The sequence below is a fragment of the Podarcis filfolensis genome (assembly GCF_964270895.1).
Source record: "Podarcis filfolensis genome assembly, chromosome: 7".
NCBI classification, from domain to species: domain Eukaryota; kingdom Metazoa; phylum Chordata; class Lepidosauria; order Squamata; family Lacertidae; genus Podarcis; species Podarcis filfolensis.
Genome location: NC_139603.1, coordinates 86,755,877 through 87,315,676, shown reverse-complemented (window position 1 = coordinate 87,315,676; position 559,800 = coordinate 86,755,877). Strand labels below are relative to the sequence as shown.

General features: G+C 45.7%; 1 protein-coding gene across 8 annotated transcripts; it reads right to left on the bottom strand.

Moving 5' to 3' along the window:
* Positions 1 to 73,361: 73,361 nt before the first annotated feature.
* Positions 73,362 to 463,946, bottom strand: ADGRB1 (adhesion G protein-coupled receptor B1). Of its 8 annotated transcripts, none has more exons than XM_083621823.1 (33): positions 462,576 to 463,946; positions 349,690 to 350,604; positions 288,333 to 288,491; positions 272,441 to 272,548; positions 270,674 to 270,838; positions 269,256 to 269,419; positions 260,509 to 260,683; positions 257,912 to 258,076; positions 252,646 to 252,747; positions 242,003 to 242,109; positions 241,313 to 241,507; positions 235,940 to 236,008; positions 232,291 to 232,399; positions 229,566 to 229,709; positions 228,464 to 228,539; positions 225,494 to 225,596; positions 224,360 to 224,403; positions 184,862 to 185,018; positions 150,124 to 150,227; positions 142,806 to 142,908; positions 137,254 to 137,404; positions 127,809 to 127,878; positions 120,535 to 120,601; positions 118,364 to 118,449; positions 113,117 to 113,215; positions 101,949 to 102,120; positions 99,282 to 99,377; positions 95,761 to 95,800; positions 88,905 to 89,623; positions 86,846 to 86,881; positions 83,812 to 83,916; positions 82,079 to 82,132; positions 73,362 to 74,901 (listed from the first exon to the last, which is right to left on the bottom strand). In XM_083621823.1, the coding sequence occupies exons 2-33, from the start codon at positions 350,435 to 350,437 to the stop codon at positions 74,704 to 74,706; spliced, it is 4,890 nt and encodes a 1,629-aa protein (XP_083477949.1). In that variant the 5' UTR covers positions 350,438 to 350,604; positions 462,576 to 463,946; the 3' UTR covers positions 73,362 to 74,703. The 8 variants fall into 8 exon arrangements, with proteins under 8 accessions (XP_083477949.1, XP_083477948.1, XP_083477947.1 ...); XM_083621822.1 differs by having other exon boundaries at positions 95,746 to 95,800; positions 260,509 to 260,673; positions 269,255 to 269,419; positions 462,576 to 463,941; XM_083621821.1 differs by having other exon boundaries at positions 95,746 to 95,800; positions 462,576 to 463,940.
* Between the last annotated feature and the right edge of the window lie 95,854 nt (positions 463,947 to 559,800).

Sequence of the window (559,800 nt, the reverse complement as noted above, 5' to 3'; positions counted from 1 at the left end):
AGCTTCAGGATCTGTCCTTCCAGTGAGCACTCAGGGCTGATTTCCTTCAGAATGGAGAGGTTTGATCTTCTTTCAGTCCATGGGACTCTCAAGAGTCTCCTCCAGCACCATAGTTCAGAAGCATCAATTCTTCGGCGATCAGCCTTCTTTATGGTCCAGCTCTCACTTCCATACATCACTACTGGGAAAACCATAGCATTAGCTATATGGACCTTTGTCGGCAAGGTGATGTCTCTGCTTTTTAAGAAGCTGTCTAGGTTCATTCTTCAGATAGTGTATGTAAATTTGTATGTATTTAAACTTTGGAAAATCATTAAATAAATAAAAAGGATAAGGATGATGATGCCCAATAATGCAAATAATTAAAAAACCAATACTTTAATCCTGTAAATAATTTTATTATTTATGCCCCACCCATGTGGCTGGGTTGCCTCAGGCGCTGTACAATACAATGCAATGTTACTCACAAGCGGCCCTTTAAAACAATTGGGGATATTTCCTCATTTGTCTTCAAATCAAGGAAGGTATCGCCCAGTCCCAAGTAAGCAATTTTGATTGAATAAGACCTCCTGATTAATGCTCCTCATGTATCTTGTGTCCTGATGTTTTTCTTCTCTCTCCCACCAAAGCTATTAATAAAGAATAGCACATCCATATGACATAAAGCCACTCTCTGAATAGCAATGCACTAATTAGAGAAAGGTAATGTATCTCTGCTTGGCAGTTAAGACGGGGTGGGGGAGAATAAGCCCTGCTTATGTCTGAATGGATAACTTTTTAAAAGAACCACATTGTTTATCTCGGAACAGGGACAAATAAAAGCGGACAAGATAAAAGTATTTAAAAATCAGTCGTGGCCCAGGGAGAGCAGAGCTGGAGCTGTCCGTGTGGTTTGTTCAGAGCCAGATATAAAGGAACACTTAAGAACACAAGAACAGCTCTGCTGATTCAATCTAGTCCTATATCCTTCCCACGCAGCAGAAAACCAGATACTTTTGAAAAAGCCCAGAAGCTGGCCAGAATGGCAACAGCCCCCTCCCATTGCATTTCCTTGGCATTTGGTATTCAGGGATATACTGCTGCTGAACATGGAGTTTCCATTTCCTTAATAAACATTTATAGCTTTGCCATCCTTGAATCCGTCCAGTCCCTGCTTTTGAGCTAAGCTAGTGGCCACCCAAGCAGAGACATCACCTTGCCGACAAAGGTCCGTATAGTTAAAGCTATGGTTTTCTCAGTCGTGATGTGTGGAAATGAGAGCTGGACCATAAAGAAGGCTGATCGTCGAAGAATGGATGCTTTTGAATTCTGGTGCTGGAGGAGACTCTTGAGAGTCCCATGGACTGCAAGAAGATCAAACCTCTCCATTCTGAAGGAAATCAGCCCTGAGTGCTCACTGGAAGGACAGATCCTGAAGCTGAGGCTCCAAGCCTTTGGCCACCTCATTGGAATAGAAGACTCCCTGGAAAAGACCCTGATGTTGGGAAAGGTGGAGGGCACAAGGAGAAGGGGACAACAGAGGACGAGATGGTGGGACAGTGTTCTCGAAGCTACCAGCATGAGTCTGACCAAACTGCGGGAGGCAGTGGAAGACAGGAGTGCCTGGCGTGCTCTGGTCCATGGGGTCACGAAGAGTCAGACATGACTAAATGACTAAACAACAACAACAACAAAGGTAAAGGACCCCTGGATGGTTAAGTCCAGTCAAAGGCCACTACAAAGTTTTGGTGCTCATCTCGCTTTCAGACCAAGGGAGCCAGCATTTGTCCACAGACAGCTTTCCAGGTCATGTGGCCAGCAGGAATAAACCGGAATGGAAACCAGAGCGCACGGAAATGCCGTTTACCTTCCCACTGGAGTGGTACCTATTTATCTACTTACACTGGCGTGCTTTCGAACTGCTAGGTTGGCAGGAGCTGGGACAGCGTAACAGAAGCTCACGACATTGTGGGGATTTGAACTGCCGACCTTCCAATTGGCAAGCCCAAGAAGCTGAGTGGTTTAGACCACAGCACCACCCGTATTCCTATGTCTGCTTTATCATTGCACTGCTTTATCAGTACATTCTAAGCTGCGTCTTAGAAAGATGTATTGAGTCAGACCATTGGATCCCTCTAGCTCCATATTGTCTACTCTGACCAGCAGTGGCTCTCCAGGGTTTTAAGCAGTGGAGAGCCTTACCTGGAGATGCCGGGGATTGCATCAGGGATGTAAAGCATATGATAATATTTGTGCCTCACCCATCTGACTGAGTTGCCCCAGCCACTCTGGGTGGCTCCCAACAAAATATAAAAACACAGTAAGACCTACATCAAAGCAGATGCTCTCCCACTGAGCTATGGTCCCAATCCCTTCATATCTCTGGGTTGTGATCTGGCAACCCTGTGCCCAGCTGCTGCCTGCCTCACTCTGTGAGCAAGCGTGGGGCAAATTGCATAAGGCTTGCATCACCCCAGACCTAGAATTGCATCTCCCTCCACCATGTCCTCTAACTACCAGCCAAGAGACGTGGGAGGGTTTCCACCCAGTGAAAAGGCAGCCAACATTCGTGATTTCTACCTGCTGAAAATAGAGGAGTTTTGGCAGGAGAAGATGCCTCTGCTCTTCACGGCAGGTGGCTCAGGTGGCTGTGGACCAACTCTGGCTTATGAATGTATTTATTTGTTTTCTGCCAGCCTTCGACTGCATCTTTCTAGTCATTTACTTTGGTTACACAGTTGGAAACACAGAGCGATGCTAGCTTTGCATTCAACAAGTCTTGCTGCTCACTCTACCTGGTGGCAAACGATGGAACTGCAGCCAGGTTGGAAGAGAAGGCAGGTGTTGCTGGTGCAATGCAGAGCTCAGCAGAGAGGAAAGTATCCATGGAACCTCAAAGGGAAAGGGAAACCGTTTCAGTAAGGCTAGCAAAGCTTCTCAACAGGACACCACGTGGCACCTGGGCTATAATTGGATTCCCCCCCCCACACATTATAACAGACATGAGAGGAAGAGGGAGGCTTCTGCCTGGAGGAAACATCAAAGGAGCATCAAGGGAAGGGAAAATAAAGATAAGTAGCAGATTAGATAAAAGAGTGCTGGAATAGGACCTGGGAGAAACAAGGGTTCAAATCCCCATTCGGCCATCATGAAGCTCACTGGGTGACCTTGGGGGTCAGCCAGTGGCATAGGATGTGGGGCACAGGGGTTATTGCTCCAGGTGAAAAATTTGTTAGGGGTGCAAAATTTCAACACTCAGTGCTGCCTCAATACAGCAATGCACTTCAGTTCCTTGGCTCCATGCGAACCAGGAAGTGACCTCTCCAGACAGTGGAATGACTTCTTTTCTTATCTTTGCAGTTGCAATCCTATGGGTGGCACAGACACCATTGGGCAGTAGAATGTGCAAACAAACTCGGTTTCACTTCCACAATCCCCTCTACACAGCCCAGGACACTGGCAACCCCTGCTACACCACTGGATGCAGGAGGTTGGTTATGCATTGGCAAATACTTGCTTTTGTCTGTCATGAACCTACTGCCAATCAACTCTCCATGGTGTAATCCCAAGTTATACCAGTTGTGGGTCTCCCACAGGCATCTGGGTGGCCACTGTGAAAACAGGTTGCTGGGTTAGATGGGCCTTTGGCTTGATCCAGCTATCTCCTGGGTGACACAGGTGCCTTAGGCAGTTAAATGTGCATGCATACTCTCTCCATTTCCCTCCCTCTCTCTCTCCCACCCTCTTCATGCTGCCCCAGGCACTGGCAACCCATGGTACACCACTGCTTCTCAACCTAACCTACCTCACAGGGTTGTTGTGGGGATCAAATAAGGAGGGGGGGACCATGTACTCCACCTTGAGTTCCTGGATAAGAAAGGTGGGCTATAAATGAAATAAATGAATAAATGACTTTGGAGCAAAATAACCAAATTGTTGCTATTTTTAATTTTGCTACAAATTGCCTCCCTTTCCTCCTCCGGTTTGGAGTGATATTGTTGCTATTAACAACAACAACAATTTCTATCCGTTGCCGGTTTTACTCAGATTGGACCCATTAGCATGGTTTACTTAGGTGCATTAATTATAACAGCACTACTCTAAATAAAAATTAGTTGGGTAGAACCCATCACTGCATTAACTGTCTAAGAAAACTCATATAAAACAGGACACTTACAGTCAGATAAATAGAGATATTGTCAGGGACTGGGCAGAGAAGCAATGGTGGATGGAGACCGTCTCCCCAACCTGACCCTTCCAGAGAAGACGGAGACAGTTCAGAATTACAACAGGGAATTGAGGGAGATCACGGCTCAGAGGCAGATGAGGGGGAAAGCTGGGAAATAATGGGAGAAGAGGAAGAGGAAGAAAATGCACTAGGAGGGCAACAGTTGATGGACTCAGTGTCTTTAGAGAGCATTCCAGACCCTCCATCTCCCAGAACACGGCGAACCTTGAAAGTAGGAGAGCAAAGAGCTCAAAGGCAGAGGGCACGTCCCAGCACCCGTAGTGATGACTCATGAAGAAGTGAGAGGGGGTGGAGATATACTTGGAGCAATGCCATTGTTCCAAGAGGCCACATTCCCAAGCCTTCTCTCTGTGAATATTGAATAAAAGCAGATGGTGAGGACTTTCCTTTGTCTTGTCCATTCCTGGCAAGCTGCCATGGGGGTTGGTTCCTCTGCTGCCTGACACATATGAGGAAAAGGAAGGAATTGGGGGAAACTGAACAGAGAGAAGCACACAGTTAGGGGAAGGGCCATAGCTCAGTGGGAGAGTGCCTGCTTTGAGTCTAGAAGGTTGCAGTTTCAATCCTCAGCATCTCCAGGTAGGGCTGGGAGAGATCCCTGCCTGAAGTCCTAGAGAGCTGCTGCCAGCCAGTGTTGACAATACTGAGCTGCCTGGGCCAATGCTCTCAGTATAAGGCAGGTTCTAAGTTAAAAGACTTAGACAGCATCTTAAAAAGCAGAGACACCACCTTGCCAACAAAGGTCCGTATAGTTAAAGCTATGGTTTTCCCAGTAGTGATGTATCGAAGTGAGAGCTGGACCATAAAGAAAGCTGATCGCCGGAAAATTGATGCTTTTGAATTCTGGTGCTGGAGGAGACTCTGGAGAGTTCCATGGACTGCAAGAAGATCAAACATATCCATTCTGAAGGAAATCAGCCCTGAGTGCTCACTGGAAGGACAGATCCTCAAGCTGAGGCTCCAAGACTTTGGCCACCTCATGAGAAGAGAAGACTCCCTGGAAAAGACCCAGATGTTGGGAAAGATGGAGGGCACAAGGAGAAGGGGACGACAGAGGACAAGATGATGGGACAGTGTTCTCGAAGCTACCAGCATGAGTTTGAGCAAACTGTGGGAGGCAGTGGAAGACAGGAGTGTCTGGCGTGCTCTGGTCCAGGGGGTCACGAAGAGTCGGACACAACTAAATGACTAAACAGCAACAACAAAGTTAAAATCACTGAGTGGTGTCCTACTAACGTCACACTCAAAGTAGGCTCATTGGAATTAGTGGATTAGCAATTAAACATTGATTCCAACCTATCAGCTCTAATCATAACTTAGCTGGGCATCACCTACAGTAAATTATACATCTCCCAGCTTTCTTTGAAGGAGATCAACCAGGCGACTCAGGAAAAGGTCAAACTTCAGTGTTTTCAGATCTACCGGTACTTTGCTTTTTACAAGAACCTCAAGATCTACCAACTAGGGTCAAATGCAAAAGATATTGTTAGTACATTCAAAGCCTAGAAATTTGTGCACACAGTAGCAGGACTGGGTAGATCTCACAGTCCTTTCACACAAAGCCCCTTCCAGATTAGCTGTCTTCATCACAGCCACCCAATTTAGGTCAGGAAAAGTTATGTTGTTGCTGCCATTGTTAGATAAGTTGGAGGAGTAAAAAATCTTTACAGAACTAATGCAGATCACTCAAAAATCTACGAGCAGAGCACAGGGCAGTCTCCTTCATGCTTAGTAGCCGTTGACAAATTTCCTCTAAGCCAGAAGGTGTCAGGAGCTCAAGAACCAAATTCTTGAGTATAGAGTACATCTCTTTTAAAGCTATCTAAGTGGTGACGATCGCCGTCTCCTGCAGGAGTGAGTTCCATAGTGAAACGATGTTCCACATAAAGAAGTGCTATTTTTTATCTGATCTGAGTCTTCCCACCATCATCTTCATGGGGAGAATATGTTTTTCATGGGAAAAGATTAATTACAGGAAGACAACAGTTGGAGTTCCTATTGAGAGAATGAAGAGGAGGCATCTTGACATTTCGTTTTTTATTTGTTGGTTAAAATGTACCAACACTTTTATTATTGTGTTTTTATACTGGGTATTTTGAGACATTTTTAAGGGTACTTTGATGTATTCCAATAAATGCTTGTTGTCCTGATTTTTTTTTAAAAAAAGGTTTTTGAAAGGCGTAGAATGGTAGATCCTATGAAACTCTTAAATATCAACGTAACACAATGCGCCAGTGTGGTGGCAAGGTTACAGGACTGGATTAGAACATGGGAGACCAGAGTTCAAATCTCACTCATGAAGAACTTTGGCCCAGATATTTTTGATGATGGTTTGGGAAGCAGGAAGAAACTGAAAGATGGTGTGGGAGGGAAAGATTTGGGAAAAAAATAGTTGGGTTTGCAGTTCTACAGCTGTGTCTCAGAGGCTAGGCCAAAATGCCCAGATCATGGGTAGGCAAACTAAGGCCCGGGGGTCAGATCCGGCCCAATCACCTTGGCTGGGGAGGGTGGGGTATAGATAAATTATTATTATTATTATTATTATTATTATTATTATTATTATTAAATCCGGCCCAAGGATGGTCCGGGAATCAGCGTGCTTTTTACATGACTAGAATGTGCGCTCTTATTTAAAATGCATCTCTGAGATGGGGGAGGTAGAGGAAGCACTCAGCCCCAGGAGCTTCTGAAATACACAACAGAGAAAGAATTCAAGCTCAACCCTGCCCTGGGATGCAGGTGGCACTGTGGCTTAAACCACAGAGCCTAGCGCTTGCCGATCAGAAGGTCGGCGGTTTGAATCCCTGCGACAGGGTGAACTCCCGTTGCTCAGTCCCTGCTCCTGCCAACCTAGCAGTTTGAAAGTATGCCAGTGCAAGTACATAAATAGGTACCACTCTGGTGGGAAGGTAAACGGTGTTTCCGTGTGCTGCTCTGGTTCACCAGAAACGGCTTAGTCATGCTGGCCACATGACCCGGAAGCTGTACACTGGCTCCCTTGGCCTATAGAGCGAGATGAGCGCTGCAACCCCAGAGTCGTCCGCGACTGGACCTAATGGTCAGGGGTACCTTTACCTTTTACAATCCTGCCCTAGACAGAACGCTCTGTCCTAGGCGTGCAAGTCGAACTGATAAGTGGCAAGACAAATCAAACTGAACAGCAAGCAGAGTGAGTGGACGCCTTGCTGAATATATCTGATCTGGATATCAGGGCATTAGGACATTCTTTGAGGGGTTCTGTTTGTTTGCTTTTAAACCTGAAGTGCCTTGCGAATATTCAGCTCATTGTTCATCAATAGCAAGCACACGGGAAGCCAGATTAAAGCAGCCTCACACTTGAATTGAATGGATGGAGAAAAAAAGCCTTTATAATTAAGGAGGTGGTAACCTCTAGGTAATTGGCCTGCAGTGGCAGGAATTTAACACCTTCACATATCCCAGTTCATGATGAGAAGAAATCATTAACTCTTCCCAACTTCAAGGCATGGCAGGATGAATGCCAAGGAGGAACCCAGGGACTTTTCTACCTCAATGGAGCTAGAAATATCCCCCAAGCATTAAAAATTAAGCTGGACGGCTTTCCAGTGCATTTCTCATTCTTCCCCTCTGTTTTTGTTTTCCTCACTGCCTCAAACCTTCTTCCAAGCTGACGGCAATCATTAGTAAAATATATACATTTCTGCCATCTGACACCTGCTTGCTTATTGGTCTCCGTTAGCGTTGGATAAATCTGCCAATTGCAATTCTCCCAGTTTCTCATCCTCTCCTAAATTCAATTCCCCACATTTCTGAATCTGTTTGTGATTTTATTTTTAAGTCCTCATGAAAATGCATTGCATTTTAGCGCACATTCGTCCTAATGCACACATTTGTGTGTGCAGGTTTCTCTAATGTACATGGTTTCACAATGCTGTTTTTTTCTAATTTGTGGATTTTTATGCATATTTTCCCCTAATATGTGCCTTTTTGCACTTCTCTTTAGAGCAGAACAGCATCACAAAACCCAGAAAAGTGTGGGTTGAAAGGGATAGCTTCATTTCGGTTCCTGTATCTCTTGGGGAGGGTAAATTATCTGGGCTGGCATAGAAATCTGATCTGAACCAAATCCCCCCCCCCCCCGTCTCTAAAGGCTCATTCACACCTCCATTTGCCCCACTTTGCTCCCCCAGGAAAACTTGTAGTGTCATGCTGAATCGGAGGAAACAGCAACTGGGATTTCAGTGCATTGCCATTTGTTCCAATTTAGTAGAAAACCACTTGGATCTGTACTATAGAGAGATGCTTGGAGGGCTGAATTTGGGCTTAAGGTTCTCCACCCCTATGGTACATGAAGCTTAGATGATGTTCCAGCTCCACAACCACCACAGGTGATGCTCCACAACCACCAGAAGTATGGATAACTCTGTCCTACATGTCCCATCAAGCTATAACACCACCAAGCCTTCACCACCCATGTAGCCCACCTGGTCCACCACACTGTTCTCACAGTGGCCAACCAGATGCCAGTGGGAAGTCTTCAATAAGGACCAAAGCACAAGGGCACTCTCCCCTCCTGTGGTCACCAGCAAATGGTACTCCAAGCACAATTCAAAGTGTTGGTGCTGACCTTTAAAGCCCTAAGCGGCCTCAGTCCAGTATATCTGAAGGAGCATCTCCACCCCCATCGTTCTGCCCAGACACTGAGGTCCTCCTCTGATGGTCTTCTGCTGGTTCCCTCACTGCAAGAAGCAAAGTTGCAGAGAACCAGGCAGAGAGCCTTCTCGGTGGTGGTGCCCGTCCTGTGGAACATCCTCCCATCAGATGTCAAGGAAAAACTACCTGACTTTTAGAAGACATCTGAAGGCAGCCCTGTTTCGGGGTGTTTTTAATGGTTGATCGTGTTTATTCTATTCTGTTGGGAGCCACCCAGAGTGGCTGGGGAAACCCAGCCAGATGGGCAGGGTATAGATAATAAAATTATAATAATTATTGTGGTGGAAGTGGAGCATGGTACGCAACAGCAGCAGCAAGAATACTCCTTGCTAAATATTGGAAGACACAAGATCTGCCCACCGTGGAAGAATGGCAGATGCAAGTGATAGATTATATGGAGATGGCAGAAATGACCGGCAGAATCCGAGACCTGGGAGAAGAATTGATGGAAGAGGATTGGAAAAAGTTCAAGGACTATCTACAGAAACACTGTAAATTGTTTGAATGTTAAAATGATGTGGGATTTAAAGGTAACACGGCATTTGGGATATAGTTAAAAGAGTTATGAAAAAGAAAAGAAAATAGGGGAAATTAGAGATATAACAAGTGGGAGTATATAATTATAAATGAGATGTGTCTTGGATGTGTCTCATCCTCTTTAAAAGCCACCTAGGTTAGTGACTCTTCTGGGAGTTCCATCATTTAACTATGCACTGTATAAAGAAGAACTTGGATCTGTCCTGAATTTTCCAACACTGAGTTTCATTGACTGCTACTTGTCCAGCAAAATCCCATTTATGAATGCAGAACCCTGACTCAATCACTCCTTCCCATCAGCTGGCAAAAAGCAGTCTTCACAACATCTCCAGCTTCCTCTCGTTGCTGCCATAGCCACAAACCTTTTCATTTCAGCGGATCATGATAATTTATCCCAATCACGTCCTTGGCTGCGAAAGACCGAGTGATTGTTTCACACAGCAAACAGAGGATTGAAAGAGAAAATACATATAATATGCATATTACAAGTGCCCGAGGCATGAACTACGCACCAATTGTAAATAATATGGCGTCGGGTTTATAGTCAGAGTAAACAAAAGATCCACTTCTTATACAGCCGAGCTATTGGAAGAGGTGAATTTCCTCAATTGATTAAATGCGAAACGCTTTGCAAGGAGAGTTGATACCAATGGAGGCACTCCAGCCCTACAAGTGCTTTTTAATGGGAATGCAGAGAAGTATGAGATTCATTCATCCGACTTAGCAGGTGGGCCATTATGAGGCAATCCGTCACATGCCCCAGACGTTACCTCTGCAGGCGAGGAAGGCAGGTGATTGGATACAGTTATGTTGCTAATTCTCATTCTCTCGCCTTCTTGCTGTTTTTACGGTGCCATTACTTCTCGGTAGTTTAATGGTGGTTTTGAAATGTGTGCGCATAACAATCCGGCAGTGGAGGCTGGTCCATTAAGGGAAATAGGGCACCGCCCCACCAGCCTCAGTTTCCCTTCAGCCAGCTTCCACGAGATCACCTTTTAAATCACATGCCTTTAGGTAAAGGTAAAGGGACCCCTGACCATTAGGTCCAGCCGTGGCCGACTCTGGGGTTGTGGCACTCATCTCACTTTATTGGCCAAGGGAGCCGGCGTACAGCTTCCGGGTCATGTGGCCAGCATGACTAAGCCACTTCTGGCGAACCAGAGCAGCACACGGAAACACCGTTTACCTTCCCGCCGGAGTGGTACCTATTTATCTACTTGCACTTTGATGTGCTTTCGAACTGCTAGGTTGGCAGGAGCAGGGACCGAGCAATGGGAGCTCACCCCGTTGCGGGGATTCGAATCGCCAACCTTCTGATTGGCAAGTCCTAGGCTCTGTGGTTTAACCCACAGCACCAGCCGTGTTACATGCCTTTATTTCCCTTTGTTTCTGGTATGCATATTGGGAGAGACACCCTGCACATCCATGCCACAGCATAGCTGTCAACTTTTCCCTTTTCTTGCGAGGAATCCTATTCAGAATAAGGGAATTTCCCTTAAAAAACGGGAAATGTTGACAGCTATGTGCCACAGGGTGCTCTAAACATTGTACAAAGTGCAAAATATTTATACTGCAAGTGGCATGCAGTAAGTATGCAAGTTACTGCCTCAAATAAAGTGGGAAATTGCAAAGGTTTGCTGAATTATTTCAGCCGATTGCTAAAATAGTTGCTTACCGCTTTAAATCGGCTTACGTCTGCGGTTGCACATCTTAGAATTTTTTTTGCACAACTTTGTACTTGTGGTTAGAGCAGAATATGAATTGGGGAAATGTCACTCTGTCCCGACAGAGTACATGTACACTTCGGGTTTTGACCAAAGCGAAGTTCATTTATGAATTGTTCAGAGGATTATCCAGAAGTTTAGACTTCATTTGATTTTCTCTGATCAATTCTATCCTTTTGTGCCCCGTGTGGGCGCAACCGTTAGTCTAAATTCCTGCACTGGTGTTTGGGTTGCCAGAGGTTCTGGTCATCCAGAAAAACGCAAGAGTATAATGAAAATCCTATGTACATAGTCACACACATGAACCAAATGCTGGATATTAGCTGCCTTCACATCACTGCTGATTCTTTGATTCTTTGGGTCAAGAGGAGCACTATAAGAAACACAGATAGAGGAACCTAAGTTAACCTACTGGGTAAAATCCCCTGGTACAGAACTATTGCATTCAGATGGAAGCAAATGCATCCCTCTGTACAAACATGCAAGCAGCATTCCTTTTGCTAACACACATAAACACCCTGGCAAGATGCATTTTGCAATCTCAACACAGAAGGGAGACAAAGACCTCCTCTGCCTGCAAACATGCTGAATCCAAACTGATTCCACAGTGCATACGTATTTATTCTGGGACTGATGTTTTTCCACCCCCCTCCCCACAATGTTTGGTGGTGGAAGCAGTCTTTCTTCATTACTTTTCTCCTTTCCCCTGATGTGAGGGGATGGCTGTACTTACATCATCATCATCATCATCATCATCATCATCATCATCATCATCATCATTTATTATTTATACCCCCGCCCATCTGGATGGGTTTCCCCAGCCACTCTGGGCGGCTTCCAACAGAATATTAAAATACAATAGTTAGTCTATGAAACATTAAAAGCTTCCCTAAACAGGGCTGCCTTCAGATGTCTTCTAAAAGTCTGGTAGTTGTTTTTCTCTTTGACATCTGGTGGGAGAGCATTCCACAGGGCGGGTGCCATCACCGAGAAGGCCCTCTTTTACATAGCCAATCAGGGGTGCAAAGCCATGTGGAGTCACATGCGCAGCGATTCCCTTCACTCTGAATTGGTTCAACTCTGAATACGTGACGGTGGTTTAACCTACTGGAATTCTGCAGCTTGGAATAATTATTCATAAACACAAAACACATTTAACAAAGGACAATCATGGACCATTTTAGGCTCAGAATAGCTACGAATGCATATATATGGAATGGGAAAGGTCTCTGAAAAGAGAAGGCAATTGCTTCTGATCAACTGAATGAGATTTTTCACCTTCTATTTTGATCTCATCAGCTAATCTGGGCAGGTTTCCAGTAAAAACTCTTCCTACTACAAAGATTATACACTTAAAGGAATAGTTTAAATGCAGATAATTTTTTTAAAAAAGGAAGTGGGGAGGAGGAAAAACTTTAATTTGTCCAATTTGGTTTGACACAGCCCCAGTCCATCTAATTGGACTTAATATTTTGACAATCTTCTTGCCAGATCCATTTTTTTTTTTGCCCAGCACATGAGAATCTAATTAAATAGAAACATCTTAACCTTATTGCATTTCAGACAGTGCGACGCATATTTTCCTAATCTGCAAGCGTAATGAGCACACCCTGACCCTCAATTTCCCCGTTTAGTGATGATTCGTCCAACTGCCAAAAACTCTGACCATCCTCTCTCTCTCTCTCTCTCTCTCTCTCTCTCTCTCTCTCTCTCTCTCTCTCATTTAAAGAATCCTTTATAATCACCAGCTAATAAGATTTACAACCCACATTAAGACGTTCAAAAACTTTTAAATAAAGGAAATTAAGGCTGTGTGCATGAGGAATACAAAGGCTTGCAATCCCCACCGATGAAAAAGTAATGGAGAAGAAAATGTGTTTTTCCTCTCCAAAATCAAGAACCATAATGAGTCAAAATTGCTTTCACTGCCCCACCACCAGCAAATTTAGCTACAGAGTGCAATTTTGCCCATGTGCAGAGGGCAGAGTCCACAGTTTATTTATTATTATTTTTTACTGTTTTTAAAAATTGAAGCCATTCACCCCTTGAAAACATGGATTTAACATAGTTTCAAATAGTGCAAATGCCAGAAACTGGAAGAAAAAAGGACTGTAGAATGCAGCATTAATAATCAGGAAACACCCCAACAAAGAGGAATTTATTCAGCAAAAAAAACAGAAGCATGCTACTTATGCAAGTGTTTCCCAAATAATGTGCAGGAAATGAGAGACATTTCAGATGGAGAAAGCCCATTTCTGTTTTCAGATTTGAACACAACTTCCTTGGAATCCGCAATGCATTCCCAGGACCCAGAAACAGGTATTTCCCATAAACGTTGCCTGCAAAAATGTGTTATTCTACTGGCAAATGCGTTGAAAAATGCACATTTAATATAAAAGTGTGTATTTTATGTAAAAAGTACGCACAGAACATACACAATGTGACAGAAAAGTATCTGACAGAGCTATAATAATAATAAATAATATTTTTTTTTATTTATACCCTGCCCTTCCCAGTTCAAAAACCAGGCTCAGAGCGGCTAACAACAAATTTAAAACACTTAATTATAAAAGCAGCATAAAATACAGTATAAAAACATGAATAACAATAAAATTCAAAAATCAATTTAGGAGAAATAAGCGTTAGATAATCCCCCGGGCTAGCTGGCTGAATTAGTCCTACTTGGGCCAGCAAGGAGACCAGGGGAGAATTAGCTGTGGGGTCTCAGAGCGGGTGATCTTCATAAAAGGGGAGGGGGAGGGAAATAAAAGGTCAGGCTGAATTCAAATTAAAGGCCAGGCGGAATAGCTCTGTCTTACAGGTCCGACGGAAGGAGCTTAAATCCTGAAGGGCCCTGGTCTCATGGGACAGAGCATTCCACCAGGTCGGAGCCATCACTGAAAAGGCCCTGGCCCTGGTGGACGATAGTCTGACTTCCTTAGGGCCCGGGACCTCTCAACTATGGTTATTCATGGACCTTAAGGTCCTCTGCAGGGCAACACAGGAGAGGCAGTCCCGTAGATAAAAAGGTAAAGGGACCCCTGACCATTAGGTCCAATCGTGACCGACTCTGGGGTTGCGGTGCTCATCTCGCTTTACTGGCTGAAGAAGAAGACGAAGAAGAGTTTGGATTTGATACCCCGCTTTATCACTACCCTAAGGAGTCTCAAAGCGGCTAACATTCTCCTTTCCCTTCCACCGCCACAACAAACACTCTGTGAGGTGAGTGGGGCTGAGAGACTTCAGAGAAGTGTGACTAGCCCAAGGTCACCCAGCAGCTGCATGTGGAGGAGCGGGGAATCGAACCCGGTTCACCAGATTACGAGTCTACCGCTCTTAACCACTACACCACACTGGCTCTTAACCACTACACCACACTGGCTGAGGGAGCCAACGTACAGCTTCCGGGTCATATGGCCAGCATGACTAAGCCGCTTCTGGCGAACTAGAGCAGCGCACGGAAACAGCGTTTACCTTCCCGCCAGAGTGGTACGTATTTATCTACTTGCACTTTGACATGCTTTCGAACTGCTAGGTTGGCAGGAGCAGGGACTGAGCAACAGGAGCTCACCCCGTCGTGGGGATTTGAACCGCCGACCTTCTGATCGGCAAGTCCTAGGCTCTGTGGTTTAACCCACAGCGCCACCCAGGTAGTTCCGTAGATACAAGGGCCCTAAGCCACAAAGCTATGATGGACTAGCAATGAAACCGAAATGAGCCCGTCTGTCCTGTAAGTTTAGAGTGCGAATTTGCCCTGTGCCCTGTGCCGCTGTTCAGTTCAATCTGTGCTGCCGAACGATGGAACACTCTTGCAAGATTTCAGGTCCTTTCTTCATGCCCCAGTGCAGCTGTTCTCCCATATGTTCCCTCTTAGGTAGGTTTTAGAAAATCAAGGCCGAGTCCAGCTGTTCCGCTTGCCTTATCCCTTCGCCAAGAGGCCCCCGGCTGGTGCTTGCGAGCCTACTTTGGAACTTGCATTCCATTATGCTCTCTGCATAATAGGCTTCCAAGTGCCAGAAACCCCATCTCCCTGTGGCATAGAAGGCTATTTCGAGCAATAATGGTCATTTGCTAACAGGCTATAAATGGCCCAACGGTTAGCGAGCAAGTCAGATAATGCATGTGTACATCAGGTGCTGACTAGCTTTTGCTTTTCAGTACCACCACGTTCAGACTTTATGGGAACTGGGGAACAGCTTCCTATAGTCGAATGCCACATTGTGCTCTTCCATTTTAATATTTAGCAAAATGGGAATGCTCCAAGGGGAATCTAAAAGCAGGCTGACGGTGTAATTTTCGTGTAACGCCAGACGCGCAGTTTCGAGCGCGATGTTGAATAGGTCGCCCCGATAGCATCCAGCTGATCACATATATATTGCTGATTTAACTAGAGCGCTGTTTAGGCGTAACATTTAAGCAAAATTTCTCTGCTATCATTTGAAACTATGATATAGATCTCAAGCATCTGATTGTAAAAGACCTGAATCAGAGCCGGTGTAAATCTGCCAGCTGCAGTTCAGAGACGGTACCCATATATATCTCCATGTTGCAAGAATTCTGTACAAGGGCTGCAGCAACTGAAATCCACCCGCTATCTGGTTTACTGATTACACAGGGGTCCTCTTTGTTGGTCCTGTTGGAAAACTACCCCCCTCCGGAGAGGCTGGCCCCTCTCACTGCTCCCGGGGCTTTGTTTACCGGTGATCTACTCTGGCTGCCATCCCCGCAGTCCAGGCAGACCTTGATAGGAGACATCTCCCAGCATGGAAGATGCACACCCCCTTTGCCCTTGCATACCAGCAGGGGAAAAGAAGATAGCCAGAAAGTCTTTTTACATCTTGTTTATTTCTGACTTTACAACTCTACACAAAACATGTCCGAACAGTTCAGTATTCTCCTAGCAAGAAGGTGAGACTTCTTCACATACGCAACAGGAAGGTCTCATATTACACACAGAACAAAGCTCTGTAAATCCTGTGAACTTCCAGGAACGTTCTTTCCCACAGCTAGCCACATCATGTGATGTAAACAAGCTGCCAGTTTGCAGCTGCGTTGTACTCGTATTGTAACAGGTCCTAGTGGCTACCAGAGATTTGTGGGGCTGGTATGGAGGTAATAATAATAATAATAATAATAATAATAATAATAATAATAATAATAATTTATTATTTATATCCCGCCCATGTGGCTGGGCTTCCCCAGCCACTCTGAGTGGCTTCCAACCAAATATTAAAATACAGTAATGCATCAAACATTAAAAGCTTCCCTAAACAGGGCTGCCTTCAGATGTCTTCTAAAAGTCTGGTAGTTGTTCTTCTCTTTGGCATTCCACAGGGCAGGTTCCCTCTGCCTGGTTCCCTGTAACTTCACTTCTCACAGTGAGGGAACCGCCGGAAGACCCTCGGAGCTGGACCTCAGTGTCCAGGTAGAATGATGGGGGTGGAGACGCTCCTTCAGGTATACTGGACTGAGGCCGTTTAGGGATTTAAAGGTCAGCACCAAGACTTTGAATTGTGCTCAGAAACATACTGGGAGCCAGTGTAGGTCTTTCAAGACCTGTGTTATGTGGTCTCAGTGGCCGCTCCCAGTCACCAGTCTAGCTGCCGCATTCTGGATTAGTTGTAGTTTCTGGGTCACCTTCAAAGGTAGCCCCACATAGAGTGCATTGCAGTAGTCCAAGCGAGAGATAACCAGAGCATGCACCACTCTGGCGAGACAGTCTGTGGACAGGGAGGGTCTCAGCCTGTGTACCAGATAGAGCTGGACACAGAATTGACCTGCACTTCCATGGACAGCTGTGAGTCCCAGGCTGCGAACCTGGTCCTTCAGGGGCACAGTTAGCCCATTCAGGACCAGGGAGTCCTCCACACCCGCCCACCTCCTGTCCCCCAAAAACTGTACTTCTGTCTTGTCAGGATTCAACCTCAATCTGTTACCCGCCATCCATCCTCCAACCGTAATCCAAATGCTTCTGAAATTCTCCTCACCCAAACACATCCTTGGATTTCATAGTTCCACACGGCTTGGCTTTCATTCTGAAGCATTCAGAATCTTCCATTGTTCCAAATTGTTGCACTAAGTACTGTGCATGTTCAGTTTGCCATCTGGAAAGGTATGGATGAATATGTCAGTTCTGCTTTCACACAGTCTCTATTCCCTCCCCCCTCAGTCTTAAATTCAGTTTTGCATATTTACACATCAATATCTTATTTTCCATATGAAAAGCCACCAAAAATTTAGTTTGTTTGGTTTTGTTTATAACTGGAATATATAATTGGTGTATTGCTATTATTGTAATTTGAACTGATTTGATTTAGTTTGTCATTAATTGGAAAATTGTTATTGAAAATGAATAAAATTTTAACAACAAAAATTAGTGAGAAAACCTTCTACACATTTGCATATGCAATTTTGCCTAATATACACATTTCTACAAAGCAAAATTCCCTTAGGCGTCTATGCCTCCTTTACCCCAGTGTGTGCATTCTTGGACATCTACGGTATCTTGACTGGAGAAATCCATTGCAAAATTCAGATAACTGCAAACTTCTATGCGATGGCTGTGTTTGAGTTCATGCATTGTTTCAGAAAGAGCAAATTTGCCTTTCAATGCAAACAAAATCAAATTCCCCCACTCCATCCCTACATAGAGATGGATGAATTCATTCGAGTATGTCATAGTGCAACATGGGAATGGGACTTTTTAAGCTGTATCTGAACATTACAACCCATGCACCTCCAGCAATCGCCACCTGATGGCGGTAATGTTTGACCTGACAGACTTCTCAAATGCTGAACCAACCTCTGAGTTCTCAAGCACAGAGAAGGAGATCATAGAACTTCTGCAGTCACCACTCCCTCCATACTCCCAAACCGGATAAATATTTTGTTTCCAAGTTCATAGGGCAGCAGAGCTGAATATTCATGACTTTTAGTTTTCACACGATTGGAAAAGACTGACCACTAGTCGCCACTACTCGAAATGGAAAATCTATGTTCTAAAATAATAAAAAAATATGTTTTTAAAACTTTTTCAATAGGACTTGCTTCCCAGCCTTGAAACCCTGGGGTCCTGAGAAAAAGTATTAGAGAAAGTACTTTTGGCCTGGTCTTAATGGATATCCATGGGGGATTACCTCCAGATTGTCAGTATTTTTCAAGAGGGTCCATGCATTTGCCAGAAATTTAGGTTTGCACAATTAAATTGGATTAAAGTGCTCTGTCTCCAAAGTGCAATAAATCGACCCATCTTCAAATATCTGAAGGGCTGTCATGTTGAAGAGGAAGCATGCTTGTTTTCTCCTGCTCTGGAGGGTGGGACTCGAACCCATGGCTTCAAGTTACAAGAAAGGAGATTCCGACTAAACATAGGGGGAAACTTTCTGACAGTCAGAGTTGTTCGACAGTGGAACGGTCTCCCTCAGAAGGTGGTGGATTTCCCTTCCTTGGAGGCTTTTAAGCAGAGTTTGGGTGGCCATCTGTTATGGATGCTTTAGCTGAGATTCTTGCATTGAGGGGGTTGGACTAGATGACCCTGTCGAGTTCAGCCTACACTCGAGTAGGACCCTGGCAGAGACACATGCCCAACTGGCATGTTCCCTCCCTCCTGGTCGTTCGTTCAGGAGCTTCAAAAGCTTTCTTCTGCCTGAACATCACAGCGACGAATGCCAACAGACATCGGCACACTTTATTGGACTACCCTTCAATGTGTGGGGCAGGGGATGGCACTTTCTCCCCTCTTCCAACTACAGAACAATACCAATGCCTAACCTCCAATACCAAGGAAGTTGTGATGATTTGCTACGAGGTAGGCGAAAACCAAGTGGCTGGTGCCAATTTGCCAAGTGGAAAAATTCCTACCAGGCCCCTCAATGGCGACCAACCAAGGTCCATAGCAAGGTCAAGGAACGAAAATCTTATAGGGCGGGAGGGTGGGAAAAGCAGGAACACTGGCGGGCGGCAAAGAGGGAAATCCCCAGCCGCGCCTGCCTTAAATGGGGCAGGCCACGCCCCCAGAGCCAGCCGATTGGTTGGCCAGGGGGTGATGCGACCAGGGATTCCCCCAATCATGAGGGGGCTGGGCTCCATCTCCTCTGCAGGGCAGAAGTGGCCATATAAGACTGTTTATGTACGCAACAACTGCGGCGAGAACTCTTTTAGCCCAAAAATGGAAACAGCAAGAAGTACCAACGAAAGAAGAGTGGCAGATGAAGATGATGGACTTTGCAGAACTGGTGAAGCTGACAGGAAAAATCCGAAACAAGCATGATCAAGTATTCCAAAAGGACTGGTGCAAATTCATACAATATCTGAAAGATCATTGTAAGCAATTAACATTACTAGCAGGGTTCTCTGAATACTTGTAATGAGAAGCTTTCTATCTTTCTATATTTATTTAAATTTTTGAGATATTCTAGAATTGGAAAATATAAATTGCAATGATATAAAGGTTCATTTTGAAAGCCGTGAGGCGGGAGGGAAGGAAATTGACAGGCTCTAAGAGCCAAGGCGGTATATCGGATAAAGATGATGTGAATGTATAATATTAAATGGAAAATAAATAAAAATCATAATAAAAAAAGAAAGGCTCTCCCATTTGATTCCATCCCTTTCACATCTCCTCCATTGTTTGTAGGAGCTGATATTTATCCTGCTAAAACCAGCTTTCTCAATCCATCAAAGTATTTGAATGAACAAATGATCCACAAAGCTCTCTGACGTTACGCGGCACAGTTATTTCCCCTGCCTCTCTGAAGATCCAGGCCACCGTTTCAAATCAGAAATGACTTTGCAGAGCCCGTTAGCAATTATCCACTATGTGCCAAAGCTAAATCCTAAATACTTGTCATGTTCGTCTTCCGGAAAGTTTCCAGTCAAATTCATATCGGAGGGAAAAAATTAGACACATTTCTTGATTTGCAACCACAGCACCGGGGAAGGCTATGGTGAATTATTCACTCTGCTTATAGTAACTGGGGGTTGAGAGAAATATTTCCCCTCAAACACTTTCTCTCATATATTCAAACGTGCTTTATAGCATTGTTTCACTTAAATATTCCTCCTGCCACTGCACTCCATGCATTCCCCCCTGAAATGATTTTGCTTATTTGATAAAATTTACGCACCACTCGATTGTAAGGAACGTCAAAGTGGTTTGCAAAACAAGACACAAACCTATAAAATTATTGATAAAAATGATCAATAGGTTTTAAACATTAAAAAAAATCAATAGACTCGAAACAGATAAAAACTCGCATTAATGTACTAAATACCTGGGTAAGCAGGTCTAAAAAAAATTATATTTTTAGCAGGAGCTGAAAAGAGTGCAGTGAAGGCACCTGGCTGAAATCAATAGGCAGGGAGTTCCACAGGGCAGGGGCTGCCACAATAAAAGATCAAGATCTTACTAGTGCAAAATGGGTCTTAGGTGACATCTGCAACAGTGCCAGTTCTGCTGATCAAATCAGTTGAGTGGGTGAAGCGAACCTGTAGGTAAATTGGTCCCAAGTTGTTACAAGTTTTAATAATAATAATAATAATAATAATAATAATAATAATAATAATAATAATTTATACCCTGCCCATCCAGCTGGGTTTCCCCAGCCACTCTGGCCGGCTCCCAACAGAATATTAAAAACACGATAAAACATCAAACATTAAAAACTTCCCTAAACAGGGCTGCCTTCAGATGTCTTCTGAAAGTCGGATAGTTGTTTATTTCCTTGATGTGTTTTAATGTGTTTTTAATTTTTGTTGGAAGCCGCCCAGAGTGGCTGGGGAAACCCAGCCAGATGTGCAGGGTATAAATAAATAAATAAATAAATAAATAAATAAATAAATAAATAATAATAATAATTAACAACATCTGATGGGAGGGCGTTCCACAGGGCGGGCGCCACCACCAAGAAGGCCCTCTGCCTGGTTCCCTGTAACCTCACTTCTCGCAGTGAGGGAACTGCCAGAAGGCCCTCGGAGGTGGACCTCAGTGTCTGGGCAGAACGATGTGGGTGGAGTCGCTCCTTCAGGTATACTGGGCCGAGGCTCCTTCAGGTATACCAGTAGCACCTTGAACTTGGCCCAGTAGCAAATCGGCAAGTAGCGCCATTCTCTAAGCACAGGTGTTATATACAGTGGTACCTCGGGTTAAGTACTTAATTCGTTCCGGAGGTCCGTTCTTAACCTGAAACTGTTCTTAACCTGAAGCACCACTTTAGCTAATGGGGCCTCCTGCTGCTGCTGCGCCGCCAGAGCATGATTTCTGTTCTCATTCTGAAGCAAAGTTCTTAACCCGAGGTACTATTTCTGGGTTAGCGGAGTCTGTAACCTGAAGTGTATGTAACCCGAGGTACCACTGTACTGACAATTGACTAGCTCCCAAATTGCTTTGGAGCCCAGATCTGGGCCGGGTCAGTCCTGGGTCTCCCTAGGTCTAATCCAGGGTGCATCGTTTGGTACCAGATTGGATGGTGTGTGTTTATGTGTACGTGTGCACACACACACACACACACACACACACACACACACACCGTCCTAAATTTTATGTCCTGCCTTTGGAGCTCAGCCAGCTAGGGATCTTCCCTCCCTCCGTTCTTTACTACCCCCTCCCAAGCCTTGTTTAGATCTTGGCTCGCTCGGAAGACAGTTTTTCAGTTTCCAGGTTCTAACTTTCCTGTCTGCGGGAGTGCCAAGCATGAAAAAGGATGGCAGGAAAGTAAGTTCATTAATTATACCCATGACAGACTTGGGGAGGGGAGGGGAAGGGAGAGGCGGGTGGGAAGGAGGGGGGAATGAAGAGGTGGGGAGCCGTGGGGGTAAATTAGAGGCTGTAGCACTTGAATGAACATACTAGGTTGTCAAAAGGGCCGTCACAAAGTAATAAATCTCTGCTCGTAATATTAGCACTTTCCATCCAGTCCAGTAACCATTTCTTTCTCTCCCTCCCACCCTCTCTCTTTTGCCCTTTTTGTGTTTAAATTATTCCTCCGATGGAGGCTATGAAATGTCCAACTGCCAATATTTTTTAACATTTACTCTCTGAAGGTAGCACCATACCTGTATCTGTGGGGATGTGTACAGTAGCTCTTCCGTATTTTAGAAGCTCTTGTTCCAGCTGCTGCTGGAAACATATTTCCAAATTCTTTGCCTTTCAGGGCCAAGACAGGGAGATGGGTGTTCTGTTTTCCTCCCAAATTCACGCTCCTTGAACCAATCTGCAAATGTAGCCAACTGTGCAAAGGTAAGATTTACATCAATTTGCATCAATTGCTCCACCCACTTTTCCCTCTGACCAGAGTGACTCCCATATCCTATATATATATATATATATATATATATATATATATATATATATATGTTGCAGCGCTTGGGACATTTTAGTTTCTAGAAAGGTAAGAGGGAACACGACAGAAGTTTATAAAATTATGTGTGGCATTGGGAAAAATGATTGCCTCAAAAGACTAAACAACTAAACAACAACAACAAGGTATCTAAAGCCATTTGCACATGTTGCTGTGCAACCAGTCCATGCAGAATGTAGGCACCCTATATATAAAGGTAAAGGGACCTCTGACAATTAAGTCCAGTTGCCAACGACTCTGGGGTTGCGGCGCTCATCTCGCTTTACAGGCCGAGGGAGCTGGCATTTGTCCACTTCTGCAGACAGATTTTCCGGGTCATGTGGCCAGCATGACTAAGCCACTTCTGGTGAAACCAGAGCAGTGCACGGAAACGCCGTTTACCTTCCTGCCGGAGCGGTACCTATTTATCTACTTGCACTTTGACGTGCTTTTGAACTGCTAGGTTGGCAGGAGCAGGGACCGAGTAACAGGAGCTCACTCCATCGCGGGGATTTGAACCGCCAACCTTTCGATAGACAAGCCCAAGCAGCACAGGGGTTTAACCCACAGCGCCACCCACATCCCACCTTATATATAGAAATGAGCAAACCAGTGATATTTTAGGGAGCAGGCTAGTAGGCGGGGCCCATGACTTACATCATAGGAGCCTACACAACACAAAACACTGTTGCTGTATGTAAGTTTTATTTTATTTGTTTTTTATCTTAAGTTTTGGAATTGTACATCCAAGTTTTTTTCCCTTTAGATTTTTTTTGGGGGGGCCCAAGAGAGCGGGGCCCTAAGCTATAGCTTGTTTATCTTATACGTAAATCCGACACTGTTATCAGTGCTTAGAGTTGCTTAAGAGCATCAATTAAATCACAGTGCAGAAAGAACCTTGTTCTTTGAGCATCCAGATTCCTTTTGGGAATTAGGAACTCAGCTATATCCAGGTAATTATATCATTCTAACTGTGTTATATGGGACGCAGGTGGCGCTGTGGGTTAAACCACAGAGCCTAGGGCTTGCCGATCAGAAGGTCGGAGGTTCGAATCTCTGCGACGGGGTGAGCTCCCGTTGCTCAGTCCCAGCTCCTGCCAACCTAGCAGTTTGAAAGCACGAAGTGCAAGTAGATAAATAGGTACCACTCCAGCAGGAAGGTAAACGGTGTTTCCATGCGCTGCTCTGGTTCGCCAGAAGCGGCTTAGTCATGTTGGCCACATGACCCGGAAGCTGTACGCCGGCTCCCTTGGCCAATAAAGCGAGATGAGCACCGCAACCCCAGAGTCGGCCACGACTGGACCTAATGGTCAGGGGTCCCTTTACCTTTAGCTGCGTTATAAACATGTGAAACCAGGTGGTGCTGTAGAGTTTGATCCTTCGCCAGTGTGATTTTCCACCATGATCTTCAGAACACGTTTTCCTATAGCACTTTTTTATGTGTCTAGAATCCAGCCTAGGATTTAATCAGTTTACAGCAATCCTGGTGTGAAGCTGCTGAGGATTTGGTTTTTTTAAAGTGGGGAGGAGTCATAGAATCATAGAATCATAGAATCATAGAATCATAGAATCATAGAATCATAGAATCATAGAATCATAGAGTTGGAAGAGACCACAAGGGCCATCGAGTCCAACCCCCTGCCAAGCAGGAAACACCATCAGAGCACTCCTGACATATGGTTGTCAAGCCTCTGCTTAAAGACCTCCAAAGAAGGAGACTCCACCACACTCCTTGGCAGCAAATTCCACTGTCGAACAGCTCTTACTGTCAGGAAGTTCTTCCTAATTTTTAGGTGGAATCTTCTTTCTTGTAGTTTGGATCCATTGCTCCATGTCCGCTTCTCTGGAGCAGCAGAAAACAACCTTTCTCCCTCCTCTATGTGACATCCTTTTATATATTTGAACATGGCTATCATATCACCCCTTAACCTCCTCTTCTCCAGGCTAAACATGCCCAGCTCCCTTAGCCGTTCCTCATAAGGCATCGTTTCCAGGCCTTTGACCATTTTGGTTGCCCTCATCTGGACACGTTCCAGTTTGTCAGTGTCCTTCTTGAACTGTGGTGCCCAGAACTGGACACAGTACTCCAGGTGAGGTCTGACCAGAGCAGAATACAGTGGCACTATTACTTCCCTTGATCTAGATGCTATACTATTGATGCAGCCCAGAATTGCATTGGCTTTTTTAGCTGCCGCGTCACACTGTTGGCTCATGTCAAGTTTGTGGTCAACCAAGACTCCTAGATCCTTTTCACATGTACTGCTCTCAAGCCAGGTGTCACCCATCTTGTATTTGTGCCTCTCATTTTTTTTGCCCAAGTGCAATACTTTACATTTCTCCCTGTTAAAATTCATCTTGTTTGTTTTTGCCCAGTTCTCTAATCTGTCAAGGTCGTTTTGAAATGTGATCCTGTCCTCTGGGGTGTTAGCCACCCCTCCCAGTTTGGTGTCATCTGCAAATTTGATCAGGATGCCCTTGAGTCCATCATCCAAGTCGTTGATAAAGATGTTGAATAAGACCGGGCCCAAGACAGAACCCTGTGGCACCCCACTAGTCACTCTTCTCCAGGATGAAGAGGAACCATTGATGAGCACCCTTTGGGTTCGGTCAGTCAGCCAGTTACAAATCCACTGAGTGGTAGCATAGTCAAGACCGCATTTTACCAGCTTCTTTACAAGAATATCATGACAAAAAAATTTTTTTCCTTCCAGTAGCACCTTAAAGACCAACTAAGTTAGTTCTTGGTATGAGCTTTCGTGTGCATGCACACTTCTTCAGATACACTGAAACAGAAGTTGCCAGATCCTTCTATATAGTGAGAAGGTGGGGAGGGGTATTATTCAGTGGGATACGTGGATTGTAGAGGGTTCTTAATTCTAAGACCCTTGGGTCCTTGATGGGCTTCCATTTCATACCCCTCCCCACCTTCTCACTATATAGAAGGATCTGGCAACTTCTGTTTCAGTGTATCTGAAGAAGTGTGCATGCACACGAAAGCTCATACCAAGAACTAACTTAGTTGGTCTTTAAGGTGCTATTGGAAGGAATTTTTTTTTTTGTTTTGACTATGGCAGACCAACACGGCTACCTATCTGTAACTGGAACTATGGAAGGCACCACATTGAGCCGCATGAAATGGAAGTCCATCAACCTCACCAAGAAACTTGCACAGGTACAGACTGATATCTTCTTTCTTACTAAATGCAAGAACCTGGACATTATACCCAAGGGTCTTAGAATTAAGAACCCTCTACAATCCACGTATCCCACTGAATAATACCCCTCCCCACCTTCTCACTATATAGAAGGATCTGGCAACTTCTGTTTCAGTGTATCTGAAGAAGTGTGCATGCACACGAAAGCTCATACCAAGAACTAACTTAGTTGGTCTTTAAGGTGCTACTGGAAGGAAAATTTTTTTTTTCATTTTGACTATGGCAGACCAACACGGCTACCTATCTGTAACAAGAATATCATGGGGCACCTTGTCAAATGCCTTGCTGAAATCAAGGTAGGCTACATCCACTGCGTTCCCTTCATCTACCAGGCTTGTAATTCTGTCAAAAAACGAGTCAAACAGTTGTGGCAGACGACACCTTTGCCCAATCTGAAATCAATTTTGAAGATTCTCCAACTTAAAGCAGAAAACGGGCAGCGTAGAATGCAGGACAGAGCAGACCCCACGGAACAGGTGAGAGGAATTTCGCTCGTCCTTCTCTCAATGCACTTATACAATGTAATGATTAAGTATCATCCTTATCAAGCAATGTGCACCCATGCGTGAAAAGCCATTCTCAATTTAAACTAACCACGCCGCGAGGACAGAATGATACAAACATTTGTCACAATTCAGGCAAGAAACCGAATTAATAATAAATACCATGAGTCTGTAAAGGTCATCAGTCTCCGTTTTTCTTAATACCGCTAGGGGGCAGACTTGCTCTGGTGTGTGGTTAAACCAAAGCAGGATAATAATAAAAAACCACCTTTTGCAAACCACCTGCAAATTTGCAAGCTCTCCTTTCCACTCCTGGGCAGGGGTTGGGGGTGGGGTGTCAGATGAGTTTCATGGCAAAATGCTTTGCGGCAAGGAATCGAGTAAGCCAAAGCGAGTTTCTGTCCACCTGCAGGTGATGCTCAGTGGAAAATCACCAGATGTAATTATTTAATGAAGCAAGGAGTTGCTATTGATTTTGTGACTCTGGGTGGAAATTAGAAGCCCAGTTATAATTTCCCTTAAGCTTCCCATTTATCATCCAAAACAACCCTTGTCTTGTGGATCTCTGATAATGTGAACGGCAAAGCTGAGAGGACTGCACCAGCGCTGGAGAGGCGATGTTCCTGAAATCTGGATCATTCCGTGCAAATTCATGACAGCAGTTTGGTTAGAACTAGTCTATGTGACAGAGCAGCAGTTGCTGCAGAAGCTAGTACAGCACTGATAATTTTATAGAATTGTAAGGAACATCAAGGGTCATCTAGTCTAACCCCCTGCAGTGCAAGAATAACAGCTGGAAAATCCCTGACAATGGCCATCCAACCTCTGTTTCAAAACCCCCAAAGGAGGGGAGTCCACCACCTCAAATGCAAGATAAGCACAACCTAACCCAGCCACATCAGCCATGAGGATTTAACCGACATTACTGCAGCATCTTAAAAAGCAGACACATCACCTTGCCGTACAGTTAAAGCTATGGTTTTCCCAGTAGTGATGTATGGAAGTGAGAGCTGGACCATAAAGAAGGCTGATTGCTGACGAATGGATGCTTTTGAATTCTGGTGCTGGAGGAGACTCTTGAGATTCCCATGGACTGCAAGAAGATCAAACCTCTCCCTTCTTAAGGAAATCAGCCCTGAGCGCTCACTGGAAGGACAGATCATGAAGCTGAGGCTCCAGTACTTTGGCCACCTCATGAGAAGAGAAGACTCGCTGGAAAAGACCCTGATGTTGGGAAAGATGGAGGGCACAAGGAGAAGGGGACGACAGAGGACGAGATGGTGGGACAGTGTTCTCGAAGCTACCAGCATGAGTTTGACCAAACTGTGGGAGGCAGTGGAAGACAGGAGGGCCTGGCGTGCTCTGGTCCAGGGGGTCATGGGGAGTCGGACACAACTAAATGACTAAACAACAACAACAACTGCAGTGTAATTTTCTCTCTCATTGGCTGATGGAGAATGACCAGGGGAGGGGGCCAGAGAGAACGTGGGACATGGATTCAAATGATAAGAAAGAAGATTCTGACTAAGCGTTAGGAAGAACTTTCTGATGGTAAGAGCCATTGGACAGTGGAACGGTGACGGGGGTGAGCCAGGAACAAATCATACCATGCAAGTTGGAGCAAAGACAAGATCTGCACAGGAGTGTCATGCCTAATTAGCATATCAACTCATTCCTCGTAGGTCTTGTCCCCACAAAGCAGTTGCTGAGATTGAAGGTTTCCATCACCCCACAGCTGCCTAAGTCCCCTCCTCTTCAAAGTTTCCCCCCAAGAAATCGGAGACTGTGCCTATGGGAAGCTAACTTCTCCACCCTCTTCATGCCTCTCCTGATTCTGGGAGACAAGTGAGGAAGAAAGCTTGTTACAGCAGGAGAGGGAGAGACCTGTGCCTCTTCACCAACCAGACTCTTCTCTGCCTCTTGGACTCCTTCATGTGCCTCTTCTGCTTCAGCTTCCCCCTCTGATTCTCAACTGCTCTCTGCCACAGACTCTCCCACCTCACTAAGCCCCATCATCTCTCCAGTTTCCAACACCTCCTCTTCCCAGTCTTCTCCCTCTTCTCCCTCTGACCACTCATTGTTGACCCACCACGAACCCCTGGGCACTGAGCCTTCTTGCCTTGGGTGTTCCCCAGCTGGTTTCTCTCACCATTCCTCCAACCAGTCCACGACATCCAGGCTCCTTCGGAAGGCGATGGACTCTCCTTCACTGGAGATTTTCAAACAGAGGTTGGATGGCCACCTGTAAGGGCTTCTTTAGCTGTGATTCCTGCATTGTAAAGTGTTGGACAAGATGACCCTTGGGGTCCTTTCCAACCCTACCATTCTGCGATTTCTAAACACTCACACTTCTTGTGCTGGAGAGCCATTAAGATATGAAGCTTTACATTCAGTTCATGGCTGATGTTGGAGCCCCCTGTGGCATTCGTACGGAGCCCCTGGTCATCTCACAGACTATTGACCCGTACACCACTAATCTGCTGCCACCAACCAGGTCCTCCCCGGTAAATCACTTAGTCTCAGTCAGGTTCTTAAGTTAACAAAGAAGAGTGTAGTTTATTGCAGACACAAATAAACTTTAACTGCATTCAAAACATTGTTACTCTTTACCTTCTTAGTCTTATTTTTATCCTGTCTCCAACTTTTCTACCTCTCCTCACAAAAGAACCAACTGCACTAATTGTCTGCCAACTGCCTTTTACGAACCAACCAACCAACTAACTAACCTCGGGCTAAGCCCTTTTATAAACAGGTAGGCTCCGCCTCTGGCTTTTCTATTGGTCTACCTATTAACTCTTTCTCTCCCCCTGTACAGACATTTTCAAACGAACGGGCAAACGCCACATCCTCTCTCCACTTCTTTGGAGAAAAGTGATGTAAGAACTTCTGCTTTGTGGGTGGGGCAACTTGCATGTCCAATAGTCAGCTGGGCAGAATCTAAATCCAGGCCTAGCACAATCAGTGTAGGTTTGTGAGAGAGAGCGCACTTGTGTGCATGTGTGTTATTAATGAATGGTGGAGAACAGACGGGCCAATTAAGGAGAGCTGCTTTGCTGTTCCTTTCAATGTGTTCACCTTGGAATCTCTATGTGCCCTGTCATCTGAAATAGACTGGCAGCCTAGCCAGAGAAATCAGCCTTGGTCCTCATGGCTTTATACAAGCAAACCTAGACAAAATTAAGAAACCCTCCAGTGGCATCACTGGCTGCACAGCAGTGAGTTGCTCAGAAGTACTAGACAATACCGATAATAATAATGCTTGCTTCAAAAAATGGCAGCAAGATATTTCAAAATTTATCTGGAATGGGAAAAGGCCAAGAATAAAGCATAAAATACTTAGAGATTTAAAAGAGAGAGGAGGCTTTTCTCTTCCAGATTTTAAAATTTACTATGAAGCAGCATGCCTTATTTGGATTTGGGATTGGATTATTGTGGGAAAAGAGGAGGCAATAGAGTTAGAATGACACGATAACAGATTCGGTTGGCACTTACACCTCTCTTGCTCTCTCTATGGTTTTCAGAAATGCTCCCGAAGGGAATATAGTTGAACAGCAATTAAGGGTAATCCAGTCTCTCATCAATCTAGCCAAGCTTTCTGATGTCAATCTTAGTGGGCATCCCACAATCTCCTGTACATAAGATTTGTCATCCATGATTTTGTCAGTTTTGCACACCTCTCATTCCATTGGCCACAAAGGACAATAATCTTAGCCTATGTAATTTGGTCGTGGGACACAGGTGGCGCTGTGGGTTAAACCACAGAGCCTAGGACTTGCTGATCAGAAGGTGAGCGGTTCGAATCCCTGTGACAGGGTGAGCTCCCGTTGCTCGGTCCCTGCTCCTGCCAACCTAGCAGTTTGAAAGCACATCAAAGTGCAAGTAGATAAATAGGTACCGCTCCAGTGGGAAGGTAAACGGCGTTTCCGTGTGCTGCTCTGGTTCGCTAGAAGCGGCTTAGTCATGCTGGCCACATGACCTGGAAGCTGTACACCGGCTCCCTCAGCCAATAAAGCGAGATGAGCGCCGCAACCCCAGAGTTGGCCACGACTGGACCTAACGGTTAGGCGTCCCTTTACCTTTACCTTTATGTAATTTGGTGGTGGACTGCAATTGCCGCTATACTGAAACCACACTCTGCACCACCCAATTTGTGGATGATGTGAAAGAAGGAAGGGTTGCATGCATTGTGGAGTTTAAAATGATGACTTGAATTGCAAAAGGGTTTTAAAACAGCCCCACACTGTGCTTTGGTCATGCATACCTGTTCCCAGCAGGGGAACACAGCTGAGCAGTCGAACTGAGTATGGTCAAATCCTTTATTCAGCAGCAGCTGGTGAGCAGAGGGTGTAACCCTGCTGGTTTGGGAGATCTGCTTCACTGGCATTTCCCCTGCAGAAAAAGTCCTGGAGAAGTAGACACCAGGAGGATCAAGTCCTCTGCTAACCATTCAAAAACAAGAGTGTCCCCATTTTTGCAGCAACTTTCCTCTGCTATGCTCTGAGTCTGCACCAGAATAAACGAACTCCACAGCTTGCCGCCTTGTTCCAGTTCATGACCGCTTTGATAGATTCCTTCCCCCACTCCTTTTAATATTGCTGGGAGCAATTATCTTCAGAGCTCTCTGGGGGATGCCACGCTGAAAACCAGCATACATTTCTTGTGAATTATGGGAGGATTCGTGCAATGGCGAAGGTGCTGAGGTAAGGGCAACCTGGATGATTCAGGTACCGTGGTCTTCATTAGGAGGAAATATTAGCCAGCCGTGACCTTTCGTTTGCATCTCATATAAATGGAGCAACTCTCCGAGAGTTGGCAAAGACAACTGGCAATGGATGGCAACTACAAGTCAAGCATGACAACTGCTAATTCAAAGGGAAAGGGTTATAGATTAAATGGAATGGAGGTTCCACGTAACCTATGAGCAAATGAGGCCAAATCGCTTTGCAGGGGGAAAGTCAACCCAGCAATGGGAGTGACATCGATGGCTTGGAAGATGGGCAACTGTTGCTCCAGAAAATCCTAGTTTCCCTTTAAACCAGCTTTCCCCAACCTAGTGCCTTCCATGTGCTTTGGACTACAACTCTCTAGGAGCTTATCAACACTTTTTGCCCTGCTCTTTCCAGGCATGGATCCATGCTTTAAAGCTCTTTATCCAAACACACTTCCTTTTTATTTTCCCTGAGAAAATCCACTCTGTAGTGTTCATTCGGAGCAAACATCAATTTGGGTTTTCCATGGATTCCCATTTGCTCTAGTTCAGCTTTAAAGAGCAGGTTTTCATGGGGGAAGCTCCTGAGAAGGGGTGCCGAGTAAGGGGGTAGCCCCCCAATTTCCAATGAAAGGGCCGCCTCCCCAGTTTTGCTGCAGCTTGCAACATGCTTGCAAGCCGCGGGGTCTCCACACATGTTGTGCTGATATCACATGGCCCTGGGCCCCCTCAGTTGCAGGGGCAAGGAAGTGTGCATGCTCCTGAGCAAAAAAACCCCACAAAACACAAGTGCTCAGACATGGAGCTTTAAAGTGCAAACAGTACCTAGAAAGAATGGAGGAAAGTTAAGTGTGCATTCAGTAGTACAGCCAGTGGTCAGGGATGGTGGGAGTTAGAGAAGCCTAATTGGAGCTCCCATAATGCATTTGACTAGGACTATGGATTTAGCATCAAGCATCAAAAAGACTAAGATCATGGCCACTGGTCCCATCACCTCCTGGCAAATAGAAGGGGAAGAAATGGAGGCAGTGAAAGATTTTACTTTCTTGGGCTCCATGATCACTGCAGATGGTGACAGCAGTCACGAAATTAAAAGACGCCTGCTTCTTTGGAGAAAAGAATGACAAACCTAGACAGCATCTTAAAAAGCAGAGACATCACCTTGCCAACAAAGGTCCGTATAGTTGAAGCTATGGTTTTCCGAGTAGTGATGTATGGAAGTGAGAGCTGGACCATAAAGAAGGCTCATCGCCGGAGAACTGATGCTTTTGAATTCTGGTGCTGGAGGAGACTCTTGAGAGTCCCATGGACTGCAAGAAGATCCAACCTATCCATTCTGAAGGAAATCAGCCCTGAGTGCTCACTGGAAGGACAGATTCTGAAGTTGAGGCTCCAATACTTTGGCCACCTCATGAGAAGAGAAGACTCCCTTGGAAAAGACCCTGATGTTGGGAAAGATTGATGGCACAAAGAGAAGGGGACGACAGAGGACGAGATGGTTGGACAGTGTTCTCGAAGCTACCAGCATGAGTTTGACCAAACTGCGGAAGGCAGTGGAAGACAGGAATGTCTGGCATGCTCTGGTCCATGGGGTCACGAAGAGTCGGACACAACTAAACAACTAAACAACAACAATAATGGATTTATTTATTTAGCTACATTTTTATTTGTGTCTTTCATTTATTTCGGTTTTATTTTGCCTTACTTCCTTAGAACACGTCATAAAACATGGTTTTATCTCCTCCCCAGTTATCATCACAACAAGTCTTGAGGTAGGCTGAGATACACAGACATCATCTCTGAAATGGAAGTTTTAAAATAGAGATTTATTGTATGAAACATGAACGAAAGAGGCTTTTGTCCATGAAAACAAATAAAATCTCAAAACGTTTTCCCCTTGCACAGTCCACCTTATTGGTGGATTATTCTCAGGCTCCACGGGTATGGAGTAAGAGAAAAAAATGCTATTCCCATCTACAGTCCCTGGTATTCCATAAAGCTTTTTTTCGGCAGGAGTGCTAGTCCTAGCTCCCTGTTATTTACCGCTGTCCAGCATGAAAGAGCTTGCTAGCTCAGAATCCTAGACCAGGATAAGAAAGATATTAGCTCTGATTTATCCCAGCCCTCCGAGGCCAGCCAACCAAAGGGTTATGTTTCAAGAATCCAAATAGCATTGTTTAAAACCATGACAGCTTCATGGTACCCCTAGTAAGCCTCCATCGCCTTCTACTGCAATGAGCCAGACCTGCTGAGTTGAAAGCCACAAATTGTCCAGAGCTGCCATGAAGAATAGCAAATCTGTTGGGCATGATGCTTCATGGGTCAGAGAGACCACTTTGTCAGATCCGCGGCTGGACGTAACCAGATCTGTGCTTACATGAACAAGACTTATGGGCACTTTCCTTCACACCTTTCTAACTTTTTGAGCCAAACCTCGTTCACTTCCTTTGCTCTACAACATGATTCAGTCATATGAACAAAGCCATGACTGATTTTTCATGTGTGCCCAATACTACAACACCCATGATGCATATTATTAAACTGAAGACGAGGCATTATTGTAACTCTGCGTTGCAAAGATGCCTGCAAACATAACATGAAGGCTGACAACATCAACCCACCATATGAGAATCCCTTGCAGATGATGATTGCAGTGTCTAGAGACAGACAGTCAGGTTGTGTATCTACAGCACTGACCAGAGGAGGAATGACTGTTGGGAGAGGTGCAGAAACAAACTCCCACCCCTCCCATCCATATGTTGTTGTTGTTGTTGTCGTCGTCATCGTCATCATTTTGGCTCTTCTTCTTGTTGGTGTTATTGGCTGTCTTTTTAAAAAGATCTTTTTAATATAATGCTTTAATTCTATTAGTTTTTAATCACTTTTAAAATTTGATATTATTAAAGATTTTCTTGGGTTGCAAAAGCACATACATCGTCTCTTTTTCAGATCATAAAGTCCTTTCTACAGATCGGTTATACTGGAAGGGAGACAGTATAATGATGTAGCCAGTATAAGGTTGGGGGAGAACTGACCATCTTCTTTCTGTTTTTGGTTTTTCCTATTTTATCTGTAAGCCACCGTGAGTCCCAGTCTGGAGAGAACGGAGGGTACTAATAATGATGATAATGATGATGAAATAATAATAATAATAATAGTTTTTTTAAAGCCCCACCCTCCAAATGGATTAGTGTGTGGAACTAGGGCAGGTGGTCCTGCGTTTGATTGGTTGGGTCAGGGATGTGCATAGCCCTAGTCCCCCCCCCCAAAAAAAAAAACCAACCACAACCACACATATAACACTGGTCCTGAGAGATCTGCATTGGCTCCCAGTACGTTTCCAAGCACAATTGAAAGTGTTGGTGCTGACCTTTAAAGCCCTAAACGGCCTCAGCCCAGTAGACCTGAAGGAGCGTCTCCACCCCCATCGTTCAGCCTGGACACTGAGGTCCAGCGCCAAGGGCCTTCTGGTGGTTCCCTCCCTGTGAGAAGTGAGGTTGCAGGGAACCAGGCAGAGGGCCTTCTCAGTGGTGGCACCTGCCCTGTGGAACACCCTCCCACCAGATGCCAACTATCTGACTTTTAGAAGACATCTGAAGGCAGCCCTGTTTAGGGAAGTTTTTAATGTCTGGTGCTGTATTGTTTTTAATATTCGGTTGGAAGCCGCCCAGAGTGGCTGGGGAAACCCAGCCAGATGGGCGGGGTATAAATAATAAATTATTCTTCTTCTTATTATCTGGAATTTCTATTTGTGATACAGCCCTCAAATCTCCCTTTGAATCCCTACCAACTTTTCTCTCCACTCGTGTATTCTCCACGCAGCGGTGAGTCCTCTTTCGTTTTCTGAATATTTCCCCTCTGCTTGCTTTCTCTGCCCCACCCTCCATTCCATAACCGTTCTGATTTACACTTCCCATCCCACCGGTTGTGTGACATCGCCTTCTTATTTATATCATGTGTCCTTCACTTTGAAGGCTGAGCTTATTCATCTCCGGTGGTTCCCAAGTGTGGCCGGCTTCATAATTTCTTCCAAAACGCTTAACGGCAGAAGTGAGTTGAAATGATATGACAAGATAAAAATGGTGCCCAGAGACACAGCCTTCAACGTGGGAGACTGGTGGAAGGGGAAACAAAGATGGTAAATGTCTTGTGTCTGAATTAGGCAGACAAACTTAACCCCTGCACATCCATTCCATCACAGCATGAAGACTGCAAATGGTACATAGCGACTGTTTCTTTAATGCATGTCATGAAATAGGATTTTGATCACTTGGGAGGAGCTGTAGGGAGCACAAGTAATGTGGATATCTGGCTTCAAACCAAGTCAGATCATTGGTCCAACTAGCTCACTATCATCCATGGAGACTTGGCAGTGGGTCTCCAGGATTTCAGGCAAGGGACATTCCCAGTCCTACCTGGAGATGCAATTGAACCTGGGAAGAAGAAGAAGAAGAAGAAGAAGAAGAAGAAGAAGAAGAAGAAGAAGAAGAAGAAGAAGAAGAAGAAGAAGAAGAAGAGGAAGAAGAAGAAGAAGAAGAAGAAGAAGAAGAAGAAGAAGAAGAAGAAGAAGAAGAAGAAGAAGAAGAAGAAGAAGAAGAAGAAGAAGAAGAAGAAGAAGAAGAAGAAGAAGAATTTATTTCTACTCTGCCCATCACTCTGGGTAACTTCCAACAAAAGATTAAAAATGCATTAAAACACCAGTCATTAAAAACTTCCCTGAACTTCAGATGTCTTCTAAATGTCAGATAGTTGTTTATTTCTTTGACATCTGGTGGGAGGGCGTTCCACAGGGTGGGTGCCACTACTGAGAAGGCCCTCTGCCTGGTTCCCTATAACCTCTGCTTCTCTCAGTGAGGGAACTGCCAGAAGGCCCTTGGAGCTGGACCTCAGTGTCCGGGCTGAACAATGGGGGTGGAGACACTCCTTCAGGTACACAGGGCTGAGGCCATTTAGGGCTTTAAAGGTCAGCACCAACACTTTGAATTGTGCTTGGAAACGTACTGGGAGCCAATGGAGATCTTTCAAGACTAGTGTTATGTGGTCTCGGCGGCCGCTCCCAGTCACCAGTCTAGCTGCCGTATTCTGGATTAATTGTAATTTCTGAGTCACCTTCAAAGGTAGCCCCAAGTAGAGCGCGTTGCAGTAGTCCAAGCGGGAGATAACTAGAGCATGCACCACTCTAGCGAGACAGTCTGCGGGCATGGAGGGTCTCAGTCTGCGTACCAGATGGAGCTGGTAAACAGCTGCCCTGGACACAGAATTGACCTGCGCCTCCATGGACATCTGTGAGTCCAAAATGACTCCCAGGCTGTGCACCTGCTTCTGCATCTAAAGCAGATGCTCTGTCATTGAGCTATGGCCCTTCTCTATCATGCTTTTAATGAACATCAGAAGAGGCTGCTGGATCAATCCACTGGTCCATTGAGTCCCGCATCCTGTTCTCACAGCGGCCAACCAGATGACCATGGGACACGGGTGGTGCTGTGGTTTAAACCACTGAGCCTCTTGGGCTTGCTGATCAGAAGGTCGGCGGTTTGAATCCCAATGACGGGGTGAGTTCCCGTTGCTCGGTCCCAGCTCCTGCCAACCTAGCAGTTTGAAAGCACATCAGAGTGCAAGTAGATAAATAGGCACCACTGTGGCGGGAAGGTAAATGGCATTTCCGTGCGCTCTGGTTTTCGTCATGGTGTCCCATTAAGCCAGAGGTGGCTTAGTCATGCTGACCACATGACCTGGAAAGCTGTCTGTGGACAAACATCGACCCCCTTTGTCCGAAAGCGAGATGAGCACCGCAACCCCATAGTTGCCGTTGACTGGACTTAACAGTCCAGGTTCCTTTACCTTTTACCTTACCATGGGATCTCTCAAGCAGAACCCAAGCCCAAGTTCCCTCTCCCCTCCTCTGGGTATAGACTTCTCTCTCCACAGAGATGCATTTGCCACCTTCCCAATACAGCTTTTGGCAAATGCTGAAGACACGCCTGTGCTGGTCCCATGGGTTAACCGTGAGGCAAGGTCCGAGTCCAGTCCGAGGACGAAGGTGAAGGATGGAGTCAAAGCTGAGTGCAGGGCAGGGAGTCGGTCGAGGTCAGGAGTGCCGGCAGGAAAGCAGGACAGGGTTCAGGCAGGAACTGGCTTCCAATAATGTTGCTCCCGCAACTTGGGACTGGGGCTGGCTGGCTTTTATCTGCCTCGAGGCATAGGGCAGCCCCAGTCCACAGGTGACTCACCTCTCCTGGCCTGGAGGCAAGCACTCCTCCTGCGGGAACTTAGTTCCCTCCGCCTGTCTGCCCTGAGCCTCTGCAGCTCAGGAGAGGCTGGAGGGTTACCGGACCCAGAGGCAACCTCAGCCTCCCCTGACGGGGCTGAGAGTGGAGCACCTGCAGGCAATGGGTCCTCCATCCCCTCAGGAGCCAGAGCAGCCTCAGCTGGTGCCTTCACCTGAGGATCCAGCACAAGTGAGGACCCTTCAGGCTCATGCCCCAGCCCCAGCTCAGCTGGTTCTGGAGGCGGGGAATCCTGTGCAGGCTGGCATTCCTCAGGTTCAGCATCCGAGTCCGAATCCCAGGCCATCACAACACCTCTTTAACCTGCCCTTTGACACCCAAGATGTGTGTTTTCAGGACCCACCACTATACTTGTGACTGTCATTTTGCAATTAAGTCATATATCATTCTTATGGAAATCACTTTGAGATGCTTTATAGGAAGCAATTGATACATGAAATTAATAAAAACAGCCATTTCCTGTATTTAGATGCACCAGCCAGTTATGATGTGATGGCTTCTGCTATTGTTCAAAGGATGTGTGGGTGTGTTACATGCAGAGGGGTAGGAATGGGATAAGCCTCATTAATTTTTATTTCCTTTCAGCCAACACGTTTGCACGTTAAGCCCTAAACCTATGAATCTCTGCATGGCATGAGTCTTTCATGCAGTACATGGATCTGTAACCAGGACCATATACCATGAATGATGCCGTACGTATTATGTGATTAAGCTATCATTTACATTTGCATCATGATGCCACCACTCAGGGAATGTTTAGCATTGTTTCGTAACAACTAAATAAAAGCCGGCTGGATCACACCAATGACCCACTGAGTCCGGTATCTCGTTCTCACAGATAAACAACCAGTTGCCTGTGGGAAACCCATAAGCAGTATTCAAACACAAGAGCTCTTTCCATCAGAGAATCTCCCTCTAAGCTCTTCCAATACTTTGTTATCATGAGCCTAGTAAAAGAAAACTTGTGATCCCCCCCCAAGTTATTGTGAAAATTCATCTACATCTTAGTGCAAATGTCTCCAAATATAAACATTTTTCTGTGCAATTGTGCCATTATATACTTTTTTGTCAAAGCAATGTCCTCCAGTATAATGCATTTCTGCGTGTTATTTTCAGTAAAATGTGCATTTTTATGCCTCTAGTATTTGCATTTTTTTTTAAAAAAAGAACTGCATTGCAAAATTCAGAAAAGTGCAGTTTTATAAGGATGGCTACATTTCGGTTTGCATATACAGTGGTATCTCGGGTTAAGGACTTAATTCGTTCTGGAGGTCCGTTCTTAACCTGAAACTGTTCTTAACCTGAAGCACCACTTTAGCTAATGGGGCCTCCCACTGCCTCTGCACCGCCACTGCATGATTTCTGTTCTCATCCTGAAGCAAAGTTCTTAACCTGAGGTACTATTTCTGGGTTAGCGGAGTCTGTAACCTGAAGCGTATGTAACCTGAAGCATCTGTACAGTGGTACCTCGGTCTAAGAACAGTCCTAGTAACGAACTCTGTGGACAATGACCTCCGCAAAACCGGAAGTATGTGTTCCAGTTAGCGCACTTTGCCCCAGAAGCTGAACGGAAGTCAAACACTGGCGGTTGAAGGCCACATTAGGGAAAGTGTGCGCCTCCGTTTAAGAACGCTTCAGTGTAAGAACGGACCTCCGGAATGGATTAAGTACGTAACCTGAGGTACCACTGTAGTTTCAGAAAGAGTTGATTAGGCTTGCCTTCAAAGGCAAACTGAACTGGTATAAATCTACCCACAAACTAAGGGATTTACCCCAGCAGAGACTCCGAGACTCAAGGAAACTGGCCTTAAACTACTGTAAGACATTAAACCAGAATGCAAAATCAGTTCCCCTCCCTCTTTTCATCCACCCATCAAGCACAGCTTCAGGGAACCTGCAGAACATGGAATCAGTTATCAGTGGGACAGCTTCCTTATTGTCTTGGAATGGATCAGGTCACCACCGGTGGGTGATAATTGAAAATGGCAAGGACCAAATAGGGCCTGACGTAGGCAGCAATTATTTAAAACCCATCATCGGCACAGAGCGAATTCCAGCCATGCAAATATGGCCGCTAATTGGGGGCTGTCTCCAATGGTCCCATTCCTTAACTTCAAGGTTCCACATCTCTGATAATCCCTCTTCCTACCTGCTAACGCAGAACTAATTAACACGCCAACGGAAGCGCCTGGGCTTTGACACAGAGAGAAGCGGGAGGAGGCAGGAATTAAACAGCTACAATTAATTACGCCTGCCTCTGTGCTCTCCACGCCAGCAACCTGGGACTTTCTCGCTGGTCTCTGCTCCTATTGTTCACCTCTCTCCCCTGGAGCAAAGCAACGGCTTGTAGAAATTAATTCCACGGAACTTGATTAAAGCTCAATGCTTTAATCATGCAGACAACTCAATAGGAGGGGATGCTGTGACAACTGCAAGAACATCCATGCTCCCCCTTTTCACATAAAGTACGTGGCACACCAACCTCAGGTCCATAACACAGCAATGGTCCTAACTAAGGATGGGCCAACTCCCCTTGGCTCACCTCAACAGGCATTCTCATGCTTCAATCTTTCCTTAATTTTTTAGTTTTTTTTTATTCTAGGGTGGCGCTGTGGGTTAAACCACAGAGCCTAGGGCTTGCCGATCGGCGGTTCGAATCCCCGTGACTGGGTGAGCTTCCGTTGCTCGGTCCCTGCTCCTGCCAACCTAGCAGTTCGAAAGCACAACAAAAAGTGCAAGTAGATAAATAGGTACCGCCCTGGCGGGAAGGTAAACGGCGTTTCTGTGTGCTGCTCTGGTTCACCAGAAGCGGCTTAGTCATGCTGGCCACATGACCTGGAAGCTGTACGCCGGCTCCCTCTGCCAATAAAGCGAGATGAGCACCGCAACCCCAGAGTCGGCCACGACTGGACCTAATGGTCAAGAGTCCCTTTACCCTTTACCTTTATAAGAACATGACACAAGAAGAGGCTTGCTGGATTCAGCCAATGACTCATCTGGGCCAACATCCTGTTCTCATAGTAGTCAACCAAATGTCTATCGGAAGCCTGCAAGCTGCCCATGGCTGCTGGTGTGTTGGAGAAATATATTTTCCATTCTTTGAACTGCCATCAGAAGCCACCATTCCCATTCATCTCTGTGGCATGATCAGAAGCATCTGGGCTTTAATCCAGGGCTGGGAAACCTGTCATTCTCCACATGTTGCTGGGCCACAATTTTTATTATTTTATATTTATTTATGCCTCCTTTTTATTTATTTTTTGCATGACTGGGACTCAAGGCAACTTACAGCCAAAATAAGAACATGGGGAAAATAACAATTAAACACTTAGAAGTAAAACTATAGAAAGAAATATAGATGTTAGATAGATAGATGATAGATTAGGTAGATAGATAGTTTAAATATATTTAAAATATACAGATAATTGCAATAAAAGCAACGCAGCACCAGCCCTGTCATTAAAAGCAGTCAGTTCACCAAAGCCTGTTGGAATAAGAAGGTAATCACCTGCTGGTGGAAAGACAACTAGGAAGGAGTCAGTCTAACTTCTCTGGGGAGAGAGTACCAAAGTCTGGGAGCAGCCACAGAGAAGGCTCTTTTCTGTGTCCCCACCAAGTGTGCTTGTGAAAGTGGTAGGTGTTAAGGAAAGTGAAAAAATGCAGAAATCATGTCCACTCTCCACAGTGCAGCTGCAGGCATCTTGTGACTGTCTTATCTACATTTCTAGACAAACTTGCGTGTACCACTAGATACATAAGGACTCATGTTATAGCATTCATTGTTGGGGAGTACAGGATAATCTACTGGAGACATGGAGAGTGAACAGCTTGTCTGTGGGAAGTTGGACAGCTTGCAAAAGATTCTGGACTCTGAGAACTCTGGCAGTTGCAGGACTTTGAAAGCAACTGGACTTTGCACTTGCCTTGTGGCCTTTGTCTAACCATTGACTTTGTAAGCAAAGAACTCTCTCTGGGCTCAGTGAGTGAAGACTTCTTGCAGCAACTGTAAAAAGTATGTGTGTGTAGCATGAGTGTTTGTGTATGCCAAGTAAAAGCTATCTCTGCTACACAGTTGTTTCCAGTGGTAAGCTTAACCACTTGACTGAACTTCTGTGCCGCATACACAACACCCAACAACAGGACTGAGAGATCTCAAAACCCAGGCAGGTTTGTATGAGAGAATACATTCTTTCAAATAGCTTGGACCTAAGCCATGTAGGGCTTTATAGATCCTAACCAGCACTTTGAATTGTGCTCGGAAACAATTTGCATCATTGGGGTTCCTGAATCCACAGGATGAATATACAGTGGTACCTCGGGTTAAGTACTTAATTCGTTCCAGAGGTCTGTTCTTAACCTGAAACTGTTCTTAACCTGAAGCACCACTTTAGCTAATGGGGCCTCCTGCTTCCGTGCTGCCAGAGCACAATTTCTGTTCTCATCCAGAAGCAAAGTTCATAACCCGAGGTAATATTTCTGGGTTAGTGGAGTCTGTAACCTGAAGCGTATGTAACCTGAAGCGTATGTAACCCGAGGTACCACTGTATGCGGAATGGCATTATCCCAGAGGAGGCAGTGGGATTAGGAATTCCTGATGCACTCTCCACTACAGCTGATAGGTGAGGGGGAATTGTAGGACTCTCAGCATTCCCCAGAAAATACAGCCCTGTCCCTGAGCCTCAAGTTATTGAAACATAGAATCATAGAATCATAGAGTTGGAAGAGACCACAAGGGCCATCGAGTCCAACCCCCTGCCAAGCAGGAAACACCATCAGAGCACTCCTGACATATGGTTGTCAAGTCTCTGCTTAAAGACCTCCAAAGAAGGAGACTCCACCACACTCCTTGGCAGCAAATTCCACTGTCGAACAGCTCTTACTGTCAGGAAGTTCTCCCTAATGTTTAGGTGGAATCTTCTTTCTTGTAGTTTGGATCCATTGCTCCGTGTCCGCTTCTCTGGAGCAGCAGAAAACAACCTTTTTCCCTCCTCTATGTGACATCCTTTTATATACCGTATTTTTCGCTCTATAAGACGCACCAGACCACAAGACGCACCTAGTTTTTGGAGGAGGAAAACAAGAAAAAAAAAATCTGAATCTCAGAAGCCAGAACAGCAAGAGGGATCGCTGCGCGGTGAAAGCAATAATCCCTCTTGCTGTTCTGGCTTCTGGAATAGCTACGCATCCTACATTCGCTCCATAAGACGCACACACATTTCCCCTTACTTTTTAGGAGGAAAAAGTGAGTCTTATAGAGCAAAAAATACGGTATTTGAACATGGCTATCATATCACCCCTTAACCTCCTCTTCTCCAGGCTAAACATGCCCAGCTCCCTTAGCCGTTCCTCATAAGGCATCGTTTCCAGGCCTTTGACCATTTTGGTTGCCCTCCTCTGGACACGTTCCAGTTTGTCAGTGTCCTTCTTGAACTGTGGTGCCCAGAACTGGACACAGTACTCCAGGTGAGGTCTGACCAGAGCAGAATACAGTGGCACTATTACTTCCCTTGATCTAGATGCTATATTCCTATTGATGCACCCCAGAATTGCATTGGCTTTTTTAGCTGCCGCGTCACACTGTTGGCTCATGTCAAGTTTGTGGTCAACCAAGACTCCTAGATCCTTTTCACATGTACTGCTCTCAAGCCAGGTGTCACCCATCTTGTATTTGTGCCTCTCATTTTTTTTGCCCAAGTGCAATACTTTACATTTCTCCCTGTTAAAATTCATCTTGTTTGTTTTGGCCCAGTTCTCTAATCTGTCAAGGTCGTTTTGAAGTGTGATCCTGTCCTCTGGGGTGTTAGCCACCCCTCCCAGTTTGGTGTCATCTGCAAATTTGATCAGGATGCCCTTGAGTCCATCATCCAAGTCGTTGATAAAGATGTTGAATAAGACCGGGCCCAAGACAGAACCCTGTGGCACCCCACTAGTCACTCTTCTCCCGGATGAAGAGGAACCATTGATGAGCACCCTTTGGGTTCGGTCAGTCAGCCAGTTACAAATCCACTGAGTGGTAGCATAGTCAAGATCGCATTTTACCAGCTTCTTTACAAGAATATCATGGGGCACCTTGACAAAGTCAACCCTGTGGGGTGGAGTGGTTCTTTGCCCAAAGGGAAATCTGTGTTGGACAATTGCTTTTGGTTGGATCTGAGCATTTCTAGAAAGGTATCAGTTCCTGATGTTTTCCCACTAAGCCCTGAGTGCAGTACAGGCACCTTCCTGTCCCTGATGGCACTATGTCCACCTTTTATGATTAAGGTTTTGGGTTCATTGATGTACTGATTTGACCTGGGATTCATCCATACGAAAACAGTTTTGTGGAAGCCACTGTAACAGAGATATGGAGCCTAAGTTCTTTGTGTCTCTGTATTATACAGCAGCACCTTCCAAATTCATGCAAATTGCATGCAAATCCACACTAGCTTTCTGATATGGCCATTAATGTGGATTGGAGTTGCATTTGAGACTCTGAATGTTAAGCTGTGAAATATTGCAAAAATGGGGGGGAAAACAACAACACACAACCCCAAACCTATCAAGAAAGTATATATCACGCGACCGTCACACCACCAGATTCTAATTTTGTTCATTCCAGCTCATTTTGAATCTCATTTCTAATGTTAAGAACAGCAGCAACAGCAGCAATATTTATATCAAGGTTGAGTAGAAAATGACTGGAGGGAAAGAGAGAAAGAGAGAGAGAGAGAGAGAGAGAGAGAGAGAGAGAGAGAGAAGGGGGGGAAAGATATTGTCATTATCACAGAGATGAGAAAATTGTGTCATAGATATCAAAGCACTTCATAAAAAAGCTGAAAATTTTTCATGGCAAGACATAAAGTGTTCGATGAAAGGAGAGGAGAAGGAGCAAATGAAAGAGCTGAAAAGGGAGTCATCATTTGTGGTGGTTCTATAGGGGATTTTCAAGCAGTCAGTTCCTCTCTCCCTTATGTCACTGTTCAACTCCTTCATCTGCATTGCTTTCATCCTGAGGGATGCCCCTCTTAAAGTCTCTTCAACTGTGTTGCCATTTCACATGAATGACGATGGGATTTCCCCTCCTAAACCTGCCCATATGAGGATTGTATAATTCTTTCAAAGCAGTCCAGTCAAAGATTAATTCGTTGTTTAGTCGTGTCCGACTCTTCGTGACTCCATGGACCAGGCACTCCTGTCTTCCACTGCCTCCCGCAGTTTGGTCAAACTCATCCTGGTAGCTTCAAGAACACTGTCCAACTGTCTCGTCCTCTGTCGTCCCCTTCCCCCTCCATCTTTCCCAACATCAGGGTCTTTTCTAGGGAGTTTTCTCTTCTCATGAGGTGGCCAAAGTCTTGGAGCCTCAGCTTCAGGATCTGTCCTTCCGGTGAGCACTCAGGGCTGATTTCCTTCAGAATGGAGAGGTTGGATCTTCTTGCAGTCCATGGGACTCTCAAGAGTCTCCTCCAGCACCATAATTCAAACGCATCAATTCTTCAGCAAACAGCCTTCTTTATGGTCCAGCTCTCACTTCCATACATCACTACAAAGATTCATAGACTCATAGAATCGTAGAGTTGGAAAGGACCCAAAGGGCCATCTAGTTCAACCCCGCATTTCCCACGAGACCTTTGATTGGAGATGGGCAGCAGCATCAACTAGCAGTTCCAGCCCTACTTTTAGAATTTTAAATGCTGGCCAAGAAGAGTGAGGATCAAGGTGACGTAAAGCCAGTTGGACCCCTTTAAGCGACAAATTTAATTTATCATTACCATCAATGTGAGGAAGCACATTGCACAGTGTTAAATCTGTGTTTACTCAAAGGAAGTCCCAGTGTAAATTTGGCCTCCGTTTGTAATTACACTTAATTTGTGCACTTGGCCAAGAGTTTCTCAGTACCGCAGATTCCCAGAGGTGCACACTTTTAAAACAGAGACTCGGAATCATGCTCCTGAATATAAAAGAGGCAGTCAATTGCCAAGAACCCAGGTTAATTTAAGGTAATTGCTCCTCAGGAAGATATAAGAGAGAGGGAAAACTGTGGGTTTTTGGTTCAAGCCTTGGCAAGCAAAAGCCTTCGTAAGTGGCATTTGGTTCTCGCAAAGTATTGCCCCCCATATTCATCATAGGAGCTTTCGTTAGCAGGAGGCAAACAGATTTCTGTTGGATGGGGGTGAGACACAATTGCTGGCTGGCAAACTGCCCCCAAGGATGCATCACTGGGGCTCAAGACCAGTGATGGGGAACCTCAGACCTGGGGACCACTCTATTTGGCACTTAAACCTTTCCCAAGCCACACCCCTCAATAACTCAACTGCAGGGGGTTGGACTAGATGACCCTTGGGGTCCCTTCCAACTCTACAATTCCACAGTTCTATGATTCTGTTACTCTTCTTCACACTCTCCTTGAGAATTTCTGCCCTGCTGACAGGTGTCCTTGAAATTCTGAAAATTTCATTTCTTTGCCTGAATGGAGGAAAGAGAGGGAGGTGTGAGTGTCTGTAGAAACAAAGGTAAATTTTACATTTGTTGGTCTGCTCACTTTGGGCTCCGGCTCCATCAACCATGGACATATGGGCCCCAGCAGTTTGGCCAGAAAGGAATGCAGCGCTCAATCTGAAAAGAGGTTCCCCACATCCAGAAGGAACAATAGTCAGGAATGATGGAAGCTGCTGGTGTCAAAGAGCATCTGGAAGACCTCAGGCTGTAGAAGGCTGGACTAGATATATGAAACATGGTTCGATACAGCAGGGGTCAGTGTCAGCCACTGGTGGAATCAGCAGGAGAATGATTCTGGGGGCACACAGAATGATGATCCTGGGGCAGGGTCCATTGGGCTGTGGGGGATGCCATTAAGGGGGAGTGAATCTGTCATGGTCTGGTTCATGGGCAATCAAAGTCCTGACAAGACACCTCAGGACCAGGGGCAAGATGGCGGGGTGGGAGCAGGAACGGGGGTCCAGAAGCCAGGAGTTAGGAGTCAGGAGCCAATAGTCCGAGGGTCAGAGAGCCGGGAGTCAAGAAGCAAAGGGTCTAAGGGTCAGGAAGCAAGGAGTCACAAAATCAGGGGTCCGAGGATCAAGAAGCAAGGAGTCAAGAAGTCAAGGGTCTGAGGATCAAGAAGCAGGGAGTCAAGAAGCCGAGGTTCAAGGATCAGGAAGCGAGAAGCCAAACACAGCAAGGCAGGAAGCGTGTTGCTGTGGCAAAGAGCCGAAGGGAAATTCTGACCTTATATCCCTTCCCGGCTCTTGCCACCAGGTGCTGTGAGTTACCAATCGGCCTCACCTGTGAGGCCGTGCCTTGCCTCTTCAGAACAAACTTAGGAAAGCCCCAGTCCTGCAAAGTCCTATTGGTCACAGGGCCTGGCTCCTGCATGCACTCCTGACAGAATCAGAGATTAGTGGTGGGCAAGAACCCTTGATTCCCCACTCATGTTCTCCCCACAGCTGAATCCTCCCATCTTCCCACAACCCACACCTGCTCCTTCAGGGGAAAAGGAGGCACATCAGAGTGAGACAGTGTCGGCACACCCAGAACGGGAAGCAGGGTTGAGTGTCCCGAAGGAGGAATGACAAAATAAAAAAATTATGTCACTAAACTGTGGTAACTTGGTTCTTTTAAATCCGGAGAGACAAGTGATGTCCTGTATGCTATAGGACTTTCAATAAGACACGTTGGAGACCAGATCTGGGTTTACACCTTTCATGTAACATTTATTTCATATACAGTGGTACCTCAGGTTAAGTACTTAATTCGTTCCAGAGGTCCGTTCTTAACCTGAAACTGTTCTTAACCTGAAGCACTACTTTAGCTAATGGGGTCTCCTGCTGCCGCTGTGCCACAGGAGCACGATTTCTGTTCTCATCCTGAAGCAAAGTTCTTAACCCGAGGTACTATTTCTGGGTTAGTGGAGTCTGTAACCTGAAGCATATGTAACCTGAAGTGTATGTAACCCGAAGTACCACTGTACAGTCATACTTCAGGTTACAGACACTTCAGGTTGCGCTTCTTCGGGTTGAGGACCGCCGAAACCCGGAAGTACCGGAACGGGTTACTTCCAGGTTTCGGCAGTCACACATGCACAGAAGTGCTAAATCATGCTTTGCTCATGTGCAGACACACCAAATCAGAACCCGCACATGCGCAGACACGCCACTGTGGGTTGTGAATGCTGTGGGTTGTGAACGTGATCCATGCAGGATGCGCGTTCACAACCTAAGCATCCACTGTAGTCAAGTATACATTAATACATTGGGACCAAGAGGTTCAAATACTCACACATTCATTCATCCATACTCACAAGGCCCTTCATGTAGGTTGATCATGCCTCACGCAAGAGCTGTGGGTGTCAAGCTGTAGCGCTAGTCCCGGCACACTGAGGACATGAAAAGGGGTCCTTTTAATAGTCTTCTTTCCCATTGCTGTCCATGGGCTGTCTGCAGAAGGGCTATCTCCACCCATCTTCTCCTGCCCTCCTCCTGGACCATCATCTAGAAAACCCTTTCCAGTCGTACCTCAGAGCAGACAGACAGTATGTTCCGGACCTTTATCTCATGTCCATGGCCCATTGCCAGTTCCTCCCAGTTTTTGTCCAGGGTTTTTTTTTGCTTTCCGTAAACAACAGTCTAAGACAACACCACAGTCATACATTCCTCTTTGATAAAACTAGTTTCTCACTTCACTTGCCATCATGCCTTGCAAATTCTTCATCTTCTTTTGGGCCTAACATTCATACTATTTATGTCACTAGGAGATGCCATCCCACTCCCAAAAGTTGCCAAAAGTGATGATCTGTGAATAATAAGGATATACAGTGGTACCTCGGGTTACAGATGCTTCAGGTTACAGACGCTTCAGGTTACAGACTCCGCTAGCACAGAAATAGTACCTCGGGTTAAGAACTTTGCTTCAGGATGAGAACAGAAATTGTGCGGTGGCGGGACAGCAGCAACAGGAGGCCCCATTAGCTAAAGTGGTGCTTCAGGTTAAGAACAGTTTCAGGTTAAGAATGGACCTCCAGAACGAATTTTCTTAACCCGAGGTACCACTTTAGTTTGAGTTCTTCACTTGTAGTTTTATAAATCATTTAATGTGTCAACACAAATAGAAGTTATTAATATTGCAGTTGTTGTATAAGGGATTATTATTATGACCGGAATGTAATGGAAATCAATAAGATTTTGAAAGGCAGAAATAGAGCAAATAATCAAGCCATCTATTCTAGCACGTGGGGGGCCATCGTACCTAATTTATATAATTTGGCATTTGAACTATTGGTATTGATAATTGTATTATAAATTGGTATTGTTATAATGAGGCTATTATTGGGTTGTAATTGAAAACTAATAAAAAATATTATCAAAAGTAATAATCTGTGCCTCCCACTTTCCCCTAAGTCTCCTCCCTTGCTGGCTGTCTTCCCAGTAGTCTTAAACTTCATTGTGTGCTCTCTATGCTCTTTGCTCCACAGCATGCAAAGCCCTTTGTACCCTTGGAGGAAGGGGAGTTGAATACAGTAGGATCAGCAGGCGCCTGTGAATCTGTTGCAGCCTCAGCACCCACCACCTCCTCAGCTCCCTGTCCTACATCTTCAGTGTTTTCTGCCTCTTCTTCCTCTCTCTCACTCAAGCCTGTTGCTTGTTCAACATCCAACCATTCTGCCCTCTGTTCCTCCTCTGACCTGTCTTCTGTGTCCCACCACCATTCCCCTGGCTCTGAGCCTTCCGCTTCTAAGGTTAACTCCATACCCTCCAGCATTTCTACAATGAAAATAGGGACATCCTAAGGAATGGCAAGACATTCCAGGATCAAACTGGTATGGCTTCTCTAAATCAGGGATGTCCCTAGAAAATAGGGACACTTGGAGGGTCTGGGCTTCTGTACAAAGGCAAAAGAATAAGCTCGTTGGGTTTTCAAACAGCTCCCCAACCACAGATGTAGATGGACAAGATGAGCTCCGAGGAGAACTTCTAACTCTGACATTAGGTGATTTGAAGGGAAGAGAAAGGAGAGCTATGCATATAAATTGCTGAAATACTTAAGAATGAGCATACACAAATTCAGTTTCATATTCTTTGGTTTCGTTTCAGTTTGGGATGAAGAAATCTACCGTATTTTTCGCTCTATAACACGCACCCGACCATAACACGCACGTAGTTTTTAGAGGAGGAAAATCCGTAGGCATGCCACCCGTAGGCATTCCCTCCATAACACACACAGACATTTTCCCTTACTTTCTAGGAGGAAAAAAATGAGTGTTATGGTGCAAAAAATACGGTAATTTTTGCAGACTCTTTTCTCCATCACCTCTCATTGCACCTGAGCAAATTGTGCTGGTAAGTGGCTTTTAGACAGGGACAGAATATATATATATATATATATATATATATCCTTTTCATCACTGCTTGCGCCTCTGGCATTTTAACTGAAGTGACAGCTGTCCATCATCACCATGCAGCTCACAAAGTGAAATACGATTGTTATCATATGACAGAGCCAAGGTACTTCCATTTTATTGCATTTGATGCTAAAGCAGATGGATCCAGATTCCTAGCCACTCCCTAACGATGCTTCTGCTATAAAGAAGCTTTCAGAAAATCAGGAATGTGCATTATTGTTAGGCACAAGCTTCTTGCCATTGCAGAATATCTTAAAATAAAAGAGCAGAGCATCCCCAAATCCTAAAAAATAAAAAAATAAAACCACTGCTTCTTTTACAGTCTCACAACCAGGCAATATAAACATTTTTTAATATTGCCAATTATCAGCCATATGTAATAAAAGAACCACTGTAGAACCAAATTAGGATGATAAAAAGAGAGATGGATATGAGAGGCAATAAAAATAAACAAATAAACACCCTACTATAAAAAAATGGAGTGAGTCTCATAAAAACAAGTAGATTGAAATATAAAACATTCAATAAAAATGGAAAGAAGTTTCTGTATCTATTTCTCACCCCAATCATAGTCTCCTGGATGCAGAAGGTGGCAGATTGGTGTGTGTGTGTGTGTGTGTGTGTGTGTGTGTGTGTGGTGACACACAGCATTAGCAAGGAATCCAGTAAATCCCATGACTGCTGCCCAAAACTGTGTTCCCCCATGTCTTGCAGGTCATCTATTTAAGACCACAGGAGAACTCTACAGGGCTTCCCCATCAGCTCTCCTTGAAGAGGAGCTCCAATGATGTTGATGTTGATGTTGATGTTGCTGTTGCTGATGGAGGGTCACTGCTACCCCACTCCTTGCCTAGAAAGACAAACACCCTGCACTGGTCCAAGAGACCTTCATATGAATGTCCATGTGTGGTGGAAGAGTTAGAATGCCCTTTCTCTCCATCTCAACATAGGTGGTGTCAGTCATAAGCAGGGTTCTTCAATTCAAAGTGATGCCCACTTGCACAGATTCTTGATTAATCCTCTCCCCCATGCTTTTCAACATCTACATGCAGCCGCTGGGAGAGATCATCAGGGGGTTTGGGCTGGGTGTTCATCAATATGCAGATGATACCCAGCTCTACCTCTCTTTCAAATCAGAACCAGTGAAGGCAGTGATGGTCCTGTGTGCATGTCTGGAGATGGTTGGAGGATGGATGGCGGCTAACAGATTGAGGCTGAATCCTGACAAGACAGAAGTACTGTTTTGGGGGGACAGGAGGCGGGCGGGTGTGGAGGACTCCCTGGTCCTGAATAGGGTAACTGTGCCCCTGAAGGACCAGGTGTGTAGCCTGGGAGTCATTTTGGACTCACAGCAGTCCATGGAGGTGCAGGTTAATTCTGTGTCCAGGGCAGCTGTTTACCAGCTCCATCTGGTATGCAGACTGAGACCCTACCTTCCTCCGAACTGTCTCGCCAGAGTGCTGCATGCTCTGGTTTACTCTCGCTTGGACTACTGCAATGTGCTCTACCCGAAAACTACAACTAATCCAGAATGCGGCAGCTAGACTGGTGACTGGGAGCGGCTGCTGAGACCACATAACACCGGTTTTGAAAAACCTACATTGTCTCCCAGTATGTTTCCGAACACAATTCAAAGTGTTGGCGCTGACCAATTGCTGGAAACCACAGCATGGGGCAGAGCTCATATGCTCAGATCTTGCTCACATTTCCGAGCACAATTCAAAGTGTTGCTGCTGACCTTTAAAGCCCTAAACGGCCTCGGCCCAGTAGACTTGAAGGAGCATCTCCACCCCCATCGTTCTGCCCGGACACTGAGGACCAGCGCCAAGGGCCTTCGGGAAGTTCCCTCAGTGTGAGAAGCCAAGTTACAGGGAACCAGACAGAGGGCCTTCTCGTTAGTGGCACCCGCCCTGTGGAACGCCCTCCCACCAAATATCAAAGAGAAGAACAACTGCCAGACTTTTAGAAGACATCTGAAGGCAGCCCTGTTTAGGGAAGCTTTTAATGTTTGTTTTTTTAAAAAGATTTTTATTAAAGTTTTACAAAAAAGAAAAATAGAAATTCACAGAATAAAAAACCATAAATTACAGAAAAAAGAAACACACAAAAGAAAAAAAAAATACAGAAAGAAAAACACAACTAATTAAGAAAAATAACATTTAAACAAAGAAAAAATAAAACCATTCCATTTTTCCAATAACCTCAATTTCATATGCTTATGTTCTTGACCTCCTCGCACCTTCCCCTTTTTGTATTCCCATTCAAATATTTAATTCAGCAAACTTACCCTTTATCAAATGTTTAAACTTTGTACCATAACATATACTATATCCCTATTTTTCAACCAATTATCAATACCTTTTTTGCATAATCTTAATAACTTTTATCACTAATTACCACTTATTACCCACCCAAGCACAATTTTAACACTCATTAATTTTATAATATTTCTGAAGATAGTCTTTGAATTTCTTCCAGTCTTCTTCCACCAACTCTTCTCCCAGGTCTCGGATTCTGTCAGTCATTTCCGCCAATTCCATGTAGTCTATCAACTTCATCTGCCATTCTTCCAGGGTGGGTAGCTCTTGTGTCTTCCAATACTTTGCGATGAGAATTCTTGCTGCTGTTGTTGCGTACATAAAGAAATTTCTATCTTTCTTTGGCACCAATTGGCCCACCATGCCCAAGAGAAAGGCCTCTGGCTTCTTAAGGAATGTATATCTAAAGATTTTTTTCATTTCGTTATATATCATCTCCCAGAAAGCCTTAATCTTTGGGCATGTCCACCAAAGGTGAAAGAATGTTCCTTCATTTTCTTTACACTTCCAACATTTATTGTCAGGCAAATGGGGGAAGCTTTTAATGTTTGATGCATTACTGTATTTTAATATTTTGTTGGAAGCCGCCCAGAGAGGCTGGGAAAGCCCAGCCAGATGGGTGGGGTATAAAATAATAATAATAATAATAATAATAATAATAATAATAATAATAACAACAACAACAACAACAACAACAACAATCACTGAGCCCTGAAGACGGGGGTAAATTGGGACAGAGGGGGGGGGGAGGGAAGAGGACAGACTCCCATGGAGAATCTATGCAATTATTTTCAGAGAGCTTCTTCTAGCTGAAACTTGCAAGCTGCATGCACAGTCATTACCATCATATTTTCAAGGAGCTCTCGTCCTCCTGGAGAGTCAAGCCCTCTACCTTCCACCTGGAATGGGGACGGCAAACCTGAAGACTCAGGTGAGCCTTGGAGGTCTGGAAACCCTGGAATGCCTGTATCACATGTACACATACCCGCATGGTATAGAAATGGTCAATCACACTTGGTCCTTCACCAGACACCATAATCTTGGTCTGCCAGAACCAGGTCCCAGATCTGGGAGGACTTGGGAGGTGTCATGTTCTCTGCAGCCTCCCACTGTTGTGCAAGAACTTTCATATCCAATCACTAGGTTGTATCTCAGAGTAGACCTGGACTAATTGTGGAGTCCATTGGATCTGCTCTGGATGCCAGTGTCTCCGAAATTTTTTTGCACATCACTTGGGAAGACAGGCGAACTAATACCAGTGTACTGGAAGAAACAAAGATCACCAGTGTTGAAGCAATGATTCTTCAACATCAACTTCATTGGACTGGTCATGTTATGCTGATGCCTGATTATCGTCTTCCAAAGCAACTACTCTGTTCTGAACTTAAAAATGGAAAGCACAATGCTGGTGGTCAACAAAATTGACTGTCTCAATGCAATTTTTTTAAAAATGTAGTATAAACACCAACAATTGGGAAACTCTTGCCTGTGAGTGCTCCAATTGGAGAACAGCCTTTACCAAAGGTGTCATGGGCTTTGAAGACACTTGAACTCAGGATGCAAAGGAGAAATGTGCTAAGAGGAAGGCACGCTTGGCAAATCCACACCGTGATCAACTGCCTCCTGGAAACCAATGTCCCCACTGTAGAAGGATGTGTGGATCGAGAATTGGCCTCCACAGTCACTTACGGACTCACTTTTAAAACCGTGTTTATGGAAGACAATCTTACTCAGCTATGAGTGATCGCCAAAGAGAGAAGAGAAGAGAGAAGAGCCACCAACTGTTCACTTACGGGACTGCCTCTCCTGGTCTGCCCCGCAGAGGACCTCGCAGAGGTCCATGAATAATCATAGTTTAGAGGTCCTGGGCCCTAAGGAAGTCAGATTATCCTCCACCAGGGCCAGGACCTTCTCAGTGATGGCTCCGACCTGGTGGAATGCTCTGTCCCATGAGACTAGGGCCCTGCAGGATTTAACCTCCTTCCATCTGGCCTGTAAGATAGAGCTATTCCACCTGGCTTTCAATTTGAGCTTAGCCTGATCTTTTATTCCCCTTCCTTCCCTCCCCCTCCCCTTTTTATGAAGATTACCCGCTCTGGGATCCCACAGCTATTTCTCCCCTGGTCTCCTCACTGGCCCAAATAGAACTAATTTAGCCAGCTAGGTCCGTATAGTTAAAGCCAAGGTTTTCCCAGTAGTGATGTATGGAAGTGAGAGCTGGACCATAAAGAAGGCTGTTTGCTGAAGAATTGATGCGTTTGAATTATGGTGCTGGAGGAGACTCTTGAGAGTCCCATGGACTGCAAGAAGATCCAACCTATCCATTCTGAAAGAAATCAGCCCTGAGTGCTCACTGGAAGGACAGATCCTGAAGCTGAGGCTCCAAGACTTTGGCCACCTCATGAGAAGAGAAGACTCCCTGGAAAAGACCCTGAGGTTGGGAAAGATTGAGGGCACAAGGAGAAGGGGACGAAAGAGGACGAGATGGTTGGACAGTGTTCTTGAAGTTACAAACATGAGTCTGACCAAACTGTGGGAGACAGTGGAAGATAGAAGTGCCTGGCGTGCTCTGGTCCGTGGGGTCACGAAGAGTCGGACACGACTAAACGACTATACAACAACAGCCAGCTAGCCCTGGGGATCATCTCATGTTTATTGGATGGATTTCCCCCCTAAATTGATTTTTGAATTCTGTATTTATTGTTATTCACGTTTTATAGTGTATTTTATGCTGTTTTTTGTTGCATCAATTAAGTGTTTTAAATTTGTTGTTAGCCACCCTGAGCCTGCTTTTCTGAACCAGGAAGGGTGGAGTATAAATAAAAAATTACGATATTATTTATTATTCTCTCGGCAACAAATATGGATAAGAGCCCAGAAGCTGCCACTCACTTTTCCTCAAAAACAGGCAAATATTATTCAACCTGCAGAGGCTCTTGACTCACACAGCTGTCCTGGGAGAAAATTGCAAACTTTTTAGGTTCTTGAAGGGTCACTGGCAAGCTAAGGTGTCTGCTATGCATGTGAATGTATGTGCACTTACCTTTAAACACAATTAGACCTGTGCAAAAAATGCCCATCCATCTTAGCCTAATTTTGGCATTAAAAAATCTCCTTCACATTCCCAAATTGAGCAGTAGGGCTATTTCCTCCAGCATGCACCCCAAGTGTCCTTATTAAGACTTTTCTGCTGCATCAGTAATTATGGGTGGCTCCTTTCCAATACTGGCACCAAGATAACATCTTCCTGCAGTAATGAGACCTGCAGGGAAAAGTTTCTGCTTCAAATGCACCCTGAATACCCATAACCACAAACAGCCACAGAAACCAGGCTTCACCTTTCTCTTGCTGGTTTTTCCTAAAAATGTTCAAAAAGGCCAATATGTCCTTCCCACCGACCACTGTCACTAAGAGGGCTTTTCTCATCCCAGTAGCCTTTGCAGGTTCTATAACACAGTCAATATAGAGGGGTGCATTAGAGCACAATGGGGAAGCTTTTTTTTTCCAGCTCAGGGGTTGCATTCTCCACACAGGGGCCACATACCAAAACTGGACAGGCCAGAGGCGAAAGTGGGAGGAGCCAGGGGGAGTGGGTGGAGCAATGGTTGTACTCTCACCTTTCTTTAGTAGGCCACATTCTACCCTTGCAAGATATTTCTGTCCTTGTACCCATAGACATCCTCTATCCAGGAAAGCAAGTGGCATTGCCACAGTTCAAGGCCACATCTCAGCCACGCAAAGGGCACATCTCAGAACCCAAGGGCACATCTCAGACAGGCAAAGGGCACATCTCAATCAAGCAAAGGACACATCTCAGAGCCCAGGGGCTCATCTCAGCCAGGCAAAGGGCACAGTCCAAGGGCACATCTCAGTCAAGCAAAAAACACATCTCAGAGCCCAGGGGCACGTCTCAGACAGGCAAAGGGCACATCTCAGAGCCCAGGGGCACATCTCAGACAGGCAAAGGGCACATCTCAATCAAGCAAAGGGCACATCTCAGAACCCAAGGGCACATCTCAGACAGGCAAAGGGCACATCTCAATCAAGCAAAGGACACATCTCAGAACCCAAGGGCACATCTCAGCCAGGCAAAGGGCACATCCCACAGTCAAGCAAAGGATACATCTCAGAGCCCAGGGACACATCTCAGACAGGCAAAGGGCACATCTCAGAGCCCAGGGGCACATCTCAGCCAAGCAAAGGACACATCTCAGAGCCCAAGGGCACATCCCAGCTAGGCAAAGGGCACATTCCAGCCAGGCAAAAGCACTCAAGGAGGAGCAAGAGCAGAGTCGTTATGGGGTGTGGCTTGAGGAGTGGGTGTGTGGTTTAGATAGTGCCTATCTGAAGAGAGTCCCCAAGGATGGAGAAAGAGGTCTAGTGGGTCACATTTGGCCCCTGGGCCTGAGGTTCCCCACCCCTACTTTACAGAATAGCACAAGCATAAAAACAAGGCAAAGCAGAAACAAGGTTCCTGCATAAAGGAACAGGAAAACAAGGTTTTTAAAGCGGAGGGGGGGTGACAGTGAGATAGAAGGAGGGCAAAGCAACTAAAGTGCAAAAATGTATGTACCACTTCAGACTGCAGGGAGTCAGGTCACAATTTCAGTGCATTGCTATAGAACAAAACTCACTGCAAGTAGAACATTAGCACAGCAGGGTATGGGGAAGTCTACATCTGTTCTCCCTGATGAGCTTGGAGCGTTTTGCTATGGGGTGCCTTGAAAAGTGGCACACCTTGACCACCTCCACCTAGGAAGAAGCCAGGCAAGCTAACCCATCACCTTCAGGTTCTCCCATCGACATGCTGCATGTGGAGACCAGGACCAGATCTCCTGCCAGCAAGCAGCGTCGCACCACAGGGAGAACCTTGTCTTGTGCATGAAAATAATAATAATATCAGCCTTTAATTCCCTCTTGGGTGCCCTGTGCTCAACTTTGCACGAAGAAACTGGTCCCAGAGACTGTTCAGATGGCAATTTTTTTACCCGCAGATTCTTTTGCGTTTTCAAAGGGTGGTTTTCCATCTCTCTTTTGCAAGCTTTATTTTTAAAAATTGCTAGCTGGTGATGGAATGTGATGGGTGTGTTTGTGTGTGTACACACACACACACACCCTGTACTTGGGGCTATTTGGAAATCCCAGCCCAGCAAAAGAGGACTCTGTGCAAAAATCACCAGTCTCTGTGTTGCTCATATAGATGCAAATGTTTGCCTTGATGCTTATCCCTGTCTCCCTCACACCAAATGTCCTCGTTTCAATTTTTGACTCAGAAGCAAAGTGGTTTTGAGAGCACCGCTTTTTGAGAGAATTGTGTCCTGAAAAGCTCTTTCCATGTGGGAATGTTTGCCATTTTCTCTTCTGCCTCAGTAACTCAAACACTATTATGCATTTAGAATTGTTCCATCCTGGTCCTTAATGTGTGATCTTAAGGCAGGGTACTGTTATTTAAAATAGCTGAGCAGGTTATAAATGCACCTAAAATCAACTGGAGACTCACTTGTAAACTCAAATATAAAACATGTCATGCAGCTATCAAATTCTAACTATATTATTATTATTATTAATATTATTATTATTATTATTACTAAATGTATTTATATCCAGGGAACAAGAAGTACAACAATGTGACAACATAATATTGTATATAAACAATGATGTATGATGATGTAATAAACCAGAAATGGTAGTTGAGAGAAATCAACGGGGAGGGGGGGATAGGAAAATGTATGTTTAGCAATGATATTGGATATTTGTTTTGAGAAAAGAAAAATCAATAAAAAATATTTTTTAAAAAATGTATTTATATCATGCCATTCTCCTAGGTTGAGCTTCAAGGCACCTTACAAAGTTTAAAAACAATAACTAAGTTGGTGGACATCATCAGTGGGAGTGAGTTCCACAGTTTAACAACATGCTTTATGGAGAAGCACTGTCTGTTATGTCTTGAATCTTACAACATTCAGTTTAACTTTATTATGCTTTTATATCTGTTGGAAGCCACCCAGAGGAGCTGGGGCAACCCAGCCAGATGGGTGGGGTACAAATTGTTGTTATTTCATGAGTTTTAGTAATATATAGGAGGGAAGGCCTCTCCTCCTCCCAGAGGGGAGAAGTTGTGAGTGGGAGCAGCTTTCCGCAGAGGCAGGGAGGCGTGTTCAGCTCCCTGCTTCTGATTGCCCCTGCTGCTGCCTCTGCTGCTTCTGCTTCTGACTGGTCAAGCCTTTCCACTGGCCACTAGGGCCTGCTGGTGGGCAGGGCTAGCTGCATTTAAACAGCCGCGGCAGCGCTCAGCTCCCAGTCTGTTCCTGCTTTCTCCGGATCTCCTGCACTCCGTCCCTCTTAGGTCAGCTTCTTTTGCATATTGACCTTGGTATGGACTTCGGTTGGTTGCCTTGGTTGCCCAAGGGGCCTGGTAGGACTTTTTTATCCATTTGGCAAATTGGCACCAGCCTCTTGGTTTTTTTCCACCTACCTCGTAGCAACTCATCACAACTTTCTGGTATTGGCGGTTAGGCATTGGAATAGGTGTGCCGTGTTGGAGGATGGGGTATGGGCCATCATCTACCCCTCCTCTTTTGGGTATTAAAGGAATCCGGTGGTCATGGGTCCTGTCTGATGCCCTGCTGGTGGCTAGGGCCATGGCACGACCTCCGGTGATGTCATGGGGGAGCTTCCAGTTGTATTTGCATCAACAAGCTCCTCCCACTGGTTGTTAACCCTGAAATGACTCACTGCTGAGCGGGGTGGAGTCTGGTATTGCTGTTTCATCCAGTGCCTAAGCCAATACTACTCACATGCCAAGCAATAAATTTATTTTGCCCATTAACCTAAAATAATGTGGATTGGAGCTATTTTGTCCTTGCAGAGGTAGCAGCATGTTGAGAGCATATATATACTAAGCATATGCATATTCTCACATCTACTTTACATATTTAATCTATGCATATTGACATATTCTTTTTAGAACAGTATTTTTCCATGTATTCTTCAAAGCAATTCCATTCTAATTTTCAATTTTGATTCGCTTGGGATCTTATGGCTGCTGTTAGTTTTGCCAAGTCCATGTACAGTGGTACCTTGGGTTACAGACGCTTCAGGTTACAGACTCTGCTAACCCAGAAATATTACCTTGGGTTTAGAACTTTGCTTCAGGATGAGAACAGAAATCGTGCAGCCGCGGCGCAGCGGCAGTGGGAGGCCCCATTAGCTAAAGTGGTGCTTCAGGTTAAGAACAGTTTCAGGTTAAGAACGGACCTCCGGAATGAATTAAGTACTTAACCAGAGGTACCACTGTATTCACTTAGTTTACAAATCCATTCTTCTTTAGAGGGTATTGCCTCACTTTTCCATTTGCTGGCTAGAACTCAGGTTCTGCTTAATGGTTTCCCATGGGCATCTGGTTGGCCACTGTGAGAACAGGATAGTGGGCTAGATCCTGAACTAGAGGGGCCAGTGGCAGATCCAGCAGGCTCTTCTCATGTTCCTCTGAGAAAATGAGTAAATTGCCTCTAGGAAGGAAGGGGGGAAACCACCCACCCATACAACAACGACAAAGAAAAACTTCTTGCAGTTCAAGGAGCAGATGGTAAAATTCAGGCAGCTCAATTTAAATGACACCCCATAAAAAGCCTGCCAGATTATATGGGGCCATCAAGCCACCCGAGGCCGCTCTCACTTGCTTTTTATTTACACGTCTAGTGCAGCCCCTGTTGTTAAACCTTTCCTGGAATTTAAGGCTGTTTCTTTTTAATGCCCCTGTCTTACACAGCATCCGACAAGCTCTTTACAAATCAGGCCCATGACGGCGTCATAATCGCCTTCCCCGGTGTAACTGGGTGATAAAATGCGAGAAATTACAAAGACGGGTCTTAATGGATTCAAGAAGGAGCGGCATCCTTAAAAGACAAAAGATTCATAGGACGGGGGCTTTCCTCCCTTCTTCTTTTTATTATGAATAACTCCAGAAAAGAAATTATGGAAATGTGGCGTGTGTTTTACAACTCTACGAGTGCCCACATGAGATTTAGTGGGGGAGAAAGTAATTAAAAAACCCCCAGCAAAATGAAGCTTTAATTGTGTTTTTTAATATATATAAAGGCCACCTAAGGTGGAGATCAGATCTTGTCATCTGCATAGCAATAACCAAGGAATTAGGGGTATCGAGTGAGTCTCTGAGTCGACCGTCAAAGGGCGACGTGAATGCAAAGTAATCTATGATGGATGGGTTTCGTTTGATTTTGCAGCCTGTCCAATCTTTAAGGGGCAAAATGTCAGCATAGCCAGCTGGCGATGGAGATGTAGGGAGGCATATTCACCTGTGTCAAAGAATCAAGAACAACCTTGCCGCCGAAAGAGGTATTTGGGTCCAACTGAACTCATGTCTGCGACCAAACTGCGGGAGGCAGTGGAAGACAGGAGTGCCTGGAGTGCTCTGGTCCATGGGGTCACGAAGAGTCGGAAACGACTAAACAACAACGAGCTCATGTCTCAGAGATCCCTATTAGGTACAGAAGGGGAGAGAGCTAGCTGCCCGTGGCAGATTATAATGCTGTTTTACAAATATTGCAATGCAATACAATCCGATGGTGCTGCTTCCAAACTTGGAATATTGTGTCTGGTTCTGGTTGTTGCACCTCAAAAAAGATATCGTGGAGCTGGACAAAGGAACAGAGAAAGGCAACAAAAATGACTGAAGGGCTGGAACAACTTTCTTATAAGGAATTTGCAAATTCTTAGTTGATGAAAGAGAAAATAGAAAATACTCTACCGCCCTTGATTCTGACCCCACATCTGCACCTTTTCCTGAAGATGAAACTACAAGTCCAACCCACAAGGAATTCTAGTTTGGAGCACATGGACTCTTAAGTATGGATTCAGGTAATCCATGGTTCCGACCTGGACCAAATAAATACAACATTTCACTTGCAGGAAGTCTTCGGACAATAAGGACCAGCATGTTTTTTCCATGATTCCTGGTGATAAGTAGCCCATCACAGTTCCAGTTTATTTATTCATATATTTTAATGTTTCATGTTTTTAATGCTTTTCTTGGGACAATTCAGAAAGGAGTGGGGGGGGGGGGAAGCATCAGGTTCACACACCTTTGAAATTTATACCTAGGATCAGACCTCCTCATGCAGCAACTCCCTGGTCCTGAATGGGGTAATTGTGCCCCTGAAGGACCAGGTGCGCAGCCTGGGAGCCATTTTGGACTCACAGCTGTCCATGGAGGCACAGGTCAATTCTGTGTTCAGGGCAGCTGTTTACCAGCTCCATCTGGTATGCAGGATGAGACCCTATCTGTCCGCGGACTGTCTCGCCAGAGTGGTGCGTGCTCTAGTTATCTCCTGCTTGGACTACTGCAATGCGCTCTACGTGGGGCTACCTTTGAAGGTGACTCGGAAACTACAACTAATCAGAATGCGGCAGCTAGACTGGTGAATGGGAGAGGCAGCTGAGACCACATAACACCGGTCTTGAAAGACCTACATTGGCTCCCAGTACATTTCCGGGCACAATTCAAAGTGTTGGTGCTGACCTTTAAAGCCCTAAACGGCCTCGGCTCAGTATACCTGAAGGAGCGTCTCCACCCCCATCGTTCTGCCCGGACACTGAGGTCCAGTGCCGAGCGCCTTCTGGCGGTTCCCTCACTGCAAGAAGCCAAGTTACAGGGAACCAGGCAGAGGGCCTTCTCGGTAGTGGCACCCTCCCAGCAGATGTCAAAGAGAAGAAAAATTACCAGACTTTTAGAAGACATCTGACGGCAGCCATCTTTAGGGAAGCTTTTAATGTTTAACAAACCACTGTATTTTAATACTTTGTTGGAAGCCGCCCAAAGTGGCTGGGGAAACCCAGTCAGATGGGTGGGGTATAAATAATACATTCTATTCATTTCTGTTCTATGTCTGACAATCACCTGATGATGCCGCAAGAACTTCTGGCAACTCAAGTGTCCACACAACTCGATCGCACGAAGCACAAGGTTGCATAGCACTTACTGATCATTGTTGGTTGCCTTTAATGCGAAGCTTACTAAGAACAGAAGAATGCAAGAAGAGCCTGCTGGATCAGGCCAATGGCCCAGCACCCTGTTCTCAATGGGAAAACCCACAAGCAGGCTTGGCGCACAGGTGCACTCTCCCCCTTCTGTGGCAACTGGTATTCTAGCAACTGGTATTGAGGAGTATTGCTGCTTCCAACTGGGGAGGCAGAGCATAGTCATCCTGTCTAGTGGCCATCACTAGCCCTTTCTTTTCCATGAATTTGTCCAAACCTCTTTTAAAACCATCTAGGTGGCACTGTGGGTTAAACTACAGAGCCTAGGACTTGCCGATCAGAAGGTCAGCGGTTCAAATCCCCGCGACGGGGTGAGCTCCTGTTGCTCGGTCCCTGCTCCTGCCAACCTAGGAGTTTGAAAGCACATCCAAGTGCAAGTAGATAAATAGGTACCACTCCGGCGGGAAGGTAAACGGCGTTTTTGTGCGCTGCTCTGGTTCGCAGGAAGCGGCTTAGTCATGCTGGCCACATGACCCGGAAGCTGTACGCCGGCTCCCTCGGCCAATAAAGCGGGATCAGCGCCGCAACCCCAGGGTCGTCCGCGACTGGACCTAATGGTCAGGGGTCCCTTTACTTTTACCTTTAGGTTGGTGGCCATCACTGTTTTGGAGAGGCAGGTTGGAAAGACTTTGAGGAATGTATCAAAAAACGTAATTGAGAACCAAATCTTAATTTGGAAAATACTCCTGAGGACAAGGAAAATCTCCAAAGCGAGGAGGGAGGGAGGAGTTGAAGAACCCCAAGCAGATGCATGATTTAGAGAATTAATCTGAACTAACGAAAGCTGATAGAAATGACTTTCATTCTCACTCTCCGGCGAGATGAGAGGCACTTCCCAGGAATAATCTGTGTGCCTCCCCTCCCCCAAATTACTCTGCCCAACGAGCCTACCTGCTCACAAACCTATAGTATCAATTTATATGCTAATGGACCTTGCTTTGTGATTCAAGGCATGTCCCTATCAGGGCTGCGCTCACAGCGCAAAATGCATTTCATCTCCGAACGGAGGGGCTGGGGCTCAAGGAAACAAAAAAGGCATCAAATCCTCAATAATTGGATCATTGATGGAGTTCGTCCCTGCAGATTAAGCTGCTGTTTCATCTCATCCTCTCACCTGTTTGGCAGGAGGCTTCTGAAAGTGTTTTGTAATTAGTTAAACTTTGTAAGGTGGTCGGGGGAGCGTGGAACTCACAAAAATAGCCATTGACTTTTCTTTGGGGTTTGTTCCTTTTGAATGTTCTTCAGACAGGCCAACTCTCTCTCTCTCAAAAAAGAAAAGAGAAGAGAAGAAAAATAAATCAGTGGTCTTGATACAAGATGCATGCCTTGTGCATCCTGAGAATGCAGGAAAATGCTGTTTGCAATTTAAAGCAAATCAACCTTTCAATCTCAACCGTTTGCAGATGACAGCAAAGTGGGAGGGGAAGCTAATACTGCAGAAGACAGCATCAGGAGTTCAATAAGAATTTCAGATATTTGAGGATTTGGCCAAAACTAACAAAATCAGTTTCAACAGGGACAAAGGGAGTGTTCTGCAACTAGGCAGGGATGACCAGATGCAGAAATATGGGACATAAAGGGTAAAGGGACCCCTGACCATCAGGTCCAGTCGTGGCCGACTCTGGGGTTGCGGCGCTCATCTTGCTTTATTGGCCGAGGGAGCCGGCGTACAGCTTCCGGGTCATGTGGCCAGCATGACTAAGCCGCTTCTGGCGAACCAGAGCAGCGCACGGAAACGCCGTTTACCTTCCTGCCGGAGCAGTACCTATTTATCTACTTGCACTTTGACGTGCTTTTGAACTGCTAGCTGGGCAGGAGCTGGGACCAAGCAACGGGAGCTCACCCCATCGCAGGGATTCAAACCGCCGACCTTTTGATCGGCATGTCCTAGGCTCTGTGGTTTAACCCACAGTGCCACCCGCATCCCTAATATGGGGTATAGGATATGTGAAAATGATCTAGGGGTCCTTTGTCCTTTTGTCCTTTGTCCTTTCTCTTTGCTGTCTGATGCTGAAGAGGAAGGAGCTGAGTTATGATGCTTCGAGTGTGTGTATGTAAATAAATGTAGTTTAGTCAAATTTGCTGCGCTGCTGAGTCTGAACACTGACTGCCTATACTCTGCTGATCCTGAAGTGTGCTGATGGCTCTTGGTATCAGTAGCTGCGATGTTTGGGCTGGAGAAAGCTTTTGAATCTCCCAACTGACCAGGAGGGAGAGAACATGCCAGTCAGGCATGTGTCTCTGCTGGACTCCTCCTTGTGTGTAGGACTGTGACATTAACATATGAGAGTGCTGGAGGTAAAATAGTTAAACAGGTGTCAGGGAATCAGGAGCAGGAGCACTGGGGAGAGAGGAATTGGAGAGCGAAGGGGAAGAATCCGAGGGAAGCGTAGGGGACTATGACAGTGGCCTGAGAGATTCCATGAGCTTCTCCAGCGAATCAGAAGATTCCCAGAAGGGGGCTCCGATGGTCAGGGCAAGGGGGGTCCCAGGGGGAACGCACCAGAAACAAGGAGCCAGAGGGGAACCCCAAAGCAGCAGTGGAGGATCGGGACCAGTTTCCCCACCAGAGCGTAGTGGGGGGGAAGAGTCACATGTGTCACGGCCAGCGTCTCCTCCGGAGGGGAGGGAGAGTAAGTCAGGGCTGACCACGCCTCCATCGGAGAGTGGGGGAATGGAGGGGAGGTCAGTTGCAGCTAGCCCACCCGAAGGGGGAAGCAGTGACAGCAGCAGTGAAACGGTTAGGAGGAAAACGGCTGGCTGGGCGCGCGCGCCAAGTTCAAATGTACAGGCGCGGGGGACAGCAGGAGACCCGGATGGGGAACCAGCTCCTAAAGCCCGCCGGAGGGAGGGAGAAGGCTCAGGGGAATCAGCGGCAGAAGAGGCTAGGAAGGGCGAGACCCCGGCGGGCAGGCGGACCCTGACAACAGGTTACCCAATCAGAACCCAGGGGGTGGAGTCAGAGGGACTATAAAACCAGCTCTGGGAGGGGCGAAGGGAGGAGCTCGTTGGGAGTTGGGTGGTTGGTTGGAGTGGGAGTGAATTGGGATAGAGTCTGTGGGTAGGTTGAGTTAGTGTAGCGAAATAAGCTGAGTCAGGAACAGTTAGGGGCTAGGAAGACAAGTAAATATCTGAGAGGTGGTTTAGTGAGTGAGTGAGTGAGTGAGTGAGTGAGTGCAGGTAGCGGAAGTTATAGGTCTGGATAGGCAACCCATGACTGTAATGGACCGATACCGTTTACGAAACCACACGCTTGTTAAACTGCAATAAATAAACAGATGTTTATGTTCCAATTTAACCCTGACTGGACTCAGTATTGTACCAGGTAGGGCCTGGGTGGTGGCAGTGAGAAATAAAGTGGTGGCACAGGGATCAATAGACGGTGAAACGTCCGGGGACCCTGTGTGATCGCCACAAGGACCTCCTGATAAGTAGTGTTTTCACCTCTTATTTTATTACATATTTACCCATTACATCTATGCTCTGCCTTTTCTCGAGACAGGAACTCCAGGTGGTTTACTCTGCATGGTCCCCCCATTTTATTCTCACAATGGACACATTCCAAAAGAATGTCACTTGCCCAAAGCCCGGGAGATTCATGGAGCTCTGATTGACTCCCACTGCAAAACTAAGGCTGCTGAAGAGGCCAGGGGCCATCTTGGTTGTGAGTCATGGAAGATCAGCTCCCTGCCTTGTAGGCCTTTTCTCTCTTGGTGTTGGAGGTCAGGGCCTTGACTGACTCCAGCTACAAAAGCTGAAACAGCTGAACAGACACTTGGGCTGGGGTGGGGGTTGTTGCTGTTATTGATATTTATTATTATTATTGTTATGAATTTGTCGGTGCAAGACTTCTCGAAATTCCTGGCACCAGCAGTGTTAGAATTTAAGTAAGGCGTGGAGGAGTTAGAACCAGGAATTACCGGTAGGCAGATGCTGTGTGTTGGACTCATGTATATAAAGCCAGACCCCTGTGATCAGTCTCTGTGTCAGACAATGATAATCCTAGGGAATCAACATAAATTAAGTATTAATTAAGTCAGGCTAATCCCCTTTGAGGTGTTAGTCTGGAGTAATGGGTCATTAGCACGACACAAGATGAAAGCGAGTGTGGTCTCTGCTTGGGTTACATAAAGCCAGGGGTTTAGAATAGATAGTTAGGTGTAATGTGTGCAGAAGCTGAGTGCAGAGTATTGAAGTTATAGGATGGAGTTTGGAAGCAACGGGCTGAAGAAGAAGAAGAGTTTGGATTTGATATCCTGCTTTATCACTATCCAAAGGAGTCTCAAAGCGGCCAACAATCTCCTTTCCCTTCCTCCCCCACAACAAACACTCTGTGAGGTGAGTGGGGCTGAGAGACTTCAGAGAAGTGTGACTAGCCCAAGGTCACCCAGCAGCTGCGTGTGGAGGAGCAGAGACGCGAACCCGGTTCACCAGATTACGAGTCCACCGCTATTAACCACTACACCACACGGCTGCTGGCGGTTTGAATCTGTATGGAGAAGGCAAGACCCTCTTGGAGTGTAACACTGGGGATCCGTCCATTGTAGACTCTGGCTGTGTATATGTGTAAAAAAACCCACCCATATATCATAAAGACACAACAATCTCCGCTGTGCCTCATTCCCCCAAGGAAACAGAGACACTGGAACTCCTGGAATCCTGAAGTGCTGTGAAGATCAGGGTGGTATACAACATATCTTTATTTTTCATCTTGTGGTTTATGTGGAAGCTATTCAGTTTGGTTGCATATTTTTTTATTCTAAATTCAGGTAGGTAGCCGTGTGGTCCAGTGGTGACCAAAGGGCCAACCAAAGTTGTTAACCTTTTTTTTAGGATTGAAGTTGCTGAGCTTTTTCTAGAGTTGTAGTTGTTGAGGTTTTTTAAGGATTTTACCCCAGGAAACAAAATGCCACAGGGGCCGATTAAACCAGTGGATTAGGCCCCCGAAATGGACACCTTAGAAACCAGCTAAGTTTGTTCTGGGTATAAGCTTTCCTGGACAATTTTTATTATTTTTTTATTATTTTATATTTGTTATTTATGACTACTTTTGCAACATTGTGTATTTTTTATGTTGCGAGTCACCTTGAGCATTGTTCAAACTATGGAAAGGCGGTATACAAATGAAATTGCGTCTGTATGCACGCCCGATTCCCTATTCATCTTAGACAGACATACACAGCAGCTTCCCAAATGTATCCATGATTAGAGATGTGAAAAGGCAAAGTGGTCCATTCTGCTCTGCATTTGATGAACGCACCCCTGCTTTCACACTGCTGCACTTCATCTTCTGCCAAGAACCACGTTATTCAACTTGTTGTCGACGGCGGCAAAATTAGGCAACTTATCATGTGACTGCATGGAGTTAACCCGAGAAAGAGCATAACTTATGTAACCTAAGCAGCTGATTACAGAAATTATGGTGTCATGATATTGTCCTACTCGGGGCAGAGGAAGCTTTTCCGGCACCCGGGGTGGGGCGCGCATGCATGGCACCCGTACAGACTGTGCACGTGCAGCACCCATCCAGACTGCGCATGCGCAAAAGCCAGTACAGGCTGTCGCATGTGCAGCGTCCGTACCCGTAAGGACCTCGGTCGCTCTACAGCTGGGGGAAGGCAGTGGGCCATCTTGACTTCACATGCCCCTGGTTCTACTCCAATCATTTCAATGCAAGGACATTCCAGTGTGGGGTGCGGGAAGGATCCGTTACATATCATTTGCAGATACCATTCGTACCTGCTGGATGGATCTCTGCTATAGACACAGGGTGACTAAGCAAACATCAGAAATTTCCACCAGCATTTCTGTTTCCAGCAGAATTCTTTGACATCCCTGGTCGACACACACTCATTTATTTCTTCACACACAAGTTCAAAGAATGCCTTAAATGCAACTGAGATAGCTTAGTTGGTGGAGCATGAGACAATTTCTGGATTGTGGGTTTGAGCCCCAAGTTAGGCAAAAGATTCTTGCATTGCAGGGGGCTGAACTAGAAGCATAGCTGTCAACTTTTTCCTTTTTTTAAGGGAAATCCCCTTATTCCGAATAGGATTACTCGCAAGAAAAGGGAAAAGTTGACAGCTATGACTGGAACACCCTCATGGTCCAACTCTACAATTCTATGAAAAATATATCGGCACGGCATGAATTTACACATTGTTCTTTTATTAGAAAGAAGACACATTCGTGTGTGCTCTGAAAACTGTACAGAAATAACTGACAAACACAGAGGTCGGTGGTGGGAAAAACAGAGTGAACCCAAGAAAACTGGGGCAGGGGAGAGGAGATTATAGCAACAGTTATCAAACAAACTCTTGTTTCAGCAATTACCTAACATGGACCTGCTACTGGAGTGAATGGGATAACTGGTGGATGATGGTGAAAGAAAATCGAGTTTCCATTGGGGTGGGCAGAGATTAAAAGCTTGAAAACACAGTAGGAATAGGTTTGTGTGCTAAAAAAATATTTGGGCACCATCTGTCAAGATATTCTCCCATGGAACTCTTTCCCACTTTATAAGGAGCTTGAACAGGAGATATACCCCACTGGATATAGTTTCCACTTTGAATGATTACAGTAGTTACAATGATATGCAACTTAGTATTCTGAGGCTGTTTTGTGCTTTTGACTTTCAAAGAATCATCTAAAACATGACCATTACATCACAGATTTCTTTTTAAAAAATAAGTAAACTTTTTATTCTTAAAAACAAAGCAAAGTAACCCCCCCAATGGATTTCTTTTAAAAAAATGGTTTTAAATTAACAGACTTATTTTATTTGTAAGAGTACATGCTAACTATGAAAGAAATGTCATTCTGCTGCTGGTTTAAAAAATAAAGACAAAACCCCACAATATAATAGAATATATTAGAAACATAAGATTGCCTGCATATCAAGCAGCTGGCATAGAACAGGAGTGTGGTTTGATATTTTAAAATTGGTGCTCCTTTCATTTGCTTAATAAACTCCATAATTTTATGATTCTATGAAAAACAGCAGTTCAAACCTTAATTTAGACTCTTTCTGTGGTTTATGCTTACAGTGGTCACCCCTGTTCAGACAGGTAATATTTGTAGGGTTTCTGGGTGCATGACCTCTGTTTATTCTGTCTGGAACTGCAAGCACTCCCTGTTAGAAGGCACACTGTTGCTGATTGTGTTTCCCCTGCAAACAAATGACTAACATTGTCAGGGCTAACTATGACACTCTTCTTGGTCAACAGGTAGACATATAGCCATGTCATGCTTGTGCATACCTGGATCAAGGCAAAACAGCAATTCCTCACAATGGCAAAAGGGAGGAAGACTTTGGGTTGCATTCAACATAGTGTTCTAACATGGTCTGCTTAGCACAAGTGCATTGGGGCTTCCCCCATCTCCTTGCCCTGTGCACCCCAAATATCTGTTTTGGGAGTTCCCTCAACTTTCCAGAGCAGATATGGAGAGGATGTGAGGTGTCCATATCGGGGAGACAAGGGGAAAGCCCTGTTGCGATCATCTTAGTCCTTGCATTAACAGGATGAATATGACTCCTTTTCCCTGTCCCTTGTCACACAGAGAATTGGATGGTTTGTTTCTGTAAGTCTCAGTCCACCTTGTGGTCTAGCCCATGGGTAGGCAAACTAAGGCCCAGGGGCCGGATCTGGCCCAATCGCCTTCTAAATCCAGCCGGGAATCAGCGTGTTTTTACATGAGTAGAATGTGTGCTTTTATTGAAAATGCATCTCTGGGTTATTTGTAGGGCATAGGAATTCGTTCATTTTTCCCCTTCTTTTTCAAAATATAGTCTGGCCCCCCACAAGGTCTGAGGGACAGTGGACCGCCCCCCTGCTGAAAAAGTTTGCTGACCCCTGGTAGCCCCACTCATTTCTCATAAACTGTTCTCTTAATCTCTTATACTCCCCATAATTCTACCCATGATCCACATTTCGTTGTTTGCTTCAAGGCAGTCAATCGCTTTTGAGAACATTCTGTGATGTAATGAGCTACTCTCGCAATTTACGATCTCAGTTTAGGTCGATGCATTCGAAAGATGATATCTTCATGCCAAAACTGCCCAGAAAAGCCAAATGGTTATTTGTGTGCTCTTTGGTGCACAAAAAAATTACCAGGAGAATCGTGGTGCAACCCCAAGTCATAAGCAACCACATTAGGACTATAGGGAAGACCACTCCTTGGTGAGCCCCATAATAGCTTAGTCTGGAACCTACACATTTACAGACTTGGACTGAATTCATGCTAAGTCTCTTGATCGCAGTGTATTTAATACTCTGATTACCTTGGTAAAGCCCAGCATGATATTTTTTTTAAAAAAATATCTACCTAGCATATGCATGGTACAGTGGTACCGCTGGTTGCGAACGGGATCCGTTCCGGAGCCCCGTTCGCAACATGAGCAGAACGCAACCTGCGTCTGCACGTGCACGGGTTGCGATTCGCCACTTCTGCGCATGCGTGTGATGACATTTTGAGCGTCTGCACATGTGCGAGTGGCGAAACCCAGAAGTAACCCTTTCCAGTACTTCCTGGTCACTGCGGGACACAACCTGAAAAGACGTAACCTGAACCGAACGTAACAAGAAGTATGACTATATTAATGAATCCCACACTGGCTGCAATAACCCCTTCTCTGCCTTCCCATGTGCACACAAGTCTCTCTGGAATTCAAGGGTGAGCTCTAATCACTTTTCTTTTATGTTCCTACCTGGCCTTTTCACTAAAGAGTTCAGGGCAACATCCATGGAAGGTGAAGATTCCACATGATGTCCTCAGAACAACTCTGTGAGGTAGGTGTGACTGCAGTAGTTAAAATCTTGAGCGAGTTTTGTGGCTGGGTGAGAATTTGGGACTAAGTCTCCGTGGTCCATAACTGGCACCCGGTTAACTTTACAAACCTTTGCCCTCACCGCACAACAACCTACCCATGTGCCGCTGCTGATTCTAGTGATAGTCTCAGAAAAGTGGGCCAGGGATTTGTATTATGCTGTGCAACTCTCATGCAGTGTCACTAATATCCAGGGCACGAATACACTGCAGGGAGCTGTACCCATTGACCTGAGATGCTTCAGCTGCTCATGGACATCTTTCCAAGTATTTCATAGAATCATAGCATTGAAGAGTTGGAACTTGGAAGGGACATGTGGGTCACTTAGTCCAACAAAACCAGAGGCAGTTTTAGGGTGGCGTGGCCAAGTTTCTCTGCACTGAGCTCTGAGCCTAAGGAGTGGTGCAGGGCGTTGCAACTATGATGTAGTGAATTGAGCAGCATGGAAGGAGAGAGGTAGGATTTTGACCTCACACAGGTCCCCAATGAAATTTTAAAAGTCCACCCCTGACGGAAGCATCCATGACAGTTGGCCATCCAACCTCTGCTTAAAAACCTCCAATGAAAGAGAATCTACCACCATTCAAGGGAATTTGTTCAGAGGAAGTCTTCCCACCCCTCTCTCTCTGTAGGATCTTCCCATGTTCCTGGTCTAAAAGCATGGACCAAGGATGTGGAGCCTGTGGCCTTCCAGATGCTGTTGGACTCCAGCTCCCATCAACATAGCCAATGGTCAGGGATGATGAGAGTTGCACATCAGGAGGACCACAGGTGCCCTGTGGAACCAGAAAGTATGAGAAGCGTTTGCCCAAGAAGCTCTGGTGGGACCATACACTACCATTTATAATGCAAAAGGAGGACTAACGGGACCTGCCATCAAACCATTGGTCCATCAGTATTGTCTATTCTGAGAGCAGTGGCTCTCTGGCATTTCAGGAAGGTCCCCCCGCCCCAGCCCTAACAGGAGATGCTGAAGATTGAACCTGGAACCTTCTGCATGCACATCAGAATCCCTACCACTGAGCTACAGCCTTTCCCAATGAATAAGAGGACAACACAAGCTGTCAAGACCCAACACATGAGAATGGTAGGGCTAGGTATGAATTAGATGAGCCTTTGACTTCCATAGATGCTTTAGTGTGCCTTGAGTTAGACATGAAATCCATTCCTAGAAACTTCCAGTATATTTCTTGGTAAGATTCCCGCCCCCCTTATGAGAACAAATAGAAACAATAATTTGATTGGTGTGAATTCCCCCTTCCTCCAATCCTTTTCGCAGGGAATTTCCTTCTTAAGGGCTGGAAAGACCTTGGACGTAATATACACTTGAATGGGAACTGAATAAGAGCACACCTAGGGCTCTTGCACATTTCCCATTGTCTTCGGTGTGGCTTGCCTGGCACATGTTTCCAGTGGCTGATGTCCAGTTTCACTGAGCCTTACGGAGAACAAATTCGTTTCAAGTCAAGAGCAACCTGTATGCTCCAGTCTTCGATGTGTTTGCAATCTGCCCCATTCACTGCAATGGAGGATGCAACTCCACTTTTACAATGCACTCTCCACTGAAGAAAATGGAACAGACTTTCTCAGCAGGGACATCAGTGTGTGCAGCTATGAGAGCCACCGGACATTGCCCAGTACATACAATCTATCCCCGATGGAAAGGATTCCCTATCTCGATCCATTCAACCCATAAACCCATTTCCCAAAAATTCAGTTTGGATCTACCCCACAACCCAAACCCATTCCCCAACAACAAAAGATAATTGCAGGTAAAAAATTATAACAAAAAAGCATATTAGGCCCACTCCCGCCCCAAATGAAAAATGTTCAAACAAAAGTTTTGGGACAACAATACGAAGATTGCTATGACAAAATAGAAAGGAGGTGTTATCTGGAGTCTTTCACTGTGTCTGTGGGTTTGGGAAAGATCCTGCACCTTTGTCCCCCCCCCCCCCCCAAATAATAATTAGTGATTTTTCTCTATAAAAAAACCCTGATCTATTTTTCTTCACTGAAATATTGCTGATCGTTTTACGGTTAAAAGAAATGGCAGGATTATGTCTGAGGAAAGATTGCGATTTGTTATTTCACCACAGAAAATAAGAGAAGAAGCAATTCCACATGTTCATTTTCCCTCAGAAAAGATCAAAACTGCTTGATCAATTCTTACACTCCTCTTGCCTTCTTGCTGAACAATTTCCAGCTAACTTGGCCACTTGGAAAGTGGCGGCATCGATTTCTGTTTGAGTTCTTATGGAAACACAGAGAGAAACGTGTTTTAAAACATGGTGGTTCTGAATTCAAAGTCTGAGGGGTCAGATCTTTTTGTAAAAAAAACATGGTGTCAAGAGGAAAATGCCAAATGCATCAGGCCATTTCCTCGACACAATATGACAATCCAAATCCTGAAGATGAGGAAGACCTGCATGTTAAGATGCTTCCATACTTTTCCCTCACAGGACAAAGCTGGAAGAACATCTCCACCCCATTTGCATGGGTCAGAAGCATGGAAAAATGAGCGGAATGACGCACGCCAAAGAAATGGAACTCCTTGGGTTTCAAGTTCTCTTTTTATTGAAGAAAAGAAAAAGAAGAAAAAAAAATAGATTTTTTTTCCCAAGTGGATTTTACTCAATTTTTTTTTTTCCAGTTTGATTCAAAGTCCCTAAGGCAATGTTCTCCATATGTTCTCAACTTTTCCATGTCTCTTAACCAGGGACCGTCCACTTGAGAAAGCAGACAGGAGGAAAGATGTTGTCCAGTCTTTCGAAAGCAACGAGGGGGGGAAATGAGGCCACACATGAACCTTTGTACAAAGGCCCACAATGAGCTTGCCTAGGGTCTACTAGCAGTCAACATATGACCTACATTCTTGTTTGTTCATTGTTTGTTTGCTTTTTTTGTTTTGTTTTTTAAAAAACCTCCCCTTCCCACTCAAGGTTCTTTTCTCTCTTTTTTTTTTGTCTGGAAACCAGTTGAGTGGATCTCAATTGTCTTAAGTGGAGATCTGTTCATTGTCCATACATCACACTTTTTATTGTTATTGTTTTTTACGGAGAGTTCAGAAAATCCAGTATGGAAGGAGATGTCCACCGCCACCACCAGGACTCCCTCTTCCATCCAACTTCCCTGCCCCAATTAGGCATCCTCTGAGCTAGCTCCCAGAGGACTGCTGGAGAAATCCCAACTTTCTGATGAGGAGGCCTCTTCCCGGTTGAGGGGGATCTCTGTTCCCGATGACGTTCTGGTGGCTGTGGGGAGACAGAAGGGAGATGGGCAGGTTCCTCTCCCTCCACCTCTAGAAGAGACAATGGGTCACAGGATGTGTCCAGTGGAACTGTGGGTACCCAATGCTCAGTCAAGCTCCTCCTGAGTTTCCATTCCAGACATCCATTGGCAGCACGCCTAGCGGCATCCTCTTGGTAAAGATCCTCCGTTAATCCTTTTGCCGCTGAGGCCGATGTCATTTTTTTTAAAAAAACAACAACCTCTAATCCACCCTTTCCCCTTATTATTTCATCATTCCCTTCCCTTCGCCGTGGCCTTCTCTCTTCCCCCACCCACCCCCGGCCATCTTCCTTACCTGGGAAAGACCGTATTGCGTTCCGTACCTACTGCTACTATGTTCTACAAAGTAATAGTTTTCCCCACCCAACTCTGTCTCTCGAGAACAATACAAAGGTTACTCCATATTATGTTTCCTTTTAACTGAAAGGTTTCGAAAAGAAACCAACAGACATTGCTCTCTTGCTCCATTTCAATTCCGTTTGATTGGTTCTCTTTTTATTATTATTATTTTAAAAAATCTTTATCTGTTTGTATTTTGTGTTTTGTTTTCCAGGGTGGGGGGAAAAGGACACCCAAAGAGTCTTTCTTCTTGCTTTTTTCCCTCCTCAGACCTCTGTCTGGAGGTCGATAATGTCCTGTCCCACCAGGGGGATTGTGGCGCCCGCCTTTTCCCACTCAACAGTTTTGAGTTCCAAGGGAGACTGTGACACCATCTCCATGTCCTTTTTAACCCACGCCGGCGGGGAGTGGACCTTCCGGATCCCTTCCCAGGGTCTCTTGTTTGGTGTCTGCTGTTTTTCTTGCTGCAACAAAAGGGGGGAAGGGGGGAAAAACAAAACAGAAAAAAGAAGAGATCAGATTTCCATGAAATTAAATTGAGAGGAAGGCCAAAAGGTTTTGTCGATTCTTTTGGCTGAATTGATTAAAAAAAAAAAAAGCTTTCGATCGATTAAAATGGCACTGGATTAATTGGGAGGTGGATGCCTTTAGAATTAATTACTTGAATGCAAGTATTTGCAAAAGACTCAGGTGACAGTCAATATATTTGAAAAGGTAATTTCCCCTTTCCTCTCCTTTACTAAAGAATATGCATTTATAGTGCCAACTTCAGTGCATGCATTCATTCTGCCCCCCCCCCCACCAAAAAGCTATGTCCATTTGGAGCAATTTGGGTTGGGGTAATTGCATGATAAGAGAAGGATAAATCCTCCTTCCCTGGCACTGGGCCTTGGCCATGAATGCCCTACCAGAGGGATGGAGACCCTTCAGCCAGGTGCTTGAATCTGGTCCTCCACGCCTCCCTGTTTAGTCCCCAAAACTCCGAAACTCTCCCCAGACCACACCCCCTCATCAGCCCTGCTCCGGACTTCCCTATGGTACTCTGGTTTGGCTGAAATGTGTCCTTGAGCTGTGATAATGCTTCTTGTCTGGATGGATGAAGAGATGTGGGCGGGAGAGGTTTGCAGAAACTTCTGGGTACCTAGAATGCACCCTGCGGTATTGTCAGGGATCGTGCTGAGGAGGGCTGTGCTGAGGAGGAATGATGGAAGCCTCCCCCTGCTCCTGAGCAGGATCCTGAATCTTCCCAGGAGCAGTGGGGCAGTATAGATTTGGAACAGTGGTTTGCAGAGGGACATAGTTCAAAAGGCAGAAGTTGGGAAGAACTGGGTGGGGAACAGCTAGGAGAAGAACTGGGAAAGAAAGAGAGTTAACAGTCACTCTCTCTGGAATGTGTCCATCTTATCAGTCCAAGGTCAAGGAGATCAGATAAGGTGGCAGCTCTGAAAGCTCAGTGGCTGCGAGATCAGGTTGCAAGATGCGGTAGTGACGTGGGCGACAAGGGGGAAATTGGGTGGAATCTTTAACTTGGGAGCACCTTCATTCCTAGGAATGGATTCTTTGTTTTCTCACTGTGATTATTAAAATCTCTAACTGGTAAGAGTCTCCTTTCATTTTGTTCTGTTTATCTACTGCCAAAGGGGGGCGGGGAGGAAGCTGAGTCCCTGAAGCCTGACAGGGATAGAGGTAAAAGTCACATCCATTGCGCAATACAGTTTTCCTTTGTCTCCGCCAATCACATGTATGTAGTTCCCAGAAAAAATTCCACAACCCACAAGGGAATGTAACCCTCAGCCTGAAAAATGTTCCCTATTCCTGCTCTACCACTGCATCTGCTATTTGCATTTTTTTAAAAAAAGTGGGAGCTCCAATCATGGCTCAGTTGGAATCGCATCTAGTTTGGTCCTTAATTTCACCATCCTTTCCCTTGTTACGCTAAGGAACTAGCTGCAATGGCTTGTAGGAGGAGTAGGAAATGGGGGTCCCCATGCAATGTATCCAAGCCCTGCCCATCCCACAATATGGCAGACAATTCATGTTCCTGATGCCATCGGAAATCTCATCATTCTGGATCAACTGGAAGGGATCACAGCTATAATTATCTGCCATCTTGTGGAAGGCCAAGGCTCATGTAATTTGACAGGAAGCATTCTTAAAAACCTGATAAACTTCTGCTTGCTCGGTGGCACCAGACAAACTTAGTGGTGTTCTGTGATTTATATAGATGTTGGCACAATAGGATCGTTCCATAACTCTACCCAAAATAGCATGTTCGAAACCCAAGGGGGATATTTTGCTTTTAAAATGGTGCATCATTCTCTTAAATAAAGCACGCTGTAGAAACCTCACCAAGAGCATTATTACAAGGGATTTTTCATGCGAAATATCTGCCATGGGAAAGATTAGGGGTTACTGGAGAGAGAAAAGAAGGGCAGGATTCAATTCAGGCAGTCACAGCACTGGGGGAATGGAAGTAAGGTGCACATATGTGATGGCTGAGCAGAAATTGAAGGAAACTCATGAAACCTCACTGGGGTGGGGGGAATAAACCTCCTTTTGTGTTACAAAACTTATCCACTAGTCTTTGGAAGTAAGAATTTCCCATTATTTTGAGAGAATATCCCTCCATGCTGTGAGCACTGGAGGAGCTGTGTGGGAATGTGGGGTCGGGATGAAATTCAAAGGAGGGGGGTTAGCATGGGGTGGGGCATCTGCAGGGTTGGTGAGCAACATGAGCAGGGTCTGCAGCCCCTGGTAATACAGCGGTACCTGTTTGGATTCCATTCCACCTTTTGCTGCAGACATGGGATCATTGTGTGTCACATGTCTGTTTACATTCCAGCACAGATTGCTGGCGTAAGCAGAAATTCCGCTCTGTATAGCTGTTGTTCTTGGCGCTCTCTCTGAGAAGATGGCAAGGAGAGACGACATGTTTCTTTGTCCTAATTTATGTTTAATAAGGGACGCGGGTGGCACTGTGGGTTAAACCACAGAGCCTAGGACTTGCTGATCAGAAGGTTGGCGGTTCGAATCCCGTGACGGGGTAAGCTCCCGTTGCTTCGTCCCTGCTCCTGCGTACAGCTTCCGGGCCATGTGGCCAGCATGACTAAGCCGCTTCTGGCGAACCAGAGCAGCGCATGGAAACATCATTTACCTTCCCACTGGAACGGTACCTATTTATCTACTTGCACTTTGATGTGCTTTTGAACTGTACCACTGTACATATTGCTAATTGCATGGAACACACACACAAACATTTAAGTTGTGACCTTGCAGTTTTTACATGTTTCTAATGTGGGCCTTGGTACTTAAAAAGTTCTCCACCTTTCTTACATCAACTCTATAACATGAAGTGGTCATGAAGGTTGCGCCCTTTTGTTTCATCTCTATCCGTTTTTTGGTCCTGAGGTGTTCCCAGATGCCCAGAGCCTGCCATTCCTTTTTTTTCAACAAGGCTTTTAAGTGGAGATTAATTATCAATCAGTACCTGTATCAGAAGGATGCGGGTGGTGCTGTGGGTTAAACCACAGAGCCCAGGACTTGCCGATCAGAAGGTCAGGGGTTCGAATCCCCGTGACGGGGTGAGCTCCCGTTGCTCTGTCCCTGCTCCTGCTAACCTAGCACTTCAAAAGCACATCAAACTGCAAGCAGATAAATAGGTACCGCTTCGGCAGGAAGGTAAACGGCGTTTCCGTGCTCTGCTCTGGTTTGCCAGAAGCGGCTTAGTCCTGCTGGCCACACAACCCGGAAGCTGTCTGTGGACAAATGCTGGCTCCCTCGGCCTATAGAGCAAGATGAGCGTGCAACCCCAGAGTCATCCGCAACTGGACCTAACAGTCAATGGTACCTTTAGCTTTTTACATATGTACGTATATATGCTTTGGGCCACAATTTACCCAACATATGGTGTCTTCCGTTGTTCAGTGTGAGTAGTGGGAATGGTTTCTACAAGAAAGCCATTTCCGAGCTTGGGAGGAGAGGGGGTTGCGGGCTACCCCCTCCCCCACACGCGGGGGCTGGCCTTCTGCCCCCGCGAGAACAGGGAATCCCCGGGCGTGCCTTTGACCCTGCCCGCCAATCGGCGGGCTGGGGAGGCGGGGCCTAGCCTATTTAAGGCCAGGCATGCCTGGGGACCGCCCTCTTTCCCCTTTCCAGCTGAGCGGTTTTCCCATCCCACCCACCCTTTAGGCTTAGCTAGCTATGACCTTGCTATGGACTCCGGTTGGTCGCCGCAAGGGGCCTGGTAGTAATTTTTCCAATTTGGCGCACTTCTAGCCTTTTGGTTTTTTCGCCTACCTCGTAGCAAACGTCACAACTTCTGTGGTATTGACGGTTAGGCATTGGCAAGGGTTAATTGTTATGCAAATGAATGGGGGGAAGGAAGCGCCATCACCTTCCCGCAAGGAAAAGGGTAGTCCGGTAGAGGACTCCGGGGGGCGTTGCCTTGTCCGAAACCTAGGGAGGTAAGGGCCTCCGGCACGCCCCCGAGCGGTGACACCCGTGGGATCCTAGTTGGCGTACTTCAACAGGACTCCCACGGCTTGTGGATAACCCTTCCCGGTCTCCATGCCAGGTAGTCGATAGGAGCCAATGCCTAAGGCCAATACCTTTCAATTCTGCAATCTATAAAGTTGTGGCCTTTTATGCCCATTAACCTTAAATAATGTGTCCAGTGTCTTCATTTCACAGGGGGGAGGGGACTTGCCACGCAAAGGCTTGGAAAACACACATTCAACAGAATGAGTTGCAGTTTAAATGTAAAAAATAAGTGCTTCCAGTACATAATGTGGGTCTATATAACTAGACTGAGATGATTATCTTAAGAAGGTGTTCAAAATAAGCGATGAATGGCACAAAAATCTTTTTGTGCTTCCTTTTTCTATCCATTTGTCCTCCAATCACTTAATATTTGTTCTTACTAGATGGGCTGTAGCCTATTTTATTATAAAGATAGACTTTTATTATAAAGATAGTCTTTATGTATTTATGGATTGTATTAGTTATATTACATTGAAATAGGTCTTGCTTAAATTGAAATAGGTCTTGCTTAAATGCAAAGTGGTACAAAAAAAAAGCACACCTTTAAAACGCACTGATAGTTTTCCAGTATTGCCCATGTTGTACATGTTAAATATTTGAATTAAGCCATTCATTTTTTTTTTTTAAAAGAAAGTAAAAACAAAATACAGCCCCAGGGATTTTAACCTCCCTCCCCTGCAATGTGTTGAGGAAATAAATGAATGCCACATTTGCAGACCTCTTTCTCTGCATAAATTCTGGGCATCAGGTTTGCCCATGAAAGGCTTCAGCTCAAAGCAGGAGATTGACAGCTGCACTGAACTGGAAACAGTTCTGAATTCGGTCCCTCCTCAAGGCTGTGGATCAAAGCCACCACCCTCCTCCCCAAAAGAGATTGGGAGAATATTCCTTTTATCACCTTCAAAGGAAATACCGGGTGGTACATGAACAAAAGATTCCTTCCTCCTCTCCACAGTGCATAGTTAGAGGCTGAGCTCAGATGGCTTCAAGCATCACCCAGTCTGAGCAGGAGAACCTCCCTTCCATCACTCAGTGATGTGACTTCAGAAGCAAGACGTTCTACTGACTGGGTGAGTTCTGCAGGAGGGTCTCCTGCTTATTGTTAGCAAAGCCACTTCCAGCTCATATTCCCCAAGTCTTGGTTCACAGGAGGGGAAGGGCTGATCTAAAGAACTTCAGCAAAGTGCTTAAGGAAGCGTGTGAGAGATATTTTGAGCCTCAAAGGGATGCTCAGTGAAATCTTCCTTCTGCAAAGCCTAGTCTCTCAAGCCCAGCACTCTGCCTCAAACAGTGGTCCATGAAAATCCACAATAAGGGCACATCAAGAGATCCATCCTTCTGCTGCTCACCAGCAGCTTATCTTTGAAAAGTCACAAAATATGCACTCTTGATGGATTCTCTTGAAAACATAGAACCAAATAAACATAAGTCGTATGGTTCTGTGTTTTCAAGGGAATCCATCAAGAGTGCATATTTTGTGACTTTCAGAGATTTATTTGGGTTCGCAGAGAGTGCACATTTCATATATTTCATACTGTTTAATGTTCTGCATAGATTATATAAAGGGTTTATATTGACATCGCATTGTTGTACTTGGTCATTGTGTTACCTTGGATATTACTGATAATTGTTAGCAACAAAGGGGTTTAATTGTTTGGTTACTGCTCACCAGCTGCTGGCATTCAGTGGCAATACTGCCTCTGAGCAAGAACGCTTCCCTTCCTCCACCCTCCTCCTCCTTCTTTCCTTTTGCGTCAAGGGACTGTGTTACATTTTTTTTATTGTTCAAAGCAGCTGCTCTGGGGGGGTCTTCTGAGCTGAAAAGCTAGGGTGAAAAATAGCACTAGGAAACCTCTAATGAAATAAATGTTCGTGCCCCCATCCTTCTCCAAATATTTTTCTATCTTCACTGCCTAGGACCCTTGTACCTACAGGACCACCTCTCCCAGTATGCCCCGCGGAGGACCTTAAGGTCCCTAAATAGCAACACCCTAGAGGTCCCAGGCCCTTAGGAAGTCAGATTAGCCTCAACCAGAGTCAGGGCCTTTTCAACACTGGCTCCGGCCTGGTGGAATGCTGTCTCATGAGACCAGGGCCCCGCAGGATCTGATCTCTTTCCGCAGGGCCTGTAAGACAGAGTTGTTCCGCCTGGCCTTTGGCTTGGAATCAAATTGATCCCCTCCCTCTTTCCTTTTTCCTTTCTCCTTCTGTGATGGAACTCCTATTTGGGGACTTCCCTGGCTTTTTTCTGGCCCACGTAGGACCAGTCTGGATAGTTGGCCTTGGTGAAGACTTGACATTTTCATCCCCAAAAAGGTTTTTGATCTGAGTTCCTACTGAAATGAGGCTGCATTTTAATGTTGTATTTTAATCTTGTTTTTAAGTTGTATTTCAATCAATTGTTTTTATACTGGTGTTAGCCACCCTGAGCCTGGTCTTGGCTGGGGAGGGCGGGGTATAAATAAAACTTAATAATAATAGTAATAATCTAGTTCTCTTTGGAAGACATCAAACTTGAAGACCTTTCACTAACTCTTGTCTTATGTTTGTGAATTTCCAGACAGTGGCCACGATTACTGCATGACCGAGGATTGGACTAGAAAACCGTTGGAGTCTGTTCCAGCTTTGCCATTCTGCGACTCGATGTGTTGTGTGAAGAAGGGAGGTTTTCTTCTTCTCAATGGCGATGTCTGTCCTGACAGGCATCAGGACAGTCACTGGGGTAGCCATGGAACCAAGGTGATGGAAAAGCTCCGCAACCATAAAACATGCTTCTGAGATGGGCGAAGTGGACATCTTTGGACATTGGCAAGGCAAGAGAAGGTGGTTGCCAAGTAGGTATGGTTTGGGAGGGATGCAGTCAAGGCTCTAACAATGTCAGGGAGGAATGGATTGGGAGAGTTGCATGAATTCTCTTTTCTGTGCGATGTCGGGAGCGGAAGGATCAAGGGAGCATTCGAGGGGTGCTTGGCCCGTGACTGAGAGGACCGGATGCTTACTTAAGGATAGGAGAATGCATTTGAAGACATGCGCCGCGGCGACGATTGGAGGGAGGATGTCTCTATGAGGTTCATTAAGGAAATGCAGGCAAGTAAGACTTACGCTAGCGTTAGTTTTATCACTTCCGCCCGAAGAAACACTCCATCGTTTTATAGCCTGAATGCACAAGAGAGAACAGGGTGTTTCCGTCCTCTTTGATCAGCATAATTGAACTGGCGCACACCAAGGAACAAGGGTGCGCCTTCTGCGCCCAGGAGAGCAGTGAAATAACCATTCCAGAGCATTTCCCCTTTAAAAACATAGTGCTTGGTGGGGAAAAGGAAACATGCAGAACTGGAGAGGAAGCTGCAAAAGGAACCATAAAATCCTGGCAAGCAGTGTTGCATTACGCGCCTCCATAGGAACACAGAAAGCTGCCTTCTACTGAGTCAGACCTTTGGGTCCATCAAGCTCCTATTGTGTACTCTGACTGGCAGAAGCTCTCCAGGATTTCAGACAATGGTCTCTCCCAGTTACACCTGGAGATGCTATTGCTGGAGATGCTACACCTCCAGGTATACCTGGATATTCATGCATTGCAAGGGTTGAATTAGATGACCCTTGGGGTCCTTTCCAACTCTACAATTCTATGATTCTGTGCTTGTGTGCCAGAGACTGAACCAGGGTCATTCTGCCCACAGAAGAGGTGTTCTGTCACTGCACTATGGTTCTTATTAATTTCTAAAGGCAGCATGGGGAGAATCATTCTTGAGATTATACCCTAGTTATTTTATTTATTAAATTTATTACTTACTTTTTTTGCCACGGCAACTCAAAGTGACTCACAATATTTTAAGCAAGCAAACACATACATGCATTAAAACCAGCTTTAAAAACAACCTAAGACAATTTGGGGTTTGTTTGTTTTTTAAAAAAACCTACATTAAAACATCCCATTCATGAAAACAAAAATGCTGTAGATAATTCAAAGCCAAAGGCCTGGTGAAAAAAGAAATGTTTTTTGTTGAACTAGAAGCTGGTATTGACTTCTGATTCATCCTGCCTTAATTAATCCAGAATAAAGGAAGATGATCATGGGTAAAAAACCAGGATGTATCTGCAAGAAGTGATTCTTCATGCAGAACCTGCTCAAATCTCCCCTGCTGCTTAGCTCAGTCATGGAAAGTTATTATTATTTTGCACAGGTGTAGCACAAAGTATGAGATAGTGTTACTCTTGAGCTTAGTCCTGCATCTGTGTAGTCTACTAAAGCACAGTAAGTGCTGTAGGCCAGGCACTCTGCTTGGGGGCCAGATCATTATTTCTGCCCCCCCCTTGAGGTTTAACAGGTGGGCAGAGCCTGAGATTTAGGAATGATGTCGTCATCCAAGGTCGATAGCATTGGGACAGTAGAATGCAGCTTTTGACGAAGGACAGACTGAAGTTTCTCCAGAAAGAACTTCCAGCTGAACAGTTTATGGGGAAAATTTATGGGCTGGGGATCATCCATCATTTGGCAAAAATCCGCCTGGACACCATTTTGGCCAGCGATTCCTGGACATGTCCAGGAAAACCAGGGTGTATGGCAGCCCTATATCTCGAAGACACAGGAGCAGGGAGTCAGAGGAAAAACTGAAGTCATTTAAGCCTTTCTCCAGTCAAATGAAGACTTATCAGAAACAGATTTTCAAACTGCAAATATCCTCACATGGGTGGGGGAGAATAAAAGGCAGAGGGGTTTTGCCCACAGGTGCAAAATTATGGTTTTTGGAATTTCCCAGATCCTTTGTTTGCAGGCCCCCAAATAAACTAGGTCCCCGAGGATGGAGTTTTCAGGAAACTGGGCCAGAACTCACCTTGCTGTCTGCTGTTGGGGACTCCTTCTCTTTCTCTGCATGCTGCAGCTTTCGGTTCAAGTCCTGGAACATGTCTTGGTGACGTTTCCTTGTGTGCATGATTTTCTGCAATGGATGAGAGAGAAACAGGTCAGGATATCCCAAGTCCATCAAAGCCTCAGGCAGGAATTGTGAGATCAATTAAACCTAATTAGGAATGGGTGAATCTGTCCCAGTTTCTCATTGTTCTAGTCCTCATTTCTCCACATTTCCATATCACTTCATTATATCACTTCATTATATATATATATATATATATATATATATATATATATATATATGATGAAAATTATTCAGTGTTTTAGTGCAAGTCTTTCTTAATATAGTTATTTTTGGGTGCAGTTTTCCCTAATATAAATTTACTGATTTACACTTATAAACTGCTTGGTTATTATAAAACTTCTAAGCGGTTTACAGTTTTTTAAAAACATGTTAAGATGATCAATAAAAAGGTTAAAAAGAGGTATCTAAAACATTTGTAACATAATTAAATGAGCTTTTAAAGAAATAAAAAAAGATAACTAAACTCAGCAGAAAGCAAAAGGATTAATACACATGCCGGCCTGCTACATTTGTGGATAGGGTCGCCAAACAAAAACATTTTAAGCAAGCACCACAAAGAGAACAGCAAAGGCGTTTGCCCGGTGTCAATAGGCAGGGAGTTCCAAAGTGTGTGTTCTACCATAGTAAAAGATTGATTTCTTACACGTGTGGAATGAGGATTATGTGGCACCTGGAGGAGTGCAATGCATTTCTGTATGCTATTTTCTCCAATGCATGGACTTTGATGCATATTAGATCCTAGCGTGGGCATTTGCATGTCGAGACCCCGAGACCCCCTTGTTGATGAATAAGACACAAGGACACAGATATTCAGTTAATGGATATTGGGCAAATTTAGGCCACAACTTTATTGGTTACAGAATGTGAGCGGTATTGGCTTAGGCATTGGAACTGACCCAAATATATCTGACTCCTGCCTGTCACGCAGGGAGTCCTGTAAGGGTCAACCACTGGTAGGGGGAGCCCGGTCAATGCAAACCAACTCGAGCTCCCCCTGGGTTCCCAACGGGGTCGTGGCATGGGCCTAGCACCACCTCGGGCTTTGGACAAGATCCACACCCCCGGATTTCTTTAACAGAATACCCTTAAGCTTGGAGGGGCAGGTGATGGCCACACCTCCCCTCCTCCATCATAAGATCAACCAATGCCTAACTGCCAAACCTAACAAAGTTGTGACGATTACTACGAGGTAGCCGAAAACCAAATGGCCCATGCCAATTTGCCAAGTGGAAAAATTCCTATCAGGACCCTCAACGGTGACCAACCGAGGTCCCTAGCAAGGCCAATGTCGAAACTTGAAAATAGGGAAGGTGGGAGGGAGATTGAGGATGCGAGCCAAGAGGAAGCTCTCCGGCTTGTGCCTAAGTTTAAATGGGGCTGGTAACCTCTGGGTGATGCGGGTCCGCTGCAACTCCTCCCCACTAGGAAATGGAGCAGATTTCTGAACACACTGGAACTCCACTGCATATTCAGAGAAGTGCAAATTGTTTTGGAAACTGCGAATTAGGTAGGGTTGCCTTTAAATGTGAACTGGATTGAATTTCTCCCCTGCAAAGTAAAAATGCAGGACTGAACCCCCCCCCCAATGGCCCAATGAGTACTGAGAATGATCATTGCTCTCAGAACGCGGGATGTCCGTTTGCAGGGGGTTTCCATTTGGTGGGTTCACCCCTTTTTGTACTTTTGCAAACCTTGGGGTTCCCCAAGCCTCTTAATACCATCCTCATGAGAGCGGATGGCCCAGTTTGGGTTACATAAGGAGAATGAGGTTGCTGTTCGTATATAGGATTTTTCATCCAAAGCAAACCACTTCATTCTTTCAGTTTATGCTATGCCTACTCAGAGAGGTGCTACTCAGAGAGGACGCTGGTGGCACTGTGGGTTAAACCACAGAGCCTAGGACTTGCCGATCAGAAGGTCGGCGGTTCAAATCCCCGCAACGGAGTGAGCTCCCGTTGCTCAGTCCCTGCTCCTGCCAACCTAGCAGTTCGAAAGCACATCAAAGTGCACATAGATAAATAGGTACCGCTCCGGGGGGAAGGTAAACGGAGTTTCCTTGCACTGCTCTGGTTCGCCAGAAGCAGCTTAGTCATGCTGGCCACATGACCTGGAAGCTGTACGCCGGCTCCCTCGGCCAAGAAAGCAAGATGAGCGCTGCAACCCCAGAGTCGGCCACGACTGGACCTAATGGTCAGGGGTCCCTTCACTTTTACCTTTTTACTCAGAGAGGTGCCCTATGCAACACGCTGGGCTACAGTTGCTGGACATTTGCTTCAGTGCCTGGCTACCAGAAATTCTCTGTGCAGTGCCCATGGATCGCTGTACATCCCAGTGGAGAAAATTACCCCTTGTTATGGGGAATATGCAGTGCTTTTTTTCCTAGAAAAAAGAGGTGCCAGAACTCACTATGAATGCCTCCCTCATTCTCTTATAATGGCAATGGCGCCCACCTGAGAGGTGCTGGAACTGAGTTCCAGGGAGTTCTGGCTGAAAAAAATAGCCCTGAATATGACACAAACTGATTCATGGGTTCTCGGGACTCAGGCAATGACTCCAGACATTTTTGGTGTTAGGACAATCAATTTGGTATACAGTCATACCTCGGGTTGCGAACGCTGCAGGTTACGTCTTTTCAGGTTGCGTCCCGTGGCGACCCGGAAGTACCGGAAAGGGTTACTTCCAGGTTTCGCTTCTCGCGCATGCGCAGACGTGCAAAACGATGTCACGCGAATGTGCAGGAGCCGCGAATTGCAAGCCACGCATGTGGAGACGCACAGACACAGGTCGCATTCTGTTCAGTTTGCAAACGGGGCTCCAGGATGAATCCTGTTCGCAACCAGAGGTACCACTGTATATGAAACTAAATTCAATGGGGATGATAAGATTCACTCTCATCCTGACCTGTCCATTATATAAATAGGGAAATACTCACCTCAAAATCTAGCTCTGCATACCGGGATTTCCGTCTCTGGGGATTGAAAGAGAAAGACAGATTAGCAGTAGGGTGATACCACCCCAATGAAATTGACGTCATTTTTTTTCTTGCCACCAATTTTTTTTTTTTTTGGCGATATTTCTCCTGGAGAAAACACCATGCAAACAGGCGATTTGTGTACACAATTTGCAGCCATGGCCACAATCGTGGCAGCCGTGCGGAGTCCAGGGGTGGTCCAGGGGTGGTCCTACCATTTGGCAAAGTGAGGCAACTGCCTCAGGTGCTGGATGAAGCCCCTAGCCATTCTCCTCTGCTGAAAAAAACAGAGCTGTATGTGTGCTCTGCCACACTAGCCTGCTGCTCAGAGGAGCAGTGGAGGACACGATCCCATCACTAATAATTTGGGATCAGTTAACAATCTGGGACCTGGACCACTTTACTGAAGAGATCACCTTACCCCATATCAACCTCTTCGATCTGGCACAGTTACAGGGGCTACATAATGTGAATTTCACATTTTTAAGAAATCAATGATTTAGTGTGGCAGAACTACACTTGCGAAGTCCCTGCCTTTGGATATCAGGCAGGCTGTATGCTTTAAAAAACATTTTAGTATAGATAATCCTACTCAATTGTTTAGAAAGTTGGAACAGCTTTTAACCCGTTTTATGAAAACCATCCCTCTCTCTGATTAGTTTTATATAGGCCAGTTTGCATTTCTTAGTGCAGAAAGTATTGTGTAGAGATGTGTAGAGATCTTTCCTATCTACTTAGTTCAAGAAGGTTCGGGAAGCTTCTCTGTGTGAAAGGAACAAGCAGAAACTTCATGATGTTTGGGTTATTCCTTCAGAGAAGCCGAATACAGCTGGCTTAAACTGGTCCTGTTACCTCTTCTGTCAAGGTCACGTTGACTATAATAGTGAGGCCAGAAGGAGCCTGGGTTTCACTTTCTCTCTCTCTTTCTATCTCTTTTCCAACTGGTGTGGTGTTCTGTATATAGCGTTAAGTTTTAGACTTATTATAAGTTATTGTGTTTTTTTAATAATGTCTTTTTATTAAAGATTTTCTTGGTTTACAAAAGTATGCACAGTCTCTCTCTCTCTCTTTTTCCCAAGTAACATTTTTTACAGATCAGTTTCATTTGTTGAGACATTAGAAAGAAAAGGGGGAAAGAGGTGGAGGGGGGGGGAGATGGGTGGGGGTGGGGTCGGGCGGCAATGTTTCTATTTTACTTAATATATGTGGGGGTTTGGTGTCAGTGTCGCTTGTGCAGGTTCTTTGCTGTTCACTTGTGTTCCTTTGGTGGTGAGAGAGGTTGGGGTTGGCCTAGGGTGTGGTTGTTCATTTGTGGTTGGCTGTGGTGGTCTTTGTTTTCATGTGTGAGTGGGGTGGGTGGGTGTTTTGGATCAGGTTAGCCATATTGATTTGTATGCTGTTGGTGGATTATTGTCGTTGTCTTGTTGGGCTGTGTATGTGATAAAGGGGAGCCACACCGGAGTGAAGGCGTCTTCTATTTGTCCCCGTGTCAGTTTCAGTTTATTGGTTAATTTTTCTAGTAAGGCTGTTTCCCATACTATTTGGTACCATTGGTCCATGCTTACTCCTGACAGGTCTCTCCAGTTATAAGTTATTGTTAAGTTACGTCTGCTGCAACTGGATTTCTTATGGGCAGTGCCAATCCTGAATGTATTGGATTTGTGACCATTATGTAGTAAAGCTCTGCTGAATGAAATGCCTCTGGTCTATTTTTGGAAAACCCTGCAACATGTGTAAGCTTTTACGCTGCTAACTATACACTGGAATCTACTCTGGATCAATATTGAGCAGACTTTCAGTGACAATATACCTCTGTTATCTCCCCCCAACCTTACTCCGGCCAGTCAATTTAGCCACTTATTGTATCATACGACTGGTTCTTTTTCAAGGCCTTGGGGACAGGTTGGTCTTCTTCAGCCAAGGGACCTGAGGTCCTTTTCAACCGGAGATGCCAAGGAACCTGCAATGTTCTCCATGCAAAATGTGTGCAATATCACATTGCTACCACCCAGCCACATACCTCAAGGGAGCTCATGGAAAGGGTGGAAACCGTCTCACTCTTGGACACCAAGCCAGAGTTGCCAGACTCGCCTGTGTCACACAAGCTGTTTGGCATCTGTGAGTCACCAGACTTGTTAACCATCGGAGGTGACAGCTGGTGTTGCTGCTGCTGCTGCTGCTGCTGCAACATTGGCAAAGCCTGAGCTTCCCCACAGCCCATGACCACAGGCTCCCTTGGAGGGCTCTTGACAACGAAACCTGGGTCAGTGGCCATACTGAGGTGGATGAGCCTCGTCTGGGGCATCTGGTCAATGTTGATGCTGTATTTCGTATCGTCTTTGGGGGGCGGTGGAGGCGGCGGAGGCTTCGGCCTCAAGGTGGCGGTGTTGGAGGGCAGGATGACGTAGCTGGTGTCTATGGCTTGGTCCTGCGCCCGAGAGAGCTCTGAGTCCAGCTTCTTGAAGATGTCCCCATCACAGATGTAGATGGACTTGGGAGGCTGGCTCTTGTCCTTCTTCAGAGTGAGGGTGTGATTGCTGAAGTCGTTGAGGTTGATGGCGCCCAGGTAGTGCGGGGAGCCTTGGAGGTGCATCTTGGAGACGTTGGCTGGAAGACTGTTGAAGTTGGACGATCCCTTCTGGTGGTTCAGCTTCAGCTTCTCCTCATCCTGCAGGGACGGGCGTTTCAGAGTCCCTGTGATGGTCATGGTGCGGCAAGTGCTGATGTCTTTGTTTAGCACTAATGGGTCGGCGAAAGAGGCAAAGCATCAGTAACCAATGGAACTGGACGCGCCTTGCTACACAACAAAAATGACTGTCACCATCACCACACCACCAACGGATGTCCCAACCCATCTCCAGAACAGAGGCTCCTGAAGGGATTTTTTATTTTATCATCATCATCATCATCATCATCATCATTATTTATTAAATTAGTATACCGCCCTATACTCGCAGGTCTCAGGGCAGTTACAACATAAAATCTCAATGTAAAAACACAACATACATAACCAAAATAGGAACAAAAACAAGTCAATAACCGCCCCCCTGCAAGACATTTTAAAGGGGAATTAGAGTTTCACTCTTGTTTCATTCTTGTTCTAGATTTAGTGGCTCCGCTTTCAACAGCTACTGAATGATTTTTTTGTCTCCCATTCATTCATTATGTGAAGACAATGGATGAAGAAATAAATGGCCTGTTTCTAATTTGCCTGGTTATGTTTAAAATTAATCCACAAGCTTCTCAGACTGGATTATACATGTCAGTAAATAAATAAATATGATTTATATGTCCTCTAGAGATCCCGTATTTAATTCACTGTGTTTGATTCATGATGCAAACATTGTATTTCTGCTGGTAAGGGCATATAACCTAGTTACCCATATTGGTTTAAAACGTTTTATTGATTTTATCCTTGACCTTGGTGCCACACAGACAAGACACCTTTGCTTAGACTCCTTGGCCCCGGTTCCCAGTTTGCTCCTCGGCCAAGGTCAGCATGTTACTGCTAGCATATAAAGCCCTTAACAACTTGGGATCAGTTTACCCATGAGATCACCTTTCCCCAATTATGCTTGATTGATGGCTTCAGTCTGCAGAACTAGCATTCTTACAGGTGCCAAATAAAGCTCATTCTGCATTTGTAAGAACTCAAACTTTTAGTGTTGCAGCATCTACACTTTGGACCTCCCTGCCTAATGATTTCTTTTTGGAGCCTGCTAAACTCAATTTTGTTTAGACATGTCTACCCAGATATCCAAAATGCTGATGTCTGTTTTAAACTCCTTTGAGTTTATTGCTGATTTTATTTTCCCCCCTGAATGCTTAAGATTGTTGTTATTGACTGTTTTTACTGAAAATTTTATTGTTTTATTCTTATTGTAACTGCTTTGATTTTTCTTTTTTAAAAAACAATCAAGTAATGTATACATAAAGTAAATAATAAAGTGTATTTTTGTCCCTTCCCTATTTGAGAGATTAGATACAGAATATCCCCGGGATGCTTTCAGACCAAAAGAGCAGCTTCAGTGCTTATAAGAAAAGAGCCAAATTCTGAAGGAGATGGAGAACATCACATGCAAACACACATATGCATCACAGATATAAGTAAACGATATATTGCTATTGCTCAGCCAACTCTCAACTGCAAGGAAAAGAGGGTTAAGAAGTCATGGTTGGCTTCTATGATACACCCCAGAGTCATGGAACCAAACACTTACCCAGCACATCAGCAGAACAGCTGCTTTACCTATTCCTCCCTGAAGAACAGGGGAAAATAAAAGACCAACAAATATGGGCTTGGGGGCTTCATTCAAACAATTCCCGACTAAGGGCTGGGTGTTTTGTTGTTGCTGGGTGGTTGTGTTGTCTTGTAAAACACAACAGCAGGTTGTTGGGATTTAATTGGTCTGTTACGGTGCCTTGAGCTTGCTAAGCCAGCAAAATTCAAGGGCAAGCCAGCAGAAACAATGACCCAAGCCTTTGTGAGACGGGCTTCCTTGCCTGGCACCCGTTAGATGATATGGACTACAACTCTGATTCTAAATGTGGGCACCAGCTTGGGGAAGGCTGGTTGGTTTAAGACATCTGGACATCCTGGGCTGCGGCAAAACCAATTGGGTAAGAGAACTGTGGTACTCAAACGTGGCAACTGGGGGAGGAATTATGATATCTAATGGACATGGAAATGAATTTCCCAGATCTCGGATCTTAGTTGAAGATCATGTGGGGATGACTGAACTCTCTGGAGTTTTCTATGAAACAGTAGACGTCTTGCAAGGAAAGATGGAGACATTTAGCTGTTTTTCCAAGTATCACTCATGCATTTAGACAACTCAAGGGATGCTTCCCAGGATATGCATTTGTGTGTGTGTCACAGTGCTTGCTTTCCTCTTCCCTCCACGTTTACCTTTCCTTTTGTGCCATGTCTCTTAGGTTGTGAGGGCCTGCCTAATCTTTTAACATCTCTGCAGTGCTTAGAAAACATCCGCTGCTTGTTTAAAATATTATAGAACAGTTGCTCTGGAGAGATAGGGGTGTAAAATGGAGCAAGGGCCATCCTTCTGTTTGTTGGATGCCTTTGGTTTTGTTAAGGTTAAGATTGTCGGCGCTGAGAGAGATCAGAAGGATAAAAAGAGACACACAGAGAGAGGAAATAAATGAAGACAGGGAGGGAAAAGAAGCCAGGAAGAGGGAGAGGTGAGAAGACGTCAGCAGAGAGGGAAGCGTCATGTTTGATCGAAGGGCGTCATATGGAGATGCCAAAAGGAAAAGCAATATGAGAATCTGCCTACGGGCATGTTGGCACTGGGATAATTTGTGGGAGCTCACACTCCCTTTTGAAACCTTGAAGCTGAAAAGAGAAGGCAATAAATAGTCCCTGTTTAAAACAGGAGCGATGGGCTGCAGCTCACTCTCCAGCAAGCTGGCTCTTGTCGATGGGCACAGACTCTGCTCTCCAGCAAATATACTCATTTGCAACACAAGCTGGCAGGGTGAGGATGGCAAGAGTCTGATGTGCCATGGAGTGAATCTGGGGTTGGCGCTCCACCAGAAGCACAGCCTCCCTGGTCCTGAATGGGGTAACTGTGCCCCTGAAGGACCAGGTGTGCCATTTTGGACTCACAGCTGTCCATGGAGGCACAGGTCAATTCTGCTTCCAGGGCAGCTGGTAAACAGCTCCACCTGGTACGCAGGCTGAGACCCTCCCTGCCCGTGGACTGTCTTGCCAGAGTGGTGCATGCTCTAGTTATCTCCCGCTTGGACTACTGCAATGCGCTCTACGTGGGGCTACCTTTGAAGGTGACCCGGAAACTGCAATTAATCCAGAATGCGGCAGCTAGACTGGTGACTGGGAGCGGCCGCCGAGACCACACAACACCAGTCTTGAAAGACCTACATTGGCTCCCAGTAGGTTTCCTAAGAGCATGGCTCTTTTATATATATCATGCATATATGTCTCTCCTGTATTGGTCTCTGCAGCCACAGAGCTAGGCAAGGACTCACTGCAAGACGCAGCCTGAAGTGGGAGCGGGGACCTTATTCAGGGCAAATCTCCCAAATCCATATATAAATCCAACTAAGATGATTTCCTCTTCCACCTCTAGTTTCAAATCCCAGCAGGGAAGCTTGGACTACTGCAATGCTCTCTACATGGGGCTACCTTTGAAGGTGACCCAGAAACCACAACTAATCCAGAATGCGGCAGCTAGACTGGTGACTGGGAGCGGCTGACGAGACCACATAACACCGGTCTTGAAAGACCTACATTGGCTCCCAGTAGTTTTCCAAGCACAATTCAAAGTATTGGTGCTGACCTTTAAAGCCCTAAACGGCCTCGGTCCAGTATATCTGAAGGAGCATCTCCTCCCCCATCGTTCTGCCCGGACACTGAGGTCCAGCGCCGAGGGCCTTCTGGCGGTTTCCTCGCTGCGAGAAGCAAAGCTACAGGGAACCAGGCAGAGGGCCTTCTCGGTGGTGGTGCCCACGCTGTGGAACACCCTCCCTTCAGATTTCAAAGAGAAAAACAACTACCAGACTTTTAGAAGACATCTGAAGGCAGCCCTGTTTAGGGAAGCTTTTAATGTTTAATAGACTATTGCATTTTAATATTTTGTTGGAAGCCACCCAGAGTGGCTGGGGAAACCCAGCCAGATGGGCAGGGTATAAATAATAAATTATTATTATTATCTTGATAAGAAGCCAGACAACAAATAGAAAGGGAAAGTGAGATGAGGGGATGGGCAGATAGACAGGATGGGGAAGGATCAATAAAGTTTGTGCATGGAAATGGATGAATGGAAGGCAGAGACTGATGAAACAATGAGAGGAATAGCTCCACACGTTGCATTTTAATGTTGCCTAGTGTTTTGTGCGTGCCCATAAATTTATACTGTATGGAGTCAGGAAACTGGTGCAAATGTGTCCTCTCACCCGGGAGATGGGACTGCCTCCATCTCCTCCGCATCAGGTAAGAGCACACCTGTTGGCAAAAAAGATTCGGCTACAAGAAAGAGCATGATATAAACAGACAAAAAAAGAGAAGCCTGGAAAGGAAGGGGGGAAAACAAATCCAAGAAGGAAAATACAGAAATGATCATAGAGGTGCAGACAGCAATTAATTATCAGCCTTAAGAAGAGATCCTGGTTTGGAAGATTGGAATTCTACGCAGGGTCAAAGGCAGCTGGGTTTGTCCAGGATCTTTAAGGAAATCCCAAGAAGTGTCAAAGGTGTTTTTTGGGTTTTATTTAACCCCTTCCCCTGGTGATTCAGGGATGCAGGAGGAGAGCAGAGCATTTAAGGGGGGGTTGAGGCAGCACAGGGCATTCTGGACAGAGTTCTCAGTTGCAATGGATGCAGCGCTGGGTCTATTTAAGCAGGGTGAGGGGTGGGAGGTGGGAAGAGGTTGGAGGCCCAGGCAAGTGTGCAGGGCTGGGGAGATCAATTCGCAAAGGACGTGGGTAAGAGCAAAGGAGAAGCGGAGGAGACAGAGGATGCTGGAGGAATAAGCTCACCCATCATCTCTCCCAGAACAGGGAAGGTCTAGAGGAAGAAATGCAATATGCGAGGATCCTGAAAATCACTAAATGTCCTAATTTAAACATCCAGTTCTTATATGATTAGGGTCATCAGGAGTGGAGTTTCTAGCACGATGATCAGGTCTCATGAGCACCTTCGGAACTGCCTGCCTATTGATATCAAGCAGGGGCCTTCGTTGTATTCTTTTTGGTGCCTGCTAAAAACATATTTATTTACACAAGCCTATCCAGATGTTTGGAAATTCGATGTGAGTTTTAGCCTGCTTGTAGCCTATTGTTATTTTAACTTTCCAAATGTCTTAAATCAGTGGTTCCCAATTTGCTGACTAGTGTGGATCCCCTATTTTTTTTCCCAAAAGCGAAGCCACAGACCCCGTACTTTGGAAAATTTTGATATCTGTTATGGTGGTTTTCGTTCTGTGAACGGTGCTACAGATCCCCTGGATTGGTTATAAGCAGATCCCTTGTTTTAAATCATTGTTATTTTTCCTTATTGGTAATTTTATTGTTATCTTTTTTAAAAACCATGTTGAGGGTCCCTCCCCCCTTTTCACAATCAAGCAGTGTGTAAAATTTATGAAATAAGAAAGAAAGAAAGAAAGAAGGAAGGAAGGAAGGAAGGAAGGAAGGAAGGAAGGAAGGAAGGAAGGAAGGAAAGAAAGAAAGAAAGAAAGAAAGAAAGAAAGAAAGAAAGAAAGAAAGAAAGAAATTGGAGCCCAGATCAAGACTCGTCACTGCCTGCTTCAACCCATTTTCTGAAATGTTTTCCAGAAACATATCTAGAGTCAGATATAGTTGGTTAGGACCAATGCCTAAGCCAATACCGCTCGTCACCTGTAACCAATAAAGTTGTGGCCTTATTTAGCCCATTAACCTTAATAATTGTGTCATGTGTCATTATTTTCACTGGGGGTGGGGACTGGCCACGCAATTAGACCCTCCCATGCCATCCTGGCTCTAGATACAAATGGTGCAGTCATGGGATTAAGTCAGCCTGGCTTCCACCAATGTGTCCAGTTTGGGCCTAGGTCTATTCTTCCTCTATCCACACCCCTTCCAAAAGCCTGTCCCCATGGAGGTTGCCGTTGACCTCAGCCAAGCCCCAAGCATATAGGAGGGCAGCGGAGGAGAGTTAGGCTACAGGAGATGGGAGGAGGCAGGAGCTCTTGAGGGGCAGGAACGGCCGGGAGCAGCTCAGACGCACAGACCAGACACAACACAACTTTTGACATGAACAGACAGCAAGGATATATATCGTAAGAAAGAAAAGGAAATTAAGGTCAAGCTCAATCCCCAAACCAGGTCACTTGTTGATTTCTCACCTGTGATGTGCTCACCTGATCTACAAGCCATATCCACGTCTTTCTCGAAATCAGTCTGGAAGACAGAGAAAACAGAAGGGGGCAGTGGTCAACAAGGCAGAGGGTAGGGGGGAGGTTATGGGGTGGCAGAGGAAAGAGGGCCTCAAATTCAGCATTTCTGGCCCATTTCCAGAACTAGCAAGCAAAAAGTCACAACAACGAGACCCTGGCGTGGACAAAAGGGGGGTTATTGAGAAGTGAAGGTGTTCAGGTGCCTTCAGACACGGGCAATATTGTCTTCCTGATTATAATTTGCCATTGTCCACTTCTGCCCCGTTGTCTAATGTTCCTTTCACACTGCAGCACCTGTGGCCTTATGGAACTATGGCTTTTTGTCAATTCACTCCCACAATTCCCTCCAGTCTTTGATGGGCGCAGATGATGGTCTGAATGAGTAACCATAACCCGATTTTTCATTTAGATCTGTATCTGAAACTATTCCGAGTTATCAGCCTGGTCAACGGACAATTTCCAACTGAGTTAGGCGGGGAAGCTTTCGTTAAATCAGAAATGATTCTTTGTTTCAGGTTCTTGAACGTCGAACAAAAGGCAGATTTCAGTGTGTCTTGTGGAGGGTCAGACTCACACACAAGTCTCCCAACTTTTGGCAAAGTGAAACTTCTCCCAGGCCTTTGGCCAATTTAACAATCTGTTTTAAATGGTACGGGTTTCTGTTTGTTACTGTGGTGTGTATTGTTGTGTTTTTATATTGTCAACCTCCCTGTGATCCTTGGATGAAGGGTAGTGTATACATTTTAATAATAATAATAATAATAATAATAATAATAATAATAATAATAATAATAATAGTTACTGGGCTAAGTGAGCTGCAGTTTCTGGAATCACCTAACACAGAAATTAGCACCAAACATGCACTATATTCCATTAATTTTCTGGAAGCGGCTTTTATGTCGCATGAAAGCTCAAATATAATATGGAAATTAAGAGTTAGAGAAATGTTGGGGAAATGGGGAAAGGCTGGGTGAATGCTGCCTTTGGCAGGAATCAACATATTATAGAGATGGAGACAATTATGCCAATCCTTCTTCACGTCTGATCCTGTCTAATTTGCTTTCTGAGAATCTGAGAATCCTCTGGAAAAACAATCTCTCAAAGGACCTGTTGATGGCATTTTACAATTGTACTGTGGAGAGTGTATTAACTTATGGTCTGTGTGTGTGGTTTGGGAGCTGCACGGTCAGGAAAAAAACAATGCTGTCCAGGGTTGTAAAGACCACGGAGAGAATAATTGGGTGCACTCTTCCCACCTTGGATCAAATCTATGCTTCCAGGTGCCATAAGAAAGCTGCAGAGATAGCGCAGGATAGTGCGCACCCTGGAAATGATCTCTTTCAGCTTCTGGAAGAAGGTACAGGGTTATAAAGACTAGGACTAGCCGCCTGAGAAACAGTTTCTATCCAAATGCAATTTTGGTTTTAAAAGCAGTGTAAGATAGTCTCTGTGGGACTATATTGTATTTAATTATGGGGTATCAGAGTTTTTAGGGGCTAACCAGGCTGGGATGGCTGGGATAGCAGGCTTGTTGGTTTTTGAATGTGTGATGTAGGTTTTTCTCAGTTTCGTTGTTCTGTCTGGGACAATGACAATAAAGATTACCGTATAAAGATTATTGTATCATTATGTGTGGGGGAAGGAAGCTGGTAGCAGCTTGTGCATATTCTTGCACATATCAGCTGGAGGAGAAAACTGCATGCCGAGACTCTTCTGCAAGTCAGTTGGCGGGTCAGAGACACATTCAGATATGCATCCCGTCTAACGCAACAGATCGGAAAAGCAGAATCTGAATCCAGACGCACATTCAATGCACATTCAGTTGAAGCTAGTGATTGGAGAAAGGCCTGAGCAAAATGGAACAATGGTTTGACTCAGCACAAGACAAGTTCTTACAAGTATGAATTCTCAAGAGAGCTTTTTGTGCCTGTGCAAGAGCTAACTGGGCAGAAAAGTGGAATATTCTGTGGAAATCAAGAGATATTCCCCCCCCCCCAAGTCCAAGCATCCATCCTGATAATTTATGAGACTAGAAGAGCTGATTTTCCCCTCATTTCATTCCTCTCTTTCATTAAATAATTTTTATTATTAAAAAAAAAGAATCAAGGTGGTGTACAATGAAACTGTAGAAGCCACCAAATACAGAACAAACGACTAACGCGGAATCCAATTCATTCTCTAAAAACACTTGGTTGAAATACGTACATTTTCAGCAGATGACATCAGGATTATAGGTGCCTGTCTGATTCCCATAGGAACAGTGTCCCAAGTTACTGTTGCCACTATGCTAAAATCCTAGGTTCGTCTAGAGACTTAAACTAATATGGGATAACTCTGGGACTGTTAGGAGGGTTCCTACTGATGATCACAAGTGATCTGGCCTGTGTGTACAAGGGACAAGGTTGGTCCTTCGGATAACCTCATCCTAGGCCATTTAAAACTTTGGATACTACTAATAATACCTGAAACCTAATTTCATATTGGACTGACCTCCGGTGCAGGGCTTTCTGCACAGCTGTGATATTGTTTTAATCTTTCAAAATATAAAGCAACTAGTACATTTCCATAAATAAAATATATAAAGCATTATTTAATCATCTAACCTATGGGGAAACTTGGTGCAAGCGAATGAGGATGAATGGAAAATAAACAGGCTGTCTGGAGGTGACCTCACAGACATGTGGAGTCAACGTGGGACTCCATGAATTTGAAAGTGGCACCGCCCTTGTCACACTAATAATAATAATAATAATAATAATAATAATAATAATAATAATAATTTTATTATTTGCACTCTGCCCACCTGACTGTGTTGTCCCAGCCCCCCTGGGTGGCTTTAGACAAATATAAAAGCATAGTAAAACGTCAAACATTAAAAACTTTAAAGCCCTAAACAGCCTCGGTTCAGTATACCTGAAGGAGTGTCTCCACCCCCATTGTTCTGCCCGAACACTTAGGTCCACCACCAAGGGCCTTCTGGCGGTTCCCTCACTGTGAGAAGTAAGGTTACAGGGAACCAGACAGAGGGCCTTCTCGGTAGTGGCACCCGCCATGTGGAACACCCTCCCACCAGATGTCAAGGCAATAAACAACTATTTTACTTTTAAAAGACAACTGAAGGCAGCCCTGTTTAGGGAAGTTTTTAATGTCTGGTGCTGTATTGCTTTTAATATTTGGTTGGAAGCTGCCCAGAGTGGCTGGGGAAACCCAGCCAGATGGGTGGGGTATAAATAAATTATTATTATTATTATTATTATTATTATTATTATTATTATTATTATAATAACTTTGCCAAACTGGGCTGCCTTCAGATGTCTTCTAGAAGTTGCTATTTAACTCCCTGACATCTGATGGGAGGGCATTCTGCAGCATGGGTGCCACTACCAAGAAGGCCCTCTGCCTGGTTCCCTGTAACTTCACTACAGAAGAGAAAAACTGCATTTTCCTCATTCCTTAACAGAGGAACAAGAGGCACTTTATCCTACCATGAGCTGAGCATGTCCGTTCTGAAACGACCCCCCAGAATCTCCATTTCCTTCTTCCTGGCGGTCCACCACTCGGCATTTCACAGCATCCTGCACCTGGGAAAATGCGTGGCATGAGAGAGAATCGGATCAAAGTGTCAGAAGGAGCAAAAGAAAAGGAATGAGGAGCAGTAAGTCATTTCAGCACCAGGACAGAGGCACACCCAGCAGAATCTGCTTAGAGGGGCCCGATTGACCGGCCCATGGACCCCTGCTGCCCGCTCAAGGACCCCAGCCACCCCCTCAGTCAGCTCACTATTGGAAAAATGCCCGGGAAGGCCACCACCTTCCCAAGACACCCTCTGGCTGTAAATCTTCCTCAGTCCAGAGAGACCAGTAATAAGCGACCCCTCCCTCCTGAGAGGAGCACACTCATATTTTGGCATCCCATTGCAGAAGAAAGAGACAATCAGTAGCTCTAAACTACTTTATTTACATTGTCTATACACAGAGCTTCCATCAGCGTGTCTGCTCTCTCTGAGCAGCAGTACAGAAGAGCACACTTCACTCAGAAGCGAAAGCAACTTCTACAGTACTGAGACTGAGCAGAGACTTCCTGTCTCACACTCTCAGACACTCACATGATGTAAACAACCATTGTGCTGCTCTCTGCGCAGCTGGTGAGATAAAAATCCTAACACTCACATGCGCCGTGCTAAACCAGGGCGGAGCAGAGTGGGGACTGCCTGCCACGATGCCAGTTGGCTTCCCATTGGCTGCAGGAAGCTCCTGCAGCCAATGGGAAGCTGCGCACAACTCCTCAGTGCCGGAAGGAGCACCGGAAATAGCGTTTGCGCATGGGTGCGCACTCACACACACTCTGGCCCACTGCGGAATCTGCGGGACTGCGAACCGGCCCAAGCCACAAAAACTTTGCTGAACGCTGGCTTAGAAGTTTCATTGCAATTAGGCAGTATATGCATGTTGTGAAATAAATAAATAAAATTTATAGAATGAGTCCTTATAACAACGGGATAATAACGGGATGAGGGCGGAAAGAGAATGGGCCCTCAGATTTTTAAAGGAAATGGTACTAGAATTTATCAATTCATCCATCTTTATTAAGCAATGTCCCCTCTGACTGTGGAGGCAGAACATAGCCATCATGGCTAACAGCCACAGATAGCCTATCTCCCTTGTTCTCTTATAATGGAAATGGCGCCCACCTGAGAGGGACCAGAACTGAGTTCGAATATGACACAAACTGAATCATGGGTTCTTGGGACCCAGGCAATGACTCCTGATGTTTTTTTGTGCTATGACAGTCATTCGGTATACAGTCATACCTCGGGTTACAGACACTTCGGGTTGCACGATTTTGGGTTGCGCACTGCGCCGAACCCGGAAGTGCCGGAACGGATTACTTCCAGGTTTTGGCGTTTGCACATGCGCAGAAGGGCTAAATTGCACCTTGCGCATGTGCAGAAGGGCTGAATCTCACCTTGTGCATGCACAGAAGCGCAGAAGCGCGACCCACACGTGCGCAGACACACAGGTTGCGAATGCTACAGGTTGCGAACATGCCTCCCGCATGGATCACGTTCGCAACCCGAGTGTCCACTTTATATGAAACTAAATTCAATGGAGGAACGGGGATGAGAAGATTCACTCTCATCCTGACCTCTCCATTATGGAAGGTGCTGGAACTCGGTTCCAGTGAGTTCCAGCTTGAAAAAAGCCCTGCCAATGCCCAATCAGGCCCTAGTTGGGGCTTTACATTCATTGGAACCATATAGAAAGACAGATCAAAGGAGACTGAGACAATGCCATCTCATCCAGTAATTGTGCAAAGCAAGATATGGTCTTTTCTCAAGCAAGGCAAGATTTGAGTTTGGGCTGAGCTGAACGAGTATACCTGAAAGAACGTCGCCACGAACGTCGCCATCATTCAGCCAGGACACTGAGGTCCACCTCCAAGGGCCTGCGAGAAAGGGAACTAGGCAGAGGGCTTTCTTGGTGGTGGCACCCGCCCTGTGGAATGCCCTCCCATCAGATGTTGAGATAAACAACTATCTGACTTTTAGAAGACATCTGAAGGCAGCCCTGTTTAGGGAAGTTTTTAATGTTTGATGTTTTATGGCATTATTATTATTATTATTATTATTATTATTATTATTATTCTGTTGGCTGGGAAAACCCAACCAGATGGGCAGGGTATAAATTATTATTATTATTATTATTATTATTATTATTATTATTATTATTTTATTTATTTATTTATTTATTTATTTATACCCTGCCCTTCCCGGTTCAGAAAACTGGGCTCAGGGCGGCTAACAACAAATTTAAAACACTTAATTAATGCAACAAAAAACAGCATAAAATACAGTATAAAATGTGAATAACAATAAATTCAGAATTCAAAAATCAGTTTGAGGGAAAATCCATCCAATAAACCACCTTAATGATTACCAGGGCTAGCTGGCTAAATTAGTCCTATTTGAGCCAGCGGGGAGACCAGGGGAGAATTAGCTGTAGGATCCCAGAGCAGGTAATCTTCATAAAAAGGGGAGAGGGAGGGAAGGAAGGGGAATAAAAGATCAGGCTACGTTCAAGTTGAAAGCCAGGTGGAATAGCTCTGTCTTACAGGCCCGATGAAAGGATTATTATGCCTGCTCAGATGCTCACCTCTCTTCTCAGGATGCAGTGGACCATCACAATGACAAAGCCTTCCAAGGAGTCGAAGACTGCGAAAAGAATTTGGAAGAGGGCTGACCGGCGGTCTGTGATGGCCAGCACTGCTGACATCCAGGTGAGGGCGAGGAGAGGTAGGACCACACAGGAGCTCCACAGTGATGCCCTGCGAGAGGGAAGAGAAGAGACCATCATTGAGCCTTCCTTGCCATTCCAGTTGCGACGCAGCAGCCGCTCAAGCGAGCGGATCCCGCAAACCTCTGCTTCCCAAGGGGCGACAGAGGAATAATTTCTGGTAGAGGCAGGGCTGTCCCGAACGGTTTCCGAGCTATCAACGGGACATTCTGGTCAACCGAGGAAAGGGGCTGAGAGGGTTTCTGACCAAGGAAGGAGCCATATGTAAACATAAAATAATGATGCACACTGAGAAAATAGGTGGGACCATGGTGTAGTGGTTAGAGTGTGAAATCAGCGTTCGTATCCTCTTACTTGGCCATGAAACTCACTGGGTGATCTTGGGCCGGGCACTGCCTCTCTCAGTCCAGGTACCTCACAGGGGTGTCGTGGGGGTTAAATAAGGAGTGGGAGAACCATGTATACCACCTTGAGCTCCTTGGAGGGAAAGGTGGGATAGAAAATTTAATAATAATAATAGTAATAATAATGATATTAATGCTTACCCTAATGTAACCTACACACTCCACACCTAAGGTATAGTCTATGGGCTAGGGTTTGAGGATGACAAGTAGTTGTGTCTTCATCCTAGAATCCTAGGGGTGTAGCTTGACACATCTTGACCCCCTCATCCTCTGCTTTGCGTTCCATCTTGCCTGATGGAGAACAAAAAAGCTCTCCACACTTTTCTGATATCTTGGTTGGCCCCAGTAAAAGTATTACCCAGCTGTTCGATTTTGGATCTCTCACTCAGAGCTTCCAGGAAAACTACCTGTTTGCTCTTGCAATCACTTTCTGAATCCTGAGGAGACTCCTTTAGAGTAGAAAACCTGCTTTAATTATACCTGATTTGCCTTAGATTAGTTAAATTCTGAATCGAGAACACCTTAATGAGCTGTTTAACCAAGAGCTAGATTCGATGACTGCTAGTTTCTTTCAATGACGCATAAAGCATTTCTCTGTTGCCCAAGGGGCAGTCACACAAAGTAATACAATTCAAGACTGCCAAAGTGGACCAATCTTGAGCTTCATATTTCAAACGGACAAGAGGACAGTCCAATACAAAACATTTTGGTCCCTGCAATTCATTTTGGAGAGGTTGCATGAATTGCTAAATGAGTACTCTGTGCCCAAGCTCAAGAAAGGCAGTGTGACATAGTGGTTAGAGTGTTGGACTAGGTCCTACCTGGGAGACCGGAATTCAAATTTCCACTTGGCTATGAAGCTCACTGGGTGACCTTGGACCACTTACTGCCTCTCAGCCTAATCTACCTCACAGGGGTGTCATGGGGCTTAACTGAAAAGGTGGAGAACCATATCCACTACCTTGAGCTGCTTGTGGAAGAAGGTGGAGGTAAAAAAATAATGCAATGATGAATCCAGGCTTGCCTCATGTGTACTGGGTTTTTTAAGATGTGCTATGCAATCCATGTTCCATGATGTTCCATGCAATCCATTATTTTTAGATCTTTCCACAAAACAGGTCTTTATTCACAAGAAGCCCAAAAAATCCTGTGATATTTTTGGAGTTGATTCCCCCTTTTTGAACCAGCCCCAATTTGCAAAAACAACTACATGAGAGAGAGAGAGAGAGAGAGAGAGAGAGAGGTCTACTTATGTGACAGTGCAACATAAGCCTGTTTGCAGAAGATGTGGGGGCAAATATTTCAAGCCGGGTACATGTGGAATAAGGCAACATCAGCTGGGGAGGGTCATAGCTCAGTGGTAGAGTATCGGCCTTGCAAGCAAAAGGTTCCAGGTTCAATCCCCGCCATCTCCAGGTAGGGTTTGGAAAGACTCCCTATTTGAAATCCTGGAGAGCTTCTGCCAGTCAGTGTAGGCAATGCTGGGTTAAATGGACCAAAAGCAGCTTTGTGTGTTCCTGTTGTAGCTGGGTCTTCTCTGAGTATTCATCTATTTCATTTCATGTCATATAATAGACACTTGGGTGAAATCAAGGCCAGTTCATAACTGGTTCTTAGCCTCTTCTTCTAGAAACATATTTCCCCCTTACCTGGTATCAACTTATAATCTTGTCTAACTTTGCATGAACAAATTAAACAGCCTATTTCTATAGCATATGGTGAGAAGAAGACGCTCACTGAGTATTTTTCCCCTCAATGGTAACCGGAGGCAACTTGGATATTTAACCTTGGGGAAAGTCTTACTTTGATAATACTCACATGAGCAAAGAGTTCAAAAGGGGGCGTGGGATTCTCTTTGAACTGGCAGAGCGGGATTTGATTAAAGAAAGGAATAGTTTTCAAACTGAGCCATAAATCTGTTAAAAAAACAAAACAAAACCATACCCTAGGCCCCAAAAACTCCACCATCCACCTCCTCTTTTCAGGTGTGCTCCTCACCTCAAACATATGACATTGGCTAGCAGGACATCCCAACAAAGGCACCCTTTTGCAACTTGAAAGTTAATAAAAAGGACTTAGGGACATGCACAGGTTGGGAAGAACAGAACCCAGCCCAATCCAAAAAAAGTGAACAGAAACAACACATGGAACAGGGGCGGGGAGACGGAGAGAGATCAATGAGACACTAGCACAGGTAATATTCCATGCAAGGAAGAAGAGAGTCAATTTGTCCATCATTTCTCTAAGAGATCAGTTGTTGGGATTCTGCATTTGCAGTAATTAGGAGCCATTTGCTTATCCCTGAGCCATCCATTGCAAAAGGGAATCTTGAGTCTTGATGAGACTTTTCCACTAGGAGATGTACCAAACCCAGCCTTAGGTCCTCTTCCTCACTTCCTGGAAGCACTTGCAGTTTCTGCTAGTTCTAGCAATGGGTAACATTGAGGACCCTAACATGGGGAGGGCTGTAGCTAGATGGATCAAAGATCCAACTCTGTACAGGGTAGATTTCTATGTTTCAGTGTTCCTATGAGTCTGTCTGCTACAAATTCACATGCTCAGATTTTGTGCAAACGGATAGTCAAAGGTGCCCTTCCAGAATTAAAGCAACAGGTTTTCCCCCCAAACACCTTCATAATAGGAAGCCAGGAAGGGGATCAGGAGGAATCTCCCCAATCTTTGGGGGTTGTTAATTCTCAGATATCAAGGGTACACATGCAAGAGCTGAAGGTGGCATGGAAATGGGAGATTCCAAAGGAACAGGTAGGCAATGAGCTTACGTGGGACAGAAAGGAAGGAAGGAGAACCTGGTTGAAGAGAGATTGCCAGGAGAGCGATGTGAGGAAATTTTAGGGGATGCTGAAGCCGGGAGCTGCAGGGAGCAGGTTTGAAGGAGAAAGGTGAGTTGAGCAGTATGAAGAAAGATGGGTGCATGAAGAAGAGGTCTCCTGGAGGTAGGGCAAGGGTAAGGCAGGGAGGAAGGTCCAGCAAGGAGAAGCTTAGGATGCTCTATGAAAGAGTCACAGGGAGCAGCGAGAAGAAGAAAGGCAAGTGTTTCATGTGCCAAACAGGAACCAGCAGCAGGATTGGAGAAAGAGATGTGAGAAGAGGAAGGCAAGGTAGAAGCAGAATGTATGTCTCTGGGATCTTCAAGGGTCTTGGATTGTAATAGGACTATCTGTTTCTATCTTTAGGCCATGGCTCCCTTAGAGTGGAAAAAAAGGGAAGTCAGCATGAAGGCAGGAGAAGAGGCGAAAGGGTGAAGGAAATGTGGGATGTTTCAGGTTTTTGAACAGCAAGGCTGTTTTACTGGGGGGGTTTCCCTGCAAAGCTAATTTCTTATGGTTTCTTATTAACCACAATAGGATTCAGAATGCAGCAGTCTGATTGGTCCTAGAACAATAGGATTCAGAATGCAGCAGTCTGATTGGTCCTAGAACAACAGGATCCAGAATGCAGCTGGCTGATTGGTTCACAGGAGCCACCCAATCCAACTCCAGGTGGAAGTGATTCCGCAACCTGATTGGCCTACAGGAGAATCCCAGAAATAGCCAATCATGTGGGGCCCATTGTGTAAATAATGTATATAAAGCAGACATTTTGGGGGAACTTCCATTCCTCACTACTATGAGCTGAATAAAGAGCATGAAATCCACACTCGACTCCGAGTATATTTCAACCAGGTTGCAAAAACCTGGTCATTCCTATAACAGCATATAGGTAGAACACCGTATTGATCAGCTGAGAAGAAGGCCTGGCTGGTGGAGGTCTTGTCTTAATCCCAATCACCTTGTCTTAATCAACAGGGTCTTGGACAAACCTTTACCCCAACCACAGCTGGAGGTTTGCTTTTCTTCTACAGAGAGGAGGGATCAAAGATAACTTCCCACCACCCTTCCTCCAAAATGCTGTATGTCTTTGAGATGAAGGAGGACAGTGTCTGTGAGAGCGAAGCAAAGCAGATTTCGGGTAGGACGGGAGTTCTGTGAGTAGCTAGAAGATGCCAGCAGAACATCCGGGGTAGATTTGGGTGAGGGATATGGAAGAGCACAAAAACTGCACTTCAGGCCTCTGTTCCAGGTGGTCTCCCTCCATCTCAACCTCTTCTTAAGCCCAACACAAGAAAAATGTCTGCAGTTACTCCTCATTCTCTTTTCTTTTCTATCCCTTGCCCTGCTTCCTTAATACCTAGCCCAGCCATCTTCAACTTGGCTTTCTCCAGCTGCTTTGAGCTACATAACTCAGGAGTGAGCTTCTATTCTGCTGCTCCAGAGGGTAGGACCTGAACTGATGGATTCAAATTACCAGAAAGGAGATTCCACTAAACATTAGGAATAACTGTCTGACAGCAAGATCTGTTTGACAGTGGGACAGACTCCCTCGGGAGGTTGTGGACGCTCCTTCCTTGGGGGATTTTAAGGGGTTGGGTGGCCATCTGTCAGGGATTCTTTAGCTGCGATTCCTGCATTTCAGGTCAATTCTGTGTCCAGGGTAGCTGTTTACCAGCTCCATCTGGTACGTAGGCTGAGACCCTATCTGCCTGCAGACTGTCTTGCCAGAGTGGTGCATGCTCTAGTTATCTCCCGCTTGGACTACAGCCATGCGCTCTACGTGGGACTACCTTTGAAGGTGACCCGGAAACTACAACTAATCCAGAATGCGGCAGCTAGACTGGTGACTGGGAGCGGCCGCCGAGACCACATAACACCAGTCTTGAAAGACCTACACTGGCTCCCAGTAGATTTCCGAGCACAATTCAAAGTGTTGGTGCTGACCTTTAAAGCCCTAAACAGCCTTGGCCCAGTAGACCTGAAGGAGCGTCTCCAACCCCATCATCCAGCCTGGACACAGAGGTCCAGTGCCGAGGGCCTTCTGGCGGTTCCCTCCCTCTGAGAAGTGAGGTTACAGGGAACCAGGCAGAGGGCCTTCTCGGTAGTGGCACCCACCCTGTGGAACGCCCTCCCACCAGATTTCAAAGAGAAGAACAACTACCAGACTTTTAGAAGACATCTGAAGGCAGCCCTGTTTAGGGAAGCTTTTAATTTTAATTTTAATTTTAACTTTTTAATTTTAATTTTAACCCTGGTTGAAATTATCAATTTGTCCCTTGACACGGGGACATTCCCAGGGGAACTGAAGAAAGCAGTGGTGTGTCCACTCTTAAAGAAAACTTCATTAGATCCCTTAGACCTATCCAATTACCGCCCAGTTTCAAATCTTCCATACCTGGGTAAGGTAATTGAGAGAGCGGTTGCTGAACAGCTTGGTAGGTTTCTGGAGGAAACATCGGCATTAGATCCATTTCAGCCCGGTTTCCGTCCTGGTTTTGGGACGGAGACGGCTCTGGTTGCCCTAACAGATGATCTCCGTAGGCAACTGGATCGAGGCGAGTCAGGACTGCTGATCCTTTTAGATTTGCCAGCAGCCTTTGACATGGTCGATCATGATCTTCTGGAGCACCGCCTCGCAGACGTGGGGATACAGGGTATAGCCTGTAACTGGTTGTGCTCTTTTATCTCTGGTTGAGGACAGAGGGTGGCACTAGGGAGGGAAATGTCGTCGCACCACTCCTTGGTGTGTGGAGTGCCGCAGGGCGCAATTCTCTCCCCGATGCTTTTTAACATCTTTATGCACCCCCTTGCCCAGATTATCCGGAGCTTTGGGCTGGGCTGTCACCAATATGCTGATGACACTCAGCTCTATCTGCTGATGGATGGCCACACCGACTTGGCCCGGAACACACTGACCAGATGCTTGGAAGCTGTGGCTGGATGGTTTCGTGGGAGCCGATTGAAACTAAATCCTTCGAAGACAGAGGTCCTATGGCTAGGTCGGGATGGCATGGGGATGAGGGACCAACTCCCTTCTCTTGCGGGGACCCAATTAGTGCCATTGCCTTCCGTTAAGAGTTTGGGTGTAATCCTTGATGCCTCCCTTCCCATGGAGGCGCAAGTTACAGCAACAGCCAAGGCAACATTTTTCCACCTTCGCCGCATCAAGCAGTTGGTCCCTTACCTTTCCCGCCCCGACCTAGCCACAGTGATCCATGCGACGGTCATCTCCAGGCTTGACTACTGTAATTCGCTCTACGCGGGGCTGCCCTTGAAGCTGTCCCAGAAACTCCAGCGGGTACAGAATGCTGCAGCGAGGCTCCTCACGGGGTCTCTGCCATGGGAGCATATTCACCCAGTGCTTTTCAAGCTGCACTGGCTCCCGGTGGAGTACAGGGTCAGATTTAAGGTGCTGCTTTTGACCTTTAAAGCCCTTCACGGCCTAGGACCCTCGTACCTACGGGACTGCCTCTCCTGGTATGCCCCACGGAGAGCCTCAAGGTCCACATATAGCAACACCCTAGAGGTCCCGGGCCCTAAGGAAGTTAGATTGGCTTCAACCAGAGCCAGGGCCTTTTCAACACTGGCTCCGGCCTGGTGGAACGCCCTGCCTCATGAGACCAGGGCCCTGCAGGATCTGATTTCTTTCCGCAGGGCCTGTAGCCAATTTGATTCCCTCCCTCCCTCTCTTTCTTTTTTCTTTTCCTTCTCCTCCTGCGATGAGGCTACATTTTAATATTTTAATGTTCCATTATTTTAATGTTGTATTTTATTTTTGTTTTTAAGTTGTAACCATTCATCTTGTTTTTATTATTGCTTGTAAGCCGCTCTGAGCCCGGCCTTGGCTGGGGAGGGCGGGGTATAAATAAAAAAATATTATTATTATTATTATTATTATTATTATTATTATTATTATTATTATTATGTTTAATAGGTTATTGTATTTTAATATTCTGTTGAAAGCCGCCCAGAGTGGCTGGGGAAACCCAGCCAGATGGGCGGGGTATAAATAATAAATTATTATTATTATTCAGGGGGTTGGACTAGATGATCCTTGGGTGCATTCCAACTCTACAATTCTGTGATGGGCTTTGTTGTCCAAACAGCTAGAGGGCTCCAGGTTGATGAAGACTGCTCTAGCACCTTCATTAAAAGCATAGAGTTGGAATCATAGAGTTGGAAGGGATCATCTCATCCAACCCTCTGCAATGCAGGAATCTCAGCTAAAGCATCCATGATAGATGGCCAACCAACCTCTTCTTAGAAACCTCCAGTGAAGGAGAGTTCCACTGTCAAACAGCTCTTACTGTCATAAAGTTATTCTTGATCAGCTAGTACAGCCATTTTCAGAGGCTTTTAGAGTTGCTCCTCTCCGCCCTGCCACGATTAGCAGAAGCAGATATATGCAAATACATGCAAACATAGTAATTTGCATTGAATAATGGGGCACAAAACGAGCGCCAAATGTGCATCGTGAACCGTGGTAATTATAAGGCTCACTGACATTGCTAGATTGAATTCCTTAGAGATTTAGTATCAAGGCTCTTTATGATGGTATATTTTTAACCCTTGCCTTGGTATCCGTGTGCAAAATAAACACGTGACTGTTCTGGATATGACGTGTGAAATCATTTGCTATTTGGACAGTGGACCGACCCAATTTGACACCTCCAAATTTGCTTGCAGATCAGATTGCAACAGCTGGCCACTTCCAGGGCACTTGCCCAGATTTTATTTTGCAGTTTTACTCCCCCCAAGAGCATGCATAAATACATCTGTTATGTCTAAAATGCATACTAAATGCACATTATTGGTGTGAGGGGGGAGGGGCTGCACTGAAAAGAATCAAAATGCATTGAAGAAATACATATTTATGGGAAGAGTGTGTACAAAATGCATACAATTTCCATGCATTTTTATAATGCAATCTTTTGGAAAAATCCACACAAAAAATGGAGCAGTCTTTAGAATGTGGGTAGGCAGGAGGTAGATTAGGATCTACCTGCAGATCTCTGAGTGATCTGCAGGAGATTGTAAATGGTTTTTGATCCCCTATCATCTAACAATAGCAACATCTAAAAAGCTTCACCCCTACACTAAATAGGGCTGGGTAAATCGATCAATTCTGGTTTTTCTCAGTTTCACATTGTTCCAATCTTAAGTTGAGTTACACACCCAACTTGTTTTAAAAACAAAGAAAGGGAAACTCCTGTGGAAAAATTACTAGTATTTTAGGTTGAATTTCTCCTCATACAAACTTTTGTGTCTTTAATTTTGCCCAACATGCAGGTTTTGGTTAAGCATTTTCTCCTATCGTAATGCATGTTTCTATGTTATTGTCACAACTATACGCATTTTTATGCATGCTTTTACTTTAGTGTGTGCAGTTTTGTGGGGTACACATTCCTTGGCTGGAGAACAGCATAGAAAATTCAGAGAAGTAAGATTTTGGCGGATAAAAGCATTTTGGCTTGTGTATTGTTTTGGTAACTGCGGTCCACCTTTAATTGAAAAATGAACTAAACTTCTACACCCCACAACAGAAGGGCAGTCAGGATCAACTGATATGCATGGTTATACTTATGCAATTTTAGAAGCCACTTTGCTACAAGTAAGCGGTATATACTACAATTAGTATCAGTGCTTTTTCCCCATAAATAAATGTTTAGGGGTACTCTCATTTTCCTACTCATATTGAACTACTGCCCCTGAGACCAAACTTAGAATCACAAAATGTTTAGGGGTATGCGTCCCCCTACGTTCCCCCAGAAAAAAGCACTGATTAGTACTAATAGATATATTGGCCATTTGCAGTACAACAGCAGGACTTTTTGATCCCCAAGAGCCTAATGATAGGAATGTCTGAAAGGTTCCTATCCTGGAACAAATAAACACTTGGGAGAAATCCCAGAAGCGGATTTTTGTCCTGGGTTGAGCATGTGCGCATAAATTCCCTGCCCTTCTTACATAAAACATTCCTTCCCTCCTGAGATAGTATTTTGCACCTGGTTCTAGCTGGAAAAACTAAAAACAAATAAAGCAGTTCTTACAAGGCAAAAGTCTGCCCATTGCTGCCTTAGACTGCCAACATCATATGCTGAAATGATGCAAGCCAAGATTAATTAACAAGCTTAATTTAGGATACTGGAATGTGAATGGCATGCAGAAGACAGCAGAGGAATTCTATGGGGCAGCCACAGAGAACAATTTTCTGTCAAATAGGACAACGGGAGGAGGAGATGCTTTAAGGCAGCCTTCAATCTAAGGGTGGAATAAAGGACCTTCAATCCAAGGATGGATTAAAGGTCCATTTCGACATCACTTCTGCAAGGGCTTTGAAGAAGTGGGCTGACCAGTTGCAGTGGGGAATTGATGGAGTTTCCCTTCTATTTTTTTAACTGTCATTTTCACTTCCTTGCCACAAGTCATAAGCCCGGCACCTGCAAATTAATCGGTTCCTACAGAAGATCAACCTTAGTATTGGAGACTCGTTTTCTGCCACCCCCCAAACTGAATTGAAAGTTCATGGCTGCAACATTGCAGCATCATTCACAGGTGGGGAAACTGTGATCACAGAATCATAGCACCCTATGGGTCAGCTATCTCAACCCCAAGTCCTCCAGATTCCAACCCCCTTCAGTCCTGGCCAGCAGGACCGATGGTCAGGGGTGATGGATGCTGCAGTCCAGGTATATCATCCCCATTTCTACAATTAGGCCTAGCACTGCCAATCAGTGACTGTTAGCTCTGACAGCTAAATGGAGCTTCCATTATCAGGGGCAGTAGATCTCTGCAAGCCAGGTGCTAATACAGGGATGGGGAACCGTGGCCCTCTCGATGTTGCTGGACTCCAAATCCCTTCAGCTTCAGCTAGCATGGCCAATTGTCAGGGATGGTGGAAGCTGTAGTGACATTGTGAGGGCCACTGTAAACGAGGTAGGAACATGAATTGAGGAAAGCTCCCAGCTTCACATCTAAGTAGGTAATGAAGCACCAGCAAGGCCTGAAAAGACCTGCAAGGCAAACGAGAGTAGACCTATACTGACATAGCTTCCCAAGTTTGCTGTGCAGGATGAGAGAATTCTGGACACAGAGGTTGATGGGCCATCCAGGAGCCACTTCATGGAAGGACTACTATACTGCAGCCTTTGAGGATGCTTCCCAAACTGCGACTAGTAGAAAATGCAGCTGCCACGTTGGTGTGGGCAGATGGATCGAACACAAGGAACAAGGCTACTTTGGCGTTGGCCCCACGTTTGTGGGTTTCTATCCTGACTGAAATCGATGAAGACCCATCAGTCCAAGTCTTCAACGGGTTCTAAGGAGCTGTTTGTATTCAGACGCTTCCTCTTGGATAATGGGTGCACCTCTTTTTTTAAAAAAGGGGGTTTCTATAGTTTTGGGGAAGGTCCACAGCTCAGTGGTAGAGCATGCAGAAGGTCGCAGGTTCAATACATGTTGGCATTCCCAGGTAGGGCTGGGAGAGACTCTTGACTGAAACCCTGAAGAGCCACTACCAGTCAGTGGGCATGATCCTGAGGTAGATGGACTGATTCAGTATAAAGGAGCTTCCTAGGTTCCTAATATGGTCCAAGGAGAGAATAAAGGAGACAGAAGAGCCAGGCAGGTATAAGAAATCAAACCAGGGTGCGGAAAAGAGAAAGAGAGAGCGAGAGCGAGAGCAAGAAGGAGGAGACTCGTAACCAAAAGGGTCGAGGGGGGTAGAAAATAATAATATTTTTTTTAATTAAAAAAAGGAGAAAGAAAAGAAGTTGAAATTAGAGGAACTAACATGGCGTTACTGGTGGCTGTGGCGGAAACGTCAGCAGAAGATAGTACTCCACACTTGGAACATTTGAGCGTGATGCCGTAAAGAGGCACTGCCATCTGACTGCAATTAAAATTAAAAGACTGAAACGAAACAAAACACTTTGCTCGTGAAAACACAAACAAAACCAAAAAAATAAAAGGAAAAGGGAGGAAGGAAGGACAGGAGGACGGGTGGTGGGTGGGTGGGAATATTTAAACCCATAAAGGGGGGGGGGACAAAAATAAATAAATTAACAGATCAAAAGGAAATCCCGACCGACGACACCCATAGCTTGAGAGAGAGATAGAGAAATAAACCAAATAACGGAAAGGGAAGGGTTAAAACTCTCATCTATGTCATTCCAGGTGCGGAAAGCCACAAGCAACAGCCCAAATCCCACCCCACCCCACCCGCCCCCCAAAAGGTCAAAGCCACTGGGGTTAGATAGAACTGTGTTGGAAAAGGCTGACCAGCCACAGAGTGGCTGTTAATATCCCACTGCTACCCACAATTTCTGTGATTTTCTGTGTATAGGGCAGTATATTATTATTATATAATAATAATGATAATTTCTACTGTGTAGCTTGCATAGCTAAGAAAAGTCACTGTTTCTCTTTACCCCGTTCTGCTCCCTTTCTGAAATGTCGGAGATTTCTGAGAAGGCAGCTGCGGCTGTGGTTGGAAGGGCTTTGGGTGTGTGTGTGTGTGTATGCCTGGCTTTCTAAGGCTGAGTGTCTTACTGAGAGGGAGGCGAGGGGCTGCGAGTTCTGTGCGGTGCGGTTGCAGCAGCAGAACCAATGCAACGTTTCTGCCGTTCCATCTGCACCGCACTGACTTCTCCGTGGCTCACCCCTTGCACTCTTCCTTTTGGTAAGTTGCAGTGACACCTGACATCCAGAAGAAGAAGAAGAGTTTGGATTTGATATCCCACTTTATCACTACCTGAAGGTGTCTAACAAAGCAGCTAACATTCTCCTTTCCCTTCCTCCCCCACAACAAACACTCTGTGAGGTGATGAGGCTGAGAGACTTCAGAGAAGTGTGACTAGCCCAAGGTCACCCAGCAGCTGCATGTGGAGGAGCGGGGAAGCGAACCCAGTTCACCAGATTACAAGTCCACTGCTCTTAACCACTACACCACACTGGATCCAGGTATGCAGCTCATGTCATTGATCCGTATAAAGTAAGCAGCACTTAGGCGGCACACAAAATGCTACCAAACCATTCTACGTTCTAAATCTTATATTAATAATCCAAAATCAATACTTACACTTCATATGCTAAGTTCTTTCTTGACTTAAGCATTTATTCATTTACTATAAATGAATAAATTATTAATATAAGATTTAGAATGTAGAATGGTTTGGTAGCGTTTTGTGTGCCGCCTATGTGCTGTTTACTTTATACTGGTCTGCTACGAGAATTGGCAACATAGGTTCATTTCTTCAGTACATGTCATTGATCCAGCCATAATCAGATCTATGTCTTTCTTTCTTTCTTTCTTTCTTTCTTTCTTTCTTTCTTTCCTCCATAAATTGATATGCATATTTCTATATTTCTGTACAGTGGTACCTCGGGTTACATACGCTTCAGGTTACAGACTCCGCTAACCCAGAAATAGTGCTTCAGGTTAAGAACTTTGCTTCAGGATGAGAACAGAAATCGTGCTCTGGCGGCAGCAGCAGCAGGAGGCCTCATTAGCTAAAGTGGTGCTTCAGGTTAAGAACAGTTTCAGGTTAAGTACGGACCTCCGGAACGAATTAAGTACTTAACCCGAAGTACCACTGTATTTCTATATTTCTATATCTTGTATCTCTCCTGGAGCTGGGGTGTTTTTTTTACATATAAAATTGTTTTCAGTTGTTTGCATGTATGGAGTCTACCCAGTGAGCCAGTGTGGTGTAGTGATTAAGAGCGATAGACTCATAATCTGGGGAACCGGGTTCACGTCTCCGCTCCTCCACATGCAGCTGCTGGGTGACCTTGGGCTAGTCACACTTCTTTGAAGTCTCTCAGCCCCACTCACCTCACAGAGTGTTTGTTGTGGGGGAGGAAAGGAAAGGAGAATGTGAGCCGCTTTGAGACTCCTTCGGGAAGTGATAAAGCGGGATATCAAATCCAAACTCCCCTCCCCCACTCGTGCAGAACGGTTTTTAATCTGTGAAAATTGCTTTGAGATATTTTACGGGAAGTGATTCAGAAATGGAATCAAATAAAGAAATAAAAAGCCCTCTTCTTTTTTTCGCTAGATGCCATTTTGGATATTTATGTTGTATTCGGCTTTAGAAACATGTGTTGGGAAACAGTTTGGAAAGCCTTAAACAAACAGTTTATTTAACTTATTATATTCCTTGCTGTAATGTAAATGTGTTTCAAAGAGCAATTAATGCTACTCTCTTCTTGGGAGAGACTGGAAATAAATGGTTCCTCCACACACCCCTTTATTTTAATTGAAAGGGATATAACTGAACCACTTTTTTGTGGGTAGAGTGGTTAGCGGCCTTCTCATCTCTTATGTGGGATGGAGAGGGCTTGCTCCTTTTAAAATATATTTTCTGATAATTTAAATCTGGCTTTAATGTTTATTTTATTTTACTGCCTACATCACCTGGAAGCACTGGAGTGCAACAATACGACTGATAAATATGGAATCATCTTACCAGTTCAGCCAAATGACTGCTCCATTATGGCTGTACAGAACCTCCATATTCAAACGCAGTCTACGCCACTGAATTATCATTACTGAGGAGCAAACGGCAGCGGACTGTGAGCTTCATGGAATAATTTGAATGTCCACTTTCAAGTTTTCTCATGTCACGTACATCAAAATCTACTATAACCACCCCCGGCGTTGCCACTTCTCCAACACAGTTCCAAAAAAACCCAGGTTGACCTTAGCTGGCTAGATGACCTGAATTGATCCAGCTCTCCCAGGCATTTCCACATTCTCAACAGGTAACATGTTCTAAACAGGTAACAAGATCAGCAGAACCATTCAACGTGGATAACGTACTTTTTAAAAGAGAACATTTCACATGCAAGCAAAGAAATGAACAGAAAAAAGAAGGGGGAAGGAAAGGTATGGAAAAGCAAAGGCCCACATTTCCCTCGATGTTTTCATTTTCAGTACACATTTGACACAGTCGATAACCAGCTGGAGGAGGCCTTGATTGGAAGACTCAGTCATGTTTCAACAGGACAATAACTCCCAATCGAGCAATTTTCTGGCTGTGTGGTTTGATACTGCAAAGGAGCACACTGCAGCCTCTAGGACTGAATTCTCCACTCATCACGCTGGGGCTGCCAGCCTCCAGTGGCGTAGCGTGGGTTGTCAGCACCCGGGGCAAGGCAAGTAATTTGCGCCCCCTAACCCGTGGATTTGCGCCCCCTAACCCGTGGATTTGCGCCCCCTAACCCATGGATTTGCCCTAACCCCAGATGTTGCGCCCGGTGCGGCCCGCCCCCCCTGCACCCCCCACGCTACGCCACTGCCAGCCTCTCTTTCTCCCTGCTAGACGAACTGCCCACTGCCAATTGCTCTGGGCAGCCCAACCTATCCTGGGGTGATCTGGGGCTGTCTCCACTAGACTTAGGTGAAGGCCAGATTCCCCCAGATCAGCCCAAGGCACTCTGGGAACAACTGAATTCCACAGGACTTACTTCTGAGTAGAAATGGGTTTGGATGGCATTGTTTTTTGCACCTTGCAAGACAGCAGAGGTTTAGGAAGAGTTTTCTTTCTTCTAGATGGGCTACCTTTCCAGGTTGATGAACCTCATCTGCCCCTCACTTCCCTCTACAGTACATGCAGAAACTGCCTTCTTGACCTTTAGACCCACTCTTGGTCTCGTCTGCTCAATCCACCGGAGCCTGTCTTCACATGCAGGTAAAGGTAAAGGGACCCCTGACCATTAGGTCCAGTCGTGGCTGACTCTGGGGTTGCAGTGCTCATCTTGCTTTATTGGCCGAGGGAGCCAGCATACAGCATGTGGCCAGCATGACTAAGCCACTTCTGGCAAACCAGAGCAGTGCACGGAAATGCCGTTTACCTTCCCACCACTACCTATTTATCTACTTGCACTTTGATGTGCTTTCGAACTGCTAGGTTGGCAGGAGCAGGGACCGAGCAATGGGAGCTCACCCCATCACAGGGATTCGAACCGCCGACCTTCTGATTGGCAAGTCCTAGGCTCTGTGGTTTAACCCACAGCGCCACCCGCATCCCTTCTCACATGCAGGGGAAGTCCCTAACTCACTAAGTTAGGGACTTCCCCTGGCTATCACTAAGGGTTTGAGACCCATTGGCTATCGGAACCGGGGAGGGAGGCCTTTGGGATACAGAGAGCCTCCAAAGCTCCTGAGGAGCAGTTCCTCTTCCAGCAGTGAAAAAAGCCACACCTCCAGTGAGGAAGAGAGTGAAGGGGCCAGCCAAACGAAGAGAGGGGGACACATGCCCCTTCCATCGCCCAGCTTGCGCAGAGGGGTGAAACGCAAGGAGGGGAGGAAGAGACTTGGGGTGCCAAAGCTTTTATGTTGGGGGAGAAGCCGGAAGGGGCCACTCCCGGATTCTGCAACTAAGACGGACATGAACTTTGTAGATCTGCACTGTAAATAGTTTGCACAATAAAACCTGTAAAAGACAGGTTGGAATCCTGCCTGGTTACTCACGAGCAACCACCAGCAGCATTTGACAGCCCGCCTAGTACGCTTCTTAGCATGCCTCCATTCTGAGAGTTGGTTTGGGGAGAAATTGGTGGCAGCCCTAAGTGGCACCTTTGATGAGCTCATCAAAGCTCCAACCCAGAAAAAAATGGACATGCACCCATGGCAAAACCCACTCTTTCACCCTCAGCTCAGTCCCCAAATCCAGGCCTAACATTGTCTTTTGGAAAGTTCAGCCCAGCACTAGTTTCATGTACAAGGAGCTGCCCAGTGTCTCCTTTGGCAAGCATCAATTGTATCCTCATTTTCATGTTGGTTTTTTTTGCATGAAATTCTCTGTTGCATTTCTGCTCCTTTAGTAAACCATACTCAAGTGAAAACCTTTGCCTTCCATCTTTGTCCCAATTGGGAAAAAGAAGCTAATTCCTCCTTTCTTTTTTGTGATGGAGGGGGTTACCATCATCATCCTCCCCATTGTGTTCCTCCACCCCTGCCTGGTTATCGAGTGTGACTGTTTAATTTCCGGTTTCATTCTTTTTTGCTTAGAGGAATTATTGATATAAGGCATACCCTGCCCGTTCCTTCAGTTTCTTATCTGTTATTCCATCTTTCGATACAAGTTTGTTAAATACCAGAATACCAATAACCATGTTCACCTGTTGGAAGAGAAACAACAGACAGACACATTTGTTTGAAAAGCCCAACCATGTCAAAAATCAGAAGCAAAATCATACATTTCAACCTGCTGAATATGCCCAGGTATGTCCCAGCCAGCTTAGCATTGCTTAAGAGAGGTTAACAGCAAAATCTGAGTGGCCAGAGGGACTCTGACCTGCACAAGGTTAGAGGACCCAGGACTGCTAATTTCTTATTTGGTCCTGGAGCCTTTTGCACGTTTGGTGTCTGGAAAAGCAGACATTGGAGTCAAACCAATTTTTCAAGAGAGTTCCCAGGAATACAAATTGGAGGGAGGGAACCAATGTGTGAGCATGAAAGATGTCATGTCTTTCTGCTCAAGGATGGCGTTGTCTCCTTGTCAAGATCCCAAACACAAGCCACAGACAGAACTGCTTTAAAGCCCCCTGGGCTCAAAGAGGCCATCAGCTCCCTTTGATCAGAGGTAGAAAAATGTGTCAATTTCAGCTGCTCATTCCCCACCCCCCCAGTCTCAAATTCAGTCTTCCATGATTCCGTTCCACTTGTGCAAAATTCATCAGTGGGCTAGCGTGAATTTCTCTGGATGTGCATTTACTTATTTTTTTGCAAACAAATTCCCTCAACATAATGCATTTTGTATGTTATTTTCACTAAGGCATGCATTTCAATGCACACTTCCCCCTAACATGCACATTTTATTTTTATTTTTTTTGTACATAGCATTTGGTTCAAGAACTGCAGCGCAAACTTTCAGAAAGGAAGGATTGCTGCATATCAAGTTTGCATATTAGAGGTTCCGCATTAAAATGTGAGCTGGTCCCCATCGCTCACTGCTCACCAGACAGAGGGCCTTCTTGGTGGTGGCGCCCGCCCTATGGAATGCCCTCCCATCAGATGTCAAGGAAATAAGCAGCTATCTTATTTTTAAAAGACATCTGAAGGCAGCCCTGTTTAGGGAAGTTTTTAATATTTAATGCTATATTGTTTTTAACACTTGATTGGGAGCCGCCCAAAGTGGCTGGGGAAACCCAGCCTGATGGGCGGGGTATAAATAAAAACTATTATTATTATTATTATTATTATTATTATTATTATTATTATTGTACCTTGGGTTACAGACGCTTCAGGTTACAGACCCCGCTAACCCAGAAATAGTACCTCGGGTTAAGAACTTTGCTTCAGGATGAAAACAGAAATCGCACGTCAGCAGCAGGAGACCCCATTAGCTAACGTGGTACCTCAGGTTAAGAACAATTTGAGGTTAAGAACGGACCTCCAGAACAAATTAAGTTCTTAACCCGAGGTACCACAGTATTATTATTATACCCTTGATGCCTCTTTTTGATTGCATGTTTTTAAACTGTATTTTAAATTGTTGTAACCTTCCCTGAGATATTAGCATGAAGGGCAGATTAATAATAATAATAATAATAATAATAATAATAATAATAATAATTTTTTGCAATTTTTATTATTCCCTGTTGCATTGTGTATTGCATTTACATAGACGTAATGAGGAAGAGGGAAAAATGGAGAGGACATGCTCCAAGGATGCATAGCTATACCATTCCTCCAATTTCTCTGTTGCTACAACACAGAGATCCTGTGCAAGGTTAGCCCCATGTTGTCCATGACTCCTTGCCAGATCTCTTGTCCCTGAAACAGTGTTTATGTACATTTCAGACAGACTGTTCTGAGTTACGTTTTGTTCGTGGATGTCTATTAATCACAGTATATTCAGGGTCCTTTGAACACAGCTAATGCCAGACCTTTGCAACTGCTACATGAAGCAAACCACTCTTAATCCTCCTTTTCCCTCCCTTAAGTGCCTTCATTCAAATTCACCCGTCAATATGGCATTCACACTCTTAATTAATCCAAAACAAATCTCCCGTGGAGAAAGGACCTTAGCTTGGGCATTTTTGCTTTCCTCAAGGAGCAATTTCCTCTTGAAGGTAGAGAGAGAGAGAGAGTCTATTTTTTAAAAAATAAAAAATAAAAGAATAAGTGGTCTTTGGGGGAGTTGGGAGCATAGGGAAGGCACACATAGAAAAAGAAAAATGTTCGGAATTCGGGGAAAGTACCAAAACGACAGCTGCTGCTGGTCCCACGAAGGCGTAAAGGAGACCTCCTTCCAAAGACAGCCAACAGCTAGGAGAGGAAGAGGGGAAAAACATATGTCAGAGCAGTGGTGAGACTAGTCTCCAGGCACAGCAGAAACATTGCACAGAAACAGCATTAAAAAATGAGGAAAATGGGAAGCGGGAGGGGTCTGCCCAATGAGTCAAGTTGTGTGATAAACACTTAACATTAATTAGGGTTGAGGAAACCTGTCAATTCTGGGTTCACCCAATTTTCCTTTTCCTTTTCAAATTTTCACATATTCGGATTCACCCCCTCCCCAAAAAATAGTCATTGTGAAAATTCATCAGCACTTTAGGGAAAATGTCTCCTAATATGCACACTGTATGCCAGTTTGTCTAAAATATTTATTATTGTGTGGCAAGTTCCCGCTCCTCCCAGTGGAAATAATGACACATGACACAATTATTAAGGTTAATGGGCTAAATAAGGCCACAACTTTATTGGTTACAGGTGATGAGCGGTATTGGCTTAGGCATTGGACCTAACTGACTATATCTGACTGCAGCCCATCTGCTTAAGTCTGGGAAGGGTTAATCACCAGTCGGGGGAGTCCTGCTGATGCACATCAACTAGGAACTCCCCTGGGGTCACCGATAGAGGGCGTGCCTTAGGCCCTCACCTCCCTAGGCTTCAGAAAGGGCCACGCCCCCCAGAATCCTTTATCGGACTACCCTTCAATATGTGGGGCAGGTGATGGCGCTTCCTCCCCTTTTCCATCTACAGAGCAATACCAATGCCTAACCGCCAATACAAATAAAGTTGTGATGATTTGCTACAAGATAGGTGAAAACCAAGTGGCTGGTGCCAATTTGCCAAGTGGAAAAATTCCTACCAGGCCCCTCAACGGCGACCAACCAAGGTCCATAGCAAGGTCAAGGAACGAAAACCTTATAGGGCGGGAGGGTGGGAAAAGCAGGAACAGCTGGCAGGCGGCAAAAGAGGGAGATCCCCGGCCGCGTCCTGCTTTAAATAAGACAGGCCACGCCCCCAGAGCCAGCTGATTGGTTGGCCAGGGGGTGACGTGCCCGGGGATTCCCCCAATCGCGCGGGGGCTGAGCTCAAGCCACCGTGTGTGTGGTGGGAGCGTGAAGCCCACAAACCCACCTCCTCGGTAGGGCGGAAGTGGCTTTAATTAATTGATTGCCCTTATATTCCACATTGTGGTCTATGGAGCTCAGGGTGGAGCACATGGGTCTAACCCCCACAACAACCCTGCAAGGTAGGTTAGGCTGAGAGGCAGTAACTGACTCCAAAGGCCATCCACTGAGCTTCATGGCCAAGTGGGGATTTGAACCCTGTTCTCCCAGAGTTCTGCCTCTCTACACATTTTTACAAAGCAACTTCCCATAATCAAATGCATTTTGGGGGTATAATATTTTCAGTAACCTATGATTGTTTTATTAACACTTTACAACCGTATATACATTTCTCGTACATGTTATTTTGCAGGAAAACAGCGTTGCAAAATTCAGAGATGTGAAAATTGCAACGGTTGCTGGGTTCTTGTTTTTTTGGTTCACGTATTGCTTCATTGGTTATGGATTAAGTAAGTTCACCTTTAAATGCATTTCATTTAGTGTTTCATTAAGCAGGATCCTTCTTGCTGCTCTCTGCATATTAAATCCAGGTTTAAAAATATCTGTATGCTCTTTCAAGCACCTTTGCTATCCACTCTGGGAGCTGTAGAACTACAAAAGGAATAGGCGCCTCCTATCAACTCTTAGTGGGACGCGGGTGGTGCTGTGGGTTAAACCACAGAGCCTAGGACTTGCCGATCAGAAGGTCGGCGGTTCGAATCCCCGCGACTGGGTGAGCTCCCGTTGCTCGGTCCCTGCTCCCGCCAACCTAGCAGTTCAAAAACACGTCCAAGTGCAAGTAGATAAATAGGTACCACTCCAGCGGGAAGGTAAACGGCGTTTCTGTGCGCTGCTCTGGTTCGCCAGAAGCGGCTTAGTCATGCTGGCCACATAACCAAGAAGCTGTATGCCGGTTCCCTCGGCCAGTAAAGCGAGATGAGCCCCACAACCCCAGAGTCGTCCACGACTTGACCTAATGGTCAGGGGTCCTTTTACCTTTATCAACTCTTAGCATCCTTAGCAAAGAATCTGTGGGATTCTTTGTGGAAAGTCAGGACTGTTTAAAGTGGTACGATGCCACTTTAAATGTAGGCCAAAGGAAGAATAGTGATTTTACAGGAACAAGAAAATAGGAAGCTTCTCCATATATAGGAATAATTGGAACTGAGGGATTCTAACTTATTCAGTCCTGCACGAGCGTGAATCTGAAGGTTAGAGAGGCAACAGGGAGGCTGCCTTTGTCCAGGAACTGCGTGATTACAAACTGCAACCCCCCATGTTGTGTCAGCAACTTCCAGTTTCTCTTTCCTACAAGTGGTAAAACATCACAACGTCAAGCTGTGTCCTGGCTGTGCTTTGTCGCACCGTTGTGCAGGTCCCCTCTGCAGAACAAACTCTTTCTTGTGACTCTGTGATTAATTCCTGCTGCTCCATTGCCAGTCAGGAGCAGACACAAAACCCTCCACTCAGTGAACATCCAATAGCTTGCATCGGAAGTCCAGGTAGATCAAAAACTTCTCCACGGGGAACCTTCGGCTTGAATTTTTGTTGTTGTTCTTGCTGGTCAGCTCGTTATTTCCCAGGACTTCTAAAAGCTATTCGCGCATTCATTATTTCCCAGAACTTTTTTTAAACTATGCACACAGCCCATAGTTCAACTCTGGAATTCGATCCCATGAGATGTAGGGATAGCCACCAACTTGAAGGGGCTTTAACAAGGCTTAGACTAATTCACAGAGGAAAAGGCTTTAAGTGCCTACTAGCCATAAGGTCTACTTCCAAAGTCAGAGGCATTATGCCTCTGAAAAACACTTGCCTGGACTCACAAGTGTGGAGTGCTGTTGCATCCAAGTCCTGGTTGTGGACTTCCCATTGGGGCATCTGATTGGCCACTGTGAGAATAGGATGCTGGAATAGATGGACCATTAGCCTGAAGCAGCAGGCTCTTAATAGAATTGTAGAGTTGGAAGGGACACTGAGATGGAAGTCCAACCCTCTGCAAAACAGGAATATGCAGCTATCCCATATGGGAAGCAAACCTGCACCCTTGGTGTTATCAGCATCGCACTAAGGAAGAGCTCGGAAACATGGCTTGAGTGAGCTTGAGTGATAAGCAACAGTGAAGAGAAGTGGTTGGGTGTGTGGAGGAGCATAAATGTTGGCATCACTGAAGCCCTGCAGACCTTCCAATGCCCTGACCAGCCAATTCAAAGTGTTGGTGGTGATCTATAAAGCCCTAAACAGCCTTGGTCCAGTATACCTGAAGGAGCGTCTCCACCCCCATCATCCAGCCCGCACACTGAGGTCCAGCTCCAATGGCCTTCTGGCAGTTCCCTCACTGTGAGAAGCCAAGTTACAGGGAACCAGGCAGAGGGCCTTCTCGGTAGTGACGTCTGCCCTGTGGAACGCCCTCCCATCAGATGTCAAAGAAATAAGCAACTGCCAGACTTTTAGAAGACATCTGAAGGCAGCCCTGTTTATATTGTTTGATGCTTTATCGTGCTTTTAATATTCTGTTGGGAGCCGCCCAGAGTGGCTGGGGAAACCCAGCCAGATGGGCGGGTTATAAATAATAATAATAATAATAATAATAATAATAATAATAATAATAATTAGTAGTAGTAGTAGTAGTAGTAGTAGTAGTAGTAGTATTGTAGCTCTGCACTTCCCCACACATCCCAAGATATTTCATCAACCTCAGATCTCCCATGGTGAACATACGACCATCTGAACTCGTATCAAAATATGCCAATTCCAAATGCATGTGTCAAATAGAGCATTTTTAAATATATCAAAATTCCAGAGGTCAGCTGAGGGTAGACTGCAATATTGTTTTGATCCACCCAGTGTTGCATCGGATTGACTCCATTTTCCTTCCTCACAGATTTAATTTCAGCTGGTTCTCGTCTCTTTGTTTTCCTCCGAGCACTGGGGAATCTGCCACCTGGACATCCAGAGTCCCTAAACTCAATTCTGACAATCCTGCTGGGCTGCTCTCTTTGGAGTTCCCTGTGAGCATCTGCTCCTCTTTGCAACCTTGCCAACATTTTGCTTTGGGAAGTTGCTGCAAAATCTGGGCTGTCTGCTAGTCACGCCTCACAAAGAATATTTGGGTTCCATAGTGCAGAGACAGATAATACTCTTGCCATGTAAAAGAACATTAAGAAGAGTCTGGATCAGGCCAGTCATGTAGTCCAGCATCCCCATACCTGCGCTCTCTCTCGCTCACTCTCTTTCTCTCAGCATTATAGAAAAATGAAACTTGGAAAGTGTATAAGACTTAACTAAACTATCAATATCATTTGAATCATGTTTCTTGGGATGGGAAGAGGCTGGGACTCCCTGTAGGAATAACTGCCCCACCAAGTCTCAACTAAAACCCAGAGGAAGACTTGGGACTCTGAAAGAACTTAAAAGATAAAGGGACCCCTGACCATTAGGTCCAGTCGTGGCTGGCGTTGCGGCGATCATCTCGCTTTACTGGCCGAGGGAGCCGGCATACAGCTTCCGGGTCATGTGGCCAGCAGGACTAAGCTGCTTCTGGCGAACCAGAGCAGCACACGGAAACGCTGTTTACCTTCCCGCTGGAGCGGTACCTATTTATCTACTTGTACTTTGACGTGCTTTCGAACTGCTAGGTTGGCAGGAGCTGGGACCAAGCAACGGGAGCTCACCCCGTCGCAGGGATTCGAACCGCCGACCTTCTGATCGGCAAGTCCTAGTCTCTGTGGATTAACCCACAGCGCCACCTGTGTCCCTCTGAAAGGACTTATGTTGGTGCAATTTGCTGCAGACCTCTTAAAGAGGGTGTAAACTGTGCTTCTCAGAGTTTCACCATGCAGTTCTCCAGCTAAGTAATGTGTCCAAAAATGAATATACCCGGATAAATTCCTCATTAAAGTGTACACAGTGGTGGGGAAATTAAGGATTCTGCTTGATGAAACATTAAATGAAATGCATTAAATGAAACATTAAATGAAAGGGCCCCTGAGCTTCATCCAACCCCCCGCAATGAAGGAATCTCAACTATAGCATCTCTGACAAATGGCCATCCAACTTCTGCTTAAAAACTTTCTTCTGAGGGTGTCCCACTGTCAAAGAGTGGAACGTGTATATAAAACAAAACTGTGTATAAAAATGTGTACATCAGTAAAAATTTGTAGTGGAATGCTGATGAGGTTTCTAAAAAATAATAATCTGCAAACTGATGTGGAAACACAGAGAACCAAATTTGAAATTGGGAAAATGTGAAACCGAAAGAAACCTCAATTGATAGATTCACCCACCGCTGACCATACCCTGGAATTTGAAAGACTTAAGTCTAACTAGACAACTGAGGAAGGGAAAGCTATCAGATCCCCAGTCTCTCACATGTGATAATTGATGACATGGCACAGTGTGCATACACACTATTCGAATGGCAATGTCCATCAACTTTTGGTGTGTGTGGGCCCCCTCAAATATTGTATTGGGGGGCCGAAGACCCCTCTGTCCCTAGGAATTGGCTCCTATGGCGCTCATCTGAGAAGTGCCAGAACTGTGCTTTGGCATGTTCCTGCTGAAAAAAAGCACTCACTTTCGGACTCAGGAGCTGAGAAGCAAGCAAATAATTCTTCTCCAGCTTGGATTTTAACTGAGGTGAAGAAGAATTTGGGGTCTGCACTGCATGCCTCATCTTTAAGGTGAGTATCATGAATGCCCAAACCTCATAGCCCAGTAATTTGGGGTGATTTGGAGCATCTTCAAGCACCTGCACATTGGAATGGGTTGTTGTCGTAGCAGTAATCAAGCACCTCAAAGCACAATGACATTTACGTAAGGATATACGAACATAAGAAGATGGATCAGGCCAATAGCCCACCCATCTAGTCCTGCATTCTGCTATCATAGTTGCGAACCAGGTGCCTCAATGGGAAACCAGCAAGCAGAAATCCACAAGAGATACCTAATAAACATCAGGAAGGCAGCTACAGTATTGGCATTTAGGCATCTGCTTAAAGGTAAAAAAAGGTAAAGGACTCCTGGACAGTTAAGTCCGGTCAAAGGTGCATATGGGGTTGCAGCGCTCATCTCGATTTCAAGCCGAGGGAGCCGACATTTGTCCACAGACAGCTTTCTGGGTCATGTGGCCAGCAGGACTAAACTGCTTCTGGCACAACGGAACACTGCGATGGAAACCAGAGCGCACAGAAATGCCATTTACCTTCCTGCCGGAGCGGCACCTATTTATCTACTCGCACTGGCATGCTTTCAAGCTGTTAGGTTGGCAGAAGCTGGGGCAGAGCAACAGGAGCTCACCCCGTCATGGGGATTCGAACTGCCAACCTTCTGATCGGCAAGACCAAGAGGCTCAGTGGTTTAGACCACAGTGCCACCCGCATCCTGCTTAAAACTCATCGATTCGCCCAGGCTTTCCCCGAGGGGTGATCCAGCAATGTTGACGTATTGAGCCAATCTGCTGATTTGTGATGCATTTTGTACTTATTTTAGGGATGTAATTTTATTGTTGCTTTTATACCGTTCGCCAGAATATTTTAGGCTGCTCAGTGGTTTGCGGTACAGAGATTTTTGCAAATAAATAAAGCAAGCAAAATATTACATCAGGGCAGATTTGAGGGTAAACCATACACAGCACGGGTCTGTCCTTGTGGTTCGTTGGAAGTTGAAACTGCTTCACATGTACTATTACGTTGTTGTCTTTATGAGGATATACGTTTGACTTTTATTACACCTGTTTTGCAAAAGTCTAGGAAAGAATCGGAATACCATAGTCTAAAACTACTGCTAGAGGACAAGAAGCCCAAGACTACATCAAATGTAGCTAAATTCTGTGTGTCTGCAATCAATCGCAGGAAGCAAGTGGTATCCCATAATGTCCAATCCCCTAAATGTTAATTACAGGGGGCACGCTAACAATTAATTTTAATTTTTATATTTAAATTCTTGTTATTGCATATTGTCCCTTGTATTCCTGATATTTTTTATGATCTGTGATATTGTGTGTGTTGAAGCTGGTCTATGACCGTATTAATAAATTCATTCATTCAATAAAGCAAGCAAAATATGTGTGCCTTGAAATGTGAGAGGAAAGAAGGGAGGAAGGAAGGGAGGGAAGAAAGAAGGAAACTGTTACTCACTAGTTCATGGTGCCGTACCCCTTGGCTTTCGTGAATCCCACAGAGATGGCCACCACCAAGGCAGGTAGGCCTAAACGGAATAAAGCAAAATAGGCAAACAGTTATGGTTAGAGTCATTTGCAAATGGCCCTTTGCAGTAAGGAATCAGTCTGCTTGCCTTGGGGTGAAGGAAACCCAGAATTCTCCCCTAAGATGGAGGCTCCTTTTACTAAGAACATAAGAGATATGCTGGATCCAGCCAATGGCCCGGCTAGTTCAATATCTTTTTCTCACGGTGGACAACCAGGTGCCCATGGGAAGCTTGCAAGTGGAACCTGAGTACCAGAACATCTTTCCCACTTGTGATTCCCAGCAACTGCCATCCAGAAACATAGTCACCATGGACAGCAGCCATCGACAGTCTGCCCTCCACTATCATCCTTCTAACACAGAGAGATAGCAACACTTCCATACAACCAAACAATTGTAGAGTTGGAAGGGACCACAAGGGTTGTCCAGTCCAACTTTCTGCAATGCAGGAATCTTCTGCCCAACGATCCTGAGATTAAAGAGTCTCATGCTTTTACTGGCTGAGCTATCCTTCACTCTCCTGCTGGAAAAACCCCGATGATTAACTGAGAGTCCTTAGGGGCCAATAGAAAAGCATGATTTTGGACCTCTTTGGTCTGATTTTATTTCATTTGCAAGCAAGGAGGAACATGGCCAAAACCCACCTTGGCCTATGAATGATTGTGGCTGATATAGACTCAGGGTAAAGGTACCCCTGACTGTTAGGTCAAGTTGTGGATGACTCTGGGGTTGTGCGCTCATCTCGCTCTATAGGCCGAAGGAGCTGGCGTTTGTCCGCAGAAAGCTTCTGGGTCAAGCCGCTTCTGGCAAACCAGAGCAGCACACGGAAACACCATATACCTTCCTGCCGGAGCGGTACCTATTTATCTACTTGCACTTTGACATGTTTTCGAACTGCTAGGTGGGCAGGAGCTGGGACCAAACAACGGGAGTTCACCCCATTGCAGGGATTTGAACCACTGACCTTTCGATCGGCAAGCCCTAGACTGTGGTTAGACCACAGTGCCACCTGCGTCCCATTAAGTGACAGAGAATTTTCAAACAAATGTGAGATAAATCTTCAGCATTGCACTAATATTGACAAATATTATTTTTGGGGGTTATTGTTTAGTTGTGTCCGACTCTTCGTGACCCCATGGAACAGAGCACGCCAGGCACTCCTGTCTTCCACTGCCTCCGGCAGTTTGGTCAAACTCATGTTGGTAGCTTTGAGAACACTTTTGAGAACATTTTTTGGGGTAGGGTGGTGAAATCATTGTTAGTTCATACCAATAGACAAGGAAGTACAGTCATGCCTCAGGTTACAGATGTTTCAGGTTGCATTTTTTTTTTCAGGTTGCAGAAACCTGAAAGTACCGGAATGGATTATGTGATGGTTCTAGGGGTTGCTCGTGCGTAAGCTGGTGCAAACACCTGGCTGTATTGCCTGAGTGAACCTTTTCTGTCTGGACAGCCACTCACCCGTGGCTGTCTCAATTGCTGGCAGAATCCATCAGTGGGCGTTTCTTAAACTTCTTCCAGCAAAGAAGCTCTTTGACGCCTAGTCTCCTCCTACTCTCCCTGCGCGGAAGTCTTCTGCGCAAGGAGGGCGTAGGCAGTGAAGGACCTCTACTCTCCCCACTGGTCCCCAGCAAGGAGTCATGGGACCGCCTCGCCCCTTCCCCCATCTGCCCCCCTTCTCCACTGGTGCTACACTGATTCTCTTCCCCAGAAGATGGGCTGCCTCTCCCAATCCCGGGACGCTCTCTGGAATCCCTCTGGATTTTGCTCTCTCCCTCCGGCACTGATGGCAGTTCCCTGACAGGTTACTTCTGGGTTTCGGCAGTTGCGCATGTGCAGAAGTGCTAAATTGCACTTTGTGCATGTGCAGACTTGCCAAATCGCAACCCACACATGCGCAGACGGGCCTCTGTGGGTTGCGGACGCTGCGGGTTGCAGACGTGCATCCTGCACGGATCACGTCCGCAACCCGAGCGTCCACTGTAACAGTCTAAAAGAGGGTACAGGAAGGAGTTGGGGTGAAATCTGTTGCTTCCTTCAAGAAGATTAAAATAATATTAAACCTGGATCCAGAATTTTGCCTGCATTTCGTGAGTTGGTGAAACTGGGAGGGCAGCCTTTTGTCAAATGTTCTCAAGGGGTAGACTGAAATTCTTTGACATGAGGGCCTCAGAAATGAAAACTTTCATTCAAGTATCATAAAAAACTTTCATTTCAGTTCAATCTTTGCAAATTCTCTTGTTATGGCCACCCCTCCTCATTGCTTCTTGCCTGCCCCCTGCAATTTTGCATGAAGGACTCCCTGCATCCAGTTCTTGCATAAAGGTGGCCTACTTTGAGGGACTTGCAAACCGCTAACCCCTATTCTCTGATTCTTCTGGCTGTGTATCAGATGAAACTGCCTCCCTCCTCACCTAAGGAGACCTCAGGCTTCTCTTAAGCCCCATCCCCTTGAGTCACGCGTGGATCAATCTATCTCGCTGCTAAAGATGGGCAAATCCCATTAGGAGTCAGAGAGACATTGCTTGCCGGGCTGGGCTTAGCATCCCAATGACAAAAGCCCTTGCTCATTACAGACGCAATGGGATTTGAGGCAGATTTTCCTCAAGGTGTTAGGCACATTTGAGCCGGTGGCTGCCATGTCCACCGGTCCTTCTCAAGGATAGCCTCACACGTAATTCCCAGCAAGGGAGATTGCTTTAATGGTGTTCCAAGGTGACCTGTCAGTCCAGAAGCAGGAGGCTCTGTTTCTGCTGAGATAGGAAGATCCTGTGTGAGGCCAAAGAAACGAGTCTGAAAGGAGAGGGGGGAACACACAGGCACACACATCACAAATCTCGTAGCACTTTAAAGGCAGTTCTTTCTGACGCCACAAGTTTTTGTGGACTAGGAAACGATGCATCAGAAAAAAATGGACTCTAGTCCACAAAAGCTTCTGCCACAATGAAGTCGATGGGCTTTAAGGTGCTACATGACTGCTACAACCAAACAAGGACACATCTGTACGACAGTAAGCCCACAATTTATGCACATTCAGCTTTAGGTGCATGGCCAAACATGTAAAAAAAGGGGGGGAGTGCTGGGGTTCCAGAAAAAAATACTTTGGCAATCCCATCTTCCATTGAACGCAGTGTGTTTTGACTATATTGGCAACAACTGATATGCATAGAGGTGATGTTCCTGACCCCCACATGTGTGGGTGGACTGTGCATAAGCCCGCCTTGCCCCTGCCCTGCCCCATCGCACCACCTTTTCCATCTACTTCTGGGTTGCCACAATGGGCGCATGTGCAGTGGTGCATCTATTGGATGTGTGTCAATCGGCCGTTGTCTGCACACGATTTTGGCTTTGGGAGTGATCAATGGAGCGTACCCACCACATAAGTTGTGGGCTTACTGTATATATCTAAAGCACTAAGATACCACTTGGTTTCCCCTGAAGAATCCTGGGAACTATACTTTGTTGAGAATGCTCCATCCTCTGTCTGTATGTCCCCCTCTGTTGTGTATGTGTGCTTGCCTGCCTACCTGCCTGGTGAATGCACTTGTGATTTGCACATGTATGTAGTGACTGACTGCTCAGAGATGCAACAGGCATGCAGTTGGCCTCTGTGAGAACAAGATGCTGGACTTCATGGGACACCAGCTTGATCCAGCAGGGCTCTCCTTATAGTTTCAAGATGTATGGGACTAGTAGAGGCGGTTCCCCACTTTATGGAATTTCCCTTGGGGGTGCAACAAAGTCTGAACCTGAGCATTTTGGGGAGACCCTATCAAGATCTTCCTTCCATTCTTCCTTCCTTCAATTGGAATGCACCTTAATTTAAGTTCACAGAATACAACATGTCAGTAAATGCAAGGCTTTAAGTATGGCCACCTAAGTCAAGCCCTCAGAATGGGGATGCAGGTGGTGCTGTGGTCTAAACCACAGAGCCTAGGGCTTGCTGATCACAAGGTAGGTGGTTTGAATCCCCGCGACGGGGTGAGCTCCCGTTGCTCAGTCCCAGCTCCTGCCAACCTAGCAGTTCAAAAACACATCAAAGTAGATAAATAGGTACCGCTCTGACGGGAAGGTAAATGGCGTTTCCATGCGCTGCTCTGGTTCGCCAGAAGCGGCTTAGTCATGCTGGCCACATGACCCAGAAGCTGTACGCCTGCTCCCTCAGCCAGTAAAGCGAGATGAGCGCCGCAACCCCAGAGTCGGCCATGACTGGACCTAACGGTCAGGGTTCTCTTTACCTTTCCCTTTACCTAAGACAAGCCCTCAGAATGGGGGTGGATGGAATGGAAGATCAAACAAATGTCTATCAATTTCTCAAAGATGCTCACAGAATCATAGAGCCAGGGGGGACCAAGAGGATCATTCTATCCAGCCCCCTGCAATGCTGGAATATGCAGCTGTCCCGTAAAGGAATTGAACATGAGACTTAGGTGCTATCAGCTCTAACCAACTGAGCCATCCACAAGTATTCCGACTTAGTTCTCCCAGAAACTCAAGGACAGCGTAGCTCAGTGCACCCGATACAGAGGCTCGATAAACTGTTAACAGGGCTGATGATTCAGAGCTCACTCTCTGCTGCCAAGCTTTTAAAAGGATATTAAATGACAATTAAACTGGGATTACACAAGGTAAGACTAAAAGCAAATAAATTAAAGTCATTTGAGTCAATAAAGCTCAGCGATAGTAAACAGAGGATCTCTCGGGAGAGAAGATCTTGACTTGGAGAGCAGTTCTACACATAACATTGAGCGAGGTGGTAGAAATTGGGTCTCTACCAATTCTAACTGCAGGGGAGAGTGGGCTCAGTTTTTCAATGCTTCCCCATGCAAGAAAACAAACAGACAAAGCAAAAGCGAAACTCAAACAAAATGGAAAAAGCTACCTCGCTCCGTGTCACAAAGTGGTGCATTCCAACTCTACAATTCTATGATCCTATGATCAGGAAGAGACTTATGCATGGCTTTTCCTTAACAATTATAATTATTAATATTTATTTATTGTGTTTATATCACACTTTTCCAAGGAGCTAAATGTGGTGCACATCCCTTCCCAGGTTTATCCTAATAACAACCCTGTGAGGTAGGCTATGCTACAGGTGAGAAAATGTCCCAAGTGGGAATTTGAACCCAAGTCGCCTGGGTCCTAGTCCAACACTACCCCACACTGATTTCCCCCCTCCTTAATATGCTGTTTTTCTCCATGTATGCAGTCCTGGTAGGGAGTTTTTAACAAGGGGGAGAATTACAAAAATGCAACCGTCTTTTCTGCAGTTTAAGGAGATCAAGAACTTGTCTTCCAACTCTTTCTACTTCACTTGAAGAGTGTCTCCCAGATTTAAAATGAGAGCCGAGCTGAACATTTCTCTGCTAATATTTTGGATTATTCTTTTTTTTCATCCAAGGCCATTGAATAAGGCCAACTAGATCATCATCATCAGTAATATATACTGCTTAATATGCAAAATCCCTAAGCGGTTTACATAAAACACTGCAAGATGATTTAAAAGATAAAAAAAATAAAAGATAAAAAATGGATATACAACATTTAAAAACAAAAACACAAAGAAATACACCAGTAAAAACAGAGAAACCATAAAGAAAACATTCAGCTAGATGCCAATGAATAATAAAACAGAACACTGTGATACTTGCTTAGTTAGATAGATAGGAGGATTTTAAAGCTTGCCACTGTTTCTGCTTCAAGAACAGCTAATGGAAGAATATTGGCCATGCTGACTGGGGCATGTTAGCTGGAGTGCCTCAAATTCCCCACCCATGGTTTAAAATATACTTTCTGAATCTTTCATACCATATGTATGTGTGCGTGGGAATAGCTGCCACTATCCTTCCCCCACCCATTCGCCTAGGAACGATGCTGGGTACTTTAGAAGATGCAAAATGGTGGCCAGACATTTGCATGGCCTTCCCATCATCCTTTGGGAGGAAGGGCAAAATTACAAAGTTAACCACCATCACATGACACAGATGCTGTTGTCACTTCTGGAGGCAGCAAAACAAAGGGGGGGCACATTCCAGAATATTTGCTATTGCTAATGGAGTCCCACACCCAGGAGAAACTGCTGCAAGAATTTCTCCATTACCTGGAGAAATCCCTCCCACCCCGATTTCGCTGCCTACAAGTAGGGTGGAAATGGTCAACTGCGCCATTTTACGTTGATGCGGAATTTCTGTTAGGCTCATTATCATTAAGGCTGGTGTTATGTACACAAGAAAGCAACTCGATCACAGAACTAGTAAGAAGCAGTTAAGGGGGAAACTAGTGACTAAAGGTAAAAAAAAGTAAAGGTAAAGGACTTCTGGATGGTTAAGTCCAGTCAAAGGCGACTATGGCCTTGCGGCACTCATTTTGCTTTCAGGCCGAGGGAGCTGGTGTTTGTCCACAGACAGCTTTCTGGGTCATGTGGCCAGCAGGACTAAACTGCTTCTGGCGCAACAGAACACCATGATGGAAACCAGAGCACACCTTCCCGCCACAGTGGTACCTATTTATCTACTTGCACTGGCATGCTTTCGAACTGCTAGGTTGGCAGGAGCTGGGAAAGAGAAACGGGAGCTCACCCCGTCATGGGGATTCAAACTACTGACCTTCTGATTGACAAGCCCAAGAGGCTCAGTGGTTTAGACCACAGTGCTACCCGTGTCCTCTCTAATGATGGAAGGATAACATGAAAAGGGTACAAGGAGGGAGCTACAGAAATGCTTTAAAAAGGGGGGGCAAGAACTGTGGTTGTAGTGGGGGACTTGGGGCTCTCAAATTTCAGCAGTGCCCTGTGTGACACTCCCCGCCTCTCACAATCCATTCTGCAGCATTGCTGTGGTGCTCTGCAGTGTGGTGCCAAGTCGCTCTATCCTAAAACCACGCCCGGTGGTTGGATGGAAAGATGGTGGAGCAATGAGGTGGCAGAAGGTGATTGGGGAAGAGGATGGAACAGCCAAGATGACACATTTTGCCTATAGAGAGCGCATCCTTATGGAAAGCTCTCTGTCCAGTAACACATTATTGAACAAGGTCTCGCTAACTGGGAATTGACTGTGAGCCTCCGTATTTGAATCCCCAAGGGAAATATCTTCCACAACACATGTCTCTTGAGAGAGAAATTATTCTGCTTGACACTCATGGGAAGCTTCCGTTTTCCTACTGGCTAGGATGTGTCCCAGAGCAGGACATGGCCCCAAATGTCCGCCATTCAATCCTCTAATACCTTTCCGTGTGAAGGGTGAAACAGATCCTTTTAAATTCTCAGAGGAGTTCCACTCAAATCAACACCACCCTGGGGAAATCCAAGAGGTTAAAGGATTACCTAGCTCAGGGCCAAGCAAGCAGCAGGCGGCCGCAGTGAAGCTGACTTTGTAACTTTGGTCACAGCCAGAGGTGCAGAAAGAAATAATTCCCCTTAGGGATTGAGGGGTGGGGGGCAATTCAGTTCGGTTTTCATTTTAATGCAAAGCTACACTTCTGAAAATAATATGCAAACCAAACTGCAGCTATCCTTTGAAGTTTAGCAAATTGAGTTGATCGGTTTCCCAACCAAGAAAAAGTGCACAGAACTGTGCATATTGGGGAAGTGTGCATTAAAAAAAATCATACATTGTTGAAAATCTACAAAACACACTACGTTGTGAAAAATTGCCAGATTCCTATGGAAAGCCCATCAGCCGGACCTGAGTGCAACAACACTCTCCACTTGTGATTCTCAGCAACTGAGAATATCAGGAGGAATCTTGAAATGCAGCTGCTCAGAAGTTTAATCACTTACCTTTTAAATCTTCTTGGCTTCTACGTTTGCTTGACCGGAACAGGATATGCATTGAACTTGTGTTCAGTGGAATGTATGAACAAGCCTAATTTTCCCCTCAAAGAAGAAGTGTGCAACAGGTGCCCCAATTCTTCTCCGCTTTGAATTGAAATCTGAACCAGGGAATAATCTCCAGTTCTCCTCTCACCCACCCAGCCCCCAAATCCTTTTATAACGTAGTTATGCTGCTGAACTTGCAGTAATGTGACTATTCAGAGGCATTTTGTCAGGTTGAACAGATTGCGGAATGAGCCACAAAGTAACTAGTCACACTCTTAAAATTCATCTGCCCTGTAATCTCCCTCCCTTCTCTTACATTTTTTATTCCACAGCTCAAAGTGGCATACATGGTTCTCTCTGCCTCCTCATTTTATCCACACAACAACCTGGAAGGCAGGTTAGACTGGCCCAGGATTGTTGGTTTCTGTTTATGCCACTGTGCAGTGCTTGGAGTCACAAGACTCTGTTTTGCATACCAGACATTCCAGACTGTTGGAAGTCTCACGGAAGAGAGGAGACGGATGTGATGTTACTGGTTTCCTGTTCCTTTGTTTTCCAGTTGCTCTCTGCCTTTCACAGAGAGAGCATATATATTTCTTTTCTGTCTGTGTAGTTAGAAATAAAACCTAGCAATGTAGCTCAAACTTATCGTCTCTTCTGCTGCTTTGATACTCTGCTGAATGGGGAACGTGCCTGGAGCCTTATCAAAGGCTCAGGTCGTTAATCATCGTTGGAGGAGATTCTGAAGGCTCGACCGGAGGAGTAGCTCGGTCATAGCAGAGATTCCGACAAGGATAACCCAGCAAGCTTCATGGGTAAATGGGGATTCGAAGCTCAGTCTGTGAGGGCCTAGTCCAACACCCTAACCATTGCACCACTGATCTAGCTATCCAGGAAGTGGGAGGAGCAACCTGAAATGCTTACTGTGTTTTTAAGAACACCAGAACCACTCTGAACACAACATGCACTGTGGCAAAACAATATCACCCATGTAGATGAGGACAGATTTCTCAAGTCAGCTGTTCAGACTCCGCATCTGAGCAATTCATCCCACTGGAGCAATTGCACAGTCAACTCATGCCGCAATAATATCCATATGTATTGCAACAGTTTGGCACTGGGGGATTTGAATTAAAAATTTCCAGGAGAATGGAACTTTCTGCAGCTTTCTACACCAAGATGTGAAGCCGACTGCATTCCCAGTCATTTCCTTAAGGAAAACTAATGGCACTGAATTCTAAATTCCATGCTCAAACAACGTTTGAAAAGATCGACCACAAACCAAGTGAGCATCCCAGCACCATAACAGAGATTAAATGAATACGGGTGTGTGTGGTGTTATTTCAGTTTCATGCATCAAAACCAGAGTCTTCTTCTGGGTTCCACACCTTAACACTGCAATATAGATTTTGGGATTCTGAGCAGAGAAACTCCTTTTCAGCATGATTCAAATCCACCCATTTGAGCTTCAGCTGATGCTCAGCACTGGGTGCATTTGCTGAAAAGGTGTGATTGCTTTTTTCCCCTTCCCAGTTCCAGGTTTGAGCAAGAGATCCTCACCCCATCCAAGACACAAGAAGCGTTTGCGGATGATGCGGTTTCGCAGCCTGCCCGTCACAGCCATGTAAGATTGCCAGGCTTCGGTCAGCACCCAGCAGAAGGAGGAGAGGAAGAAAAAGTGAAGGAAGGCAGCCACCAAGGTGCATATCACCTGGAAAAGTGCGGGAGAGAAATGACATGTGTAAGAAGGAGGAGGAGAAAGTCAAGGGCAACAGACAGCTGGACCATAAGAGGTAAAGCAAGGGTCAGCAAACTTTTTTCAGCAGGGGGCCGGTCCACTGTCCCTCAGACCTTGTCAGGGGCCGGATTATATTTTGAAAAATAAAATAAAAATGAACGAATTCCTATGCCCCACAAATCACCCAGAGATGTATTTTTAATAAAAGGACACATTCTACTCATGTGAAAACACGCTGATTCCCGGACCTTCCGTGGGCCGGATTTAGAAGGCGATTGGGCCGGATCTGGCCCCCGGGCCTTAGTTTGCCTACCCATGAGGTAAAGGGACAGTATGCCACAATAACTTCTTAGGCCGAGTCTCTTGTTTATTTATTTTTTAAACACACACACACAAACCAAACAAGCCATTTTTATATAACAAAAAAACCAGACAAAAACCACTATCTGACCCCCTCCCAGTGTTTTAACGGGTTGCTTTTACACTTGCTTTTAGATTTGTAGGCCGTTTTGAGCAATGTGGAGTGGAAGTTCTAAAAATAATACAAACTGGCAGCAGGAATGGCGAGTGTCGGCGGAGGGCTGGTGCCAAGCCATTATGAGCCGAGCCAAATCTCAGCGGAGGCTTGGCTCAGCTCGAAATGGCTGAGGGATTTCTGAACCGAGGAGTCTGAATTATGAATGCTCCCTTTCTGAACTTTGCTGCTGTCACTATCTAGGTTTCCCTGAGGGCTGCCAGCTGGCTCTGCCTGCATTAGAATATATAAAGACGAGGCCTATCGGAAGGAACTGTTACTTCGGACTTCTCAGACAAGTGTTGGCGAAAGGGAAGATGCTGATATAAACTTTATTACATATATAGGAGAAGAAGAAGGGCAGGTAATTGCCTTCCACTCCCTGTTCCATAATAATAATAATAATAATAATAATAATAATAATAATAATAACAACAACAACTTATTATTTATACCCCGCCCATCTGGCTGAGTTTCCCCAGCCACTCTGGGCGGCTCCCAATCAAGTGTTAAAAACAGTACAGCATTAAATATTAAAAACTTCCCTAAGCAAGGCTGCCTTCAGATGTCTTTTAAAGAGAAGATAGCTGCTTACGGTATTTCCTTCACATCTGAAGGGAGGGTGTTCCACAGGGCAGGCACCACTACCGAGAAGGCCCTCTGCCTGGTTCCCTGTAACCTCACTTCTTGCAATGAGGGAACCACCAGAAGGCCCTCGGCACTGGACCTCAGTGTCCTCATTAGCTAAAATGGGATGTAAGGCTCTGGCTTTGAGGAGGAAACTTGTTAGAGATGCACACTCACTTTGGGTCAAGTCAAAGGCAGCCCAGTCTATGCATGAGCCTCTGGGATCCCTGCCTACAAAACCTCTAATATGTGAGTATTTGGTTTGAAACAGATTCACAGAACAGAACCATAGAATTGCAGATTCTGGAAGGGACCCTGGCGATCATCTAGTCTATCTCCCTGCAATGCAGGAATATGCAGCTCTCCCATATGGAGATCGAACCTGCAACCTTGGGGTTATCAGCACCACGCTCTAACCAACTGAGCTATCCTATGGGTATCAATACCAAACCAGCTCCAATCCAAACATTCTGGCTTAGGCAGTGGCTGCAGCCGTGACTCCTTCCCCGGGATTCTAACCCATCGAGACCCTTTCCCTTCTGCCTTCAGTAGCAAAACCTTTTCTTGTCCTTTGAAGCAGGCGGCGATGCTTGGCCAAGCGTGATTTAATAATCAAAAAGGCTGCCAAGCTGCAGCGGAGAGAGAGAGAGAGAGAGAGAAAGATTGGCTAGGCGGGCGCCTTTCTTCTTCATCATCCCTTTTGTCTAATGTGACCAGGAGCAAAAATATGCATCTTTTAAATGTACTGCTTTCATCTTCAAAGGCTCTCATAAATGCAGAGAGGGGCACTATTCACTAGGGGTGCACACAGGTGGAAAATGTGTGTGTGTGTTTGTCAGGGGAGCAGGGACACCATAAAGACACAAAGAAATGGAAGTTAGAATCATAGAATCATAGAGTTGGAAGAGACCACAAGGGCCATCGAGTCCAACCCCCTGCCAAGCAGGAACAACAACAAAAGCATTGCTAGCTGATAAAGAAGACTCTACACCAGTTTTAATGCCTCTCTCTCACACACACACATACACCCCCACACCCCCACACACCCGAATTAATCCAGAATGCAGCAGCTAGACTGGTGACTGGGAATGGCTGCCGGGACCACATAACACCGGTCCTGAGAGATCTTCATTGGCTCCCAGTACATTTCTGAGCACAATTCAAAGTGTTGGTGCTGACCTTTAAAGTCCTAAATGGCCTCGGCCCAGTATACCTGAAGGAGCGTCTCCACCCCCATCGTTCTACCCAGACACTGAGGTCCACCTCCGAGGGCCTTCTGGCGGTTCCCTCACTGTGAGAAGCCAAGTTACAGGGAACCAGGCAGAGGGCCTTCTCGGCAGTGGCACCCGCCCTGTGGAATGCCCTCCCACCAGGTGTCAAAGAGAAAAACAACTACCAGACTTTTAGAAGATATCTGAAGGCAGCCCTGTTTAGGGAAGCTTTTAATGTTTAATAGGTTATTGTCTTTTAGTGTTCTGTTGGAAACCACCCAGATTGGCTGGGGAAACCCAGCCAGATGGGCGGGGTATAAATTATTATTATTATTATTCATAGGGGAGCAATGTGAACTGCATTGAAGGAAATGGGGAGGACTCTTTTCATTCCTCTCCTCTCCAGGTATCTTCATCTTACGGAAAAATATCTCCCTACAAAAATCCATTGACGGAAATAAAAAATGAAGCAACCCTTTTGCTTGATCACCTTCAATTATGTCTTTATCCTTCTGTCTCTACTTTAGTGCCACTTTCCCCAAATCAAGATGAGTCATTAATCTGATTGCTTTGATGAAGATCTGTTCACTTGGGAAAAGTTGGTGCCAGATTTGCCCAACAGCTATTTCTCACTTTCAGATCGACGGTGATCGACAGATTTCATCGAAAGCTGTCCATAATTTGAATGCCTTTAAAAGAAGTTGGCATAAATGTTTGATACGGAGTTCAGAATATTTTATTTATTAATTCCATTCATATCCCACCTTTTCTTCCAAGGAGCTTGAGGTGGTCACATGGTTCTCTCGGTCCTTATTTAATCTTCGCAACAACCATGTGAGGTGGGTTAGGCTGAGAGGGAGTGACAGGCTCAAGGTCACCCAGTGAGCTTCATGGTCGAGCAAGGATTTGAACCCTAGTCTCCCAGTTCCTAGTCCAACACCCTAACCACTACCCAACATTGCCTCTTTGCCCAGCTTGTCCCTGACTTTTCTTCCTTTGCAGTTGAGAATTTAAATCGACCCAATTTGCACATCACATTAAACCGTTGTTTAAAACAAACCATGGTTTAATGCTGATGTATTAAACTACACTTTGATGTGACCTGCAAACCTGGTCGTTGTTACTGCTGCTGTTATTCTGTTGGTTATTTGCTCCTAGTGGTTGTTGATGGCACTGGAAATGCAGCAAGCTTAAGAAAAGTCAAAGGGTTAGTCTTTCTGTCCATAACTGACCTCTGGAATGTATAGCCACAAAAATGCTGAAGCAGTGAGCATTGATGGGCAGGATTCACCGAATGTGTCCTAGCAGCAGAAGCTCTAAACAAGGAATTCTGCTCACACGATGGGACTTAACCCCTTCTCCTCTCACCACATGTCTCTCACTCTCTCCCAAAAAGTTGTTCTGGGGGGATCAGGAGAACCCCCAGAACAGCATTCAGGGGGAGGATAAAGAGGATCATTCCATCTGGCAAGCTGAAACTGCTTTTGATTAATTAAACAATCTTTTTTGGGGGGTTTCAGGTAGGTAGCCATGTTGGTCTGCCGTAGTCGAAACAAAATAAAAAAAATCCTTCCAGTAGCACCTTAGAGACCAACTAAGTTTGTTATTGGTATGAGCTTTCGTGTGCAATCACACTTCTATTGTTTTTGTTTGGCACAATGGTGTGTATTTTGTGTGTGTGTTTTTATATTGTAAACTGCCCTGTGATCATCGGATGAAGGGTGGTATAGAGACTGACTGAATGACTGAATAAATGAATGAATGATGCTATCCACTTAGTGTGATGTTGAATTCCACCCAACATCTCATAAATGGGAGTAAAATATTTTGTGGAGGCAGATGGCTCCTAACCACAGTAGCCAAAAACAGCTACTTCCATGTGCAGTAACTGACTGCTAAATTATTTTAAACACAGTGTCCTTTCTAGGCTTCCAAGTTGCAGTCTGGCCACGCACAGTTAGGATGGGGATGTTGCGTCCTACAGAGCAGGGCCAGGACCAGAAAAGTCTGGTAGTCCTGTCAAGGCTAGTGGTAGTCCAAATTTGGTAGTCCAGTCCAGGATGGTGCTGCCAGATCCAGCATACATCTCCTCCTCCCTCCTCCTCAGTTGCACAACTGTCCTGCTTTTTGACAGCCTTTGAATATTTCGGAACAGATGTACCTACAGCCTTTGAATACTTTGAAACTTGGGCTACCTCAATACATTTCAGCCAAATCCCACATGGGCCCAAATGGGCCCAGTTCAGTTTGAAATCCAGGCAGAGCACAGCCCTGATATTCACCACCATCTCCATTCTTGCAGACACTACCCAGGCCCTGAATCTGCATCAACTTAAGGACTGCTTTGCAAGATCATTTTTCTCTTCTTCTTCTTTTGTCTGTGTGTCCACAATAGCTATTGTTCAAAGGTATGCCGTTGAAGCACATGGAGGTTCAATTGAGCTCTAATGGCTCATAGACCTTCTCCAAATTTCTCCAAAACATGTTTAAAAGCCATTTAAAAGCTTCCACAACATTTGGAATACATTCCCTCCTATTCACCTACCTAGGCAATGAGTGTGGGTTAGGGTTTCTTAATTAAGGTCAGCAACTGGCTCCAGGCTTGGTGTATGAAAGGGGTGCTATGCAAGAGCAGAACGTTTATTAAGTGGAACATTCTCCTCTGCCTCCCTTTGGTCAATCTGTCTTTTTGAATTTGAGAGATAGAAACCACTGAACCTCGCAAACTGGTCCTGTTCTTGCAGGAAAGTGCCAAGGGGACTGGGGCGGTGGGAGTCAGAGAGAGCTAACTCTAGGCAGAAACTCAAAATGCATCACAGCTGAAGTCTTTCTCTTTATTCTTCTTAGAAACAGTAAAGATGCTCCCCAGATTCTTAAAGGTGATACATGTGTAATTTGCCATTCAGTGGCAATGTTCAGAGAATGAAATAATGAGCAGAAGGAAAGCAAATGAATGTCTCTCCCTGGGAGTTCAGCTATCGTATCTAACAGCGACAACAAAGAAACCTGGGAAAATTCCTACCTTATTCCGGGTCTGGGTTTGCCCAATCAGGATGAGAGCGTTGGAAGATATGATGGAGAGGCAGAAGTTGATAAGGATGACGGAACGTTCGGAACGGATGTACCTACAGAAGACGAAGAAAAGGGTAGACAGAAGGAAAGAGCCTTAGATCCATGATCTGCAAATTGTCAAAAGGCTGGTCATGGGAATGGGGAAATCTGCCAGATTCAATTTCACTCAATGCCCCACTTTTTTTATCTTAAATTCTCCACATTTTGTTGAAAAGGACCACATGAAAATCCGTCTAGTGAGAACTTCTCCTTGTGCACATTTTGTATGCACCTTTACATGGTATACACTTTCTTGCAAGGCAGTTTCCCCTAATGCAATGCAGTTTAATGCACACTGTTCCCTACCTAGTACATGCATTTCTGCACACATTACTAGGCTGGAACACTGCACTACAAAATTTGGAGAAATACGAATTTTGAAAGAAGCCTGTGTTTCAGTCTGCGTATCATACTGGAAAGTGCAAATGAGGTTGTTATACCTTTAAACGATGAACTGAATTGAATTCCCCTGCAACATCTCTGGCTGTGACCCTCATGGGACCTGTTAGCTTACAGACCCAATTCAAGGTGATCACATTCATGTTTAATGTCTATGTAACTTAAGCAAGGGACACAGGTGACACTGTGGGTTAAACCACAGAGCCTAGGACTTGCCGATCAGAAGGTTGGCGGTTCGAATCCCCGCGACGGGGTGAGCTCCCATTGCTCGGTCCCTGCTCCTGCCAACCTAGCAGTTTGAAAGCACGTCAAAGTGCAAGTAGATAAATAGGTTCCACTCCGGCGAAAAGGTAAACGGTGTTTCCGTGCGCTGCTCTGGTTTGCCAGAAGCAGCTTAGTCATGCTGGCCACAGGACCCGGAAGCTGTACGCCGGCTCCCTTGGCCAATAAAGCAAGATGAGCACCGCAACCCCAGAGTTGGCCACAACTGGACCTAGTGGTCAGGGGTCCCTTTACCTTTAACTTGAGCAAGGACCATCTCCTTCCTTACAGACACACCCAGAGATTAAGATAGGCAGAAGGTGCCTGCTTGGTAGCTTTGCTGCCTTCCATAGCATTGTGGCTGGCAGCTCAGGGGAGAGTTCTCTCTGAGGCAGCTCCCAAAATATGGAATGCACCTACAGAGGTGTATCCACCATCTTCATTGCATAGTTTCCACTGTTTCCTGAAGTTGACCTCTTTACCTTGTCATTCGACAGTTAAGATTTTTGTGATTGTTGTGTGCAGGACCACCGCTATTTATTGATCTTTGATTTTAAGTTGCACTACTGGATTTTAATGCCACGTGTTTATATGGTTGTCACCTACCCTGGGACCTTGTGGTAAAGACTGGCAAGAACATTCTTTAATCCTCAACCTGCAACATATGATCCATTTCCAAGAGCCCATGGGCCAGGAGAAGCTGTTGTATACCAAGTCAGACCAATTGGTCCATCTAGCTCAATATTGTCCACACTGACTGGCAGTTCCTCTTCAGGATTTCAGATAGAAGTTGCCAGTGATTCCACCTGAGATGTTCTGCATGAAAAACAGATGCTCTACCACTGAGCTGTGGTCCTTTCCCAATCTGAAATCCATGATCTCTTCCATGAAATGACAGCAACAATTACCCTGTCATGGAAAACGAGTTTCTGCAAATTTACCCCTTGGCCTGCAAACTCACGGTCACTTCAGCTTGAAGCAAGACACACCTCTCCACAAAGACCTCATTGCCTGTGGAATCACATAACCTGGGTGATGTGCTTAGCTGGGGTCCAGTGATGAGGCGGGAGCCCTGGAAGCCCTAGAAGCAGAACCCACTGTGCCTCCGACACCCTTCCTGCCACCCCCGCTGCCAGCAGAGAAGGGGGACTGACAGCAGCACCAGTTTGCTGTCAGTGTGGTGTAGTGGTTAAGAGCGGTAGTCTCGTAATCTGGGGAACCGGGTTCGCGTCTCCGCTCCTCCACATACAGCTGCTGGGTGACCTTGGGCCAGTCACACTTCTCTGAAGTCTCTCAGCCCCACTCACCTCACAGAGTGTTTGTTGTGGGGGAGGAAGGGAAAGGAGAATGTTAGCCACTTTGAGACTCCTGAAGGGGAGTGAAAGGTGGGATATCAAATCCAAACTCTTCTTCTTCTTTCCAGCAAGATCTTGTTGAAATCTCATGGAGTGCATCAACTCTCATGAGACTTTGGCGAGATCTCGCAAAATCTCACCAGAGGTCAGCACAGCTACCAGCACTTAGTGGGTGCTGGCAGAGGCAGTGCCAGGATGGCAGCGAGGAAGCAAGGTGGCATGTTCCCATTTTGCCTCAAGCAGCAAAGTGGGAGGTGTCACCCCTGGATATAGAGGACCTCATCTTGGTTTCAAGGCACAATGCTGGGTGATTTTCAGTTCCTTTCAAGCCCCACATTTCTGTTTGTTCTGTCCTACTAAGGGTTGGCAGCTGGTGGACCTCGGGCCACATCCGGCTGCAGGAAAGCAGCCAGCTGGTCTACAAACTCAAGGAAGTTGTTCCTGATCTGAAGGCAGCCCTGTTCAGGGAAGTTTTTAATATGTGACATTTTAGTGTATCTTTCATCTTTGTTGGAAGCCGCCCAGAGTGGCTGGGGAAACCCAGCCAGATGGGTGGGGTACAAATAATAAATTATATGATGATGATGATGATGATGATGATGATGATGATGATGATGATGATACTGGCTTGAGTTGACAGCTGCCGCCGCCGCCACCACCACAAAATTACAGCCCGTGTAATTTCAGCAGGACTTCAAGGAGGAGAGGGAATGGAAACTGCACAGTTGTGCCATGTCGTGTTTTGGGGGGCAAACACACAGAGGGAGCTGCCACAGCAGAGGAAGGCTGGGGCAAACTGACTCCTTCCCCCAATGTAACCAGCTAAAATGACATTATATGCAAAATCATGTGTTTAGATTAGCTTTCTGCAGTGTGAATGTGCATGTGAATGACTTTTATGATTGTGGGTTGTATTCAATGCTCTGTGGGCACAGTTCTGCAGGTGCAATGAGACTTCTGTTTCCTCTCCTCTCCCTACTCTTTCTTAACCCTCCAGAACTGATTCCGTGGGTGCACAGGAGACTGGAGGGGGCCAGATAACAGGAAGAGAAAGCTCCATTTACACATGAAACCCATTGCACCAGCAGAGCTCCAGCACTGGATAGAGCCCGACCTTATTATTATGTGCATCAGTGACATGTTGCTTGCAAAACAACAACAAACTAAGTGTCTGGAGGCGCCCATAATTGGAAGCAAATTATCTATATTTTGCTATACAATCCGTTCCAGAGCCCTGTTCGCATCCTGAAGTAAACACAACCCGCGTCTGCGCATGCATGGGTCACGATTCGCTGCTTCCGCGCATGCGCTTGATGTCATTTTGACTGCGTTCCGTTACTTCCGGGTCGCCGCGGAGCGCAACCCAAAAGCGCTCAACCTGAAGCAACTTCAACCCGATGTATGACTGTACTGAAAAAAAAGCACTTTTGTAAGTTATAATAGACAGCGATTAAGTAAGCCACCCAGAGTGGCTGGGGAAACCCAGCCAGATGGGTGGATGAGGTCTTCTTTTTCTTCTTCTTCTTCTTCTTCTTCCTCTCCTCCTCCTCCTCCTCCTCCTCCTCCTCCTCCTCCTCCAGTTCATAGTTAAACTCCGGAACTCATTCCCACAGGAGACAGTGGTGACCACCAACCTTTTTAAAAAGATTAGACAAATTCATGGAGAGGGCTATCAATGGCTACCAGACAAGATGGCTCTGCACTGGCTCCACAGCTGGAGACAGCATCACTTCTGAATTCCAGATGCTGGAAACCACGTGTAGGGAGAGAGTCCTGCTTGCTGGCTGGCCACCGTGAGAATAGGATGCTGGACCAGTTGGGCCACTGGCCTGATCCAGCAGGGACTTTTTATGTCACTGGGTTTCGGCTTGGCTTGCTGGGTCACATGTGATTCACGGCCATTCCAAATGAAACCATTACCTTACCTAGATGTACAAGGGATCTAGACACACATGAATGTGCACACACACAGAGAGAGGAATCCACTCCCCATCCCCCACTCCCAAAGATTCTTGCCTCTCTGCTATTTGTCACTGCTGGAAGCATGTCTGCGGTCCCCTGGGTCTGGACATAGATCAATCTGAAGAAACGGTGTCAACGGGTTAAGCTTCCCGCTGGCTATAAGCCTAGAGGAGGCTGCAAAGTGGCAAAGGCTGCAAAACCTCGGATTATTAAAACGTGAGATTGTAGCTCAGCCAGCCAGCGGCCAATTGCAACTAGGATCCAGGGTAGTGACAGATGCATGCTGCTCTGAGCTGGAAGCCCTTGGAAATATTGGCTGCGGAACTGAAGAAGGGGTGAAAAAAAGCCCCACTCCTGGTTCACTGTGTTTTTCTTCTGTTTGCTTCATGGAATAATAAGCTGTCCTTGGTCCACGTGGCTCAGTAATGTCTACACTGCCTGGCAGTGGACATGCCCTGGAGATGCCAGCGATAGAACCTTGGACCTTTGATGCAAAAAGCAGATGCTCTACCACTTAGCTATGCCTCTTCCCAATGGCAATGATGCTTTACCCAGGAGTAAGGGCAGATGGGCTTCCATCTATGGCATATATTCCCCTCTGCAATTCTTTCTTGGAGGACACCAGCCACTAAGAGGAGACCTGTTTGCACTGCATATTTGTCTCCCAGATTTAACGAAATGCCCTCACAATTTTGGAAAGACGGAAGCAGACATGGGAGACCACTCCAACTCTCAACCATAGAAACCTTTTCTATTCCCAATTCTAGCTCCCTAACTGTGTTGTATTGTCTTATTGTGTGTATGTGTGGTGGCAAACCCAGGTTTAACTCTGTGTAAAATGAGCACGGGAATAGCAGAATAGCCCTACTGGGTCAGGCCAAAGGCCCATCTAGTCCAACATCCTGTTCTCACAGTGGCCAACGAAACTGGGAAGTCCGCAAGCAGGACTAGACCGCAACAGCTCTCTCCTAGTTGTGATTCCCAGAAGCTGTTATAAAGAGGAATACGGTGATTGATGGTGGAGGTAGAATACAGTCACCATGCCTAGGAATCAATGATAGCTTTATTCTCCACCTGTGCTGGGCCTGGGGGTAACCCGAGTAACACGGTCCAGGTCCGGTCCCAAATCCAAGGGTTCTGTGAGGAGTCAGTCCGACAGGGTCAAGGCAGGACATGAGGCAGGAAACCAGGCGAGGTCAGGCACATGATCTCAGACAGGTTCCGGCAAACAGCAATGTTGCTCCTGCAACCTGGGGCGGGGTCCGACAGCCTTTTATCTTTGTCAGGGTAACGGCCGGTCCTGATCCCCCAGTGACTCACCTCCCTGTTTCTCCCGAAGGCGAGCACTCCTCCTGCGAGTACTCAGGTCTCTCCTTCTCTCAGACCTCAGTCTCTGCAGCTCGGGAGACGTCAGTGGGTTACTAGACCCAGAGGCCGCCTCAGCCTCTCCTGACCCAACCGGTAGTGGAGCAGCTGTGAGTGATGGCCCAGCTGAAGGCAACGAGGTAATCCCCGCATCTGGAGCCAGGGCAGGCTCAGGCCCCTGACTCAGCCCAGTTGGTGCTTGTTGCAGGGGAACATGTGCAGACTGGGACTCTTCAGAATCAGGCCCCAGACTAGGTTCAGATGCCGCCTGAGGCAAAGGACCTGGTGTGGATTGAGACTCCTCTGGCTCCGAGTCCGAGCCCAAGTCCCAGGCCATCACACCACCAGATGGATGGTCCCAGATCCACAATGTCCCTCCCCATGGATAGCCTTAGCTTTAGATTATTTCTATCTGAATGTAAGAGCACTACTAGATCAGGACAATGGCTCATCTAATCCAGCAAACTGTTCTCATGGTGGTCAACCAATAGAAGACCACACACAGAATCTGAGTATAGCAGCTTTCTTCCTATCTGCAGTTCCAACCCTAGGGCCTCCAACAGTGGATGGGGTGGTGGTGCATAGCATCATGGACTTGTCCTCCATGAATTTGTCCAATCCTCTTTTAAAGCCATCCCAAGTTGGCGGTGTTCACTAAATGGATAAAAATAAAGTCATGGGCTGGTGGGCAAGAGAAAAATGATTAAGCAACTCTTTCTGACATTCCTCCACCCAGTGCTGCTTCTTGGTAAACAGATGGGGTGGAGTTTGGGAACTCTTAGGAAAGTTGTTATCAGAAGTGATGAGAGTTGGAGTTCAGTAACATCTGGAGGGCCTCAGGTTCCCTCACTCCTACTTTGCTTTATTCAGAACACGATCACTATTAAAGCTTTATTGCCAACCATGGGCCTGATCCATGGGGTGCTGGGAGTTCATAGGGTATCCTAAGCTACACACACCTGCACTACAACTGAGGCAGAGCCCTAGGCAACACACTGCACAACTGGTTTTGCAGTCTTGGACAATCCAGCCATTCAAACTCAGACAATTAGCTGATCATTGTTGTTGTTTAGTCGTTTAGTTGTGTCCGACTCTTCGTGACCCCATGGACCAGAGCACGCCAGGCACTCCTGTCTTCCACTGTCTCCCGCAGTTTGGTCAAACTCATGCTGGTAGCTTTGAGAACACTGTCCCACCATCTCGTCCTCTGTCGTCCCCTTCTCCTTGTGCCCTCCATCTTTTCCAACATCAGGGTCTTTTCCAGGGAGTCTTCTCTTCTCATGAGGTGGCCAAAGTCTTGGAGCCTCAGCTTCAGGATCTGTCCTTCCAGTGAGCACTCAGGGCTGATTTCCTTAAGAATGGATAGGTTTGATCTTCTTGCAGTCCATGGGACTCTCAAGAGTCTCCTCCAGCACCAGAATTCAAAAGCATCAATTCTCCGGAGATCAGCCTTCTTTATGGCCAGTTCTCACTTCCATACATCACTACTGGGAAAACCATAGCTTTAACTATACGGACCTTGATCCACTGATCATTAGAGATGAATAAAAGAATATGTATATCTGTATGGTGTGGGGTTTTTTTACTCCCCTTTTTGGTGAAGTATAAATTGGCACTCCAGTTAAGTCTAGGGAAATTTCTTAGGGAGGTTACAAACACACCTACAATTGTCTCACGATGCACAGTAGACCTCATGACTTCCAAATGCCTTCTTATCTCTGCCAGTAATTAAGATAATGCATAAATGAATTACCACAGAGCATTAGAGTGTGCTGTAGACATCGCTAGGAATGACGAAAAGTAACAATAGATTTATGGTTTCAGACTGAGATACAAATATGCAAATGAGAATACGTATTTATGAATGGAGAAGAGTAGAACCTTTACCTCCAGACTGAGATGTATATGATTATCAAAAGCAAGAGAGTCAAGGAAGACACTCCACAGCCTACGATTAACGTGACCGAAGGGACGAGCACTTTTTCTGTGTTCTGAAAGAGAGGAAATAAAAACCATGAGTATACTTGAAAGAGCAGGTGACCTACATTCTGCAAGATATTTCCTGGTGATGATGTGGTAATAATAATTCAACACGCGTGATTTCTGACCTGGATATTGTAATTCTGATTCTGCAGACATTAATCCCAAACTCTCCTTCTGTTTGATTCTGTCTGATTTACCTTCTATCAGGGAGGGGGGAAAGCTATTTTGTGGTCAGCATGCACAAAGTTAGTCAGAAGGGGTAGTAGCTGGAGGCAGAAACTCATGGGCAAACCTAGTTGTGAGCAGGTTGAAAAACAATCACACAACCAAATGAAATCGGTGGTAGGTATGCTTTGGAGAGTTCATTGCCTACCACAGGTTTCTGGAAGAAAGACTATTCTAGAAACTCCATGGAGATTCTACAAACATATGGTTGAATAGAAAAGCTAGACATAAAATGATAGGCTCCACACACTCCTAGAATTCTTTATTCAGAAATTCACCGATCATTCTTTCGAGAAGAGTTGAAGTGGCCAGAGAAAGACCTTTAGATAACTGCATCATTCTAGTTCACAGAAGAACTCCAACTCAACCAAGGGGAAAAACCAACACGTTTGTAATGGGCTACACAATGTCAGGATGATTTATATGCATGCAGCAGCCATCATGGATGTGACAGAGCTTTAACATCCGATGTGACTCAGTTAGTGGAGTCTATTCACCTATTCAGCTGCAAGTCACCGAGCAATAACTGCGTAAACGATGCGTGTGGAAATCATGGAATCACAGAGATGGAAGGACCTCAAAAGTCTATGAGTCAAATTCACCTGCCAATGCAGGAAGTCAACTGAAAGGTGGACAACCAGCCTTGCTTAAAAACATCAAACAGGGAGCAGAAGCAAAGCTAGGCATAACTGAGCACCTGCCAAGGCCCATTTATTTATTTTGTCGCATTTATACCCAATATTTTTTCTCCAAGGAGCTCGAGGTGAGGTACAGAAGTTCTCGTTCCTCCTCATTTAATCCCCACAACAATAGCCCTGTGAGAGAGGTTAGGCAGAGAGGCAGACCTGGCCCAAGGTCACCCAGTGGCCAAGTGGGGGGTTGAACCCTGGTCTCTCAGGTCCTAGTCCAACACTAACCACTATTATTATTTTTTTGAAAGTGGGTAGTTCTTTTTTAATAATTTTTTATTAGAGATTTAAACAAAACATATTATCCAAAAATATCATATCCTTAATTTCCCCCATTTTCCAACCTCCCCCACCCTCCCATAAAGGACCCCCCCCCCCCGACTCCCCTCAGTTACAGTCTTTGGTTTCTCTGTGAATACTGTTCTCTGCATGTTACAAAATTGTATAAATCCTTAAATTGTCTAACTGATTATTGTCAATAAAGAGTTTGTGAGTGTTTATGCAAAACCTGCCAAGGAGCCCAATTCACTTTGTTGTGTCATCAAGTACTTTGTAAAGGGTTCCCATTAATCTTTGAAGTCACAGTTATCCTTGTCCTGTAGCTTATGTGGCAATTTTGCCAGTTCTTCATAATCCATCAATTTCTCTTGCCATGATTCTTTAGTTGGAATTTCTTCATTCTTCCAACCTTGTGCTATTAAAACTCTCGCGGCCATTGTCGCATACATGAAGATATTTTTCAGCTTTTTGGGCAGGTCTTTTCCTACAATCCCTAACAAAAATGCTTCAGGTTTTTTTTATAAATGTTAGATGGAACATTTTCTTCAATTCATTGTATATCATTTCCCAATTTTTTTGGATTACATTACAATCCCACCACATATGATAAAATGTCCCCTCCTTTTCCTTACACTTCCAACATATATTTGAACTAGTTTTGTACATTTTCCCTAACTGCACTGGTGTCAAATGCCATCTATACGTCAACTTCATATAATTCTCCTTCAACAGGGAACAATCTGTAAATTTTAAATGAGTTTTCCACAACTTTTCCCAATCTTCCATCATAATGTTGTGACCTACATCTTGCGCCCATTTAATCATAACTGATTTTACTTCTTCATCTTTCGTCTCTCATTCTAATAGTATGCTGTATGCGGCCTTCAGTAATTTGCAACACTAACCACTAGACCGCACCGGCTTCCCTGCAAGGACGGCACTTCTCATTCTCTTGGCTGCGTCTGCCTGCTGCCTCCAAGCGCCCAAGCCATGGCTAGAGTGAGGAAAGGCAGCAACATCTGCCTCATGTTCTCCATCAGAGGCTGGATTGGACCCAGAGGAAGAGGGGAAGTGACTGGCATGTTCAAGTCTTTTTCAAACTTTTTATCAGAACCTCAAATTGAAGACGCGTTCAAAAAAAGTGTACTGGGTTTCCAGGAAGATTTCCAACCCGGCAATGTGAAAACTGAGCAGTGCAACCTTTCGCTCTTCTCACGGCCAGAAGAAGAAGAAGAAGAGAAAAATACATTCCGTGGGTATAACAAAGCAAACTCGCTCACAGCTGTGCCTCCCTGACCAGCTTAAACAACCAGCTTAAACAAGGCTTATGATATGAGACTTAAGGAGCTAAACCCTTAAGACTTAAGCTTAGGAGGCTGAGGGGTGACGTGATTGTGGTGCAGATTCATGGCATGTGGAAAAGCTGTGAGACGGAGGGAACGCTCTGGCCTTCACAAAACTCGAAGGGGGCTGGAGCAATCTGTGGTTTTCTCCCTCCCCCCCCCCCAGTTTAAATGCTTTATTGAAATACATAGATAACATACACAATGTGCCAAGAAGAAAACAATCATAAATCTTAATATGTTTACAAAAAATAGATTTAAATTAAATTTATACAATCTCCCCCCCCTCTTTTTTGCTAACATAGACTAGACTTCCTATGATTTCGCAATGCATATAACCTTTCTGGTGATGAATCTACTTATCATTATTATCTTACTCTTTCTGCATTTTCTAATACCTTCTTGCAACAATTCCTACCTTTCTACTTGTTTCTTAACAGTTCGCTTAGGCAAGAGTCATTCAGACGCTGCTGTTGACATTGTACCACTGTTATTATTTTATAGATCTCTCTTGTACACATCCCATTCCTGAATAAATAATTGTGTTGTATTACCTCTTAGTCTGTTAGTCAATTGCACCATTTCCGCATGTTCCAGTAATTTGCACTGCCACTCTGATATGGAATTGGAAAGGGGGGGGGGGGAGTTCCAACCATATCAGAGCGGGGGCTGGAATAATCTGGGTTAACTAACCTGTGACCCTCCAGCTCATCATAACTGACTATTGGTCATGCTGGTTGTGGCTGATGAGAGTGTACAGGTGTGCATTTTTGGGGGGGTGGGGGGGTGGGATGAAATGAAATTGACAGAGAATGGATTGCAGCATGGTGTGGCTTCCTCTCTCATACTCAGGAGGACCAGCCACTGTACTGCACCACGGTGAGCTCTGTGCCTGGCCTCCCTTGTGTGGCGATCACACAGGGTCCCCGGACGTTTCACCGTCTATTGATCCCTGTGCCACCACTTTATTTCTCGCTGCCACCACCCAGGCCCTACCTGGTACAATACTGAGTCCAGTCAGGGTTAAATTGGAACATAAACTTCTGCTTATTTATTGCAGTTTAACAAGTGTGTAGTTTCATAAACAGTATCAGTCAATTACAATCATGGGGTGCATATCCAGACCTATAGTTTTCATTACCTGCTCTCACTCACTAAACCACCTCTCAGATATTTACTTGTCTGCCTAGCCCCTAACTGTTCCTGACTCAGCCTATTTCGTTACACCAACTCAACCTACCCACAACTCTAGCCCAATTCACTCCCACTCCAACCAACCACCCAACTCCCAACATACTTCTCAAGGAACTCCCAACGAACACCTCCCAGAGCTTCTCCCAGAGCTGGTTTTATAGTCCCTCTGACTCCACCCCCTGGGTTCTAATTGGGTAACCTGTTTAACTATTTCACCTCCAGCACTCTCATGTTAACGTCACACCTTGCCCCCTAAACACTGAGGGGGCCTGGCCCCCTGCCAGCTGATATTGGGGGCCAAATATACCTCCACCCCTAGGAGTTGACGCACCTGCTATCCAGTTTCCTCCTTTACTTCTCGGTCCCATCACTGCCACCTTACAACTCTTTGTCTTTGTCGAAGTTCCCAGCTAGTTAACTCACACAGATCCACTTTCCTTTGTTCCTGCTAATGGCTCATCACCCAGCCTATCGCCTCAACAGTGAAAGCTGGCCTGTATCTTAACACTCGCTGGATCCAAGGGTTCAAAAGGTCTATGCATACAGACTACTTCTTCCCCCTCATCTCAGACTCAGTTGTTTTGATCAAGAACATAAGAAGAGTCCCCTGGATCAGGCCAATGACCCACCTAGCTCAGAATCCTGTTCTCACAGTAGCTACCCGGATGCCCCTGTGATAAGAATTTTAAGGTCTTAGATGTATAATAAATGTTCATAAATGTACCAACCGAGCACCTACATAGATCAGCACAGGAAGACCAACCTGAATCCATTTTTTGATTCCCAAACTGACCAAATGTTTTCTCTGCAAGCTCAAAGGAAAATGGAAAAGCCTCCCCATTGTCTTTTCCTTCACAAATCCTGTCTTAAGGACACATTTAAGATATGAATAGGGTGTGAGCCAGTGACCTGGCTCAGGAACTAAGCATTTATCATTACAAAAGACTGGCCAGGCTTCCCAGGGTATCCAATCAAGTAAGCATTTAACAGGTAACCTGCCAGACAGCAGATAAACAACAGGAGATAAACAACGCACTCAGATTTCTGCTGTAGACTGCCCTTTCTGTGATGTAGGTATGATGTGTCTGGGGGCTGGTCTTGGACTCCAGGGCGGGCAATTTAAAATGTCTATATAAGGGCGGACACACCTTGGTTCTGGTTTCTCCTCCTTTCCTGTGTGTGAGGGGAGCACCCTGTTGCAACAGATGAATAAAGATCAGGCTTACTAGCTGCTTTGCTTCTCAATATTCTCTGGTTGGCCTCTGTTATTTTCTCCTACCAATAGGGAACCTACGTAAGGATTCTATATGGGCTCTTGGATACCCCATAAGCGGGGGGGGGGGAGGGCAGATTTTTGTTTACAACACCCCCAAAGCAGGTTCTGAGCACAACACCATTCTCCCCACTTCGCAGCAACTGGTATTCAGAAACATTACTGCCTTCGAGCATGGTGGCAGAGCACTGCCACCACGGCTGTTAGCCGGCAACAGCCAATAGATCAAGCGGTTCGTACATTTTCTACTTAAAATCAATAAATGCATCAGTTTGGAGATTCTACTGTTTGACCTCTCCAAAGCCCAGGAGGAGCAGCAGCAGCAACAAAACGTGACCTCTGTTTACAACGGAGTAACTCATCTTCCTTGGCACATGAGATCCTGGGCTCATGCGCCACCTCATTCCCTTACGGCTGTGCATTGGTGCTGCCAGGTTACTTCAAAGTGCACTAGCAGGGAGGGTAGCAAGAGTGCGAGAGGCACCTCTTTGTGTCTCCCTCCCCCCAGTTCATATGATGCTGTAAGAATGGGGAGAGAAGCATGGGGGCTTTCAATCAATGCTTCCAACTAGGGTGGAAGTAATGGCTGCTGCTGCTGCTCCTGCCTGGGGGTTGAGAGCTGTCTCTGCTCTTAAATAACCTGCCTGGGAGCAGAGAAAGATGTTCGGCTTTCACCTCCCCATCTTTCCCCTCGCCTTCCTTTTCTTCTGCATTGCCCTGCTTGCTTTCCTCATCCTCTATTCTAAGCCATTTTTTATTTATTTCCTCCCGGATCTCAGTTCTTTTCTTCCTTCACAACCCGCTCCCTGCCCCCTCCTCCACCAGTGCATGGAAGATGGGAACTCACATGGAAGATGGAGCAAGCTTGTTTTTGTGGGAATGTTCAGGGAGGCAGGAGAGGATATATTGTTTGATTATAGCCTTTTCCAACTTGTGCAAACAAGTTCACAATTTAGCAGAGTAACATCCCCCTTTTCTAAACTCGCAGCGGATGCATTTGCTCAGGCTCGCTAAAGCCTCTATAATAACTGTTCTGGTATTTCACCCTTACTCCCTCATAAAAGATAAGACACAACGCTGTCTTCTATAAAAGTATAAAAAGAGTCTACTCACATTCTGTTCACAGTCAGATCCCAGAAGGCAGACTTAACTTAGAAAAGTAACATACACCTGGAAACTGTCTCATAAGGAGACAGTCCCCCTGTCCTCTTTTGGCTGGAGGCCAAGAGAGCATCTTTGGCTAAGCAGATGTTGCTTCTTCAATGCATGTAGTCAAAGAGAGAGAGATGGCTGTCTTGCCCTGTGCTTTTGTTGTTACCAGCAGAGGTGAGGCCACGCTCACCTCTAGTCACATGCAGAGGAAGTCTGTCCCAGCCCAGAAGGAAACAGGAAGTTTACCTGCTGGCTGGACAAATATTCCTCCCCATGTTCACTCTAGGAATGTTGTACTTGACAGCTCTTGTGTTTCACATCCCACAGTTTTCTCCCACTCTGGTGGGTAGGACCCAACCAATGGTTTCAATTTACAAGAAAGGATGTTCCAACTAAACACCAGGAAGAACTTTCTGATAGTAAGAGCTGATTCACAGTGTAATGGTCTCCTGTGGGAGGTGGTGGACTCTCCTTCCTTGCAGGTTTTAAAGCAGAGGTTGGACAGCCATCTGTCATGGATGCTTTAGCTGAGATTCCTGCATTGCAGAGGGTTGGACTAGATGACTTGGGGTCCCTTCCAACTCAACAGTTCCGTGATTCTATGATATCCTCCCGCTCCATGAATGCATCTACTGTATTTAGATAGTGAAATGTTAGTTTCTCCCCCATTGTTATTATTAGTATTATTTATGCATTATTTTCTCCATTTTCTGTGTGTTAAATTTGCAAATTAAAAAAATAAGAAAAGAAAAAGGTAAGGGAGAAAGAAAGAAAGAAAGAAAGGAAGAAAGAAAGAAAGAAGTTCATGCTACTGCCAGTTTTGATGACGGTGAATCTCATTCCCCAAGAAACATAGCTGTCAACTTTTCCCTTTTCTTGCGAGGAATCCTATTCGGAATAAGGGAATTTCCCTTTTAAAAAGGGAAAAGTTGACAGCTATGCCAAGAAACTCTTGGAGAATGCCTACCCTTGACAGAGAAATTGGGGAAAACATTTGTGGTTTTTCTTGGTCTACAAGTAGAGCGGAAGATTTTGAGAGATCATTTGTGCACAGCTTTAGCCTAAGTGTCAGGTCTTGTCACTTTCCTGAGCGGCTCTATGAGTGAAGACAGATGCAAAAATGTCTAGAGAATCGGTACTTGCTTGAAAGTGCCTTGATCATAGAAGCATGTTGCAGTAATGGAATCTTGTGGTCATCAGTGGACAGTAGCATCATAACAGTGACCCCGTGGTCAAGAACTTTCCTGTCCAGTTGTGATCCCTGCATCACAGGGGGGCTGGACTACATGACCCCGGGGTCCCTTCCAACTCTACAATCCCGTGATTCTATTATTCTATGTATGGCCTTATCAGCCAAAGCTCGTAAAAGGCACTACTAGGGAACAATCCTACACATAGTCAGTTGGAGTAAAGCAAGCTAGTGTAACTGAAGTCAGCGTAAAGTTAACACCAGATCCAAACTCCAATCAGCCATGGGGCTAATGGAAGCTGAGCAGGTATAAGCCCGGCAGAGGATAAACAAGCCTTTAAAGAGGCATTGGAATTACACTACCCTTTTCTCCATCTCCACCTTGTCCCCAGAATGTCCCCTTTCCAGGGTTTGCACTGGTTTAAGATTCACCAAAGCAGAGACATCACCTTGCCAACAAAGGTCCATATAGTTAAAGCTATGGTTCTCCCAGTAGTGATGTATGGAAGTGAGAGCTGGACCATAAAGAAGGCTGATCGCCAAAGAATTGATGCTTTTGAATTCTGGTGCTGGAGGAGACTCTTGAGAGTCCCATGGACTGCAAGAAGATCAAACCTATCTATTCTGAAGGAAATCAGCCCTGAGTGCTCACTGGAAGGACAGATCCTGAAGCTGAGGCTCCAAGACTTTAGCCACCTCATGAGAAGACTCGACTCCCTGGAAAAGACCTTGATGCTGGGAAAGATGGAGGGCACAAGAGAAGGGGACGACAGAGCACGATATGGTTGGACAGTGTTCTCGAAGCTACCAGCATGAGTTTGAACAAACTGCGGGAGGCAGTGGAAGACAGGAGTGCCTGGTGTGCTCTGGTCCATGGGGTCACAAAGAATTGGACATGACTAAACAACAACAAAAAAGATTCACCAAGCTCAGCTCAACCAGTTGGGTCCCACCTGAGCCAGGCTGAGGGAGGTACACCAACTGAACTCCAGTTAAGTCACTGCTGAAGGAGTTGAGCAGGTGTGACCCATTTGCGCTGGGAATCTCCCAACAGAGCCAAGGAATCTGCTGGATACAACTTTTGTAACCTGGTGGATCTTGCTCGTGGATTGTCCACTGACAATTGAAGACACAAGCCTCCAGTGACAGGGAGATCAAGGAGTCCCCTCAAACAACACACCTACACCTTCAAGGGAACTGCAGACCCATCCAATGTTGGGTTTCGTACAACTCTGTAGTTTCCATCTGCTACTGAAATTAGGGTGGCCACCTTTGTTTGGGCAAAATATGGGACAGGTCAGGCAAAATCAAGGATGGGCTGGGGGTAGGGATTGGGGGGCACACACACTCTTGTGACACCAAATCATCCCCCACTTTGTGAAAGGAGTTTCTCCACATTTGGCCCCATGCCTTCCTCACCACCCTGACCCCACTCTTATAATAATAATTTTTTATTTATTTATACCCTGCCCATCTGGCTGGGTTTCCCCAGCCATTCTGGGCAGCTCCCAACAGAATATTAAAAACATGATAAAACATTAAACATTAAAAAACTACCCCATACAGAGTTGCCTTCAGATGTCTTCTAAAAGTCAGGTAGTTGTTTGTTTCCTTGACATCTGATGGGAGGGTGTTCCACAAGACGGGTGCCACCACCGAGAAGGCCCTCTGTCTGGTTCCCTGTAACCTCACTTCTCACAGTGAGAGAACTGTCAGAAGGCCCTCGCAGCTGGACCTCAGTGTCCGGGCTGGACGATGGAGGTGGAGACGCTCCTTCAGGTATACTCTCCCCCTTGACTCACATAGATGGGCAGGAACCAGGGGGTAGATGACTGGTTCCCATGGCCAACTTGAGTCATAGCTCCGCCCTCACCCCCATCTGGCGTCGGAAGAGACTTGAGCACGGAGGAATGAGAGTTCAGGTCAGGGGGCAGAGGGGGCCATGTTATGGCAGATCTACACCATACTAGACCGGCAGCATTAGTGAGCGGGAAGGAAGGAGCAGGCAAGAGAGGGAGAGAAAATTGCTCCCCCCCTTCTCTGTTGCTGTTCACACTGGGCTGGGGTCCTCATTAGGTGCACCAACAGCAACTCAACCACCATTTTGGGATGACCAAGCTCAAATTATGGGAAAAATACATTCTGTTTGAAATCCAAATGGAATAGAGGAAACATCTGTCGAAAAACGGGGCGATCCCGTTTTTCTAGGGACAGGTGGCAACCGTAACTGAAATGTATGTATAGCAGAACTGAACAAATATTCCCACTCTCTCTCTCTCCTTGTCTTTAAATGACGCTGATTAAATAAGCATAAAAATGATTAGTCACAACTAAGGTGTCTCAAACTGCTTTGCAGCAACAAATGCAGAAAGAAGGAAGTCATCAAAATCAGATACGAAAACAGCAATAAACAGAAACTTAAGTACTCATCTGGAAATACCTTTAAAAGCAACCAGACCTTCCTTTGTTCCCTGTAAAGCTTTCGGTACATTAATGGGATTGTACTGATTAATTAAAATAGTCACCATCGTCCTTGACAACACGCAGAAAGATAAAAATCCTCCTGGGTTCCCCAGGCGACGTATTTCAGAGCCCATCTCATTAAGCAAAGCTCTTAGTTTGCTCCACTAGAATGATAAGCAAAAGTCTCTTCCCTTTTGCTGCAAGCAGAGGGGCTTATCTGAAGTACCTCTAGGCATTTAGTGACTCCAGCCATGTTTGCCAGCCATGCCACTGCTACCCTTTCGGAATTAATTGTCATTTCCTCAAACAAAATGTGGACTGAATCACGGCTACCCTTCGAAGTTCTCACTCTCCAAATGTTGTAATACATCTTGCAAAAAAAGGAGGGGAGTTGCATAAAGATGTATGTTTTTATTCATTTGCATTTACCTCCCACCTTAGGGACGCGTGTGGCGCTGTGGGTTAAACCACAGAGCCTAGGACTTGCCGATCAGAAGGTCGGTGGTTCGAATCCCCGCGATGGGGTGAGCTCCCGTTTCTCGGTCCCTGCTCCTGCCAACCTAGCAGTTCGAAAGCACCTCAAAGTACAAGTAGATAAATAGGTACCGCTCCGGCGGGAAGGTAAACGGCGTTTCTGTGCACCACTCTGGTATGCCAGAAGAGGCCTAGTCATGCTGGCCACATGACCCGGAAGCTGTACGCCGGCTCCCTCGGCCAATAAAGCGAGATGAGCGCCGCAACCCCAGAGTCGGTCACGACTGGACCTAATGGTCAGGGGTCCCTTTACCTTTACATCTCCCACCTTTTTATCCAGCTCTTCACGGTTCAACCCCCCCCTCCCCATTTATTTCCCACAACACCCCTGCGAGGTAGGCTACGCTGGCAGGCAGGCAGGGGATAATTGTATTATTTATATGCCACACATCTAACTGGGTTGCCCCAGCCACTCTGGGTGGCTTCCACCAAAATGTAAAAAACAAAACAAAACACAATAAAACATCAGCTAATAAAAACTTTCAGATACAGCTTCAAGGCTGAATGGGGTTGTTTTTACTATTTATTTATTTATTAAAGATTTTCTTGATTTACAAAAGTGTGTGCAATGTCTCTCTCTCGTATATTTTTTCCCCATGTAACATTTTTACAAATCAGTTTCATTTGTTGAGACATTGGGGAGGGGGAAAGAGGTGGGGGGGTGGGGAAGATGGGTGGGGGTGGGGTCGGGTGGTGATGTTTCTATTTTACTTAATATATGTGTCAGCATTGCATGTGCAGGTTCTTTGCTATTCGCTGGTGTTCCTTTGGTGGTGAGAGAGGTTGGGGTTGGCCTAGGGTGTGGTTGTTCATTTGGCGTTGGCTGTGGTGGTCTTTGTTTTCGTGTGTGAGTGGGGTGGGTGGGTGTTTTGGATCAGGTTAGCCATATTGATTTGTATGCTGTTGGTGGATTTTTGTCGTTGTCTTGTTGGGCTGTGTATGTGATAATGGGGAGCCATACCAGGGTGAAGGCGTCTTCTTCTATTTGTCCCCGTGTCAGTTTCAGTTTATTGGTTAATTTTTTTTAGTAGGGCTGTTTCCCATACTATTGGGTACCATTGGTCCAGGCTTACTCCTGACAGGTCTGAATGGGGTTGTTGTTTTTGTTTGTTATTATGGTATGTACTTTGTTGTTTTATGTTGTAAACCGCCCTGTGTTCTTCACATGAAAGGCAGTATAGAAATTGAATGAATGAATGAATGAATGAATGAATGAATGAATGAAAACTCTGGCCTCCCAGGCCCTAATCCAACACTCTAACCACTAGTTACACTGACTGTATTATTATTAGTGAAAATTACATTACCAAAAAAAAGTGCATCTTTTTAGGGGGAAATGCTTTTTAAAATGTGTGTGTTGGGCAAAATTGCATATGAAAGCGCATAAGGAGAAATTCACACTACAGTGCTGTCTCTCTCCCCCCCCCCTCAAGCAAGCATATGCAGAAATGTCGTGAGATAAATTTAAGATTTAAAATTAGGGAAGAGGGAGAGAGGGACTGACATGAACCGATTAGTCCATTCCTCTAATTAGAAAAGTGTGTTGAGAGGAAATGCTTTTTTAATAGAAAAAAATAGGTGTTTAAATTCACATCACAAAGCAAATGTTTGCTCTGCATTAAAATAAATAAATCACAGATTTAATTAATCCAGTGAAGAGACAGAACTGACTTATGGGTGAAAACAAGTGAAAGAGGCATGGACCAGAAATAGACTAATTTGCCTGTCCCAATTAGTGACTCCATCTGGAGATGGTAAACAAGCGAAAGTGGGGTGCTGAAATATAGGTCTAAGTTTTAATCTTACTTCTTCTATCTCTTGGCCTTGAGAAAGGAAAAGACTCATGTTTCCTTACCAGTGACTTAATATAGGCTGCATCTATGCCCTACATCTGAAACACATTTGTATGATTTTAATAGTTGCATCTCCCCTCAAGAAATATCATGGGAGCTGTAGATTGCTCAGGGTCTCCTAAAAATACTCAACACCCTTAATGAATCACAGTTCCCATGTTTCTTTGGGGGAAGCTCTGACTTTTAAAAGATGCAGACTGCAGCCACAAGAGCAAAAGTGGCTGATAAAGGTCTCAAAGCAGCTACAGACCCTCCAGGTGTCCCTATTTTCCAGGGACAGTCCCAAATTAACAGTTTCTGGTTTGATCCCAGAATGTCCCGCTTTTCCTCAGGACACCCCTATTTTCACTGGAGAAATATTGGAGGCCAAGGAGTTATGGAACCCTTGAGCCAAGGAGAAAAGTATCTATATAACCTTTAGAAGACATCTGAAGGTACAGTCATAGCTCGGGTTGAAGTTGCTTCAGGTTCAGTGCTTTCGGGTTGCGCTCTGCAGCAACCCGGAAGTAACAGGACGTGTTACTTCCGGGTTTCACCGTTTCCGCATGCACAGACGGTCAAAATGACGTCACGCGCATGCGCGGAAGCGGTGAATCGCGACCCGCACACGTGCAGATGCGGGTTGCATCGCTTCTGGATGCAAATGGGGCCCTGGAACGAATCCTGTTCGTATCCAGAGGTACCACTGTATAGGGAAGTTTTGTAAACCTTTAATGTTTCATTATGTTTTTATATACAGTGGTACCTCAGGTTACAGATGTTTCAGGTTACAGACACTTTAGGTTACAGACTCTGCTAACCCGGAAATAGTATCTCAGGTTAAGAACTTTGCTTCAGGATGAGAACAGAAATCGTGCGGCAGAGGGAGGCCCCATTAGCTAAAGTGGTGCTTCAGGTTAAGAACAGTTTCAGGTTAAGAACGGACCTCCAGAATGAATTAAGTTCTTAACCCGAGGTGCCACTGTATGTTGGAAGCCACCTAGAGTGGCAAGGGCAACCCAGTGAGATGGATGGGGTATAATAATAATAATAATAATAATAATAATAATAATAATGGAACAGGACATCCTGATTTTCATCAGAGAGATGTTGGAGGGTATGCTGTTACCCAGACTGTTTTACTTGGAAACTTTAGGCTTCCCCCAAAGGATCTTGGGAAGTGCTGTTTGTTAAGGATGCTGCGAGTCATTTTGTTGTTGTTTAGTCGTTTAGTCGTGTCCGACTCTTCGCGACTCCCTGGACCAGAGCACGCCAGGCCCTCCTGTGTTCCACTGCCTCCCGCAGTTTGGTCAAACTCATGCTGGTAGCTTCGAGAACACTGTCCAACCACATTGAAACAACAGCATAAACAGCATAAACTGTCTCTATTTGCAGGGGGCAATATTTTTGGAAGCTTAAGCTCACCAATCCCTGCCCTTCTGTCGGAAGGACCCACACTCCTAAGATAATAATAATATAATAATTTATTATTTATACCCCGCCCATCTGGCTGGGCCTCCCCAGCCACTCTGGGCGGCTTCCATAGAAACCAAAAATACACTAAAATATCACACGTTAAAAACTTCCCTGAACAGGGCTGCCTTAAGATGTCTTCTGAATGTCAGGTAGTTGTTTATCGCTTTGACATCTCGTGGGAGGGCGTTCCACAGGGCGGGCGCCACTGCCAAGAAGGCCCTCTGCCTGGTTCCCTGTAGCTTTGCTTCTCGCAATGAGGGAACCGCCAGAAGGCCCTCAGCGCTGGACCTCAGCGTTCGGGCAGAACGATGGGGGTGGAGACGCTCCTTCAGGTATACTGGACCGAGGCCATTTAGGGCTTTAAAGGTCAGCACCAACACTTTGAATTGTGCTCGGAAACGTATCTCCCACCTAAACATGATTTCTATGCCTTGGTGTCCCAGGCAGGACATCAGCTGGGTCTCCTGCATCATCGCTGGGAATCCTAAATGGTTTGGGGGTTCTTTGGCAGCAGAGTTGAGGGGAAGCATCTGTGATTCTGGCTCCGACAGGGGAGCATCTCTGGGAAAAGGAACACCAGACAGGTGTCATTCTTTGCTCAACAATTCCCCTATCATCACTCAGTGTTTAATGTAACGAGAACTGACACTTGGCTCTCGCTGTCATGTTTCTCTGAGCCAGGCACCCGAGCCAGCGGCATACCGGGACCTGGATGCAGATGGTGCTTTCTGCTGCAAAAGGGCTCAGCTTGCTCTCCTCTCCTGAGGGAGCAGAAGTTGGCGAGGCTCTTGTTTTGGGGACGTCAAGGGCTGGCCCTTAGGACATGTCCTGGGCTATAATGGGAGAAGAGAGAAGCTTGCAGGCTCCATGCTGCTGTGACAACAAACTTTGCCCACTTCAATGCCCACTGGCTTAGACAGAGGCTGTGATGGATTTTCATTTTTTAAAAATAATAATAATAATATTTATTACTTTTAAAGATTACAAAAAAGGAAAAGAAAAGGAAAAAAGACAAGAGAGAGAAAACAAAAAAGGAAAAGAAACAATACAATACAATGTATAAACAATACAAAACACAACCTAAACACATTAAACTAAAGACATTAAACTAAACTAAACAAAACCCTAACCCACCCTAACCCTAAACAAAACAAAACAAAAACCATTTAAAAACAAACATCACACCTTTTCCATACTCTATCTTTCATTCCCTTGTTTCCTCGACTTCCTCTCACCTCCCTTTTTGTATTCCACTTCTATTAATTGTTTCAGCAAATCCTTTCCATCTTTCTCTATTTTCTATCATATTATAAATATCTTAACATATTTTTTAACCTTATTTTTCATTAAAACTAAAATACGTATATATGCTTAACTCCTTATAATATTTCTGCTAAGGATTTTCAGAGGTTCTCTCTGTCTTTCAGCAAAAGCCCAACACCACTTCTGAGTTAGGACCATGGAATCATGACAGTTTTGGTTTTCCCCCATCTCTGATCTTCCCATTGCATTCTCCACAATCCCACATCTTCTGATTTTCCTTAGACGTCCTCCTGAAAATACACTTGTTTAATGCAACATGTGAACATCCCTTGCACTTGCGGAGAGATACACCGTTCCTGTGTTTAGCTGAAATTCCTACACTGCAGGGGGGTTGGATTAGATGACCCTCAGGGTCCCTTGCAATGCCACCATTCTGCGTGAAGAACAACCTTTTGCCATTTCCCTCCATGCTGAAATTTTGTTTCTAAGTTCCTCTGTACAGTGGTACCTCAGGTTAAGTACTTAATTCGCTCTGGAGGTCTGTTCTTAACCTGAAACTGTTTTTAACCTGAAGCACCACTTTGGCTAATGGGGCCTCCAGCTGCCACCACACCGCTGGAGCACAATTTCTGTTCTCTTCCTGAAGCAAAGTTCTTAATCTGAAGCACTATTTCTGGGTTAGCGGAGTCTGTAACCTGAAGCGTATGTACACTGATACCACCAGATCTATAAATATCAATAAAGCAATAATAAGCTGGTTTTCTTTTTTCTTTTTTAATAAAATAGACTTCGAAAGTTCTTACAGTCTTTCGCTCTAACCAACATCTTGTTTCATCTCCCCCCCCCCCATCCTGTGCTCAATCTGATAACTCCAGATCGCAGAGAGTGTAAAAGCACCCGCTCATTGGAAGCCTGCTTCCAGAAGTTTAAAAGTCCCTTTCCTGCACATTTTTGTCGGTCTTAACAGGCCATTCCACATAATTATAGTAAATAAAACGGACCCAGAGAGCTATCTTAATGCTGCGCTATTCATTAACAATTACTATGTCCTTACTCTCCACGAAGCAAACTCCGTGGGGATAGCAAAGCAATTTGTGCTTGGTAAACGGCTCAGGCATTGTGCTCTCAGACGTAACGCCGCACATCGCTAATAAGTAGGGAGATTCAAAGATTTTCCAATCTTTTGCAGGGACGTGAAGAAACCATGTTAAGAATAAGGCCTCTAGTGTATTCATCAGCAATGGTGTGTGTTTGGGGGTAGCAGTGCAGGCAGAGCAAAGCCATCATCACTAGTAGCCCATGATTCCTTTATCCTCTTTTTTTTATCCTCCATGAATTTGCCTAACCCTCTTCTAAAAACATCTAGCCTGAGAGCCATTTTTGCCTCCTGAGTAAGCGAGTTCCACAATGTAACCACGCATTGTGTAGAGAGTATTCGTTTAATTTTATTTGTCCTTCAGCTTTGTGTTTTTGATGTTTTTTAAAATTTATTTTGTAAGCCGATTAGAGCTATCTTTATGTTAGGCTGTCTATAAATTGATTCAATAATAACGGACTGTAGGGAATGCACACCTGCCTTTTTATATCATTTCCTGAGTCTCCTTGCTCTTGCCAGAATTGAGGGATCTGCTCTTGGCACTTTATTCGGCTGATGTGCAGATTGGGGTTTAGATCTCCACCACCTTTCACACTTCCCAAATCCCAAATCCTTCAACAGAGTTCTCAGAAAACCTAAACGGCCTCGGCCCAGTATACCTGAAGGAGCGTCTCCACCCCCATCATTCTGCCCGGACGTTGAGGTCCAGCGCCGAGGGCCTTCTGGCGGTTCCCTCATTGTGAGAAGTGAGGTTACAGGGAACCAGGCAGAAGGCCTTCTCGGTGGTGGCGCCCACCCTGTGGAACACCCTCCCATCAGATGTCAAAGAGATAAACATTTACCTGACATTTAGAAGACATCTGAAGGCAGCCCTGTTCAGGGAAGTTTTTAATGTGTGATATTTTAATGTATTTTTAACCTCTGTGGGAAGCCGCCCAGAGTGGCTGGGGAAACCCGGACAGATGGGCGGGGTACAAATAAATTATTATTATTATTATTATTATTATTATTATTATTATTATTATTATTATTATTACTATATTGCAAGAAAATAACTTCAAAGTGCAAGTAGATAAATAGATAAATAGTTGATAAATAGATAAAGTAGATAAATAGGTACCGCTCCAGTGGGAAGGTATGTTAACTTCACATAAACCCATATTCAGAGAATAGGAAAGTATTTTGAAATATTTCAAAATATTTATTTCTAAATAGCCAGGGTGGTGTAGTGACTAGAGGGTTGGAACCGGACATGGGAGACCAGGGTTTGGATCCGCACTCGGCCATGAAGCTCCCTGGGTGGCCTTGGGCCAGTCACTCCCTCTCAACCGAACCTACCTCACAAGGTTGTTGTGAGGCTTAAATGAGGACGGAGAAGAACCATGCGCACCACCTCCAGCTCCTTGGAAGAAAAGCTGAGATATAATTACAACAAACCAACCAATGTGAATTTTGAGAGAAACTACACTTAAAAATAGACACAGAGATGCGTGATTTGTTTTTAATCTCAGGTTAATGCAGAAACAAAAGAGAATGGACTTATGGAAGAACACACAGGTGATAAACTGGAAATAGATCGATTCACCCATCCCCATTCATGGTTGCTCGGTTTTTTTGTTGCTTAGCCTGATAATTTATCCAGGGCACTTCATAGCCATTCCTGGAGAACCTAACCAAATAGGATTGACTGTTGGCTGAGTTGGCTGAGGCATCATCTGGTGTGTGAGGGGGGGGGGGAGAGAAGGAGTGTGGGAGAAAGATCATGCCAGGAAGAGAAAGAGATCCCAGCTTGTGTTGATCCTGAGAGAAATGTCATCCTTGTTGGGCGCCAGCTGTCAATAAAGCGCGGAATGTTATTCAAACAACAGACCGTACGCTTGCCCTTTATGATTATGATTTTGTGCCACAACCAAGCCAGGTTGGAAAATGCCAAGCGGAGTGGGCAGCTTCAGGAAGAGGAACGTCCCTGGAAGGAGGTTTGAACTACAAAGGAAAAGAATTTAGCAGGGGCTGGACTCTGAAAACGGGAAGTTAGAAGTGGCTACATTTCCCACTGATAGGGACGCAGGTGGTGCTGTGGTCTAAACCACAGAGCCTAGGACTTGCCGATCAAAAGGTCAGCGGTTTGAATCCCCGCGACGGGGTGAGCTCCCGTTGCTCGGTCCCAGCTCCTGCCAACCTAACAGTTCGAAAGCACGTCAAAGTGCAAGTAGATAAATAGGTACCACTCCGGTGGGAAGGTAATCGGCATTTCTGTGTGCTGCTCTGGTTCGCCAGAAGCGGCTTAGTCATGCTGGCCACATGACCTGGAAGCTGTACGCCGGCTCCCTTGGCCAGTAAAGCGAGATGAGCGCCGTAACCCCAGAGTCATCCGCGACTGGAGGACTTTATCTTTACCTTTACATTTCCCACTGACATCTTCCACAAGTGGCCAAATTCTGTGTTCTCGGTGGCCAAATGGGTGGGTGAGGGGGTTTGGAGAAGAGTAGTTTGGGAATTCTGAATTGAAGGACGGTGTGGAAAAATTTAAAATAAAGTCTTGCCACGAATACTGAGCGCCTCCTAAAATCCCTTTGGCATGAACTCAAAGCATCCTTTAATCCTACCACCTCCACAGCTGTTCGCTAATGTTTGCAATTGCTACTCCCACATCATTTCATCCATGCCTGTGTCTGTGGGGTGTAATCCAGTGAGAGAAGTCAAGCACAACATTCCTTGTTTTCCTAGAGTGGACATGCGGGGGAATGTTTGGTCCAGCCAGTCAAAAACTTCCTGTTTCCTCCTGGCCTGGTTGGAACATCCTTCCTTTGCATGTGACTAGAGGAGGGTGTGACCTTACCTGTCCAGGTAACAAAAGGACAAGGCATGCTGCACACTCTCTCTCTCTGACTTCCTCCGTCTTTGGAGCAGCTTTTTAGCTAGAAATGCTCTGTTGGCTTTCAGCCAGACGGTGGACTGGCCCCCTGCTGAAAAAGTTTGCTGACCCCTGGTGAAAGGCTTACACAAGCCTGCAACCAGCACTTTCTTGTGCATGTAAAAGGGGAATGTAAACTTTCAGCCAACAGAGGACACTGGGATTACCCCCCTATAGGATATAGATCCACGTATATACTTTGTAGCTAAGTCTGCCTTAAGGGAACTGCACTGTGCTCTGCCTGATGTAAGTAAACTTCTTTTATACACAAGATTGCGGCATGTTTATTCTTTTTAGAGGGATATAAGGGAATTTACCAGGAACTTAACAGTGAAAGGCATGGGTAGGCAAACTAAGACCCGGGGGCTGGATCTGGCCCAATTGCCTTCTAAATACATGTGTTTTTACATGAGTAGAATTTGTCCTTTTATTTAAAATGCATCTCTGGGTTATTTGTGGGGCCTGCCTGGTGTTTTTACATGTGTAGAATGTGTGCTTTTATTTAAAATGCATTTCTGGGTTATTTGTGGGGCATAGGAATTTGTTCATTTCCCCCCTTCAAAATATAGTCCGCCCCCCCACAAGGTCTGAAGGACGGTGGACTGGCCCCCTACTGAAAAGGTTTGCTGACCCCTGGTGCATAGCTGTCAACTTTCCCCCTTTTTTAAGGGAAATTCCCTTATTCCGAATAGGATTCCTCGCAAGAAAAGGGAAAAGTTGACAGCTATGCCCTGGTGAAAGGGTTACACAAGCCTGCAACCAGCTATCTGCTGTGCATGTAAAAGGGGAATGTAAACTCTGCTAAGCAAAGGAACTTGCTAGTGCAAGTTAGGAAGGATATTAATAAACAATACATCCTCTCCTGCCTCCCTGAACATTTCCACGGTGCCCATGCTAAGGATGCACCCAAGATAAGTGGTCCACCACCCCACCTGTCCTTCTGCTAGGGTCCCACATCCTACTAAGGCTTTCTACTTCTTCTCTTCCCATTCTTCCACCCAGAAGCCACTTTCAGAGGGAACCAAGCTCCGCTTCCCACCTCTTTCGGATTGCAGACTTGCTGCCAAATTGTCACGAGCAAAGGTGGCTGCTGGGGTGAAATTGCCAGAGGGAGGAAAAGTTAACAAGGCCTGAATGAAATCAATGTGGTCTGACAAGCTGACAGCCTAGTCAGCTAATTACTACTGGGTTGCATTAATCAATGCAGAGGGAAGCGTAGAGTAAACCAAAAGCAGGAGCTCTCTGCAAAAAGGTGGAAAAGGCAGTATCTGTGGTCACCTGATCGGTCCTGGAAGAAAAGGGATCAGGGAGCTGGCAATTTAAGAGCACTGAGGGCAGACCCAGGCATCGCGTGCAAAGCACATTCAGTGCACATTTAAAGCATGTGACTTACACAAAGAATCTTGAGAACCGTAGTTTCCACAGACAGAACTACAATTTCCTAGGACCCTTAACAAACTACAGTTCCCAGGATTCTTCAGGTGGTCATGTGCTTTGAATGTGTGTTGGGTGTGCTTTAAGTGTATGACGCAGACCAGTCCTGATTGTGCAGCTGCTATTATTATTATTTTTAGGCATTTTAATGGAAAGCTACCTAACCTGCAGTTCCTGGACCAGCACAAAATGCCACTATCCTTCAAAATCAGCACTTTCCTGGATTTTGCAACACAGTTCTTCAGCTAAAGTGTCTTCCGAAAACGTGCATGCTAGGGGAAAGTGTGTATTAAAAATGCATGATGATGCCAAAACACACACAAATAAAAACATAAAAATGCATTATTTTAAGGAAAATGTATATATTTGCAAAAAAAAAAAAAAGTGTGAGTGTGTTTATTAGGAGAAATTTGCACTAGAAAACTTACAAATTTCCCTGAGGATTTAAAAATAAACAAGTCGCAAATTGTTGCGGAAATGTGAAGAACTAACTTTAGGACTAGAGGAATGAAAACAATTGAAGAAACGGAAATTGACAAATAGGTCCCTATGGCTGCAGCTTTAAATGCACTGACCTAGCAAAAAAATTCCAGGTGAAACTCATGAATTGCAAGGTAGGCACAGATGCATGCAGTTCAGAAGCATCCTGATTTTGCACCCCTTAGCTGTCACCATTATTGCAAGCTGACATTTCTCTGTTGCCAAGTGTTCTGGGATCTGTGCAGAGAGGCTGAGCACAGGTATCTAAAAGGCATGGTTCAAAGATAGCCAGAGAACCGTTTCAGAGGCTTCTCCCCAATGCCTCTACTCCAGATCGACCAGTCGGTCGACCAAAGACCTGAACTGGTATAAGACAGCTTCCTGTTTACCAGAGGAATCACTGTGCTGCAGCAAAAGTAGTCAAAGATGCTGGACATATCCAGAATAGTGCAGTCAGAAACAGTGTCTGGGTGCAAATTGCAAAAATGTATGGGATAGCTAAGGGACACGGGTGGCACTGTGGGTTAAACCACAGAGCCTAGGACTTGCCGATCAGAAGGTCGGCAGTTCGAATCCCTGCGACGGGGTGAGTGCCTGTTGCTCGGTCCCTGCTCCTGCCAACCTAGCAGTTTGAAAGCATGTCAAAGTGCAAGTAGATAAATAGGTACCGTTGTGGTGGGAAGGTAAACGGTGTTTCGGTGCACTGCTCTGGTTTTGCCAGAAGCGGCTTAATCATGCTGGCCACATGACCTGGAAGCTGTACGCCGGCTCCCTCGGCCAATAAAGCGAGATGAGCGCAGCAACCCCAGAGTCGGCCACGACTGGACCTAATGGTCAGGGGTCCCTTTACCTTTACCTTAAATTTCAATGAGGGTTATTCCCGGGACCTTGAGTATAGGGTTTCACTTTAGGTTACATCTACAATCCTATACACACTTTCCTGTGGGAGTTTCCCATTGAAATCAATGCCCCTTCAGTCTGAGCAAACCCCAGAGTTGGCCAAGACTGGATCTAATGGTCAGGGGTCCCTTTGCTTTTATGGGATAGCTGGGTGTATGGCAATCCATGTCGACAGTGTCATTTTTGGCGATTTCCCTTGAAAATAGCTCCAAAACTTCTATTTTTTGGTGAATTATTAACTTGCCCCCCCAATAAATAAAGATCAACAGCTTTTCCAAAGAAAGCCCAACCAGAAACTTTTCTGTCTGAATTTTCACTGTTTGAAAATAGTCTTGTGGCACTGAAAAGTCTAACAAATTTATCATGGTGTGAGGCTGCCTACCATCCCAGAGATGGGCTAGGCCTAGTAAGCTAGGCAGAGATCTTAAAAGCCCTTTTCACACCAGGGAAACTTTGTGTGCATTTAATTTGTGCAGCTTCAGCCAGCCAGCCTTCAACCTTGCAAGGTTGTAACTGCACAAGCGAAATGCACATAAGGTGTAATCGCGCTGTATGACATCAGGTGTGGGGCCAATTAGGTAGTTTCTCATTAAAATGCAGACAGACACTAATGCTCAAAGTATCTATTACTGTTGCAGAGCCTAGGAAATGGCATTCCCAATGTCCCCCAGCTCAATCTGTTAAGTAGATTTAACAATACATTTCCCAGTCTCTCTAGCAGCAATGGACAGGTGTGAGCATGCTCTGAAGCAATTCAGGATGTTTCCTCTTCTGGAGAGGCCATTTCACCCAATCCTTACAGGCCTCTCCCCCTCCATCTCTCATGAGGATAAGCTCAGAGGCAGCCTGAATTCCCCCCCCCCCCAAGAATTGACTAAGAATGATCTTAAAAACCTAACTACTTACAGAAAGAGTGGGGAGCCTAGATTCTGTGGGGATCCAACTCCCATCAACCCCAACCAGCATGGCCAATGGCCAGGGATGATGGGAGATATAGTTCAACAACATCTGTAGGACCACAGACCCCCTGTCCCTGGCTTACCGTATTTTTTGCTCTATAAGACACACTTTTTCCCTCCTAAAAAGTAAGGGGAAATGTGTGTGCGTCTTATGGAATGAATGCAGGCTGTGCAGCTATCCCAGAAGCCAGAACAGTGAGAGGGATCGCTGTGCAGCACTCCCTCTGGTTGTTCTAGCTTCTGGCTTAGCCGCGCGAAGCCTCTTCAGGGCACGGGGAGCCTTCATCCCGCTGCCCTGAGGAGGCTTCACGCGGCTACGCCAGAACAGCGAGAGGGATCGCTGCACAGCTCTTGCTGTTCTAGCTTCTGGCTTAGCCCCTCAGTCCCTTCCCCCACCTCCCGGAAATGCCCCCAAGAGCCGCGCTCCCTTTAAAGAGCCAGGCGGAGTGTGTGTGTGGCTCTTGGGGGCTTTTCCCTGAGGAGGGAGAATAGTAATAGTAATAATAATAATAATAATAATAATAATAATAATAATAATAATAATATATTATTTGTACCCTGCCCATCTGGCTGGGTTTCCCCAGCCACTCTGGGTGGCTTCCACAGAGACCAAAAATACACTAAAATACCACACATCAGTGTGATGGGCTGCCCTCTCCCTCCTTGGGGAAAAGCCTGCAAGCACCGTACACACGCTCCACGTGGCTTGTGAAAGGGAGCACTGAGCATGGCCTGGGATACATACAGGCTCTGCTCAGCGCTCCCTTTAAAGAATTTTTTTTCTTCTTGCATTCCCCCTCTAAAAACTAGGTGCGTCTTATGGTCAGGTGTGTCTTATGGAGAGAGAAATACGGTATATCATAAGCTCACCCATCATGATAAGTGGTAACAGGTCAAATACATGATTCCCACCCTCTTCCCTTCTGAAGTGCTTCTTTGGCCAGCTTGAATCACCAGTCAGGTGATCTATTGCAATCACAACACAACTTTCACCTGTTTCCCATGCTTTATAACAAATAGTAAACTTTGACTCATGAAGACCGCAGCAACGATACAGAAGAAGAAGATCATTTTGATGGCAGATGAAATATCAGCTGAGGACACTGGCAGTAAACCTTGGAGATGTCCCTTGGAGTTTTGCTTATTCGGCACAACTGCACTTAGAAAATGAATGCTGGGTTGCAGCAATATTTAGAGACTCTGGAAGGTTAGGTTTTTGAAGTCGCCGTTGTAGTTCTGTTGTCTGCGGTTATCCCAAACCCACATCCTACGTGATTTAGTTTCCATCAGCAGCTAGATCTGGAAACTGTTGTGCTAGCCAGTCAAGGGGTGAAGAATGGAAATGTCTATCTCGCTGATTTGTGTCTCGATGAAAGACAAGGATGGTGCCTTAGATCTGGGTGTCCATCCAATTTTGGGCAGGAAATTATCTGAGACATTCTGTAGAGCAGCCTTTGCCAATCAAGTGCTAGGGCTGGGAGTGATGTGAGTTGTAGCCCAAGATACCTGGAGGGTACCAGCTTAGCGAAGGCTGCTGCAGAGTTTCTGCGGTTGCCAAATATTCTGAGCAATGAATCTGGAAAATCCCTGGATTCTGCTAGAGGGTTTTGCACAGTGGTATCTACAACAATTGCATTGTCCTTTTTTCTGAATAATGTAATTTTAAAACAAAATATTGAGCTTTTTCAGGGCCTGTTCTGAATATTATCCACACTTATACTGACCTAGCATTCTATTTTTATAAAAAATAATAACAAGAAGAATCCAAGCTCCAACCAAAAATGATTGATTAAAAAAAACACAGTATGTAATAAATGACATTGTGCAAAATACTCTTATTACTCTAAAAGCTATTTATTGCTATGCAGCTCTTACAATGTGTTAAATAAACTGGAGCAACGAGGGCTTTCATAGCAATCATACAACTTCACCAAGAAATAAACAAATCCCCACATTGGTCCAGTACAGTCATACCTTGGGATGAATACACTTCGGGTTAGGTAAATTCGGGTTGCGCTCCGTGGCGACCCGGAAGTAATGGAACGCGTTACTTCTGGGTTTCGCCACGCGCGCATTCGCAGATCGTCAAAATGACATCATGCGCATGCGCAGAAGTGCCAAAACGTGACCCGTGCATGTGCAGATGCGCAGACACAGGTTACGTTCACTTCAGGATGCGAATGGGGCTCTGGAACGGATCCCGTTCGTATCCCGAGGTACCACTGTATAATGGATCTGCTTTACATCATTACAACTGCCAAGGTAATATTGTTGCTGTTGTTGCTGAGAATGACAAACAAATTTCCAGCAAAGTCTTTCAAGTACTGTTAAACCAATGGGAGGTGACTAGAAGAGTGTTGGCTGAATTAGGGAAGACTGGATTCAGATCTCTGCTCCATGATGGCAACCTTGACCAAATACAGATCCAACCACCTTACATAGGATTAGGGATGGAGGATGAATCCAGCATGCCATGATTCTGAAGCAGACACACCTGATTCAACCTGCCCACTCCAATATGGGAACTAGGGTATAGGCTCACCCCAGGTTCTGAGCATTGCCAGATTCCCTGTCTCTTATGGATTTTCATACAAGGTGGTCTGAAAGCTACCGGTCTCATTTCAAAATGAATCATTCTAGCACTGGAAAGCCTCGGTCACACCAAGTGTGGGAAATTAGATACAAGACCTCCTGCTCCATAATTCTGCTCCACAAACTACACGATAAGTCAAACTTCCAAGGGATTTTGGAGCACATTTCCAGAACTCTAGAACCGAGCCGTACCCACAGCTAGAAGAAGCGGGTGGCACAATGCAGAAATGTAAACTTCTCTAACTTAACAGTTGTTAAAATGGGACCCCGACACAGCAGTTCCCCTAATCTTTATCTGAGCAGGTGAACCTGCTCTGCATAACACAACGAACAACTGAACATCAGAAATGTACTCGAGAGACCATCTTATTCACTATATACTCAGTACATCACCTCCGTCTATGGGTCATCTTCTCCTACAAGTTGCAAAGGTCTTCGAAGCCCTTTCCACGGCAACATGGAGCAGGACTTTTAGTCTGGCTGCCCTGTTCTGTGGAACAGCATTCGAGATAATACATGCGCCCACTTCCTGGGAACAGCTGGAGACATTTTTTGTTCCAACAAGCCTTCTTCTCTGGATGACGAGGTCTCTATCGTGGGTGTCTACTTGGCATTCTGGTTTTTAAAAAAATCTGCTGCTATTTTCTGTATTGTTTTAAAATGCCCCTTTTTTTAGCTGTCTCTTATTGCATTTTGCACTCATCACCTTGGGATGTGTGTGGTAGGTGATTATTAAATAAATAAAATGAAAGTGCTGTAACTAAAAAGGGTTTGAAAGCAGATGGAGACAAGGGAGCTAGGTGGGACGAAGGAACTGCGCTGTTTTATTGCAGTACTGTAAAAACCTTGATAAACTATAGATAACCAAAGAAAGAGGAGGGCAGTTTCAGCATCCTAAGAGCAGCTAGCTAGTACAGAGGGCTCCCGACAGTGCCATGAGTGTTGAAATCAATATAGCAAGTCCCTGCTCGGAGCGATGGGTCTTGATGAGGTGGAACCACTCTTACAGGGAAATGTACATGTTTACATACATTTTGTATAGTTTGTGTGGCAATGGGCACAAAGGAAACGGAACATAAAATATGTAAACATGTACATAAAATAATTTTTATTGCTATAGGTAAAGGTACCCCTGACCATTAGGTCCAGTCGTGGACGACTCTGGGGTTGCGGTGCTCATCTCGCTTTATTGGCCAAGGGAGCCGGCATACAGCTTCCGGGTCATGTGGCCAGCATGACAAAGCTGCTTCTGGCAAACCAGAGCAGCGCACGGAAACACTGTTTACCTCTCCGCCGGAACGGTACCTATTTATCTACTTGCACTTTGATGTGCTTTTGAACTGCTAGGTTGGCAGGAGACGGACCGAGCAATGGGAGCTCACCCCGTCATAGGGATTCAAACCTCCAACCTTCTGATCGGCAAGCCCTAGGCTCTGTGGTTTAACCCACAGTGCCACCTGTGTCCCTGTTATTGCTATGATGTGGCTATTATTGAGGATATATTGGAAAACTAATAAAAAACCACTTTTTGAAAAAAACTACGTAAAATATCTAAAATGACCAAGACCCATTCCACCATTGGGAGAGATGGAAAGCAGAGCTCATTCCATCAGCTCTGCTGAAAGGCCAGCTTGTTCTGGCAACCCCTACCCATGAACGGTGCAAGCTGGTCATCATAAGAACAACTGTTTAAGAATTGGTGCCTGAAAAATTTATTTATTTACCCCATCCCTTTTCCCTTGTGTGTTGTGGTTTTCAGATCGTAAGCCCGCAGGCAGGGACTGTCTTGTTTTTAGTGATTGTATGTAAGCTACTCAGAGAACTTTTTTGGCTGAAGAGCAGGGTACAAACATAACAATAATGAGGAGGAATAGCTCAGCTGGTAGAGCAGGAGGCTTTTAATCTCAGGGTTATGGGTCCAAGTACCAAGCTGGGCAAAATATTTCTGCTTTGCAGGGGACTGGACTAGATGTCCTACAATTCTATGCAAATAGAAGGGGAAGAAATGGAGGCAGTGAGAGATTTTACTTTCTTGGGCTCCATGATCACTGCAGATGGTGACAGCAGTCACGAAATTAAAAGACACCTGCTTCTTGGGAGGAAAGCAATGACAAACCTAGACAGCATCTTAAAAAGCAGAGACATCACCTTGCCAACAAAGGTCCGTATAGTTAAAGCTATGGTTTTCCCAGTAGTGATGTATGGAAGTGGGAGCTGGACCATCAAGAAGGCTGATCGCTGAAGAATTGATGCTTTTGAACTATGGTGTTGGAGGAGACTCTTGAGAGTCCCATGGACTGCAAGAAGATCAAACCTCTCCATTCTGAAGGAAATCAGCCCTGAGTGCTCCCTGGAGGGACAGATCCTGAAGCTGAGGCTCCAAGACTTTGGCCACCTTATGAGAAGAGAAGGCTCCCAGAAGATGCTGGGAAATATGGAGGGCACAAGGAGAAGGGGACGACAGAGGATGAGATGGTTGGACAGTGTTCTTGAAGCTACCAGCATGAGTTTGACCAAACTGTGGGAGGCAGTGGAAGACAGGAGTGCCTGGCGTGCTCTGGTCCATGGGGTTATGAAGAGTCGGACACGACTAAAAACAACAACAACAAATGATTCTATGAATAACTACCAGGGAGGACTTCCTATATTGATTTCAACATCTGTGGTAATGGGAGCTCCATGCAGTAGTTTGCCACTCTTGGTTAGTTGGGAATACTTTGGACCAGTGCTTTTTTCTGGGGGGATGCAGGGGTACGCATACCCCTAAACATTTTGTGCATCTTTATACTTTTGTTCATTTACTGTATTTATTTTCCCCGATTTGAAGTATAAAATGGCAATTTTCTTGAGTCAAAATGAGAGTAGCACCCTTAAACATTTTTTTAAAAGAAAAAAAGCACTGCTTTGGACAACCTCACAAGTGGGTTTTTTCACCTCAAAAACTTCCAAGCATATATATTTATTTTCCATTTGACATGATTTATATACTACTGAACTGACAAAACTCTGTAAGCAGTTTATGTAAAGTATATACACGAAACTCTAAAGGGTATGGGGTTTTTTCTTTAAAAATCCACACGGAAACAGAATGGGGCAAACTTTGCTCCTGACTTGTGATGAACTGACCCAGCATAGGTTTTCTCCTTGGAAGAAATTCTGTAAAACACATTACCGGTGAAGCCAGTATTTTGTGAAGCCAGTTTTGTGGCCTGACCACAAAACTGTTAAGAACCAGTTAAGAGGGAGCCTAACACTGACAGACAACTCCAGATAAGGTACAAGGAGGGCTCTGAATGTACAGTAAAGTCATGGCTTGAGTCAAGTTGCATTTCAAGGATAGTGGTTGGAGATGGTGGGGCAATGGGGCAATGGGTTGGCAGGAGATGACTAGCCAGAGGAGGAAACAGCTGAAACAATGATTTTTCTCTATATAGTGCATTGTTTTGTGGGAAATGGGACACCCCTTAAAAACGAAAATGCAACTGGATACAATATGCTTACTGTCAAACCCAAAGAGCAAATGAATGAGGACTAGAATACTGACTGCCTTGCTCTCACGCTTGCACAGAGTTATTAGTTCCATTAAATTAGTTCCCTCGTTCCTAACAGCAAATTAACTTCCATCGTTTTTAATAATGGAGCTCACTTTGTGAATATTAAAGTGTCTTTATTGCTGTTCTGTTGCTGCGAAACTGGCCGACAAAAAGATTTGACCATTATTTGACTCCCCAAATAAAATAAAAATAAAAATAACCCCTCCCCCCTTTTTAAAAAATCGGTTTGATAGCCAAACTCATCAAGGAAGGCACACACACACTTGTCCAAAATAACCAGAAATCACTCGCGTTTTGACATGGAACCTACTGTATCTGCCAGTCTCCTCAAAATGCCACAAGCAACTGAGATCCACAAGCAATGCTACCTCCCCAATGAATGTATGCATTATTAAAATATTTCTACACCGTCTCCCATATCAACCCTGTGGTAGTTGACAGCCATAAAAGGCAAACCAAGAAACAAATTTAAAACAGATGGCAATAAGTGCAAATTAAAACCAATCCATAAAAAGGCGCAGTATCGGGAATACCCAACATTCAGGGTTGGTGTGTAATGTATTTTCAGGACTCACTGAAAACTCAACAAGGTAGGTGCCTGCCTTATTCCCAGGGCAAGATGGTTCCATAAACTGGATTCCACAACAGAGAAGGGTCTTGCCCCTGGGCTGGACTTCCACAGCCTGCAACACGATCAATAGGGCCTTATTTTGCGACCTTAATAACTGGTTGAAGGCATTTCTTCATATAACCAGGTCCCAAGCTATTTAGGGCTTTTAAACAACAAAACCTTGAACTCGGTCTGGAAGCTAATGGAAAGCTGGTGCTGCTCTTTCAGCGAAGGTGTTACACTTCAAGGGAGGCTACCCCGTTTAGGAACTTAAATGCTTCCTTTTTGCACAAGCTGCATCTTTGAGACCAACTGTAAGGGCAGTCCCGCAGAGAGTCCATTTACAGTAGCCAGGTTTTGAGCTTTCCAGCACAGGGATCAATCAGATGTCTATGAGAAACCCGCAAGCAGGATTCAAACACCATAGCACTCTCTTTTCCCGTGGCTTCGAGCAACTGCTACTGAGAAGCATTGCTGCCTTTGATCATGGAAGCAGAAACTAGCCATTATGGCTAGTAGCCACTGAGAGCCCTCTCCACCTCCATGAATTTGTCCAATCCTCTTTGAAAGCCATCCAAGTTTGTGGCCATCGCTGCCTCCACGGCTGGTACAAGGAACACACCTAGACTATATATACCTGTGACTTAAGGGAGAACACAACAGACAGAATACCCAATCCCAGGAACAAAGCACCCACAGAGCCTCCAACCAGTTAAAATTCAGCTTCAACTTTTTGACCCTCAAAAATCCCACTGCTGTGTCCAGGCACCACGTTGGCACTTGAATGTCCACAGCTAATTCAGGTGTAACAGAGAGATGGAGCGAGGGTTCCCAAACCATATGAATGACACCATAATCTCAATCTTCTAATGGTCACACCCAATGGCTACATATGCAGTGCTGGAGACAGAATGGAACTCTGAGGCATCACACAACTCAACACCAGTGAAGGTGGTGAAGGTCCTGTGTGAGTGCCTGGAGGCAGTTGGAGGATGGATGGTGGCTAACAGATTGAGGTTGAATCCTGACAAGACAGAAGTACTGTTTTGGGGGGACAGGGTGTGGGTGGGTGTGGGGGACTCCCTGGTCCTGAATGGGGTAACTGTGCCCTTGAAGGACCAGGTGCACAGCCTGGGAGTCATTTTGGACTCACAGCTGTCCATGGGGCACAGGTTAATTCTGTGTCCAGGGCGGCTGTCTATCAGCTCCACCTGGTACGCAGGCTGAGACCCTACCTGCCTGCAGACTGTCTCGCCAGAGTGATGCATGCTCTGGTTATCTCCCACTTGGACTACTGCAATGAGCTCTACGTGGGGCTACCTTTGAAGGTGACCCGGAAACTGCAATTAATCCAGAATGCGGCAGCTAGACTGGTGACTGGGAGTGGCCACTGGGACCACAAAACACCTGTCCTGAGAGATCTGCATTGGATCCCAGTACATTTCCAAGCACAATTCAACGTGTCGGTGCTGAACTTTAAAGCCCTAAACGGCCTCAGTCCTGTATACCTGAAGGTGTGTCTCCACCCCCATCGTTCATCCCAGACACTGAGGTCCAGTGCCGAGGGCCTTCTGGCAGTTCCTTCACTGCGAGAAGTGAGGTTACAAGGAACCAAACAGAGGGCCTTCTCAGTGGTGGCGCCCGCCCTGTGGAACGCCCTCCCTTCAGATGTGAAGGAAATAAGCAGCTATATTATCTTTAAAAGACATCTGAAGGCAGCCCCGTTTAGGGAAGTTTTTAATATTTAATGCTGTATTCTTTTTAACATTCAATTGGAAGCTACCCAGAGTGGCTGTGGAAACTCAGCCAGATGGGCAGGGTATAAATAATAAATTATTATATTATTATTATTATTAACAGCCAGGGTGTCTAGCTACACCGATCCAACGCTCTCCCTTGAACTGACCCTGAATGTAGGAGCAGAACCACAGAACTACCGTGGCCCTCAGTTCCAAGCCACAGAGACAGCCTGTCAGGACGCCCTGGTTGAGGGCATCAAAAGCTGCTAAGAGATCAAGCAAGAACAACAGGGTCACACTGACAGAATCACAAAATTGTAGATTATTGTAGACCCCAAGGGTCATCGAGTCCAACCCCCTGTAATACAGGAATCACAACTAAAGTAGCCCTGACATGTGGCCATCCACTCTTCCCAAGAAAGTGCATCTATGTATGAACACATGTGATGGACATGGCTGCCAACAAAACTTGCGCATACTTCCTCTTCACATGCGACGTTTGCAAGTTTGAACTTCCAATAACTGTTTTAAGAGAATACCTATAAAATACATAATGCGTGAATCAATCCCGCACCTGCATTAGAGAAAGATGCCCTTCTCCAGGGACTTCTCAGTGTGATTCCTAATGGGATGTTGTTCTTTGGTCAAGAGACTCTTAATATGTCCACCTTTGAGATGTGCTTAGTTGTTTTGGGTAAAGTGGGTAAGTGAAGCGGATGACCAAAGGGAGAATAGATGGCATGGATTTGGGAGAGTTTGTGAGGTCCTGTGCTGAACTAAAACTTCTGAAATGGGAATAGATGCAATTCTAAGATGTACTGAAAGAGGAGTTCTAGACTGCATTCAGATACAGTATAAGAATAAACTATGGAAACAAGTTACAGTGAGTCTTAGCTCATGTGTTCAGCCTACTTTCTCCTTCTTAAACACAGCCACAAGGAGATAAGAAACTTTCACTTCCAATAGTGTTTGACCAAAGTTTAGTGTTACATCCCGACCCTGAACTTTAGTTCAACTATGGTTTGTTTTCTCTTATTCAAATCAATACAACAAGAATAATAGAAGTACTGAAAAGCAGCCCAGTATAGTGAGTAATATTAAGTACTTAAGAGCATCAGGAAAGCCAAATTTCTCACTGCACTGTGCAGAGGAAGTTCTAGGTGGCTCAATTTGTTGTATATGAGATAAAATCCCACCAAACAGCACAAAACTTTTCAAAGTCCTCCAAACCTTTGGCAACATCCAATTTATGAGGGGTTTTTTTACTGACTGGCCACAGTTTAGGGTTACATTCAGACCCTGAAATTTGGTTTGTTGATGCAAGCCAGTTTCATAAACCCAAATTGGACGTTTGCTTGTTTTAACAGGCCATAGTTGAGACTAACTAGGGTTTGTGGTTAATCAAAAAGCAAAAGTTTGCAATATTCTCACAGTGGGGGGAGGGGGAGCATGCAAGACTGATGCCTCATGTCCAAACACAGCTACCGTGGAAGAAGGGGCAAAGGAATGTAAAGAAGAACGAAAGCATACGTCTTAAACTGTCCGTATAGGACAGAGAATCTGGGTTCAATTGTACAAACCTCCAACTTGCTCTTACAATTGCTATCTACCTATTCAAGAAGAGAAAAAATAGAGAGGAGCAGTTAAGGCAGTGGTTCTCAACCTGTGGGTCCCCAGATGTTGTTGGACTACAACTCCCATCATCCCTGAGCTCTGGCCTTTCTAGCTAGGGGTGATGGGAGTTGTAGTCCAACAACATCTGGGGACCCACAGGTTGAGAAAAGCTGAGTTAAGGTGAAGGAGAGCATTTTCACTTTTCTCACCTGGCTACAGAGCAAAAACTGGGGGAGGAAGCGAGACGGTCACCATTGTTTCCTGCACAGACACAACACGAGAAATGCTGCTGTCCTCAAAACTTAAATTCCTAGAGCACCTAATCCCACAATGCAAGGCCCGGACTTTTGGGAAGGGGTTAGGCTTTGGGCCTGCCATGGACTCAGGCAGGCACAGACAACACTGTATCTTTAAAGCCACTTCAGTGCAGATGTTTCCATGGCAACTAGTGGACCAAATACATTAGTGTTTCTAATAATAAACCAAACCTTCATCTCGGGAAACCTGCCTTCCCCAGTGCCCCCTCTCCTCCCCTCGCCCCCATCTCTCCTCACTACCTTTTAGATTTTCCCCTCCCTCTCCCGCAATGAGCCGCTCTTCGCAAAGTGAGGGAGGAGGAAGGAGAGAACGGCCCAACGGGCCTCGCAAGACCTGAAGCTCAAGATGATGGTCACCGAGAGCATCGTGGGATTGGTCCTCAATGGGAGCAGTTCACCTAGGGACCCGGAACAGGGTGAAAGTCAACTGAAAGACTGCAAAAAGGGGGTTGGACCTGAGAGAAAACAAATCAAATAAAGGCATCTTTCCTTGCTTTCCTGTTTTACAAAGTCCTAGCAAAACTCATAAACGCCAATAATTCATGCCCTGACCAGGCGGTCCTCCTCCACGACAGCCTAGTTTTGATAACAAAGAAGCCACCATCACCTTCTCCCTCTTTACTTGTGCAAGAGCACGCGAGGCAAATCCTTTGACAAGTGCCAATACACCCTTTTGACCCCATTTTGAGGCGCTGCTAAGAAGGCATCAAAGTAACTGGAGACAAAGCTGCCGTGACGCTCCGAAATCACAAAAGAATGTCCCCAAGAGGCATCCCAGAGGGTTTGAGGAGCCAGGGAAAGAGCAAAAGGTGCCAGGAAGATTCCTGAAAAGGATCGACCAACAATACTATATGAATCCATAGTGGAAGGCCTGAGATTCAGAAGCATCCAAAGTCACAGATCTCCTCGCTCCAGAACCCATTCACTCACTCGCTCATCAAGCCTCTCCCATCTCTCTCTAACAGTCCAGGCAACCGGCCGAAAACTGCAGGTGACATAAGTGGGGAAGGGGGTCAGTTAGGGGTACCCAGTAGCCAGCATTGATGGAGGGGAGAAAAAGAAGGAGGATGTTTTCAGGCAGCTAAAGACAATGGTGACATTTCAATGCTGCAATGATCTTGAACCAGATATTTTATTGTTGTTATTTAGGTCACAGATTCTCAAAGACACATGTCAGTCGCTTTCTGACAATGGTGATGCTTATTGCAATGTGCGCGCACACACACACATGCACAAGCAAACACACATGCAATAGCCTTGCCATGCACACCCAGACAGAGAGACTCACACGCGAGTGCGCACACCCAGCCTTGCACGGCACTGCCTGTCACACTGAAATGTCATCCGCTGGACCATTCCCTTTGCTTCTCTCTCTCTCTCTCTCTCTCTCTCTCTCTCTCTCTCTCTCTCTCTCTCTCTCTCTCCCCGCCTCCTTCTCGACACACACACACACACACACACACACACAAATGCCAAGACTTCATTTCTTTGGATGCCGCACAGCCGGTGAGGCACACTTACCATTTCGGCACTCAGCTGGGCTAAGATGGCGAAGGTGGAGATTCTGTCACACAGGCATTTAGTTCGGAAAGGATCGACCGGGACTGTTCGGCAGCCACGCCAGGACCAGGCGCCAAGCTGAGACGAAGAGGAGGAGGAGGAGGAGGAGGAGGAGGGTCTGTGAAGGGAGGGGGAGGGGAGCCCAGTGCAGAGGGAGAGAGCAAGAGAGAGGCAGAGAGGGAGGGAGAGAAAGACAGGCACACACACAGAGGGAGAGAGAGGGAGAGACAGGAGGGAGAAAAAGAAAAACAGGCATCACTAACAAATTGCCAGAGGGAGAGAGAGAGAGAGATAAAAAAAAAAAAACCAGGACAGCAGCAGCAGCCAACCCCCACGTGGCCCTCCTCCCCATACGACACCCCTCCAGTGACACATACCAGTGCCTTCCCACACACCTGGGACATCACTCGTGGCTTCATCAGCGCAACCCCATGTGCCAAACTTCCCCCCTGCTGAGGCATGACTCGTGATCCCCCCCTCCTTTGAAAGATGCACCCACCCACTCCCAAATAGCCTCTGATCCATAATGCTCTCCCTATATGGCCCTCTGTGGCTGAACTCGCCTCAATGGCTCAGGACTTCCTCTTCTTTGCAATGACTGCCCCATCACTCACACGGAGTGGACGTCACAGCAGAGGAGATGGGCCACAATCTCCCCACATGCTCATCGGTGATACACATGGACAGCCCTTCCATGCGCCCATAGCATCACCAGCTGGCATGCTCAATTTTCACTTTATTTCCCCCAAAAGGGATGGCTTGCTTCCTTACCAAACTCAATCCAACTGAAGACCTTCACTGGTGTGCATATACCTGCCTTCCAGCTGACCAGGACACCTCTCACGTTCTGCGCCACCAGCAGCAACAACAACAACACCATGCTGCACTTTCACGAAGACTCTTGGTGTCAAAACAACCTGAAACTCAGCACCAAGCAGACGGCTGCTCTCTCTCCCACTACCCCAAGCCGGCACGCGCCGGCACACACGCGGCCTTTCCATGCTCACACACCCTCAGCCACAGCTGTCCACACACCCACAACTATTCTACATTGAAAAGATGCTGCAGGGAGAGAAAAAATTGCAAGGTGCGCAGTGGGGAAATGGACTTTGCTGCTCAGTTTTGCTGCTCAGCTTTGGAATTTGCAGCCAACCCTGCTTTTCTGCTAAGCAGGAGATGTGCTCGTCTTGAAAATACCTGTTGGACTTATTTGCACATTACATTTGTGGGTGCGCATTTCAAATCCACCAGGCCCACATTCACACCAGGCATTTGAAGCTTTGAACTGTCATGGCGTGTCCCCAACCAAAGACTCCTGTGAGCTGTAGATTCTTAAAGGACGCTGGTAATTTTTAGGAGATCCCTATTCCCCTCCAAGAGCTACAATTCCCAGAACAGTTTAACGGTCAGTCCCACTTCATAGGGAACTCTGTGAATTGTAGTTCTGTAAGGGGGACATGGCATCTCTTCACAGCTCTTGCCACCTTAACAAATGGCAGCTCCCAGAATTCTTTGGGGGATGCCAGGACTCTTCACAGTGCCTTAACTGCAGGGTGAGAATGTGGTTCAAGAGCACATCTAATAATTGGACTGTGTGACATGGCCTTCACCCTTAAATATCCCTAACCTTTCCCTAAGGGGTTAATTTCTTGGCGGGGAAGGGAAAGGGGTTCTCCACCCCCATCGTTCTACCCAGACACTGAGGTCCAGCGCCGAGGGCCTTCTGGCGGTTCCCTCACTGCGAGAAGCCAAGTTACAGGGAACCAGGCAGGGGGCCTTCTCGGTGGTGGCACCCACCCTGTGGAACACCCTCCCTCCAGATGTCAAGGAGAAAAACAACTGCCAGGCATTTAGAAGACATCTGAAGGTAGCCCTGTTTAGGGAAGCTTTTAATGTTTGATGCATTACTGTATTTTAATATTTTGTTAGAAGCCGCCCAGAGTGGCAGGGGAAGCCCAGCTAGATGGGCGGGGCATAAATAATAAATTATTATTATTATTATATTATCATCATCATCATCATCATCATCATCATCATCATCATCATAGCACATCCTGAATCTCAAGAAATGTACACCAAAGAATAACTTCCTTATATGGGACTCTTAACTTCATCACCATCATGCATAGCTTGCCATGCAGAATGTTCCTTCCAAGACATATTGCCAAAGTTTCTCTTGATGAGAGCCAGTGTGGTGTAGTGGTTAAGAGCGGTAGTCTCATAACCTGGGGAACTGGGTTCGCGTCTCCGCTCCTCCACATGCAGCTGCTGGGTGACCTTGGGCTAGTCACACTTCTTTGAAGTCTCTCAGCCCCACTCACCTCACAGAGTGTTTGTTGTGGGGGAGGAAGGGAAAGGAGAATGTTAGCCGCTTTGAGACTCCTTAGGGTAGTGATAAAGCAGGATATCAAATCCAAACTCTTCTTCTTCTTCTTCTGCTGCTGCTGCTGCTGCTGCTTCCCGAACTCTCCAAGCTCCAATGGGAGACTTCCAAAGTCCTACAGAGTCTTCCCCACATGGCATGTTCTGGGCTGCATAGCTCTCATATGGATGCAGATGCAGAAAACCTCCTTCATTTCCCCCAGAGTTTTGCTTTTCCGCCTCTGCTGTCACAGAACTGCATTTCCATGATGTATAGCGCCAGCTTTCACACTTCCTACTTTCAGGGAACCAGGGCTGAGCTGAAATCTATCAGAAGACTTTCATTCTCCCGACCTTTTCTTTTTCCTCCCTCCATTTATTTTGTGATGGACCTAACTTTCTTCTCACGTTGCTAGACTTTGTGGAGGATGAAGAATGGTGGCTGGAGTGCCATTCAAAACATGTTTAGGGGGAAAAGGAAATAAGCTATGGAAACTATGGAACTTGCTCCCATGGGGGACAGTGATGGTCACTAACTTAGATGGCTTTAGAAGAGGATTAGGCAGATTTATGGAGGAGAGGGCTATTGATGGTTCCTTGCCATGATGGCAATGCTCTGTCTGTACAGTTGGAGGCAGTAGTTTTTCCAAATACTGGTTGCTGGAAACCACAGGAGGGAAGACAGCTCTTGCGTTCAAATCCTGATTGTGGGTTTCCCATTGGGGCAGCTGGTTGGCCAATGTGAGAACGGGGGACGAGATGGGCCGTTGGCCTGATCCAGCAGCCTCTTCTTATGCTCTTAAGTTCTTAAGCTGTGCTCCTGCCACTTTAACGATGAGCTCCACCATCGTGAAATTCATGGAGGGTTATCCTCCCTCTGGCGGGGGTGGGGGGGAGCTTTCTCCCAATTTCTCTCCCTGCAAATATGCTGGAAAATTTCCACAGGCTGTTTGCGCTACAGGGGACCTTTTCCTAATTCCACGTGGTCTGCTGAGCACTAAGGCACCCCTAAGCACCTGCCATGCTATCATGCATAGGAAACTGTCAGAACATTGGTCCAATTAGCTCATTACTGCCCACACCGATTGGCAGAGGCTCTCCGGGATTTCAGGCAGGGGGCAACATCTGGAGAAGGTGGGGATTGAACCTGGCACCTTCTGGGTGCAAAGCAGGTGCAAAGTTACAAGAAAGGAGATTCCGACTAAACATTCAGAAAAGCCACTTCTGCCCTGCAGAGGAGGCGGGGTTGTGGGCGTCATGCCCAACCCCCCAGTAACTGGGGGAATCCCCGGCCGTGTCACCCCTTCGCCAGCCAATCAGCTAGCTCTGGGGGCATGGCCTGCCCTATTTAAGGCAGGAGCGGCCGGGAATCTCCCTCTTTTGCCACCTACCAGCTGTTCCTGCTTTCCCCACCCTCCCGCCCTATAAGATTTTCATTCCTTGACCTTGCTATGGACCTTGGTTGGTCGCCATTGAGGGGCCTGGTAGGAATTTTTCCACTTGGCAAATTGGCATCAGCCACTTGGTTTTTGCCTACCTCGTAGCAAATCGTCACAACTTTCTTTGTATTGGCAGTTAGGCATTGGTATTGCTCTGTAGATGGAAGAGGGGAGGAAGCGCCATCACCTGCCCCACATATTGAAGGGTAGTCCGATCAAGGATTCTGGGGTGTGTGGTCCTGTCCAAAGCCTAAGGAGGTGAGGACCTAAGGTACACCCCCTAGCGGTGACCCCGGGGGAGTTCCTAGTTGATGTGCATCAGCAGGACTCCTACTGGTGGTTAACCTTTCCCGGACTTCCTAGTGGACGGGCTCTAGATCAGATAAGTCAGATATAGTCGGTTAGGACCAATGCCTAAGCCAATACCACTCATCACCTGTAACCAATAAAGTTGTGGCCTTATTTAGCCCATTAACCTTAACAATTGTGTCATGTGTCTTTATTTCCACCGGTGGGGGGGGGGGGCGGGAACTCGCCACACAAAACTTTCTGACAGTAAGAGCTGTCAGCAGTAGAACAGACTCCTATGAGGGGTGGCGGACTCTCCTTCCTTAGAGGTTTTCAAATAGTGGTTGGATGGCCATCTGTCATGGATCCTTTAGCTGAGATTCCTGCATTGCAGGGGGTTGGACTAGATGACCCTTTGGGTCCCTTCCAGCTCTAAGATTCTATGATCTACCAGTGAGCTCTGCACATTGCAGAGGATCGTGGGGCAAATTTTGGATGCTCAGTTAATCTCTTGAGTCTCACAGGTTCCCCATGTGACTTAGGTCCTCATCAAATGGGCTGACAGGAGACCCACGAGTTCATCCTTGGTAGGTTTTGTGAAAAACTGCTCCCCCTCCCCAACAATTTGAATGAGGCCCATGACACCGACTTTCCATGTTTCTGTCCTGAATTTTCTATCCCTTGCTGCTATTTGCCTAAGCAGCCTCAGAACCCGGCCTTAATCCAAAAGGATGGCCACCACCTCAGATGCCTTCATAAGAGGAACAGACACATTCTTCATGGAGGACGGGGCTATCACTGACTACATGAGACTATGGCTATGCTCTGCCTCCATTGCTAGAGATAGGCAGGAAGAGTGATGATGCGCTCACATCCTTTTTGCGAGTTTTCCATGGGGAAATCTGATTGACTAGGATGCTCAATTAGATTGACCTTTGCCCTGACCCAGCATCTGAGCTTTTTCATTTCCTTATGATCCCACCCAGGGGCATTTTGCCTTTGAGATGAACCCCACGATCGTGGAACCCCTGCAGTCTGCTCTAATTTGGCTTCAGAAGAGACCCCCAGGCACACTCCACAGTTCTGCACAGTGGTAGAGATGTCTAATGGAGATGCAATCGAGAGAAGTTTGCCCTCTGTTCTTGAACTTCTTATCTCCGATTCCCCAATAAGCTTCTCGGAAACCAGAGCAGTTCCCAGAAAACCATTTCACGAACACCAGCATGTGCAAAGATTATGAGAACCAGCCTAGGCAAGGACTACCCTGTCCCTGTTCCCCTCACAGAGCTGTTTAGCAAACAATCCCTCACCCAGCATGGGCCCTTCCAGCTGAAGGGCAGAGATTTAGAAGACAAAGCTTCCAAAAAGAAGGACAGGCCTCTATAAACAGACAGTGAAATATATGTTTGTGCAGTTGTGTTGCTCTTATGCAATATAAGGTGCATTGAATCTAACTTCAGAAGGGAGAAGATCAGGTCCTTTCCCCCCAGAAAGCTTAAGGTTTAATAGAGATCTGGATCCACACAATACATTTAAAGCAGCAGTCCTAGCTTCCCCCAAAGAATCCTGGGAAATGTAGTTTGTTGAGGGTGCCAAAAGCTGTTAGGAGACCTGAAATGTACTAAGAATCAAGTGTGAATTTCATGCTCTTTATTCAGCTCATAGTAGTGAGGAATGGAAGTTCCCCCGAAATGTCTGCTTTATATACATTATTTACATAATGGGCCCCACGTGATTAGCTAATTATGGGATTCTCCTGTAGGCCAATCAGGTTTTTGATTCACTTCCACCTGGAGTTGGATTGGGTGGCTTCTGCGGTCCAATCAGACCTCTGTATTCTGAATCCTATTGTTCTAGGGCCAATCAGACTGCTGTATTCTGAATCCTATTGTTCTAGGGCCAATCAGACTGCTGTATTCTGAATCCTATTGTTCTAGGGCCAATCAGACTGCAGCATTCTGGATCCTATTGTTCTAGGGCCAATCAGACTGCTGCATTCTGCATCCTATTATTCTAGGACCAATCAGACTGCTGCCTTTTGGATTCTATTCAACTCAGTACATAACAAGACCCCTGCTCCCTTCACAGAGTTACACTTCTCACAGTTCCCTGGGGAAAGGGATTGGCAAGTCAAAGGGCTTTGGGAATTGCAGCTCTGTGGGAGAAATTGGAACCTCCTGACAACTTTCAGCGCCCTTAACATACTACAGCTCCCAGAATCCTTTGAGGCAAGCCACGGCCAGTGCATATCATAGTGCTTTAAGTGTGCAGTGCATATTCAGTTATGGGCTTTGGGAATCTATTGTATGCACATGAGTGTAAGAGAGAGAGAGAGAGAGAGAGAGAGAGAGAGAGAGAGAGAGATATTATTATAGTGGGTAGGATGGCTAATACATTGATAGATGACCTCCCTGGAGGGATCTGATCACATCAGCTAGCTGTGGAGAGCAGGTGAGTCCTAATCATATTCAGCACAGAACATCTACCTGCAGGGTGATGTGGAGGCCTAAGGAGGGACGTGGATAATGAGGTGTGAGAGACCCAGCTCAGTCCATGGTTCAAGAGCTCACCGGGAGGGAGGGGAGTAGTTGAAGCCAATCCTTCAAGCCTTGACATGAGGCCTCATAATCTTTGTAATGTTGTAGAGAGGCCAGGCTAGGAGGGAACACAGCGGTAATTGAAAGCACGAGGTACGTGTTACAGAACCACAAAAATGTAGACTCGAAAGGTACCCCAAGGACCACCTCCCCGTTACCCGTGCAATGCAGATATGGCAGCAAATCAAAATAATAAGGGAGACAAATCAAAATAATAAGGATGTTGGCAAGCTGGAATGTGAGCAGAGGAGAGCAACCAAGACGATCAAGGGTCTGGAAACCAAGCCCTATGAGGAACGGTTGAAGCAGCTGGCTATGTTTAGCCCGGGAAAGAGGAGGCTGTGAGGAGATATGATGGCCATCTTCAAATATTTCAAGGGCTGTCACATGGAAGAGGGAACAAGCTTGTTTTCTCCTGCTGCGGAAGGTAGGACTCAAATCAATGGTTTCAAGTTACAAGAAAGGGGATTCTGACTAAACATCAAGAAAAACTTTCTGATAGTAAGAGCTGTGTAAAGATTTGAACTCAGGTCCTCCAGCCCCAGCACTCCAGACCAATGGATCCTGCATCATGAAAGGGGGTTGAAGCCTAAGAAAAATGCAATGGGAGATAAGTAAACAAACGCTGTGCTTTGTTTGTTTCCCCTGATGTTCTTGGAAGGCCAGGAAGGTGGGAGAGAATCTGTAATCTGATTAGCAGCTATTACTCAATTATCTCTTTAAAAACCAACGAGATGACTATTGATCCAGTTATCCCGGGCATGGAAGCAAATGGAGACTGGCAGAGAGAATCGTCCACGGAGGGACTTCTCCATTTCAAAGCATCCTGTTTTCACAATCACACCAAAAGGAACTCCTGACCTGTGTAGAGAACATGAGAATTGGTTGATTTGAAAGCAAAAATTGTGTTAGCAAAGAGCTGGAGGAGAGGGAGTGTTGGCAGAGGCTGACCAGGCCTTCTCCCATCTGTGTTTCCAAAGCTAATGGCTTCTAACTGAACCAAAGCTTTGCGAAGAGGACAAGATTAGTGAACCATCCGCCAATTAGCCGCTGGGCGGTGGGGGGGGAGAAAGCTCATATTACAGCTTTCAGTCTGAAGCCTTAATTAACAACAAAAGCATTCCATGGCACCTAGAAATCCATATCACCATCAAAATAAAACATATGGCTCACTAAACACCCAGAAGATTATCTGGGGTGAGAGAGAGAGGGGAGATTACCAGTCCCAGACATAATAACTACAGCTGCCGCTGGATTCCCCTATATACTCTGTGGGAATCTGGCGATGAATTTTAACAGGGAGAAATGTAAAGTATTGCACTTGGGCAAAAAAAAATGAGAGGCACAAATACAAGATGGGTGACACCTGGCTTGAGAGCAGTACATGTGAAAAGGATCTAGGAGTCTTGGTTGACCACAAACTTGACATGAGCCAACAGTGTGACGCGGCAGCTAAAAAAGCCAATGCAATTCTGGTCTGCATCAATAGGAGTATAGCATTTAGATCAAGGGAAGTAATAGTGCCACTGTACTCTGCTCTGGTCAGACCTCACCTGGAGTACTGTGTCCAGTTCTGGGCACCACAGTTCAAGAAGGACACTGACAAACTGGAATGTGTCCAGAGGAGGGCAACCAAAATGGTCAAAGGCCTGGAAACGATGCCTTATGAGGAACGGCTAAGGGAGCTGGGCATGTTTAGCCTGGAGAAGAGGAGGTTAAGGGGTGATATGATAGCCATGTTGAAATATATAAAAGGATGTCACATAGAGGAGGGAGAAAGGTTGTTTTCTGCTGCTCCAGAGAAGCGGACATGGAGCAATGGATCCAAACTACAAGAAAGAAGATTCCACCTAAACATTAGGAAGAACTTCCTGACAGTAAGAGCTGTTCAACAGTGGAATTTGCTGCCAAGGAGTGTGGTGGAGTCTCCTTCTTTGGAGGTCTTTAAGCAGAGGCTTGACAACCATATGTCAGGAGTGCTCTGATGGTGTTTCCTGCTTGGCAGGGGGTTGGACTCGATGGCCCTTGTGGTCTCTTCCAACTCTATGATTCTATGATTCTATGACACATTCTAGCAGGGCATTTGACCTGGCAGGTAAATGTGTGTGCCCTGTCCAAATCCAGAGGGAGACCCCCTCTGTCCTTGACTTCTGCTTGTAGTTTAAAAGTGCTTACACAGAACCGGATGGTGGTTAGCAGTTCATCATCACTGCAGAACGTTTCCTGCCGATCCCAGTACTGCTTTTGTGAGCTGGTGTGCCACAGTGGCTAATGGAGGATGGGGAATCTGAGGTTCAGCTACCGTTTGGGTGGGCCTTTCAAATTTACCCAGCTAGAGAAAGACCCATAGAGCTTGATTCTAGCCCTACTGCTTGCCATCTCCTCCAGAACCCCCTTAGTTTTGAGAAGGAAGACTTGTTAAAGACCCTTCTGGAGCAGTGATGGAAGGCTCTGTGGATTTCAGTTATCTGAGCTTTTCGCTTTTCCAATCAGTTCTCCAAATTTTGCAGCTATTTTCTGTGAAAAAGAAGTTGACCGGAAAGAGCATTGCATTGGCCTGTTGCATCTGGGATTTCAGTGAACGAATGTTATGCTGACCTAGTTTAGGGTAGTCTGACCGGTAGTAGCTATTCAAGGTTTCACATAAAACAGAAGAATCGATTTTGGGTCCTCCCAGTTTCTGATTCCCCCCCCAACTTAAATGCAATACATCCCATTTTTGAATCAGTTTGCAAACATCCCCCCCCCCCCCACAGAACCATAGGATTGTAAAGTTGGAAGGGAACCCGAAGGTCATTTAGTCCAACCCATACAGTGCACAAATGTCAACTAGAACATACATGACAGATGACCACCCAACCTCTGCTTAAAAAGCCCACCACCTTCCAAGGGAAACCATCCCACAGTTGAACAGCTCTTACTAAAAAATAAAATAAAAACAAATATTCCTGGTTTTCAGTTAGAATCTCCTTTCTTGTAAATAAATCCATTGTATGCATGCTTTCTCATAAGATGTTTTTTTCCTCCTTTCACATTGTGGTTGTGGAATTGCATCATAAAATTTGAGAATTTCAAATATTTCAAAGGATAGTTGTGTTTTGGTTCATGCATTAAGTGTGATTTAGGTAAAGTGAAGGTAAAGGGACCCCTGACCATTAGGTCCAGTCGTGGCCGACTCTGGGGTTGTGGCGCTCATCTCGCTTTATTGGCCGAGGGAGCCGGCGTACAGCTTCCGGGTCATGTGGCCAGCATGACTAAGCCGCTTCTGGCGAACCAGAGCAGCGCACGGAAACGCCGTTTACCTTCCCGCTGGAGCGGTACCTATTTATCTACTTGCACTTTGACGTGCTTTCGAACTGCTAGGTTGGCAGGAGCAGGGACAGAGCAATGGGAGCTCACCCCATCGTGGGGATTTGAACCACCAACCTTCTGATCGGCAAGTCCTAGGCTCTGTGGTTTAACCCACAGCACCACCCGTGTCACTATATTTAGGTTAGATGATGTGGATTCCCAAATAGAGAACATTTCCCTTTTTTATGGGAATGCAGATAACCGGACAGGACAAAGAGGCAAGTACAATCACCAATGCGACTTGTCTGGATGAGACAATGAACGCAACAGCCTCCGACCCACTTCAAAGCCATCACCATCTGCCCCCAAAAAGAGGACACTGGATTAAGGATTAACTGGTGCTAAGACGGAGGAAGCTGTTGTTACACATTCAGCAAAAGCAGCAAAAATCAACCCCCCCAAAAAAATAATAGTCAAGAATTTGTAGATGCCAATGCATCTGGATTCCCAGAGCATCTCCTATTGTGCACGATCCCCTCTCTCTCTGGTTGAGCGAGAAAGACTTAAAAGTGGAGTAAGGGAGCTTGTCATTAAGAGAAATGCTTTGACGGCTGATCTGTGCAGTCAGCTGAGAGGGAAGGAGATACTGAGGGAACAAGAAATGGGCCACTCGTGTGTGGTCTTCCCTGGGGGGAAACGACGGTAGTCTTTCAATTGCTCATTAGGACCAAACCTGAGAGCAGAGGAGAAAACCCAGGATGCAGGAGCAAAAAAAATTGTCTCTGGCATCAGATATGTAGTAGGCGATCTAAATTCTAGCTGATCATTAAAAAACTACAGTAACGCAGCACCTTTGTGCTATATATCTGTGCCTTTCTGCATGATGGATTCACACTTGTTTGTTTTCGTGCGCACAGAGGAATTGGCGGGTGTTATTTTGTTCCACCCCACTGAGTCACTCGAGAAAAGAGATTTGTTTGCACACTGTGTATAAATATCTTATAAATATCAGGAATGAATGTTAAGAAGATAGCAAGGGGCTGGCTGGTGGAGTGGACGAAGGGACCATCTGGTCCAGCGTTCTGTCCCCATGTCAGCCAACCCAAAGTTATAAGGGATAAACCCACAAGCACGGCACAATAGCCATCGGGTGGCCAGTCTGGTGTGATGAATCAGGAGGGGGCTTGCAAAGGGGTGGAAAGTATCATTAAATGTGGAACAAGCTCTTTGAAAAATAATAATTTTTATTTTTTGCTCCTGTCTCCAATCAGAGACAGGGCTGGTCCAGGACTTTGTCCTGCCTCAAGTAAAGGATGAGATGACCTTGCCCCATTGCATGCGGAAAACATTCAGCACTGTTGACCGGACAGCTCCTTCCACCACATCTATGGACAGTAGACTACTTTAGAGAGTACAAACCATCTCTCTCTCCTCCATCTTTCTTGCTCTTCCACCGGAAGCCAACTCATTGCCTACAAATGCTGCAATGCAGCAGCTGAATGCATCACGAGAGCAGACTGACACACACACCCCTATGAGGACTGCTGGAGTGGAAGGCCTGGGCTGCCTGCCTCTGGTCGATCACTTAGTATGGGGCTTTTCCCCCAGTGGAGTGTTGGGAGTAGGCAACCAGGCAAGATGGGTTGACAGCTCAGGGCTGCAACAAGCGAGCATCAGTGGGTGTACACTGAGTAGAACGTAGTGGAAGGAAGTGATCATTACTCACTGGGCACAGAAATGCACTTTGCACATGCTCTAGTGGCATCATTAGATACAGCCAGGGAGAAGGCTCATGAGAAAAGTAGTGGGGACTGCTGCTGCCCAAGGTGGGTGCCTCATTCTGCCTAATGGTGGGGCTGGCCTTGGCTTTGGAAAGAGTCTTGTCCCCAACATGCTAGAGTGGATAGTTGCAACCTTAGCTTCCCACTTAGCTGCATTCGCTTGTACTCACTGGGGGTGGAAGATGAAGGACAGAAGAAAAGATTTGCTGGTGGATTTAAAGGCATGGACTCCCCTTTTACTCAGTGGATTAAAGCCACTGAAGTCCATACTTTACATGGGCCTGGGACCTTTGCGTCCTCTCCCAGTTCCATTTCTACATGAAGTCATGGCAAGGAGGATATTGGTCATGGTACTGAATGGAATATCTGTACTTGGAGGCAGCACACATCTCAACAATAGATGATGGTTCTGAATGATAATGATGATGATGATTATGATGATGATGATGATGATGATGATAATAATATATTTGTACCCCGCCCATCTGGCTGGGTCTCCCCAGCCACTCTGGGCGGCTTCCAACAAAGACCAAAAATACACTAAAATGTCACACATTAAAAACTTCCCTGAACAGGGCTGCCTTCAGATGAATTCTGAATGTCAGGTAGTTGTTTATCTCTTTGACATCTGATGGGACGGTGTTCCACAGGGCGGGCGCCACTACCGAGAAGGCCCTCTGCCTGGTTCCCTGTAACTTGGCTTCTTGCAGTGAGGGAACTGCCAGAAGGCCCTTGGTGCTGGACCTCAGCATCTGGGCAGAACGATGGGGGTGGAGACGCTCCTTCAGCTATACTGGACCGAGGCCGTTTAGGGCTTTAAAAGTCAACACCAACACTTGGAATTGTGCTCAGAAACATACTGGGAGCCAATGTAGGTCTTTCAAGACCAGTGTTATGTGGTCTCGGCAGCCGCTCCCAGTCACCAGTCTAGCTGCCGCATTCTGGATTAGTTGTAATTTCCGGGTCACCTTCAAAGGTAGCCCTAGGTAGAGCGCATTGCAGTAGTCCAAGCGGGAGATAACTAGAGCATCTACCATTCTGGCGAGACAGTCCACGGGCAGGTAGGGTCTCAGCCTGCGCACCTCCCCTTTTACTCGGTGGATTGAAGCCACTGAAGTGCATACTTTACATGGGCCTGGGACCTTTGAGTTCTCTCCCGGTTCCATTTCTACATGAAGTCATGGAAAGGAGGATATTGGTCATGGTACTGAATGGAATATCTGTACTTGGAGGCAGCACACATCTCAACAATAGATGATCAAGACATGCCAGAAGGTGGTACAGAGCTGATATGAAGCACCCCATCTTACTTCCAAAATCCCAGACGCATCAGGCATAATAGCATAAGAAGATCCTGCTGAGTCAACCCAATGACCCATCTAGTCCAGCGTACTGTTCTCACAGTAGCTGCCCAGATGCTGTGGGAAACCAGCAAGCAGGATTCAGCCCCAGGAGCCCTCTCCTCTCCTGTGGTTTTGAGCAACTGGGACTCAAAAGCATTGCTGCCTCCAGCTGTGGAGGCCCAGCCACCAAGTCTAGTAACCATTGATGGCTTTCTCCTCCATGAATTTCTCTAATCCTCTTTTAAAGCCATCTAGGTTGGTAGCCATCACCGAAGCTTTTTCAGATCAAGTTACTGTAATTTATTGTGCTTATCTATGCCACGTGAATCATGCACTTGGGCACATCTGTTTAATTCCTGGAAGAAAACAACAACCCCCCCCACCCAGTCTCTATTCCACTGTTGCAAATGCATCTCCCCACCCCCTCTGTTGGACTTTTGCTCCTGGATCTGTGAAGGAAGCTCCTGTGACAGCTGGATGGTTCAGCCTAAATATCCCCCTCCCACAATGAACCTACATTTGACTCAAGCTGTCTTGTCCTATTTGCAACTCCGGGAAGAGTGGCTGCCCTGTCCTGATCCCAGCTGAGAAAATGCTGAATCGCTTCTTGCTCTCATCATTATGCTGCATTTGCTGCACTTGCCCTCGATGCATGACACTTCGCATTAGGGCTGTGAAGTCCGCAGAAGGGCCCCTAGCTCAGTGGTGGAGCATCTGCTTCAAATGCAGAAGGTCCTAGGTTCAGTTCCCGGCATCTCCAGGTAGATGATGCCCTGGAGAGACACTGCCGGTCTGTGCATATAACACTGAGCTAGAGGAAGCAATGTTGTGACACTGCAGAAGGTAGCTTCCTATATCTCTAGGTTATGGGGGTTGGGGTGAGAATAGTAAAATGAGATACAGTACTATATATGCCTTCCATGCTAAGACTAATTCTACCATACCTCTACATTTTACAAAAACTATGGTTTTCCCAGTAGTGATGTATGGAAGTGAGAGCTGGACCCTAAAGAAGGCTGATTGCCAAAGAATTGATGCTTTTGAATTCTGGTGCTGGAGGAGACTCTTGAGAGTCCCATGGACTGCAAGAAGATCCAACCTCTCCATTCTGAAGGAAATCAGCCCTGAGTGCTCACTGGAAGGACAGATCCTGAAGCTGAGGCTCCAAGACTTTGGCCGCCCTGGACTCCCTGGAAAAGACCCTGATGTTGGGAAAGATGGAGGGCACAAGGAGAAGGGGACGACAGAGGACCAGATGGTTGGACAGTGTTCTTGAAGCTACCAGCATGAGTTTGACCAAACTGCGGGAGGCAGTGGAAGACAGGAGTGCCTGGCGTGCTCTGGTCCATGGGGTCACGAAGAGTCGGACATGACTAAACAACAACAACAACATTTGCCTGCCAGCAACCCAAGGAGCAAGGTCTATGAGTGTAACTGGGGATTTTCTCCATTTTTTCTCCAAGTAGAGAAGCAATTTCAATTTCATTTGCGGCCCTATACATCTCCAGACTTCCTCTTTATATACCCAGTAGATCTGATCCCCTACTGAGGCTTGCTGACCTCCCGGAAAAGCAAAAATTTGACCTTTTCCTGTTAGGCATAGACCATAAGACGACCCGGATGGTCGCCAGATTCAGTGTACAGATCTGTAGGCACAGACCATCCCCCAACTCAAAGTAGTTCGTGAAGAAAATCCCCAAACTCTGCTCCATGGGTGACTCTGGTTCATATCTATGCAGTAGCTCATCTTAAAGTTTTAAGTGTCTACACGCTTATCACATTTAAAAATTTTAAATTTATTGTTGTACATTGTTTTAACTGTTTGTTTTCTTTCTGGGATCGTACCCCCAGGTGTGTTTTATAAGCTGGTCTCTGAGCGTAATAAATTATCTATCTACCCAGTAGATCTCTGCAGTGTTCAGGAAAGTGTCTACTGCAAGCCTCAAAATTCTCAGACCTCAGAGCAGGACTTTTAGTGTGGGTGCTCCTCTCTCATACCGCCCAACATTTCTCTGATGAAAATAGGGACATCCCGTTCCATAATGATAATTTCACTATTTATATCCCACACCTCTTACTGGGTTGTCCCAACCGCTCTGGGCAGCTTCCAACATATATAAAAAACATAATAAAACCTTAAATGTTTTTTAAAAAGACTTCCCTATACAGGATTGCCTTCAAACTGCTCTGGGTTGGGTAACTCCATACCCTCCAACATTTCTCCAATGAAAATAGGGACATCCTAAGGAAAAGTGAGACATTATGGGATTAAATCAGAAACCGGGACGAGTTCTTTGAATCAGGGACGTCTTTGGAAAATTGGTTCACTTGGAGGGTCTACAGCAGTTCTGCTGAGATACAACAGGAACTCACTAGCTACTCTAATTGAACACATTTTTGTCCCTACAGGCTTTTCCAGATGTATAAATGGGTCTTTGATGCGAACGCCCATTTCTTAGGGTTTTAGTCTTGTATTAAAAAGCATTTGTTGGCTTTGCATTTTTAACTGCTTTTAATAATCGCATGTGTCAGTCGCCTTGAGATGGCTCTTTAGAAGGCAATTAATAAATCATCAGCAACATTAATGCTGATGCACATGGATTACCAAAGCACATTAAGGCTCTGTGCAAAAAGGATATGTCGATATGGGCACCCGTTCACAGGAAGATTCCTTCTTCAGCTATGATTTAATCAATGCACATTTATGCACTGCTGATGTGTAAATTAAAAAAGAATCAGACAAAAAACACAGCTCGTCGTGCACTCCTGAGCCCAGAGCACATACCAGAAATAGAAGAATGGTGAATAATAATAATAATAATAATAATAATAATAATAATATTAATAATAATAATAATAATAATAATTTATACCCCGACCATATGGCTGGGTTTCCCCAGCCACTCTGGGCAGCTTCCAACAAAATATTAAAATACAGTGGCCTGTTACACATTAAAAGCTTCTCTAAACAGGGCTGCCTTCACATGACTTCTAAAAGTCTGGTAGTTGTTTTTCTCTTTGACATCTGATGGGAGAGCATTCCACAGGGCGGGTGCTACTACCAAAAAGGCCCTCTGCCTGGTTCCCTGTAACTTGGCTTCTCACAGTGAGGGAACCGCCAGAAGGCCCTCGGCGCTGGACCTCAGTGTCCGGGCAGAACGAAGGGGGGTGGAAACGCTCTTTCAGGTATACTGGACCAAGGCCATTTAGGGCTTTAAAGGTCAGCACCAACACTTTGAATTGTGCTCAGAAATGTACTGGGAGTCAATGTAGATCTTTCAAGACCGGTGTTATGTGGGCAGGTAGGGTCTGCGGGCAGGTAGGGTCTCAGCCTGCGTACCAGATGGAGGTGGTAAACAGCTGCCCTGGATACAGAATTGACTGTGCCTCCATGGACAGCTGTGAATCCAAAATGACTCCCAGGCTGCGCACCTGGTCCTTCAGGGGCACAGTTACCCCATTCAGGACCAGGGAATCCTCCACACCTGCCCACCTCCTGTCCCCCAAAAACAGTACTTCTGTCTTGTCAGGATTCAACCTCAATCTGTTAGCCGCCATCCATCCTCCAACCACCTCCAGACACTCACACAGGACCTTCACTGCCTTCACTGGTTCTGATTTAAAAGAGAGGTAGAGCTGGGTATCATCTGCATACTGATGAACACCCAGTCCAAACCCCCTGATGATCTCTCCCAGCGGCTGCATGTAGATGTTGAAAAGCATGGGGGAGAGGACAGAACTTTGAGGCACCTCACAAGTGAGAGCCCAGGGGTCTGAACACTCATCCCCCCCCACCACTTTCTGAACACGGCCCAGGAGGAAGGAGCGGAACCACTGTATAACAGTGTCCCCAGCTCCCAGCCCCTCTAGACGGTCCAGAAGGATGTTACGGTTGATGGTATCTAAAGCCGCTGAGGGATCCAGCATTGCTAATGCATTGGTTCTGCTACAAAAACAAGATTAGGCAATGCAAGATCTCAGCATCAGTGGAGTATTTGGATGGAGAAAATGTTGTAAGCACTTCCAGCTGCCAGTTAGAGGTGAGTATATAACAAGAGGACATGGAGGGCGGGGGGAATAATTTCTTCTGTTCACATTTTAATGCAATCCCACCCAATCCACTCTTTCTGAACCAATTCACAAACCAATTTGCACAGGACTCTTTCCAAATCACACTTCTAATTTTGCAATGCAGTTCCTCAGCTCAGAATGAATACAACACACACACACACACACACACACAGTGCATGGCCATCCCTTCTAGACAGACTGACCCAGTAGAAACCAGACTTGCCATGTTCACATGTTCTACCTATGGGACCGCCTCTCCTGGTATGCCCCACAGAGGACCTTAAGGTCCACAAATGACAACATTTTGGAGGTCCCAGATCGCAAGATTGGCCACAACTAGGGCCAGGGCCTTTTCAGTACTGGCCCCGACGTGGTGGAATGCTCTGTCACAAGAGACCAAGGCCCTGCGGGACTTGACATCTTTCTGCAGGGCCGGCAAGACAGAGCCGTTCCGCCTGGCCTTTGGTTTGGACTCAGTCTGACCCTTATGTTTCCCTCCCCTTATGGTTTCAATGAGGCTGCATTTTAAATTGCATTTTAACCTGTATTTTAAATTGGTTCCCCCCCCCATTATGTTTTTACTGTAATTTTACTGTTGTTAGCTGCCCTGAGCCCTGCTCTGACTGGGGAGGGCTGGGTATAAATAAAATTTATTATTACTGCTATTACTTACAAGTAATAAAGCACCATACTGCCCATTCTGTATCTTTCATTATCTTAATACTACAGCGATACTATAATAAACAGTGTATGTTGATACTAATATGCAAGAGTCTGTGAGTGCAGGCAGATTATATTAAATTCTCCCATTTTAAAATTGTATTCCATGTCATTCTCAATTCTCTTAGAAGAAACAAAAAAAGAGGTGCCAAATGCATTTTCTCCACCTTTTTCATGAGCATCGCTCGGGTCCAGGATTTATTGAAATCCCCATCATGTTCTGCCCTGCACAATATTTCAGCACATGATCTTGAGGCCATGGACTGATTCAGCCAGCACTGCAAAATGGCATTTCCCATCATGTTCTGCCTTTGCACGCAAAAGTGCCACATATTTTAAGGCAGTTAAAACACAGAGGAGATAGAGCAAAAAAATTAAAAATCCAACTAATATCGGGGGAGGGTTGGAACACTAACTTAGGGAGCAAAAATGGAGTTCATAATCATGTGTTTGCTCCATATCATTCACATGGGGGGGATTTGCAGAGGAGAGTCAACAGGAAGAAAGAGGTGTGGCCTAGGACCCACGTACCTACGGGACCACCTCTCCTGGTATGCCCCACAGAGGACCTTAAGGTCCACAAATGACAACACTGTGGAGGTCCCAAGTCACAAGGTGGTTAGATTGGTCTCAACTAGGGCCAGGGCCTTTTCAGTACTGCCCCCAACTTGGTGGAACTCTCTGTCACAAGGGACTAGGGCACTGCGGGACTTGACATCTTTCCGCAGGGCCTGCAAGACAGAGCTGTTCTGCCTGCCTTTCGTTTGGACTCAGTCTGACCCTTATGTTTCCCTCCCCTTATGGTTTTGATCTATGGGCTACTTTTAAAATGAGGCTGCATTTTAAATTGCATTTTAATTTGTATTTTAAATTGGTCCCCCCCCCCATTATGCTTTTACTGGAATTTTACTGGTGTTAGTCGCCCTGAGCATGGCTCTGGCTGGGGAGGGCGGGGTATAAATAAAATTTATTATTACTATTATTAATACTTCCCCATCAGGCTGCTTTTGCCCATCCCCCCAACTAGGATCTGAGTTCCAAAGAAAGCCCAGCATGCAAGAGAGGGAACAGGAGTACATCAGCTGGGGAGAATGAGCAGGGAAGATGCTCTTGCCACCTGATTGACCTAGACCAGTGTCTTCTGGCTGCAGATGCTTTGGACTACAACTCCCATCAGGCTGTTCTGGCTGAGGACGATGGATGTTGTAGTACGAAACATAAAGGTAAAGGGACCCCGACCATTAGGTCCAGTCGCGGATGACTCTGGGGTTGCGGCACTCATCTCACTTTATTGGTTGTGGGAGCTGGCGTACAGCTTCCGGGTCATGTGGCCAGCATGACTAAGCCACTTCTGGTGAAGCAGAGCAGCGCATGGAAATGCCGTTTACCTTCCCGCCAGAGTGGTACCTATTTATCTACTTGCACTTTGTGCTTTCGAACTGCTAGGTTGGCAGGAGCAAGGACCGAGCAACGAGAGCTCACCCCGTCGCGGGGATTCGAACTGCTGACCTTCTGATTGGCAAGCCCTAGGCTCTGTGGTTTAGACCACAGCACCACCAGTGTCAGTACAAAACATGCAGGAAGCCAAAAGTTGAGGAACACTGTGCTATACTAATGTCCCTGCCCTTTCGTTTCCATCATCTCTCCAAAGGCAGTTTTTGGAACACACTTCTCTTGAAGTAGCATGGAGTTCCTCCCCTGTGGTTCTGAAAAGCTCTCCCTATTAATAATGAGCAAGGCAAACATGTTAGTGCCACTGACCCTTCCATTCTTCTGCTCTAGAATAAAGAGGCAGATTGAGAATCTATTCAGTGGGGAATATTTAGAACCCAGCATCTGCTAGACAACTGTTCTGTAAAAGAGAAGCAAAAGCAAACTGTAACTGCATTCCTTAATTGGCAATTGTGTGTGTGTGTGTGTGTGTGTGTGTGTGTGTGTGTGTGTGCCATTTGTGGGGGATCAAAGGCTGCTTATTTAGACAGGAATGTGGCTATTTTGTACTTTCCTTCTTTTATACACCCAGCTTTTTCTCCACCCACCTCTGTTTATTTTCTCTCAAGAAAGAAAAAGAAAGAAAGAAAGAAAGAAAGAAAGAAAGAAAGAAAACATTTTACGTCATTATCCCCACAACCAATCCACTTGCTTCAAACTGGGACAGATGTCAAAACATCTGTGTGAAACAGTCATCCGCTTTTCACACTGGTGTTAATCTCAGCTCTGGGGACAAAGCAAGAAGGATTGAGGAGAGTTTCCCCTAAGGGGAGATTCCTTCTGTTCTCTGGTGTGAGGACAGGGCGGGTGTGATTTTGCTAATTAAATACCTGCTAATGTGGAGGCAGCTGAAAGAGGGAGGCTTCTAATTAAAACGGGAAGAGGGTGGTGGGTGGTGAAAATCAATCTGTTTGCCAAGGGCTCAGCTGGGGACAATCTCTCTCTCTCTCTCTCTCTCTCTCTCTCTCTCTCTCTCTCTCTCTCTCTCTCTCTCTCCCCCTGCCATAGCTCCCTGGATGGACCACACACAAGCAAATCTCAACTCTGCAGGGTCTGGTAACATGTAATGCTTCCACCACAGTTTGCTCGATTTAATCAGATCAGAAATTTGCCCCACAAGGGCTGGCAAGCCGAGAGCAGATTGCTAGTCACTCACACCATCCACTTTCTCAAGCACAGTTGACGTTAGAAAAGTCCCAGTTAATTGGGTGGCGTTTTCAGAGTCTATCTCCCCCACCCCAATCTTTCCTAGGACTTCCCCTGCCCCTTTCCTCTTCCTGGGGTTGGGTTCATTAGGCATATAAGAGAGTTAGTGCTGTATAGTGATTACAGTGCTGGACTGCAACCCGGGAGACCCAGGTTGAAATCCTCACTCTGCCATGAAACTCACTGAGTTGGGAAAGACCTGTGCGTGAATCCCAGGAAAGCTATTGCCATTGAGAGAGAATACTGCTATGAAGTACTGGGGTGTCCTGGGATAAGCTCAAATGCCACCATTCCCTGTACCAGTGACACCTCGAAAGGAATGCTTATCATAACCCAAGAAGAGTCCTGCTGGATCAGACCAATGGCTTATATAGTCGGGCTTCCTGTTCTCACTGTGAGCTACTTCAGATGAACCGAATTCTGCCCAACACTGGGAATGGGGCCCCCATCACACGGGCCTCCGGCCTGGCCACTCAAGGGGGAGGGGAGGGATGGAGGTTCAGCCCCATCCCAACAGATTTTGAAGTGAAAGCACCTCAACCCTATAGTGTTGGCACCTATGGATTACTTGAAGAAGAACTTTCTTTTTTCTGTCCTGATCTTTCCAGCATTCAATTTCATTGGCTGTCCGTGAGTTCTAATGTTAGGAGAGAGGGAGATTAAGTTTTCCCTATCTGTTTTCTTACAGAATCATAGAATCATAGAGTTGGAAGAGACCACAAGGGCCATCGAGTCCAACCCCCTGCCAAGCAGGAAACACCATCAGAGCACTCCTGACATATGGTTGTCAAGCCTCTGCTTAAAGACCTCCAAAGAAGGAGACTCCACCACACTCCTTGGCAGCAAATTCCACTGTCGAACAGCTCTTACTATCAGGAAGTTCTTCCTAATGTTTAGGTGGAATCTTCTTTCTTGTAGTTTGGATCCATTGCTCCGTGTCCGCTTCTCTGGAGCAGCAGAAAACAACCTTTCTCCCTCCTCTATGTGACATCCTTTTATATATTTGAACATGGCTATCATATCACCCCTTAACCTCCTCTTCTCCAGGCTAAACATGCCCAGCTCCCTTAGCCGTTCCTCATAAGGCATCGTTTCCAGGCCTTTGACCATTTTGGTTGCCCTCCTCTGGGCACGTTCCAGTTTGTCAGTGTCCTTCTTGAACTGTGGTGCCCAGAACTGGACACAGTACTCCAGGTGAGGTCTGACCAGAGCAGAATACAGTGGCACTATTACTTCCCTTGATCTAGATGCTATACTCCTATTGATGCAGCCCAGAATTGCATTGGCTGTTTTAGCTGCCGCGTCACACTGTTGGCTCATGTCAAGTTTGTGGTCAACCAAGACTCCTAGATCCTTTTCACATGTACTGCTCTCAAGCCAGGTGTCACCCATCTTGTATTTGTGCCTCTCATTTCCCCCCCCCCCCAAGTGCAATACTTTACATTTCTCCCTGTTAAAATTCATCTTGTTTGTTTTGGCCCAGTTCTCCAATCTGTCAACGTCATTTTGAAGTGTGATCCTGTCTTCTGGGGGTCCTTCAGGCCATGCATTACAGTGGTACCTCTGGTTGCGAATGGAATCCATTCCGTAGGCCCGTTTGCAACATGAAAAGAGTGCAACCTGCAGAGGGTTGCGATTTGGTGCTTCTGTGCATGCGCATGATGTCATTTTGCGCTTATGCGCATGCACAAGCAGCAAAACCCGGAAGTAACCTTTTCCAGTACCTCCGGGTCGCCGCGAGACATAACCTGAAAGAACGTAACATGAAGCAAACGTAACATGAGGTATGACTGCACTTAAAAAACTTCTATCATGTCAACCACTGCTATTTTGTTTTTAGAAAAAGAGGTGGCAGAACTCAACATGAACAACTCCCTCATTCTCTTAGGAATGGCATTGGTGTCCGCCTGAGAGGTACCAGAACTGACTTCTAATTATTATTATTATTATTATTATTATTATTATTATTATTATTAGTATTACCATTTATTTATACCCTGCCCATCTGGCTGGGTTTCCCCAACCACTTTGAGCGGCTTCCAACAAAAAATTAAAAATACATTCAAACATCAGTCATTAAAAACTTCCCTAAACAGGGCTGTGAGTTCCAGCTTAAGAAAAAGCCTTGTGGTCATCTCTTATTCACCATTTCTCTAAACTAAAAAAATCCCATCCTCCTAAAAACAAACAAACAAACAAAACAGGAAACCTCTTAGTGGCAACAGTTATTTGCCTGCTTTCACCATCTGACCTTCGATCAAATCAAATTCTAATAAATCCTTTCCTGGGGGAAAAATAATAACCCTGCAAATTTGGAGCTGTCCGTTCAGCACCCCAGAAGCAACCCTCTGCATTCCTTGGCCTCTTCCATCTGCGACTCAGCGCCACCTACTGCAATACAGCCTGACACACTATGCATCGCAATTCCTCAGCAGTAGGTCAGCTCCATGACAAGTTTACCCCCCTACCCCCACCCCGCTTGCAGTCCCAAGAAGCTGCCAGGGCTAAGTATCGACCCAGCTGTCAGCTGCGGCTCACGTGTGTCGCTGTGCACTAATCCACTTTGCCAGCCGGCTAAGAAGCCAGCGCTTCTTAGGGAGTCAAACTACTCAGAACTGCAGGGAGTGTGATGTGTTGGGATATGCCATGGTTCTAGGGCAGGGGCTGCCAACGCCGTGCCCATCAGTAAATCTAGCCAAAGAGGCCTTTTGTGGTGCCCATGGGGTCTCCTCCCTCCCCAGTGAAATTAGTCTTGAAAGAAGCATCATGTTGCTGCTAATAGATTCGTTTGGGGGGAAAGGCAAATTTCATACTAGGGGTCATTAGGAATGGAACTGAAAATGAAACTGCCAATATATCTTAATGCAACTACATTTCAAATACAGTGGTACCTCGGGTTAAGATTTAATAATAATAATAATAATAATAATAATAATAATAATAATAATAATAATAATTTATTATTTATACCCCGCCCATCTGGCAGGGCCTCCCCAGCCGCTCTGGGCAGCTTCCAACAAAATATTAAAATACACTAATGCATCAAACATTAAAAGCTTCCCTAAACAGGGCTGCCTTCAGATGTCTTCTAAAAGTCTGGTAGTTGTTGTTCTCTTTGACATCTGGTGGGAGGGCGTTCCACAGGGCGGGTGCCACTACTTAATTCGTTCTGGAGGTCCGTTCTTAACCTGAAACTGTTCTTAACCTGAAGCACTACTTTAGCTAATGGGGTCTCCTGCTGCTGCTGTGCCACCGCTGCACGATTTCTGTTCTCATCCTGAAGCAAAGTTCTTAACCCGAGGTAATATTTCTGGGTTAGCGGATTCTGTAACCTGAAGTGTCTGTAACCTGAAGCATCTGTAACCCGAGGTACCACTGTACTGTGTTCAATTCTGGTCATCTCAAGTCAAAAAGGGTACTGTAGAGGTTCAGAAAACGGCAACCAAAATGATAAAGAGGATGAAGTGACTTCCGTACATGGAAAGGATGGAATTCTGAGCTTATAGAAAAGACAAATAAGAGGTGTCAGGACTGAATTTTACAAAACGATGCCTGGCATGGTAAGAGGAATGTTGATGCTTTTTTCTCACTCTCTCATAACAACAGAACTCATGGATGTCCAAGAAAGCTGAAAGTTGGAAAATTAAGGACGAATAAAATAAAGTGCTTTTTTTCACACAGTACACAATTAAACTGTGGAACTCCCTGCCACAGGAGGCAATGATGGCTAAGAACTTGGATGCCTTTAAAAGAGGATTAGGGGGAAAAAATAATGGCAGTTCAAAAAGCCATAGATTGTTCAACTAATCCAGAAATGCGGCAGCTAGACTGGTGACTGGGAGCGGCCGCTGAGACCACATAACACCGGTCTTGAAAGACCTACACTGGCTCCCAGTATGTTTCTGAGCACAGTTCAAAGTGTTGGTGCTGATCTTTAAAGCCCTGAATGGCCTCATCCCAGAAGACCTGAAGGAGTGTCTCCATCTCCATCGTTCTGCCTGGACACCGAGGTCCAGCTCCAAGGGCCTTCTGACGGTTCCCTTGCTGCGAGAAGCCAAGTTGACAGGGAACCAGGCAGAGGGCCTTCTCGGTAGTGGCACCCGCCCTGTGGAATGCCCTCCCACTAGCTGTCAAAGAGAAAAACAACTACCAGGCTTTTAGAAGACATCTGAAGGTAGCCCTGTTTAGGGAAGCTTTTAATGTTTAATAGGCTATTGTGTTTTAATATTCTGTTGAAAGCCGCCCAGAGTGGCTGGGGAAACCCAGCCAGACGGGCAGGGTAGAAATGATAAATAATAATAATAATAATAATAATAATAATAATAATAATAATAATTTTATTAAACAAAGGTCCGGGTGAGCCTTTATTATAATCTGAATCAATTGGTCCAAGTCCTGTCCTCTGGAATATCAGGAAACAAGCTTGCTCCATTTTTAGAAATGTGCAACTGCTATCATTTTACTTCTCAGTTTTCTTGATGGTTCCTGTGTCGCAGGTGGGTTTTCTGTGGGGAGGGGGGTCATGGGTCACTGCATGGTCCCTAGATACCAGCTACATTATCACATATCTGCTTTGTGTGTGTGTGTGTGTGTGTGTGTGTGTGTGTGTGTGTTAAGGGGATACAGAATGACTTCAATCCATCACACTTACACACACTACCCTGGGCATGCTGTTATTGCTTTCCCTTACACTAATCTATTTCTCATTCCAACACTTTATGATGCATAAGAAGAAAATCAATTCTAAAAGAAATCCAAGGACTGACTCGGGGTTTTTTTTTAATGTCACAGTTTCTACAACTTTAGTGTGCATGAGTGAGTGATGCCTCCCCCTAGTGGCAGGTCTTGAGAGAGAGAGCACAGCTCCCAATTCACCTCCGAATCTATGTTTTCTAGAGGGATCTATCGCCAGGGGAAAACACAGAAAGTGTTCCATCTGTGCAAAAAAGGGGGTGGGGCTTGGTTTGTACAACGATTTCAATCGCATAATAATTGGCCCGCAGGATCAGAGCCAGGGCCAGCTAGCGAATCATTCTGTTTCCATCAGTGTCCAATCAGATGTCATTGGGAGTGGTGCATGCTTTAGTTATCTCCCAATTGGACTACTGCAACGCTCTATGTGGGGCTACCTTTGAAGGTGACCCGGAAAATACAACTAATCCAGAATGCGGCAGCTAGACTGGTGACTGGGAGTGGCCGCCGAGACCATATAACACCGGTCTTGAAAGACCTACACTGGCTCCCAGTACGTTTCTGAGCACAATTCAAAGTGTTGGTGCTGACCTTTAAAGCCCTAAACGGCCTCGGCCCAGTATACCTGAAGGAGTGTCTCCACCCCCATCATTCACCCCGGACCATGAGGTCCAGCTCCAAGGGTCTTCTGGTGGTTTCCTCCCTGCAAGAAGTGAGGTTAAAAGGAACCAGGCAGAGGGCCTTCTCGGTAGTGGTGCCTGCCCTGTGGAACGCCCTCCCAGCAGATGTCAAGGCAATAAACAACTATTTTACTTTTAAAAGACAACTGAAGGCGGCCCTGTTTAGGGAAGTTTTTAATGTCTGATGCTGTATTGTTTTTAATATTCTGTTGGAAGCCGCCCAGAGTGGCTGGGGAAAGCCAGCCAGATGGGCGGGGTATAAATAATAAATTATTATTATAAACTATTATAAGAAAGTTATTGGCCTTCCAGTTTGATGCTGGTGGCTGACATTCAGAGATACACTCCCTCCAAACACATAGTCTTAATTTATCTTTACTATAGAAGAACATAAGAAGTGCCTGCTGGATCACACCATTCTGGTCCAGCATCCTGTTCTCACAGCAGTGACCAGATATCTGTGTGAAACCCACAAGCAGGATTTGAGCACAACAGCCTTCTCCCCACCTGCAGTTTCCAGCAACTGCTGCCTCCATCATAGTTAATGTCTAGGCAACACAATGACCATGTGCATATGCAATAGACAATCTTTATAGAGTTCCTTCAAACCATAACAAGTGACTACATTATTACATGAGCACTGTCCCACAGCATTTGATATTTTCATTTACACACATTCATTCAAAATAAGATGGGTTTATGAAGCAATTCTATATCCTCCCACCACGCTGATGAAGAATTCTACGAAACAGTAGTCAATATCCGGAATCACTGTTCAGTGTTGGACATCATATTTGCCGAATACACAAAGCTTCACAGCTTGTCTTTCATCGTACAAAGTCTGATACCTCGCTTCATTTAAAGATTTTCAGAGACTTTGAGTCTAAAGATTTCATTTTGTACTTGTTATGGTTTGAAGGAATTCTTTAAAGATTGTCTATTGTGTATGTATATGGTCATCGTGTTGCCTAGACATTGCTGACGTTCTCTTTGCAACACAGGGGTTTCTTTGCTTACTTGTCCATCATAGTTAATAGCTGCCTGTAGATTTATGGAATCATTTAAGGCAGGCTTTGCCATCCTGTGGCCTCCGGCTGTTTTGGATCACAACTCCCAGTAGCCCAGCAACTATGGGCTGGCCACACCTGATGGGAGTTGGCAAAGACTGGCCTTAAGCCTAGTAGGCATACTAATCATTTCTTGTATCGGTGAGTTCCACATGTTAAGATTTTTGAAGGAAACTGTTCAGAGGCGAAAGAAGGACAGCGCTTGCCTTCAGACAGAAAAAAATATGTGTTGAAAGCAGTTCCTTCTACATGCCACTTCTAGGAACTACTAAATGATGACAGTGAAATGATTGCAGAAGTATACATCAATTATTTTCAACAAGGAGAAAGGGTTTTTTATAGATATAAAAATGAGGGCTGTGTTAGACTACCACTTGCACCCCTTGCTGGAGGCAATGGAAACTTTTTCAAGGAACTTGGAGAGCCCACCTCAAAGGAGTGGTGAGATCTTAGAACCCCTAAATCCTTCTCCAGCTTGGGTGGTTGCTTAGAATCCACTGCTGCTACCTAGGAAGATGCCTATACAAAGCTGGATCATCAGTCCATCCAGCTCGATATAAAAAGGTAAAAAAGGTAAAGGACCCCTGGACGGTTAAGTCCAGTCAAAGGCAACTATGGGGTTGTGGCGCTCATCTTGCTTTCAGGCCAAGGGAGCTTGCATTTGTCCACAGACAGCTTTCCGGGTCATGTGGCCAGAATGACTAAACTGCTTCTGGTGCAACAGGGCACTGTGATGGAAACCAGAGCACACAGAAACTCTGTTTACCTTCCCGCCACAGCGGTACCTATTTATCTACTTGCACTGGTGTGATTTCAAACTGCTACATTGGCAGGAGCTGGGACAGAGAAACGGGAGCTCACTCCGTCATGGGGACTCGAACCGCCATCAGCAAGCCTAAGAGGCTCAGTGGTTTAGACGACAGCACCACCCGTGTCCCAAGCTCCTTTACCTTTAGCTTGATAAAGTCGATGCCGAATGGAAGTGGACCTCAGAGACTTCAGGCAGGGGTCTTTCCCCAGCCCTACCTGGAAATGCAATGGATTGAACCACTGAGCCATGGTTCTTTCATTGAAACTCTCAAAGGAATGACCATTCCCATGGGAAAGGGAGCAAGGAAATGGCCAAGTATTGTTGTTTCAGTTGCAGCTGGTGTGGTGGTGAAGCTGCCCTTCCAATACTGGCATGACTACATCTCACCTTGATGGGGCGGGGCAAAGCAGTGACAAGGGCAGGGTTCTATGGAGGACCCAGCAGGGCTCCAGAGATGCATCTACCCAGATGAAAATGATGTATAGGTGGTATATCACCCTGGTAAAATTAGCTAAAATGTATAAAATAAGTAACAAATGTTGGAAATGTAAAGATAAGGAAGGAACTTTTTATCACATGTGGTGGGAATGTAAAAAAGTGAAAAGCTTTTGGGAAATGATATATAATGAGATGAAAAAGATGTTGAAATATACATTTATTAAGAAACCAGAAGCATTTTTACTTGGCATTGTAGGAGATGATAATAATAGACAGGATTGTAAGTTGTTTTTATATGCAATGACTGCAGCAAGAATATTATTGGCACAAAAATGGAAGCAAGAAGAACTACCGACGAAAGAAGAATGGAGGATGAAGTTGATGGACTATGCAGAATTAGGTAAATTAACAGGAAGTATTTGAAACCTGCGGGATCAGAGATTCTTAGAAGACTGGGGTAAATATATGAACTATTTGAAAAGTAATTGTTTACGCTAGTAGGATTGCAAGAAGTTTTGTAAGGTGGATTGAAATACTGCAAGAAAGACTATGAAGAGAATTATTAGTTAAGGATAATTAAATGTAATATAGAAATCAAGAAATGCAGAATAAGTGATAAAGAACGGAAAATCATCAGAGGTGTTGACGGAAGTCTAAAATATTGTATAAGATGAGAAGATATGTTGTATGACTGTTGGAACTGATATGTTAGATAGATTTTTGATCTATCTATCTATCATCTATCTATCTATCTATATCTATCTATCATCATCTGTAAAGAGATGCATCTACCCAGCCCTGACCTTTGATCCATAGTAGTGGCACCAGAGGCTTGCTCTGTGGCTCTGCCTCACAACACAACCTGCTTCTGCACTCCTCTCTTCTTCCCATCTGGCCCCACTCTTGCTACCACCATCAGAGGAATTTGCCAGGTGAGAAAAGTGAAGGCTGGCGGCAAAGACTTTTGGCCACATTCTGGTTCGCATTGGGTATTAGCCCTACTCAGAGCAGATCCAAATGGACGCGGCTAACTTAGCTTCATCCATTTCAGTGGGTCTACTCTGCTCAAAACAACATTGAATACAACCTTCTGAGTCTCAACTTTTTGTACTTCTTTGCAGAGGAAAAATAACTGGTCAATTAATCTGAGGTGAGCAAATTCACAAATTCTCCTGCTATACCCAAAGGTCTCAGTGTAGTGAAGAAGATTGGTTGATGATTAACTCATTGCTGGATCCAAAAGCTTCCTTTCTGGATTTGAAACCCTCAGGGTCAGGGTCCGGAAGGTAATAAGAGCAACCTGGCTGCTAGAGTGAATTACAGAAGCCATTCTAGAATCTGCTATCCATTCCAGGGTTTTGGCGGAGCTGAATAAAATCATTCGACACTTTGCTGGAACTGATTGGATAAGGCACTGCCCATCTTTAGTTCATTGTGTGTTTTATGGTGCATTGTAAACTGCCCTGAATGCTCTTTGTGGGCGTGAGACAGAATATAAATCCCATTTTTTAAAGAAAAGATAAGGGGGGGGGGAGTGAAAGGGCATATATAAGGCAACCCGCTAACTCATCCATGCCAGTTCGAAAAACAAGAAAACCACACACTTTACAATTGCCAAAGGAACAATGACAACCTCGCAGTAAATTCAGAGGCCAACACATGCACCCTTCTTGAAATTTCAAAAGGAGAGATTGCAACCTCACAATAAATTCAATGTGCACTCGGGATCTCTGGATTCGAAATGCCTGTTGGCTGACTCCTGTTTCAGCCAACCCCTGTAAGTTAAGCCATTCAAGAGTCTGGGCAGAGCATTTGACCGCCGCTGTTTCCGTCTGCTGGGTCAAGTAAGTAATGCTGTGAAGAACTCCCAATGCATTAGCAATTCTTGGCACATTCTTAGCAAGCTGCACAAGCAACAATGAATTCAAGAGTTATATGGGGAGCGGTGTGTGCACTCTGCTACAGGGCCAGCCTGTCCCAGACTCATGAAGCAGCAAACAATTCTCTCTGTGTGCAAGGGGGTGGGGATTCTACCATGTGTCTACGGAGCAAAGCAAATTTACCTCCTCCAGCGGGAACATGAGACCATGGGGAGCCAGCTCCGAAATAGTCAGTTACTAGAAATACTTGTGGTCTGCATTTGTACAATATCCATGATAGGGGAGGAGCCTCAGGCAAAAAGCCTTAGTTACCTATCCACAAGTACACCACACACAAAGTATACATGCACACATTTGAAAAAAGCAGAGACATCACCTTGCCAACAAAGGTCTGCATAGTTAAAGCTATGGTTTTCCCAGTAGTGATGTATGGGAGTGAAAGCTGGACCATCAAGAAGGCTGATCACCGAAGAATTGATGCTTTAGAATTCTGGTGTTGGAGGAGACTCTTGAGAGTCCCATGGACTGCAAGAAGATCCAACCTATCCATTCTGAAGGAAATCAGCCCTGAGTGCTCACTGGAAGGACAGATCCTGAAGCTGAGGCTCCAAGACTTTGGCCACCTCATGAGAAGAGAAGACTCCCTGGAAAAGACCCTGATGTTGGGAAAGATGGAGGGCGTAAGGAGAAGGGGAAGACAGAGGAAGAGATGGTTCTCAAAGCTACCAACATGAGTTTGACCAAACTGCAGGAGGCAGTGGAAGACAGGAGTGCCTGGCGTGCTCTGGTCCATGGGGTCATGAAGAGTCGGACACGACTAAACGACTAAACAACAACAGATACATTCTGCATATTCACTGCTGTGGGGTGACCATAGATATTAGAAAGCCTGAAATCACCAGAGCTCCATTTATGAACATAAGAAGAGCATGTTGGCTCAGGTCAATGACCCATCTAGTCCAGCATCCTCTTCTCATAGAGGCCAACCAGATGCCTTTACTGGGAAACCTGCAAGCTGGACTGGAGCACGAGACCTCTCTCCTCCTATGGTTTCCAGCAAATGACATTCAGAAGGATTGCTACCTCCAGCCTTGGAGGCACAGCCTAGCCATCATGGCAAATCCTCCATGAATTGGTCTGGTCCTTTTTCAAAGTCGGTGGCTACCACTATCTCCTCTGGCAGTGAGTTCCACTGTTCCATAAGAACAAAAGTGCAACCTCCTGGATCAGGCCAAAGCCCCATCTAGACCAACGTCCTCTTCTCACAGTGGCTGACCAGATCCCTTTGGGAAGCCTGCAAGCAGGAGTTGATCACAAGAGCCCTCTCTTGGGGAGCAACTAGTTTTCAGAAGCATAGCTGTCTCTGATGGGAGGCAGAGTAGAGCCATCGTGCCTAGTAGCCGTCAAGAGCTCTCCCATCCATAAGGTAAAGGTAAAGGGACCCATTTAAAGGGACCCATTGTAAAGGGACCCCATTAGGTCCAGTCGTGGTGCTCATCTCACTTTATTGGCTGAGGGAGCCGGCGTACAGCTTCCGGGTCATGTGGCCAGCATAACTAAGCCGCTTCTGGTGAACCAGAGCAGCACATGGAAACACCGTTTACCTTCCCACCAGAGCGGTACCTATTTATCTACTTGCACTTTGACGTGCTTTCAAACTGCTAGGTTGGCAGGAGCAGGGACCGAGCAACGGGAGCTCACCCCATGGAGGGGATTCGAACCGCCGACCTTCTGATCGGCAAGTCCTAGGCTCTGTGGTTTAACCCACAGCGCCACCCGCGTCCCATCCATAAATTTGTCTAAACCATGAATTTGTCTAATTTACAACACAACTCTCTCTCTCTCTCTCTGTTACCACCTCTGCAAACCCTCCAATATTACTCTGCCCAAATCCAGGACAATGCCTGTGAGGTTCTCTTCTCCTTGTACTCAGCCACCACCCTGGTTGTGGGTCAAGTGGCACTGGGCTCACAGATCCCTAGTACATGCACTCTGCTCTCTCCAGTGGTTCTGGGGCTACGAGAGGTAAAACAGAGGGTTGTCCTCACCAGTGGCGTAGCGTGGGTTGTCAGCACCCGGGGCAAGGCAAGTAATTTGTGCCCCCTAACCTGTGGATTTGCGCCCCCTAACCCGTGGATTTGCGCCCCCTAACCCTAACCCCCAGATGTTGCGCCCGGTGCGGCCGGCCCCCCTGCACCCCCCACGCTACGCCACTGGTCCTCACTTCCTCACTCCAACCCATCACATTGACATTGCTCCACTCCCCAACGCACGTTCTGATTGGAAGAGAGCCTGGCTTCCCCCAGCAGCCACCGCGGCTGCCTTCTTTCCCCACTAAATTTTAAAAGACACTGAAAAGAGGGGGAAGTTGCGCTCTTCAGCATCAGAAGCCCAAGGGTGGATGCATGGATCCCAGGTCATTCCAGTATCCAATCAGACGGCTTCTTTAAATCCGTGATGTCCCTGTCAAAACGGGACAATTGTGCGGTATGCATACAGATCAAGTGCAGAGAACAACACATCTTTGCCGCTGTGTGTGTGCTCAAGAAGGACACACATTCAAACCTGATGCCCAGAAAACTCTGCCACTCAGGTCAACAATGGCTCTTAGCCATTGTGTCTCCACTCGCCACCCCGATCCCCAGGGGAAAGGAGAGGTAACTAATAATACTAATTATACTCTACTAATAATACTAATTATACTCTAATAATAATACTCTACCAGCAGTTCTCAGCTGAGGCCTGGTTCAGGGTGGCTGCAAATCTCCTCCTCGCTCCTTTGCACCCTCCCTCGATTAGGATATTTTCTCCGGCTTTCGGGATCTGCGGCCTCTTCCAGTTAAATTGCCAGAGCTAATTTATTCCCTCCCGCAGACTGCCGTGGGCGCCTCCCTGCCTCTCTCTCTCTCTCTCTCTCCACAACTCAGTCCCATCCCATTCCTGCCCCCCCCCACCTCCAAGGCCAGTAAAGCTGATGAACTCACAGGCCCGAGCACTTCAGAGATGCCATGTGACTCGTAAGCATGGAAACCCATAATGAGGCCCCCACATCGCTGGTGCACAACAGGAGGCAGCCAGGAGCCTGAAAATTGGACACTTCCCAAGGAGGTTGGTAGAAAAGTGGGGAGGGGGTAGTCTTCTCCTCCCCCCCCCAGACCCTTAGAAAGGGAGAGGGGGAGCAGGAAAGTGAGCATAAAGTGAGAGTTGGGGAGATAAACACCCACAACCAACGCAGAGATGAAGGGAGCAAAAGAGAACCGACAAGAGCATCTTCACCCTGAATTGAGAGTCCTGGCATTGAGGAACCTGTTCCATCAACATGTAGGGCATGTTGGTGCGATGAATTCCACAGGCCAGCCAGCTAACCCTGGGGATTGTTGGGTATTCAGAGGAGGGAGGGCACAGAGAAGGGATGTTTTCCTCTTCTCAAGTGTTTGGAGAGGAGGGAAAATTGGGACATGCCGATCTGAACTTAATTCAGAGGGGAGGGAGGGAGACAGAATTGCCAGACCTCTGTTTCCATGGCACGATTACATCCTTTACATCAGAAATTTTGCACCTTGCCGTAGCTAGCCTCTTTTAAGGGGGACATATGGGAAGAGAATAAATGGAGTGGGGGCATCATTGTCCCTCACGCAATGAGGAGGGGAGGGAGATGCCTGAATAGTGCTCCTTTCATTCATTTCCATTGGATCTTTCACATGAGAAAATTTCCCAGAAAATCATACAGTGGTACCTCGGGTTGCATACACTTCAGGTTACAGACTCCACTAACCCAGAAATAGTGCTTCAGGTTAAGAACTTTGCTTCAGGATGAGAACAGAAATCGTGCTCCTGCAGCGCGGCGGCAGCAGGAGGCCCCATTAGCTAAAATGGTGCTTCAGGTTAAGAACAGTTTCAGGTTAAGTATGGACCTCTGGAACAAATTAAGTACTTAACCTGAGGTACCGCTGTAATAATAACAATAATTTAGTATTTATGCCCCGCCCATCTGGCTGGGTTTCCCCAGCCACTCTGGGCGGCTTCCAACAGAATATTAAGATACAATAACCTATTAAACAGTAAAAGCTTCCCTAAACAGGGCTGCCTTCAGATGTCTTCTAAAAGTCTGGTAGTTGTTTTACTCTTTGACATCTGGTGGGAGGGTGTTTCACAGAGTGGGTGCCACTACCAAGAAGGCCCTCTGCCTGGTTCCCTGTAACTTGGCTTCTTGTAGTGAAGGAACCACCAGAAGACCCTCAGAGCTGGACCTCAGTGTCCAGGCAGAACGATGGGGGTGGAGACACTCCTTCAGGTATACAGGACTGAGGCCGTTTAGGGCTTTAAAGGTCAGCACCAACACTTGGAAACATACTGGGAGCCAATGTAGGTCTTTGAAGACCGGTGTTATGTGGTCTGCGTGTCAGGTGAAAGAGCTCCGTGGATAATATTTGGGGTGGTCAACCTACGGGTCGAAGGCTGAATGTGGGGCTCGGCCTCATTGGGAAAGCCCTCAGCAAGTGATCAGACCTCCTGGAAGAGCCACCTGTGGTTCCCCTCCTAGCCTGATGGGTAGCGATGAAGAAGAGAGAATTGGGTGTCAGAGAAAGAGAGAGAGAGAGAAAGTCAAAGAGAAAGAGGGGAAAGAGGAGTGTCAGAAAGAAAGTGAATGGGGTGTGAGGCCTAGGACACACGTACCTACGGGACCGCCTCTCCTGGTATGCCCCATGGAGGACCTTGATCCACAAATAACAACACTTTGGAGGTCCCAAGCCTCAAGGAGGTTAGATTGCTTTCAACTAGGGCCAGGTCCTTTTCAGCACTGGCCCCGACGTGGTGGAATGCTTCTGCCACAAGAGACTAGGGCCCTGCGGGACTTGACATCTTTCCGCAGGGCCTGCAAGACAGAGCTGCTCTGCCTGCCCTTTGGTTTGGACTCGGTCTGACCCTTATGTTTCCCTCCCCTTATGGTGTTGATTTATCAGCTACTTTAAAATGAGGCTGCAATTTAAATTGCATTTTAACCTGTATTTTAAATTGGGTTCCCCCCCTTCTCTTTCCCCCCTATTATGTTTTTACTGTGATTTTATTGATGTTAGGTGCCCTGAGCCCGGCTCTGGCTGGGGAGGGCAGGGTATAAATAAAATTTATTATTCTTATTAAATAGAGAATGGGAGAGGAAGAAAAAGGAGTGTCAGAGACAGAAAGACTTGCCTATTTCAGGTCTTTCCCTGTACACGTTTTGCTGCTGCTTCAGCCACTGTATGTGTGTGGCCCCCGGCCAATTATCCCCAAGGGAATAAGGCACTTAACAGAAAAAGAGGCTTCACATCCATTCCTCCCCCCCCCCCAATCTTCACCTGATGTTCTGAGAATCAAGATATTTAAGGTGTACATTTGCATCAGGCGCTGCCTCCAGAGAATTCACTTCTCACACACATTACTCCCATCTTTCTGCCTGGACAATGAGGTCCAGCGCTGAGGGCCTGCTGGCTGTTCCCTCACTGCAAGATGCCAAGTTACAGGGAACCAGGGCGGGTGCCACTACCGAGAAGGCCCTCTGCAGTTTCTTAGAAGGATGACCATGGGGATGTGAGAATTTCCCCTGTGCCCCACCCTTCCAGTTCCTCCTCTTTGAACTGCAAATCCCAACACTTCCCCACCAGCCTAGAATAATAGAATTGAGGCTAAGAGACTGAACACCCTGCAATACAGGAATCACAGCTAAAGAAGACCTGTCAGGTGGCCACCCAACCTCTACTTAAGACCTCCAGTGAAGGAGAGTCCACAACCTTAGGAGGTGGGTCATTCCATTGTTGAACAACTCTTACCTTCAGAATATTCTTCCTAAGTTTTAGTCAGAATCTCCTTTCTTGTAACTTGAATCTGTTAGGTCTGTTCCTACCCTCTGGAACAGTGGAAAACAAATTCGCTCCATCTTCCATGTGACAGCCTTTCAGATATCTGAAGATGGCTACCATATCACATCTCCTCTTTTCCAGGCTAAACATACCTTACTCCTTCAACTGCTCCTCATCAGGCTTGGTTTTCAGACCTTTGACCATCATGGTCACCCTCCTCTGCACAGTTTATCAATATCCTTCTTAAGCTGTGGTGCCCAGAACAGGACACAGGACCCCAGGTGTGGTCTGACCAAGGCAGAATAGAGCAATGATACTATTACTCTCTTCATCCTGGACAAGCCCAGATCTTCCTCCACATTGAGGAGGCTGCATCCTTACGAGCCACGCTAAAGAAAGCCTTCCCAGAGTTTTACTCCAGAGGAGATTTGGCAGCCTTTCAAGGCAATGGGGGAAGGCGTTTGCCGAGACATCCACTCAAACTGTGCCGCTAAGCAGTTAATAATTACTTCCTATGAACACCCCTGGAAACACACAGCGGCATAACCCAGAATCGTTCCGGGCTCGCAGCTTTCAATTCTGCCAGCTTCTGCAAAGCTCATTAATCACACGTGCTATTCTAAACACAAACAAGCGCTGGCTCCCCCAGCTTGTCCAATTCAAATATAAAAGGCGGGGCATGGAGGAGGAAGAAGGGGAGGGCTGGCTCACCAGAGCGACATGCAGTCACCCAAGCAGGCTGGATTTATTAAATCAAAGAGCCATTATTAACAATGCAGCTTAAATATCTATCTAAATGCAAATGAGCGCATGATGGATTGTAGGATTCCGCCCCCCCCCGCCGCCATGTCCCTTCTTGTTTTTTAAGAAAAGGATTCAGACACTTCATGTTAGGATTTCTTTTTTTGAGAAAGAGGGACACAAACCTGCAAATAAGGTCAGGTGTCTCAGGAACTGGAGCTTTAAGGGACAACCCGTCATGATCTGTGTATTTAAACAACCCTTACAGGAGTTATTAAAATGGACATGGCTCAATACTATGCTAACTATGTAGCTGAACCTGTTGCCAAAGGTAAAAGGTAAAGGGACCCCTGACCATTAGGTCCAGTTGTGGCCGACTCTGGGGTTGCGGCACTCTTCTTGCTTTATTGGCTGAGGGAGCCGGCGTACAGCTTCCAGGTCATGTGGCCAGCATGACTAAGCCACTTCTGGCGAACCAGAGCAGTGCACGGAAACGCCGTTTACCTTCCCGCCGGAGCGGTACCTATTTATCTACTTGCACTTTGACGTGCTTTCAAACTGCTAGGTTGGCAGGAGCAGGGACCAAGCAACAGGAGCTCACCCTGTCGCGGGGATTCGAACCGCCGACCTTCTGATTGGCAAGTCCTAGGCTCCGTGGTTTAACCACAGTGCCACCTGCATCCCATATGCTAACTATGTGGCTGAACCTGTTGCCAAAGGTAGCTGTAAGCATATCAGTGCCCTTCCAGACAAAGGTGTTATGTGTCTCAGGATCTCATGCCCTGCAAATGGAGAGGTAGTCCACCCTGGACTGGGTTGTACCCCCCTGGAAAGAGCAGGTTGGTAGTTTGTGGGGTGCTCCTCATTTTGACATTCTCACTGGAGGCCCAGGTGGCCTCAGTGGCCTTTTCCCAGATCAGGTTGATTTGCCAGCTATGACCCCTTTGCAGTGGTAACTTCCTAGTTAAACATGTTCTATATGGGGCTGCCTTTGAAGTCTGAAGACCTCAAGGCCACAACCATAAACACTCCATTTTAAGGCTGATTCCCCCACTCCTTGACTCCTGATCACCTGCCCTTGCCTTTGATCTGATGGTGTTTGGTTTCTATAAAGGTTTTCTCCAACGAACTACCTGGCAATCGTGTGAGCCTCCAGATTCTGGCTCCCCAGTCACACACACACACACACACACACACACACACACACACACACACACCCTCTGCCATCCTGCATCACAGGACAGTCTGGACTGCAAAGAGCTGCACATGGCCACACAAATGAACCAACTGACCTTTCTGCAGAATGCCAAAGGAAACAAAGGACTCCGTTGCATCTTGCAAGAGAGCAGATGCATGTTGAGCACTGAGTTAGTGGCCACAAGCAGGGAGCAATCATCAATCCCACTTTCTCAGCATGGGAAGACGTGCTATGCAAGGCACGTGAGCTAGAATCTTATGCACAATCATAAAACCTTTTATATGTCCACATTAAAGTTTTAATTTATGAAGCATCCATAAGTAAGGGGAGAGCTGCTATCCCTCAGCCAGTTGCGTTCCTTGGGCTGGCGCTTCCCCTGTGTTCCGCTCTCCCTTCCTTATGGTTTAATTTTGAGAAGCTCAATAATTGATTTTGCAATGGGCACATGGGCTGTTTGCTGAACCTACAGTATGCAACTGATTACAAATATTGTGTAACTTACATTGCCATTACAGATAGGTAGCCGTGTTGGTCTGCCATAGTCAAAACAAAACAAAAAATTCCTTCCAGTAGCACCTTAAAGACCAACTAAGTTAGTTCTTGGTATGAGCTTTCGTGTGCATGCACACTTCTTCAGATACATTGCCATTATGTTGCTCTGCCCCATTCATTTCAGGGTAAAGGAATCACAGTACAGTGGTACCTTGGGTTACAGACGGTTCAGGTTACAAACGCTCCGTGTTACAAACTCCACTAACCAGGAAGTGGTTGCTCCAGGTTAAGAACTTTGCCCCAGGATAAGAACGAAAATTGTGTGCCAGGCCCCATTAGCGAAAGCACGCCTCAGATTAAGAAGCGTTTCAGGTTAAGAACGGACCCCTGAAATGAATTAAGTTCTTAACCCGAGGTATCACTGTACAAATGGAAGGGGCAGGGAATGTGAACCATTACAGTGGTACCTCAGGTTAAGTACTTAATTCGTTTCGGAGGTCCGTACTTAACCTGAAACTGTTCTTAACCTGAAGCACCACTTTAGCAGGGGCCTCCTGGTGCTGCTGTGCCACTGGAGCACGATTTCTGTTCTCATCCTGAAGCAAAGTTCTTAACCTGAAGCACTATTTCTGGGTTAGCGGAGTCTGTAACCTGAAGCGTATGTAACCCGAGGTACCAGTGTACAAATCATTTGCAAACTTCAACCACAAGAGTAAATACTCATTGCATTTGATGGGTTGATGTTTGTTCTGGGCATGGGATGAAAAAGCGAATACAAGGCATTTCTAGTCCTGTTTTAAGTTTTTGTTGAAATTCCCTGACGTCTCTGCTTGCTACACCATAAGATGGACACGGATCAGAGTGGGGATGTATTTGAAGGACTATCCGATCATGTGAGTTAAGAAACAAAGGGTATCCGACCACTCCTTCTGTGTTGCAAATACACTCCACAACGGCAATCTTCCCCCACCCAATGAATAAATAATTCTTTTTCTTGATCCAACAGTGAGAAAAATAACCCACTGAACTTACACATCAGTTTCCTCCCATAGGATGCAGGTCTGGTTGGTAGTTCCCTGCCAGGATGAGAAAAGAGGAAAGGAGAAAAGAGCTGGTGTTGAGTAGTTGACTGAGAGATCTGCTTAAATACAGCATAACATGTACTTGAATTATTATCCAGGTGAAGCAAAACTAGTCCCATGGAAACTTTAGTTCGCCCCATTTCCACCTCCCTCTTCTGCCTCAGAGGCCTTTAGGGCATCCTAGGTAGGAAGTGTAGTCCAGCCACACTTCCTGTTGCTCCATATGAGTGAACTCCCAAACTCAACTTCCTCTAAACCACAGTTAGGGAACCAATGACTCTCCCAATGTTGTTGGCTTCCAGCTCCCATCAGCCCTTGCCAGCAGAGCCAATGTTCAGGAACTGATGGGATCTGTCACCCAGCAACATCTAGAGTGGAGGTCTTCATTGTTCAGTGTCCCCAGATGTAAATAGAATCATAGAATTGTAGAGTTGGATGGGATCCAAAGGGTCATCTAGTCGAATACCCTGAAATGCAGGAACTACAGCTGAAGAATCCCTGACAGATGGCTATCCAACCTCCATCCAAAGACCTCCAACCAAGGAGAGCCCAACACCTTCCACGGGTGTCCGTTCCACTGTGGAATAGCTCCCACTGTCAGAAAGTTCTTCCTAAGGTTTAGTCAGAATCTCCTTTCTTGTAATTTGAATCCATTGGTTTGGATCTGACCCTCTGGAGCAGCAGAAAACAAGCTTGCTCCATCTTCCACGTGGAAGCCCTTCAGATGTTAATTCAGATGCTGTTGTCAAACTCCAAGTCCCATCAGTCCCAGCTGAGCCAAAGATCAAGTTGATGGAAGTTGTAGCCCTGCAACATGTGGGGACCCAGCCTTGGAGACAACTGATCTAGAAGACCATAGGGGATCTAGATGATCCCAACCTTTCTATACACCTTTACCATTTAAAAACAAAGCAACCCATACATTTCTTTTTTCAAGTTTACCCACCTCCCCCCAAAAACATCCAACCTCTCAAAATACGGTGTTTCTTCCTAGTCTCAGATGTCATAGGGTTTTGGGGCGGTGGCTAGATTGAACTTCATTCATATCAGCTACATTTTCCTTTTTAGCGAAGTAGGTGCTTACATTGTACAAATGGGAGAACTCAATTTCCATTGGGGTGAGCAGTGAGCGGGGAGCTGGTTTCACAGTCACAGAGATGACTCTGGAATTCAGAACTGTTGTATTTCTAGGGAGAAAACACAGCATGTCAAAAGGCAGCGAAGGGGCAGAATGGAGAGAAGTCACAGCAATGGAGAGAAACTCCCATGACATTATTCATGTTCAAGTGTTGTGATTCCACCTTTCCACAAAATCTGCCCAAGGCAGTTTGCAATCAGCATGGCACACTTTAAAACCGATGGATTAAACAGCAATGTCGAAACAATGAAATAAACACAAGGAGACAAAAGGCCAACAGCGTTACCCAGAAGCTTAAGGGAATAAAGCAACCAGGTGACTAAATGAGAAACATAACAATAAAAGCTCATGGTCAGATAAGAACATAGCCAAGAGCAGGATCAGGTTAAAGGTTCATCTCTATTAGCATCCTGTTCTCACAGTGGCCAACCAGATGACTCTGTAAGAAACCCACAAGGAGAATATTAGTGCAACCACCTTCTCCCTACATCTGATTCCCAACAATCAGTATACAGAAGCATTACTGCCTCTGATCATAGCCTTCATAGCAAGTAGCCAATGACAGCCTCGTCCCCCATGAATCTGTCTAATTTTCTTCTGAAGTTGATGCAATCACTTTTTAATACCGCATTTGTTTATGGCTTGCTGCATTTAATTCACATCTCCACCCGGGGATTGATCTCCCAAGCGAATCCCACAGAGGGGACATCAGAGAGTATAGACTATTTGCTCACTAATCTGCTCACAAGTCCCAAGCCTAGATGCAGCTTCAAATCTGCAGGTACCTTCAATGATAACCAGCCGGGAGCAAAGGCCTGGAATTTACAGGAAACGCTCTCATGCTAATCAGTGCAGAACGAATCTTGAAGGTGCCAGAGGGAGGCTTAATTTGCTGCCTCAGTACCTGCCTCGGCCTCAGAGAGGAGAAGCAGGGAAAGTGAGACGTAGAACAGAGAGATCTCTCTGTTACCATCAGAGATTGCAGAGACTCACAAGCCCCAAGGCAGCACAGAGGAAGTCGGAAGCACACAGCAGGATGGCTGTGCAGGAGTGCTCCCAAAGCATCACAAAAAAATACCTCCAGAGAGCACATGAGACACTCTTCAAGAGGAACCCCACAGAGAGGGAACTTGGAAGAATCCTCTGCCCTAGGGAGTATGCACAAAGACGTCCCCTTTTTTGTAAATATCCCTCCCTTCCCACCTGATCATTTTCAGGACACTTGTCCATCAAAGCAGGTAGCTGATTCTCAAAGAGCAGTTCCGAATCTTTGTTCCACATCCCACATGCATTGCTGCTTGCAATTGCACATCACATTTGCCATTTAAACACACAGATCCAAACCGCCGTTGCTTGCCCTGTGTGCAGTTGGCTGGCTAGAGCTTCTGGCTTTGCCTTCAAAAGCCCAGACAGATGTCTAAATGGATGCAGATCCAAAGTACGTGTATCTACAATTGTTGGACTAGACAATTGGGGGTACCTTCCAACTCTACAATTCTATGATTCTAAGTCAATGTTTTCATTGAGACCTATAAGGGCACTACATCATGTCATCATGTTTCAGCTCTGTATAATATGGCACTGTGGCCTTTAAGGACCAAACCGCACATTCAGCAGGTCTGAGATCCCAAGTTGCTGATGAGCAGCTGAAAAGGAGCAGTAGGGAGGGGTGATCTGGTTGGCAGTGGAGAAACAGCTGGTGGGAGAGAATGCTTAAGCCTTCTCTTGCTTTCCGCCTGACACTTCCTTCCCCAGCTGATGGTTCATGTGATGTGGCAAAAATGCACCCAGAGCCTCAGCTGGAGGGAACAAACCTGGGATAAGGGAGTCCCAGGAGATCATTGGTAGGGTAAGGGTTAAGCAACATCCCTCTCGTCGGCTGCTAGAAATCACTCCCTTATCTTAATACTTAGATTAAGGTTACCAGATTTTTTTTCAAAGAATCCGGGGACACTTATTTGAAAGAAAGAGGGAGATAAAGTTATTTTTTTAAAAAATTAAGAAGTAATATCTTCTCTTCCGTGGTCTCCTCTGTCACGCAGCCTTCCTCTGGGCCCCGCCTGCTCTCTTGGAGTGCTAGCCAACATGGAGTAGGCTCAGGTCGGGCCTGGGCCCAGCCACATGTCCTTGCTCTCCCGGTGCTCTCCTACCTCTCCACCTCAGCAACAGCAGCAGCTCAGAAAAGTCGGGGCTCCTTTCTTTTTTTCTCCTTCCTCTTTCTCTCTCTTCCTTCTCCTTCTCCTCTCCTCCTTCTCCCTGCATCAGCTCCAGGGTTTTCCTGGCCCCGGAGCTCCACTTGGCAGTCAGTCAGGTAGCCAGCTTGATTTGGGTCACTAGGGGGAGGTGTCAGCAGTTCCCCCAGTTGACACACCGGATGTCCTGAGTTCCCCCTTGGCAGTGGCAAGTCTCAGCAGCCTGGAACCAGCCTGGTAACGCCTTTGCCTCTGGCTGGCTTCAGGAGCTGCTCGCTGCCTTGGCGCCCGCCATTTTGCCTTGCCGGAAGTCCCCATATGATGTGTCTTGTGCCGTTGAACGAATCACACAACATTCATTCCCTACTAATAAATCTACAACATTTAAAATGTAAATCTGGGGACCTTAAATGAAATCCGGGGACGGAATTTGTCCGGGGACAGATTTGTAAATCCGGGGACTGGCTCTGGGAACCATAACTTAGATACTCTTTGGCAACATTCCTGATCCCTAGGTCCAGATCTGTTGGTGAATAAGTGGACTGGCCCCCTCACTCATTTCTGCTTGCTTATCAACCATATGCAACTCCCAAGAACATATCTGGGAGTCCAACTGTGTAAGGTTGGCCAGGGAATGATTGTCACCCCTACTCTAAGATGCCCATGACCGACCAATGGACTACCCACTCCCAACTTATTTCACAAACACGTGCATCAGCCTTACCTCTGAAGGGAGAGGATCCCACCCAGGTTTCGGTACAGGACTGTCCCCACCACGAAGACAGCGGAGTCATCTGTCTCTGTGAAGAAGCAACAGGGCAAAATATAAGCAACAGAATAAGTGGAGAGGGAGAGGAACTGTCTCAGGGTGGCATTGAGAGGTGATGGGTGGGAGCAAGGCATGAGAGAGCAAGAAAGAGAGAGGTGGGCATCAGTCAGAGAGAATGTCTAGCATGGCAAGATGGAGTGAAAGAAAGTAACTCGCGTCATTCCAGACCAGTGCTTTTTTTTCTCAGGTGGTACTCAAGGGTACCCAGTACTGGCATCTCTTTTTGTTGTTAAAAAGTGTGGCGCTTACTGTAACGACTTCATGGTGATTACCGGCACCTATTTTTCTAGGGGGGAAAGCACTGTTCCAGACCATTGGCTATGGTGGGCTGGGGCTGATGGGAGTTGTAGTTCAAAGCAGCCAAATCACAAATGCATGATTGCTAGACAGCCCTCAAACAGGGGCAATGGCACCATGGAGTTTCAGAACCTGCATAGAGGGGACTCTATGATGTCATACCTCCAAACCTGGTGTATGGGGGGGGGGACCATGGGTTAATCCCTACCTCTTCCTTCCTGTCACTACGCACTCTTTTTTCTGCCTGCGATGGGAGAAGATGTATCTTTGCTTTCCTCTGGAAAGCAATTTCCATTTTGAACTGGACTGTGGATATTTGTAACGTTTAAGGATTAAACCAGCCTGCCTGGTTTTCACCAGTGCATCTGTTGAACCATGGCAAGACTTTGATAAGTGGGTAAACCCTGGAGTTTTTTCTTGTTTACTTAAGAATCTGAGAGTGAATTATTTGCTAAGAATTTGCTAAGAAACATAGAACATGGAGAAGATAATCCAAGTCTGAATAAAGTAGCCTTGGATATCATATGTCTCTATCTATATCTATCTATATCTACTCTCTATATCTCTATCTATCTGTATCTATATTGATCAGAATAAAAAGGCAAAATAAACACACACTGCTCTTCCCCCATGACATGCTTCTGTCTGCAGCCTGCGCCAAGAGGAAAAATCTCACCTGCAGTCATCCCAATCCCCTTACCTGAAACCCCCGTGGAGAGGATGCTTTTGGACACAGTGACCTTGTCCTCTGCACTGCGGGCCCAATCCACCATGCCCCGCCAGCCTTTCATAGGGAAGCTAATGTCTTTGGCTGCGTTGGCAGGGAACTTCTGGATGCTGAGGACTTGAGAGGAGAGAAAGAGAGAGAGAGAGAGGAAGAAATCAAGCCAACTTTCATCTGCCCAGTGAGTTTCGCACGCACAGGAGTAACAACGGACATTTAGAGCAGGAGAACAACTTAGCAGCTTGGTTGTGGGCGTACGGAAGAGGAATAAGGAGTGAAATCAGGGGCCTGGAACTTCGCATCTCAGGGGTCAAATGTGGCCCTCCAGGTCTCTGTATCTGGCCCTTTGAGCCTTCTCTAGTCTGCACCCTTCACTGGTCCTGCTTCTCTCTCCCCCGCCACCTCCCTGATCATTTCTGCTTCACCAGAATGGGTCTTTGCTCATCTGGAGGGAGGATAGAGAGGGGTGTGTGTACTTACTGTCCAAAGGTAAATTTTGAACTTGTTGCTCTGCCCAATTTCTGCTTCTGGCCCTGCCAGCCACTGAGTGTGGTCTTCAGAAGGTTGCCCCAAAGGGAACGCAAACTTTGGGCTGAAAATGTTTCCCCTCCCTGAGTTAAATTCATTCAGCTGTTCCATATAAAGCACTTTCAATGACAGTCTCAATTACAGAGCACATTTTTCACATCTGTTTCCCCTGGTTGTTGGCAGGGCAGACAGATAAGCTTTGATATAATGCACACATCATGCGTTCAAGCCTTTTGAAGTAGAGTTTTGGAGACTCTAATAGAAATTGTTGGAGTGAGGAACCTATCGGGACTCACAACTGAGATATCAGGTTCCTATTTGTTAGCACCTTCTAGGGATATTGGAGAAGTACAGGAGCTCCATCTATCAGGCAGCAGGAAATGGTATTAAAATGTTTGTAACTGACAAGGTAGGGATGCGGGTGGCGCTGTGGGTTAAACCACAGAGCCTAGGACTTGCCGATCAGAAGGTCAGCGGTTCGAATCCCCGCGACGGGGTGAGCTCCCGTTGCTCGGTCCCTGCTCCTGCCAACCTAGCAGTTCGAAAGCACATCAAAGTGCAAGTAGATAAATAGGTACCACTCTGGCGGGAAGGTAAACGGCATTTCCATGCACTGCTCTGGTTCACCAGAAGCGGCTTAGTCATGCTGGCCACATGACCCAGAAGCTGTACGCCGGCTCCCTCAGCCAGTAAAGCGAGATGAGCGCCGCAACCCCAGAGTCGGTCACGACTGGACCTAATGGTCAGGGGTCCCTTTACCTTTACCTTAACTGACAAGGTTATAAGAAAGGAACAATGAAGTATGTATAATATGTGGAGTTTGCAATATTCACTATCAATATTAGGCAGAGACTCGTGGTAGGGTCTTTTTGGTGGTGGCTCCTCGATTATGAAATTCCCTCCGATTGGAATTACTCTCATCCCCCTTCAACAACTTATTTTCATTACCTACTGAAAAACACAGGTCTGCAACATTTGGCATATGATGGCTAATAAGGCGGTTGCATCCTTCACTGTTTTGTGGCCACTACTGTGTTGACGACCGTTCTTCTTATGATGCTGAGGTTGTGTCATTTTATTGCTGACCTTTCATTTTCTGTTTTATTGCCAAGTGTTCCGAGGTAGATGTAAGTGGTGCAGCAAATTAATGTGATGTAATGAAGTTTGTCTTAGTTGCGCCTATTGTTATACACGGCTTGTCTGAACAAATTAACTCCGCACGACAGGAACGTACGATGCCGAGTTAAGTTGAGTCAGGCAATTGGTACATCTAGCCCTGGACAGCTTAATCTGACTGGCAGCAACTCCCCAGGGGTCTCAAGCAGAGAATGTCTGAAGCATCTGCTTCCTTATCCTTTCACCTGAAGATGCCAAGGATTGAACCTGAACCAGGTAAGTTCTGCTTGCAAGATGAGTGCAGATTTGGTGGCCAAGTTGCTCACCGGGGCAAGGTGGTTTGAACATATAATTACACTGATCCTGGTCTGACTGCACCAGCTACCAATTAGTTTCCAGGCCCAATTCAAAGTGCTGGTTTTGACCTATATAGCCTTAAATGGTTCAGTACTGCAATACCTCAAGGATGACCTCTTTCAGTATGAATCTGCCCAGACCCTAATATCATCTTCTGAGGCTCTTCTTTGTGTGCCTCCACCTCGAGAGGTCCAGAGGATGGCAACATGAAAACAGGGCCTTCTCTGCAGTGGCTCCCCATCTGTGGAATGCTCTCCCCAGGGAGATTTGGCAGGTACCTTCATTAGATACCTTTAGGCACCAGACAAAAACATTCCTCTTCAACCAGGCCTTTGGCTGATGCCCCTCCAAAATGTGCTGGGGGGGTGTTATTGTGCTGTTTTTGCTTTTTATGTATTTTGTGTTTTGATGTTGTAACCACCCTGAGACCTGAGGGTTTGGGCTGTATTTTGCTAATAAATAAAACAAAATGTCCCAAGGGCCAAACTACACATTACACGCAAATGTATCCTAAAGAAACCAGCAGTTGGAGCTAGCTCAGTGTCTCTTTCCCTAGAAGAAGGAATTGGATAAACAGCCTCCCCACTGATATCCCCCATCAATTAAGCCAAACTGCAAAAAAAAGAATAAACGCTATTAATGTTTTGAAATGACCAGCTGGCTAGAGGCATTCAGGAATGGAGTGGTCCAATCTACTCACCCAGGTTTTCAGTCACTTGATAGGAATCCTGGAAGTCCTTCATACGAAATCCTATGACATCAATGAAGTCCTCCACCAGCCTAAAAAGTTCCTTGACATTCGGTCCCATCTGCAAAGGCATGCATTTATTTTAACAACAACAACAACAACAACAACAATAATAGACTTGCAGGACCATAATTGCTGATAACCCAAGACTAAGTTCAAATTGGGGTCCTCCTTCCCCCTCTCTCAGTCACAAACACAGCACTTCCTCAAGTAAGACCAGGATAACAGCCAAATAGATCCTGAAAATTTTATCCTGTCAATTTTGTGCAATGTATTCATCTTTTTGGATGATGATGATGATGAGTTTTTCTAGACTGGCCTTCACCTGACCATTGCAGAGTGGCATACATCATCATAAAATCATACACAAAATAAAAATAAAGGGTTATTTCCAACCCTACTGCATTGCTATTGCAGTAGACATTCCCTTGTGCAAGAGAACTTCCTCCTCTTTTCTGGACTCTTGGGAGCTGATTTTTAAAGCACACAGAATGAGGAAAGGGAAGTCCTGTGTGGGACTCTGAGCAAACAGCATTAAATATCACCCAAATCCTGTTCTATCTTCAAACATTAAACGCATTGGATAGCTCAAGTATCGCATATGGCCTGCAAGGTAACTTTCTTCCCAAAACCTGAACAAATTAATCAACTTTCAGATCGTGATGAAAAGGAGCCCAACTGTATTTCAAAATGACTTTTTGGGGTGAGGGAAGGAGAAATTAAGCAAGCTGCATAGCTGGATCTGGGTCCCATTTGTCACTATTCCAGTACCTGGTATTTCATCAGACAAATAGCTGCCCCATTTTCTCTTAAGGCCTGAGGACTAGTGCCTTGATTTTGTGACAATGCCCAAGGCCTGCAGATATGTACGGAAAGCCTGGCTGTGGGATGTGAAACACAAGAGCAGTCAAGTACAACATTCATAGAGTGAACATGTTTACACATGGGGAGGAATGTTTGTCCAGCCAGCAGGTAAACTTCCTGTTTCCTTCTGGGCTGGGACGGACGTCCTTTGCATGTGACTAGAGGTGGGCGTGGCCTCACCTGTCCAGGTAACGACAAAAGCACAGGGCAGGGCAGCCATCTCTCTCTCTTTGACAACATGCATCGAAGAAGCAACATGTGCTTAGCCAAAGATGCTCTCAGCCAAGAGAGGACAAAGGGACTGTCTCCTTATGAGATAGTTTCCAGGAGTATGTTACTTTTCTAAGCTAAGTCTGCCTTCTGGGATCCGACTGTGAACAGAATGTGAGTAAACTCTTTTTATACTTTTATAGAAGACTATGTCGTGTCTTATCTTTTATGAGGGAATAAGGGGGAAATACCAGAACAGTTATTATAGAGGCTTTAGCGAGCCTGAGCAAACGCATCCGCTGTGAGTTTAAAAAGGGGGATGTTACTCTGCTAAATTGTGAACTTGTTTACACAAGTTGGAAAGGCTATAATCAGACAGTATATCCTCTCCTGCATCCCTGAACATTCCCACAAAGGATTATATTCCCAGCCCAGCAGCTTGTTATGCTACACTGGTATACAACTGACCTACAGCACAAAGGGGATTTCAACATCCAATGGGTTGATCCTGGACAGCTCATTCTTCCCTAGGTTTTTTCCCCTCCTCCTGCATTTATTGGATTTAGCACACATAGATCTTCCTGGGATTTTATTTGGAAATAAGATAGAGGATGTAAGGGAAGACACCTCTGTCACAGCCCAAGTCCTTCCACACAGGCTTCCCAGGCCAGTGTGGTGTAGTGGTTAAGAGCGGTAGACTCGTAATCTGGTGAACTGGGTTCGCTTCCCCGCTCCTCCACATGCAGCTGCTGGGTGACCTTGGACTAGTCCCACTTTTCTGAAGTCTCTCAGCCTCACTCACCTCACAGAGTGTTTGTTGTGGGGGAGGAAGGGAAAGGAGATTGTTAGCCGCTTTGAGACTCCTTCGGGTAGTGATATAGCGGGATATAAAATATTTTAATATTTTAATGTTTCAATATTTTAATGTTGTATTTTTAATTTTGTTTTTAAGTTGTAATCATTTAAGTTGTTTGTATCATTGCTTGTAAGCCGCTCTGAGCCCGGCCTTGGCTGGGGAGGGCAGGGTATAAATAAAAATTATTATTATTATTATTATTATTATTATTATTATTATTATTATTATATCAAATCCAAACTCCTCTTCTTCCTGCATTCGCAGGGGATGGATTTGAAAATCCCCTAGCAGGATTTGGAGCTGCAACACTTTCAGCATGAAACAGCAGCTTTCAGGGATGCCTGAATTGCTTCTCCAAAGTTTGCCCCCTTTCCCCCTAGCATTAGTTCATAGCTGTTTGCATCCTAATCGACTGCAGCTGTAGCACCACTTCTTTTTTAAATAATAATAGCCTGCCTTCTCCCTTAATAACAGTGATATTGTCATGCAGCCAATTGAATCCATCCACAAAATGGCACCTCTGAAGGAAAACAAGGCTAGTTTAAAGCAAGGACGTGCCCATGGTGATGTCATGCAGACAAATCTGATTGGCAGCATCCTAAGATGACATAGGTTGTCATCAGATATTGTCATTCGGATGAAACAACGGGGCTGAGGACACAGTGGAATGGGGGTGTGATTTGTTGTGCAAGCGGAGTATTGTTGCCACAGTCTGGATTTCAGGTATGGTGCAGTGGTGGAATTTGGTACTATGGCTTTTGGAGTGAGGCCAAAATTTGGCATACCCTGCACCCCACAGCCCTCACATTGTGCTGGATTTTGAGGGTCCTAGAGCCCTCCAAACGCCTTCCCAAAGCTGGCCAAGCACTAACTAGGCTTTGGGAAGGAGCAGGACCTGTGAGAGCCCTCAGGCCTCCTTCCCATAGCTGGGCAACTGCTTACTGGTGCCCACTGCGGGGAACTAGCCCCCTTTTATCCCTCCTAAAAAGAATAAAGACACAACACTCTTCTTTTAAAAGTATGACAAGTTTACTCACATTCAGTTCACAGTTGGATCCCTGAAGGCAGGCTTTAGCTTGTAGTTACAGATACTGTGTGGCTTACATCCTTGTAAGGATGGGCCAGCAGTGCAGTCCAAGAGAAGAAATGGCACCAAAAGAGGAAGATGGCTGCGTGACTGGACCTTTTGTTAGGTCTGCAAGAGTCACGCCCACCTACCTGGTCACATGCAAGGAGAGTATGCTCCAGACCAGGTGTAACAGGAAATTCTACCTTGGCTGGAGTAACACCCCCTGTCTCTGTCCACTCTAGGGAAACAAGGAATGTCGCATTTGACTGCTCCAGTGGATTACATCCCACAGATCTTTGGAGGCCCACATTCAAATCCCAGGGCAGAGGTTTCCCACTCCTGCTCTAGGTTGCCTTGCCAAGTATTCCCCATCAGCTCTTCCAATCTGCAGTGTGGTGCATGGGTTAGAGTGATGGAACAGGACCTGAGAGATAGTGTCTGTCAGGTGCTTTGAAGAAACCAAGGGGGAAAGGGCTAGATAAATATTGAAATATTCACACTGACTCACAGCCTTGTTAAAACCCCTGAGAGACACTTGCACTCGTACACATACAAAACTCCCAAAGGTGATGATGCCCATTTGAAGGACAAGGTTCTCATACCAGCTGAGCCTCTTCCCACTTGTCTCGGTTGTCTTCTGTCAGGATGTTGCTAATTATCTGGACAAAGTTCTAGGACACAAAGACAAAACAAAAAAGCAGAAGCTGTGATCTGAGGAAGGGTTTGGTTTCATCCATGACACATCAGGGCTCACCCAAAGCATATGATCATCCCTAGAAGGGCTATAGCTCAGTGAAAGGGCATCTGCCTTGCATTCAGAAGGTCCTGGGTTCAGTCCCCGGCATCTCCAGGTAGAGTTGGGAGACACACCTCCGTCTGAACTCATGCAGAGCTGCTACCAGTCAGTGCAGACAATACTGAAGTAGGTGGACTAATGGGCCTATGTTGTAGAAGGAAACTTGCTTGCTTTGTTCCTAGAATTTGCTCCACTGCTCTCGGTCAACCCTTTTGCTGATTTGGAAAAGGAAACAGCCCTGCAGTTGTCTGCTACACATCTCCATCCACTTCTGAGCTGACCCAGAAGAGCCCAGAAAAAAATGTGTGCTTTGTGAGAGCAAACCCTGGATCTAGGGATGTCAGAGAATTTCACTGGAGATGGAAACAGGAATGGAAATGGCCAGCGTTTGCTTATTCATCCAGTGTCCAGAGCGGAAATTAAGCCAGACAGCCTGGCCAGAATTCACTGTTCTCATTGCTTTGGGTCCACAAACAACATGCAATTGACTACTTTCCCCTTCCCCATTTGTGTTACATTTCCTTTGCACTGAAGTGAATGGGGTGGAATAAAGTGAGGGGAATGCAATTTGTGCATTTCGCCACGGAGGGCAGTAGATGAACTGCAGCAGAAGGGATGCTGCCTGCAACAGTTACAAGGGAGGAAAGGAAAACGCTGCCTTCTTTCATCCCTACCTGAATCCCACCTCCATGAAATGTATCCCAGATGGTGTCAGGGACTGGGCAGGGAAGGAACGGTGGAGACCGCCTCCCCATCCTGACCCTTCCAGGGAGAAGGAAAAGGAAGGCAGTATAGATTTGCAACAGGGGTTTGAGGGAGGTCACAGCTCAGAGGCAGGTGAGGGGGGAAGCTGGGAAATCAAGGAAGAACCTGAACAACACCCAGCTGACATGTTGCCATTAGAAAGCATTCCAAGCCCTCCATCTCCCAGAACCCAGTGAGCCTTAAAAGCAGGAGAGCAAAGAGCTCAAAGACAAAGGGAAGGTAGCAGCACCCATAGAAGTGATGAATGAGGAAGTGGGAGAGACGGGAAGGGGGGTGAAGATTCACTCAGGACAACGCCATTCTCCAAGACAAAAGGTTGGGTTCTATAGCCTCTCTCAGTAACATTGAAATCAAAAAGGACAGTAAGAAACTTTTCCTGTTCTTCATGCTTTCCTGGGCAACCAGCCGGGGGCTACCGACAGCATCCTGACAACAGGTGGTAACAATCATAGAATCATAGAGTTGGAAGAGACCACAAGGGCCATCGAGTCCAACCCCCTGCCAAGCAGGAAACACCACCAGAGCACTCCTGACATATGGTTGTCAAGCCTCTGCTTAAAGACCTCCAAAGGAGGAGACTCCACCACACTCCTTGGCAGCAAATTCCACTGTCAAACAGCTCTTACTGTCAGGAAGTTCTTCCTAATGCTTAGGTGGAATCTTCTTTCTTGTAGTTTGGATCCATTGCTCCGTGTCCGCTTCTCTGGAGCAGCAGAAAACAACCTTTCTCCCTCCTCTATGTGACATCCTTTTATATATTTGAACATGGCTATCATATCACCCCTTAACCTCCTCTTCTCCAGGCTAAACATGCCCAGCTCCCTTAGCCGTTCCTCATAAGGCATCGTTTCCAGGCCTTTGACCATTTTGGTTGCCCTCCTCTGGACACGTTCCAGTTTGTCAGTGTCCTTCTTGAACTGTGGTGCCCAGAACTGGACACAGTACTCCAGGTGAGGTCTGACCAGAGCAGAATACAGTGGCACTATTACTTCCCTTGATCTAGATGCTATACTCCAAGATAAGGTTACCAGATTTTTTTCAAAGAATCCGGGGACACTTTTTTTAAAGAAAGAGGGAGAAAAGGTTATTTTAAAAAATATTAAGTAATATATTCTCTTCTGTGGTCTCCTCTGTCCCGTGGCCTTCCTCTGGGCCCCAGCCTGCTCTCTTGGAGTGCTAGCCACCGTGGAGTAGGCTCAGGTTGGGCCTGGGCTCGGCTACATGTCCTTGCCCTCCTCTTCAGCTCGGCAAGGTCGGGGCTCCCCTCTTTTTTTCTCCTTCCTCTTTCTCTCTCTTCCTTCTCTTTCTCCTCTCCTCTTTCTCCCTACGTCAGCTCCAGGGTTTTCCTGGCCCTGGAGCTCTGCTTGGCAGTCAGCCAGGTGGCCGGGCGCTGTCACTCCCAGCTCGATTTGGGTCACGGGTGTGTGTGTGTGTCAGTGGTTCCCCCAGTTGACGCACCGGGCGTCCCCGCTCCCCCCTCGACAGTGGCAGTAGCAGCGGGAGTCTCAGCAGCCCGGAGCCAGCCTGGTAGCACAGTTGGCTCTGGCTGGCTTCAGGAGCTGCTCGCTGCCGTGGCGCCCACCATTTTGCCTTGCCGGAAGTCCCCATATGATGTGTCTTGTGCCGTTGATCTAATCACACAACATTCATTCCCTATTAATAAATCTACAACACTTAAAATATAAATCCGGGGACATGAAATGAAATCCGGGGACATTCTGGGGACGGAATTTGTCGGGGACAGATTTGTAAATCCGGGGACTGGCCCTGGGAAGCGGGGACATCTGGTAACCATATGGTAAGATGCTTAGATACCACCACCGCCCCTCCCAGGACACAACAAAACCACCCCTCCGAGGCAACAAAAATGGCTCTATTGCTCCTGTGCCCTGTGCTCATGGGCTTCATAAAGGCTTCTGGTTGGCCATTGTGGAAAGTGGAAGCTGGACTGCATGCACCTTCTGTGTGATCCAGCAGGGTTCTCATTGTATTCCTATGCAGTGCTGGCTGAGCCCACTGGGCCTGGTGGAGCGGCAGGCAGGGAGCCCAACAGTAGGGGGTGCCTGTGACAATGACAAGCAGAGACAATGAATTCTATCTTTCATAGAACCTTAGAATTGTAGAATCAGAAGGGACCACAAGGGTCATCTAGTCCAACCCCCTGCAATGCAGGGATATTTTGTCCAAGGTGCGGCTCAAACCCACAACCCTGATATTAAGGGTCTCATGGTCTATCAACTGAGCTAGTCTGTCCTTCCATGAGGACAACGCTGAGACAATGGAGGAAGAAGCCACAAGGTAGCATCACTCCCTGGACTGAGTTGAAAATAAGAAGGGAGGCAGACTGAAATTGGTGCCGTCATGCCCCATTAATCCCAATGGCCCTGCCTCAACTGTTCTTAGACTCCTAACACCTGGTCTGCTGCTGTTTACATTCCCCCCAGAGCGTCCGTCCGGTCCAGCCCTTCCCTGAGAGTTCAGGAAGGAGGTGGGAAAGGAGGAGGTCTTTATTTCAAAGCCATTGATTTCCTTTCCAATTAGATAATTAGCAACGATGCCATGCGGGAAAGCAATCCAAGAGGATATATTTAACATTTTAAAGGCATGTGACCGTGACCTTCCCCCCAAGGACAGTCCCATAGGTACTCTGCACAGACAACTGCAGAATGATGATTCCTATCTCCTGGTTCCGCCACGGGGACAGCGAACGCTTTCCCCTCTTTCCCACTGGCCACTGTGGCTCTGTCCATAGATGGCACAGAAACCAATTCAGGGAAATTTCATTTCACAAATGAAACTTTGCTTTCCAAAGTTGCATTCTAGCCACTGGGGAGAAGCAAGAGGGAAGAGCAATTTTGGAGATGCCGGAATAAAGCAGGAACAATTTCATTTTCTCCTCACTGTACCAAGAGTAGAGCTGGTACTTTATTGCTGCTGTCCCTAATGGAGAAAACTATGGTGGCTGGAGAGGACTGGGTCAAACACATGCTTTCATTATGACAGATAAGGCTATCAATGGCTACTAGTCCTTCCCTCCATTTTGCACCTTCCACTAAGCCTCTGAATATTATAATAATAATAATAATAATAATAATAATAATAATAATAATAATAATTTATTTATACCCCGCCCATCTGGCTGGGTTTCCCCAGTCACTCTGGACGGCTTCCAACAAAACACTAAAATACAATAACCTATTAAACATTAAAAGCTCCCCTAAACAGGGCTGCCTTCATATGTCTTCTAAAAGTTTGGTAGTTATTTTTCTCTTTGACATCTGGTGGGAGGGCATTCCACAGGGCGGGCGCCCTCTGCCTGGTTCCCTGTAAACCTCACTTCTCACAGCAAGGGAACCGCCAGAAGGCCCTCGGCGCTAGACCTCAGTGTCTGGGCAGACCGATGGGGGCGGAGATGCTCCTTCAGGTATACTGGGCCGAGGCCATTTAGGGCTTTAAAGGTCAGCACCAACACTTTGAATTGTGCTTGGAAACATACTGGGAGCCAGTGTAGGTCTTTCAAGACCGGTGTTACGTGGTCTCGGCGGCCGCTCCCAGTCACCAGTCTAGCTGCCACATTCTGGATTAGTTGCAGTTTCCGGTTAACCTTCAAAGGTAGCCCCACATAGAGCACATTGCAGTAGTCCAAGCAGGAGATAACCAGAGCATGCACCACTCTGGTGAGACAGTCTGCAGGCCTGTTGCTAGGGATCAGAAGTGGAGAGAATTGCTGTTGCTGAAGGCTTCACATGGGCATCTGGATGACCCCTGGGAGAGGAAGATGCTGGGCTAGATGGGCTTAATCAAGAAAGGCTTTTCTTAAGTGACTGTTAAAAAGGGATAGGAGTAGATAAATTAAGGAAGGTTATATAGATCTATTAGGCAGGATACCTGAATTGAAACTCAGTGTTCAGAGCCAATTATGTTCAGAGCAGTTCCTGGAGGAGTAAAACAAAGGGTGTGTGTGTGAAATTATCTAGCCTTCATATCAATACTTTAGCTGTGATTCCTGCATTGCACAGGGTTAGACTAGACGTCCCATTGGGTCCCTTCCAACTCTACAGTCCTATGATTCTGGTTATGGATTTCCTGGATGCATCTGTTTTTCACTGTATACAACCGAATGCTGAAATAGATGGACCCAAGTCTACATTTCATGAACGCAGCCATATGGGTCCAGCAGTCTCATCACGGATTCTTGTGACACTGTTCCACCAACACATGCATGGACTTTGGGAAAGTAGAAGGTGTGGATGAAATAAAGATCAAGATTGAGATGTACAAAGCAGAACCACAGAGGCCTCCTGGCATGTTGGACAGATTTGCCAGGTAATTCAGAGCTCCAAACTCCAGGGAGAAGACTTTTTGGATCATCTCTCCTTGCTCAAGTTGTTGGATCTCCAACCTTCCAGCTCACCTGTATGTCACCAGTAGTGGGGCTGTAATAAGCTCTTCGGAAGATCTCGGTCATATTCCTGAGTACGTCGATGGTCGAGAGCAGATCCCCACTGTAGCTGGTCCCATCCTGAGAAATCTCCACCAGGTTTTGCAACACACCTGACACCCCTTCCCCTATCAAACCCCGCTGGGCTTTTGAAAGATGATCTCTTGTCTGGGGAGACATAAATTGGCATGTGTTAAAACAGGGGTGGGGGACCTTTTTCAACCATGTGCTAACCTTTGTACACTGGGCTATATCCTAGTCCTATAAAAGCTAGAAATGTATTTCTCTCCACCTACTTTTCTCTCTCCACAATTTATCCAGCTTAAGCCAAGAGACACACTATTTAAGGCTTTGGGCTAGCCTGGAGAGCTACCAGGACTTGGTTGCTCTATCAGTCACAGAAAAGAAAACCTGTCCATGTAACATCAGCTTCGGTGATTGGAAGGCAGTATGAAGTCTCTGGATTGGATGGGTCTGGTATATAAATACTAGAAACCTTGAATTCTCTCCATGATTGGTCAACAGAGCAGCACTTCCTGCTTGCTATACTTCTCCAGTGCGACCTCAACTCCATCCACTGAGTTACGGGACTCTGAGTTGGAGAATGCACATTCCAGTTCTGGATTTAGGTTCCCAAGGTCCTGGCCCAGCCTCGACACTCACCATCATCTGGATGTTCCTGTAGTCGATGGAAACACACTTGACATATGTTGGAAGGGTCCAATAGGCAATGCCCTCTTCATCCAGCATGCAACGGCGTAGGATCAGCCCTGAAGGAGAGCAGAAAGGGGACAGTCAAGTACATCGCCAGTTGGCTGGTGAACTTACAAAGTCTACCCACAACAGCATTGATCCTTATCAGTCCAAGAAAGGAAGTTTGTCAACATGAGAAAATCAAGCCACTGTAAACCGAGATAACTGCGACTGGAGATGATTGCTGTGTGGTTGTAGAAAGGAGCAGACTGTGTGTGAAATAGGGAGAGTCTGCCTTCAGGGAGTTCAGTGGCAAAGTCCATTTAGTTCCAAAATGAAACCTGCCCGCTAGTTTCTTAAAAATTGTTCTTTCCCCATGACAGAAGCTTCTGTTTTTCTGCCTCATTTGCAACGTATGTCATTTCACTATGCATGTGGTTGAGCTTACCTTATGGTAGTAAGAAGACCATTGGTGGTGTCCATTTTTTCCTTTCCAATACACATCCTTCCTGCACTCTGCAGCCTCCATGGCTGCCCCAAGTGCTTCTTGCTCTGAAAAAAGTCCCATGAGAGGACCTACGTCATGACTTCCCCTGGGACTTAACTGAGGTCCCAGAAACCATGGAGGTTGACTATTGAATGCCTGAGTTGGACACACTCACTGATTTTAGTTGTAAGGGAAGTTGTTCCCTTTTATCTTAAGAAAATATTCCACACTTTTAGCAATCACATCGCAATTTCTTTTTTAAAAAAATCTGTGCTTTAAAATAAAAAAATAATAACAAGCACAATAAAAGTAATAAAAGCTGTCAGGCCCACAGTAGGCAGCCTCACTACCTTCCTGTATCCACAGTAAAGCCCAGCCCCCCAGGAAGGCTGCAAAGTGCAGACCATAAGAATTGTAGAATGAAAGAATGGACACCCACAAACACCCCAGCCCACCTACACCGTAAGGTAATACACACACGAGCAGACACAAAACGCTCTGCAACCCACCCATGGAATTTCACAAACATTTAACATAAGTGCATAAGGAGAGCCTGCAGGATCAGGCCACTAGCCCATCTAGGTCAGGAACGTGTCTTCATAGTGGCCAGCCAGATGGCCCTAAGGGAAACCGGCGAGCAGGATCCGAGCGCAAGAGTAATAACAATAATAATAATAATAATAATAATAATAATAATAATAATAATAATTTATTATTTATACCCCACGCCTCTGGCTGGGTTTCCCCAGCCACTCTGGGTGGCTTCCAACAGAATATTAAAATGCAGTAGTCTATTAAACATTAAAAGCTTCCCTAAACAGGGCTGCCTTCAGATGTCTTCTAAAAGCCTGGTAGTTGTTCTTCTCTTTGACATCTGGTGGGAGGGCATTCCACAGGGCAGTTGCCACTACCGAGAAGGCCCTCTGCCTGGTTCCATGAAACCTGGCTTCTCACAGCCAGGGAACCGCCAGAAGGCCCTCGGAGTTGGACCTCAGTGTCTGGGCAGAAAGATGGAGGTGGAGATGCTCCTTCAGGTATACTGGGCCGAGGCTGTTTAGGGCTTTAGAGGTCAGCACCAACACTTTGAATTGTGTTTTGAAATGTACTGGGAGCCAGTGTAGGCCTTTCAAGTCCGGTGTTATGCAGTCTCGGCATAACCAGTCACCAGTTTAGCTGCCTCATTCTGGATTAGTTGGAGTTTCCGGGTCACCTTCAAAGGTAGTTCTTCCGGGTTAGTGCCATCGGTAATGGCGGAATTCCTCTGACTAGGAGGAATTTTCTCCGTGGGAACCGGGTCTGGCCGCCACGGCGAAGGCGGAGACCCTTTAAAAATCACAGGCGGGTGAAGCCTGTGAACGTGGGATTCGGCGGGCACCTTTTGCGCCTCCCCTACTTGCAGGGAAACCCGATTTCGGGGCTCCGGAGCGAAGTGGGGTGAGCAGCACGGTGCTGTGAATCGACTGCTTTTTCCACGGAGCGAAGCCGCACAGCCGTTGTCGGAGAGCGCTGACTTTTTCCTGTGGACAATCTGATTCTAAAAGAAATTACCCGTGAGTAGAACAAATTGGAAACTTTTAACGGAAAAAAAAGACTCAATTCGGAACTGTAGCGGGGAGGCATAAACAGGAAGTCCGCCTTCCGCTTTTGTAAATAGAACAAAGCAAAGAGGCTGCAAGCTAAAGTCTTGGAAAGCCGATCGGAAAGGACTAATTTCAACACCAAAAAAATAGTAAATCCCCCCCCTTGGAAGCAGGAGAAGAGGGGGGGAAAGTTTTGGACTATATATACCTGCGAGAGAGAGGGGAGGAAGCTAAAATTCCACTGCTCAGAACCTGGGAACGGGCTGCCAATAGGATAATAAGACTGCCGTATTTTGAAATGCGCACTGAGTGCTAGCTGTCAAAGAGAGATACATTGTTTTTAGCTGTCCCCCTCTGATTTTAAAAAGGAGAAAAAGTAACTGAAAATTGAAACTAACTTTCCTGCTTGAGTTATGTTTTAAAAGGCGTTATTTTGGATCAATACAAGTACGGATTGTAACTTTTTTCCCCTAGGGGAAGTCTCTGTTATAAGAGTTGGTTCAGGGGAATTTTCCACTTGAAAGATAAAACTGTCTGACTGTGGGACTGACCTTGGACTTTCTAAGTGTTATGGCAGATGGGAAAGAAAAAGTAGACTCGTCACTCCCAGAAAAAACAACAAGATCTGGGGAGTCTTGGCAGCGAAGAGCGTCAGCATCTGGTCCTTCTGCCTCACCTGCAGCTGTACCAACACAATCTAAACCAAGAGGAATGTCATCAGAAGAAGCTCTAGCGATTGCATTAGGTAAGATAAATGAATCTTTGGAGCAACTGAGCAGGAAGGTAGATGCGACAAATGCAAAAGTGGATGCGTCAAATGCGAAGGTGGACGCTGCAAATATTAAAATCAATTTAAATACAGAAAGTATAAATAGTTTGGGACAAAAGGTGAATACCAACATAGAAACCATTCAGAAATTGATACAGGAATCTACTTCGATTCGACAGACCGCAGAGGAAGCCAAGGAAAAAGTTGCTGCCGTGGAAGTTAAGGTAATACAACTGGAAACAAAGAGAGTCCCAGATCTACAGAGGCAAGTTGAGGACCACAAGTCGATGCTTTCTATGACTGAGCTTAAGGAAAAACTGACGAATTTGAGGATCAGAGCTGTACCTGAATTGGAGAAGGATAGTTTGACAGACTTTCTCATGCAGGAATTTGCAGAGTTTTGGGATTTGGATTTGGAACAAGAAGGAGTTAAAATCGTGAGTGCCTTTAGGCTTTGAAGAGGAGGGAAGAAGAATAGAGTAAGAGACTGTTTGATTACCCTCCGATCTAAAGAAGAGAGAGATAAAATTCTGGGTTGGCACTATCAGAAGACCTTGGTAATACTGCAGTCAAGAGTGGAAATTTTCAAAGATATCCCGAAACATCTTTTGGACCTTAGGTCCAATTATGGAGATCTGGTTGTCCTGCTGAGAAGGAACAGAATCATCTTCAGGTGGGAATTTCCCCAAGGCTTTAAAGGAAGGAAAATAAAAATAAGATCAGTTGAGGATAAAGAAAAGTTTTTGAGTAACTACGAAGAGGATCTGCAGAAGGAACTTGGAAAAGAGCCAGGAGCATCGGACAGAAGATCACCAGATAGAGGACTAGAGCAAAAAGTATTGGACAGAAGATCACCAATAGTGGACATAGCAACACTATCCTTTGGACTGGACTGCCCAGCAAAAGTGATACTAACACCACCGACAGAACAAGAGCAAGCATTGGGTGCAGTTGGAGGAGAATCAAAGTAACTACATCATGGCACTGCAAGCATTAAGCTGGAATGTTAATGGACTGAACTCCCCGGAAAAAAGACGAAGAGTCTTTCATTTATTAAAAAAAGAACAATTGGACCTGATTTGTCTACAAGAAACACATGTGATAAGGCTACACAGGAAAATATTGAGTAATAAAAGACTGAGACATGAATTTATTTCATCAGATAAAGTTTAAAAAAGAGGAGTTGTACTTTATGCAAAGGAGAGCCTATCACCGAAATTTTTATTTAAAGATGACCAAGGAAGATTTGTTGCAATTGAAATCCAATCACAAGGAGAGAAATTTTTGATACTAGGCATTTACGCACCAAATGAGGGAAAATCAGATTTTTTAAAGAAGTTACATGAGAATCTGATGGACTATATGGATTATAATATGATTTTGATGGGGGATATGAATGGAGTGGTGTCTACAAATATGGACAAGGCACAGAGACAGGTAGTTACTAAGGATGGTAGACTACCAAAAACTTTTTTTGATATGACTGACAATATGGATTTAGTTGACATCTGGAGAATGAAAAACCTCTTGGGAAGAGAGGGAACTTTCTTCTCTGAGGCCAAAATGACATGGACAAGAATTGACCAAATTTGGGTAACTAGAGGGCTGGCTCCGAAGACTAGAAAGGTGGAAATCTGCCCTAAAACCTGCTCCGACCACAATGCTGTGGAGATGGAAATGAAACTAACACCAACTGGTTCCTTCAGATGGAGGATGAATGACACATTGTTTAGGAACGAAGAAGTGACTAAGAAGGCCAAAAAAACTGTGAGAGACTATTTTGAGATAAATATGAACACCACTGTTGAAAAAAGAGTAATTTGGGACGCAAGCAAAGCGGTTATGAGGGGATTTTTGATACAACAGAATGTGATTCAAAAGAGAGTTCAAAATGAGAAGATAGATAAGATTTTGGAGAAAATAAAGGAAGGAGAGAAGAAACTGAGAGTGAAACCAAAGTCGCAGGAGATTCTGAAAGAGATAAAGTTATATCAAGTACAATATATGAAAATGATGAACCAGGAAATAGAATGGAAAATTAAACAGATGAGACAAAAGACTTTTGAATCAGCAAATAAATGCAGAAAACTGCTGGCTTGGCAAATGAAAAAAAGACAAAAACTTAATACCATTACAAACTTGGAAGTGGAAGGAAAAAGTATACAGAATCCAGTGGAGATCAGAAAGTGCTTTCAGAGGTACTTTAAACAATTATATACACAGGAGACGCAGAAAGAAATGGACATTGACCGATTTTTGAAAACAAATGGACTACAAAAAATCTCTCAAGAAAACAAGCTAATGTTGAACTACAAAATAACGGAGCAGGAGGTAGAAGGGGCCATCCAGAACATGCAGTTAGGCAAATCTCCAGGACCGGATGGTTTGACTTCAAGATATTATAGATCCCTGAAAGAATGGTTAGTACAGCCATTAAAAGAAGTTTGTAATGAAATATTGGAAGGGAAAAGGGCACCAGAGTCGTGGAAGGAAGCTTATATTACACTTATACTGAAAACAGATCTGAGAAGACACAGCTTAAGAACTACCGCCCCATATCTTTGCTTAATGTGGATTATAAAATTTTTGCAGACATTTTGGCTAAAAGATTAAAAAAGGTACTAGTAGAAGAAATTCATAAAGATCAAGCGGGCTTTCTCCCGGGCAGACACTTGTCTGACAATACGAGGAACATAATTAATATTCTAGAAAAACTACAAGTGAATATTAATACTAAAGCAGTTTTGATATTTGTGGACGCGGAGAAAGCCTTTGACAATATTTCTTGGAGTTTTATGAAGAAGAATTTACAGGGGATGGGGGTTGGTCAAGGTTTTGGAAATGGTATAGGTGCAATTTACTCAGAACAAAAGGCTAAATTAATTGTGAATAATGTAGTGACGGAAGAATTTAAGATAGAGAAAGGAACACTACAAGGTTGCCCAATCTCTCCATTGCTTTTTATATCGGTCCTGGAGGTTCTCTTAAACATGATTAGAAGGGACCAAATGGTTAAAGGTATACAAGTCGGAGCTAAACAGTACAAATTGAAAGCATTTGCCGATGATTTGGTATTGACATTACAGGAGCCAGAATCTAGTACCAAAAGAGTACTGGAACTGATTCAAGAATCTGGTCAGGTAGCAGGTTTTAAGTTGAACAAGATGAAAACTAAGGTTTTAGAGAAAAATCTAACAGTGACTGAGAGAGAGAGGTTTCAGAAGGAGACAGGATTAACATTGGTTAAGAAAGTGAAATACCTAGGGGTCAATATGACTGCCAAGAATGTGAACTTATTTAAGGATAACTATGAAAAATGTTGCATGGAAGTGAAAAAGGATTTAGAAATATGGTCAAATCTGAAGTTATCATTGCTAGGCCGAATTGCTGCGATAAAAATGAATGTATTGCCAAGGATGATGTTTTTGTTTCAAACATTGCAAATTTTGGATAAAATGGAGTGTTTCAAGAAGTGGCAGAGAGATATCTCTAGATTTGTCTGGCAGGGCAAGAAGCCTCGGATAAAATTTAAGATATTAACTGATGCTAAAGAAAGAGGTGGATTTGCCCTGCCAGACTTAAAACTTTATTATGAATCAGCCGCTTTTTGCTGGCTAAGAGAATGGATGCTTCTTGAAAACACTGACGTGCTGGATCTAGAAGGTTTTAACAATGTATTTGGATGGCATGCATATCTGTGGTATGACAAGGTCAAAGCACATAAAGCGTTTAAAAACCATATTGTCAGAAAAGCACTGTTCAATGTTTGTACAAGATATAAGGACCTGCTTGAAAATAAAACCCCAAGGTGGTTGTCACAAATGGAAGGCTCAGAAAAAGCTCAATATGGAGGCCAAATGGCCAAAATATTGGGAAATTTTGGAACAAGAGGGAAACAGATTAAAACTGCAGAGTTTTGAAAAATTAAAAAATAGAGTGCGAGATTGGCTTCATTATTACCAGATAATGGAGGCATATAACTTGGACAAAAAAATTGGCTTCCAGGTGGAAAAATCAAAATTGGAAACAGAACTTCTAGATCCTAAAATTAAGAACTTGTCAAGAATGTATAACTTGCTGTTGAAATGGAATACTCAGGATGAAACGGTGAAATCTGCTATGATTAAATGGGCACAAGATGTTGGACATAATATTATGATGGCTGACTGGGAACAGTTATGGACCACAGGTATGAAGTTCACGGCATGCAATGGCTTAAGAGAGAATATAATGAAAATGATCTACAGGTGGTACATGACACCAGTCAAGCTTGCGAAAATCTACCATTTGCCCGATAATAAATGTTGGAAATGTAAAGAGACTGAAGGTACATTCTTTCACCTTTGGTGGACATGCCCAAGGATTAAGACTTTCTGGGAGATGATCTATAATGAAATGAAAAAGGTATTTAAATATACCTTTCTGAAGAAACCAGAGGCCTTTCTCCTGGGTATGGTCAGCCAATTGGTGCCAAAGAAGGATAGAATTTTCTTTATGTATGCTACAACAGAAGCAAGAATACTTATTGCAAAGTACTGGAAGACACAAGATCTACCCACCCGGGAAGAATGGCAGATGAAGGTGATGGACTACATGGAACTGGCGGAAATGACTGGCAGAATCCGAGACCAGGGAGAAGAGTCGGTGGAGGAAAATTGGAAGAAATTTAAAGACTATTTACAGAAACATTGTAAAATTAATGAATGCTAGGAGGATGTTGGAATGATGTTATGTGGCTTTAGCAGAAATGTTATAAAGGATTAGGAAAAAACTGACTGTTAATTGGTGAAAGGAGGGAAAGTAAAGTTACATTATATTAAGACAAATTACAGGACAAAAATTTGAAAAGATGGAAAGGATTTGCTGAAACAGATAATTGAACTAGAATACAAAAAAGGGAGGTGTGAGGAGGTCAAGGAAATAAGCTAATGAAAGATAAGTTATGGGAAGATTTGCTGTGTTTTTTTGTGTTTTTTTAATGGAATTTATTTTTCTGTTTTTTTCTTTTTTTCTCATTCTTTCCCCCCCCTTACTGTGATGTGTTGTATTGTTTTTGTTTAATATGGTGTTTTTCACTTTTTCTTTCTGTAACCTTTAAAACTTTAATAAATATTATTTAAAAAACAAAAACAAAGGTAGCCCCCCATAGAGCGCATTGCAGTAGTCCAAGCGAGAGATAACTTGAGCATGCACCACTCTGGCAAGACAATCTGCAACTGCTGTTCAGAAGCATCTCTGCCTCCACCCGTAGAGGAAAAGCACAGCCATGGTGGCCAGAAGCCAACAATAGCCCTTGCCTTCCACGCATTGGTCTCTCTCTTAAAGCCACCCTAATTTGGTAGTCCTCGAAGTTGGTGGTTTCCTTCTCCCCTTTGATCATTTCCGAATGCTGTTTCTTTCCTCGCTGATTGATGGAGAAGAGTTGGGCAGCGGAGGGAGGAACACAGGAGAAATTTTTGGCTCGACAACAAGCGCAGCCCTTACACATCATTGCTTGCTCAAGAACCACATGGGAGAACCTATGGTCAGGAAATAAATATTCAGCAGCAACAACATCTTTGGGAACCAACAGGCAGTTATTCATCATCCTGGCAAGAGCTAGTGTCAACTGCCTTCCATTACTCTTGTCTCTCCTAATTTAGAGTGATCCTCTTGTTTGGCAGTTCCTCACCTTTGGGACTCACAAGCTAAAGTGGTGGGGTGGGATCAAACAAATGAGCCCACCTTAGCTGACCCCTTCCTTGCCATGGACGTGGACACACGCTCTCCCCATCAAGAGCCCCCAGAGGGAGCTGTTTTCACCAATGCCACAGCAGGGCATCTCTTTCGGAACCATTCAGCAATTCATCTTCAGACACGGTTCCGAAACGCCAGCTGCTATCCTGGCACATCTTCCAGGTTAGATGTCCAGAGAAGGCAGCTTTGGCACAAATAAGCCACAAGATTGTGGCAAGAGCTTCTGCTCCACAACCACAGCAGCCAGAAAGACGCATCTCAGTTTTTGCAAGAACAAAGTGTCTACCTCCAGTCCCAGGGGAAGTTCACATTGAAAAATTCCTCTCGTGTTCTGCCCTGGTGCCCCGTTTTCTGAATCCTGTTTGCTTCAGACAATTAAGGTTTGCTTCAGACATGCTGCACTGAAAGAATCCTGAGAACTGTAGTTTAAGGATACCCTGTGAGGGATAAACTATAGCTCCCGGGATCATTTTCTTTTTTGAGGTGGTATGATGTGCAGCGCGGGTGGCGCTGTGGGTTAAACCACAGAGCCTAGGACTTGCCAATCAGAAGGTTGGCGGTTCAAATCCCTGCGACAGGGTGAGCTCCTGTTGCTTGGTCCCTGCTCCTGCCAACCTAGCAGTTTGAAAGCACGTCAAAGTGCAAGTAGATAAATAGGTACTGCTCCGGCGGGAAGGCAAACGGTGTTTCCGTGCGCTGCTCTGGTTCGCCAGAAGCGGCTTAGTCATGCTGGCCACATGACCCGGAAGCTGTACGCCGGCTCCTTCGGCCAATAAAGCGAGATGAGCGCCGCAACCCCAGAGTCGGTCACGACTGGACCTAATGGTCAGGGGTCCCTTTACCTTTTATGATGTGCACACAGCCTAAGAAACAAAGTTTGAGAAGAATCTCTGCTGCTACGAAGACGGCTGTTTTGTTGCTTGTGTCTCCCTTTTGCCATTGCCATTGCAAGGAGTGACTTAGAGTATCCGTTCATTTGCGACTTTAATCAGATCAAGATTCAGATCTTGTTTGTTTTGCAGTATTTGACCACTAAACTTCCATTTACAATTCAGGGAGTGTGTGCAGATGCACTGAGGGGACCGCGGACTGCATTTGCCCATGCATTTAATTGGCTGATGAAGGGGCTCTATGCATTCAAGTGAGTAGATCTCTAATTGACAGCAGGTTCGGCTCAACTGGGTCCTCTTTGCATTGAGGACATGCATTGGCGCTCACACAGAGGCCAAATGCAGAGATCGCAGACGCCAATTAATCCGTTGTGCCAGCACAATATTTTTTAGCTGTGCATGTAGCTCCCCTCCCCTCTCTCTGTCCCCCTGAATCTGCTCCAGAGTTGGGGGAACCCCTGGCACAAATTTCAGGGGTGCACATTGGGCTTGCAGGGAGAGGAGAGCACAGCAAATTTCTTTCCGTCTCTGAGCTAGCAAAGTCTGTAGTAAGCTAGCAGCTGTAGTAAGTTTACTATTATATTCTAATGGATTACTGAATATTGCTTTATTTGATAGAAGTTTATTTTAAAGTTGTTGTTGGTTTTTTTTGCATTGGATCAGATTGATCTCTGCCAACTATTTTGTTGTTTCTTCAGCTTGTAGAATGCCTTGCACGTAGCAATATAGAAAGGCGGTATACAAATTAAAAGTGAAATGAACATGAAATAATAAAAATAATAAACATTCTTAAAATGTGTGTGTGGTGGGGAACTCTGTACCCACCCACAGATAAACAGAAATTCAAGAGAAGTGGAAGAGAGAACATAGGATCCACAAAGATGCAGCTTCATACTATCTGAGAAACTTGTAGGGAATGGACTGGGTCCCATGGCTATGCAGTCATGTGGAGGGGAGCTTACTGCGCTGAACTTGAACCCAGAACCAGGAAGCCATGAACCACTTTTCTGACAGTTACTGAAATCTGAAGTCTGCACCCTAGTGTCCTATGTGACCTTGCAAGAGATCCAGGGCTACAGCCATTTGAGGTGTCAGGACGTCATCCATCACCATAAAGGAGAGAAGGACCACGTCAGGCCACCACTACTTACCTGTGGCGTTCCGGGGACATCGGACAGCTGCAGATTCTCCTCCTGGTGTCTCCTTCCAAATCACAGAAGCAAAGTTATCTTCGTCACAGATTTCATGGGGCTCTGGAAAGGAAGAAAGGATGTGGTTGAATTTAGTACGTCTGCTGAGACAGACAGGAAGGAAGGAAGGAAGGAAGGAAGGAACTGAGGGTGAGACAAAAAGAACATGTGGGTTGGCAGTGGTGAATGAGAGCAGCCATCTGTTATATCAAGTAATCTCAGAATTAAGAACTGCTTAAGTAGAGTATGCTTAAGTAAAGTGTGGTTTAAACAAACAAACAAACAAACATATATGGATTCTAGAAACTTAGGAAGTTTGCTAGATCTCCACAAATCTTCAACGGGGGACGTGTGTGGCACTGTGGTCTAAACCACTGAGCCTCTTGGGCTTGCCGATCCAAAGGTTGGCAGTTCAAATCCCCGCAACAGAGTGAGCTCCCGTTGCTCTGTCCCAACTCCTGCCAACCTAGCAGTTCAAAAGCACACCAGTGCGAGTAGATAAATAGGTACTGCTGCAGCAGGAAGGTAAACAGCGTTTCTGTGCGCTCTGGCTTCCGTCATGTGCCAGAAGCGGTTTAGTCCTGTTGGCCACGAAGCCCAGAAAAGCTGTCAGTGGACAAACACTGGCTCCCTCGGCCTGAAAGCAAGATGAATGCCACAACCCTGTAGTAGCCTTTGACTGGACTTAACCGTCCAGGGGTCCTTTACCTTTACCATTTGCTATGACAGCTAAATGAAACTACCGTATTTTTTGCTCTATAAGACTCACTTTTTCCCTCCTAAAAAGTAAGGGGAAATGTGTGTGTGTCTTATGGAGCGAATGCAGGCTGCGGAGCTATCCCAGAAGCCAGAACAGCAAGAGGGATTGCTGCTTTCACTGTGCAGTGATCCCTCTTGTTGTTCTGGCTTCTGAGATTCAGAATATTTTTTTTTTCTTGTTTTCCTCCTCCAAAAACTAGGTGCGTCTTATGGTCTGGTGCGTCGTATAGAGCGAAAAATACGGTATCTTGGTCAAAAGCTTGGAATACCAGATGTGTGTGTGTGTGCGCGCGCATGTGTGTGAATGCAGGTGTGCATTCACACACATACACAGACAAGTTTCATGTCCTGTGTGCAAGCTTTACATAGGCCAGTTCCATAGACCTGCTGCCTTGCAGGTGTTTCTGGACTATAACTCCCATCATCCTTGATCATTGGCCACGCTGGCTGGGTCTGATGGGAGTCGGGATCCAGCTATACCCAGAGACCACCAGGTTCCACATCACCTCTGCCACTGGAATTGGTTGTCACTGTAGGAAACAGAATGCTGACCAAGATGGATCTTTGGTCTGATCCAGCAGTGCACTTCCTCCATGCTCACCCCTAAAAAACCCCTGTGCAAATACACTCACAGAAATGCCTGAAGGCGATTCTCTCGTTCCGAATCTGGGAGAAAGCTTTGAGCACACACAAAGGAACCCGGCTCCCGGTCTGAGTACCACAACCCTTTATGTGGAAAAGTTATTTATGGGACATAAAGCAGTGAAAGCTGTCATTGGGGTGTTAAAGTCATTTCTCACCACTAAGCACGGGGAGGAGGGGGACATATATTTCACAGCTTTCAATTACATTTTCTATTTTATTGGGCATGTAAAGCAACTTGTAAACAGAGTGGGAACATACATAATCTGGGTGGAAATGGAAGCGAAAGAGCAAAGGGAATGACAGGCATGGATAAGCCCCAGCAGCTTCTTATGGAAGTCCCCATCTCATAGAATTTGACACTGGGCCGCAGCAGGATTCCACCATGCCAGGAACGACGTGCCAAAGAGATGGGCACCTAAATGGCAAAGGAGCAGCTGTTGGTGGGTTGGAATCAATGATCCTGACCGTGGTTGCAATTTGTCAGTGTCTAGCCAGCAAGGTTGACTTCCGAAGGTCACAGAGCACCGTTTCAGTGTGTGGGTTGCTGCTATCCAAGAGAATTAGTCAAGGCCGAGCACCCAGCCTTGGTGGGTAATGGACTCGACATCGGCGCTTGAACTAGAAATATGCTCTGCTCGAGACTTGGGATGCAACATGATGAGTTGTGCCATGGTTTCCACCCACCTGCCTTCTTGGCTGCATTTGGAATTGGGGGTGCAATCTTTCAACGTTAGCATGAAACTGACCGGCATAGGGACTGAGGGCATCTTCACACATTATAGAATCATAGAATCATAGAGTTGGAAGAGACCACAAGGGCCATCGAGTCCAACCCCCTGCCAAGCAGGAAACACCATCAGAGCACTCCTGACATATGGTTGTCAAGCCTCTGCTTAAAGACCTCCAAAGAAGGAGACTCCACCACACTCCTTGGCAGCAAATTCCACTGTCGAACAGCTCTTACTGTCAGGAAGTTCTTCCTTGAGACATTAGTCTCAAGGCAATAGATATACAGTGGTACTTCTGGTTACAGACGTTTCAGGTTACATACGCTTCAGGTTACAGACTCCGCTAACCCAGAAATAGTACTTTGGGTTAAGATGAGAACAGAAATCGTGCTCCGGCAGCACAGTGGCAGCGGGAGGCCCCATTAGCGAAAGTGGCGCTTCAGGTTAAGAACAGTTTCAGGTTAAGAACGGACCTCCAGAATGAATTAAGTACGTAACCAGAGCTACCACTGTATAACCTCCACTGTCAAACAGCTCTTGCCATCAGCAAGTTCTTCCTGGTGCTTAGTTGGGAGTCTGCTTTGTTGTCATTTGAATCTATTGGTTTGGGTCTTGCCCACTGGAACACCAGAAAAAAACAAGCTCCAATTTTGTACCATTTGTCCCAGTTCCACCATGGCTGAGCTCTGACTCTGACTTGACTGACCAAACCTGACAGGAGTCAAGGCGCTCTTCAAAGTGCTGCTGCTTGCTTGGTTTCTATGTCTGCGGCAGAATGCCTTCCTCTCTGTGGCAGAAGCAGTGGGGCAGGAGAGCAGGAAAAGTGCTCTTGCGCTTCCGCCGCCTGAAGTGGCTGCATCACCCTGCATCATGCATGGGCCGGCTCTGGCTGGCTCCATCTTCCATGTGGCAACCCTTCAGATATTTGAAGATGGCTACCATAGCACCTCTCAGTTTTCTCTCCTCCAGGCTAAACATCCCCAACTCCCCAACTCCTTCTACCAAGAGATAGCTAGGTAGCTAGATAGAGAAAATATGTAGAAGCAGTAGGAAGTTTGAGAAATGTGGTTTTAAAAAATGCATGTTTTGATACAGCTCAAGTTTTCCTTTTGGAAAAAGAAAGGAAGAATGTGTTTGTTTTGGAAGCAGGACAAAAAGGAACAAGAAATTAAAAACATTCACAACTGAGCAGAAGGCAAGGTGACCGATCTGTCTGTCCTTAAAAGTAAAGGTAAAGGACCCCTGGATGGTTTAGTCCAGTCCTTAACTAGCTCAATACAGTGGAACCTCGGGTTACAGACACTTCAGGTTACAGATGCTTCAGGTTACAGATTCCTCTAACCCAGAAATAGTACAGTGGTACCTCGGGTTAAGAAATTATTTCATTCTGGAGGTCCGTTCTTAACCTGAAACTGTTCTTAACCTGAGGTACCACTTTAGCTAATGGGGCCTCCTGCTACCACTGCATGATTTCTGTTCTCATCCTGAAGCAAAGTTCTTAACCCGAGGTACTATTTCTGGGTTAGTGGAGTCTGTAACCTGAAGCATCTGTAACCACTGTACCTCGGGTTAAGAACTTTGCTTCAGGATGAGAACAGAAATCGTACGGCTGCGGCGCGGCAGCAGCAGGAGGCCCCATTAGCTAAAGTGGTACCTCAGGTTAAGAACAGTTTCAGGTTAAGAACGGACCTCCAGAACGAATTAAGTTCTTAACCCGAGGTACCCCTGTATTAGCTGTGGTGCTGGGCTAAGAAGGAGATCAGCTCTGCAACCCTCTTTCCACATTCCGCTTGCAACTGACATGCAGGAACCAACCACCAGAGGCTTGTCCTCAATTTCACCCTTTCAACTTTCCCTCCTGTGCTTAAGTACGTTCCTGGGAAACAAGGCATGACACTCTGTATTAAGGACGCTCATTAGAAATGCATTCCGCCACCTTGCCTGAGAGTGTGGGAGTGCTCCATTTCTCAGGAGGGGATAACACGATCCCTGTAATTTTTAATATCCCTTTGTAACAAAAGCCATTTTACAAAAGGAAGCACGCAGCACTGGGAGAATTTAACATCTAACCCAATTACGCTCAATGGCTTTCCTCCTTTTTTAAAACCAAATTATGTTGATATTTGATGTTCTTCCTCCTCCCCTTCTCTCTAGGGCAAAATAAGAATGCAATTGTTTTTAGACATTGATCTGATGGCTACAGGATCTGAATGCCCATACTTGTCAGGCCAAAAGCTGGCCAGGAATCTTGGAGGCAATCAAAGGCCAACAATAGCCAGATTAATTCTTGTTATTTTACTGCTGCACTTTATTTGTCTGTGAACCACCTTGAGGCTCCTTCTTTCAATCATCATTGTCATCATCCAGCCACATGTTGGATGAAGGCCATCAGCTTGATACCCCGAGAATAACACACACCCTCCCCAGGAAAAAATAAGCCATACTTAGAGCAGTGAGAGTCCTATGGACTGCAAGAAGATCAAACCTATCCATTCTGAAGGAAATTAGCCCTGAGTGCTCACTGGAAGGACAGATCCTGCAGTTGAGACTCCAATACTTTGGTCACCTCATGAGAAGAGAAGACTCCCTGGAAAATACTCTGATGTTCGGAAAGATGGAGGGCACAAGGAGAAGGGGACGACAGAGGACGAGATGGTTGGACAGTGTTCTCAAAGCTACCAGCATGAGTTTGACCAACCTGCAGGAGGTAATGAAGACAGGAGTGCCTGGCGTGCTCTGGTCCATGGGGTCATGAAGAGTCGGACACGACTAAACAACAATAGAGCCTTTTGATTTCCTAGTGGGACCAGATGGACACTCTGGCATCAGTGCACTTCACAAAGCAAAAGGTGTTCTACCTACCTGTGAGTTTCCTGCCCAGAACCACTTGACCCTTCTGATCAGTGGGCCGAAGAGTGTAGGCAGCTGAGGGACAGAATTTCCCACTCGCAGGGAAAGATGCAGGTTTTTTACTCCAATTCCCTGCAGTGCAGGAACCACAGCTAATGCACAGTTTTAATTAGGATATAAAAAGTGTCTGCTTGATCAGGCCAATGGCCCATCTAGTCCCTTCATCTCCTGCAGAAATCTCTTACCTGGACATCTCTTCTCATTGCATTGCTTGTACTCCTCTTTGGGTCCTTGACATGCGTCTCCTCCATAGAAAGGGCCGTAGCAGACACGGTCGCGTTTCTGCGTTCCACCTCCACAAGTGGCGGTACAGCTCCCCCATGGGCCCCACACTTGCCACTTCCCATCCACTGGAAGAGAAAGGGAGAAAAGGGAGAAGTTGTAATGTAGGGTTCCTGCAGAGGAGGGTGGAGATCTGAGGTTGTGGGCACGCACAATGCACTCTACGTAGGGCTACCCTTGTATCTGGTCTGGAGAAGAAGAAGAATTGGATTTGATATCTGGCTTTATCACTACCCAAAGGATTCTCAAAGTGGCTAACATTCTCCTTTCACTTCCTCCCCCACAACAAACACTCTGTGAGGTGAGTGGGGCTGAGAGACTTCAGAGAAGTGTGACTAGCCCAAGGTCACCCAGCAGCTGCATGTGGAGGAGCGGGGAATCAAACCCGGTTCACCAGATTACGAGTCTACCAGTCTTAACTACTACACCACACTGGCTGTCAGCTCCAGCTGGTGCAAAATGCTGCGATTGGACTATTGATGAGGTAAATAAGTCCCGGCAAGTAACTCAATAGCTTGCACTGGTTGCTCAGACATGGCAGAGCCAGGATCAAGGTCCCTGCTTTTACAAAATAATAATATTGAAGTAAATCAAACAAATTGATACAATAAACATAACAGAGGAACAAAAAACCAGCACAATGTATCTGGGAGAGACTTAATATTAGGTTGGTAGAATACTTAAGACCATTAAGAAAACCAAATTTCATGTTGTACTTGGTAGAGGGATGTCCTGTGTTGCTGCATTTGTTGAAAACAAGAAAGAATCCCACCAAACTGCATATAATTTTTTCTGGGTTCTCCAAGCCTTTGGCATGTGATATTTTTCAGCTATTGCTAAACTCCACATATTTTTTCTACCAAATCAAAAATTGCAAGTCCTGTAAGGTTTTCCACTTGGGAGCCATTGAGGTTCTCAAATTGAGGTTCTCAACCAGGGGCATAGCTAGCTGCTCTGGCACCCGGAGTAGCTGGGGTGGGGCGAGCCTCCCACAGGGGCACCGTGATGATCTACCCAGGGGGGGCGGCACAGCGAGCTGCCCACAGAGTCCACCTGGGGGACGCAAGCTCCACACTGCCTGAAATGGCAGTGCAGGTCCCCAAGCCACTGCGTCACTCCCAGGAGAGACGTGTGGCTCGGGCGTGCTGCATGTCAGGCCCCACGGCAAGTGCTGCCCCTGCAGTGTACCATTTGGTCACCCCCCTCAAGGATGACACCCGGGTTGGACCTCACCCCCCGTTCCTATGCCCCTGCTACCAACAACTTGGGTCCAGGACACCTTAAGGTATCCTGTCTGAGGTCTACAGAGGAGTAACTGTTTGTGGTCCTCCATGGCTTGGATGAATGGCTCATATCCAGCAGGAGGCATGTGTTTAGTATTCTGGACCCAGTTTTATTGGACTTCCTCCAATTGAGCTCAGACAAATCCCCTCCTTGTTGAGCTTCCAGTGCCTACTGGAGATGACTTCTTCTTCTTCTTCTTCTTCTTCTTCTTCTTCTTCTTCTTCTTCTTCTTCTTCTTCTTCTTCTTCTCAGTTAAGCAGTATCAAAATTGCTTAAATAAACAATACTAGGAAGTAGCTTGTGCATAGGAATATGTGTTCCAAAATGTTTCAGCTCTATTATGTGGCTCAGCAGAGATGTACACAGAAAATGTTGCTACTGAAAGACTTGCTATATAGTAGCTTTCCCCAAATGGGCATGTTCCAGATGTTTTGAACCACAAATCCTATCTTAGTGCTTCAGCTCTAAGCGTCTGGATGGCAATAGGCTGGGGACAGCTGCACTGAAGTTTATGTCTGTTGGCAAACTAGTGCTCCTTACGGGGCAAAAGACAAGTATCAAACACCTTGTAAGAAACTCCTTAGGATGGGGGCTATCAGTATCTCAGCTGTGCCAGCTGTGGCTGATGGGATTTGTAGTCCATAACATCTGAATGGCACCTATGATATCACAGATCTTTCAGTAGCAACATCTCCCATGTGTATCTCTACTGAGCCACTTATGATGATCATAGAATCTTAAAGTTAGAAGGGACGCCAAGGTTCATCTAGTCTTCTTCTTCTTCTTTGGCAATCACTCTTAGCTGAGTAAGATTGTCTTCCATAAACACAGTTTTAACAATGAGTCCGTAAGTGACTGTGGAGGCCAATTCTGGATCCACACATTCTTCCACAGTGGGGACATAGGTTTCTGGACGGGAGTTGATCACGGTGTGGATTTGCCAAGTGTGCCTTCCTCTTAGCATGTTTCTCCCTTGCGTCCTGAGTTTGAGTGTCTTCAAAGCCCATGACACCTTTGGTAAGGCTGTTGTCCAACCCCCTGCAATGCAGGAATCTTGATTCATAGTCTCCCTTCCAATTTGAAACCATACCAGACCCTGCTTAGCTTTAGAAAGGTGCGAGCAGATTTACTGCCATACTGGAGGTTGTTTTGCAGGTCAGCCATGCATTGGTTGAATCCCAAAGGGGCAGAGGGTGACCCACACGCTACTACTAACCTGGGCACTGTCTTAGGAAGCAGTCTCGGCTCTCCACCCAGTGTCCTTGGCATTCGGCTCCCCCGTACGACGGCCCATTGCACTCTCTCGTCCGCTGCTGTGTGCCGTTGGAGCAGCTGGTGGAACAGGAGCTCCAGCTCGACCATTCATTCCAGTTGCCGTCCACTGAGTGACCCAAAGAAGGAAAGAAGGGAGGCAGAATGTGAAAACCGCTTTTGCACAGAGATATAGCTTTATAAAAATAGTTGTGTGTCTTTGTTTCTCAGTTTGATCCTTTTACATGGCTTTGTATGCATTGTGGTATTTTATGCATTTTCATTTATAGTTACTTTTATTTGAATTAATTTTGGGATGCATTTTAATCGGTTGATTGCTTGTTTTTATGCATATTGTATTATTTATATGATGTTAGCTGCTCTGAGCCTGGCTCCGGGAGGTTAGGGCAGGGTGCAGATTAAAATATCATCATCATCATCATTATCATTGATCCTAGTTTAGTAATCATTCATTGCAATTGATAGGAGTGAAGGCGGTTTAATTATTATTTGCTGATGTTTTGAGAGTTAATTTTTATTTTATTTTATATATGTTATAGCATTAGTTCTTCAGTTTCCCAATCAATTGTCTCTTTTAAAAAAAAATGATTTCCAGGTTTATACATTTCAATAATTTTATAATCATCTTAACGTTTTGAAACTCGACTTCCTTCCCCCTCTTTCTGTGGTCCCTTAAATTTATTTATTATACTTTCTGCGTATTCCAAATTAACTCATTTATTCATCTACTTTAAATATATACTCTTATAAAACTGCAGGTTATTACAACAATCCAGTTTTGAGAGTTAATTTTATTGTGTACTATTATATTCTAATAAATCACTGAATATTGCTTTATTTGATATAAGCCGTTCCATTTAAAAGTACCGTTTCATTACGATTTTTTGTACTGGATCAGATTATTATAAGGTGCATGTTCTTCGTTGTATATTTTGCTGCCGTAATATTTTGTTGTTGTGCATTTTGTTGTTTCTATAGTAACATAGAAAGGCAGTCGATGCCAATGACTCATCTAGTCTGGAATCCCATTCTCACAGTGGCCAATCAAATGCCTATGGCGAAAGAGAGCCCTTTATCTCCTGTGGTTTCCAGCAGCTGGTTTTCAGAAGCATTGATGCCTCCAGCTGTGGAGGGCAGAGCCTACCCACTGAGGCTAGGAGCCATCCACAGCTCTCTCCTCCATGAATTTGTCCAGTCCTCTTTTAAAACCATCGAAACTGGTGGCCGTCACCAGGGCCGGATAATAATAATAATAATAATTTATTATTTATACCCCTCCCATCTGCTGGGCTTCCCCAGCCACTCTGGGAGGCTTCCATCAAAATGTTAAAATGCCATAATACATCTAAAACATTAAAAGCTTCCCTAAACAGGGCTGCCTTCAGATGTCTTCTAAAAGTCTGGTAGTTGTTTTTTTCCTTTGATATCTGGTGGGAGGGCGTTCCACAGGGCGGGTGCCACTACCAAGAAGGCCCTCTGCCTGGTTCCCTGTAACTTGGCTTCTCACAGCGAGGGAACCGCCAGAAGGCCGTCGGAGCTCGACCCTAGTGTCCGGGCAGAATGATGGGGATGGAGACGCTCCTTCAGATATAATGGACCGAGGCCGTTTAGGGCTTTGAAGGTCAGCACCAACAGTTTGAATTGTGCTCAGAAATGTACTGGGAGCCAGTGTAGGTCTTTCAGGACCAGTGTTATGTGGTCTCGGCGGCCGCTCCCAGTCACCAGTCTAGCTGCTGCATTCTGAATTAGTTGTAGTTTCTGGGTCACCTCCAAAGGTAGCCCCACGTAGAGCGCATTGCAGTAGTCCAAGCAGGAGATAACTAAAGCATGCACCACTCTGGAGAGACAGTCTGCGGGCAGGTAGGGTCTCAGCCTGCTTTCCAGATGGAGCTGGTAAACAGCTGCCCTGGACACAGAATTGACCTGCGCCTCCATGGACAGCTGTGAGTCCAAAATGACTCCCGGGCTGTGCACCTGCTCCTTCAGGGGCACAGTTACCCCATTCAGGACCAGAGAGTTTCAGGAGGTTTGATGAGGCCCTAAGCTACTGAAGGTAATAGGGCCCTTTATATGTCCAGCTGTCCTTTGTCAACAACAGATTGTTTCTGCTCTTTGTGTTGAATAGATGCTATATGGTAATTGATGGACCTAATAGGTATCTCAAGCCATTTGCACATGTTGCCGTGCAAGCAGTCCATGCTTAATGTAGGCACCCTATATATAGAAAGGAGCAAAACCAGTGATATTTTAGGGAGCAGGCTAGCAGGCAGGGCCCATGACTTACATCCTAGGAGCCTACACAACACAAAACACTGTTGCTGTATGTAGGTTTTATTTTATTTGTTTTTTAACTCGTATCTTGGAAATGTACATCCAGTTTTATTCCCTTTAAATTTTCTGGGCTCCCCCAAAAGAGTGGGGCCCTGAGCTATAGCTTGTTTAGCTTATACGTAAATCTGGCACTGGCTATCACTGCCTCCTGTGGCGGTGAGTTCCACAGTTTAACTACACACTGCCTGAAGACGTGCTAGTTGTACAAGATGAACGGGCTTTCTTCAATTGATGTCTTTCAGAAATTGCTGAACTCACAGCTCCCATCATCTCTGACCACATGCCATCCTGACCGGAGCTGATGTCCAACTGTAGAGTCCCAAGTTGGGATCAGAAGGGCAACAGATAAGGCAAGCTTTCATGCCAGATGCAGGCAAGAGGGGGAAGCCTGTTCACAGGGAAGCAATTTACTGACTCCTCAGGGCTGGTGTGCATGTTTGTGTGTTTAACTGTCAAAACCGCTTCCATTTTGACAAGACGGTTTTCTCCCTGACATTTCAGCACCATCTACTTCTGTAATCTGCAGATAAGTCATGGGTGATTGGCACTGCCAGGGCTAAAATAATAATACCATCAGGTTGTCACTGGGTGGTCGGAAAACGGAAAACCAAGACATGTCTATTTTAAGCACCAAGTTTCTCACCTTTAAGGCCCCCCGCGTGCCCCGGTGAAAACTTCGGAACCCGCTAGATAATGTACCACTTCAAAGAAGCCAGCCAACTCAAGCCTAACTCAGAACGCACAATTACTTGCATCACTTAATTAACGCGAATAGGCAAAGGAGTTATCTGGTCTGAAATATCAGCCGTAATTTATCATTCAGCTGGAAAAATCCCCCTTATGCCAAGTGCAGGTTAGGAATGAAATATGAATACTTTTATTAGAGAGATATATCTTGACATATTTCCTTACATGACAGACCCACTCTAATTATTTCTGGAAGGCTTCAGCTCATTAGCAGAGGGCTCATTATCTCTCCAGCAGGAGGAAGTCCGAGTGTCAATTCCTAACAAATTGTAAGGCTGGAAGGATCCAGGAGGTCATCCAGCCAACCCAAAGAAGGATTTTCTAGGTATGCAACCACTGCAGATCCGTCCAGAAAACCCAGCTTGTGCATTCTCAAGGAAGTGTCAAGCCAGCAGGCCAGTTCTGCTTTTTCCTTCCCATTAGGGCCAATCAGATGTCTCCAGAAGTCCCCAGGCAGGGCAAGAAGCCATGAGATTTTTTTACAGGAGCTGACATCATTGGCATATTAAAAACATTGAAAGAGCCTGGTGGATCAGGCCCATGGCCCATCTAGTTCTATATCCTGTTCTCACAGTGGCCAATCAGATTTCCTAGCAGGATTCAAGCAAGAATAGAGCTTGGGGAAGGGGGAAAGATTTTCTCAACATCGACTTAAAAAATAAATGAATCAGCTATCAGATCCTAATCTCTCATTCATTCATTCAATCAATCAATCAATCACATTCTACCGTAGAATCACAGAATTGTAGGGTTAGAAGGGACTGCGAGACTCATCTGATCCAACCCCCTGTGCAATGCAGGAATCTTTTGCCCAACAAGGGGTTCAAACCCATAACCCTACCATTAAGAGTCTCATGCTCTACCAACTGGGCTATCCCATCACTCAGCTCAGTTTCCCATGGTTCCCATCAGGTGCCATGGGAAGAACAAAAAAAGGCTCTGGAATGAGACACTTGCCCCAGACATTGATGTTGCTCACTAGGGCTGTGGAAGAGCTTCAACACCCCCCAAGTTCACTTGTTTTGTGAGGGATGGTGAAAATGGCTAACAGTCATTTCTACGGAAGGGGAGACAAATGTTGCAGAGATAGCAAAAGGTGCTCACCCTAAGCTTTGGTCCAGTATACCTGAAGGAGCATCTCCACCTCCATAGTTCTGCCCAGACACTGAGGTCCAGTGCCAAGGGCCTTATGGCGGTTCCCTCCCTGCGAGAAGTGAGGTTACAGGGAACCAGGCAGAGGGCCTTCTCGGTAGTGGCACCCACCCTGTGGAACGCCCTCCCACCAGATGTCAAAGAGAACAACAACTACCAGATTTTTGGAAGACATCTGAAGGTAGCCCTGTTTAGGGAAGCTTTTAATGTTTGACACACTATTGTATTTTAATATTTTGTTGGAAGCCACCCAGAGTGGCTGGGGAAACCCAGACAGATGGGCAGGGTATAAACAAATTGTTGTTGTTGTTGTTGACTTAGCCATGTCAGACATGAGCCCTAAGGAGGATGAAATGTGTTTGTAGATCCCCACAAATTATCAAGCTCTCCTCCATCCTGTGAGCCAGTATCTCTCCACTTATTGTATATCAAAGGGAGAGGGAGTGATAAAATAGTGGGATAAGAAACCCAAGCATCCGATCATTTGTCCAAGTGCTTCCTTCTGAAAGCCCAGCACTTCATTTACCCGAGTCTCACTGCACCAAATCAAACAGCAATCAGCCAGCCAGAGCTTCTGCTGCAATTAGACACTTTCTCCCCTCTGACTTCCCATTCCTCTCCCTGCCTTCCTCCAGCGAGTGGCTCATTCTCCAAGAGTCCCTGCTGCACGCCAAACAACTGCATTGTGCCTGCAACGGTGAGTTGTCATTGTTTGCCGTTATAAATCCCCGGAACAATAACCGATGCAGCCGGCGAGGCTCTAAAGCACTGAATTGCTCTCATTGTCCCTTTCTGACTGCCTCCCCGATTTGGTGCCCGTTTGGCGTTTGATTACCATTGTGCTCACCAGTAGACATTAATCAGACCGGATGGGGTTGCAGCGAGCTTCTTCCCTGTAGATTGCTCTTTCATTTGCTGCAGTGGTTTAAGATAATTCACACACAAACACACCACACACACCACCCGTAGCTGCTTCAATTTTTTTTTTTTTTTAAGAGACTGTATCTGTCTGGGAAGTCTGTTTGGAGAGCCAATGTAGCACAGTGGTTAGAGTGTCAGACTAGGACCTAAGAGGCCAGGGTTCGAATCCCCGCTCGGCCATGCAGCTCAGTGGGTGACCTTGGGCCAAACACGGTCTTCTCTCAGCCTAACCTACCTTTCAGGGTTGTTGTTCTGGGGGATTAAAAGAGAAGGGAAAGAACTGTGTATGCCGCCTTGAATTCCTTGGAGAAAAAGGTGGGGGATAAATGGAATATATTTTGGGGAGACAGGAGGCGGGTGGGTGTGGAGGACTCCCTGGCCCTGAATGGGGTAACTGTGCCCCTGAAGGACCAGGTGCGCAGCCTGGGAGTCATTTTCGACTCACAGCTGTCCACGGAGGCGCAGGTCAATTCTGTGTCCAGGGCAGCTGTTTACCAGCTCCAACTGGTACGCAGGCTGAGACCCTACCTGCCCGCAGACGGACTCACCAGAGTGGTGCATGCTCTAGTTATTTCTCGCTTGGATTACTGCAATGCGCTCTATGTGGGGCTACCTTTGAAGGTGACCCAGAAACTGCAACTAATCCAGAACGTGGCAGCTAGACTGGTGACTGGGAGCGGCCGCCGAGACCATATAACACCAGTCCTGAAAGACCTACACTGGCTCCCAGTACGTTTCTGAGCACAATTCAAAGTGTTGCTGCTGACCTTTAAAGCCCTAAACGGCCTCGGCCCAGTATACCTAAAGGAGCGTCTCCACCTCCATCGTTCTGCCCAGACACTGAGGTCCAGCACTGAGGGACTTCTGGCAGTTCCCTCACTATGAGAAGCCAAGTTACAGGGAACCAGGCAGAGGGCCTTCTCGGTAGTGGCACCCACCCTGTGGAATGCCCTCCCACCAGATGTCAAATAGAACAACTACCAGATTTTTTGAAGACATCTGAAGGCAGCCCTGTTTAGGGAAGCTTTTAATGTTTGACGCACTATTGTATTTTAATATTTTGTTGGAAGCCGCCTAGAGTGGTTGGGATAACCCAGCCAGATGGGCAGGGTATAAATAAATTGTTGTTGCTATTGTTGTTGTTGTTGTTGACTTGGCCATTTCAGTCATGAGCCCTAAGGAGGATGAAATGTGTTTGTAGATCCCCACAAATTATCAAGCTCTCCTCCATCCTGTGAACCAGGGCACCTCGTTGGCCATGGTGAGAACAGATCCACTGGCCTGATCTAGAAGGTTCTAGCTGTGCTCTTGTAGATAATGCAGTTCAACAGCATCTCCCTCCTTTATTTTCAGTTGCAACGCACTGTTTCACGCACACACACACCCCACACACTATGACCCTTATAGCTGTGTTGGGTCATATTGGCTAGTGACCTTGGATCCAATACGTTGGGTTGGTTTCCCCTTCCCCTGAATTGTGTAGCTTCACAAACCTTCCAACATTTCTCCAAGGAAAAGAGGGACGTCCCATTCCTGAATGATCGTTTTACTATTTATACCCCACACATCTTACTGGGTTGCCCCAGCCACTCTAGAAAGCTTCCAACATATATAAAAACATAATAAGACATGAAACATAAAAAAAGAAAGCAATCCCTATAAAGGTTTGCCTTCAGACGGCTTGGGGATTGGACGACTGCGTACCCTCTGCCATTTCTCCAATGAAAATAGGGACATCCTAAGGAAAAGCAACCAGCAAGAGTTTGACCAAACTGCGGGAGTCAGTGAAAGACAGAAGTGCCTGGCGTGCTCTGGTCCATGGGGTCACAAAGAGTCGGACACGACTAAACGACTAAACAACAACAAGAAAAAGTGGCGGGATGTGGGTGGCGCTGTGGGTTAAACCACAGAGCCTAGGACTTGCCGATCAGAAGGTCGGCGGTTCGAATCCCCGCGACGGGGTGAGCTCCCGTTGCTCGGTCCCTGCTCCTGCCAACCTAGCAGTTCGAAAGCACATCAAAGTGCAAGTAGATAAATAGGTTCCGCTCCGGTGGGAAGGTAAATGGCATTTCCATGCACTGCTCTGGTTTGCCAGAAGCAGCTTAATCATGCTGGCCACATGACCCGGAAGCTGTACGCCGGCTCCCTTGGCCAATAAAGCGAGATGAGCGCCACAACCCCAGAGTTGGTCACGACTGGACCTAATGGTCAGGAGTCCCTTTACCCTTTACCTTTAAGGAAAAGTGGTACATTACAGGATCAAAAATCAGAAACCGGGATGGCTTCTCTAAATCAGGAACGTCCCTGGAAAATGGGGACACTTATGGGGGGGGTCTGGCTTCAGACTGCTAGATTTTCATCATTTTCAGGCTGCACTTTTTTTCCAGGCTGCACACATCATTCTCCACTGCACTTCCTCTTTGACTGTCCAGTACACACTCGGATGTCGAAAATGTTGGGTATAAACAATCTTGCATGCCCCCAGCCAGAAAAGGGCAGGGTTGAGACTGTTAGGATATAGTTCTGTTCCACCTTAACAGGGAACAGGCATGACTGTTGTGTGTCACATGCCTGTTTACTTCCAGCACAGACTTGCTGGGAACTTCCGTTTGTATATAGCTTTTGCATTATCGCTGTTTTGTTGGACACAAAGGGAAGCAGACATGTTTTTTCCTTTGATCCTGAACTATGCTGAATAAACGCCTGTAAATTACTGTTACACATGTCACTGTCCACCACTTCCGTTGTGAGAAGTTATTCACTCTGCTGATAAGAGCGTGCGAGTCTCTAAACGTATCTGAGGTTCATGTCGCTGATTGATGCTGTACCAGAGATCGCCCGGCTGCCGGCCTGTGGCTGGAGCTAGCTGGGGGCCTGCCAAATGCCCCCATCTCCCCAGCAGTATCCCAGCAGAGACTAACAGAAAGTCAGGGGCAAATACACTTTGTGGCTTCTCACTAAACCCCAATCTCCACCCTTTCCTCTCACCTCTTCCCTGCATGAGGCAGCCATGAAACAGGCTTCCACAATGTACACTTAGAGTCCAAAGCCAACCTTGTAAATATGAAGAAACTATTTTTTTTTAAACCCTTCTTTTATCTTTGCAATTTTCAAATTTCTGTCCATACCATGTTATTTCAATGGGCTCATGGTGTGTGTGTGTGTGTGTGGAATGGAGGAAGGTAGACACTAATGAAGTGAAAATTGTGTCAAACTGCATTTGTATTTGTGCAAAATTTGGAAATATGAGATTGAGAACCCTTTATCCACCCTCTCTCCATTTGGTGCCTTCCAGATGTCGCTGGCTGACACTAATGGGAGTTGCAATCCAAACATCTGGAAGGCCCCAGTTTGCAAAAGCCTGCTGCAATGCATGGGTTCCTCTTGCCTAGAAAACAAGGGGAGGTAATTTGGAAGTCTCAGATACAGGGAGAAATTATGGTATGGAGCCTCCAAGTTTCCTAATTCATCGGTGCCCCTTTGAGCCCAAAACCTCACCCGCTGAAGAGCAAGTGAGGAAAGTTTCTTTGCCAACTTACCGGGGCAAAGTGCGATGTTGCAGAACTTGGTTTGCTTTTCGGGTCCTTCGCAAGGGTTGCCGCCAAACTGAGGAGGTTTGCAGGTCCGTGTGCGATCCCTGTACCCTCGGCCACAGGTCGATGAGCACAGGCTCCACGGAGACCACTCGTCCCATGTCCCATGGACTGAAATGAAAGCAGAGGAGGTCAACCAAGGAGGTGTCAGCTTGGTTATTGCTGGTCTTAAGCATAAGCAACCTTGCATGCATCCAGTCAGCAGAGGGAAGCGTTGAGACTAGAAGAGAGGGGGAAATGTACTTTGCGGTCTTCTGCCAAACTCCCAAGCTCCACCCCATCTCTCTCCTGCATGAAGCAACCGTGAGAAACTAGCTCCCATCATGTAGACTTAGAATCCAAAGCCATCCTTGTAAACATGAAGAAATTGTGTTTTATTTACTCTTTTAAGTAATGCTAGTGACGTGTGTATGAGACAGAGGAGGTTTCAATGAGGTTTATTCCTGGGGGATAGTACCCATCTTCCCATTAGTATCCAAAAGGTGCTGTGGGTTAAACCACAGAGCCTAGGACTTGCTGATCAGAAGGTCAGTGGTTCGAATCCCTGTGTTGGGGTGAGCTCCCATTGCTCGGTCCCTGCTCCTGCCCACGTAGAAGTTTGAAAGCACGTCAAAGTGCAAGTAAATGAATAGGTACCGCTCCGGTGGAAAGGTAAACTGCATTTCCGTGCGCTGCTCTGGTTCGCCAGAAGCGGCTTAGTCATGCTGGCCACATGACCCGGAAGCTGTATGCCGGCTCCCTCGGCCAATAAAGCGAGATGAGTGCCGCAACCCCAGAATCGGCCATGACTGGACATAATGGTCAAGGGTCCCTTTACCTTTATATTACTCATCTTCCAATTAGTATCCAAAAGTAAATAATAAATAAATAATCAGGTCATTTTTTATGGGAAGCTACACAGACAGAATGAATCCCTCCAACACCCTGACCTCAGTTATAACCTTGCTTGCTTGTTGATTTTTTTAAAAAAAGAAACCACTCAAGTTGGCAGCATTTTTCGGCCAGAGTGAAGTCAGTGGATTTGTGAATGTCTTGCAAGATGCAAAGCAAGTTTCTGTCTCTCTAGAGAGCGTGGGTGAAATGTCAGAATGATGGGGGTAGCTGAATACAATCCATTTTCCTCGGGCTGTGGGCTTTAGCACCCGGTGTAGCTCCATAAAGTATGCATACTAATTGCAGAAATTTGCTTAGGGGGTGGGAGGTAATCAACTCAGGTTGCAGAATTCCGCTTCCTTTGTTGCAGAAGTCACGTGACCTTTGAGCAGAGCCTTTTAGCATGCAGATGAGTAGATATAGCGCCCACTTCCCTGTGGTTGGGGAGGTAGTGGCAGGGAGAATTATATGCACGGCGTGGAAGGTCATCACCTGGACAGACGGCGGAGTTGTTGCACTGCCGCTGCTCCCGCAGGGGCCCGCTGCATTGCGTGCTGTAGGAATACGACACACAGAACCTCGTCCTGGTCTGCCAGCCCTCCCCGCAGGTGGTCGAACACACGCTCCATGGGGACCACTCCTCAGCAGCTGGATCACCTGTCGGGGTGCAGAACATGTGAACATCTGGCCCAGGGCTGTCTGCTCCAACCTGGCAGGGGGGGGCTCTCCAAAATGCTGACCAGGTACCATTCCTGGCCTTCCTACCTGGTAGTGGCCTGGGACAACATTGCATGTTAAGTGGGAAGTATCCAGCATGGTGCAAAACCAAAGATCCCATCAACTCCCATCACCTCTCCCCATTGCCATGGTGGCTAGTATTGATGGGAGAAGCATTCAGAGCTGGCACAACAACAACAACAACAACAACAACAACAACAACAACATCATCAACAACAACAACAACAACAACAATAATAATAATAATTTTTATTTATACCCCGGCCTCCCCAGCCAAGGCCAGGCTCAGGGCGGCTAACAAGCAATAATAAAAACAAGTTGAATGAATACAACTTAAAAACAGGATTAAAATACAACATTAAAATATTGAAACATTAAAATATTAGAATGCAGCCTCATCACAGGAGGAGAAAGGAAAAATAAAAGAGAAAGAGGGGGAGGGAATCAAACTGGCTCCAAGCCAAAGGCCAGGTGGAACAACTCTGTCTTACAGGCCCTGTGGAAAGCAATCAGATCCTGCAGGGCCCTGGTCTCATGAGGCAGAGCGTTCCACCAGGCCGGGGGCCAGTGTTGAAAAGGCCCTGGCTCTGATTGAAGCTAATCTAACTTCCTTAGGGCCCGGGACCACTAGGGTGTTGCTATTTATGGACCTTGAGGCTCTCCGTGGGGCATACCGGGAGAGGCGGTCCCATAGGTATGAGGGTCCTAGGCCAGGGGCACAAGACATTTTTGTATGGCTAGGCTAGTAAATCTCCAAGTGTGGAGACTCCAGAGGAATAGTCGGAGGTGGGGCTGACATTTCTGATGCTGCCTAGTGGAGGTGCTGTTCCGGGTTATAGTCTAATGGTGTCTGGAGAGCACCACGTTGGCTACTCCCACTGTAAGGCCTTTGCTTTGCTACCGAGCCGAGGCCCCTTCTGTGATGCTGTTGGCGAACAGAAGTATTGACTGCAGGGACTGAAAAAACCGCTTTGCCTTTTCAGTGACTGGTTCCTATTTTTTCGCAGGCCCCTCTGTCCTTGAATCGCACATTCAAATGAGGTTGCTCTCGCCTCCTCCAAGTCAGAATTAATTCCGTCTCCTATAGTCAAAATTATGCACCATTTAAACATCAAATACCCAAGGATTAGCAGAAGTGGTGTTAGCCTCCAGAAAAATTAGAGCTGGAATGTATTAAATTGTTAGGGCTGTGATCCAATAACTGCATAGATTAGTTTACTAAATTCTGCATATGTCTCATTTCGTGATGCACGATCCACACAGGGAATCTGTGTCGGCTGTGCATGCCCTGCCACATCGCAGCACTTTGAAACTCCATCGGTTTTAATGGGAAAGTTAAACATGTGCAAATCTGTGCTCTGTTGAAACTAACTGGACTTAAAATGTGCTTAGCTCTGGCTGGGTGATACAGGAATTGTGTGAAGCCGCTGTGTATCAGTTTCCTTTCTCAGATACCTTATACATTGGTAAACATAACTAAGTCAATGACTATATCTCGTTTCAGTTGTGTTAATGACTTACCTATTTGAGGCGCAGGGTAGCCATACTGTTGCATGTCGTCAACATCATCTCTCTTCCGGTTATCTGTGGACCTCAGTGACTGGCTTCGGGAATTGTAGTGTCCATTGGCTAGGATTAAAAAGGGGGGTCCAGCGTAAATCAGCCATCCACCGATTCTGCAAAGTCTTTTCTCCCACCATGAAATTTCATTTCAAAGGCAAAGCAAAGCACATGTGGAAACATTTGGTAATCAAAGCACCTGTTGCGTCAGTACTTAGAGTCAGGCGGACCATTTCCCCGTAGAAACACCAAACCACATCATCATCATCATCAACCTTTTATTCGACCGTCAGTCAGAAAAAAGTACATTTGTCAATACACAGTTAAAACATCCAGGAAGATTTTAGAACTTAGCCAACACTAAAATGGGCTAAACAGATAGCCCCATATCAATACAGTCAATTATAGTCTTGCGACGCTTAAAAGCTAAAAAAAGAAATTTGGCCACCAAAGAAGGTATAGCTCTAGTGACATTATTCAGCAAGTGTAAAACCTGGTTTTCTCCGGGTAGGAAGCTAAATTGACATAGGTGTGGGTCTATAAAATTTTGTCTAAGCTCTGCATAAGAAGGGCAAGTCAAGAGAATGTGTTTGGTGGACTCAACCACACCCATGCACCAAACCACAAAGCCCCTGTTGAACTTCTGCCTGGCGGCTATTAAAAACATAGGAGCATTTCTAGAAGCGGTGACACCATCAATGCTTTTTAACCCCCACCAACCTCTTCCTCATTCCCACGGCATTCCAAGCATAAAGGTATGGTTTAGCTTAGAAGGGATGGGCATCCATGAAGAAGCACAGTAATAATAATAATAATAATAATAATAATAATAATAATAATAATTATTATTATTATTTCCTCAGTCACTCTGGGCGGCTCCCAACAGAATATCAAAAACACAGTAAAACATCAAACATTAAAAACTTCCCTAAAAAGGGCTGCCTTCAGATGTCTTCTAAAAGTCAGATAGTTGTTTATTTCCTTGACATCTGATGGGAGGGTGCAACCACTGAGAAGCCCTCTGCCTGGTTCCATGTAACCTCACTTCTCGAAGGGAGGGAACCGCCAGAAGGCCCTCAGAGCTGGACCTCACTGTCCGGGCTGAACGATGGGGGTGAGACACTCCTTCAGGTATACTGGGCCGAGGCCGTTTAGGGCTTTAAAGGTCAGCACCAACACTTTGAATGGTGCTCCAAAACGTACTGGGAGCCAGTGCAGATCTCTCAGGAGGGTGAAATATTGACGGACAGGTATCAACAAACGAGTTGGGAAGGATAGAATTCTGACAGGCATTGACCAAGTTCTTTTTGGCACTACAGCACCTAACAGGGAGCAGGAGAAGTTCCTCCTTTTATTTCCTACACATAATAACCTTGGCAACCAAGTGCTTGGTGAAGAAGAATTTTAATAATAATTTCATTATTTGTACCCCGCCCATCTGTCTGGGTTGCCTCAGCCACTCTGGGAGGCCTCCAGCATATATAAAAACAGAATAAAACATTAAACATTAAAAACTTCCCTAAAAAGAGCTGCCTTCAGGTGCCTTTTAAAAGTTGTGTAGTTTTTTTATCTCCTTGACATCTGATGGGAGGGTATTCCACAGGGAGGGTGCCACCACCAAGAAGGCCCTCTGCCTGGTTCCCTGAAACCTCACTTCTCTCAGTGAGGGAACTGCCAGAAGGTCATCGAAGCTGGACCTCAGTGACCAGGCCAAGAGATGGAGGTTCTGCTCTGTCCTGCCTCCATGGTCGGAGACAGCAATACTTCTGACTACCAATTGCTGGAAACCACAGGAGGAGAAAAGGCTCTTGCATTTGAATCCTGCTTGCTGGTTTTCCACAGGTTGGCCAATCTGAAAACAGGATGCTGGACTAGGTTATTATTATTCCTGTGGAATGCCCTTCCATCAGATGTCAAAGAGAAAAATAATTATACGACCTTCTGTAGACATCTGAAGGCAGCCCTGTATCAGGATGCTTTTAATGTGTGATATTCTTCGTTGTTGTTGTTGTGGTTGTTAAGGTTGTTGTTGTGTTTTTGCATATCCTATTGAAGCTGCCCAGAGTGGATGGGGCAACCTAGTCAGATGGGCAGAGTAATAATAATAATAATAATAATAATAATAATAATAATAATATGATGATGAATCAATGACCAGATCCAGCAAGCTGTTCTCATGTTCTTACATTAACCAAGCTGCATAGCTGTGGGTGCTTCAAGGAAAATTCCCAACCTACAATATGCAGAGTGCATCTCTTCTCTTGGGGAACATAGCAGTGAGCAGTCCTCACTAAATACTAAATACTAAAAATTATCAAAAAGACTGGCAGAGGGGACATGAAAGAGATTTAAGAGCCTCGGATTTGAGATCTCCGGGCTGATGGCTTTCTGAGATTAATGGACTTATGCTGGGGACTGAAACTGGGAAGGGGTTTGGGTGGATTGGAAATTGGGAACTCAATATGTATATAATATAATTTCCTTTTTGTTTTTCTTTTAATGAGAGTAGGGAAATTCGTGGAAGGGAATCTTTTTCGACCCTAGGGAAACGTACTAAGAATAAGTATTTAAAGTATACCCTTAAAAATATCACAAAATCAAGGATTGTTAGAAAGATGTTGGAAAAAGAAAATTAGGTGGTTTTGGCAGAAATGATATAAAAGATTAAGTAAAAATGAACTGATGAAATTGATGAAAGAGAGAGCGCAAAATTACAATATATTAAGATAAATTATTAAGGTTAAAAAAAAAGTTGGAAGGATTTGCTGAAAAGAAATTTTTTGAACTAGAATACAAAAATGGGAGGTGTGAGGAGGTCAAGGAAATAAGTAAAAGAAGAAAGTTATGTAAAGGTTTAACTTGCTTTTCTTTTTTTTCTTTTTTTCCCCTTTTCTAAATGATTTTTGTACTTTTTCTGTCTTTTGTATTTCTTTTTTCTTTCTTTTTTGTAACCTTCAAACTCTGAATAAATATTATTATAAAAAAAAAAATAGCAGTGAGCAGTCCTGGTAGTAGAGACCAAGGCTAATCTTCTGTGTGTCTGCAAGTATAACACACATGCTCAGCAATATATGGGTGGCTGATGGTTGTTAAAGAGACAAGTGGAAAGACGAAGACAACAAGTTTAATTTCAGTACGGCTTTTGACAAAGTAGCCCCTGATATTCTTGCAGAGAAGATGGTAAAGTGTGGGCTGGGTGAGGTAACAGTTAGGTTAAGGAAGCTTTTGGAAATTTGATAATGTCAATATATATAGATTCTCTTTCTGTTAACAGAACTTCTGTGGTTTCCAGCATGGTTCCTGCCGGTGGCGAGGAAGAAGACAAATTCTCTGGCAAGATCCAGCAAGTTTGTTCAGCGGGAGATAATCCCATTGGCCTTTCTCCTGCTCGGCACCCGGGTTCCACCTGATGAACCGCTCCTAATGACTGATCTCGCTTGCTAATGAGTTGTGTGATTGCTTTCTGCTCCCCTGCTGGCGTGCCTGGTCTCAGCTGCTGTGCCTGTTGCTAATTAAAGCTGATGGGGCAAAAGGCCTGAATTTTAAGAAGGTCTCTATCTTGGGAGAACAAAAACAAAAGCCCCCATTGAGACCACCTGACAACCTGCCCCAAAATCAGAGTCCATTCCCTAGCATCTGGTCTTGAGTTGAACTGGGAGCCTTTAAGGGTCTGTGGGTCACCAGAAGTTTCACAACAACAAAGGTACTTCTAGCCTTGTTGTTGTTGTTGTTTAGTCATTTAGTTGTGTCTGACTCTTTGTGACCCAAGGACCAGAGCATGCCAGGCACTCCTGTCTTCCACTGCCTCCCGCACTTTGGTCAAACTTATGATGGTAGCTTCTAGAACACTGTCCCACCATCTCGCCCTCTGTCGTCCCCTTCTCCTTGTGCCCTCCACCTTTCCCAACATCAGGGTTTTTTCCAAGGAGTCTTCTCTTCTCATGAGGTGGCCAAAGTATTGGAGCCTCAGCTTCAGGATCTGTCCTTCCAGTGAGCACTCAGGGCTGATTTCCTTCAGAATGGATAGGTTTGATCTTCTTGCAGGCCGTGGGACTCTCAAGAGTCTTCTCCAGCACCAGAATTCAAAAGCATAGATTCTTCTAGCCTTAGGTTTCACATTAAATGAGGAGGAGATCCTGGGCCTTCAGTGGCAGGGTGGACATGTGCCCTCCTTTACAGAGGACAGTCCTCTCTTTGAAGGATCTTGGGCAGCCAACTATGTGGAACTGTGAAACTCATCCCTGCAGGAGTCTGTAATGACTAGCAACTTGGATGGTTCTAAAAGTGAATTGTTCAAATTCATGGGCAAAGGCACTGTTGTATCTGAAATTATGGTAGGGAAGATACTCAGAAATGTGCTTCTCATAGAATCCTACAGTTGGTAGTGTGGTGCCAAATACAACAGTTCTTTCCAAGGATATCAGGACAAAAGGAATGAGGAGGTGGAAGGGGAACCAAAACAGTTTTATTAACAAATAAACAGCAGGTATACAAAGCATAACATAAAACATACCCGACAGGGGCTACCCAATCTCCCCTTCAGCTGCCCGGAGCCCCAGGTAGAGCAGCAGGAGAAAGACCCCAACCATCAGTCTCCCAGCATCAGGTCCTTTGATCTGGGCCCCTCCCACCTATGGCTTTTATAGCCCGCCTTGATGTAATCAAGTGCACCTGGCATTACTCATGATTAGCCCAGGACCCTGAGATGGAACTAATACAGAGCGGCTGAGAGTCTCCCACTACCTGCAGCCGGGCATCCAGACAGCGCTTACAACACAGAAGAACCCAAGAAACTCCCGACAGGTGTGTGAAGCACAAGAATCAAACTGGGGATGTTAAAGGGAAAGGGACATGCCACCTAACTCCTCGAAAGACAATTGTCTCCCGCATTTCCACTACAGGTAGGAACCCTGAGGATCATCTAGTCCAACCCCTCTGCAATGCAGGAATATGTAGCTGCTCCTTACAGGGATTGAACCTGCAACCTTGGCATTGTCAGCAGCATGCTCTAGCCATGATAGCTGTGCTCTGCCACCATAGTCAAAGACAGCAAGCTTCTGAATGCCATTTGCTTGAAACCACAGGAAGGGAGAGGGTTGTTGTGCTTGAGTCCTCCATCCAGATTTCCCAGGGGTATCTGGTTGGCCACTGTGAGAACAGAAAGCTGCACTAGATCTTGGCTTGATCAGGCAGGCTCTTCTTATTTTCTTATGCTCTTAGGTATCACTTGTGTGGTATGTATCAAGAATTAAGCTCCTTTGGTCTGTCTAGAACCTACAGCCAATTAGATTCACAAGGATGACCCTGAGTTCTAATTCAGCATGGGCAAAAGTGTCCGATTCAGTTTCTCATTCCTCTTCCTCTTCCTCCCCCTTTATTAAAATTTGTACAACCCATTTCACCTGAAGATCACAGGGTGGTTTACAACATACAAATGCAAAATGAGGACATGAAATGCATAATAATAACCCCCTTCACACAAGCACATTTAAAATGCCCTGGGAAGTTAAGCAGTCAAAGGCCTGGTTAAAGAGAAAGGTTTTCATCTAGTGCCTAATTTTTTCTCCCTGAGGAGAGCATTCCACGAACCAGGAGCCACTGCAGAAAAGGCCCTGTTCTCATGTTGCCACCTTTCGGGCATCTCATGGAGGAGGTACATGGCCTCAGATGAGTCAGAATCTTCCATTCTCCACATTTCAAAATCAGTCACTGTTTTTAACATCCTCGTCAAAATTCGCTGCCAGGTTTCTCCTATCCTACACATGTTGGTATGCACTTTTGTCCAGCAGATGCATTTCCGCAAGCTGTTTTCAATAATATATGCCTTTCATCGTTCAATAATATACACCCTTTAGCATTTACATGAGAGATATTTGACTGAGAAACTGCTTTGCAAAATTCGGAGAAGCAAGGCTTTTGGTGGATCGGTTGTGTTTCGCTTTGTTTATTGTTTTCATAAGTGTGAATCAGGTAGATTCTCCTTTCAATGTGAACTGCAACAGATTCCTCTCTGCCCCCCCCCCAAAGTCCTAGTTCCATTATGATGAGAGAGGCCGGGGGAAGAGAGTTCTCTGTATCTGCTTTCCTCACCCCATGCCTAGAAACATTCCATCGTGCCTCTCCTTAGCTGCCTTCCCTCCCAGCTAAATAATGCAAAATGCTGCAGGCTTTCTTCGTGGGGAAGGTGCTTCACTCCGCCGATGACTGTCAGGTGCGTCAATGTGCCATGTCAGTGCCAAGACTCATTATTCATGTCGCGCAACCTGTGGCAGAAGCCTGATCTGCCACAGCAATCCTTGTGGGGTTTTTAAATATTTTTTTATGATGTAGATCTTGTAAAAGGTCATCTCTCAGCGAAGGAGTATTAAGGCATTACTGACTGACAGCAGGCTTATCCCACGCATAGCACGTCAAGGAACCGTTTACAAGCCCAGCTGATGCAGAAGAACTCTTCCGTCACCCTGAACACACGAGGAAGACACCTCATGTTATCTCACAAGGGGTGATATTTTGGGGCATTTGAGGGGTGGGTGGCAGCCAGCAGCAAACCCATGATCGGGAACCCTTTGAATGCCAGGGAAAACATACGGATCCCCAAGTTGTTTCTGAAAGAAGCGTGTTGAGCGAGCCAGCCCTTTGATGTGCATCAGTTTCGACAGCTGCCTGGCGTGGTGGTGGAGGTGGAGAACCAAGACTGCAGAACAAGGAGTGGGAGCCTCTGCCACGCCTGATCTGCATATATATTCTGAAATGTTAGATGCTGCTGCTTGCCAGACGGCAGCGTGCACCCAATTCAACTGGCTCCCTCACTGCTATCGTTTTCAGAGAGTAAACAGGAGCTGCTGGTGATGTTCTCAGCCCGCTCTGTGGCACCGTCTCATGAAACCCACAGGCGTTGGCACTTTGCGACGACGTGCCAGGGAGCGTGTTGACATACTGTTGCTTCAGCTTGGATTTATTTATTAATTGGCTGGGTAGGTGACAGTGATGGGAATTCACCCTGCTCAAGCACCAATTCAAAGCAGCTTGAAATCATGGTCTTTGCTCCTCAACCTGCGAAAGTCTTCCCATCGGTTGAGCTCAACTGCAAGTTCCCTCTTTGGGGTTAAAAATATGATCTGCTGAAGAATGGATGCTTTTGAATTATGGTGCTGGAGGAGACTCTTGAGAGTCCCATGGACTGCAAGAAGATCAAACCTATCCATTCTTAAGGAAATCAGCCCTGAGTGCTCACTGGAAGGACAGATCCTGAAGCTGAGGCTCCATTACTTTGGCCACCTCAGGAGAAGAGAAGACTCTCTGGAAAAGACCCTGATACTGGGAAAGATGGAGGACACAAAGAGAAGGGGACGACAGAGGACGAGATGGTTGGACAGTGTTCTTGAAGCTACCAGCATGTTTCAAATAGTCCGTAAATTTACTCCAATCTTCTGAGAATCTCTGGTCCCTCACGTTTTGAATTCTTCCTGTTATACAGATGGACTAATTCTGCATAGTCCATCAGTTTCAGGGCAGGCATGTCCAACACGTAGATTGTGATCTGCCCCTAGATCACTGGACATCTGTGGTAGATCACTGGTAGATCACTGGCTCCCCTCAAAGAAGTTCAACAAGTTTGGCTCCCCTAAAAAAAAAAGCTCAACATATTTGCCCTGCACCCCCCCAAAACGGGGCTTTCCTCATCCCTAAAAGAAGCTCAACAACTTTGACCTGAACCCCCAAAAAGAGGGTAGATCACTGCCAGAGTTTTTAACTCTGTGAGTAGATCGCAGTCTCATGGGAGTTGGCCACCCCTGCTCTAGGGCATTGACTGGCAGACACTCTCCAGTGCTTCTGACAAAAAATATCCCCAGCCCTCCCTGGGATTCCCAGGGATCGAACCTGAGACCTTCTACATGCAAAGCAGGTGTCCTATCACTGAGTATACCTACAGTATCGTGAGATGTATTGATCTTTCAGAGGGAGGCACATTGCTGTTCTATATAGCTAGAGTCTTCCTAGAACACACGCCCTTCCTATTTTCTGAACTTTATGTGTATTTTGGGTGTGAAAGGTTTAATTATGACAAAAAGTAAAATACTGTTTTAGCATCACATACTGTGAGGAGGCTGTTTGGAAATGTATATTCTGAATTGAAGCAGGGGTGGGTGGAAACTGCTAGTTCTGCTGCATAACTATTTTAAAAAAGCATTTCTCTGCTGTTAATTTAGACTCCAGTGTGAAGTCTGAATTAATTAGAAATGTCTTCCGGAACACTGATTATTTCGCCAACACATGAAGGCTTGAGGCAAGTGTCTGCCCACTTTTCCAGTCGTACTTCTAATGCATTTAAAGCCCACCTTCTCTCCAAGAATTAACAGGGCTTTCTCTCCTCCATTTTTTCCCTCACAACAACCCTGCGAGGTACGTTATGCTAAGACAGCATGACTGACTTAAGGTTGTGGGATGTGAAACACAAGAGCAATCAAGTACAACATTCCTAGAGTGAACATGTTTGCACATGGGGAGGAATGTTTGTCCAGCCAGCAGGTAAACTTCCTGTTTCCTTCTGGGCTGGGACAGACTTCCTCTGCATGTGACTAGAGGTGGGTGTGGCCTCACCTGTGCAGGTAATGACAAAAGCACAGGGCAGGGCAGCCATCTCTCTCTCTTTGACCACATGCATCGAAGAAGCAACATCTTAGCCAAAGATGCTGTCTAGGCTTCCAGCCAAGAGCGGACAAAGGGTCTGTCTCCTTATGAGATAGTTTCCAGGTGTATGTTACTTTTCTAAGCTAAGTCTGCCTTCTGGGATCTGATTGTGAACAGAATGTGAGTAAACTCTTTTTATACTTTTATAGAAGACTGTGTCATGTCTTATCTTTTATGAGGGAATAAGGGGGAAAATACCAGAACAGTTATTATAGAGGTTTTAGGGAGCCTGAGCAAACACATCTGCTGCAAGTTTAAAAGGGGGAATGTTACTCTGCTAAATTGTGAACTTGTTAATACAAGTTGGAAAGGCTATAATCAAACAATATATCCCTGAACAATATGCATCCCTGAACATTCCCACAAAGGTCTCCTAAGAAGCAGTCCTGTCCAACCCTAAACAACTGTGCTGTGACAGCTGGGGAGGTTGAGAGGTTCTGGCTATCAACGTTTGGACACCTGATTGCTCCAAGGCCCTCCTGATCACATGGGAACTACATTTTCCATCATGCCAAGGGCATGGACAAGCCCTGTAGCATCCCAGGCCTAAAGGAGCATGCAACTGGTAGACTCTTATTCAGACTTCGGTTTGCTGGAGAATTTATAGTTATTGTTGCACAACAGTAGGGAGGGAGAGGGGGGAGAAATCCAGTTCACTTTGCATTTTAATGTAAAGCTCACTAACTGCTGCCTACGGAAACATTACACAAACAGAAACACGGCTGTTCTTAACACGGCTGTTCTTAACAATTACCACTGTTCAGATGCATATATTAAGGAGGAAATGCTCATGAAATGCACAAATTAGTGAAAATATCATTACACAAATGCATCCTATTAGGAAAAATGTGCTTATCTGGAGAAAATTTGCTAAAATACTTGGTTTTTAAAAAATTAAATCACAAACGAATGCAGAATTGTGGCGAATGGAATTTTGGACTGGAGAAATGAAAAACTGATAATAATGGAAATGGACCAATTTCTCCACCACTTCATACCTGTGACATCAACAAGGTGTGCCAAGTCTCGGATGCTAACAAGCAGCTGTAGACCATGATCAGATTTGCTTTAGACCACTGTCAGCTCTGAAGGACCCCTAACACCAAATTTGATGCTAAACTCCAGTAAATGCAGATTTAGAGCAACCCTTTTATGGGAATACCTGTGATTCCTGCATTCCAGGGTGTTAGACTAGATGGTTCTTTGGGCCCCTTCCATCTCTATGGTTTTATAATTCTGTTAGGTAAAGGGACCCCTGAGCATCAGGTATAGTCATGACCGACTCTGGGGTTGTGGCGCTCATCTCGCTTTATTGGCTGAGGGAGCCGGTGTACAGCTTCTGGGTCATGTGGCCAGCATGAGTAAGCTGCTTCTAGCGAACCAGAGCAGTGCACGGAAACGCCGTTTACCTTCCCGCTGGAGTGGTACCTATTTATCTACTTGCACTTTGACGTGCTTTTGAACTGCTAGGTTGGCAGGAGCAGAGACCAAGCAACAGGAGCTCACCCAGTCATAGGGATTCGAACCACCGACCTTCTGATCAGCAAGTCCTAGGCTCTGTGGTTTAACCCACAGTGCCACCCATGTTCCTAATACAATGGTACCTTGGGTTAAGTATTTAATTCGTGCCGGAGGTCTGTTCTTAACCTGAAAGCGTTCTTAACCTGAAGCACCACTTTAGCTAATGGGGCCTCCTGCTGCTGCCTGAGCCCGATTTCTGTTCTTATCCTGAAGCAAAATTCTTAACCTGAAGCACTATTTCTGGCTTAGTGGAGTGTGTAACCTGAAGCGTATGTAACCTGAAGTGTATGTAACCCGAGGTACCACTGTATTCTACAAATTCTTTGGGAGGGCCTGCTCTCAGATCCCAGATGAGAATTTGCCAGATTTTCTCCTTGCTTTCCACCAAACCATGCCTTCCTTGTCCACTAGACAAAGTACACCTCTTCTCCCCCCCCCCTTCACATAATGGGCAGATGATGTTAGTTGCTGGCTGCTGAGATGTGTTTGGCCTGTGAAACCGCTACCTTGGTCCACGTCCAATAGATGGCAGAGGTCTCCGTGTCTGAATTAGCAAGGAAGGGATCGCTGGGTTCTTTGCCTTGAGCAAGCAATAAACAGAAATTACTACAAACTCTGGATGCTGTCCTACAGACTGGCTTTTCTCTCCCCCCCAAAAAACAACAACACCACCAAACTGGCTGGACGGAAAGAAAAGACACCAGCTGGGGGAAAGGAAAATGGCTGTTGTTAAACCTGAAGTAATTCTGTTTTCAATCTGCAATAAACAGTAATTCTCACCAAGACCCTGGAGGCGTCAGACTTTTGCCTATGAAGACACTCGGAAGCCGGTATTTATATGCAAAAGCTAACGCCACCTATGAAATGCTAGTGCCCTTTATTGCTTTTCTTGGGTTGGAATCTGAGGCTGCAGAAGGTGTTGGCTGGTCTTTGTTTATTTCTTTCCTCCCTTGTGGTTGCCACCAGCTGGTAACTTCCTTGGGGCAGAGACCTGACAGCATGACACACTGGCTTAAATTCTGGGTGGGCACTGTGCCCAATACGTGTTTGCAGCCTGGGGCAAATTACAGTGTCGTATGCCAGTCCCTCATTCCCACACAGAGAGGGTGGCTGGAACAGGAACTGAATCTCAGTTCAGCACTGCAGAAAGGACAGCAGCTTTCACTGCGTCTGAAAACACAGGGCAGGAGAGGGCAATTGGTGGTCCTAATGGCTGTGCTATGCCTCCACATTTGGAAATGGAGGCAGTGAGAGGTTTTACTTTCTTGGGCTCCATGATCACTGCAGATGGTGACAGCAATCACAAAATTAAAAGACGCCTGCCTCTTGGGAGAAAAGCAATGACAAACCTAGACAGTATCTTTGTTATGTACTGAGTTGTATATTTCAATCTTACAAAGCAGAGACATCACCTTGCCAACAAAGGTCCGTATAGTTAAAGCTATGGTTTTCCCAGTAGTGATGTATGGACGTGAGAGCTGGACCATAAAGAAGGCTGATCACTGAAGAATTGATGCTTTTGAATTCTGGGGCTGGAGGAGACTCTTGAGAGTCCCATGGACTGCAAGAAGATCAAACCTATCCATTCTGAAGGAAATCAGCCCTGAGTGCTCACTGGAAGGACAGATCCTGAAGCTGAGGCTCCAAGACTTTGGCCATCTCATGAGAAGAGAAGACTCCCTGGAAAAGACCCTGATGTTGGGAAAGATGGAGGGCATCAGGAGAAGGGGACGACAGAAGACGAGATGGTTGGACAGTGTTCTCGAAGCTACCAGCATGAGTTTGACCAAACTGTGGGAAGCAGTGGAAGACAGGAGTGCCTGGTGTGCTCTGGTCCAGGGGGTCATGAAGAGTTGGACACGACTAAACTACTAACCAACAACAGAGGGAGAGGGAACTGCTTGGAAGACTCTGTTTAAAGTACAAAGGCTGGGATGCCGCCGTTCCTCTGGGGAAATTGAACTGGATTTGGAAAGGGAGCAATTGATTGTTGCTCTGATGCTACAGAAAACCAATGCCTTAGCTATTCTGTATTATGACACAAGTAGATGAGGTTCTCCTTTAAGCAAACAAGCAAACAAAATAGAAAAGGGAAGAGGAAGAGGACCACCCCACCCCACCCATCCTGGAGCCGCTGAAAGAATTGGAAATGGACACAGGAGGAAATATCAAATCTCCCTCCTTCTGCACTTACAGGTGCATTTGATTCATTTTTAAAAAATAGGATAAAAACCTGCATGAGATCCAGATCACAAACCTCCCGCCATCTCATCTAATCCTGGCCCTCAGTCCCATGCCTATTTGGAGAGCTGATAGAACACAGATAGAGGCGAGTCAATAAGGGGAAACTTTGGCAAGGATCCCTCTGCCCGTCTAGACAAATTAGTCAAAGGGAATGAAAAGATGAAAGCCTAATGCAGTGGAAAGTTTCCATTTAAAGATTCCAGCTACAATATGATTTAACTTTATGGAAATGCCAAACAACGTGTGAAATCATTCTAGTCCTTCCAAGGCTCAGCCTTTTCTGTTGCATCCCTGACTCTGCTAAGGAAACAAAAATAAAATAAAATAAAATAAATTCCTTCCAGTAACACCTTAGAGATCAACTAAGTTTGTTATTGGTATGAGCTTTTGTGTGCATGCACACTTCTTCAGATACGAAAGCGCATACCAATAACAAACTTAGTTGGTCTCTAAGGTGCTACTGGAAGCAATTTTTAATTTTTTTAAATTTTGTTTCGCCTACGGCAGACCAACATGGCTACCTACCTCTAACACTGCTAAGGAAGTCTACTTTCCCCTTCCTTTTGAAGAGTGTTATAATTTCCTTTTTAAAAAAAAATAGACACACCAACAACTTTTACGTGCCTTCACCAACATGGTGCTCTCCAGAAGTTTTGAACTCACCAGGGAGATAGAGAGAAACTTTTTTCCCTCCTTCATAACACTATAACTCATGGCTGTCCCACAAAGCTGAACGTTGGAAAACTGAGGACAGATAAAAGAAAAGGACTTATTCATGTAGCATATGGTTTAACTGTGGAACTCACTGCCACAGGATGGTCACCAACTTGGATAGCTTTAAAAGGAAACTAGACAAATTCATGGCCTCTAGCCTCTGCAGTTGGAAGCAACAGTGCTTCTGAATAGCAGTTGCTAGAAACCACAGGAGGAGAGAGTGTTCTTGTGTTCGAATCCTGCTTGTGGGTTTCCCGATAGAGGCATCCGGCTGATCACTGTGAGAACAGGATGCTGGAGCATATGGGTCATGGGCCTGAGCCAGCAGGCTCTTAATTCATCATCGCCGCTATTTCCACAGGTCTATGGACAGTCTTATCCTCTGGAAAGCTGTTGGGCTGCTTGCAAAACCAACATTTCAAACTGAAATTTGACAGAGATGCAATTTCCACAAAGCTCTGTTATCAGTCCAATCAGCCAGCAATATTCACCCCATGGCCATTAATTAATGCAAGTTTTGGGTGGACATTTAAAGGCTGAAATTCCCTTCTCTTCTGTTCATCTCTTGTACATGTCTTTTAAAGGTGAAGCATCTTCGTTTTGTGATTCTAGGGAAAGCTGGAAGCCACAGGAGGGGGCAGTGGTCTTGTGCTCACATCCTGCTTACATGTTTCCCACAAGTCAGCCACTGTGAAAACGGGATGTTGGACTAGATCCAGCAAGCTATTCTTGTGCTCTTTATGTTCCTGTTGCCTCTGCAGCTGATGGGAGTTGTAGTTCAAAATATCTGGAAGGCACCAGGCTGCAGGGGAATGGACTGGTCGGAAGGTCTAATCAAATGTATTTCACTGAAAACCACAGGAAAAGTTGGAGATAAAGGTATAATTATAATCAGCAAGGCTCGCTCACATTAGCCTTCCCATAGTAGTTACTGTAATTTGTGGGAAATACTGAAAATGAGCTAGGCAGTGCCCACATACCATTTCTCCAGGCCTGGTACAAACTTGTAAGATGTCCCTCCTTACCATTCCACCACGATCTCTTGCTTGTTTCAATAAACGGGGGGATTAATTGGCCTCATTTAGCTCTCATTTCTGGCTGCTTGATTTGCATTTATAGGCAGACATAGCAGTACAGCACGTTGCAGAAATGTCAGGATGCACAAAAGGCAAACGCTCTTTAGACCAGGGATGGGGAACCTGTTGCTCTACAGGCATTGCTGAATGACAACTCCCACCGACCCTCACCACTGGGCATGCTGGCTGGGGCAGATTGGAGCTGGATTGCAAAAGATTCCACAACTCTGCCTTAAAGCAGACCACGGTAATGTGTCCTATTCACCAGAATCTGATAGTCTTTAAATAATTATTTTCATCTGAGGAATGTTGGAGGTTATGTATAAGGGTGAGTTGCAAATTCCCTGTTGGTCCCTGTTGATAACAGGGGCTCTCACAGAATCATAGGGTTGAAAGGGACCCAGGGTCAGCTAGTCCAACCCCAGAAAAACTTTCTGACAGTAAGAGCTGTTTGGCAGTGGAATAGACTCCCACAAGAGGTGGTGGACTCTCCATCCTTGGAGGTTGGATGGCCATCTGTCATGGATGCTTTAGCTGAGATTCCTGCATTGTGGGGGGTGGGGTTGGACTAAATAATAATAATAATAATAATAATAATAATAATAATAATAATAATAATTTATATCCCGCCTTCCCCAGCCGAAGCTGGGCTCAGCGCGGCTAACAACAATAAAAGTTACACAGCATTCCAAAATCAATTCCTTCTAAAATCAATTCAAAATCAAATGAATGGCAACCATTGGGCTAGAGTTCTATGAGGATTACCAAAGGAGGGGGTCAGACTGTGCCTTGGCCAAAGGCCTGGTGGAACAGCTCTGTCTTGCAGGCCCTGCGGAAAGATGTCAAGTCCCGCAGAGCCCTGGTCTCTTGTGACAGAGCGTTCCACCAGATCGGGGCCACAGCCGAAAAAGCCCTGGCTCAGGTTGAGGCCAGCCTAACCTCCATGTGGCCTGGGACCTCCAAGATGCTTTTATCTGAAGACTCTAAGTTCCTCTGTGGGGCATACCAGGAGAGGCAGTCCCGTAGGTACAAGGGTCCTAGGCCGTATAGGGCTTTAATGGTTAAAACCAGCACCTTAAACCTGATCCTGTACTCCACTGGGAGCCAGTGCAGCTGGTATACCACCGGGTGAATATGATCCTGCGGCGAGGACCCTGTAAGGAGTCTCGCCGCTGCATTCTGCACCCGCTGGAGTTTCTGGGTCAGTCTCAAGGGCAGCCCCACGTAGAATGAGTTACAATAATCCAGTCTGGAGGTGACCGTCAGGTGGATCACAGTGGCTAGGTCAGGGCGAGAGAGATGACCCTTGAGTCCCTTCCAGCTCTTAAGATTCTATGATTCTCTCCCCCCCCCCCACCAACACACCCCAAAATCACTTCTGGGTGTTCCTACCATTCTCCACAGCAAATTTGGGGCAGGGTGCACGAGGAGATGAAAGGGAAGGGAAACTTATTTTGTGCAAGCAGAAGTCTTTGTGCCAATGTGATGATTTCATTGGACACAACCCACAGTCTGGTGCAAACCTTAATAGGGCCTGAATGTGAGCAACAGTTCTGCACAGTTGTCAGGATCATGAAGGTGGTGAGCTGGAAACACAAGCCACTTACGGTTGCAAGCTTTCCTGTTGCACAGCCGGCCTTCTTCTAAGACTCCCTCGCAGATGATGCCATCGTCCGGAAGGGGCTGGCAGGTCCGGGTGCGAGTCTGCAGGCCTCCTCCACAGTCCCGGGTGCATTCTCCCCACAGCGACCATGGGTTCCATCCACCTGAGGACCAGCCAGGGGGAAAGAAAAAGAAAAGCCTCAGCTGCCATGCTTTGAACTTCAAGACACGGCCGCCCCCGCCCCCTCCATATTTGTGTGCTTCACATATGCACCAGTGTCATTCAGAAATGGACCCTCCATTTCAAGACACTATATTTTATTTTATTTTTTAACTATAAATTTTATTAGTATTTTCCACACAACACGAAAAATATCGAAAAGCGACAATACACAAAACACAAAAACCAACATTCAAAAAAACAAAAAAATCCATATCTTACAAGTTAATAATATAAACACTAAAAAGAAAAACAAACATTGACTTCCACCAATCCCACAGCACCCCCTTTATCTCTCATTGTGTCTTCCTGTTTTCCTTATCATCTCTATCCTAGCATCTAGATATAAATCCCTCTTTCTTATCCTTTCACTTCACAAGGTTATTCCAGACTCAGCCAGATTTCTGTCCTCGAACGTTGGCTTTCAAGGTATTCATTTAGACACTCCCATTCCTTTTTCACTTCACTTTTTGGTTTTTGTCATATTATATCTGTCAATTTGGCTAATTCTAAATATTCTGAAAGTCAAGACACTATACATCATTGGTGGGTAACGTCTAATCCTCATCCTAGCTGAACTAGTGAAGCACTGTGGTTATTCATTGCAAATGAAACTGCCCTCTGCAGATGCTCAGAGGAGCTCTCTTCGCTCTCATTTCACCATGCGCTCCCAGGCTGAGTACAGCCCATCATTGGATGAGGCCTATATTTTGGAGACTACCAAGTGATGGGGAAAAATATGATGACGATGATGATGATGATGATGATGAACCTCTAAATCTATTCTGAATTTCAATCCAGGTGAAATCCAGTGACAGATCTAGTCTTGCTGTGGTTCCCTTATGATCCAGCAACAGCTGACGACAACAAGAAGGGAAGAGTCTGAAAGTCACATTTGCTGCCTTCATGTATAGCTGAAATTGACAAACTCCCTGGTTTCATTCAGAATCCTTGCAATCAAAGATGGGAAGTTATTATTGTGGAAAGCAACATTTGTTTTCTTAAGAGGAGGCGATATCAGAAGACCAAATGACCGCCTCCCCAGATGCACATGCAAACACTTCTCATTCAGAGCATTTCCTCCCAGCTGCTGGCTCAGAATTCTCCCCAATTTTCTCTTCTTTTATTTTGGCCTTAAATGGCTGGTAGGGATGGGAGCGAGGGGAGGGGGAGATATGCCAACTGCCTGGCTGCATTATTCAGCCCTCTAGGCGATGGGTGAAAATCCAGTGCTGCCACCCTGCTTGAGGAATAGTTTTTAACTCAGCATCTGTGTCCACCAACGTAAGAGAAGGAGAGGCATTTTTGTGTTATTCTCCCTTCCCATTGTGTCCCCTGCATCTGTTCCAGAGCATCAGAACCACTGGGTAGAACAGTGGGAATATCTGGGGGTGGGGAGTGGGAGATAAAAGTGGGCAGTATCAGTGGGTCTAGTTCATTAATTTTGTTGAATTAATTAAACTAAATAGTTTTAATTGGATTTTGAATAGGTGTGCAATTAATCGTGACTCTTTTGAATTTAATTGTGTTGTTATCTTTCTTGGTGGGTTGCGAAATCTGCTCTTCTGAATAATGCTCTCTTTATCTCTCTCTCTACACACACACACACACACACACACACACACACACACAAAATTATTTTTTCTGTTTTTTACTTTAGGATATTCTTTTAGACCACCTTAAAATGTCAATGATTTCCCTTCTTCTCTTTCCATGGTTCATTTTGCATATCATAAATCCCTGCATAATTTACATAAACTAGACCATTCAGTATTCCATTATTGGGTAAAGGTAAAGGGACCCCTGACCATTAGGTCCAGTCGTGGCCGACTCTACGGTTGCGGCGCTCATCTCGCTTTATTGGCCGAGGGAGCCAGCGTACAGCTTCCGGGTCATGTGGCCAGCATGACTAAGCCGCTTCTGGCGAACCAGAGCAGCACACAGAAATGCCGTTTACCTTCCCACCGGAGCGGTACCTATTTATCTACTTGCACTGTGACGTGCTTTCGAACTGCTAGGTTGGCAGGAGCAAGGACTGAGCAACGGGAGCTCACCCCGTCGCGGGGATTCGAACCGCCGACCTTCTGATCGGCAAGTCCTTGGCTCTGTGGTTTAACCCACAGCGCCACCCACATCCCATATTCCATTATTACATCCAATAAAAAACCTTGTTTGCGCTGTTGAATTTATCTTAATGCTGCCAACATTTTTCAAATGTACACAATTTCCTCCTATATATTCAATAAACATTTCTCAATCTTCTTTTAAATGTTCTTCTTGTTCTCTTATTCTATACCTTAGATCCGGAAGCTGTGCATATTCTATCAGTTTAAGTTGCCATTCTTCTCTAGTTGGGACCTCGCTCGTGTTCAGTTTTTTTGAGTAAACAAAACACGGGCCACCACTGAATAATGTTTTCTATAGGGTAGGGTCAGGGGCTCTGGAGATGAGTTTATGGAACCAACTGGGTGGCTGCCCAAAAGAGTTCAAGAATCATTGGTTTAGATGGTGGCACCGGAGGAGGCAGAACTGCAGAAAAATGCCTCCCTTAGGTAGTGCTCATCTGTTGCTTTTGAAACACCCCTCATTAGTCCCAAACAGCATGGTCAATTATCAAGGATGATGTTGAGTTGTAGTCTATCAACATCTTGATGGCACCAAATTGACTTCTCTTTCATTAGCAGATGCCTCTGCAATGTTCTAGGATCAGAACATTGGACTTCACCCTACACAGGTCCAAACATCCATTCCTTGATTGGAAACAGTCACTTATTTATACTAGGGCTGCAACTTTTAACCTATAGGCGGTGGCTAACCTTTTCCCACCCACCCCCAGGTGTGGCTGGACTACAACTCCCATTATCCTTGACTATTGACCATGCTTGTTGGGGATGATGAAAGATGGAGTCCAACAACCTGGAGATGGCAGTCACCATCTTAAAACAGGCATTCCTTGTTCACTCTGAAACAGGAGAGTTCATAAGGAGAGGTTAAACGTCTACCTAATAAGCGTGCTTATAGCAGAATCAGCAAAGTTACTTTGAGGTTCCTTCCAACTTTATGATTCTGTTCTTCTAGGAGGGCTTGACCCATCTAGGACAGCGTTTGCTGCAGGGTATGCATCTATCATCAAAAAACAAATGATTTCCCCCACGCTGCAAACTATAGTTTTAGAAAAGTGAAAAAGTATGTAAATTTCATTGACTGCATTGATCATCTACAATTTGTTTAATCAGGCAAGAACCCTAATTTTGACTAGAGACTGAAGCGTCTTGCCTCCCAAATGTTTTGGACCAGGCTTCCTCAACCTGGGCCCTCTAGATGTTTTGAGACTACGATTCCCAGAATCCATGATCACTGGTCCGGCTAGCTAGGGATCATGGGAGTTGTAGGCCAAAAATATCTGGAGGGCCGAAGTTGAAGAAACCTGTTTTAGACAGATGCCCTCCCCAACACCTACCAATTTGACACCTCTGTAGGCCAGCTGACCATGTGCTGAATCACCACTACATCAGCTGCCTACAGGATTTTACCACATAGTTATACCTAGGAGAAATGAAAGAGGCATTTGTTCAGACTGCTTTTCACAATGGATGGACCTGATCCCATGTTCCCAAACTTGCTTGCAGATTGGAATCAGATTGCAACCTTTGCTGGATTTTGCAAGGCAGTTTCAGTGTGCAAAGAACGCACACACAAAAAATTACATTTTACATTTAGAAAGCACACATTAAAATGTTTGGATTTTGATCTCCCGCCTTTCACTCCCTTTAAGGAGTCTCAAAGCGGCTAACATTCTCCTTTCCCTTCCTCCCCCACAACAAACACTCTGTGAGGTGAGTGGGGCTGAGAGACTTCAAAGAAGTGTGACTGGCCCAAGGTCACCCAGCAGCTGCATGTGGAGGAGCGGAGACACAAACCCGGTTCCCCAGATTACGAGACTACCGCTCTTAACCACTACACCACACTGGCTCCATGTGTATTTTATGGGGGAACACAATGTGGAAACTGAAATTTTATGTAAGAAGTGTGCACAGAATTCGTACAATTATTCAGTTTGAATGGCCAATTTCTGTGCATTCTTTCTAAAAAGTGGGATGGAGCGGGCTTCGGACTGAGTGATGGAATTAGGCCCTTCACACCATAACTACTTATAATACCCATATCCTTGCTTGCTCCTTGATGTGAATGGGAGAAGGGGTGGGAGGATAAAGGAAAAGGTCTGACTTCTGAACCTGCGGGGAGCCTGGAACTGAATATCTGGGGAAAGGCCATCTGCTGAGCAGGCAGAAGGTCACAGGTTCATTCAACTCTCAGGATATCCAGGTAGGACCAGGAGAAATCCATATCTCATGCCCAGGAGAGCTTCTGCCAGGCATTATAGACAAAACTGAACTAGATGGCCCAGAATATCCACAGCTTCCTACATTCAACCAAAGCAGCTTTAGGCTCTATCCAAAACTGGCATTGCTACTCATGTACTGGAGAAGAGTTGACCTTCAAGAAACCTGAAGGTCTATTTCTCACTCCTTGAAGGTTGGTTCCCCCCCTCCCCGCCTGAACAAAGACTTCTCTAATGGCACGCACAAGCCTTGTCTCTCCTACTTCCCGACAGGAGATGGATTGTGTTTCAAGGCCATCAACGTCTATTGACATAATGGCATCCCCTTAATGTCTCACTCAGCCCGATCGATAGCATATCCGTAACCAGACACGCCGGACTAGGTGAGGGCTAATAAACTCTTCACTCCGCGCTATTAAAAGTCCTCTCTGTCCTCCTCCAGTGGGTGAGCTGGGGAGGGATGGGGGGCAGGAGCCGGCTCCAGGCCCCACACAGCCATTTTGATAAGCGGATGACTTATCTGTCTAAGCCCCCCTTTTGACTGGTGCTTAAGCAAAACGCTTAATTGCTATGATGCATTAAAAGGCAATTTCATACTGCAGCATTAAGCAAAACGCATTTCTGCCACTGGAGCTGACTGCCAATCAGAGAAAGGCCCCTCTGCTTAATGATGGGTTATTTAAACAGCCCCATGTTTTACGACGCAATCCATTACGATATCATTAAAAACCATAAAGAGAGGTTTAGTTAGGTGCTCCGACTTGCTCTGAATGAATTAATAGATCTCCTAGAGTTGTGGGCTGGGTGAGCGAGACCTGGCACAAATTCCTCCCAGTTGCCTCCGCTTACTTTCCCCTTCCTACTGCCTCAGGTTTCCGCCTACCTTCTAGGGACAACCAGGTTGGTTCTTTTAAACATCCCATAAACTTGAAGACTATGACATGGGTTAGTGGTAGGATGAATGTGGAAGCCCAATTCATAGATAGGAACACCAGAAGAGCACTGCTGGATCAAATCAATGGCCCGTCTAGTCCAGAGACAGTGGACCATCCCCCTGTGAAAAAGTTTGCTGACCTCTGGCATAGTTAAACTACAGAATTCGGTACAAAAGGATGCAGCACCGATGCTCATTGGCTTAGACGGGTTTAGTGTTTGGTGCAAGGTAGGCCAATGTAGGAATCAGGATGTTAAACTGGCTGGGTCTTTGGTCTGATTCAGTAGGGCTCTTGTTTTTGTTGTAGGGCTCTCATATTACAACATCCTCCCCCATATGAGGCGAACCGAGCTGCAAAAACAAAAGCAGCATCTAGAGAAGAAAACAAACAGTTGCTATACACATAACATTCCCCTGTTGTTTCACTCCCACCTTTGGAACTACCTGCCACTGGATCTACCAGTGCAAACCTCTGGTTGCCTGTTTTCCATGGAACTAGGGCTTCTGCTCTACCTTGGCTGGGGAGAATTGTGATGCGCTCTGATACCTCCAGGAGTGCCTTTGTCTCTGTCTTGGACAAACTTTGAACCTGGCTTGAGTTGTTAACTACAGCAACACATGCAACAGCTGAGTTAGCAAACTCCTGAGAGTACCTATTGGGTGGCATTCCCTTTGTGACTCTCTCAGTTTTCTTACGGAGTCTCAGCATCTTGTGCTACGTAAGAACATGAGGAGAGCCTGCTGGATCAGGCCAATGACCCATCTGGTCCAGCATCCTGTTCTCACAATGGCTGACCAGATCCCTGTAGGAAACATACAAACAACAGGACTCTCCTCTCCTGTGGTTTCCAGCCACTGAATGCAGAGACAGAACGGTCACTGACTGATAGGCTTCACAGAATCTGATCCCCCTTCCTCGCAGCTGGCAGCCAGAAAGGGAAAACAAGAAGTTCATACCAAGGTTTTTATTTCAATAATCACAGAGATAGATGTATGATGCCGCCTCTTAGATAATGGTGTTGCACCGAGTAAAGTCTGGCCCCCTCTGTCTCTCCTATCATACGTCATCCCTGTGGCGGCTGATCTGTGTTTTCTGCCTCTGAGCTTTCTGTTCTCCTACTTTCAATGCTTGCTGGAAACTGGGGGGGGGGGAGCATGCTTTTTAAGACACTGAGTCTCTCAGCTGTCTCCCTCCTCCTCCTCCTCCATCTTCCTCTTTTTCTTCTTCCTCCTCCTCTCCCAATATTTCCCAGCTTCTCCCATCTGCAGCCTCTGGACTTTGACCTTCTGCAAACCACTATTCTAAATCTATACTGTCTCCCTCTTCTTTGAGAGTTAGAGAAGGAGGGAGCAGCAGTCTCTACCATTCCTCTTCAGTACAGTCCCTTTACACACACATAAATGCCTGCCACACCTTTTTGCTTCTTGAGTGTTACCACACTGCTAGCTGCCTGGCGAGGCACTCTTGCACAACAAAAGCAAGACCAAAACACAAACAAACCCGGCTTGGAACACTTGCAGTGTGAAACATTACAGGATTTAAGCAGGAGGTTATAGAACACGCACCAATTGCAAATAAAGGAGCATGTCTGCCCCCAAACCTTTGCAGATGCAAACAGTTGTGAAAGTTTGATCTCGTGGAGCTGCTCCAATGCCATCATGAGCAGAAATCATCATGAATGTACTATGAAAAGGACATCTGGGGGGTATAGACTTGGATACTTCTACCCATCAAGCCAACTTTAGGTAAAGGTAAAGGTAAAGGACCCCTGGATGGTTAAGTGCAGTCAAAGGCGACTATGGGGTTGCGGAGCTCATCTCGCTTTCAGGCCAAGGGAGCTGGTGTTTGTCCACAGAGAGCTTTCTGGGTCATGTGGCCAGCAGGACTAAACTGCTTCTGGTGCAACAGAACACCATGATGGAAACCAGAGTGCACAGAAACACTGCTTACCTTCCCACCGCAGTGGTACCTATTTATCTACTTGCACTGGTGTGCTTTTGAACTGCTAGGTTGGCAAGAGCTGGGACAGAGCAATGGGAGTGCACTCGGTCGTGGGGATTCTGATTGGCAAGTCCAAGAGGCTCAGTGGTTTAGACCACAGCGCCACCCACATCCCTAAGTCAACTTTACCCAACAAGAACACAAAAGAAGCCTTGCTGGATCAGGCCAGTGGCCCGTCTAGTTCAGCATCCTGTTCCCAGAGTGGCCAAACTGTTGCCTGTCAGAAACCCGCGAGTTGGATTCGTTCACAAGAGCGCTCTTCCTTCCTGTGGTTTCCAGCAACTGGTATTCAAAAGCACTGCTGCCTCAAACTGTGGAGATGCAGAATATGGCTCCATGAATTTAAGGCCATCTTATTTAAGGCCATCTTTGTTGATGGCTGTAACTGCCTCTTGCAGTTGCATGAAGAAGTTCTTTCTTCTGTCTTCCCTGAACCTTCCAGGAATCTTCTTTTCAAAATGCCATGCACAAATTGTCTCTCCTCACTTATCATCTCCTGCACCCCAGCTCAGACTTTGGAAGCATTTATTTCTCAGGTGGTCTCACACAGAGCACAGCCTACATTAGCATTACACATGCCTGACTGGCTTTCAAATGAGCAAAATAAATATCGCTCCTTAAAAAATAAATTAATCCTTGCTTCCTTTATCCCAATGGCTGCTTGCAGAGGAACGACCGCTGATCTATTAACACAGCAGAATAGCAGTTGTAGTAATGAACCCACTGGGGGATATAGCGGATCAGAAGGCTCTGGAGGCAAGTGGTTTTTTTTCAGTTTGCAAGGCTTTTTACATTATTACTCTGCTCTGTGACCTTGGTTCCATGAATTGTCTTGAGAGCAAAGGCGCAGAAGGAGATAGCGAAGTGTCAGGATGGGAAGAGGACCATGTGATCCCATTTAATTGGGTCTGTGGGATTCCGAAGGGCATTTCAAGGTTGCTGCGCAATACGTTGGTGGGCTGGCAAGAACCCTGGAAGTCACACGGAGATCACTTGTAAGCGTCAGATTTGGCTTAGAGTCAGAAATCTCACCTCCCAACCCTTCCCATTCCATGCCCATCCCTTACGCTAGAGACAATGAAGGCTGGAGGTGTCTGTGGAACTAGCAGACAGCATTCAGAGAGAGACTCTCAAAGCATCCATTGTAGCAATCAGGCAACAGAGCAGCAAACTCATGCAATTATTTCCATTACACACTGTAGAGCCTCCACCTGCCTAAAGTGCTACCTCCTGGTGATGGGAACCCTGTAGCAGCTGGTATTTCAGGGCCTATGTAAAGGTTAGAGCCAGAAGAAAAGATTTCTCTGAATTAGCATGGAATCATAGAGTTGGGGGCACCTCAAAGGCCATCTAGCCAAACCCCTGGCTGATGATACAGGAAACACCTCTGGTAGGTGGCTATCCAGCCTCTGCTTAAACACCTATAATGAAGGAGAGTCCACCATCTTCCAAAGCAGGCTGCTATTCCCATCAGAAAGCTCTAATAAATGAGAGTCTTCTGTTTCCTGTGGCAGTCTGTTCCGCTGGTGAACGGCTTGCACCACCAGCAAGTTCTTCTTGGTGCTTAGTCTAAATTAACAGCATGCCAAAATCTGGCCTGCATTTTCATGAGTCCGTTCTCACTCTGAAAATGCAAGCCATTTTCCTGCTACCTCCGCAAAGGTGAAAGGCGCCAATGGCTTTATTGTCCCTCCCTTCCCTTGCATGCTTAAAGAAAGCTCAAATCAGCATGTGGGAAATGTTACGAAGCACACCCAAATATATATTACATTATTTGCATAGGAGTCAAGTTGCACACAGTACTCTACTTCTGCAGAATATAAATATTACTGCAACAAATAACCAAGTCCACGACTCTTGCACACACACTTTAAGAGCTAATGGCATTGCTATGCATCGGACTTACTGTTAAGTAAATAAGTGTTTATTTAGGCTACTGTGGGCTCTCACTGACCTCTGCTGGACAGAATCAGATCTGCTAAATTCTGTTAACTGTCGCTAGAACAAAAGCCTCTGCCGTGCAGTTCGTAAGTGGGAAGTCAACCATTCCTATTGATCTTCTATATGGTGCCTGCAGGTTTAAGGGCACTGTCCATCTTAGAGAAGCAACATGAGCTCTTTGGCTCCTGTATTGAACAAGAACGTGCACTGAACACAAGGACTAAACAATCTCAGGAGTCTCAAACAACCTCTCCTAATTGCATCAAAGGGAAGAGGCTTATCTTATGAGTCAGTTCGAAGCAGACCATTGGTCCATTTTTCCCAGTGATGTCCACTCTGGCTGGCAGAAGCTCACAATAGTCAGAGAAGGATTCCTACTCAAAAAAAATGTGGATATGCATTGACCTCAAAGTCAAATTTGGAACTGAGCACACATTTGTCCCTATCTAAATCAAATTGGGGAAAATATTACAGTCGAATGGAATTGCAGGCAGGGCTGGAAATATAAGCAAAGGAATGATGATGATAATAATAATAATAATAATAATAATAATAATAATAATAATAATAATAATAATTTATTTATACCCCACCCATCTGGCTGGGCTTCCCCAGCTACTCTGGGCGGCTTCCAAAAAAATATTAAAATACTGTAATACGTCAAACATGAAAAGCTTCCCTAAACAGGGCTGCCTTCAGATGTCTTCTAAAAGTCTGGTAGTTGTTGTTCTCTTTGGCGTTCCATTCACATCAAGGGGCAAGCAAGGGCGTTCCACAGGGCGGGTGCCACTACCGAGAAGGCCCTTTGCCTGGTTCCCTGTAACTTGGCTTCTCGCAGGGAGGGAACCGCCAGAAGGCCCTCGGAGCTGGACCTCAGTGTCCGGGTAGAACAATGGGGGTGGAGACGCTCCTTCAGATATACTGGACGGAGGCTGTTTAGGGCTTTAAAGGTCAGCACCAACACTTTGAATTGTGCTCAGAAATGTACTGGTATGGTAGAGGAATGCAGTGTGGGATATATGTTGAAGAAATAAGTGTTACCTTTAAGGCAGTAGATAAAAGGGTTTGATCAGAAACATAATGGAAGTAAGTAAGGATGGGAACTCAAAATGCTAAGGGCGTATTTGTTAAATTATATGCAAATGAAGAAAAAAAATGATGAAAAAAACTTATTTAAATCAAATTGTCCGTGGGTTAATTTGCATGCGTGGAACACAAGCACTTCAAGAGCCAAACGCAAAGATAACAAGATTGGAGATACATGGAAATGTTTTTGCTATTGGGATGCATAAATTCAACAAGGATGTCACAGAAGTCAGAGTCTGATCATTCCTGGAACATAGGAGTAGCAAAGCTAGATCCGGCAAAAGGGTTGTTTGGATCAGAGCTTTGTTCCCCACTCTTGGCCAGCCAGATCCCTCTGGGGAGATCACAAAGTGAACATGAAGGCAACAGCCCAGCCCTGATGTTGTTGGTCCCCCCCCCCATTTGCATCAGAATTCAGGGATATACTGCTTCTGAACAGGGACGTTCTACTGTGCTGCCATTTTTAGCTTTGGGGTACCTGTGCCATTAGGGACACAGGTGGCGCTGTGGGTTAAAGCACAGAGCCTAGGACTTGCCGACCAGAAGCTCGGCGATTCGAATCCCTGCAACTGGGTGAGCTCCCGTTGCTTGGTCCCTGCTTCTGCCAACCTAGCAGTTCAAAAGCACGTCAAAGTGCAAGTAGATAAATAGGTACCACTCTGGCGGGAAAGTAAATGGCGTTTCCATGCTCTACTCTGGTTCGCTAGAAGCGGCTTAGTCATGCTGGCCACAAGACCCGGAAGCTGTACGCCGGCTCCCTCGGCCAATAAAGCGAGATGAGCGCCGCAACCCCAGAGTCGGTCACGACTGGACCTAATGGTCAGGGGTCCCTTTACTTTACCTGTGCCATTGGTATTGGTCCACCCACAACCTCCATTGTTTAAAATAGATGAAAGTAGAAAGGGTTAAAGTGCGAAGGGCATGTTAAGTAAGGCTGGATAAAACTGTCAAGTTCAGTTTCTGACTTTTTCAATTGTAAGTTCGGTTATTCACATTCCTTCATCATGCCAATTTCCTACCACCACCAAAGGTATTCATGAAAATTCATCAGCATTTAATGCAGATTTTGCATTTCTGCATACACATTTGCCTAATATACACATTTTTCTTTTCACTAATACATTTTTATGCACACTTTACTGAAGTATTGGGATGTGGGTGGCGCTGTGGGTTAAACCACAGAGCCTAGGACTTGCTGATCAGAAGGTCGGCAGTTCGAATCCCCGCGACGGGGTGAGCTCCCGTTGCTCGGTCCCTGCTCCTGCCAACCTAGCAGTTCGAAAGCACATCAAAGTGCAAGTAGATAAATAGGTACCACTCTGGCGGGAAGGTAAACAGTGTTTCCGTGTGCTGCTCTGGTTTGCCAGAAGCGGCTTAGTCATGCTGGCCACATTGACCCGGAAGCTGTACGCCGGCTCCCTCGGCCAATAAAGCGAGATGAGCGCCACAACCCCAGAGTCGATCACAACTGGACCTAATGATCAGGGGTCCCTTTACCTTTACCTTACTGAATTATATTCATTCTTGCACACTTTACTTGGCTGGAGAACTGCACTGTGAAATTCGGAGAAGTGCAAATTTCAAAGGATGGTTTGCATATAGTTTCAGAAAGTGCAAATCAGTCAGATTTGCCTTTCACTGTGAACTGAATCAAAGTTCTCTCCCCTTCCTTCATAGCAAGTACCAGTTCCCCTCTCCATGCCTTCAAGTCTCAAGCAGCTGGGAGAGGCAGTGTATTTTAGTTGCTCCTACACAAACATACATGAACACACAACTAGTGGGAAGGTTGTGCAAAAGTGGTGCAAAGTACAGATTTCCTAAGTGAAGAAGAACTGGCGGGGGGCGCAGTGGGAAACCAGGCAAACAGCCAAACCAAAAGACGCATAACAGTGTGTGATCTAATTAGATCACTGCCACAGAATATGCATAATTCAGAATCACATGAGGATTAGAAACGTACAGACCTAAAAGCCAAATTTGGTGTGGGGTTGTTGTTGTTTTTGGGATGAGAAATGACGAGCACATTGTGACCACACCAGATTCCAATTTTAGTCCATTGTGTTTACAGTTACAAATGTATTTCTCATGCTCAGATGGGTACATCGTTGCAGAAATGCAACAGCAACTGATGTCTTTTTTTCTTTCTTTAGGAACTAACAAGCACAAGGAGTTCCGGGAAGCACAATGCAAACAGCGATTTGGTTTGTCAGTGCCACTCTAAAAGTAGAAGCTGCTGTGTGGGGTCACCATAAGGGATTATAATGACCCTTGGGCATCTGATAATTAAAATGCAGTCATGCAATGTCACTAGATACCTGCATCGCTCCTCTGCCACCTTTGAGGCCATCCTCATATTGTCCCACAGACCTGGTAGAAGCCTGAATTCTCTGGAAGTTATAGCATAGAACATAACACATAAGGAGAGCCTGGTGGAGTGCTCTGTCCCAGGAGACCAGGGCCCTTCAGGATTTAATCTCCTTCCGTTAGGCCTATAAGACAGAGCTATTCCACCTGGCCTTTAATTTGAATTCAGCCTGATCTTTTATTTCCCTTCTCTTTCCTTCCCCTCCCCTTTTATGAAGATTACCCGCTCTGAGACCCCACAGCTAATTCTCCCCTGGTCTCCTCGCTGGCCCAAGCAGGACCAATCAGCCAGCTAGCCCTGGTGATTATCTAATGCTTATTAGATGGATTTCCCCTAAACTGATTTCAGAACTTTGAATTTTATTGGTATTCATGTTTTTATACTATATTTTATGCTGCTTTTACAATTAAGTGTTATAAATTTGTTGTTAGCTGCCCTGAGCCCAGTTTTTGAATTGGAAAGGGTGGGGTATAAATAAATTATTATTATTATTATTATTATTATTATTATTATTATTATTATTATTATGCTCTTAACGTCTCCTAATGTTTAGCCCCAAAACTGCTTCCTTGAAATTTCCACCCACCGTTTTCTAGTCCGTTGGAGCAAGAGAGAAAACAAGTTTGCTCCATCTTCTGTTCGACATTGCACCCATGTGAAAGAGCTTCTGTGCGAGACTGGCAGTGAGGTGGTGATGATGGGTGGCACCATGAAACTCGCTAGGTGGCCTTGGGACAGTCACAGCCTCTCCACTTAACACACCTTGCAGGCTTGTTGTGGGGATGAAATGAGAAGAGAACCACATATGCCACCTTGAGGTCCATTACTACTACTACTATACTACTACTACTACTACTACTACTACTACTACTATACCTGCCTATAGGACTGCAAGAAGATCAAACCTATCCATTCTGAAGGAAATCAGCCCTGAGTGCTCACTGGAAGGACAGATCCTGAAGCTGAGGCTCCAGTACTTTGGCCACCTCATGAGAAGAGAAGACTACCTGGAAAAGACCCTGATGTTGGGAAAGATTGAGGGCACAAGGAGAAGGGGATGACAGAGGACGAGATGGTGGGACAGTGTTTTCGAAGCTGCCAGCATGAGTTTGACCAAACTGCGGGAGGCAGTGGAAGACAGGAGTGCCTGGCGTGCTCTGGCTCAGGGGGCCATGAAGAGTCGGACACGACTAAACGACTAAACAACAACAACAACAATACCCAGGGGTCTCAGGGTGGTTCACAGAATAAAATCAAGTGGTTCACAGAATAAAATCAAGATATAAAACCACAAAATACAGTCAAGCTCCCCAGTCAAGCTTGCAAAGATTTACCATGTGCCTGACAATAAATGTTGGAAATGTAAAGAAACTGAAGGTACATTTTTTCATCTTTGGTGGACTTGCCCGAAGATTAAGGCATTCTGGGAAATGATCTACAATGAACTTAAAAAGGTATTTAAATATACTTTCCCCAAGAAACCAGAGGCCTTTCTCTTGGGTATTGTCGGCCAAGGGGTGTTAAAGACGGATATAACTTTCTTTATGTATGCTACAACAGCAGCTAGAATACTTATTGCGAAGTACTGGAAGACGCAAGAGCTACCCACACTGGAAGAGTGGCAGATGAAGGTGATGGACTACATGGGCTTGGCAGAAATGACGAGCAGAATCCGAAACCAGGGAAGAGAAGCAGCGCAAGAAGAGTGGAAAAAATTTAAAGACTATTTAAAGAAATATTACAAAATTAATGAAAGTTAGAATGATGTTGGACTGGAAAGTAATTGGTTACTATTAGTAATGGTTAAGACAAGGAGAATAAGGAAGAATAGTCTAAATTTAAACTAAAATAAGGGAAGATTTGCTGAACAATTGATAAGAATCTGGAATACAGAAAGGGGAGGCATGAGGAAGTCGGGGAAGAAAGGTATATGAAATTAGGATATGAAATGATACATGTTTTTTGTTTTGTTTTTGTTTTTGTATGTTTATGTTTGTTGTGTTGTGTCTATATGGAAAAAATAAAAATATTATATAAAAAACAAAACAAAATACATAATAAAAATAAAAATGACAACCCAATAACCCCCTCCCAACACATTTTAAAAGGGCATAGGATGTGAATGAAATCAGCCAAAGGCCTAGTTAAAAAGGAATGTTTTTGCCTGGCGCCTAAAGGTGTATAATGAAGGCGCCAGGCGAACTTCCCTGGAGAGAGCATTCCACAGATGGGGAGCCACTGCAGAGAAGGCCCTGCTCTCTTGTTGCCACCAGACCTCTCGAGTAGGAGGCACACGAAGGAGGGCTTCAGAAGATGATCTCAGGGTTCAGGTAGGTTATTATGGAAAGAGGCAGTCCTTGAGGTATTGCGGTCCTGAGCCGTCTAAGGCTTTATAGCTCAAAACCAGCACTTTGAATTGGGCCCAGAAACTAATTGGCAGCCAGTGCAGTCAGACCAGGATTGGTGTAATATGCTCAAACCATCTTGCCTGTCCAGTGAGCAACCTGGCCACTGAATTCTGCACCAGCTGAAGTTTCCAAACCGTCTTCAGAGGCAGCCCTATGTATGACACATTGCAATAATTCATTGTAGGAAAGGGTGTGTGTGTATCAATTCAATAATAATGCCATATCTATAATATGAGTGAAGCAAATGTGATCAAGAGGCGATCTGATTAATCATCTAGAGATTCTGCCTTCAGTTGTGTGCTAAATTCCGGAAAACTTTCCCCTCTTTCTGAGAATGCTGTGCAAGAGGCATTTGAGCATTGCTGCAGTCCTGGTTATTGAATAAAATCCTTACTGACATTTCCGCACGTGAGGCTGAACCTGCTCTATGCAGGGGAGGCTGGAACAAAGCACTTTGCCTGCGAGGGGGACTGCGGAGTTTGAAAGGCACATGAAAGCGCTCTCTCCCCTTTCACGTCAGAAGACCAAGTGGGCTGTCAGCCATTATCCCTCCTCTCACTCCTTCCCTCCTCCCAGACCTGTCAGCTACATATCATGCCAGGCTCGGTTACTAATCATGACCACTTTGCAGAGCAGAAGGGGAGCTGGGATGCCTGTGTGTTTTAAGTGGTAGATCTGAAATGGAGAATCAAAGGGGAGATCACATTCAATAAAGTGCACAAACTCAGAATGTCTCTCCTGAGAAAACCCTCTCACCAAATTGAGCCACAAACTAAAATTCCACAGTCTGGACTATTAAACATTTGTCACAAGGACAGCCCTGTTGGATCAGGCCAAAGATGTGTCAAGCAACTGATTTCGTCCCATTTTTTCATCTCAATGGGACTTATTCATAGGTTGCGTGCCATGACATCCCATTACGACTCCTTTTAATGTAAAATAGGGGCTTGCCAATCAGAGCTCCTGTTGCTCGGTCCCTGCTCCTGCCAACCTAGCAGTTCGAAAGCACGTCAAAGTGCAAGTAGATAAATAGGTACCACTCTGGCGGGAAGGTAAACGGCATTTCTGTGCACTGCTCTGGTTTGCCAGAAGCGTCTTAGTCATGCTGGCCACATGACCAATAAAGTGAGATGAGCGCCGCAACCCCAGAGTCCGCGAGTGGACCTAATGGTCAGGGGTCCCTTTACATTTACCTTTAACAGTGCATGTGTAGCAGCAGACACAGGGCTCAGAAGCCATTGTTCAGGAGTTCCAGAGTTAGTCTGCAAATAGTTTGACCCTATGGAAATGAGTTTCATGGGTTACGTATCCAATGCGTGGGAAAAGTTCCTCTCTCCAGTCTTGCTCCTTCTCTGTTTCACAAGACGACAGGGAAGTCTTACACTGTGAAAGACAGTAAACATTTCCCTATTTTTATCTATCCATTCCCTCCAGAATCTTATACATCTCCACCAATCACCCCCTTTCCTTGGGCTTCCTTTTCTTCCAAGCTTAAAACCCCTGGCAACTTTCCTCGCAGAAGGAAACGGAGGCAAGCAAAGGGTTAAGTTCTTTTGGGGCTGCTGTTCTTTAACCAGCTGTAAGATTATGTCCTGCTCTCCCTCCCGAGGCCTGTCACAATCTGAATGACAGCACCGCCAGGAAACTGATAGATGGCATTTGCTCCTAGCAGTGAGCGGGAGGTAGTTCGAATGAATGAGAAAGCAGTCTGCAGAACCGTGATATCAGCTGAGGAGAGAGAGCAAAATGCTCTCTGTCTAACAGAGAGAGGTTATAGGGGTCCAGCCAATTCCTTGCGATGGGTTCTGCAGTTTGTTAAACAAGCAACCAGTGGACTGTTTTGCAAAGGGTGTACAAGCATCCTTTGATCCTGAGACAAGATCAGAAATCCAAATCTTCAGGAGGAACAGAAAAGGATGGAGGTTTGAGGATAAGGGTCTAAGCAAGGCATGAAGAACCTTTCATCTTCCAGATGTCCTGAACTACAACTCCTACCAACCCCAGCAGCCAGGACCCAATGGCCAGGGCTGATGGGAGTTATAGTTCGGCAGCACCTACGGGGCCAAATATTCCTCACACATGGTCTCCCCTTTTCACTGGTCTCCTAAATGGTAAGGCAATGACTCATTATGATTCTGGCATCTTATGTCCATAAATGACGATGTTACATACATACAGAATTTTACTTGTATGCCACCTTTCCATGGTTCAAACCATACCTGAAGGAGAGTCTCCACCCCCATTGTTCTGCCCGGACACTGAGGTCCAGCGCCGAGGGCCTTCTAGCGGTTCCCTCATTGCAAAAAGCAAAGCTATAGGGAACCAGGCAGAGGGCCTTCTCGGTAGTGGCACCCGCCCTGTGGAACACCCTCCCATCAGATGTCAAAGAGATAAACAACTACCTGACATTTAGAAGACATCTGAAGGCAGCCCTGTTCAGGGAAGTTTTTAATGTGTGACATTTTAATGTATTTTTAATTTTTGTTGGAAGCCGCCCAGAGTGGCTGGGGAAACCCAACCAGATGGGCGGGGTACAAATAAATTATTATTATTATTATTATTATTATTATTATTATTATTATTATTCAAGGTAGCCTACAATATTTTTTTTTAAAAAACCCTATGATATAACAAAAGTAGTCATAAAGAATAAATTCAGCATTAAAAAACAACCAAGCTGAACAATTTCCACATAAGTCACAAGTTCTAAAATAAAGATACAAAAAAACCACAACAACAACAGCTATAAAATCCTGAACAACACCCCACTCCAAGTTTCTGTTCAGCAGTTGGGTAGGTCAACACAGACAAGTAGAATGTTGATGTATGTTTTAATCTGCTGATTTTATTTTTTGAATGTTACAAACAGTTGTTTTAACTGTTTTTATTGATAATTTGTTTTATTCCTGTTTCATTCCTGCAAACTACTTTGAGGTTTGTTTGTTGTTTACAATCATACCTAATCCACAGTTCCCAAAATGATGAATGAAATGAAACACAGCTCGCCTTTGAAATCTGTATTTCTCTTTCTGAATTTTGCAAGGCTGTTCTCCAGCCAGCCAGTGTGTGCAAAAATGCACATATTAGTGAAAATGGTATGTAAAAATGCATTATATTTTGGAAAATATAGGTGCAAAAGTATGTCTGTTAGGCAAAACTGCATGTGTATATTAGGATAAAGTTACTCTGTGATGCTGGTGAATTTTCATGAGGACTGAGGAGGAAATGTGGAGAAGCGAAGTTAAAATTGGAAATCATAAACTGCGGAAAACTGAAAAGTGACAGAGTTGCCCATCCCTAGTTTGCGCTGTACCACTTCTGAGTGTAAGGGACATGGGTGGTGCTGTGGGTTAAACCACTGAGCCTAGGGCTTGCCAATCAAAAGGTCGGTGGTTCAAATCCCCGTGATGGGGTGAGCTCCCGTTGCTTGGTCCCTGCTCCTGCCAACCTAGCAGTTCGAAAGCACGTCAAAGTGCAAATAGATACGTTACCACTCCGGCGGGAAGGTAAACGGCGTTTCCGTGTGCTGCTCTGGTTCGCCAGAAGCAGCTTAGTCATGCTGGCCACATGACCCGGAAGCTGTATGCCGGCTTCCTCGGCCAATAACGCGAGATGAGCGCCGCAACCCCAGAGTTGGCCACGACTGGACCTAATGGTCAGGGGTCCCTTTACCTTTACCTTTACCTTTACTTCTGAGTGCAGGTGAAAATGTCGTGAGAACAACCATTTCAACTAGCAGATCAGGGAGGTGGCCTGGCATGGACACTTATCCCTGCCATTTTGCATAGATGAACATTCAGTTATGCCAAACCCCCCCCCCAAGAAAATCACCCAGCCTACAATAGCACATTCCAGACACTTGTTGAGCACCTTGTCTAGGTCTTAATGCTTTTCCATTCAACATCTGCAAAGGCTCTGTTTCTGCATCGGTGCAACAAACATGATACTGACAAAGCATGTTAAAGCAGAGTCTGTTGTTGTCCCTGCTGTGGGTGCCCCAGTCTCTCCTCACCCTTCCCAACACCAGCTCCATGATGAGAGCTCTAAACCCCCAAAGCACTGCAGATAGTGGAGGCAAGGGTGATTTAACATCTTAATTGCATCAATTTCCGAAATGGACTCAGCCTTTGCCAACAAGGTTGCTGCGTTTGATTTGCTATGGCAGGAGACGGAGTTGATCTGGGCAGTTCGGCAAAGCCAGGAGGGGTCCATTTGTGCCAAGTTATTCATCTTCTGTCAGCAACTCCCGGCTGTGCTGGATCAATAGCAGCTCTTATTTCTCCATCCTCCTAATTAACGGGCTCCCAGGGGCACCTGAAGATGAACTCTTGTGTGTTCCGGACCATGCACACAACTTTATGTTTTCATGGCTTGCTGAGGAGAGTGTCACCTGCTCCCATATTGTGCCAGCATCATATCACATAGCAGCAGCTTACATTGACTACGATATCTGGAAGTCATCCTGCCTCAGTCCAAGATGCCAGAATCAGCCCAGAGTCCATAGCTTACAGAATCACAGAATTATAGAGTTGGATCATCTAATCCAGGGGTCATCTGATCCAAACCCCTTCAATGCAGGAATCTCAACTAAAGCATCCCTGACAGATGGTCATCCAGCGTCTGTTTAAAACCTCCAAGGAAGGAGAGTCCACAACTTTCTGAGGGAGTCTGTTGCACTGCCAAAGAAGCTCTTGTCCTCAGAAAGTTCTTCCTGGTGTTTAGTCGGAACCAAGGCATGGCTTTCGATTGGTTTCTGATTGTGCAGGAGCATCAGAAACAATAGCAGAAGCTGTGCCGGACATTCGGCTTCCCAAAAAAGTTTGAAAACTGGAACACTCACTTCCAGTTTTTGATTGTTTGGGAGCCGGAATGTTTGGCTCCCAAGGCGTTTGGGAGCCGAGGTATGAAGAGTTTGGATTTGATATCCCGCTTTATCACTGCCCGAAGTAGTCTCAAAGCGGCTAACATTCTCCTTTCCCTTCCTCCGCCACAACAAACACTCTGTGAGGTGAGTGGGGCTGAGAGACTTCAGAGAAGTGTGACTAGCCCTAGGTCACCCAGCAGCTGCATGTGGAGGAGCGGGGATGCGAACCTGGTTCACCAGATTATGAGTCTACTGCTCTTAACCACTACACCACACTGGCTGTACTTCCCAAGGGTCACTTCATAATGAGTACTTTTTTTTAAGGGTGCTAGTTGAGGTAGACTGAGGTTGATGGAGAAGTGCCCCATCTGCCCAAATAGGCCAGCTTCAACTGCAGCCCGTGCCCCACCTAAACATTACACACCAACAAGGGTGGTGCGGGTAGCCCCGGCAGACAGGGTAAAGAGACAGGCACCATCTGACTCTAAGCTGAAGATAACTTTCCAGAGCATAGCTTTTGATATGCATGCAGGGTGCCATTCTTCTGTTTTTAATTCTTTCACACTGGGGTGCGGAGTCTTCTGGGAGCGCAAGATTACATCGCCACATTTCTCCACTCAATCATTTCCACCTCCGCCAAAGGAGCGGAGAAAGGCTGCTCCATTTATTTATTTATATTCCATCTGAAAGGAATCTTTATCTCCAGCGCCCGCGACTCAGCTGAAGATGTCCTCGGTTTGCAGCAGAAGATCCATTTAAATGCAAATGTTGACTTTTCGCCTGCCTCTGGAGGGGGAGACGATGTCTAATAACGTCGCAAATAATCCCTTTCAAAAAGAACAAACAAACAAAAGAAAGGTACCCGAGTGAGGCAGGTAGGGGTATTCCCAGAAATCCAGCCCCAAGTCAAGATTTAATTGGATGGCAACGGTCACAAGGGGGATCCCAGAGAAACCTGTGGGGTTGGGTGGAAAGAGAAAATGGAACAAACGAAGGTTCTTTGTTGTCAGGATGATTCTGATGGTGATTTTCCAGGTTAATTCTCAGGAGAATACAACACAGTCTTTGCCTACCACACCAAAGATCCATCACTGTCCTTTTTATTATGCATCTGTGATGATTTACACTCATGATGGGACTGCGTAAATTATGATATGATTCCCCTTTCCATACTGTTTGCAGATGTAAAAGTTCCAGGGCTTTGTTTTCCAATCAGAGAACATAAAGCTGCATATGCAGGCGGTTGGACGAGATAGATCATCCTCAGGGTCCCTTCCAACACTGATTCTATAACAACATAAGAAGAGATCTACTGGATCAGGCCAATGGCCCATCTAAACCAGTGTTCTGCTCTCACAGTGGCCAATGAGATGCCTGTGGAAAACCAATAAACATGATTCCAGCAAAAAGTCCTTTCCCCTCTGGTGGTTCTCAGGAGCTGAGATTCAAGAAGCATTGCTGCTTCCAATTGTGGAGGTAGAGCATAGTGTTAGAATATTCCATTCCACCATAAGGAACAGGCATGAGGCTGTTGCATGTCACATGTCTGTTTACACTCCAGCACAGCTTGCTGGGAACTTCTGTTTGTGTATAGCTTTTGCTTTTGGCTTCTTGCTTTGGACATGAAGGGGATCAGACATGTTTTCCTTTTGTCCTGATGTATGCTGAATAAAAGGAACGTGGGTGGCTTGAACCCACAGCTCTGAGATTAAGAGTCTCTTACTCTACCGACTGAGCTATCTATCAACCAACTCCTCCTTCTCCTCTCTCCACAGCGGTGGAGCATGCTCAGTGTCAGTATACAGCGGAAAGGAGCAGCCAAGCATACTAGGACTCAATTTCTTGACTTTAAGAAAGCCGACTTCATAAAACTTAGGGAAGTGCTGGGTGAGATCCCATGGACAGTAATACTAAAAGGAAAGGGAGTTCATGATGGCTGGGAGTTTGTTAAGAGGGAGATAGTAAAAGCACAACTTCAGGCAATACCAATGAGACGGAAACATGGAAGGTGCCTAAAGAAGCCAGGGTGGCTATCTAAAGAACTTTTAACTGAGTTAAGATTAAAAAAGGATGTGTACAAAAAATGGAAAAGGGGGGGGGGGACCACCAAAGAGGAATTCAAACAAATAGCCAGCACGTGTAGACACAAAGTCAGAAAAGCTAAAGCACAGAATGAACTCAGGCTTGCTAGAGAGGTTAAAAGCAACAAAAAAGGCTTTTATGGGTATGTTCGTAGCAAAAGGAAGAACAAAGAAACAGTGGGGTCACTCAGAGGAGAAGATGGTGAAATGCAAACAGGGGACACAGAAAGGGCTGAACTCCTCAATGCCTTCTTTGCCTCAGTCTTCTCCGATAAAGAAAACAATGCCCGACCTGAAGAATTTGGAGCAAATGATTCAGCAGAGGAAACACAGCCCAGAATAACTAAGGAGATAGTACAAGAATACTTGGCTAGTCTAGATGTATTCAAGTCTCCAGGGCCAGATGAACTGCATCCAAGAGTATTAAAAGAACTGGCAGATGTGATCTCAGAACCACTGGCAGTCATCTTTGAGAATTCCTGGAGAACAGGCGAAGCCCCGGCAGACTGGAGGAGGGCAAATGTTGTCCCTATTTTCAAAAAGGGGGAAAGAGAGGACCCAAATAATTACCGCCCAGTCAGTCTGACATCAATACCAGGGAAGATTCTGGAGCAGATCATTAAGCAAACAGTCTGTGAGCACCTAGAAAGGAATGCTGTGATCACCAATAGTCAGCATGGATTTCTGAAAAATTAGTCATGTCAGACTAACCTGATCTCATTTTTTGACAGAATTACAAGCCTGGTAGATGAAGGGAATGCAGTGGATGTAGCCTACCTTGATTTCAGCAAGTCATTTGACAAGGTGCCCCATGATATTCTTGTAAAGAAGCTGGTAAAATGCGGTCTTGACTATGCTACCACTCAGTGGATTTGTAACTGGCTGACTGACCGAACCCAAAGGGTGCTCATCAATGGTTCCTCTTCATCCTGGAGAAGAGTGACTAGTGGGGTGCCACAGGGTTCTGTCTTAGGCCTGGTCTTATTCAACATCTTTATCAACGACTTGGATGATGGACTCAAGGGCATCCTGATCAAATTTGCAGATGACACCAAACTGGGAGGGGTGGCTAACACCCCAGAGGACAGGATCAGACTTCAAAACGACCTTGACAGATTAGAGAACTGGGCCAAAACAAAGAAGATGAATTTTAACAGGGAGAAATGTAAAGTATTGCACTTGGGCAAAAAAAATGAGAGGCACAAATACAAGATGGGTGACACCTGGCTTGAGAGCAGTACATGTGAAAAGGATCTAGGAGTCTTGGTTGACCACAAACTTGACATGAGCCAACAGTGTGACGCGGCAGCTAAAAAAGCCAATGCAATTCTGGGCTGCATCAATAGGAGTATAGCATCAATAGGAGTATAGCATCTAGATCAAGGGAAGTAATAGTGCCACTGTATTCTGCTCTGGTCAGACCTCACCTGGAGTACTGTGTCCAGTTCTGGGCACCACAGTTCAAGAAGGACACTGACAAACTGGAATGTGTCCAGAGGAGGGCAACCAAAATGGTCAAAGGCCTGGAAACGATGCCTTATGAGGAACGGCTAAGGGAGCTGGGCATGTTTGGCCTGGAGAAGAGGAGGTTAAGGGGTGATATGATAGCCATGTTCAAATATATAAAAGGATGTCACATAGAGGAGGGATAAAGGTTGTTTTCTGCTGCTCCAGAGAAGCGGACACGGAGCAATGGATCCAAACTACAAGAAAGAAGATTCCACCTAAACATTAGGAAGAACTTCCTGACAGTAAGAGCTGTTCGACAGTGGAATTTGCTGCCAAGGAGTGTGGTGGAGTCTCCTTCTTTGGAGCTCTTTAAGCAGAGGCTTGACAACCGTATGTCAGGAGTGCTCTGATGGTGTTTCCTGCTTGGCAGGGGGTTGGACTTGATGGCACTTGTGGTCTCTTCCAACTCTATGATTCTATGATTCTATGATTCTATGATTCTATGATTCTATGATTCTATGATTCTATGATTCTATGATTCTATGATTCTATGATTCTGTTCTGGGAAAGTTTCGGAAATCCGTCTGGAAGAGGAGGCAGTGAGAGTGGTTGCTCTACTGGAGTTTGAAGTCAGCATGGATGTTGTTTTAAGCCTGTTTTCAACAATTAAAGATTTATCCAGGTTCTTGGCTCACCACCAGATATCGTTGTGGGATGCAGCAGAGAATGCCTGCAAGGAACTGTGAGTTTTATCCTGGTCAGAACATGTCCTTGGAACACTGAAATCTCTCAAACTATTACATCTTCAAACTGCTTTCTCTCTCTTTTTTTCCAGTGCCACCCTCAGGTTGCTGAAGATGCTGTAGAACCCTACTTGATGCAAAATCATTGAGTCAGAATTCTATATTTTTATACACACGGGTCTTGCTTTCTGAACTCTTGCTATGTGAAAACTCACCTGTCCAAACAGGAGAAATGAGTACCAAAATCTTGTTATACAGATATCCAGTCAGTTTGCCCACTTCCTTCCTTGCTTGCTTAGCTGGTCTGTGGCAGCCATTTTCAGGCAGAAACCATGCAGAGAGCGAGGAAGTGAGGAAGCAAGATCAAACAAATCGGGGAGCAGGAGAAATTGTACTAATCGGTTTTTCCTTTGTCTCTCTTTTTCTGGTTGGCTAGAGCCATTTCAGGAAGAAACCATGGAGGAACAGGGGAGTGAGATTGGACAAAGAAGAAGAAGAAGAGTTTGGATTTGATATCCCGCCTTTCACTCCCTTTAAGGAGTCTCAAAGCGGCTAACATTCTCCTTTCCCTTCCTCCCCCACAACAAACACTCTGTGAGGTGAGTGGGGCTGAGAGACTTCAAAGAAGTGTGACTGGCCCAAGGTCACCCAGCAGCTGCATGTGGAGGAGCGGAGACACGAACCTGGTTCCCCAGATTACAAGACTACCGCTCTTAACCACAACACCACACTGGCTCTCACGAATTAGAAATGTTCCCATAAGAAATAATGGAAATCATCAGCTCGTTATGTGAATGCTAGAAGGCTGATCACCAAAGAATTGATGCTTTTGAATTATGGTGCTGGAGGAGAGTCTTGAGAGTCCCATGGACTGCAAGAAGATCAAACCGATCCATTCTGAAGGAAATCAGCCCTGAGTGCTCACTGGAAGTACAGATCCTGAAGCTGAGGCTCCAATACTTTGGCTACCTCAGGAGAAGAGAAGACTCCCTGGAAAAGACCCTGATGTTGGGAAAGATGGAGGGCACAAGGAGAAGGGGACGGCAGAGGACTAGATGGTTGGACAGTGTTCTCGAAGCTACGAACATGAGTTTGACCAAATTGTGGGAGGCAGTGGAAGACAGGAGTGCCTGGTGTGCTCTGGTCCATGGGGTCACGAAGAGTCGGACATGACTAAACGACTAAACAACATGTGAATGCTTGTCTGACAAATGGTTTTCTGGGAACGCATCGTGTTCAGAAAGTGGGACCTCTCTCTCTCTCTGTTTCTGTGTTACAGATAGGTAGCCGTGTTGGTCTGCCATAGTCAAAACAAAAAAAAAAAAATTTCCTTCCAGTAGCACCTTAAAGACCAACTAAGTTAGTTCTTGGTATGAGCTTTCGTGTGCATGCTGTGTATCTGAAGAAGTGTGCATGCACACGAAAGCTCATACCAAGAACTAACTTAGTTGGTCTTTAAGGTGCTACTGGAAGGAAAAAAAAATTTTTTTTGTTCTGTTTGTGTGTGTGTGTTTAGTTTATAAATTATATGTTGCTTATGTCTTCTTCATTGGGTGGGTTAGTGCAACCCTGGATGGGAGATGCACTATTCAAATCAGAATTAAGCTGCCTATTGTTGGTGAATACAAAATACTACTGGTGTTTACAGAATAACTAAATCTGTTATACCTCTTGTGCCTGTTTCATATTATTTTACAGACTCTGATTGGCCCCAGGATCTTGCCTGGCTTTGAATCTGATCCATACTTCACACAATTTAGGCCTGGATTTTGATTCATTGTCAGAAAAACGAAGTTCCCTGTTTTTAGGGTGGCTGTGTGCACCAATCACAAGATTCAGTTTAGACGCCAAATCGGCTCTTTGATAACTTCACTTAACTGCCCAGGTCCAAATCCAAATAAGGCATTTTCTTTCTACAGCAAGGTTGAGGAGAAACACTGCAAATTTGGCACACGCAGTTTGCAAGGTCCCACCCACTTCTTCCGTATCTTCGAAACGTCCGCGAGCCTCTGATTCAGTCGGGGATGATTCAGAGGGAGCCCACGTTGGCTTGGACATGGGCCAAAGCTCTTCTAATCAGTCTGATGCAGCTCAGATTTGGGATACTTCCAAATCTAATGAACACTCCTACCTGCTCCAGTCTTCTGCTGACTGCTCTTCAGAATGTACTCGTGCTTAAAATATCACACTTCTGCATCAAGATATTCCAAACCATGTAATATGGGTAGATTACACAAAACTGCCATAAATTGCCCAATTTCTTTCTTTTCTTTTCTGCAGAATTGACCTGATTTTGGTATTCACAGTAAAGGAGAGGAACCTTATGCAGGACACGTATCCAAACCACCAAAGTTTGGGAACGGTACTCAGACCCTCCCCCTCCCCATTTTTAAAGACTCCACAGATTCCTGTACTGCAGGGTATTGGACTAGATGACCATTGGGATCCCTTCCAACTCTACAATTTTAACCTTTAAAGCCCTATACGGCCTAGGACCCTCGTACCTACAGGACCGCCTCTCCTGGTATGTCCCACGGAGGACCTTACGGTCTTCAAACAAAAACATCTTGGAGGTCCCGGGCCACAGGGAGGTTAGGTTGGCCTCAACCAGAGACAGGGCTTTTTCGGCTGTGGCCCCGATCTGGTGGAACGCTCTGTCACAGGAGACCAGGGCCCTATGGGACTTGACATCTTTCCGCAGGGCCTGCAAGACAGAGCTGTTCCACCAGGCCTTTGGCCAAGGCGCAGACTGACCCCCTCCTTTGGTAATCCTCATAGAACTCCAGCCCAATGGTTGCCATTAATTTGATTCTGAACTGATTTTAGAATGAATTGATATTAGAATGTATTTCAATTAATCGATTGTGATTTTACGTAAACTGTGTTATTTTTACTATTGTTAGCCGCTCTGAGCCTGGCTTCAGCTGGGGAGGACGGGATATAAATAATAAATCATTTATTATTTATTATTATTTTTATTATTATTCCACTTTTTTACACACACACACACACACACACACACACACCAACAACTTTTTGTAGAATTAAAGGCTAGAAACTGGTTTTACTATGTTGAGATTTTCAGGGATGCTGAATTCTTCCCCTGGGACTTTCTGCGTTTGCAAGTTTCAGGGGGAAAGTAGCTAGAGCTGTGCTCCAGTGTCCCAGCTGCCAGCTCCCCCAAATGGTGTGAGACCATTCTCATTCAAGTTACAGACATGCTTGGTCACATTCCAGACGCCAACCCAAACAGGGTTGAGTTGAAATATGTGAGGACCCAACATGAGGAGAGGATGCTCTCTGCTATGGTAGGTCACCTGTCAACTTGTGGAGGATGAATGGGGACATGATGGAAGGGACAGGGAAGTGTTAACGAGGCCCTCCCACCCCGCCCCCTCCATCATGTTTCTGTTCATCGTCCATGAGTAGCAAGATGAACTTCTGTAATAGGGAGACATCTCTAGCCATGTAGACTTCCCATTATGGATGGTTGTCCTTGGGCGGATGAATGGGAACATGACAGAGGGTGGCACTGTGCGTGTGGAGGAAGAAACACCTGAGTAGGCAGAATTTATGTATGCAGGTATGTTTAATTGGGAGAAGAGAAGACTGAGAGGTGGACTAATGGCTATCTTCAAATATCTGAAGGGCTAACACATAGAAGATGAAGCAGGCTTGTTTCGCTGCTCGAGAGAGAGTAGGCCCTGATCTAAAGGACTCAAAGAAAGCAGAATTCAGATAAAATTAGGAAGGACTTTCTGACAGTTACGGCTGTTCGACAGTGGGACAGACTCCCTCAGATGGTGATGGACTCTCCTTCCTTGAAGGTTTTTTTAGCAGAGGTTGAATGATCATGTGCCGAGATTCTTTAGCAGTAATTCCTACACTGCAGGGAGCTGGACTAGATTACAGTGGTACCTCGGGTTACAGACGCTTCAGGTTACAGATGCTTCAGGTTACAGACTCTGCTAACCCAGAAATCGTACCTCGGGTTAAGAACTTTGCTTCAGGATGAGAGCAGAAATCACATGGCGGTGGCGGGAGGCCCCGTTAGCTAAAGTGGTTCCTCAGGTTAAGAACAGTTTCAGGATAAGAACGTATCTCCAGAACAAATTAAGTTCTTAACCCAAGGTACCACTGTACTGTTGGGGGTCTCTTCCATCGCCACAGTTCTATGATTCTATCTTAGCCTCAGAGAAAGTCCTACACTATGGAAAACAGAGGTGCTGTCTTCCTGAATATCCCTGGCAATTATGCCCAGTATGCTCCGTATAGTAAAAGCTATGGTTTTCCCAGTAGTAATGTATGGAAGTGAGAGCTGGACCATAAAGAAGGCTGATTGCCGAAGAATTGATGCTTTTGAATTATGGTGCTGGAGGAGACTCTTGAGAGTCCCATGGACTGCAAGAAAATCAAACCTATCCATTCTGAAGGAAATCAGCCCTGAGTGCTCACTGGAAGGACAGATCATGAAGCTGAGACTCCAAGACTTTGGCCACCTCATGAGAAGAGAAGACTCCCTGGAAAAGACCTTGATGTTGGGAAAGATGGAGGGCACAAGGAGAAGGGGATGACAGAGGACGAGATGGTTGGACAGTGTTCTCGAAGCTACCAGCATGAGTTTGACCAAACTGCGGGAGGCAGTGGAAGACAGGAGTGCCTGGTGTGCTCTGGTCCATGGGGTCACGAAGAGTCGGACACGACTAAACGACTAAACAACATGCTCCATTTTTAATCTTAGTTCATGTGAACATAGCCATTGGCTTCCATGATGGAATACAGTGACATAGGCATAAACAAAGCTCTCCTTCTCCTATTAAGGAATGCCCAGAAAAATACATTCTATTTCATCAAAGTCCCATCATTTTTTATCTCCCATCTCTGCATCTCCAAGGATGCTGCTGTCTGTCTCGGTTCCTTCACTAGCCTGTCTCTGCCAGTTTTAACTGGGCTTCTTACCTGTTTTAAAGTATTTTTTGTTACCATGGTGACAATGACTTTGTGGAGGTGGAGCTTATGGGCATTCATAAAATAAAATAAATCAATTCTCTGAGCCCACGCAGCAATCAAAATCTGACTATTGGCATCTTGCAAGATTTCTTCTCCTGAAAAGGAAACTTGTGTTAATTACCACTACATTGGAATGATGGAATGATTATATATATATATATGGTTTGGGCCACCTTTCCATCAATGCGCATTCAAATTAAAACAATTTTAAACTGTGTTTATGATAAATCTCATGAAGCTATGACAACGAGAATCAGCATCACAAAAGCCACTGAAATAGCAAACCAGGATCAAGCACTTATCCTGGGAGTAACATTTCTGACAACTTTAAAGTCTCCATCAAAATGAGCTATTTCACAATGACCCAGGCCCCTTGTGTAGACCAAACCTCAAAACAAGTCACAATTTCAGACCTCCAGTAATAAAACACATGCTCTGCTCACCGTTCTGCCCGGACACTGAGGTCCAGCGCCGAGGGCCTTCTGGCGGTTCCCTCGCTGCAAGAAGCCAAGTTACAGGGAAACAGGCAGAGGGCCTTCTCGGTGGTGGCGCCCGCCCTGTGGAACGCCCTCCCACCAGATGTCCAAGAGAAAAATAACTACCAAACTTTTAGAAGACGTCTAAAGGCAGTCCTGTTTAGGGAAGCTTTTAATGTTTAATAGGTTATTGTATTTTAGTGTTTTGTTGGAAGTCACCCAAAGAGTGGCTGGGGAAACCCAGCCAGATGGGCGGGGTATAAATAATAAATTATTATTATTATTATTATTATTATTATTATTATTATTATTATGCACCAGCCCTTTGCTCTTGCATTAGAACAGGCAGTCTGTGGTGAGAGAATTGGAGAAGAATGATTTCTGACCCATGAAGAATAGGAGCACAGGAAACCTAGGAAGCTGGCTTATACTGGATCAGACCACACATTCATTCAGTTTAGTGTTGTCTACGCGAAATGGCAGCAGCTCTCAGAAAGAGAACATTCCCAGGCCTACCTGCAGGTGCCAAGGACCTTGGAGTCTCAAATGTCAGCAGTGCTCTCTGCAACACCAAAATTCAGTGCCCCCACTTCTCGCCTTCCATTCTACACCATAGCTGTGGTGCCCCCTCTGGTTCCCCTGAGGTTCTGCACCCAGTGCAACCGAACCAGACATGCTGCCCTAAATCTGCTTCTACGGGGATTAAACCTGGAACCTTCCACATGTAAAGCACTGAGCTAGGGCCCAAAACAATTCATTGGGGATCAAGAGATGTGTAGTTTTCTTTGCGCAGTAGTATAGTGGCAAATTCAGAATCTCAGGGTCCCTTCATGATAGGCACAGCCATACCTCCTTCTAAGATTATACAACATTCTAAGGTCATGCAAGAGGGACGCGGGTGGTGAGAGGGATGTGGGTGGCGAGAGGGATGTGGGTGGCACTGTGGGTTAAACCACAGAGCCTAGGACTTGCCAATCAGAAGGTCGGTGGTTCGAATCCCCGCGACGGGGTGAGCTCCCATTGCTCGGTCCCTGCTCCTGCCAACTTAGCAGTCCGAAAGCACGTCAAAGTGCAAGTAGATAAATAGGTACCGCTCTGGTGGGAAGGTAAATGGTGTTTCCGTGTGCTGCTCTGGTTCGCCAGAAGCGTCTTAGTCATGCTGGCCACATGACCCGGAGGCTGTAAGCCGGCTCCCTCGGCCAGTAAAGCAAGATATGCGCTGCAAACCCAGAGTCGGTCACGACTGGACCTAATGGTCAGGGGTCCCTTTACCTTTACGGTCATGCAATAATAACAATTAGGGATGCATTGAAATGATCAATACTGTTCTTTCATCTAGATCAGGGTCTCCCAAACAGAGCCGTGTTAAACATATCCGGCACCATGGTGCAAAGCTCCCTCTGGCATCTCTCCCCCCCCCCATTTCCCAGAGTTTTTTAGAGAGGACGGTGATGCCGTTGGGGCTGGAGGAGGTGGGCAGCGGCTGGAGGGGAAGAGGTGGAGGCTGGCCTTGGCACCTCCCGGCTCAGCTGGCTGCTTCATGCCACGGTGGCCAAGGCAGACGGAGGGTCCAGGTGCGGCGCTGCTTCTGAGTGGCATGGCAGAGGCAGGCAAGGGCAGCAGGCTGATGCCGGGAGGCACCACAGCCAGCCTCTGCCTCTTCCCTGGCGCCCTCCGGAACTTGGTGCCCTGGCGCCCCACGCCACTTGTCTCTATGGGTAAGATGCCCCTGCTACCAAACTTGGGTCTCCAGCTGTTTTGGGACTGCAACTCCCTTCATCCCTAGCTAGCAGGACCAGCGGTCATTGATGATGGGAACTGTAGTTCAAAAAGAGCTGGAGACCGAAGTTTGGGAAACCCTGGTCTAGATCTAGAATTCTCTCTGCATATACATGGCCCAATGTTTTGTACTGCTCCAGTATCTTCTTTCAGAGCGACCAGTTGTGTTTTCATTGCAGCAGAACTTGCACACCATTCTCTTGATGCTGAAGCACCTTGTGTGGTCAGTGGTCCTAAATGCTTAGCTTTGAAGCAGACAGAATGATGACTCCTCGGCGTTCTTCCTATGCACCTTCTCTAGAGTGACCCTAGGAGCCAATCCTCAGTAGCTCACTCCTTTCCTTTTACTCTGATTGGCTCCAAGCAACACAAAGGGTGAAGAAACTTCTCAGTGGCCAGAAAAGCTCCTCACTGATTGAGTGGCACTAGGATGCTGAAGACAGGACCCCTGTTGCACAAACCTTCAACCTCCACAATCCTGGTCCATGATGCTTTGGCCCTTGACAGGAACCTGTGTCTCTGAGCACGCTCAGAAACGTCATTCCAACTGCTAGAGTTGGCCAGGCCATGTGGCCTGCCTGCCTGCAGTGAACCAGGATCCCGTCTGCCGCCAATGGTAAATAAGGGAGGTAGCTTGCTGAGACAGGGAGAGGGAGGAAGGGTCTGCCATCTGGGCTTTGCTAGAATTCCTTGTGAGCGCTTGCAGAAACCTTCAAGGTTTTTTGAGGCTTTGCAAAGCCCAGATGGCTCTCGAGGTGAACAGAGGGATGCTCAGCCATCCTGAGCTGTTGCTAGAAACTTTATACAAAATTACACCACGGGAAACCGAAGGGCGGAACCAATGAACTTTACTTAACTCCGCACAACTGTTCTTGCAACCGATCCTGCTGCCCTAGATTCTAGCTCTCTGCTGGTGTTCCCTGAGACGCCTTCCTTTGATGCAACCTCTCGTGGAACGCTTTTGCCTTTACAACCGTTACAGTGATGAGGTATGTCTTTCACGGTCCATGTTCATACCTAAAATCAAGATCGATTCAAATGGTTTTTTCCTCATCTGAGCCACAGGGGAGGTGGGTGTCCGTTCCTGCAGCCTTTGCCTTAAAAGTGCCACTATCTAAGATCTGAAAATATGTTAGTGATAGAGTTTATGAGATTTGGCATGATACAGGAGCAGGTTTCAAATTCTGCAGGTGCTTCTTTATCCAGAGGCTTAGGCAGCCTTAGTAATAATAATAATAATAATAATAATAATAATAATAATAATACAGCATCAGACATTAAAAATTTCCTAAACAGGGCCGCCTTCAGTTGTCTTTTAAAAGTAAAATAGCTGTTTATTGCCTTGACATCTGCTGAGAGGGCGTTCCACAGGGCAGGCGACATTACCGAGAAGGCCCTGTGCCTTAGTGGCTAGAAGCGTCTTTTTTACCAACTGCAGTATCAGGAGTCCAGGTTCCCAGCTTGATAGCACAGTAAGCGCAGGTAATTAAAAAGGAGGATTTATTGCAAAAATGAACAGATAGCTCTGGACAGCTCTGACAAAGCCTCCGGCATCATTACTCAAGTTGACCCTTCTGAAGACTCCTACCTGCGTTGACAGTAGATATTGAACTTACGACCTTTACGTCTCTTGTTTTGCTTCCTATCTAGCAGCCCTCACATTCACCGACTCTTCAGACTTAGTGGATCAGCTCCAACCCCTTCCTGATTTGAGAGGCTGAGTCTATTCATGTCTATTTGTGCTTCCTGTGAGATTTGGCTGTGTTGACGCCTGCTCTCAGCTACTGCCTTATCAGCCTGCCCGTCAAGGTCAGGAAGAGCTGAAGTCTGCAGCTGCCGGCTCTCCCCTGCCTAACATCTGAGCCTCTCTGTCCCTGGCTGCTTTCTGCAGTTGGCTGCAAATCTTCGCTTGGAGCTGGCTCATTCCTGACATGCAGTTGATTCAACAGCTGTGGCCATTTCTGGACAAGGAAAGCCTGGACACAGTAGTTCATAAATTGGTTACTTCAGGGCTAGATTACTGCAAGGTGCTTTATGTGGGGCTTCCCTTGTTCTTGATCTGGAGGTTGCAATTAGTACAGAATGCTGCAGTGTGATTGCTGATAGGATGGATGCCTTATCAGCATATTTTTGCACTTGGGCAAAAAAAATGAGAGGCACAAATACAAGATGGGTGACACCTGGCTTGAGAGCAGTACATGTGAAAAGGATCTAGGAGTCTTGGTTGACCACAAACTTGACATGAGCCATCAGTGTGACGCGGCAGCTAAAAAAGCCAATGCAATTCTGGGCTGCATCAATAGGAGTATAGCATCTAGATCAAGGGAAGTAATAGTGCCACTGTATTCTGCTCTGGTCAGACCTCACCTGGAGTACTGTGTCCAGTTCTGGGCACCACAGTTCAAGAAGGACACTGACAAACTGGAACGTGTCCAGAGGAGGGCAACCAAAATGGTCAAAGGCCTGGAAACAATGCCTTATGAGGAACGGCTAAGGGAGCTGGGCATGTTTAGCCTGGAGAAGAGGAGGTTAAGGGGTGATATGATAGCCATGTTCAAATATATAAAAGGATGTCACATAGAGGAGGGAGAAAGGTTGTTTTCTGCTGCTCCAGAGAAGCGGACACGGAGCAATGGTTCCAAACTACAAGAAAGAAGATTCCGCCTAAACATTAGGAAGAACTTCCTGACAGTAAGAGCTGTTCGACAGTGGAATTTGCTGCCAAGGAGTGTGGTGGAGTCTCCTTCTTTGGAGGTCTTTAAGCAGAGGCTTGACAACCATATGTCAGGAGTGCTCTGATGGTGTTTCCTGCTTGGCAGGGGGTTGGACTCGATGGCCCTTGTGGTCTCTTCCAACTCTATGATTCTATGATTCTATTCTATGATTCTATAAAACCTGTGCTCAGAGATCTGTGCTGGCCACCATTTTGCTTCTGGATCATGCCCAAGGTGTTACTATTAGCATACAAAGCCCTTAACAGCTTGGGACCAGTTTACATGTGAGATCACCTTACCCCATACATGCCTTTTTAGCTGGGTAAAAAGGAGATATGATGGCCATCTTCAATTATCTAAAGAGCTGTCATGTGGAGGGTGGGCAAAGCTTTCTTTTCTCCTACTCCAGAGGCTAAGACTCGATCCCATGGCCTCAAGTTACAAGCAGATTCTGACTAGTGTGGCTTGGTGGTTAAGAGTGGTAGACTCGTAATCTGGTGAACCGGGTTCGATTCCCCGCTCTTCCACATGAAGCTGCTGGGTGACCTTGGGCCAGTCACACTTCTCTGAAGTCTCTCAGCCCCACTCACCTAACAGAGTGTTTGTTGTGGGGGAGGAAGGGAAAGGAGAATGCTAGCCGCTTTGAGATTCCTTCGGGTAGTGATAAAGCGGGATATAAAATCCAAACTCTTCAAATCCAAATTCTTCTAAACAACAGGAATAACTTTCTGATGGTAAGAGCTGCTTGACAATGGAACAGACAGTGGAACAGTAGAACACACAATGGAACAAACTCTCTCGAGTGGTGGTGGCCTCTCCTTTCTTGAACCTTTTAAGCGGAGGTTAGGTAGCCATCTGTCATGTAGGATCTAGCAGAGATTTCAGCACTGCAGTGGGTTGCAGTAGATGACCCACCAGGTCCCTCCCAGCTCTAGAATAATAGAATCTTAGAGTTGGAAGGGCCATCTAGTCCAACCCCCTGCAATTCAGGAATCTCAGCTAAAGCATCCATGACAGATGCCCACCCAACCTCTGCTTAAAAACCTTCAAGGAAGAAGAGTCCACAACCTCCCAAGGGAGACCGTTCCACTGTCGAACAGCTCTTACTGTCAGAAAGTTCTTCCTGACATTGAGTCGGAACCTCCTTCCTTGTAACTTGAAGCCATGGGTTCGAGTCCTGCCCTCCACAGCAGGAGAAAACAAGCTTGTTCCCTCCTCCATGGGACAGCCCTTGAGATATTTGAAGATGGCTATCATATGTCCACTCAGTCTCCTCTTTTCCAGGCTAAACATACCCAGCTGCTTCAAGCGCTCCTCGTAAGGCTTGGTTTCCAGACCCTTCTAAAATTATATGATTCAACTGCTTCGATCTGCAGAACCGGCACTGTTACAGTTGCCAACAAAAATCTCCATTCTGTATTCGTAATAACTCCATATTTTAGGGTGGCACCACTTACACATTGGAACTTGATGCCTGTTGATATCTGCCAGGTACCTTCACAGTTAAGGCGACTGACTTTTTCAGAACCTGATTTTTTCTTTTCTCCTTTTAAGACAAGCCTCTTAATTCTTAAGAAAGTTGGTGGGAGTTTTAATCTGTTTTTAGTCTATTGCTATTTTAATGTTTCAAAGGTCTTAACTAGTTATTGTCCTATTGATCATTTTATTATTTTGTCTTTTTTGTGAACCACTTTGAGGGTTTGAATAGGTGTATAAAATTGATTAAATTAATAAAATAAACCAATAAATAATATTCCCTAGGATGTGTGGGGGGTTTTATGGGAGCTGTAAACCCACCTTCCTGGAGGTATAGTTATGATTTCCAAGGTGGCCACATTTATCACTGAATCAGCCCTTTTCTTTCTTACTATTTATGGTGCTCTTATCATATCTGTGTGTATTTGTCACTTTCCACACAGTTCCAAATTCTTGGTCTGTACCTTTAAAACTCCTGACCTCAACTGTGGTCCTTATAGCTGTTATCAAACTGCATCTGATATCTCCACTTATTTTTGCCCATCACCTGGAGCCGATATCTCCACCATCAGCTTGAACATTAATGGGATGTTTGTACTGTCTGACAGCTGAGAAATCTGAGTTATCAAGCAGTTGAAAGCCGTCACTAGCCTCAGGGACCTTTGTGGTATCAGAGATTAAGTCCATCACTCATTTCTTTCCACACTTCAACTTGCCAAATATAGCAAACACTGGGAAGGGGGGGGGAACCCCGCTCATCCGCAGCCCTCCCTGAAGGCTGTGGTGGTGGGGAGATGGACTGGCTCACTCACAAAGGAAAAAGTAATTGGGGTCACGCCAACAGACAAGAGAACACTTTGTGCCATCGTTCCACTGAGACCCTCAAGCTGGCGTGTGGGAGCCCGTCAAGCACAGCTGACAGGGGGTCTCCCCTCTCTTATGATGAAAGCTGTAAGCTGAATCCTAAATAGACAATATGCAGAAGAAGAGCAGGAGGTCACTGATGAGCTTCACAGCCCCCCGGAGGGGCTTGAACCAAATTGCTTGCCATCAAAGATAAAATAATAATAATTGCATTTTGAAGGACATATAGTTGGCAAATGTTTGTGCTGTAGATATCTGGCTAGTCACTCATTCTCTAAGAACATAAGGGGAAACCGGTGGATCAGGCCATTGGTCCATCTCATTCGTCATCCTGTTCTCACGGTGGCCAACCAGATTCCTGGGGGAAACAGAGCCCTCTTCCCTCTTGCGGTTTCCAGCAATTCAGAAGCACTGCTGCCTCCAAACTGATCTGGAATGCATAGTCAGGCTCCCGCAGATTAAATGGACAAGGCCAATAGTGAGTCCAACAGTGAAAAAGGCAGTTTCTGCATGTGGTGTAGAGCAAAGTGAGGGACAAACGAGGCTCATCTACCCTTGAAGGTCGCCCATCTAGGAGAAGGAAAACTCTGGTCCTAAACCTCTGCTACCTTGCGGGATATCTTCAGGAGAGAGAGAAAACGCTAAGGAGTAAACCCTACACAAATCTGGGGTGAAGTCCCTAAGACAGTTGGATAGCGCATTGCACACTTCTGGCAATCTGGTCCCAGTATACTGCTCTGCTTTCCTTTGGACCACATCAGTGAGGCTGAGAGGGGGTCTTGTCATCTGGGCAAGCCAGGACCTCCATACACAATGCCCAGATTTGCGTCCCTAGGAGGTCACTTGGGTGCTGATATTGCAGCACTTTGACCTCACTCCCTGAAGCAGACTCCATTGTCTCTTGAGACAGACAGATGCCAGCAAAATCCTGGCATGAAATCCTGATTCCTCCCCTCCCCCAATCGCCTGACATTAAGAAGTACCGTATTTTTTGCTCTATAAGACTCACTTTTCCCCTCCTAAAAAGTAAGGGGAAATGTGTGTGCGTCTTATGGAGCAAATGCAGGCTGTGCAGCTATCCCAGAAGCCAGAACAGCAAGAGGGATTGCTGCTTTCACTGCGCAGTGATCCCTCTTGCTGTTCTGGCTTCTGAGATTCAGAATATTTTTTTTCTTGTTTTCCTCCTCCAAAAACTAGGTGCGTCTTGTGGTCTGGTGCGTCTTATAGAGTGAAAAATACGGTATCTTGTGTCTGTACATGAAGCATATGACTCATAATGGGTAGCTAAATGAAAGTGTTGGTCCAGTGTGTAGTATCTGTGAAAAAGGGGGATGCCATGCTAGGGATCATTAGGAAAGGAAAGGAAAACAAAACTGCCAATATAACAAAGTCGTTATGGTGTGACCGCATTTGAGATAGTGTGTACCATTCTGGTCACCTCACCTCAAGGAGGAAATTGTAGAGTGGGAAAAGGTTCAGGAAAGGGGAAACAATTGACGGGATGAACTTACGAGGAAAGGTTACAATATTTGGGCACTTCTAATTTATAGAAAGGGATGCGGGTGGTGCTGTAGGTTAAACCACAGAGCCTAGGACTTGCTGATCAGAAGGTTGGCGGTTTGAATCCCCATGACAGGGTGAGCTCCCATTGCTCAGTCCCTGCTCCTGCCAACCTAGCAGTTCAAAAGCATATCAAAGTGCAAGTAGATAAATAGGTACCGCTCTGGCGGGAAGGTAAATGGCGTTTCCGTGCGCTGCTCTGGTTCGCCAGAAGCGGCTTAGTCATGCTGGCCACATGACCCGGAAGCTGTACGCCGGCTCCCTCGGCCAATAAAGCAAGATGAGCACCGCAACCCCAGAGTCGGCCATGACTGGACCTAATGGTCAGGGGTCCCTTTATCTAATTTATAGAAGAGGCAAGCAAGAGGAGACATGATAGGGGTTTATAAGATGATCCCTGATATGCAGAAAGCAGATAGAGAATGTTTTCTCCCTCTCTCATAATACTTCAAATGGTAGACTTTCAACAAAGCTGAATATTGGAAGAGTCAAGACAGATAAAAGAAACAGCATGTTCATGCAGCACACTGTTAAACTATGGATCTTGCTCCCAGAGGCAGCAGTGATGGCAACCAACTTGGATGGCTTGAAAAGAACACCAGACAAATTCATGGAGGAGAAGGTCTCAACTAGGGCAAGGGCCTTTTCAGTACTGGCTGCGACTTGGTGGAACGCTCTGTCACAAGAGACCAGGGCCCTGCGGGACTTGACATCTTTCCGCAGGGCCTGCAAGACAGAGCTGTTCCGCCTGGCCTTTGGTTTGGACTCAGTCTGACCCTTATGTTTCCCTCCCCTTAGGGTCTTGATCTATCGGCTACTTTTAAAATGAGGCTGCATTTTAAATTGCATTTTAACCTCTATTTTAAATTGGGTCCCCCCCCACTATGTTTTTACTGTAATTTTACTGGTGTTAGCCGCCCTGAGCCTGGCTCTGGCTGGGGAGGGCGAGGAATAAATAAAATTTGTTGTTGTTGTTGTTGTTGTTGTTGTTGTTGTTGTTATCTGTGACCACTAGTCATGATGGTTATGCTCTGCCTCTATGGTCAGAGGAAGCAATGTTTCTGAACCCCAGTTGCTAGGAATCACACATGCTCTTGCACTGACCTGGTTTGGTTGGAAAATGCGGGCTAATAGTTTCTGAATTGGTGAAAACGTGACCGTTCACTTTCAGTCTAAAGGGCTGCAGCTGTCAGGAGTGCATGCAGGAGCCAGGCCCTGGGACCAGTAGGACTTTGCAGGACTGGGGCCTTCCTAAGTTTGTTCTGAAGAGGCAAGGCACGGCCGCACAGGTGAGGCTGATTGGTAACTCACAGCACCTGGTGGCAAGAGCCGGGAAGGGATATAAGGTCAGCATTTCCCTTTGGCTCTTTGCCACAGCAACACGTTCCCTGCCTTGCTGTGTTTGGCTCCTTGACTCCTTGCTTCTTGATCCTCGGACCCCTGGCTTCATGACTCCTTGCTTCTTGATCCTCAGACCCCTGGCTTTGTGACTCCTTGTTTCTTGATCTTCGGACCCCTGGCTTTGTGACTCCTTGCTTTTTGATCCTTGAACCCTTGACTTCATGACTCTTTGCTTCCTGACCCTTGGCTTCCTGACTCCTGGCTTCTAGACTCCTGTTCCTGCTCCCACCCCACCATCTTGCCCCCCCCCCGTCCCTACGTCCCCAGCCGGGACTTTGATCGCCCGTGAACTGGACTGTGACAGTAGCCCTGATGCAAGTTGGTGAGCACTTCCACAAGAACCAGGCCTCTATTTAACTGGAGGAAAATGGCATGACTGGGTTCAGGTCAAGGAGAAAACTGGATGATGAGCAGGAGGGAGGGAAACCAGGCCTTACCATGAAGATAAACTAGATGTCCTTTGTCAGCAGTCAACTTGAAAAGGCTGTGTCTAGAGCTTTGCCTTTCGAACTTCTCTTGGAAACGGAGCACCATCTGCTACACACAATGGGGGTGGGGGTGGGAGGGAGGCAGGGAGAGGGAAGAAAGGTCAACTACTCCTCCTCCAGGCAGGAAGCCGAGAGACGACTCCGTTGCCACCACAGGTCCCTGCCATCTTTCGTTCTCCTGATTGTTTCTGTTTATAAATATTAGATGCTGCCACGCAAAGGAGAGAAAGCGCTTAGGGTTGGGCGCGGGGAGCCGTTGAGCTGGAAGAGGAAGTCGGGATTAAGATGGAAAGAGAAAGCTCACCCAGGGCCGGGGACCTCTCCTAACCTTATCACACGAGGAATGCAAAATCCGGTTGGTCACTTTTGCCGCTTGCCACGGGCCTCACTCCAAAGTGTTGTGGCCAACGTGTCGATTCCGCAAACCTTTATTCTTTCTGACAATGGTGATGGCCTGGACAGGACACTTGACTGTCACGGGACTCGGCCTGCTTTTGAACTCTCTGGGCAACACGCTCACCAACAGCAGCAAGTTTGGGTTCTGAAAACACATTTTTAAAAATAATCCGACTCTTTTCCTGTCACACCCAAGCAGCAAGTTCTGTAAATAGGTCTAAACTTCACTAGAAAAACTAATGCAACAAAAATAAACAAGCAAGCCATCCGCTGTCACACGCAATGGTCTCCTTGACTTTTTTTTTTTGAAAGATTTTAATTCTAGGGTAGGGGTGGATGAATAAGTAAGTTTCAATTTTTCTCAGTTTCTCATTTTTCCAATCTTAGATTCCAGTTCCCCATATTTCTATATCATTGCAAGTTTCTCGTAATGTACACATCTTTGCAAAGCAATTTTCCCTAATGCAGTGGTACCTCAGGTTACAGACGCTTCAAGTTAGACTCTGCTAACCCAGAAATAGTACCTTGGGTTAAGAACTTTGCTTCAGGATGAGAACAGAAATCGTGCTCCGGCAGCGTGGCAGCAGCAGGAGGCCCCATTAGCTAAAGTGGTGCTTCAGGTTAAGAATAGTTTCAGGTTAAGAACGAACCTCCGGAACGAATTAGGTACAGTGGTACCTCGGGTTAAGTACTTAATTTGTTCCGGAGGTCCATACTTAACCTGAAACTGTTCTTAACCTGAAGCACCATTTTAGCTAATGGGGCCTCCTGCTGCTGCCGTGCCGCCAGAGCACGATTTCTGTTCTCATCCTGAAGCAAAGTTCTTAACCCGAGGTATTATTTCTGGGTTAGCGGAGTGTGTAACCTGAAGCGTATGTAACCTGAGGTACCACTGTACTTAACCTGAGGTGCCACTTGTATAATATATATTTTTACATGTTATTCTCACAAGTATACTCATTTTTATGTGCACTCTACCTTAGCATGTGCATTTCTGTACACATTGCCCACTGCTTGCAGAACCACGCTGCAAAAACTTGGATGCCCATGTTTTGTTTTGCATACTCCTTTGGAAAGTGTGGATTACTTTTTAAACACAAACTGAATCAAACTCTTAATCCAGGAGGCTCATCCAGGTAATGACCCTACAGGGACTCCTGAAGCAGCCTGAATTATTTCAGTGATGTCTGTGGAGCATTTTGCCTAACATTTAACTCAGACCCAGAGCTCTTCTTGATCTCCAGGGTAGGAGATGCCTGCCAGCTCCCCTTTTCAACGTGAAGTCAGGTGAGGACTACTGTTTTTCAGCAGTCCTTGGTGAACCTCTGCGTCCTCTTTCCATTAACATTTAATTATCAGTCCGAAAACTCAGGCAATTAACGAGATCTATAAGCAACACAAACAAACGGAATGCGCCATCTCAGCTCACAACGAGGGCCAGGTCCCGAGGAAACCACATTTGCACCCGGTCCACATTAATGCATGTTCTTCTGGAGAGACAATTCTGTTTTCTGGTTAGGAAACATGTGGAGGTCTTGTTAAAAGAAAGGTCATCACATGAATTTCCATACAAAAGCAAAGCAGAGCCTCAACTCTTGCAGAAAGATCAGCTGTTCGGAATAATTCCTTGAGGAGGAGGAGGAGGAGGAGGAGGAGGAGGAGGAGGAGGAGGAGGAGGATGGGAATTCCGGCTGTTAAAGAGCGAAGGCTCCTTATCCTTAGCAGGGCAGACCTTCCTCCCCTAACATTGTTGGTGCAAACTGGTTCATTTCTTCAATTCTTAACCCACCCTTCCTCCTCAGAAGAGCCCAGGACCACAAACAAATTGTTGACAATGGCATCAAGAGACAGGCTTGTTTTGTTCACCGATCTGGGCTGCCGTTTCATTGTCTCCGGACTGCCCGAACATGGCCTTGTGGGTCTAAAATAAAAGATGGTCAGCCCCTCACTGGCTATGTGCAAGCAGTCTGCAAAGATCACCTTGCACCTGAAGAAGTTTACCAAAGTTCATCCCATATGGTAAACTTTTGTAATATGGTTCCCTGTGCAAGGCCAAAATTTGGTGCCCCAAAATGGATCATCTCAGTTAAGGATCTTATTCATTTTGGACCTTCTTGGCTTGGCTTCTTGTGTAGGGTAACTGCCCAAACTGCCCTAAATCCAGTGCTGGGTGGATCATGAGACACTGCAAAAATATTAATAGAACTGCAGAGTTAGAAGGTATCCTAGGGATCATCTAGTCCAGCCCCTTGCCATGCAGGAATAATGTTCCTCTTTTTGCTGGACTGCAGAAGTTTTTTCAGCCTGAAGGCCACATCTGTTTCATGGAAACCCCCTGGGGCTTACATGGCAGCGGTGGGAAGGACCAGAAGCAGAAAGTGGGCAAAGCCTTATAAGGCTATATCACAGGTACGCTGGTCCCCAGTTGCAAAGGGCTTTATATACTAAGGTAAAAGTAAAGGACCCCTGTGTCAGGAGTGTGTGCAGGAGCTGGGCCCTGTGACCAGTAGGGCTTCACAGGACTGGGGCCTTCATAAGTTTGTTCTGGAGAGGCAAGGCGCGGCCGCACAGGTGAGGCCACTTGGTAACTCACAACACCTGGTGGCAAGAGCCGGGAAGGGATATAAGGTCAGCATTTCCCTTCGGCTCTTTGACACAGCAACACGTTTCCTGCCTTGCTGCATTTGGCTTCTTGTTTCCTGGTCCTCGGCTTCTTGATTCCTTGCTTCTCAACCCTCGGACCACTGACTTCATGACTTCCTGATTCCTAGCCCTCGGACCCCTGGCTTCTGGACTCTCGTTCCTGCTCCCACCCTACCATCTTGCCCCCGGTCCCGATGTCCTCAGCTGGGACTTCGATCGCCCATGACACCCTGGATGGTTAAGTCCAGTCAAAGGCGACTATGGGGTTGTGACGCTCATCTCACTTTCAGGTCGAGGGAGCCGGCGTTTGTCCACATACAGCTTTCCAGGTCATGTGGCCAGCAGGACTAAACCTCTTCTGGTGCAACAGAACACCATGACGGAAACCAGAGCGCACGGAAATGTCGTTTACCTTCCCGCCACAGCAGTACCTATTTATCTACTTGCACTGGTATGCTTTCAAATTGCTAGGTTAGCAGGAGCTGGGACAGAGCAACGGGAGCTCACTCCATTGCAGGGATTTGAACCGCCGACCTTCTGATCAGTAAGCCCAAGAGGCTTGGTGGTTTAGACACCTATATAATATAGTAGCACCTTGAGCCTGGCCTGGCAGCAAATCTGCAACCAGTGCTGATCTCTGAGCCACAGGTGTTAAATGCTGACAAGCTCCACTCTGACAACAATTGTACTGCTGCATTCTGCGCCAACTGCAGCCTACGAATCTGGAGCAAGGGAAGCTCTGCAAGGAGCGCATTGCCGTAATCCAGTCGCAGAGTAACCAGCGCGCGAACTGCCGTGCCCCCATTCCATCCATCTTGCAAATGTTGACTGAGGAAGCACATTAGCTCTTTCACTTCCCAGCTCCCTCCCCCCACACTTCCAAGAGCAAACACAAAATGTGCGGAGCCTCTGGCAAGTCCCTTTTATTGTCTAACACAGAGTTCATGCAATAAAGTCCGTTAATTAAAACATGAATATTTAAAATGGCTTTCAAGAGTGGCAGTCTTATCTCACCAGAGGGGGGGAGGGAAGTGAGGTTGGGTGTTAAAAAGGAGGCGAGGGAGAGGGAAATAAGACTGCAATGCACTGGGGAGGGGGCAAGCAGCAGGCTACTTCATTTTTGCAAGAAGATCATTCAATTATTTAATTGTGGAATGAGTGTGGGTTTTATTCTATCTCTCTCCCCTCCCCCCCCCCACTTTTTCCAAATGGCACTAGATGTTCCATTTGGGGGGAGGGAGGGGCAGAGGAGGAGGCGAGGGGAGCATGTGGAATTTTAATTAAAATATTTTTTATGGTGGCAGCATTATCATATTCAACCGAGTGGCACTTTCAACGCTGCATATGGGTCTACAGGACTGGTGTGCTCAGATAGCAGAGCCGGCATGGATTACGAACAGAGGCAACCACTGCTTCTTCCACGTTGCTCAAGAAAGCATGCACAGAGTTGTCACTTTAGCCTCACAACAACCCTGGGAGGTAGGCTGAGCTGAGGGGAAAGTAGCTTGCCCACATGAGCTGCACAGGCAAGGAGGAATCTAAGCAAATCACTCTCTCTAATTAGAAGCTAGATCTGTTAGTAGGGGTGCGTGGAGAAATTTGATTCCGTTCACATGCAAAGGGGAACCTAGCTTATTTGCAATTATTTGTGCAAATAGAAGCACAACCACTTTTTCACTTCCCAGAATTTTGCAATGCCTATTGGCCAATCAAGAAATGAATACAGAAAATGCACATACTAGGGTAAAAAGAAGAGACATCACCTTGCCGACAAAGGTCCGTATAGTTAAAGCTATGGTTTTCCCAGTAGTGATGTATGGAAGTGAGAGCTGGACCATAAAGAAGGCTGATCGTCGGAGAATTGATGCTTTTGAATTCTGGTGCTGGAAGAGACTCTTGAGAGTCCCATGGACTGCAAGAAGATCAAACCTCTCCATTCTTAAGGAAATCACCCCTGAGTGCTCCCTGAAAGGACAGATCCTGAAGCTGAAGCTCCAGTACTTTGGCCACCTCATGAGAAGAGAAGACTCCCTGGAAAAGACCCTGATGTTGGGAAAGATGGAGGGCACCAGGAGAAGGGGACGACAGAGGACGAGATTGTGGGACAGTGTTCTCAAAGCTACCAGCATGAGTTTGACCAAACTGTGGGAGGCAGTGGAAGACAGGAGTGCCTGGCGTGCTCTGGTCCATGGAGTCACGAAGAGTTGGACATGACTAAACAACTAAACAACAACAAGGATAAAGCATGCACAAAATGCATAGAGATGATGGGAATTGTAGTTAGAATCTAACAGAGGATTCTGTTGCTGAATTAGTCAGACAAGCTATTTTGTAAGATAATGACCATATCTGCCCACTTAAGTCTCCTCATCTGCACCCCAAAAGAATGAGCCAGGGTTGCAAGACCTGCAAGGAAGGGATGGTTCCCTCGTGGGGAGCCCTCTCACCTAGCTGCTAGGTTGAAGGACAATAACTAGAGTAGTGTGGTTGAGAGTGAGCAGAAAACAGGCTGGAAGCGGGAGACACAGAGGCATGTTTGATCTGTGCTGGATTCAAGGCTATGACTAATGGAAAAGAAAGATTCATTGGGGTGTTAATGGTGAAAAATTGTACACTTCACTTGGGAAGACAGGTGAACTAATACCAGTGTACTGGAAGAAGCAAAGATCACCAGTGTTGAAGTGATGATTCTTCAACATCACCTTCGTTGGACTGGTCATGTTGTGTGGATGCCTGATGATCGTCTTCCCAAGCAACTACTCTATTCCAAACTTAAAAATGGAAAGTGTAATACTGGTGGTCAACAAAAGAGGTTTAAAGACTGTCTCAAGGCAAATCTTTAAAAATGTAGTATAAGCACCAACAATTGGGAAACACTTGTCTGCGAGCGCTCCAATTGGAGAACAGCCTTTACCAAAGGTGTTGTGGGCTTTGAAGACACTCGAACTCAGGACGCAAGGAAGAAACATGCTAAGAGGAAGGCACGCTTGGCAAACCCTCACCATGATCAACTCCCACCCAGAAACCAACGTCCCCACTGTGGAAGGACGTGTGGATCCAGAATTGGCCTCCACAGTCACTTACGGACTCACTGTTAAAACTATGTTCATGGAAGACAGTCTTACTCGGCTACAAGTGATCGCCAAAGAAGAAGAATGGCGCAAGCCCCACACCTTATGCTCAGGTTGCATATATGCGTAAATAAAACCAACATATTCTAAAGACACCACAGTCTCCGCTGACTCTCATTCCAAGAAAACCGAAACCTTTTTGATGTTTTGTCTATTGCTCACAACTGCTTCTATTATGTTTATCGTTTGCTTTATATGTTGTAAGCCATCTAGAGCAGGGTTTGAACTGTGAAAAGGTGTCCTACAAATAAAATAATTGATTGAATCCTCAGTAAGCCCCTGGAACCCCCCAAAATCTCTCACTGCAGAGATTGGGATGGTGTATAACAATACATTTGCATGTATCAGTTGGTTTGTGTGATATCTGAAGAAGGACCATACAGCTCAGTGGTATAGTATCTACCTTGCCTGAAAAAAGTTCCAAGTTCAGTCCCTGGGAGAATCTCCAGGCAGGACTGGGCATGATCCTGACTAAAAATATCTCTGTGCACAAAGATGGTGATGACCAACAATGGAAGACCAGCTTTTAAAATTAACAGACTTAGCTGAGATGCCGAAATTGACATGTTTAATGAGAGAAAAGTCATTGTTAACGTTTGTTAAAGATTGGAAACCTCTCATAGACTTTTTACATGAAAAAGAAAAAGAAATGATGATATTTGGATTTGAGTATTGAAGATAATATTTATTTATAGAAAGTGGCTTCGCTGGGTGTTATATTGGAGTGGATGAAATGAATATTGTTTATATATAGCGGACAAATGAAGAATTGGAAGTTATTTAATTTCTGAATTTTATTTTTCTCTCTTTCTCTTTTAACTTCCTTTCTATTCTTTTTTTTCTTCCTTTTCCTTTTTCTACTCCTTTCTTCCCCCCTTTCCCCCCTTTATATTTTATTGTATTTAGATCAAAGTTTTAGTTTGGATAAAAAAGAGAAAATATATTAAATTTTGTATTTTTCTCTGTAAACCCTTAGAAAACATATTAAAAATAAAAAAATAACTATATAGAGACCACTTACAGTCAGTGTAAACAATAATGAACTAGAATGGACCAGATAGTCAGATTCAGCATATTTTAGTGTTGTATGATCCTGTATTGAATGCAGGCATAACTATTGGCCATTGTTGACTGCAGTGGACCCTCTAGTTATGTACCGCTCTGGATACACAACTTTCGGGTTACAAATGCAGCAAACCCAGAAGTGAATACTTCCGGGTTTCGCTGCACGCGCATGCACAGAAATGCTCGATCTCACCGTGCACATGCGCAGAAGCGGTGCCTCTGCCTACGGACTTTTTGGGTTGCGGATGGACCCCCGGAACAAATTTAATTTGTATCTCGAGGATCCACTGTATAATAATTGTTTTATGAAGCAGCTGTTTTCAAGTTGCATATTCAGTAAATTTTTGATATTAAAAACCTAGGTGGTTTTTTGCAAGCCCTGGGTCTAGCATGGCGGGGTTCTCCACCAGTTTGGAATTTCTGAGTAATCATTAAAAATAACTGTTCCTGTAAAGCAGAAGGAGAAATAACGAAATGGAAGGTACATTTATCAGCACAACCCTATTGCACATTTCTATTATAAAGCAATTCCTGTAATAAGCCTCTAGCCCAGGTTGGTGGGCATGCAATGGAAGGCTAGGATTTGCAGTGACAAAAGGAAGGATCTCTGATTCGATATCAGGAAGTGAGATAGCAAGGAAAGGTGATGGTCACGGCCTCCTGCCAGCTGCGAGCATGCAAGAATTCTGACCGCACTGGCAGGCCCAGCTTTACTTTGTAAATTTGCCCAGGTCAAAGACCTGGCACTCAGCGCTGGTTTGGACACCAGTCGCCCTGTCAGCTTCCAGCTTGTAAACAGTCAAAGCCCTGCGGATTATTTTGATGACAGCAAACTGGTGGTTCCCGGGGAAGAAGGATCAGAGTTCTGTGGATGCTATTCTATCCGAGCATTTATGAGAACGCCTGTCGCTTGGAGCTGCCCAAGCACAAAAGCTCAAAGTGAGGATCTGCAAGACTTATCCTGGCTAGAGGGTAGAGGATGTTAGACTTCCTGCTCTATGATTGCAGTCATGAGATTGTTGTCTTTCACATGACGGTATATGTTTTGACTCCACAGAGTGGGAAGTGACGGAGACAGGATGTTTGTGTTACTGTGTTCCGTGAAGTGGCACTCTTGTCCTTTGTTTTTTCTCTTTGCTGTCTGATGCTAGAGAGAGAGGGAGCCATGTTGCAGTGATCCGTGTGTGTTTATATCTAAATAAAGTAGATTAGCCAAAACGCTGAGTTGCTGAGGTCTGTTACGCATGATGCACATACTCTGCGGATCCCTAAGTGTGCCGATGTCTGTTCGCATCAGTCACTGTGATGTTCGGGCAGAAAAAAGCTTGTGAAGCTCCCGAACGATCGTCCAGGAGGGAGAGAACATGCCAGTCAGGCGTGTGTCTCTGCCAGGGTCCTACTTGAGTGTAGGATGAGCTCCTGACAGAGGAGGCCAGCCTGGAAGCCACAAGGAAGTGGATGATTTCTAGCAGGGTCATCGGCCACGGGGCAAAACTGAATTCCGAACCAAAGGAAGCAAACTCATTCACACCACTCTTGTTGCTTCGAGCAGGGGATTAGATTAGATGACCCTTTGGGTCCTTCCAACCCTACAATTCTATGATTCTATCATACACACACACACACACACACACACACACACACATATGTATGTATGTATGTATGTATTCTTTTTTCTTTTTTTTTCCAAATTAAAATTTTACAATCACAAACATACAACACAGACCATAAAAACAAGATTCCACAGAATCTCCTGGACTTCCCTTCTTCCCTTTGTGGGTCCTATCATTAATCATTTCCTCCTGCATCTTTTATAATAATCCAGATCTTTTACATCTCCATTATATCCAAAATTCACCATTAAACTACAAGTGTTATTTCAATCCTACTAACGATTTTAACTGTTTACAATGGTTTTTCAGATAAATTATAAATTTCCCCCATTCCTTATTAAAATTTTTGGTCTTCCTGATTTCTGATTCTTTTGGTCATTTCTGCCATTTCGCCATAATCCATCAACTTAATCTGCCATTCTTCTCTGGTCGGGACTTGGTCCTCTTTCCATCTCTGGTACAATTCTATGATTCCATCTTAACTCTGTTCACTGGATTCTCATCTCACTCTTCATCCAGAAACCTCCTGCACACATATGGTCAATCAGGGGCGGGGAACATTTATTCAGCCCAAAGGCTGTATTGCCCTCTAGGCAACCTTAGGGGAGGGTGTCAGATGACAGGGGTGGGAGGAGCCAGAGGCAGAACTGAGCAAACAATGAATTCTTATCAAAAGCCACCCAACAGTCTGGGTAAGGGAGTTGTGGGCTGGGGGGAGGTATAAAGGGACCCCTGACCATTAGGTCCAGTCGTGACCGACTTTGGGGTTGCGCACTCATCTCACTTTACTGGCCGAGGGAGCCGGTGTTTGTCCGCCGACAGCTTCCAGGTCATGTGGCCAGCATGGCTAAGCCGCTTCTGGTGAACCAGAGCAGCACATGGAAACGCCGTTTACCTTCCCGCCAGAGTGGTACCTATTTATCTCCTTGCACTTTGACGTGCTTTCGAACTGCTAGGTTGGCAGGAGCAGGGACCGAGCAACAGGAGCTTACCCCGTCATGGGGATTCGAACCGCCGACCTTCCGATCGGCAAGTCCTAGGCTCTGTGGTTTAACCCACAGCGCCACCCGTGTCCGGGAGGAGGTATAGGTGAGCAAAAATATGAAGAACCCACTAGATCAAGCCAAAACGCCATCTAATAATTCCATCGTTCTGACCACTTTGATCTGCAGAACTGACACCTGTTCTGCATTTGTAAGAACTCGATCTTTCAGTGTGGTGGCAATGAAACTTCAGAACTCCCTGCCTATTGATATCAGGCAGCCTCTTTTTGGCAACTGCTAAAAACATTTCTGTTCAGGTGAGCCTACCCAGATGTTCAGAAAATTTGTGGCAAGTTTTAATCTGTTTTTAGTGTCTTCCTAGCTTTTGTTATTGTTATTAATTCTTCTTATTGAAAATTTTACTGGGTCCCCCCCTTTTTTGTAGACCACCTTGAGGTTTTCTTTTACAATCAAGCAGTGTACAGTCATACCTCATGTTACGTCAGCTTCATTTTACATTCTTTCAGGTTACGTCCTGCAGTGACCTGGAAGTACTGGAAAGGGTTACTTCCGGGTTTTGCCACTTGCACATGCGCAGAAGTGCAAAATGACGTCATGCACATGCGCAAAAGTGGCAAATCGCAATCCACGTGTGCGCAGGCGCGCCACTGCGGGTTGCACTCTTTTCATGTTGCGAACGGGCCTCCGGAACGGATCCCATTTGCAACCAGAGGTACCACTGTATACGTTTTACGAAATAAATCGGTAGTTTCCCGTCGATTTTTGTTCACTTAGCTATCCCTTCTCTCCCTCTAACTCTATTCTCCTCGATCATGCCTTCTTTTTTAAGTTGGGGGGGGGAACCTATGGAGAATTTCCCACTCCCGTCTTTCTGATGACGGTACATTGGTAAATTCCCAAGCACACCAGCTGAGCCAGATCAGGTTGCGTTATTGCTAACTTGGTAGCCTTCCATACCCCAAGTCAGTAAGCATTCATTTAGCTGGATGGGTCATGCGGGGGCCACAACGACTATCTTACTTAATGAAGTGTGCTACCATGCAGAATTGCTATGGCATGATTTTGAATTCTGAGCAAAACACAGAGGCTCGGCAACGTATATGTAATTGCGGCATGCAGCGTTTAGAGCATGTCCCATCCCATTACGGCTGCATTAGGAAGCCATTAAGACTTAGAACGCTGATGAGCAGGATATGTAAATAGGTCGGGCCCGTGTCCTGCACATAAAAACTAAAAATAAGATGTGTGGGCAGGCACAGAGGAGAGGGGGGGATAGCCCCTTTTGGATTAATAAATCAGAGCACTGTGGGGGCTTAATACGGCATCACCTGGGTCAACAGTGACACCACAGTCCACATGGATCGATTTCCCCCATGGTGAGTTGTGGAAGAGCATTTTAAGGAGAAGCTACCTGATTTGCATCTTTTGAGCCAATACACAACCCAAAACAAAACCGTCCTTTGAAAGCCACACTTCTTCAGATTTTATAATTCAACTCTTCCAGCAAGTAACGTGCTCAAAAGTTCCTATATTAGGGGAAAGCTGTGCATGAGAATGTGTACATTAGTGAAAAGGATGTGCAAAAATGCATCAAAATAGGGAAAATGCAAAAAAAAAAATGTGCACATTGGGCAAAAGAGCATACGCAAATGTGTGCATTAGGAGATGAATCTTCACAAGGGCTTTTTGAGAACATGGAAACTGATGTGGAAATGCGGGGAACTTAACTTAAAAGTGGAACAAATTAGAAACTGAGAGAAACTGAAAGATTTATCCATCCTGCAGTCTGAGCTGCACCACTTCATAGCGCAGGTGGGGTCTCACCTGATGAACTATTCCATTGTGGAAAACCATTTCTGCATACAGAAGACTAAAGATCAAGGTGTTGGCTAGGCCTGGGCAAGTCTCCCTGCCATCTTGCATTATATATGGGCAAATTGCTTCTCAAAAAAAAAAATTACTGTATTTTTTGCTCTATAAGACTCACTTTTTCTTTCCTAAAAAGTAAGGGGAAATGTGTGTGCGTCTTATGGAGCGAATGCAGGCTACACAGCTATCCCAGAAGCCAGAACAGCAAGAGGAATTGCTGCTTTCACTGCACAGCGATCCCTCTTGCTGTTCTGGCTTCTGAGATTCAGAATATTTTTTTTTCTTGTTTTCCTCCTCCAAAAATTAGGTGCGTCTTGTGGTCTGGTGCGTCTTATAGAGCAAAAAATACGGTATGTGTATGTTGATCAAAACTGTGTACACAAATTCCAAGTCCTGAAGGCCAGGTTGAGACATCTTAAGGGTTGCATGTTTCCTGCAGGCCTGCAGGTCTTGACCCTTTACAGCGGTAGAATATCTGGAGATTTGCTCCTTTAAAATAACAGAGTGGAAAATTCAGGGCAGGGGCCTCAGAAGATCATTTTGGAGGTTGGTGGGTGAAGTTTCCCATCTACAGTCACTCCCCTGCCCCCCATGGTCCCAGTTCTGCTAGCATTAAACCACCGCTCTAAAGTATACCTGAAGGAGCATCTCCACCTCTATCGTTCTGCCCGGACTCTGAGGTCCTTCTGGCGGTTCCCTCCCTGCGAGAAGCCAAGTTACAGGGAACCAGGCAGAGGGCCTTCTCGGTAGTGGCACCCGCCCTGTGGAATGCCCTCCCATCATATGTCAAAGAGAAAAACAAATACCAGACTTTTAGAAGACATCTGAAGGCAGCCCTGTTTAGGGAAGCTTTTAATGTTTAATAGACTATTGTATTTTAATATTCTCTTGGAAGTAGCCCAGAGTGGCTGGGGAAACCCAGCCAGATGGGCAGGGTGTAAATAATAAATTATTATTATTATTACTACTGTGCACTGATTTCTCTCCACTCTCATTTCCACCCCTGTATTCTGCTGCAAAAGCACCTTGGAGGAATTGTCTCCATTGCCCAAGTCTGAGAGGGTGTTAAATAACACTGAACTTGGAAAGAATGACACCAAACTGAGCAGTTAAGCTGTTTGCCGTGGCGCTGCTCATTAAATTACACATAAAAGTCCCCTCAGCAATAATGGAAGTAGTTGCCTGTAAAACTCCCTTGCGAAACTGGATGTAAATTCCACCTCTCATCTCCGTGAAGCACCAATGGGACAGTCGGCAGGTAACTGCTGATATTTCCGCATTGTTATCATGTTCATAAGCTATTGAGCAGGGAACAGAAGCAAGGCCTTTCGTTTTCTTCCTTCCTGCCTCCTCCTTTATATCATATAAAAAGGAAATACGTTTTATTAAAATGCTGGAAAGGCAGCTCAGATTGGAAAAGCTTGTGCCTTCTCTCACCGTGCCCACGTTACCATAATGCAATTATTTACTGCGTATGCTCATTGTAGACCAGTCATGAAGAACCTGTGGCCCTCTCAGGCCGGGCCAAATTTGTCATTTTCAGTTTCAGCTGCTCGTTTTTCCAATGTGAGCTTTAGTCCCCCACATTTCCACATCAGTTTCTGAGGGTTTTCCTTTTTTTAATCATATGCGTGAAAATTCGCCAGATTTTTACTGCAAATTTCTCCCAATATACACATCTGTATGCAATTCTCCTTAATGTACACATTTTTTCCGAAGCAAGTCTCCCTAATAGGGCTTGTTTTGTATGCTAGTTTCACTGTTTTCATGTGTGGGTGTGTATGCACACACACATCACCCCAGCCTATGTAGTTATGTCCACATTACTTGGCCAGAGAATTCGCTGCAAAAATTCAGAGAGGTGCAAATTTTGAAGGAGGGATGTGCTTCAGTCCGTGTACCATTTAGTTGAGTTCACCTTTCAATGTGAACTGAATTGAAACCTTGTCTCTAGGAGAAGGGGATGAGTGAGCAGTATTAGGGCAGGTGGGTTACCTGAGGTGGGCTGTGTCCCAATTAGTTTCTCTACTCAACAAGTTAAGCAGCCCAAAATATGGGAATGTAAGAGGTTGACTTGTGCAAAGTCGGGTCATTGGCCTATCTAGTTGAGTGTTGTCTACACTGATTGAAAGTGGCTTTCCACTCTCTTCAAACAGGGTTCTTTCCCAACCCTACCTGGAAATGGCAGGGACTGAGCTCAGGAGCTTCAGCTTGCAATGCATGTTCTCAACCACTGATTCCTCTAAAATAAAATAATAATAATAATTTATTATTTATACCCCGCCCATCTGGCTGGGTTTCCCCAGCCACTCTGGGTGGCTCCCAACAGAACATTAAAAACACGATAAAAGATCAAACATTAAAAGCTTCCCTAAACAGGGCTGCCTTCAGATGTCTTCTAAAAGTCAGATAGTTGTTTATTTCCTTGACATCTGATGGGAAGGCGTTCCACAGGGCAGGGGCCACTACCGAGGAGGCCCTCTGCCTGGTTCCCTGTAACTTGGCTTCCTGCAGCGAGGGAACCGGCAGAAGGCCCTCGGCACTGGACATCAGTGTCTAGGCAGAACGATGGAGATAGAGACACTCCTTCAGGTATACTGGGCCAAGGCCATTTAGGGCTTTAAAGGTCAGCACCAACACTTTGAATTGTGCTCAGAACCGTACTGGGAGCCAGTGTAGGTCTTTCAGGACCGGTGGTCTCGGTGGTCATTCAGAGTCTAATGGTAGGATAGTTCCTCCAGAATAATTAAGATGGACTTCAACGTTGAGATACCCTGTGTACATAGGAAACCTAATGAGATGCCATACATGAGTCAGGACATGGGTACATCCAGCTCAGTGCTATTTACACTGACTGGCAGTTATTCTCCAGAATCGCTCCCATCCCCACCAGGAGATGCTAGAGAAGGTATAAGCCAAACTCACTCTTTAATGCGGAATTGGAACAAACAGCAATCTGAGTTTCCTGCAGATTGCTGTTTTCTCCGATTTAGTGGTAAAGATGATGTTTTTTAAGAAAGATGAAACTACAATTTTGAGACTACAATTCCCATCATGCCTGACCACTGATCCTGTTAGCTAGGGATGATGGGAGTTGTAGTCCCAAAACATCTGGAGGGCCGAGTTTGCCTATGCCTGTGGTAAAGACTGAAACTGGGATGGGAAGCAGAAGAAGGAGACAGGGACAGGAATAGAGATAGGAAAGAAGAAGCACAAATTCATCTCGCCCAGGATTATCCACCATGCAGCTCTCTGAGGTTTCTTCTCTAACCCTGGTGGTTGCCAGGGTTCGAATCTAGGACTTTCTGCAGGCACAGATGAGCACAGACATTCCGATCGCGTGCTCTGGTTGTAAAGGGAGCTTGGAGGTGCCTGATAAGGTTTCAGAATGTTGAGGAAGAGCTGGCTAGAGAATAGGGGATTTATCTTTCCCTCCCAATACTGGAAGGCTCACACCAACCCCATGCAAAATATATGAGAGCAGTTCTGGCATCTGGCAGGGCAGAGTCCCCTGGCTTCCGAGCCTTCTGCTGCATCTGCACTGCGCTCGGATAATGGCTTGTTTTACTGACACTCTGCGGAGAGCCCGGCCACCCCACTCCCGACGCACCATCTGCTTTCAGATCCAGAGACGGGAGCCAAGGAAGGGAGAGGAAGGGGGCACATGGAAAAGAAAGCACAGCCCTCCCATTTTCCATATTCGCACACTGGGGATTCCTTAATACAGATCCTTCTATATCCAGAGCTGCGTCGTTTGACATTCTTTCTCTGCTTGATCTATTTTAGCGGTTCCCAAACTTTTTGGGCCCCCACCGCTTTGGTTCCGTAAACTCACCCCCAGTGCTCCCAGCCCTACCAGCTTAAAAGCATCCTTCAGAACAGCAGCTTGCACAACCAAGTATGATAATAACATGATAAAATTCGAAAGAGCAACAATTATTTGCACGTATATTCAAAACCCAGTTAAAACTTTTTAGTTGAATTAATGCACCAAAATTGATGAATTTGATCCAATGATGCCAGCTTTCAAAGTCTGACCATTACCTCCAGACCCCAACTGCCACCCCCTGCCACTTAGCAACCCACTGTGTAATTCCAATGAATGATATATATTGTGGACCCTTTGCCTTACGATGCACTCACAAAAACACTTCCTGCTTTAATCTGTTTTAGCATTGTAACTTTTGTGTGTTTTTAAGTAGGGCTGTGATTCCCCCACCCCAGCCCCCTCGATTTTACTGTTCTACCTTTTCGTAAAACACTTGGAGGTTTTCAACGATCAAGAGGTGCATAAATTTTACAAAACAAATAAATGAAGTAAACATGGAGGGCCAGCAACTGCAGAAAAGAATCACCCAGGTGCATATTTCCAAAATGTACATATGTGTAATACCTTTCAATGCCAGTTCCTGGAAACCACAAGAGGGGAGAGTGTTTCTCTTGTGCTTGGGTTTCCCACAGGCATTTGGGTGGCCACTGAGAAGTAGATGATGAACTAGATGGGCCATTGGGTCTGATCCAGGAGGTTCAGAAGGAGACACCTAACAAGCAGCAGTGCAGGTTGGTCCATTGCAGAAAGGGGGACATCACTGGCCAACCTCAATCTGTCCACAGCCAGTCTCCACCTGTCTGTCTTCCTACTTACAAAAACACGTCCAGGGGGTGGCACTGTCAATCAGCTGTCCTCTCTTTGGTCTCAGGGCTCATTCATATTCAGCTCTTGTGTAGCACTTTCTAGGTCTGGGTTTCCCAAACTTGGGTTCTCCAGCTGTTTTTGGACTACAACTCCCATCATCCCTAGCTAGCAGGACCAGTGGTTGGGAGTGATGGGAACTGTAGCCCCCAAAACAGCTGGAGACCCAAGTTTGGGAAATACCGCTTTAAAGTGCTGTGTGCAAGCTTCCCCTGCAAAAACTCACTCTTCAATGCGGAATTGGAACAAACAGCAATGAGTTTCCTGCAGATGGCTGTTTTCTCCGATTTAGCGGTAAAGATGAGGTTTTAGTGGGAAAAGTGCCCACGAAAATGAAAAACGTCCCAGATACAGTGGACCTGTGCTTGGAAATGTGCCACTAAAGGAGGTCTGGATGAGTCTGGATGAGCTCTTTGTGTTGCACTTGTAGAAATCAGTGGGGTGGGGGGAGGTGAAGCTAGACTTTGCTGCCTGCCCCTGTCATTGCTCTCCACCAATTTTTGGCCTCTCTGCCTTCTACCCTACATGTCCCAATAGGCATCAGCCCCCCACTGCCATACAGTTTTCCTGCATGGCTGCTAGTGGTACTTAAGTACAGAGAGAGTTTTGCCTACCATTGGCTCTGGCTGCACCTCTCATTGACTCTGGCGCCACCTAGTGTTGGGCTCCCTGCCCTCCACCCTATCAACTCCAATGGGCCCTAGCCACTACTAAATTAAAGCTGCCGTTTTCAGACAACAGATTTGTTTTTAAGTCCTTAAAAAGGTAAAGGGACCCCTGACCATTAGGTCCACTTGTGGCCGACTCTGGGGTTGCAGCACTCATCTCGCCTTATTTGCCAAGGGAGCCGGCGTACAGCTTCCGGGTATGTGGCCAGCGTGACTAAGCCGCTTCTGGCAAACCAGAGCAGCCCACAGAAACGCTGTTTACCTTCCCGCCGGAGTGATACCTGTTTATCTACTTGCACTTTGACGTGCTTTCGAACTGCTAGGTTGGCAGGAGCAGGGACAGAGCAACAGGAGCTCACCCCATTGTGGGGATTCGAACTGCCGACCTTCTGATCAGCAAGTCCTAGGCTCTGTGGTTTAACCCACAGTGCCACCCGAATCCCACTTTTTAAGTCCTTAGGGCCCACCCAAAAGATAAAGGGGAGGGCTGGGGACATGGTGGGGCAACTGAGAGGGAGGAAACCGCCTTACGCGCAGACAAGGCAATTTCAGCTCCTCTTCCTGCTTCCAGCAGCTAAAACTTACATCCCATCAACTTGCTATTTCTGTGTTAATAACATGCTGTTGTGATGTCACTGCAAAAATCCACAAAGCCTTTTAAAGCATCTCAACAGATAATGGCCGGCCAAGCAGCTCTCCAGGCTACTGTTTATCTCTCAGATAAGCTGCATGTACAGCCAAAAGTCAACATCTCTGCTAACTGAGAGAGGCACACCAGGCCCCACCATCTCCCAGAGCCAGCAGCAGCATCCCTAAAGGGCCTTCTCATCCATTCAAACAAACACCACCTGCTGCTTTTGTGTACTGCAGGCACAAAAACATTTACCCCCAAAGCTGGCATCAAGTCCTGCCTTAAGCTCTGGAAGAGACCTGAGCCAGCACAGAGGCAGTCGGAACATCCTGTTAGAGAGATGCTACCGTGGAGCAGCAGCTAAAGTGAGATTAGGATGCTCAGGAAAAGACTTTGCTAGGAGGAGAGAGAGAGAGAGAGAGAGAGAGAGAGAGAGAGTTGTAGGATTCTCTGTTGGAAGGAGATTCAGTCCAACAAGGAGGATAATGCAGAAAGTTTTGCTTTGGCTTCATTTTGGGAGGGTTTTTAAAAACTGTTTTTAATTATTTTAACTGTTTTTTAAATTTATGTAGGGTTTTTTGTTGTCAATGGGAGATGTGTCTGGGAACAGAGGAGCTGACGAGAGCAGAACAGGGCTAGGGCTAGGGTTGAGGTTAGGGCTAGGGTTAGGGTTAGGGTTAGGGTTAGGGTTAGGGTTAGGGTTGGGGTTGGGGTTGGGGTTGGGGTTGGGGCTAGGGCTAGGGTTACAGTTAGGGTTAGAGTTGGGGTTGGGGTTGGGGTTGGGGTTGGGGTTAGGGTTAGGGTTAGGGTTAGGGTTAGGGTTAGGGTTAGGGTTAGGGTTAGGGTTAGGGCTAGGCCTAGGGCTAGGGCTAGGGCTAGGGCTAGGGCTAGGGCTAAGATTTTAGGGCTAGGGCTAGGGTTAGGATTTTAGGGTTGGGGTTGGGGCTAGGGCTAGGGCTAGGGTTGAGGTTAGGGCTAGGGCTAGTGTTAGGGTTGGGGTTAGCATCGGGGTTAGGGCTAGGGCTAGGGCTAGGGCTAGGGCTAGGGCTAGGGCTAGGGCTAGGGCTAGGGCTAGGGCTAGAACAGTGGTTAAGGGTAGGAGGAGGTACAGTGGTGGAGGTGGGGCAGGCCAGATAAGGGACACACAACACAGACAGTTGGTGACTGTGCCACATGCCAACGCCTCCTCCAACCTGGGGAATTTCAGTTCTCCTGTAAGCCAGTCCTCGGGTTTGCACCTGCTTTTGCTGACTGCCAGGTTGGCTCTGAGTAAGACCTCTCTCATCCATTATCCAGGTATAGATAAGGAGGCTGATCTGGTCTATATCAGTGAGGCCAGGGTGGGTGAGCTGGGCAGAGATGGTCTCACCCAGCTGTGCCCACCTGGGTACTCGGTGCAGTATCAGAGTAGACTTGAGGGTCGGGGACGGGACACTCTCCAAGCTCTCTGTCCAGTTGGGGAAGGATCTAGGGTGTGTGTAAATGGCACTGGGCATTTGAGACAGATATGGGGTTCTGCTGGCATTACTGCCCAGCAGTCTCCCTGCCTGAATTGCCTGAGCTGGTCTCAGAAGAGGTGCTGAGGATTCCCAGGTTTTGAGGGACATCAACATCCATGCCCAGGTGACTGGCTCTGTGTTGGCTAAAGACTCCATGGTTGCCTGTCCAGACCCAGATCTGTGATCATCCTCAGAGGCCCTTCTTCATGTGCCTCCTCCATGAGAGGAGAGGATGGCAACACGAGAACAGGGCTTTTATGTGGTGGCTCACCACTTATGGAATGCTCTCCACCAGGACGGCTAACCTGGTGTCTTCTTTTCATATCTTTAGGCTCCAGGCAAAAATATTCCTCTTCTCCCAGGTCTTTGGCTAATTAAGCTATTTATGGCCTTTTAAACTGGTGGACATTATTGGTTTTGTTAGTTATTATTAGTTAGTTTTTTTTACAGAAGCAAAATGGCATCAGTTAGGCCATGGGTGGGCAAACTAAGGCCCAGGGGCCGGATCCTTCCCAATTGCTATCTAAATCCAGCCAACAGATGGTCCAGGAATCAGTGTGTTTTTACATGAGTAGAATGTGTGCTTTTATTTAAAATGCATCTCTGGGTTATTTGTGGGACATAGGAATTCATTCATCCCCCCCAAAAAAAATATCGTCTGTCCCCCCCACAAGCTCTGAGGGACAGTGGACCAGCCCCCTGATGAAAAAGTTTGCTGACCCCTGATATAGCATAAGGTTACCAGATTTTTTTTCAGTGACACTTATTGTTTGCTAAGTACATGTGAATGCCGAGAAAGCTGTAAATCTGGGGACTGTCCCCAGGAAATGGGGGCATCTGGTAACCTTAATATAGAAGAATGCATAAAATGTGGAAATCCTGCATGGAAGATGGTATTGGAGGCAATACATGCTAAACTCAGTGGGAAAAAATAAAATGAATTCTGTATTTTTGGTTTTGGAATTTAAATGCTCCCCCTCACTAAAGTAGTAGCAATAGCTTAAAATGTAAAGACTTCAGTGCTGAAACACCCAAATCTAGATCACCTACCCAGCAAGCTGCAAAGCTCATTTGGTGCGTCTTCTGCGCAAATCCAATCTTTCTTTCCAAAACATGAACACAGCTGGAGTAGGCTCTCATGGGATTGTGTTGTCCTATTCAGCTGCCTAATTGGCCTCTATGGTTTGGCCAGCCCTGAGACCATAGGCAAATTTATAGCAGCCATTCATAATGGCATGTCTGCAAAGCAAGAGTTAACCCATTTCGGAGATCTGATTTTCTGTAGGAGCTAAGACAGCTTTCACCAACCAAGTGCCTTCCAGACGTTTGGGACTTCAACTTCCATCAGCCCCAGCCAGCATGTCTGGAGGACACATCTGGAGGACTGAGTTAGCAAAAGCTGAACCAATGGTTGTTCTTAGTAGTAGTAGTTATTAATTAATTGAATTTGTTACTTGCTTTTTCAGGCCAAGGCAACTCAAAGCGACTTATGCAAACAAGCAAAAGCCTCACATACATACATAAAAACCAAGAAATGAATAAAAATGGTTTTTTAAGGCATCTCTCCCATTCTAAAAGGCCACATATATTTAAAGGCTGAAGGCCTGATTAATGAGGAATGCTTTTGCTTGGCGACTAAAGATATATAACAACATTGCCAGGGGAGCAACGATGGAAAAGGCATGCTGCTTAACTTCCTTATAATTCTTAATAGCCCTAACTCCAACCCCCAAAGACGGACAGCAAAATCGCTTTCAAACTGGAATCCAGTTTTTGATGTCCTCAACGACGGCAAGCCAAGATCACTTTAAATCAAAGCAAATTGAAGCTGTGGTATTGACTGTGCCAATCAATGAATGGGTGGAAGGGGGGAAAGGTTCCCCTGTGACTGAAACATAGGTTCTGATCAATTTCTGCACCGCTGAGCATCCGGACGACATCACTTACCCAAGAAATCCAGCCCACTGCTGTCCTTTGGGCTGCTCACACAATTCTCCAAGTAAATCCCATCTTTGAAACAATCGTCCCTCTTTTTGGTGAAGCCCAGGATATCACTGGGCTGGTCTAGCACCTCTCCGCTGGAGCAAGCGCAGGGGGTCTGCATTATGCCACAGGGGTGGGAGCTGCTGCTGGTGGTCAAGCAAGTATCCAACCATTTGCACAGCATCTGGCAGGCAGCCTTGCTGGGGCTTCTGTTGCCGACCACCAGGTATTCCACCGAGAAATCCCTTTCCTGGATCTTGGCCGGCTTCCACCGGACGTGCCCGCTTTCTAAGGCGGAGGCGGTCTGCTTCATCTGGAGGAACTGCTTGCTGGACTGGAGGAAGGCATAGCGGGTGGAGCTGTCGCAGAGGTTCAGCACATCGTCAAAGCTCTCCATGCCCAAGTACGTCCTCGTGGACTCCAAGAAGGAGTCAAATTGGTAGGTCCGTATCTGCTGGTGGTCGCATCCACCGGTGGGCTTCAAGACCTTCATGTACAAGGTGTACCTCCTGGGGTCGGGGTTCTGGATAATCCAAGAGCAGAGGGAAGAGTTCAACGGGAAGACGGCAAACGAGGAGAAATAGCCAAAGAACTTGCCCTGGACCAGAGTGGTGCACGGAGACTGCCCAAGGTCGAGCGCCACTACGGTCCACACAAAGAAAAGTGTCAATAACAAAAGCAGGTTCAAGGTATATCCAGTGCTCCTCCTCATCCTAGGTCCCTCGTCCTTTGGAACTCAAAGCAATAGCCAGGCAGAGGGCAGATCTTGGACATAACAGGAGGAAATGAGAGAGTTCTCACCCCGGGCTCTACATGAGATCAATCCAGCCGTCCCATGTTTGGATTTGGGCTCCTCCTTGTGGCCGAGGCAAGCAAGACCTGGGGAAGAGAAGGAGAGAGAAACACGCTCTGTTAATTCCAGGATGCAACGTTGTGAAACACAGCAATGTCCAGGCTTTCCTTGAGAGAGGATCTAGCAGGGCACCGATGTCTCCACAAGGCCATCTGGAGGCTCTGTCTGGCAGATCAAGGACGCATCTGCTTGTGGCAGGCACTCCCCCTCCCAAATCCACAAGACGCGCATGACACAAGCAACTGTCTTCATTTTGGGATTTGGTTTTTTGCTGAGAAGTGAAAGCCAACTTCTCTCCCCACACCCCCCACGTCTTTTAAATGCTGCCACAGAACTTCTCCTCAGCCCTGCCTGTGGAGAGACACAAAAAGCTCCAATTGGACAGCCTGCCCCCTTCCGAGAACACACTCTGTACGGACATTTATATATATATATATATATATATATATATATATATATATATATACACATACCATCAAACACACACTGTCCTTCCCAGTTCACAATCCCCGAGACACTGAAAGTGCTGTGGAGGAATACGGGTTAGCTGTGAACTAGAATTTGCCACGGTTCACAACAACAACGTAGGATTGATCAGAAGCCCTCAGAAAATGGAAAGGTTTGTGCTGAAAAGACCACAACGCACCCCTGCCCAGTGGCGTAGCGTGGGTTGTCAGCACCCGGGGCAAGGCAAGTAATTTGTGCCCCTGCCAGGTAGGGGCAGAGAGCTGCGAGTGCGAGCGCGCCCCCCCCCCAGATGTTGCGCCCGGTGCGGCCAGCCCCCCCTGCACCCCCCACGCTACGCCACTGCCCCTGCCTTAAAACCTGGGAAGACATGTTCTGTAATTGGGCTGCCATGGTTTAGAAGGTCCTAGTTTTACTGAGCTGTTTCATGTATTCACTGAATTTGCAGCTTCTGAAAACAAAGCACAAATGTGCTTTAAAAAAAAAAATGACAACAACAACAACCAAAGTTCCACAACATGGGATTTGTTTCCTGTGCCTTATTATCTCTACTCACACCCTACACCAGCTCATCTCTCGTGCTCGGGTTAAATGTCTGTGATGATGAACATGGGTTTCCCTGCACTAACTTCAAAAGCGTTTCTTTGCAGTGTGCGTATATATACGGAGGGTGTATAAGAATTTAATAGATTGCCATCGAAATCCATCAGGGAGTGTGATTATCGGGGGGGGGGGGGTTTCAAAGGGGTAGCTGGGGCTACTGGAGGCACAGATGGCTATTGGGCTTGGGAAAGCTGGTATCACTGGATCCAGTTCATCAATTTTGTTAAAATAATTAAGCTAAATACAGTGGACGCTCGGGTTGCGAACATGATCCGTGCGGGATGCACGTTCGCAACCCGCAGTGTTCGCAACCTGCAGCAGCGCGTCTGCGCATGTGCGGGTTGCGATTCGGCCCTTCTGCGCATGCGCGACCGCCAAACCCCGGAAGTAACCCATTCCGGTACTTCCGGGTTTCGGCGTCCGTAACCTGAAAAAAACGCAACCTGGAGCATCTGTAACCCGAGGTATGGCTGTAAATGTATTTGGACTTTGAAAAAATGTGCAGTTAATTCTTACTGTTTTAATTCTATTGGGTTATTACCCTCCTTAGTGGCTTTTGAAATCCACTATTCCAAACAACATTTTTTTAATAGCCTGGGTGAGTGTCTGGAACCAAATGGGTGTAGACCTAAAAAAGTTGGGGAACCACTGGTTTGGACAACACTGGAATGTAGATCTGGTTTAATGAGCTTTGGAAGGACTTTCTGTAGCACCAACTTCTTCCTTATTTACCTTCACTCTGATAGTAAGGAAGAAGTTGGTGCTACAGAAAGTCCTTCCAAAGCTCATTAAACCAGATCTACATTCCAGTGTTGTCCAAACCAGTGGTTCCCCAACTTTTTTAGGTCTACACCCATTTGGTTCCAGACACTCACCCAGGCTATAAAAAATTTACTTTGAGCCTTGTTTTCACAGGGCTTTCTTTAGAAAACTCTCCCCATATAAACCATCCTGGACTTTGCATTCATCCTTTAAGGCCCTTCTTTGTGTCCACGCGAGGTCTGAAGGGTGGCAACACGAGAACAGACCTTCTCTGCAGCAGTTCCCTTTTTGTGGAATACTCTCCCCAAGGAGGCTTGCATGCACACAAAAGCTCATACCAATAAAGTGGTACCTCTGGTTGCGAACGGGATCCGTTCCAGAGCCCCATTCGCAACATGAGCAGAATGCAACCTGTGTCTGTGCAGGTCGCGATTCGCCGCTTCTGCGCATGTGTGTGACATCATCTTGAGCGTCTGCGCATGCGCGAGCGGCGAAACCTGGAAGTAATCCTTTCTGGTACTTCCGGGTTGCCGCGGGACGCAACCTGAAAATGCTCAACCTGAAGCAAACACAACATGAGGCATAACTAACTTAGTTGGTCTCTAAGGTGCTACTGGAAGGAATTTTTTATTTTATTTTATTTTATTTATTTTGTTTCGACTCCCAGGAGAGACGCATGGCTCAGGCATGCTGCAGGCCCTGCGGTATGTGTCCGCCCCCGCAGTATGGCGCTCAGCGCCAGCTGCATTTTGTTACGTTTGTTGACTGAACTAAAAAGTTTCATGAGCCCAATTTTATATAAAAAAATATTTTTTAAACTCACAAGTCTGTCATTTTGTCACACCCCCTCCCAGGATGAGACCCAGGGTGATCCACACCCCCTTCCTCCTCCACTGGGTCTCCCTGCTTGAAATTCCCAGCTGCTGGCATCATTCAGAGGCATACTGTCTCCAATGAACAGTCAAGGTGGCATTAGAAACTGCAAGATCTCTCTAAAACAGTGTAGGATTGATCTGTCTTCACTCACCGTCTTCTACATCAATATCCCATCCATCCCCAAATTGTGAGACACCCAAGTTGCTGATCAATGGCTGATACCTATTGTTTATCTTCCAAGCAGGCATGTCTGCCTGTTTTCCCGTCAGCGAACACTAAATTCTCAACTCCAGACAGAGGCTTATCTTTCAACCCCTCCAATACAGGGCTTTGCTCAGGCCCCTTGTGAAATTCCACTCGCCTTATCAAAACACATGGCGGAACCAGTTCTGAAAGGTTAATACATTCATGGCTGGGCATCTGTCGAGGACCTGCTCCTCCTCTTCGCTATCACAACCTGCTTGGTCTTCACCTGCCTCTTGCGTTCATCCAGATGGCCGTGGCGGCGAGGTGGAGAAAGCAGTCAACAGCGCAACCTGCTTGCTCGCTGACTCTCTGTCTGGCAAGCAAACAGGTGGCAGCAAGGGCAAGGCAGGGGAGGAGAAGGAAAAGCAGAAGCTGGGTGTTATGTACTGAGTTGAATAGGATCCAAAGTGCAGCAGTCTGATTGGTCCTAGAACAATAGTATCCCAAATGCATCAGTCTGATTGGCCCTAGAACAATAGGATTCAGAATGCAGCAGTCTGATTGGTCCTAGAACAATGCAGCAGTATGATTGGTCCGCAGGAGCCACCCAATCCAGCTCCAGAAGGAAGTGAATCCACAACCTGATTGGCCTGCAGGAGAATCCCGGAATTAGCCAATCACGTGGGGCCCTTTGTGTAAATAATGTATATAAAGCAGATACTTTGGGGGAACATTCATTCCTCCTCACCACTATGAGCTGAATAAAGAGCATGAAATCCACTCTCGACTCCAAGTATATTTCAATGGTGACAACAGCCACGAGGATTGATGGTAATGGTGGGGTCCGCTAATCGGGTCCAAACTGCCTTGGTCCACTGAAAAGCCAATAAACGCCATAGACAGAGGAGATTCCCATAACCACTCGTTTATTCAGCTGAGTAAAACAGAGTGGGCAAGCTCTTTGTTCATAGTTTTTATAGGCATCCCCACCTCCCTTTCCCCCTTTTGAGGTTCCTTGCGCTAATCAAAACAGGACACCCTGCCTGGAGACCTTGAAAGGGAGAGTTGCCTGACAGAGGGAGGTTTTCCTGAAAATCGCCTAGCAACGTCAGCTGGTCTTCACATATTTGTGGCTCACCCTCCTAAATTCTAAAGCAGGCAGGTTTTTTTTACAGAAGCAAAATGGCATCAGGAGCTGGATCCTTCCCAATCGCTATCTAAATCCGGCCCGCAGATGGTCCGGAAATCAGCGTGTTATTACATGAGTAGAATGGGAGCTTTTATTTAAAATGCATCTCTGGGTTATTTGTGGGGCATAGGAATTCATTCAATCCCCCCCCAAAAAATATAGTCTGCCCCTCCACAAGGTCTGAGGGGCAGTGGAGTGGCCCCCTGCTGAAAAGGTTTGCTGACCCCTGAGTTAAAGGTAAAGGTAAAGGGACCCCTGACCATTAGGTCCAGTCGTGACCGACTCTGGGATTGCGGCGCTCATCTCGCTTTATTGGCCGAGGGAGTTGGGGTATAGCTTCCGGGTCATGTGCCTACATGACTAAGCCGCTTCTGGTGAACCAGAGCAGCACACAGAAATGCCATTTACCTTCCCGCCAGAGTGGTACCTATTTATCTACTTGCATTTTGACATGCTTTTGAACTGCTAGGTTGGCAGGAGCTGGGACCGAGCAACGGGAGCTCACCCCGTCGCGGGGATTTGAACTGCTGACCTTCTGATCAGCAAGTCCTAGGCTCTGTGGTTTAACCCACAGCGCCACCCACGTCCCTGAGCCCTGTGTTAGGCTAACCAAAAAACAGGACAAGAACAGGCCTCTGTGGCTTTTCCTAATACCCCACAGTAAGGGACACCTAGGGAGTCAATGGACTGGGACTTCTCCAAGGCCCTCCAAACCCTTGGCTATCCCGAGGCTTTTTGCCATCTCTTTAGTCCCTCCTCTGCCTGCAGGACACAGTGCCAGGATCATGAGCGACATCTTTCCTCACTGCAGCAGGAAGGAAAATATTTTGTTATCATTTTCCTTTGCAAGTGCAATTCGGCTTATGATTTGTGAATGTGGAAGACCCTCCACACACACACACACCCGCAAGCCTACTGCTATAGCTGTCTTAGCAAGACAAACATGCTGATTCCAGTATTCAGAAACAGGAGACGCCTAGATGTGCCCTTCTCTTGTCTCCCACCGGCCTCGCCACTCTTCCCGCCGCGCACCTCTTAAAAGCCAGCAAACTTTAACTAAACATCCCTGCTAATAGGCTGCTGTGTTCCGGCTGCTAGGCCTTGGGATTGATTTCCCCGAAACAGGGTCCCATCTGGAAAAAGCTCTACCACAAAGGATGTAAACATTTCATTCCCACCGCTCCAACTGATCCCTGCTGTAGTGGAATTTTTTTAAAGGAGAATTAAACACACGGACATCAAAATGAAGGGAATGAAGAGCCCCATAGCAATAAACAAAAACACACACACACAGACACAGACACAGACACACACATAGCTGTCAACTTTTCCCTTTTCTTGCGAGGAATCCTATTTGGAATAAGGGAATTTTCCTTTAAAAAAGGGAAAAGTTGACAGCTATGACACACACCTGGATCTGCAACACAGTTGGCAATGAGCTCAGCAGAGCATTAGATCAGCAGCAGAAGGCTCTTAAGAGAGTCCTTGCTGAGAGGGTGACATTTACCTGCCCTCAAATATCTTGGGGCTCCATGGTTTCTTTCCTACCGTTAACCACCCCGCCCGCAGCAATGATTCCTATTGTAACTAACAACCATGGTAGTGATTGTTATGAAAATTTTGAGACTTTGTTCCTTTGGGAGTAGCAAGTAGGGGCTGGACACACTTTCATAATAATAATAATAATAATAATAATAATAATAATAATAATAATAATAATAATTTATTTATACCCCGCCCATCTGGCTGAGTTTCCCCAGCCACTCTGGGCGGCTCCCAATCAAGTGTTAAAAACAGTACAGCGTTAAATATTAAAAACTTCCCTGAACAGGGCTGCCTTCAGATGTCTTTTAAAGATAGGATAGCTGCTTATTTCCTTCACATCTGAAGGGAGGGCGTTCCACAGGGCGGGCGCCGCCACCGAGAAGGCCCTCTGCCTGGTTCCCTGTAACCTCACTTCTCGCAGGGAGGGAACCGCCAGAAGGCCCTCGGCGCTGGATCTCAGTGTCCAGGCGGAACAATGGGGGTGGAGACGCTCCTTTAGGTATACAGGACCGAGGCCATTTAGGGCTTTAAAGGTCAGCACCAACACTTTGAATTGTGCTCGGAAACATCCAAGTCTGGTTGAAAAAGATTTGGACTTTATCCTTTCTTTCTTTCTTTCTTTCTTTCTTTCTTTCTTTCTTTCTTTCTTTCTTTCTTTCTTTTCCTTCCTTCCTTCCCTCCTTCCTTCCTTCCTTCCTTCCTTCCTTCCTTCCAAAAAAGATGTTTCCTGGAGGGGGTGGAAATATCCTGGGTGTACCTGACTACAGTGAATATATAAATCTGGCAAGACTCACAGCATTCATAAGGGGACAATCGGACCAAAAATAATTAAAAGAATGGGGATTGCTAAAGAAAAAACATTGTTCTGGAGTAAGCATATCGGTATGTAATGAATGATGCTTTGCAGGGTTAAAGAAAGAGAAAAATGGTGTAAAAAGTATAAAGTAATCTACATTAGGCACAACTTAGAAAGAGTAAAAATTTCAAGGTCTCAGAACAAAGGAAGGAAGTCAATATGTGTATATGTATGTAATGACTAGATTAGAATGATGATATGGTTTTATTTTTAGATGTGTGTTTTTTTTGGGTTCTTTTTTTGTACTTTTTCTCTTGTACTTTTTTTCCTTGTTTGTACTGTTTTATTTTGGATCCAATGTTTGTAATTTTTGTTGTTATTTTGCATTGATTTTTTTTAAAAAAAACAACTTATGGAATATGCAGAAATGGCGAAACTTATCAGAGGAATAAGAAATCAAGATAACATTTTTTTTAAAATAAAGGAACGGAAATGGTTTATTGAATATTTACAGATAAATTGCAAACAGATAAAAACATAGGCAGGATTATTGTAATAACCTGCAGTTTCATAAGAGTATATATTTAAAGAAGATGGACAAATGAGCAAATTAAGTTAATTTGGATATGCAGGAGGTATTAAAAATAAATTTAAGGAACCGCAGAAAGAGGGGGAAGTCAAGTTGTGAAATGTCAAAAGGATTGTAAAGTTAGTGAGAGGTATAAAATTAGTGAAATGTATAAACTTGAAAAGTATAAATAAAACTTTTTTTTTTAAGAGAAAGCTGAGAGCCTCTAAGTGGACCACAACTCTCATCATCCCTTGAATTTTTCCCTGTATATGGGGTTGATGGTAATGATGCTGGACTACAGCTCCCTAGAAGCCTCAGGCCCCAAATATCTGAAAGGCTGGCTCCTTCCCTACAGACCATCTTGGGAGCTGAGATAGGCAGAAGAAACCCTATTGGTAGTTCCTCCACCTTCAGAGCCTCAATTGGGGGCAACCTGAGACAGGACCTTCTCTGTGGTGGCCCCTAAGCTGTGGAATTCCCTCTCCAAAGTTGCATCTGGTACTTTCATTATACAGCTTCCAGAGGATGCTGAAGACATATCTATTTACCCTGGCTTCTGATACTTGTGGTGCATGTTTCTATTACCCACCTTATTTTTATGGTTGTAAATTGTTTTAAGCTGCTGTTTAATGTTGTTTTAATGCTGTCACCTACCCTGGGACTTTAGGGTGAAGGGTGGGTAATAAATTAATCAATAACAATGATGATGTCATTTCCTTACAACCTCCTTGAATGTTGCATATGGACATCTTGGGGGGGGTGTCAATAGAATTGCCATTTTGAGTTCATGCTGAACAAATCTTGAAACTACATTTCGAAAGAGAGGAGAACTAAAAATAAATAGACTTAACATGCAGCTTTAATTAAACTGTGGCAATGTGAACAATACCTTCAATTTGAGGGAAATGAGCTGATTTCTTGAAAATATAAACATGTCATCATCGGAACTAATTTTAGGAAACATTCAAACGTTTGTTCAAGTCTGCAGCAATCATCATATTTCACACAGTTCTGGGGGTATAAAACCAAGTTCTCCATAAGACCTAAGCAAATGTCACGAAGGGCAGTACTTATTTATTTATTTGAAGCATTTTTACCACCCTCTTTGGCTAAAAGGGCTTCCAGAAATGTTGTAAGGCTAAAAAGCCTTACAAAAATCAGCGGCCAATGTTTTGTCCCATTGTACTGGGACGCGGGTGGCGCTGTGGGTTAAACCACAGAGCCTAGGAGTTGCCGATCAGAAGGTCAGTGGTTCGAATCCCTGCGACAGGGTGAGCGCCCATTGTTCGGTCCCTGCTCCTGCCAACCTAGCAGTTCGAAAGCATGTCACAGTGCAATAGGTACCGCTCCGGCGGGAAGGTAAACGGCGTTTCCGTGTGCTGCTCTGGTTCACCAGAAGTGGCTTAGTCATGCTGGCCACATGACCTGGAAGCTGTACGCCGGCTCCCTTGGCCAATAAAGCGAGACGAGTGCCGCAACCCCAGAGTCGGCCATGACTGGACCTAATGGTCAGGGGTCCCTTTACCTTTACCTTACTTAGCCATTGAGCCACCTGGGATGATCTTGGGTGCCCCCCTTGTCTGAGAACCTCAGTTTCTCATCTGTGAAATAGGAGGTCAGGAGTTTGCCCTGAGCAGAATGGATTTCATTTAAAACTGCCCATACTTTACTAGTTAGATTTCTCTCCAGTAGAGGGCAGTAGCAACTTGCATCCAATGCATGCCCAAAACGTTCACAATTTACGACAGCATCAGATAATTGAGTTTTGTATGTGGAAAGGGCACATTTTAAAAAACTGTGTGCAGATCTTAATATGCAACTGTGACATGCGCAACAACTCTGCATGGAAGCTGCAGCACAGCATGTACATGTGGGGACATCAATCACATTTATAAGCAAACATATGGCAGGTCACTGATATGTATTACCTGCCATTGTCTGATGGTAGGTCTTTTGGGGTCTCCAGCAAGGAGCTTTTTTCCCATGAAAGGACCTCAGGCAATAGGGCTGAGAGAGTGAATGTGGGAGCATGAAACCATCATGCACACAGTGAATAAGGACTACCTCTGAGCTAAGAGGGATGCGGGTGGCACTGTGGGTTAAACCACAGAGCCTAGGACTTGCCGATCAGAAGGTCAGCGGTTCGAATCCCCATGATGGGGTGAGCTCCCGTTGCTCAGTCCCTGCTCCTGCCAACCTAGCAGTTCAAAAGCACGGCAAAGTACAAGTAGATAAATAGGTACCTAATGGTCAGCGGTTCCTTTACCTTTACTGAGCTAAGAGTCCTCCTCCTCTATAATAGTGTTTGTGGGGTCAGTCTGGGGCCCTGAGCCTGAATCCAGCAAGGATTAAAAAAGCGAATGCAGGATTCAATTGTTGAACTAGTCAAACAGGCTCCTTTGGCTATAGGCTTGCTACCTAAGTACTGCCATTAGTCCCTCTGTCTAGGACAGTGGTTCTCAAACTTTTCTCTCTGGGCCACACTTTCAGAATTAAAATTTGCTTATGCCACACCGAGTTTTTTTCTTGATATCAAATGCACTGGAAAACAAAAAGAAACGACTCACAGCAGTGCTTGACTTATAACATAGAACACAACTGCAGTAGTACCTTGGTTCCCGAACGCCTCCGTTGTCGTAGGTTTCAGTTCTCGGACGCCCAAAACCCCGGAAGTAAATGCTTCCATTTTTGAACATTTTTCAGAACCTGAATGTGCGACTGGGCTTCCACTGAGTGCAAGAAGCTCTTGCAACCAATGGGAAGCCGTGCCTCGGTTTTTTTAATCTTTCGGAAGCCGAATGGGCTTCCGGAATGGATTCTGTTCGAGAACTGAGGTACCACTGTACTTTATAATACGATCACAGGACATCCAGAAAGTTTATTTCAATGCAGCTACGTAAGAACATGAATCCTTCCCAAAATATAATTATAAACAAGCTTTTTACATGCAGTATGTACCTTACAAAGTCAATTTGCCAGCTAATCTCATTTATAGTAGGTCTAATTTGAGACAAACAAACTCTCATCTCCTCACCAGCACAAAGAAGCCTCTCTTTTTCCTGATCTTTCATGTTTGTCGGAGTTGAAAATCCCTGTTCACAACAATATGTCATTGAGAACTGTAGAAGAATAGCCAGTGCTCTTGCAGAAAGGCATAGATACTGTTTCTGGTTTTATATCCACTTTTAAATATACTCTACTCTACTGTACTGAACAATGGACACTCGAGTTGCGAACATGATCCATGCACGTTTGCAACCTGCAGTGTTCAAAACCCGTGTCTGTGCACACGCAATTCGGTGCTTCCGCGCATGTGCGACCGCCGAAACCCAGAAGTAACCCATTCCGGTTACTCCCATATCAGTCTCTACAGACACAGCAGGTACTGCAACCTTCCAACAGTTTGATTTCATGCCCAAAGGTGTCTCCTGAGATGGGTGGATGCCAATAAGACCACCAATGAGACTCCCACCCTTTGCTTTATTTCCTGCCAGATGCCAGCAGGTGATTCCCTGATGCTCAGGCCCTCCAGTGCCCTCCATCAGGCCCTCAGGATTTATCCCTGGCCACCAAACCTTTCACTGCTCCTGCTCTACAGCCTCCTCTCTTGATTTTACCAAGGTGGAAGGTAACTTTGGAGCACCGTTCCTAATCCATCTTGTTGGCCTGGAGGGAGAGTGGGGTGTGAGTGGCTACACCCACTTTTGCCACCTTTGGTCTATGGCCCCCGGAATGTTGCCCTGGAGGGAAAGTGGCCCCCAGCAGGGAAAAAGTTTCTCTAATGGAATAAATCACTCTAATGGAATAAATCACTCCACCGGGCACTTGCTATGGACTGCCATTTAAATGAACAAGCAAGCGCTTTCTCAAGGAAGGGCAAAATAATAAATAATAAATAAAGACCGGCTTATTTGGTAGAAAACCATTCTGAAAAGCCAGTGAGTGGTGCTGACTTAGCTGTAGAATTTATTACGGTCTTGTTAAATTATTGGACATCCATGATTTCACCCTTTCTCTGCTTCCCCTCCCCTCCGGCAGACACGCCATTCGGATAACCTTGGTGGCTGCCTTAAGGCACCCTACATATGTGCACAGCACCTCTGAAATGTCACTCTTTGGCTGTCAAGCTGAGTTATGGATGGATCCCCTATTTTCTTTCCGGCCCACCATCTGTCTTCCCTTTCTGAAGGCAATGAACGCCTGTTGACCGTTCCTCGCAATAACTCACGTGTCCGTAGCAACGGCAGTTGTTATTAATGGGGCAGGGAGGCAAGGTGGGGTGGGGGAAACAAAACCTGTTTTGGGGGAACCAGAGGGCTAGAGAGAGAAGAAGGAGCTTCGTCTTGTCAAGAATGAGAAGACCTCTGGGCTGGATTAAGAGTTAGGCTCTGCCTAATCTAGAACAGGAACACGACTCAGCCTTTCTTTCAGGCAAGTCACACCACGCATCTGAAGCTCCCTGATACCACTTTTAAAAAGTCATGGATTTCCCCAAAGAATTCTGGGAGATGTAGTTTGTTAAGGGTGTAGAGATGGCTTCCTCAAACTTGGCCCTTCAGATGTTTTGAGACCACAATTCCCATCATCCCTGACCACTGGTCCTGCTAGCTAGGGATCATGGAAGTTGTCGGGCGAAAACTTTTGGCCAGGGAGAGTCAGGTCACACTCTCAGAGCTTGCTTACAAAGACTTTCCAAAATTCCCTCTCTGTTCACCATTCCACCCTCTCTCACCTTTTCACCCTCCCTGTGACCAGGCCCCCCACTCACACGAAATGAATCTGAGGGCCACATGCGGCCCTTGGGTTACAGCTATCCAACCCCTGCTCTTCTCTCTTTGACCCACCAAAACTTCCCAGCTTCCAATAACCTGCAAACAAAACCCACAGTCTCCCACATACCTAACACCACAAAAAACCCCACCTTTGATCCACTCACAAAATCCTTTCTCTGAGACTATATTTTATTATTTATTTATTTATTTATTTATTTCCCAACGTTCCTCCATGGAGCAAAAGGAGGCATGCATAGTTCTCCTCATTTTACCCTCATAACAACCCTGAGAGGTAGGCTAGACATCCTATTCCATGAAGAAGAAGAAGAAGAAGAAGAAGAAGAAGAAGAAGAAGAAGAAGAAGAAGAAGAAGAAGAAGAAGAAGAAGAAGATTTTATTATTTATACCCCGCCCATCTGACTGGGTTGCCCCAGCCACTCTGGGTGGCTTCCAACATACATCAAAACATAATAAAACATTACACATTCTAAAAAACTTCCTTATACAGGGCTGCCTTCAGATGTCTTTGAAAGGTTGTATAGTTACTTATCTCCTTGGCAAGGGGGTCACATAACTCCATACCCCCCAATCTTTCTCCAATGAAAATAGGGACATCCTAAGGAAAAGCAGGACATTCCGGGATCAAATAAGAAACTGGGACAGCTTCTGTAAATCCAGGGCTGTCCCTGGAAAATAGCGACACTTGGAGGGTCTGCACCAAGCTGGCAGGGTGGTTTGGAAGAAAGTTTATTCTAAGGAAATTATTCCCTCCCTCCCCCTCCCTCCCTCCCTCCCTTCCTTCCTTCCTTCCTTTGCAGCATTCTTTCCTCTAGTCAGAAGGGCGTGTGATTCTTTATAAACACACACACACACAACTAAGGGTCTTCCAGCTTCGCCTCAAACAAACTGTAGCCAGGTTCCCTGAACCCAGGGAAGCAAACACAATTGCAGGCAGAGGAGTTGCATCAAGCTATGGTTGAACTAAACCAGCCTCTCTTTTCACCCTGCTATCTTCCTCCTTGCAAAACCAAGCCGGTCACCAACGTGAGAAAAGCACCACTGGAGCTAACAGTGCCACAGAGACCATATGCAGGCATAAACATAGTCCAATGACAAGCCAGAGAAAGACGGGGCAGTCATTTCACCAAGGAGAGGGAATGGGAAGAGGGAGGCACACGGCCACAGCTGGAGGGCTAAGGAGGAGGTTAAAAAAACGAAAGATGGCCGAAGAGCACACGGATGGAGAGCTGAGCACACGGACCAGAGGCAGAACGCAAGAGATGGGATTTTGCTGCCTTCCCCCCGCGAGGCCAGAGAGCCTTTTGAGTCTAATCTAGCCCCTAGAGTCAATGAGAGTGGACAGCTCTGGCCTCCGGCCTCATTTCAGCTTCAGTTGGAGACGAGGGGAATGGGGAGGGGGAAAGAATAAAAAGCCAGGCAGTCAAAATGCAGATGTTAGTAATGGAGCTGATCAGCAGGAACGAGGGCAGGGGAGCAGAGCGAGGGGGCCTGAACATCCGTGAGGCAAAACAACAATGTTTAAACGCAACAGAACTGTTAATCTTCTGGCATGTTCTTCATGGGGTCTGCTGTAGATTGGGTAGGATTCTAAGAGATTCTAAGAGATCCTGCTTGCGAATTTCCCTTTGGCCACTGTGAGAACAGGATGCTGGACTAGGTGGGCCATTGGCCTGATCCAGTAATAATAATAATAATAATAATAATAATAATAATAATAATAATAATAATTTATACCCCGCCCATCTGGCTGGGCTTCCCCAGCCACTCTGGGCAGCTTCCAACAAAATATTAAAATACAGTAATGCATCAAACATTAAAAGCTTCCCTAAACAGGGCTGCCTTCAGATGTCTTCTAAAAGTCTAGAAGTTGCTTTTCTCTTTGACATCTGTTGGGAGGGCGTTCCACAGAGCAGGCGCCACTACCGAGAAGGCCCTCTGCCTGGTTCCCTGTATTGAATTGTTATCAGTGCAATTCTTCAGCCAAGGAATTTGTACAATGATTCACATACGGATTGTGCATGTATTAGTGAAAAGAACGTACAAAAATGTGTTATTATTAGAGTCCCCCACCATATCAATTGGTTTTCAAAGACTGACTGCCTCTGAAGATGGAATTTACATTTAGCTGTCAATAACCAGGGTACACTTAAGAAAAAGCCATCTTAGCTAGGGATGGGTCAGACTCCTTCTGGACCATGTCACTTCCACATGATTTCACTCATAATCCTATTGTATTCCACACCTGAATTTATCTACAAAGTTTGTTTTTTAAAAAACAAAAACCTCAAAAATACACATTTATATGCAACACACACAAACACACACACACACACACGCACACACCAAGAACTGCATCACAACATTTGGAAAAGTGTGGAACCCAGAGCTGATATGTATAGTATAGTTAGGTATTATATAGAGTAATGTAGGTATGTTTTATGCTATGAAAATTAGGTAGTGTGTGGTGTACGCGTATTGTGTAAATGTATATGTATGTGTTTTATATGTTAATAAAATAAAATAAACTCAGAGCTGACCCAGAAGTGTAGATCAGGTCAATTGCAGATGAATTTGCTCAGCCTTTCAAGCATCCCTAATTAACCCAGCAGCCATTTCATCATATGGCAGCTAATTCCATATATTAAGAATGTGTTGTCAGAAGAAGTCCTTTCTTTTGTTTGCCCCTGAATCTGCTGCCAAACTGTCTGGCTGACTTCCTTCTATCCTTCTTCACACAGCACATAGTTAAGCTGTGGAACTCCCTCCCACAGGAATCATAGAATCATAGAGTTGGAAGAGACCACAAGGGCCATCAAGTCCAACCCCCTGCCAAGCAGGAAACACCATCAGAGCACTCCTGACATATGGTTGTCAAGCCTCTGCTTAAAGACCTCCAAAGAAGGAGACTCCACCACACTCCTTGGCAGCAAATTCCACTGTCGAACAGTGAAACACTGATGTCCACCAATCTAGATGGCTTTAAAAAAGGAATTAGACAAATTTATGGAGGAGAGGTTTATTGATGGCAATGCTTCTGAATACCACCAGCTGGAGACCACAGGAGGGGTTTCTTGTGCTCGAATTCTGATTGGACACAGTGAGAAAAGGGTGCTGGGCTGCAGGGGCCATCGGTCAGATCCAGCAGAGCTCTCCTTATGTTCATATATTCAAGAGGAAGATATTTTTAAAAAATAATAAGAATCTGGAACTATCACCATTTGATATGGATCTTATTGGTGCATGGGGATGGTCAATGTTTCACCTCCCAGAACACAATATTTGAGCCCAAAGTTCTCCACAGAGAACTGGTGTGAGTTGTATCCTTGTTTATGGCACTTATATCTGACTTGTCCTCCCAGGTGCTCAAGGTGGCATGCAAAGGGTTCTCCCTCTTTAAGGTAGGATGGGTTGAGAGGCTGTATGGAAGTGAGAGCTGGACCATAAAGAAGGCTGATCGCCGAAGAATGGATGCTTTCGAATTATGGTGTTGGAGGAGACTCTTGAGAGTCTCATGGACTGCAAGAAGATCAAACCTATCCATTCTTAAGGAAATCAGCTCTGAGTGCTCACTGGAAGGACAGATCGTGAAGCTGAGGCTCCAATACTTTGGCCACCTCATGAGAAGAGAAGACTCCCTGGAAAAGACCCTGATGTTGGGAAAGATGGAGGGCACAAGGAGAAGGGGACGACAGAGGACGAGATGGTGGGACAGTGTTCTCGAAGCTAATAACCTGAGTTTGACCAAACTGCGGGAGGCAGTGGAAGACAGGAGTGCCTGGCGTGCTCTGGTCCATGGGGTCACGAAGAGTCAGACACGACTAAACGACTAAACAACAACAACAACAACAGGCTGAGAGGCAGTGAGTGGCTCGAGGACACCCAGTGACCTTCATGGCTGAGTGGGGATTTGAACCCAGTTCTACTGGGTCTTAGTCCAACACTTTAGGAGGCTTCTCATTGTAATCAATTTAGTGGCAGTCCTATCAATAACAGGCATCTCACCAGTTTCTTGGGAGTGAGGTAGATTTTGCCCTCATTGCAACAATTCATAGAATTACAGAATTGTAGATTTGGGCTCGTCCAACCCCTGCAATGCAAGATTAGTTGAATCCACTGGTTTGGGTCCTATCCTCTGGAGCAGCAGAAAACAAGTGTTTTTGTTTTGTCCCCCCCCCCCATGATTAAGAGAGTGAATTATTGTTTCCGAACACAATTCAAAGTGTTGGTGCTGACCTTCAAAGCCCTAAATGGCCTCGGTCCTGTATACCTGAAGGAGTGTCTCCACCTCCATCGTTCTGCCCGGACACTGAGGTCCAGCTCCGAGGGCCTTCTGCCGGTTCCCTCATTGTGAGAAGTGAGGTTACAGGGAACCAGACAGAGGGCCTTCTCAGTAGTGGCGCCTGCCCTGTGGAACGCCCTCCCTTCAGATGTGAAGGAAATAAGCAGCTATCTTCTCTTTAAAAGACATCTGAAGGCAGCCCTGTTTAGGGAGGTTTTTAATACTTGATGCTGTATTTTTTTAAACACTTGATTGGAAGCCACCCAGAGTGGCTGGGGAAACTCAGCCACATGAGCGGGGTATAAATAAATTATTATTATTATTATTATTATTATTATTATTATTATTATTATTACACTCCTGTATTCAGAGATAAACTCTCTCCTAACCTGCTCACATCGGTTATTCCAGAGATAGCCAATGCAACATCCTTCCATGAAATCTGGAATAACTATACTCTCTAGAGATGGAGTACCCCTTGCCTGTCTCCAGAGCAACGTTTTGCTCCATGACGTTCCATCCTGCTCATGATGGTTGGCAACTGTCAACCCTTTTGTGGGTTTCCATCCCTGCGGTAGCTGTTTCTTAGCAACTCTGCCTCCAGCAAATACAAAATGTCTCTGCCTTTAGCTTGCTATTTTGAGCTGAAACTGTGCCATTTCAGGTTGGTGCTGGCTGTATAGACAATGCCTGGAAGCTGCACATAAGCATTGAGCATTGAGCATCGGATGGGTCCATAGGCTTGAAGCAGGGACAGTTTTAGCAAACATTTTAATTGGGATCAAAACGCAGCCTCATCTTTTAGTGAATTGCGAGAAAGTGATAACCTAGAAACAAAGCAAATGATTTCCATGAATAGACTGTTTCTCCCTTCCCAACCCTTAGTAGCTGGGATTACCTAGGTGAGCAGTGCAGGAAGCATCATTGACTTGTCATTACTCTAAATCTGCCTCAATGACTTCAGCGCATAACCAAATTTGTTTGGCTACATATTGCTGTGATGTTGCATCCACTGCATCATCCATTATTGTTGGGGACCATTGGGGAAAATGAGAAAAGAGACCTAAAGGGAAGCAGTAACAGAACAATGGACAGACACCAAGAAGAATAAACAATTATAGAATCATAGAATTGTATAGTTGGAAGCTCCTCCAAGGGACATCTAACATAACCTCCTGCAATGCAGGAATCACAGGTGAAGAAGCCCCAACAGATGGCCAGCTAACCTCTGTTAAAAAAACTCCATTGAAGGAGAGTCCATCACTTTCTGAGGGTGTTCATTCCACCGTCCAACAACTCTTATTATCAGATTCCTAACGTCTAACTGGAATCTCCTTTCTTGTAATTTGGATCTATTGGTTTGGGACACCCTCTCTGAAGTAGCAGGAAGCAATCTTGCTCCACGTCACACAGCTTATTCACCAGCATCAACTTCATCAACTTCGTTGGACTGGTCACATTGTGCGGATGCCTGATTATCATCTTCCAAAGCAACTACTCTATTCTAAAAATGGAAAGCGTAATGTTGGTGGTCAATAAAAGAGGTTTAAAGACTGTCGCAAGGCAAATCTAAAAAAAATGTAGTGTAAACACCAACAATTGGGAAACACTGGCCTGCGAGCGCTCCAGCCTTTACCAAAGGTGTCATGGGCTTTGAAGACACTCGAACTCAGGACGCAAGGGAGAAATGTGCTAAGAGGAAGGCATGCTTGGCAAATCCACACCGTGATCAACTCCCACCTGGAAACCAATGTCCCCACTGTGGAAGGACGTGTGGATCCAGAATTGGCCTCTGCAGTCACTTACGGACTCATTGTTAAAACCATGTTTATGGAAGACAATCTTACTCGGCTATGAGTGATAAGAAGAAGAAGAAGAAGAAGAAGAAGAAGAAGAAGAAGAAGAAGAAGAAGAAGAAGGAGGAGGAGGAGAAGGAGAAGGAGAAGGAGATGAAGGAAGGAAGGAAGGAAGGAAGGAAGGAAGGAAGGAAGGAAGGAAGGAAGGAAGGAAGAATTCACCAGCTTTTGGTCATTCCTACAGAGTACCAGGCTTCACCACAGTGAAGAGACAAGACAATTTTCTAAAGGCATCCAGTGTGGTTGTATAGTTGAAGCTAAGGAGGTGTGGGCACTGCACAGGAAGCCATCTGCCAGTCCAGGTTCTGGGAGGAAGGGTGGAATACAAAGGAAATGTCACAGATCAACAATTCATTAAATGGGTTCTTCATTATATGCCAGCATATTGTCGGTTATGATCAGCACTGAACTGACATCTCTCAGAAGAGTTTTTCTTTTTCTCACCATGTCCCCACAAGAAAAGTCCACTTTGCAGAATATCCCCCGCTCCCCCAGTTCTTTAGTTGTGTGTGGCAGCCTCCATTTTCTTCCCACAGTGGCTCAGAATCACAGGGCATCCCATGGGGTGGGGTGCACAATAGAGGCCAGGCTGCCGACACAGTTGCTGCTGCTGACACTTACAATGGAAACAACAAAACCAGGGGGAGAGGAATTACTGCCATGACTAACAGCGACAGAGCACCACTCTCAAGAAGCTGCTAGAAAACTTCTCCCCCTGCAAATGTCCAGTGAACACCCCCCTTTCTCTCTCTTCACCCAACTAATCTGACTTTTTTGCAATAAGGAAAGCGAGGAAGGGGATGCAGTGAAAATGGTATGTAGGACACTTGCTTTGATGCAACGTCATCTAGCTTCCTACAAAAATCAGAATGAATCCTCATTAAGTACCCAGCATCGTATAACCTCATTGCAATCAAAATCATTATAATACTCACTCAACAGGTCATTTGGAAGCATCTGGAGTTTCAGAACATTAAGAGACCCGTTGTACACAGCTCTTAATGCTACATGCATTCTGCAATAAATCAAATGATTCTGCCAGCAGGCTTCTCCAAGTGCCACTGAGTGACCTCTTGGTACAATAGCCTTGATGAACAAGTGTTTTCACATACAGTGCGGTAATTTTAATGTTGGCCTACCCAATCCTTGGCCCACCAGAAGCTCAGCAAACTTATTATTTTGACTGATTGTCTTGGAGTGTAGAAGAAAAATGGGGAGGTCATCCAATTAGCAGCCCACCATTGATGGTGTTTGATTTGGCAGGTCCTGTTGCACAGTCTTGCTTTAAGTGACCGTGGTTTCTAAGGCAAACTGCAAAACTAGAGATTATTATCTATTTTGCAGAATTAATTGGTTTCCCAACTCATCCTCCTGTCTCCTATTTTCTCCTCAACCATTCAGTTCGAGCTGTGTTGCACATCTCCACTCAGAAGTGCCTTGTGTAGCCTGGAAGGAGCCTATGGAAAGAGACAGATTCGTCCCGGTACATTTGTCCAACTCACTTTTAATTTTAAGAAAACTGGGGGGAAACATACTCAAAGAGAATTTCCTGCTGAGCAGCAACTGCCAAGAGCAACTGTTTTGGTGAATCATGCATAATTCAGAAAGTAAATGTTGGTTGATGTTAAAAAAAAGAAGAAAAAAGTCTGCCTTTGGCAGATCAAGCATTCAAAAATATTCCCCAGGAAGAGGGGCTATTTTAGTTCAGATTATCTAAACAGCAGATCATTTGGAGGATTCTGTTGCCTAATGCATTAAGAAGGCACAGCTGAAGCAAACTAAACAGATTTTGGGAGTTGCTTTTACACTCCATGCAAGTTTATTCAGATCTCTGCAATTCTCTAGCCAGTTACGAACATCAAGCAAACCACGGGGGTGTTAGATTAATTGCTACGATTAGCCAAATAATGGGTTGCTTGCAGACTCCACATGCACATAAACTACGAGCGCATAGTTAGATGCCATACACCAAGTCAGATCTCTGCTCTATCTAGCTCAACATTCACTGGCTCCCCAAGGTTTCAGACAGGGACATTCCTAGTCCTACCTCAAGATGCCAGCGATTGAACCTGGAACTTCTGCATGCAAGGTGGATGTTGTACCTTGAACTTATACGAAGTCAGAGCATGAGTCTACCTAACCTTACAGTGTCTACTCCAGCTTTCTCCAGTCTGGTGTCTTCCAGATGTTTTTGACTATCTCTCACATCATCCCTGAGCCCTGACCATGCTGGCTGGGCCTGCGACAAGTTCTCTACTTGTTACTCTTCTCCCTTGCCTGCACAGTTCTGGTCAAATTCCTGGTTTGGTTTCATGTGCGTCCTTGATAGATGGGTGCTGCCTTCATTTGCCTACCCAGCAACACTGGCCTATTAAATGACTCTGCAATCCTATATTGGGTTTATATGCATTCAGTTCTCATGGTTTCTCATGCGCTCTACATGGGGCTACCTTTGAAGGAAAGTATAACAACAGAGGTACCTTGGGTTAAGAACTTGATTTGTTCTGAAGGTCTGTTCTTAACCTGAAACTGTTCTTAACCTGAGGTACCACTTCAGCTAATGGGGCCTCCCGCTGCCGCTGTGCCGCTGCCACACGATTTCTCTTCTCATCCTGAAGCAAAGTTCTTAACCTGAGGTCTGTAACCTGTAACCAGAGTCTATAACCTGAAGCATCTGTAACCCGAGGTACCACTGTAATCCAGAATGCGGCTGCCGGACTGGTGACTGAGATCCGCCACCGGGACCATATAACACTGGTCCTAAAGGATCTACATTTCCAAGCACCATTCAAAGTATTGGTGCTAACCTTTAAATCCCCAAACAGCCTCAGCCTTGTATACCTGAAGGAGTATCTCCACTCCCATTGCTCAGCCTGGACCTTGAGATCCAGCTCCAAGGGTCTTCTGGTGGTTCCTTCACTGCAAGAAGTGAGGTTACAGGGAACCAGGCAGAGGGCCTTCTCAGTAGTGGTGCCCGCCCTGTGGAATGCCCTCCTGTCAGAAGTCAAGGAGATAAACAACTATATGACTTTTAGAAGACATCTGAAGGCAGCCCTGTATAGGGAAGTTTCATAATTGCTGGAAGGCACCCAGAGTGGCTGGGGCAACCCAATCAGATGGGTGGCATATAAAAATATATTGTTATTAAAATCTGGGAATAGGGAGGGTGCTGGGAATTCTACCAGTGATTCTGATGTGTCCTCAAAAAGGTAACAATAATAAATGTTGTGCTAGTGTGCTGTACAAGTGATTTAAGAACTCTATCTTCTGTAGTCTTCACCAATCTGACTACAATTCCCATCAGCCCCAGCCAGCATTGGCTAAGACTGTTCCAAAACGTCTGAAGGTCATCATGTTGCTGGAGGCTGATCTAGTCCTGGTTCCTTGCTGATACTGCACTACCTATCCCCAAAAGTCCAGCCAATGAGAGTTGCTTGGATGCACGAGAACAATCCTGCAGGAATTGGTTGAGCTTTATTGCACTCCTTATGCTCGCTGAGGGATGTTTGTGCACCTACCACTCCATGTCTGATATCCAAGCAAAAAGCTTCTCCAGATTCTCAGGAAGCCAATAAAAGCCTTGAGGATGTTAGGTGCAGCCTCATAATCACTAAACACATCATCCCACCTGAAGAATTACATACTGGTGACTCCAAGCAGTTCATGTTACCCCCAACCCCACCCCACCCCTTCTGAACTGGGCGATCAGCATTTTTCTGAAAAACACAGAAAAGAATGGGTGACGCTTGGGTAGAAAAACAGAAGATCATTATCTTATAGGAGATAAGTTGAACGGCATGTTGTCATGGTTACAGAGTTGTCCTGGCACCACCAATAAGAACACAGGACTTTATTCTACTGCCATTAGCGTTTAAGATTTTCTTTTCTGGTTGCAGATAAATTGGAAAGAGATGAAGGAAAAGACAGAGTTTCCCAGTGTGCTTTAATCACCTGTCTTATGACTCGCAGTTGCGTTCATGGAATTGTGCTATTTTTGTTCTGAATTTTTAACCCACAATAAAGACTTCTCTTTCTCTTCACCACCACCACCTACACCTTATTTTTGATCATCACTAGCATGGTTGAAAATCACCTATCCAGGTGCTGTAGAGAATGCCAGCAATGTTACTATCAAAGTTTGTGATGCCCTCCCAATTTGAGGGCTTTAGAAGAGGATGAGGCATGGAGGATAAGTCTATCAAAGAGCTGAGCCTTGGTGCTGCTGCAGGGGACACCACAACTACAATTTGGAATGGAGTGTGAGAGGCGTACTGAATTTTGGCTTCACACAGGGTACCTCTGAAATGTGAGACTCCAAGGTCCACCACTGATACTATCAACCGATGATGATGGAAGGCGGTAGTCATGGTCAAAGAAGAAGAAGAAGAGTTTGGATTTGATATCCCGCTTTATCACTACCCTAAGGAGTCTCAAAGTGGCTAACAATCTCCTTTCCTTCCCCCCCCCCCACAACAAACACTCTGTGAGGTGAGTGAGGCTGAGAGACTTCAGAGAAGTGTGACTAGCCCAAGGTCACCCAGCAGCTGCATGTGGAGGAGCGGGGTTCACCGCTCTTAACCACTACACCACACTGGCTCCCCCAAAAAAGAGGTTGTAAGGAAGTGGATGGTCAAGAGGGTTACTTTTGCTATTCCCTTCCATAAGAACAAAAGGAGAGACCTCCTGGATCAGGACAGAGGCCCATGTCAGACAGCATCCTGTTTTCGGTGGCCAATGGGGTCTTGTGAAGCCCGGAAGCAGAACATGAGCACAACAGCAGCACTCAGCGCTTGTGAGTCCCAGAAACCGGCATTCATTTTTTCAAATATATAGTTAATTTTTAGATTTTCATATTTACAAGCAATCACAAAGAGAACAAATAAGACAAAATCTATAAATCCCATTTGACTTCCCTCCTCCTCTTTCGTGGGTCCTTATGTTAACTTTTTCTTCTGCATCTTCTCTGTTAATCCAATTTTGTTAAGCCTTTAATAAAACCATAGCCCAACTTTCCAACCCTACTAATAATTTTAGTTGTTTACAATGATTTTTTAGATTTTCCCCATTGAAATTTTGGTCTTCCTGATTTCTAATGGTCAATTTTGTCATTTCGGCATAGTCCATCAATTTGTTCTACCATTCTTCCCTGGTAGGGACTGTGCTTTTTTCCATCTCTGGATTAATAATATCCGGGCAGCAGTAGTTGCATACATAAATAGTCTCTTCTGGTCATTTGGAATTTTGACACCTAAATGTCCTAAAAGAAAAGCTTCTGGTTTCTTAGAAAATGTTGCTTTTAGCACACCCCCCCCCCCAGATTCATTATATATCATCCGCCAGAATTCTTTTACTGCTTTCCAAGTCCACTCAGAAACTGGTATTCAATCCATAATACCTCTGACAGTGGACTAGTAGCCATTGATAAGATCCTGTAGCACCTTAATGCTGGTCTTCAATGGTGACAGCACAGACACTAGCCAATATGTGCCTGTAAGTCATGCAAATCCACATTCCACATACCATCTCACAATATGTGCAGCTAAAGTATCAAACTTGGGGATCTAAAAATACCTGATTTGCACCTAAAGCAATTGTGAAGGGGAAGGGTTGGTTTTTCCTCTTTCTCATTTGATACCACCCAGAGTGATTTCCACTTTCAGGGCAAGTTTTTCAGTGGGGTGCAAACACCCTAGTGGATAACAGAACACCCAATGTGGTCCTTTGGAGTGTGGATAAATATGAATGGGAAATATTCCTGGGATGGGGGATAAAGACAGTGGTTTGAATTCTGGGGAAACAGAAGAGCAACCTTCAGCGATGGAGTTCTTGAGCCACAGGAACAAAGGATTAAATCTGTGCACATTTAATTGCATCTGAAAACAAGTTTCTGGAAAGGCCCCAGAAATTGCAGTCCCCTCTCGGCCTTCCACACAGTGTGACACTGCAATGCAGCACCAGAGAGAGAAAGAGAGAGACGAATGAAGCACCTTCTGAATGAAACATTAGATGGAGCTTCAGCAGACTACAGTGGGCATCCCTGGGGAAAAAACAGAAGGATTTCCACACAAGGCAACATGGAGAATGTGCCCACCTCTGCTGCAAAATTTATCTCTCCAATAAAGCCAGGTTCCAAAGGCTTACTCTTTATTCGGTGGGTGAGTGTGAGCAAGCTGTTTCTGTGTCTTCAGTGTGAAGATGCAGACTCATATGACTAAAGGCTACTAGCCATGAAGGAAGTGAGGTTCTGCCTCCATGGCTGGAGGCAGTTATACTTCTGAATACCAATTGCTGGGGGGGGGGAGAGAAGGGAAAAGAACTCAGATCGTGCCTGGGGGCTTTCCAAGCATCTGGTTGGCCACAGGATGCTGGACTAGACAGGCACTCCTGTCTTCCACTGCCTCCCTCAGTTTGAAAAAACTCATGCTGGTAGCTTTGAGAACACTTGTCCTCTGTCGTCCCCTTCTCCTTGTGCCCTCAATCTTTCTCAACATCAGGATCTTTCCCAGGGAGTCTTCTCTTCTCAGGAGGTGGCCAAAGTCTTGGAGCCTCAGCTTCAGGATCTGTCCTTCCAGTGAGCACTCAGGGCTGATTTCCTTCAGAATGGATCGGTTTGATCTTCTTTTTTTTTTTTTAATTTCTTTTTATTGAGTTTCGTTTAAATAACCAAAAGAAAAACCAAATCAACAATTATACAAAGAAAAAAGACAGAAAATAAGTAAATAGATGTCCAGTCATAACATAAGAATAACATCAGATTCCATTACAGTTCTTTATCTTCACACTTAGATCTTCATATCTTCAAATGCTTAAATCAGTCCCCTACACGCCTATTGACCTCCATCCCTCCCTATTTCAGGCTTCTTAGTATAAATAATTTCATTCTCCTGCAGCTAATAATTATTACTGATTTACACATCATAGGATCTATATCGAACCTGCTATAGTTTTTAGGTTTCTATAATTCCCTTCAATATATATCATAAATTTATTCCAATCGTTAATGAACTTTGTATTTTTTTGGTTTCTAATTTTTTGTGTCATTTTTGCTAGTTCAACAAATTCGAATAATTTTGTTTGCCAATCTCTAATTGCTGGGGTATTTGGGTTTTTCCAATTTTGGGCGATTAATATTCTAGCGGCAGCTGTGGCATACTGGAATAATGTCTTATCTTCTTTTCTGATTTCGTCCCCAATTATACCTAGTAAGAAGGCCTCTGGTCTTTTGGGAAATGTATATTTAAATATTTTTTTTAACTCATTATAGATAAGTTCCCAATATTTCTTCATTTCATCGCATGTCCACCACATATGGAAAAAATTACCTTCTTTGATTTTACACTTCCAGCAGTTCTTATTTCCTGTTTTATACATTTTCGCTAACTTTGCCGGTGTGATGTACCACCTATACATCATCTTTTCTAAATTTTCCCTAAGTGTGACACATGCCGAGAATTTCATTCCATTAGTCCATAATTTCAGCCACTTATCATATTCTATATTATATCCCAGATCCATTGCCCATCTTGTCATAACCTCTTTTATTTCCTCATCTTTGGTGTCCCATTCTAATAAAATGTTATACATTTTAGATAATAATTTGGATTTACCTTCAATTATTTCTATCTGAAATTTGGATTTCTTCTCGTTCATCCCTACTTTTTTATCTTCTATCCATGCTGCATTTATTTGATGGAATTGTAACCAGCTTGTTAACTTATCTTTCAGCTCCTCATATGTTCTCATCTTCCATCCACTTTCTGATCTTATCAGTAGGTCTTCATAGGTCAGCCTAACTCCTTCCATATTTACTTTTTTAATTATTAAAATATCAGTTGGTGATAACCACCAAGGTGTTTTCCATTCTAGGAGTTTTTTATTTCTCTCCCACACTTCATATAGAGCCCCTCTAATAATATGACTTGAAAACCCTTTGTGTACCTTTTCTTTGTTTTGCCATAAGTAGGCGTGCCAGCCGTACCTATTGTCGAACCCCTCTAGGTCTAATAAATCTGTATTTTCCAGATTAATCCAATCTTTGATCCAACAAAGGCAGGCGGCCTCGAAATATAATTTCAGATTAGGTACCGAGAATCCCCCTCTCTCTTTCCGATCTGTAAGAAGTTTAAATCTAATTCTCGGCCTTTTCCCTTGCCATATAAATTTCGAAAGAGTTTTTTGCCAATCCATAAACATTTTAGAGCCTCTGATCACTGGGATATTTTGAAACAGAAATAACATTCTTGGAAGTAAATTCATTTTTATTGCTGCCATCCTTCCCGTCCACGAAAGCTTCACTCTATTCCACGTATCTAGGTCTTTTTTAATCTCCTTCCATGTTGTAAGATAATTATCTTGAATCAAATTTATGTTTTTTGTAGTTAACCAAATTCCCAGATACTTTTTTTTTTTGACACCTTAATTCCATTTTGTATCTCCAATTTTTCACTTTCCTCCTTTCCCAAATTTTTGATCATCATCTTTGTCTTTAATTTATTTAATTTGAAACCAGATACCTTACCAAATTCTTCCAACAGCTCCAAGGCCTTACCAACACTTTTTTGCGGATTTTCCAGGGATAACATCAAATCATCCGCATACGCTTTTAGTTTATATTCTTTTGTTCCTACTTTAATCCCTCGGATCTCTGGTGTTGCTCTTATTTTATTTGTAATTACCTCTAGTACCATAATAAATAGAAGCGGGGATAGAGGGCATCCCTGTCTTGTTCCTTTTTCAATTTTAAATGAGTTTGTTAGGTTATTATTTATAATCAATTTTGCAGATTGTTTCGAATATATTGCTTTTATTCCTTCCATAAACTCGCCCTCCACCCCTGCTTTCTCCATGCTCTTCAACAGGAACTGCCATGAGACATTATCGAATGCCTTTTCGGCATCGATAAAAATCAGCGCCGCGGGTATTTCATTCTTACATTCCAGGTATTCAATAATATTTATGGTGTGTCTTACATTATCCTTGAGTAACCTATTTGGAAGGAATCCTGCCTGATCCTTATGTATTAGATTTACTAGACATTTTTTAAGTCTGCTTGCCATCACCTCCGCAAAAAATTTATAATCATTATTTAAAAGTGATATGGGTCTATAGTTTTTAACGTTCAGTTTATCCGTGTCTGGTTTAGGGATCATCGTAATGTGAGCCTCTTTCCATGTCTCTGGTACTCTTCCTCCTCTTAATATGTTGTTCATGATGTCACGCAGCACTGGCGTTAATTGGTTTCCCAATACTTTATAATATTTGGCTGACAATCCGTCCGGTCCCGGAGCCTTCCCTGGTTTCATCTTCCTTATTGCATCTTGAATCTCTTCTGCTTTTATGGGATTATTTAATTGAATTCTTTCTTCCTCTGTTATGGTCTTCCCGCTGTAGTCTTCTAAATATTTTTCTATACGGGTTATTTCTTCTTCTTCTTTTTTGTACAACTTCTCGTAGAATTTGAGGAAATTTTCCTTTATTTCTTTTGGATCTTCTATCAATTGCTCCTCTATTTTTATCTTGTTTATTACGTTTTGTTTTTGCCTTCTTCGTAATTGCCAAGCTAGTAATTTACCCGTTTTGTTAGCTGACTCAAAGTATTTTTGTTTCATTGATTTGATTTTCCATTCAATTTCTTGACTTGTTAGCATTGAGTACTGAGATTGTAACATTTTTATTATTTGCATATTTTGTTCATCCTTCGGGTTTGTTGTCAATTTTTTCTTCTTGCAGTCCATGGGACTTTCAAGAGTCTCCTCCAGCACCAGAATTCAAAAGCATCAATTCTTCAGCGATCAGCCTTCTTTATTGTCCAGCTCTCACTTCCATACATCACTACTGGGAAAACCATAGCTTTAACTATACGGACCTTTGTCGGCAAGGTGATGTCTCTGCTTTTTAAGATGCTGTCTGGGTTTCTCATTGCTTTTTTCCCAAGAAGCAGGCATCTTTTAATTTCGTGACTGCTGTCACCATCTGCAGTGATCATGGAGCCCAAGAAAGTAAAATCTCTCACTGCCTCCATTTCGTCCCCTTCTATTTGCCAGGAGGTGATGGGACCAGTGGCCATGATCTTAGTTTTTTTGAGGTTGAGCTTCAGACCATATTTCCTGGAGCAGGAACCAGCAAGCCACTCCAGTATCCCTGCCAAGAAAACTCCATGGACAAAGACAACAGGCTGGACTAGATAGATGGGCTATTTGGCCTGATCCACCAGATCTCTTCTTAGGTTCTTGATGCTCCTCCATACGGAAAACCAAACCAAAGCAACAATTGTGTACAGAGAAATCTGGCATGTTATACTGATTTGTTCTAGTCAAGTCTTCTCCCCGATACGGTATTTTTTCTGAGTGCAGGAATCTCCTCTCTCCCAGGAGCACTATGCTGTCATATGTGGCCCCACCAGTAGTCTGAAGTGGTCTAGCCCTAAGCCCTGATCACCTCAGGGAGAAGGAGGCATATTGCTTCAGCCCGACTGATCAGATAAAAACAGCTGTTGAGAGCTGCTTCTGTAGGACTGAATCTGCTACTGGGCAGATGAAATATCTGTTCTCAGCCAGCTCACTTTTGTCCACAGCTGCCTATCTGCTGCAGATATCAGAGAAAATGAGTTTGGCAGTGGCAGGAAACATTCAAAGATGGGAACCACAGCACTCATACCCCAGTTCAGGCATAAGCAAACTCGGCCTTCCAGATGTTTTGGGACTACAACTCCCATCATCACTAGCTAACAGGACCAGTGGTCAGGGATGGTGGGAGTTGTAGTCCCAAAACATCTGGAGGGTCGAGTTTGCCTATGCCTGCCCTAGTTCTTTGCCGTGCCCCGGGCACAAAATTGTTAGGGCCTTGAAATTTCAACACCTGGTGCTGCCTCAATACAGCTGTTTGCTTCCGTCACTGGGCTCCATTGAAAATGGCTTCTCCATGCAAACTAGGAAGCGACCTCCCCAGACAGTAGAATGACTCTTCTTTTCTTATCTCTGCAGTTGCAATCCTATGGGTGGTGCAGACACCATTGGGCAGTAGAATGTGCAAACAAGCTCTGTCTGTTTCCCTTCCACAATCCCCTCTGCACAGCCCCGGACACTGGCAAGCCCTGCTACACTACTGGATGCGGGAGTTTGGTTATGCATTGGCAAATACTTGCTTTTGTCTGTCCTGAACCTACTGCCAATCAACTCTCCATGGGGTAATCCCAAGTTATACCAGTTGTGGGTCTCCCAAAGGCATCTGGTTGGCCACTGTGAAAACAGGTCGCTGGGTTAGATGGGCCTTTGGCTTGATCCAGCAAACACTTCTTATGTTTTTATGTTCATATAAAAACATAAGAGAAAAGGGGAAGGGGAGTTTGCTCTCTGCACAAAGTCTATCAGGTCCTTCTTGGAATTCTTAAACATTTATTTCTGCACAAGCCGGTTCATCTGCCAGTTCATCCCAAATGTTGCCGCCCCAAATCATTTTCAGGTTTACCACCTCAAAGTGAACTAGACACATGCCTTTACCTTACAAAAAGCTTGTGTGGTGTGACAAAGGTAACTACTGAGCGTCCCAGTTTGGGTGCTGTTTGTCTTCAAAATTCAATGCAGCCACAATCAAAATGCAATCAGAAGCTTAGGAGGAACTAATCCAAGGTCAGGAGAAGGGTTTTTTTATATATAGCTGGGAGGGGAAAATTGACTTAAAATCTGCTGGATGCTGTTCACCTCTCAGAGGGTATAGTGTACAGGCGTACAAGCATGAGGGAAAGTAAAGAAAGGCACTTAAGCATATGCACCACCTACAAGACATCCAAGTGTCTTGTGCACAAATGCAGAAATCTCTGCTGTATTCCCCACCCCCTCTCCTTCTAAATGTGCAATAATTAAGTCACGCTCCAACTAGGGATGAGCAAATCTGTCACTTCCAACTTCTCTCTGTTTCTTATCTTTCCACTCTTAGTCACAATTCAGTTTCCTTTAAAAAAATGGGGGGGGGGGTCCTCACATAAATTAGTCAGTATTTTATGTGCGCACACAATTTCTGTATGCAATTCTGCAGGCTGCTTCCTCACCTATAACGTAGTCAAGGCTGGCCCACCCATAAGGCAAGGTGAGGCAATCGCCTCAGGCAGCAGGGTCCACAGGGGCAGCAGATTCCAACATAGATCTTTATTTCCCTCCATTGTTCCTGATGTAAAGCTTCACTCACCCCTTCTTCCCTGGGGAGGAGGGAAGTACCATTTTGCGCTTAATCTCAGGTGCCAAAATGTCTTGGGCTGTCCTGTCTGTAAATTATAGAGCATTTTTGTAATATCTATCTATTTATCATCTATCTATCTATATCTATCATCTATATCTATCTATCTATCTATCTATCTATCTATCTATCTATCATCTATCTATCTATCATCTATCTATCTATCTATCTATCTATCTATCTATCTATCTATCTATCATCTATCTATCTATCTATCTATCTATCTATCTATCATCTATCTATCTATCATCTATCTATCATCTATCATCTCTCTCTCTTTCTCTATCATATATCTATGTATCATCATCATCTATATCTATCATCTATCTATCATCTATCTATCTATCTATCTATCTATCTATCTATCTATATCTATCTATCTGTCATCTATCTATTTCTATCCTCTATCTCTATCTATATCTATCCATCATCTATCTATCTATCTATCTATCTATCTATCTATCTATCTATATATCTATCTATCTATCTATCTATCTATCTATCTATCTATCTATCTATCATCTATCTATCTATCATCTATCTTTCTATCTCTCTATCATCTATCTATGTATCATCATCTATCTATATCTGTCTATCATCTCTCTATCTATCATCTATCTATATCTATCATCTATCTATCTATCTATTTATCTATCTGTCTATCATCTATCTATCTCTATCTTCTATCTATCTATCATCTATCTATCTATCATCTATCTATCTATCTATCTATCATCTATCTATCTATCTATCTATCTATCTATCTATCTATCTATCATCTATTTATATCTATATCTATCTATCTATCATCTATCATCTATCTATCTAATCTATCTGTTGGTAGAGCATAGAATCATAGAATCATAGAATCATAGAGTTGGAAGAGACCACAAGGGCCATCGAGTCCAACCCCCTGCCAAGCAGGAAACACCATCAGAGCACTCCTGACATATGGTTGTCAAGCCTCTGCTTAAAGACCTCCAAAGAAGGAGACTCCACCACACTCCTTGGCAGCAAATTCCACTGTTGAACAGCTCTTACTGTCAGGAAGTTCTTCCTAATGTTTAGGTGGAATCTTCTTTCTTGTAGTTTGGATCCATTGCTCCGTGTCCGCTTCTCTGGAGCAGCAGAAAACAACCTTTCTCCCTCCTCTATGTGACATCTTTTTATATATTTGAACATGGCTATCATATCACCCCTTAACCTCCTCTTCTCCAGGCTAAACATGCCCAGCTCCCTTAGCCATTCCTCATAAGGCATTGTTTCCAGGCCTTTGACCATTTTGGTTGCCCTCCTCTGGACACGTTCCAGTTTGTCAGTGTCCTTCTTGAACTGTGGTGCCCAGAACTGGACACAGTACTCCAGGTGATAAGACTCTTGATCTCAGGGTCATGTGTTTGAGCCCCACATTGGACAAAAGATTCCTGAATTGCAGGGGCTGGACTAGATGACCCTTAGGGTCCCTTCCAACTCTACAATTCTATCATTTTGTTACCTCTCTATCTATTTACAGTATGTGCAGGTTCTGCAAATTTCTCCCCAATATATGCTGTGGTTATCTGGAGTCTCCAACAGAGAACTTTCCCAGCTCTCTTAACTGTTGATAGATGAGAGCGAATATAGGACCATCTGTATATAACACACGCATAAATACCACTGAAACCACAGCCCTTCCTTTCTGAGCCCCTAACATGGCGAAGGCGACATGGTGTATCACCAGACATGCCCTTGGATTTCTGTTCAAAATGCAGCCATTTCCCTTGTTGGGAGAGCAGAGCCACAGTGTTTTCATAAAACTGCCTCCAAGGGGTGAAAAGTACTACTCATATCCAAACATATGTCTCCTGAGCTGTTTACTTCCATGGCTCCCACAGAGCTGTTGAACGGAGGCCTGAACCTCTTTGCCAAGCTTATGAACTCTGACAAGTTTGCAGCCCTGAGCAGAATCTCCCATACTGTTTACTCGCATACGGCCATAATTGGATGTGATGCGTCTGCACAGATGGCTCTTCGGAAAAGTTCTGGGTGCAGAGAATAAAACAAATTCTCACTAGATTTATCATGGCTATTATTATTATTATTATTATCTTTATTATTATCATCATGAACAACAAATACCTCTATATTAAAAGCCTGAATCAAACTTGCAACTTAACTGCTAGGCAAATTCTCTAGATATGGACTCTAAAACAGATGCGTTCCACAATTATGTACGCTTAACTCACTGAAACCGAACTAGGGCATGACTGAATCTCAGGAAGGGACAATGAAAGGAAATGGGTAGAAGGGAAGGAAGAAGGAACAATATTCATACTTCTTTCTTTAATATAGAAGTGCAGTACATGGGTGGCGCTGTGGGTTAAACCACAGAGCCTAGGACTTGCCGATCAGAAGGTCGGCAGTTCAAATCCCTGCAACGGCTTGTGCTCCCATTGCTCGGTCCCTGCTCCTGCAAACCTAGCAGTTCGAAAGCACCTCAAAACGCAAGTAGATAAATAGGTACCACTCTGGCGGGAAACGGTGTTTCCGTGTGCTGCTCTGGTTCTCCAGAAGCGGCTTAGTCATGTTGGCCACATGACCTGGAAGCTGTACGCTGGCTCCCTCAGCCAATAAAGCAAGATGAGCACCGCAACCCCAGAGTCGGTCACGACTGGACCTAAGGGTCAGGGGTCCCTTTACCTTTACCTTATTCACGACAAGACATAAGAATGTAAGACAAGCTTGCTGAATTAGGGCAGTGGCCCATCTAGTCCAACATTTTGCTTTCACAGTGGCCAACCAGGTGCCTGTGGGAAGCTTACGGGTAGGATTTGAGCACAAAAGCCCTCTCCCATCCCATGGTTTCCAGCAACTGGTATTCAGAAGCATTGCTTTCTCCAACTGTGGAGGAAGAACATAGTCATCAGGGTTGGTAGCTATTGAGAGCCTCATGTGGAGGCAGAGTAACCATCAACAGTCCTCTCCTCTGTGAATTTGTCTAATCCTCTTTCTAAGCCGTCCAAACTGGAGGCCATCGCTGCCTCCTGCAGGAGCTGGTTCTGTAGTTTCACTATGCGCTGCATGAAGAAGTTCTTCCTTGTGTCCAGATGGGCCTTTGGCCTCTTTCAGCAGCCAGGCTCCTATTTGGCCCATAGCAATGGAGAACCTCCCTGGAAAAGACCCTGATGTTGGGAAAGATTGACAGCACAAAGAGAAGGGGGTGACTGAGGACGAGATGGTTGGACAGTGTTCTCGAAGCTACCAACATGAGTTTGACCAAACTGAGGGAGGCAGCGGAAGACAGGAGTGCCTGGTGTGCTCTGGTCCATGGGGTCACAAAGAGTCAGACACGGCTAAATGACTAAACAACAACAAAACAATAAATGGAGAACCTGTAGCACTCCAGATGTTTTTGGATTCCAGTTGCCATCGGCCTCAACCAGAATTGCAAATGGGCAGTTGTGATGAGGTCTGAAAGCCCAACAACATCTGGAGATTCCCAACCCGTGCAAGATTTGAGAATGTGAAGGAGCAGTGTGATAAGCACTATCACAGAAAACAAAGCATTGGGAATGAGATTTAAGGTGTGGAATTCAACATAGTGCCAAGGGGAGTATGCATGCTGAGAATATGGTCCACTTACACAATGGGATTTTAATTCCCTCCCCCATGTGACCCTTTGAAGAAGAAGAAGAAGAGTTTGGATTTGATATCCCGCTTTATCACTACCCTAAGGAGTCTCAAAGCGGCTAACACTCTCCTTTCCCTTCCTCCCCCACAACAAACACTCTGTGAGGTGAGTGGGGCTGAGAGACTTCAAAGGAGTATGAGTGGCCCAAGGTCACCCAGCAGCTGCATGTGGAGGAGAGGAGACGCGAACCCGGTTCACCAGATTACGAATCTGCTGCTCTTAACCACCACACCACACTTTGCATCCTCCAAACCTGGTATTGGGGTTCCTTGAAGTCTCCAGAGCACATTTAGGGGTGTGGGGTGCATGCGGGGAGGAGAGGGGTGAAATCCTTTTGGATGAGTGAGTGGACCTTGTTCTACACACAACAACAACAACTGCTCTTAGAAGTCTAGCATTCTGAATAATCTAATGTGAACTAGTATTCTGTGTGTAGCCTCACAGACCTCGGATGACCAATCAGAATGGAAGCACAATATTTGTCTGGTTTGAAGTGCATTTTGGACAACAATAACAGGTCATTTCTGCAAGTTTTTATTATTAAGCCAAAGAAATATTAAATATGAAAGCATATATAAATGTCACCTATTTTCAACCTTTTAATTTCTTAAAAATGCATTTTCAATTTCTTATTCTAAAAGCGAATCAGTGGTGGGTAAAAAGCTCCTAATTCCGCCCCAATTATCTGCCACTTTGACCACCACCCCATGATCAAGAACGATCTTCAGATAATGTATGCAAACAAGATGCATGACAAAAACTATAGAAATGTATCACAGACAGTTCACAGCTCAGGTTCCTAGACACATCAAGAAACAGACTCCCCCCCTTTTCCCCCGCCTTTTTTTAATGCCAAAATCCAAAAAGAAAGGTTTAGCTATTCAGCACCCCTAATGGCAGGCTTGCTAATTAATGCCTCAAAGCAAAGCTGAAAGTGACTAATGATGTAACATACAGATCAATACACACATAAAAGAGTGATTATCAGCCACCTAATCAACCTACAGTCTCTTCCCGGCCCTTTTCCTTTCTCTCTTGGGGTATTGGTGGAGCCCGGTGACTGTGGGGAGAAATTAATCACTGGCAGGAGAAGAAACTTGGAAATCCAAGTCTCAAGTGGGTTGTTGTACCCACCACTATTCAAACTCGAAGTAGACCTATTGAAATTACTAAACGTGAGTAACGGTGCAGCCCTAAACCATGCCTACACAGAAAATCCTATTGAAGTCAGTAGGGCTAATTCCCAGATAAAAGGGATTAGGATTCCATTTTAGAATCATAGAATTGTAGAATTGGAAGGGACCATGAAGCTCCATCTAGGGTGTTGCTATGCAACAATCTTTTGCCCAACATGGGGCTCAAACCCACATCCTTGAGATTATGAGTCACAGGCTCTACCGAGTGAGCTAATTTAGGTCCTCTAATTTTTGTAGAACTTAGCTGGATGCAACCCTGTGAGACCTCAGGCTTAGGAAAACCCTCAAATTCTATCTAATTTGATGGGCAGGACATCTAAATGGTGACCCCCCACCCCCAATATAAAACCTATGCAAGTTTCTGTCTAAAACCTATGCAGATGTGCATGTACCTCAGAAATTAGCATGTAGAGAGGTGATGAGGTCAGAATTATGCCTACCTCAAATCACCTTGAGCGAGTCACCTTGCCTCAGGTACCAAAAGGTCTCTGGCTGGCCCTGCCCCAGACTCTACCTCTTCAAGGTTCCATTTGCCTAGGAATGACCCATGTAATTTGTCTGAGGTGTCCCATGTACAATCTGTAGCCCACAAACATGAAGGATGCAGGTCATATCAGGGGTGTGCAAATGGGACCATGGGCACTTGGAAATTCTTATAGACTGAACACTTATTTCAACACTCTGTAAGCATCTGCACGGGGCTCGAATTACTCCCCCTTCTAGATGGTGGTGCACACGAATCCTTCCATTGCCATGACAAAATGCACTCTAACTTTTACATTTGGTCCACGGTTTCTCCAAGGACCTCCAGATCGCATAAATGGTTATCTCCTCCCTTTTTTTTATCTCCACAACAACTTGGGGGGTTATGTTTCTAAGGTCACCCAAGGAGATTCATGGCTGAATAGGGATTTGAACCCTGGTCTTTCAGTTCCTAGTCCAACACTTTAACCACTAAACCACAGTGGCTCTCAATTAATCAGTACCAATTTGTATTACACTTTCATCCTCCTCAAGGACCTCAAGCTGATGTACACAGAGAATTCCCCATGCCTATTAAGGTCACCTCTTTTTTTTATCTTGCATGCCATTCTCCGTCCCTTAGTACAGCAACTCTTGACACATTTTACTAACCATGATGCAAGGGCACATGTTCAAGATCACTGTTGAAATACCACAATAAATTAAACAATCGACATTTTCTTGCCCTTTAATAGCACTTCGAAATTTGCCACCTGTGCATACTTCTCCGCTCTCCTTCATAGCAGAGCTGGTCTTTACAGGTCTTGCCCAGACATGATCAGTAGTTCAAACCAAGTAGACCTGAATGAACATCTTTGTCACTGCACTGCATCCCTAGACTGCCTCCATCACCCTGCACTTTGCCCACAGATTAACTGGGTCTCATAATTTGGTATTTCAGCAGTTGGGAACTCAGCCACGAAGCTTGCTGGTTGACCCATGAGTCAAGCTCTCTCTCAGACTTATTTACCACCCTCCCAGGAAGCCTTGGTGATCCAGACAGGATATTCCCAGGTGCACCATCTTGAACTCCTTGGGGGAAGGACAGCTAGATGTGACATGTCACCCGATGATGGATTCTGACTTGCCCCTATAATTGAGCTGAGAGAGCTCTGTCTCCATGGAAGCCCCTTGAAAACATTGCCTGCGTCGAAACTCTAATATTTATTTTAAATGGCTAATTAATGGCTTCTTCGGTTGAAAGCAAGACAGTTAATCAATTAAAAAACCTTTGCTGTGTTGACTAGGTGAGTCACAACCTGTTCTTCACAGCTATTTATTCAGGTTCCTTAAAAAAAAAAATCCAGTGAAGATGAAGCTACAGTTCCAAGGAGCCATGTAGAATTTCTCATTTCTTTGTTCAGAAGGTACCAAACCCAGAAAGCCCTTGAAAGTCTAATGCGAGTGGGGAGGGAGTTGCAGTTAGGCAGAACCAAGGAATTTTCTCCCTTGTGTTCCTCCACCCAGCAAAGGGGTTGATTGACAGCTCATGCAGCTGGAGGGGGGAGAATAAGGGTCAAAGCTCAAGTATTTGAGCGCATGCTTTGAATGCAGAAGATCCCAGGTACAGCCCTTGGGGGCTTTGCAGCATTTGGAAGGGGATCATGGTAAGTCTATTTAAGTATGTGTAATGATCACTGCCTTGCCGTAGTGAAGGGGCTTGAATAACTCAGAGAAGCTATGAGCTATGCCGTGCAGGGCCACACAAGATGGACAGTTCATAATGGAGAGTTTTGACCAAACGTGATCCACCTGGAGCAGGAACTATCAAGCCACTCCAAGAAAACTCCATGGACAAAGTCAACAGGCATATAAAAGTTATGATGCTGGAGGATGAGCCCCTCAGGTCGGAAGGCGTCCAACATGCTACTGAGGAAGAGCGGAGGACAAGTACAAGTAGATTCAGAGCTGATGAAGCGGCTGGCCCAAAGCCGAAAGGTCGCTCAGTTGCGGATATGCCTGGAAGCGAAAGGAAAGTCCAGTGCTGTAAATAAAAATATTGCATAGGAACCTGGAATGTAAGAACCATGAACCTTGGTAAGTTGGATGTGGTCAAAAATGAGATGGCAAGAATAAATATTGACATCCTGGGCATCAATGAACTAAAATGGATGGGAATGGGTGAATTCTGTTCGGATGACCATCATGTCTACTACTGTGGGCAAGAATCCCGTAAAAGGAATGGAGTGGCCCTCAAAGCCAACTCCTGAAGCTGAGGCTCCAAGACTTTGGCCACCTCATGAGAAGAGAAGACTCCCTGGAAAAGACCCTGATGCTGGGAAAGATGGAGGGCACAAGGAGAAGGGGATGACAGGGGACGAAATGGTTGGACAGTGTTCTTGAAGCTACCAGCATGAGTTTGACCAAACTGTGGGAGGCAGTGGAAGACAGGAGTGCTGGCGTGCTCTGGTCCATGGGGTCACGAAGAGTCGGACATGACTAAACGACTAAATGACAACAACAATAATGACGGCATTCAACGGATCAATGGCAGGGTTGGTGCTACTATAAGGAACAAACATTAAATCAGAGTGAATATTTTAATATCTAAGCTCAATAAAAGCATATTCTTAAAAGTGTACTGAATGACATATTTGATGGTTCATATTAAACATGGCACTGAAGCATGGTGCTTCTGTTTCAGGAATTCTAATCTCTCTATACGCTGCTAAGAAATTAATTTAGCTAACCAGATCTCCCTGCAAGACCTAAGAACCAAGACCTAAGAACCAAGATGATCAAAGGTCTGGAAACCAAACCGTATAAGGAATAGTTGAAGGAGCTGGGTATGTTTAGCCTGGAAAAGAGGAGACTGAGAGGAGATGTTATTGTCTTCTTCAAATATCTCAAGGGCTGTCTCATGGAAGATGGAGCAAGCTTGTGTTCTCCTGCTCTGGAGAGTAGGATCCGAACCAATGGATTCAAATTCCAGGAAAGGAGATTCTAACTAAACATCAGTGAGAACTTCCTGAGAGTAAGAACTGTTCGACAGTGGAGTGCAACCACTACTATGCTATAAGATCCACTATCCTGTAATATTACATATGTTTGTTCTACTGATGAAGCCTAGGATGGCGAAACAAGGCTAATATTCCAGAAATCCTTGTCTTACACTCTGTGAAAGGATTCTGGGGAACTGTAACAACACTTCATGTGGATTATTGGACTCTATGAACAGACAGGTGGAATAGACACTTATGCATGTGTGGACCTTATGCATGAACTGACTAGAGAATGAACTGATCCACTGGGTCTTCTGCTTTTTTTCACTGAACTTTATGAGCTACTTCCATTGTAATCTACAATTTGATACAATGAATAAAGGTAAAGGTAAAGGGACCCCTGACCATTAGGTCCAGTCGTGGCCGACTCTGGGGGTTGCGGGGCTCATCTCGCTTTTATGGAAACACCGTTTACCTTCCCGCCAGAGCGGTACCTATTTATCTACTTGCACTTTGACGTGCTTTCGAACTGCTAGGTTGGCAGGAGCTGGGACTGAGCAACAGGAGCTCACCCCCCTCATGGGGATTCGAACCACCGACCTTCTGATCGGCAAGTCCTAGGCTCTGTGGTTTAACCCACAGTGCCACCCACATCCCGATACAATGAATAGTATACCTTATTTATTCAAATGTTTATTGAGTATGTTTCACATAACCATAAGTTTGTTGTTGTTTAACTGAGATCCCTGCATTGCAGGGGGTTGGACTAGATGGCGCTTGAGATCTCTTGCAACCCTACAATTCTATGATTCTAAGAATTGTATTAACCCTTTCAATTTTTTTTGACCTGGTGACATCATTGAATCAAACCTTCTTCTGAGTTGCAGTATTTTTTTAAAAAAAAATAAATGTAAAGTGAAGTAAATAAATGTATTGAATCGTACCATGAACAACAGACTGTGGCTTGTGCAGCCCACCCCTGACTCTTCCCACTAACCTTTCCAAAGAAATCAAGTGAGCAACCCTTTGCCTACTCTGTTGACTCCTAACGCAGCACAAAATCCAGTGTCAACATAATGGTCACAGGACTCTAAAGCAGCATAGTTATAAGTGAAAATTTAGAGATTCCTTCCTTGGCTGCAGATCTGAGGAATTCCAAAGGAAGCTTAAACATAGGTTCCTTTTAAAGATAGCAAGATTTCACAGCAGGGAGTTGGTACACCCCTGATCTTTTTTTTGGGGGGGGGGGCGGAGTAATACTTTCCTTGCTTTCCTTAACTTGCAAGACACATCATCTTTCACAGTGGTAAATGCTGCTGCCTGTTTGTTGGGAGGCAAAACAGAAATCCCTTTAATTCAGAAGAAAAAAGAACAAGAGTGAGGAAAACAAACCCAGCCTTAGGAACAGAAGCTCTGTTTTCTGCTTCCCTTTGTTCCCCTGCTAATCAATTTTCTTTCATTGCCTGCTCTTCCCCCATTCATTCTCACAACCTTTTATAAATGTCCAACTTTGCTTCCCTTCCTTGCCAGGCTTTGCAGCCCTCCCTTCCAACCCTTATTAATTAACTGCTTAATAACCTCCAATTATTCCCTAAGCACATGAATGGACCTGGCTGTTCCCTTCTGGGATGGAAGCATCTTTGAGCCAAGAGCGGGTGGTTTCCCAAATCAGTGAAGAAGCACACCTATCAGCCAATCGCCCATTCCCACCACCCTTCTGTGTAATACCGCTCCCCACCCTCTCTCTCTATATAAGGGTCTGGTGACTTCTGTTTCACTGTATCTGAAGAGGTGTGCATGTGCACAAAAGCTCATACCAGTAACTAAATTAGGTGGTCTCTAAGGTGCTACTGGAAGGAATTTTTTAATTTAATTTAATTTGTTTTGTTTTGACTGAAGAAGCAGGGAGGGACATAGACTCCTTCCAGAGTTGAATTTGGTCTTGGCATCCTTGAGTAACAGGCTTTTGGGTGGGAAGAACCATTTATGGTTGCCAGGAAACCATAAAACACAGCCACCAATCAGGGTTAGGGTCAGGTCAGAGAAGGGACCATAGTCTACAGGCACAGAACAACAAAGACCTCCTTCAATTCTCCTGTAGCACCTTCTCACTCTTTCTTAGATCACAGAATGATAGAATGATATGAGTTGGAAAGGGACTCCAGGGGTCATCCATTCCAACCCTCTGCTATGCAGGAACATTTTTGCCCAACGCAGGGCCCAGACCCACAATGAAGAGTCTCATTGTGTTGGTGCTGACCTTTAAAGCCCTAAACGGCCTCGGCCCAGTATAGCTGAAGGAGCGTCTCCACCCCCTTTGTTCTACCTGGACACTGAGGTCCAGCTTTCACAGCCCTCACAAAGGCCCAGCTCTTGAAGAAGAAAATGAAGAATTCAACTGATTTTCTGAGCAGGGGTAGACATCCCCTTCTGTCCCGCCATAAAGTGCTTTCCCCTCCCATGGGAATTCCCATATTTTCCTCCTGCTCCGTTGTTCTACCCTGACTGGTTGAGCTCAACACATAATTTGGACAATCAAGAGAATGTTTTGTTTTTTAATTGATCTTGGATATAGCAACGAAGTACAGGGGGAGGTATTTGCAAGCCCAACCACCTCCAGGATTTGCACTTCCAATATCTCAAAAGCCAGGAGGGCAGGGTGCAGCTTCTAGACATCCTTGAATTAAGTCTTGGGGGTGGGATGGGGGGCATTCATTGGGTTTTATAAGACAGCATCCACAAGTGCTGACAAGGAGGGGCATTGCTAGCCAGTAGGCTTGGACTCTGTTATCTTTGTCCATGGAGTTTTCTTGGCAGGGATACTGGAGTGGCTTGCTAGTTCCTGCTCCAGGTGGATCACGTTTAGTCAAAACTCTCCACTATGACCTGTCCATCTTGGGTGGCCCTGCACGGCATAGCTCATAGCTTCTCTGAGTTATTCAAGCCCCTTCACCACGACAAGGCAGTAATCCAGTAGTGATGTATGGAAGTGAGAGCTGGACCATAAAGAAGGCTGATTGCCAAAGAATTGATGCTTTTGAATTATGGTGTTGGAGGAAACTCTTGAGAGTCCCATGGACTGCAAGAAGAACCTATCCATTCTGAAGGAAATCAGCCCTGAGTGCTGACTGGAAGGACAGATCCTGAAGCTGAGACTCCAGTACTTTGGTCACCTCATTGGAAGAGAAGACTCCCTGGAAAAGACCCTGATGCTGGGAAAGATGGAGGGCACAAGGAGAAGGGGACGACAGAGGGCGAGATGGTTGGACAGTGTTCTTGAAGCTACCAACATGAGTTTGACCAAACTGCGGGAGGCAGTGGAAGACAGACGTGCCTGGCATGTTCTGGTCCATGGGGTCACGAAGAGTCGGACATGACTAAACGACTAAACAACAAGCTTGGACTCTGGTGAGTCCCTTGTCATAAGAATTTTAAGGTCTTAGATATATAATAAATGTTCATAAATGTACAAAGCAAGCACGTACATAAATATATAAACCACATGTCTGAAGCAGCACAGGAAGACAGTCCTGAAACCATTTTAACTCCCAACCTGACCAAATGTTTATCTGCAAGGGTGTGTGTGTGTGAAAAAACCTTCCCATTATCTCAGGAATTAAATAATTACTATCTCAAAGGAATGGCCAGACTACCGGAAAAGGCAATCAGATAAGGCATTATCAGATAACCTGGCAGACAGGAAAAACAAGAACATTCAAATTTCTGTTGTAGACCGCCTTTTCTGTGATGTAGGTATGATGTTTGTGGGGGGTGGTCTTGGGCTACACCCCTTCTGTGATGTATGTATGATGTATGGAGGGGTGGTCTGGAGCTCCGTGGCAGGGAATTTAAAAAATGGATATATAAGGTCTTGCGCAACATTGTTCGAGGCCCTCCTCCTGTCTCCTGTGTGTGAGGGGAGCACCCTGTTGCAACAATTTAATAAAGATCAGGCTTACTAGCTGCTTTGCTTCTCAATATTCTCTGGTTGGCCTCTGTTATTTTATCCTACCGACAGGGAACCCATGTAAGGACTCTATACGGGCTCTTGGATACCCCATAAGGGAAAAGAGGCAGATTTTGTTTAAAACATCCTAAACTCCTGTTCCTCTCTCTTTCTTTTTTAAAAAGTTAATCTATGGGGTATAAGGCATCTATACATTAGCATATACAATGATTATGCAGATTTGTGGGCTTTTTTCTCTAAGTACCAAGCATCACCTCTGGAAACAAGCTTGGGGAATTTAGGTTGAAAAAGTCCCTTGAGCTTCACTAAATGAAGAAGCAAGAATTGCCTGATCATATAGGGAAGACACATCTTCCTCCTCCACCAACTTCTCCTCCTCTCCCCTACAGAAAAGCTGCATTGATTTTTCACTAAGGCACTGATGGGGGGAAAAGACCCTGCCTAATAGGAGCAGATATAATGAAAGCCAGAGGTCATTTGGTCACATACACACAAAATTCTGCCAGCCACAGGAATTCATGCCGGCTCCTCTGAGTCCCTCGCGAGATTAGGTTATTACTTATTCACTTATCAGTCTATTTAATCATGACTACGAACAATGCCCTGGTTTGACCCCTCTGGGTTGCTGCGTGATTTTTTAGTTCGTTCTTTCCATTTGTGCAGTTGTTCTTGGATAGTTTTAAAAAAACAACAGAAATAAAGCTTTTGGTTACTCCATTTTTAGCCCAATTTTAACTGGAGTCCTACAGTGGCACCTCGGAAGTCGAATGGAATCCATTCCGGAAGTCCATTCAACTTCCAAAACGTTTGGAAACCAAGGTGCGCGCAGCTCCCGATTGGCTGCAGGAAACTCCTGCAGCCAATCGGAAGCCATGGAAGCCATGTCAGACATTCGGGTTCCAAAGAACGTTTGCAAACTGGAACACTCACTTCCGGGTTTGCAGTGTTCGGGAGCCAAAACGTTTGACTCACAAGGCATTCATCAACCAAGGTATGACTGTATTTGGACGTAAGCAGATTTACTGGGAAAAATAATAATAATAATAATAATAATAATAATAATAATAATAATAATAATAATAATTTATTATTTATACCCCGCCCATCTGGCTGGGCTTACCCAGCCACTCTGGGCGGCTTCCAACAAAATATTAAAATACAGTAATGCATCAAACATTAAAAGCTTCCCTAAACAGGGCTGCCTTCAGATGTCTTCTAAACGTCTGCTAGTTGTTGTTCTCTTTGACATCTGGTGGGAGGGCGTTCCACAGGGCAGGAGCCACTACCAAGAAGGTCCTCTGCCTGGTTCCCTGTAACTTGGCTTCTCGCAGTGTGCGAACCGCCAGAAGGCCCTCGGTGCTGGACCTCAGTGTCCAGGCAGAACAATGGGGGTGGAGAAGTTCCTTCAGATATACTGGACCGAGGCCATTTAGGGTATGTTTTGGTTATTCTCTTTCCATCCCATCAATTTATTACCTGCCTGAAAATCCATACAAATGTTTTAAGTTTCTCATACTGATTTGACAAAGGCGCAATCTACGCCAGGCTTTAACTCCAGATTCTCTAGTCAGTGCCAAGGCACAATTACAGAATGTCTGTTGGTAGCAATAAAGACACAAACCCTTTTAACCAGGCATAGGCAAACTCAGCCCTCCAGCAGTTTTGGGACTACAACTCCCATCATCCCTAGCTAACCGGACCAGTGGTCAGGGATGATGGGAGTTGTAGTCCCAAAACAGCTGGAGGGCCGAGTTTGCCTATGCCTGCTTTTAACCATGTACAGAGTACCTTTTCTTCATCACAGGCGAGTCATAATGACCCCCAAATTTCTGGGAATAGCGGAGTCCTATAGCTCTCTTCAGGAAAAGGAGATGATGTGAGCAGTGATACACAAAGTTTTTTTTTTTCCTTCTGGAGGAAATGAGGGAGACTTTGCATCGGCTTTTTCATCTGCTTCACCCCAATATATTTCAATTTTTCCCTAGATACAATGGCATTAAAAGATTGGGTGATAGGAGGTCTGATTATTTTTCCCAGCGGACAAAATGGGTGCTGCAATCAAAGCCTTGACTTTGACTCAGTCTGAGATTGGAACTCTTTCTGATCCATAAAATACTAGAGGAATCCGTGAGACTATAGCCTTTGTTTGCATAGCCACAGCCTTTTCACTGCATAACATCATGCTGAATTCAGCTGGCATGTGTCATAGAAATTCAGGCTTTAAAGAGTGTGGCAAAGAGAGAGAGACTGTTAGAAAATGGTCTCTGTATATATAGATAGATAGATTATATGTCCCAGAGCTCAGTGCTGGCATTGAAAATAGATTCCAAGGTTGCATTTGCTGGTGCAAATTAAGCTGTGATTTAAGCCAATTTAGCTCAAAGGGACCTATCCAATGGGACGAAATGGGTTTAAATGTGCAATTTCCTCTTAAACTGTAGTAGATTAAAAATGCAAGGGAGGGGGAGAAAACCTCATCAACAACAACCACCTCACCTCAAAACCTTGAAGGAATGCCTGAAAAGTATCCTTATAAACGAACGAAGCAGCAGAGCACAGGCAAAACCACTTGATCAGTTTTATCGCTTGAGGTTTCTCAATAATTTATTGCTGCTACTTTCCTCTCCTCCCTAGAAGTGCAGGACAGCAGATGTATCCAGTATCAGGTGTCTACAATGTGGCGTCAAATTTATGTTACCAACTGAGATAAAATCTTACGCCAAGAAGGGAGTCAAATGAGAAGAATCCACACACACATCCCCATCCCCCGGCTTCCGCTTCAGATTGAAATCTCTAGGACCTCAGCCAAGGAGAGAAATCTGCTTGCTTGGAAAAATAATATCATGGGCAGATGAGAAGTCAAGTTTGAATGATGTCAGTCATCATCAGAGCTTATGCCTACGGATGCGCAGATGGCTAAGAAACTGATTGGCGTTCTTTGCATCCCTCAAAACTCAATAGACGCTTTGCCAAAGCAGAACATTCCTACCAACCCTAGAGGTGTGTGACTTAAATCTTGCAGACAAGACAGAATGGTTGTCCAACAGAGGCAGAGTTGCTTCCAGAACAAGCCTGGTGAAACAGCAGGGGAGCTGTCCCATCAGTGAGCAAGAGTTAGGACAAGAGATTTTTGGGTGCTTGCCAGGCCCCTGTTGGGCAGTGTGAGAATGAACATGGCTGCCCAGAGGAATCCCAAGGAGAGGGGAGAGGAGAGGAGGCTGAGGGAACCTTCCACAAGGGAGGGTGTTTGAAAAAGGGTGAGAGGCTGCCAGCTCTGCAGGCATGGGACAACACAACTGGGTTCCTGAGCCCCACAGAGGTGCCACAGAAGGAACATAGTTGGTCAAGGGAGCCATGGACTCAAAAAGGTTGGAAAGGTTGTGGAGTGTTGGTGCTGACCTTTAAAGCCCTAAACAGCCTCAGTCCTGTATACCTGAAGGAGCGTCTCCACCCCCATCATCCAGCCCGGACACTGCGGTCCAGTGCCGAGGTCTTTCTGGTGGTTCCCTTGCTGCGAGAAGTGAGGTCCTCTGCTGGAGGCAGCAATACATCCGAATACCAGCTGCTAGAACTTGTCTCCCCTTAACCAGTGGGACCTCTCTGTGTTTTATTTTCCCTTTTAAGCAATGCTAGAGATGAGTGTAAGGACACAGGTGGCACTGTGGTCTAAACCACTGAGCCTCTTGGGCTTGCCAATCGGTAGGTCAGCAGTTCGAATCAGTGCGGTGGGGTGAACTCCCGTTGCTCTATCCCAGCTCCTGCAAACCTAGCAGTTTGAAAACACACCAGTGCGAACAGATAAATTGTTCGCACTGTGACAGGAAGGTAACAGGCGTTTCCGTGTGCTCTGGCTTCCGTCACGGTGTCCCGTTGCACCAGAAGCGGTTTAGTGCTGCTGGCCACATGACTTGGAAAGCTGTCTGTGGACAAACGCCGGCTCCCTTGGCCTGAAAAGTGAGATGAGCACCACAACCCCATAGTTGCCTTTGACTGGACTTAACCATCCAAAGGTCCTTTAACTTTACCTTCTAGAGATGTGTGAATGAGATGAAATGGGTGGTGTTGGAACTGGGTAGCTCCAGCTTTGAAGCTATTAACTATTATTATTATTATTATTATTATTATTATTATTATTATTACTACTACTACTACTACTACTATCACCACCACCACCACTACTAAAATTCATACCCCACCCATCTGACTGGGTTGCCCCAGCCACTCTGGGCAGCTTCCAACATACTGTATTGGCCTGAATTCATGACTTTACAAAAATAGGTTTTTATGATATCGCTGCTGAAACAGACATACGATAAAATGGAACATTTGCCATTTACGGGTGCTAATGCCTGCAGACTTTTAAGGGAGGGGCTTATATTCGGGTATTGTCTTTCTCCCCCCGCCCCCGAATTTTAAAGGTGTGGCTTATACTCGGGCCAATACAGTATATAAACACATAATAAAGCATTCAACATTTTTTTTAAAAAAACTTGGAGCTCAGGGGTCAGATAACTCCATACCCTCCACCATTTCTCCAATGAAATAGGGACATCCTGAGGAAAAGTGGGACATTCTGGGTTTGAATCAGAAACCAGGACAGCTTCTCTAAATCAGGGACGTCCCCAGAAAATAGGGACACTTGGTCTCACAAACTCCCACGAGCTTTGCTCCAGCTCTTGGGCTTGTGTTCACCACACAAGGTCACCCAGTGTGCTTCATGACTGAGTGGGGATTCAATCTTGGTTCTCCCTAGTCTCTGTGTGAGACTGCAGTGATTAGATGGTACAGGCTCTACCCAGAGGCCCATGCAAAGCACAACGTTTCTTGCTGAAGGCCTCGTTCCTTGACCCTGACAGCAATTGCTACAGCAAACTGGTTTGCACATGGCAAGAAGGCCATCTGAATATGTGCCTGGGAGTGGTCCAAATGGATGTCGCCCTGTCTGCGTCTGCGGGTGTGAAAGTCCCTCCAGACAGGGCTGAAGTCAAATATTTTTGCAGTGAGGGCTGCCTTTTGCTAGGCTCCTTTAATGGGCATGATGAATTAACCACCTGAGGGTACAATCTGCAGTAAGTGACCTTTCAGAGAGAGGGGGGGGTGCTCACAGAGAGAAAACCCCTCCCCTTCACCCAGCTTGAATTTATTCTGTGATCTGCAGAGAGGACCAAGGAAAACATTGTTATAAATTCAGCCCGGAGACTGATAGGGAGAGAAAGATGCAGACTTTGGGCCTTATTGGCCCAGAGCACTTGCTGATGCTCCGAATGATGTCAAAGGGCTGTCATGGCAACGGAACCCTGCCAAGCCCAGATGCAAGTCAGCAAGGCTGATGGGGATGGGGGAATGTCTCAGTTTCCACAGCACCAGTATCAAAGGTTTAGTGACCAGCGCTTCAGAGTTAACGCAAAGAAACACACACACACAAAGCAATCCAATCCAGATTCAGATTCTCAAAACTGAAAGTGGAGGAACCGAGCTATGGACTCGGTGCTATTTAAATCAAGTAGCAGACTGTTCTTTAACCCATGAAATAACTAAAACAAAACACAGCCCAGTTCTAAGGAAGGAAGACTGGATCTGATGTAGGGATGGGGAAGAAATTCTGTTCAGTTTGCATTTAAAGGCCAACCCACCTGATTTACAGTTTCAGAAACAATACACGAACTGAAACAAAGTTGCTCTTTGAAATTTGCACTTCTTTGAATTTTGCAGTGAACTTATCCAGCGAAGTAATGGGTACAAAATTGCATATGCTGAGGTGGTGTGCATAAAAATGCTATCGCTCTTCCAATGTATTTACTATTATACAGAGATTGGAATTCAACAGACCTCATCAACCTAAGTCCAACAGACGGCACTCTTTACAGTAATTATCATGGTCAACTGAACCAACTTTATCCTGAGTTTGACCATTGGTCCATCTAGCCAAGCATGGCATCCTCTACCTAGCACTGGCTCCCTTTTGTGTTGCCTAGCTCTCCACTCTCAGGTCCCTTTAAGTGGAGATTCTGTACGGTACTGTACGATACAATACAATAATCCTTATTGTCATTGCCCCATACAGAACAACGAAATTGAAAAATCTACATAAAACATTCACAACCCAACAAGCCTCCTATCCCAGCTAGCCCAACCTGGTTAGCCCCCTAAAAACTCTGATACCCCATTTTTAAATGCAATATAGAGACTCCTTACACTGCGTTTAAAACCAAAATCACATTTGGATAGAAACTGTTTCTCAGACGGCTAGTCCTAGTCTTTATAACCCTGGACCTTCTTCCAGAAGGCAGAAGCTGAAAGAGATAATTTCCGGGGTGCGCACTATCCTGCGCTATCTCTGCAGCTTTTTTATGGCACCTGGAAGCATAGATTTGATCCAAGGTGGGAAGAGTGCACCCAATTATTCTCTCCGCAGTCTTTACAACCCTGGACAGCTTTGTTTTTTCCCTGACCGTGCAGCTCCCAAACCACACACACAGACCATAAGTTAATCCACTCTCAACAGTACAATGGTAAAAAGGCCCTTTGAGAGATTGTTTTTCCAGAGGATTCTCAGAAAATATAACCTCTGCTGTGCTCTCTTCATCAGGTCTTTGCTGTTTTCTCCCCAGGTTAGGTCATCTCTCAACTCCATTCCCAGAAATCGAAACACCGAGACCTGTTCCACACACTTCCCCTCAATAATAAGTGGCTGAATATTCAATTTACATTTCCTAAAGTCCACAATAATCTCTTTTGTTTTCTTCAAGTTAAGGAGTAAGTTGTTTTTCCTGCACCACTCCCCCAACTGCTCAACTTCCTTCCTATAGGCCACCTCCCCCTCTCCAGCCGTGATTAAACCAACCACCATTGTGGTTGTAGATCAAACCTGGGATCTTGTGCTCCCCTATGGAGCCACTACCCCTCTGAACATATTGGAACATAAGAAAAGCTTGCAGGATTTCCAGCAACTGGTATTCAGGAGAATTGCTACCCCTAGCTGTGGAGAATGTAAGACTTGGGAGAACACAAGACCTTTGCTCAATTAGAAGTACTGCACCAACAAATCATAATTATTCAACAGGGCCAAGAAGGCTATTTTCCGTGCCCTTGGAGCCTCCTTGAAATTTCCTCCCAGTCGACCTTTCCAGAAGGGTGACCCAGTAACACCATTCACTCTCGCCAGCATACAAACACATACACTGACTCGTCACCTCCCAAATGGGCTTGCAATTCAGTCACGGTTGCTTGGGTACAAAAGGATCTCTGTCAGTTCCATTCAGGCAGGAACAAGTGGCTTCAATAGCTCAGGGTCCATTTGAGGCCCAGAAACAGTGCAGTCTTGTGTTAAGGGTGAATGAGGGGAACGAAGAAGGGGGAGGAGGGGATCAGAGGAGATGTTGATTTGGTTAATTATTGACTCATTCTTCAAAGTGGAGAAGAGCAAGCAGCGGTGGGGGAGGAAGAAGAGGGGAAGGGGAAGAGTTCTTCCAAGCTTTCCCTGGAAGCACAAAACTGAGATGCTTCATCTTTCAAATTATCCGCAAGAGGTGAACAGAAGAGAAGGGAATTGCAACCTTTAAACGTCCTCCTGAAACTTGCATGAATTAATGACCTCGGGGTGAAGATTGCTGGCTTACCAGATTTATACAGAGCTCTGGGGAAATTGTATCTCTGTCAAATTTCAATATGTTGGTTTTGCAAGCAATCCAGCAACTTGCCAGAGGATGAGTCTGTGGATAGACCTTTGGAAATAGTGATGATGCTATCTTGTCATTGTTAAATTAAGAAGATCTTGTTGGCTCAGGCCAATGACCCATTTGGTCCAGGATCCTGTTCTCACACAGTGGCCAATCAGATGCTTCTGTTGGGAAACCCACAAACAGGTTTTGAAATACTTTATTGTCACTTGCACAGCTTGTATACAGTGAGATTTCACGAGCACCCCTCACTCAGCTCTCTTAGTCTTAATTCCCCTTGTTTACTGACGCACACCCACCAAACCCGAAAGTCAGTTGCCCTGTTGTTATCTTTTCATTCAGTAGCCTAACAGCCCACGGATAGAAGCTGTTCTTTACCCTGTTGGCGTGACTAATCGTGCTTCTATATCTTCTGCCCGAGGGCAGGAGATCAAGAAAGTGGCGGCCAGGGTGGGAATCATCCCTGAGAATTTTCCTCACTCTCCTGAGGCAACGTTCTTCCGCTATTTCATCCAGCGGATTCACGGGACAGCCCATAATATCTTGTGTTGTATTCACCACCCTCTGTAGGCACTTCCTATCAGTTGATGTCAAACCAGCGTACCACATCGTGATGAAGTATGAAAGGACACTTTCTGTTGTGGACAGCTAGAAGGAGAACATCAATTGACATCATTATTTCATAATACTCTGAGGAAATGGAGTCTCTGTTGGGCTTTCTTAACCACCTGGGTTGTATTGATTTTCCAGGTAAGGTCTTCACTGAGATAAACTCCTAGAAATTCAAAGGAAGAGACTCCTCGGTCCAATATACCTGAAGGAGCGTCTCCACCCCCATCGTTCTGCCCAGACACTGAGGTCCAGCAGCAAGGGCCTTCTGGTGGTTCCCTCACTGTGAGAAGTAAAGCTACAGGGAACCAGGCAGAGGGCCTTCTCGGTAGTGGCACCCGTCCTGTGAAACGCCCTCCCATCAGATGTCAAAGATATAAACAGCTACCTGACATTTAGAAGACATCTGAAGGCAGCCCTGTTTAGGGAAGTTTTTAATGTGCGACATTTTAATGTATTTTTAATCTTTATTGGAAGTCGCCCAGAGTGGTTGGGAAAACCCAGCCAGATGGGTGGGGTACAAATAATAAATTATATTATTATTATTATTATTATTATTATTATTATTATTATTAGGATTCTCTCTCTGCTTCATAATACAGATTGCATTTTCAGCTGCAAAGTGTGCATGACTAGAAAGCTAGAAAATCCTGGCAGTTTCTGCTACATCCTATGTAGCAAAACTCTTAGATCAGTTATAGGTCACAGTGAATTCACCCGTCAGAAACAACAGTTCTGCTGCTGTTTATAGAATTATTTATCCTGGGATGAAGGAAGTAGCGCCAACAGCCTCTGTTTTTGCCAAAGGCTGCTGACACTCACTTCACCTTCTAGACCTCACTTTTTCCAGACAATATTTTCCCATCAAATACAACACACTGTATATAGGCATTTCTTGAGGAATTCAATATTTATGATGGGAGTTGTAAGCCAGAACATCTGGAGCAGGCATAGGCAAACTCAGCCCTCCAGATGTTTTAGGACTACAACTCCCATCATCCCTAGCTAACAGGACCAGTGGCCAGGGATGGTGGGAGTTGTAGTCTCAAAACATCTGGAGGGCCAAGTTTGCCTATGCCTGCTCTAATCACTACACCGCACCCCTTCCTCTGCAATTGCCTTTCTTCAGTCACTTTTCAAATGGAGAATCCAGCTGACGCCATTTGCGCACTGTTGCAGTCTTATGTTTTCGTTATCCTGGGCTTCTCCAGACCTGATTCGTTGCTCCCATCCAGGAATGCCATTATGTGCAGTTCTGACAAGGGGTGAGATATTCAAAATAAAGAAATCCCAGCCCCTTCCCCAAAACAAAAATCCTGCGATGAATTTAATGAGGTGGTGGTGAGGGCAAGCCATAACACTTAAAACATTTTTGAGCAGGTTTCAAATGTGGCTTCAATTTGCAATACTTCTGCTGTGCTTCAGAGTCATGGTGCCTTGAAATGCAGACAGTCTGTCAAAGTGGTTTGCCAGTGATGGATACTGTACCCTGCTGAGTCACTCTGGCAAGTTCCTCAACTATTCATTGCTCCAGATAACTGTGATTCAGCCTCCCATTTGGCAAAAGAGGCATCACCGTATTAAGATTAAACATTCGCTCTGCCACACCATAAAAATGAAGGTGTCAGGTATCATGGGGTGAGATGCAAAAGCAGAATCCTAACCTGTGGGTGATCACAGCTACCTGATGTATGAGCACTACTGCTCATAGTACCCAGCTATGCTGCTCTGGTAATTGATAAATGGACACCACATGGAAAGGATCAGGGCATTTCCTGGTGAGAAGGGCCATAGCTCTGTTGTAGAGCAATTGCTTTCTATGCAGAAGGTCTCAGGTTCAATCCTGAGCCTTTCTAGGTAAGGCTGGGAGGGAGAACCCAGTCTTAAATTCTGGAGAGCTGTGGCCAATACATGCAGACAGTACTAAATGGGCCATTGGTTCAACACAGCACAAGGGAGTTTCCTATATTCCTGGATGGGGCCATGGGGCACATATCTTTTTCTAAGTATACAAAGTGATTCTAGATGGGTAATGAATTCAGGAGATCGTGTGTGGTCTGAGTTCCTGGTTAAGATATCAATTTGGAGAAATAAATTAGTTTAGGGTGGCTTTATTTAAAGATTATTTGTGGTATAATGAACTGGGGGAGAGTAAAAGGGGAGTTGAGCTGATCTGGAGCCGTTGAAGATGAATATGAGCTGTGCCATTTGATTTATAAATTTGCATCTACATTAGCATATGCAAATTGTATGCAAATCTCTGTCTCTGGGCCCATGTCTTAGAACTTTTGCAATATCTGTGGGAGGGTCCAACTGTACAATTCTATGCTCACTAAAGTTAGAACCACATTGTTGTTGTTTGTTTAAGATTTCTTTCTATTCTTCTTTTGCACTCCAGTTTTTTTTTATGATTCTGCCTGAGAAGCCACACATTTGGCATCAAGTGTGTATATGCAGGTCCACACTGAGCCAAGGAAGCCTTGCCAGGCCCTGAACAGAATGAGTAATGTTCACCAAAGGTAGAGTTAGTATCATTATCCAGGCTTGGTCATCAAACTTAGCTCTCCTTCTCCTTCAGGGGATCTGAGCTACTGACATTTTAATTAAGCAGTTCCCCCCTTCTGTCTCCAGTCAGGGAGGCAGAACAATCTTGACTCCCCGACACCCAACCACACAAACCTTGTTGCTATAATGCATGAGTGACATTCATCTTCCTCCCCTTTGCCCAGCAGCAACACTGGTGTGAGAAGTGACATAATAGACTGTGTATGGGCTGGGCTCCAAACAAAGAGAAACTTTGCTTTCCTTCTCCTGTGCAAAAGAGGCCTATGGAATAGACACCTTTTCCTGCTAGCATGCTGTCACTGGCCCATTGTGGGTCAGGACTGAGGATCAAACTACATACTCCTCCGGATTCTGCATTCCCTTCCCTTCATGTCGTTATTGGTTTTGGGGGATAAATTCAGTTTGGTTCACATTTAAAGAGAAACCCACCTAATTTGCATTCCTGAAACAATCTATGAAATGAAACGCAGCCTTCTTTCGAATTTTGCGCTTCTTTGAATTTTGCAATGCAGTTGCCCAAGCAAGTAGTGTCTACAAAAGGCAAGTGTACATAACAGCAAGCAGTGCTACATAAAGTGTGTATAACCTTTCATGTATTATTGAAAATCGCAGGGGGAATTGCATTGTATTAGGCAAAATTTTGTAATAGAAATTTGTAACATCGGGAGAAATTCAGACCAAAATGTTTATGAATTTTAAAGAGGACTTAAAAAAAAAGAAAGATCTCTAACTAATGTGGAAATGTGGAGAAATGAACTGAAAATTTGAAACAGTGAAACTGACAGCGTCACCCAACCCAAACTGAAATGGAGCAGAAAGCAGGCAAGTGGGGAAGAGGCTGCTTAATCCCCCTGCAGTTTTCTAGCTCAATGCCACCTCTCTAAACTGCTGTATCCTACCCATTAAGAGGGAGCTAGAGCCCCTTGTGTCTACCTGTGCACTCTGTTTAAGAGAAACACAGTAACAGAAATGCTGTTGTTTCGAATCCAGTGAAGTGATAACCATCTTTTATACAACTGTGTTTGGTTGCCAATCCATGCTGGTCATCAAAGGATGTTTCTAGACCACTGGCTTTCAAAGTCTTTTCCTGAAGTTTATCGGCATCCCTCAATGGCAAGGGAAGTGGATCCCAAGACATTTTACCCACTGGGGCCGATCTTTACCCACAGTGTAATTCTGGCACTTATCTAAACAGGGGTGCCCAGAGTGGTGCCCTCCAGGTATTGCTGGGCTCTACTTCCCATCACCATGGGCTTTTGGCTACATCAGCTGAAGCTGATGGGAGTTGGACTGTGACAATGTCTGGAGGGCAGCAGGTTGGCAAAGGCTGTCATAAAGGTAAAGGGACCCCTGACCATTAGGTCCAGTCGTGACCAACTCTGGGGTTGCAGCGCTCATCTCACTTTATTGGCCGAGGGAGCCGGCGTACAGCTTCCGGGTCATGTGGCCAGCATGACTAAGCCTCTTCTGGTGAACCAGAGCAGAGCATGGAAATGCCGTTTACCTTCCCGCCGGAGCGGTACCTATTTATCTACTTGCACTTTGACGTGCTTTCAAACTGCTAGGTTGGCAGGAGCAGGGACCGAGCAACGGGAGCTCACCTCGTCGCGGGAATTTGAACCTCTGACCTTCCGATCGGCAAGTCCTAGGCTCTGTGGTTTAATCCACAGCACCACCCACGTCCCAAAGGCTGTCATAGCTAGATGTAATTGCAACTCCCCAGCAGTCAGAGCTTTGCTCGTCCCTCTGAAATGAGCCTGCCTAACTCTTTCTGTAAGGGACATATTTGCTTTGTGGGATGGCCATCTTTCTCTGCAGGGTCTGCTTTCAGATGCTCAAATTCCCTGCCGGCATGGCAGTAGCATACGGCTTCTGGTAGCAGAGTGATGCCTCTTTACAGCAGCGCTCAGCGTGTGTCATTCTGCAAACCTAACCTTCACCTTTTCGTTCTAAAGCTCTCCTTCCCCCACCCACCTTGTGCAAATGCCATGGCCGAGCTCCTTTTCTTCTCCTGGAACACCCCCTTCTTTTTAAATCAATCATTCAATAGCCTGCATAGCATGGAGGCCAACTCTCTTCCCTCCTTCCTCCCACTTTCCTTAATCTTGTCTTGTCACTGTTTGGCAATAGGTCTCCATCGCAGCTGGCTTGTTCCTTTTCAGAGACTACAAATAGGAATATTGGAAGATGCCTGATGCCAAGTCAGACCACTGGTCCATCTAGCTCAGCATTAAGAATGTAAAAAGAGCCTGCTGGATCAGGCCAATGGCAAATCCAGTCCAGCTTCCTGTTCTCACAGTGGTCAACCAGATCCCTGTGGGAAACTCACAAGCAGGAGTCAAGCACAAGGGCCATCTTCCCTCCTGTGGTTTCCAGCAACTGTTATACAGAAGCATTGCTGTCTCCAAGCATGAAGGCAGAGCATAGCCATAATAATAATAATAATAATAATAATAATAATAATAATAATAATATTAATAATAATAATAATTTATAATTTATTATTTATACCCCGCCCATCTGGCTGAGTTTCCCCAGCCACTTTGGGCGGCTCCCAATCGAGTGTTAAAAACAATACAGCAATAAATATTAAAAACTTCCCTAAACAGGGCTGCCTTCAGATATCCTTTAAAGATAGGATAGTTGCTTATTTCCTTCACATCAGATGGGAGGGCGTTCCACAGGGCGGGCGCCACTACCGAGAAGGTTCCCTGTAAGCTCACTTTTCGCAATGAGGGAACCGCCAGTAGGCCCTCGGCACTGGATCTCAGTGTCCAGGCTGAACGACGGGGGTGGAGACGCTCCTTCAGGTATACAGGACCGAGGCCGTTTAGGGCTTTAAAGGTCAGCACCAACACTTTGAATTGTGCTCGGAAACATACTGGGAGCCAATGCAGATCTCTCAGGGCTGGAAAGGGGGAATGAAAAGTCTGCAATTGGCTATAATTAGTCCGTACAACAGAGAAGTGTAATTTGCATTGAATTATTCATAAGACTGGGAGGAGATATGATAGCTATCTTCAGATATTTCAAGGGCTGTCAGATGGAAGAGGGAACAAGCTCATATTCTACTGCTCTGGAGGGTAGAACCCAAACCAATGGCTTCAAGTTATAAGAAAGGAAATTCTGCCTGAACATCAGAAATAACTTTCTGACAGAAAGAGCTGTTCAACAGTAGAATGGTCTCCCTTGGGAGGCTGTGGACTCTCCTTCCTTGGGGGTTTATAAGCAGAGGTTGGATGGTCATCTGTCATGGATGCTTTAGCTGAGATTCCTGTATTGCAGGGAGCTGGACTACATGACCCTTGGGATCCCTTCCAACTCTACAAGTCTATGATTCTATGATCTTCTATCACCATTGACCATGTTAGCTGGAGCAGATCAGAGTTGTGGTGTATCAACATCTGGAGGGGACCACCACATTGACCACCTTCAGTCTTCATCTATGCTGGCTGGAAGCAGCTCTTGAGGATACCAAACCAGAGGCTATCTCAGCCCTACCTGGAGACACTGAGGATTGGACTTAGGTTGTTTTTTCATGCAAAGCAGGTGCTTTGCCGCTGAGCGATGGCCCTACCCCAATGAAAGAGATTGTGCCAAGACTATTCCGCCCATATGCTAATAGAGAGACAACATTGTTGTTTTTTTTAAGTCAATGATTTTGGAAAGGAAGCACTTGGTTACTCTAGGCTTCACCACAGGAATAATGCTTTGTCAATAGGCCCTTCATAAGGTGGAATGGTTATAAGCATTAGGTCCCAATGTGGTCTATTAACCAACAATTTGCTTTAACAAAGGAACAATTAGAACTTGGCTGGCACCATGACAACACACAAGGAGGGATGGAACAGATCAATGGTAATCCAATATGCATCCCCATCAAGAAAATATCAAGGGGAAAGGGTTTGATAGGCTACTGCAGTGGTTTCCATCTCACATGATGCAGGTCAAGGAGGCAGAATGGAGTGTAAATGCCTACAGAGAAATTCGGCAGGGGAGAAATTTGGAAAGGTCCGTGAAAGTGACCTGGTGGTAAAGGCATGTATGCAGCCCCTGGAAAGGCCATTGCAATATGCAAATCCTTTCTTCATCCCACCTATCCTAGACAGGTTTTTGGATCTGGGAAATTGTGGCAATTTGCTAGTGAAAAGGAGGAGGAGGGGGACAGTTGGCTAAGCAAAGTGCAGAGGGGAGTCATAGTCTTGGTCCTAAGGAGTGCAGGTCCACATTTAAGTCTTCCCTTTGTTTATCACAGGGAAATACCATCTGTCTTTTAATAAAGCATTTCGAGTGTGATTGGTGCCAGCCCTTCCAAAACAGGGGAGGAAAGGGGGAATGAAAAGTCTGCAATTGGCTATAATTAGTCCGTACAACAGAGAAGTGTAATTTGCATTGAATTATTCATAAGCAAAAAGTGTTGGTTCTATTACAGTGAAGTCAATTTCCTTTCTGCATCTGAAAATGGGGAGGGTGAGCAGTAGTGGCCGTGGACAAAAGTATTAAATGCAACAGACCATACGGGCAGAAGGTGGGGCTTTGTGGTGGAGCATGCTCAGTGGGAAAATAGCTGGGGCCTTCAACTGGATTTCACTATGGATTCGCAAATGTGAGCCATGCAGACTATGAAAACTATGAACATACATTACTATTTCATGTACCAGAACACGAACTCTGAAGGTTTGCGACGGGCATGCAAAATTGTCTATATCCTTAATAAGGCACACACATGTAGATTCCAACAAATGTCAAGTTTGGTCACAGCACATGGATGGGATAAAGAGAGGACACATCCACACGGGGAGGTCCCATGGCCACATCTGGTGGTTCCTTCTCCTGGTGTGGGTGGTAGGGGTGTGGATTAGCTCTGTGCATTCCCCAAATGACAAGGAGAATTGGGGTGATTTGGGGACAGACCTTCATGTTTCCAAGTGAGATCAGGCTGTTAAGAAGGCACATGGAGGCAGTCCCCAACCTTTCATAAAACAAACATAAGAAGCACCTGCTGCATCAAGCCAATGGCCAATCTAGCCCACCATCCTGTTCTCACTGTGGCCAGCAAAATGTGTGTGGGAAACCTACAAGTTACATTCAAGCACAGAAGCACTTTCCACTGCTGTGGTTCCCCGCAACTGGTATTCAGAAGCATTGCTGCCTCCAACTGTGAAGGCAGAGCATAGTCACCATGACAAGTAGCCATCGATAGACTGATCCTCCATGAATATAACACCAGTCCTGAAAGACCTACATTGGCACCCTTGTGTTTCCAAGCACAATTCAAAGTGTTGGTGCTGACCTTGAAAGCCCTAAACAGCCTCGGTCCTGTATACCTGAAGGAGTGTCTCCACCCCCATCGTTCAGCCTGCACACTGAGGTCCAGCGCTGAGGGCCTTCTGGTGGTTCTCTCCCTGCGATAAGTGAGGCTACAGGGAACCGGGCAGAGGGCTTTCTCAGTAGTGTCAGATGTCAAAGAAATAAACAACTACCTTGCTTTTAGAAGACATCTGTAGCCAGCCCTGTTTAGGGAAGTTTTTAATGTTTGATGTTTTATTGTGTTTTTAATATTCCAGATGGCCATCCAGGTGAGCGGCCATCACTACTACCTGAGGGAGCAACTTCCGTAGTTTAACAATGAGCTGTCGGGAAAAGTATTTTCTTTTATCTGATCTGAATCTTCCAATGTTGAGCTTCATTGGATGTCCACAGGTTCTAGTCTTATGAGAGGGGGAGAAGAACTCTTCTCTGTCCACTTGTTCCATGTCATGCATAATTTAAATTTAAATGCAAATCCACCTATGGAAATGCTATTTGACTGGAAATTTGATCCACTTATGTGAAAATGGAAAAAAATGTTATAGCTGTTTTTGATTTCCCCATTAGTCAATAGCAGTGGAGCACAGCTTCAGATTTCATGGATCAGATTCAGACGTGACAAAAGAATCATATTTGAACAAAATAGAGCAGATACAAAACAGAATTAGGCTGCTTCCCAAAACTGCAGATAACACCAGGCAAATCTTGTGGTCACTGCACATCACTGGTACATGGAGTATCTGCTGGACATAATGAAACATCTTGCCATTTTTAAAAATTCCCAGTCCATTTCAGAGCATAAATAAAACTATATGCTTTTAACCTTTAAAGCCTCAAATGGTTTAGGATTTGAGTACTGAGATGGCAGTGTCCTCACACATTGACCTTTTCAGGTATTAAGATCTTTTGAAGTCCTTCTCTGAGTGCCTTCAGAAGATACAAGGCGGCTAGTTAAATACCTGCCATTTCCATGTATGTCCACCCACCCTCTCTAGAACTCCCTTCCTAGACAGACTTATCTGGCACCATCTTTGTTTCCTTTTCTCCAGAATATGAAGACCCTATCTTTATTTGCTCAGGCCTTCTCTATCCATCAGTTTGAAATGAATTTCATTGCTGGATATTTTTTTATCTGCCCTGCTCCGTAATCACATTTTTATCATATTGATTTTAATGTGTCCTCTTTCATTTTTGCAAGCTGTTCTGGGAGCTTTGCCAGTGAGAGAATGGGCTATAACAGTTGGGGGGTTTTTTTATTAAAAAGAAGCTAATAATTAATAAACAGAAATAAAATCATGACCCGAGGGGCTTTGTTAATTGGCTGTAAGCCTGAACACTTCCACCAAGCCTCTCCAAAATGAGAGGTGATTATCTGCTATCAACTACTAAGAAAGAACCTGAGAGGAGTCTTGCTGAATCAGGCTAAGGGTCCATCTATTCCAACAGTTCTCACAATGGCCAACAAGTTGCCCTTTGGGAAGTCTACAAGTGGGACATCCATTTGCAATTCCCAGAAGCTACTATTCAGAACCATACTGTCTCTGGTCATAGAAGGTTTGCATTGCCATCATGGCAAGCAACAAGTGATAGCCTTATCATCCACTAATTTCTCTAATCCTTAAAAAAAAAAAGTCATTCAAATTGGTGGTCATCACTAGAGCTTGTGGGAGCATGGAGAACTTTTCTTTATTGGTCCTGAACCTTCCAGCACCCAGTCTATTTCCACACTCCCAAGAGGAATGCTACCAATAGACTGTTATGTGGTGTTCCTCATTTTTTTCTGGTGATGCCCTACCAAGCATTTAAAGACATTTAAATGTGCAACCTTAAAGCATACTCTTAACAAATACAGTCATACCTCGGGTTACAGACGCTTCAGGTTGCACGTTTTTGAGTTACAGACTCTCCGAAACCTGGAAGTACCGAAACGGGTTACTTCTGGGTTTCGGTGCTCACGCATGCACAGAAACACCAAATCGCAACCCATGCGTATGCAGATGCAGCGCTGCAGGTTGCGGACGCTGGGGGTTGTGAACATGCCTCCCGCATGGATCATGTTCGCAACCGGAGGATCCACTGTACCTACATGTCATGGGAGTAATTAGGACTGTGAACTGGATTCATCTGAAGCCCAAGAACCAAGACAAGTCAGGTATACATATGCAGAGGAGCCCAGGAATCAGAAGTGGTGGGTACAGAGAATTGCTCGCTTCCAAAGGTTGACCTGATTCAGAACCCCCAAATTGGGGCACTAGTAGCAAGAAACACCTTTCCTCCCAATAGCCATCATTTGGCTTCTTTCACTGTGCCACACAGAAGCAGGGTCAAGCCCCCACTTCATGGCTGCAAAATGTACTTTAGCCTAATTTCCAAGTTAATTGCATTGGAGGAAGGGATGGCAGATGAGCAAACAGCTGGAGATTAAGAGAAGCTGCCCAAGTCAAGAGCATCTTGTGGTGCTAAAAGGTGCAATTAGGATTAATTTCTTCACTACATTAGCATATATATATAGATACACATAAACACATACACATTCAGCATCTCTCTCTTGCTTGCATGTTGCTATTTCCAAAGCACCCCAGTGGGAAAGATTGGCCCTGCTTGAATGGTGGCAGCAGGAGAGTGGCCTCTTCCTTGTGAGTTGGAAAACTTGGCTTGAACATTATAGGAGAGGGAAGAGGGAAGCCTAACAGAAGGCTCATTGCTCATCCACACTTCCATGTGCCCCACTGTTTTCCCTTGGGAAAACCCGTTGTTTACCACTGTGTTATGTACTGAGTTGAATAGGATCCAAAAGGCAGCAGTCTGATTGGTCCTAGAACAATAGGATTCAGAATGCAGTATTCTGATTGGTCCTAGAACAATAGGGTCCAGAGTGCAGCAGTCTGATTGGTCCACAGGAGCCACCCAATCCAGCTCCAGGTGGAAGTCAATCCGCAACCTGATTGGCCTACAGGGGAATCCCGGAATTAGCCAATCATGTGGGGCCCATTGTGTAAATAATGTATATAAAGCAGACATTCTGGGGGAACTTCCATTCCTCCTCACCACTATGAGCTGAATAAAGAGCATGAACTCCACTCTCAACTCCGAGTATATTTCACACTGAATCAGAGCAAACGTCAATGGAGTTTTCTCCAGATTGATGTTTGTTCTGATATAGTGCTAAAGAGTGGATTTTCCAAGGGAAAGCAGCAGGTCAAAGGTGAAACGGCTCGGATCTGTGCTTAAAAAGCACAAGACAAATGAAAATCCCATGCTATCTAGGCAGGGGACAGGTGTGGATGAGCCTAGAGGCAAAAAGGCATTTGACTGCTGCTGAGGGAACCCTCACACTGCCACAGGACTTGAGGCAATCTCTTCCTTCTCCTGCCCTGAAGATCTATTATGCTACAAGATGTAGAGATGGATAGCTTTAAAAAATAATAGGACAAATTCATGGCGTGTGGGGCAAATAATGGCTGTTAGCCATGATGTCAATGCAGAAGAAAATTCAGGGAAGAGAGCACCTATTGAATACTAGGTGTGTACAGCAGTTCCAGGCAAAGCTCATATCCCAAAACAAATTGGGCTGATTTCGGTGGATCTAGGCTTCAGACACATCAGGTAGCACTGTATCACCCTGGGTCTGTTTGGCCCACCCAGAGCAATCCGGGGCTGCCAAAGGGCGGGTGGGCAGGCAGTGGGTATGAAGGAACAGAGACTGGCGGCAACCTCTGCAAAGAGCAGCGTGAGGGTATTTGCAAAATAGCTTTCAAACAGTCCTTGGGCTGCCCATGGCTGTTCCCAGCAGGTGAGCACACACAAATGCAGCCAAACTGAGCACCCCACGCATTAAACCTAACCCAAGTAAAACACTGAGTCATGGGGTCTCACCTGCGTTTTTCATTCTGATGAGCCCAGTCCCAAACCTTTCACTTTTCCTGCTCTGCACTCTCCCTTGGTGATTTTACTGGCTGGAATGTGTACTTGAATTGTGATGATGCCTTTTGCTTGCCTGGATGGGGGTGGGGGTAGAGAGGGTTGCCTGTCTGATTTTACCACATTCACCACTGGTTTGTGATCCCCGGATGGTTGCCCATGCAAAGGAACACAGCCCTCAGACTGGATTTTCCCCCCTACCACTGGCTTACATGAATCTTGTATTCTAACTGCCAAGTGATCCTCGGATGAAGGGTGGTATAAATCTCAAGTTAACATAATCATGGAAGAAGAGCCACCTGGATCAGGCCAATGACCCATCTAGTCCAGCATCCTGTTTTCACAGTGGCTGACCAGATGCCTCTGAGAAACCCAAAAGCATGAATCGAGCACAAGAACATTCCCTTCTCCTGTGGTTTTCTGGCAACTGGTATTTGGAATATTTCTTGCCAACTTGAATAAAATATTTGGGGGGGAGGCAAGCTCCGCCCTGCCTAATTGATCATAAGACACAGAGCATACACACCGTTTGAATGGCAATGCCCATCAGTTTGGGAGCCCCCAGTCTGTTCAAATATTTTATTGGGGAGCCCCAAGGAACCTCAGTCCCTAGGAGTTGGCTCCTATGTTGTAACCACATCACAATATCCATTGCCAACATCTCAAGTGTGTTCTTGTTCTGATGCATCATATATGTGGTGTATTTGTGTGTGTGTGCATGCATGCACACAGGTTTTTGTGTGTGTTTGATATACACAAAAGGCCAGGATGAACGCCTGCAAAAAAATCTCATTCTTTTCTTTGAAGATAATCCCTCTTGGATCTTCGCTCCAAACGTGTAAAAACAAAAGCAAAACGCACCCCGCTTTTAATCACCAAGACGACACTAACAAAGCTCAAATGCGCCCGGTGCATTTTTAACATTTATCCTCCCTTGTCTTATTAGTACATTTTCCATATGGGGAAATCCAGCTGTTGCTATGGCAGCATTGTCACATGTTGCCACTTCAACACAGCTCTGATTTCAAGGGCTCCATCCCTCCTCTATCCTTGCACACGCCTTAATTATACCAGCAGATGGGGGAGGAGAGGGGCACATTGGCTTTGGGGGTAGCAGACAGGAGCAGAGATCTAGGTTTGCCAGGTATCTGCATGCTCCTGAAATATCAGGGTTTTAGACTCTCATGGTATTGAAAATGGAGGTCTAGGTTGAAGCAGACAGGCTTTATGCACTTAGTTTGAGACCTTTTGCTATTAGCCCCACTCAGCCATAGGGAATGGCCATAGCTCAATGGCAGGGCATCTGCTTCACATGCATAAAGTTCCAGGTTCGATCCCTGGTATCTCCTAAGTAGGGCTGGGGGATGTTTTCTGCCCAAAACCCTGGAGAGCCACTGCCAGTCAGTGTAGGCACTTGTAGCACTGAACTAGATAGACCAATGGTCTTATTTCAGGCTCATCCAGATTTCCTTCTTCACCACACTTTCCAAGCACAGGTCCATGGAAAACTTGATTCTCGCTTGTTCTGATTCAGTAGTAAATAGTGAGTTTTCCTGGGGAAAGAGGCAAGACAAAAAAAATCCCTCCAATGCAGCGCTTCTCAACCTGTGGGTCCCCAGATGTTGTTGGACTACAGCTCCCATCATCCCTGAGCTCTGGCCTTGCTATCTAGGGGTGATGGGAGTTGTAGTTCAACAACATCTGGAGACCCACAGGTTGAGAAAGGCTGCTCTAATGCAAGCCTGTGCCTAGAAAGTATGGCACTAAAGGAAATCTGGGTGAACCCTCAGTATAAGGCAACTTCCTAGATTCCACCCTGCTCTTCAGCAGTGGCGTAGCGTGGGGGGTGCAGGGGGGGGCTGGCCACACCGGGTGCAACATCTGGGGGTTAGGGTTAAGGGGCGCAAATCCACGGGTTAGGGGGCGCAAATTACTTGCCTTGCCCCGGGTGCTGACAACCCACGCTACGCCACTGCTCTTCAGACATCTTCCTGAAACACCAAATGCAGACAGGATCTCCCAACTCCTGACCAAGCAACATGCTGCCATATTCTTTCCCCACCAGGTAGCACCCAGCAAGCAGCAGCCACACCAGCCTCTCAGACAGCGTTCTTGGGTCTCAGGAGAAAGGTGCTATTAATACTATGAGAACTGAGAATAATGGCAGAAAATAAACAGGGGTTTCTTGCCTTTTTTAAAGAGAAATGAATGCACCCTCATTCATTTGTCCCATGTTTATATGGACAATGCTGTCTATGGTGCTGTCTACAGTTCTAATCACCTAACCTCAAAAGGGATATTGTAGAGTTGGAAAAGGTTCGGATCTGGGCAACCAAAGATGATATCGGTGGGGTGGGGTGGGGTGGAGAAACTCCCCAATGAAGAATGGTTGCTGTGTTTGGAGAAAAGGTGACATGATGGAAGTCCATATGATACTTAGCATGGAGAAAGTTGCCAGAGAAAAAGCATTTCTCCTTCTTTCATAACGTTAGAACTTGAGGACGTTCAATGAAGCTGAAGGTCAGAAGATCCAAGACAGATAAAAGGAAGCGCATCTTCGTACAGCATATTGTTAAAATATGGAATTCATTCCCACAGGATACAGTGATGGCCACCAACTGGGATGGTTTTAAAAGATTAGACAAATTCATAGAGAGTAAGTCTATCATTGGCTACTAGCCATGATGTTTATGCTCTGACTCCATGGTAGCAAAGTTTCTGAATGATGGTTTCTGGAAACTGTGGGAGAAGAGAGGGCTTGTTGACTCTGGTCCTGCTTGCAGGTTTCCCAAAGTCATCTGGTTAGCCTCTGTGAGAACAGGATGCCGGACTAGATGAGCCATTGGCCTGATCCAGCAGATTTGTCTTATGCTCTTACATTCTCACGAAATGAATGGAGGAAAAATGAAAGAGGAAACGGAATAGAAATCCTTTCATTTACTTTCTCCCATTCATTTCTGGCATTTTCATTCCTTTCTCACAGGAGACATTCCTGAAACTGGCAAGACTCATTGCATTTCTTAGCAAATCGATATATTCCCGGAACATTCTGTAGGGAAGGGCCTCTAAGGCCTCTGAAAGTGAGGAGACGTGAAAAAACATGTCCAGTTTTAAGAACTGAACTTCTACAGGAAGAGAGATTGTCTATTAAACCATGCTGAGAACTGAAGCTCTGTGAGGGAAATAGGGGTCTCCTAACAACTCTATGTGGGACAAGAAGCTACAGTTAGAACTGGATATGGAACAACTGACTGGTTCAAAATTGGGAAAGGAGTACGGCAAGGCTGTATATTGTCTCCCTGCTTATTTAGCTTATATGCAGAATTCATCATCTGAAAGGCTGGGCTGGATGAATCCCAAGCCGGAATTAAGATCGCAGGAAGAAATATCAACAACCTCAGATATGCAGATGACACAACCTTGATGGCAGAAAGTGAGGAGGAATTAAAGAACCTTTTATTGAAGGTGAAAGAGGAGAGCGCAAAATATGGTCTGAAGCTCAACATCAAAAAAACGAAGATCATGGCCACTGGTCCCATCACCTCCTGGCAAATAGAAGGGGAAGAAATGGAGGCAGTGAGAGATTTTACTTTCTTGGGCTCCATGATCACTGCAGATGGTGACAGCCGTCACAAAATTAAAAGACGCCTGCTCCTTGGGAGAAAGGCGATGGCAAACCTAGACAGCATCTTAAAAAGCAGAGACATCACCTTGCCAACAAAGGTCCGTATAGTTAAAGCAATGGTTTTCCCAGTAGTGATGTATGGAAGTGAGAGCTGGATCACAAAGAAGGCTGATCGCCAAAGAATTGATGCTTTTGAATTATGGTGCTGGAGGAGACTCTTGAGAGTCCCATGGACTGCAAGAAGATCAAACGCATCCATTCTTAAGGAAATTAGCCCTGAGTGCTCACTGGAAGGACAGATCCTGAAGCTGAGGCTCCAATACGTTGGCCACCTCATGAGAAGAGAAGACTCCCTGGAAAAGACCCTGATGTTGGGAAAGATGGAGGGCGCAAGGAGAAGGGGACGACAGAGGACAAGATGGCTGGACAGTGTTCTCAAAGCTACAAACATGAGTCTGACCAAACTGCGGGAGGCAGTGGAAGACAGGAGTGCCTGGTGTGCTCTGGTCCAGGGGGTCACGAAGAGTCGGACACGACTGAATGACTAAACAACAACAACAACAACTCTTGTCACCCTTAAGAAACTGCAGTTCCCATGATGCTTTGGGGGAAAGTCATGATTGTGTGAAGTGTAATGATTTAAGTTTCCAGTGCAGATGGGGCCTGACATCGGTACTCTTCTGAAGTTATACTCTTCTCTTTAAACCCTGGTATGTATGTTATTTAGCAGTGAGTCAAAGAGGTGAGGCAGTTTGTATCTCCCAATGAAGCTCCAGCTAATATTCTAATGTAGCCAACCTGTTAAAAAATTCATCTCCCGCTAGGACCCATTTTCACGATGACTCTCTTGGCTTAATGCTGCTCCTTCATAAGTTAATCATGGTCTGTCACTTTTGCTTCCCGAGAGAGGCCAAAGAAGAAACATTTTGCTCAGACTTCATAGTTATGCTTAAATAGTCTTCCCTGCTTTTTTCTGAGTCTCAAATTGTTTAACAGCCTCATTTGCTTGTATTCAAATGGACAACACGGTGGAAAAGTCCAATTGGGATCACATTCGGACTGCTATCCATCTATATCCTATATAAGAGGGGTCACAAATTCTATATTTTAGAGGAAGGGGATTTCTTTCAACCTGAGAACAACATTCCCATGTGGGATACCTTCTAGGGATCCCATAACATGGTGGCTTTGGCCAGAGACAAGAGTAGAGGAGGCAACTGATGTGGCTCTTAGCTTTGTGCAGTGTTACATGTACAGTTGCCAAACCCTGACCTGAAGTCACTATGTTTTCAAACTACAATTCCCATCATCCCTGACCACTGGTCATGCTAGCTATGGAGGATGGGAGTTGCAGTCCAAAAACAACTAGAGACCCAAGTTTGGGAAACCCTGCTGTATAAAAATGAAGACCTAAAATCCATACTGATGTAGGTCGCCTTGTGTCTGGATTGAACCACTCCAGATTAAGGCTGGAAGCTCAAGTGATGGAATATTCCTCCAAACCAACAGCTCCCTCTAATGAGAAAGCTAGCATATCAAGGAGAAGAGTTCTAGATTCTTCATTTATCTGCTGAAGTTCTGAGTTCAGGGAAAATTGATGTATGGAGGAACAGGCATTAATGTCAGCCCTTCGTCCATCCACTGAAGTGAGATAATCATGACAAAGCTTCACCAATAAGTAGACCTTAGCTTAGCTGTGTGTTTCCTCTTTCACAGTTGTCCCTCCCTTGACAATCACCCTTTGTCTCCTCCTCTTTAGAAATTCACACTGTAAACTTACAAAGAAACTGTCTTTTCTGCTCAATAGTCTTTTAAACACCATGTATGCTGGTGATTTTCTATAAGCAATGCATAGCAATGACATTTTCCAGGGCTAGCCAGACTCTCCTGGGGTCTGGAAAAAAATAAATCACAATTCTACGGTACATTTTGCCAGAGGCCAAGGAAAAACAAGACCATCAACCCTCAGGCTTGATTTCTTTCCCTATGTTCAAACTGCAGTTTTAGATGTACTTTCTGAGAACAGCAGGGTCATCCGTTGGTGCTGAGCCAGGAATTCCTGTGTCCCATCTCTTGTGGGCCCTTATCGTTCTCTGTGTCCTTCAGTGGGACATGCACTGACAGCACATTTCCCCACCGGCTGTTGAGAGCCTCCTCCCCTCTGGCTGCTCTGTGCCCTCCAAGGTTGAAATCTGTAATATTCCATCCTTGCTTGCCCTCCCAGCCCTGCCCCAGAACACAGTGTGTTAGTATTTCTCTGACTTTCAGGAGCAAACATCCCCTTTGCCAATGTTATTCCTGAGTGTGTACTTGTCCGATGCACTGATATGAAAGATTTCTGAACCCCTAGTGTGGCTAGCATCGTGTCAAACAGCCCAACAGCCAAAGTTCAATCAAATAAGAGAAGGGGGAGATTCAGCAACATACATTTTGGTGGTGCAATCTCTGCTTGTGGGTTATCATCAGGAGGAGACAGGAGAAGTTTGGTCTGCAACTAAGATTCAGTGCTACTCTTTATGTGCATATAATAGCATCTGTGTGATGCGAGGCATAAAGGATAATGGCTCCTAATTCCTCAGCCTCAGGCATGAGAGGATCTGAAAGAAAGAGAAATTAACACCAGACTTCCAGCCTTGCTTCCGAAGCAAAGATGCACTGCATCAGTAGGGATGGGCAAAAAATCTCAGAATCAACTTGGAATGGACTGAACCATCATTACTCCTGCTGATTGGGCCTTCTCACCATCCCTTCATTTTTCCTATCATTACTTGAAGGTGAAAAAACCTTACAATAGGGAAGGTTGTGGCAGTAACATGTCTCAAAGGCTCATGGGAGATTTAGTTCCCATGGATCCTGATCATGCTTTCAGGTTTTTCTCAAACTTCACTAGGTTCCCCAAGCAAGAAAGGGTGACTCTGCTCAAGAGTTGCAGTGTCATAAACTTAGAGCAGTGGTTCTCAACCTGTGAGTCCCCAGATGTTGTTGGACTACAACTCCCATCATCCCTGAGCTCTGGCCTTGCTAGCTAGGGGTGATGGGAGTTGTAGTCCAACATCTGGGGACCCACAGGTTGAGAAAGGCTGCCCTAGAGCATGATTCCCCAGAGACAGAATCATCAAAGAATGACAGTCCCAAGGATCAAAGGGGTCTACTCCCTGGTCCCTAGCTCGCATCTCCTTGCTTGAATCCCAGGGAAACAGCAGCCTTCAATCATTGATCCACAAACTCCTTGGTGGGTGAGAGCTCTGAGAAAATATTTGCATAGCTTGAAACTCCAGGGCCTTGAAGAACACACAGTTGCATAGGAAGACACCAGATCTTTAAATGACCAAATGCATCATTCAGGAGGTGGGGGAATCTAGTCAGTGGACACTTAGCCCAGGCTACAAAGATCTGCCAGTTGCTCCACAGCACTGCTGAGACAATTCTGCCTAAACTGTGAGATTACTATTCATGGTCCTGATACCTGCCTGGTTGCTCTCCAAGGTGCTGATCATGGCTTGCTTTGTCTTCCTTTGTGCCTGGGACTCCAGACTGCCCTGTTCCTGCCTTAAGACAATACCCAGCCAGAGTCTTGGACAAGGGAGGTATTAACAGACTAGGATATTTGGGTCTTCGTAGGCACTAACTGCTGGATGATTGCTCTTGACAGATGGTTCTTCATTTAGTCTTAGCAGAGTTTCTCCCATCCTCTAGCTGAGGGCAATGTAGCCTGAGAAACAGAACAGTTTTTGACTGTGGTGCAGAGAAAGTCCAATGCGGACCTGAGCTCCATGCTGTGGGAGCACCAGCTCACTCTGGAGAGCTGATGTAAAGCAATGAATATGATCATCTGTTGGAGTGTTGGGAGTTCTGCCTCCACCTATGACCCACCTGAATATTTGTAAATACTGTAAACACATATACTGCAAAACATAATATGTCTCCAGTCACTTCCTTCCAAACAAAAACCAGAGTGCTGCATCCCTGGAACTTTTGACTGCTTGGAGAAGTTGGATGAGCATAATGGTACATTGAGATCGTCAATGGAAGCTGCCTTGTGCTGAGTCAGACCACTGATTTGTCTAACTAAGTTTGTACACACTGCCCAGCAGCAGATCTCCAGGATTTCAGCCAGCAGCATTCCCTGCAAACACTATGGATCGAACCTGGGACCTTCTTTATGCAAGGGAGATGCGCTACCACTGAACCATGGTGGTGCCCATCAGTTTACGCTCCAAGCATGACTTGCCATAGGCGACCCAGAGGATCCAGGTCTGGTTCCCGGATTTGCTTTGTGGTCTCCCATGGGCAAGAATAGCAGACTGCTTCCCAACTGGAAGCTTAAGCCCTTCAATCAAAATCTCCTTGTTGAACCCACTTGAAAAATTCATGGGCTCCCGAGTGGTCGTTTTCAATGATGCTCCTCCAAGCACCATTATTTGGAGGACAGCTGATCTTGTCTTTTATCTTTTGGCAACACTTCTATGCATGGGGTTTATTTCTGGCTTTTTCCACCTTAGTCTACACTTGACACAGCAACAGGCCATCTCTCCTTATGAATTGCTCATCCTCTTACCCTTTGCAGAACAAGGCACAGAGATGTTTCTTCAACCCCCTACCACTCCACCCAGCTGTCAGCATAAGCGCACAGCATCCTTTGTTCTTGCTGAGGGTTTGATCTATCAAGATGACTCTTCTTGTCCCCCAGACCTGTTTTTTCCTGGTTTCGCTTGTCACTTAATTTTCCGAAAGCTCACAGGGTGAGGCTGGGGTGAGCGGAGGTTTGAAACAGCTCACTTGTATCTCTTTTTCACAGCCCATCTCCAATTCAGATCAGATGTCCTCTTTAACGCTCAGCATTCAACCCCTTTTAAAAGCTAGATAGCCCATTTACAGCCTCCAATCTACCAGCCAGACCCAATAAATCAATGATGGGCATCACATTGTTTGATGTGTAAGTCAGCAGAGGGGGGTAAGTATAATTTGAAAGCAGGCAGGCATTTATGGTCCCCCTTTGTCTCCTTTAACTGATGATGGCACCAGCAGAACAAGGTCATTTCTTCTTCACTTCACAGAGTAATGCAGCGGAGTCTAACCTGGGTTGACCTCATCTATGCATGTTGGACATAAGTGTGCACTCTAACATGCATAATCCTGACAGCATATAATCCTTTCTCAGCATAACTGGGCAGTTAAATGACAGACCACTGAGCATATATATTTGGACTCAAATGGTACATATAAGGACAAATCTCTACCTGGTTTTCCACTCATTTCTCCCTCCACAGGGAACACTGGGGACTTTGACACTATGGTGTAAGAAAGGAGTAGCCAGCATGGAGCCTTCCATCCAGATGATGTTAGACTTCAACTCCCATCAGCCCCAGCCAAGATGGACAATAGACATGAATGATGGGAGATGTAGTCCAACAACTTGTGGAAGTCACCATGTTGGCTACCCTTGGTTTAAGGAATATAGAATCCTTAAGGTAAAGATAAAGGGACCCCTGATTATTAGGTCCAGTCGTGGCCGACTCTGGGGTTGCAGCGCTCATCTCGCTTTATTGGCCGAGAGAGCCAGTGTACAGCTTCCAGGTCATGTGGCCAGCATGAATAAGCCACTTCTGGCGAACCAGAGCAGTGCACAGAAATGCAGTTTACCTTCCCGCCGGAGCGGTACCTATTTATCTACTTGCACTTTGACGTGCTTTTGAACTGCTAGGTTGGCAGGAGCAGGGACCAAGCAACGGGAGCTCACCCTCTTGTGGGGATTCAAACTGCTGACCTTCTGATCAGAAAGTCCTAGGCTCTGTGGTTTAACCCACAGTGCCACAATTTCCAGAGTGGCTTGGGGGAAGCCGCAACAGTCAAAGTGGTGCATATCTCTCTCTCAGGGTAATAGGCTAGTTGAGAGGGAACAGATCAAGCAAGGTCACACACACAGTTCCTTCCTCCAACATTTTACCACCACTCCTCATCTGCCATCTGATTTATACCAAGTCAGACTCAGTGCCAGATTCACGTATAAGCTAAACAAGCGATAGCTTATGGTCCCACTCTCTTGGGCCCCTCCAAAAAATGTAAAGGAAAAAACAAACTGGATGTACATTTCCAAAATATAAGATAAAAAACAAATAAAACAAAACCTACATAACAGCAACAGTGTTTAGATACTGGCTTTAGATACCTATTAGGTCCATAAATTACCATATAGCATTTATTCAACACAAAAAACAGTGACAATTTGTTGTTGACAAAGGACAGCTAGACATATAAAGGGCCCCATTACCTTCAGTAGCTTAGGGCCTCATCAAACCTAAATCCGGCCCTGGTCAGACTCTAGCGCTGTATTGCCTATTCTGTATCACAGTGATTCCCAACAGCTGTTCAACCTGCTGCCTCATGGTTTTAAATGGAGATGCCTGGGACTCAACCAGGACCTTCTGCATGCACAGAATATGTGCTTTAGCACTGAGCACCAACCCATATGTTGCATGAGGTACCAGAGAGCCTGGCCCACAGAATAAAGCAGCAGGGATGAGGAACCTTAATCTATCCTTCCAGCTGTGGTGCAAGTAGGGTATTTCAGTCTCTGGGGTTGTGTTATTACTGGAAACAAGGGAGTTGCTCTTTAGATCTAAAGATAGCTCTTTAGATGGTGCTCTTCTAGACAGCATCTTAAAAAGCAGAGACATCACCATGCCAACAAAGGTCCGTATAGTGAAAGCTATGGTTTTCCCAGTAGTGATGTATGGAAGTGAGAGCTGGACCATAAAGACGGCTGATCGCGAAAGAATTGATGCTTTTGAATTATGGTGCTGGAGGAGACTCTTGAGAGTCCCATGGACTGCAAGAAGATCAAACTTATCCATTTGGAAGGAAATCAGCCCTGAGTGCTCACTGGAAGGACAGATCCTGAAGCTGAGGCTCCAAGACTTTGGCCACCTCATGAGAAGAGAAGACTCCCTGGAAAAGACCCTGATGTTGGGAAGGATTGAGGGCACAAGGAGAAGGGGACGACAGAGGACGAGATGGTTGGACAGTGTTCTCGAAGCTACTAACATGAGTTTGACCAAACTGCAGGAGGCACAGTAGTGTCTGGCATAGAATCATAGAATCACAGAATCATAGAATCATAGAGTTGGAAGAGACCACAAGGGCCATCGAGTCCAACCCCCTGCCAAGCAGGAAACAACATCAGAGCACTCCTGACATATGGTTGTCAAGCCTCTGCTTAAAGACCTCCAAAGAAGGAGACTCCACCACACTCCTTGGTAGCAAATTCCACTGTCAAACAGCTCTTACTGTCAGGAAGTTCTTCCTAATGTTTAGGTGGAATCTTCTTTCTTGTAGTTTGGATCCATTGCTCCATGTCCGCTTCTCTGGAGCAGCAGAAAACAACCTTTCTCCCTCCTCTATGTGACATCCTTTTATATATTTGAACATGGCTATCATATCACCCCTTAACCTCCTCTTCTCCAGGCTAAACATGCCCAGCTCACTTAGCCGTTCCTCATAAGGCATCGTTTCCAGGCCTTTGACCATTTTGGTTGCCCTCCTCTGGACACGTTCCAGTTTGTCATTGTCCTTCTTGAACTGTGGTGCCCAGAACTGGACACAGTACTCCAGGTGAGGTCTGACCAGAGCAGAATACAGTGGCACTATTACTTCCCTTGATCTAGATGCTATACTCCTATTGATGCAGCCCAGAACTGCATTGGCTTTTTTAGCTGCCGCGTCACACTGTTGGCTCATGTCAAGTTTGTGGTCAACCAAGACTCCTAGATCCTTTTCACATGTACTGCTCTCAAGCCAGGTGTCACCCATCTTGTATTTGTGCCTCTCATTTTTTTTGCCCAAGTGCAATACTTTACATTTCTCCCTGTTAAAATTCATCTTGTTTGTTTTGGCCCAGTTCTCTAATCTGTCAAGGTCGTTTTGAAGTGTGATCCTGTCCTCTGGGGTGTTAGCCACCCCTCCCAGTTTGGTGTCATCTGCAAATTTGATCAGGATGCCTTGAGTCCATCATCCAAGTCGTTGATAAAGATGTTGAATAAGACCAGGCCCAAGACAGAACCCTGTGGCACCCCACTAGTCACTCTTCTCCCGGATGAAGAGGAACCATTGATGAGCACTCCTTGGGTTCGGTCAGTCAGCCAGTTACAAATCCACTGAGTGGTAGCATAGTCAAGACCGCATTTTACCAGCTTCTTTACAAGAATATCATGAGGCACCTTGTCAAATGCCTTGCTGAAGTCAAGGTAGGCTACATCCACTGCGTTCCCTTCATCTACCAGGCTTGTAATTCTGTCAAAAAACGAGATCAGGTTAGTCTGACATGACTTATTTTTCAGAAATCCATGCTGACTATTGGTGATCACAGCATTCCTTTCTAGGTGCTCACAGACTGTTTGCTTAATGATCTGCTCCAGCATCTTCCCTGGTATTGATGTCAGACTGACTGGGCGGTAATTATTTGGGCCCTCTCTTTTCCCCTTTTTGAAAATAGGGACAACATTTGCCCTCCTCCAGTCTGCCGGGACTTCGCCTGTTCTCCAGGAATTCTCAAAGATGACTGCCAGTGGTTCTGAGATCACATCTGCCAGTTCTTTTAATACTCTTGGATGCAGTTCATCTGGCCCTGGAGACTTGAATACATCTAAACTAGCCAAGTATTCTTGTACTATCTCCTTAGTTATTCTGGGCTGTGTTTCCACTGCTGAATCATTTGCTCCAAATTCTTCAGGTCGGGCATTGTTTTCTTTATCGGAGAAGACTGAGGCAAAGAAGGCATTGAGGAGTTCAGCCCTTTCTGTGTCCCCTGTTTGCATTTCACCATCTTCTCCTCTGAGTGACTCCACTCATTGGTATTGCCTGAAGTTGTGCTTTTACTATCTCCCTCTTAACAAACTCCCAGCCATCATGAACTCCCTTTCCTTTTAGTATTACTGTCCATGGGATCTCACCCAGCACTTCCCTAAGTTTTATGAAGTGGGCTTTCTTAAAGTCGAGAAATTGAGTCCTAGTATGCTTGGCTGCTCCTTTCCGCTGTATAGTAAACTTCAGAAGAGCATGATCACTCGCGCCTAATGATCCTTCCACTTCTACCCCACTAACCAGGTCATCAACATTGGTTAGGACCAGATCTAAAATGGCTGTTCCTCTTGTTGCTTCTCCCACTTTCTGGACAATGAAGTTGTCTGCAAGGCCAGTGAGGAATCTGTTTGACCTTATGCTCTTGGCTGAGTTTGACATGCAACAAATATCCGGGTAATTGAAGTCCCCCATTACTACTATCTCCCTTCCTTTTGCATGCTTGGCCATCTGTTCCAGGAAGACATCATCTATGTCCTCCGTTTGGCTTGGGGATCTATAGTAAACTCCCACAATGAGGTCGCTGTTATTCTTCTCTCCCTTAATTTTGACCCAAATGCTCTCACTTTGGCTTTGAGGTTCTAAATCTTGGATCTCTTCACAGGTATACACATCCCTGACATATAACGCCACTCCTCCTCCTTTCTTGTCTAGTCTGTTTCTCTGAAATAGATTGTATCCCTCCATTATTACATTCCAATCGTAGGACTTATCCCACCAGGTTTCAGTGATGCCTATTATGTCATATTTAGTTTGCTGTACCAAGAGCTCAAGCTCATCTTGTTTATTTCCCATGCTTTGCGCATTAGTGTACAGACATTGAAGTCCATTAATCATTCCCCCGTGCCTCTTATTTAAGGATTTTTTCCTCCCACCACTAGGTCTGTGTGCTGTTTGCTCCATTTGGTCTATGACATATGGATGATCATCTTCATCAATTGATAGACTCCTACCTTCAGGAGCACTGTCTCCCTCCCCCACATTAGTCAGTTTAAAGCCCTCCTGATGAGGTTTCTGAGATTTTTAGCAAAAACATTCCTCCCAACCGTTGTGAGGTGCAGCCCATCGCTTGCCAGAAGTCCATCTTCAAGAAACTGCAGAAGTCCATCTTCTAAGAATCCAAACCGTTCCTGTTTACACCATTTGCGAAGCCAGCTGTTCACTTCCACTATTTTTTCCTCTCTCCCTGGGCCACGTCGTTCAACTGGGAGGACAGATGAGATGACAATTTGTGCATTTAATTGCTTCAATTTCCTGCCCAGAACCTCGTAGTTTCTTTTGATCTTCTGGAGACTATTGCTTGCAGTGTCATTGGTTCCCACATGAACCAAGAGGAAGGGGTATTTGTCAGTGGGTATTGTGATTCCTTGCAGTCGTTCAGTTACATCTTGGATCTTAGCCCCGGGGAGACAGCACACTTCCCGAGACATCTTGTCAGGCCCACAGATCACTGCTTCTGTTCCCCTCAGTAGGGAATCCCCTATCACCACTACACGCCTCCTCTTAGGTTTGGTCGGGGTTCTTCCGTGAGCTGTCCGTTCCAAGGTCGCCTGCACATTCCCCGAGGACTGACTTTGCTGCTCGTCTTCATATACCTGATCGACTGTAATGAGGGAGAGATCCTCAAATGGAGTCTGCTCTTCGTCTTCCATGCTAGGGGAGAGGACCTCAAAGCGATTGTGTATTTCTAAACAATCAGAGCGAACCCTGGGCCTCCTACTTCTTTGAGTCACGTTTCTCCATATATCTGGCTCCTGTGTTGGTGAACTAGCCTCCTTCTCAGTGGAGTCCCCTGTCTCCTCCTTGGTGGAGACGGTGTGCTCTGTTGCTTCCAAGAAGAGCTCCAGCTCTCTAATTCTTTGGAGCGTAGCTACACGTTCCTCCAGTTGCTGGACTTTGTCTTCTATGAGGGCAATCAACATGCAATTGCTGCAGGTAAAGCTGCCTGCAACCTTTGGCAAGATGGCAAATATTGCGCAGGAACCGCAGGCGACTGCAGCTGTTCCCTCCCCCTCCATCTTGAGAACGTGTTGTTGGGGTTGGCTACATGCTCTGGTCCATGGGGTCACAAAGAGTCTGACACAACTAAACGACTAAACGACTAAACAACAACAACATACATCACTTCGCTTATCCCAAAATGTGGCAAACAGACCTGCAGTGTTTGGAGGAAGAGCTTCCTGCTCATTCTATTCAATGAGGTCCTAGTCATGTACCCCAGAGTCTTACCTGAATGGTGCCCCTGGCCACTAGGAGAGCAATTGCACAGCTAAGATGCATACATTCAATCTTAGCCATTCAGAGGGATTATTACACATTCACTGCTGTGCATAGGAACTCAAGCCGCAGTTCTGGTTCTGACCCTGGGGATAATGAAGAACTGTCTAAGAAGTCTATTCAGCATTTTAATGAGGTGATGTTTTGCAAGGGCTATTTAAGCCTTGCAATTAGCACTGCTGAACAGGAGGCCAAAAATGGATTGACAAAGGACAATGTCCTCCCCATGCAGACTTGGACAAGCTCTTTTCTCTTGCCAGCAATCCAAGGCAGGCTGTTTTCCTTGGAGGTGGTGGGTTTTTTTTGCATCTGAGCTGGCTGCCAGGTTGCTCCTGCTCAGAAGCAAGAAACTGTTTCCTTTTGCTGGCTTGCTCTTCTCTGAGAAAGGTCAGACAGGTTAATTTCCAAGAAGATAAGTGATTATGACTGCCTGGAGACCACAAGTTCTTAGGATCCCAGATTGGACTCCTAGCATTTTTGTATCTCTGAAAGTCCTCCTCTTCCATCACCACCACCCTACTCCCCTCAAAAGGCAGGTGCAAGCTTCAGCCAGCAGAACCCAAGCCTTATTCACATGTCCATCACGCAGGGTCAAATCTGATTTGTATGATGATTGACATATCCCTGGCTTTCTAATCAGTGCTTGGTATGAAATGTTTGTGTGAGGAAAGAATTTTGTCCTCACTTGGTGGTACATTGCATTGGGTACTTCAAAGCTGAAGTATACATATAAGAGGAGGGGGAGGCAGCAATGATGTATGACCTGTCAGCCCTTATAGTAAAACAAAATATGTTCCTCCATAATATGGAGAAAGGGCTGTAGTTCAGTAGCAGAGCATAAGGTCCTGGATTTAATCTCCAGGTAGGTCTGGAAATACAGTGGTACCTCAGGTTACAGACGCTTCAGGTTATAGACTCCGCTAACCCAGAAATGGTACCTCGGGTTAAGAACTTTGCTTCAGGATGAGAACAGAAATCGCGCAGTGGCAGCAGCAGGAGGCCCCATTAGCTAAAGTGGTGCTTCAGGTTAAGAACAGTTTCAGGTTAAGAACGGACCTCCAGAATGAATTAATTTCTTAACCCGAGGTACCACTGTAATGAAATGCATATGGACTCAGTTGTTGGATACAGAACCCACCTGTTACTGCTGGGTCTCTCCCACAGAAGCAAGACAACGCTGGCAGCAATTAACTAAGGTTTTATTGCTCAAAACACACAAATCACTCTGTGCTCAGTCACTCAGCGGGGTTTCCAAGTTTGCTGTTGCCGAGTCTTAGATACGCCCCTTCCTCCTCCCACTTTTAAAGCCCCACTTACGCTTCCTTTCCTGTTCACGCCTTTCATTAATCTTTGTGAGTCTACACACCTGGGGATGGGCAATTCCCGGTAGCTCTCCCCCCCGAGTCTGAGCTACAGCTGTCAGTCTGCATCTTCTCCCTTGAACTCCCTCTTCCCTTCTCCTTGTTCTCGGCACTCAGGCTTCTACTGCGAATTGGCTGCTCCTCCCCCCTGCCTAATTCCTGCCTAATTACCCCCACCTGTCTCTCCACACTCTCCCCCTCTGTCAGCAATGGAACGCAGCTGACACCACCATTGTACTTTGTTGAATGGAACATGACATTAGGGTAAGTTGAGCTACTCCCCTTGCCCCTTTCTTATCCTTGGCATAAACCCCTCACATGGTGCCACTAAGACCTCATGCAATGGTCTCACTTGAGACCTGGAGCCTTTCTCCAACACCAGGGCTGGAAAGCCTTACAACAGATTTCCTTGGAATGCATGCAAGTTGCCCTCCCCGACAGGCCATGCCTGCGAGGGGAATGAGGTCTCTCTCTCTCTCTCTCTCTCTCTCTCTCTCTCTCTCTCTCTCTCTCTCTCTCTCTTGCTTCTAATTTTTCACTCCCCTTCCCCTATTCATGGGGACCGACTGAGAAAGTGCCGCTGTTAGGAGCCGTTCTCCAGCACCAGTCACTGCTGAATTTCAAACACCCCTGAAAGAAACCAGGAACAAGCAAGCTCTTGTGTTCTTCTCCTTAACCTCTTTGGATTGAGTCTTTTGCGCTGGCAGTGTGCCGGGTGTTTTGCATGCCAGTCAGTCAAGCAATGGCATCTCTCCCCATTTCTTGTCTGGAAGGGGGAACCGTCAGAAAAAGAGCAGGCCTTTGGCTTAGTTGGAAGTGGAGCCATAGCTGAGATGCTATTCTTTCTGTCTCTCTGCCTCTCTCTCTCCCATCTTTGGATGTGATGAAGGCAATTGGAGGTGGGCGAGTGGGGGAGCAGAAGCTTATCTGTGTATCCTCAATTGAACCTCTGTCTTCTGCAGAAACTGCTGCTGGGCTTTGTTTCCTAGCACTTATATATTTAGAGTTATTTACTTACTGCATTCATATCCCCATCTTTTTTTCCCTCTAAGGAGTTCACATGGTTGTCCCCATCCTTGTTTAAACCTCACAGCAACCCTGTGAGGTAGGCTAGGCTGAGAGGCAGGGACTGGCCCAAGGTCACCCATGAGCTACATGCTGAGTGCTGATTTGGACCCTCATCCCTTTCCATCACTTGAACCACTACACCACATCTCTCCAGTGTGGTGTAGTGGTTAAGAGTGGTAGACTCGTAATCTGGTGAACCGGGTTCGCTTCCCCGCTCCTCCACATGCAGCTGCTAGGTGACCTTGGGCCAGTCACACTTCTTTGAAGTCTCTCAGCCCCACGCACCTCACAGAGTGTTTGTTGTGGGGGAGGAAGGGAAAGGAGATTGTTAGCTGCTTTGAGACTCTTTCGGGTAGTGATAAAGCGGAATATCACATCCAAACTCCTCTCCGTCTCCTACAATAAAGCAATAACAAAAATCCCAGCCCATTACCCAATGTTAACTCAGAGATCAGCTTGTCATAAAATCAGAGGGAGGGGCAGCAATGCATGATGGATCTAAGCTTCAGCCACCATCTAAGGTTCCCATCCAAGGCCACAGCCAGCTTCTCAGGGAGTCCTAGCCCAAAGGAGATGCTCTCTTACAGAAGGTCTTCCTAATGGGTAGAATCGCTTCAATATGGGAGGGGATTTTACTTGGTAGCAAGTGTAGCGCATCTCTCTCTCTCTCTCTCTGACTTGCACAAACATGACACCACACTTCCCAAAGACAGAAGACACTCTGACGGAGCAGTGGGCACTCTTAAAGAAGGAGGTTGTGGCTCTATTTATAAAACTTGCTTTGTTGTACTGGGCTTCTGATTTGTATCGCAGCTTTGACAAGCCACGGTTCCCTCTCCTCACCTTGGAAGGTCCATAAACAGCAAACCCATAATTACCAGCTACAAATTTTATGTGCAGAGTTTAATGGTGGCGATAGCACCGAACAAAAACTCATGGAGCGCTGTAGAATACACAGGGATAAAAGTTTATGCAGTCTACCAATAAGGGTGTTTTCTCAGTGGGGAGCCATAGGGCCACAGCAGAGGTCCTTTTTCTATTTTGCATTCATGAGGGTATCAGGGTAGATTGATGCAATCCTGCTTTCAATACTGTTTGAACCCGCTAAGTTTTGGGGGCAGACATATTGCTTCATTTCCAATCAGTGCGTGACCTGTAGCTTCCTGCAGAAACCCTGTAGCTCTTCGTACCACAAGTGTTTGGGCAGGAGATGAGGTTGTCCCACCAGAGGTGCCAAGTTGCCCCTGAGATTGAGGGTGCGTGCACACAATATTGCATTGCCTGGAGGAGGCCGGGCACTCTGGAGGAACTGGCCACCGAAGCTGTGACACGCAACGTGCAACACATCTGTCGGCATTGCATGCATGATGTCATGCACACACTGTGCACTGGAGCCCCTCAACATTGATGCACCTGTGTCCCGCTATTGTTGCTCTGTTGCACACAAGTGCCCCTCCTGACCGCAATAACACAGTTACATTGGGGAAGCATCGCATAGCAACTAATCAAGCAAAATGATGTGTGGATGGTCCACCACTAATGCAATATTATTGCATCAATGACCTGTTTCAGAATGCGCATACAGCCCACCCCACACGTACACACATGAGTCTGGAGGGACCCATAGATAGTCTCACAGGGCCTAGTGACTCAGTAGATGTTATGGAGGTGGCAAAGTATTGTCCTTCATGTGTCAGTCTTATTCACATCTTACGTCCCTGCAGTCATTGGAAGATATGAAGCTGCCTTATTTCAGGTTATGCCATTGATTCTCAAAGTGGGCGGTACTGCTGCCTGGAAGGCAGTGGAATTACCGGGGGGGGGGGTGCTTTTAGCCAAGAGATGGAAATAATAATAATATTTTTTTATTTATACCCCACCCTTCCCAGTTCAGAAAACCAGGCTCAGGGCAGCTAACAACAAATTTAAAACACTGAATTGATGCAACAAAAAACAGCATTAAATACAGTATAAAACATGACGCGGGTGGCGCTGTGGGTAAAACCTCAGCGCCTAGGACTTGCCGATCGCATGGTCGGCGGTTCAAATCCCCGCGGCGGGGTGCGCTCCCATCTTTCGGTCCCAGCTCCTGCCAACCTAGCAGTTCAAAAGCACCTCCGGGTGCAAGTAGATAAATAGGGACCGCTTACCAGCGGGAAGGTAAACGGCGTTCCGTGTGCTGCGCTGGCTCGCCAGATGCAGCTTGTCACGCTGGCCACGTGATCCAGAAGTGTCTGTGGACAGCGCTGGCTCCTGGCCTATAGAGTGAGATGAGCGCATGACCTTAGAGTCTGGCAAGACTGGCCCGTATGGGCAGGGGTACCTTTACCTTTACCTAAAACATGAATAACAATAAATTCAGAATTCAAAAATCAATTTAGGGGGGAAATCCATCCAATAAACATTAGATGATCACCAGGGCTAGCTGGCTAAATTAGTCCTATTTGGGCCAGCGAGGAGACAGGGGAGAATTAGCTGTGGGATCCCAGAGTGGGTAATCTTCATAAAAAGGGGAGGGGGAGGGAAGGAAAGGGAATACAAGATCAGGCTAAGTTCAAATTGAAAGCCAGGTGGAATAGCTCTGTCTTACAGGCCCGATGGAAGGAGGTTAAATCCTGAAGGGCCCTAGTCTCATGGGACTGAGCATTCCACCAGGTTGGAGCCATCGCTGAGAAGACCGGAGAAGAGTGGCAGACCAAGCTAATGGAATATGCAGAAATGGCAAGACTGACGGGAATGATCAAAAACAAGGAAGACCAAGTATTCTTAAAAAACTGGAGTAACTTTTTAATATATCTGAGGGACCACTATAAACAGTTGAAATCATTGGCAGAAATACAATGACACTTCGAAAGTAAAATGAATTTTGGATACTGTAATTATATAATAGATAGATTACAGTAAAAGAGGCAGGAATAAAATCCAGAATTGGAACCCATGGAGGGACGGAAGGAGGTCTGGAGGTTCAAAAGAACCACTTTTTAATGTTGAATGTGTTATGTTTGTTATGCACAACTTTTATCGAAATTTAATAAAAAAATTATATGAAAAAGAAGGTATTACTGGGGTGTGTGGGAGGTGTCCTAGGAGGCAAGAGGGTGACAGGGGGTTGCTGGAGGTGTAAATGACTGTCCAACATTGAAAAGTTGGTATCCCTGGAGCAAGTTCGTCAATTTTGTTTAATTGATTAAACTAAAAAGTTTTAATCGTATTTTGAATAAATGTGCAACAGATAGTGGGTCATGCAGAGACTGCTATAGTGATTAATATTTTTTTATAGGGTGGAGCATGGGGGCACTGGGGAACTAAGGGAGTGGTGGCCTGAAAAAGTTTGAGAACCACTGGATTAGACTATATAGTGCACCATCCTGCCCAATATTGTCCATACTTATGTCAGGAGTGTGTGCAGGAGCCAGGCCCTGTGACCAGTAGGGCTTTGCACGACTGGGGCCTTCCTAAATTTGTTCTGGAGAGGCAAGGCACGGTGAGGCCGCTTGGTAACTCACTGCACCTTGTGGCAAGAGCCAGGAAGGGATATAAGGTCAGCATTTCCCTCTGGCTCTTTGCCACAGCAACACGCTTCCTGCCTTGCTGTGTTTGGCTTCTTGCTTCCTGATTCTTGAACCTGGGCTTCTTGACTCCTTATTTCTCGACCCTTGGACCCTTGACTTTGTGCCTCCTTGCTTCCTGAACCTCGGACCCCTGGCTTCTGGACTCTCGTTCCTGCTCCCACCCCGCCATCTTGCCCCCGGTCCCGACATCCTCAGCCAGGTCATCGACCGCCCATAAACCGGACCGTGACAACTTAGCTGTCAGTAGCTTCCTAGGCTTTCAGGTAGAGAATTATCCCATTACCTTCTGCCTGGTCCCTTAGCTGAAGATGTCAGGGTTTGAACCAGGGACTTTCTGCATGCTAAACTCTACTATGGACCCTTCCCAACAGAAAGGGCCTCCAGTGTCTCCAAATTATGTTCCAAGACCACTTGCAAACCAGGCTAGGAGGAAAATGCTTGAAGATGGGAAAGTTAGCTTGGTGGATGGTTAAGTCCCCTTACTCTAAAGCCAGTAAGGTGTAAGAATTAGAGCTCTCTGCAATGCTCAAGCACCATTTTAGACATAAGAAAAATATAATTGCGGCTGGCCGGCCAAGTCATGTCTAGTTTGGCCCTCAGCCCAGTAGAAAGGGATGAATATAGAAGGGTCATTTATCAAAAACTGGCATGAATGTTGCAAGTAGGAAACCAAGTCCTCTTTCTGCTGCATCATGAGGATAATTTGGACACATCTGCACCTTGATTAGAAATCTGGGGGAAGCTAACATACTCAATATCACTTGGCAGGATGATCTAGGAAGTACAGCTATGGATGAGTCCTGTGTCAAATCAGGTCTGCTTGGGGGAATCTGGACATCGATAGGATGAATTCAAGGATACACCTGGTTAAATCTTCAAGCGTAAGATGTTCAGTATTGCAAACCATATAGATGACAATCCAACTTTCCCTGGATTTGCTCCAAGGGAGGGAACTCCATTCAATGAGTTGAGTTACTCATAGAATTATGAAGTTCTCTCCTAACAATTATCCAATAGTGTTCTTTCTTTAAAATCTCTGGTGGAACATTAACCTCCTAAGGGAGTTGGCTGTATTCAAATCATCCAGAGATTCATAGAATCATAGAATCATAGAATCATAGAGTTGGAAGAGACCACAAGGGCCATCGAGTCCAACCCCCTGCCAAGCAGGAAACACCATCAGAGCACTCCTGACATATGGTTGTCATATGATTGATGACTGGGGAGCAGGTTCTGCACTTGTCAAGCAACTGGAGGAAACATCTGCATTCTTATGAGTTAGAGAAATTGCCAACTAGGCTTCAACATATAAGTCTATTTCTGGTCTGCACCCATTCTCTCATGTGTCTGTTCCATCCCGTTTGTCATTAATCTACGGTCAAATCTGCACACCCGCAAATATGCATTAAAATGCTATTTTAAATGTACATTTGTTAAAGCAAGTTCTCTCAAAATATGCATTTCTGAAAGCAATTCTCAGATCAAAAGCAACATCAAAATGCATCAGAACATTCAGGAAGTGTAAAAACCAGTGGATAACTCCATTACAATCCAGGGATTAACTCAAGAGGCAAGGATCAGGTCCATTTGCATTGGAGCTGGAATTGCATTGGAACAAAGTCCTTCATTTTCCAGTTACCCAGTAAAGAGAAAGGCATTGCTCTGGTTGCAAATTGCGTAGTGAGCAAACAATGATGTGTGCAAAACCTTGTGGTGTGTAGGTATTCCTGTGGGGGTCTTTGTGGGGTTGGGCTTGCACTTCTGGAATTGGCTGATGTATTCCCCAACGTGCTCCACTCTAAGAGAATTAGGCCTTTGTGTATCCAGAGCATTAGATCTGCCAGTGAAAATGTGTTGGTGAATAGAATTAGCCGGATCAGGGGGACAGGCTATAAAGATAATGAGTTTCTGTAAATTAACCTTGCTCCGTCCCTTTAAACTAAAGAAGTGTGACTTCATTGGGGGAACATGGGGCATTTTTTCATTGTGTGATTTATGTGATTTATGAGTACTTAAAGGGTTTGTGTCATGGACTGGCTGGGTGCGGAGGAACGGTGGGAGGCAGCAGCTGGGGAACCCCCTAGAGAACCCCCAGGGGAAGAAGGCATAGAGCCAGGGCACTGGCGGTGGGACGATGATGAGTGGTCAAAAGGAGAAGGAGCAAACCAGGAAGAGGAGGTGTTAGCAGCAGGAGAGGTGACAGGATTTAGTGAACAGGAGAAGGCTGTGGCAGAGAGCAGTTCAGACTCTGACTCTGAGGCTGGAATAGAGGGTGGCCAAGAAGCAGAGTGGAGACAGGCTGCTTCATTGGAACAAGACCTCATGGAAACTGCTGCTGAGATCACCAGGCCTGTGGATTGTTTCCTTGAAGAAAGATTTAACTGCACTGGACTCAGGTGATTTATCATTTTTGTTGCTGAGTCAGGTCAAATAAATGCACCCACCTCCCTCATTCTCTTAGATTCAGGCGGATGGCTAGGGCAACCCAGAAGGACCCTCATGAAAATTTGCACACATGCAAGAGTAGAGGCCTGATTGGAAAGTTTAAAGCTCACCACTGCTACATGGGAGAAGGATTGAAGAAAAGGAAATATGCATTGGCACTGCCCCATAGCTTGACCAATCATGGCTAGGAGCAGCTAAGAGCTGGGTAAAGGTAAAGGGACCCCTGACCATTAGGTTCAGTTGCGGATAACTCTGGGGTTGTGGCGCTCATCTCGCTTTATTGGCTGAGGGAGTCGGCGTACAGCTTCTGGGTCATGTGGCTAGCATGACTAAGCCGCTTCTGGAGAACCAGAGCAGCGCACGGAAACACCATTTACCTTCCCGCCGGAGCGGTACCTATTTATCTACTTGCACTTTGACGTGCTTTGACTGCTAGGTTGGCAGGAGCAGGGACCGAGCTCACCCCGTCGTGGGGATTCAAACCACCGACCTTCTGATCGGCAAGTCCTAGGCTCTGTGGTTTAGACCACAGCGCCACTCGCGTCCCTAGCTAGGAGCTAGGTGGAGTCATACTCTGAAAAAAAGTGTAGATTCAGACACTCTGGCTAGCTTCTGGTTTGTGTCGAAATGTTTGTTTTGGGCCTCTCAAAAGTACATAAAGGCAAGAAGTGGGCAGGGGGAGTACCAGCCTGCAATGGTGCCCACCTGAGAAGTGCCAGAACTTTACTCCAGTACACTCCAGCTGGGGGGGGGGGGAACCCTGGATGGCATCCTTGTATGCCTCCATCCGGCAATTCCTGCAGCCAAGCTGGTGCCAAATGTACTGTTCTGCTTTCCTTTGCACCACATCAGTGAGCCCAAGAGGGAGGTCTTGTCCTCTGGGCAGCCCAAGACCTCCATACACACTTTCTGGGCTTGCATCCCAGAGAGGTCACTTCAGTGCTGCTAACAACATGGGAAGCAGCAGCTATGAGTTTCTGGTCTCTGCAGCCACAGCAGGCGCTGTGATTCTCCAACAGACTTCACCCCCAGAGGTGCACTCCATTGTCTCTTGAGACTGGTAGATGCCAACAACAATTCCTTTTCAAGGGCAGTAAGCTTCTCCTCATCACTTGGCAGGGCAATCCACACAACCAGCTCTCAAAGTTGTTAAATGCTTGCCCTGGTTAAGTTACCACTTAGAAAAATGCCCATCAATATTCACTCATCATTTCACTTCTTACGGCTATGGCTTAAACAAGCCATCAATCAAGATAACACTCTTAACAATGTTGCATTTCATATGCTTTATTATGCTTAAATTATTTCCCCTGTTGTGCTCTATTTAGAAATTCCTTTTCAAACATAGTACACATGCAATCTGGTTTGCTAAAAACATTCCCCCCCCCTTTTTTTTTTAGGGAGCATGATTTCACAAAGAATAAATCATTTCTTAACAATCCAGATGGAAATCAATCATAATAACTAAGAGCCAGGGCAGCTAAGAGAGTGAGCTAGCAAATCAGAAACCATGTCTCTGCCATGACCTCACTACGTGGCCTTAGGAGAGTCACTCCATCTCAGCCTCAACCTCACTTCTGCAATATGGGGATAACAATGCTAGCCTACTTTACGCAAGGCTGTTATAAGGGTTAAAGTTATACAGTTCATGCTTTAAGAATAATAATAAATAATAATAAAATTTAATTTGTATCCCGTCCTCCACAGCCGAAGTCGGTCTCAGAGCAGCTAACAACAGTAAAAGTAACACAGTTTACATAAAATCGCAATCTATTAATTGAAATACATTCTAAAATCAATTCAGAATCAAATTAATGGCAACCATTGGGCTAGAGTTCTGTGAGGATTACCAAAGGAGGGGGTCAGACTGTGCCTTGGCCAAAGGCCTGGTGGAACAGCTCTGTCTTGCAGGCCCTGCGGAAAGATGTCAAGTCCCGCAGGGCCCTAGTCTCTTGTGACAGAGCGTTCCACCAGATCAGGGCCACAACCAAAAAAGCCCTGGCTCTGGTTGAGGCCAGCCTAACCTCCCTGTGGCCCAGGACCTCCAAGATGTTTTTATTTGAAGACCGTAAGGTCCTCCATGGGACATACCGGGAGAGGCGGTCCCATAGGTATGAGAGTCCTTTGCACTCAGAAGCTCCTCAACTGAATCCCTGGCTTTGTGTTGAAAAGTTCAGGTAGCAGGGAGTGAAAAGGACCTGTATCTGATATCTTGAGAAGTGGTGGAATCTCCTCTATTAGAGCTTATTAAGCAGTGGCTGGATGGTCAATCTACCAGGGATTCTGTCCTAGTGGATTTACTCCTTCAGCTTAAAGTTGGCTAGGTGACCTGATGTCACAAACTGGCAAGACAACAGGGAGTAAGAAGAGAATCCCAGTGAGGGGTGTAGCCGTGACTGGGACACACTGGGGCAAGCTAGGAATGGGAATGGAGAAGGAGAGGTTGGTGTAGAAAGTTTTCACAGAGCAATGGAAAATGGCAGGGGGGGGGGTCAGTGCACAGGAACCAGAGCAGCAGGACCCATCACCAGAGCCAGAGGGGGCCCATGTCTCCATGAACATAGCAGGTTCTGAGGCGTAGTTCTGCCCGGACACTGAGGTCCAGCTCCAAGGGCCTTCTGGCGGTTCCCTCACTGTGAGAAGTGAGGTTACAGGGAACCAGGCAGAGGGCCTTCTCGGTAGTGGCGCCCACCCTGTGGAACGCCCTCCCAACAGATGTCAAAGAGATAAACAACTACCTGACATTCAGAAGACATCTAAAGGCAGCCCTGTTCAGGGAAGTTTTTAATGTGTGACATTTTAATGTATTTTTAATCTTTGTTGGAAGCTGCCCAGAGTGGCTGGGGAGACCCAGCCAGATGGGCGGGGTACAAATAATAAATTATTATTATTGTATATAATGAATTTTAAAAGATACTTAAACTTTCCCCAAAATGCTTGAGATATTCCTCTTGGGGATGGTAACAATGGAGGTCCCAAAAAAACCAAAAGAGTTTATTACTATATGCCACCGCCACAGCTAGAACCATATTGGCACAAAAGTGGAGAACAAGGATAGTATCCAGAAAGGAAGAATGGCTGTGCAAAATGTTTGAATGTGCTGAACTGGCTGGTCTGACAAACAGGATAAGAGAAAATGAAGATAAGGAATATAAGCAGGAATGGATAATGTTATCTGAATATTTTAAGAACCAGTATAAACAAATACATAGCTTAGCAGGGAGGGTTAAATATGCTCTCTGATCCTGTTTTTGAAAATGCAATTTTTTTATTATTTTTTTAAAAAAGAGCACTCTGTCCTCCTCTGTTTTCTAGCAACTGGTATTCAGAAGCATTTACTGCATCCAGCTGGTCACTTTTTGAAACATGTTACTGGGGCTGCATCTCTTCTGGACCGGGTACACCCTTGGTCACAACCAGCACGGCTGCTCTGAACAACCTCAGAGAGAAACCGAGATGCTTTGCATCACGGCCCGCTTCATTTCCAGCTTCGACATCTTTCACTGTCTCCACTGGATATTTGTGACCAGTCCACCTGCTTCGAAGTGGAAGCTGCAGGCATTTTGATGGATGCACTGAATGTTCTGCCAGGCAGCAGAGACATGCCTCAGAGCTTGGCTGCCAATGTGCAGGCGAGTTCATCTCACTGTGGCCGCTGCAGCAGCTGAAGCTAACAGTGCACCAAAACATTATGGTAAGGAAACCACAGTGAACCAGTGCACTCATTAACACCTACTCATCTGGCCAGCCGCAGCTTCTATTACATTTTTTTATTTGGTGGATGCTCTGGAGCAGGGATGAGGAACCCCAGGCTGAAGAAGAAGAAGAGTTTGGATGTGATATTCCGCTTTATCACTACCCGAAGGAGTCTCAAAGCAGCTAACAATCTCCTTTCCCTTCCTCCCCCACAACAAACACTCTGTGAGGTGAGTGGGGCTGAGAGACTTCAAAGAAGTGTGACTAACCCAAGGTCACCCAGCAGCTGCATGTGGAGGAGCGGAGACGCGAACCTGGTTCACCAGATTACGAGTCTACCTCTCTTAACCACTACACCACACTGGCTCTGTGTCCCTCCTAGTTATTCTATCTGTCCCTCAGGACTCTCCCCAGACCACACTCACTCTCTATTGGTCAACATTAAGGATAGGGGAGAAATCTGATTCAGTTTTTATGTAAAGGCACATTTACCTTCTTCTTGAAACAATACAATGAACCAAAGCATAGACATCTTTTGACATTTGCCCTGCTCTGAGTTTTGCATTGCTGTTCTCCAACCAAGCTATGTATACAGAAATGCATGCACACTAAGTAAAGTGTGCATATAAATGCACAGGTTGGTGAAATGTAATGTGTTTTTTTAAAAAATGAATTGCATCAGGAAAAATTGTATTTGGCAAAATTGCATAAGTTGAGATAAATTTGCACTAAAATGCTGACGTATTTTTATGGAAAATTTCCAAACTGATGTGGAAATGTAGACAACTGAATCTATTTGGGGGGGGTGAGAGATGGAGAGAAACAAAAATTGCCATATTTGCCCTTCCCTAGCCATCACAGACAATGGTCAGGAATGATGTCACTTACAGTTCTGAACATCTGGAGGGCACCAAACTGCCTACCTCTGCAGCAGGCTAGGTCAGAAAGAATCCCAAGTGCTTTAAACATCCTAATCTTGGAGGTAAAATCAATAATGTGCACATTCACATAACCCTTATTCAATTGCTGTATGCAATTGCAGTCCAGTGTAAGGTCGAAACAAGCATTGGGAGAGACAGGGAGGGTTGCTGGACACACATTTTGGGTTTCCGGTCCTTATCTTCTTGGGGCATTGAGGCTCCTGTCTGACCACAGTTCTAAGATGTTGCCAAACTGCAATACTATTTCAAATCTGCAGACAAGGGCACTGTACACATGAAGGCTGCTCCTCAGAACTGGAGTGTCCCCACCCTGGTGCATTTCTAAAATCACAAGCCTGAGCATCTTCTGCCAGAAGTTGGAGGAGAAATTTATTGGTCAGTGAGATGGTATTTAAACAATGGCTTCTTGCTCCAAGGTACAGCAATGCTTGCTTGGCTAAGGTTCTTGTTTGCTCCAAGTCACATCCACACCACACATTTAAAGCACATGGCTTCTCTCAAAGTATCAAGTAATCAGCATTTAGCTGAGGGTGCTGAGAACTCTAGCTCTGTGAGGGGTAAAGCACAATACCCAGGATTCGCTAGGGGCAACTATGGAACCTAAGTGTGGTTTAAATGTTTGCTGTGGGCCTGATCTGATAGTATGAACGTTAAGCCTGGGAAATAAAAGCTCTCACACACATATTGATTCCTGAATTCCACAGCAAGTTTGAGGTAGACCTGTGAAAACCCCTTCTCAGTAGATCTTCTGCTCCAATGCTGGTGTAAAGAGGACTTCAGTGCTAGGCGCAAGGAGCTGCTAATATCTCAGGGGTGGGGGGTGGGGAGAAATAACCATCAGTGACCACCTTAATTGCAAATAAGGCACCGTTCCATCCCCACAACCCTTGTTTTCCTTCCAGATAAATTCACTTCCATTTCTATATATATTGCCCATAATCTTTGTAATGTGATCAGTTATGTAGAATAATGAAAAAAGGAGGGGAGGAGGGATTCCAGGAACATCGCATCATTTCTTTGGTATCCATAGTTTCTAATGTGCCGCAGTGAGCATCATAGAATTATGAGTAGAACGTCCCTCCCACAATTTCTTTTATACTAAGCCGTTGCTTTTCACTGAAATCACCATCCAGTTCTTTATGGGAACCTGATCTGCACTGGCGGTCAGAGCGCAGAGTTTTCTCTGCAAACAGATAACCAGCAACACTGCCCCTTTTCATGCCCAAATGCCAGCTAGCAGCATTTGAGAATGGGTTCCTACAGCCCCATGTCTGAGCCGCAGTAGTGTTGACTCTGTGTGCTACCCCTCATGCTAACTGTGGATGCAAGTTCTTTCTGGGAAGGTTTGTGCATTTATGAGCCAGGCTCCGAGGGTGCATTTGCTTTCCTTGTCTCCTGGCGAAGACATCCCACCAAGCGCTGCCTTTTCTTTACTCCCTGTGCTGCCTCCATGGAGTAAGACATATTTGCAGTCATCCGGTCATTTTCTGATCAAAGCCGGAGGAAGTGAGGGGAGGGGGAGATTTCAAAAGGCACCAGCAGGGAGGGTAAAATAGCCTCCCTCTGGTATAATTCCGATAACAACACAGAGGGAGGAAAAGGGAAAAGGGAAAACATACACTTGAAGAAGAAGAAAAGGATCTTTCATTTTCTCCCACTGAGGTAGCCAATTTAAATTTTCATAAAGGAAGCGCTGATGTGTGTCTTTGTGAGATGAAGTGCCCAATCAGGCAGCCCTCTGAGTTAAACTACTGTCATTTTCCCCCTCCCTTAAAGTGGGTTCCTTTAAGAATCAGGAAAGATTATCTCAGTATAATCAAAATAATACAAAATCCTCACTTTTGGACTGGCTGTAAAGCAATTTTCAAGCCTCGGAAATGAAGCTGAAGTGAGCACAGAGAGAAACTTAATTTATTGTTAGCATGTGTGCTGGAAATTTCGCTCCCCCCATTTTCTCTGGGGGAAGAGACATTTCTCTGCAAATTTGTGTCATCTGTCATAAGGGTGGCGTACGTAAGAAGATCAAACCTATCCATAAAGAAGGCTGATCGCCGAAGAATTGATGCTTTTGAATTATGGTGTTGGAAGAGACTCTTGAGAGTCCCATAGACTGCAAGAAGATCAAACCTATCCATTCTGAAGGAAATCAGCCCTGAGTGCTCACTGGAAGGACAGATCCTGAAGCTGAGGCTCCAATACTTTGGCCACCTCATGAGAAGAGAAGATTCCCTGGAAAAGACCCTGATGTTGGGAAAGATGGAGGGCACAAGGAGAAGGGGACGACAGAGGACAAGATGGTGGGACAATGTTCTTGAAGCTACCAGCATGAGTTTGACCAAACTGTGGGAGGCAGTGGAAGACAGGAGTACCTGGCATGCTCTGGTCCATGGGGTCACGAAGAGTCAGACACGACTAAACGACTAAACAACAACAATGTTACAAAGACACGAGAGAAGTTTTCACCAACTGGGTGCTCCTCCAAATGGTTTATGCTACAAGACCCAACAGCCCCAGACATGCTGGCTGGGGTTGATGGGAGTTGTAGTCTAAAACTTCTGGAGGGCTCTGGGTTGGTGAAAACTGTGCTAGGGGTAAAGCCCTGCCAGGCAACGTTGCAGGATAGATATCCACAAACACACCTGTCTGCCAGCGGGTGTCTCAAGTCCATCACTCCACAAGCCTGGGAGACTTACCATATAGATGAACATGTTAAACCAACAAGACCCCCACCATAGACCGAGCCAGCTGAAATGCCCTTGTTCACAGCATCAGCAGCCAGTCAGGTGCCATGGGGCCTTGTCCAATCAGGGATCAGGACTGTGTCACATGCCCACATGCCTGTGCACATAAAAACGTTAGGTTGTCACCAGCTCCTATTGCTACAATGTCAGAGTTTTCTACTTAATTGGTAAGCTATTTTCAACCGAAACAAAGCCCAGTCTTAAAGCCAGAGGGTGGGGGGAAAGTTCAGCAGATCTCCTAGAGAGCTGTGAAGAACACTAGTTAATCTTGCAAAGACTCGCGCTGAAGCAAATTCCAGCACAGTTAGGGGTTCTGGGATGAAAGCCAGTGACTTTTCCTGATGTTCACGGAGATTGGCTGGTTCATGCTTAATTTTGAGGTATTTTGTATATGTTGTTTTTGTTAAAAGTGCACTTCCATTGTTGTGAGCCACCTTGGGATCAGTGCTTGAGGGTGGAAGAGATTTTTTAAAAAATAAAACCGGGAAGGCCATATCCTGTCCTGGCATCCCAGGAAATGCATAGGCTGTGCTAGATACAATGGGACTGCAGAACCAAAATGTCCCATCGAACATTAGAGATTGCAGTGGAGTGCAGGGAGTTCCCTGAAGTGGTACCCATGGGAAAGAACTCCCACCATCCCCAGGACAGCTGCAGATTTCTGCAAGAACCATGAAGATCTCATTGGAGCTCTCCTTCACAGAGCCTCTTCCTATGTGAATTTTCCCTCTGGATACCACTTAAGGTCTTTCCTCAAATCTTGTCATGTTGCAAGCCACCTTGAGCATGATTTTAAGTATGGAAAGGTGGGATACAAATAAAATAGTGATAAGAATTGTGGTGATGAGAATCAAGAGAGCTTATGGACACCAGAGATGTGAGTTACATGAAGGCAAGGTTATGAAAGAAAGTCTCTCCTGGAGAACTGGTCCTTGAGGAGAGGGCAGATTTCTTGGCAAGGAAATATTGGGAAGGGTCATCACTCAAATGTCTGCACTGCAGCTTCATTGCATGCAGAAGGTCCCAGGTTCAATCCCTAGCATCTCCTGGTAGGAGATCCTCACCATCTGTGTAGACAACACTGAGCTAGATGGACCAAAGAACTGACTCAATATATGGTGGCTTCCTATGAGAGATGGAGGAGATGTTCCAGCAAGAAACAGCAAATGCAGAGATCTGAGTAGGATGATAAATGAATCTGTGCAGAGAAGAGGTTAGGAGAGCGTCAAGAAAGTCTCTACTGAATTGATTCACACAGGCACAAACACTCCCATATCTAAGCATTCAGTGACTCAAGAATGGAGCAGAGGAAGCCAGTCTAGACTTTCTGGAGGAGAAAGTCTATAGTGCTCTATAAAGTGCCCTATACTCCACCACAGCATTTAAGTCTCCAAGGAGGCCCGGGACATTGCTGCTGCCGCTCTGCCAATGAGTCTTGTGGAGGACTGCTCCCCCTGCAATGCTCATTTTCCACCTTGGGCCTGGGCGTGGGCCCCATACTCACTACCGCAGTGTATAAGGCTCCAAGGAGGCCTCAGGTATATGGGGTGGGGTGGGTGTTTATTTGGGTGTGGGAATTTGTTTAATTTAATTTAATTTAAGTATGTTGTGTTTGTAACTTCCTTTTTTTATTTTTACTGTTTTATTGTTTTGTTGGTTTGTTTTTTGTATAGGTTTTATTTTGATTTTAAGGGGTGGGGCCAGGGCTGCCTGGGAGTGGGTCCCAGCAAACAAAATGGCTGGGGCAGGTTCCACAGGACAACCGATCTCAGTGATCACGGGTAGGAGGAGGAGTTACGCTAAGACTGGACCATGTCATTACCGAGGAAGCAGGCTTAGTCGTTGCTTGAGGACTATCCCTGCCTCCAGGTCTGGTCCTGACCGGATGGATACTGGAATCAGCAAGGGATACCCACACGACCTGAAGGTGCTGCTGTGCAATGCCAGGTCAATGATCCATAAAACTACTGTGATCCATGACTTGATCGTGGATGGAGGATTTGACCTGGCATGTGTAACGGAGACTTGGTTGGATGAAGCAGATGGGCCTGTCCTTGCCGCTGCTTGTCCACCAGGTTTCTCTTACGCACAGCAACCCAGGCCTTGTGGGTGGGGAGGGGGGGTTGCAGTGATTTTTAGGAAGTCTTTAGTCTGCACCAGGCGTCCTATTGGGAAAACCCAGTTTTCTGAGTGTATGTTCTGGAAGTTGGGCAATAGGGGCAGTACAAGATTCCTATTGGTGTACCGACCTCCCCGCTGCACCAAAGATTCCCTGCCCAAGCTGCTTCAGGTCGTGGCGGATGTTCTCCTGGAGACACCTAGTTTGGTTGTCCTAGGGGATTTTAACATCCATGCCGACACGACCTTACAAGGGGCTGCTCGGGACTTCGTGGAAAGCATGGCCTCCATGGGGCTGTCCCTGAATAAGTCTGGCCCAACCCATAGCCACGGACATGCCTTGCACCTGGTGTTTACCTCTATGGATGTTGGTGATCTGACACTAAGTAAAAGCGAAACGAAAGAAGTGCCATGGTCAGATCACTTCCTGGTGTAACTGGACTTCTCCGTGACCCTTCCCCTCTGCAGGGAGGTGGGACCAATTCAGATGGTTTGCCCCCGCCACTTAATGGATCCAAATGGTTTCCAGAGAGTGGTAGGGGATGTTTTATCCCATGTTGATGGCCTTTCAGCTGATTCCCTGGTGGCCCGCTGGAATGTGGAGTTAACCAGGGCTATTGACTGTTTGGCTCCGAAGCGCCCTCTCCGATTGCATGGAGTCCGAACAGCCCCGTGGTTTTCCACGGATCTGAGGGCAATGAAACAATTGTTGAGACGGCTAGAGCACCGGTGGCGGATGACCCATTCTGAAGCTGACCGGACACGGGTTAGAGCTCAATGTCGAGCCTACCAAGTGGCGGTAGCGACGGCGAAGAAGACTTTCTTCACTGCCTCTATTGCATCTGCAGAAAACAGCAGCAGGAGACTTTTTCAGGTGGTTCGCAATCTAGCGGAACCACCTGCTACATCGGGGCCCAGTACGGGCCACATGATCTCCTGCAATGATTTTGCAAAGTTTTTTGCAGATAAAGTCGCTCAGATTTGGGAAGAGGTAGATGCCACCGTGGGAGCAGGGCCGAGGCGAGAGAGTGCCAGAGTCCTGTCTAGTCAAATTGCGTGGGATCAGTTCCAATCTGTTACCTCCGAGGATGTGGACAGGCTGCTTGGACGAGTGAAACCAACCACCTGTCTCCTTGATCCTTGCCCATCCTGGCTCATAAAAGCTAGCCAGGAAGGGCTGGGCGATGGGCTTCGTGGAGTGGTGAATGCTTCCCTCCGTGAGGGAGCCTTTCCAGACCCGCTGAAAGAGGCGGTTATTAAACCGCTTCTTTAAAAACCATCTTTAGATGCGGCCACGATGGCCAACTATCGCCCAGTCTCAAATCTTCCATTCTTGGGCAAGGTGATTGAGTGAGTGGTTGCTGAACAACTCCAGGCACGCCTGGAAGAAGCGGACCATTTGGATCCCTTCCAGTCGGGATTCAGGCCTCATCATGGGACTGAAACTGCCTTGGTCGCACTGGTTGATGATCTCCGGCGGGCTAGGGACAAAGGTGAGAGCTGTTTCCTAGTTCTGCTGGATCTCTCAGTGGCATTTGATACCATCGACCATAACATCCTTCTGGACCGTCTTGAGGGGCTGGGAGCTGGGGGCACTGTCATACAGTGGTTCCACTCCTTTCTCCTGGGCCATTTTCAGAAAGTGGTGGTGGGGGATGAGTGTTCAGACCCCTGGGCTCTCACTTGTGGGGTGCCTCAGGGTTCTGTCCTCTCCCCCATGCTTTTCAACATCTATATGCAGCCGCTGGGAGAGATCATCAGGGGGTTTGGGCTGGGTGTTCATCAGTATGCGGATGATACCCAGCTCTACCTCTCTTTCAAATCAGAACCAGTGAAGGCGGTGAAGGTCCTGTGTGAGTGCCTGGAGGCGGTTGGAGGTTGGATGGCGGCTAACAGATTGAGGTTGAATCCTGACAAGAGAGAAGTACTGTTCTTGGGGGACAGGAGGCGGGCAGGTGTGGAGGATTCCCTGGTCCTGAATGGGGTAACTGTGCCCCTGAAGGACCAGGTGCGCAGCCTGGGAGTCTTTTTGGACTCGCAGCTGTCCATGGAGGCACAGGTTAAATCTGTGTCCAGGGCAACTGTTTACCAGCTCCATCTGGTACGCAGGCTGAGACCCTATCTGCCTGCGGACTGTCTTGCCAGAGTGGTGCATGCTCTGGTTATCTCCCGCTTGGACTACTGCAATGCGCTCTACGTGGGGCTACCTTTGAAGGTGACCCGGAAACTACAACTAATCCAGAACGCGGCAGCTAGACTGGTGACTGGGAGCGGCCGCCGAGACCACATAACACCGGTCTTAAAAGACCTACATTGGCTCCCAAAACGTTTCCGAGCACAATTCAAAGTGTTGGTGCTGACCTTTAAAGCCCTAAATGGCCTCGGCCCAGTATACCTAAAGGAGCGTCTCCACCCCCATCGTTCTGCCCGGACACTGAGATCCAGCGCCGAGGGCCTTCTGGCAGTTCCCTCACTGCGAGAAGCCAAGTTACAGGGAACCAGGCAGAGGGCCTTCTCGGTAGTGGCGCCCTCCCTGTGGAATGCCCTCCCACCAGATGTCAAAGAGAACAACAACTATCAGACTTTTAGAAGACATCTGAAGGCAGCCCTATTTAGGGAAGCTTTTAATGTTTGATGTATTAGAGGATTTTAATATTTTTTTGGAAGCCGCCCAGAGTGGCTGGGGAAGCCCAGCCAGATGGGCGGGGTACAAATAAATTATTATTATTATTATTATTATTATTATTATTATTATTATTATTATTAATTATTATTATTGACACACCCTAGTAGCACCTTTTCTTCTGCATTATTCATCTCTGGGCACTTCCAGACTGTCACTATTTTTGTGTAGGATTCAGTCACTTGCATGCCGAGGCCCCATGACTACCCCTTTTCCTAGGTGAAATAACCAGACAAATGTAAAATTGAGATAAGTAGTATTACACCCATTTTATAGATGGGGAAGACAGAGGCTGGGAGCAGGGAAGGGGTTGGACTAGATAACTCTTGGGTCCCTTTCAACTCTACAGTTCTATGATTCTGAGTCTCAGTGAAAAGGTGGCAACTTTCTTTAGTTTTCTCTGCAGCCCCATGCAGAGGAGTGAGAGACCCGCTGAAAAAGAAGCACTGGGCTTCACAACATTCCTTAAACAAATGCAGAGGCATGATCTAAACCAGGCTTCCTCAACCTCGGTCCTCCAGATGTTTTGAGACTACAATTCCCATCATCCCTGACCACTGGTCCTGCTAGCTAGGGATCATGGGAGTTGTAGGTCAAAAACATCTGGAGGGCTGAGGTTGAGGAAGCCTGATCTAAATATAAAAATAACTGCAAGTGGCCAGTGGCAAAAGAGGAGAGGGGCTCCTGTACATTTAATAAAGTGTTGGAAATGGGATTCAGCTTGCATGATCAGCCATACTTGATGGGATCCCCTGCCCTACACGATAAATAAAGCAAAAGTCCTCTCTTCTTTTGAATCTGATCCATCTGACCGGAGCTGCCTTTTATCAGTATTGGTTTGACCCCAACATTTTAGTTTGAGGCTTTTGTGTGTATAAGGAGGGTTTAGACATCTAGGTCAAAAAGTCAGAGCTGTTTTAGACTGGGAAGGGAATATACCATCTTTTGACTTGCTTGCATCACTGCCTTCCTTGTGCCTCAAGCCCTCCTCCGGTGAGAGGGGAGAGAAACCAAAGTGGGTGAAAAACAGCTCTTTATATTCCTTCCACATCCCGGGAAACAAAAGGGGCTGGGAGGAGAACATTTTCCCCTGCTCGGTAAACACTACTTTGTTCTACCAAATCAACAGCCTGCCTCATCCATCTACTACAGTGGGTTTTCTGCAGGGTAATTAATTTGTCATTAGAATGGATCCACAGTCAGGTGAGTGTGCTCAAATCTCCCCAAAGCACCGGTGCAACAGCCTTGCTCAACATCCAGATGTTTCGGACTACAGTGATACCTTGGGTTACAGACGCTTCAGGTTACAGATGCTTCAGGTTACAGACTCTGCTAACCCAGAAATAGTACCTCAGGTTAAGAACTTTGCTTCAGGATGAGAACAGAAATCACACGGCGGTGGCATAGTGGCAGAAGGAGGCCGTGTTAGCTAAAGTGGTACCTCAGGTTAAGAACAGTTTTAGGCTAAGAACAAACCTCCAGAACAAATTAAGTTCTTAACCTGAGGTACCAGCTGTATAGCTGCCATCAGCTCCAGCTAAAATGACCATTCTGATGTTGGGACTGGAGAAAGCCCAGCTGAGTTGTATTCCAAAACATTAGGAGGACACCAGGTTGAGAAAGATGGTGCTAGACCATTGCTAGCTTAGCATCACTATTGCTGGGGGGGGGGCTAACTGAGGTCACATCACCACTATACATGTGAAGCCCTCTTATACCACGGTTTGCCTCTAACTCCCATCAGCCCCAGCCAGCTCAGGGATGATGGGAGCTGCTGGTCAAGAACATCTGGATTATAACCCTGGTTTCCCAGGTCCTAGTCCAACCCTCTAACCACTACACCCCACTGACCCTCATGAGGGAGGGGAAACTTTCTAAAAAAAAATTGGAATGTCCCTAGAAAATAGGGACAATTTGTATATGTAGCAGCCATTTCCCCAGTAGTGAAGTATGGAAGTGAAAGCTGGACCATAAAGAAGGCTGATCACCAAAGAATTGATGCTTTTGAATTTTGGTCCTGGAGGAGACTCTTGAGAGTCCCATGGACTGCAAGAAGATCAAACCTATCCATTCTGAAGGAAATCAGCCCTGAGTGCTCACTGGAAGGACAGATCCTGAAGCTGAGGCTCCAATACTTTGGCCACCTCATGAGAAGACAAGACTCCCTGGAAAAGACCCTGATGTTGGGAAAGATGGAGGGCACAAGGAGAAGGGGATGACAGAGGATGAGATGGTGGGACAGTGTTCTCGAAGCTACCAGCATGAGTTTGACCAAACTGCGAGAGGCAGTGGAAGACAGGAGTGCCTGGCGTGCTCTGGTCCAGGGGGTCACGAAGAGTCGGACACAACTAAACAACAACAACAAAAGCAGCCATTATTGATGGATGAATGCCTCATAATAACTAGTAATTTTGCCTGATACACCTTTAGGCTACAATACTATCCCCAGTTACCTGGAGTAAGACCCATTGAGTTCAATGAGTCTTACTCCTGAGTAGACACATAAAGGATTGAGCAGTTAAACTTTTAGATTGAACCACACTTCATGCATTTTTATGGAAAAAATAAGTTAGGCCAGTTAAAGATAAATAAATAGTTGGCATTACTAATGCGGCTGTTATTTCTGTGCGGCATAATCAATTCATTTTCTGCTTATTCCGACCCATAAAAAGAGACTTGGTGGACCAGACCAAAAGTAGTCTATCAATTCCGATAACCAGTTCCCAGTAGGGGCCAGTTAGATGCTCCTGGGACGTTCGTAAGCAAAGCATGGACCTTGGCACCTTGTTTCTCACCAGCACCAGTTATTCAGCGATACACTGCCCTAAAACATTCAGGTTCCATTCAAAGGATCGTCACTAAAATCTTATAGATCCATACCCTACAAACACACCTGTTCCTTTTCTAAAGGATTAGGCCTGTCTTAGGGCCCAGCTGCACTATACATTTAAAGCAGTATCATACCACTTTCAATAGCCAAGGCTTCCTCCCAAAGAATCTTGGAAAATGACGACAGATTGAAACTGCAGAGTTTTGAAAAATTAAAAGACAAAGTGCGAGATTGGCTTCATTACTATCAAATAAGAGAGGCCTATAATTTGGATAGAAAAATTGGCTTCCAGGTGGATAAATCGAAATTGGAAACAGAACTGTTAGAACCAAAAACTAAGATTTTGTCAAAGATGTATAACTTGCTGTTGAAATGGAACACGCAGGATGAAACGGTCAAATCAGCAATGATCAAATGGGCGCAGGATCTAGGTCATAATATTATGTTTGCTGATTGGGAGCAGTTGTGGACCACCGGTATGAAATTTACGGCATGTATTGCCTTAAAGGAGAACATTATGAAAATGATTTACAGGTGGTACATGACCCCAGTCAAGCTTGCTAAAATTTATCATCTGCCTGACAATAAATGTTGGAAATGTAAAGAAGCTGAGGGAACATTCTTTCACCTCTGGTGGACTTGCCCAAGAGTTAAGGCTTACTGGGAAATGATATATAATGAACTTAAGAAAGTATTTAAAAGTACTTTCCCTAAGAAACCAGAGGCCTTTCTCTTGGGCATAGTTGGCCAATGGGTGCCAAAGAAAGATAGAACATTCTTTATGTATGCAACAACAGCAGCAAGAATACTTCTAGCTAAATATTGGAAGACACAGGATCTACCCACTGTGGAGGAATGGCAGACGCAAGTGATAGACTACATGGAGATGGCTGAAATGACTGGCAGAATCCGTGACCAGGGAGAAGAATCGATGGAACAGGACTGGAAAAAGTTTAAGGACTATCTACAAAAACACTGTAAAATCTTTGAGTGTCAATAGGATGTGGGAACTAAAAGCAACAGGGTTTGTGTGATTTTGGTCAAAGGTGTGTGAAAAGAAGAATCTAAGAAAAAAAAGGATAAGGGGTTATGAACAGAACAATATTATGTCATATAATATTATAAGATGAGGTACGGATTAAAAAAAAATGGAAAATGGGGACATAATAATTAGAATATAACATTAAGTATGGTTGAAACAAGGTTTTGAATTTGCTGAATCTGATTGGAGTAAAGTGGAACACAAAAAAGGGGGATGTGAGGAGGTCAAGACAGAGGGGCATGGAACTTTATAAATTTAAGAAAGAGTGTTTTTCTTTTTTCTGTTTTTCTATCTTTCTTCTTTTCTTTTTTTCTGTCATATATTTTTGTTTTTCTTGAGTTTTATGTATGGAAATGATATATTTTGAAATGATGAATTCTTTGTTTTGTAAAACCTTAATAAATATATATTTAAAAAAAAAAAAGAATCTTGGAAAATGACGTTTAAGAGGGCTGAAGATTGTTAGGCGACCCCTGTTCCCTTCACAGAGCTACAGTTCCAAGAAAGGTGGATTGAAAACTGCAACTTGGTGAAGGGACTAAGGCAGGCATAGGCAAACTCGGCCCATCAGCAGTTTGGGGACTACAACTCCCATCATCCCTAGCTAACAGGGCCAGTGGTCAGGGATGATGGGAGTTGTAGTCCCAAAACATCTGGATGGCCGAGTTTGCCTATGCCTGGGCTAAGGATTCTTTGAGGGAAGACATGCCTGTCTAAGTGGTACGATACTGCTTAATAAGTGTAGTGCAGGTGGGACCTGAGTTCCTTCAAGAGCCTCCTCGGAGATAACTCTTTAGATAAGGTCACAGACTTGTTCTCAGCTGCCACAGAGGGCAGGAGGACTTAGGTCTGGCAGGCTTACATTGTAGGAAGGTAGATTTTGGCTGAACGTTAGGAGAAACCTCTTGATCAGCCTTCCCCTGCTTGGCTGGAGCTGGTAGGAGCTGTATTCCAAAACCTCTGGTGGACACCAGGTTGAGGAATGTTGCTCTCGATGGTAAGATGGTGGGCCAATTACCTGGATGGTTGGTGGGATTTCCCTCCTGTTAAATCTGCAAGCAGAGGCTAACAGCCATCCGAAGGCGATGTTTCAGCTCTGGGTTTCTTAAATTGAGCAGGGTTTGGGCTAGATGCATCAAAAGGTCATCGTTCTTGTTGCTACAAAATTATCATACATACCCCTCACGTGCCCTAACAGCTTCCAAATATAAAAACGACTATGAAGTATCCACATATCATTAAAATAAGCGGTTAGGAAATTCCATCAAAACATTGAAAACATCCATAATTAAAATGTGCATTAAAATCAAAACAATTAAAAGAGCTATTAAAGCAATTAGATCAGGAAGCTTGCATTCAGGGAAATGTCTGCCTAAACAGGTGTGCTTTCAGGAGCCAGCAGAATGCCAGTACTGATGGCACCTCTCATTTTTCAGCGGGGAGGCCATTCCATGACACGGGAACTAACAGTGACAAAGCCTGCCTCCATGTTACCACTTTGATGCTTCTATAAAACCCCACATTTTCCTTGAAGCCTTTGGCATAATCCCTTAGCCCCCATATTCCATTTTAAGTAGCACTGAGTACACATACTGAAATGAACGCAAACTCTCCCTCTTTGTCCCGACCTTCGACTTCCTCCATTTCCTCTGTCAAATGTTTGATGCTAATCTCCTGGGGACAGGGATGGATCCGCCTTCTTCTATGTTGCAAGACAATTTGCACATATCAATGGTGCTATATAAAACATCACAATTGAGAAGTACTTTCCCTCAGTACATAGGGTGAACATTATCTCAGGAATCTGTACAACAATAACTTGGGCATGTGGACTAGGAAATATTGGCTTTTCTAAAAGCTACTTAAACTGGTTTTGTTTTTTTATATTCTATGTCAAGGAAATTAAATACTGTCTTAAGGGACGCAGGTGGCACTGCAGGTTAAACCACTGAGCCTAGGACTTGCCGATCAGAAGGTTGGCGGATCGAATCCCCGCGATGGGGTGAGCTCCCATTGCTCGGTCCCTGCTCCTGCCAACTTAGCAGTTCGAAAGCACATCAAAGTGCAAGTAGATAAATAGGTACCGCTCCGGCGGGAAGGTAAACGACGTTTCCGTGTGCTGCTCTAGTTCGCCAGAAGTGGCTTAGTCATGCTGGCCACATGACCCGGAAGCTGTACGCCGGCTCCCTCGTCCAATAAAGCAAGATGAGCGCCACAACCCCAGAGTCGTCTGTGACTGGACCTAATGGTCAGGGGTCCCTTTACCTTTACCTAAATACTGTCTTGGTCTCCATCAGGAACCAGCAGAGCCCACAACAGGCTTACCCAACCTGGTACCCTCCAGGATTTTGGGGACTACACCTATCACCCCTGGTCTTTGACCATGTTGGCTGGGAATGATGAAAGTTTTAGTTTAACAAAGTATGGAAGTAATTACAGGTAGGTAGCCATGTTGGTCTGCCGTAGTCGAAACAAAATAAAAAAAATTCCTTCCAGTAGCACCCTCTAAGGTGCTAGAAGGATTTTTTAAAATTTTGTTTTAAAGTATGGAAGGTTGGTCTAGAAGCAGATTGCTCTTGGGGTTAAATTTCAAACTCTCCTCCCCTCTTTCCCCTATTTATGAACTAATTTGGGGGCAAGAATTAGCACATAAGGAGAGCTGACTGGATCAGGCCAGTGGCCTATCTAGTCCAGCATCCTGTTCTCACAGTGGCCAACCAGATGCCCCAATGGAAAGTGTGCAAGCAGGATTCGAACACAAGAGCACGCTCTGTGGTTTCCAGCAACTGCTATTCAGAACTATTGCCGCCTCCAACAATAGCATTCATACTATTCATAATCCTATTTTAAAGCCATCTATGTCGGTGGCCATAACTGCCTCTTGTGGGAGGGAGTTCCATAGTTGAACTATGTGCCTCACAAAGTAGGAATTTATTTTACCTGTCTTGAATCTTCCAGCATTCGGTTTCATTGAACGCCCATGAGTTCTAATGTTAGGAGAGGAGGGGGGGAAACCTTTCTCTATCCACTTTCAGTGGGTGTCCGGCTGTTAACCAGAAGGTTGGTGGTTCGAGTCCACACAGGGATGGCTGTGGACCAGTGGCGTAGCGTGGGGGGTGCAGGGGGGGCGGGCCGCACTGGGCGCAACATCTGGGGTTAGGGCAAATCCATGGGTTAGGGGGCGCAAATTACTTGCCTTGCCCCGGGTGCTGACAACCCACGCTACGCCACTGCTGTGGACAGGATTCCTGCATTGCAGAGGGGTTGGACTGGATGACCCCAAGATCCCTCCCAACTCATTCTCTGGTTCTATATTTTTATGAGCTTCTATCATGTCACCTCTTACATTTCCTCTAAACTGAAAAGTCCCAAACGTGGCAACCTTTCCTAAAGAGAGTTGTTCCATCTCCTTGATAATTTTAGTGGCCCTTTTTCTGAAATACCAGTCAACTGTTTGGCAATGTTTCTCAATGGCAAATATTAGCAGCGCTTCTGTCTGTCTTATGATCGAAGAATAAATCAGGAGGCGAGAGTGCTAGAACAATGCACAGTGTGGGCAATCGCAAGAAGGGGAAATGACATAAATTGTGCTGCCACGACCACCACCACCCCCCCCCAAAAAAAAACTGGAGAGGTTTTTCTTAAAGCCAAGTCAAAAAGCAAACAAAACACTAATCTGAACTACTTTGGTACAACACAGTGAGACGGGGGCGAGAAGAGTCAGAGTCTTTAATCTTTAACAAACTGATGCTCGCTCAGCATCAGGCAACGCCAGAGGAGAAGAGAAATGGCTTATTAAATAGCAACATGGGAGGGAAAAGCTCGAGATGGTGGGGTAAATACAGAAATATCTGCATAGCAAAGGAAGTTGCTCTGTAATGTCGGAGCCAGCTAAGGAGAAGCACAGATTAATTGCTACTGGGTCTCAGTTGTGGCGTGCTAGTTTTTTTCCAGTGTTTGCAACACATTCACTAAGAAATGATGGAAGTGCTCCTGAGCATGCACAGGGTGCAGGTTGGTGGGTAACTGCAGAAAGTCCTCACATACAAGGGGCCAGTGGCGTAGCGTGGGGGGTACAGGGGGGGCTGGCCGCACCGGGCGCAACATCTGGGGGCGCGCGCTCGCACTCGCAGCTCTCTGCCCCCTGCTAAAATCCACGGGTTAGGGGGCGCAAATTACTTGCCTTGCCCCGGGTGCTGACAACCCACGCTACGCCACTGCAAGGGGCTGGAGGGAAGGGCTATAGCTCAGTAGCAGATCACTTGCTTTGCATGTAGAAAATCCCAGGTTCATTTCGCAGCGGAAAAGGCAGATCTGCAAAAGGCTCCTTGTGTCTGAAATCCTGGGATCCAAGGAGGCAATACTAAGCTCGGTTTGACTCAGTGTAAGGCTGCCTCTGAGGTTCCTAACTTCTAGATCACAAAGCCTTTCCAGGCAGAGTGAGACCTATCACTTCCCTCCCTGAAATATTAAGTTCTCTCTGCGTCTCTCTCATTCATTCCTGAAATTAATTCAGATCCTAGGATCTCGGCTTATCTATGTAAAGCTGAATACAAAGACCTCTGTTTCCCAGTTTGGAGATACGACTTCCATGGAAGTGCAGAGGCAGGAAGACTTAAATTTCAACATTGCAGCTTCTCGGGTTTGCAGAGATGGAAATATTATGGTGTGGTTGATTTCAAGGGAGGTCGCCCCCTCCTCCTCGGTTTCTGTCTTCCTTTGCCCCATACGAAATGTTCACCTCTCCCTTTCCTTTTACAATCATTTTTTTAACTGTACAAAACGGCACCAAATCACTAGTGGCATAGTCAACTTTAAAAGTATCCAAAATAAGACCCTGATAATCTATATTTGGGGGAAGAGCGCCATCTCTCTGTCACTTGGCGAAATCCAAAACCAATTGACTTCAGTTCTGGCGAGCTAGCTATCTCTGCCAGTAACCGCAACTCTCTCTCTCTCTCTCTCTCTCTCTCTCTCTCTCTCTCTCTCTCTCTCTCTCTTACACACACACACACACAAATTTAGCAAAATCAGAATAGAATATAAAATCCACTAATCCTACAAGTGCGCATCAGCATTTTCTACTAAAAAGTGCTGGGTGCTTATCTTTGTGTGTGCATCCCTGTTAGTTTTATTTCAGAATCATTTCATTTTCAAAGGCAGAGCAGATATACTGAGAAAAAAGGGGGGTGTCTAACCATTCATTTTATGCTATTTTTCAAAAGGCGGCTGGGCAAATGGCAAAGGGAAACTTTAAGGCAAAGGTGTTTTCAGGGAGAGAAATAGAGAGATTGAGGTCTGCTTGGGGAGATGGAGAAATCCTGTGCGTGGCAGACATAGATGGAATAGGCAAGATCAAGACTTACAGCCCTAAACATCATTAGCAGGGGAAGCTTTAAGTCATATTAGGTTAAGTGGGATGTACTTCTGAGTATAAACATGCAAAGGTGTAAGAGAGAGATTGTTATGGATCGATTCTGAAGCGGATAGATGTGGGAATCAGTGAGTAGAGAGAAGGCATCTATGGATGAGCCAAGATATAGATGGGTCTTACAGTCATTCTGTCTATCCCCAGAAGTGCATGAGCGAAATTCTTGAGAGCAGCTTTACAGAACCCAGGAATGCTTTTTTATTTTCTTGCACAAATGGAAAACGCTGTCTGACAAAACTGCTCCTCTCAAATTAGAGAGACAAAATAGTCTGGAGCTCTCAGAATCAGCCCAGCTTTGACAGTGTCAGAATCTTACTCTGTTATTGAACGACTAGAGAGAGCATCATTCGGGAAAGTCCATATTTTATGCCTCAAGCTCTCAGGAGGACTGCCATAAACAAGGGTCTATTTATATTCCACCTTTGATACTTGAGCATAAAGAGAGCTGCGTCTTGGTTACGGTTGGGGTTTTCCACCCCACCTGTTTCACCTCCCATGTTTCGTTCCACATATCACTTTATCCATCAACCAGTTAATTCAGATCCATCTGAATTAATCATATCAATTCCCTCTGGAGCCGTTTGCCTGGCTTAAAAGCACGCCGTGGATCCTGTTACTGGTTCAAGCTTTCAGTCTGAGTGGCAAGCCAGACTGCTGGGCCCTGAATGTAGCAGTAGTGGGGGAAAGTCAGGAACAACTCCAATTCATTTTCCTAAGCCTTGATCCTTAGGGTCACGGGTCAAGGAAGACTTGCTTTCTCATTCCAGACCTGGACCCTTTCCAGAATCCGATGTTCTTCAGCTGCAGAACAACCAGTCCACCTAATACCTAGCCTCAAATTCAACATGTATGGAATTTGCAGGAGAAAATCCATTGACCTGGGAAGGGATCCAGCCTTTTGAGCGAAGAGCTGTTTTAGTGCAAAAATACATGTGGGCTATACACACTTTGATGTCATACATTTCTCTCCCCACTATTTAATATTGTTACATGAAGGAAACTGTTACACCTGAATTCACTTGGCCCAGGCTGGTTGGGATTCTATGAGACATTGCTATCTTACACACAGTTGTAAATATTATTCCAATTTTTGCTTATCTGTAGATGAGCACCAACACTGCATTTATTTCCCCTTGCCTCATTTTGGTTTGGTCAAATACCTGACCAGGCACATCGGGGAGAAAAAAAAATGTATCATTTATCAATTACATGTATGCCCTACCTTTTTCTCCAAGAAGCTCAGTGTGGTGTACATAATTCTCCCCACTAATTTAATCCTTTCAACAACCCTGCAAGGCTGGAGAGCAGTGACTGGCCCAAGGTCACACCTCGTGAACTTCATGGGCCAGTGGGGATTCGAACTCCGGTCTCAGAGGTCCCAGCCCATTACTCTAACCATTGCACCCCACTGCCTCACCCCATACTTTCCCAAAGTACCCTTTTTCCAACAGAGGCTTCTTTTGAACGAGGCTGCATTTCGAAAAAGTATGGGCAGACTTTTGAAAGTAGATACAAATCCTTTACCTTATAATGTGATCTCATTTTTCTCTCCCAGCTCACTCTACCCAATGACGCCGATTTCCAGTGTAAGGAGAGTGTGCCAACTCCCTGGGTGCCAACTCCCTGGGGCCCTGGGTGCCTCAGCACCCACGAAATTCCCCGTGACCCTTTGTGAGTAGCCGGGCACCCACAAATTTCAGTGCCAGGGCTATGCACTCTGCATGGCACCCACAGTCCCGGGGCCAAGTTGGCACTCCTGGCGGGGAGAGAGGTGGCTTCCACAAGGGAAGAAGTTTCCAAAAACTCGTCGTGACTCCGAGATACATACAGATGCAGGAAAATGCCGAGCGATGGGCAGTCAGAAACACAACAGCCACATATAGGAGGAGAGGGAACAGAGGCTCTCCAAAAAGCACATCCACGCGCGCCCATACCGTTGGCGCAAGGGACATCCATGGGTCAACCCAACACCCCCACCTTAGGGATAGATCCAGGGCAATTCCGGAGTAAGCTGCCCTGGTGTCTGCTTGGCACAAGGCACGGAAGGACGCCTCGGTTTTCCTGGTACTGTTTCCGTAGAAAACAGGAAACGGTGCGGGGGGCTAACCAAGCTAAAGACCTTTTGTATCGCCCTCATCCTTTGCTGCAGATCTAAACGGCTGGGGGGACAGGGACGGGGGCACTCAGCTTTGGCTGCACAGATTCAACACCACCCCATCCTACAAACCTCCACCCGAGGCTCTCCGAGACTAGATGGTCCCCCGTGCGTTCCCTCGCTGGAAACTGCTCCGGGTGCGGGTCATGGAGAGGGCAAGATCCCACGTCCTTAATCATTTCGGGGAGTGGGCTTTATTAGCCGCCTGTCAAAACCCTTAAGCCGAAGCAAGCGGAGGATTCAGGTCCCGTTGACACTCCGGTAGGAGCCCGTCAACCCAGTCCACCGCGGCTCCCAGCGCTCCTCCGGCTTACGCGATTGATGGATCGCGGCAGGAGGCTCTTTCCCTCCCCGCCTTCGCCTAACGCAACAAGCAGCACCACTGCTCCTGTTTCCTGAACTCCACACACCCTCACTTCCTCACCATTATAGACATGCGGACTAGAACCCTGTGTTTTGAAAGGTGTTTTGGTTTTTTAAGATCCCGTTCCTTTCTCTGCCCGCCCCCCCCCTTCCTTCCAGGCTGAAACGCAGTATATCAACAGGTGTTTTTTTAAGGGAAGAGAAAGGGGGAAGGAAGCCTTGCTTTCGGATTCATGGAAAGGGATTTTGATTCTCTCTCCTTGCCCCCGTCACCGCTCCCTGTGCCGTCAACCTTGCTTCTCGATTGGCAAGGAAAGAGCCCGAAAATGTACCCGATGGAGGCGGGGAAGCTGCAGCCTCCGTCTAAAGTGTCTCTCCTTTAAGCAAGACTTAGCCGTATCCATGGAGCTGCCTCATCGCGACGCAGGGAGGTGCGTGGATACTTTCCAATCCGAGTCCTGAAGGATCGTTGGGCTCCGTTTGTTGTAGTAGCAGTAATAATAATAATAATAATAATAATAATAATAATAATAATAATAATACTTTGACCTTGCTGTGATATTCAAATGTGGCCTCTCGGGGCACACCAATCCATCAGACTGGATTTTGGCTAGATCGGGCCAATAACAACAGTGGAATAAGGTACCGGGTGGGGGGCGTCAAACCCCTCCCCGCTTATTTTCACCCCAGCAAATAAATAAACCCCACCGCCAACACCTTCTTTGGGATTAAGTTCAAGAATCCTCGGCGCTGCCTATAGAGACTGTGCGCCTCTTGATTCCCCCTCGATCCTGATCAGGTGTTTGGGGAAGAACTGGACGTTGCAGGAATGGGACCGAGGGAGACTGTCTCCCACCCCCTCACCAAAAAAGGAGAAAGCGCCTGGCAGTGCAGCAGACACAGGAATGAGTACAAAGGGCACCCCCTCCTCCTCCTTTTCCTTACCACCACCCCGATTCTCCTTGCTCCTTCGCTTTCCCCCCCTCTGCAGAGAAGGGGGCTTGTTTCTTCCCCTGGGGGGAAAGGGGTGTCCGTCCTCTCCCAAAAGCGTGGCACCCTGTGCTCCCCATGGAGGCATCTCTTTCGCGCGCCTCGTGTTTTTACGCAGAATGGCTGCTCCCCTACCCTCCAAGGAGTCCATAAGTTACGGCTTCCAGGCTGTGCCTCTGGCGGTCAATAGGACGACTCGCGAGTAAGAATCGTGGAGCCCGCCAAGATTGGGAGGAGGTATCTCGCTGGTAGCTTGTCGTCGTCGTCCCCCCCGCCCCGCCTTAAAATGTGGTCTCTTAGAAGTATAGGGGGGACTGGGGGGGAACCAGGGGGTGGGGAGGAACTTTATGGATGCGATGCATTTGGGAGATCTGCCCTCCCCCGCCCTAAATCTCTCCCAGTAAATGCCCACAATGATTCAAATAGGCGACGGGGGCAGTGGTGGTGGTTGGGACGGCTTCAAAACAGCGACCCCCCCCCCCAGCTTTCCAAGCGGGTGCGAGGGAGAAGTCGACTCCCGCAGGGCGATCCCCGTTCACGTCTACTCGCGAGTAAGCCCCCGCTTAGCTTCTCGAAAGGGACTTTGTTCAACGTGCCTGCGAGATTGCAGCCTCCTAAAGGCGACGTTAAGGGAGACCTTCCCGACAAGACAGACTTGTAGGTTTTCCAGCTTCTCAGACTAAACAAGGTGTTGTTGTGTGGTGTGGTCTGGTGTGGTGTTGTGTGTGTGTGTGTGTATCTGTGGATTTTGGCGAGGTCCAATAACCTCTCACTGCCGGTCTTTCTCCCGTTCGGTTTAGCTCCAGATCTCCCCATCTATGCAGTTCCAGGCAAGCTGGGCTTTGCGGTGGCAACCGAACCTCTTTCAGCCCCCAAAACTGATCCATTCACATTCCCTGGCTCTTTCCCTCCCTCTCGTTCCTACAACCTCAGGCAAATATGTCCAGATTTTTTTTCTTATTCCTTCCCCCAAAAAACCAGAAACAAAAACTGTAGTACAGTACTCGTTACCTTCCAAGCCCTTGACAGCAAAAAGGCTAAAGTTCGGATCGGAAGGGTCCAGTATTTGAGAGGCGATGGTGTAGGAACTGAGTGGTTTGACTCAAAAAGACAATAATTCAGTATTTAGGCTCGGCTCCAGATACTAGAAGAAGACCCCCACAAAAAAGTTGCATCCACTCAGGAAGAATAAATCAACCCCTCTCCACATACACACAAACCAACTCACACATACATACATATATATTATGTATATAAACCGAAAACTTACCTTTCTAGACCATCCACGAAATTATACCGTTTCCCCCAGCCGGATCAAATTCCAAATGGGAAGCATCCACATATCCAGAAGTAAGAAAATGGCCATTGGCTAATGAGTCAAAAAAGGATTTCGGGGAGAGGGGGGGTGTCGTTTTGCTTCCCCCCCCCTTCCAACCCACTCTTAAACACACACACACACACACACCAAACTTTGCTCCAAATTTAAAGTGCACACACACACACTCTCTCACACCCCCTTTGGTATTGGGGTACAAAAAAAAGAAAATAACTGGAAATGAAATATGATCGCTAATAATGACCGGCGACGGCGCTGATAAAGGGCGCAGGAATCCTTAGCGATGGGAGAATCTCAATGCCCACTTTGGAGACGGAAGAAAGGAACCCAAGGCGGGATTAGATCCACCAGGAGAGAAGGAAGTCTTCTTGGAACAGCTGAAAGCTTTTGGGGTGCTGCTTTCCTCCCCCCAAAGTCTTCTTTCCCGGGGAGGCCAAAATCCATCCGGTGCCTCAGAAATCCTCTTTTTAATTCCTCCCAGGATCTCTTGCGCTTCCTGCTCTTGGATCCTGGTCTCCTTCTGCTGGTTCTTTCGGTTGTAACTAGACTCGGTCTATGTAGCCAGAGGCTGCATTAAGGATTACATCAGGCTTTTATAAGCTTTCCAGCTCGCACATTAGACAGAGTGAGAGGGAAAGAGGGAAAAGGAGGGAGGGGGAGAGGGAGGGGGAGAGGGAGGGAGGCAGGGGTGGAGAGAGAGGGGGCTGATAAAAAGGACTCGCTCTTCCTCGCTATACTGTACACTATAACACACATCTAGCTTTGTAAAAAAAAAATAATAAAAATAAAACAGGCAGCTCCGCGAGGAAAGCCTAGAATAAACGCCACATCATTCCATGTGCCTAGATGAGAGGGATCCAGCAAGCAAACGGAGAAAGCTGGCTAGATCAATGGGTCTCCCACGCTGGGATAACTTTCTCCCGTGGAGAGAGGCTGGGAAGAGGCAAGGAGAGACTGAGGAGCGCTCGGGCTGTTTATGACACATAAATCAACCCGAGCCTCTGGTAATCACGGTGCGCTTAGCCTGGCCAGGTAATACTAATAATAATCCCCGGGAAGATGACTGGCGGGGAAGGAAGCGCGCGCGGCGGCGATGGAGAGGGAGTTCTCTGCAGCCGGAGGCAAGAGATGAGGCGGGGGGGGGGGAAGGTGGCGGTTTGGAAAGGGGAGCAGAGCTGGATTGGGGGCGGATCGAGGGAGCGGCGCAGTGCCGGAGAGGGAGTTGAATGGATGGAGGCAGGTTTGTGGGGGCGCCCGGATCTCGACACTCTCTCGCCTGCCCGGTAACGCTGGGAAAGGATCCGAGAGGGGAGATTTTACACGGGGGGAGGAGAGGGTTTAAAGTGGGAAGAGCGGAGGCCCTCTTCCCTTCTCCTCCGCGAAGGAGAGAGAGAAGGAGGAGGAGGAGGAGGAGAGCGCGCGCTGCGCAATGAACGTGGGCACGGAGCTGGAGAGGTGATGGATTGCGCCGGCCGTGCTTTTGGAGAGGTTGACCAGGACGCTAGGGAAGCCTTCGCTGCGGTTTCCCCGTCTCTCTCTCTCTCTCTCTCTCTCTCTCTCTCTCTCTCTCTCTCTCTCTCTCTCTCTCTCTCTTTTCTTTCGAAACACACACACACACTCCTCGTTTTCTCTGCCTCCCTCCGGGGAAGAGCAGGGAATGTCAGCGCTGCCTGACACTGAGTCACAGAACAGGCGGAGGGGATGGAGAGACGCTCGTGGATGGAGGGTGGAGCCCCCCCCCCAACGAATGCGCGCGCACATAAGGCAATCTAGGCAGCTCCTATCTGGGCCGAGGTAAGCCCCTCTCCCCGAGGCTTCTCACCCCCCCCAACCCGTTGATGGTTATTGCAGGATCCAGACCATTTCTCTGTCTCTCCCTCCTGGGTACGTCTCCAACCGCATCCCCTCGCGATTTGGTGAAAGGGATGGTGGAGAAGGCTCGGCGAATCCGGCCAGAGAGATCCACAGCTCGGTTCAGCCGGAGGCGCGAGTGGGTTACTGCCGAGCGCTCCTACAGGCTTGTGGGTCGCTGTTGCCCTTGCAGCCTGGTTCCATGCGCGTTTACGCAGACGTAACTCCCGCTTTATCCAACGGAATTTATTCCTAAACGTGTGTAGGACTGCAGTCTTGGATTAGGGCTAACATCTATTTTAGTTTAATAGCGCCATGAACTGGTGTGTGTGTGTGGCGTGGGGGGGGGGGATGAATTTAGAACCCATTTACTCCTGATATGAGTTACTTCGTGTCTGGATCCTCTCCATGTTTGCTCAGAAGTAAATCCGACTGATTCCAGTGTGTTACCTCTAGGCACTTTGGCGACACAACGGCTGTGTGTGCGCTTTCTGTTTTTGATTGGGGGGAGGGCGTTAACCAGTTCCGAGGCGGTGGAGAGAAATTATCTTTTAAAAAAGAAAAGAAAGCAACCTGCTGGCATTAGGTCCTGGATGTCCTCATCTACAGGATGAAGAAGGAAACAAGTGTGAAAGAAAAAACAGCACCAGAGACTGTAAGACAACAAAGGAGGGAGAGAAATGAGGCTGGAAGAGCCATGAGAGGGAGACTCCACTATTTAAGCTCCAAGCATTCCCAGAGCATTGGAAGGTGGTGGTGGTGAGAATCCCAAACCCTAAAGGTATTTATGAAAAAAACAGAATCCTGGACCCCCTGAATCTAGGATTTTAAAATCCTGATTAGTCACTGTCGTCTTCTTGTTCCACATCCCACATCAGTAAAACAGTACACTCACCAGTTCATCCAGTGTGGTGTTGAGAGACTTGCAGAACTGTGTGGATGGAGAGCCTCCCCTTCAAATCACAATGGTGGTAAATAGAAAGGATGGTCAAACTGATTTAATACAGTGAGTGCCTAATCTGTTCTCCCAAAACACCATACACAGGCCAATGAAACTTCTTCCCATGGAACTAAGTCAACTGAAGCCAGTCAAGTCCATCTCCTGAAAGGGCCTCAAAAGATATCAATACAAGAAGTTTCTAAGTGTGTCGTCCTTCTTGTTGTTGGTTTTTGTTTTTGCTACCCGACCCTTCCTAGGTGCACGAGAGTAGTTTATAGATTTTCCACCTACCCAACCTCCTGCTTCAAATTATTATTTGGTCTGATTCAGATCTTTCACCTTCCCAAGGTGGTCAGAGACATTTTAGTCTGGGGATTTAACCCAGGTTCCAAGCTGAAATTGGGGGGGGGGGGCGACGACTTTCCAACAAAATCTGGCAACTGGACCCACTGATTGTAGAACTGGTTGTCATCAGAAGTGGGAGGAATTGTCCAGTGTTCCCTTTATGTTTGAAAGGGCAGGTTAAGTTTATATTGAACAGAGTGTGATCCTCTTTCAACATCTGGCACACACGTTTATAATCATTTTTCTTCGTTTGAAAAGGGTAACTATGGAACTCTCCCAAATAATAATTGGCTCTAGGCATGCAGAAGGATATACTTTGACAAAACTAAATGCAACCAATGTCCTTTGCTGTTTTTAAGAAGCCAATTTTGAAGATCAGCTTGTGAAATCTGATTTCAAATTCCCACTGCCAATGCCAAGTATTTGTGTAGAGACTCTTTGGACCAACCTTGTGGATAACCAACACCAGGAAAGGCACAGGGGAAGTGCAGTCTTACTAATTATCCTGGACCTCTTGATGCCTCCTCCTCCTTCTGGCAGAACTAGATAAAATTTGCAGGCATACTTTTCCTTCCAGGATGGATAAACCTAATAAATTTCAGGGAAATGAGTCCAGGGGCTCTTGTAGCAGACACTTCTAAAATATGGTCATTTTTCCCTTCCCAAAAAGGAGCTGTCTAAAACCTTTTAATTTTTTGAACAGAAATGGATAAAATTTGAAGGTAAGGTTCACTGCTTCTGAAGGCTTGAATCGTTCCAAATTCCAGAAGGATAGCTGCTGTGGTTTCCCTGCAAGGGCAGCTGTTACAGTTTTGGGGTTGAACGAAAAAGGAATAACTTAATCTCCTTTAGTGTTTTGTGGCTAATCAGTAGCAAATGGGTTCAAAAATTACAGACATGAGAGAGGTTCCTCTACATAAGAAACATTCCAAAGTGCAGAAAAATAGGTTCAATGACTTTTGTGCTAAGAACCTTCAAAGTTGATTTTGCAGAAATGACAAAAACTAAATGAGATTTTCTTTCTGGATAAAAAAAGCACTCCCTTTGATTGCAAGCTAGACCTGCCAGTCACAATGGACCCCTCCCCCAGAAACCTCTCCCCAGTTGTATGTTTGCTCTCCCTTCCCTTACCACTTCACTTGGGCATTATGGTGTTATTGCAATCTTAGAGACATAACTTTTAATTTCAGCAGGTTTTTGGCAGCATTTTATCATGTCAGGGTCACCAAGGTGCCATGAAGCACTTGAGGGATCCCTACTTTGACTTCTGCTGCCTTGAAGAGTCTAGTTTGTCTCCTGACAAGCCCAAGATACCACCAAGGACACCCCACTTTGCCTTGGATTTCAAGATTTAAATCCAACGTACACCCCTAATTTTGGGTGCATGTCTTGGATTATGTTGGGCAGCCATCCGAACAAGAAATTGTCATGGACAACCAATGGTAGGAGTCCCTGAGTCACCCCAATTCTCCCTAGAGCTCTAGTAATTTGCGACAAGTATTCATCTTAATGAAGGGACGTAGGTGGCGCTGTGGGTTAAACCACAGAGCCTAGGACTTGCCAATCAGAAGGTCGGCGGTTCAAATCCCCGTGACGGGGTGAACTCCCGTTGCTCGGTCCCTGTTCCTGCCAACCTAGCAGTTTGAAAGCATGTCAAAGTGCAAGTAGATAAATAGGTACCACTCCGGCGGGAAGGTAAACGGCTTTTCTGTGTGCTGCTCTGGTTCGCCAGAAGCAGCTTAGTCATGCTGGCCACATGACCCGGAAGCTGTACGCTGGCTCCCTCAGCCAATAAAGTGAGATGAGCACCGCAACCCCAGAGTGGGCCACGACTGGACCTAATGGTCAGGGGTCCCTTTACCTTTACCTTTTATTCATTTTAATCTGTGATGCCACCTGCTGGAGGTCAATAAGGGGCATGTTCTGTGGCTGTCACAAGCTTCAAGAATCAAGCACAGCCAACTGCTAAAGTAGGGATGCCATACATATGGAATTTCCCAGACACAGCTGGAATACAGCTGTCTGAAACAGTGTCCAAGCAGAAATTGCTCAACAACTTTTGTGTCCGAATTTTCACATTTTGAAATATGGCAACCCTAGCTAAAGTATCCAAGAAGATCTGTGTTTGTTGTGGACAACACACCAAGAACATAGCCGCCATTTGGGTCCATGATGGCTGTTTAGCTGCTGATTCCAGAAGCAGTCATGACCAAAGATGATACAACAGTTTTCAAGTATTTTATCCTATTTCGATAGGGTTTTAATGAAAAACGGTTTGTCTTGAGTGCATACAAAGGCAGTGTTTTCCATGTTACTGCTGAAGGAAAAATAAAGGCCCCTTTCCCACGTACATCCCCTCAAAACAACCCCCCCCCAGGGGTGTTCACACATTACAGTCAATGATAATTACAGTGGTACCTCAGGTTACATACGCTTCAGGTTACATATGCTTCAGGTTACAGACTCCGCTAACCCAGAAATAGTACCTCGGGTTAAGAATTTTGCTTCAGGATGAGAACAGAAATCGTGCTCTGGCGGCACGGCAGCAGCAGGAGGCCCCATTAGCTAAAGTGGTGCTTCAGGTTAAGAACAGTTTCAGGTTAAGAACGGACCTCTGGAACGAATTAAGTACTTAACCTGAGGTATCACTGTACTGTCAATTTGCCTGCATATGTAAATAGTTGAGCTGTACTCTTGAATGATAATTTGCATGTGATGTTCAACGAGTGTACTATCAGTATACTTGTGTACACCATTCAGCTGTACATATGCTGAAGTGTATAATCTTTCACAGAAACACTTGTGCGTGTGTAGAGGCAGTGTAACTGGGTTCCTTGCAATGTGTGAATGACCTTCCTTGTACACTTTTAACTTCCAGGGGCATCATCAGCAGTGGGAGTTTCTCTTCAAAATCCAGTCTTGAATATAATTAAAATTAGGACATTGGTTGTGGTTAGTTTTATAGAAGTATATCCTCCTTCCAGTTATCATTAGGGGAGACCCATACTTGTCTTGTTCAAACCAGGGAAAATGATGATCAACATGTATGCCAGAGTTTGAAATGGGATCACACTAAATATTTGTCAGCTGTGTGTGTGTTGTGGGGAATAGAGCTTGAGGTAGGGAACAACCTGAATACCACCCATTTTGTTTCCCTTTCAAGAAGCCTGTTCACTGTTCATTGGGAGCCAGTGTGGTGTAGTGGTTAAGAGCGGTAGTCTCGTAATCTGGGGAACCGGGTTTGCGTCTCCGCTCCTCCACATGCAGCTGCTGGGTGACCTTGGGCCAGTCACACTTCTCTGAAGTCTCTCAGCCCCACTCACCTCACAGAGTGTTTGTTGTGGGGGAGAAAGGGAAAGGAGAATGTTAGCCACTTTGAGACTCCTTTGGGTAGTGATAAAGTGGGATATCAAATCCAAACTCCTCCTCCTCCTCCTCCTCTTCTTCTTCTTCTTCTTCTTCTTCTTCTTCTTCTTCTTCTTCTTCTTCTCTCTCTCCTCTCTTTCTGCTTCAGTGTCACGGTTTTACTGAGCCTACGCTGCTTCTTTTTCACCCTTCTTTAGTTACATGAGCAGCGATGGCCATAGTGCTGCATAGCCAATCATTAAGAGCAAATGAAGTCCATTGCAAGTGTAGGCAAGGTTACAATGACCATCTCAGTTCTTTGTGTCATCAATTGCCATCACTCTGCATGAACAATTGCTTTTGAGCAATCCTTGACAATTAGCTCAAAGGTAGAAGAGGTGGGGATGCTTTTGACATTGCTAGATATGTTGGCCACAATCCAACCCCTTTCAGCTCAGTTTGGGCTTGGAGGGATTCAGTGTAGTATGACTCAGAAGATTTCCCTCCCCCTTTTCCATGGGAGCATCAGGGGACACCTGTAGGTAGTGATGTAATGGATTAGGGATGGGGAGAGATGAAACACCCTCACTTATTTCTCAGCAGGGAATACGACATCATCTCCTGGAGTCCCCATGGAAACACTCTTCAGGGCTCTCAACAGGGCTATCTCTCCCCCTCCACATCCATTGCTTTTGTCAAGGAGTCTACGGTTTAGGTCAGGGATTGCCTTGGGGCAGCCCTCAGAGGTCTTCTTCCAGGAATCTGGTAGGAAGCCCACTTCCACACTGATTACCATGCCTCTCAGTAAATAAAATAAAATAAAATGAACAGAATTTGCAATCTGAATAGTTTATCCAGGCAACAACTGCAGCAATGGCTATAGCAACAGTATATATGCACACACAAATCGCTTCCCTGTGAGCAGCCAAGTTTTGATGAAAATTTCTTCTTTAGCTGAAGGTCCATATTGCTCCAGTCTGAAGCAAGCAGCAGGAGGAGGTAGATGGCTATTACAAACCTAGGGGTTCCTCAGACTGTTGGCTTTTTCAGGTGTATTCTGTTGAAATTCTGGAAGCCATGCCTTCTCCAGCAGCCCAGGATCATGCAGCTGTCAAAATAAAGGGCGAAGGGGGGAATGCCGCAGCTCTCCCCTTCTCCTGAAGGCTCAGGGTAGGCGGGAGTCACCAGCGGGCAGCGAGCCGAATATCACCCCCTTGGTGATAACACCTGGGGTGGTCCGCCCCCACCGTGCTCCGGCCCTGGCCACAGGTGAGCAATCTGCAGCCATATACTCCCACATCCTCTCTTCTGATGATTCCTTGCTAAGAGAGGCTCAGTTTGCATTCATATCTCATTGTGTCTGACTCCTTTGTCTCCTGCTTCATGGAGGCTCATCCCACTTCCTATATCATATCGCCTACCAAAGTCCTCAAATATCACTAGAGCAGCCTTCTTCATTGTCCTTGTCCATTGCTCAGGCTGGCTGGGGTTGCTGGGAATCATAGAATTGTAGATTTGGAAGGGAGCTTGAGGATCATCTAGTCCAACCCATTGCAATGCAGGAATATGCAGCTGTCCCATACGGGGATCGAACCTGCAACCTTGGCATTATCAGCACCACACTCTAACTAACTGAGCTATCATCTTGTAGCCCAAGATAGCTGGAGGCACTGAGCTGGAGGTAGCTGTACTATACAGTGGTGCCTTAAATGCAGGATGATGACCAAATCAATAATCATTGCAAACCAATTTTCCGTTCATGGGTTCAGGTTTCAGTTCTTAACAAAACACCTCTTTGCAATTAATACGTGAGTCAAGCAACGTGACTTCTTTAGAGCTGCAAGTCTGGAAGTTTCCTGCTAAGAGTCTTCTCATCCATGAACTTACCTGGTAGCCTGAGGGAAGATGCTATTTGTAAGCCTGAGCCCCCATTTTGTATTATGCAGATAATTCTGCTGGCCTACTTTACAGAGCTGTTGTAAGAATTGCCAGGGGGTTTGATCCTGTCAGGAGTTCTGTGAATAGAACTATCAGCATGGGCTGCCTTGAGGCAAGACCTCTAAGAACCTGACAAAATGCCACTGATATCGTGTAATATTTAGGGGATGCATCTTGATGAGAGCTAAGGTGATCCAGGAAGGAAAAGGGGATGGGCAGAGATGGGTAATCCTGGTAAAGCTTGTCTGCAGCAGACTAGGTACATATTAGCAGAAAACAAAAGGATCCCCCCAGCAGTTTTTGGAAGAGGAATATAAGAGAGAGTTGATGGTACTAAACTGCATAACTTCCAACATTCCTCAGATGAAATAGGGACATTTCTCCTCCCTCCTCAACCCCCCATTTTACACACACACACACACACACACACACACACAGCATTTCCTATCAGAAGAAGGGCAAATGACTGCCAAAACACAGCACACATAGCCTCCACTGTCCTGAGAAAATCCTTCAACCCCATTTTTAATGTACTTTCTCTCTCTGGTAGATTTACAAAAAGGAAAACACATGCCAATATATAAATTTTAGAAAGGCGCAAAATAAGATACAGACACACAAAGCATTTCTTTGTCTAAAATAAATGAATAAAATAAACAAAGAAGAAGAGGAGGAGGAGAAGAAGGAGGAGTTTGGACTTGATATCCCGTCTTTCACTCCACTTAAGGAGTCTCAAAGCGGCTAACAATATCCTTTGCTCTCCTCCCCCACAACAAACACTCTGTGAGGTGAGTGAGGCTGAGAGACTTCAGAGAAGTGTGACTAGCCCAAGGTCACCCAGCAGCTGCATGTGGAGGAGCAGGGAAGCGAACCCAGTTCACCAGATTACGAGTCCACTGTTCATAACCATTACACCACACTGGCTCTCATTGTGCACTGCCACACTCCTCCTTTCTTTCCCTGCAGGGCCAGCGGGTCACATACAGCCTCTCCTCCTCCTCACACACTCTCCAGCAGCTGGTACAAGCTGCCCAAGGAAGGAGAACGGCAGCAATTGCCATGGAGAGGCAACAGGGTGCTCCCTCACAGCTGCCACTGCTGCCACTAACATTGCTCGGGACACGCAATGAGCTTCCTTCCTGGGCTTGGTGGCTGTAGCAGTGGTGGGCGAAATAAGGACATTCCAGGATCCAATTGGAAGCCAGGATGGCTTTCATAATTCTGGGACCACCCCAGGGAAAACAGGGACACCTGGAGGGCATGAAATTGCTCAGGGTGGTTAAAAACAAAAGGGATTGCAAAGACTTCCGAAAGGACTTCTCCAAACTGTGTAAATGGGTAGTGAAATGGCAAATGCAATTCAATGTAAACAAGTATAAAGTGATGTGTACTGAGGCAAAGAAATATTGATTTCACATATGAGTTCATGGGGTCAGCGACTGACCAGGAATGAGAGCTGGGATCATTGTGGACAGCTCAATGAAGACACTGTATCAACCCAGTGTGTGAAAAAGACAAATTACATTATAGAAATCATTGGGAACCAAACTGAGAATAAAACCGTTGACATCATGCTACCATTATAACAGATCTATGGTGTGACCGTATTTGGAATGTTGTGCACAGTTCAGGTAGCCTCGCCTCAAGCAGGATATTGTAGAGATGGAAAAGTTCAGAATAGCGACACCAAAATGATCAAGGGGTAGAGAAACTCCCCTATGAGGAAAGTTTGCAGAATTTGGGGGCTTTTTAGTCTAGAGAAAAGGGGAGTAAGAGGCAACATGATAGAAGTTTAAAAAATGATGGATGACATGGAGAAACTGAATGGAGAAATGTTTTTTTCTTCTTCATAGCACTAGAACCCAAAGACATCCAATGGAGCTGAATGTTGAAAGATTTAGCACAGACAACAGAATGTGTTTCTTCGCACGGTGCATAAACTAGGAAATTAGCTTCCACAAGAGTAATGGCCATCAAATTGGATGGCTCTAAAAGAGGATTAAATAGATTGATGGAGAGGGCTATCGTTGGGTAATTATCCTGATGGGACATGGGTGGTGTTGTGGTCTGAACCACAGAGCCTCTTGGACTTGACAGTCAGAAGGTTGGTGGTTCAAATCCCCCTGATGAAGTGAGCTCCCATTGCTCTGTGCCAACTCCTGCCAACCTAGCAGTCAAAAGCACACCAGTGCAAATAGATAAATAGGTACCGCTGTGGCGGGAAGGTAAACAGCATTTCCATGCGCTCTGTTTTTCGTCACAGTGTTCCGTTGCGCCAGAAGCAGTTTAGTCCTGCTGGCCACATGACCTGGAAAGCTGTCTGTGGAAAAACGCTGGTTCCATCGGCCTGAAAGCGAGATGAGCGCCACAACCCCATAGTTGCCTTTGACTTGACTTAACCTTCCAGGGGTCCTTTACCTTTTACCTTTTACTTATCGTGATGGATATATTCTACCGTCACAGTTGCAGTATGCTTCTGAATATCAGTTGCTGGAAACCTCAGGTGGAGAGAGCGCTGTTGTGCCATAGAATTGTAGAGTTTGAAGGGACCCTGGGGGTCATCTAGACCAACCCCTTGCAATGCAGAAATCTTAACTAAGGCATCCATGACAGATGACCATCCAACCTCTGCTTTAAAACCTCCAAGGAAAGAGAGCCCACATCCTCCCAAGGGAGTCCGTTCCACTGTCAAACAGGTCCTATTGTCAGAAAGTTCTTCCTGATGTTTAATTGTGTTCCATTCCGGCTTGTGGACTTCTCATCAGCTTCTAGCTGGCCACTGTGAGACCAGGAAGTTTGATTAGATGGGCTACTGCCTTTAGCAGTCTCTTTTTATGTTCTTTGAGCTGAGTTGCTCTCTATAACAATTAAAAGAAGAGAAGAAGAAGAGTTTGGACTTGATATCCCGCCTTTCACTCCCCTTAAGGAGTCTCAAAGCGGCTAACAATCTCCTTTCCCTTCCTCCCCCACAACAAACACTCTGTGAGGTGAGTGGGGCTGAGAGACTTCAAAGAAGTGTGACTGGCCCAAGGTCACCCAGCAGCTGCACGTGGAGGAGCGGAGACACGAACCCGGTTCCCCAGATTACGAGACTACCGCTCTTAACCACTACACCACACTGGCTCTCTTTCAAAATTTAAGAGAAGTGCCATGTAACAGACATCTAGTGAGCTGTTTATTTTCCCTCTAGGGCAGGGGTCAGCAAACTTTTTCACCAGGGGGCTGGTCCACTGTCCTTCAGACCTTGTGGGGGGCTGGACTATATTTTTTGGGGGGAGAGGGAATGAACGAATTCCTATGCCCCACAAATAAATCAGAGATGCATTTTAAATAAAAGCACACATTCTACTCATGTAAAAACACGCTGATTCCTGGACCATCCGTGGGCCGGATTTAGAAGGCGATTGGGCTGGATCCGGCCCCCCGGGCCTTAGTTTGCCTACCCATGCTCTAGGGCAGCCTTTCTCAACCTGTGGGTCCCCAGATGCTGTTGAACTACAACTCCCATCACCCCTAGCTAGCAAGGCCAGAGCTCAGGGATGATGGGAGTTGTAGTCCAACACAGGTTGAGAACCGCTGCTCTAGAAGGCTCTCATGGACTTCCATGTACTGTTTGACTCCAACTCCCATGAGCCCCAGCCAGCATGGCTAATGGTCTGGGATGTTGGATCTAGCTAAACTGATTTGCTGTTGATGGACGGTTGATGCTTGCTTAAAAATGAGCAATGGTGGCTTTCAGTGGCTTGCTGTAACTAGCTACTCATCAACCCTAAATACGCTTGTTTAGCATTGCTGGTAGTGAAGAGGGTACTTCAAAGACTGGAGGGTTCCCCCCTCCCTAGCTTTTTGCCCAGCAAGGATTGTTCTGTTTGTTTTGTGGAAAACTGCTTCTGCTTGGAGATTAATACCATCTGTCGAGTTGCTTACCTGCTCCCCCATGCTTAATTTACATGTTTATAAGCAGACAGATCTCTGGTGCTTTGGAAGAAGTTATGAAAGGAATATGTGAGTGAATACTCATTGGCTGGCTCCAAACATAATCTGAAACCATAGTTCACACTGACCATGAGATGCACCTTTTCCTAGTGTATGACAGGCAAGCTACTCTAAATCAGGCTCTTGAATCTGCTTCATAAATTCACTCCTGACTCCATGGGGCACCAGTCTCTTGAAGCAAAGTAATGGCCCTAACTGTGCTTTGTCAATGTGTTAAAGCAGAACAGGGAAACACAGTTAACACAAACCATGGTTTGCAAACAGGGGACCCAACTTCAATAAAATATTGAGGGGGAGGCCAGCCAGGTAATTTCTGCCCTGCATAATTGATCACATGACATGGTGCACACACACCATTTTAATTACTTCCGAGTAGTTTTAACCACTAATGGTTTCCGAGCACAATTCAAAGGGTTGGTGCTGACCTTTAAAGCCCTAAACGGCCTCAGCCTAGTATATCTGAAGGAGCGTCTCCCCATTGTCCAATCCGGACACTGAGGTCCAGCTCCGAGGGCCTTCTGGCGGTTCCCTCCCTGCGAGAAGTAAGGTTGGAGGGAACCAGGGAGAGGGCCTTCTCAGTAGTGGCACCCACCCTGTGGGATGTCAAGGAAGTAAACAACTACCTGTCTTTTAGAAGACATCTGTATTTAGAAGACACCCCTGTCTAGGGAAGTTTTTAATGGTTGATGTTTTCTCGTGTTTTTAATATTCTGTTGGGAGCTGCCCAGAGTGGCTGGGGAAACCCAGCCAGATGGGCGAGGTATAAATAGTGTTTTTATTTTGTGAACCGCCCTGAGATCTTTTGATGAAGGGCAGACTAGAAATCAAATAAATACATAACATTAATAAATCGCAAAACACCTGGTGGAACGTGGCCTTACAATGATGTAGCGAAGTGAGATTTCTAGCTTATCGTTCACAATGCAAGCCCTCTTGCCAGCCTTTGCCCTTGGCTCCCAAACCCCACTGCCAGCCCCTCTCCTTCGGAGCTTCCTCCTTCTTTCAGCTCCTCTCTATTCTCCCCCCTCCCGGCGCTCAATTAAGCCGGCGATTACATGGTCCTCTGTGTTCCAAAGAATTAAGGCCTGTGCTTCCAGCAGCACCCCCCGGCGCGTAGACTTTGCCAACTGGTCGGCGGCCCACCATTGTGAGAGAATTTGGGAGCCCCCAAAGAGGAATCACGACATTGAAGAAGTGGGTGTGCAAGGGGGAGGAGGAGGGAGGAGAGAAGAGGAAGTTAGTGGGCTGGGCTGGGAAGGACAGAGGGAGCCTAGAATACTTTGTTTGTGTGTGTGTTTTAAGCAACAGGCAAATAGCTCAGATTCACGTCGTGCATGACTAGAATGTCAATGGCACGTCTTCGTTCCCCACAGTGCTTCCCTCATCCTTCCTTCCCACAACTCCCTGTTGTTCTTGGGTAGCTTCGCCCCCACCCCTTTTTAATTAGCAGATGTATCTTGGCAACACCGTATGTGCGTTTGTGTGGGTCATGAGAGGGAAAGAGAACAGCAGGGCCTAATAATGAGCCTAATTTGGCTTCTTCTACAAGGCCTGAATGAGAAGAAGGCACCTCCCTTGCATCACCTTTGCCCTGCTAAGACCTACTTGGCGAATAGAACCATGGAATTGTGGCGCTAGAAGTCATGGAGTCATAGAATTGCGCAGTTGGAAGGGACCCCATGGGGCATCTAGTCCATCCCCTTGCAAAGCAGGAATCTCAATTAAAGCATTCACGACAGATGGCCATCCAACCTCTGCTTAAAAGGAAGGAGACTCCATCATCTCCTGAGAGAGCCTGTTCCACTGTTGAACTGCTCTTGCCACCAGAAAGTTCTTCCTGATGTTTGGTGGACCAGTCTCGATAATGGACTGGATGAGAGCCAACAAACTGAAGCTCAATCCAGATAAGACCAGGGCACTGTTAGTGGGTGGTTCCCTAGACCAGATGGGTGGGAGGTCGCCTGCTCTTGATGGGGTTACACTTCCTCTGAAGGAGCAGGTTCATAGCTTGGGGGTCCTCCTGGATCCTTTGCTGTCACTCGAGGCTCAGGTGGCCTCCGTGGCCAGGAATGCCTTCCATCAGCTTCAGCTGGTGGCCCAGCTACATCCATATCTGGACAGGGATAGCCTAACTACTGTTAGTCTATGCTCTGGTAAACTCAAGGTTAGATTACCGCAATGCGTTATACGTAGGGCTGCCTCTGAAGACGGTTTGGAAACTTCAGCTGGTGCAGAATTCAGCAGCCGGGTTGCTCACCGGAGCAAGACGGTTTGAACATATTACACCAATCCTGGTCTGACAGCACTGGCTAACAATTCATTTCTGGGTCCAATTCAAAGTGCTGGTTTTGACCTATAAAGCCTTAAACAGCTCAGGAACACAATACCTCAAAGACTGTCTCTTTCCATTTGAACCTACCTGGACCCTGAGATCATCTTCTGAGGCCCTTCTTTGTGTGTCTCCTCCTTGATAGGTCCAGAGGGTGGCAACACAAGAACAGGGCCTTCTCTGCAGTCTATGGCATGTTCTCCCTTCATTATACACCTGTAGGTGCAAGGTAAAAATGTTCCTTTTTAACCAGGTCTTTGGTTGATCTGACTGACATCCTACGCCCTTTTAAAATGTGGCTCTCTTTGTGTGTGTGTGTTATTGGGTTGTTGTTTTTATTTTGATTGTGTATATTGTGGGTTTTATGTTGATCTTTTCTGTGAACTGCCCTGAGACCTCCAGGTATATGGTGGTATATAAATAATAATAATAATAATAATAATAATAATAATAATAATAATAATGGTGTTGGAGGAGACTCTTGAGAGTCCCATGGACTGCAAGAAGATCAAACCTATCCATTCTGAAGGAAATCAGCCCTGAGTGTTCACCAGAAGGACAGATCATGAAGCTGAGGCTCCAAGACTTTGGCCACCTCATGAGAAGAGAAGACTCCCTGGAAAAGACCCTGATGCTGGGAAAGATGGAGGGTGCAAGGAGAAGGGGACGACAGAGGACGAGATGGTGGGACAGTGTTTTTGAAGCTACTAGCATGAGTTTGACCAAACTGCGGGAGGCAGTGGAAGACAGGAGTGCCTGGCGTGCTCTGGTCTAGGGGGTCACGAAGAGGTGGACACGACTAAATGACTAAACAACAACAACAACAACAACAACAATAATAATAGAAGTGACCCCAAAAGTCATCTAGTTCAACTCCCTGCTGTGCTGAAATCACAGCAAAAGACTCACTGGCAGGCAGCTAGCCATCCAACCTCTGCTTAAAAACCTCCTATAAAGCTTCCATCATCTTCCAAAGCAGCCTATACCACAATCGAATAGCTTTTACAGTTGGAAAGTTCTTCCTAATGTTTAGACGGAATCTCCTTTCCTGTCATTTGAATCCACTGATTTTGGGTCCTACCTTTTGGAGCAGCAGAAAAACAAGTTGGCTCCATCTTCCTTGTGGCACCCCTTTTAATATTGAAGATGGCTATCATCTCACCGCTAAATCGTCTCTTCTCCAGGCTAAATGTATCCAGCTCCCTCTTGTGCACACATTCTAGCTTGTCAATATCCTTTTCTTCTATGGGGCCCAGAAATGGACATAGGATTTCAGGTGGGGTCTGACCAAGGCAGAATAGATTAACCTTTGGCCTGATCCAGCAGGGCTCTTCTTATATAAACGCCGGCACGATTTGGTTTTGTTTTTTTAATGTTGCATGCTGCTTAGAGAGTTTTTAAATATTTCAAATATAATAAATAAGTAAGCGTTTTGAAAACCAGGATCATGTTTGCCCTTTAGGTTGCAGAGCTTACAAGTAAAGCAGAATTACCTTTCAAAATGTTGTCAGTAGTTGGAGAGGCTGCACAATGGCACCCTCAAAAAGCAGAAAACAGGGAGAATGGTCTCCCAGAGGCAGCTCTATAAAGTCGACCTACCCTGGGGGTGGGGCCACCACCGAAAGGGATGACACCCTTTGGGGATGGCACTTTGGGCATGGAGAAAGGGCGTTGCCCAGCCCCCTTTTGCTAAAATTACTGTTTTAAGGGGGGGGTGTTTTAACTTGGGTGGGTGTTGTTTTATTTGATGGGGCTTCTTTAAATTCTTTTTAAGTGTTCATTGTTAATTTGGATTTTTGTATCTGTATTTGTGGGCTGGGGGGTTGTTTAGGGGCACAGGAGCTAAAATGTTTGAGGGGCAGCTCCCCAAAGTTGATGAGCATTGCCATTCCAATGGGGGTGTGTGCCATGTCTTGTGATCATTTATGTGGGGTGGGGCTTACCTGCCCCCCAGTATTTTATTCAGATTGGCACCCCTATATTGGGGCTTTTGTTGGGGAGTGTATTTTCATTAGTTTGTATACATTAGCATTGTTAATTGCTTTAATTATTTTTAGTATGCATTTTAATGTTTGATGTTTTATTTTGTTTTTATATATGCTGTAAGCCGCCCAGAGTGGCTGGGGAAACCCAGCCAGGTGGGCAGGGTATAAATAATAAAATTGTTGTTGTTGTTGTTGTTATGTGTTTTTGTATTGCAGCTTTGTGTTGTGAACTGCCCTGAGACCTACGGATATAGGGTGGTATACAAATAATAATAATAATAATAATAATAATAATAATAATAATAATAATAATATATTGAGGAACAGGTGCCAGAGAATGGGAACTGATGAATAAGAGACAGCCAATAAACTTGCAGATTCTGTGATGCATAGCTGTCAACGTTTCCCTTTTTTAAAAGGAAATTCCCTTATTCCGAATAGGATTCCTCGCAAGAAAAGGGAAAAGTTGACAGCTATGCTGTGATGCCACATTGACATTCAGACATGAGGAGCTGCCTCGCACAGAGTTAGATCATTGGTGTAACCACTGAGATATTGAAAGAGCTAGTGTGGTGTAGTGGTTAAGAGTGGTGGACTCATAATCTGGTGAACCGGGTTCGCATCCCTGCTCCTCCACCTGCAGCTGCTGGGTGACCTTGGGCTAGTCGCACTTCTCTGAAGTCTCTCAGCCCCACTCACCTCACAGAGTGTTTGTTGTGGGGGAGGAAGGGAAAGGAGAATGTGAGCCGCTTTGAGACTCCTTAGGGTAGTGACAAAGCGGGATATCAAATCCAAACTCCTCCTCCTCCTCCTCCTCCTCTTCTTCTTCTTCTCAACTGACTTGCAGTGGATCTCCTGGGATCTGTCCCAACCCTATCTGAAGGCTTTGAGGGTTGAACCCGGGATCTTCTGAATGCAAGGCAGGGTGCTCTACCAACAAGCTCTTGCATAATATCCCAATATTATCCCAATATTATCCCAAATATCCCAAAAAGTTGTGTTGCTTTCCCATTTGGGATTCTTGCCCCTTCCTTTGAATACCAGCTCTATGTTGATTTAGCAAAACAACAACAAACTTATGGTTACGTGAAACTTACTCAATAAACACACAAGACGTAACCAGCTGTACTTTTGAATAAATAAGGTATACTATTCATTGTATCAATTTGTAGATTTCAATGGAAGTCTCATAAAGTTCAATGAAAAAAGCAGAAGACCCAGTGGATCAGTTCATTCTTTAGTCAGTTCATGCATAAGGCCCATACATGTACAGTGGTACCTCGGGTTACATACGCTTCAGGTTACATACGCTTCAGGTTACGGACTCCGCTAACTCAGAAATAGTGCTTCAGGTTAAGAACTTTGCTTCAGGTTGAGAACAGAAATCGTGCTCCGGCGGTGCGGCAGCAGCGGGAGGCCCCATTAGCTAAAGTGGTGCTTCAGGTTAAAAAGAGTTTCAAGTTAAGTACAGACCTCCGGAACGAATTAAGTACTTAACCCGAGGTACCACTGTATAAGTGTCTATTCCACCTGTCTGTTCATAGAGTCCAATCATCCACATGAAGGGTTGTTACAGTTCCACAGAATCCTTTCATATATAAAATAATATAAAAGCCATAAACAACTGTACATACCATATGTAATATTACAGGATAGCGGATCTTATAGCATAGTAGTGGCTGCAGTAAGCAGCAAGTGTTACAAAGCAAGATTATATGGACAAGCAAAATGTTGGTTTGAGTAACAGGTGTTGGCAATCCACAGATACAAAATTTCTTTCTTAAAGTGACCCATATGGCACAACAGAAGTAAAACAAACTTAATCCATGCTCAGATGTCATGCATGTAAACTCATACATAAATTATATTATTTTTGCTGTAAAAATGTGTGAGATTACGATATTGTATTTATATGCATTACCTAGAGCCTGTACAGTGGTACCTCAGGTTACAAACGCTTCAGGTTACATACACTTCAGGTTACAGACTCCGCTAACCCAGAAATAGTGCTTCAGGTTAAGAACTTTGCTTCAGGATGAGAACAGAAATTGTGCTCTGGCAGCGCGGCAGCAGCAGGAGGCCCCAAAGTGGTGCTTCAGGTTAAGAACAGTTTCAGGTTAAGAACGGACCTCCAGAATGAATTAAGTACTTAAACCGAGGTACCACTGTACTACTGATGAAGCCTAGGATGGTGAAACAAGGCTAATATTCCGGAAATCCTTGTCTTAGACTCTGTGAAAGGATTCTGTGGAACTGTAACAACACTTCATGTGGATTATTGGACTCTATGAACAGACAGGTGGAATAGACACTTATACATGTATGGACCTTATGCATAAACTGACTAGAGAATGAACTGATCCACTGGGTCTTCTGTTTTTTTCGCTGAACTTTATGAGACTTCCGTTGAAATCTACAATTTGATACAATGAATAGTATACCTTATTTATTCAAAAGTACAGCCGGTTACATCCCATGTAGATTCAGGGCAAAAAAAATACTGTAAGAACTTACGTAAACTGGTAGCTTGAACATCAGACACCCACTTCTTACTAACATTATGAGTAATTTAGAACCAAACGAGGAGTGAATAATATCTCAGGAAATGCATAAGAAGAATGGGGACACAGGCTGACCAAACAAACCTCTTCAGTTTGTTCCTTTGTATTCCGGTACACACACTGCATTGACCCCTCTTAGTCTGCAAATTATTCACTGTCAGACCAAAGATTGTATTTGGCATTCGGGATTCTAATTGCATCATTACCAATATTCAGAAATTCATGCGAGGCATGTTTGGTTTCCGTTCTGTTGATCTCTCCTTTTGTCGTACCATTCAAACATCTCGACCCCAACTGGAAAACCAAGCCAGCAAAGCTGAAGTGTTATGTAACCATCCAATAATAACCATAAACACAACCCCAAGGGACAAATGCTGGGATATTTCATAGTCTTGCAAGTCTGACGATGGCAGGTTTTGAAGTTTCACCCTTTGTGGAAGGGTCAATTTGGGAAGTGTGTGCCTTGCGGTGGGGAGCTGGTTAGTGGTGGAGTCAATATGAGCCAAAACCATACCAACAGTGTTATGTACTGAAGTTCTCACCCTGGGCCAGCAGGGGGATACTGTAGATAGTTCAGGTCCACAAATGCAAATAAGGGATAGAAAGTGACCTTCAGTGATTGGCTAGTTACAGAAAATGGTTACTGTTGCGTTCTAGTGGAGCTCTATATAAGCAGGCTGGCTGAACCCTTCAGTTCAGTTCAGTTCTGTTCTGGCCTGGCCTGTGAATAAACAAGAGCTGTTTGAAGAATCGCTGTGTCGTCTGATATGTTCACCCACAACTTAACAAACAGGGTCGGCCTTATCATCAGGCAAGATTTTGGATATCATGGAAATAAAGCAAATAGTTCTTTAATCTTCTTGTTGTCATCATTATTGCACTTTGCTGCTAGGGAAGGGATGCAGTGGTACCTCAGGTTACAGACACTTCAGGTTACAGATGCTTCAGGTTACAGACTCCGCTAACCCAGAAATAGTACCTCGGGTTAAGAACTTTGCTTCAGGATGAGAACAGAAATCACGCAGCAGCGGTTCCGCAGCAGCAAAAGGCCCCATTAGCTAAAGTGGTGCTTCAGGTTAAGAACAGTTTCAGGTTAAGAACGGACCTCCGGAACGAATTAAGTTCTTAACCAGAGGTACCACTGTAATGTTCTGGTGGGATTTTTCTTGCCTCCAACACCCAAATAACCTGGCCGACTTTGGGTAAAGACTTTTTCTGCAAGAGGTTTCATCCTCTGCTGCACCTCGAGGCAAACTGAACTCCGCTTGTATAGGGAGGGGGAGAGATTGCCCAATGGGAGGAATTTACTTACTGAACTCTTCGGATTCTGAGTTTGCCCCTCTTCCCATCTGTTCTGAAGGATTATCAACTGGCGACTAGAAAGCCTGTTCAACTTCCCCTCGGACATCTGAGGTTGCATCAAAAATCATTAGCATGTTTTGGAGCTCTAAGGTCTAGAATCTTGATGGTGTATGAGAGAGTTTTATACATGGGTAAGCAAACTAAGGCCCGGGGGCCGGATCCAGCCCAATCGCCTTCTCAATCCAGCCCGCGGATGGTCCAGGAATCAGCGTGTTTTCACATGAGCAGAATGTGTGCTTTTATCTCTGGGTTATTTGTGGGGCATATGAATTCATTCATTTTTTTTTTTCAAAATATAGTCTGGCCCCCCACAAGGTCTGAGCCCTGATTTTATACATACATACATACATACGTACATACGTACATACATACATACATACATACATACATAGTTTGTGTTCTCAGCATGCTTACTGAACACTGTGGAAACTTTCAACTTCTGCATGGAGCAACAGTGAAACATATATAATGGGTTGACCCATAGGGGAAAAAACTAATTGACTGACTGAGGCCTGTTCTTTTCAATGGGTCTACTCTGAGTAAAATGTAGGTGCCTACAACCAAAAGGGTTGAGTGGGGCATGCTTTGGAATTCTTGGGATATTATGGGGATTTTTTGGCAGATTTCTTCCATTCCAACCTCTCGTATGCTTTCCCCCATGTTCTTCCACGAACTTCAGTACAGGGAAAAACTATTGTTCAAGTAGTTAAATGGAAAAGTAAGATGATAAATAGCCCGTCGACCTTGTTTAATCACTGTATATTTGTCTGTGATTATTATTAGCATAGCCATCAGCCATAATTACTATTAAAATTGTTTATTATTATTCTGTGATGTCACGGCCCTCCCTCCTCCCAGCATCCGGCAGTTTATCATCATGAGATGAAATCCAATTTCAAAGGGGACATTCAAGCTACATATTCTAATTTCCAAACTGATGTTCCAACAACCAGCATTAAATTTTTCCAACGCTCTCCTCCATTTGTGCCTCTCCTTATCTGTGTTTATTGTTAATTATTTTTTAATGATGATTTCAAGCCACTGTACCAGGTCTTAACTTTGTTTTACGATGTTTGTATATTGCTTGGAGCTTTAAGACAAATGTGTATTAAAATATCATTAATAAATACATTCAAACTTCCTTGGAAGTGAACCACACTGATTTCAACGGGATTATCTGTGGGTTTCCCATATGTGTCTAGTTGGCCACTGTTAAAAAGTGGATTAAATGGGCCTTTGGCGTGTTCCAGCAGAGCTCTTATGTTCTTATCCAAATTAAATGTGTATAGAATTGTCATCTTAATAGTACAGCATGCATAACGTTCAAGGGCAGTGGGTGAGATCTGAAAGTGTACTCTTCCTACTCAGTAGAATGATACATTTTATTCTATGCTGGAATCTTCATTTCCCAGAATGTGATCAGTTTGAATTGGGGGGCAAGGCGGAGGAATGCCTAGGACAGTACCTATTGGCTATTGCCTATGCCCTCACTAACATACCATGCCCTGTCACCAGAGGAGTTTGTCAACTCTTCTTTATTATATTTTTAAATGTCTAAATGTTTTGGTTATGCTAGGAATACGTCAAACATATAAATCAACACATAAAATTCTTTTTTGTGGTCGATTTTATATATATATATATATATATATATATATGTGTGTGTGTGTGTGTGTGTGTGTGTGTGTGTGTGTGTGTGTTGTTACTTTTCTGCTGGGAGCCACTCATAGTGGCTGGGAAAACCCAGCCAGATGGGTGGGTTATAAATAATAAAATTATTATTATTATAAACAACAACAACAACAACCCTGGACTGCTTCGTTGATGCACAAAGAAGCTATCAGGGACACGAAACATGGCTTATCTCACTGCTCAGCTAACTGGACTGTACATTTGGAATGTTAGTTTTCATGGTATTTTTCAGATACATCACCCTTGTCCAGTCTGACCTTGACTCCACATTGAGAAAAATGCCGGTAGACGTAGCTTCTGCTACATCCGTTTCTATGGATACTTTTCAATTTGCAAAGTCTCCGGATGCAGATTGCATTCTTGGCGCTGTGAAGTCAAACACTTGTGGGTTCAACCCTTGTAGTTTCTGGTTGGTTAAGGCTGCAAGAGTTAGTTTAGCTGACAGGGTACGACACATGTGGAAAGCTGTCTTTTCAGGGGACAGCTCTACCTGGGTAGGCAAACTTAGGCCCGGGGGCAGGATCCAGCCCAATCGCCTTCTAAATTGGGCCTGCGGATGGTCCGGGAATCAGCATGTTTCTACATGAATAGAATGTGCCCTTTTATTTAAAATGCATCTCTGAGTTAATTGTGGGGCCTGCCTGGTGTTTTTACATGAGTAGAATGTGTGCTTTTATTTAAAATGCATCTCTGGGTTATCTGTGGGGCATAGGAATTCGTTCATTCCCCCCCTTCAAAATATAGTCCACCGCCCCCCCATAAGGTCTGATGGACAGTGGACAGGCCCCCTGCTGAAAAAGTGTTATGTACTGAGTTGAATAGGATCCAAAATACAGCAGTATGATTGGTCCTAGCACAATAGGATTCAGAATGCAGCAGTCTGATTGGTCCACAGGAGCCCCCCAATCCAGCTCCAGGTGGAAGTGAATCCGCAACCTGATTGGTCAACAGGAGAATCCTGGAATTAGCCAATCACATGGGGCCCATTGTGTAAATAATGTATATAAAGCATTCTGGGGGAACTTCCATTCCTCCTCACCACAATGAGCTGAATAAAGAGCATGAAATCCACTCTCGACTCCAAGTATATTTCAAAAAGTTTGCTGACCCCCTGCTCTAAAGACTAGACGAAGGGCTGGTAAGCCCCATTCCCTCTAGACTCAGGTGTTATTATTATTATTGCTTGCTTGCTTTCTCAAGGCAATGTACAAATAAAAACATGAAAAAGTTTAAAACACTCAGACAAAAGCCAGCCAATACATGAGCAAATGTGGCATAATGGTTAGAGTGTAAGACCACGACCTGGGAGACCAGGGTTCAAATCCTTCATTATTTGCTCTTAATTTATCTTAGCTTCAGTGGAATCTTGTTAAATCTTTTCAGCAATACACAGGCATTCCTATTTCAGTGTCACATAATTATACATAACAGGGCCCACTATCTCAACAGCAAAGGTAAAAGATAAAGGACCCTTGGGCAGTTGAGTCCAGTCAAAGGAAATTATGGAGTGTGGAACTCATCTCTCTTTTCAGGCCGAGGGAGCCGCCGTTTGTCCACAGACCGCTTTCCAGGTCATGTGGCCAGCAGGACTAAACCGCTTCTAGCGCAACGGGACACCGTGGCGGAAACCAGAGCGCACGGAAACACCGTTTACCTTCCTACCACAGTGGTACCTATTTATCTACTTGCGCTGGTGTGCTTTTGAACTGCAAGGTTGGCAGGAGCTGGGACAGAGCAACAGGAGCTTGCCCCATTGTGAGGATTTGAACAGTGCTGCATGCGGAGAGAATCCCAAAAGTTTAGAGGCAGCACAAGACAACTCTCTGTCTGCAAAACCTGCTTCTTCACTGTTAAGGCAGATTAGCAGGGTGGGGTATCTTTCCCAAAGTCCCCTCCTGGAGCCTGGAAGCACCAGACTCTCCCACTCACCCACCCTTCTTCTTCTTCTTCTTCTTCTTCTTCTTCTTCGGCGATCCCTCGTAGCCGAGTAAGATTGTCTTCCATAAACACGGTTTTAACAGTAAGTTCGTAAGTGACTGTGGAGGCCAATTCTGGATCCACACGTCCTTCCGCAGTGGGGACACTGGTTTCCTGGCAGGAGTTGATCGTGGTGTGGATTTGCCAATCGTACCACCCACCCACCCACCCACAATATTGTTGACTCATCCACACTCCTTCTTTCCACTTCCTCACCCAATTCTCTTCCACTCTTTCTCCCCCAAAGCCTTCTTTCATCCATTCCCACCTTCCCTTTGTCCTTTATCCCTCCCCCACCACACACAAAAAGCTGATTCATCCCAGCCCCTTAGTGCTTTACATTGCCATTATGTTCCAAACGTCTTGCTTTGTGGAGCAAACACAGATACTCCTCTTGAAAGCCCAGCCGATGTTGCCCTGTGCGCCTTCACACACTTTCTCTTACATCTGCCTCCCACATTCCTTGCTCTTAGAAAGCCAACAATAATACCCTCTCCTCCATCTCTGTGTAAGACAGATCTGGTAGAACATTTCAAGGCTTTCTGAGGGATGGTGGTGGCTGCTTTTAGGAATGAATCCGTGTCCATTCTCATGGGTGGTGGGTATGGCGTTGGTGCATGTGGATGTGCTCTTTCCATCCGCTCTGCTGTGACAGGCCAGCCCCACCAGGTCTCTCCCTCAGCTGTCACCTGTCACCTGCCATCTAGTGAAGATATGCCCATCAACCCTCTAGGTAACTCGGTCGGAGTAGTCACCACTGACTAGTGGGATTGGATTCAGGAGACTTGGATTCCAATTCCTGTTCTGTTGTAAAGCTTACTTAATGACCCTAGGTAAAGTTACCAGATTTTGTTCAATGAATCCGGGGACACTTTAATTAATTAAATAAATGCTACACGTTCGGGACGTTGATGCTGCAGCAATGGCGGTGGCAGAGGGGCGGCTGCCACCTTGACCTCAACCACCATGTTTCCCCTTCCTCCGAGGTTTCTATCTCCTTTCTCCATGAGCCTGGGCAGCCCCTGAGTTGTTGATTCTTCAGTGGTGGTGGTGGGGAAGCTGTGTGCGGTGGGTCAGGCATGGAAGGCGGAGAAGGAGGGCCAAGAGTGGCGGCAGTGGTGAGGCTCGGGCAGTGCAATGCCTCCCTTCCCATCGGAGCAGCCCCAATCCCACTCCTACTTGCGTGCAAGCAGGAGGGGGCTGGGATCCCGCAGCTGGAAAGGGAGGCTTCCCGTTGCCTAACTGAGAGATCCCTGCCCCCTCCTGCTTGCACGCAAGCTCTGATAGCCAGCGTGAAGCTTCCATTCACAGCTGAGAGATCCCTGCCCCGCTCCTGCGTGCACGCAAGGAGGAGTTGGGAGGCTGCTCTGATAGACAGCATGAAGCCTCCCTTCACAGCTTAGTTGCTGGGGTCAGGGAAGGTGGAGGCAGCCTGGAAGCTGCATCTTAGAGCCCCTGCACCACCATCATATGGGGACTTCCAAGCAGCTCCTGTAGCCAGCCAGAGCCAACTGCTCCGGGCTGCTGAGACTGCCGCTGCTGCGTTTCCCAGGGACATGAGATGAAATCCGGGGACATTCCTGGGATGGAATTTGTCCGGGGACTTCTTTGCAAATCCACGGACTATCCCTGGGAAATGGGGATGTCTGGTGACCCTACCCTAGAGGACCTTGGTCTTCAATAGCAGCCAAACCTACTTCGCAGGGGTGTTGTGGGGATAAAAGGGAAGTGGGTCACAGATGCTGCCAGGACAGAAGCGTTGTGGAATAAAATGAGTTGAGAAGAGAGCAAAGACAGAATTTTTGTTACTGTTGTGAGGCAGGCATGATGGGAGGCCAGAATGAAGCTCTCTGGTCCATCCCTGAGAGCAAAGCTGGTTTTTCTGCAATATGAACCCCATCGTCTTGGAAGGCAGAACGCCAGATGCATCGGTGTAAGAAGAATGCAGGTGTTTCTCTTGGGTTTGTGTTGTTTATAGCAAAATATTCCAGCTTTCTGCTGACAAAGATTTGCTCCTGCTGGTGTCCATTGGGCTACTTCTGCTGAGTCACCTTCATCAGCATAGTCAAGTTGCAATTCTCCACCCCCCTCCTTTTTCTCTTTCTCTTCCTTTTCTTTTTTTTTTTCTTTTGGAAGCAACAGAAAGAAATAAAGATCCGAAAGAAACACAATCATCAGCGAGCCCCAAGACGCTTTCTGGAAAAGTTGGGTTGACATCAGAGCGTTCTTGGATGGATCCCAATTAGTTTAATAACACAGTGCCTGCCTCAATTCCCCCATGCAATCCTGATTGGTTGCAGCAGATTTCCTTTGCCGCATGTTCCTGGACCATTACTTTCCCTCCGCCGTTGCTCCATCACGAGAATTATCCTCTGTACATTCCCATGCTGGGCAAGATGCCTCTTTTGTGTCTTATGAAATTTAGAGATAAGAGCATTAGGGGCCCATAAGGATTAAAATATGGACATGCTCAAAGAAAGTCTTAGCCGGCACAATATGTCTGTTCCAGACCTTTTCGCCTTGCCCAGCCAATTAAGACGTACACTTCACTTGGAATCTGAAGTGGGTTTCATTATTCAGAAAGGCTAGAGGAGGGCTAGTTGGAAGAGGGAAAGCAGCGGGGCAGCGGGTGTGTGTGTGTGTGTGTGTGTAGTTTTTAAAGGGAACGTGCTAGTGGCAATTGTGAGAATGTTCTGGGGTGCAGGAGAGGATATATTGACTAATTATATCCTTATCCAACTTGTGCTAACAAGTTCCCAAAATATCAGCAGAGTTTATAGACATTCCCCTTTAAGTTCGCAACGGTAACGCTTGCACAGGTTCGCTAGAACCTCTATAATAATTACTCTGGTAATTTCCCCTTTTATTCCCTCCTAAAATACAAGACACGACACAGTCCTCATAAAAGTATAAAAGAGTTTACTCACGTTCTGTTCACAATATGATCCCAGAAGGCAGACAGCTTAAAAAGGTAAAATACATTTAGAATCTATCTTGTAGCAAGATAGTCCTTATCTCCTCTCTTGGCTGGGAGCCAAGAGAGCATCCTTAGATGTTTCCTCATCGAAGGAAGATGGCAGAGAGAGATGGCAGAGAGAGAGATATGGCTGCCTCCCTGTGCTTTTATCATTTACCTGCACAGGTGAGGCCACACCCACCTCTGGTCACATGCGGAGGAAGTCCGTCCCCAGGAAGTTTACCTGCTTGCTAGACAGACATCCCTCCCCATGTTCTAACATGTACACTCTAGGAATGTTGTCATTGACTGCTCCTGTGTTTACATCCCACAGCAATTAGGAATTAGCCCAACTGTTGCCAGTTTAGGTTCTCCCATTTAAATCTTTCAGTGATCACTCAGGAATCTAAAAATGCAACAGTCCAGCCAGTTCTTGCAGCAGGACATAACTCAGGAATAACCCAGAATCAGGAGTATACTTATGGGGCTGGGGAACTTGGAGGAATCTGTGGGCATGGGAGGAGTAGAGAAGCATGAAATCATAACATTGTAGAGTTGGAAGGTACCCCCAAAGTTAAAACCAAGCTGGTTCCATCTTCCATGTAGGGATGACTAGGGCAAGGCTGGAATCTCGGAGTCTTCAGACACACAAAGCACCAGCTCCCAACCTTCCTTGCCACTTCCCATACCTTGTACTATGTGCCAGAGTGGGAGACGTTGGCATGGAGATCCTAGTGTGGTGGGATAGTGTTCAAGTTTCAGGAAGGCCTTGTACACTGCAGTACAACTGAAATACTGGGAGAACAGATGAACTACAGAGCCCATGTGGCCCAGTTGAAATAGATGCAACATGTACAGCTGACACAGGGGACCCCACTTCTGTAATACAGTGGAACCTCAGTTCTCAAAAGGCTTCCGAGGTGCATTTCTCCATTTCTTCAATGGATTTTGCCAACCGGCAATTGCGCCTTGGTTGTCAAACGTTTTGGAAGTCGAACAGTCTTCCGGAATGGATTATGTTCGACAACAGAGGTTCCACTGGATGTTGATAATAATGCTAGCTTATTGTACCTTACTGGATCATAAGAAGTCATACAGTTAATGTTTTATAAGCAGAAGCTACGTCGTTGTACTCCTATCATCTCCAGTTGAACAGTTCAGTTAGCAAGGGATGAAAAGTACCTTTATCTTAGACCTTGAAAAGTTGTGGGCTCTCCTTCATTGGTGGTTAATAAGGGGTGGCTGGATGGCCAACCTATCAGAGATGCTGTCCTCAGCTGGCAGATTGACTAGATGACATTTGCAGTACATTCCCAACTCTGTGATTTTATGTCCCTGGAGAGTCAGTGCCAGTCAGACTAGACCATGATTAATCAATGTGGTGCCTTCTACATGTCAGTGGACTCGAGCTCCCATCAGCCCTAACCATCTTGGCCAATGGTCAAGGATGATGGGAGCTGTAGCCCAGCAGCACCCAGGTGGCCACTGCTTCCCCCAATGTGTGCTAAGGTGTGACTAAGCCCTTACTGCGGTTTCTATTCTTCCCAGACTAAATGGATCTTTGGCTGGATCTACACTGACATTTTTTAACATTGTTAGAACGATCTTAGATATATCATTCTGTTTCTCTTACTGCCAATTTCCAGTTGCTCTGCACCGCCCTCTGGTGTCACATTTTAATAACACACTATTAAAGTTACAAGCAAAATGTAATTGTGTCCAAATACCTTATGATACTCCCTGGAAAAGACCCTGATGTTGGGAAAGATGGAGGGCACAAGGTGAAGGGGACGACAGAGGACAAGATGGTTGGACAGTGCTCTCAAAGCTACCAGCATGAGTTTGACCAAACTGCGGGAGGCAGTGGAAGACAGGAGTGCCTGGCGTGCTCTGGTCCATGCAGTCATGAAGAGCCAGACACGAATAAACAACTAAACAACAACAGCAACAACCTTATGATAACTGTTCCTTAACCATTCCTTAACGTTATAAACCAGGAGTGTAGATCTGCCCTTTATCTGCAAGCATCTCTCTCCGATAATATGTAACAGTGGTGGCAAGGTGGATCCTGTCCATGCAAGGAGGGACTGAGTTGCAAGGAGGCTTCTAGATCCCATCAGATCCTTAATGATCTCATGGGAGGGTGCAATGAAGGTTAGAGGCCTTGCTGAAAAGGGCTGCTAAATTAAAAATGGTTGTTTGGGTCACCAGCTGGACAACTCAACTGCAAGATTTGTCAGCATGCAAGAGAGTATGTTTTGACTGCTGCTACCAGTGCCATGTACTCATAAAAGGAATAATGAGGGCTGCCATTACTGTTGGACGAATGGAGCAACTGTCCCAAGCCTCTAGAGGGGGTTACAGAGACAGCAGTTATATCCTTGTAAACCTTCATCTTAGCGGCTCAATAGTTGCTCTGTTCTTTCCTTTGCTCATTACTTGAGATAAAGGTTATGGATTTGAAATAAATGGCAATAATAAACATAATTATGACAGAGGCCCAGGAGAGAATTAATAGCATCCCACATATTATTCTTGTTTATATTATGAAGAGACTAATAAACGGGAACTTACAAACATTGTGTACTTTTGCCGTTTAGTGCAATGCAAACAACATTTTGCCCCTTAATTTTTAATAGTGCTACAGAGCCTAGCATGCAATCAGCCACCGGTTTGTTGGGAATTGGTGTGTGTGTGTGTGTGTAACCCAGAACGAGAAATGAATTCTGCAGTATTGTTTATAGATAAATGCATACTGATGAGAAGCATTTAAATGCTGAGCCCTTCTTCAGAGTAATGAGAAATTAAAAATGGAATAAAATGCATTGTCTGCCTATCTATTTATCTAGCTATCTAGCTATCTATTCTAATAGAGATGTTCCTTTGTATGTAAGGCAAACATGCACCATATCCCAATGTTGTACAAAGGGTTTGGAGGTGCTGTCACATTCTGTCTTCCACAGGTTTGCCTTACATAAGAACATTAAAAGAGCCTTCTGGATCAGGCCAATGGTCCATCTAGTCCAGCATCCTGTTCTCACAGTGGCCACCCAGATGCCTCTTCTGGGATACCCACAGGCAGGATCCAAGCACCCTGCTGCGGTTTCTAGCAACTGGTAAATTATGTGGAGGAACATCGTAAGATGCTAGCCAATGTTAATAATTTCTTAGAGAAGTTCTGCTGGAATCAGTGGACAAGTTGCAGATTTCAACGGGTGTGCTCCGAGCAGAATATCTCCCAAAGATGGGTTCTCCATGACCATCGTTCTGCCCGGACACTGAGGTCCAGTGCCGAGAGCATTCTGTTATGTGGGCTGCCGAGACCACATAACACTGGTCTTGGCTCCCAGTACGTTTCCGGGCACAATTCAAAGTGTTGGTGCTGACCTTTAAAGCCCTAAATGGCCTCTGCCCAGTATACCTGAAGGAGCATCTCCACACCCATCGTTCCACCTGGACACTGAGGTCCAGCGCCAAGGGCCTTCTGGCAGTTCCCTCCCTGAGAGGTTACAGGGAACCAGACAGAGGGCCTTCTCGGTAGTGGCACCTGCCCTGTGGAACACCCTTGCACCAGATGTCAAAGAGGAAAACAACTACCAGACTTTTAGAAGACATCTGAAGGCAGCCCTGTTTAGGGAAGCTTTTAATGTTTAATAGAATATTGTATTTTAATATTCTGTTGGAAACTGCCCAGAGTGGCTGGGGAAACCCAGCCAGATGGGAGGGTATAAGTAATAAATTATTATTATTATTATTATTATTATTATTATTATTATTATTAACTTCCTTCTGGTGCTTGGGGTTAATAATTGAGAGCATCCTGTCACACGAAGTCTCCCACAAGCTGGAAGATTTCTGGGTAGGGCTGATAGAAGTTGTAACCCAAAATGACTGGGCACAAGTGAAGCAGAGAGACAATGATCATTTAACTTCCTTCCCCCCCTCCCCAGTTGCTGGTATGTCAGGTGCTTTGCAACTGCTAAGCTCATTGCATGTGGGCTTTGCAGAGAATCTGGAGTTGGTACTAAGAGGAGTGTAAGAACCCATTTATGCTCCATTTATTCACAGGAAAGCAGCTTATCTGCCCTGGAAAACAGGGACCTAAGGAGATTAACGGACAAAGCAATTGTGGACTGCGAAGAGCAAGGGTGGGACAAATGACCCTGGAGGCCAACTTGCATCTTCCACAGCAGTCAGTGACTTTCTGTGGCCAATTTGAGGAATGGCAGAGAGCCAATCTTTCTAATTGCACCTGTGCTGTTGCTGCTGGATTAGAAAAAACTAGGCTCCCCTCAGGACACGGGTGACTAGTGGCAAGGCACAGGAGACTTAGAACATGTGTTTTCATTTTCATTTTATTTATTTAAAATATATTTCATCCACCTTGCAGGGCCAAGCCCCCACAAGATGGCTTCTGACGTATAAAATGCAACGAATCAACACTCAAATTTGGCACCATAAATCAATAGTGGAAATAGCAATGGCTTAGCAAGAAACAGCATCAAAACCAAGATATATACAGTCCAGCTGGATAGCAATAAGAGCATTAAGCATATTGATTTCAGCACCAAATCAAAGCAGCAGCAATACAAATATTACCCTTTCAAGAAAAGCAGTTTCTCAAGAAGGCCCATGCAAAATCTTTCAAATATCTGAAGGTTTGTTACATGGAAAAGATCACAAAGTGATCTTGTTTTCAGCTGGTCGAACCAGTGGAATGAAATGAGAATGAAGGGGATTCCGACTAAATATTAGGAAGAACTTTCTGACGTTTAGAGCTATTTGACAGTGGAATCTCAGAAGGTGATGGACTCTCCTTCCTTGGAGGTTTTTAAACAGGCCACACTAAATGATTGAGTTCTTACAAATGTGAAATGGGTATTACAGATCCCCCCAAGTGCCCCTATTTCCCAAGGACAGTCTCGGATTTACAGAAGCCATCCCGGTTTCTGATTTGATCCTTGGATGTCCTGCTTTTCCTTAAAGGCGAAGGTAAAGGGACCCCTTTACCATTAGGTCCAGTCATGGCCGACTCTGGGGTTGCGGTGCTCATCTCACTTTATAGGCCGAGGGAGCCGGCGTACAGCTTCCGGGTCATGTGGCCAGCATGACTAAGCCGCTTCTGGCGAACCAGAGCAGCACACGGAAACGCCATTTACCTTCCCGCCAGAGCGGTACCTATTTATCTACTTGCACTTTGACGTGTTTTTGAACTGCTAGGTTGGCAGGAGCAGGGACCGAGCAATGGGAGCTCACACTGTCACGGGGATTCGAACTGCCGACCTTCTGATCAGCAAGTCCTAGGCTCTGTGGTTTAACCCACAGCGCCACCCGCGATGTCCCTATTTTCACCAGAGAACTGTTGGAGGGTGTGGTATTACGAAGCACCTGTGGCAGTGCCGGTTCCGCTGATCTCAGAAGTAAGGTGATCTCATAAGTAAAATGGTCTCAAGTTGTTAAGGGTTTTATATCAAAACACTGAAGAAGATGTATAGTTTACTGTGAGAGTGGGAAACCAAAGATGAAGAGCTTAAATGTGTAATGATCAAACAGGCACAAGATTTAGGACATAACATACAAGTAGAAGACTGGGAAAAATTATGGAAAGTGAATTTAAAATTCACTGATTGTATAGTTTTGGAATAGAATTATAAGAAAATGATGTATTGGTGGTATATTACACCTGTTAAAACATCAAAAATGTATAGAACAAGCTCCAATAAGTGTTGGAAGTGTAACGAGAAAAGAAGGCACGTTTTATCACACATGGTGGAACTATAAAGTAATCAAAAGCTATTGGGAAATGATTTATAACGGAATGAAAAAAATGTTTAAGACAACCTTTGTTAGAAGCATAGCTGTCAACATTTTCCTTTTTTTAAGGAATATTATTCCGAATAGGATTCCTTGCAAGAAAAGGGAAAAGTTGACAGCTATGGTTAGAAGACCAGAAGCGTTCTTGTTAGGCATTATAGGTCAAGACTTGCCAAAAGAGTGGAAGAAACTATTTATGTATGCTACAACAGCGGCTAGAATGTTACTAGCCAAAAGATGGAAAGACAACAAGATACCAACAAAAGTAGAATGGCAAGAAAAACTGATGGAATACGCTGAAATGGCAAAGCTAACCGGGAAACTAAGAGACAAGGACAATAGAAATTCAAAAAAGGACTGGGGACCATTTATGTTGTGCTTACAGAAACATTGTAAAGAAGTGGACTCACTAGCAGGGTTTGAGTAAACACTTACAATTAAGAAAACGAGCATAAAAGTTCAGATGTAATAATGGGGAAAATAACAAAGTATAAGATGTAATTTGGGGGGAAAAACATGGTACAAAATGATAAGAATACAACAATATTTAACTAAAAGATTACAAAATTAAGGTAGAATAAGATAGGCAGGAGAAGCGATATTTAAAGAACCAGAAGAGGAAGTTGAGGGAAGTCATGAGAGTGGGGTGGGAGAGATTGGGCTTCATATATTCTTTTTGTGATAATGATGATTGTGTTGAATATAAAATTGTAAAACTTATATACAGTGATACCTCAGGTTACATACGCTTCAGGTTACAGACGCTTCAGGTTACAGACGCTTCAGGTTACAGACTCCACTAAACCAGAAATAGTACCTTGGGTTAAGAACTTTGCTTCAGGATGAGAACAGAAATTGTGCTCCAGCGGCGCGACAGCAGCAGGAGGCCCCATTAGCTAAATGGGTTAAGAACAGTTTCAGGTTAAGAACAGACCTCTGGAACGAGTTAAGTACTTAACCCGAGGTACCATTGTAAATTCTTTTTAAAAAGATGTTAAGGGCTTTAGATACGAACAGGAACACCTTGAACTTTGCCCAGGAGCAAATCAGCAACCAGTGCTGATCGCTGAGCACAGGTGTTATATGCTGACAAGGCCTCTCTCCCGCCAGCAATCGTGCTGCAGCATTCTGCACCAACTTCAGCTAGCGGATGAACCGCAAGGGAAGCCCCAAATATAACACATTGCAGTCATCCAGCCTTGAAGAAACCAAAGTTAAAATGTTTTCTGTGGAAAGGCCAGGTTTTTTTTGTGAGGGAGAGGTTCTGTGTACACAGTTCAGTCCACAATGTCCACCCAGCATTCACGCGCAGCCAACACAATACACGATTAAGGAACAACTAGCAAAGGACCTCCACCTACTACAGCGCAGACTGGGTTTTCTCAGTGAAGGTAGCTCTTGACATCATGGGTGAAAGCAGTTAATGAATCTTTTCAGGTTCATTACAACCTGGATGAGCTTCTGATGATTCATGTGCAGCTCGTAGGAATCACCTCCTGGCTCTGAAGTGGATATCGAACTGTTAACATGAATCTAAGGACACATTCTGAGGAAGAAAATCCCAAGGGAAAGGATGCCCTAATGCGGTTTTTCTCAACCTTGGGTCCCCTACAACTCCCATCATCCCTGGCCTTGCTAGCTAGGGGTGATGGGAGTTGTAGTTCAACAACATCTGGGGACCCAAGGTTGAGAAAGGCTGCCCTAATGGGAAAGGGAAGGTGGAACTCTGTAAGTCTGATACCCACTGGCATTTTTAATATTTGTATCTAAGGATGCATGAATTATACTGTCAGGGAACTGCCATCGGCTAAGGGGGGAGAGGGGAAAAGCCGGATGGATTACAGAGAGCCCCCAAAGATCGTGGGAAGCAGCTCCTCCTCAGTGGATGAGAGTAACCACGCCTCCAGTGGAGAGGAGCTTCAGGGCTCAGAGGAGGCAAGATGGTGCCAGGACACCTTGCCTGGGCAAAGCGGGGAGGGGAGAGGTCCTCCGTTACCCATGCCCTCCTTGCGCAGTAAGCTTTCGTGCCGAGAGGGGAGGCGCAGGCTGGGCGTCAAGAAACTACTTTGCTGGGGAAGGTTTAAGGACCGCCCACTCACGGATTCTGCCAGTGAATGAGCCAGCCACGGGAGAGTGGCGCTCTGGACAGATAAAGTTTATTTTGGCATCAGAAGCAAGGCTTCACAGCCGAGCAGGGAGGCATTTGCCTGCTTACTCTCGAGCAACCCCTTGGAACCCTAACACATACCAATTTTGGTTTCTCTCGTGCTCTCATTTTTCCCAATCCCAAATTCAGTTTGCCACATTGCTGCATCAGGTTGTGGCTTATTTCCTTTTTAGAAAAAAAAATGTCCTCACAATTGTCCTCACATTTAAGAGAGAGAGAGAGAGAGAGAGAGAGAGAGAGAGAGAGAGAGAGAGAGAATTCCCGTAGTGTACACTATTTGACATCACTTTTCAGAGACAATGCATTTTTATGCACCTTTTTCTCCAGGCCGATTCAGTTTTGTTCCCATTTTGGGGTTGGAGAACTGCATTGTGAAAGTTTGCAAGGATAGCTGTGTTTTGATCCTTTTGCTCTTTTTGGAAGAAGGAACTGAGCAGGGATGCCATATCCATGGGACTGAAGCCTCTACAGCCCCTCCAGTGTCTGTGGGGATGGGGGGCATTGCAGCAATTGAAGAGAGGCGCAGCCTGATGTCACACACAACGTGCACTGTGACCGTGACATCACACGTCAGTTCCCCTTTTCCAACTCTGCAATATTCTTCATGAGGGGAGGCAACCAGAATGACACAAAGTATTCCAAATGCATTCGCACCATAGATTTTTACAACGGTATTATGTTAGCTAGTCCAGATACACGCTGATTTTGTGGACGGCACACCTATTTCCTTGTCTGAATTGATGCAAATCTCATCGTCAGAGACCATGGGAGGACTGACTGTATTACATGGCTCTTTGCTTGATTTCTGCATTTAGCTGTGAAAATTCTCATTTCACATAAAAGTAAAGAATGAACATTAATCGTCCTCTTTTACTACCTCTGGGTCTTACATGTCTCCAGACAGCAGTAATGCACCAGCTTCCAATAGAATTAGCAGGTGACAAGTCAACGGAAAAGATTGGTCTCTCCTGAGCACTAATTGAAAGGGTCCAGCTTCCAGCAGCACTCGCAGAGGTGCTGTTATTGATTTTCCAGTGGGGACTCATGTCTCTTGAGTCAGATGCATGTAGAGATAATAAGAACACTTTAAATATGTATAATACACCACACGTAATTGTCCTTCCACTCTTATTTGCATTTACATTCTCCATGGGTTCCCTGATCTGTCTGATATTTAATATATGAGTAGCCATTTATTTATAGATCTCAGTCCTCTTGTTTGGAGGGCCCGACAAAATGAGGCAATTACACTAGCCAGATTTTTGCATTCACAAAAAACAAATAATTACTCTGAACAGTTGAATTTGTTGTTTAATAGCATCGGCTTAAGGAGAAGTGTTCAGTGGCCTGAAGCATTTTTTTTTTTGCACTCTGCATTTCTCTCCATAGAAACATCAGTGCAAGTCCTGAAGTCCTAAGCACATTTATTTGGAAGCAAGAAATCCTGACCACATCAGCTAACTGTGGGAATGTTCAGGGATGCAGGAGAGGATACATTGTTTGATTATATCCTTTCCAAATTGTGTTATGTTAACAAGTTCTACAATTTAGCAGATTAACATTCCCCTTTTTAAACTTGCACAGCGGATGCGTTTGCTCAGGCTCGCTAAAGCCTCTAAAATAAGTTACCTGGTGATTTCCCCTTTAGCCCCTCATTAAAAGACAGACACGACACAGTCTTCTATAAAAGTATAAAAAAGAGTTTACTCACTCACATTCTGTTCACAGATGGATTCCAGAAGGCAGACTTAAGTTACAAAAGTAATAGACCTGGAAACTATCCCATAAGGAGACAGTTCCTTTGTCCTCTCTTGACTGGAAGCCAAGAGAGCATCTTAGTCTAAGCAGATGTTGCTTCTTTGGTGAATGTAGTCAGAGAGAGAGAGAGAGATGGCGGCCTCCACTGAGGTATTTTGTTACCTGCACAGGTGAGGCCATGCCCACCTCTGGTCACATGTAGAGGAAGTCTGTCCCAGCCTAGGAGGAAACAGGAAGTTCCGAATGGCTGGTCCAGACATCCCCTTTTTATGTCCACTTTAGGGATGCTGAACTTGACTGCTCTGTGTTTCACATCCCACACTAACCTGTAAAAATAACCTCTCCAAAATTCTTTCACCCAAACGGACAGGGTTGGGTGATTATTGTTATTTCGTGGAAAAATCCCTTGGTCAAATAAAAATTCCTCTGTGATTCAGCATAGGTATACTTTTTCTCACATTCTCCCACTACTGCATGATTTTTGATGTCTTACAGCGGGTGTGGGGCCTCTTTGGCACTCCAGATGTCACTGAACTACAACTCCCAGCATGGCCAGGGGTGAGGGATGGTGGGAGTTGCAGTTCAGCAACAACTGGAGAGCCAAATGTTCCCCACAACTGCTTTATATCAACACACACATAGTTGTTTTTTGAGAATCACTTTATCAGCATCTCACTGCACCATGGGAGAGGTAGGCTGCAATCCTATGAACACCTAAAGGTAAAGGTAAAGGGACCCCTGACCATTAGGTCCAGTCGTGACCGACTGTGGGGTTGTGGCGCTCATCTCGCTTTACTGGCCAAGGGAGCCGGCGTACAGCTTCCGGGTCATGTGGCCAGCATGACTAAGCTGCTTCTGGCGAACCAGAGCAGCGCATGGAAATGCCGTTTACCTTCCCGCTGGAGCAGTACCTATTTATCTACTTGCACTTTGACATGCTTTTGAACTGCTAGGTTGGCAGGAGCAGGGACCGAGCAACGGGAGCTCACCCCATCGTGGGGATTCAAACCGCCGACCTTCTGATCGACAAGTCCTAGGCTCTGTGGTTTAACCCACAGAGCCACCCGCATCCCACTACCTGTCACTAAATATGCCCGGAAGAGAAAGAATATTGGTGAGCTGAATTTTGCACCTAAAAACAATCTTGGCACTCCCTTAGGGCTTGTGTAAAATCACAGACCAGGCAGATTGCCCTGACCATGACATTTAACCTCAGCAGTGGTCTGAAATACTTCCCACTTGCACACATATAATACTATTATTTATTGTTCTCCCCTCATTACCTAATGAAGCAATTGATCCCTTCCCTTTTTATAATAAGCCTATATTTGTTGGCAGAGACAGTTAACCTGTCTCCATTCCACTGTCTAGATCTCTTTGGTTTCATTTCCCAGACCTTATATAATTGCTGCTAGGTGTTGGAAACCCAGCCAGATGCGTGGGGTAAAAATAATAAATTATTAAATTATTATTATGTCTCCCCCCCTCCCAACCTCCATTTCTAAAACATTTATGTTGGTATGGTCATGCTCCAATAATGGCTCAGTTTTGCTCATCCTCGAGGTCCCTTCACGTGACATGTGGTCCTGCACACCAAAACATGGGGAAATTATGCAAGTGTCCATGTTGCTTGGTGAATAGATCAGGCCCAGCTCAGACCAATTCATGCATGTAAAGCTGAAGTGGCTAACCTTTTGTGGGCTTAGGGCCACATTGACCCATGGCCAAACTTCCAAGGGCCACATGAGTGTGGCTGAAGTGTAAAAGTAGGTGTGTCAAAGGTGTGTTGTGAGAACTACAGTTCTCCAAACTGCCACCCAGAAGACTTTCTACAATATTATTCTACAATATTTTACATCTTTGTTATCATTCATCACAGTGGTACCTTGGTTTTCCAACTTAATCTGTTCCAGGAGTCTGTTTGACTCCTGAAACCATTCAAAAACAAAGGCACGGCTTCCAATTGGCTGCAGGAGCTTCCTGCACTCAAGTGGAAGCTGCATTGGATGTTGGGCTTCCGAAAAACGTTCACAAACCAGGACACTTACTTCTGAGTTTTCAAGAGCTGATTTGTTTGGGAGCCAAGCCGTTTGAGTAGCAAGGCACCGCTGTATTTAATTTCAGTAAAAACAAAAAACAAAAGCCCTGAAATGGCACCCCATTATCACAGCAAGGTCACTACGTTTTTTTATTATTTGTTTTTATATATGTCATTCTTTTGGAGGACTAGGCAATACTGAAATCCTGAACTGAATTGTGGCCCAGTACTTGGGGGATAGAGGGACGCGGGTGGCGCTGTGGGTTAAACCACAGAGCCTAGGACTTGCCGATCAGAAGGTCTGTGGTTCGAATCCCTGTGACGGGGTGAGCTCCCATTGCTCGGTCCCTGCTCCTGCCAACCTAGCAGTTCGAAAGCACGTCAAAGTGCAAGTAAAAGGTGGCGGGAAGGTAAACGGTGTTTCTGTGCGCTGCTCTGGTTCACCAGAAGCTGGCCACATGACTCGGAAGCTGTATGCCGGCTACCTTGGCCAATAAAGCGAGATGAGCGCCGCAACCCCAGAGTCGGTCACGACTGGACCTAATGGTTAGGGGTCCCTTTACCTTACTTGGGGGAGGGATAGTGAAGGGATAAAAGTTTCAACTGACTCAGTCATAAGAGTTTGGTGGTGTCCTTTCATCCAGTTTGTCTGTTATCGAGCCTTTCTTACATATGTGTTTGTTTTACCGTCCTTTCCTGATGAATACCACCATTTTTTCAACTCAAAAAACTTGCCTGTGTCTTAGTTACTTAGCAAGTTCCACTTTCCTTCACCACCATCACAAACCCTGAAGCTGCCAGCTATGGCAGAAGATGAAACCATCAAAAAGCTCTCTTTGTTCATATAAATGTCATGATCTCAGGAGCCAATGCCTCAGTTTCTAAAGTGTGCAAGTTCTCTCTTTTCAGATAGCAGTTTTCTCCCCATACTAAACTAAAAGGGCAATGGCAGACCACTTTGTCCAATCTTCCTTCCCCAAGAAGAGACACTATACCCAAGAGGAACCAGTAGAAACTCCCTACTCTTCAGGCCCTTTGTCCCGCATTTTGCCCTACTTTTAGATCGGCAAGCACCCAATTATCTCTTCTATGTGAGAAGGACATTGGCACAGGTGGTGCGTGTTAAAGCCTTGCCATTTTCACTGCAAATTCTAACAGTTCGCTTGCTCATAATATATTTGCTTTGGGCTTCTTTCTCTAAACATTGCAAAAGAGGGCTGTGAAGATGTTACTGAGAAATGTACTTGGGATCTCTCCCTCCTTAGGTTCTATGCAATGGCCTAATATTGAGTCTCCAATTTACCCATCTTGTCCATTGTTGGTTCCTCCATCTGGCAGAGGGTCTGGAAAGTTTCAGGCAAAGGTCTTTCCACAGTCTGGGTGGTTGATATCCTTTAAATGGAGATGGCACAGATGGAATACAGGAACTCCAGGGTTTTCTATGCATATATGTATATTTGAAAGAGGGGTGTATTCAAGCACTGAACTGTGGTCTCTTTCCTCTAACTCAGGGTTTCAAAAACTTGAGTCTCCAGCTACTTTTGGACTACAACTCCCATCATGCCTAGCTAGCAAGACCAGTGGTCAGGGATGATGGGAATTGTAGTCCAAAAGCAGCTGGAGACCCCATGGACCAGAGCCCGTCAGGCACTGCTGTCTTCCACTGCCTACCGCAGCTTGGTCAAACTCATGTTTGTAGCTTCGAAAACACTGTCCAACCATCTCGTCCTCCGTCGTCCCCTTCTCCTTGTGCCTTCCATCTTTCCCAACATCAGGGTCTTTTCCAGGGAGTCTTCTCTTCTCATGAGGTGGCCAAAGTACTGGAGCCTCAGCTTCAGGATCTGTCCTTCCAGTGAGCACTCAGGGCTGATTTCCTTCAGAATGGAGAGGTTTGATCTTCTTGCAGTTCATGGGACTCTCAAGAGTCTCCCCCAGCACCATAATTCAAAAGAATCAATTCTTCGGTGATCAGCCTTCTTTATGGTCCAGCTCTCACTTCCATGCATCACTACTGGGAAAACCACGGCTTTAACTATACGGACCTTTGTTGGCAAGGTGATGTCTCTGCTTTTTAAGATGCTCTCTAGGTTTGCCATCGCCTTTCTCCCAAGGAGCAGGCGTCTTTTAATTTCGTGACTGCTGTCACCATCTGCAGTGATCATGGAGCCCAAGAAAGTAAAATCTCTCACTGCCTCCATTTCTTCCCCTTCTATTTGCCAGGAGGTGATGGGACCAGTGGCCATGATTTTAGTTTTTTTGATGTTGAGCTTCAGACCATATTTTGCACTCTCCTCTTTCACCCTCATTAAGAGGTTCTTTAATTCCTCCTCACTTTCTGCCATCAAAGTTGTGTCATCTGCATATCTGAGGTTGTTGATATTTCTTCCGGCCATCTTAATTCCGACATCCAGCCCAGCCTTTTGCATGATGAATTCTGCATATAAGTTAAATAAGCAGGGAGACAATATACAGCCTTGTCATACTCCTTTCCCAATTTTGAACCAATCAGTTGTTCCATATCCAGTTCCAACTGTAGCTTCTTGTCCCACATAGAGATTTCTCAGGAGACAGATGAGGTGATCAGGCAGTCTCATTTCTTTAAGAACTTGCCATAGTTTGCTGTGGTCGACACAGTCAACTATACCTGGATTGCAAAAGCATATTCTCCATTTCTTTCCGTCTTTCAACAGCTCAGAACTCTTTGCAGGTGAAAATCGGGACAAGGGACTGCAGTTTGTGTTATTGTGATAAGGCATTTTTTCACAGTGTTTGCATTAAGTAAGAGTATTACCCCCAAGGTTTTCCTAAATCAGAGAGTCATGTAGCAAGTCAAAATACAGGTCAGCAAAAAGAGATGGGATCTTAGAATCATAGAACTATATAACTGTAGAGTTGGAAGGGACCCTGAGGGTAATCTAGTACAACTCTTTGCAATGCAGGAATCTTAACTAAAACATCCAAAGGTAAAGGGTAATGGGACCCCTGACCATTAGGTCCCATCACGGATGACTCTGGGGTTGCGGCGTTCATCTTGCTTTATTGGCCGAGGGAGTCGGCGTACAGCTTCTGGGTTATGTGGCCAGCATGACTAAGCCGCTTCTAGCGAACCAGAGCAGCACACAGAAATGCCGTTTACCTTCCCGCCAGAGCGGTACCTATTTATCTACTTCAACTTTGTGCTTTCGAACTGCTAGGTTGGCCAGAGCAGGGACCGAGCAGTGGGAGCTCACCCCATCGTGGGGATTTGAACCGCCGACCTTCTGATCAGCAAGCCCTAGGCTCAACAGCGCCACCCACGTCCCAAGACATCCAACCTCTGTTTACAAACCTCCAAGGAAGGAGAGTCCACCACCTTCCAAGGGAGTCCATTCCACCGTCAAACAGTTCTTACTGTCAGGAATTCTTCCTGATGTTTAGTCAAATCTCTTTGCTTGTAACTTGAAGCCATTCTCCTCCAGAGCAGGAGAAAACAAGCTTGCTCCATCTTCCATGGGATAGCCCTTGAAGTATTGGGAGATGGCTATCATATCTCCTCTCACTCTCTTTTCCAGGATAAACCTACCCAGCTCTTTCAACTGTTCCTCATCAGGCTTGGTTTCCACTGCCAGTTTCATGTTGGAAGCCTGCTGGCATCAAATTTTGACTGGTCTTTCAAAAGTTTGAATGTGCATCATGGGCCTAGGAGTAATTCATTGCAATGAGAATTTGCAAGATTTGCTGTGCCCTCACCCGAACTGAGAACAAAGTTCATCACAACAAATGCTATTAATTATCAAAATGTTCACATGCATATAGTTTCAAGCTCTCGTTTCAAATATAGGTTAAGGTACCCCTGGCCGTTCGGGCCAGTCGTGTCCGACTCTAGGGTTGTGCGCCCATCTCACTTAAGAGGCCGGGGGCCAGCGCTGTCCGGAGACACTTCCGGGTCACGTGGCCAGCGTGACGAAGCTGCTCTGGTGAGCCAGCACCTGCGCAGCACACGGAAACACTGTTTACCTTCCCGCTATAAAGTGGTACCTATTTATCTACTTGCACTTAAGAGTGCTTTCGAACTGCCAGGTGGGCAGGAGCTGGGACCGAAAGACGGGAGCTCACCCCGCCGAGGGGATTCGAACCGCCGACCATACGATCGGCAAGTCCTAGGCGCTGAGGTTTTAGCCACAGCGCCACCCGCGTCCCAATTTCAAATATATGAGCTGCTTACATGTGCCCTAATGTTAGACCCAGAGAGGCAACATCCTGTCCCTTCCAGATTCAAAGAAGAAGAAGAAGAAGAGTTTGGATTTGATATCCCGCCTTTCACTCCTCTTCAGGAGTCTCAAAGCGGCTAACATTCTCCTTTCCCTTCCTCCCCCACAACAAACACTCTGTGAGGTGAGTGGGGCTGAGAGACTTCAAAGAAGTGTGACTGGCCCAAGGTCACCCAGCAGCTGCATGTGGAGGAGCGGAGACTCGAACCCGGTTCCCCAGATTACAAGACTACTGCTCTTAACCACTACACCACACTGGCTCTCTACAAAGCAGTTCTCTAGCCAAATCCAGCCTTTTGCTATTCAGCCTTTCTTGCATATCCTCTGCCAGGTAACACTGGTTTCCGAGCCTCTTTTGGCAGATGAATATGAATTATATTCCAGGGCCTTGGAATGTCCATTAGTGTCCATTAAGTGTCCATTCTCCCGCCTCAAAAAGCAGGAAATGTCAAAGTCTAACAGAAGAGAGTTTGCATTATGGATTCTGCTTTCAAAAGAGGTGAGTGACATGTAATGCCTTAAGAGAGAATATTATGAAAATGATGTACAGGTGGTACATGACACCAGTCAAGCTTGCAAAAATTTATCATTTGCCCAATAATAAATGTTGGAAATGTAAAGAAAATGAAGGTACATTCTTTCACCTTTGGTGGACGTGCCCAAAGATTAAGGCTTTCTGGGAGATGATCTATAATGAAATGAAAAAGGTATTTAAATATACCTTCCTGAAGAAACCAGAGGCCTTTCTCCTGGGCATAGTCGGCCAATTGGTGCCAAAGAAGGATAGAACTTTCTTTATGTATGCAACAACAGCAGCAAGAATACTTATTGCAAAGTATTGGAAGACACAAGAGCTACCCACCCTGGAAGAGTGGCAGATGAAGGTGACAGATTATATGGAATTGGAGGAAATGACTGGCAGAATCCGAGACCAGGGAGAAGAGTTGGTGGAAGAAGATTGGAAGAAATTTAAAGACTATCTTCAGAAATACTGTAAAATTAATGAATGTTAAAATGATGTTGTATTGAAAATAAGTGGCATTAGCAACAAAGTTAATAAGAATATGCAAAAATGAATTGATAATGGATGAAAATATAGTTATAATATGTTAAGATACAGAGTTAAGATAAACGAAAGAGGGTAAGGATTTGCTGATTTGATTATTTAAATGGGAATACAAAAAGGGGAGGTGTGAGGAGGCCAAGGAAATAAGCTAATGAGTTCAAAGTTACAAAAAACGGATTTGTTTTTAATTCTTTTTTAGTTATTTGTCTTTTGTCTTTTGTATTTTTATTCCTCTTTTTTCTTTTTCATGTATTTTTCTATGTTCTCTTTTTTGTATCTTTTTCTTTTTATATGACCTTTTTTCATTTTGTAAACTTATGTTTTTGTAAAACTTCAATAAATATCTTTAAAAAAAAAGAGGTGAGTGACATGTTGCTAAATGGAAAGCGATTGACTCAGAAATAGATTAATTAAAAAGATATCCCAACTGTTTAAAGGGGGGGGGGGGGAATAAAACAACGATTTAGCAACAATAATAAAGAAACATTTTGCAGGCAAGGTTAAATATTTAGGCTCTTATGAAATGTGCATTTTGTTCTCGCAGGGGATCAAAACTCGGTTATTTTCTCTCTGTTTTTTTCTCCTTCTGAAACAGAACAATAGTTCAAAAATAGTAAGAGTGGGTAAACTAAACTGACAGGTGTTAATTACCTGGACAGGGGGTGGAGGCTAGAATTTCAGTTGTTGAGTAGGAGAACGACACCTCTGACTTTGGGCTTAATCATATACATTTATCTTCATTTCAGTACCCGTATTTCAGTCCTTTGTAGTATTATGTAAGTAGAAGGGAAATATATGTATAACAAAGAATCCCTCCAGATTCCCAATCTCTCCTGGCCCATTAGCACTCATTCCATCCGGGTGGACCACTTGTTTTTCACTCTATCTCATAACACTGGACCCCAGGACCCCAGAAGCTGGATGTTGTAGGAGTCATAGAATCATAGAATTGTAGAGTTGGAAGGTACCCTGAGGGTCATCTAGTCCAACCCCCTGCAATGCAGGAATCTCAGCTCAAGCATCCATGACAGATGGCCATCAAACCTTGAAATTCAAACATGGGGATACGAGGAAGTCATGTAACAATGTTATTAAGTTTGGTTTAAATAGGGTTGAGATTTTTGTTTGTTTGTTCTGGAAAATTAATTTGAAAATTTGAAAAAAAGAAAGAAAAGAAACCGGAGGCATTCCTCCAATCAGTCAAATGTGGATGAGCTGTCTGAAAGACATGACTGATGTTTTAATGTATTTTTAATCTCTGTTGGAAGCCGCCCAGAGTGGCTGGGAAAACCCAGCCAGATGGGCGGGGTACAAATAAATTATTATTATTATTTATTTATTATGCGGCAGCTAGACTGGTGACTGGGGGCAGCCACCGAGACCACATAACATCGGTCTTGAAAGACCTACATTGGCTCCCAGTATGTTTCCAAGCACAATTCAAAGTGTTGGTGTTGACCTTTAAAGCCCTAAACGGCCTCGGCCCAGTATACCTGAAGGAGCGTCTCCACCCACCATCGTTCTGCCCGGATGCTGAGGTCCAGCACCGAGGGCCTTCTGGCGGTTCCCACATTGCGAGAAGCAAAGCTACAGGGAACCAGGCAGAGGGCCTTCTCGGTAGTGGCGCCTGCCCTGTGGAACGCCCTCCCATCGGATGTCAAAGCGATAAATAACTACCTGACATTCAGAAGACATCTTAAGGCAGCCCTGTTCAGGGAGGTTTTTAATCTGTGATATTTTAGTGTATTTTTGGTTTTCTATGGAAGCCGCCCAGAGTGGCTGGGGAAACCCAGCGAGATGGGCGGGGTACAAATAATAAATTATTATTATTATTATTATTATTATTATTATTATTATTATTATTATCATCATCATCATCATCATCATCATCATCATCATCAGCCGTTAGCTAGGCCCACCCTACCTTCAACATAGTGAGGCAGCTGCCTCTGGCATCAGATACTGAGGGGTAGTGAGGTATTGGAGAAAGGACAGGGAAACCTTTTCCACCTAAGAACTTCATACCCTCCAACATTTCTCTGATGAAAATAGGGACATCCTATTCCATTATTATTATTATTATTATTATTATTATTATTATTATTATTAATACCCTGCCCATTTGACTCTGGGCAGCTTCCAACATATCAAAACACAGTAAGACATTAAACATTAAAAAAGCTTCCCTATACAGGGCTATCATCAGGTGTCTTCTAAAGGTTGTATAGTTCCTGAGTTGATAATTACCTAACTGATTGGGGGCCACCAGGGGGCGCATTGGAAGATGGCCGACAATAACATCTCTCCGACCCACACGAGGTAATTAAGAGGCTGCTATGGGAAGTATGCAGCCTTCCTGCCCCCCCCAAGGGGATGGGGGGGACTGCCTTGCCAGCAGTGTCCATAATTCACCCCCGGATTTGAAAGAAGGGGGTGCAGACACTTGGCACAAGCCCTCATGTGAAGCCGGCTCTTCCTGACGCTGTCTCCAATTAGCGCACTGGTTCGCTTTGGCTTGAAATATATAATTGGAAAGAAGCTAAAGCACATACATCAAGCGAAGATTGGGAATTAAGAGTGCTGATTAATGGATCTCTGTGAGTGGAGCGACGGGCGGGACAAATAAATCAAGTGATGAACCACCATTAAAAGACTGGTATGTCTGGAGTGAAACGGAAAGGGGGTGGAGGAAAAAACTTTTCTTTCTTTTTTGGTTTATGTGAGTATTAATAACCCTCCACCCCAGAGAGAAGAATCGTTGCAATTTATTTATCACAAGCAGGAATTTAAGAACTGTGTGGAGTGAATTATTGTTCAAAGAGAGGATTGGTAAACATCGGAGAACAGTGGAAAGTTTTATGACGCAGTTTCAAATGGCGTCTTGCTAAGACAGGCTTGTCTAAGAAGGACGGGGGAAGGAGGAGGGTCATGGGAATGCGAAGGATTTTTGGAATGTGATCTAGACCTGGCAGAGCCCTCTGAGATATGTTTGGCAAGCCTGGGGAAATCAACGGACAGACCGAGGGAAAGTTCTTTACGGAGGTGTGGAATGGCGTCTGTCCTTATGTGATATGATTTTTGGAGAGTGTAAAACCCACACAGAGGATGTTTGTTTTCAACCCGCTTGTGAAGATTATCAGAGATCGCAAAGAAAGGAATATATGATAACAACAAGAAGATGAGGAAAGTAACAAAGAGACTATCTGGACAGAACTGGATAGAACTGCCTAATTAAAGCAGCAATATAAGTGATGTTTGGACCCCTTTTCGGAGCTTGAAGTATGGGTACTCCCAACAAAAATTTAAAAATCTGGCTGTATAATTTGGAACTAATGTGATTGGAAATAATGTGATTTGATTGGCCTGTTAATAAAAATTATATTTTTTTTAAAAAAAGATAATTACCTAACTGATTGTTGTCCTCTGGTAGCTAACATGTGAGTGTTGTAACCTTAGATCATGTGATGAAGGTAGTGGGTTGCAAATCTCCATTTTGAAGGCAGTTGCCTTTGTGTCTTTTGTCTCCCACACTCCACGGAGTGATGATGTAAATGAAGCTTTCCTGGAGGGAGAGTAAACAAACTAAGGCCAGTGGAGGCTGGAATGCAAGCTGTGGGGAGAGAGAAACCTCTGCTTCTTGGTCTGCTTGGATTATTTCATATTTTCTAAGATGCTGAGCCTGTGCTGGACAGCACAAGGTATTGTACGGATAGTTTTCGATCTATCGTGTGATGCTTATGTTGTGTTTTGAATACTTCTGCGAGTAAAAGTTTGAATAATATTGGGGGGGGGCTGGATAAAGAGAGTCAGTTCTTATGCTTTTAATTACTTCAAACTGCACAGTATTAATATCTGCAACATAAACGGCTCTGAAAATTGCAGCTTTGTGAGAGGAATAAAGGTCTCCTAACAACTCCTAGCACCCTTAACAAATGACAGTTTCTAGATTCCTTTGGGGGAAGCCATGAATTTTTAAAGTGGTATCATCATGCTCTAAATTTATAGTGTGAATGTGGTAACAGTAAGGTAAAGAGACCCCCTGACCATTAGGTCCAGTTGTTGCCGACTCTGGGGTTGCGGCGCTCATCTCGCTTTATTGGCCGAGGGAGCCAGCGTACAGCTTCCGGGTCATGTGGCCAGCATGACTAAGCCGCTTCTGGTGAACCAGAGCAGCGTGCAGAAACGCCGTTTACCTTCCCACTGGAGTGGTACCTATTTATCTACTTGCACTTTGATGTGCTTTCAAACTGCATTTGACAGCGGCTGCCAGTTTTGTAATAAGCCTTGAAGCATTTCTCCCTCCTCCACTCCTGCCTACTCCCCACTCACTGCTCGGAAAGGCCAGCTGAAAGTAGTAAATTGGGATGGATCTTTTCTCTGGTTTCATAACCTCGCGCCTTGCCAAGAACTGTGATCCCCTGGGGGTGTGTCAAGAGTCATTTGAAACACCTTTTGATGAGGGGCGATTGACACAAAGGATTGTTGGTGCCACAGGTGCTTATGTGCAAAAAGTGGCTATTGCTGAAAGTTATTTTAGCTTTTCTATTTCAACCATTTTCCTCTTTTCTTTTCTTTTTATTAAAAAGTACTTATAGACTTTGTGCATGATCCAGCGCAGTCACAGCTTCAGTGTTTAAAAGGATTGTAATAGGACTTTGTAGAGCCCAGTTTCCCTCCTCCTCCTTCGTTTTGGCACAGAGTCGCAGCCACATCAAACCATTGCAAGAATCAGGAATTAGAGCTGGACAAAATGTTCCTACCCCAGACATTTTCATTGTAAAAGTTGGACTTCAGGGAGTGCCAAAATGCTCCCCGCCCCCACCAGCTCACTATTCCAACTGGCTGTTCCCACCTATTCCCCAGTCTGGATCAGTGGCTGATTTGGTGCCATTCAACAATAACAACATTCTTCTGGGGGACAGCGATGACTGTCAATCAGGGATCCCATAAAGTATGCAGTGATGTCACAACATTATATAACCAGTCATCTCTGTGTATTTATCAGTGTTGTCAAGAGCAAATTTGTCCTGGCTCCTACCCAGTCTGTGACAACAGAGACTCTCACTTGAGAGTAAGGAAGAGTTCTGTATTGAAACAAAGATGACTTGCAGGCTCCACAGCAGGTAAGGAGTCACAGCAGCTGCTGCTATGCTCAGGCTAGAAGACAGCAAAGGTGAGGCATTCTGGGCTGGGGAAATGAGCCAACAGTGTGACGCGGCAGCTAAAAAAGCCAATGCAATTCTGGGCTGCATCAATAGGAGTATAGCATCTAGATCAAGGGAAGTAATAGTGCCACTGTATTCTGCTCTGGTCAGACCTCACCTGGAGTACTGTGTCCAGTTCTGGGCACCACAGTTCAAGAAGGACACTGACAAACTGGAACGTGTCCAGAGGAGGGCAACCAGAATGGTCAAAGGCCTGGAAACGATGCCTTATGAAGAACGGCTAAGGGAGCTGGGCATGTTTAGCCTGGAGAAGAGGAGGTTAAGGGGTGATATGATAGCCATGTTCAAATATATAAAAGGATGTCACAACCAAGGTTGTTTTCTGCTGCTCCAGAGAAGCGGACACAGAGCAATGGATCCAAACTACAAGAAAGAAGATTCCACCTAAACATTAGGAAGAACTTCCTGACAGTAAGAGCTGTTCGACAGTGGAATTTGCTGCCAAGGAGTGTGGTGGAGTCTCCTTCTTTGGAGGTCTTTAAGCAGAGGCTTGACAACCATATGTCAGGAGTGCTCTGATGGTGTTTCCTGCTTGGCAGGGGGTTGGACTCGATGGCCCTTGTGGTCTCTTCCAACTCTATGATTCTATGATTCTATGATTCTATGATTCTATGATTCAGTAGTCCAATGAGGCCAAGATCAGGGCAAGGAGTGCAGAATTGCAAAGAAGCAGCAGAGTTGCCTCAAAAGGTTGGCATGCCCACCGGCCAAGCTTTTAAAGGCAGGGCATGGCACACTTACGCATGGAAGTCTCATGCCTGGCAGGAAGGATGCATCTGTCCCTACCGATGGAATATTGCTAGGCCATGGCTGACCATGCTGTCCCCTCCCTTTCTGACTACTGTTTCTACCCACCTAGTGGTAGGCTGACATCCTCCTTGAATTCTATTGCTGTGCTCTCCCTGGGAGGGAAGAGGGAAAATGGGAGTCCGGCTTCCCTGGCGGTGTCAGCCACCACCCTAGCCTCTGTTCCCTGGTCTCAGTGCTCCTGTTCCTCTTCCTCATCCGTCTCATGCTGCCACTTGACTCCAAAGCCCGGCAACACCCCAAGACGTACTACACAATTGAGTCACTTGTGTTATTATTCTCCCTCTGAAAAGGACAGTGGTACCTCAGGTTAAGTACTTAATTCATTTCGGAGGTCTGCTCTTAACCTGAAACTGTTCTTAACCTGAAGCACCACTTTAGCTAATGGAGCCTCCTGCTGCTGCTGTGCCGCTGGAGCACGATTTCTGTTCTCATCCTGAAGCAAAGTTCTTAACCCGAGGTAATATTTCTGGGTTAGCGGAGTCTGTAACCTGAAGCGTATGTAACCCGAGGTACCACTGTATCCACATTGCTCAAGCAACCAAGCCAACAATTCATTTCTTGAAGCACTGCAGAGGTTTCATTGCACACTTTTGCTGTTGTTGGCAGAAGGCAATGGGCCCATGCAGAGAGTGTGAGGCTGTATACCTTTCCTTTCTCTAACTTCTGTTCTCAGTACAGATTCAGACACAGCCTTGCATTGAACATAGTGCTGAGGCAAACCATGATGCAGTGGGAATGGGTAACCGAGCTGCCTCCTGATGGGAGATTACAGACACTTTGTTCTCCCCAGGCCTTTTGGCTTTGTGCAGCAGTTAAGACTAGGTTTAGTGTGTCATCTGAAGGTCTCCCCTCCTTAACCAGGAGCTGTAAAAACAGGACTAACCTTGACTATGTGCTTAAGGAAGAGAGACCTTAACCATGATCCTGGGTGCAGATGACATGCTAAGCCATACCTTGACTTAGCTGCCATGCTGTGCTAAGCTAAAAAGTCCAGGGAGGAGCAAAGTTAAGGTCTCTCCCCCTTAACTATGGTCTGTAGCCAAGGTTTGTCCTATGGTTAAAGCTCATGGTCAATAAGGCAAGACCTTGCTACTACAACTAATCCAGAATGTGGCAGCTAGACTGGTGACTGGGGGAGGATCTTCACTGGCTCCCAGTACGTTTCTGAGCACAATTCAAAGTCTTGGTGCTGACCTTTAAAGCCCTAAGCGGCCTCAGCCCAGCATACCTGAAGAAGCATCTCCACCCCCATAGCTCAGCTCGGACACTGAGGTCCTCCTCCGAGGGTCTTCTGGCAGTTCCCTCACTGCAAAAAGTGAAGCTACAAGGAACCAGGCAGAGGGCCTTATTGGTAGTGGCGCCCGCTCTGTGGAACTCCCTCCCTTCAGATGTCAAGGAGATAAAGAAGCACAACTTTTAGAAGACATCTGAAGGCAGCCCTTTATCGGAAGGTTTTTAATGCTTGATGTCTTTAGTATGTTTTTAGATATGCTGTGAGCCGCCCAGAGTGGCTGGGAAAACCCAGCCAGATGGGCGGGGTAAAAATAAGAAAACAACAACAACAACAACGATGATGATGCATGGAAGGGGGGGAGGGAGGGAGGGAGGGAGAGGCCCCCAAATTCTTGGTTGCATTTAATATGAGTGCTGGGACTACTGATCTCACCAGCATTCTTGCCTTGGCATTTGGCTGAGCTACTGTAGACTCCTGCCACTTTAGTGGGAGCTAACTATTCTTTGGGCTAGTCTATTGTGAGCTTAATCCTGGTGAGAAAGGTGGAGGCTCTTAGATCCCCAGATAAGTTGGTCTTCCTTGTGGCTGCCAGATGATGCTAGAAGAGCAAAAGGGCTCCTGACTACCCCATGTGCACCCAACATCCTTCATCAAGTTCAATCCAAGCAACAGAATATTACAGCTTGAATGACTTTCACTAATGTGCGGAAGGGAGGTCTGGATGGGAATTTGACATGGGTCTTCCATTCTTCATAATGGTCCAGCAAGCCACATGTGTGCACATGAGACAAAGGGCTTAGGGAAGGTCCACCAGGGTTCTTCTGAGCTGCCACGCATAATCCTTTCATGGGCAGAATGGATCGTGCCTGTTTTTCTTCCCAACCAGCACCAGGTATATGTGCCCAAGCAATGTAACTTACTCAGCATTTGGTGTCTGGAGATGTGTGAACTGACTCTCTCTCTCTTGCACTTGAGCAGGCATTGAAAGTTCTGTCTATGATGATTAATTTGTAATGGCTCATTCACACCAGTGGATGCTACAAAACAAATGCTGAGCATGCATGCTGGAAGTCTCTTAAGCACCCTCAATTCTAATATAGGTATCTGCTTAAACAAGCAGCTTTGATAGAGGAGCTGCTAGGTGCACATGTCTCTGTTGTTTAGGAAGTGCCTGATGTGTGCAAGAAGCTGCCTTGTTCCCAAGGACTGTCTAGCTCAGCACATCTTTTGACTCTGACAAGTGGAGCTTTCCCGGGAATTCTGGTAGGCCTTTCCTTTTTTCTTTCCTTTTTTTTAAAAAAATAATAATATTCTTTATTGATTAAAAAATTTGCATGTCTATACAAACATTACGTACAATCTCTTAACAGGTATAAAAAAGAAAATGATATAAAATAGAAAATTTATAAAGAAAGAAAAAAAAATAAAAATAAAGAAGTAACAAATGTAAGAAACAAAGAAATAAAAAAGACAGTTATTTACTGTCAGGGAACTGTCATCTGAGACGAAGGAGGTGAAAGGGCTCATGGAGGGTGAGAGAGACCACTCAGCGGAGGAGGGGACCAGCAGGGGGAGAAGTGGAGTTCCAAGGGAAAGTGAGTCGGAGGGAGAGCTCAGAGATACTTCTAGCGAGAACAGTGGGGGGGTTTCAGGACCTCCCGTAGGAACACCCACTCCTCGGCGGAAACTGTCACGCCGAGAGTCCAGAAGACGTGTTTCCGTTAAGGAGCTTTTATGCTGGAAGAAGTTCCGTAAACGCCCACTGTCCGATACAACGAGCGATTGATGGAGCCACGCTTAAGGAGCTCCATCACAGACAGAGGTTTGGGAACTTAGCCAAACTCTGAGGGATCAGGATTTTACGCACAAGCAGCTCATCATCCCATCACAGCAATCGGACAGTCCCTGAAAGCAGCTTGTGCAGAGAGGCATCATGAGTGACCCAGCCGGAGCCGGAGGAGCAGGAGGAGCTGGAGAAGGTCCAACTCTGGAAGAAAGGTACAGAATGTTGGAACTCCAGCTAGCAATGCAAACGGCGAGGCTAGAAGAAAGGAGGGCGCAGGATGCAGAAAAGGCAAAAGGCGCTACACTAGCAAGAAAGATGCCAGGAATGGTGCAGAAGTTTGGGGGGGACCCCAGGAACTACCAAGCCTTTAGGACAGAGATGCAGTATGCTCTTGAACTGCAGTTTAATGACTTTCCCGATGAGGCATCGCGAGTGGCGTTTGTGATTGGCCATCTCGAAGGAGGGGCGAGAGACTGGGTCAGGCCCCTGATGGCAGGGAATAGTGACATGCTGAAGGACGCGAGGAAGTTTTTTCGCGCCATGGATTTGATGTTTTCCAGCGAGATTGAACAGGGACTGGTACGCAGACAATTGATGGCTTGCAAACAGGGGAGCCGATCGGTTCGTGAGTACTGGACTGAGTTTACAATGTTGATACATAGATTGGGGTGGGACCTATCGGCGGAACCCATTCAAATGCTATTTGAAGAGGGGCTTTCTTCGGCGGTGAAAGACGAACTTTCCCGGGCGCCCAGGGCGGAGTCTATGGACCAGCTGACCAAATCAGCGCTGACCATTGGAGCGCGCCAGGAGGCAAGAGCCTTGGAGAAGCGGGAGGGGAAAGGAGAGCGTTGGAGGGATTTCCGCATTCCAGAGATTCCAGAGCCAAGTTTGCCGCCCGGAGAGCCGATGGAAGTTGGAACAGCGCGCGCGCGCGCAGTTTCAAATCCCAGTGAAGGGAGGAAGAAGGAGGGAAAGAGCGCCAAGAAATGTTACCTCTGCCAGCAGCCAGGTCACTTTGCCAGAGTCTGCCCGCAAAGAAAGGAATGGCAAGGGATGGCGGGGGCTGTTGGGGGAAAGGAGGAGGAAGTCCAGGAGCCAGTAAAAGCCAACGCCTGTCTGCCTCTGTCAGGGCACTGCAGACAGGCCAAGGAGCAGTAAAAGTGCCCACTCCGGAACCTCCAAGACCAGCCCTAGTAATAGAGGTGTTGCTAGAGCTGGCAAACGGATACCCACTAAAGACCAAGGCGCTGTTAGACTCAGGCAGCTCCTGTAATTTTATGAGCAAGGAGTTTGCAGCGGAACACCAGATACAGACACTCCCTTTAAGCAACCCCCTGCAGGTCACCACGATCGATGGGAGGGAGCTGTTGGGGGGAGAAGTTAGCCTACAGACCGTCCCAATGGTTATGAGGGTGGCAAGGCACACCGAAAGGATAGCGTTCAATGTAGCCACCCTGGGAGGGGCGCCAGTCATTTTGGGAATGAGCTGGCTAGCGTTGCATGACCCGCTAGTGGGCTGGCATCAGAGAGTGGTGTCCTTTGGGTCAGGACATTGCCTGGAACATTGCAAAGAGGGAAAGGTGCCAGAAGGGGCAAAAGCCTCCATAGCAGGGACGGAAGTGGCGAACAAAGGGAAGGTGCCCAAACAATACGCTGACCTGAGCAAGGTCTTCAGCGAAAGGGAAGCAGATAAACTACCACCGCATAGAGACTTTGACTGCCAGATTAACCTGGTCCCTGGGGCCCAGCTACCCGTGGGCAAGCTGTACGCCATGTCAGACAGGGAAATGCAGGAGTTGAGGGAGTTTATTGACAAAAACCTGAAGAGAGGTTTCATCAGAGAGTCCAGAGCGGTGGGGGGCAGTCCAGTGTTTTTTGTGGACAAAAAAAACACGGATAAACCGAGATTGGTCGTGGACTACCGGGCCCTGAATGCCGTGTCAGAACCAGTGACTTTCCCCATGCCCAGGATTGATGACATTTTGACCAGGGTGAGGAAGGGAAAGATATTCACGAAACTGGACTTGAGAGGAGCGTACAACCTGATACGAATAAAGAAGGGGGATGAATGGAAGACAACGATGTTCACCCCCCTAGGGGCTTTCGAATATCGCGTTATGCCATTCGGATTGCAATCAGGCTCCGCCTGTTTTCAATCGCTCATGAACCATGTACTGGGACCTTTGCTCTACAAGAATTGCGTGGCATTCCTCGATGACGTGCTGATATATTCGGAGAATGAGGAGCAGCATGTGAAGGATGTCAGGGAAGTGCTGAGCCAGCTGCAAGCAAACCAGTTGTGGGTGAAATTGGAGAAGTGTCAGTTCCACACCAAGGAGGTGGAATTCCTGGGGTACCGCTTATCAGACAAGGGATTAGCCATGGATCCAGGCAAGGTCCAGGCGGTGCTGGAATGGAAGACACCGAAAACCAAAAAAGATGTGCAAAGGTTCTTAGGGTTTGGGAACTTTTACCGTAAATTCATCAAGAACTTTGCCCACTTAACGGCTCCCATCACGGACTGTCTAAGCAGCAAGAAGAAATTCGTTTGGACGGCAGAGGCGGAGCACGCTTTTGAGGAATTGAAAAAGGCATTCGCTTCGGAAGAACAGCTCCTGCATGTGGATTTACAAAAACCCATGAGAGTGGAAACTGATGCCTCAGACCGGGCGGTGGGGGCAGTGCTGCTTCAGCCAGGGAGCAATAAGTCGGAATGGAGACCGTGTGCCTTCTTTTCGCGTAAGCTGAACAAATCCGAGAGGAACTACACGGTATATGACCGAGAACTACTCGCCATTCACGAAGCGTTCCGGAGATGGAGACACTTACTAATTGGCGCACAGCATAAGGTGCAAGTGTGTACGGACCACAAGAATTTGGAGTATTGGAGAACAGCACGAGTGCTCAACCAACGACAAGTGAGATGGGCCCAGGAGTTCTCCAAATTCCATTTTGAAATCTGCTACGTGCCAGGTCCAGAAAACATCAGAGCGGACGCTCTCTCTCGCAAACCTGAATATTTGGAGGGGGAGGGAGCGCCAGAAGAGAGACATATTATCCCAGAGGACCACTGGGTGTGTGGTGCGGCCTGGGTGGGGCAAAGAGAACTGGTAGAGGGGACGGTCAATGATGAGTACGCCCAGGATAAGCTCAGAGGTTTAAGGAGAGAGGGAGAAGACCCCGGAGGTTTTGAAGAAAGAAACAGGGCATTGTATTACAAAGGGGCACTGTATATACCCGAAGGGGAATTGAGGGGGAGAGTACTCAAACAGTTGCACGACAATCCCACAGCGGGGCATTTTGGGCAACACAAGACCATGTGGTTGGTGACCAGGGAGTTTTGGTGGCCCAAGGTGAGGGAGGATGTACGGGAGTATGTGAGAAGGTGTGACCAATGCCAGAGAGCCAAAGGAGAAAGGCGGGCACCAGCGGGTTTATTAGAACCGTTACCCACACCAGAACGACCGTGGGAGGCGGTGTCGATAGATTTTATGACTGATCTGCCCAAATCCCAGGGGAAAACCGCCATACTAGTCGTAGTAGACCAGTTAACTAAGATGGGTCACTTTGTAGCTTGCTCACATGCAGTCACGGCGGAAGAGACAGCGAAATTGTTTGTAGAACATATTTTTAGGCTGCATGGCGCCCCCTTGAGGCTGGTGTCCGACAGAGGGAAACAGTTCACGTCCAGATTCTGGAGGAAGCTTATGAGCTTGTTGCACGTAGAGGTCAACTTTTCGACTGCCAGGCACCCTGAGACCAATGGGCAGGCGGAGAGGGCAAACGGTATCCTTCAACAATACCTGAGGTGCTATGTCAATGACAGAGAAAACGATTGGGTCGAAAAGTTGGCACTAGCGGAATTTGCTTACAATAATGCAGAGAATGTGTCCACCGGGATGAGCCCATTTTTGGCTAATTATGGGTGCCACCCCAGGGCGTTTCCAGGGGAAGGAGGAGAGAGATGGAGTGTTCCGGCCGCTGAACTTTTTGTAGAAGAAATGGAAGCGATCCATCGTCAACTCCAACACAACTTAGAAAGGGCCAAAGAAGAATATAAGAGGCAGGCAGACAAGAGCAGAAGGGAAGGTGAAACAATTAGGGTGGGGAGTCGGGTCTGGCTATCAACCCAAGGGTTGCCGTACAAGGGGGGTTGCAAGAAATTGAGACCCAAAAGATTGGGACCATTTGAGGTCATCCAACAGATCAACCCAGTGGCTTTCAGACTCCGGTTACCGAACCACATGAAACTGCACCCAGTATTCCACAGGTCATTACTGTCACCATACCGGGGGGAAGGTGAAGGGGTATCCACACGGGGGCCAGCCATAGAAGAAAGGGAAAGCCGCAACTATGTGGCGGAAATCATCGACTCCAGGTGGAAGGGGAATCAGGTGGAGTATTTGGTCGCGTGGGAAGGGGAACCAGAGTCAGAAAACACCTGGGTGAAGGCAGAGGAGGTCCATGACGAGGTCTTGATCGAAACGTTCCACCAAAGGTTCCCCAGGAAACCTCAGCCAGTAGCGAGGTTCCGAAGGGAGTACTTTGGCACCACCGACGATGAGGAGGAACTGGAGGGATTCAGGGAATCGGAGTTGGAAGGAGGTACCGACTCAGAGGAGGAGGAGTACTTGGAAACCGGGAACAGCAAAAGGTGGAGGGAAGTGTTCGAAACTTCGGAAGATGAGGGAGGTTCCTTCAGGGGTTTTGCTCCCTCGCCTCCCGCAGAGGAGGGGAGGGAAGGGGGTGAAGGGGGCCCTGGAGGGGAGGTGGATGTCAGGGAACTGTCATCTGAGACGAAGGAGGTGAAAGGGCTCATGGAGGGTGAGAGAGACCACTCAGCGGAGGAGGGGACCAGCAGGGGGAGAAGTGGAGTTCCAAGGGAAAGTGAGTCGGAGGGAGAGCTCAGAGATACTTCTAGCGAGAACAGTGGGGGGGTTTCAGGACCTCCCGTAGGAACACCCACTCCTCGGCGGAAACTGTCACGCCGAGAGTCCAGAAGACGTGTTTCCGTTAAGGAGCTTTTATGCTGGAAGAAGTTCCGTAAACGCCCACTGTCCGATACAACGAGCGATTGATGGAGCCACGCTTAAGGAGCTCCATCACAGACAGAGGTTTGGGAACTTAGCCAAACTCTGAGGGATCAGGATTTTACGCACAAGCAGCTCATCATCCCATCACATTTACATAGTAAAAGTACTCTTTTTTACACAGGTTTACGTTATATAATATCATTTCTTTCTGCTTTGTATACATTCCTTTGATCTTTTTCTTTACAAATATCACTCAATTTCTGCTAATATGGAGTTATTTGTACAATAAAGTTTTACATAATTCTTAAATATTATCCATTCTCTATTTGTTTTTTGTTTCAATATTCCTCTAACTGATCCCATCAGTTTTGCTAATTGTAGATATTCTAACATGAGTATCTGCCAATCTGTAATCTCTGGGAGCGTTTCATTTTTCCAATTCCTTGCTATAAGGGTTCTAGCTGCTGTTATACCATACATAAACAATGATCTTATATCTTTTCCTATCACCTACTATCTGATGCTTTAAGCTGAAGATGCCAGGGACTGATCCTGACACTTTGGGCATGCAAAGCTATAACCCGCCCCCCATGACCCATTGAATTATGGTGCAGGGAGGAAAAGGTGTGTCTAGTTCAGGCGACAGTTGTCAGAGTCATTAGGAGCAAACAGCCAGCGCTTGGGAAAGTGTTTCATGTCCAGTACATTTTGCCACCCATCCTGATTTCTATTCCCCACCCCTGGAAATTGGCAGAGTTTTGTCATTTCATTCTGGCTGGCCTTTGGCTTAGAATCAACTTGATCCCCTTCCCCTCTTTCTTTTTTCTGGAATTTCTATTTGGGGACTTCCCTGGCTTTTTTCTGGCCCACGTAGGACCAGTCTGGATAGTTGGCCTTGGTGAAGATTTAACGTTTTCATCCCCCAAAGGTTTTTGATTTGAGTTTCTACTGAAATGAGGCTGCATTTTAATGTATTTTCATCTTGTTTTTAAGTTGTATTTTAATCAATTGTTTTTATACCTGGTGTTAGCCACCCTGAACCCAGTCTTGGTTGGGGAGGGCGGGGTATAAATAAAATCATCATCATCATCATCATCATCATCATCATCATCATCATCTCATCCCCTCCCCCAATTTCTCAGCTAATAACATTTAACCTTATTTTAGATAATTCTCTTGATTTTCAGGCTTCTCTTTTGTTTTGAAGGACTAATACTGTGTTTGGTCCCTGGATGTCACCATTTCTAGAATCTCAATTTCCTTGATAGAACTGATGCTGTGTTCTGTAATCATTAGGTTCTGTCACAAGTTCCTGCTGTTCATTGCTAGTGTATTTTATCCATTTGGATCAAAGCTGTCTTCTGACCAAGGAAAAGGGACTGCAGAGGGAATATACCATCATACTGGTAGCAAAAGTCAGAAGCTGTGGGCATTCAAGCCCTTCTTTGACATCTACTGACATCATGGTTCCTTAAAGCAGGTCCCTGGGCAGTTTAAGTTTCCAAAGTGTTGGAGCGTCCCTACCCACCCTGGCTGGCCAATGGCTCTCCTCAACAGGAAGGTCAATAAGAACATGGGAGGAGCTGGATCAGGCCCTTGGTTGATGTAGTGCACACAGTGTCCAACCAGATGCCTATAGGAATCTCACAAGCAGAACCTTGCTGTCTGCAGAAATTGATGCAGGGCATAGCTATCATGGCTTGTAGCCAGAGACAGTCCTTTCCTCTCTGAATTTGTCTGATCCTGTTGCAAAGCCATCTAAGTTGGGGGCCATCATTGGCTCCTGTGTGAGCAAATTTCATCGTTTAACTATGCACTGTGTGAAGAAGTTGTTGTTGTTTAGTCGTGTCTGACTCTTCATTTTTTAAAAAAATAATATTTATTAACAGTTTAAAGACTATAAAAGAAAGAAAAAGAATTCAACAAAACAATACAATACAATACAAAAACAAAAACACTACGTAACACTGACACTAAAACATTGAATTAACAAAACACAACAAACACAATTTAAAACACATCCATAATTTCAGTATCTTATCTTTCATTCACTTGTTTCCACGACCTCCTCACACCTCCCTTTTTGTATTCCACTTCAATTAACTGTTTCAGCAATTCCTTTCCATCTTCCTCAGTTTTCTGTCCTGTAATTTATCTTAACTTATTCTAACCTTATTTTTTCCCTTTAATACATTAAAAATCTATTTGTACTTAATTCCTTATAACCTTTCTGCTACAGCCATATAACTTCATTCCAACATTTTTCTAACATTCATTAATTTTACAGTATTTCTGTAAATAATCTTTGAATTTTTTCCAATCTTCTTCCACCAACTCTTCTCCCTGGTCTCAGATTCTGCCAGTCATTTCTGCCAGTTCCATATAGTCTATCACCTTCATCTGCCATTCTTCCCGGGTGGGTAAATCTTGTGTCTTCCAATACTTCGCGATGAGTATTCTTGCTGCTGTTGTTGCATACATAAAAAAAGTTCTGTCCTTCTTTGGCACCAATTGGCCGACCATGCCCAGGAGAAAGGCCTCTGGTTTCTTCAGGAAGGTATATTTAAATACCTTTTTCATTTCATTATAAATCATCTCCCAGAATGTCTTAATCCTTGGGCATGTCCACCAAAGGTGAAAGAATGTACCTTCAGTCTCATTACATTTCCAACATTTATTGTCAGGTAAATTATAAATTTTTGCAAGCTTGACCGGTGTCATGTACCACCTGTAAATGATTTTCATTAAATTCTCTCTTAGAGCATTACATGCCGTAAATTTCATACCTGTGGTCCATAACTGTTCCCAGTCAGCCATCATAATGCGTGTCCGACTCTTCATGACCGCATGGACCAGAGCATGCCAGGCACTCCTGTCTTCCACTGCCTCCTGCAGCTTGGTCAAACTCATGTTTGTAGCTTCAAGAACACTGTCCAACCACCTCGTCCTCTGTCGTCCCCTTCTCCTTGTGCCCTCCATCTTTCCCAACATCAGGGTCTTTTCCAGGGAGTCTTCTCTTCTCATGAGGTGGCCAAAGTCTTGGAGCCTCAGCTTCAAGATCTGTCTTTCCAGTGAGCACTCAGGGCTGATTTCCTTCTGAATGGATAGGTTTGATCTTCTTGCAGTCCATGGGACTCTCAAGAGTCTCCTCCAGCACCATAATTCAAAAGTACCAAGCTATAAAGGACAATGATCATAGGAGGCAACTACTAGAGGCCAAGGGCTCTTTGGCCCCCCCATCAAATATTTGAGCTCCCAAGTTGATGGCCATTGTCATTCAAATGGTGCGTGCGCATCACATCATGCAATCAATTATGCAGGGTGGGACTTACATGGGCCCCCCAAAATTTTGTCCAAGTTGCCCCCCCTGGCAAGGATAGTCTTTCCTTTTGTGCCCTCAATCAAGGAGGCTGAGAAGAATGGTGGATTTCCTGTAAAATAAGCTATCATTTTCCTGGGTTTCATGTGGAGTGCTGGGACTTTCCATAATTGATGATTTTTTTCTTCTGGTCTGATGTGCATCTTCATCTCATCCAGCTGTTACATGGTAGAAACCAAATGGCAGAGCAAATCTGTTTGGATGGACTACATCTGCTGTATAAATATATAATGATACATCTCTAAAGGCACTTTCCAGGCACCCAAATAATTGTGACATGTAGGTTGTGGGCAGAATTTAAACTGGGCCTGTTTTGGTTTGGTTGGTTTTTAAAGTTAAAAATAGTGTGCGCTCAAGGTACAATGCCTAGTGTATGAAGTTTCCTCCAAACATCAGGTTGATTTATTCATTGTCTCCCTGGGAAGGAACCAAGAGTTTCCAGGTTACTGGAAAACAAAGGAAGCCGTAGCAAGGATCTGGCAACCCGTGGTCCTGAGGCTTATTGACATACAAATATTTGCATGGCAGAGAAGCATAGCAACATTGTGTGCTGCCTACTCAGACCTAACAGAATGCAAAGTGCTAATGTGTAATTATCAACCTAAACCCACAAACAGAATTATGCATGTGTGGCTGGGGCTCATTGACTTGAACGGTGAACAGCTTGGTTGAAAATGAGATGCAGCCTTATGAACTACTGTATATGTCACAAGCCCCACAGTGCTAAGAGGTGGAAGAAACAAAGGAGGTGGGCTCTCCTGGTACGTCCCATGGAGGACCTTCAAATAAAAACATCTTGGAGATGCTGGCCTCGCCCATTGCCAGGGCTTTTTCCGTCATGGCCCTGATCTGGTAGAATGCTCTGTCACAAGAGACTAGGGCCCTGCAGGACTTGACATCTTTCCACAGGGCCTGCAAGGCAGAGCTGTTCCACCAGGCCTTTGGCCAAGGCACAGTCTGACCCCCCTCCTTTGGTAACCCTCATAGAACTCTAGCCCAATGGTTGCCATGAATTTGATTCTGAATTGATTCTAGTATGTATTTTAATTAATTGACTGTGCGATTTTGTGTACACTGTGCTATTTTCACCTGTTGTTAGCCTGGGAGGGCGGGAAACAAATAAATTATTATTATTATTATTATTATTATTATTATTATTATTCATAATAATAATTGTGGGAACCTTGGCTGAAGGAGGGAGGGTGGATCTCCCCTTTCCATCCAACGTCTGGCTCACAGCCTATGAATCAAGATTCTCATGATTATGTATTTTCTCAATACAGTCATACTTCGGGTTACAGACGCTTCAGGTTGTGCGTTTTCGTGTTGCGCACCGCGCCAAACCTGGAAGTACCAGAATGGGTTACTTCTGGGTTTTGGCACGCGTGCATGCGCAGAAGTGCTAAATCATGCTTTGCGTGTGTGCAGAAGAGACAAATTGTGACCTGCATGTGCGCAGATGTGACGCTGCGGGTTGCGAATGCTGCGGGTTGCGAATGTGCTTCCTGCATGGATCACGTTCGTAACCTGAGCGTCCACTGTACCTATTATGACCTCTTTGCTTGGTGCTGATCTTCTCTCTTTTTATTCCTGATTTGTGTTATGCAAATCTATTTCCTGGACATTCCTCGAAGACTTCCTTCCACAATTCACTGCACTTCAAACTTCCCTCCATCTCTTTCTTTGAAGCAGAGTATGTGAAACAGAGAGAAAGAGATGCTTCGGGTAAATCCTTTCACTAGAGATAAGCATATGCAGTACCTTGCCTCCAAGAAAACCAAACTTCACAGTAGCCTAAGAGGTGATTTGAAATATGAATCTCCCTTGCTTTCTTATCTACCCAACCCTCCCAGGCAACACTCCCTGGTATTCAAATTATGCAGATGAAATTTCTGCTCCTGGTATTGAGCTACAGCAGCACTACCTGTTGAATGGTTCCATGAAAGGCTTAGAGAGACCTTTGCCTTTGCTTGCAGTTACTGTAGGCTTGTCTGCATGAGTATCGCCAGCTGGTTCACTGTGAGAGTCCCTTTCTGAAGGTCACCTTCTCTCTAACAGGGGACACACTTGGGCCTGATACGAATATTAGGGAGGTGTCTTCATTGTACCGTTTTTTTATGCCTGCTAAAACCATAAAGAAGGCTGATCGCCGAAGAATTGATGCTTTTGAATTCTGGTGCTGGAGGAGACTCTTGAGAGTCCCATGGACTGCAAGAAGATCAAACGTATCCATTCTGAAGGAAATCAGCCCTGAGTGCTCACTGGAAGGACAGATCCTGAAGCTGAGGCTCCAAGACTTTGGCCACCTCAGAAGAAGAGAAGACTCCCTGGAAAAGACCCTGATGTTGGGAAAGATGGAGGACACAAGGAGAAGGGGACGACAGAGGACGAGATGGTGGGACAGCATGAGTTTAACCAAAGCTACCAGCATGAGTTTGACCAAACTGCGGGAGGCAGTGGAAGACAGGAGTGCCTGGTGTGCTCTGGTCCATGGGGTCACGAAGAGTCGGACACGACTAAACGACTAAACAACAACAAAACCATTTTTCTGTTTAGGCAAGAGTAGTTTTATCGTAGATTTGTTTTTAAAACAGTTCTTTCTCCTCCATATTTTGATATTGTTTAATGTGCAGCAAAAAAGGAAAAACAGTGGGCAAATGGGGGTGTCAGGGGGCTGCCATTGGAACAGGGGAGGGAGGCAGGTGGGGGCGTTGGGATACAGAGAGCCTCCGAAACTCCTGAGGAGCAGTTCCTCTTTCAGTGGTGAGAAAAGCCACACCTCCAGTGAGGAAGAGAGGGAAGGGGCCAACCAAGTGAGGAAAGGGCTTGAGGATGCTGCTGAGATCCCCAGCGCCTCACCTAGCCAGGCTGGCCAGGAGGGACGCATGCCCCTTCTGTCGCCCAGCTTGCACAGAGGGGTGAAACACAAGGAGGGGAGGAGGAGGCTTGGGGTGCCGAAGTTCTTATGTTGGGGGAGAAACCGGAAGGGGCCACTCCCAGATTCTGCAAGTGACTAAGACAGACATGAACTTTGTGGATCTGCACTGTAAATAGTTTGCACAATAAAACCTGTAAAAGCCAGGTCGGAGTCCTGCCTGGTTACTCACGAGCAACCACCACCTGCACCTGACAGGGGGCAGGAGCAGAAAGCAAGAGGTCGGATCAAAAGTTTAGTGCCCAATTCATTTTGGACCTCTCAGGCCCTTCAGCAGGGAGTTTCAGATACAGAAATTCAATCTTTAGTTATACAATCTCCACTGATAGAAGTCGGAAAGTGGGACAGTGTAATAGAAGACTGAACTTCTGTTTCTGAATCTCCCAGTGCGGGGCTTTTTCAGATCTTGAGTTCTCCTCATTTAAACATCAGTTTGAGAATTTTCCTTTAAAAAAAAAAAAATGTTCCCATGAAGATTGATTAGCTGTGTGGCATGAATTTTTCAGACTATACATATTTTTGTATCAAATTTTTCCTAAGGAACACATTTTTGTAAAACAGCTTTATATCATGCAATGCATTCTTGCGTGATAGTTTCACTAATGTGTGAATTTATATGCACCACTTTACCCTAATATAAGCACATATATTTTTACACATTACATGACTGGAGAATTGCATTTCAAAATGCAGAAAAGTATAGATTTCAAAACACGGCTGTGTTTCAGTTTGTGTATTGGTTCAGAAGAAATCCGCACTAAAATGCCGGTGAACTTGAATGAGATTTTTTAAAAAAAATAAATAAATTGCAAGTTGCTGCAAAATCAAGAAATTAAGATTGGAAGCATGAGAAATTGAGGGTCTGAGTAAAAGGAAGGTTCGTATGCTTCTGTGCTTCCAAGCAAGGATGGGTGAAGAAGGCAATTTCTGTTTCTCTTTCTTTTTTTCCAATTCAGTGTTCCACACTTCCTCAGTAAACTGTGATTTTGTGGGGAGAGGGATCATCATGAAAATTCATCAGCACCGTAGTGTCAATTTCTCCCCATAAACATTTGCAGAACACATTTTTGGGCAAGCATTTCCTCCTAATATCATGCATTTTACATGTACTTTCATAGCATCATAGAGTTGGAAGAGACCACAAGGGCCATCGAGTCCAACCCCCTGCCAAGCAGGAACACCATCAGAGCACTCCTGACATATGGTTGTCAAGCCTCTGCTTAAAGACCTCCAAAGAAGGAGACTCCACCACACTCCTTGGCAGCAAATTCCACTGTCGAACAGCTCTTACTGTCAGGAAGTTCTTCCTAATGTTTAGGTGGAATCTTCTTTCTTGTAGTTTGGATCCATTGCTCTGTGCCCGCTTCTCTGGAGCAGCAGAAAACAACCTTTCTCCCTCCTCTATGTGACATCCTTTTATATATTTGAACATGGCTATCATATCACCCCTTAACCTCCTCTTCTCCAGCCTAACATGCCCAGCTCCCTTAGCCGCCAGCCTTTAATATATGCATTTTTTGTACACAATGTTTAGTTGAAGTACCACATCACAAAATTCAGAGGAGGAGTGAAACTTTTGAAGGACAGCTGTGCTTTGGTTCATGTCTTGGTCCAAGAAGTGGGAATTACATGATTGCTCATTAAAATGAAAACATAATCAGTTGCACTGTTGCAACATGCGAGGGAAGACATCATTAAAGGTAAAAGGACCCCTGACCATTAGGTCCAGTCGTGGCCGACTCTGGGGTTGCAGCACTTATCTTGCTTTATTAGCTGAGGGAGCCGGCGTACAGCTTCCGGGTCATGTGGCCAGCATGACTAAGCCGCTTCTGGCGAACCAGAGCAGCACACAGAAATGCCGTTTACCTTCCTGCCGGAGTGGTACCTATTTATCTACTTGCACTTTGACGTGCTTTCGAACTGCTAGGTTGGCAGGAGCAGGGACTGAGCAACGGGAGCTCACCCCATCATGGGGATTCAAACCGCCGACCTTCTGATTGGCAAGCCCTAGGCTCTGTGATTTAACCCACAGCGCCACCCGCGTCCCAAGAGAGCATTAGTAGTGGCCAAAATCCATGTAATCTGGTGCCCAATGCTGGGCTGTCCCCATTGCCCGAGGGCTAACATTTTACTATGAGCAACATAGATGATGATGATAGATAGATTAGATAGATGATAGATAGATAGATAGATGATAGATGATAGATGATAGATAGATGATAGATAGATGATAGATAGATGATAGATAGATAGATAGATGATAGATATATAGATAGATAGATAGATAGATGATAGATAGATAGATGATAGATAGATAGATGATAGATAGATAGATAGATAGATAGATAGATAGACAGACAGACAGATAGATGATAGATAAATAGATTCCTCCCTTTCCCAGCTCCTAGCCTGTCTCTTCCTTCTGGGTCAGTGAAAATTTACACATTAACAGGGCTACAGGCAAGCTGAACATATCTGCAACATAGGGGCAAAATGCATTTGTGGATTGAGCATATATATACGATGATCCTATCCCAACTTTAAGAAACGATGTCTGAGCTTTCTTCTCTCCCTTGTGCGTCATGTCTTTTAGAATGTAAGCCTCAGGGCAAGGAGTGTCCTACAAGCAAGACAGCTCCGGGAACTAATTCTTCTTTTGTGAGTGCTCTCTCTCTATATGGGGTGGACATGATTTTAAACAAACAAACAAAAATGTATGTACTCTTCATAGAAAATATATTTTGATTCTGGTGGAGCTAACTTTCCAGAATGCATGCTTAGGACTGCAGCCTTAATCCAGTTTCCAGTATTTTGTATGCCTTTGCTTGGAGTAACTCCAGACATCCATCAATTGTGGAGGGAATTTATCTGGGTGGAAGCAGCTTTCCCCCTTCTCCCTCCTGCTCATCTCTGCAAACTGAGCATCCTTTCCCTGACTGCGCTAATGCTGCTTCTTTCAGACGAGGAAGTTCCTGGTTACGCCACGGCTGGGAGGAGAGCAGTTGTCAAGGCTAATGTGTGCAGAACGCACATCCCTCCTTGCTTTACTCCACGTTGTAAAGGCATTCTTTCCCGTGCTGCCCACTGCTGTTCCCTTCCTTGATTGTTCCTTCCCACACAGCCTACGTTCAGTGCAGCTATTCATCCGCAAGCTGCACGCAGCCCCTGAGCTGTGATGCTGCTTCAGTCCTGTCCTCGCTCTTGCCACATAATCCTTCCTCACCACCAGCTCACCGGATGAAGATCCTGGTGCATCTGCTCAGGACAGGCTGCTGCCAGAGCCTCTGTCACTAGGCTCTGTGCTTATCTGTGCAGTTAGCAGCGCAGTGTGTGTGTGTGTGTGTGTGTGTGTGTCTTCTTGCACCAAACCCCTTGCATTGGGAGCTCTCATGTTGTAAAGGTAAAGGGACCCCTGACCTTTAGGTCCAGTCGTGACCGACTCTGGGGTTGTGGTGCTAATCTCGCTTTATTGGCCGAGGGAGCCGGTGTTTGTCCGCAGACAGCTTCTGGGTCATGTGGCCAGCATGACCAAGCTGCTTCTGGCAAACCAGAGCAGCGCACGGAAATGCCGTTTACCTTCCCGCCGGAGTGGTACCTATTTATCTACTTGCACTTTGATGTGCTTTTGAACTGCTAGGTTGGCAGGAGCAGGGACCGAGCAACAGGAGCTCACCCCGTCGCGGGGATTCGAACCGCCAACCTTCTGATCGGCAAGCCCTAGGCTCTGTGGTTTAACCCACAGCACCATCCCCCCTCATGTCATAGAAATCCACATTTATAAAAGCCAAAGTGGACCCTTCATGCTCGGGATGCTGAAATAAATTTGTTCAGTTTGAGAGCCTCCCTGTCTGGAACTTCCCAAACCTCCTCTTCTTCTTCTCTGGCGATCACTCGTAGTCAAGGAAGATTGTCTTCCATCATGAACACGGTCTTAACAGTGAGTCCCTAAGTGACTGTGGAGGTCAATTCTGGATCCACAGTGGGGATATAGGTTTCCGGGCAGAAGTTGATCACGGTGAAGGTTTGCCAAGCATGCCTTCCTCTTAGCACGTTTCTCCCTTGCATCCTGAGTTCGAGTGTCTTCAAAGCCCATGACACCTTTGGTAAAGGCTGTTCTCCAATTGGAGCACTCTCAGGCCAGTTTTTAACAGTTGTCAGTGTCTATACTATATTTTTTTTTAAGATTTGCCTTGAGAGAGTCTTTAAACCTCTTTTGTTGACCACCAGCATTACACTTTCCATCACTATCACCTTCGTTTTATTTGGATGTCACCTTTCCATAGTTAAAGCAAAAAGAGTCATAAATAGATCAAGTAAATCAAAAAGTACACAACTAAATTGAACAATTTCCACAGGAATAATAAAATTAAAAATAAAGAGGCAGAATTTTAATATCAGTAATAACAACACACACACACACCGACATAACCCCTTAAACAATATCCCAAACCCAAGGGTCTGTTCAGCAGCCTCAAATTTTGCAGCTGGAGCTAGTCAAGGTCTTGCCCCTCCCCAGGCCTAATTCTTATTGAAGGGACGCGGGTGGCGCTGAGCCTAGGACTTGCCGATCAGAAGGTCAGCAGTTCGAATCCCCACAATGGGGTGAACTCCTGTTGCTCGGTCCCTGCTCCTGCCAACCTAGCAGTTCAAAAGCACATCAAAAGTGCAAGTAGATAAATAGGTACCGCTCCGGGGGGAAGGTAAACGGTGTTTCCGTGCGCTGCTCTGGTTCACCAGAAGTGGCTTAGTCATGCTGGCCACATGGCCCGGAAGCTGTACGCCGGCTCCCTCGGCCAATAAAGCGAGATGAGCGCCGCAACCCCAGAGTCGGCCAAGACTGCACCTAACAGTCAGGGGTCCCTTTACATTTACCTTTAATGCTTATTGATATGTGTGCATCGCAGGGTTCATCTGCTCCATGAAAATGGTCCCATGTTCAGTCACTGGTGAGCATCTCTGGAAGCAAGGCTAAGAATATCAGAAAAATCCTGCTGAATCAGACCAAAATTCTGTTTTGTGCAAAAGAAGAAGGTGATATTCATTCCCTGCCCTTCATCAAGAATTTGAATTAAGCTGACACCAATTACAGGGATAGGGTGGGTCCCGAAAGGTCAAAGGTAAGGAGACGCATCTTCAGCATTCAGTGAAAGCTTTGTTGTTGCTTAGTCGTTTAGTTGTGTCCGACTCTTCGTGACCCCATGGACCAGAGCACGCCAGGCACTCCTGTCTTCCACTGCCTCCCGCAGTTTGGTCAGACTCATGTTTGTAGCTTCGAGAGCACTGTCCCACCATCTCATCCTCTGTCGTCCCCTTCTCCTTGTGCCCTCCATCTTTCCCAACATCAGGGTCTTTTCCAGGGAGTCTTCTCTTCTCATGAGGTGGCCAAAGTCTTGGAGCCTCAGCTTCAGGATCTGTCCTTCCAGTGAGCACTCAGGGCTGATTTCCTTCCGAATGGATAGGTTTGATCTTCTTGCAGTCCATGGGACTCTCAAGAGTCTCCTTCAGCACCATAATTCAAAAGAATCAATTCTTCGATGATCAGCCTTCTTTATGGTCCAGCTCTCACTTCCATACATCACTACTGGGAAAACCATGGCTTTAACTATACGGACCTTTGTTGGCAAGGTGATGTCTCTGCTTTTTAAGATGCTGTCTAGGTTTGCCATCGCCTTTCTCCCAAGAAGCAGGCGTCTTTTAATTTCATGACTGCTGTCACCATCTGCAGTAATCATAGAGCCCAAGAAAGTAAAATCTCTCACTGCCTCCATTTCTTCCCCTTCTATTTGCCAGGAGGTGATGGGCCCAGTGGCCATGATCTTCGTTTTTTTGATGTTGAGCTTCAGACCATATTTTGCGCTCTCCTCTTTCACCCTCATTAAAAGGTTCTCTAATTCCTCCTCACTTTCTGCCATCAAGGTTGTGTCATCTGCATATCTGAGGTTGTTGATATTTCTTCCGGCGATCTTAATTCCGGCTTGGGATTCATCCAGCCCAGCCTTTCGCATGATGAATTCTGCATATAAGTTAAATAAGCAGGGAGACAATATACAGCCTTGCCGTACTCCTTTCCCAATTTTGAACCAATCAGTTGTTCCATATCCAGTTCTAACTGTAGCTTCTTGTCCCACATAGAGATTTCTCAGGAGACAGATGAGGTGATCAGGCACTCCCATTTCTTTAAGAACTTGCCATAGTTTGCTGTGGTCGACACAGTCAAAGGCTTTTGCATAGTCAATGAAGCAGAAGTAGATGTCTTTCTGGAACTCTCTAGCTTTCTCCATAATCCAGCGCATGTTTGCAATTTGGTCTCTGGTTCCTCTGCCTCTTCTAAATGCAGCTTGCACTTCTGGGAGTTCTCGGTCCATATACTGCTTGAGCCTTCCTTGTAGAATTTTAAGCATAACCTTGCTAGCGTTTGAAGTGAGTGCAATTGTGCGGTAGTTGGAGCATTCAGTGAAAGCTATATAGTGACAAAGCCAAACGCACTTCTGTAGGGAGGGAATTCCACAACAGAGAATGCCCTCTCCTTGGCCAACACCCTTTGAGCTTCTGAGGGTTGTGGAACCACCAATGGGACTCCCTCTGCTGATCTCAACACCCAAGAGAATCTGTGAGGAAATAAGGCAGTTTTTTCCCCCCAGATATTTGGGGCCTAAGTAATTCAGGGTGTTGAAAACTAGTGTGAGCACCTTAAATTCAACCCAGAAATGAACTGGCAACTATGGCCAAGTAGATACCTCCAGGAATACTACAAGCAGGACCTGAGCATAGAAGTATTCCCTCCATTTGTGCTCTCCAGCAACGGATAGTAAGAAACCCGCACTTCACACGTGATTCCGAAGAGTCACTGTCAGACTTGAGTAGACAGTACTTAGCAACATGGAGTTGAAGTAAGGCAGCTTTCTATCCTGGCTTTTCCAACATGTGTTGTCTAATTATTTTTAAAAGCTTTAATCCCTGTGGTCCTCTGATGTGCTTTAAATATACAAAGCAAGAATGTGCTTTCTTAAGAGTATAAGACGATCCAGTTTTGTTTGCAAGAATCCCGGCAAATAGCCAGATAGTCCCAGGGGAAATTAGTCAGTGGTGAACTGGTGGACCACAGTCTTCTTATTCCTGCTTAATCCCTCATCTGCATTCCTGATCTGGTAGAAAGAAAAATGTTCCACTGATTGATTGATTGATTGATTTAGATCACACGTCAAATCCCATCAAGTTCATGTCATCTTCTCTTTGCTACTCAATCCCCCTAGTTTCATCTTTCCCATTAACTTTTGCAGCACACAGTACGGTGTAGTGCAGCCTTTCTCAACCTCGGCCCTCCAGATGTTTTGAGACTACAATTCCCAACATCCCTGACCACTGGTTCTGCTAGCTAGGGATCACGGGAGTTGTAGGCCAAAAACATCTGGAGGGCCGAGCTTGAGGAAGCCTGGTGTAGTGGTTAGAGTGTTGGAGTAGGACCTGGAAAACCAGGACTCAAATCCCCACTTGGCGATGAAGCTCCCTGGCTGGCATTGGGCCAGCCACTGCCACTCAGCCCTAAACTACCTTACAGGGTTGTTGTGGGGATCAACTGAGGAGGGGGGAAACTATATAAGCCACCTTGAGCTACTTGGAGAAAAAGGTGGGATGTAAATTCAATCAATCAATCAATCAACATGTGGGTTATCCAGATTTTTTTATCATGCAACCCCATCAAAACTTGGGCATTGTCCATTGCCCAATTCTCATACCTCCGCCATGGGACTGCATTAACTGTCAGTGTCCCACAATTGAACCTTGAACCCACAGCAACGGGAATGTTTTGCACACATCGCTGACGTGTTGAGCAAACGAAGGGCCTCGCAAGGGAGAAAGGAATTGCAGCTGGAATAATGAGGCTACTCACAGCCACTCCGCTGATTCACACATGTATGCATTATTTCAGCTCAACATCTCATCATTCAATGGCTTTCATTTCAGTTTATTTCCAGCTGATTGTGTGAGCTGCGATTGTATCATTTTGAGAGAGAAAAAGAAGTACTCTATTTGAAGTGAGGAGAGAGAGAGAGAGAGAGAGAGAGAGAGAAGTGGAATTTGAATGCTTACTTCCCATATAAACAACTTGGTTGCCCATGGAAGCAATCACTTGTTACCAGATGGATATATTCATGGATTGGGTTCCACTTTTATTTCTTGGAGATTTCATCTGGAGTCCCAACCTTATGGATGTCAATGAGAGATTACGCTATACTATCTTCATTGCTCCCAAGCCATGCCCATATCCAATGTGGGGCAAAGCAGGAGGCCTAGAGGCATTGCAGATCAGCTGGTTGACAGCACCTGCAAAGCCCTGTGCATGGGGATCTGCAAGCCATGACAATCACCTGATCATTGATGCTTTAACAGTAAATAAATGATTCAATGTTCCCCCATAAAAACCAAAGCTTTGCACACAGGAAATGGCCCTTCCATTAGGGAGAGTGAGGCAGCAGATGCTGAGGCAGAGGACACACCTTCCGCCCAATATTGAAGGGGCCAAAGATATTGAGCGGGCCAAAGATGCTTCCTATGTGAGTGGGATCCCCTAGGTTTTATGGAAGGGAGGGCACTATATTGGCTACCACTGGCTTATGCCTTTTCCCCCACAGCCCTAAAGGTGCTATGGAAGGTCCATAGTTCAGTGGCAGCGCATCTCAGATGATCTCTGTCTCAATCCCTGACATCATGTCCACTGCCCCCCCAAGCGCTCCAGTTGGAGAACAGCCTTTACCAAAGGTGTCATGGGCTTTGAAAACGTGCCAACTCAGGGCAAAAGGGAGAAACATGCTAAGAGGAAGGTACGTTTGGCAAACCCTCACCGTGATCAACTCTCACCTGGAAACCGATGCCCCCATTGTGGAAGGACACGTAGATCCAGAATTGACCTCCACAGTCACTGTTAAGACCATGTCCATGGCAGACAATCTTACTCGGCTACACGTGATCACCACAGAAGAAGAAGACGACAGATTTTTTGTTCCAAAGACTGCTGATTTTGCTGCAATACAGGCAACCCTCTCGATAATGTGGCAGTACTGTTGCTGTCTTCATTGCATTGTGTTGCTGTCCTGGCTCAAGCAAACCCAATCTAAATGGATTGCTTTCCCTGGGAGGACAAACTGGAATATCACAAGAAGGTCAAAGAACCATATGGCGGTTGCTGCTTAATTTTTATTAAAATGTTGCAAGCCAGATACAGGTCGACCTCTGCAGCAAGAACTGGGTGGGTGCATAGCTGTCAAATTTTCCCTTTTCTTGCAAGGAATCCTATTTGGAATAAGGGAATTTCCCTTAAAAAAAGGGAAAATGTTGACAGCTATAGGTGGGTGACACCCTCTTCTCTCTCTTCCACCACCCACACAGGCATGCTTGGGATGGACGGACGTGGGATGGGGCCTTCCTAGTGGCTACTCCCAGACAACTTTGGAACTCCCTCCTCAGAAAAGCTAGACGGGCTCATATCTTGTTGACCACCTGCCGGCAGGTGAAGACTATTTTATTCTGACAGGCATTCAAGAACCTTTTGTTCCTTTTTTTAAAGGAAAGGGATTTAATAGTACAGTGGTACCTCAGGTTAAGAACTTAATTTGTTCTGGAGGTCCGTTCTTAACCTGAAACTGTTCTTAACCTGAGGTACCACTTTAGCTAATGGGGCCTCCTGCTGCCGCCGCGCCATCGCCACGTGATTTCTGTTCTCATCCTGAAGCAAAGTTATTGACCTGAGGTACTATTCTGGGTTAGCGGAGTCTGTAACCTGAATCGTCTGTAACCCGAGGTACCACTGTACTGTGCCTGTCCTTATCATCTGTATTTTAACAGATCTGTTTTTTATGTTGTTTTAATTCTATTTGGATCTAACTACTTTTAAACAATGATATTTAATACACCTTAGCTTTTTGTATATTATCTGCATCTTTTAATTCGTGTAAGCCACACAGAATCATAGAATTGTGGAGTGGGAAGAGACCCTGAGGGTCATCTAGTCCAACCCTCTGCAATGCAGGAATTTCTACTAAAGCATCCATGGCAGGTGTCCATCTAACCTCTGCTTAAAAACCTCCAAGGAAGGAGGAGACACCTTGAGTCCCAGTCAGGGGAAAGGCGGGATAAAAATATTATTATTCATTATTATTATATTCCTTCACGTTCTTGCTACCTCACCTTTCCAGAAGTTTGCTATTCACTTGAGAGATACTTATACAGTCATACCTCAGGTTACAGACACTTCAGGTTGCATTTTTTTTGGTTGCGGACCACCAAAACCCGGAAGTACCAGAACGAGTTACTTCCAGGTTTTGGCAGTCGCGCATGCGCAGAAGCGCTAAATTGCACTTTGCACATGCACAGAAGCGCCGAATCGCAACCTGCACATGCACAGACGCGCTGCTGCGGGTAGCGAATGTGCATCCCACACGGATCATGTTCGTAACCCGAGTATCCACTGTATATATATATATTTCTCCCTCTGAAATTGCTCTGGTGCTTAACATTTTGCTGGAGTGCTTCCATCCCTCATAGAACTGCTTCCTTCTTTTCTCTACCGTTTCCCCACCCCCTTCTCCAGCCTCCTGCAACCACCATTCAAGCTGCCTCAAACACAGGACAATGCAATACATAAAGCAAGGCTGGATTTGCTGCAGGCAGGATATCCCACCGACCCTGGTACTGAACGGAGCAGACAGACTGGCGTTTACCGTGAGCTCTTTATTTCAACCCTGTCTTCTCTGTGAAAAGGGGCATTTCCCCTCCTATCAGGCACAAAGAAAGCCCCCCAAGATCCAGAAGGGAAAACCCAAAGAGCAGCGCTGGAACTCAGAATGCGATCCCAATTAGGCTTGTGGCTTTTTTCTCTTCCTAGCAATCGCTTGGGGCTGTTGCAAAAGCAGGGCAAGACAGGAAATGCCCATCTTTGGCTGGCTGGTCTCTGCCCACCAGCAATGGTACCCTATGCCATCACAAAGCAAGCTTGATTAACTGACTCACCATGCCAGGGGGGTGGAGGGGGGGAAGCCCCATTATTTATATATATGCACATACACGTACATAATAGTTGGCTTTTAATCTGAATCTGCCGCTTAGATTGGCTGGCATTTCGGCATCTGAGGGAGCTGCCCCCCGATCTGAGCTGTCAGGGCTGAGTCACTTGCTACAGAGAGAGGCTGGCAGGAAAAGGGGGCTGAGGATGGGGAAGATTTTATATATATATATATACACAGAGAGAGAGAGAGAGAGTGGCTATTGGGTGTGTCATTGGTTGCTGTGGCAAAGTCTTGTGTTGATTTGGCGTTGCCATGGCAATCGGGTGGGTGCTAGGCGAGGGGACAGACGATAGGCGCCGCATGCGAGTGGCAGTGTAGTTCAGGGTGAGCAATGTTTGGCAACCCCCCCCCCTTTACAAAGCTCAACAACTAAAGGCAATCTCCCTCCATTTTCTTAATTTTGCGCCCCCCAAAATAGGGGGCGTCTTATACACAGGAGCGTCTTATACATGGGAAAATACAGTATATGTGAAAGAAAACAGAGGCCCTCGTCAGGGGATGTCACAGGCGTCCTCTCACAGGCACACCCCTGGTCACATGCAACTGCACAGATGTGGCATAAAGACAAAGGGACAGGGAACAGCTCCCTGTCAGAGATCCTGTTGTCAATACAAAAGGTCGCAGTTTCAACGCCTGGCATCTCCAGGTACGGCTGTGAAACTTTGGAAAGCTGCTGTGCTGGGCCCGGGGGTAACCCGAGTAACGCAGTCCAGGTCCGGTCCCGAATCCAAGGGTTCCGCAAGGAGTCAGTCCGATAGGGCCAAGGCAGGAAACCAGGCTAGGTCAGGCACAGGGTAACAGGCAAGATCTAGCATACAGCAATGTTGCTTCTGCAACCTGGGGTGGGTTATCTCTGATGGGGTAATGCCCGGTCCTGATCCCCCAGTGACTCACTTCCCTGTCTTGCCCGAAGGTGAGCACTCCTCCTGTGATTACTCAGGTCTCTCCTTCTCTCAGACCTCAGTCTCTGCAGTCGGGAGACGTCGGTGGGTTACTAGACCCAGAAGCCGCCTCAGCCTCTCCTGACCCAACCAGTAGTGGAGCAGCTGTAAGCGATAGCCAAGCTGGAGGCAACGAGGCCCAGCTGGTGTTTGTTGTAGGGGAACCTGTGCAGACTGGGACTCTTCAGGATCAGGCCCCAGACTTGGTTCAGATGCCGCCTGAGGCAAAGGATCCGGTGCAGACTGAGTCTCCCCTGGATCCGAGCCCGAGCCCGAGCCCGGGCCCCAGGCCATCACAGCTGCTGCCAGTCAGAGTGGGCCTGGGCTTTTGCAAATGGCATGCTCACACAGCCTCCTCTTTCTGCTTGCCAAGGCACCCTGCCCTCCCTTATTATTATTTTTTTAATGTGTCTTTGGGTTTTTGATGCCAATTGGGGGGTATTGTTTACTGATTTCTTTGTCTATGTTTATACTATTTGAAAATTGTGTTGTTATATCGAAACTCATCCTGGGACCTTAATGGTGAAGGGTGGTGGAAATAATAGTACTACTACTACTATTAATAATAATAATAATAATAATAATAATAATAATAATAATAATAATTTTGTTTGATCCAGGGCACATGAGAGCACAGTGGAACATATTTGCAATGCATGGCCTGAAAATGCGAAGTCATTATCTCTAGAACACATCACACTGGATTAATAATAATCAGCCTCTGTTATGTCCGAAATTAGGGAAAATATCTTCCAGGTTTGGGGAACGATGTGGAGTTGCATGCACACAGGCATAGTGCCCAAATGTTTCAATTGAGAAATTTACTGACAAGTGAAAAAGCAAGCTAGATACAATAGTGATAGCATTTTCCTGCATTCCTCCAGATTCAAGCTATTCTGAACTAGGGGAGGGGTTTGTTGGAAACAGATCCACCTACCTTTTCTGGACATACTACGGAAAATACTCTGGAATTACCTGTGGCTCAGATCTACTTGTGCTGTCTCACCAAGCTGTTCCTGATGCTTTTAATGAGTGAATGCAGGGGGAAGTTTAATACAGAGTTTTTATTACAAACACTCACTATTGCTCTTTCCAATCCCCTGTTCAGAAAACATAGAATAATTAAGTTAAAAAGAGAGATTTATTTATTATAGAAAGAGATATACCTTTGCTTGCTTGTTCTCTTTCTCTAGCAAAGTCACAATAAAAACACCAAACAAAAAAGCACTTCAGAGTAGGAAACACTCCCTGTTGTTCCTCTTGTTTTGTATGAGGGGATCTGGCTTTCAGAGAAACAGCTTTGAGCATGCTCAGAACTAATACATGACTTGGATATAATATAAGGCTATTCTTGATCCCAACTCCTCCTATATCTGTTGTAGCAGCTGTGCCATATAAACTTCAAAACAATAGATGGAGCGGGAGCCTTCCTAGTAGGGCCGAATTTGAGACAGTCCATAGTTTTTTGCTAAGAGACATATGGCCATAGCTATATGTTTGGATTGGATTTGGCAGAGTGGTTCAGAGACCTGATAGGACAGAGAACAGGTAATGGAGAGAATTACCTCTGTAAGTTCAAGGGGCAGGAATGTGATTTTGTGGAGGGAATTTCTGAAAGTTGTTTGGCCTTTTCCAGTAGCCCCAGTGGACCAGCTGATCCCAAATGCACATGATCGTCCGTAATTCACACATACACACACACTCATGCACACGAAGAACGATTGCGCACCAACACAGACGGAGAGAACATTTTTCACGTCTTAATGAGTAATTCTCCCTGCCTGTCACACGCCATTAAAGGCCACCTTATGGATTTCTGAAAGCAGACAAGATTTGTATGATTACTGTCACTCTCCAGATGTATTATCATCCATTGTCCTGGGGGTGTTCGCCAGCATATGGCGAGAGAGAAAGAGAGGGAGAACACAGCCAAGTAGAGGAAAGCAATTTTGCATCAATCAGCCAGCACTTGTGCCTTTCTGCTCAGTGATTCTTGTAAGCTCAGTGCCACAAACCACGTCTGGGGATGTTAGGTCTGGGCACGACTAGCAATTACAGCTTCTGTATTAAACAGGGTGTCTGAAATGTAAGTTGGGTGCTGTAGGCAACCCCCCCCCCAAAAAAAAATCAGTTTCATGCAGTGCATGTCCCCAAGCACTTACAGTCCTCATGGCATGGACAAGCCAAAGGTGGAAACAGGAAGAGAAGAAAAAGTGAAGATAAGCTGAAGTTAAGAAACACTTTCATTGAACAGGAAGGCCTCTGGTTAACAGTGCTTCCAGATCACCCGTTCACTGAGCATTCATCCAGATTGGAGGAACCATCTTATCAAGTTGATTGATGGCTCCTGATGTGAGGTCCTGGCATCACACACATGACATTGTATGACATTATTGTCATATGTTGTATGTATGTATGTTATGTATGTGTGTTATGTGAAGAGAAGACTCCCTGGAAAAGACCCTGATGTTTGGAAAGATAGAGGGCACAAGGAGAAGGGGATGATAGAGGACGAGATGGTTGGACACTGTTCTCAAAGCTACCAGCATGAGTTTGACCAAACTGCAGGAGGCAGTGGAAGACAGGAGTGCCTGGCGTGCTCTGGTCCAGGGGGTCACGAAGAGGCAGACATGACTAAACAACTAAACAACAACAATGTTATGTATTCAGTGGTCTGTGTTTGCCTGAGCTTGAGTCTGGACTAAGGATACTGATCCCCTATGTTCTGATTCAATACATGATATCTAATCACAGAACATTTCAGGATTTGGCCTCTGCCATTGGCTCTTAAACTCTGAGTCATGATTGGCAGCTTGGAAGTTTGGACGGCCAATCACATGGGGAGTGGGAGTGGCCCAGGCCTTCAGACATGTGTATAAGCGGTTGCTTTGCCCCTGTTGTCCAGTTCTCTTAGTTCAATAAACGTTTTTGCTGTTATCACTGTGTCTTGCCTCATGGAAACCCACCTACACTTCAGTGTAAATTGCAAGGAGCCAGGGGGCAGAGCTGAAAGTCCTCTGAACATTGAGGGAGTCAAGCCTCCTCAAACAAACCCACATTGGGGGGGGGGCTGAAACTGCCCTGACCCCTAGGAGCTGAAGAAGAGCCTGCTGGACCAGGCTCTTGATCCATCTAATCCAACCTCCTGTTCTTGCAGGGGCCAATGAGAGGCTTGCTGGAAACCCACAAGCAGGATCCTACCACAAGAGCACCCTCCTCTCCTGTGGCTTCCAGCAACTGCCTTCAGCTATGACAGCAGGGCATAGTCATCATGGCTAAGAGCCCCTATCAGTCCTATCTCTCATGGATTTGTCTAATCCTCTTTAAGAGCCATCTAGGTCAGTGGCCACCAATACCGCCTGTAGGAGCAAGTTCTGTAGTTTATGAGTTTTGTGAACAAGTACAGTGGTACCTCGGGTTACAGACGCTTCAGGTTACAAACTCCGCTAACCCAGAAATAGTACCTTGTGTTAAGAACTTTGCTTCAGGATGAGAACAGATATCGCGCAGCAGCGGTGCAGTGGCAGCAGGAGGCCCCATTAGCTAAAGTGGTACCTCAGGTTAAGAACAGTTTCAGGTTAAGAACTGTCAGGGGACTGCCATCAGAACAGGGAAGGGAGGCAGGGGGGCCGTTGGGATACAGAGAGCCTCCAAAGCTCCTGAGGAGCAGTTCCTCTTCCAGAGGTGAGAAAAGCCACACCTCCAGTGAGGAAGAGAGGGAAGGGGCCAGCCAAGTGAGGAAAGGGCTCGAGATTCCTGCAGAGAGCCCCAGCACCGCCAGGCTGGCCAGGAGGGATGCACGCCCCTTCTGTCACCCAGCTTGCGCAGAGGGGTGAAACACAAGGAGGGGAGGAGGAGGCTTGGGGTGCCAAAGTTCTTATGTTGGGGGAGAAGCCGGAAGGGGGCACTCCCAGATTCTGCAAGTGACTAAGACGGACATGAACTTTGCAGATCTGCACTGTAAATAGTTTGCACAATAAAACCTGTAAAAGACAGGTCAGAGTCCTGCCTGGTTACCCATGAGCAACCACCACCAGCACCTGACAAGAACGGACCTCCAGAATGAATTAAGTTCTTAACCGGAGGTACCACTGTACTTTCTTTTATATGTCCTGAATCTTCCAGCATTCACCTTCATTGGAGCTCCACGAGTTCTAGCGTTAGGAGAGAATGAGAAAAAGTTCTCTCCACCCACTTTCTCCATGCTATACACAGATTTATGACTTCTATGATGTCACCTCTTGCTTATCTAAACTAAAAAATCTACAATGTTGCAACTTTCCTGGTAGGGGACTCACTCCAACCACTTGAACATTTCGGTTGCCCTGCTCTGAATCTTTCCCAACTCTACAATATCCTTTCTGAGGTGAGGCGGCCAGAAATGCATGCTGCATTCCAAATGCGGTCACACCATAGATTTGTATAGCAATATTGTGGTATTAAACAACTTTGGCTATTTAATGAGCATTTATTCTGATTTGTTCACAGTAGATGACATCAGGTTGAATACCGGTTGCTGGAAGCCATGGGAGAGAAGAGTGCTCTTGTGTATAGGTCCACCTTGTGGGTTTCCGATAGGAACATCTGTTTGGCCGCTGTGAGAACAGGATGCTGGAATATATTGGCCGCTGGCCTGATCCAGCAGGCCTGATCTAGATTGTGTTCTTAGGAGCAAGTGTTTTCCTACATGTTCCACTGTATTCCCCTACAACTTTCCTTATTGCAGAAGGTCTAATCTTTCAAGGTAGGTGAGTTTGTTGTGCAAGATCTCCCAGTTGGCTATACAGTCATACCTCGGGTTACAGACGCTTCGGGTTGTGTGATTTCAGGTTGCACACCGCGCCGAACCCGGAAGTACCAGAAATGTTACTTCCAGGTTTTGGCGCTTGCAAATGCGCAGAAGTGCTAAATCGCGCTTTGTGCATGTGCAGAAGCGCCGAATCGTGCAGATGCATGGGTCGCAGGTTGCGAATGCTGCGAGTTGCAAACGTGCCTCCGACATGGATCACGTTCGCAACCCAAAAGTTCAGTGTAATAAACATGTAAACCTTTATTTGCTGGTATGTGAAGGATTCCGAACAAAATATAGTAGCAGTCTGCAAGTGCCCTAAGTTTTTGAGCTATGAGAGTAACATTGTTGACTGCTCAGAGGAAAAACTGATCAGGTCTCCTCCTGCGCTTCCAACTGCTGTTTGATCAGCAGAAATTGGTGGAGTGAAGCTCAGCACAGCATGCAGATTATCACCTGCCAGTATCTGCCTATAAAATGGCTGCTAAAATCATGGGATAGGGAGCTGGTTAAAATGGAAAATTCTGCAAGAGAAAAAGGAATGTGGGTAGAATAAGGAGAGGCGATTCCTGGGATGGGATATTGTTGCAAACATAAGAGTTTGTATGGAAATGAGAAATGCAGGTCTGAGACAGGAAGGAGGATATACTTTCATTATCAGGGACTAGACGCTTGAAGTTGAATTTGATGACCAATCTGGTTCTAGCTAAATCATTTGGACACCTCAGCTTGTAAAGTTTTCTAGTCCATGGCATTATGAAACCAACTGTAACCATGCAGATCAGCAACTGAAAAGGTGAGAGACAATGCTTTAAAATTGTCCTGAGAGCATTTCCCCCCCAGTCTAACTATCTTAACAAGGTTGTTGTGACACTAACAATAAGATTGCATAGTCCGCTTGCAACAATGCAAAGATTGCATTGTAGCTTACAAGTCTAATTTAGTACAATTACCTGTGGCTGGCTGGTACCAAGGCAGTTACACTTAAAAACTATGTTTTGTTTTGAAGTGGTAGAAAAAAACTTCCCCAAACAAACTAAGAATCAAACCCAGGGAAATCTGGCTGAATCTCCCTTCCATTCCATTTGGTTTGCTTTCATTTGCACACAGGGTCCCTTCCAACTCTACAATTTTCTTGATTCTGTGACTAATTCTGGGATTTGTGTGCCCAGTCGCAGGCTCATCGTCCCCAGGAACCAGGCCCAGATGAATAAGACACAACATAGCGTAGTTATGGGATTAAAAATTAGGCCACAACTTTATTTAATTTCAGATGTAGGAAACCTTGGCTTAGGCATTGGGTGTGTATCCCTCTCAGCCCTCAATTGAGGTCTGAGGCTAAGCAGGGGCAGACAGGAATTATGGGGGACACTGCAAAATGTGTGTTTACGCAGCTGCCCCTCCCCCCTGCCAAGTTCTGGGAATGTGACCATACACCGAGCACTCATGGTCAGTGACCCTCAGCATAAACCCCTCTAACAGGGCCCTGCTAACACCACCATGTGAGGGGTGCATTACCACACTACCCTCCATTATGTTCATGGACTAAAGGATTTTGCCCATGGAGTGAGAGCTGGACCATAAAGAAGGCTGATCACCGAAGAATATATGCTTTTGAATTCTGGTGCTGAAGGAGACTCTTGAGAGTCCCATGGACTGCAAGAAGATCAAACCTCTCCATTCTGAAGGAAATCAGCCCTGAGTGCTCACTGGAAGGACAGATCCTGAAGCTGAGGCTCCAAGACTTTGGCCACCTCATGAGAAGAGAAGACTCCCTGGAAAAGACCCTGATGTTGGGAAAGATGGATGGCAGAAGGAGATGGGGACGACAGAGGACGAGGTGGTTGGACAGTGTTCTTGAAGCTACCAACATGAGTTTGACCAAATTGTGGGAGGCAGTGGAAGACAGGAGTGCCTGGCGTGCTCTGGTCCAGGGGGTCACGAAGAGTCGGACACGACTAAACGACTAAACAACAACAACAACCGAACACCAGTGAAACTAGCAAAAATGTATAGAACAAATAATTTGTGTTGGAAATGTAAAGAAGAAGAAGAATTATTAAGTTTGCAGATGATACTACCCTACAGTGGTACCTCGGGTTAAGAACTTAATTCGTTCTGGAGGTCTGTTCTTAACCTGAAACTGTTCTTAACCTGAAGCACCACTTTAGCTAATGGGGCCTCCTGCTGCCACCGCGCCGCTGCCACACAATTTCTGTTCTCATCCTGAAGCAAAGCTCTTAACGCAAGGTACTATTTCTGGGATAGCGGAGTCTGCAACCTGAAGCACCACTTTAGCTAATAGGGCCTCCCACTGCTGCTTCCATGCCGCCGCCGCACGATTTCTGTTCTCATCCTGAAGTAAAGTTCTTAACCCAAGGTACTATTTCTGGGTTAGCGGAGTCTGTAACCTGAAGCGTCTGTAACCTGAAGTGTCTGTAACCTGAGGTACCACTGTAATGGGTCTAATTACAGGTGGAGATGAATCAGCATACAGGTGGGAGGTTCAAAAAGTATCTACATGGTGCTTAGAGAATCACTTGCACTGACTGAATGGCCTGTGTCGGAGGCAGCCTCCTTACCTGGCCTTGGCTCCACCCCCGAAGCCACCCCTTGATTGGCTTATTTAAACCAGGGCCAGGCAGGAACCCTACAACCTCAGTGGCAAGCTCAGAGGACAGAGCAATGGCCAGGCAGCTATGGCGTGATTCTGGGGGCCCAGGGAGCCCGTACTGGGTCGCAAAAGTTACCCACCTTTGAGGCTGGTGAGCGGTCAATGTACTACTTTACATAAGGGGGAACTTGGAGCAGAGGCGTCGTAAGGTGGTTTCAGTAGGTGCTGTGGGTGTGTTTCGCCCCAGGTGTGCAGAACTCAACATCTGTGTTATGTACTGAGTTGAATAGGATCCAAAAGGCAGCAGTCTGATTGGTCCTAGAACAATAGGATCCAAAATGCAGTAGTCTGATTGGTCCTAGAACAAAAGGATTCAGAATGCAGCAGTCTGATTGGTCCTAGAACAATGCAGCAGTGTGATTGGTCCGCAGGACCCACCCAATCCAGCTACAGGTGGAAGTGAATCCACAACCTGATTGGCCCACGGGAGAATCCTGGAATAAGCCAATCACGTGCGGCCCATTGTGTAAATAATGTATATAAAGCAGATATTTTGGGAGAACTTTCATTCCTCACTACTATGAGCTGAATAAAGAGCATGAAATCCACACTCAACTCCGAGTATATTTCACTCTGTGAGAAATGCTGCAGCTTTGGTGCATGCAGGCTTCCAGCTTCCTCCCCCCCAAAAAAGCTCAACAACTTTGGGTCTGGGGAAAAAATGAAATAAAGTCAAACTATTTTTGCAGACAAAAATTAAAAAATTCAATGTGTGTGTAGGGGGGGGGGGAGTGACAAGAAATATTTCTGACACCTGATCTTGCTCCACCACTGAGGTGCCAAGCCATTGTTTGTCTTTCTTTACAGACTTGTAGCTTTGGAAGGCTGAAGAATATAACAACCTCACTTAGCTGTTGCAATAACCAAGTGGGACCTTAAATTGGGACCTGCAGCAAAATGTTGCATCATGGAGCTGTCTTGCTTAGGTTCCAGGTAGTCATGACCTTTTCCAGGATATTCCGTTTCATTCATCTTCCTTTATGGCTTGTTGCTTTCCTCCCGACACGGTCCCTGATCTGAACCTAGTGAGCATGCTCTGTTTGCAAAGGGTTGCTGGGGTGGGGATTCTCACCCCCTTAGCTCCCCCCCCAACACACTTCTTTCATGCTTCTGCAAACCCTGGGCATTTCCCTGATTCTGCTGAAAACCCCCACGCTTTGTGAGCTGTTGATTTTTGGCTACAAAAGCACTCTGAGAATGTATATAGGGCATATGCACACCATGAAAATGGTCCAGACTCATTCTGAATGCCACTGACCTGAAGCATGTTCAGAATTAATTGCTAACAAAGAGGTGAGCACAGGAGTCATGCAGAATACACCCAGTAACAAAACAAGCAACAATTAATTGAAGAAGGGATTTCTTTTCATCCAATACAGGAGAACATTATATAAAGCCCAGCCTGGATGTAACTGTTGCCACATCAGTTTAGAACATCAGAGGCTGGTCAGTCCAGCCCAGTACTATCTAAACTAACTGGCAATGGCTTCCCAGCTGTGCTGGGCCCAGGGGTAACCCGTGAAACGCTGTCCAGGACTGGTCCAGAATCTGAAGGTTCCACTGGGAGTCAGTCCGATAGGGCCAAGGCAGGACATGAGGCAGGAAACCAGGCAAGGACAGGGACAGGATCTAGCATACGACAATGTTGCTCCTGCAACCTGGGCAAGGTCCGACAGCCTTATATCTTTCTCGGGGTAGTGGCCGGTCCTGATCCCCCGGCGACTCACCTCCCTGTTTCACCCGAAGGCGAGCACTCCTCCTGCGAGTACTCAGGTCTCTCCTTCTCTCAGACCTTAGTCTCTGCAGCTCAGGAGACGTCGGTGGTTTACTAGACCCAGAGGCCGCCTCAGCCTCCTCTGACCCAACCAATAGTGGAGCAGTTGTAAGTGGTGGCCCAGCTGAAGGCAATGAGGGAATCCCCGCATCTGGAGCCAGGGCAGGCTCAGGCCCCTGACTCGGCCCAGCTGGTGTTTGTTGCAGGGGAACCTGTGCAGACTGGGACTCTTCAAGATCAGGCCCCAGACTTGGTTCAGGTGATGCCTGAGGCAAAGGATCCGGTGCAGACTGAGATTCCTCTGGTTCCAAGTCCGAGCCCCAGTCCCAGGCCATCACACCAGGGTTTCAGACAAGAGGGCATTCCCACTCCTTTCTGAAGATGCTGAGCTGAACCTGGGTCCTTCTGCTGCTGAGTTCCATCCCTGCCCTCAAAACACAAACATAAGACACTGCCTTACACTGAGACAAACCATTGGTCTATCTAGGCCAGCGTCATCTACCCTGAGAGAGCCAGTGTGGTGTGAGAGCCAGTGTGGTGTAGTGGTTAAGAGCGGTGGGCTTGTAATCTGGTGAACCGGATTCGCTTCCCCGCTCCTCCACATTCAGCTGCTGGGTGACCTTGGGCTAATCACACTTCTCTGAAGTCTCTCAGCCTCACTCACCTCATAGAGTGTTTGTCGTGGGGGAGCAAGGGAAAGGAGAATGTTAGCCGCTTTGAGATTCCTTAGGGTAGTGATAAAGCGGGATATCAAATCCAAACTCCTCCTCCTCCTCCTCCTCCTCCTCCTCCTCCTCCTCCTCCTCCTCCTCCAGATTGGCAGCATTTCTCCAGGATTTCAGGAAGGGTTGAACCCGGGTCCTTCACATGCAACCGAGCTGCTCTACTGCAAAGCTACAGCTCTTGGAAAGTTCCTTTTGTGCTCGATTTCATGCCTCAAGACTTTGTTTACTGACTCATTTCTACCTTTTCATGAATGGCAAAGACGGGTTGTCAGTGAATCAGATCCCGTCCTTGTTTCTCACCCCAGGAAACAAAGGAAATGGTAGGACGGGAGATCGGCACTCTAATGACTCTCAAGTGGTTTAAACACTGCTACATTCACAATGGCTGACATCTTTCGCTTTCTGATCAATAACTGGAAGGAAAAGAAGCGGAGAGGCCCACGGCCTCACTTAGTCATCTTATTTGGGCTGAGGTGGAAAAAGGGCTCCATTTGTGTCTTCTAGAGGATGCTGGCAGTTTCCCCAGCTGTATGAAGTTATACAGAAGGGGCATTTGGAATTTATGCTGATAAACTCAACATTATACAAATACCAACCCACCCCTCTGAAGAGTGGTGAAAGCTGTTCTTGCATTGCAACTCCTCATATCCTTGGGCCTTGGCAGTGCTGACTGGGACTGAAGGGAGCTGGAATCCAGTAATTTCTGGAGAGCCACAGGTTCCCCATCCCTGATTCTAGGGCTAAAGAATAGAATAGATTTTAGAGCTAAGGTAGAATTCTCAACCAGAAACTGTGTCACCATAAGTGGCTGACAGCTGAGGAGGAAACAGGAAGTGGGCAGTGTTTGGGGAAGAAGCAGGAAGTGAACACCAGCATGATTTTTAGCCTAGACAGAGCCAGTCCAAATGGGATTCCCTTAGAATACATTTGAGAACCTGGAAGCTGAACCTAGGGCTTAGAGTCCTGCACAGAGACATGCCCAGGCAAAGAAGATCAAAAGCCACAGTATCTGAAACAACAGACCCTCCCAAGTTTTTTATTCCAGGGACAGTCCCGTATTTACAGAAGCTGTCTTGGTTTCTGATTTGATACTGGAATGTCCCGCTTTTCCTTAAAGGTAAAGGGACCCCTGACCATTAGGTCCAGTCGTGGCTGACTCTGGGGCTGTAGCGCTCATCTCGCTTTATTGGCCGAGGGAGCTAGCGTACAGCTTCCGGGTCATGTGGCCAGCATGACCAAGCCGCTTCTGGCGAACCAGAGCAGCAAATGGAAATGCCGTTTACCTTCCCACCGGAGCGGTACCTATTTATCTACTTGCACATTGACGTGCTTTCAAACTGCTAGGTTGGCAGGAGCAGGGATCGAGCAACGGGAGCTCACCCCATCGCGGGGATTCGAACCGCCAACCTTCTGATCAGCAAGTCCTAGGCTCTGTGGTTTAACCCACAGTAGGGGCAGAGGTGAAGGCAAAAGTAGGCAGAGCAACAAATATACATTTACATTAGGGTTGTCCGTAGGACACAGCAGACCACAGACCTGGCGTGGAAGCTTTTGTAGAGGTCAGGCATTGCCACACGACCTCTTTGGCCCATAGAAGCAAACAAGCAGAATCAAGGAACTGTAGAGCTGGAAGGGACCCCCAAGGCTCATGCAATCTCAACTAAGGAATCCCTGACAGATGGCCACCCCAACTCTGCTTAAAACCCTCCCATGAAGGAGAGTCCACCACCTTTTCAAGGTAGCTTGTTCCATTGTCAAACAGGTATTACAGTCAGAAAGCAGTAGCTGGTGTGTGATCACAACGCCAAAGGCATAATTCTCCATGCCTGAGATTTTCTGTCACTTGGCCAAGCCCTCTTGCCTCATTGACAAGGATCCCCTGTGGCTTGGTCTTTGTTGAAGGGGCCGTCGTTGCAACCCACACCATTCATTGCCTGCCTCTGCTGACCATTCTGGTCACCCTTGGCAACTCATCAATGGACCACTTAGAGGAAGGGGAATGAGGGGAGGGGAGAAAAAAACAGGAAACAAGGAGAGGTCTTGAAAGCTGCCAAGGGCCTATTTTGGAATGCAAGTGGCCTCTGTGTGCCTATCCCTTATTCTTTCCTTCTTTCCTTCCTTCCTCCCTCCCTCTTCCTCCTCCTCCTCCTCCCCTGTAGCTTCTCCGCCCAAACCACTTCATCTCCGTTGTCTAGGACTTCCTTCTCCTTTCAAGCAAGCTCGAAAGGCCCAGCAGGGAGGTGGTTGCAGGAAGTATCCCTCACTTGAGTATTGAAAGAACAGTTTGTATATGTGTACGTGTGTGTGCTTGTGGCATTGTTGTCATGCCATGTGTGGCTCAGGGTAATTTTTGTGGTAACAATCATCCCTATTTTGGTCCTTTGGAGAGATGACAAAACTCCTGACAATGGAACCTGGGCGGCGTCTTTCTCTCTTCCTTCACCGTTGAAGTCCACTCCACCGCTTGCGTAAGCTGCTTCCATTGAAACGCCTGAAAATAAGAGGTGAAGGTTTTCCACCTTGCCAAGGAAGCTATTTCAATCTATTGTGCTCCAACATCACACACAACAAGTGTTTTGTTTTGTTTTAAAAAAAGAACGAAACAAAATGCTCAGCACATTCAGGGAACACCTCCGAGGGCATGGCAATTTCCTCTCTTATTGAAAGGGGACACCTTGTGCTAGAACACAGGATGTGTCAATATTGGGTCCTTGTAGGGCTGGCCTGCCATCGAGGGATGGTGAGGCAGTTGTCTCCTCCACTACATGCTTCTCTCCTCCACTACATGCTTCTATCTTGTACTCCCTCACCATCTTCAGCATGGGGGGGGCACTCCGGATGAGGTGGTGGAGATGGCTTCAGGCAGCACTTTTTGTTTTGCCTCAAGCGGAGAAACACCCTGGGCCAGGCCTGAGTTCTTGTCGTGCTGCTCTGTCTAACAGCAGGGGTGGGGGAGCTTTTTCAGCTGGGGGGGGCACATTACCTCATGGGCAATCTTATGGGTACTGCATGCCAGTGGTGGCATGCAGTAATGGCATTGCCAGAGGCAAAAAGAGGGTAAGATACAAAAACCAGAGGTTCCTACTCATCACCATCATATTTATATGCCACCCATCTGGGTCGCCCCAACCACTCTGTGTGGCTTCCACACAGTCATACCTTAAGGTTACGTTTTTTCAGGTTGCAAACCTCCAAATCCCAGAAATAACGAGTTACTTCCAGGTTCCGGCAGTCGCGCATGCGCAGAAGCGCTAAATCGCACTTTGCGCATGTGCAGAAGCGCCGAATCACAACCCTCACATGCGCAGACACGCAGATGCGGGTTGTGAATGCTGCGGGTTGCAAACATGCATCCAGCATGGATCACGTTCGCAACACGAGCGTCCACCGTATTAAAAACATAATAAAACATTAAACATTAAAAACTTCCCTATACAGGGCTGCATTCAGATGTTACATAGCTGTTTATCTCCTTGACATCTGATGGGAGGGCATTCCTCAGGGTGGGCACCACCACCGAGGAGGCCCTCTGCCTGGTTCCCTGTAACTTCACTTCTTTCAGTGAGGGAACCGCCAGAAGGCCCTCGGCTCTAGATCTCAGTGTCTGGGCTGAAAAATGGGAGTGGAGATGCTCCTTCAGGTATACTGGGCCAAGGCTGATTAAGGCTTTAAAGGTCAACCCTGGATCAAGCCAATGGCCTGCCTAGTCAAGTATCCTGTTCTCAAGTGGGCAACCAGGTGCCAGTGGGAAACCAGTGTGCAGGATTTGAGCACAAGAGTCATCTCCCTTCCTGTGGTTTCCAGCAACTGGTGTTCAGAAGTACAGTATTACTGCCTCCAGCTGTGGAGGAAGAGCATGCCCATCATGGCTAGTAGGCATTGATAGCCCTTCTCTTCCATGAATTTGTCTAATCCCTGAGCTCTGCCTCCACAATCGGAAGCAGCAATGCTTCTGAATAAAAGCTCAAATCCTGTTTGCAGGTTTCCCATAGACATCAGGCTGGCCACTGTGAGAACAGGACACAAGGTGGGCCGCTGGTCTGATCCAGTAGGTTCTTCTCAGGTTCTGATGGTCTTCTCAAGATCGCCTGATACCAGCCTGCTCATTTCAGAACTGAGCATTTCGTCTTCAGGTCTCCCAACGATGACTCTCTATTTCCCCCCTCTCCTTCCCCTTCCCAGCGACTCACAGTAACAATTGCCAAGGTAACAGCATTTCGCTCAGAGTGGCACCGAGTGCTTTTGCAGAGCTCACATTCCCAAGTACGGGGGCGTGTGCTGTGCCTGCGGTCCCGGTGGGATTCGAAATCGGAGAGTCATAGACCAGGGTGTGTGGGTGCAGAAATTCTCATGCTGCCAGCTGACACAAGCGGGGGCTGAAAGGTCACTTGCTGCAGGCTTCCTTTCGCAGCCCTTTGGCAGCGCCAAGCAGCCACCTGTACAGGAGCGACTCTCCTGGAGTCAATGGGAAATGGAGTGGAAAGGGGCAGGAAATCCTCAGAGGAGAGCTGTTGCTCTGGGGAAGTTTCTGGGGAATAAGGCTTCCCCCAGCTTTCCTGGAGCAAGAATCTCTGGCTTAGAGGGCTGGCTTCAGGTTGGAAGGGGGCCTTGCCAGTGCCTTCCAGTGCACTCCCACTGGCTTACTGGAAATAACAATATTATTATTATTATTATTATTATTATTATTATTATTATTAATAATAATAATTTATATCCCGCCCTCCCCAGCCAAAGCCAAGCTTCAAGCTGCTAACAACTATAAAAGTAACACAGCATTCTAAAATCAATTCATTCTAAAATCAATTCAAAATCAAATTAATGGCAACCATTGGGCTAGAGTTCTGTGAGGATTACCAAAGGAGGGGGTCAGACTGTGCTTTGGCCAAAGGTTTGGTGGAACAGCTCTGTCTTGCAGGCCCTGCGGAAAGATGTCATGTGCCACAGGGCCCTAGTCTCTTGTGACAGAGTGTTCCACCAGATTGGGGCCACAGCCGAAAAAGCCCTGGCTCTGGTTGAGGTCAGCCTAACATCCCTGTGGCCCGGGACCTCCAAGATGTTTTTGTTTGAAGACCATAAGGTCCTCCGTGGGACATATCAGGAGAGGCGGTCCCGTAGGTAAGAGGGTCCTAGGCCGTATAGGGCTTTAAATAATGATGGGCAGCTGCAGTCTACTCAGTGGTGGGCAGGACCACACATTTACATCCCCCACAATGCCCCCAGTATAGGATTGTTCTAGGGAAGTGTCTGAGTTCCCAAACCCTTTTTGGAAAAGGGACAGTATCAATAGCATGCCCTGTTGGGGTACCTGGACTGCTTGAAGATGCTGAGTGCCAGTCCTGTTGGCATACCTCAGTTGGCATTGTTTCATACCCTTCAACATTTCTCCGATGAAAATAGGGACATTCTATTCAACAACAATAGCAATAATACCTAATTTTATTATCTATACCCCACCCATCTGACTGGGTTGCCCCAGCCACTCTGGGCGGCTCCCAATGTATGTAAAAACATAATAAAACTCTACAGGGCTGCCTTCATATGTCTTGTAATGGTTTATAATTACTTCTCTCCTTGGTTCAAGGGTTGCATAACACCATACCCTCCAACATTTCTCTGACGGAAATAGGGAAGTCCTAAGGAAAAGCGGGCAGGGATGAGAGTGGAGCTGTGGGTTAAACCACAGAGCCTAGGACTTGCTGATCAGGAGGTCGGTGGTTCGAATCCCATGACGGGGTGAGCTCCCATTGCTTGGTCCCTGCTCCTCCCAACCTAGCAGTTCGAAAGCACGTCAAAGTGCAAGTAGATAAATAAGCACCACTCTGGCGGGAAGGTAAACGGCGTTTCCGTGCGCTGCTCTGGTTCGCCAGAGGCGGCTTAGTCCTGCTGGCTACATGACCTGGAAGCTGTACGCCGGCTCCCTCGGCCAATAAAGTGAGATGAGCGCCACAACCCCAGAGTCATTCACGACTGGACCTAATGGTCAGGGGTCCCTTTACCTTTACCTGCCCCTACTGGTAAGGGAATGTGACCCTCAGTCCGAAAAGCAAGGGTTCAGGTTTGATTTATTTATGTGGCTGGGGGCTTGAGCGGGAGTGGGCACACCAGAGAGATCTGATGTATCACAAGTGTTAAGCAATGCTGGCATTCATCTATCTCCAGAAACATTGTGCCTTTGGGGGTAAAGTCAAACTGTTGAAAGCTTACAGCGTCTGCTGTGGCTGTAGAGACTGATATGGGAGAGACGTGTTTTCTTGCAGCTGGGGCAGATGAGGGCGCCCAGTTGTGCTGCTGCATATGCACCATGGCGTTTCTCCTCCCAGCAGTCATTTCTCCTCTGGTCACTGCTATGGATGCCCAACCTGACTGTTGGTCTCCAGACACTGTGGTCGTCTGCAGGGTCGATATTTCCAGCTTTGATATCATGTTTGCAGACATTTTTTGGAATACAGAGGAAGGATTGAATTTGAATCTCAACTCTGCCTTGAAACGGAAGTCAATAGATGGTGTTAGCTGAGCTTCTAGTCCGGTGTAGGCTGGTGCGTTAGGGAGAATGGAGGAATTGTTTCATCAACTTCAGTCTTTCATCAGCAGCCAACCCCACCTGCCTCCCCTCTTACTTTCAGCCAGTTTGGGTGGATTTGCCTGTCATTGTTTCTGACTCTACCTACTACTAGTAGGTGGAGCAGGGTATAAATAATAAATTATTATTACTATAAATTATTATACTTTCCCTGCATTCCTCCCTACTAGGAACAGTGGGCACCACCCACCAACCTGTCTTTCTGCAATATGTGGCTAACACTGACCTACCTTACAGTTGGGGGTTGCATCAAGATAATGCATATGAAGGGCCATGAGCAGTACAACATGTGCTGTTATTTCACCCAAATATCTCTTTTAGATGGACCTTTATCCCTGAAGATGCAGTGACAGAAACACGGGCTAGATTCTCCACCTTTTCTCATGGTCAAAGCTCCATTCTGTTTACAGTTGCTTGACACAGAGCAATCCCCATGCTAGGAAATGCTTTATTTGTGTACCGTGGTACCTCAGGTTACATACGCTTCAGGTTACAGACTCCGCTAATCCAGAAATAGTGCTTCAGGTTAAGAACTTTGCTTCAGGTTGAGAACAGAAATCATGCTCCGGCGGCGCGGCAGCAGCAGGAGGCCCCATTAGCTAAAGTGGTGCTTCAGGTTAAGAACAGTTTCAGGCTAAGAACAGACCTCTGGAACGAATTAAGTACTTAACCTGAGGTACCACTGCATTTGTGCTTGCTATGCCGTTTCTAAGAATGGGTGCAAATCTAGCCTTAGTCTCCCAAGCCCTATGGTACCAAAGAGCAGAATGGTATGTGGGCAGAGGTGTAGAGCATGAGGGAGTCTGTGTATCTGTGGCCTTACACTCCTTTTACAGCAACCTAGCCAACCGGAATCACCAGTCATTAAGAGAATTGAATCAGTGTGCATTTTTTCTGCTCAAGCTGCTTTATCCTGGGTCTCCAGTGGGAGAATGTCTTATCTTTATCTCTGTGCGGAGCAAGCACTCGAGAAGAAAGAGCTGTTGAAATAAAATGAGATTAAAATACGCACCAATTGGAACTGGTAGAGCATGGCTCATTCCTGATTTTCGCGTGTTGAAAATACATATCGCTTTTTACCCAAAAACAGCACCCAGGACTGTTTCAAATAGCACAACCTGACAGAAATACCAAGCAAGCATCTACTGAGGTAGGTGGGGTGTGGGTCAAGGTTGATTTGGGGGCTGGTATGGAGTAAACTGTGCGATCCACAAATAGACGGCTTGATTGTTTCCAAAGTTTGCAGTAGACCTGAAGTTTCCAAAAAGTTCTGCGTGAAGCTTAAACATTGTACCATGCCATAGAATAGGAGTGGGAAACCTCAAGTCCAGGGACCAAATGTGCTTCCTTGAGAACCCCTATCTAGTCTTCAGGACTGGTCACATACCCTGTGCCTTTCCAGGGCATAGCAAGTGGTGCAAAGCATCACAGCAACTCTCCACACTGCCAGCAGCCATGGAGACCCACCAGAAGACATCACTTTCTCAGGTCCAGAGGTGTCAGCACCAGCCACCTGGGTCTCCCCCAGGGCTGCAGGAATAGGTAAGATGGTGAGGCCAGCAGGAGCTTCAGAAATGTTGGTAAAGTGCCCAGCTATCTTCACGAGTCTTTTCAGGAGATCTATCTTCCCATATCAAGCTGCGAGCTAGGAACAGGTGGAGCCTTCAGATCTTATGTAACCTCTTAACCACTGAAGAACTAGCTCCCAGTTCACCCTTCCTGGACTAGAAGTACAGACACCTGCAGCTGGCAGTGGCCTTCTGCCTCTGAACATGGCAATACTTGACTATGGACCTCCTCCTCCTCTCCTATGCAGTTGCCAAATTCCTTTTTGGAGTCATCTGAGCTAGTGGCAATTGCTACACCTTGTGACAGTGAGTTACATAGATTCACCATATGCTGCATTGTGAAGGAGAACTTCCTTTTGCCTGTTGTGTTTTGGTGTTGTGAAGGCTACAGTTTAAAATTGGGGTGCCCAAACCTTTTTCAAAGAGGGCCAGATTTGATGAAGTGAACATGTGTGAGGGCTGACCAAAGTTGTTGAGCTTTTTTTACGATTTTACCCCAATGTTGTGGAGTTGATGGACAAGAGGCGGGGGGCGTGTTTAAGCAGTTGTGCATATTTTGCAGTTTGGTCTTTTTTTTTTTTAAAGATATTTATTAGAGTTTTACAAAAAACAAAGATTTACAGAATAAAAGGAAAACCAAGAAAAAGAAGAATTCAAAAATACATAAAGGGAAAAAAAGGAAAATACAAAAATCAAATCCATTTTTTGATATTTTTAAGCTCATTTGCTTGTTTCCTTGACCTCCTCATACCTCCCCTTTTTGCATTCCCATTTACATAATCAATTCAGCAAATCCTTACCCTCTTTCATTTATCTTAACTCTATATCCTAACATATTATGACTCTATCTTTTCATCCATTTATCAATTCATTTTTGCATATTCTTATTAACTTTTGTTGCTGAATACCACTTATTGCCAATCCGAACATAATTTTAACATTCATTAATTTTACAATATTTCTGAAGATAGTCTTTAAATTTCTTCCAGTCTTCCTCCACCACCTCTTCTCCCAAGTCTCGGATTCTGCCAGTCATTTCCGCCAATTCCATATAGTCCATCATCTTCATCTGCCACTCTTCCAGGGTGGGTAGATCTTGTGTCTTCCAATACTTCGCAATAAGTATTCTTGCTGCTGTTGTTGCATACATAAAGAAAGTTCTGTCCTTCTTTGGCACCAATTGGCCAACAATGCCCAGAAGGAAGGCCTCTGGTTTCTTCAGGAAAGTATATTTAAATACCTTTTTCATTTCATTATAGATCATTTCCCAGAAAGCCTTAATTCTTGGGCACGTCCACCAAAGGTGAAAGAATGTACCTTCAGTTTCTTTACATTTCCAACATTTATTATCAGGCAAATGATATATTTTTGCAAGCTTGACTGGGGTCATGTACCACCTGTATATCATTTTCATAATATTCTCTCTTAAGGCATTACATGCCGTAAATTTCATACCTGTGGTCCACAACTGTTCCCAGTCCGCAAACATAATGTTATGACCGATATCCTGTGCCCATTTAATCATAGCAGATTTAACTGTTTCATCCTGCGCATTCCATTTTAACAGCATATTTTGCAGTTTGGTCTTAAAGGTCTTGTGTCTACTGCTGGGTTAGACAAGGTAGCAGGGGAAGGGTGGAAGTTCTGGGAGTAAAGCAATGCAGCCCCCACTCTCTGGATTGGTAAAGAGAAGGATGAAATGTGAACTATATTCTGTGCATTCAAGAAATATCATAATTAAAGCTCTAAAAACAAATCAATGGTTTAATCAAGGCAAATACTATCAAGAAAATAAAATTTGAGGTTTTGATGGCATGGCTCCTACAGGAATCAAATTGAAAGTGTGAGACTTCAATTTACATGGTTTCATTTAAGTGCGTTCCTTTGAAAGGGAAGTGTGGGTTAATGTAGGTCAGCCTGAAAGTTGCCCTTGGCAACGACTTAGTCCTTATGACCACAAATATCTCTTTGCAGTGTATCAGTGGGGTTTAAGTGTTGTCTCACCTACCCTTCCCCACACTATCAAAAAACTGGTCGTGGCTCCAGGATTCTGCTGTTTGATATTGTAGTTACCATCAGCTGTACAAAATGAGGGCGTTAACGGAGAATTTTGATCTTAGCCTGGTCAATGGGTTTTGCAAAAACATGAATTGTTTGGAGACATTTTGTTATCTTCCTTTGTGAGCAATATTAAGATGAGCCTGGCTGCTGGGTCAGGCCAAAGGCCCATCAACTCCAACATCTTGGTCTCCCAGTGGCCAACCAAATGC

Coding starts and splice junctions, on each gene's coding strand:
- ADGRB1 (XM_083621821.1), bottom strand. CDS start 350,437: ATGAGGAGGAGCACTGGATATACCTTGAACCTGCTTTTGTTATTGACA. Junction 236,009..241,312: donor CCACTACTGGTGACATACAG/GTGAGCTGGAAG, acceptor TTTGTGTCCTAG/AACTTTGTCCAGATAATTAG. Junction 89,624..95,745: donor ATCAGGTGAGCACATCACAG/GTGAGAAATCAA, acceptor CCGACCCATTAG/TGCTAAACAAAGACATCAGC.